The sequence below is a fragment of the Vulpes vulpes genome, chromosome 14, assembly GCF_048418805.1.
Source record: "Vulpes vulpes isolate BD-2025 chromosome 14, VulVul3, whole genome shotgun sequence".
NCBI lineage: Eukaryota > Metazoa > Chordata > Mammalia > Carnivora > Canidae > Vulpes > Vulpes vulpes.
The window spans coordinates 107,279,905-107,765,293 of record NC_132793.1 but is presented as its reverse complement, the minus strand read 5'-3'; the positions used below and the strand labels follow the sequence as shown (position 1 = coordinate 107,765,293).

General features: G+C 55.1%; 1 protein-coding gene and 1 pseudogene across 5 annotated transcripts; one reads left to right on the top strand and one right to left on the bottom strand.

The window, feature by feature from the left end:
* Nucleotides 1-2,352: 2,352 nt before the first annotated feature.
* Nucleotides 2,353-460,543, bottom strand: SORCS2 (sortilin related VPS10 domain containing receptor 2). 5 transcript variants are annotated; one of them, XM_072737571.1, is made up of 28 exons: nt 460,463-460,543; nt 459,950-460,087; nt 279,360-279,427; nt 184,966-185,065; nt 84,451-84,615; nt 73,333-73,406; nt 68,464-68,528; nt 64,883-65,001; nt 61,075-61,164; nt 51,813-51,992; nt 47,055-47,201; nt 41,125-41,227; nt 37,937-38,013; nt 32,260-32,351; nt 31,368-31,475; nt 26,454-26,574; nt 25,407-25,540; nt 24,625-24,753; nt 22,408-22,579; nt 17,552-17,738; nt 17,169-17,302; nt 16,147-16,270; nt 14,787-14,899; nt 13,669-13,794; nt 11,027-11,126; nt 10,323-10,425; nt 7,611-7,714; nt 2,353-4,855 (listed from the first exon to the last, which is right to left on the bottom strand). In XM_072737571.1, exons 1-28 carry the CDS (start codon nt 460,463-460,465, stop codon nt 4,791-4,793), a joined length of 3,141 nt encoding a protein of 1,046 aa, XP_072593672.1. In that variant the 5' UTR covers nt 460,466-460,543; the 3' UTR covers nt 2,353-4,790. The 5 variants fall into 5 exon arrangements, with proteins under 5 accessions (XP_072593672.1, XP_025855510.2, XP_072593671.1 ...); XM_025999725.2 differs by having other exon boundaries at nt 7,569-7,714; nt 459,950-460,489; XM_072737570.1 differs by having other exon boundaries at nt 459,950-460,489.
* Nucleotides 460,544-483,569: 23,026 nt separating this feature from the next.
* Nucleotides 483,570-484,684, top strand: LOC112922722 (glyceraldehyde-3-phosphate dehydrogenase-like; annotated as a pseudogene).
* Nucleotides 484,685-485,389: the final 705 nt, after the last annotated feature.

The following is a 485,389-nucleotide window of genomic DNA, read 5'->3' as shown; positions in this document are numbered from 1 at the left end:
GTGGTGACTCCAATTGCATCCCCATCCCTTCCTTACTTTCCCATGAATGGCAAGGAGAGCGCGTGACCCGAGGAGGTGATGGGTGAGCAGTCGCAGCCGCCGTTCCAGGCGTGGCATTTCCTACAGGAGTGCACACAGCCCCCAGGCCTGGGGTGCACACAACCTGGTGTGCGCCTTTCCGCTCTCTACCTGCTTGGGGAAACTCCCCACCTGGTGGGAAGGGCGGCACACCTGCCCAGGTGTTTCCGGGAGGCCCGTCCATGCCGCAAGCATCCCGCTCAACCCGCCGGTCAGTCGGGGATACTGAGGACAAGCAGTGGGTTTCCGGGGGCCTTGGCAAGACGCAAATGCACCGGTCAGTTCGAGTCAGGAAAACGGAGGTGCCCTGGGCGACCCTGGCAGGAGGGACTCCGTTGGGGAGGCAGGGACTTCTGCAGCGGGGGCGGCCGCCAGCCAGGAAAGCTGCCCAGGAAGTCTCTCCCTTAGCACCGGAGACACCAGCTCTCCTGACCTTGACCAGCGGTGGCCGGGACCCTCCTGGAAGTCGCCAGAACCGAAGCAGGTGAGGGGGTCCCAGGAGCCAGCCGAATGGCCACAGGTGGCCCACAGGCGGTTCCAGGCAAGGCCCTGGGGAAGTCTCACTTCTTACTCGACCTCGTTCCACGTTTCCTTGGGTAAATATTGGGAGGTGGCACGAAGCCACCACGGCCCTTTCCCGCTGGCCTGCTGCCCGCTGTGCGCTTGCAGTCGGCCCCTCGGTGGACAGGAGAGCGGAGTCGTTCTGTCTCAGAGGTGCGCACATCCTACTTCTTTTTTTTTTTTAAGATTTTAGTTATTTGACAGAGAGAGTGAGCGAGCACAAACGGGGGGAGGGCAGAGGGAGAAACAGCCCCCCGAGCAGGGAGCCCGATGCGGGGCTCGACCCCAGGACCTGGGATCACGAGGTGAGCTGAAGGCAGACGCTCAACCACCCGAGCCCCAGGCGCCCCAGACATCTTGGAACGTTTGCAGACTGCGCACTGTCTCCCCATCCCCGCCGAGTGGCCGCCACCTGGGCCAGGCTCCTGGCTTTGCCGCGACCCAGTCCCTCCCGGCCCTTCAGCCTGGGGCGGAGCGAGCGGGCAGGCCGGCGGGATGCTCCCCCCACAGCTGTTCTGTTTATTCTGGTTACCACGTTTTCATCCTCGACGTTGCAATTCGGAACGGTGCCGTCTCTACGCCGGCGCCCCCTCAGCTCAGTCCGTGCGCACGGACACCCGTGATGCCCGTGAACGACGCGCAGGAGGCTGCCTTGTGGATGCATGGGGAAAGGCCGATTTTTCTGGATAAGTTGATAAAGGGCGGCCTGGCGCTGGCGTGGGCTGTGGCGAGGCCACAGGAGAGGTGGGACAGAAGCCCCGGGACAGCCCGCTCGGTGCAGCCGGGACAGGGCACCTGGCCATTGCTGGGGCTCGTCGTATCCACGTGCAGACGGGGCTGCCCCATGTGCTTGGCTTTGCCTTGACCCCCGTGGCCCCAGGTGTGTCTGGCGGGGTCAGGACCACACCTGGGAGGTTTCCGAGCACTGTCCCCTGACGCATGGGAGCCCAGACCTGAGGAGCAAAGCTAGACATTGCCGCGGCCCCGCCATCCCGTGGAAAGGGTGCCGTGTCCCCGAGTGCTCAGGATGCTCGGGCGCGCCAGCCTGCTGTCCAGGGCACCCCGCCGGCCCCGTCTCTGCCACCCACCACCCCCTTCACCTCACTTCCTTCTGGGACCACATGGCGAATGTGCATATGCTCCTGCACAGCAAACCCGGGAGCGTTTCCACGTCTCTGACGCAGAGAGAGGGGAAGGAAGGGGTTTCTTGACAGGACCTCACAGCTGAATTCCAGAGCAGCCCCGGTGGATGCTCGGCCACCAGGGCCAAGAAGGCACCATTCGGAGGCCAGGGCGGGTGAGTCTGGCCTCCTGGCTCATCCACGACAGGCCGCATGGCACCTCAGAGATCGTGTTCGCCCCAGAGCGTGCTGTCGGGCTGGCCCCCTCCCAGCCCTCCGCCCGCTGCGGCCTCTGCTCCTCACCCGGCAAATGGGCTGATGCCTCCAGGCCCTCCCGCTGGCCCTGAGAGCAAGAAGGGAGCCAGCACGCAGGTAAGGGCCTCAAAAGCCGACGGGGAGGGCTGTTGTGTTCATTGCAGGTGGCGCGTCCCCAATCCAAGAGGGTGACTGAGAGGGTAACATCGCTGCCACCTGCCCCCAGGGTCAGGCACAGTTCAGGTCTCTCTGCTGTGTCCCCGAGACCACAGTTCCAGGGGCCCCATGTGCATATGTTTAGGTAAATGTTGAATAATCGCTTCATAATAAGGCAAAAGCTGATTATATTCATTTAATCTTTGTTAAAAGCATCACAAATGATTTATTGATTTTTAAAAAGGAAAAATAAGAAAGAATTTTTCGCATCTTTGTTATGTGCATATACCAAGTATGGGCCTAGCCCGGTCGAATGAAGCGTTAGCTGCCCACTGCAGACCACACCTTATCCCCAGGCGCCTGCGTACACCTGCACAGCAAATATGCAGAACCTCGAACATACAACCAGATCATCCACAGACCTACACGCTGATCTATATGGTTATGGGGATGGACAAGTGTAAGGTTTTGTCAGATGCCACCTTATTCCCGGGCTCTTGGGTCCACACACTCAAAATACTCTTAATAGAAATAACAAAATACAAGAAAACCACAAATAACTAAGGGAAACAAACAAAAAAAACACCCCAAAAAAACCCCAAAAAACCCAACCCAAACAGCAGAGAGAATGAAGTCGAGTGGTCAAGGAAGGTCCAAGGGGTGGTGACCCGCAGGCACTGGTGAGCTGGGGGGCGGGGGCCATGTCCAGGGGACTCCGTGCTGACCTTGACCTTGGACCTGGATGGTGCGGACAGGTGTCTGATCCTGTGTGTCTGATGCTCATGGGGCAGGCCGGGTGGGGGGGTGGACGGCAGGATGCAGGGCTCCCTGTTGTCTTTGGAGACTGCTGATGGGCTGAGGGGAGGTCGTGGCAAAGGTCCAGAGAATCCCCGCATCTTCCCACGCTGACCTCACAGCAATGACCCCGGGTCCTTGGGCCCTAGTCCTTCCCCAGGAGGGGATTGAGAAGGGCCTAGAGGGTGTCCTCTGGGGTGGCACCCAGGAACCCCAGCTGCTGAGCAGGAGGCCTGGGGAGAAGAAGGCCTCCACTGCCTGGTGTGTGGGTGCAGTGACCCCTTCCTCCCTGTGGTCTCCGAGTCCCTATTTGTGACACAGAGATGGAGGGCCTCCTGTGTGCAGGCGGGCGGCTGTGGGTGTGAGGGTTCAGCCCTGGGCCTCCCCTCCTGCAGGCGCCACCTTCCTTTCCTAGGGAAGGTGGGTTAATGTCCCTGGGCTTCATTCTGGACTCGCCAGCAGCCAGTGAGCTCCTGGCCTGGGCTCTGCTGTGCCCACCTCCTAGGGAATGGCCCTGGGCCATGGGGAGCCCTGCCGTGGAGGGGACAGGAGGAGGGGTGGAGGGATGGAGGGAGGGAGGGGAGAAGGAGGGAGGAAGGGAGGGGAATACTGACTTCCGGTTTCAAGGCAAAAGGTGAACATCTCCCCCGTATATTCGCAGGTGTAGACCTGGGCTAGCGTCCCTGATTCTAGGCATCTGTGACTGAGCTGAACCAGCGCACCAGGGAGCAGAGGGCTGGTCCCTGGGGCACCTCTGCTACTGCCCTGCTGTGTGACTTTGGGAAAGTCACTCCCTCTCTGGGCTTCGGTTTCTCCACCTTCAGAATGAGGGGCACACTCCTGGATGACCCTCTGGTTCCGCCACCTGAAACCACTGCTGGTCCCTGGGCTCCCACCTGGGTTCCTCACACCCACACGGTGAGGGACTCGGAACCCTGGGTGTAGGGCCCGCCCGGAGGAGGAGACCCTGGCGGGTGGGTGGGGAGCCTGGGGAGCACACTGTCCGCTGGCTATCGGCACGAGGGGCGGCCCTGGGTCCCTGTGGTCCAAGGGCCACCGGGGACAAAGCTGGGACAGCGCTGGCCGCTCTGAGTCCCCGGGAGACTGCCGAGCCCAGAGAGGCAGAGGAGCAGTGCTGGGCCCTCCGGAAGGGGTCCCGAGAAGGGGGCTCTGAGAAAGCAACACAGGTGCCTACTGCCTGGAAAGGGGTGCACACCCCCAAAATGCAAGCAGCTGCCTAGAGAGGTATTTACAACATCTGCAGTTTACAAACAGGCGGACAGTGGGAGGGAGGCCTGGGGCAGGGCTGGGGCAGGTCCCAGAGGGCGAGGGCGGCTGCAGAGGGAGGCCATGCAGGTGGGAGCCGCCCTCCCAGGGCTGATGAGGAGGAAAGCAGGCCCCCCCGAGCCCCTGTGCGGGGACAGGGCCCACGGTGCAGTGACGGGAAGCCCGGGCAGGCTCACCACCGTCTCCAGGGCGGCCGGGCCTTGGGCTGGGGCGACAGGGTGACGGGCAAGGGTGGAGCAGCCAGGGCAGCCAGGCGGGGGCCAGAGGCAGAGAAGCGCCCAGAGTCGGGGTGGGGGCAGCGGGTGGCGCCAAAGGCCTGGTGTCCAGGGGGTTGGAGGGTCCACAGGGTCCCCCCGTGCGTCTCGTGGGCTGGGCGAGCGTGAGCTGAAGAGAGGGGACAACTGTCACCGTGTGTGGGGACAGCTGGAGGAGGTGGCGCTTCCGCAGGTCTCTGAGGGGACGCGGGTCCAGGCACCGGCGCCTCCGGGGATGAGACGGCGCAGAGGAGAGTGTCCCGGGCGCGGGCCTCCGGGGACATCAGCTCACCAGGTAGCTGTGCATCTCTCGGGAGTTGATACTCAGGACCACGCCGGAGTGGTTCCCTGGGAAACAGACACACGCCTGAGCACTGGCCTCCACTGCGGGGGCGCCCCGACACAGGGTGGCCTCAGGGGTGCCCCATGGCCAGCATGCGGTGGGCACCGAGGTTCCTGCAGCCGCGCGGGGGGTGCCTGAGCCGGGGGTGGGCGGGGGTGAGTCTCTCCATCTTCCGGGTGCAAGACAGCGTGGCTCTCCCTGTGCGGCCCTGTGTGGACCCCGGGGGGCCCCTGGAGGTGAGGCCCAGGCCACCCACTGACCTGCAGAAGGGCGGCCGGGGCAGCAGCAGTAGGGGGCTGTGGGATACACTGCGGGCCCAAGGGGCAGCGGGTGCTGCAGGGCGTGGTGTGGGGAGGGCCGGGCGGCAGGAGACAGAGGGGGCCCAGGCCTTAGCTGGGGGTCCTGGGTGGGGGATGCAGCAGGAGACCGGGGGACAGAGGTCTGGCCCCCTGGGAAGGGGCAGGGGCAGACCCAGAGGGACCCTGGGAGGGGGCGGGGACACACCCGGAGGGCCCCTGGGAGGGGGCGGGAGCACACGGAGAGCTGCAGCCCACCTGGCCTCCCTCTACCTCACCCACAGGGAGACAGAGGCCCATGGCTGTGCAGCACCTGCCAGGTGGCCTGCGGGATGAGGACCCTGAGCCCGAATTCTGGGGGAGACCCTCACCAAGGCCCACCACCTTGTGGCCTCGGTGTTGCCACCTGTAATGTGGGCATCACAGCACTGCCCTCGAGACCCTGTGGGGATTACATGGGAAGACGCACCTGGTGCATCCTAAGTGCTCGATTAAAATAACCTGTTATTATTATGCTCCTATTGTGCTTGAGGAACTCAACCACAGCAAATGGGTGCCAGAGGCTGGAGAGCAGAGCTCATCCAGGGACACCCACGCCCTCTGTCCCGGCCTGGGGAGCCTTGGGTCCAGTCAGAGCCTCTGCAGCCACTGCTAGCACAAGGGGCTCTGACATCACCTGCATGAAGGTGGGGACGGGCCACCTGGGAGACGGCCTGGAGCCCCAAGCAGGGGAGAGTTGGGTGGAGGGGGCCTTTGGGGTACACAGGGATACCCCCCAAGCCTGGGGCTGCTGTGCAGGGTGAACACAGGTTTGCATCCAGCTCACAGCAGCTAAGTGACTTGGGCGTGCTGAGTGGCCACTCTGAACCTCAGATTTCTCTTCTGTCAAACAGCCTGTCTGCCGGGAGCCCCACAGCCCAGGCCGGGCGTGGAGCCAGTGTGCAGGACATCAGAGCTGTTACCATGTCCCAGGAAGGGGCAGAGGACCCAGGAACACAGCAGGGCCAGCACACGTGGGAGACAGTGGCCATGGTGCCAAAAGTCAGGGACCCCCGCTGAGACTGGGGGGTTGAAGAATGGGTGGGGGTCATCTCCCCGGCCACCCCAGGGAGAAGCTGAAGGGCACAGGCTTCTGGGTCTGGCTGGCCTGGGTTGGACTCAAGCTCAGCCACCTGGGGGCTGTGCAGACGGGGTGAATGCCTTCATGTCTCTGAACCTCACCTCCAACTACTGACAGAGCGTGGCCTCTGACTTCTGCCTCTCCCAGCTCTGAGGGTACACCAGGCACAGCAAGGGGGAGAACACGTAGTGAAACCCCACGGTGCCCCTGTGCCACTGTGCTGGCCTGGGACAGATGGGGGCTGAGGGTAGGGAGGGACGGAGGGCGTGGGCTCCAGGGTCCCAGTCGCAGCCCCTTGCCACCAGCCAGGTGACCTTGGGCCTCCTGGGCTTGCTAACCTGGAGTCACCAGGGTGCTCACCCCCTGCAGCCAAGCAGGGCCACAGCCCCGTCTGCACAGGCTCTGAGACCTGGGAAATCCCAGAAGCACCCGGAGCCTCAGTTTCCCTCTGGGACATGTCATGCTCCTCGTACAGTGTGGCCCGGGCTCTCCCCACTGAGAGATGGAGGCCGTGTTCCCTCCCCTAAAGATGGACAGACCTGTGGTTGCCTCGACCGATGGAGCAGGACACAAGTGACAGAGTGAAGGGCGACACGGCCGTCCCCTGGCTGGCTGACTCTCTAGTTGCTCTAGAACGTGGCCACCGCACTGTGCGGGAGCCCCAGCCCCAGCCACAGAGAGAGGCCACGGCAGGCGTTCGGGGGCCAGCCCCAGCTGAGGGCACAGCCGACTGCTGAGTCAACTGCCCACGGCCGCGCAAGGAAGCCCGGAGGGGACCCGCGCCATGAGAGACGTGGGTGAGGAGCGCCAGGTGGGGTGCGGCCCAGCCAGCAGTGTGAGCGGGGTTGGTGGCCCAGTGTGCGGGGTTTGCAGTGCGGCCAGGGTGTCCCGCATGGTCAGGAGCCGGGGACCGCAGGTACAAGAGCATGGCGTAGACCGTGAAGTGCGGTGCGCAGGTGCTTATGTCCGTGTGCACCAGCTCACAAAACCATCATTTCCAGTGAACAGGACGGCTGGGGGCGTGGAGGGTCACTGGGGAGAGACCCCCAACATCCTGAGAACAGAGCTTCCCCAGACAAACAGCCTCCCCCAGGGGGCTGGACCGGGGGCCAGGGTACGGCCAGACATGGTGCCCGGTGTCCCCAGGCCTGTGATTTCAGCTCCGGTCACCCCGTCGTCAGATGGAGGGGACACGGCACCACCGTCCGCCTGGCCCCGGGTCCTGTGCACTTAGCTGGCCAGAGGCGGCCAGGCGGGGACCCACAGGAGGGTGGGGAGGGGGGTTTTCAGGGCGGGCGTTACCTAGAGTCTGCGAGTCGAGATCATCATCTATAAACTCCTCACCCTGGATGACGCTCTGGACGCCCTGGCTGTGGCTCACGGGGCTCGTCATTTCCTGCTCCTTCTCGTTGTGCATCTGGGCGTACACGGTCCTCCCGGGGCGTTTCCTGAGGGGCAGAGGTGGGGCTCAGGGCACTGGCCAGGCCTCTCGGCCCAGACCGCTCCTGGCTCTCCTCTGCTGCCCCATCTCTGCTCCAAACCCACCTCCTCTGGGAAGCCCTCCCTCCTGTGAGCCCCCGAGGCCCTGGGCTTCCCTCCCGATGCCTCGTTCGTCTGAGTGAAACCCGGAAGGTCCCTGAGGAGTGGGCTTTCTCGGACGCGGCCCACCAGGCCCAGCCAGTTCTGCACCTTCAGGCCTGTGGGCTGGGCCAGACCATGAGACTATTTCTGTCCCCTGCAGGTGACTGAGGGTGACCCGTGTCACCTCCAGGATGGAACACTGAGAGAATGACTTGGAGCCTCCAGAACTCACTTCCCTCTGCTGCAGCTCCTGCATCCCGAAAAGGCCCTGCCCCGAGTGGCAACGAGAACCCAGCCCTCCCAGCTCCAGGGCACAGCACGAGGGAGAGATCGGCCCTTGGTGGCTGTGAGCTTCTAAGCCATTGGGGCTGTTTGTTACAGCGGCTGAGCCCAGCCCACGCTGCCTGTTACACCACCAGCAACTGACGCAGCTCCCTGGAGCCCCTGGCCTCGGGCCATTTTAGACCCTAGGGCCTCTGGACCAGCAGGGCATTTCTCTGCTGCCCAGCCTCAGTCTGCTGGGCTCGCCTTCCCCGTGTGACTCAGCACCCTGGGGTTGCACACTCGCCCCCAAACTGTGCTCTACTGTTTCCAAGGAGACCCCTCCTGCCGTCATAAGCATGATTAGTGACAACCCTGGACATGCCAGGTGGCAGACCAGCACTTACACCACCCGCCCTGTTCGGGGCACCCTCTGGGCTGACTCAGGCTCCTCCCCATCCTCCTCCTCCCTCTCCCCTCCGCCACCAGGTGCAGGGCTGTGGTTTCCTTCTGGACCTTTTACACCATGTGCCATCACCTGGAGCAGTTTAGGGAACTGCAATCTGGCCCCTCAGGGGGTCTGCGGAACACTGTCAAAGAGGACAGGATTCCATCCCTCTGTGGCCTTGAGCAACCAACCCTGCCTTGGACAAAGCCCAGGTGACACCCGTGTCCAGACTGATGTCCAAGGAGGCAGAGAAATAGGGGGGGGGGGGATGCTTCCAACCCTGCCCCAAGTCAGAGAAGCACCTCACCCGCTCTGCCCTGCAGCCTGACATGCACAGCCCACCGACCCCAGCCCGGCCCCAGCACGGCCCCAGCCCATCTGTCCCCTTTTACAGGTGAGGAAGCTGAGGCTGGGGACGGAGAGCTGCCGAGCCGCTCAGGGGCAGGGCAGGAGCTTGGTCCGGGCCCTGTGCTGGACCATCCCTCGGTCTGGATGGGCTTGCCCTCGGGGTGAAGGGTGCTCCAGGACAGAGACACAGAGACCCGGACGGGGCAGAGATGGCTGGAAGCCTCTCCTTTCTTGTTTAACCTCTGCCAATACACAGGACGCGGAGCTCCCATGCACACTATCATGGTAGGGGAGGGGCTGGCAGGACACGTGCCCTTAACACCCCCGGGGGGTGGGGAACCAGCACACTCATTCCACAGTTCAGGAGACTGAGGCTCTAACTTGGCAAGACCACACCCCCCGGCCGGTCTCTGTGGGAACCTGAGTGTTGGAATGGCAGGGGACAATGAGGAGGGAGTGGGGTGGGGAGCAGGGACGCCCCTTCACTGAGGGTGGGGTGCCTGGGTGCCTCTGGGTAATACCGGGCCCTCCCCTGCCGTATGTGTGGAGCTCAGCCCAATACCCATGTGCATGGTGCAGGGACAGGAGGAGATAGCAGAGCCTTGAGGCTGGGGATGACTCTTCAAGTGGAGACTCGGGGACCCCTGCCTCAATCAGGATTAAGTTGTCAGCATCTGGGGATTCCTGGGTGGCTCAGCAGTTGAGCGTCTGCCTTCGGCTCAGGCAGTGATCCCAGGATCCCGGGATCGAGTCCCACATCGGGCTCCCTGCAGGGAGCCTGCTCCTCCCTCTGCCTGTGTCTCTGCCTCTCTCTCTCTCTGTGTCTCTCATGAATAAATAAAATCTTTAAAAACAAAAGTTAGCAGCCATCCACATGGCCGATGCAAAGGTGCTCCAGAAATGCCGAGGAGGCAGAGGGGACATGCACGTGCCTCGCTAAGGGTCAAGTGCATCTGTCATCCATCGAAAGACCTGGCTGCTCAGGGGGCCCAGCAGGGGCCTTGGCCGGCGAGGGAGCCTCTCTGTGCCACCGGGAGCGAACACCTGGACTTAGTCCTGGTGGCTCTATCAACACCAGCTTTGACCTGGTGCTATTTCGGGGTCAGAAGGGGCCCCAGGTTCAGCACCAGAAATCTGGGTCTCAGGTCCACTTCCCACCTCTGACACACCCCAGTCTCCACGTGGCCTCCCTCGCAGGCAGGGTGGGGCGGAGGGAGATAAGGCTGGGACGCTGGTGGGTCGCAAAGTGGGAGTTGCAGGGGCCATGGGGTCTTGAGCGGCCTTCTCCACCTGCCTTGTAGGACTGGGGCCACTGGGAACCCAGAGTGGGCCTAGACCAGTGCCCTCCCCTGGCTGGGAAGCTGCTGCCCAAGGCCCGACCTCGCGCCCTGCCTGCCCCAGCGGCCAGGGAGCCTTGCCTTTTGAACTTGTAGAGGATGAACGCGCCCACCGCGAAGAGTCCGATGACCAAGAGGACCGCCACTGCCCAGTAGCCACCAGTGCCTCCCAGCCTCTGAGAATCTGCAAGCAAAGCAGCTGGAGGTCAGCGGGGCACCACCCGTCCCCAGCCCTGGTCTCCTTGGACAGGAAGGCGTTTCACACGGTCTGGCAGATCCTCGGGTGTGGCTGAGGGGCCTGGGAAGCCTTGGGGAACCTCAGCGCCCAGGACTCCCGCTGTGACACACGGGCCCTGGGCTGCCTTCCAGAAGGTGGACAGAATGCCTGTGTGCACTTCTGCTGGCGTGCGGCGAGCCTGCCACATTTCGCGATGGGCACCATGTCTCTACAGAGCACAGAGAAGCTGCTCAGCTGCTGCGAACATTCTTGCCCAAAATAGGAACGGTCACACGTGTGCCCCAGAGAGGACAGTCCCACGGCGGGGGTGGGGGCCGAGGTCATCCGAGACCCTGAATGTGTAAATTAAAGCCAGAGCTCCGTGTTGCATCCACGCAGGGAGCGAGGCACCTGGGTCTGACCTGGGTCTGACCTGGTCGTAATCAGAGGCGACCACCCAGCCAGGAGGGGCTGTCTGCCCCCGGCCGCCCTGCTAATGGTGTCACCTGGGGGGCAGGGTGTACACCCACCCTACCCTGCAGGGGCGAGCCCACACTTGGCCCCTCACCTGTGTCTGTGTCCCTCATGGACACCAGGACTCGGACCCCGCCCCGCAGAAGGAAGCTGATCTTCTGCGCCTTCAGCACCTGCTGGATGGCCATGAGTCTCTGCAAGCAGGAAGGGGAGAGTCAGGAGGGTCCTCCAGAACCCCCGGAGGGAGCAGGGAGCTGGGCAGACGTCTGCTGGGACTCTCCAGAGCCAAGGGGTTGGAGGGGCACTCCGTGGGTCTCAGTCTCTTCATCTATAAAATGGGAATACTTGCCCACCAGCCAACTTGCACCGAGAACCTACGATGGGACACAAAAGTGACCCACTGGGGCCTAAGGGCTCCCCTTTTGGTTGGGACCACAGGGTGTGGTGAAGCTGGGGAACCCAGGGTGCTCCAGGAGGCCCCAGCCCTGGCCGTGGTCCGGGAAGGCTTCTCAGAGGAAGACCAAGGACAAGACAGGTGACCCAGGAGGGAGTGACCCCACCCATGAGGGATCACTGTCCCAGGAGCTGGTGTTGCTGGATCATGGGGTGGGAAATGTGGGGGCTTTGCCATTTCACGGAGGGAGCTCTCCTGGTGCTCAGAGGGGAACCAGCTGCCCCTGTGAACGCTCAGGGGTCATCCCTCCACAGGGCGGATGTAGAGGTGGTGGGCAAGGGGGCCTCCCCTCCCGGGGAGCCTTGAGTGGGACACTCCCAGGGCCAAACTCAGCCTCCACGTACAGCATTTTAGCACCTGGTGTGCCCTGGGGACGCAGGAGTGAGACATCAAGCCATAGCAGCCCTGGCTCTGAAGGGACCCGGGAGGCACGTGGCCTGGAGAAGATGCACCTCAGTTTTGAGAGTCAACATGAGGCTTCAAAGGAACACGTTGCAAGATGCCTCGAGGCTGCGCCCAGCGCCCAGCCAGGGCCAGTGGCCACTGCGCTGCCCGTGGCCAGGACAGTCCTGTGATTATTCACCGGCCTCGGGCACGTGGCTTGCTCTCAGTGCTGAGGGCACCGGGGCCGGGGGTACCTGTGCCTCCTCTGCCTCCTTCCAAATCTCTCCTAAGTGCCCACACCTGACTACTGCAGCATTAGCTCGTCTGCTCGTCAACTTGGGGGCGGGATGGATGGGGGTGCTCCCAAGTGAGGGAGGTCCCTGGGGCCGGCCGTGCCTTCCCCACGCTGTGCCGAGCCTCTGTAGTCAGCTCCCCATCTGAGAAGTGGGTACAGTCACTCTCAAGCCTCTGCTGTCCCAGCCCCGGAGACGCCACATCGGCAGGGGCCAGGGGCTTGGCAGGCCTGGGCGCCCTCGGGTGCGGATGCGGAGGAGGAAGCCCTCGGGGAAATGCTGGGGGTCAGGCCCACATGGTCATGGGTCTGCGGGATGCAGCCTGGGCAAGGCGTGGGGCGTGGCCCTGCAGCCAGGGCGGCCGTCAGCTCCATGTCCCCTCCGTCCGACCTGATGCTCACCCCACGGAGACCCTCTTCCCTTGCCCGTGGAACGAGGTGCCACCACCCGCCCATGGGTGCTGAGGCCTGTGTCACACCCCTCTCAGCACCACTCAGCCATCCACACGGCCTCCGAGAGCGCCTGCCCCGTGACTTGGGGGCAGCTGAGCTTCCATTCATCTTTTCTTGAGATAACAGGTACTTTCTTCAAGCGTTCGTTCCACGGCTGTCAGGATACGTGCAGCTGACCACTATCTGTTTCCAGAACGTTTTCATCATCCCTTAGGAAACCTGGTGCGGGCCAGCACTCCCCGGCCCCTGGCAACCACCTCCGCCTTCTGCCTCCATGCATTGGCCTATTCTGGGTGTTTCCCCTAAATGCGGTCACGCAGCAGGTGGCCTCTGTGACCAGCTTCCCTCCCTCCGCATCTTGTTTGCAGGGTTCATGCAAGTGGTAGCAGGTGTCCGAGCGCCCTTCCTCTTCATGGCCGAGCATGATTCCATGTGTGCGTGGACGCATCCTGCTCATCCCCATCCCCCCACTGATGCACCTGCGACTCCTACCACCTCTGGGCCACCGTGAACATTTGTGTGCACATGCATGCGGATGCACGGCCTCGGTTCTGCCCCCTGCGTGCCCAGGGGCGGGGCTGCCTCCCCATTTGGGGACCTGCTGACAGCTGTGATTGGGGGATCCCCGTTTCTGCATCAACCCCAGCTGCCGTCTGCTTCAGGAAGAGTTACAGCCACCCCAGGGGGTGTGAGGCGGCTCCGATGTACTTCGGGTCCCCATCCCAGGCCCCCCACGCGGTGGGTCCGCTCCACCAGATGAGGGCTATTATTATTTGGAAGTTGTTCTGCACCGTGAAGACTTGCTAACGGGATGGGGGCTGATTTCTGCTCTGTCCTGAGCACCCCCACGCCCTGGGAGCTCTCAGCCCTCACGCTTAGCTTGGCTCCGGGGTGAGCAGCTCCAGCCCCAGCACAGGAAAGGAGGTGGGCACGTCCCCCGGGGCTGTGGTCTGGCCCCGGTGCCCTTGTGCCTCCCCAACGCCTCAAACAGTGACCTTGGAGGCCACCAGAGCCCCAGGAGGTGTGGCCACAGATGGAGGAGGACTGTGTGGGGCAGTGACCAGTGAGAAATGGGCCTTCACGTGGTGATGAGCCCCTGAGACCACTGGGCCGCCAAACCCTCAGCCAGCCCTGCAGGAAGGACAGGAGATACCTTGTCGCTTGTGAGGCTCCTCTTCCTCGTAGGCGTGGGAGGGGGCGGGAGCACGTGCAGGTCGGCCAGGGTGGGCAGTCCCGGCTTTACAACGGTCACCAGCAGCTCCTCGGGGATGCTGGTCTCCTGCGGGGACACATAAAGGCCACTCTGATCTGCTTGTCTTCTCTGTTCCGGGCCTGTTCGGGTCCCCAGGACTCCCCCTCTCCGCTTTAGGACCATCCAGTTCCTGGCCATCTGTCCTGCGAGCTATCCCTGACCCCTGCACATCATGGGATGGCCCCAGGACCCTATAGCATCACGTCCTACCTCCTACAGCCCTCCTGGTCCCTCACTCCTGAGATCTGCCTCCCCCCAGGCCGGGCCTGCCCCCTCCAGTCCACTCCTTGCACTGTGGCTGGGTGCAGGTGAGCAGGCCCCTCTCTGGCTAATGTCCTCACGGCTGTCAGAGTTCCTGACCCTACAACTCCTTCAACCCACAAAGCCCAGCATACACGAGTCCTTGGCCTCCTGAAAATCCCACTCCAAGCACTTTCATGCATCAAACTCCTATTCACCCTTCAATGCCCAGGCCAGTATCTGCAGCATTATTGCTGGGTTGAGGGGAGTCATGGCCAGAGCAGGCCTTGGCCTCTGACAGCCTCGGATGATTCTCGAGGGCTGGTCTTCCTCTCACTACAGGACTAAGGCCCTGAGTGCCCTCTGCCCCCAGGAGCACTGCCTGTCTGTGCTCTGAGTTCCCCGAGGGCAGCAGGCAGATGCACTCCTCTCTGCCTCCAGTGTCCAGCCCAGAAGAGAAACTCCGTGAAGAAATGAGAAACACATTAAGGAGACTGTGGGCCCTCAGAGAGACTGTGTCCTGGGCACACAACTGGTGCTCACTCGATGTGCATGGACGATGCCAGCCTGTCCCTCCCCTGCAAGCTGGCGCTGCAGCCACGTGTTCCCTAGAGCCAGGGCAGCAGGTCCTCTGAGCTCCAGGGGTGCCAGCCCGAGGCCAGGTCACAGAGACTGAGGGCAGCTATGCCCACCCCACCCTGGAGGTCTGGACCCTCCCCTCCTCCGGGGCACGCGCCCACAGGTGCTGGGAGGCTCTGGCACTGGCCGGCTGGGAGCACCTTGGAGAGCAGCCGGGTCACCACCAGGCCCACATCCTCTCTCCACTCAGGGGTGTTGGGATTGTGTGCATCCAGGTCCTTGGAAAACCGCAGAGGCACCACCTGAAATTGGTCTGAAAAGAGGCAGAGACAGGAGAGCCGGTCAGTCCTGGGCAGCGTGGCTCTGCCCCCACAGGAGGCCACCCAGCCCAGATGGCCCGGGACTGCCCTGCGGTCGGGCCCCGTGGTCCACTTTTGGAAAACAAGAGTCCTCCTTGTGCCAGTGGCTGGGCAGGGCCCACCTCACTGACTGGCACCTAGTAAACGACCATGACAACCCTGCTGACAACGATGATGATGAACACACCAGTGCCCACCAGGGAGGGAGGGCCTGGCACATGCACCATGAGATCTGCCCCACGCACTCTCAAGGATGTGCATACTCCATCCCCCAGGGATCCACGGACTTCACTGGGCTGGTCTCCCCACCAGAGTAAGAGTCCTGCAAGGGCAGAGACCCCACATTTCCCTCACGTGTCCTGGGGTTCCCAGTTCAGAGGCCCACTCCAGAGCCACTGGTGGTGGTGAGCAGGTCCTGCAGCTGGCAGGCTCGGAGCTCATTGTACTCTGTCCATGTTCCTCCCAGGTTTCTCACTTGTGAAATGAGGGGAGGCTTTGCAGGGATGAGCGACCAGAGGGCCTTTGTGACCAGAGAACTCGGTGTCTCACAGCAGGGGAGGTGGTGATTATTTCCAAGTTCTGGGCTTAGGCCCCTGTGCGCACACGTTTGTGAACAAAGGAACAGCCAAAGGCAGGCCCGCTGAATATTTAACTGATGGCCGCTGTCCACAGGAGAGGCTGTTCTCAAAGCAAACAGGTTTTTATGGGTGTGATGGGGCCAACAGCACGCTGGGCGGGGAGCGGGTGTCTTCCATCCTTAGGATTCCATTTGTTTCCTATGGTAAATGTCCCCTGTGAAGGAGCTGGGGGCCCCAGTGAGCCCCAGGAAACGGGATGCAGATTCAGAAGGAGTCTCAACAAAGGCTGTTAGGGGCTCAGATGACAGGCGTTGTGGGAGGGGTCGGGCTCCAGGCAGACATCGCTGGGTGACCCTGACAAGTGCCTACCCGCCCCCTTGTCTGTGCCATGTGAGGCCCACGGGTGCTACAGGACACAAGGACGCACCCGTGCTCATGTCACAGAGAGGGGAACTGAGGCCAGAGAAGCCGGGGAGCGTCAGAGCCACGCTCACTGACTCCTCTCTCTAGCCTGCGGCTGCCTGCATCACCAGGGTGTCTGCGGCTTATGCTCCCTGCATCACTCGAACCCGAGGCTCCTGTGAGGGATGAGACATGCTGCATGACCCAGGGAGGGGACTCACCCAGCACGCGGACCACCTTGGAGTCCTGTAGCACTGAGTTCCCACAGGCCGCCTGCACCGTCACACGCACGTCCCCCGTGTCTGCAAACCGCGTGGTCACGGAGTTCTCCAAGGACAGCAACGGCTGTGGGGGCCGGAGCAGGGGTCAGGGCCAGGGTGGTGGGCGGCCCCCACGCAGACAGCGGCCCATCCGCTGCCCAGGGCCTCACTGAGCACGCTCACTATCCCTGCCCTGGCCAGGACACGGGGCAGCACCAGGGGGCACGGGAGGGCCCCCACCCTGAGCCAGCAGCTCTAAGGCAGTCCAGCCTGGACCCAGGACCCCAGTGTCCCCTTCCTCCAGGACCTGCCCGAAGAGCTGGGCTGCAGGTAGCTGAGTTGTGATTCAAACCCAGAGCCTAGTGCCTTCCTCACCCTCCCTATTCCAGAGAAACACTATCTGGGGCCTCCTGCTCCTCCCCACTGGGCCCTGTGTCTGGGCCTTCAGGCGCTGTTGGGGTCTTTCTGCTTGGGGTGCAGCCCATTGAACGAGCGAAGGATGGCCCTCTGTGGGTTCCCAGGGTGCCTGGGCTCAGACCCTCCAGCCCTCCCAGCAGCCACCATCTGTGGCTCCCCACTGCTTACAGAGTATGACCCAGGGCACTGGGTGGGGCTTCTGACATCAGGTCCAGCCCCAGAGGTCCCCTTCTCCATGAAGCCTTCCCTGACCACACCAACACCCAGACTAGAAATGGCCTGATCATCCCTGGAGCTCACGACACTTCCCCTGTCCCCTTCTCGTGACACGTATCACAACTCAGGTCACCTGATTTGCTCACATCACTTTCCCCAGGAAAAGGCAGGGTCTGGTCCACTTTGTCTCATGTCCGCCAGACTCAGACCCAGCCAGGGCCCCAAACAGATGCTCAGCAAGAAAGGCCGGCGTGTGCGTGCCCCGATGCCACAGTGTCATACGCTGTGTCCTTCTGCCCAGGCCCCGGGGCAGCGCCCTGTCGCCTGCTCCCACCCGGGGGCTAGTGTACCTGCAGGCTGCGGCCGATCCACCAGTAGAAGACAGTAAGGTTGGGGTTCAGAGGCAGCAGCACGGCCGTGAGGTTCACCTCCTGGTTGATGCCAATGACAGGAACCACTTCGAGGTGGAGCGCCTGCAGGGGGGCTGTGGGGGCCCAGGAAAGGCCCGGCTTAGAGGACGTCGGGGAGCTGGCCACCTCCGAGGGGGCTCATTGGTCCCTGTCAACTGCATCACTTCCCCAGCCTCACTGGCAGCCCCACCTAGAGCCCTCGGGCTGGCCCTCCGAGGCCTGGGGTCCTGTGGCAGCCCTGGGGGTCTCCTGCACTTCCCCGAATACTGGGTTCTCTCTGCCCCAAGGGGGGGCTCGTGGCCTCAGAGGGGCGACAGACTTACAGTTGACGTGGATGAAGAGCACGGCCTCGTCGTGGCCCGCCACGTTCTCCGCCCTGATGGACACGCGGTAGACGCCAGGGCTCTCGTAGCGGTGCCGGATGGGCTCCTCGGTCAACGTGAGGTTCACGTACACGGCCTTGAAGCCATCCCCCAGGTCCACCTGGTACTTGGTGGTCAGGACATCACCCTGCAGGAAATAGCACGAGGCCACCGAGGAGTGACCGGAAGGCGGACAGGCCAGCAGCGAGCGGCTCAGGTGCTCGCTCCTCCCCCCAGAAGGCGTGGGCCCTGGGACTCCGGGAACCTGCCTTGCCCTTGGGGCTTCCGGCCTGGCAGGCAGGGCTGCGGGTGGCAGGCAAGGCCCAGGAGCCGCAGAGATGCACAGGGGTGGCAGCAGGGCCCAGGCCCGGGCCACCTGGCTGCAGAGGGGAGCAGTCAGGGCAGCTCACAGGTGCAGGGAATCGGGGAAGGACATGGGAAGCAATATCCTTCCTGGCTGCACAGCGAGGAAGAGTCCTCGTGCTGCACCTCCCCTCCCTCTCCGGCCCCATTGCCCCTTCCTGCCGCCTGTCCCTGTGGGAACACCCCGGACCCCACTTCCTGGTGACCCAGAACAACACGGGAATAGTGCTGACCACTTAGAATCCTCTCATTCTGCACCTGCTGAGCTTTAAAACCTGAGGAGAGTCCTTTCCCATGAATCGTGCTCACTTAACTTGCCCCACAATTACGGGGACTGGGTGATCAGTGTCTGTGCCCCCAGGTCCACGTCCCCTAGGAGCTCAGAAGGTGGCCTTCGCTGGAAATAGGGTCTTTGCAGAAGCAATTGGTTATGATGTGGTCACGTCGGAGCAAGATGGGTTCCCATCCAGGGGAGGGGGCTTAGGACACAGAAGAGATGGCCACGTGACGACAGGTGGAGACCATGGCGACACAGACACGAGCCAAGAGACCCTCCTCCCACCCCTCAGAGCCGCCGGTCAGCTCTGCTAACACCTTAATTTCGGACTTCCAGCCTCCGAAACCGGGAGAGAAGCATGTGCTGCTTTATGCCTGTAGCACGTGGTCACTGGTGACAACAGCTTACTCCCGTGGCATTCTACGGTCCCCATGCGTTGGGCTAGAGCCCAGGGACCGCTGGACTCACCGTCCAGTGCTCCTGTGGAGCAGCCCCTTGGAGGCCCCTGTGGCTTCAAGGTGTACGTGGCGCCACAGCACCCCTGGGGACCCCGAGTTCCTGCCTGTGGGCCACTCGCTGGTGCTCGCTGAACTATTTAAACACTTTGCTCCGTTAAGATAACTTGTCATTTCTCCCCCTGGTCAGAAAGGAGCCAGTGGCCACGCTGACAAGTAGCAAACACGAGAGTGGAGAAGAGATCCGTCACCGTCACCCCACCCCGGCACCCGCCTTGCTCTGTGTGCACTTTAAGAAGACGTGGACATCTTATTCTGAGACCACCACCAGCTCGCGTGGATGTGTAGGGACCGAGGCAGAGATCCTGTGTGTCCCGCACCGCATGCCCGATGCTAACTGACACCTGCCGGAAACCAGAACGCGCCAACTAGGATACAGATATGGACACCGCCGGGGGGCAGGGCCACCGAGCCAGCGCTGCCATCACACCCCTGACACCCTGGCAGCCACACATCCATCTGTTTCTGCAACTTTGTCATCTCACGAATGTCCTATAAATGGAGCTCGACAGCACAGAGTCACTGGGGTTGCTTTTTTCTCATTCAGTTTAATTCTCCGGAGACTCACCCAGGTCGTGCCTCGTGGCAGGAATCTGCTCCTTTTCACGGGGGAGTAGTGTCCCAAGCTGTGGCTGCACCACTGTCCAAGCAGACACCCCTCCGAGGACATCCGGGTGTTCCCGGTTCCCAGCATTTCTGTAATAAAGCTGCGGTGGGTGCTCGCGGGCAGGGTTCCGTGTGGATACAAGTCTGCATTCCTCTGAGACAAAACACCCAGGAGTGCACTTGCTGGTTGTGTGTTCAGTTTTTTGAGAAACTGCCCAAGGGTCTTCCAGAGTGGCAGTACCATCTCATCCTCCCAGCAGCCGTGTAGGAGGGGTCCGGCTTCTCTGCATCCTCACCAGTGCTTGGTCGGGTCGCTGTTTCTTACTTTGGCCATCTCATAGGTGTGCAGTGACACCTCACTGGGGTTGGATTCCCATTTCCCTAATGGCCAGTGAGGCTGAACGACTGCCTATGCTCACTGGTCACCTGCTTGTTGTCTGCAATGAACCGTCCCTCTGTGTCCTTTACCTGTTTCCTAACCAGGTGTTTTCTTTCTGCTCTTGACGTGTCCTGGGTACCAGTGGTCACTGGATGTGTGCTGGGTAAATATTTTCTTCATGGCTTGCTTCTCACCTTCTGCAGGGGGTCTCCCTCAGAGCTCAAGCGTCCCACCTGGATAAAGTCCGACTTGCCAAATTTCCTTTATGGATGATGTTTTTGGTGTCTATACACGCCTGGCCTGGCCCTAGGTTGGCATATTTTCTATCTTTTTCCTGGATGATTGATAGTTTTCTACTTTTTAAAAAAAGATTTTATTTATTTATTCATGAGACACATAGAGAGGCAGAGACACAGGCAGAGGGAGAAGCAGGCTCCCTGCAGGGAGCCAGATGTAGGACTCCATCCGAGGGCCCTGGGATCACGCCCTGGGCCGAAGGCAGGGGCTAAACCGCTGAGCCACCCAGGTGCCCCAATAGTTTTCTACATTGACCTCTGTGGACCTCTGGGGTCCATTCTGAGTCCATCTGGTACCAGGTGCGAGGTTCCTGCCGAGGCTCATTATTATCGGCGTTCCATCCCTCCACTGGGATGTCTTGGCTCCTGTGTCAGGATCAGCTGCACATTTCTGTGCGGCTCTATTTCTGGGCTCTCTATCAGCCCTTATTTTTTAATTCTTAGATACGCACAGAACTTGGCCCCCGCCCCAGATCCAGCACTTTCCATACGCAGCTTGGCCCCTGCGTGAGGGTGGGTGTGACTTGTGTGTCAGTGTGCAGATGCGTGAGTGGCTACGAGGGTGTGAACACGTGGCGAGCGTGTGCCCGAGCCCCTGTGTTGGTGTATGAGCATGTGAGTGTGCGTCCATGTGTGCATGTCCACCCCAACAGGGCTCCCACACTCTCCCGACCTCTACGAGGAAGCCAGCGGCCTCTTCCACACAGGGGTGTGCAATGGAGACATCTCTCACAAGAGCATCTCTGGGGCACTCCCCTCACCTCCAGTGGCTCAGGCCCCTGCAATCCAGGCTGGGCCCGCAGGGGCGGGGAGGAGGCTGAGGGGCCTGTCCTGTCCTGGCTCTCGCTGAAGAATTCACCCACATGGGAGGCTCTAGGGGGCAGCAGAAGGCCGTTCTTCTGGGAGTCTGTGCTGCAACTCCGGCACAGTTGCAGGGAGTCCACTCGGAGGCACCAGGGGCCCCGCCCCCAGAGGGGGGCATCGCACTCCCCAAGGCCAAGATGCTGCTGTGACAGATGCCTACCCCCAACCCCAGGGCCACCCCTGAGGCCCCAAGTAGGAGTCTCAGGGCCAGGCTCATCAGCAGAAGGGACCAGAAGCGGGTGAGACCCAGGGCCTGCCCCAGGCTCAGCCCAAGTCTGGAGGCCACAGACCAGGCGTCGTCCATGCAGAGTCCCCAGGCCTGGGGCCCAGGGCCAGCTCTGTCACCTGTTGCTGTGTGGTCTCAGGTCTCTGAGCTGGGGTTTCCCTGGCTACAGATCGGGTGGGAGGAGCACACTGGGGAGGCTGGGCACACGGGCGCTCACCACACATACAACTCTGCGTCCTCTGGCCTCAGTTTCTCTGTCTGCATGAGACCAGGGTCCCTGCTTTGCAACAGCAAACACCTCTGTCATCATCACCCCACCCCACCTGAAGGACCTGTGCAAATAACAGGTTATAAAGCTGAACTTGCTTCATTCAGCATATTTCTTAACCCAAACCCCGAGTGCGCAATAGAGCTGGGTGTGCAGACGGCCGGGGATCCTGGGCAGGTCTCCCTCCGAGTGGGCTTCCCTTCCCTGCTCTCCCGTCGCTTTGAGTTTGGGAAAGTTCTTCTGAGTTCCGTTTCTGGATGTTCTACGGTGACTCTGTTACTTCCATACTCAGAAAAATAACTTTGCTGTGTATTAATTTCAAAAGACTAGAAGAAAATACAAAACTTCGAAGCTGTTACCTTGGGGGGAACAGGGGTTTTTGGTGGTATTTATATTCTCGACATTTTCAGGCGTTTTTCAAATGTTCTATCGTGAGTATAGATTTTTTTTTAACTCAGAAGAATGCGTAATACTTCTACTAAAGACGAGAGGAAGCAGAAGATTGGGAGGGAACTCACATTTTTGTATCTATGACATAGAAATAAATCTGTATCTATCATCTACCTACAGGATTTATCTTTGGTTCTGGGATTATAAGTAATAGTGGTTTGTCTTTTTTTTAAAAAAAACTTTCTCCTTTTCTGAAGATTCCAGATTAACTAAATCAATATAATTAGAGGTTTAATGCACCGCCGCCCACAGGAATGAATGAATGTTGGAAGCGTCAGAGCCCAGTAAACATACACACCACCATGCGCGGAAGGGGCCCCGCCTCGTGTGCTGGCTGCATGGTGACCCTCCCCACCCCCGTCCATATTCCAGTCCTCTGAGGTTTGGATCCCATCCTTACAAGGTGACTCCGGTTCCATCTTACCCCCCCCACCCCCGCCCACCTCCGGCTTGGAAAACGCTGGCCTGGATGATTCTGCTCTAAACCACCTGCAGGCGGAGGGGACACCCACCCACGCCCGTCCCCTGCCTGCCCCGTGGAAGCGCCCAGCGGGGACAGCACACCGCACTCACCTGCTCCTGCCGCACCGTGAACAGGACGTCCTCTCCGGGCCGCACGGCCACCGCCTCGCCGCGGATGCTGATCTGCAGGCCTCGGGGCGGCGTGAGCGGGCACTGCAGCTGTGTTGGGCTCTGCCGCGGGTCCACGCCACCCTCACACACGTTGGACACCACCTTCCGGTACCTGCGGCCAGAGGGCAGGTCAGGGTCTGCAGGGACGGCGGCGGAGGGCAAGGGCCTGCGGCCCGGGGGACTCGCTGCTGGCGAGCTGTTGCTCTTGGCTGGCGGCCTCCCCATGGATGCCTGGCCTCCTCCTAGCCTCCTCGCCTCTACCTGGCCCCACCGAGGGCCATCGCTGCCCTGGGTCGGATGGAGCTGAGAAGCCGGGCTGGATGGAGGGTGACCAGCAATGGCAGGGTCTGCTCCCTGGCTGGCTGCTTCCCTGTGTGGTCACAGTGCTCAGGACAACCCTAACACCTGCTGTCCTTGTGGCCGAGGGTGTGACTGGGCACAGCCCACATGCAGGGGCCTTGCAGAGAAAACTGCCCAAGACCGGCTGGGGGGCTCAGCCGTGGCCGTGCTGCCGACACGCCCCCTCGGGGCTCCCTTCCTCACCACCCCACCAGAGGACACCTGATCCACCGTGTATTTGCTGGGGACGGGCTGAGCACGCACAGCCCCTGCCCTTGCCGGGGCACCTCCCAGTGCGAGAGGCGGACTGCCTTGCTCTATGTCCCCCATGAGGTCAAATCACCACTGACAAGCTCTGGGAATCCATCCCTTCAGCTGAAGCCAGAAGGGCGAGCAGGAAGCAGGACCGGCGTGGGCAAAGGTCCTATGGTGGGCAGCTGGAGCCAAAGTAGGGAGCAGGGCTGCGAGGAGGCTGGATAAGGGTTCGGGGGGCAAAGACCGTGGGCTCTGATGAAACTTTTAGGAGACCCCAGGCAAACCACGGCAGGGACAGCATCATCTGACTTGCCACTTGTGAAGCTTCCTCAGGATACACCGGGACTCTGTGTCCCTAAAACTAGCATCACAGCCAAAGTGCCTGGTTCTGCCCATGTCCCTAGGCCTGGTGCCCCCTCCTGCCCCCAGAGCTCAGCCACTGAGTATACGTTCAGGGGTTTATCATGCAAAACACATTGGACTAATTTAGAAGAAAATACATTCTAAGAGCTACTCCCACCCACAGCACCCTTGTGCCCAGAGTATGCTCATGGTATGACGTGCAACCCTTCACCCTTGATGTGGGCGCTGGCTCTGACACGTCAGACAACAGTCTGCTTGCCAAGCCCTAGTGGGTGCATCAGAGCGTCTGCTCTGGCTGCTGGATGTATGGATGCAGGGATGGATGTGTGGAGGGAAGGATGGAAGGGGGATGGACGGATGGAAGGATCGGGGTAATGATGGATGGAAGGATGGATGGATGGATGGATGTAGGTGAATGATGGAAGGATGGGAGGAAGGGTCAATGTATGGAGGGATGGATGGATGGATGGAAGGGGAGGGAGGGAGAGGTGATGGGTGAATGGATGAAAGGATAGATGGATGGAGGGATGATGGTGGTTGAATGATGGAAGGATGAATGGATGGACAGATGGATGGAGGGATATGGGTGAATCGATGGAAGGATGGAAGGATGGATGGATGGAGAGAGGGAGAGATGATGGGTGAATGATGGATGGAAGGATGGAAGGATGGAAGGGAGATGGATGGAAGGATGGAAGGAGGGAGGGAGGGAGCGAGGGAGGGAGGGAGGGAGGGAGGGAGGGAGGGAGGGAGGGAAGGATGATGGGAGAATGGCTGGCTGCTGGCTGGTGGAATTTACACTGCTGAGGCCAAACCCTGCAACATCTGGCCCTGCTCCCTCAAGCTCTGCCCTGCCCCTCCCCAGAGGAAGTAATGGGGATGTTCTAGTAAGTTCACTGATGTCTTCTTTCATCTCAAAACTTCCTCAAAGAGAAGCAGAGACCCTAAGAGACAAGGTCCTGGGAATCCTGACGCTGTGGGTTTATAGCTTTAGGTACCTAATCCTTCCGTTCCTTGTTCAGAGGCAGCTCAGAGCACAGACCCCCCTGGTGCTGCCTCACGAGGGCTGAGATGGGGACCCTGCAGGGTCAGTGCCAGGTAACTCCTGGGGGCCCAGCAGGCAGGACATCGTCAGCTGCCTCCCCTTGCCATGGTGGCTCTGCCCCTGGAGGGAGATGAAGAGGCCTGTGCCGCGCTCACCCGAGGCTGCTGGTGTAGGTCTGGCCCAGCACACAGTCGTCTGGCGGGGACAGGGGGTTAAACCAGAAGTTGGCAAAGCACTTGTTGGCATCGGACTCTGTGGAGGTGGAGCGCTCAAATCCGTAGTCGCTGGAGGAGAGAGAACCGCGGTTGGGAGGTAGGCACCAGTGGGGATGGGGGCCGGGCTGGGGGGAGGCCTCACGGCAAGGGTCTGCTATGACCATTTGCGGGGTCACAGGCAAGTCCACACGGCCCTGTCCAGCCTGAACATCAGCTACCTTCCAGGTGAGAAGGCATGCAGAGGGGATTCTGGGAACTCACAGGAGAGCAGTGAGCCCACCCTGGGTGTCCTGGAGGGCTGACTGGAGGAGGTGCACCAATCCCAAAGGAGATTAGAGACAGCCAGGGGAGGGGAGAGGCACTGCACAAGCCCGCCCCCCCGCCCCCACGACATTGGTGTAGGGAGGTGTGGGAGGAGGGGTGGCCAGCACATAATGGGGAGCAGGACGGCAAGGGCTGAGGATGGCTAGGGAGGCAGGTGCTGGGTTGGGCCAGGGGCTTCCTGAACAAGGCTCTGGGAGTCTGGGAAGGCTGGGTGGGCGCCGCTAGCTCCCAGGACACCCTCCCTGATTCCTGGCACCCATCCCCCCACCGCACCCCTGGGTTCCTCAAGCTCCTCCCACTCCCCCCGGGGACACAGCTGGACCTGGCGCTGGCCCTGGCGCACAGCAAGAGGCGGCAGGAGGACCGCGAGTCTGAGACCCGTGCCGGGCGGTCCTCACCAGAGGAAGTCCGACTCGCGGCACCTGCACACCCGGGACTCCAGGGCCGACGTGAAGCTCCTCCCCTTGATGCACCAGGACGTGGACTTCCTCTTGCGGAAGCTCCTCTGCTGGCCCATGATGCAGCGGTCGCCCTGCAGCGGGACGCGGGGTGAGCCCGCCCAGGAGGGCCGACTGCCCTCCGGAGGCGGGACTGCCCACCCTGCCGTCTCCAGGACAGCCGATCCTCAGCCCCCGGCAGCCGTCGGGGCACAGGGCGTGTGCCCTTTCCCAGATGGGGAAACCAAGGCCCAGGACGGGGTTGGCGGGCCTGAGGTCCCGCTGGGGCAGCCTCCCTCCCATCCCAGCCTGCAAGCATCCATTGAGCACCCACTGTGTACACGCTCCCCCTGGGCCTGAGGGGTTGCAGGGCCGCTGGAAACCAGGTCCCTGTTACATTTCTCTTCGGCCCCTAGACCTGCAGGGTGCCCACCTGCGCAGGAGCTCGGAGGAGCCGCGGCCTCCGGGGCGTGTGTGGACACAGCAGGCCCTGCCCCCGCCCCACAACAGTGACAGGAGCAGCAACAGGTGTGAGGTGCGGGAACCCCAGCCGTCCTGGAACCCCTGGTCTGGAACCCCGGCCCTCCCGTCACAGTTCTGGCAGCACGACCTGGTCTGGACCGTAGAGGGGCCACTTCCAGCCCTTATTTAGCTTCATGTGACTACTCTTTTTGTTCCAGAAACATCTGTGTGTCTGAGATTCTGGGGTGGGGCTGTCCCAGACCCTGCCCTGGGGGTGTTAGGCCGTGTATAGCGCAGGCCCCGCAGCACCGCCTACCCTGGGACGAACCCCGGATCCCCAGCACGCGGGACCGCACGGTTGGCTCAGAGCCCCCAGCCCAGAGCAGCCCAGGCGCCGGGCGGGGCCCTCAAGTCCAGCAGAAGGCCGGACGTCTGAGGGCCGCCGGGTCCTGGGAAGCCCTCCCGGGGGGGGGGGGGCTCCCGGTGCCGCCGCGCAGGACGGGGGCTGGCCGCGGAGGGGCCGCCCTGCCCCGTGCCCAGGCCCACCTTGAGGTCGGTGAGGTCCCAGGAGCCATAGTCGTCCTCGCTGCACTGCCTGGAGAAGGACGGCCGGAAGTCCACCTTGACGAGCTCCCAGTCGGAGCGGAAGCTGATGTGGCCAAAGACGCTGCAGACAGAGGAGGGGGGGGGAAGTCACCCTAGTCCGGCCCGCGGCCTGGCACAAACCACCTCCTCCGGGCCTTGGCTCCCGCGGTGCAGTGGGCACAGTGACACCTCCCCTGGCCTCGCAGACCGCGCTGGGACACCCCAGTACCCCAGCACCCAGCTCCTGGCCACCTGGCCCCCTGGTACCCCAGTACCGCTGACCTCCTGGCCGCCTGGTATCCTGGCCCCCTGGCCCCCGGCACCACAGCCCCCGGCCCCCAGCAAAGTGTCCAGCGGGCCGCAGGTATGTGGTCCTAACAGCGGTGTCCGCACAACTAGCACACGCTGTCTGTGGCTCATGGATTGTACAGGTGGGTGTTGTCCCCCACGGCCCCCCTCAATGGACGAGGAAGTGGGCGCAGTCATGTCAGGAGCCCAGAACCCCCAGCTGCCACCCAGGCCTTCCCACTGCCTTCCACGGTCCTCGCTTCTGTTCTGAAGATGACAGGTGGTCAGCTGGCTGCTGCCGGGCTTCTCCTGCCTCTGTCAGTGTCACTGAGCCAGGGGTCTGCGCCTGGGACCCCCAGGTCTGGGGTGCCAGGCTGGGGTGTCTGTGCCTGGGACACCCAGCTCTGCCGAGTGGGGCCGCAGGCTGTTTTTCCAGGCACAACCGGGGATCCAAGGAGAAGTAGGAGTCAGCACATTGCTGGCAGCAGCTGGACGGGAAGGACGCAGCCCGTGCTCACATCCTGCTCCCCATGCGGCCCCAGCCTTGGCGAGTGGAGGAAGCAGGGATGGACACCCCGGTGCTCTCTAAAGGGCCGCCATTTACGGGGCACCCGTCATGGGCTTGGGGCTCCATCTGTGCCGTCTGCTCTAATCCCCACCATGGACTTGTGAGGTGAGTCCACCCCTATTTTATAGAAAGAGGCACAGAGAGGTTGAGTAACTTGCCCCAGGTCACACAGCTTGTTTGAGCCATTTCCTCTTCCTCAGTGCTCACTGACCATATACCCAGATCCCTTCCTCTCTGCAAGGACTGATGTTTCAGGGGCTTCCCTTGGACTCCAAAGACAACCAGAGAAGAGGGCCCCTGCCTGCACTTCCGGTCCTTCCCCAGTCCATCCTACAGCATTCAGGACATATCACTAGAGGCTGAGCATCTGGGTGGGGGAGGTTATACACCCTGCTATACTCATCCCTTTCCAAGCATGCTGACAGGGACTGATGCTTGGGGAAGGACAGTCATGATCTGAAGGGGTCCTAACCCCACTCCAAGGTGGCAGGTGAGAAGTGTCTTGGAGTGTTTTCTTGGGGACCTGATGGCTGGCTCTGAATATCCGAGCCCGATATGTGAAGAGGAGTTTGTGTTCCTAAGGCAGCTCTGAGCCAGGCAGGCCCCGTGTCCCGTGTGTGACCTTGGGCAGGTTCCCTCCCTCTGTGTACCTCAGTTTCCATGGCTTTAAAATTGGGATGATAGCTGTGCCCTTTCAGGATCGTTGGTGTGGGCTCCCGGCGCACAGGAGGAGCTTCACACACACAATGCCACAATTCCTCTGCTCCGACACAGACCCACGAAGTAGATACTGTTATCTTTACTTTGCAGATGAAATCCCCACCTCTGCACCCTGGCCAGGGGCCTCCGCCGGTCCTTGGGGACCCTGGGCCTCCCACTGTCCCAGTCTCAACCTTCCCCTGTGGTCAGGGCCCTTGTCTCCCGTCCCCCAGAACGAAGCCTGCTGGGTCGGTTACGGAAACAGGGTGTGAGGGTCTTAGCTCGATAGGGATGCTCTGGGCACCCCTGCCGCCGAGCGGCCTGTCCCCCTCCTGAAAACCACGTTATCCTGAGAACAGCTCGTGCACTGCACCCGCACAAACACGACACAGCCCGACGCATGCCCATCACGCGCCCCACAGCTGGGCCCTTTCCCAAACCTGTGAGCCCGCATTTCTGGCTCCTGCTTTCCGCTCTGCGGACGGCAGCCCTGCGACACCGCCTGCACACACACCCCAAACAGAGCCCTGCCCTCGCCCACACACATGGTGGCAACCTGCTGGGGCCCAGGAGGAGCCGGCCTCCCTCCCGCCCCTGACCTGAGCCTGGAATGTGACATAACGTGACATGACGCGTCTCCAGGCAGGGGCACGGCAGCGACCAGGTGTCCAGGGGAAGCACCCCACCCAGGGTCTCTAGGATGGCATCACGGGGTCCCCGCCCTCTGCTCTGCTCTCGGGACCAAGGTCAGCTGAGGTGACGGGGGGGGGGGGCTGCGCCCACCACTCCCTCGGTGCAGAACTGCTGAGATGTTAGCACCTGTGAAAGGGGGGACAGGGGGATAAATCCCTCCGTGGACATTTCCTATGAGGACAAAATGAGATCACGTATGAAAACACCCCGTCACATAGAGGGGGGCTCAGCACAGCGTCCCCTCGGCCCTTGTCCAAGGGGCCGTACTGGGGAAGAGGCAGGGAGGGCACCAGGCTGCCTCCGTCCTGGGGGTGGCAGGGAAGGCCCCCCGGGGACGGGTCACTAAAACCGAGTTTAAGTCCACCAGGAATTCAGAGGCTGCCCGTCCCGAGGGAGGACCCGCACTCCCTGTTCCTGCTTCCGCCTGGGCCACGCCATCTGAGTTCCCAGGAGCCTGGAGGTGGGCACAGAAGTGGTGGCGGTCAGTGGCGGTCAGCAGCCGTGGGCTGACCAGGCCTGTTGTGCTCCCAGCCCTGCCCCGGCAGCCGGAGGAACTTGGGGTGCCTTCACATGATCTCCCCGCGAACCAGGGGACAGCCTGGAGCCGCGCAGGTGGAGGCGGGCCTGGGCGTGGCAGGCAGCATTGTTGGTGCTGGGCAGTTTCCTGCCAGCTTCAGCCTGAGGCTGGGGGCTTATCCAGGTGGGCCTCTTTGGGGTGTTCAGGAGGGCAAGACAGACGGGAGAGCGGACAGGGCCGCAGGGTGGAGGCCGCCGTGGGCTGGGAGGGGATCATGCCAGGGAAAGGCTCCCAGGCCAGAAATCCACTCCTGGGGGATGGCCCGCGGCCACCCCGGGCAGAGCAGGCAGGGTGGGGGGGTCATGCAGCCGGCTGTCTCCCTGGCCAGGCCCACCCGCCACAGGAAAGAGGGAGCCGGAGCGGGCGGTCAGTCCAGACCCTAACATGGGAACGCACTGGCTCCTTCTCAAGCCGCCGCTTGTCCTTGGGCCTGTGTCTTATCCATCTGGTCCCAGTTCAAGATCAGCTGCTCCGAGATGCCCAGGACACCTGTCAGACCCCAGCATGCTGGCCCTGGGACTCCAGGATCTTTCATGCTAGCGACAAAGCATGCCGGGTATCACTCTTCACTTAAATCTGATCCGTCTGCCAATCTGGACCAAGGCTCTGGGGGGTCCTCAGGGTCCCCAGGGCCAGGAACAGGGAGCAGCACGTTGCAGGCCTTGTTGGGATGACTGGAGGAGGGCTGGCCTACGGGGCTCTGCTGCAGTGCAGAGCCAGGGGCGCTCAGTCAGTGGGAGGGCGTCTCCCTTGGGGAGCTTCCGCCCGGTCCCAGGGAGAAGGAGGACGCAGGGAGACTGACCGCATGCAGACTGGGCATTCACAGTGCGGGTGTCCTCTCTCCGCCTGACGGAGCAGGAACGTTGTGGGGCCCTGCGGCTGCCTCAACACACTTCCACAAACAGGGCTGCAAACAACAGAGGCTTATCCTTCACAGGGTGGGGCTCTAGGGGAAGGTCCTTCTGGCCTCTTCCAGCTCTCAGTGGGTGCTCCCTGCAGATTCCAGATCCCAGTGAGTGCTCCCTGCAGATCCCACCAGGTGCTCCCTGCAGATCCCATATCCCGCAGATGCTCCCAAGTGTCCTGGGATCGTGGCCTCCTCCAGCCTCCGCCTGGGCTCACATTCTCCCTGCGTGATGGTCTTCATCCTTCTCCTTCTTATAAGGACGTAGGATTAGCCCCCCATGCCCCCCACCCCCAAGCAGCGTGACCTCATCCTGATTCATCACATCTGCAAAGACCCTGTTTCCACACAGTCACAGGTTCCGGGTAGATGTGCATTTTGGGGAACCTGACCTCCCCCATGCGGGTGTTATCAGTAAAAGGCAAGAGGGCACAGAGCCCTGCCCCGTTGCACCCACCAAGGCGCACACCAAGAATTGGCAGAGCCATTAGGAATGCAGAATCTCAGGCCCCTGCCCTGGCCTGTGGATCAGCTCTGCCCAAACAAGCCCCCAGGTGGTTGGCTCGCCCAGGAAGGACCTTCCACAACTGGACCCTGTTTACCTAGGCTCTGGCCCCGTGCACCCTATTTCAATTCCTACTCCCTCAGATCCCAACAGGGATGCCCGATGCCCCTTTGCCCCCTCCTCACTGTGCCCAGAGTGAGGCCTGGCACCCCACGGCCCTGAGCTGCAGTCTCAGAGCCCAGCCTGACCCAGGCCACAGCCTGGCTCCGCCCCTCTGCCCATGTGGGTGTCGGGTCCTCACTGGGAAGCAGGCCTGGGAGCCCCTCCAGGTGCCAACAGCTCGTCATAACGATGGTGATGAAGATGATGGCTGCGAAGGCAGCTTGGGGCAGTGGTCCACTCGAGCTGCCCCGACTCGGTTCCAGCCCTCACCACCCAGGCCATCCTGAGTAGGTGACGATGTCCCCGGGGGTGACAGAGGAGTGGGCAGTAAGACACAAGGAGGCAGGTGCCAGGTTGGAGACGAGAGAGAGGAGGATGGGGAGGGAGGAGAGGAGTCCCGTGCTGACCGTGCCTCGGAGCAGCAAGGTCCACCTGGGGGTCAGCTGCCCTCTGCCCGCCCACCCCCTGTGGCCACTCACGTCATGACCAGCGTCTCATCCCCCGGCTCACTCAGCAGCCCGTCCACGAACACCGAGGTGCTGGTGAAGTTGTGTGTGCTCCAGGTGAGGCCCTCGTCCACGCTGAACCTGCCGGAAGAAGGGGTGTCAGCGCCACAGGCGGGCAGGAGCGCTCCCCATGGCCAGGACCTGCTGCCCTGCTGGATCCAGCCCTGCCCGGGGCCAGTGCTGCCCAGCTGAGGTGCTGGGAGAAGAGCCCGGCCCAGTGTGCTCTCTCTCCCGGGGGGCCGTGTAGCCGCCCGCCAGCACCACGGGGCCTCCACCTCTCCTTAGGCTACAGCAAGGAGCTCGGGCATGTAGTCTGGGTACCGTGAAGCTGCTTTGCAGCCCCTGGACTGCGGTTATCTGGGCCTTGGAATGTCCAGCTCAGCCCCAGCCAATGCCTGAGCCCAGCCCAGGGGGTGCCAGGCCAGGGACAGAAGCTTACTGCCCCACAATGCATCGTATCACGGAGTCACCAGCTTGCAGTGCAGGAAACTCTTTTTCAGACTCAAGTGATATCGGCCTCCTAGCAGCTTCCTGAGCTGCACCTTCTGAGTCCGGAGTTCACACGTGCCCTCACTTCCCCACCAACGCCCTCCAGAGGTCTGAAGCTGACCCAAACGCACTCTCACCTGGGCACATCCTGCTGGCCTCCTTGCCTGGCCCTGCCTCCTCCCCTTGACTAACTTGATGGACGTCACCTCCTCTGGGAAGTCCTCCCAGGCCTCCCTCCAGCCAGCTCCTTGACCGTGGTGTGACATTTCCCTGCATCCCCCTGCCTGCCCTAGAGCAGCTCCCAGGAGGCAGAGCCCTGCCCACACTGCCTGCCCTGGCCCCTGCCCCCATGCTGCCCCCCCACCCCCTGCATTACTTGAGGATCTTCAAGGGGATGGAGGTGTCCTTGATTGCTGCGATCACGCCACCATGGTCCAGGTAGAGGACGTGGTGCTCCTCCTCAAACACCTGCAGAGGGGACAGGTGACACTCTGAGGGCAGGTCACCCTCTGGGGGCAGAGCAGTGAACACACGGGGGCTGCGGGGCACCAGCAGAGGCCAGCTCCCGGAGGCAGGGCCAGCCTGGGGCTCCCCTGTCCCCAAGGCCCTCCCCACGCTCCCCCACACCACCAGACTCTGCCCACGGGATGACAATGAGCGTGGCGGTGTCTGGACCACTGACATAAGAACGTTGCACATAAACGCCGCAGGCGGCCCCCTGCCCAGGAAAAGCTCACACCAATGTGGTGGACGACGTGAAGGTGAGAAAGAAATCACAGACGTCAGCAAAGCCCTATTTGACATTAAGACCCAGGTGACGTGCCACCTCTTCCAGGAAGCCCTCCCTGAAGCCAGGCTGGGTGGGGAATGTCTCTGGGCCCATTTGTCATTGTCTCCTCCAGCCAGGAGGCTCCTGCCAGGCAGGGCCTGAGTCCCCTTCCTGGCCCAGCAGAGAGCTGAGAGTGCCTGTGGGCGGCGAGCCGGGTGGGGATGAATGAATGGATGGATGAGGAAGGGAGTGAATGAATGAATGGCCGCTAAGTCTTCAGGTGACGCATGGTCATGAGGCCTGGACAGGGCTCACACAGGAGGAAGCTCCCCTGGTGGCCTTGGGCTCATGAGGAAGCCAGGCCGGGGTGGGGGTGCAGGCCAGGGCCTCGCCACAGGCTGGAGGCAGGGGTGCAGCTCCTAAGGCGCAGGGCGCAGGGGCCTCTGCTACATCATCCGTGAGCACAAATGTCTAGGGCTCCACCCTGCCCAGAGGGGGCGCTGGCACCTGCCCTGCACCTCTCCCAGGGAGGGGCCCCACCACTGGCCACACTCACCTCCCACCACGCCCCCCACCACGCCCTCCACACCGTGTCCTGCTGGCTCCCCGAAAATCAGCGCCACCTCCTGACCGTCTGAGCGTCAGGACCTGTGGGTGTCCTGGCAGGAGTGCAGGGAAGCTCGGGAGGAGACGGGATGGATCCAGGACCGCCCCCGACACACACCCACATGCACACACACCCACACACATGCACCCTAGTCCCTCGCCCCGGGACAGGAGGAGACAGGATGGAGCCAGGACCACCCCCCTACGCACATGCACACACACACACACACGTGCGTACACACATGCACACATGTGCGCACACGCACGCGTACACACATATGCACACACATGCACACACACACATACACATGCACCCTAACAACTTGTCCCAGGACAGGAGCCTGGATGGAGGCAGGACCACTCCCCTACACACACACATACACACACACACACACACACGCATGCACACCCCAGCCCCTCACCCCCAGGGACAGAGCCAGGACCACCCTCTACACACACATACACACACACACACACATACACACGCACACGCATGCACACCCCAGCCCCTTGCGCCAGGCCCAGGAGGAGATGAAACAGAGCCAGGACTGCCCCCTACACACACACACACACACACGCACACGCACACATACACATGCACACGTGTGCACACACACAGCCCAGCCCCTTGCCCGGGGCCGGCGCAGTCCTCCGTGCCAGCCTGTCCAGGTATCCACAGTGGTGGCGTGCGGGCTGGCCGAGCCGGCCATCTGTGCATTGGGGGCCCGGGGGCAGGGGCCACGGAGCTGGGGGTGATGTGGCCCCACTTAGCACTGGGCCGGGCCCGAACAAGTGCGGCTCAGCCGGCCCCTGCAAGCAGACGCCCACCCTGCCTGGGCAGGTGGACCTGAAAGCTTCCTGACTTGCGGGGAATGTTCTAGGAGATGACTGAGCCGGAACAGGAAAGTCAACAGAACTTCAGGCAGCGCCTTCGCCTTCTCCCCGCTCCTCCATCGCGAGTCTTTCCTTAATCGAGGGTCGGATTTTCGGGGAGCCAGCAGGACACGGTGTGGAGGGTGTGGTGCGGGGGGCACGGAGCAGAGGCCCCACATCCTAGGAATGTGGAACTTTAGCAGACCTGGGTGGGTGCAGCCCTGACATACATCACATCCTCCAGCCCCAACCCTGCCAGAACCTTCCAGCGGCCCTCCCCTCCCCCAGGCTTTTAGAATCCCCTCCACACCCTTTCATGGCCTCCAGGGCTCTGCAGGAGATGCCCCGCCTACTTTCTCCCACCCTCACACACACCAGCCACCCTGGCCTCCTTTTCCTGAACATGCTGCAGGCCCTTCGCACACGCTGCTCCCTCAGCCTGCAAGGCTCTTCCCCAGACAACTGCACCTCCTCCAAGTCCTGCTGGGGTTTCCCACGGCTCACAGGAATTCTCTAGCAAACACCATGACTTGAATAAGGAAGAAAGGCCACTTAGGAGAAATGGTGGAAACCCTGCCCTCTCCCCCTTACTTAGTATTTAGAGCAGGAGGTTGTCAGGTCAGGAGAAGTGACCCAGAAAAGGGGCAGCTACAGAACCAAGCACGGTGGAGCCCCTCCAGGACCCCACCAGGCACCCTGCAGGGGTGCGGTGGGCCAGGCTGGGCCGGCTCAGCTGAGTTGCAGGCTGGCTTCTCCAGGAGAACCCAGAAAGCAGTCTGCTTTCTTGTTGGCTTGCTTGCTTTCTTTTTTCTTTTTCTTTTTTTTTTTTTTAAGATTGTATTTATTTATTCACGAGGGACAAAGAGAGAGAGAGGCAGAGACACAGGCAGAGGGAGACATAGCCTCCCTGTGGGGAGCCCGATGTGGGACTCGATCCCAGGACCCCAGGATCATGCCCTGACCCAAAGGCAGATGTTCAACCGCTGAGCCACCCAGGCATCCCATGAACTCTGCTTTCAAACATGTCTGCAGGCGGGGGGCACAGTGGGGGACGAGAAGGAAGAGGGCAGGGTGGTCGGCGTGGTGGCCTTGGCTGCACGTACACGGTCCTGTTAATGGCAACCACGCTCAGAGGTCATTTCCCCATTTTCCAAAGAGAGACCAGAGGTGCAGAGACGCACAGGGTTTGTCTGAAGCCCCATAGCTGGTAGCTGGCAAAGCCAGGATGGACCCTGGGCCTGGAACCCAGCCCCCGGCCTTCCACCGTGACTCCTAGTCCGTGGGCCTCCTGTCTCCACCAGCAGGACACACCCAGTGGGAGGAGGACAGGCTGTGTTTTAGGTGTGACGAGGCTGCAGGCTGGAGTGGGGGCTCACAGCAGTAACTGGGGTGCTCCCTAGATACACCCCTGCAGCACTCACTCCCCAGGCTTATGGCCCCATCTGCAGGGGTCGGAGGAGTAGGTGTGCCTGATGTTGTCCCTCTTAACCATTCACTCAGGAAGGTGCTACTGGAGGACTCATGAACAGAGGTAGAGGTTCCTGGATGAGGGAGGTGACAGTCTGCAGATCTTAGGACACTGTGTGGAAGGAAGGTTCATAACATTCATCCCCAAGTGTCCACCCATCCAACAGACCCAGCACTCCGGGTCCTCTCTGTTTGGGTGCTGGAGTCCAGAGGTAGAGGTGAAGTCTCCCCTTGGGCGCTGCTTCCATTGCTCTGAACTTGCAGAGGGTCTGTCTGCCCCACAGGAACCCCCATTCTTGCTCCTTTGGGGGTCTGATCCATGTTCTTTCTTGGGGGATCAGGCCGTGGGGCCAAATGTGGTCCAAGGGAACCACCCCAAGTGGGTTCTCAGAGCCTGGTTGTCCCAGAGCAGGGGCCCCGTCTACCCTGGGCTGTGCCTCCTGCCCTCTGGCGCTGGCTCCCCCCAGAGAACGGGCAGGGCACGGGCACATCTCACTCCCAAGATAGGGTATCTCCCAGTTACCCCAGGGGGTGCCCCAGAGCAACCCCACTCCCATTAGCCTGGGACTCAGGAAGAGGGGAGTCTGGGTCCTGACCCCCACCAATGGGGCTAGAGGGGCTTTGAACACCCATCGCCGTGGTTTCGGTTCCTTGATCAGCAGCCCCTCTGCGCCCGCCGCAGGCAGTGGGGCCCAGGGGCAGGCGGTGTCCCCTTCCCATCACGCCCCTTCCCGCCTCCGAGGAGACTCCTTGAATGTTTCCTGCTTTGTTATGTTCATCATCCTAGGGAAACTCATGTTTTTAAAAGGTTATGTCCATTAAGCGGATACACGCTGTCATCTGTAATTCCGATTCTGAGAGTTCTCCTGGGATGTCTGACGTCCCTGACAGTCTGCCTACACTCAGTAGGCTGCCCTGCCTCGAGCGACTGTCCAGCCTGTCCTCGGCCACCGCCGCCGCCGCCTCCCACCCCCCAGTGAACGCCAAACCCCGCAGAGCATGTTCTTCTCGCACACAGGCACACAGCACCCCTCCTCTGCTCCCCGGGCTCCGGCACCCCTACCCCGCACCTCTGCCCCGCAAGGCCAGGCCTCCCGCTCCCCACCGGAACCAGCGTTCCAATTCCCACATCCCCAAGTGTGGAATCCCAGAAAGTTCCTCAACAATAGGGGTCACTGGGGATACCTCACCATCGGTTTCTACAAAATTAGAACACTTCGTCTGCTTCACCCTGGCCTCCTTAATCTCACGGAGGGGGGGGGCACGCTTCCTTAATAAATGGACAGACGGTGACCTTTAAGGAAGTTTGGGCACATTTCACAGGTTTTAGCAAAATAGAAATATTCTAACACAGTAAGTCTCTTTTGCCCTTTTTAAAATTCCTTGTTTCTTGCATATGATTAAAAATGTCAGGGCCTTATACCCAGGCTGTAGGTAGACGGGGTACCTTTGGGCTTGACATATTTGTCCTGAGCGTGACCTGGGCGGTGGGGGGTAGTAGCTACAAGTGGAGCCTCACCATGGAAAACCTGCCCCAAAGTACAACTCCTGACGCTGTCTGGAAGGGCAGACGCACACGAAAGTTTAGTGCATTCTCTGCAGTGTGAAAAGCAGGGGCTGTCACTCCATGCAGTTGGTGGACCTGACGCCGGGTCCTTCACAGCGTGCCCGTGACTGCACTGCCGGGGATGCTGGCGCCCACAGCCCACTGCCCGCCCTCCAGGCTGAGATGTCAGCTCCACGTGGGCCCTGTGCAGAGGAACCCTGGCAGGTCCAACCATCTCCTACAGAGCTGCTTCTCCACTTTCTCTTCTCAGGCCCACTGCTACCTCGAATCCTCACCCCTGCACACCTCCCAGGCCCCCCAACACAGACTCTGCAAGGCTCCGTCAAGCCTGTTCCTCCCTCACTTTCTCCTTCTCTTCCATGTCTTTGCCATACCAACAGTCACCCCTGCCAGGGACCTGGGTATCACCTATGGTCCCTGCGTCCTGTCCTCGGGGCTCCCAGAAGAGCTCAGCCCCAGCCTCCAAGGCACCGTGTGGCTCCCCACCAGGATGGCAGCTCCAGCCCCATCCCTGGCATTCACTGCCTTTGCTTAGACCCCCACAGTAACGGGTCTGACCATGTGAAGACACAGGTCAGGTCTCTAACCCCCCAGCAGTGGCTTACATGGCAGATATCAACACCTGCTAAGAGGAGCCCTGTGTTCCCCCAGTCAGGCTGGCTGGAGGGTGAATACCTAAGTCTCAGAACTCCTCTGGGAGGGGAGGGGACCACAGATCCAATCATCAGCAGAATGGGTATGGGGCAGGTATCAGGCCCCCTGCCTCCTTACCTGCCGCCAGGTGTGCCCGCAGTCTGACGTGATGTACATTTCTTCCTTATATTCCACCAGCTGCGAGCCCAGGTTACCTGGTCCAGAAGAACAGGGGCAGGGTTGCTCTTAGGATCAGCCAGCTTTGGGCCTTTCCAAGGTCTGTGCCCAGACAAATCCCCACACAAGAGTTACGTGTGCCCTGAGTCTCCATCTCCCACACTCAAAGCCACCCACAGGCATGCCCCCTCTGCCTTCTCCTTATACTCACCGGCCTACAGAACCCCTGTGTCTGGGCTCTGGGTCCTAGTCTATGCAGTAACGGATGAGCCTGGCCCAAAGAAAGTCAGCCTCAGGCAGCCCCGGCAGGGCCCTGACACAGGCGGAGTGCAGGCACTTGAGGGGTCCACGGGGAATAAGTGGTTCAAGAATAAATGTGGAGTGCCAATCAGGGGCTGGCTAGGAGAATATGCTCCAGGCGGGCCAGGGTGGGGTCATGAGGGCGCCTGGCAGGCTTTATACTGGGGGCAGGACACAGCTGGTTTGCATTTGGAGCCAGCTTCCCAGGGCTGGGTTTAGGGGAGACCAGAGGTCCAGGGCAGCATGGGAATTACAAGTGGGAGGCTAGTTAAGCCCATCCATCCATCCACCCATCCATCCATCCACCCATCCATCCATCCATCCATCCACCCATCCATCCATCCATCCATCCATCCATCCATCCATCCACCCATCCATCCATCCACCCATCCATCCATCCATCCATCCATCCACCCATCCATCCATCCATCCATCCATCCACCCATCAATCCATCCATCCACCCACCCATCCATCAATCCACCCACCATCCCTCCATTATCCATCCATCCACCCGCCATCCCTCCATCATCCATCCATCCATCCATGTATCCATCATCCATCCATCCACTCATCCCTCCATCATCCATCAATGGATCCTTTATTAATTTATCCACCCATCCACTCACCTGTCATCCCTCCATCCCCATATTTCTCTTCATCAACTCCACCCACTCACCCATTCCCACACTTATTCAACAGGATTTGCTGAGAACCTGCTCTCTGCCCTGCCCCTGTGCTGAGCCATGGGGGGTCGGAGCTGAATAAACCACAGCCTCTGCTCAGCCCAGCGGGGGAAGAAGTGTGCCATGCAACTACACACAGAGCCAGGATATCTGGAAGCCCAAGGAATCGTGAGAGCAGACAGGGGACAACTAATGGACCCAGGAAGGGAGGCCATCAAGAGGAGACTCCCACAGGGAGTGACCGCCAAGCTGTACCTGGAGAGACAAAGGCGTGCTGGCCAAGGGAGAAGGAAAGGGTGTGCCTGGTGGAGAGAACAGCCTGGTCAGTGGTGTGGAGGTGGGAAGGCACGTGGCGGAGACAGGGGCAGAGGGGCAGGTGCTGAACTGGGTACCCTCTCTCCACCTGGCAAACAGAAGGTGCTGAGAGATGGCCGTGAATGCATGAAAGGAGCAGGTGAACGAATGAATGGAATGGCGGGGATGGGAGGGGAGGAGGGCTGCCCTTGATCTCCGCAGCAGTGCAGATGCCAGCAGACACGCGCCGGCCTGCATGCATCACACGCGGAGCCGCGCGGCGTGCTGCGGCGTCAGTAAGACTCGGCAGGCGAGCTCCCTGTCTGGGCTTCCGCGGTGCAGATGTCTCTCTTCCAAGGGATGCTATCTGCTTTCCTTGCTCCGTCTCCCAGAGCTGTCAGGCTGCCAGTCACCCGACAGGCATTGGGGAAAAATAAAGGGAAATCCACGGAGTGCGTCCCCAGGCTGTCAGAGCAGAAGGCCTGAGAAACACGGAGGCAGTGCCCTCATTTTACAGATGGGGAAACTGAGGCCCAGGGGATGTGACTAAGGGAGGGGCAGGGAGGCTGCAGAGGGCCCACCCTCTCTCTGCAGGGCCTGGGGGTTCGGCTGGGCTCCCCAGTCTCTGAGTGAGCACAATGAGTGACATGCGTCCAGATCCTCACAGCATCCGTGGGCAGCCAGGAAGTGCGTTCTGGGTGTGGGAGGCCTTTGAGTCATGGAAACATTTAAAATTGTGCCTTTTGTATTTTCGTTGAGAATTTGGGGATTCATCCAACCAGAACAGTGCCTTTGAGGGACCGGGAGGCAGGTGCGCCCTGTGGGTGTCCCCTCACTCGGGAGCCTGGGTTGGTTTTCAGGCTTCCTGAGTGACAGTCTGCAGGTGGGGCAGGTAATCCCACTCCCGAGCTCCCACTTGCTCCCCTGTAAAGGGGAGGGGGGGTGAACCTCTCTGGCCTGGTGCCGTGATTAGGAGCTCAGTGCCTGGACAGAGGGAAGGCCTTTCCACACATCTGCTCATTTTCCCTTCCCTCCCGGCAGTGGCACTAGCAGGGGCGGGGGCTGTCCCAGTGCTGGGTGCAGAATGGCCCATAACCCTCAACACACAAGGAAGATAAGACACCCGCCGCTGCCTAGCAATATGCTTTCAAAACACATACTTTTAATTTTGAAAGATTATTTGAAGTTAAATAAACCTTAGTTTAGCTTGTGTTCCCTCAGCGCACAGGTACTCACCCCTGAAGGAGGCTCTAGTTAACCTACATTGACAGGCACATGCACGACTCTGCTTTGATATTTTTTCTCACGTTTGTTGTATGTGTCTCTCTCACTCCTTGACTGAACTAGAACCTTCTTCAGGAATCAACATGTCAGCCATGACACGAATCATTCTTCCTTCCATCCCTCCATCCATCATCCATCCATCCATCCATCCATCCATCCATCCATCCATCCACACATGCATCCACTTCTTCCTCTATTGATCCATTCACCATTCTGTGATCCAGCCATCCAATTGTCCACGCTTCCAGCCACCCACCTATCCCTTCACTCATCCTCCAATGTTCACCCCTGTCCCATCCTTAGGTTGGCCATCCATCCATCACCCATCTATTCATCCATCCATCCATCCATCCATCCGTCATTCACCCATTATCCATCCATCCATCCATCCATTATCCATTCATCCATCATCATCCATCCATCCATCCATCCATCCATCCATCCATCCATCTTCCCATGCAGCAACATGTATTGTGTGCCCACTCTGGGCCATGCATTCATCCCTTGGGGTGTGCCATGATTGTGCCAGGCCCAGAGCCATCCAGCTCTACCCTTGAGGATGGAGCTCCCCTCAGGCAGCCTCCTACCTGCACCCATGATGAGGCCCGGGGCAGTGTCTTTGGTGTGCACGGTGCCCGACACGTAAGGGTTGTCTGCCCATCGCAGGTGCAGATGGAGGTGGCAGTCCGGCTGCAGGCGGGGGAAAGAAGGGGCCAAGGTCAGCATTCAGGTGGGAGACATGTTCCCAAGAAAGGTAGGAATGAGGCTTTTCAGGTGGGAAGGCAGAGGCAGGAGCATCTGGGAGGAGGGGATGAAGGGCAGGAAGGAGGCTCCAGGGCTGATTGCAGAGTGGAGGCCATCGGGTCCAGGGTGACTGGCTGTAAATGAAGCCAGTCGGGCTTCTCCAAGGGAGGGTTCTCCCAGCACGAAAGAGCACTCCCAGCATGGAGGAGGCATTCCCATGTGCAGTGCCCGATGACAGAATGTGACTCCTGGAGCCTGCATAGCCTGTGGCCACATCTGTCCGTCTGTCCATCCATCCATCCAGACCCGCTCCTGGGGGCCTCCTAGCAGCCACTGTAGCCCAGGCACCATGGAACAGCTGAAGACACCCCAGCAGCCCTGCACCTTCTGTGAAGAGCCCAGAGGCAAACATCATGTGTGTCCAGAGGGCAGCACTGGGGGGCATCCTGGCTGGAGGGGTAGGAAAACCGGGTGTAATGATAATTCCAGTGGCGACCCACGTGGGCTGATGGCTGCCTCTGTGCCAGCGCTGAGCTCAGCACTACACGTCACTGACGTTCTCCACATCCCCGCCACCACCCCTGTTTCACCAGTGGGGAAACTGAAGCAGAGAGCATCTAAGCGACCTGCCCAAAGGCCATGGTGGGGCTGGGCTACCATCCAGGGTGCCTGGATCCAGTGTCCACACTCAGAGCCTGTGGGTGTCTCCCTGGGAGGGGATGCGCTTCCATCCAGGCCAAACTGGGCCAGGAGCCTCCCAGGAGGAGGAGGCATGAGTAGCTTCCTGTCTGGCCTCCTGGGGGGGAAGACACCCCCTCACACTCACCTGTATCCTCCTGGCCGCCTGCATCCCAGCTCGTCCCTGGGTGGGCCTGGGGGTCCAGGGAGGACAGACGAGCTGAGACGGATGTGCCCTGTGGCTGTGGCCTCCCCGAGTCTCCCCAGACCTCAGACGCTCAATGCCACAATCTTGCCGGCACCCCTTGGGCACCCCCATGACTGAATGTAGAGCCATAGGATGAGCTCCCAGGTCTCTACACAGCACTGCGGGGGCACCAGGGGCTCCACCTGGCAGGGACCATCAGCCATACCCCAGGGCTGCCCATAGCACCTGCTTCCTCTCTCGTCCGTCCTGAAGCCTGGGAGGTGGGCTCTGGAGCCTGACTGGCCGGGCCCACCTTGATAACACAGGAAAGGGAGCAGGAGGCCCACCAGAGACCTCAAAGGGGTTCTTGGGGTCAGCCTTTGGGGTGTCCCCCATGTCGGAATTCCCCAGGCCTGGAATAGCTGGAGCCATGGACAGGGCTACGTTTTCAATCCTTGTACCCACTAAAAGCTGTGTGACTCTGGAAAAAGTGCTCAGAGTCTCTGGGTCTCTCTTTCTTTCTCTACTTCACAGCATTACTGGATTAACACAGTACAGCTTTTGGAAAGAACATCGGGGTGCCACCCACCCCCAGAGAACATTTGCTTAATTTCTTACTTATTAGAAAAGTAATAATTTCTTTGGCCCTCTGTTATTTCCTGGAAAAATCTCCAGTTTAGAATTATTGTGGAACCAAGTACTGAGAGATCCAGCTTCTAATTTAGGAGGCGCCTCTAATTTTGTGGGCCACTCTAGGCATCAGTTTCCTCGCAGTGACATGCAGGCAGAGGCACACAGGAGTGACCCTGTGACCCCCGTGCCTCTAAGTTAAAAACAAAACCATTTAGTAAGTTGGACGGTGACCCAGGTCAGACGGCACCAGGTGGTGGCCCCAGGGCCCAGTCCAGTTGGGACCTGCTTTCCTGTCTGTGCTGGGCTCCTAAAGATGGGTTAGCTGTGCCCTGTGCACTGGGGTCATCCACATGAGAAGCCCAGGCAGGGAGTCTACAGGAAGCAGATGGTGCCGGGCAGGGGCTGGGCGTGGGGTGGGGATTGTGGGGTCGGGGAGCCCATGCTGCAGGTGAGCACAGAGTCACTGAGTCAGTGGAGGAGAGTCCAGTCTAGGAGCTCTTGGATCCAACAAGACAAACCTCCCTCCCAAAACTGTGGAGTAAGACTTTGCCTGTTCAGGTTTTCTCCTGACTTCTTATGATTAGGGAGCTAGTCTCTTTGGTAAGACCACTCAGTTCTCTTCTTCTCCCACCTGGTGACCAAACACTAAGGGGCAGAGAGATTCCTATGACCTCTGTGGGCAGGGCCGGTTCCCAGGGGACGGGCATCCTGGCAGCCGTGACCTCTATGGGCAGGGCCGGCTCCCAGGGGACGGGCATCTTGGCAGCCGTGACCTCTGTCGGCAGGGCCGGCTCCCAGGGGACGGGCATCCTGGCAGCCATGACCTCTGTGGGCAGGGCCAGCTCCCAGGGGACGGGCATCCTGGCAGGTGTGACCTCTGTGGGCAGGGCTGGCTCCCGAGAGATAGGTACCTAGGTGTCCATGACCTCTGTGGGCAGGGCCGGCTCCCAGGGGACAGGCATCCTGGCAGCCATAACCTCTGTGAGCAGCACCGGCTCCCGGGGAACAGGTACCCAGGTGTCCATGACCTGTATGGGCAGGGCCAGCTACCAGGGGATGAGCATCCTGGCAGCCGTGACCTCTGTGGGCAGGGCCGGCTTCCAGTGGTACAAGATAACCCTGAGTCAGAAGAAAAAAGCCTCACCAGGGATGTGTTAGAGAAGGGAGGTAGCACAGCCCTGCCTCAGTGCCCCTGGTTTCCGGGTGGGCCAGGTGGGGCCTGGAGCTGCCCACACTCTGGGCTGGCCTCCTTGGGCTGCCACCAGGCTTTGCACGTCCCCTGATGCACCGTGCACATGGTATGACCGTGTGTGCAGTGGGTAGAGCACGGCAGAGGGTCCTGCGTCAAGGAACCTGGCTGTCTCCCCTCACCCCTGCTGGTGGGCTGTCCTGGCGGAGCACTACTTGGGTTTTGTGCGGTCAGCTGTGGCCCACAGGATGCTGGCAGGTGCGGCCAGAGCTGGGGTCCCCTTTGGGGCCATGGAGGGCCTGCGGACAGCTCTCTTCCAGCCAGTCCTGGAGCTTCTAGGGGGTGCTCTGCTGGTGTCTGGCAGCTTGACATAAGGCCTCATCATCGCCCCCAGACATGTCTGAACCGCGCAAGTGGAGGGCTGGGGGAGCGGGGTGAGGTGGAACTGTGGGGGCCCAGCCCAGGGCACTCAGATACCCTGAGTCAGGGAAAGGGCTGTCAGAGGGGGTCAGGGGTCGCCCCTAAGGGTAGGCTGGTGCCACAGTATTGTGCGCTGAATACCCTGTCCCGAGAAAGGTGGCCCCAGGGCTTGGGTGGGTGTGAGGCCAGCCACATAGGGAGACCACGACACCCCCAGCACCCCCTCCTTGACAGCCTGGGTTTGAGAGGGGCTCAGAGCTAATGGGTTTTCATTCTGAATTAAGATGCAAACTGATTCAAACCACTTCCAAATAGGATTTATCCTCCCGAAACAGAACCGATCCTGACACTCATCTATGTCATAAGTCCCCGTTCCCAGCAGGAAATCTGCCGAGCAGAGAGCCAGGCTACAGCCCGGAGAAGTGCCAGCAACCCAGAGTTAAGAGAAAGACAGAAGACAAATCACACACATGTCAGGGGCCCCGTGATGACTCTTGAACTGCATTATAAGCTAAAAGATTGTCAGGAAAATCCCCGATTATTATTATTTCTGGGTGATCCAGTTATGGCTGGACCTCATCTCCCTGTTTACACACTTCTGTATTCGGCAATAGGCAGGAACCCCCTTTGCAAGGAGAAGTGAACCCTCCGTTCATGCAGAGGACACGTGGCCGAGGGAAAGACACAGCCAGTGAGGAAAGCCAGGTGAGCGGCCAGGCTTGTGCCACCCCGTGCCCCCTGCGCCCCCCGCGCCCCCCGCGCCCCCTGCCCCGTGCTGCTGCCACCGTCCAGAGACACCGCCTTTGCCTTCTGTCTTTGGCGCCCCGCCGGCTTTCTCTCTCCTGGCGCTCGCTGGGTTCTCCACAGGCTGCTGGGGCCGCACACTCCACCAGCCTCCTTTTACTTCTGTTATTTTAATGCAGGGACATGAATCTCATGAACGTTATCTCCTCACTGAGCTGCATAATTGCAGACAAGAATCTATTCTTAGCAAAAAACTTGCTTTGACAGATTAATATGGCTTAACTTTGCTGCTGATGATACAAAAATGAGCCCTTCGCGGCATTCCTGTTCTCCGAAGACTTTCTACAAGCGGCAGGTAATTACTTCCTCACGAGGGTCGACAGGTGTTATTTCCCTGCAGTCTCGGTGGGAGGGCCCTGTGCCGAGGCTGGGCGCAGGCCCCGGGGGACAAGGGGAGGCCTGGGCCCGGAGTCACCGAGCAAGGGCCGTCCCCGCCAGGCTGACGCTGCTGCCCGGGCCTCTGGGGAGGGGGTCAGTGTCCCCGAGGAGGAGGGAGGGACCCACTCTGCCTAGATTGTTCTATACTCCGGCAGGGTAGGGGGGCGGGGGTCTGTGCTGCACAGATCCAGGCAGGATCCCAGGAGGGCAGGACTGTCTTTTGGTTCGTGTGTTGATCTATTCCAAACGCCCAGAACAGCGCCCCCCACACGGTAGCTACCCGTGTATCTTTACTGAACAAATATCCCTATAAAATAGACACCGTCCTTCTTTCTGTGTACAGAGAGACAGAGCTACAGACGGGCTCAGGCATCTGGAGCATGGTTCCTACCTCCGAGGGACTCACAGTCACGGCCAGTGGAAAACAGAGAAGCAAGTTTTCAGGTGTCAATAGGAGTTTGCTGGACGAAGCAAAAGGAAAAGGCATTCCAGGCCCACAGGACAGCATGGGGAGGGGGCAGTGCAGACGGGAAGGGACAGGCTCAGCCCTGCCTGCTTGCTCTGTGCAGCTCTAACTCCAGACCTCATGCCATCCCACTCTGAGCAGCCAGGGGAGGTCCTGGTGCTGGTGCTGGGGGGGAGCTCCCCATGGAGCAAGGAGAGGCAGGTCCGCGGGGCACTGAGCAGCCTGCCTCAGGCCAGGGCCCCTTAGTGCTCCATCTTTCCACCTCACCGGCACGGGCCTGCATGTCACCCACACCTCCCGGTGGCCAAGCAAGGGCCAGAGAGAAATCCAGCCTCCTGCTCCCAGGGCAATCAACAAACTGGGGCAGCCTACACTGGTATCCATGAGAGAGGCACCCCTGGGATAGAGGGACTGGCCTGGGGCTCGAGACATTTGGGCTATGGCCCAGCCTGGCCACTTATCCCAGTCACCCCCCTGCCCCCCAGGCAGAGTGCGTGCACATCCTGGTCCTGCACGCCGGCCCATCGATCTAGCAGATGTAACACAGCAGGCTTGCCGTGTGCTTGCCTGCTTCTGCTCACCCCCTCACACCTCTGCCATCGCCGTGAGGGTGTGCCAGCACTGGTCCCAGGAGGAGGGGGAGGCTGGATACAGGGAGGGAGCAGACCCCCTCCACAATCAGCTGCCCCCTACATCTGTGAGTAAGCCCAGCCCTGATGTGGAAAATGTGAGATTGTTGTTGCAGCTTTGTTACACGGCAACATTGTGGCCAGCGCTGACTGATGCACTGCTCCTCTCTGACCTCCAGGTAACCCTTCAGTAAAGGAGGGGCTTCACGGGACCCTCTCTGCCATGCCCAGAGAAGTCCGTGGTTCCTGTCTCCCTGATGGCCCTTCTCAGACATCCCTGCCTCAGCCTCTGGAGGTTCCTTCACAGATGCCCTGTGCACCTGTGCATCTCCCCCCCCCGCCCCCCCCCCGCAACCCTGGGGTCAGTGCGGGATCAGGGAGGCACTTACTGGCTCACAGTTGGTGGGTTTTCCATTCATGTCCGTGCTGGGTGGCCTCAGGTGATCCCAGTCACGGCCCTTGTTGTAAGTTATAAGTGTGACCACCTTGCCATTGGTTTTTTGGTTCGCCAAGAAGACTCCTTTCACCCCTCGGACCTGGAACAGCAATGCAAGAAGTGCCGTAAATACCCATCCGGGGAACCCCCTGACAACAGAGCATGCACCATGTGCCAACCCCTTGCTAAGAGCTCCGTCCACAGGGCCGCATTTCACACCGGGAAGAGCCCCAGAGCTGAGGTGATCTGCATACATTCTGGAGGTGAGTGTGGCTCAGGGGGTGAGGATGACAGACTGTGGCCCCCAAAGCCCCTGGGTGCCTGTGTGACACAGAGCTGCCGTCCCAGGCCCAGACGTTGGCCATCAGACAGTGAGCAGAGCCCTGGTCCTGCCATGCCTGGGTGTCACGGTCACCCCATCCCCACCCCAGAGCCCCTGAACCATGCCTCCCTCCACTGGACCCACAGGGCCTGGGCCGACGCCAGTATGCTGGACTCTCCTCCAGATTCCCTCAGCTCAGCCCCCACAAAAATGCCAGGTAGGGAGGACATGGGGTGGGCACTGACCACCCCCTCCCTGGCCAGGGGCTCAGATTCACCTTGTCCCCCTTCTCAGTGTTTCCAGGGTGCCCGTGCAGTGACCCAAACACAGCCAACACTTGGCTACTGACTGGGCCCATGAGAAAGTCTGAATATCAGCAAAGGCCTCTAGGTCAGTGTCCTGAGCACACATAGGCGGGCTCTCCCCGCCAGTTCCTCCCAAACAAGGGCCTCGGATATACAGCTATGGAGACCCACCGGTGTGGCCGGGCCCCCAGGAGCCTCCTGTGCACCTGCGGCTGCGGCTGCTCCTCCATGGGCAACATGTCACTACTTCTTGGAGGGAGCCCGAGAAACCGGAGCCTCGGGGAGCCATGGGATTTACCCAGGCTGAGGAATCTGCTTCTGTCATATGACGATGCACAGTTCCCGAGCGCCCTCTCTGCAGCAGGCAAGCGAGGTTCAAGTGCGCCATCAAGGAGCTGCCCATGACGCCGGGGCCAGCGCTGCCCCGCACCCAGCACATAGGCCCGCCACATGTCCCTGCGTGGGGAGAGCAGGGCGACCAAAGGAAAGACACGAGTGGAGGGTAGATGTGCGCTCTGGGGCTGCTGAATCGGAGTAATGTGGGCTGGTGGCTTATAACACTTCATTGCGTCACAGTTCTGGAGGTCAGAAGTCCAGCACAGGGGTCCCCCTGGGGTTGCAGGGCCGGCTCGTCCTGGAGGCTCCAGGCTCTGACCCTCCTCGTCAGCACCCCCTTTCAGGGACCCTCTTGATCCCACCAACTTTAACTGCCCTGTGCCATGCGCATCTACACAGGATGTCGCTCCAGGTGGGAAGGGTGTCCAGCCCCCATCCTGCAGACAAAGCTGGAGCTGGTCTCCCTGCAGCGACAGCCTGGGGCGGGGAGGACCATGACCCCTTCTCCCACACATGGTGACATCGCTCTGCCTCCTGCTCACCTGGGTCCAGCGCTGGGTCCAGGGGCCTCCCTGACACCCTAAGGGCAGGTCACATGAGGATTTGCCCAGGGCTGAGTGGCTTTATTCCACAATTGCCATGTCATGTTCTGCTGGCCTCCGTGAAAACACCCAGCAGCCCATTATAGCACAGATGCCTCATGTCCGGGTGATGGCAGGTGGCACATGGCGAGTCTGGGCAGCACCCACCCCAGGCTTCCTCTGAGCAGAGGGGCCACGGCTCCCAACATCGACGTGACCTCACACAGGCCCCTTCAGGGCTGTATTTGCTCCTGTGGCTGCCGTAACCAAGCACCACAAACTGGGAGGCTAACCAGACATCTGTCCTCACAGCCCAGAGCCCAGAAGCCCAAAATTGAGGTGTGGCTGGGGCTGCGCTCCCCCTGGAGTTCCCAGGGAGGACCCTCCCTTGTCTCTTCCAGTGTCTGGTAGCTCAGGGGTCATGGGCCTGTGTCCACATCTCCCCAACGTCTCCCCTGTCTTCACGTGGCCACCTCCCTGTGTCTGCATCTCCTCTTCTGACTCCAGAGGACCTTTGTCCTTGGATCTGGGGCCTGAGTGGAGAATCTTCATGCTCTCATCTCAAGGCCCTTCACCTAATGACAGTGGCAAAGACTCTTTCTACAGCCAAGGTCATGGGCACAGGTTCCAGGGACTGACAGGGCCACATAGGCTGGGGGTCCCCATTCACCCGGCTATGATGGCTGCCTCCCACCTGTGGCCAGGACTCTTCAGGGGCAGGGGCAAGATGGGGATCCCCTGAACCCCCATTCCTAACCCAACCTCCAGCATGGAGGCATGCAGAAAAGGGCCACTGTCTCTCCTTGAACCTGGGAGGTGCCAGCTCACGGCACCTGAAAGCCAGGCCTTCTGGCGCAATATTTGCCTGTGACGTCTGCGACAAAGCATTTTTCCCGGATGCGCCATTGGAGAAATGATAACCATGATCGTAAGTGGCACGTGTGGAGGACCTCGCAGGCCAGGTTCCGGGCCAGGTCTTTCCTGTGCGTCAGCTCAAATCCCTGGGAAAGGCCACTGCTCAGTGGAGGGCTTGTGGAGCACGGACCTGGCACCAGACACTGCTCTCCGTGTTCAAGGAGCCCTATGTCCCTGAAACTGCACAGCAATCCTCTGAGGAAAGCGCCACTGCCACCCTCATCTCTTGATGAGAAACTGAAGCACAGAGAAGTTAAGGAGCCTGCCCAGGTCACACAGCAAACACAAACCAGAACTGGGATTTGAATGCAGGCTGTGCAGCTCCAGAGCTGTGCTTGTAACCACAACCCACGGCCCCCATCAGCTGGATTTCAGGGAAGCAGTGTCCCCCGTGAGGTGGGTGGGCAGCAGGTGTCACCTATATGACAGGCCACTGTGAACCTCCTCTAGCTCCTCATGTCCTCTTATTTCGTGGTTTTTGTCCACAGATTACTTGTTCCCGAGTTCCCCAGATGGCTAATTCTGCTCCATCTCAACTCAATCTGCATCCTCTCCTCCAGGAAGCACTCCCTGACTCCCACCCTGGGCTGGGCGATTGCCACCCACTGCATCCCCTGGGTGCTGGCACACAGATCGGAGCCACTGTTGGGAGCTGGTCTTCTCACAGAGGCCGGCAGCTCTGTGAGGGGCTGCGTGTTCCTCCCTGACTGAGGGAGAGGCCCAGAGCCTGGCATGTGGGACCAGCGCTGCAGACACCTGTGCACACAGTGGGCCATGGGACATGTCCCTGTGCACAGCCCCTGGTCCTGGTCCCCTTCCTGAGCCACCGTCACCCGCTCCCTCTCCCCCCGCCAGCTGTGCTGTGCAGCAGCCGGACACCATTCAGCGCCAGGTCTGGGATGTGCCCAGTGCCTCCCTGGAGGTTCTGCAGGACAGGGCCTGGGGAGGGGGACGGTGGCCACCTTGGACAGGACAGGCCATCTCTAGCAAAAGATCAGGGCCACAGGCAGTGTTCCTCTGCTTCCCCCTAGGGAAGAAGCCCTGCAAATGGGCTCTCATTGTAAACACATGATTACATTCATTCCTTTCTTGGGGAAAGTGGTTCCCTGCTGTTCCTTAACAGCTCAGAGGTGAAGGCAGGAGTGCTGGATCTCTCTGGAGGCTGCCTCCAGCCTCCCATGCGGCAGATGAACCCCACTGCCTGCTCCAGGCTCTGCTAACATCCACGCACCCACACACACCCCAGCATTTACTGCAGTAGGGCACTTGCTCTGTTCCCACAAGGGAGGGGGGATCCCAGAGGACAAGGCATGAGCTAAGAGCCTAAAAGTGAAGGACGGAGCCAGGGAGCGCCAGCAAGGAGGCTGGCGCCAGGCTTGGGGCCTACAGGCCTGGGCTGGTTCTGGTTTCTTGGCTTTGCTTCCTGTGTCTGTCCAGGCAGGTCGCTTACTTTCTCTGAGCTTCAGGCTCCTGACCTGGACATGGGCCGAGAGGCCCCCTCTGTGGCTCTGGTGTGACCAGAACAGAGGAGGTGACCCAGTCCAAGAAAGGGACCGTGTCATGGATGTCCGTGGAATCCAAGTACCAAGTGAGATGGTGCAGGGGTGGCACCTGGCGTGGGAGCCAGAAGCCCCTGTTTGGAGCCTCCGATTGGGCCCTTGCGTCAGAAGAGCACGAGCACAGGCTTCCGTGGGAGACAGTTGAGGCAGAGCTCCAGGGAGAGGGCAGGGGGAGAGGCAGCGAGGCAGGGACGCTCAGGGTGCTGGGACAGAGCCAGAGCCGGAGCCTCTGGCCCTTAGGTACAAACCACACTGCACCGGCTTTCAGGCTTTGGAGTGTGAGCCAGAACTGGCTTTACAGATGGTGGCCTGCGATCCCGGCCGTGATGCAGACCTCTAACACTGACCCCCAATTCAGCAAACTAGAGCGCCCCAAAGAATCCCATCCCTTCTCAGCATACCTGTATTACAGAGGATTTGCACTCCATTATCAAATTTTGAACTTTGTCAAAGAGACTATGTTTTCCCTCTTTGTCTGAAAGTACCTACACAGCATCCTCTTGGCCTGCAAAGCCTCCATCCAATACATGGTCCCTCACCGAAATATTTGCAGACTTGAGATAGTCTTAGAGACGACGGGGGTCGGGGGGGACGGGCAGGGGAGAGTGAGGAACGCAGTGAGGCCTGGCCCCGACACCCCGCACCCAGCACCCGGGGCCACACCCCCAGATCTCTCTCTGGCGATCATCCCACCTCGAGGATGTCGATGACTACACTCTCCTCCGCCTGCCGGGAGCTGCGCACGTCCTCCAGCACCAGAGAGTAGCGCACGCCGCGCGGGTCTGACTGGTACAGGTTGTAGGTGTCCATCTGGTACCACTCCTGCACCGCCACGAACACCTGGTTCTCGTCCGTGCTGATGATCTGCAGATCCTGGGAACACGTGGTGGGGGGGAAGGGTCAGAGGTGAGCAGGAGGTGGGCGTGGGAGTGTGAGCCCTGAGGGGATGGGGCAGGGCTCAGGTCTAGGGGTGCTGCTCACGGCTCTCCCAGAGTCCCCCTAACCCAGATTTTCATCCTGCTTCTGCCCTCGGCTTGGTGACCTGGGACAAGTCCCTATATCCCCTTGGGCCTCAGTTCTCCCACCACCAACACGGAGGTGATGCCCTGGCCTCCATACTGGGTTGTGGGAGGGACGGCCCAGGCACACAGTGGGGCACACGGAGGCCCCCTCCTCCCAGCCCTGTGTCAGGCAATCTGTCCATCTGTCCCTGTTGTGTGGAGGACTTCCTCCATGCACCTCCAGTGTCACCTCTGGGGACACAGGGGCTGGGTCTCCCCTGCAGGCCCATCCTGAGGATTGGGTGAGTCTTCTTTTGGTTCATGCACTCACCATGCATTCATTAGGCACCTACTGTGTGCCAGGCACTGTACCAGGTGCTAGGCCTCAGCAGGGAGCCACAGGCGGGCTCTGCCCTCAGGAATGTCCCCTGGGGGATGGCAGGTTTGGATTAAGCCACCCGGCAGTCATCTTGAGGCTCCATTCCGAATTTTACAATTCAGAAACAGACAAAACCCAATCACATAAAAGGGAAGAAGAAGGAACCCCGGACCATCCTTGCTTCATTTATCTTTTGTCTCCCAGCCAGTGCACAGCACTGGGTGGGAGCCCTGGGAACAGGCCCACTTCAGAGCCACAACAGGCTTTTACTCTCCAGCACTACTTCCCGTCCGTCACTCCAAAACCTTCACTGCCCTGCTGGCAATACAGACGCTGAAAACGCAAGGGTGAGGCCGGGCATCACCAGCCAGCACCTGCAGAGGAGAGGCGGACCCCTCCATCCCCGCCCAGGGCAGGGCTGCTGCACTTTCGGGGAATGCTTCTCCCTATGTCTTCCCAGCTGGTATTAGGCGGGAACAGATGGGTAAGCTTCTTTGTCTAATAGCACACTGAGTCTCTATTCTGTCCAGGGGGTGAGGCCTCCAGCGGATGAAGGTCTGGCTGCCTGGGTGGGACACAGTAGTGATGGCCGGCACCCCCCTGCCCTACCCCTGTGCTGTAGGGGCTTTGCAGAAACGGGACGTGTTGCTCTGAAGCACTGACCGTGCACCTCCCAACCAGGGAGGCCCCTGCAAGCACGAGCTGGGGCCCTTTGTCTATGGACTGAAATCTAACACGCAGCAATGACTGGAACCAAGAAGCTTGTCACCAGGGAAGATTGTCGAGGTCAGGGACACAGGGCTTGGCAGTTCCCATCCACAGTATGTGAGAAGAGGGTCATGGGGGAGTCCCAGGGATACATGTGGAGCCTGGCACGAATCAAGCTTATCACTGCTCTGCTCTCCCAACCCCCATCCCATTCCTGTGCTCCCGGCCACAGGCCAAACTGCACTGTGTCCATCGGGGTTTGGTCATCCTGCTACCTCAACAGGAGCAGGTGGGCCCGGGCTCAGGCAGCGCCTGCATCCGTCAGACAGCACGCACCCAACATTAACCACTATGGCATGAAATCCAACCTCGTCTCCTGTGCACCTGGGCAAGTACACGGGAGAGATGCTTACTAGAATCTGGGAAGCAATGAAAAATGTATGATGTGGCTAAAAGCTGCCAGCAAACCCATCCCTAGATGAGACCTGATACTAACATTCAAAAATGTTTACTTTGGGGCCTTTTCCCGAGTGTGAGTGATACGTGTTTTTCATGTACAGCCTGCAGCATCCCGCTGTCTCTCATTACATGGGGAGCACGCTCCTCTGTCATGAGAGTTATGCATAAACACCATTTTTAATGAGTACGTGCTATTCCATTTTGTGGATGTACCATGTCTCTTTGAACGATTTCCCCGCTGGCAAGCCATCAGCATCTCCAACATTACATGCAGAACAGTCCTGAACGTTCCTACACGTTGGTCTCTGCCTCTCTGATCACGTCCTGAATGTAAATTTTAAGGGATATTGCTGCGTTGGAGAATATGAGCATTTTTAAAGCTCCTCTTGCAAAGTAAGTGACTGTCCTGAGAGTTTATATTCATTCTTTGCCCTCCAGCATGGCTAACGGGTGCTCATTCCACTTCATGCATGCCAATATTGAGAACGGCCTCTTGAGAATCTTTGCTGATTACAGAATATGGTAATAGATAATAGAGAAGAGATAAATAATGTGCAGTGCTGGCTTACATTTGAATTTATGTCTCTGTCTCTAAAAAGAAGAGTTAGAAGCCAGAAACGTTCGTTGGTTCCGTTTTTTAAACAAAGGACATAGGTAACAGTCTGATGTTTGTACATTTGTAGGTGTGTGTGTGTGTGTGTGTGTGTGTAGCCTGGGGAGATACTTGGAATACCAAAGTTGTCAATATTTGTCACTAGGGAGAATTAGGTTTGGTTGCTAGTAACAAACTGGAGGGGAAAAATAGTGATTCAAACAAGATAGCGCCTTCCTCCTACATGTAAAAGAAGTCCAGAGGTGGGCAGACGGGTACGGAAGCTGGACAAAGTCACCAGGAACAGAGGCTCCTTCTGGTTGCATGGCAGCTCCGCTTCTGAACGTGTGGGCCAGATGTTGGAGACATAGCCGCTTGTCGTTGCAGGGGGAGCTGGGAAATGTGGTCTTGTACTGGTAAGCAATGTACCAGCTAAAAATGGGGGATTTGTTAAAGCAAAGACACGGGGAAGAATGAATATTGAGAAGTCTCTAGGAGTTTTACAGCCATTATCTTGAGGAAGGAGGAGGTAGGACTGTTATGGAAATAAGAAATGGGGAAGCAAGCCAGTAAAAACAGCATATACACGCGTACTGTTCCACTAGCTGTAGGGAATACATTTTAAAGAAGTGATTTTGGAAAGTGTAAAAAACACTTGTAATAAGCATGATTAGGGAAATTTCCCTGTAGACTTTTACATAAAGTGCACAGAACAGTCTAATGAACCAGCATCTTCATCACATTCTGTGAGCACCTTGCATATATAGCAACTCACCGCCTTCCGGCTCCGAGGTTTCCAATGGGAAATCTGCTGGTTACCTCATTGAGGATCCTCATACCTGATGAGCTGCTTCTCTCTTGCTGTTTTCAAGACTTTTATTTTTTATTTTTTACTTTTTAATCATTATTTTTTATTAAGTATAGTTGACATACAGTGTTACGTTAGTTTCAACATATTGATTCAACAATTCTATACATTATGCAGTGCTTACCAGGGTAGGTGTAGTCAACACCTGTCACCATAAAATATTATTGCAATATTATTGACTATATTCCCTATGCTGTACTTTTTTTCATCTCTGTGACTTATTTATTTTTTATTGGATTGTTTTTTTATCTTTTAATCATTGATTATAATGCATCTGGGTGTGGAACTCATTGTGTTCCACTACTTGGAGTTCATCAAGCATTTTTAAATATTTATATTCATGTATTTCATTAATTTGGGAGAGTTTGGGCCATTGCTGCCTTTTTTTTTAAAAAAAAGGTTTTATTTATTACATTTGAGAGATAGAGAGATGGAGGAAGGGCAGAGGGAAAGGGGGTGAGAAACCCAAGCAGACTCTGCACTGAGCTTGGAGCCCAACACAGGGCTCAATCCCACGATTCATGAGATCATGACCTGAGCCATAATCAAGAGTTGGGTACTTAACCAACTGAGCCCCCAGGAAATCCCATTGCTTCTTTACATAATCTCCCTGCCCCTATCTCACGCCTCTCCTTTTGGGATGCCCACAATGCCTATGTTGATATATTTGCTGGTGTCCCACCAGCCCCTCAGATGCTCACTTCTCTTCAATCCTTTTTCTCTTTCTGTCCCGCAGACTCCATAACATCAATGGTCTCACCTTCAAGTTCTCAGAGTCTTTCCTCTGTCTGCTCAAACCTGCTTTCCAACCCTCCTAGCAAATTTTGCATTTCAATGATTGGTTGTTTTCACTACAGAATTTATTTTTGGTTCCTTTTAACATTTTCAACCTATTTCTTGGTTGTGTCTATTTTGTTCATTTGTACATTGTTTCCTTGACTTGCTTCATGGTTTCCTTTAGCTCTCTGAGCATCTTCAGGACAGTTGTAGTAAAGTCTTTGTCTGGTAGGGTTGCCATCTCGTCTTCTCAGGGACAGTTTCTATTGCTTTTTCTCCTTTGATCGAATCATATATATATATATATATATATTTTTTTTTTTTTTTTTGCCTTGTAATTTGTTGTTGCTACTGAAAGCTGGATATTGGAATCTAATAATGTGGTAACTCTGGAAATCAGGTTCTCTCTTTTCCTAAGGGTTTGTTGTTTTTTTGTTTCTGTATCAGGGATCAGTCTGAGGTAGAAACTTAAGTGAACCTGAGATTTCCCCTGGGCATGCTCGGCGACTTTTCTAAATTTCAACATATGTGTGGTTGCTTTTGAATGTCATAGTCTCTAAATGTCCAGCTCCCAAAAGGGAAGAAGAGGGAATATAAATGGAAGTCAGGGGGTGGAAACAGGCTCTGACCTTTAAATCCCTTAGAAGCTGCTTCAGCTAGTACTGGTTGCAGCAACGACTGCGCACCAGGATGTCTATACCTCCGTGATCAGAAGCAGCAATCAACCCCCAGCGCAGACCCCATTCGGAGAATATCCATGTGCATGCTTCTCCAGGCACATGAGCATAGTGGCCTGCCGCAAGGCTGGGGTGGGGAGTGGGCTGCTGCTATCATGGGAAGAGCTGAAATTGTGGAAATTAACCTTGATTTACTGTCCAAATGTTCCCCTGGATGCTACAAGCCTCTGAATAGACACCAGAGTTCTAAAACAGTTGCACTGGACAGATTCTGTAGGAGCCACTGTTGTCTAAGTGACAAGATGGGGAGCTGATGATTCCTGCCCCTCCACCTCCCCTACCGCCCCTTCCTCCTTCATTCTTTTTTTTTTTTTTTTAAGATTGATTGATTGATTTGAGAGAGAGAGCACATGGACACAGAGCGGGGAGGCTGAGGGAGAGAGAATCCCCCAAGCTGACTCCCGGCTGAGTGGGGACCCCAATGCAAGGCCCAATCCCACAACATGTGAGACCATGACCTGAGTCGATGCCAAGAGTGAGATGCTCAACCGACTGAGCCACCTCAGGTTGGTACCTCTTCTCCTTCATTTTTATGCTTATATTTTATTTTATAAAAGGTATTACAAATAAAGGACTATTTCACTTTAAAGTAAATTTGCATTTATTTTAAGCTTATGAATGTTATCTGGATTTTTTTCCCTTTAATCTGTTTATAGCCTTTGCTGATTTTTTCTTGTTAAAAAAGGTGGTATTTTAAAAAAAAATCGTTACAAGTAAATAACTCAAACAAAGCATGCTGGCAAAGATAATAAAAACCTGTTTACCTTTTCTAGTTTCTACAGACAGGTGAATTAAAACAGAAGAATGGTACCAATCATGCCTTTTGAAGTAGAAGGAATGCCAAAAGAACTGATGCAACACAAAATCTGGCAGGGCTCTGTTGACACTGATGGAAACAGAAGGCTAGTTGAGGACAAAGCAAAGGGTGACACTCTGCTAATGACCCCCCCACCCCCAAGTGGGATGTGTGCGACATTCCTGGCTGCCCTAAAGCTTAGGAAAGAAAAAAACACAGAGTTAACTTATAGAGATCACAATCCTGCAAGACATGAGTCCCCTTCAGTTTACAAATGCCCTAGCAATTTACAAGAAAAAGCCATTTTTATCGATAACCTAGCTTCCAGAAGGAAATGTAGATACAATGAAATGTCCTTATAACCTGCAGCCCAGTGACAGATACTTGAAGTGAGCAGTGATTTGGGAAACAAAGGTGGAAGAGAAATTATTAAATTTCCTTACTACCTACAACCCACTGACAAGTCCTGGAAACAGGCCGAGTGACATTCCTCCAGGAGCTCAGGTGCCCCGATGTTGATGCTGAGGGCAAAAGGCAATCCTAGCCCGACCGCAGGATTCTGTCAGTCTATTGGGACATTTAAAATTCCTTTAGAAGCTTCCTTCATCTCTACCTCCCAAGATCCATGTTGGCAATCATCCCCCAAGCCTATGACCCACCGACATGCATCTGAAGGGTCTCAGGACTAGGGTTTTATTAGATGGTAATAAACGACCTTCTCCCAACAATAGCCAGTCCCCTCCAGGTCCTGGAAACCCCCGCTTCCAAATTCCTTAGACACTTCCACTCTCTCTGACCCCCTCCCAACTTGAAAGTCTATCATGGATCACCCCTCACGACCCTTGGCAGAAAGGCAGCTCTTTCTGCCCATGGGTGCCATCCCCGTGCTTTAATAACATAATCTTTTTTCCACCAAAGACGTCTCAAGAATTCTTTTTTGGTCATGGGCTCTGAACCTCACCTCACCAAACCTCACCTATATTCCAAAATTATATCAACACTGGTCTGTCCCAACTTTGCCAGGGGTGCGGTGGGACCCTCTTAGAGGGCAAGCAAGCTACATAAATATTTAAATTCTTTGTTTAGATGCCCTTCTTAAGACTTTACCTTGAGAAAATAAAACAAATACCTGCAGGCACAGTGTGTAAGCACTGCTGCCCTGTTGGCAAGCCTGACAAATGGAAACAACCCAAGTGCCCAAACAATAGACTCTGGCTTAAACCAAGTGAAGTCTCATCAACAGAAAGTTCTACAGTCCCTTTCAGTGGATCTCGTGCATCATTCTGGAAAAATCCTCACGATACAACATCAGGCTGTAGATTGAGTGCCCAAGATGATTCAGTGACATAAAAGTCACCTGGGCATGTGACCAAGGGGAGCAAGAACCCAACAGGATCTTGCAGATGAGGGAGGGGGTAACGGGAGGGGGGAGGGAGGCTCCTCTCTGGTGTAATTTCTATTGTTTTCCCGATGTGATTTCGTTTAAAGAAAAAAATAAAACTGAGGTGGATTGAGGGGAGAAAATAGGCAAGAGTCACAAACTCACCGAAGAGTGACAAAATCTGACCAGGAAACTCAATTAGCCAGTTCTACAGGCTGCTGGTGGGAGACCCTGAGGCCTGGCTGCTCCCCTGGATTTGATGAAGAGGAAGCAGACCTGCTGTTCTGCTGCACAAAGCACTCAGCAAGATGATAATGGTCTGGGGGCGAGGAGGGGGGAGGGACAGGGAATGTTCCCAAGAGCAACCCAGCTGCCCGTCTATCATCCCCGGCTGCTTGTCACTGGCTCGGCCCCAAGTGAGCGTACTTAGTGCCAATGCAAAGTCACAATCCCTTGAAACTGGATGACACGGGGACTTGTATGTGTCTCTTTCCTGCCACCCACTTATGATGTGCAGGCTGTGCCTTCTATCAAAGCCTCAAGATTCTTTTTGATGACCCCCTTTCCCCACAGAGATGGGGATGAAGGAAGCTGGCAGGTGATGCTACCGGCAAGGCTCTGCAGTGGGGCACCTGCAGGGGTGCTTCCCACAGACCCCATGGGTGACTTTGAGGAACACACATTGCCACTCATCGCTGCAGACGATGATGCTGAGGCCCAGGGAGCTGCAGCCAGTGCTCAAGACCTCAGAGGTCATGACTTGTGGCCATCAGCTCCTTAGAACTCCTTCAGAAGTGGCCTGGCTGCTGGTCCAGGCAAGGGGCAGCAGCTGCCCACAGTTGGGCCCCATGTCACGGGGGAGCAAGGAAGGCCTGGGCGTCCACCTCACTCCTCCTGGCCCGCTGTCCCCCTCCCCTGCTCCGGGACATCGGGTGCTTCTGAAGCTGCAGCCGCCCGGGAGGAGAGAGGAAAGGCCCCACAGGCTGAAAGGCTCCTCACCCTCAGGGACGTGAATGCCACTTGCCCTATGTGAAACCATTAGCTTTTCATTTCCTGGCTTATCCAAGCCTGGAGTGAATCTCTACAACTTGCTCGTTTCCTTTCTTTCTTTTCCTTCCCATTTTATCTCCTTTCTCTTCTTTTTTTAAGAAGAAGTTTTAAAGTTTTCTTTTAAAAAAATACCCTTAAGTACTCTCCTTGTGCCTGGCTCTGGAGAGGTGTCCTGGTGGCCAGCACAGCCTGGCACAGGTGCAGGTGTGGAGGACTTTACAACAGGGCACTGCACCCCCCTGCACCTGGGCTTGCAGGGCCCAGAGCAATGATCTCCTCTCCCTACTCCCAGCCGCTGCTTTACAACCAGGCTCCCTCCCACCCCAGGGCCTTTGCACAAGCCCAGCCCTCCACATGCACAGCTTTCCCACAACCTCAAGACTTCAGGACTTCAGAGAAAATGTCCCCCCAGGGACAGCCCCCCTCAGGGACGACTCCCCTACCCCATCACCCTCCGTCTCTGCCTCTCCTTCCCTCATGGGGTAACGCACAACCTGAGATCATTTCATATATTTGTCTACTTGGTTTTCTGTTCATTCCCTCTCTGAAAGCCCCACGAGGGCAGGAGCTGGGGTATCTGGTCCACAGCCATAGCATCAGGCCCTAGCATGCTTCCTAGCTTATATTCGATGCTCAGTAAACGTATGTAGGAGGAGGGGCTGGTCCCATCCGTGCCTGGGCTCTGTGAAGGGGCCACATCCAAGGTCCTCCGGAGGGAGAGGGGGCATGAGGCTGCCCTCAGACCAGCTTTGGGCCCATACTAGCTGTGTGACTTCAGACAGGTTACTCAGCCTCTCTGAATGCAACTCCAGATGAAAGCAGGAGAGGGACTTGGGGTTTGCTAGCACCCTGTGCATCAGGAAAGCAGAGGACAGGGTGCAGAGGGAAACCAAGGCCTGGACCAGCTGGGAGAGACCCGAGTAAGGGCCATTTCTCTGAGACGTCACAGGTGCCCGGGTTTGGGGAAGGCGCAGGCCAGGAGGAGGGAAGAGCATGGCCGAAGCCCTCTGACGGGATGGAGCTGGGCGCACTGAGGATGGGGCGGACCATGGGAGAGGACGGTGGTTGCAGGAAGCACAGCCATCCCTGCTCTTGTCCATCCTGACCTGGGGACCACTGAGTGCCTGTCAGGAGCCCTGCGACCCATGGGTCCGCGTGGGTCGGGACCTGGCTACAGAGCCAGGTGGGATGGCGAAGTCACTCTTACCTTTGGCAGCGCGTACTTCGGCAGCTTCATCAGAACAAATTCACTGCGGCGATAAGAGATGTAATATTTGGTCTGGTTTGTTGAGGTGGCCTAGCAGGAGGGGAAAAAAACACATTTTTAAGAAGCTAGTTTCCAGTCAAGCCGCGTGGTCATGAATGAAACGCTATGCATTGTATTTCGGCTGCTGAGAGTGGCCTTTCACTCTGCTTGTACCTGCTCTGCCCGAAATGGACAGACTCCTACTCACCCTTCAGAACCCCACACCAGACACCCCTCCTCTGGGGAGCCTTCTGCGTCTCTCTGTTAGAACTAACCTTACCCCGTGCCCTCTCACCACCTGTTCCCCTACTACATCCATGTTCCAGTACAAGGCAGAGGAAGTTTCTCCCCCAGGGAGAGTCCTTGGCTGAGCCACTGAGGGGAGGAAGCTCGAGCCACAAAAGACGACCATCAAACCATGAGGCAGGACGAAACAGGAGGCAACACGTGCTGAGACTGCCCACGTGGCGGCACCGTCCGGAGCACCGCTCAGCTCGCCTGGTCTCCTGACAACAGCTCCACAAACCGCCATCACTTCCATTTTAAAGATGAGAATACCGAGGCCCCGGAGATGCATACGTCGTCTCCCGCGGGCGGTCACAGAAGAGCCAGGAAAAGAGAGGCTCTGTCTTGGATGGGGCGCGGGCAAGAGGGTGGGCGAGAGGGCGAGGGGGCGGCCAACGGGACAGGAGAGGGCAGTGGCGTGGGGTGGGGGGTGATGGGCGACCTCTGTGTCTCACCACGTGTGAGCGTGCATTCCGCGCGTGTCTGTGGACACGGCACCCCACATGTGTGCACTCGCTATGTGCAAGCACGTGGAGGTGAATTCTATGCAGGAGTGCGTGAGCGTGAGTCCTGTGGTGTGTACACGCGTGTGCGCACGGCAATGCAGCATAGGCCATCATGCATCACCGCCTGGGCTCAGACTCCAGCTCTACCCCCACGAGCCAGCTGGCCTGGGGACCGGCTTCTGAGCCTCAGTCTCCCCGCCCCATGAAATGGGAGGAGCAGAAGCCAAGTGATGGGGCGGCTGTGGGGATTCACACCCGGGAAGCTGGTAGGGCAGCACGTGGCCCCTACACATCCACCCACCACAGCAGGCCCGCTGTGCCCAAAGCATCGTGATGACGAGGCTGACCAGCTTTCTCCAGACACCTCCGCCCCAAGGGCAGGGGCTGTGAGGTCTGTGCTGGTCTGGCCCCTGGGGCTCCCTGAGCTGGCAGTGTCGGGATGGGGGACGCACGGGGGTCCTGGGGGCTCAGAGAGGGCGCCCCGGGGTGGGAGAGGCCAGGCCGACTTCCTGGAGGAGGTGGCATCCTGCTTCCTCAGAAGGAAGCACCACGCAGCCCAGAGAGAGAGACCCGCTGCGCAGGTCGGGGAGGACGCTGGAGAGACGGCGGCGAGAAGTGGGTGCCCCTCCTCACAGCCCCGTCTGCCAGCCGCTGAGCTCCCGGGCATGGCTGCTCTGGGGCGCCCTGGGCGATGCCCAGCCTGCAAACGTGACACCCTGTGTCCCCCCAGGCCACGGCATGAGGGGCCTGTGGTTCAAGCCTGAGGCTGGGGGCCAGCAGGGGCGCCGCCTTCCCCGAGATGCGAATGTGGCGTTTGCGCTGGAAGCGGATGGCGCAGAGCACAGTCACATCCTCGCGGGGTGGGGTGGGGGCGGTGGGGGGTGCCGGAGGGGTCTGCCCGCGCGACCCCCACCCCTTTGGAACCGCCACACTGGCGCCTGGGCCGGGCTGCGGCTGAGCATCCGACCCGGAGGAGCAGGTGGAGACGGCTGAGCTGCTGCGCGTCCTCCCGGGAGGGCAGGTCACGCCAGACCAGCAGGCCTGTCCCTGGCGCCATCCGACCAGGCCCCGGGGCCGCCAGGGCTTGTCGTGCCCACGTCACGGGTTGGCACATAGAGGCTCTGTCAGTGGTGCCATTAGGCTTGGGGCCCTGCTTGGGTCTCCTCTGTCCCCTGAGGCCCAGACCCTTCTTTCTGGTCCCACACCGGCCCACAGCGCAGCACCAGGGAAGGGACCGGCACCGTGAACCACTCGGTGCCCTGCGGGGGTCCCAGGAAGGACTCTGGGCTCATCACACATGGTGTTGGTGGCGAGGAGTGGCGGGAGAGGCCGGTGGGCACTGGGCCGGGATCCTCCGAGGACCAGGAAGGAGGGCAGGTGGAGGCAGGACTACCTCCCAGGGATTACAGTGGGCTCCCTGCAGGGAACCCCCCACCAAGGTAAGAGTCTACAGGGGAGCAGCCCCCAGGGGATCTCCGAGTTGGGGGTTAGGAACAGCTATTCTGGGCAGTTGTTGAGAAACACGGGGACCATGGCCCCTCAGGACAGGATCCGATGGAGACCCACGGCCCCTGTCCGCAGGAGCAGGTGCGTCCCTAGTCCCAAGGTCAGAGCAGCCCACTGTGATAGTGAGGATGGAGCTGAGAGCGCCACAGTCCCATCTGAGCACAGACAGAGCAAACCCCGGATGACCAGGCGCCCCGTCCTCGTGGCCATGAGCAAGGGCCGTGTCCTACCCCACCTCGCCCATGGCCCTGGTGAGCCTGGCTCCTTCCACATCGGATGGATCAGATGCCCAATCAGCCGGCCCTGTGTCCTTGCACGCTCCCCCCATCTCTTCCCGCTCCCCCAACAACCAGGCCTGTGACCCAGCTGCCCCCCACCCGCTGACTGCGGAGTCTGGTGTCGACAGTAAAGGATGACATGGCATGGCCCGGCTGTGACAGGAAGACGCGGGGCTGGCTGAGCTCTGAGGAGGCAGCCAGTGGGCCTGACGTAGAATGGAATCAGGGAAGGCTTCCTGAAGCAGGTGGTGTGTGACTAAGTCTTGGAAGGAGAACGGGAGTTTGGCAGGTGGAGAAAGAGACGTGGGACTGGAGTGTGTGATCACGCAGAGGAGATGGGAAGCCGAGGGATGTCACAGAGGCCGAGGAGAACAGGGGCAAGATCCTCTTGCCTGGCCTGCTCTAACGGGGGGCTGTGATGACCCCTGCCTCCTGCCAGTTTTGCAGGAGGGCCTGGCACATTTCGCGGGTGGACAGGGCAGCTGGGGTAATGAAACAGTCCTGAGACCAGGCAAAGAAGAGGCCGCGAGTTGTGGGGAGCCTTCTGTACGCATTTTTGGACTTGTCTCACAGAGTCCCAGAGGGCAGGACAGGAGCCACCAGATAGGAGTAGAGGAAACACTCTGTCTCGGTGCCAGAATGGACTCTAAAAATTTGAGCCATCCAGGAGCGGGATAGGCTGTTTTGCAAGGAGTGAGCTCCTCATCAGTGGAAGTAATCAAGAAAGTGATATGACCAGCTGTTAACTGGAGTTTCTGAATGGTCAGAGCACATGTCTTTTAAGGGTGGTCCCAACTGTGACCTGAGTACCTGTGTGTAGAGGCAGCCGGGTCCTGGCCACCAGGCTGTGCCCAGCTGGTGCCTGGCCACCAAGGGCAATGACCAAAGAAAGCCCCTATTGGTTCCAAAGTCAGTGAAACCAAGGCGAGCAAACTGGGTTTGGGCTTGGGGGCCCCGAGTTGTGGGAGGTCCCCGAGGGGCAGAAGGGAGGAGGAGCAGGTGGTTTGGGCCTCTGTGGGTTCTCTGCAGCCACCACCACTGTGGTGGGTGGGTGGGGGAGTATGAATGAAGTAGCCCCTGGAAGTAAAAGAGCCATTTTATTGGCTCCTGTCTCCGTGCTTCCATCTTCCCCAGCACGGTGTGTACCCCGTGTCACCGACTGCCCGTTGCCAAGAGGCCCAGAAGCGTCCTTACCTTGAAGAAGATGTAATCGTCCTGCACCGTCAGAGAACCGTGGTCGATGGGGCCTGGGAACGGAGCTGTCAGCGTCTTCTCCGAGCAGTTGTGGATCTGGCAGGTGACATAGCGGAACCCTGCAGGGGACAGGAAAGTGCCACCCGCTCCGACTCCGGCCGCAGGAAGGGCCAGACTCAGCCTCGGACGCTGCGACACGCTGGCCCGCTCCCGGCCCCGCTGGACACTGCTGCAGCGGGCTTGTCTGCGGGTCTGAGTCCCAATGGGGGACTGCACCTGCCGCCCAGCGGAGGCGGCTATGAGCCAGGTGCGCTGCTGAATCCTCAGGACGGTCCCACCGTGGTCCCATCCCCTGGATGGTGAAACCAAGACTGAGGGGAGGGCAGGTAACACGTCTAGGGCAGGGTCTCGCCAAGAAAGTTTGTGGGAACACAGCCGTGCCGGCCCCCTGGGGGGCGTGGACGGCCCAGCTCTCCTACTAGACCCGCAGAGTCCGCCGCGGCAGAGACCCCAGGGCCACCACGCTGCAAGTATTCAGCAGTGGCTCTTGACAGGGACTGTGCACGGGCCCTGGGCCAAAGTCACGCAGGTGAGGTCGGGACGTGGGTGGGACATCCCACACCAGCCAAGGGGGCGGTGCCCACAGAACGTACAGCACGGGGCCACAGTGGGCACCCACAGCGTCCCTCATGGCAGGGGACCCCTCCTGCCCCTGGAGTCTCCCCTACCTAAACAGGGGTGGGCCGGGGTGGGAGCCAAGAGTCCTTTCTTCCCCCAACATTAGGCAAAGGCTTTGCCTAAATATTCAGTCAGGCACAATCGAAAGCACACTTTGCAGCCGGAGGCTGTTTTTATTTACCACAGTTTGGGGGAAAGTTTCCAGGGAAGTTGTGCACGGCGGGGGCGGGGGTGGCGAGTCTACCAGCTTGTGGGGCAGAAGCAGGGTTAACCATGGGCACCCACGTCAGCCCACAAGGGCACTCCCAGTCACCGGAGACTTCTGGGCATGTCCTGCCACCAGCCTGGGGGGCTGGAGGGTGTGGGGAGTGCCCAGCGTGCAAGAAGACCCACGCCCTAACCCAGCAGCAGGTCAACCCCCACCTGGGGTGCTCTGCCCCAAAGCCATATGACGTGCACCTCCAAGGGTGGGGAGGGTCCTATGAGTCAGCGGCACCGGGAGGCCCCCGTCTGCGCGGCTGGGCCCCTGCCCACCTGCCCCAGGACCCCGTCCTCCTCCCCGCTGGGCGGCCCGGTGCACTGGGGAAGACTCGCCCAGGCCCCGGGCAGAGTCAACAGTCTGCTCGCACCTGTTCACGGGCTCACCCACCACCCACCCACCCACTCACTCATTCACACACTCACTCATTCATTTACTCATTCATTCACTCATTTACCCACTAACTCAATCACCTACTAACTCATTCATTCATTCACTCACCCACTCATTCACTCACTCATTCACTCACTCATTCATTAATTCATTCGTTTACTCACTAACTCATTCACTTATTCACTCACTCAATCATTCACTCACTTGTTCACTCACTTGCTCTCATTCATCTACTTGCTCACTCCCTCAGTCATTCACTCGCTTGCTCACTCTCTCGCTCAATCACTGACAGTGGCCCTGCACCTGCTCAGGGCAGCTGGCATTTGGTCCTGTGCTGACTCAATAGGCAGCTGTCCTGGGGACACAGAGGTGAATCAATCAGACCCCATCCTCTCCCCACAGAGCTCCAGGATGACATGTGATGGCAGCCCAGGCACCAGGAAGGCAGCTGGCAGGGAAGGTGATCCAAGGAAACAAGAAACCCAAGATGGAGAAATGGGGGTGAGTGTCCCAGAAAGGGGAAGAGAGCTGCCAAGGTGACCTTGGGGAGCGCCTGCATAGTTCAGGCTGGCTGCGGTAGGTGGGGTGAGGGGGTCACAATTGGGGGAGAACCAGAGGGTCCAGATGTCGTGCCAGAGCTTGGCTGGACTGAATTCTAATGGGGCTCCCAGGCTGGGGTGGGGCTGCCAGGTGTCGGGAAGCAGGGGAACACATGTGGTCTTCAGTGGAGGGGACACCACTCAGGGGTCATGTCAGTTCTGGAGGGTCTTCATGTGCTCTGCTGCTGTTGGGCCGAGGGCTCCTCCTCCCCCTAGGGAGGGCAGGTCATGGGGAATCATCGCTCCGTGAAAATGGGTCTCCTTGTCCAGGATGCCGGCCTGTCCTTCCTCCTCACTGAAGATGGGCATACCCCGACACAACCTCCCCCGTTGTTGCTGCCTTGAGCCCTGTGGAGGTGTCAGTCCCTGTATCACCCTCAGCGAGGCCTGGGATGCTTTTGGATTTGTGGGTGGAGCATAGCAGGAGCTGGGGTCTATACTGGCCTATACCCTGTGAGTGCGAGCAAGCCCAGAACCCCTCTGAACTTTGTTCTGGTGAAGCAGAAGTGACCATAACACCTGCCCCCCACCTCCCCACAGGACAGCAGATCCTGGAAAGAGCTGAGGGCTTAGAAAAGGTTAAGAGGCCCATCAGCAGCTTCCACCCTCTACCACCAAGCGCTCGCCCATGACTTCCCCGCACTGAGCAGCACATGTGCATTGACCCATTTCACAGATGAGGACATCAAGGAGCCGGGAGGAGAGGTGACATTCCCAGGGTCACGCAGCTGGCACTTGGCAGGCTGGGAGCCGATGCCAGTGCTTCTGGTCTCAGCTGGGACTCTCTGTGGCTGGGCTCTGACATTGCCTTCCACATAGTACGTCCTATCCAAGGAGCTCTACTGCTTGGCACTTGTCAACTCCCACCATTTGTTAAATGTGAACCTACAGAGGTCTCCACTCTAAGAGAAGCCCAGCAGTAGAAGGCTCAATGGTCCCAGCCGCTGTAGGGGAATGTGGTCAGAGCAGTGACAGCACCAGGGCGGCACCAGTTCTGCTGTCCCTGTTCCTGGCTGCATGCGGGTCCCATGGATTGTACTACAGGGTTGGCATCTGTACTGTCCCCAACCAGGCAAAGGGCAGGACTATGTCTTGTTCACCTGTGTCCCCAGCAGGTTAGCACTGGGCCTGGTCCACAGGGAACTCATCAAGTATGTGTTGAATAACAGTCATCTGGGCTCATCTAGAACACCCATGGTTCTAGAATATTCCATAGTCCTAGGGCCGGTCAGTGCTCCTCCCTCAGGAGCACAGAGGATCTTTCTTAGAGCATGGAAGGCCCCTGGGTGCATTCTGGCACGAAGCCAGCTGTGCTGGGGTGGCCAGGCCCCCGCCCATTGAAGGGGCAGCCGTCAGAGGCCCCCACCTGGCCTCAGCACTCAGCAGCACCAGAGGTGGGGGGCATAGTGCACAGGAAACACTCAATGCTCATGGGCCAGAACAAATCACCCTCTTAATGGACTTTTCCACGGAGCGGAGCTCCTTGACTTCAATTTATCCCCAGCTGGAAAACAAGCACATTTAAAGTTACGCCACATCATCACATAGCGGCCCTGCTCAGCCAAGAAACTGCCCTAGGGCGCACCAGGCCGGGCCCTGAGCTGGGGTAAAGACACAGGGGACACCTGGTACACGCACCCCTCCCGGCTTACCTCCTCTGACATCCTGGGCTTCCATGTGGACCAAATCAGGGTCAGCATCCACTCCAGATACAGACCTGGAAAAGAGTGTGTGGGGATTGGTGCTGGGAACCGAGTCCCCAGGCCCCTGTCCCAGAGCCCGCATCAGGCCCCGAGCCCTGGGTGGCCACTCCTGCTCCGTGGGTCTGAGGGCTCAGTCCTCCCCACCTGCTCCTGGGGAGGTATCCAGAACTTCTTTTTATAAGACTCTTTTTTTTTTTTTAAGGTTTATTTATTTATTCATGAGAGACAGAGAGATAGACAGAGACACAGGCAGAGGGAGAAGCAGGCTCCATGCAGGGAGCCCGATGTGGAATTCAGTCCCAGGACCCCGGGGATCATGCCCTGGGCCAAAGGCAGATGCTCAACCGCTGAGCCACCCAGGCGTCTCTATGAAACTCTTTATAGAAGACTCTGCTTTACTGAAGACCTTCACATTCCTGGCATCTTTATTGTTGCTATTGTTTTGGGGATGATCAAAATACCCTGACAAGGTTAGGCCAGGTTTGGGAATATCACCCTAATCTTTTTTTTTTTAAGATTTTATTTAATCATGAGAGATATACAGAGGCAGAGATACAGCCAGAGGGAGAAGCAGGTTCCATGCAGGAAGCCCGATGTGGGACTCAATCTGGGGACCCCGGGACCATGCCCTGAGCCAAAGGTAGACACTCAACCACTGAGCCACCCTAATCTTGTATATTAGAAAACCAAGGCTCAGAGGAGCAAAATGACCCCCTACCCCTGCCTAGGGGTGTGCAGCTGGAAATGCAGAGCAGGGATTCACACCAGGCTCCCTCTCTTTCACCCTCGCTGCTCCCTGCTGTGACACCCTGCCACCCACCACAGTGCCAGCCCCTGCCTTGCTCATGTGATCCTGGGGCTCAGGCAGCACCCAGAAGGCCACAGTGCCTGTGACTGCCCATGGGATCTTCCGTGAGACCGGAGAAGAGCAGACGAAGGTGCATCGTAGGGTCACAGCCTTGGGGGTGGGCAGCATCCTCCAGGGGAGGCAGGGATGGGGCCACCCACGCACCCACCCAGTGAGGGCCTGGTGCCCAGGAGGTCAAGTGCACACTCTCCAGCTGAGAGGAACCTTAGAGGTGACGTGGTCCAGGGCTCGCCAGGTTGTACCATCGCGTGTGCCTACTGGACGGTCATTGACTTGCCATTGTCTTGACCTCGACTCCCATGAAAACCTTCTGCCTGCTTCAGCCCTCACCTAAGCGAGAACGGAGCTGCTGGCCTGGGTCTGGCGAGCTGACTGCATCTGTTAGAACAGATATTTGAGCCAACACAAGTATTAAAAATCCAGCCACCAAAATGACCTCTCTCCTGGACACTGCCGAGAAGAGCAAAGTGAGAGTCGGCACACGGAGTCAGTTCCCGTGGTCACTCAGCCCAGAGGCTGCCTTCCCTGGGTCCCCTCCGGGCCACCGAGCTTCCCTTAGTACAGAGAGCAAGTGCCCTAAGCAGAGGGTCTCTGGTGGTCCCTCCCCCAGCGCGGGAAGACCCCTGGGAACTGCCTCCTTTCTGCTCCCCACCTGCTAGCCTGTGGGGGAGGGAAGTGAGGGGGGCTGGCGCCGGGGCCCCTGTCTGTTCCTCATCCTCCAGGGGCCTCCATCCCCCAAAAGTGGGTCTGAGTGCCACGTGCCCCACAGAGGCCCTGCAGGAGCAGGTGGGCGCCCCTGCAGTCCGCAAACTGCAGCTCCTGCACCAGCCGCTCTGGCCCCAAGTAGAGTCTCTCCAGGTGAGGCTTGCCCCGGGCTTTGTGAACAGAGCACTCGTGCTCCAGGAGGGACGTGAGGCCCGCGGCCTGACATCTTCCTCTCCATTCTGCACAAGGCCGCCCCAGTCCCTTTACCAGGGGCCCTGACGACGGGTCCTCAGCTGCCCAATGGGATTTTAGTGGGACCACTGGCCACCTGCAGAGTACGTAGTGACACCCGCTCACCCTCTAGCTCCCTCCTTCACTCCCTCCCTCATTCATTCATTTCCTCCTTAATTCATTAATTCATTCACTCACTCATTTCCTCCCTCATTCATTCATTCATTCACTGACTCCCTCCCTCCTTTACTCCCTCCTTCATTCATTAATTCTCTCCCTCACTCATTAATTCATTGACTCCATCCCCCTTTCATTCATTCATTCATTCATTCATTCATTCATTCCATCACTCACTCATTCACTCCCTTATCCATTCATTTACTCACTCACCGGCTCACCCACTCACTCCTGCACCTGCCCCTTCCACTCAGTGAGCAGCGCCCCCAGTCCCCCTCACTCTCTGGCTCTCCCATTAAGCACCCCACAACTGAGCCCCAGCAGCCCACACCAGGCCCTGGACCAGGCAGGGGCCCAGTGGATTGGGGTCCCTTCCCAGACCCCCTTGGTCATGGGTTTTGAGGACCATGCAAGGCTGCATGCCCAGCACCACAGATACAGCCCAGTTCCCTGCAGAAAAGGACAAGTGTTGACCCCTGTGCCCTCCTGTGTTGTTGGGGTCCCCAAAGATGGCATTTGGGGAAGGGCCTTGACCCACTGCTTAGAAGCAGCAGACATGTGAGATGACCCCTGGGCAGGCAGATCTCTGAAGAGTGCAGTGTTTTGGGGACACAGGGAGTCAGCTTTCATGCCTGCTGGATGCCACTTAAGCACTAACGCAAAGTGCCCTGATACACCCTCAAAGACTCTGCACTAGGCCTGTGGTGTGATGAACTGTCTCCTGTTCCCTCCCTCCACTGCAGAGGTCCTGCCATTTGTCCCACAGCTGGGCAGGCACTGAGCTAATGGAAGAGGAAGGCTGAGGCTTTGCGAGTCAGCTTGGCCCAGAGCGGTGAAGGAGACACAGACGTGGCTGGAGAAATGCAGGCGACCAGACTGCCCAGCACAGAGGCGAATGGCGTGGCCCCAGCCACAGGCAGAGGCAGCCCACCCCCCTGGGCTGCTGCTTACAGACAGCACAACCTAGGACACGTGCCTCCCTGAGCCTCAGAGTCCCCCTCTGTAACATGAGGGGGAGATGACCAGGGTCTGTGGTTCTGACTTGATAAAGATGATATATTCAGACCCCTCATCTGGTACCTGGTGGATGGTCAGTGTCCACAGTGTGGCAGCTCCCAGGCGGCTGTTATGGTTTGGTTGCATGGCCGCTGAGAGACCACAGGGAGGGTAGTGGACCTCCCCACCCCGGGGGCTGCCCCACCTCAGCCCCACAAGGCCATGCTAATGAGCTTGCTTGCTGTTTAGCCCTCCAAAACTTTAAAGGGGTCAGAGCCTCAGAACGTGGAACGTGGGCTTTGGCCAATTCCTGCTGTCGGTTCAAGGACAAAGAATGCCCTAGAAATGCTGTCAAAACAGCCTTATGCGCTGCTTGTAAGAGAGGGAGCCCCATCACTGCCTGTCACCACATTCCGGGAGAAGTTCCTGGGCCCCAGGGCCCAAGTGTCTGGACTGATTATCTCTTGCGCATAACAGCTCAGAGCAATTGGAGAAACTTGGGAGAGAAATCACTTGATCTGTCCGAGCTAACAACATGTTTGAATTAGTGCCAATTTGCCTTTCAGTATCTGCAGGCGGGCTTGTCTCTTGCCCCCAGAGATCTCCTGAGCACCCAGCCTGGCCTGGGACCCGATGTGCGGGGGGCGCTTGGCCATTCTGCCAATTTCTCAGGCCCTTGGGGTCTGGAAATCCCACCTCCTTGCCCCTCCCCACCTCCTGGGAGCCCTGGGGGAGCAACAGTTGACATCAGTGACAAGGCTCGTGATGGAGGCACCCCTTGGGATTCCAGGGAAGGAAGCAGGCCCTCCCAGGGCAGCCACATCAGTGGACGGCACCCAGGCCACCCGGCCAGTGCTCCAGAGTTAGCGATGCGGGCCTCCCTGCAACCTTGCAGCTGTAAGCCGTGACCCTAGCTCCCTCCGTGGTCACTGTTAGGGAGACAGGACTGTGGCCCAACAAAGAGGCCGGTCCAATATCTGTTGTACAAACGAGGTAAGAAAGGGAAAGGATAGGAGTGTATGCACGTGCGTGTATGTGCTCGTGTGCAAGAAAAGAGCAATTTGGTGGGAAGAACACATGTGCACACGACTCCAGGGGTGGTTTAGGCAGAAGAATGGCCCATGGCCATGGCTGGTGGGCAGCAGAGGTGGGTCTTGAACCAGCACCCTCAGCTGCCACCCCTCCACCATCTGTATGCCCCACCAGCAGGCACTTACCCCCCCACACCCCGGCCTCACCCATTTAGCCCGCTGATGCTTCTCCAGCACCAGCTTCCTCACTGGGGCAATGAGATTAGGACACTGCTCACACTGATCATTGAGACCCTCCCAAGAGATAACATGAGCATGGGAGGGGAGCCCAGGCACTGAATGGGGCAGGAGAAGGGGGCCGATGCAGGTAGGGGTAGAGGAAGCCACGGAGCAGGGGGGGCTGCATGGGAGAAGGGCAGCTCATCAGGGGCTGAGTTGGGTCCTAGGGCAGGAATGGGGAGGGAGGGGCGGTGGGGAGGGGAGGAAGGTGGTGGGCTTCCTGTGTGCTGGGCACTGTGCCAGCTAGATGGACTTGGCACCTGACCCACAGTGAGGAAGTGGAAGCTCAGAGAGGGCCCAGCACCTGTGTCAGGGGCACAGCTCGTTCATGAGTGCACACCTGACCCGAGGACCAGCAAGCCCCCACTCACAACCATCTCCAACAGGTCTCAGCAGAGCAGAAAGAGCATTCAGGATGTCCCCGTGGGATGGGGAGGTACGAGGCAGGGGTCAGAGGAGGAGAAGGCGGGGAGCCCTGAGCTAAGGGCTGCAGGGAGCAAAGGGGAGCACCGGTGGGGGGTGGGCTCTCACCAGAACATGTGGTCTTTGGTCACTCGCTCCTGCAGAAGCGTCCACTTCTTCCCCAGGTCAGATGACACGTAGAGCTTGAGGGCAGAGAGAAGAGAGACAAAAGTCTGGTCATGCTGTGAGGATGAGCCTCTTCTGAGCCAGGGGTGATCTCCCCTGGATGATGAATGCCCTGGGAGAGGTCAGGCTGGTCCAGGCCTGGCTGAGGACCTGCTGGTGGCAGCATTGGCATTCACCTAGGGGTACAGACCGACCTCCGAGAGGTCCAGAAAGAGCCATCCTCAGCCCCAGGTCAGCTGGTAGGAACCCAGGGGCAGTGGCCAGGCAGGCTCCCAAGAGGAGGTGCCCCTGAACACTACTGTCCAGGAGGGACTTGACAACATGCTGCCGGGGCGGGAGGCTGGGAGGCTGGGAGGCTGGGTGTTTGTTGGGAAGAAGGGAGCAGAGTCTGCCAAGGGCAGGCAGTGTGAAGGAGCATCCATGCAGGAAAAGCAGAGTCCTCTGTGTCTGGGGTCTGCGGCCACTCAGTAGCTCAGGGCCTATGCTCACGAGGGTGCTCCACTTGGGCTTCATGCTCTGTGGCCACCACCTTGAACTTCCCAGTAAATGTATCTTTGAGTTTTCTAAGGGAAGCCCCATGAAGCAATGAGTTTGGGAGGGAGGGCTCGGAGTCGGGGCCCCTGCAAGGTCCTGTCTCCTTCCACCTCCTGGAACAGACTCTGGGGGGCCTGGACTGGACTGGGGAAGGTCAGTGTCAGCCTCCCGCCATGTACTGAGCCCCAAAGCAGGGCCGTGGAGCCTGGGAGGGTCTGCACTCTGCGCCAGGGTCCCAGGCACAGCGAAGTGTGATGTTAAATGGCTCATGAGAAGCACCGCGACTGCCTGCCTCCCACCTCCCGCTGGCGCCCATGGTGGGGGTGGCAGAAAGGCACAGCAGAGGGGCCACAGCCAGTGGTACCGTGATACTGTGGCATGGTGACAGGTGGTAGCTACACTTGCAGAGAGCACAGCAAACAGAGCCTTGTTGCTAATGTGACATTGTGTGTCACTCTACTTCAATAAAAAGCCCATCATGACAGCTTGAGAGAGAACTGCAGAAGGAACGTTTGCCCTGATTTTCAAAGGTTCCTCACATCATACTGGGCCCTGCAGAGCACACACCCGCCCCGCCTGAGCCTGCAGGCTGCCGCTGCCAGGATGAGGCACTTGTGGGGGTGGGGGTGGGGTCCTGGAAAGCAGGGCAGGAGCCCTGCCTGCCCCTTCCCCCCGCCTCCCGCCACCAGCTCTGCCCTGCATCAGCTGCAGTCCTGGGTGAGAATAAACGGGCACCCCCCACCCTGACTGGGATGTGGGCAGTACTATAATCAAGGTCCCAAGGCATCTTTCATTGGTGATTTTGCAAAGTTTTGCCAGCCTCCCCTGTCGGAGGGTGGGGTTTATGGGAACACCGAGGCCTCCACTCCGTTCTCGAGAGCAGGGTGGGCGTGAGGATCTTAAGGGATCTGCGTACCCATGAAGCGTGACGCATGTGGAAATCCTGCATGGCTCACTCAGAGCACAGAGACCAAAGCGCTGGGTCGCAGAGGCGGGCGGGGCATGTCACTGTCACTCCCCAGCAGAGAGGCCAGCTGTGCTCCAGGGGCAGAGACCTGGTTTCCCTGAGCCCTGCATCGCATTTGCTGTGCCTGCCTCAGTTTCCCCATCTATAAGATGGTGCCTGCCGCTATAACATTTTGCAGGGGTGAGTCTGACTTGAGAGATAGTGGGGCCCAGTAGCCCTGGCTCCCAACAGACACCACAGTACACAGTTATGTGACCCCCCCCCACAAAGCTTCCTAAATCTCAGTTTGACACTTTTCTGAAATGGGGACCCAGATCCCCGCCTTCCTGGAATGCGCGGGCTCAACCCAGGCACCACTGCGGAAAGGTTACCCTAATTACATGCTCCCAGCATCCTGTCGGCATCACGTAGGGACAACATCAACCCCCACCCGCTGCTGCTGAGGGCTGACCGCATGGGCACGTGCCCTCTCGGGCCATCTCGTGACATCTCTGTGAATCGAATGCTTTTATCAATCTGTTTTACAGATGCAGAATGGCAGCTAAGAGCAGTTGAGTGATTTGCCCGGGTTGTTCACTGGCAGAGGCTGGATGTGAATTCTCTGTGATTTGAAAGCGCCTGCCTTTACTCCCCTGCACTCGAGATGTGTCTAGAATAAATCAGGCAAGCAGAGCAATTTCATGGCCAGACCTCAACAGGAAGGAAGGCTGATGCCAGCCACTGGACTTCAGTGTCCCCATCTGTGAAATGGGCCTAACAACCACGGCAACAGTCACCGGGACTAGAGCCCACATCTGCCAGCCTTCAGGGCCAGCCTGACACACCCTGTGTCACGTGCTTCTCATCTGACCCAGCCTGTCCTCCTCAGGGCCCCAAGTTAGGATTAGCAAGTGAGGTCATGGTGTTGTTATTGCTGCTGTTCATGAGAGAAGGGTTTGTGGAACCTCAGAAGGGAAACTGGGGCTCCTCGAGTATAAGCTGTGTGCGATCCTGGCCTTCACTGCGGGCAGATGGACCACCATCCTGGAAGCCTGCCCCAGCCCTGCCTAGTGCCTGTCACCCACCAGCTCCCAAGGCCAGGACCCTGGCCCTGCCCTCACCACCTCACTGCTACACCCTAGAAGTCACCAAATGTGCTAATATCCTCCACCTAACCCATGGCTGCTGGACCCTGCCTCCACTCCATCCTGCGGGCCCGCTGAGCCACCTGCGTCTCTGTGGCTTCCTGCAGCACCTCCTCTGGACCTCCTGCCTGCAGCCCCCCACCCTCCCACCCAGCCCTTGCTCCAGGAGACAGCCACTAGGATCTTTCTGGGACATGCACCTGACCACATCTCTCTTGTATGTCAGAACTTCCACGGGATGCCATGGCCTTGGGATAAAGCTACATGCCTTATATGGGCACTCAGGGCCCCTGGGCTGCCTGGCCTCCCTCCTGCTGCTGTCTCTGCCCATACATCCCACACCCCTGTCACATGCAGCTCTGGGCTCATGTGTGACTGTGCTGCTAATGTGTCTCAGGGGGTCCTCTGAGCATCTGCACCTGCTGTCCGATCTGGCTGGAATGCCCTTCCTTGTCACATCCAGCGTACAAGACTCAGTGTAAAGTCACCTCTTGGTCAGGGTTTGGCCAAGGTCAATGCCCAGAGGCCCTGGTACTACAGAGCTGAGCTCAGAACCCAGTCCATTGGGTTGAGAAGCCTGTGTCAGGTCTCAGGGCCCAGGTCCTGGAGAGAACTGACCTGCAGTGCCTTCCCTTTGCTCCCACTCTGGCCCAGGGGAGGGGTGTCCCAGGCACGCCCCCTTGTGCTGTCACCCACCTGCACCAGAGGCCCTGGCCCTTCCACTCCTCATCTCCAGGAACCTCCTGTGCCCCTCAGCCCCCTTCCACCTTCACCTGGGGCTTCCTCCTTGTCACCTGGCTTCTGGTAGATGCCCTACCTCTGAGGCCACAGGTTCAAGTCCCACATTCTAGATTGTTCCACTGCCCCTGGCTGACCCCCTTCGTGGCTCCTTCTTCCCCACAGCTGCAGAATGTAGACCCAGTGGGTCCCACCTCAGTGAGTTCTCCTTGCCAATATTTTGTCCCAACCTCAGCGATCTGTGAGAGGACACCCCACCCTGGGACGGCTGTCCCTTCCCGAGACGCTGCTGCAGCCTCCGGAGACAGTCGTGTTGCATGGCTGTGACTCCATACTCTGTGAGCCGGTGAGAACAGGGAGCATTGTCTCTGTTTTTAACAAACGTGGGAGTTTCCTTTGCTAAGCCACTCTCCTCTCTGTCAGCAGCACAGAGAAAATACCTGAGACAGGACCTTTTGCTCCACAAGGAGGCTGAGCGCCTGTGAGTGTCGGGGACACCAGAGCCACCAGAATGAGCACCACAGACAGGGCCTAAGCAGCAGAGCCTCATTTTCTCCCAGTCCTGGAGCCTGGGAGTCTGAGACCAAGGTGTGGGTACGATCAGTTCCCCCAGAGGCCCATCTTTCTGCTGTGTAGATGACTGTGTACTCCCTGTGTCTTCACCTGGTTGTTCTCTGTGCATATCTGTGTTCCGATCTTTTTTTTTTTTAAGATTTTATTTCTTTATTCATGAGAGACACAGAGAGAGAGGCAGAGACACAGGCAGAGGGAGAAGCAGGCTCCCTGTGGGGAGCCTGATGTGGGACTTGATCTCAGGACTTCAGGATCACGCCCTGAGCTGAAAGAAGATGCTTCACCACTGAGACACCCAGGTGCCCCCCAATCTCCTCTTCTTGTAAGGACACCTGTCCTATTGGATCAGGACCCATCCAGGTGACCCACGTTAACTTAAATACCTCTTTTAAAACCCCAGCTCCAAGTATGGTCACAGCTGAGGTGCTGGGGGGTGAGGACTCCCACATATAGATTTTGGGGGGACACGACATAGCCCATTACAGAAGCCCACCTCCTACCATGTCCGCTTCTGCCGTCCTCCTTCCCTCCCTGCCACAGGCCAGGCTCCACTGCCTGCATCTCTGCCCTCTTCCCCTGACCCCGCAGCCTCACACTTGCTGAGAGAACTCCTGCCCTCTGAAACCCAGAGCTGTTTCCTTAGTTCCTTCCCTGTCTCGGCAGTTTTGTTCCTGCTTCTCTGCTAAAGCTGGTGCAGCTCACAGGGACACACCCTGCGGTGCCCGCCCCTCACCAAGCCTGGCCCTGGACAGATCGCCGCTGGGTATGCTGAACGAGTGGACAGATCTGATTCTAGGGCAGGAGCTGGCAAACTGTTCTGGAAAAGGCCGGACAGTAAATATCTTTGGCTTTCCAGGCTGTGTGGTCTCTGTTGTAACTGCTTATCTCTGCCTCTGGAACAGGAAAGCAGCCAGAGACGAGATGGAAACAAATGGGCTTGCCTGCGTGCCAAGGAGACTTTATTGACAAGACGGTGCCAAGCTGTCATCTACTGACACCTGCTCCAGAATACATGATATGAAATGATCACTTTTGTCTTTAAAAACGGCTTTTTAAAAATGTTTTCACCCCCTGGAACATAAGACCCAGGACACAAGGGACACCTGGGTGGCTCAGTGGTTGAGCACCTCCCTTGGGCCCAAGGCATGATCCTGGAGTCCCGGGATCGAGTCCCACATCAGGCTTCCTGCATGGAGCCTGCTTCTCCCTCTGCCTATGTCTCTGCCTCTCTCTCTCTTTCTGTATCTCTCATGATAAATAAATAAAATCTTTAAAAAAAAAAAAAAGATCCAGGACACGAGGAAATCACCCATCTTATTAACCATCTGTAGTCAGGCCTGGCATGTATGTATACAGTAGGTGCTCAATAAATGTCCATAGCTCGAGCAGCTGGTTGTGCTGAACTTCTGGAAGGGCCTCAGTGGGAGAGGCTAGTGGCAGGTACTGAGCTAGGAGCTGGTCCAAGCACCGTAAAATGGGTCATTACCGCTTTACTGATGAAAGATCAGAGCTTAGAGAGGTAAGTAAGGCACCCAAGGTCACGCCGTGTTTGCTCACAGCAGTGGTTCCCACCTCATGGAACTAAGTGTAATACCCCAGTGGCTGAGGGTCCCCCAGGAAGGATGACAAGTCACCTCTAGTCCTTTCTCTGGGCCCGCTGAGTGACCAGGTCAGGACTCCTTCCACCTCATGTCTCAAGTCACCCGTCTACAAATCGGGAGAGAACTGCTCCTATCCTCAGACAGCACACAAATAAAAAGTGGGTGCATAGCCATCAATTTACGGGAGTCTGGTAATAAAACCTCCGCGTTAATGGACGGCATTATCGCTGCCATCCCCACAAATGCACTTGCGTTTATGACGCCTGCCCTGCGACGTGATGGAGCCTTTCCAATTTGCTCTCATGGGAGGCAATTTTATAATACACCATCAATCGCTGCAGAAATAGAACATTTCCACTTAATAAAAGACAAACACCAGCAAATCAACAAGAATAAACACATCAGGGACATGCTGGTTGCTGCAGCAAACCCTGCACGTGCAGGCAGGAAAAGAGCGGAGCTGACTACCAGAGCAACACAGGCCGCTCTGATATAAAGGTGAATCGGTGCTCAGAAGTCAGAGCAAGGGAGAGACCAGAGGGAAGGAGCAGGATGAGGTCAGAGGTAGGTCAGTCGCAGAAATGTGTGCCAGTAGGTCTTACAGAATTATTAGAGGTGCTGCCATCTGGCAGCTGCCCGGGGTCCCAGCAGCATGCTGCGTGTGGGCCTGGGACTCGGCATCCTTCCCTGCCCCACTGTCAGGTGCCTCGTAAGAGCACAGGCTGGAAAGTGGAAACTCAGAATCGCTCAGACTCCCTTGCAGCTAGAGTTCTTGGCCACAGGCGCACTCATGGGAGGTTTAGAAGGTGAAGGTTGCATGGAGGCATTTTCTGGCCACCGAGGGCCATGCCTGCTGGCCAGCCAGGTTGCAGGGACTTGCTGTGGGATCCATCCTCAGCTCTGGAGGGTGGAGAGGTGGCCGTGGTGGAGGCAGCAGCTGGACTCTGCCTTCTGCCATCCAGTCACTGGCTCTGTGAGCATTGCCAGGCAGTATGGCTGCAGCAGTGGCGATGTCACATGCGTGGGTCTCAACACTTGCTGTGTATCCTTGACCTTGGCAAGTCTGCTGGGGCTCCTGGTCCTGCCCCTCCTGGTCCCGCCCCTCCTGACATGGAAGGCAGAAGCTCCCCAGGTGGGATAGCTCTACGGCCCCTGGGTGGGATCCTTGGGATTCCAACCTGAAGCCCTTTCTCTAGCCCCACAACAATTTAGGGAACACCTGGTTCCTCATGCTAAATCCTTCCTCTGCTTAAATTATCCAGAGTGGTGTCTCGTTCCTGCCCAGAGCTCTGTCAGACAACTGATCAAGGCAGACAGGGAACATGCACCAAACTGTGAGACTCTCTGGGTTCATGAACTCGTTCTGTTTCAGAGAAGTCCGGCTTCTGCCCAATTCTGAAGCCTGAAGTCAGGGAGGAAGCGGGCACTGAAGCCCGTAGCCCTGCAGGACAGCTCATCCGCTGACGGATGTTCCCGGTGGCCCCTGTGAACCTGCACCTCTGCCCTCCCCTTCTTGGGGAACCCTTGCCCGCCCCCCACTCCCGCTGCCTTGACAGCAACTCTACTTTGCTTCAGTGCGGATAAATGCAAACACAGTTTTACGTAGGCTGGAGGGATGCGAGCGTCTGGTTTTCTCTAATTGCTCCTGTTGTTCTGAAGTTATATTAAAAAGTAAACGTACCTCCCGATCCATTCTCTCTCTTTTTTTTTAACAGAAGTTTTTTTTTAAATTTTTATTTATTTATGATAGTCACACAGAGAGAGAGAGAGAGAGAGAGAGAGGCAGAGACATAGGCAGAGGGAGAAGCAGGCTCCATGCACCGGGACCCCGATGTGGGATTCGATCCCGGGTCTCCAGGATCGCGCCCTGGGCCAAAGGCAGGCGCCAAACCGCTGCGCCACCCAGGGATCCCCCGATCCATTCTCTATGCCTCTCTTCAAAGCCCCTCCTCTAGGAAGGCTTCCCAGATTGGTCATCCAAGGTGTCTTTTCTTCCCTACTACTAAGTTTCTGGAAGGCATTCCTAGGCTCAGGTTAACTTCTCCCAGTGCTGGGAAATAGAGGATGTTTTTGATGGGGAGCAGAATAAACCATAACAGTGGGTCCATCAAGCGTCCAGGGCTGTGTCTGTAGGCAGGTCCCAGGGACCAGCGCAAGGAATCAGGCAGCTCAGCTTGGTGCCGGGGGTCCCCAGAGAGCTGGCATGGGAAGGGACTGCCTGGCCCCCACATCCTTTTGATCCCAGGACTCCAGTGCAGTTTGCTGAGCCTTCAAAGACAAAGCCCTGCATCAGGCTGTCAGAGAGGAAGGCCACCCAGGCTCCAAATAAGGTAGCCTCACAGCACCCCGGGCTAGTGTCCCAGTGAAGGGGGTGGTGAAAGCAGGGGGCGGTGTAGTCTGAGGGTGGGAGGACTGTGTTTGCTGGAGGAAGGGGTAGGCACCTGAGAGGAAAAGCAAAGGGGAGCCTCTGGCTTTGGAACCAGCCTGCAAGTCCTTGACAACAGGATATTGGTGCCCATCCCTGTTGACTCTGACTTTGGCAGGTGACTTGCTTTGGCTTGTGGTGTGTGACGGGATGTGACGTCTTCCAGGTCAAAGCAGACAGGCCAACACTACTGGGGCAGTTTTGCCAGCCCCTCCTCCTCCCCGGGCCCTCCATCATGAGAACAGCATGACCCCAGATGACTTCAGGTTCTAGAATAAGAGCGGTGCAGACATCTGAACCCTACCATCAGCCAGGGGCCATGTGTCGCCAGTCCGAGCAGAGCCTGGTAGAAGCCTAGCCAACTCACAGACCCGGGAGCAAGCAGTGACGCTCGCTGCTGGGAGCCACTGAGGTCTGGGGCTGCATGTTACTCAGATGAGCAGATGCTACCTAATACACAGGGTCTGTCGGAATCGAGAGCTGGTGTGGTTCCACCATGCCATCCTGCTTCTTGGAAGCAAGAGAGCTTTGAAAACCATAAAACCCTATTAAAAAAAAAAAAAACCGAACCCCAAGGCAGTATTGTCATCGTTATTAATTTCCTCAAATTCTTCATTCCTTTTATAACTACAACTAAGCCATTTTTTTCTCCCCTTTTTCTTTCCTTAGAGTCACTGAAAAGAACCAAGGAAAATAACCGAGATTTCAGCTCCATTAATTTTTCAGGGCACCATAAATTAAAGAGCAATTGCAACGCAGTCAATTTCTGCAGGAAAATAAGTCTCCGTGATTGTGCTTTAGTCTAATTACATGGAAGGCTAAGTACTGCTATTAATACCCAGAAGCACATGCTGTCCCAACGGAAGACGCCCGGAGCAAAGAGGCAGCCCACTAGGCCAGGGGATCTCGGGGGTGCCAGGCAGCGAGGCCCAGGCCTGGGCAAGGAGCCCGGGCCCTGTAGGGAGCCATGGCTCAGACCAGCCGGAAGTCTCCAATTGGAGGTCCTTGGCCTGGGCGATCTCTAATGGGAGACATCCGTCATTGACCTACGGATCGATCCAGCCGCACCCATCCATCTATCCACCCACCTCCACCATCGATCACCCATCCACCCACCCATCCAGCCTCATCTCAATGTCCATCCATCCAACAACTATTGTCAGCCGGGAACTTGAGCTAAAATGGTGTAAAAACTAGGACTAGTCCCTGCCCTCAAGGAACAGAGTGTGTGTGTACAGGGCACCAGCAATAATAGGATAATGTCACAAATACATAAGCACACTGTGATCAGCCCTGGGGAAGAGGGGTGCGGGGAGGTGGAGGCGTGTGGACCAGGGGCAAGGTCCTGAGGAACAGCTTCCATTTGCCTCCAGACCATGCACCACCCTTGTCCATCCTTCTCCACACAGGGCTGGCCTGTGCGGATGGCATCCACTGCCCAACCCCGTGTTGGCTGAGCTCCCTTTCCAAGGCCAGGCCTCCTCCTGGGCCCCTCCCAGAGACGTCGGGGCCACAGAGTGTCACTGGGCACGACAGTAGGCCAAAAATGGTCCCCAAACGGCAGCCACGTCCTAGTCCACACACCTGTGCAGTGACCTCAGAGGGCAAAGGACTTGGAGATGTGATTCCATGATGATTTTTAGTTGGAAAGATTATCCTGGATTCCCCAGGGGCAGCAGAGGGCGACTGCTCTGATTTCTCACAGCCACACACTCACACTCACAGACACACACAGTCACACACATACAATCACTCACACACTCAGAGTCACACATTCACACATAGTCATACACTCATAGTCACACACTCACAGTCACACAGTCTCACACTCATGCACTCAGTCACACACAGCCAGAGTCACACAGCTACACTCACACACTCAGTCACATACTCATACTCACAGTCACACAGTCATAGTCACACACACACAGTCACAGTCTCACACTCAGTCTCACACTCACACACTCAGTCACACACTCACAGTCACACACAGTCTCACACACACACTGTCTCACACACACTCACACACTCACAGTCTCACACTCATATACACTCAACACAGACTCAGTTACACACACTCAATCACATTCACTTGTCTCACACTCACACACTCACAGTCATGCACTCACAGTCACTCACTCACTTAGACACAGACACACACACACGTAATCAGGCACTCACATTCACAGTCACACACTCACACTCACTCACACTCTGTGAACACAGAGCACGGACACAGAGGAGGACACTGCCTTTGCAGGCTGGAGAGGCTCCTTCACAAACAGCTCGATGCCAGAAACTGAAAATGGCCAGGGACCCCCCACAGCCTCCGGAGGGAGTGTGGCCTTGCAGACACTTCGATTTTGATCTAATGATACTGATTTTGGACTTCTGGTCTCCAAAACTGTGGGAGAACACACTTCTGTTGTTGTAGGCCATCAAGCGTGTGATCACTGGCCTCGGGCTGCAGGAAACCAATGCTGGCCTCCACCACGGCAGGGCAGTCCTTGTCCACCAGCTCTCTCCGTTCCCCATGGCACCCTCATCCTCAGCCCTCGGGACCTGCTGGTGCCAGCCCTGGGGCTCTCTTACCCCCTGGACCTGGAAAGAGCCCTCCACAATGTTCCTTGGTAGCTCCATGGAGGTGCCCTTGGGTCCTGTGGGGCCCCGGTGACACAGCCTCCAGAGGAGAGGATGCTGATGGGGGATCTGAAGGATGATTCACTCCTAGTGAAGGTGGAAAAGCATTCCAGGTTGGCAGAAAGGCCTGGCAAGGCCCAGTGTGGGATGGTGTGTGGAATATTCTGGAAGTGGAAGATGGCTTTACGGCTGGTGCACCCAGAGGGGAGGCAGAGAGGTAGAGCCCTAATCCTGTCTCATGCGCGGATGTGTGCCAAGTGCACCTCTCACCTCCACCCACTCGGTTCACACACAATACAGCCAAGCGGCCCTCCCCCAGTGGCAGCACCCAGACTGCTGGGTCTCGGGGGGAAGGGCTCTGGTAACCCCATGATGAGAAGCCTACACTGCCCCATGACCCCACCCAAGGAGCAGTAACAGGGGCCCTCAGGCCCAGACACCAGCCCCGGGGCTGCGTACCTTGTTCTCCTTGGTGTAGGCCAGCACCTTGTCCTCCTCTTTGGGGTGGAAAATCAGGGTTTCCACCGAAAAGGGGATGAGCTGCTTCTGGAAGGTAGCACCCTCGTCCGTGCTGAGAAACAGACTCTGGTCACGGTCGCTGAGTGAGGAGCTCACAAGGACAATCTGAAACAGAAAACCAGGAAGCCATGAGCCTTCCCTCTAAATACCAGACTGGAGGGCACGGCAGGAACCGGGGTGGGGGGCAGGGAGGGTGCCCCCCCACCCCCTGCCCCTGCCCACTCGTGCACACTGGTCATTCATTCTCTCACTGCACAAATATTTCCCAGGGCCGGGGTGCTGGGCACCATCCACACGCTGATGGTCTGCTGTGAGCCATCCATTCGGGGAGGGGGGCAGCAGGAGACAGGTGAGTGCGTCCACCATCATGTGGCTGACTGGTGGCCCAAGGAGACATGGTAGGATGGTGGGGAGGCTGAGCTGGTGGCTGCTTCCCAAGGCAGAACACTGGGCCACCTGGGGGTCCACCTGGGACAGTGTGTGCAGGTGTGTGCAGGACTTTGGATGTGAGGTGGCCAAGGAGGATGGGACTGAAGTAGCTGCCTGTCAAATTCTATGAGCCCAAGAGGGCACCATAGTGGGTGAAATGGCATCCCCCAGGAAGACACCAGGTCCCCATGTCCTAACCTGGGGACCTCACTTAGAAACAGGGTCTTCACAGATGTAACCAAGCTAACCACGTCAGTAGGGAGTCATCCTGGAAACCAGCAGACAAGGCTCCCATGGCAAAGATGGGTGACAGCCCTGCCGCACACATCCCCATCTGCAAAAGCCTCCCATGGAGGGGTCTCTGCAAGGCTCTTGGCTCCACCTGGAGGGTCAGGGGAGCCACATCTCCATGGGGTGCATCCTGCTTGGGAAGCCGGCCTGTGGCCCTTTCTGGGTTTGTCCACTTTCTTGCTAAGGTATGTGCACAGGTACAAGCCCTGCTGGACTGTGGGGCGGAGGGGAGGCCCCAGGTCTCATAGGAAGGTCAGGAAAGGCCAGCCACAGGTCAGAACAGGTTGGCCCTGCTAGCTACACACAGGGCACCACCGGGATCTTCAGAGGCAGAGCCCAGGGCACAGGGAGAGGCTTCCCTCCTTTTCCTGAGGCCAGAGGGTCGGCCAGCCTGGAGGGCTGGGGAGGGGATGTGGGCACCTGGCACTGAGAGCAGATGTCCCCCACCCCCGGCCATGTGGTCAGCCCCCTGCCGCATGGGTGAGCCCAATCTCTACCTCCATCCTCTTCTGGAAGATCCAGTTCCCACAAATAAGCTGGGGGCGGGGGGCGGGCAGTCTTCCCACTCACAGACCTCGTGGAGACTTCTGGGTTCCTCACAGTCCCAAAGAGACTGTGACCTCTGTGGCAGGGTCTGCAGGCTCCTCCTGGACTGGCCTCCCTCCCTGCCTCTTGCTTGTGCACTGGCCACAGCCAGGGTGGTCCACCCATATCCAGTCCTCCCTCAACACCTGTCCCCTCTGTCTCCCACTCACCCCCCTGGGTCAGTGGATCCTCGGCTTCAAGGCCGTGGGGTCATGGTATTTGCTCACCACCTTTTGTGGAGATAGCCTCTTCCCACAGGACTGTGGCCCTTTGGGGCCGGGGCCAGGTCTGTAGAGTTCACTGCTGTCCCCTCCCTACCATCACTCCTGCAGGGCCTGGGGACCCCACACACTCGTTGAATAAATGAATGAATGAATGAACAGACACCCATGTGGACAGAGCAGGGGGCCAGGGGCACTCTCAGTCTCAGATAGCCCAGCTCAAATTCCATGTCCATGTGACCTCAGGCAAGCTGGCTGACCATTTCCTGCCTCGTTCTCCTTTCTATAAAATGGAGAGAATAATAGGGTGCCTGGCATTGGGCGAGCCTGCAATGAAAGTCTAATAGGAGTGCAACCAGACTGTCCTCGCTGGAGCTCTGCGGGGCAATTATCCCCTTTGCTTGGCTGATGGGGAAACAGAGGCCCAGAGAGGGGGAACAAACTGCCTGAGGTCACACAGCATGCAGGATGGAGCCAGGGTCTGGATCTGAGGGGTAGTCTATGCAGAGTGGGGTGCCGGTGAGGTCGGGGTGGGGGTGGGACCAGCCGGACATGAGATGACCCTGGCTTTCAAGGGGGGGAGGCTGTGGGGCTATGGACGCCCCACCCCATGAAAAGAAGTAGAGTCTAAACTTATAAGCAACTATGTATTTCACATGGACAAAACTGTGAGGAAGCCTATGATAATTTTGTCAATGGTAACTGTGTAAAAGTGTAATTGTGTCAGTGGAGGTGCACACAAATAGAACCAGAGAGTTTACTATTCAGCCATAAAAGAAAGGAAACCTGGCCACTTGTGACAGCAGGGACAGACCTTGAGAGCGTCATGCCCAGGGAGAGAAGTCAGAGACAAGTACCACGTGATTGCACTTACAAGTGGAATCTTTTAAATATATGTATGTGTGTTTTTAATTTTTAATTTTTTTATTCAAATTCAATTAGCCAACCTAGAGTACATCATTAGCTTCGGATGTAACGGTCAATAATTTACCAGTTGCCTAAAATGAGTGGAATCTTAAAAGCAAAGCCTGAGCTCACAGAAACAGAGAACAGATTGGCGGTGCAGGTGGCGGGTGGGTGAGGGGTGAAGGGGGTCAGGAGGCGCAAACTGCCCGTCACCAAGTGAGCGGGTCACAGCTGCGGGGCCCAGCGGGTGACACGGTCAGGAACACTGTGCCGCATGTTTGAAAGTTGCTGAGCGTAGATCCTGCCTGAACAGTCTCATCACACACTTATAACAACGTGTGGTGGCGTGTGTATGGGGGGGGGGGTAACGAGACGTACCGTGGCGATCATTTCACCATATATGCAAATACCAAGCCGTTATGTTGTACACCTGGACCTGAGGTAACGTTACACGTCAATCACACTTCAGCTTGGAAAAAATGAACGGGAGGTAACACGGGGGACATCATTAGTGGTGAGTTTTAAGTGATGGAGTTAGAAGGAAATTATTTATTTTATTTTATTCTAAGATTTTATTTATTTATTTGAGAGAGAGAGAGAGAGAGAGAGAGAGCAAGAGAGCATGAGCAGGGGGAGGGGGAGAGGGAGAGGGAGAAGCAGACTCCCCGCTGAGCAAGGAGCCCAATGCAGGACTCGAACCCAGGACCCCGGGATCATGACCTGAGCTGAAGGCAGACACTTCCACCAACGGAGCCACCCAGGTGCCTCTATATTTTTTATTTTAAATAAACGTTGTAGTTTAGAATAGCTTTAAATTTACAGAAAAGTTGCAAAGATAGTACAGAGTCCCATAACCCCTGGTGCGGTTTCCTCTGCTAGGATATGTCACATCAGCAGCAGACGTTTGTCACAGCTAAGGAACCAGCATCCGCACAAGTGTATGGTCTGAACTACGCACTACGTTCCACGAATGGCCTTTCCTGGTCCAGGACCCCATCCAGGACCCCACCTGACATTCAGGTGTCATGTCTCCTTAGGCTACTCTGGGCTGTGGCTTTCTCAGACGCGCCTTGTTTTTCTTGACCTTGACGGTGTTGAGGCGTTCTGGCAGCCTATTTTGCAGACTGCCTCTGGATTTCGGCTTGTCTGCGCTTTCCTCGTGGTGACACTAGGGGCCATGGGTTTCGGGGAGGAAAGGCCAAGAGGTGAGGACCTTCCTGAGGGCAGTGGATCCAGAGAGCAGGCTATGGAGGGCCTCACTGGCTGGGTGGCACTGGTCAGGGCTCTCCACTGGATGGCACCCCATTCCTCCTTGGGTCCTCGCTGTCCCCCTTGGAGGACACCCTCATGCACAGCCCCCACCTGCGGGGTGGGGGAGGTAGAAGAGCTACAGGCATTCTTGTGAAGAATCCTTCTGCGTGGGAGACCCGTCTCTTCTCCTCCACTTATTTATTCAATCGTTTATTTACGTCACTATGAACTCATGAATATTTATGTTAGACTTCGAGCTGTCATTCAATGCTGTTCTGTTATTTCCTTACCCCAGTGCTCCAGCTCTGGCTACCAGGGGCTCTTTTGGGTTCCTGTGTCCTCCTTGCCACAACACCCTGTGTTCTGCGCTGCACCTGCCCTCCCCGGATAATTGGGAGGAACGAAACAAACCACGCAGCTTTCTTACACATCTTACTGGAGGCCGCTTGGTTCATTCAACATCTGCCCACCACGCCGGCCAGACTCTGTGCCCCACCCCGGGGCAGCAGCCCCCATGCCAGGCCATTGGGGCCATCTGGCCAAGGAAGCCCAAGTGTCACTCATCAAAATGGTTTCTCACGATTATTTTTCAATGTTCTTAGGATGCAAGTATTTACTTAGCCACCTCCCCGGGTAGATTGTGCCCTTGAGCGCAGGATAGCCACGTTAGCTCCTGCTCTGTACTGTGAGCATGTAGCCCAGGCCGACGTGGCGCCGTCAGCTAATCCAGGCCTGATGGACGCGGGCTGAATGCATGCACGCATGAATGGGTAAGCAAGTCCATCTCAATCCGTGACTCCGAAAGAAATTGTTTGCTCTTCTCCTTTGGGAGGAAAACAGTCCTGGGGATATTTACGAAGCCTGGAGACTAGCTGTCATAAAACATCTCATTCACTTATTTCTCTTCATTACTCAAAGGTTCATACACCAGTGAAGACTCATTCATTCATTCATTCATTCATTCATTCTTTCATAGTTGCTAAAAGTAAAGAGCTAAGCAAAGATTTAGGTATGCACAGGGCTTTGTGGCAGCAGAGCAGGAGGGAAAGTAGAATCCAGGTATAGGGCCAAAAGGAGGGCTTCCTAGAGGAGGTGACACCCAGATGAGCCTTGAAAACTGGATGGAAATTTGACTAGCAGACCCAGGGGAGGGTGTTTCAGCCAGACAGGCAGCATGACCAGAGGGTGGGGGTCCCTCTGGACCCCTCTCGCCCCCGCCTCAGGCTCCAGGTGTCAGCCATCTAGAGCCCTGGTGTGTTTTAGTTCACTGAGACTGTTCACATCTTCACCACCTTTCCATGCACTTGTTCCCTCTGGCTGGAATGTCCAGTGGGACCAAAACACCCCAACCTCGTCACAGATCATTCAGAATCAGATCTTACAATATCAAAATAACACAAAGTCGACATATGATAAAATTAAAATAGCTTCTTTGAATTTTTCTAAGCCCCCAATTCTGGGCAGCTTCAACAAAGCTGAAAATTTTTCATTTAATTTTGCAGGTGCCCCCAGCATGAGTTTAGCTTGGTTGTACGATGGGATGCCCTTCCCCTTTTTATCTGCTTGTCAAATACGTCCTCATCCACTGCGGCTCATTTCGAACATCACCTCTTTCAGGAAGCCCTCTGTGATATGAACCTTCCAACAGGGCTATTCTAATCCCTCTTCTGCCCCTTCCTCCAGCATCTTGGGCATTTATTTGCTCCAGCCAAATATTCTCAGTGTTCCCTTGGTGAGTCTGCCTTTCTGACTAGGCAAAGCCTGTGCCTTTGTCACTGCCATGCCTCCAGCCCAGAGCCCAGGCCCTGGCACCTGAGGGGGCACCACGTTCCCAGGAAACAGGTGTTGGTAGTACTCCCACACAGAACTAGAGCTCCAGGTATGGGGTCGCCTCTCCGTCACAGCCCTTGGTGCAGAAATGAGAACCGAGGAAGTAGTTCTGGCCAGGGGCCGAGCAATCTGGATCGGGGGCTATTTTGGGCCTCAGAGTGGGACAAGTAAGCCAGGAAAGATGGGGGAAGAAAAAGTGCTGACAAGGAAAGGATTACTGGAGCAAAGAAAACAAATCAATTAGCATCGTGCAGAGCAGAGGCTGGCAGATTGTTCTTCCAAATTGGGAACCAAACTATTTCCAACAGTGTATTTTTACTGCTTACTATTCCGGGCCAGCATATGGTACCTGCACTGGGTTCCGGGGGCCCATGAGGCTGGGTGTTTTGAAATTGGAGGCCACATGTTAGAGAGAAATACAGGACAGGTACATAGGACCAGCAGCCAGCCCATCTTAGTGTGGGGCCCAGGACTGGCTACATAACCTGTGCTGCTCCCCATACAGGCCTCCTTGTTCAAAGAAAATTAAGAATTTTAAGAGGGCAGCAGGTGAGTTTTACACCAAGCACTAGGTCCGGGTCCCACACTCCTGAAGCTGGCCCCCCTATTATCCCAAAGCTACCCCACTAATAAACTCTGGGATCCAGAGCCCCAGCATCACTGGAGCTTGCTGGCAGTGCCCTGGCTTCGCCCCATCCAGACCTGCTGGGGCGGAATCTGCCCTTTCTCATTGTCCCTGGTGAGCTCTGAGCTCCCTGCGGCTGAACACCTGCTATAGGCCATTGGTCCCACTGCTTCTCAGCTCTGAGTCCACTGGCTGTGTGCCTCTGAGCACGCTGGCCAAGCCTGCCTCTGCTCCCCCACCCCTGAGTGACAACTCACGCACATCCCATGCCAGGCCCCTTCTCCAGGATTCCATGGCTCACGGTCCCACTCATAGCTACTCTGACGATGCTCTGCAGGAGAGAATACAGGTGACAGCCCTAGGAATCTGGGGAGGCCACGAGTATGGGGGTCAGGGGACAGTGTGGGCTCTGGAGGCATGTGGAGCTGGGCTTCAGCCTCAGCTGCTGTCCTGAGCTGTGAGCTGTGCAGCCTTAGCAAAGTTACTTCACCTTTCTGAGCTGCCGTTTCCTCCCCTATAAATAGAGAGAGGAATCCCTGCTGCAGAGGCGGCCAGAAGAGCCAACACACAAAGCATGTAGCAGACTTCGCACGGTCTCTGGGACACGGTGAGCATGCCCAGAGCATGCCACACAGGGCAACTCAGTTTACCGTCGTAGCATTTTTTTTTTTTAAAGAAGTTCACCAAGCACCATTGTGAGTCAGGGTCTCATTGTTGAGGCAGGTCACAGGTGGCAGTGGGAAGGATGGGAAGCTTTTGGACCCCTGCACTGTGAGACCCCAGGACAGACATGGGCAGAGGGTGGAGAAGCTGCCCCCAGGGGAATGACCCCCTTCTCTCTCTCTGGGGCAAGGGCCAGGGCATGGCCAAAGAGGCCAAGTGTCTTGTGGAATTTCACACTGCCCACCGTCGTCCACAGCCTCTTCCCCAACATCACCCACCTACTGGGCTAGCACGCATCACGGCCGGTGATAGGACCACCTCTGCCCAGGAAGCAGCAGCAAACATGAGGGTTCCTGAGGAAGTGCACTTGGCAGGGTCAAGGGAGACCTTCCCACCTTCGAGGACTACTAGGAGTGGCTTCCAGAAGTCTGCAGGTCAGTCCAGAGTTTTGGGGATGGATCTCTGGCCATGCAAAGAGGCAGAGTAAGGCAGGGAGGGTCAGGGAGGCTTCCTGTCCCTCAACATCCCTTTCCCTCTTCCCTTTGGCCCACAGTCCTGGTCTTATTCTTACGAAGCATAACTGGCTCATTCAGAGGCACATCAGGCCCCGGGCATAAAACAAGTCCCACAAGACCCCTGCTGGAGAGCTCACAGAAGGTAGCAGAAGGCATTTAATGGTGACCCCCCAGGCCGGACTGGAGTAGATGAGAGACTTTCCGGAAATTTCTACAGGAGATGCACTATTGGCTCCTGGTGGGGATGGGTCAGAGTGGACCCTGCAGAGAAAGATGCTCCAGGGAGACAGGGCAGACTGTGTGCCATCCTGACGTGGGACTCCCGTCTCCCTCTCCACCAGGCCAGGAGACTGTCTGAACTGGGGGGATCCAGACACCCTCCTCTGACCCTTCAACATGAGCCTGCATCTCCAGGCGTGCTGGCTCGAGTCCCACCTGGACTCCTGCTTGGACTTGCCCACATGAGCCACCCCCACCTGTGGGAACCGCAGGTGCCCTCACCCTGCTCCCCACTCAGGCTGCCAGGTCGCCTTCCCTGGTCCATGGCTCCCCGCTGCAGGGCTTCCAACCCGTCTCCTCCAAAAGGTGGTGCCAACCTCCCAGCCTGCCTCACAGCGGCACTCATGGAAATCACGGCTCTCAGAGCTCCGAGTTGACAGAGAGAAACGAACAGCATCCAGAAACTGTTTCTCGCCTCCGCGAGAGCTCCGTTTGTGCAACAGATCTCAGGTTTCCATTCAGAACTCCAATGAGGAGAGACTTTTTAATTTGGGTCTGCCCTTCACCAAGTTTGTCCCCAAAAGGGTCCCCAGCCCAGTGCCCAGGACCGGTGACATCGGCAGTTTACCTATTTAAACCCCAATCGTCCAATCTATTCCCGGCCAGACAGATGTGCCCAGCTGGGGAACACAGAAAACTTGGCTTTGACGCCAGGAGAGGCAGACAGTGGAGACAAACAAATACAGAGGCATCCACCCTCAGGTCTTAAATTAGAAGCTGTGCAGAGCATCTTCTACACGCCTGTGTGAGTCATGATGAGCAAAAATAACTCTCCCACCCGGCACTTCACTCTTGTGGATGGATGCTTCCTGCTGGGATACTCAGCACACACTCTGATCAGCTACCCAGAGTCCTCGGAGCAAATCACTCCGTACGATGGTTTTGGTGTGGGTGACCCCGAGCACAAAAGGGGTCGCGGGATACAGAGTCTGACTGTGCGGTGGCCCTGCCATCTTTGTGTTCTGTGACCTTGGGCTAGTCACCCTCCTCAACCTTAAATGGGAGCCGGCAATCTTTCTGTGCCGAGATCCCAAATTAGGTACAATATTTGAAAGTGTTGGAGAAATACCCAAGGGCTCATCATTATTTCTGTGCTTTCTTAAACCAGAAAGATCTATTATCGGAAAAGTCACGGAAAAGTCTGAATTTACGCAAATGCAAGCCTGCAATATCATGTCCCTGCTGGAAACCCCTCAGGGTCCCTCCTGGGTATGGCATTCACGACACTATCCCATGACCTCACCCTGCTGACCTCACCGTCACATGGCCGGAGCGCCCGCCGACCTGGACCGCCCCCGGCCCCCCAAACGCCTGCGTCACCCTCACACGCAGCTTTAGAATGCTTCCCACTTTGCCCAGATGCCCTTGGCCATCCTCTCTCCCTCCCACTGCAGTGAGGGCTGAGGCCTGGGGCAGCCGGGAGGCTGGCGTGGAGGCCAGGGAGGTCGTCGGGTGAGATCATCGGGTGCTGCAGAGGAGAGCGCAGATTCCAGCACACTCAGAGCTGGGAGTTCAGCGGGGTCGGCGCGGAATGAACAGGATGGGGAAATGTGAAAAGTGGCCCAAGCTACTGGCCCTGCTGATGGCGAGGAGGGCACGGGAGGAAGAGCTGGCTTAGGGCAGGTGGAGGTGTGGCCCGCTGGAGACTCCCATTGGGCAGGCAGCTCCTGAGGGACATCTGGTGGAGGAAGGGGCTCAGGGGCTGGACATCCGGGTTGAGCTCAGCTCTCTGCAAATCTGCCCTGGAGGCAGGTGTTTGGAGTTACATGGGCTACAGGTCCTGGGAGTAGAGAAGCCCACCTGGGGACCATGGGAGTGACAGAGTACTGAGCTGGGGTGAGGATGGAGAGCCCTGCAGGGGAGCCCATGAGGAGTGGGGGCTGGGGCAACAGGAGAGGCCAACCGGGGGGAGACCCCTCCCCAGTCCTGGCCCACCTCCACCTGCCCCCCTCCCGTGGGTGTGCAGCACAGGCCCAGACTCCCACTCTTCCCTCCCTCAGCCCCACTGGCCCCAGGCCCTTCCTGCTGGGGTTCCCCCCTGCCCGTTCTGCAGGGCATGTTCCTGACCACAGGGCAGCAGCTCAGTTCAGAGACCACCTTCTGGGGGGGGTGGGGGGCCCTTCCTGAGCACGCACCTAACAGGCCCTAACGCCAATGTCGTCTATGATTAGTTTTTTAATTACTAACACTCTCTGAAAACATCCATTTATGTTATTATTTTTTTTCATCATGGCAAATACATGTAACACAAAACTTATCATCTTAACCCCATGAGCATACAGTTCAGTGGCACTAGACACAGTCAGGGTGTCTGGCAGCCACCACCGCCATGGGTCCTGGAGCTCTTCCGTTCTCCCCAACTGACACTCCGTGCCCGTGAGACCCCAGCTCCTGTCCCCAGGCCCTCCCTTCACATTCTGTATCTCCCCTCCCCCGTTACTGTCCACTGTCCCCACCAGACCACATTGTCAGGAACATGTCCATCTTGCTCATCGATGCATCCCAAGTCCCCACCTGCCACATGGCAGGTGCTCGGCCAATCGGTGCTGCACATTCTTGAGCAAATATACTGAAGTCTCATTTCCGGCAAATATTTAACAGATGAGGCAAGGAGGGTGGGAGGGAGGTGTGTGTGTGTGCTGCGTTTGGGTGCTGTTCTCAGCCCTTCTGAGCACCTCCTACCCTGGCCCAGGAGTCAGAAGCAAGAGACTTCATCCTCCAGCCTTCCTTAGATTCTACTGAAGAGTGGCACTGACGGGGACAAGGGACGGGTGCAGGGTGGCAGGTGTCCACCTGGCTGCAGCAGGCAGCTGAGGTGTGGCCAGCGGGTTCCTGCACTCTCACCTCCTGCAGGTGAGCCTTCTGACCCTGTCAGCCTCCAAGTCCCTGCTCAGATGGCACAAGTGCTTCTGGACCAGCCCTGACCAGCAGAAGTATCTGGAACAATTCCACCGGATACAAGGAGCTGACCTCAGGTCCTTCTTCTTGTGCCAACCCATGCCATGCCTTCACTTCAGCTACTGTCTCTTCAGAAACCTTGTGTGGCTGGCTGCTGCTCAAGCCTTGAGACTTCTCAGCCCTTACCTATCAGCACCCAGGGGTTTTGCTAAGACCCCACAGGATCCCTGCATCTGGCACCTGTACATGGGTTCTCGTGTTTTTGTCACAACAGCAACAACATGGGAGATGTCTTTGTCTCTATTTTATAGACAAAACCCAGAAGCAAAGATGGGGAAATGACCTGCTCAGGCCCACACAGCCCGAGAGCTGTGGCGCGGGCGCGAGGCCCCACCCTGTCTGCCGCTAACGCCGCAACCTGCCGTCATGTCAACACTCGAACTGACGGGCATCCAGCACGTCCAGGCAAACACAATTACGGAATGGATTGTCAGGAAAGGGCTGGTTCGGTTTTAATTACTGGCCTGACAATCACTCAAATGCCAGGAAACCTGCCCGAGAACATTTGTAAATTTAACAGAGAGGCAGACCCTTTTCCCTTCGGCCGGAGGCTGACTTGAATATCTTGTGTCTGATCGATAGTAACCAGATAAGGCAAACATACTTCAGGCCACAAAAAAATAGCTCATCACCACTATTTTATGGCCTTGATTTATTCATAATCTCGTCCGCAGCATTTGTGGAATGAGAGGCCCCCACTCCCCCTCCCCCGTAATTATTGATGATCTCTGTTCTCTAAAGGGGCTTACGCCGAGGCTTTGGCGTGAACACGGTTTAATTGTGTTTTGTTTGGCTGTCTGAAGATATTTTGCAGACAAAGCTAAAAGCCTGCTTGCTTGGGCAGAGAGTGGCGGACGGCTAATTCTCTGGAGTGACTGGTTCTGGAAGATTGTCTTTTATCAGGACGGCTGTATTAACTACATATGATTAGATCTGTGAACAATTTGTTCATTCATCTGCCCCCTAATTGAACAGCAGCAAGCGAGAGGACGTATGCTACGCCTCTTCCGCGGTGACCCGGCAGCCTCCTGGGTAAAGATGGCAGCTTTCCGAAGTGACTGTGGGCTCTCTGAAGGCTTTCTCTTCAAACATTTGAGAACAGAGACCAAGATATTAATGCCAGCATTGGTCAGGTGGGTGAAAATGTCACACTGTAATCAACCAGGGGCCCCTCTTGTCACCTTCCCTGGAGTTGAATGTCTGACATGAACCCATGTCTACAGCAGGTGGTCAAGACCATGGACACCAATGTGTGGACTGTTGATATTCTGTGTTCACAGAGTCAAGGATGGATGGAGCTGAAAGGTCTCATATGGGCAAGGAACCCAAACCCTCACCTGGCCAAGCCCCGGCAAGGACTCACGGCCAACATCACCTTGAATCATAGCTCACCAGATTGAGACACTTCTGTGTTACGTAGAGTAGATAACTGCATCGGTCATAGCATGATTGTACATAGCATTTATTGAGCACTTACTATATACCAGGCAGTACACTGAATGCTCTCTATATAGTCAGACAACCCTCTCATGACATAGTTACTATCACTACCCCTGTTGATGGATGAAGCAAGAGTGCCCCAGGGAGGGCAGTAACCACACACAGGCATCACTGATCATCAAGGTGGGGACTAGTGTCCTGGGCATCACTGATCATCAAGGTGGGGACTGGTGTCCCTGGGCATCACTGATCATCAGAGGTGGCTCTGGTGTCCCCGGGCATCACTGATCATCAAGGTGGGGACTGGTGTCCCCGGGCATCACTGATCATCAAGGTGGGGACTGGTGTCCCTGAGCATCACTGATCATCAAGGTGGGGACTTGGTGTCCCCGGGGAAGGACAGTGTCATCTTCCATCTCTTCCTCTGTCCTCTTAGTCATGTGCCATCAATCGCCAGTGAGTCCTGTGGCTTCCTTAGAGTCAGGGAGTGGCCCTGCAGTCAGAATAGATGCCTCCTAAGTGGTGGGTGAACTGAACAAACACACAGCGATAATGAGAGAGATGAGTACTCTCCTCTGTCAAGGCCTTCTCATCCTTCCACCACAAATGAATGATGATTTAATTAAAGTTCTTGGGGAAAGAGCTCTGGAGGAGGAGATTTCCCGAGGGCTCCCGGCCATCACATGGAAACCGATGTGAACCAAGGCTCTGGTTTCCCACACCATCAGCGTGGATGTTTCCAGATGGAGAAATATGGACAAAGGCCCAGCATGCAGGATCCCAGGACCCTACCCCCACAATGTTCAGGGTGGAGGCCTGTCCATCCCCCCTCCCACAGGCACAGACAGACCAAGGAGAAGGTGAAGGGTAGGGAGGTGAAGCTGGGAGGTCCAGCCTCCTCCTGTCACTCAACATGGTGCCACCCAGAAATAGGTGGCAGACCAAGTTGCAGAGCCTCAGCTGGCTGTGGTGCCAGCCGGACCAGCACACTTTCTGATGCTAGAATTGCTATGACAGTGTCCCTACCCCCTCACTTGGATACCTCCAGTGATGACAGGCTCCCTACCTCACTGATAGCATGAGTATTTTTCTTTATAACAAGCTCAACCCTGCAAAGCACAGAAAAAAAGAGCTTTGGAATACAGCAGACCTCTGCTGACTTCTGGCCATGCACGTACAGCAGTGTGACCCTGAGTCAGTTCAGTGGTCCTGGGAGCCTGATCCCACCCTTAGAGAAGGAGCGGGGCACCATCCACCCTCCTTGATCCTCTCTATGGCTTCTCTCTTCCAAACCTTCTCTACCAAACCTCAGGTTGAGGTGGGTGATAGGAGGAGGCCCCTGGCTTTTCTTGATGGCTGCTCTGTCCCCCTTAGGAGCCAATCTGGGTGAGAGGCTGCACCTTGGGGCAGGATGTGGGTATTTCTAGGCCCTACTCAGACCAGAGTGCCATTAAAATCCCACACTGTCCCTGATTTACTGATTAATAATATACAGACTGCTGTGACAGCGTACAGATGTGACATTGTGCAGAAGTCACCAAGCCAGGCGGTCATCATGGTAATGACAGTGACGGTGGCCTTAACAACAATGAAAGTAGAGATAATAGTAATAGGAATACCATTCACAGGGGTAGGGGGGTCACTCACTGAGGGCAGACACTGCTTTGAGTGCTTTATGTGTGTTCACTCACCACCCCCTCCTGAGAGGCTCTTCTGTGGTTGTTGCCCCCACTTTCCTGAGAGGTGAGTACGTTGCCCAGAGATCCATCAGCTCCTAGGAGGCTGAGCTGGTGACTCTAGAGCAGTCTTTCTTTGATCTGGTTTATTGATTGGGTTTCTATATAAGATTTTGTTTGGCAAAAGGATTTGATGTTAAAAAACATTTGAATTCCCTTGTTTTTATACAATTGCCACTCCCTTGATACACACACACACATACACACACACACACACACACTCCCTGCATTTTGCAAACAAGAGGTAAGAGAAAGAAGAAAGAAAGAAAGGAAAGAAAGAAAGAAAGAAAGAAAGAAAGAAAGAAAGAAAAGAAGAAAGAAAGAAAGAAAGAAAGAAAAGAAGAAAGAAAGAAAGAAAGAAAGAAAGAAAGAAAGAAAGAAAGAAAGAAAGAAAAGAAGAAAGAAAGAAAGAAAGAAAGAAAGAAAGAAAGAAAGAAAGACAGACAGGCTTCTGGAAACCCAAAGAGAATCCCTCTGCTTCTATTGCTCCTCTTAACCAAGTACAGCCCACAGGCTGGCTCTGCCCACACCCCTCCAGCGCTCCAGGCCTGGCCATGCTGCCCAGAGCCCCACCTGATAGGGGAGGTGCCTGAGGTTTACCAAGGACCTGGGAGCCCCCTCCTCATGCAGCCAGAGCTGGATGGGACCTCCATCTGTGTCTCCATTATTCATAGCCAGTCACCACTTCTCTGCCAGCCACTGCCTCTTGGTGGTGAATTAACTACAGAGGTGGCAAACAGGCAGACAGGAGAGGGATGGGCTGGAGGTGGGCCCCTCAGGGCAGGCTGGAGTCCCCGGGGGCAATCCCCTTGCCCAAGAAGCAGGAAAGCAGAGCCAACTGACCTGCCTGCCTGCCCTAGTGGGAGACAGCTGCAATACGGGTGGGGAAGAGACCCGTGCTGCAGGCCCCTCATCCTGGTCTTTCTACTTACTGTCCCCCAGGCCTGCACATTCAGGTTGTAATCTGTAAGAAGAGAGCAAATAATACCTCCCCTGTCAATCTGCAAGCCAACCTACAGAAACCAAGACAAGCCCAGCTTTGTCAACAGCATCAAGCACCTGTAACAGACGCCTGCCTGGTGGATGCCTTGCCTCGTGGCTGACACTGCAGTGAGCACCAACCCCGGTACTGTCAATGTCGGCCAGCAACATCTCACAGCTGACCCCTTCCCAGAAAATTGATCTTGGCTGAGGAACCCCTCACCTGGGAAGTTATATGCTCTCCTGGTCCACAGACAGTGTTCAATGAAGGGTGGGGGTGGCAGTTGAAAGCTGGCCTCCTTGCCCCAAAGGGGCAACTCTGGTTTGTGCTCCTGATCTTGCTGCAGATCAGGCCTGGGTCTTTCCTCGGCTGCTTCTTCCCTCACTCAGGTCCCTCCTGAGTGTTTATCCTCAGGACATCAGCTGTACTAAATCCCTGCCTCAGGCTCTACTTCTGGGGAACATGACCTAAGGCTGATTCATTTTCTCAAAGCAGTCATCTCCCCATGTAGCAGGAAGCTCCTAAAGAGCAAGGGCTTTGGAGGTCTTAGCCACTCTGTGTCCCCAGGGTCTGGTACATGGCAAGGAGGAGTCCATGGTGTGTGCTATGGGAATGGATGAGGATCCACCATGAACACCTGGGTCCACTGGAGATCAGCAGCCACGCAATGAGCTATGTCATGTAATAGAGCAAAACTCTGTTTTCAGCAAAAGCCAAGACCATGTGTCTCATATTTTTAAGACCAAGGAAAACAATGAATAATGATGTGCGAGGGGGCTGATCTGGGCAAGCAGTTGACCCTGTATTGTTCTCCTCCAGCAGGATCAACACCTTCAGCAGCAAAAGAGGTACATGGTTGAGAAATGACCAGTGGTCCCCAGCCCGACACACAGAAGAGGGGGAAGAGGGGCAGGACCTGGCGAGAGACTCCTATAGGTGCAGCTCTGCTTCCAAAGTGGAAGGAAGTTGAGTGTATGGGGGTGGTGGGGGGAGAGCTGACAAAACCTATGCCAGGACCACTCTCATGGTGAAATATCCCGATGTGCTTTAAATCACACATGTACACACAGATGCACACACACAAGTACATTCCTAAAAGCAGCCCCTTCCACAAGTGTGTTATGAGATATGAGTAGCAGCCCAACACTTGTTCTTGGCAGAGCCTCCCCACCCCGCTCTTAGGAGAACAGGCAGGGAAACAGCACCAGATGGTTCACCATCAGGACATAGAGCAGGGAAGGCTATTACCTGGTCCAAACACCTGACTCTACTGTCAGGGATGCTAGTGTCCAAGGACAGAGAGTCATCTCTCCACAGTCCACAGCTCCTAAGGGCCAAAGGGACCCCGGATGCCTAACACTGATGCCAGGACAGGAGGCCCTCCCTGTGGGAGACTTTCCCCCTGTACCTGGGCAGGGACCAACGAGGTGGCCAGTCCAAGTGATGTTTTGCTGGCCAGAAGGCTTCCAGGCTACTTTAAGAGAAGCACCTGCTGGAACGGCATAAAGATGTGGAGTGGCTGGACCAGGGTGCTGATCAGATACAAAGGTGGTGTGGATGGGACACAGCAGCACAGAACTTGTTGGTGCACTTGATGTAGGGTCAAGAGTGACCCTAGGCTTTCAGCCTGACTCGGGGTGGTGCCTCTCTTTGGAAAGTTCTGAGTGCAGCATAATGCATCTGAGATGCCCATTGGTACTGACATCAAGGTGTCACAGGGACAGCAGGAGACCTGACTGTGGAGTTGAGGGAGGCAGCAGGGCTGGTAGGTTAACTGGGGTGTGTCTGTGGTATGTGAAGCCATGGGGCTGGGTAGAGTCATGAAGACAGGGGAGACCTGGGGGATTGGGGAACATCTCATCCTCATGGCTGTGAACCCCAGAGGGGAAGTCTGAGCTGAGGTGAGGCAGAGCAGAAGGACAGTGGGTGACATAGAGTAAGCATGATTCTCCCCCTCTTACAGGTGAGGAAACTGACTTCAAAAGACTCATCCCCAGAAACACGGCCAGGGAGGTTGGGGCCAGATTTTGAGTTCAAGGTTCTTGAACTTGAACTTCAACACGAGAAGTATTGCTTGGAATATCCTTCCCTCTTATACTTGCTCAACACTTGTACATCTTTCAAAGACCAACCCAATATCTCCTCTTCTGTGAAACACTCCCTGCTCCGTCACGGTGACCAAGCCCCCATTGTAGCTCCACTGAAGCTTATATACACCTCCACTTTAGAATTTATTCTCTTCAGGAGAGTGGTTTGTGATCTAACTAGGTTATGAGGTCCTTGAAGTCAGGGAAGGTCTTCTATTCCTACCCCACCCCCATGCTTGCCCAGGAACTTGGCATATGAGGAGGTCTATAAGGCTTGTTGAATGGAACAATAGATGATGGATGGATGGATGGATGGATGGATGGATGGATGGATAGATTAATATATGGATGGATGGATGGATATATGTATGTATGGATATATGGGATGGTAGGCAGGTACACATATGTATGGGGCAATCAATAGACAGCTAAATATACAGATAACTGGCACTTGGGTGGGTGGTTGGATAGATGGATTGCAGGTAGACAATGGTAGAAAGACAATAAGATTTGTATCAAAATATTCAGAACTTGGTCCTGGCCTCTCTTCTGAGCTGCCTGGCAAGCACCACAAGGTCCCTATTGCTGGGCCCTGGGCTCCTCACCTTTAGGTGTGCCCAGTTTCTACCCACTGGGACTTGGTGAGGCTCAGAGAGCAGCTCAGGTTGCACACGGGGCTGTGTACATGGAAGGCAGCTCCAGGGAGCCTGGCACAAATACGCAGCACCGTAGAGTTCTCTTTGCCAGAAATCACCTCCAAAATGTACATCGAGGAGACATAATTTCCACATGGCTGGCTTTAAAACCAAGTAATTAAGTGGTTTTACAGTCAGTTTTTAAAACAAGCTCTTTAAGTTATGAGTATAAAGCATGTCCCTATAATAGCCAAGTTGTTCTGTTTTGTGATTTCTATTGCAATGGATTTTATAATTAGGCAGGAAAAAAATCTATCCAGGGCTGAAGCCACTTTTTCAAACTCATTTCTTGGCCTGGTGGGACCCAACCAACATCCAGAGATGGGGCTTCCTCGGGACCTGGCCCAAACAGGAGCCTTGCTGGGGTTCATGGTGTGGAGGGTGACGAACAGCACATAGGGCAGCCCCGCTGGGATAGAGGGACAGCCAGGGACATGGGCTGTGTGTGCATGTGTGTGTGCGTACTTGTGGTGTGCAAGAAGGTGTTCATGGGGGCATTCAGAGGAGGCATCTGACCCAGCCTGGACGGGGAGAGTCAAGGAAGCCCCCGGATGAAGGCTGTTCTCTAGCTGGGGCTGTCATCATGGGGCAGTGACATGGCTTCAGCTACAGTGGTCCTGGGGTCATTACACACATTGGACCTCATTCTGGAGGCCTGCTGCAAGAGGCTGGAGTCCAGCTAAGTGAAGGCTGATAGAAAACACAGGATGCCTGTTTACATTTGAATTTCTGGTAAATAAGTAAGATTTTAGTATAAGTATTTCCCCAATGTTGCACATTTTTGCCAAAAGTATGCAATTTTTGTGATATGCTAAAAATAATTTGTTTATATGAAATTTAAATTTAACTAAGTGTATTTTCGTTTTTGTTTTTGCTTTTATTTTCGTTTTTTTTTTTTTTTTTTTTTTTTCTCAATCTGGCAACCTTGTGGAAGACTTGAGCAACTGGAGTAGATGATACAGGCCAGCTGCTCACCTCTGGCCAGCCCTGAGGCCAGCAGTGGCCCTTCTTTCCCTACAATGAGTTGTAAGCACCATGATGGGGGATAATTCTTTGGATCTGTAGCGGCTCAGAGCAGTCACTGAGCCTCCCTAGGATAGTTAAGAAGAGCTTCCTGGAAGAGGTGTCCTTGAAAGATGAATGAGTTAGTTTAAGGAATGTTATCTTAGGAGAAAACCATTTCAGGTACTGGAAAAGCAACATGAGGGGGCGTGAGGACACTTCATCAATATGTTAGGAGGCAGAGATTGCCCTCTGAGATTGCCCAGGATGCAATAGGGCTGCTGTTGCCTGACCAAGGACTTTAGGCACATTTTAAAAGGTGGAAGTGTCCCCAGGCATGTTCCTTGAGGAATGATTGGCCTTTTTATATCAGGAAAAAGATTCCCCTTTTTGTAGGCCAAGGCAGCCACTTCAGAATTCATAGCCTGGAAAGCAGATTTCAGCCCCATTCACTCACAGTGAAGTGTCCTTATGCAGTGCACAACCTGCCCAATGGTGTGTAATGGCCCTGATTTGAAGCCCCACGTGGTATTTGTCTCTCTTGCTCACTGCTATATCTCCAGAGCCTATAGCAATGTCAGATAAATCTCTGATAAATCAGTATCAAATAGGGGAGGATGTATGGATGGATAGATAATACATGGATGGATGATGGATAGATGGATACATGGATGGTTGGATGATGGACGCATGAATGGATGGGTGGCTGGACGTATACATGGATGGATGATAGAGAGATGGAAGGATAGATTGGATGGATGATGGATACATGGATGGATGGATGGATGGAGAGAGGGCTCAGTGGGTGGTGGATGGATGGATGGATGGATGGATGGATGGAGAAAGGGACGACTGGTTGAATGGGTGGATGAATTGCAAGTTTAAGGATGGCAGGGTCCACACCCACCATCCAGGAACTCACATCCGGGCGCTGAGCAGCAGCTTGCACTCAGAAATCAAGGAACGGGTGTGGAATTGGAGGGGTTCCCATTTTCCAGGTCCTGAGGTATTTCCACAAGCAATTTTTCTAAGGGTCATATCTGGCAAACTGTGTGGGATGCACGCACTCCTTTGGTCTGTAGTGGGCCCCCTTCTCTGAGGCTAACCTCAGAGTTCTATGTATATTGGGGCTAGCCTGTCCCTTAGTTGGTGGACGTGATGCCCCACCCTCCTGTGAGTGGGAACACATTGTCCCCAAGAGACAGCACAGAAGTAGACTCAGTAGCCCCATTGAGCAGCTGTCCACTCTTTTGTCCTCATCCTTTCTGCTGTCTTATTCATCGGGTTATTTAGGTCATCTTAGAAGTCCCTTTGCATTGTGTACGTGTGTGTCTGTGTGCAGAGATGAGGCATCAATTAATACATTTTAATCCTTCACATGGAATAAAGATCTATTTTTCAGGCAGCTGACCATGTCTAGGATCCCTAGTGCTTGTTCATTCATTCGGCAAACACTCTGCCCAGAATGCTAGGCTCCCCCTCAGAGTGCAGTGACCTCAGTGTCTCCAGGCCTGGCTGACCCCAGGACCAGTCCTCCTGGCTGATGGACCCTGTGGCTCCTCTCCAGGAGGGAGGGGTGCGGAGGATGAGCCCTGCCTTCAGGCAGAGGGAGCACTGGCCTGAGAGCCCTGCTGCTGGCCTCAGTCCTAGCCCAGCTTGGAGAACAGCTACCCGCCCCCCCTTCTCTTCCTCCTTCCTTCCCTCCCCCCTCTCCCCAGCCCTAGAGTTATAACTATGTTTTTTGCAGGTGCCTGCTGTGGGGCAGGCCCTGTACCAGAGCTTAGCTTGTATTATCTCTCTCGTCCCGGCAGCTACCCATGGGGCGGGATTAAATGGTATAATGGATGTGAAAGTACATGGCAAATTGGAAATCGCTGTAGCGATGTGAAGGGTTATTACTGATTGAGCTTTCTTCCAGCACACCAGGCCCTTGATGGAGAATTGAGGTGTGGGCCAGTGGCAGGCGGGTCCTGCAGGGACCTGAATACTCCGCCCGGTCACAGGAGGGAAGGAGCGGGGCACGAGGACAGCACAGCAGGACTGGCTCTTAGGAGCTCCCATGGGCTGCAGATGACAACCTCCTCCCCACCTGCCTGCACCTGCTGGGGACGCTGAGAGGCTCAGACAGGGGTCTGTCTGTGGGGAGATGGACATGGGCCAGCCTGCTCCCCCTGTCCCCACACTGGCCTCGGACGGGGGACAGGGCAGCAGGAAGACATCACTTTGGGGCACTAGGGACGTGCAGGAGGAGGGGTGTCTCACCCCTGCCTGCGAGAACTGCCCCATCCCTGTCTCCACGCCCTCTCCTCCCTCCCAGGCCGGAGCCACCCACCCTCACCCTAAGACTCCTACGAAACCATCCTGGGTCCCTGTTCAGTCCTGTCTGGGTAACCTCACGGTGTTATAACAAAACTCCAAGAATCCAGCCACTGCTCCTCCTCCAGCCAGGTTTCTGCTGGGCTCTGGACAGCAGCCTGGCAGCCCTCCAGCGCTGGCACCCCATGCTCCTCCACACCTAGGCTCCTCCAAACGCCAGTGCAAAGCTAAGCACATCCCATTCTCATGTCCCCTTCTGTTCTGCATGTGCTCCCGAAGTGACAAATGAAGAACAAAACGAAGAGCAGAGCCCAAGGGCACTGGGGGGCTCAATTCATTAACTGTCCGACTCTTGATTTTGGCTCAGGTTGTGATCTCAGGGTCCTAGGATCAATCCCTGCATTGGGCTCTGCGCTCAGCAGGGAGTCTGCTTGAGATTCTCTCTCCCCCTCTGCCCCTCCCTCTCCTCCCTCTCTCTCTGTCTCTCTCTCTCTCATTCTCAAATAAATGAATAAATCTTAAAAAGAAAAAAAAAGTAGCAGAGCTCAGAGCCTGTGCCAAGCAGGGACCTCTGCTCCCACCTCCCTTGCCCCCTCCGGGCACCAGGCTTGGCAACCTTGCTCTGAAAGGTTGCCAACCTTTCAGAGCAACCTCCGAGCCTGGTGCCCGGAGTCAACCTCCGAGCCTGCAGGCCACAGGGCCCTAGTCCCAACTGCTCTGCTCTGCCATGGAGCCAGGAGCAGCCACGGGCAGCTTGTAGACAAACGGCTGTGGCACATGCAGGTGAAGCCTCGAGGAGGAAGCCTCGCGGATGCACGCCAACAGAATTCACATCAGTTCGTGTGTCATTAAAGTATTATTATCCTTTTAACATTTTTTTTAACTATTGACATTTTTGCCCAGGCACCTGGAGAGACCCCGTGCATGTGCTGGCCTTCTGCTGGGCCGCTGGTGGGCAGTGCAGCGGCATCTCTGATCCAAACGTGTATGTGAACAGAGGTCAGGGAATGATGGAGGGCAAGCGAGAAAGCGTCCTGCATGCCCCTGGGCAGGTACAGTGGGGCACTCGTGTAGGATTTCCGAAGGGACGGGACAGCAGGACGTCCATGCAGGCAGGTCCCAGGACCGCCAAGGGCACCACCCCCACCCATGCAGGTCGACAGTTCTGAAACCCAAGTTCCTCTGGGATTTGCTGACTTCGGGCTTCTGGCCTCATCCAACATTCCAGCAAATGCCAGGGAGCACTAGTTCCACGGCAGGTGCCACAGCAAGTGCCACACAGGTGCCCAGGAGCTCACAGTCTCTATCTCGAGATGCTTGGTCCTTTGGAAAGAACTGACAGCCCCGTGGAGTGTACATTTTTCATGGCACCAGCAGCTGCCTGCAGGGGGCCCTTATAGCCGCTGGGGGCTGCACAGAGTGTCTCACCGGATTCTGGGTGCCAGTGGGCTCATCACCCCTGTTTCTCCATCCAGGTGTGTGCACAGGTGCGGGGGGCGGGGGCTGGGGGCAGATGGCTAGAAACCTTTATGAACACTGGTAGCAGAAGTAAAATAACACACCTGAAACCCCCCAGCACCAAGACCTGTGCACCTGGGGCTGGCTGCTCATACCCCTCCCTGCCTCCCTGCTCCCCACAGGCCTCCCTCAGGACCAGGCAGGTGCTCTCTTCCGGGGCCTTACCCATCCCAGCATCAACCACATCCCAACACTTAGCCTCTCTTCCCAGGGGGCCTCTGTTAGACCAGTAATGCTGGGTCCGTTAGGTTCTGAACACTTGCACAAGTTCATGGGAGCAACGGATCGGCGGCCTGAGAAAAGTAAGCACCGGATACACCGCTACACACACCACACCACACACACCACACACACTTAACACATACGCATACACATATGCCATATACACACCATCCCACACACACTATCTGACTGACACACACACCACACAGACACACACATGTGCTTGCCGGGCTGAGGTGGTGGGGTGGGGGAGTGTCCTTCACCTCTGAGGCCCTTTCTCCAGCAATCACCACCAACCACAGCTAACTGCATCTTCTGAACACATCTGATGTTCTGCAATTTCAGAGCTGGAAAGATTTCCAGAACAGTCTCCAGCACTGAAGTTCACTTAGCACGTCTAGCAATAATTAGTCTGGGGCCCGAGGAGGCTGTCCGGGGAGAGGGCATTAGTGGGCTAATCACAGCCTCAGATTGAAAAACAGGCCCGCAGATGATTATGGTCACAAATTTACTGGAGCCGTTCGCCTTGAGCACAATTGCCAAATAATGAAGGAAAATAAGATGCCAAGTTGCATTAGCCAAAAATGAAATACAAAGTGAGAGGCAGATAGCATTTGTGTTCAGAGCTGGTGGCATCTGCTCAAACAGGCTGCTGGGGGGCGCTAGCCAGTGACGCATAAGAGACAAGGTCAGGAAGAGCGTGACCTGCAGAGCCCCTGACGCTGGCTTGGCCCCATCTATCTCCCAAAGCTTGTCCCAAGTAGACAAGGGTAGGGGGTGACTTAACCAGCTCCCAGCCCATGCCTTGGAGCCTAGGTCCATTCTCAGGGCTACTCTGGTCCTGAACCCTCCACGCTGGTCATTCATATGCTCCGCTGGAACAAGGACGCACAGTAGGACATGGTCCCTGCGATCCAGAAGCTCAGAGTATAGAAGAGGAAAAGCCCGTGATGACAAAGTGGGGAAATAATATAAAGAAGAAGCCACAGAGATTGTAGGGTAGAGCCCAGAGGAGGAGCATCTAGTCTGCAGGGCGCTATGAGAAAGGCTCTCTGGAGGTGGTAACAGCTGAGCCGAAAGTGGAAGACTTCTCCAGGGGGAGCAGGGGAGAGGCTGGCATGGGCAGTCCCCACAGGTGTGACCGGTGGCCTGTCAGGTGAAGGTGCACCTGCAGGCATGGAGGGCTGGAGGAGCCCTGTTTCCAGGCTTCCAGCCTCCGCAGGCCAACCATCACAATTTACAGGAATATCAAAGTGGGGTCCACTAGGCTATAGCCTTTTATTTTCCCAAGGGATGTTAGTAAAAGAAAACTACTACCCTCAACCACCAGTGCATAGAAAAGAGGATATTTTATTTTATTTATTTGAGAGAGAGAGTGGGGGGGGGGGCATATACATGCACGAGCAGGGGAGAGGCAGAGGGAAAGGAAGAGAAAGAATCTCAAATCGACTGCCCACTGATTCAGAGCCCAGTGCAGGACTCGATCTCACAACCCTGAAATCATGACCTGAGCTAAAACCAAAGGTTAGATGCTTCACTGAGTGCCCCGGGCGCCCCAGGAAAGGACACTTTAGTACCCCCAAAGTAGACAGGAGCCACCTTCAGATACAGGACAGATTGTCCTGGAGGGGCCAGTTCCCACCTGGCTGTGGGCCAAAGGGGAAGCTGAGAAGGGTAAGTGCACTGGGCTTGGGGAGGGTAGGACACGGTCAGCTCTCGTCCTGGAGCAGAGCCGACACCTACAAGCTGGATTAGGGCCTGGGCTGCTGGCCTCGGGAGCACGAGCTCCTGCCTGGTTTATTGTCTGCACCCAGGAGTGGCAGGCTTGAGCCTTGACCCCTAATTGAGCCTGCACTGCCTCGAAATCCCATCTGCTCCAAAATCCAGGTGACACAGGGTGGCCCAGAGCAGAGCCAAAGAGACTTCGTGGAAATGTCACATCCACCCGTGATGTGGTTGACTCAGGGAAAAGTCACATCCTCCTTCCAGTCCCAAATCTGTCTGTGAGATGGGGCTCTAGGAACCCTTGGCACACAGAGTTGTCGTTAAGGATGACACCCGCCCGCCTCTGTAACTCCAGGCGCCCAGGAAGTGCTCGGCACCAACGTCAGAGGGGCTGGAGGCCGGAGGCCTGGTTCACGGAGGGCTTCGTGGAGGACACGGGCTGAGCAGGGAGGAGGGACAGGAATGCCTCCAGGTGACTTCTCCACTCCACCATGGCAGCCCCGCTCCTGCTCTGAGCACATCCCCGTAAGCTGCACTCAAGGAATATTGGCCTCATAACCAAACGTTTAAACGCTGGACTCAATGTTTCTTTCCATTCGTGAAAAGTCAACAGAAGACACATAATGAGACCAGAAACACAAAGAGATCAGTTTTGAGGATGGCAAAGCACGTCTTCCCAAGTGCAGATCTGCAGCTGCGCTGCGCAGTCAATTAAGAATCCCCAAAGTCAGAAGCTATCGGCAGGCTGTTCTGTCAGTGAGCAGGTGGCAGGAAGACTGATTCTGGTCTCGGGGGTCCTGGGCTCTAAGCTCGACACTCTTCCAAAGGAAAATGCGGTAGGACGTGTGTGACTCACGCATGGCCAACCGGCAGGAGCAGCAGCAGCCCCGGCCCCACTCCGTTTGTTCAGGAGTGCAATGGAGGGACCCCAACAGCCCTAGGGGTCCCCAGAACATCTAACGGACAGTGTGACTGCAGACACTGGCCATGAGCCAGTGAATGCCACATGTGGGGCCGTCACCAGCAGCTTTGCCCTTGCCTTCCTGGTGACACTGCCATGTCCTATGCCGTGCACCGTGGAGAAGGCCGGCTGGGGAGGGCGTGGAGGGGGCAGGTCCCACAGAACCCCAGGAGGTATCCCAAAGCTAAGGGACACAGCAGCCTGTTCTGGAGAAAATGCAGAAGCTGCCTCCTCCTTCGAAGGAAAGCTGCTGCTGGAAAGAGGTGCTCTGGAAAGTTCTACCCTGGGGGCAAATGAATCTTACAGGTTGGGCAGCACCCAGCCCCAGCGAAAAGCCAAGAGCAAGGAGTCAGAGCAAGATGCCAGAATGCTAGGGGACCCTTTCAGCGCTTGAATCACAGTCACTGGGAGTCTCAAGGCCACAGAGATAATCACTCAATAATTTTTTTTTAAATGCAATCCACAGGGGCGCCTGGGTGGCTCAGGGGTTGAGCGTCTGCCTTCGAGTCAGGGCGTGATCCTGGGGTCCTGGGATGAGTCCCACATCACGGTCCCTGCAGGGAGCCTGCTTCTCCCTCTGCCTGTGTCTCTGCCTCTCTGTGTGTGTCTCTCATCAATCAATAAATAAAATCTTTTTTAAAAAAATGCAATCCATAGTCAAATGGGTTTGAAAGGTATTACCCCCTGGCTAAAAAGACCTGAGCCTCACAGCTCATAAAGAGCAACGTGTTCTACGATGTGAAGGAGCTCGGGTCTTTCTATCCAGCCTGGGTGCCCCACACGTGTCCCCAGACCATGCCCACCAAGGCCACCGCCTGGAGAATTGTTCTTGGGCTTTCCTGGCTGTTCCACTGCGTGATCTTCTACTAGCAGCCTCCCCTCCTCCTCCCTGACCCAGGTGGGCCTGTGTGACCCAGGAGAGGGTACCCCCCTGCCCCCGCCCACCCTGCCCCTGACCAGGACCAACACCCAGAGGCACATGTGCTTGCCAAATGCACGAGTGAACAGAAATGAAGCTGAACAGAATGGAGGCAGGTGGGGAACAGCAAGCTATCGAGAAAAGTCCACCTGGGGAGACTCCCATTTACCGCCAACACGGCACACTAAATGGCATTAAAATCCTTCCTGCGGAAACAAGAATAAAGCTTGATTGAATGTATCTTAAAGTATTTGAAAGTGCATTGTTGAGCTGTTAAGGAAACAGGAATCTTTTGGGGTCAAAACCCAAAGTGGTCATGGAGTTGGAGAGCAGGGAGCTAGCTTCGAGCCAGCTTCCCCCAGCACATCCACCACACCCTGCAGCGGCAGGCTCCCCGGGGTCCCCCACAGGCCATCCCCCTCTCCTTCCTAATAATAGAACCTTCAGTTTTTCAGCTGGACATGTGACCGTACAGAATACAGCCTATACTTCCCAGCATGGCTCTCTCTCTGGATCCCTGCTCCCCTAAAACTTGGGGTGACTGTGTAGCTAAGTCTGGCCCAAGAATGTGAGCAGAAGTACTGAGTGAAGCACCAGGGAAGTGTCCTTAAAATGACAGCACACTGTTCTTTGCCAGTTTTATCCTTCCCAATAACTGGAATATGTACACAATGCCTGGGACTGCAGAAGCCATTCTGGAATGTCAGGCCCCTGGAAATGCAAGCCATGCAGACAGAAGCATAAAGAAGACCCCTCAGCCCTGCACCGACCACCTCAGGTTTGTTGGCCATTAGAGAGAAAGACGCTAATAATCTTCTGTCTTAACTAAGCCAGTGTGATTTGGGTTTCCATGTTAGTTGTGGCTGAAGTGGACCTTAACACAACAGGCGGTCTCGGATCTCTGTTTTGATGGCTGCATTAGGGCTGGGGGTCAGGGACAAAGCCAAGAAAGGAAGCTTACAATAAGACTGCTGCCTGACAGAGAAGGACAAACATTACATGGTCTTATTCATTTGGGGAATATAAAAAATAGTGAAAGGGAATAAAGGGGAAAGGAGAGAAAATGAGTGGGAAATATCAGAGAGGGAGACAGAACATGAGAGCCTCCTAACTCTGGGAAACGAACAAGGGGTGGTAGAAAGGGAGGTGGGCGGGGGGTGGGGGTGACTGGGTGATGGGCACTGAGGGGGGCACTTGATGGGATGAGCACTGGGTGTTATGCTATATGTTGGCAAATTGAACTCCAATAAAAAAACTAAAAATAAATAAATAAATAAATAACTAAATAAATAATAAATAAATAAATAAATAAATAAATAAATAAATAAATAAAGACTTCCACCTGAAGCTGGGACCTGGAGAGCTACATGTTTGGTCTAAGCGTGAACTGGGGAAAAATCCACAATGTAGAAGGAAACCTGCCCATCATTACCTTGCCCCTGGGAAGAAGAGAAAGGTACACACACACACACACACAAGCAGAATCATGGCCAGATGGATGAAAGTTCACTGATTTGATGATAAAAGGTTCAATTTACAAGAAAGATACAACGATACTGTAATGTTCTTATCTTGTAAGAGAATAAGCCTCAAAACAAATAAACCAAAAGTTGGCAGAACTTCAAGCAAAAAAATTCACAAATCCGCACTCAGTGTAGAAATCCTAACACACCTTTGCCGACACCAGTTACATAGACAAAAGTCAGTAAGAATATAGAAGATGGGAGCCACGGTTTTAACAAGCTGGGGCCGGGGACATACCCGTGGCAGTCTAACCAACAGAGGACGGAGAACATGGAGCTTTTCCAGGGGCTTAGGGAGCACTCAGGATAACTACACCGTGCGCTGTGTCAAAAAGCCCATTTCTACTGATTTGAAACACTCACGCCGTCCACGTTTGTTGAGCACCTGTGTAGTGGACAGAATAATGTCCCCCTAAGATATCCAAGCACTAATCCTCAGTGCCTGCAAATATCTTACCTGACATGGCCAAAGGGACTTTGCAGATGTGATTAATGAAAGATCTTGGGCGCACCTGGATGGCTCAGCCATTGAGCGCCTGCCTTCAGCCCAGGGCGTGATCCCAGGGTCCAGGTTCAAGTCCCACATTGGGCTCCCTGTGTGGAGCCTGCTTCTCTCTCTGCCTGTGTTTCTGCCTCTCTCTCTCTCTCTCTCTCTCTGTGTCTCTCATGAATAAATAAATAAATAACATCTTTAGAGAGAAAAGGAAGATCTTGGGATGGGAAATTATCTGGTGGGCCTCATGGATCACAGGGTCCTTAGGAGACAGAGGCAGGAAGGTCAGAGTGAGGTTGGGGGGGGGGCATGGGGGTGGCAAGGCAAGCAGAGGGGCCGAATCACACACACAGGCTGTGCAGATGCAGAAGGAGCCACAAGCCACAGCACGCTCTCCCCTAGAACCTGTAGGACGTGTACAGCCCCATGGACACCTTGATTTCAGCCCAGTGAAACCCATTTCAGATTGTTGACCCCAGAATTGGAAGCAAACAGATTCCTGTTGCTTTAAGCCACCAACTTTGTATTAATTTGTCACAGCAGCAACTGGAAACTAGTATAATATGCAATCAGGTCACAAACTAATTAAAGAAAGGTCGCACAGAAACCCTCCTACATTTAAACACTGGGGATACTTTCCCTGGCTCTCACTGGGTTTTTTTTTTAATAAATTAATTTTTTATTGGTGTTCAATTTACTAACATACAGAATAACACCCAGTGCTCATCCCGTCAAGTGCCCCCCTCAGTGCCCGTCACCCATTCACCCCCACCCCCCACCCTCCTCCCCTTCCACCACCCCTAGTTCGTTTCCCAGAGTTAGGAGTCTTTATGTTCTGTCTCCTTTTCTGATATTTCCCACACATTTCTTCTCCCTTCCCTTCACTGGGGTTTTGAGATTGACTTCTGAGCCCTAGAGCAAAGACCACCCTCCCTCCATGACCTGGCCCATGCCCACCCTCCCATCTCTCCCCAGGGATGCTCTGCTCCTGGGTTGTACCCCAACCACGGCCAGAGGTGCCAAATGGAACCATGTATGGAGGAGATGTGTGCAATCTGGGCAGGGGGCAGCCTGGGGGCAGCAGCAAGAGCAGCAAAGGAATCCATGGTCGGAGGGGAGCTTCATGTGCACAGTGTGGGGCCTGGGTTATCCAGTTTCCCATCTGAAGGCCACAACAGCACACTGTCTCCCTGCTGCCTCACAGCACCCCCTCCATATAGACCCACCTCCCAAGATCCACTTCCAAGCAGGGGCTGGGAGGCTGGCGTGAGGATGGGGCCATTTCTGAGGCTGCCAGGGAGCCATCTATGCCAGTTGCCTTGCTTAGATCCCCTGTGTCGCCCTCTGGAGTGAGCTGACACTGCTCGGGGACTGTGAGGCCCTGAGGTGAGCTGTGAGGCCCTGAGGTGAGCCAGGCTCCCTGTCTCCAGGCCACTGGGAGCATTACTCTGCAGAAGGTAGCAGACCGTGCTCCTGGTGGACAGGTCTCCCTAAGGCCCATTTGCGTAACCAGCCTCTCCTTGGCCCGCTTCTCTGCAGCCTTCCTGGGGGATCCTCGCTTTAGTCTCGCTGCTGCAAGAGCACCGATGCCGAGCACATCCAAACCAACAAGAAGACCAGCCCCTCCCACCCCACATGGCAGGAGCTCCACGGGCCACGGCAACGACTCTAAACTGTAGGACACGGTGCAGCTCAACGTTAGCTCAGCTTGGGGAGGACACAGCCACCGCCCCCTCCCAACAGTCATGGTCTGGGTGGACTCACTATGGCTCCCACACGTTGCTTCTGAGAAGTTTAAGAATATCGCTTATAGTAGAAGAAACCACTGCGTGAGGTTTTCAGGAAGAAAGCTTAAGCAGGCTTGGCAGGAAGAATGTTTCTGTGCCAGAAAGCAGAAATGAGGGAAATTAGCATTCTGGCTGTATCTCGCCTTCCACCACGCAGCTCCCCACCCCGCCAACAGCCGACCTGCGCTTGCATGCAGCAAGGCTCCCTGGCAGACCTAACCGGCCCCCGACATCTCCTGCTTACCTGGTTTGCACCAGGCCTGGTTCAACTCAGCCTGAGACGTGATCACAACAGAATGTGGAGAGCTAACTGATCCCCAGAATGATCTGGGGAGTTGCCGATGCAGAGGGGGGCTCAATATGGTGTCCCCACTATGGTCTGCTGTGCTGGCTGCAAGGTGAGCCCCTTAGAAGCTGCCTGCACAGCCACATAGCACTCCTCCAGGCTGCAGATGAACCCAGTGGAGCCCACAGCACACCGCAGTGGTCTCCAGGGAGGACGCACGGCTCTCCCTCTGGATCCCTTGGAACCCTTCTGATCCGAGTCAGGACACCAGTGGCTATGGCCTGTTCTGAGTTGACAGCAATATGGAACCTTCCTTGAGCCCCTCACTCTCAGAAATGCCAGCGGGTAGGTCTCCCCCACTGCGTGCTCCATAAGGGCTACTGCGGGAAGCCCCTGCCCTGTGGACTCAGACAAGTCATGCAGGTGCCCCCTGTGTACTCATGACAGGGCCACACATGGACCCACAAGTTCCTACTCTCTGCTCATAAAAGATTAGCCAAACTGGGGCCCCCACTGAGCAAGCTGGACAAAACACTGGTAGTGAGCCAGGCAGACTTAAGTCAGGCCTCTCTCCCCCCAAAACAGGCCCAACCATGCCTGGCCCCACAGTGGGCCAGCCCCTGGGCACAGGATGACCCAGTGCAAAGCCCACCCAAGAACCAGTGGCCCCTGCTCTTCCCCCAAAGGAAACACCTTTCTCCTTATCTTTGAGACGCTCTAGATCTCACAGCAGAGGCCCTCTCTATTGAAATAACCCCTCCTCCTGTTGTGAAAGCCCTTCTCCCATTGCAATCGTCTTCCAATCAAGTTTCTCCTTCCCTCGTCCAGACTTAATTCTATTTTTATTTTGAGAGAGAAAGAGAGAGTCTTAAGCAGACATCCATGCTCAGCGTGGAGCCCTACCTGGGGCTTGATCTCACGAGCCTGAGCTCATGACATGAGCTGAAATTAAGAGTTGGATGCTCAACCACTCAGGCGCCCCAAGTGCAGACTTACTTTGTATTTGACAGAGGAATTGGCCCCAGGCACAGAGCAAGCAGTGCCTCTTTCTCTATGTGACACCGTGTCACGGCTCCTTGGGCTTTCCTGATGGGATTTTACCAGAGTTAAAGTACTGAGCCTCCCCTCTTCTAAAACCCCCAGCCAGGGTGTTCTGAGTCCCTCGCCACCTGAGTATGGTGGCCTAAAGGGTCTCTTCACTTAGGGGGCGAGTCCCCACCAATCCACCATGTCCAGGGGCTGGACTGGCATCTCAGGCCACCCATACCTGTCTACTCAGCTGCCTGGGGTAACTGGTACCAGCAGGTTGTAACTGGTAGCCAGAGGGAGGGTGGCCATGAGGGTGGAGGCAGTAGTCCTCTCCCTGGGTATCTTCTGAGAAGGTGACCGCCCTGCCCACCTGCTCTAGCCCAAGGGATCCCTCTGTCAGCCTTTCCTACACCAGTGATTGCTCAGCGGAGGCAGGTGGTGCCAGGGAGGCGCCCTAGTCACATTAGATGGTTTTCTGGAACGCTGGCCCGTGTAGGTGTCGGTGGCCAAGACCCTCTCCCAGCACAGGGTCATGGCAGGCGCTCTGCAAATGCTAGCAGAGCCAGAGAGACCCCGATGGAGACACCACTGTCCCCGGTGAGCCAGGAGGTGCTGAAGCAAGCACACGGCTCTCAGCCAATTTCCAAGAGACTGTGGATTCCTCCTAGAACATCCACTTAAAATTACATTAAATAATTAGCAAGCTGGTCTTAGAGGGATGGAATGGGTTTCAGCACAGAAGGAGAGAAAATTTGAAAAAACAGGTTCTTCCAGCCCAATTTCCCTCATAATTGGGTGTCTTTTTGAGCTGCCTAATTAAACAGCGTTTTCCCCGAGTCAAAGAGCTGAGTCTTGGCACCCGAAGGGCACTCCGCAGACAGAGTGTGACACACAGGTCTGGCGAGTCCCTATAAAAAGCAGCCTGAGTCGCTAGCACCTTGTCTGCACACCAACCAGCAGGCGAGGCGCTCCCCCTGGGAGAGGACACAGTAACCAGACTCCGCTGGCGGGTAGACACCTCCCAGGAACCCTCCAGAATCCTCTTCCCTAGCAGGAAGCCGTCCTGTAGGCGCCCATCCGTGCGAGGCTACAAACCCACTCTTTTATAGTCTTATTTCTGCTTTATTGCAAAGTGGATTTGTTTTGTTCTTCCGATAGCAGCTGATACCCCATTAAAACTGCAGTGTGTGTTGCTGAGTCCCCATTTGCAAGGGGAACGCTACCTCATGCCAATTAAAACCTCATTCACAATTGTGGGGCCCTAGTGAATATCCGCCAGTTTCTGCAGCATACCACATGATGGGGCGGGGGCGGGGGCAGCTTGGGGTATTTCCAGGTTCCCTCACAGGCCCAGAGTATGCAGATGCCAGGCCATGACCCCTCCCAGGGCAGAGACTGGCTGGTTGCTCCATCTTGCAGCAGCCAGGTAAGTCACAGTGCCTGGCACCTAGTAGGTGCTCAGTAAACACACAAGGGTGCATGAATCCTAGAATAAACAGAACCATACCTCACCCCATTTAGAATGACCAACAGATAGGACATCACAGAATCATGGCAGCAATTCAGGACTGGACACTTAGCGAGAGCCAGCCTTGAGCCAAGGCATCCATGTACTTTGGCAAAATAGGATGTATCCATCTGGTCTTTACCCCTTGTTCCTGGCACACTGCAACTAAGACCCTTATACTCTCTGGGGGGATGGAAATGTCTTTTGTGTGTTAATGTGTTAATGGGAGGACTGAGAGCTGGGGGCCCTGGAGCTTCACGATGGGGCTGGTGGTCCTAAGACCAAGGCAGGGAGGCCTGGGCTGTCTGCCCCACACCCTGACCTCTGGGAGGGGAGGGGGCTGGAGCCTCATTTCCATCATCAGTGGCCAATGATCCCATCACTCACATCGATGCAATGAAACTTCCATAAGACCCCCGAAACAATGGGGCTCCAGGGCCCTTTGATGGGTGAACACACCAAGGTGCTGGAAGTGGTGTGCCCGGAGTTGAAACCTGTATATACGAAGCTAGTAACAATAAGTAAAACTGTCTATTTGCATTCTGTGCATCCTTCTAGCAAATTACCAAACCCGGAGGAGGGGTTGTGGGACCCCCCCCTACCAATTCATAGTCCATCTGTCAGAAGCACAGGTGATAATTTGTGACTGGCTCCTCAAGGGGGCAGTCTCATGGGCCTGAGCCCTTAACCTGCGGGGTCTGACGCTGACTCTGGGAAGACGGAACTGAATGGCCAGGTGTCCACCAGGGTCAGAGTTGAGAGGCGGGGCTGGAGAAGAGGCACGGATGTGGTGTCACAAGTGTCGATCTGGTACTGTCTCCTTTCATCCCCCAAACAGCTCAGCAAAGCCACTATGGTTATCGTCCTGATTTTGCAGATGAGAACACAGGCAGGGCTGGTGCATCCCCTGCCCAGGGACACGCAGCTAGTGAGTGAGCGACAGGCTGCAGGCACACATCTCAGACACTCAGAACTCCACCTCAGGCCCCCACACAGGGCCCATGGTGAGGAGGAAAGCCCCCCGCAACCCCAAATCAGGGGCCCCTACCGTGTCCCATGGGGTTAGTCCCTGGTCTCTTGTGGCCATTCTTGAGCTCCAGGGGCCCATCTTTCTCTGTGTGACATAAGCTTCAGGGGCCGGATATTGTCTTACCTTCCTCACCTCGGTAGCTTTGGCATCTGACATACAGCAAGTACTTTGTACACTGACAGTAAGGCATGGAAGAGAGGAGGGAGGGTGGGAGGAGGAGAGGGAGAAGAAGAGGGAGGAGGAGGGAGGGGAGGAGGAGGAAGAGAGGAAGGGAAGGGAGGAAGAGAAGGGAAGGAGGGAGGGGAGGGGGTGGTAGGAGGGAGAGGAGGGAGTGGGAGAAGGGAGAGGAAGGGGAGGAGGGTAAGAGAGAGGAGGGAGAAGAAGAGAGAGGAGAGAGAGGAGGAGGGAAAGGAGGGAGAGGGAGGGAGGAGGAGGAGAGAGAGGAGGAGGGAAAGGAGGGGGGAGGAGGAGGGAGGGGAGGAGGGAGAGGAGCCTGCCAGAAGTTGCACAGCCTCAAAAGGGCAGACCCAGCATGCCACCCCAGGCAGGTGTGTTTCCTGCAGGCGGAGGTCCGCTCTACCCCGCCCCGCTGGTCTCTGATCTCCTGCCCACCCCCGCCCCGAAGCCCATCCTGGGGGCAGGGCAGGACCCCGGGAGGGGAAAAGGCCTAGCCTGGGGCTCCAAGTCATCCACGAAATCTGCCCTCCCGGGGCAGCCACTCAGCCAGTATGTGTGAGCAGAAAGGAAGGCAGGACTCACTCCTTCTGTCATTTCTGAAAACGCACCGTGTTTAGTCCCCCTCAAGGCCACGTGCAGACAGTGTGTCAGGAGACAAGCATGTAACCTTGTGAGCCCTACAGTCACCAAGGTACACAAGCGTCCTTATTTTAAACCTGGGAGGGAAACTGAGACTCAGACGCTGCCACACACAGGCGGTAGGGCAGCACCGGGATGGGGCCAGCACCCTCGTTCTTGACCATCCAGCCTGTCTCTCTCCTGCTTTATTTCCCTAGAGACTGGGGACGCTTGGAAGGTAGGAACTGAGTGTCTTTATTTGATCACTGGATCTTGCTCGGCTCCAGGCAGACAAATGTGCTCAAGTGATGCTGGAAAAATGAACGAAAAACTGCCTCCAAGTGGAGAATGTCGGGAAGGATTTCAATATATGCCCACTCGCTTCCCGCAACACGAGCGCTTTGATTTACGAGCAGCGAGCCCCGAGCGGCCCCCTTTCCGTGCAGGCTCCCAGGAGGGGCGGGGACACGGGGGGGAGTCCCACCATAACCACAACCCCACTCACTTAAATTTAGGCAGTTTCTGCACAGTAAGTTACAACTTCCCCGCTCCAGCGCTCCAGAACTAATTGGCAAGGGCGGCCCTTCGGGTCACTGCTCTTGCTGTCACTGTCCTGGGGCTGCCCCCCCACCCAAGGGGCCCACGGTTTGGCTGTGACTCTGAGCAGCAGCACCATCACCAGGAACTGACCCAGCCCTTAGGGCTGCTGAGGCCTGGCAAGGTGGATGATGGCAGACCCAACACTTGGAGGGCTCTGCAGAAGGGGACCAGGACTCCCAGGTCCTCTGTGCCCTCCCCACAAGATGAAGAGTCCTTTTGCTATGACCTAATGGGTGTTTCTGCACCCTGATTATAGGCACCTGCCGCAGACTGCGTTCTCCAGCCAGGACTGTAGCAGTTCTCTCATCCAACCTGCCCTGTGTCACCTGGCTGCTCCCCCGGGTGGCAGATCCCATCTCCTCTGCCCTGATTTGGGGCCGGTCTCGGTGGCTTCCTTGGCCAAACCAATATAGCAAAAATGATGTTCCAGAACTTCGGAGGCTTGATTGTAAGAAGCCTTACACTTCTCCTTGGGCCTCCCAGGAAATGCTCCCCCTTGGAACCCAGCTGCTAGGACTCCCAAGTCACTTGCAGAGGTCACACAGAGGTGTAGAGGTGCTCCAGTAAAGCCCCAGCTGAGGCCTCAGCCAGCTGCCAGCATGACCCAAGTGACCAACCTAGATGTCCAGCCCCGTCAAGTCAAACTCAGCCCGTACCTGACTGCAACCATGCCTGAGATCCCCCCAAAGCTGAGCCCAGTCAACCCAGACATCCATGGGGACAATGCTGGATTTGGTGGTTTAAGGTTTGGGTGCTTCATTTTGCAGCCGTACATAACCAGAACATCCTCCCACTGATCTTCCTTTCAAGTGCAGAAATATACTAGCATTTGTTGTATACCTACCAGGAGCCAGGCATTTTATCTGCTAATATATGTCATTCATTCATTCATTCATTCATTCATTCAACAAATCCTCACAATAGTATGAAATAGGGATTCTATTTTAGGAAGGATAAGCTAGGTCATGTGCAAATTCAGCTGCTGCCCTGGCACCCAGACACATCAGTGGATCCTGACTCACTCACACTGTGTGTCTGTGGCAGGCCGACAAAGGCTCAGCTCCACGTGGCCCCTCAGGATCCAGGCTCACAGAGGATCCTGCCACCCTTGGCCTTCTCAGCTGTCGGTTGAGATGGGGAGAGAGAGTAAAGCTTCTCGTGGTCCCAGCCTAGAAGTGACCCTCATCCCACCCCCTTCCACGTGGCCATGCCTGCTGTAAGGGGGCAAGGAGTGCATTCATCCATGTAGCCATGAGGAAAGAGGAGCTGGACGTGGGTGAGCACCATTGTCTCTCACTTGGAGAGTGAGGATGCCCTGGCTGGAGGAGCCCCAGCTCTACTGCTGCAGTCACAGGGCTGGTAAGTCAGCTAAGGAACTGACCCATTTGGCTCCAAATATACCTGCGTAACCCTGGGACAGCCTTTGCCTTTTTTTTTTTTTTAATAATAATAATGAGAGTAGCCACAGCGTGATGCAAGTGGCCTGTTGATAAAGCCCACAAAAGTAATGAAGAGGAAGGGGCTCTGTAAACAGCAGAGCCCTGGAGAAAATGAAAGGAGCTTTGTCGTGTGGTCTAAACCAGAGGCTGATCTTTTTAAAGTATAAAGGGAAGAAGCTCAAGGCTGCATGCAGTGCCTGAAGCCTGCTGCATGAAAGCCACACCAGTTCCTGGCTGCTTTGCCCATTTCAAGGGACCTTTTTAGCCCGCACCTGGGGCCCACTGAGGTTTTCTGAAATGGCCCCATATAATCCTTTGAGGCACCTCATATGGAGGCTGACACACAAGCACAGAGAAGCATCATTGCTGCTCACAAGTGCCCCAGATAAACAGATGGGCCGAGGAAGAACACGGGCCATCCATCCCTGGGGCAGGCACCCCCCACGACAGACCTGCCGGCTCAGAGGCTTCCGTAGGCATCCACTGGTGCCACAAGGCTGCTCCAGAGAGCCCCACAGGGTGGGAAAAGGCACTCTCCAAAGCAGGCCCCACCCAGTGTCACCTTTAATCCTCAAGAGCCAGACTTTCCAAAGGGGCTGCTGGTGAGTCTGAGAGAGGGCGAGGGTCCCTCGGGCACTGGTCAGCCCCACAACGGGCCCCCAGGCCCAGGAGCTCGAGATCCCACCTAACGGTCCAGGCTGACCTCAGCCCCTCACCCACCTTCAGAGCCAGCCAAGCTGCATGTCTCTGCATAGCCTCAGCTCCCTCACAGGAGCCCCAGGTTGGTTTGAGTCACCCAGATCACCTGGGATCATCCTTCTGCCATGTTGGGGAACACATGCGCAGGTCCCAGGATCAGGCCCTGGACCCCCCTGAGGGGCACTGTTCCTCCGTGAGGGGCTCTACACACAGTATACAAACATGAAGCCACATGCCAAGCAGCCCTGGCTCCTCCTTAGGCTGACTAAGGGGTGTGGGATGCAGCTCATCTGGGCCACCCTCTCCCCATCAATGGGAAAATGAGACGTAGAAAATAATTAAAAGCCACCCAGCACCACCCCCCCCAAAAAAAAGCCACCCAGCCCATCTCCACTGTAGGCTGAGGCCTCCATTGTGTCAGGGACACAGGAAACCACGGTCCTGTGCTGAGCACCCGGTAGGAGCTCAGTGATCTCTATGAATCTGAGGAATGAATGGAGGTCTTCAGGGACAGTGAAGTATCCCAGCTCTGTTCCCTATTAGAGGTTCGACCTTGTCAGTCTTCCTCTGTGCCTCAGTCTCCACGTCTCAAGAATGTGTACATTTATCCATCTCCCTCATCCACAGGATGTTGTGCAGATGAATGTGGCCAAGCCTGTATGTGACCCACCGCGTACCACATGGTACCCAGCACGCTCCACCCAGCTCCCGATGGGGGAGGCCCCTCCCCAGACTCCCAGGCCAGTGCTCCTGCTTGTCCTGCAGGGTCTCCGGCTCGCTCCCCTCCCATCCACGCCTCCCTGCACCCAGCTACCATGGGCCTTTCCGTCCAAGTTAGCAAATAACACAGGGGATCCAACTGGCAAGATTAAAGCGCAGCTATGAATATGCATGACTCATTCAGCAATCAAACACCCCGAATCCTTTCCAGAAGAAGGGATCTGAGCATAATTCTCTGCCACATATTTAAATTCAAATTAGTCATTATTTAATGTTGGGACAAATCGTTGGAGAAGGTCATGTTTTCGGTTTAATGTTTTTTTCTTAATAAGTGAGGCTGACTCCCTGGCGGGGTACACATGCTCTGATAACACGTTTCTTTCTGTTTTTCTACTCATGCTGAAGGCATGCCCCTGGAGGCAGCAGTGAACACCATTCCCAGTCCCGCTTTCTCGGACAAATGCTGCCACCCCCCCCACCACCACCACCTTCTTCCTCCGTGGCCCCCCAGGTCCCTGCGGTGACATCATCCCTCCGCCTGGTTTATGCACAGATCTGCCCAATCGGCACAGCTGTGGGGGGTCTAGATGGCCTGAGTTCGAATTTCACTCTACCACTTCCCAGGTGTGTGACCTCACTTAAGCTCCCTGAGCCTTGGTTCCCTCGTCTGTAGAGGGGTATAGTAGTTCCTACTGCAGGGTCACTGTGCGTAGCACGACATGCACGGTACTCAGAAGTGTGCTAATGACAGGGGCGCCCCCCCCCCCCCCCCCGTGCACACCGTGACTACCAGGAGCGCCGCTGCCATTCTCATTACCAACACGGACAGCCTCCTGCCCCATCCTCCCCAGGGTGTACTCCACCACCTGCTACTGCAGTGACCTCCTCACCGGTCCCCCAGATGGAAAGCACAGGCTCCTGCCAGGGGGAGCCCAGCCTCTGTGCCAGGGTGCTCAGGGGGGCCCCCGTGACCCCGCCTACCCTGGCCGGCAGCTCCTTCCCATAACCCCCATGTACCAGGCACACTCAGACACTCACCCTCTCCCAAACAGGCCACATGTGTAGCCCTCTGTGTCTTTGTACATGCTGTTCCCTGAACACACAATGCTTATCCTCTTTGCTCTGAATTGCCAATGGCCCCTAGAGAATCAACTTCATTTTTTTTAAGATGCATTTATTTATTTATTTGAGAGAGGGAGGAGGAGGAGGAGGAGGAGGAGAGAGAGAAAGAGAGAGAGAGCGCCAGCATAAGCCAGGGAGAAGGAACAGAGAGAGAGAACCAACTCAATTTCCATATCCTCTGTGAAGTGTCCTGACCTGGGCTGAGTTAGTAGCCATGTGCTCTGTGCTTGGAGGCGGAAAAAAAAAAAAAGCAGAACAACAGAAGTCTTGGTCACACTGCTGTCTGAGCATTTGCTGCACAATGAATGAATGAATGAATGAACCAACAAAAACCAATCTTCTCTGCCAGCTACCCCCCTTTTCCACAGTGGGAACTTAGACTGGTTCTTCACTGGAGGCACAGCCAACCCCAATTTTCCAAGATGGAAAACAAAGTGCCTTCACAAGCACTTTTGTACCTGAGTGACTGTCGTAAGTCTGTGGACCAGGCAAGCCCCTGCAAATCCCCTGAAATGTGTCCTCGAAGCCTCGATTCCCAGTGCCACTCAGCGGATTCCAAACTGGGTTTCCAGCAGTAGCTCCCTTGGCACCAAACTGACCCTAAATGTTCTGGACAGCTGGTTCTTCAGAGGCACCTATAATGCGCAGGGGCCGGAGTGGACCCCACGCCTGGAGCCCAACAACCCAGGAGACATGTAGAGATTTCAACATGCTCAGAGTCTAAGTTAAAATATGGCCTTTCCTGCCAATGATAATCATCATCATCACCAATCATCATCATCCAAAAACAGCAGAAAGGCCACACGTTCAGTCGACCTGATGATACCCAAGGCCAGCTTGGTACAGGACATCTCACAGCCCAAAGCCGGCAACATCTGCCACTTACACTATGGGGCCCCCACATGGGTCAGCCGCTGACAAAGAAGAAAGGGTTTTCAGGCCATAGACGACGTTCTCACCAGCAAGGCAGGGGGACGCCACCAGGGGCTGGGCGGCAGTTCCCGCTGTAACACCCGCTCTGCCCCTTTCTGGGGACTGAAGACAAAGGACGCTGCGGGCTGTCAGGCAGACAGGAAAACTCTATCCCCAGGCGCTCTGACAAGTCCTGCGGGGCCGTGGTTTACAGTTACAGAAATTGGTTTTAAAGGTCCGATAAAGTGTTCTGTTGTTCCAGAAAAGCAATCCATCTTTACTTCGTTGTTGCTACTGAGATGACAAATTGATTCTTTATAAAAAAAATATGCCAGCGCCGACTCTCTGAGGATAGTCCTGCTAGTGAGAACCCGGTGCTCCAGGGAGGGGTGCCGGAAGTGCGCTTGGCACAGGCTGGCTCTGCTCCAGGGGATCCCTCCTGCAAAGCCAATGCCGTGGGGACAGGCTCCTCTGCAGGAAGGGGGGCGGCAGGGCAGATTCTCCCCAACTCCTCAGCTCCAGGTGATGGGGAGGCAGGCAAACACGACAGAGCCCCGGCCTGTAGCTGCATCTCTGCCCCCGCCCCTGCTGTGAGCACCTGCATGGGGCACCTGGTACAGGTGACTCCAGGCAGGGTGGGTCTCTATGGAAACCCCACGGGCAACCCCCTGGGCCCTCATCAACCCCATTAACTAAACACCTACTCAGAGCCAGCCGCTTGTCGGCCTCATCTCTAATCCTGACCATGATACCCCAATAGAACGAAATTCCTACGTGTGCACTCCTGTCTGGCTTGTCTCACTACGTTCCCCAGGATGGGGCTGGCACATGTGTGTAGGGTGAATGGTAAGCTAACCCAGCTATGTCGATGCCAGGGTCTCCACTTGTCAGACAGGGAGACCCAAGCTCAGCCCAGGCTCTCAGAGCTGCTGATCAGGTGGTGGAAAGGCTGTGACCCAAATGTTACCTAAAAACCCTCAGCCCAGGATGCCTGGATGGTTCAGCGATTGAGCGTCTCCCTTCGGCTCAGCGCGTGATCCCAGGGTCCTGGGATCGAGTCTCACAATAGGTTCCCTGCAGGGAGCCTGCTTCTCCCTCTGCATGTGTCTCTGCCTCTCTCTCTCCATGTCTCTTGTGAATAAATAAATAAAATCTTAATTAAAAAAATAAAATGGTTAATTTTAGGGGCATCTGGGTGGCTCAGTGGATGAAGTGTCTGCCTTCAGCTCAGGTATGATCTCAGAGTTCTGGGATCAAGCCCCATGTTGGGCTCCCTACTCAGCAGGGAGTCTGCTTCTCCCTCTCCATCCAGCTCTCCCCCCTGCTTGTGCGCTCTCTCTCTCTCTCTCTCTCTCTGTCAAATAGATAAAAATCTTTGAAAAAAATAAAATTTAAATGGTTTATGTTATGTGAGTTTCACCTCAAACTTTTTTAATAAGGCTACTGCATAGGGAGGGTGATATTGATATAAGTCTAGTTATTTCTCTCCAAGCAAAAGAAATACATGTTAGTTAGTGACAGTATAGGAAAAATGTCAAAAAGAAAATTAAAAGGGATGTATTCTTAGCACGTACATTTTACTTACAGAAAGTTAGGAGATTGACATGCATATTTTTGGTGACCAGCTCCTCGCATAAGTGAATTCCTGTAGTCTTAAATATTCTCTGAAGTCATGCTTTCAAGCATTTGACTACTTTGCCCTCAGTGGATGCACCACAAACGATTTAACACGGCCTGTATTCATCTCCATAGCTGCTTTGTGACCAGAACCTGACAAAGGCCATTCCGTGCTGGTGTCCCCAGCGCCCACGCCCTCTCTGCCTGCACAGGACACAGGCCACTTTGTCACCCACACGGTGACCTACAAAGCAAGGAGTGGACAAAGTGCTGGCCACAAGAATCTCAGGAACAAAGGGTAGGAGGCCCAGGGGTCTGGCAGGGTCCAAGAAGAGGGTATGGTGAGTCTGGGGGGATGGAGGCCAGTGGAAGGGATGGTCAGCCAGGTGGTCGGTCGGGGAGAGGATATAAGCCCCCCTGAAGTCAGTCCCTCTGCTCTGTGTTCCGCTTCCCCCCCCACACACACACATGAACTCCTCCCCATGGTGGGGAAGCACTAAGAGGCTGTTTCACCAGAAGCAGAAGCAGGCAGTGTCAACCTGAGTGCGCTGAGCCAGCTGGGTCCCTCTTCACAGTTAAGGACACTTTTTTGAGGAAGGGACCTAAAATCTAGGTACTACGGACTCCAGGCAAGCCACTCGCCTGCCTTTTATCGGATCTCCTGTCCCTCCGAGATCTGGGGGAAGGAGTGAGGTCTGAATCTCTGAGGACCTCTTGCTGAGCACCTATGGTTTCCCAGGGCTGAAATGGACCTGCTGAGTTTCACTTGCCATTTTGGTTATTTTAGCTCAAGGATGCCTTGGCCGGCTTTGGGGACATTAGCAGAGCAGCCAGGATAGGGTGGGGTTGGGTGTGTATTGCAGCTTTTCCAGCGTGAGATGTGGGGCATATGGGGGTGTGAAGAGGACCCTACTATATGGAGGGTCTGCTCTTGGGTTGGGTTATAAGGAGTAATTTCTTCCGATGATACTGTACTGGTTTTGTACTCGGAGGTGTTCCAGCTTTGTTCTACCGAATTAGCTTATTTAATCCCCACCATGGCCCTAGGAAGTAGGAACTGTCATGCTCATTTTACAGATGAGGAAACAGGCACATTGAGGTGAAGGGACCTGCCCAAGGTCACACAGCGGTAAGTTCATGCGAGGCCACGTGGCTGCAGTGCAGTGTCCTCACTGTGGGGAATAATAGCATAAATTCACAGAAAATGAGCCCATAGTTGCATTTTGAAAAATGCTTGCCCTCAAATACTGAGAGATAAGCTCTATGGCTCCTTCCACAGTCTTCATTGGCCTCAGTTTGTGATGGGGAGGGTGACGTTACGTGTGATGGAAGGGCCTGGGGACTTTCTGATTACCTGCAATTATCCAGAACTGCATAAAACAATGAGCACAGCTGGGCCAACAGGAGAGATGCTGGTCTGATTTTTCCTCCTTTTTTTTTTTTTTTTTTTGCAGGGAAAGGAGTGAGAACTAAGAATGGGGCACTTTTGACTGAGCCCCTGGTTGGCCACTTACCTACCTGTGACCGTCTCTGAGTCTCTGTCTCTTCTTGGAGAAACAGAAACCAGAAGACACCCTGCCCTGCCCTGCTCCGAGGGCCATCACAGCCATGAATACTGAATACACCACTTCCCATGGTGACACGCTGGACGCGGCATTGGACCGGGACACTCTGGCATCATTACCAGCATCCCAGGCTTAGCTACCAGGCTCTGAGGGTAGCTCCCAGATCCTGCACATGCACCGGCTCTCAGAACACCCCAAGACCTTTTCATATTCAGGGATTTTGTCTTTGAGGATAAGCAGTCCTGATTGGATTATTAACTCCTGGAGGGAGCAACCTTATTCTCCTTCACTTTCACACCCCAGGCCCAGGGCTGATGTGGGTGGGGAGCCTCCCACCGGGAAGCCCACTATCCCTGAAGCATCTGGGCACTGGGCCTCGGCTCCACCTCTTCCAGCAGCAGGGAGCTGGCTTCTCCCTATTCCAGCAGCCTCTGTGTGTGGGCTCATCCCCGAGGCAGCCCGCCAGGGGCCTTGTGGTGATCCGGGCACGCTGACCTGATGTGTACAAAGTAGTCTGTCCAGACCTCTGCCCCAGCCTCCTGAGTTAAAGCCGCACCTGACCCATGGATCCGCACCCCTCAGGTGCCCTCATGCCAGCACAGAAGATGATGAATTTCACCGAAACACTGAAAACCTGCACAGGAATACTGAAGACTGCCCTCCCACTGCCCAAACACCAGAGAAATGCCCACGGATCGCAATGCCAGGAGAGTTGGATTAAGGAGCCAGTAGGGCAGCTCCCAAGTAACCTGAATGGACTGTCGCATCCTGGCCTAGGCGGATGGTACCCTAGGGGCAGGGTATGCTGGGTTTGTGATTTCTCTCTACTTCTCTAAGGCCAGAGAGAGAGGGGGACTCATCAAGGAAAGACCTGACCTGGTGCAGCAGAGCTGTGGACATGCCGTGACAGAGCTCAAATGTGAGGACCATCCTGCCAGGGCCACGAGGAGGGGAGAGCGTCAGAACCCAAGCAGACAGCGGGGTTGCTAAGAAGATCCACACGTCCTTCTGCTGTGGGTGACATTCTTTGTCAAAGACGGGCAAATAGAAAGAAGAAAAAGCCAGCATGGTGCTTGTGAAGGGACACAGCAGCCAAGTTGAAAGGAACGTTACCCTAAAAGACCCAGAGAAAGGCATTCTCCCTGAAAAGGACGTACCCTCGAAACTTGAAGAAAATGTAAGGAAACCTGTGTCTGGCACCCACAGGAGGATGCAAGAATATGCGGGCAAGAGAGAGAGAGAGAGATATGAAAGGAAAATCTCAGGGTAAGAGCAGAACTAAAATTGCCAGAATGAGGGGCAGTTAAAAGCAGTTTCCATATAGGAAAGGCATCAGGGATAGTGCAGAAATCCTCATGGAACTTTTCCAGAAGTAGAAGAAGAAGACAAATGAATACAATTAACAGGAAGGAAAAAAGTGTCCTCAGAGATTAGAGCACAAGGATCCATCCTCAAAATTGTAAATGTTCCCAAGGAAGAAACCACAGGTGTAACAGAGCGATGGTCAGAGACACAGAGCGAAGTCTGCAAACAAAGCAGCTCAGCACGTCCCAGACAAGGTCCCTGAAGGGACACCGGCCATCAGACCCACCTGGGGAAGATATTTAACTACAGGGAGAGAGAAAATCAGGCAAAGTGAATGAACAATTAGATTGTCAGAGGACACCACTCTAATGCTAAATATTAGGCAACTAGATGACCCCATCCAGATGTTTGAGAGGAGGGAGGGTGACAGAGAAATTCCTTATACATATGGTCAGGGTGTGATCCGACCACGCTGGGGTCAAACAAGGATCCCAGAATGTAACACCAACAACCCGGTCAGAAAAACCTGACCCTGTCCCCATTTCCACCACTGAAACGTTCATTGCGCTACTCTCACGCATCCTCCACAGCAGCATCTGAAGATGTGCACTAGCCAACTGACAGAGGACACACAGTTACCAACCCAGGGGGGATGGACACATCAAACAGCAGCAAGAGGCCACTCACATGTGAGGCTCACCGTCCCAGCAAATGTGATTCTAAACACTGAACACGCCGCAGCTCTGTCTCAAGCACAGAGATCTCGGGTCAGGAGGTAGTCATGTAACGACCACAGTCCGTTTACTGTGTCTATAAAACCCGGAGGAGGTAGGACATATGGGGCCCTGGTCGGCTAACATTCCTGCTGTTGGCTCCGGAGGTCAGCAGCCCCGGGATGGCAATGCAGAGAAGCCTGGAGAAATGAGCCCCTGATGCAGAGGGGGAGGCCCCCACCTCGACTTTGTCCCCAGGGACTGGAGGGGTGGCCAGGGCAACATTCCTCCTCCAGTCCAAACCGTTCCTTTGAAGTCTGGTGGCTCTGAGGCAGAATTTGCAGGCAACATTAGGGGTGATGATTCAGCCCAACTCCATTCTTCCTGAGGGAGCCTGGGCCCCCCCATCAGGAGGCGCTTTGGGGAGATGCAAGAGCCTTCATGCCCATTATGTCCATTTCCTCCTGAAGATCACAGAGCCCCAAGGAGGAAATTACATTCTTTAGTTTTATACGGTTGTCTCAGGTCTCTCCTTTTCTTCCTCCCTCTCTCTTCTTCTCGTCCGTCCAACGAAGCGGTGTTGAAGACCTATTGCATGTCAGTCCAGAATAATGTCATCCCCTCCCCTGCCAGTGTGGGCACACTGAGAAAACCAAGTGGCATCAAGAATCACAACAGGATATTTACAGCCACCTCCCTCTGTGTTTTGCAACGTGCTGTCCTGATTTTGACACCCCCTGGCGCCTAGCATCAGAGTCTATAAACAGAGCCCACATAATTAGGCTAATGACATCAATTTTGTCGGTTCAACCGGGTAATGGCAGCATTTATTCCACTTTGGAAATCTCACACAGTCTGTTGCAGGCTGCAGAATTATGATGCTCTTGGAACTCTGCCTGCAAACCTATCCCGACTCAGAGTCACTCCCCATAGCCGAGCCCACTCAGGTTTCTCCCGGGGCTGGGGGTGTGGGGGGCGGGGCAAGTCAGGGGCACGACCTTATTGGCACCTGTGGTATCTACCATGAAGGCAGCCACATTCCCCGGAGCAGGAGTGGCAGAGGGACTGACCTGTCATCTGGAAGAGCTTCAACTGCTCCCACTTCTGTCTCTGGATAACCATGAACAAGTCCTTATGTTCTCCAGGCTCTGGCTGTGTCCCCTGTAGATGAGGGGTGACACCAGCGAGTGTCTGAACTCCTCACTAGCTCCTTCAGCCCACCATGGCACTGAAGCACCTCGGTCTCCATGCACTCTGTCTGCTTCCAAAGTGTAAGCCCCGCTGGACACAGACACAGCTGCAGTGCCCAGAGACTGCGCTCCAGGGTCCTGGACTCAGAGATCAGTGGCATTCCCATTCTCAACCATTCTTTATTCACTGGAAGAAGGAATTCCCCTTCCTTCTTATCAGTGATACTTACTGGTTACTGTTAATAACTAGTTGATTTGGCTGGAATTTATGGGACACCTGCCAAGTGACAGATGGGATGATAGGAGGCAGTTCATGGGAGGCGATGAGGACACAAAACATTCTTAGGTTTGTGTCTGCAGAGCACGGCCACATATACTATCTCAGTCCTAAGCATCTAGCCTTTGGGAAGGTCTTCTGAATCCTATTTATGGATGAAGAAGCTAAGACAATGAGAGTAAGGAATGCGCAGGAGACACAGCACACAGAGGCTGAATCCAGGTCCTCCGGCCCCAAAGCCCAGGCTCTCCATGCCATGCTGAGGCCACAGTGAAATCTACACTGAAGTTTCTGGGCGCAAAGGGCCCTGGCCTGAGAATGAGGCCTGGGTTGTAGCCCCACTTTGTGTTACATGGCTAGGTGGCTTGCGTATCAAAGCATCAAAAGAATGGAGCATCAAAGAATGGAGGAGCACTAGGATGCATGGCCCTCAGCATGTTATCCAGAGCCAGCCACCTGTGATGCTTGTCCTCTCTCCAAGGCATCCTCTCTGGCAGTACCCCTCAGGTCATAAAAAGAAAGCACCTAAGGTGGGGTCAGAATGATGACGGGCAAGTGTACTAGGTCCTTCTATAACCCCTGTACCTTCCCACAGAGGCAGCTGCCCCCAAGGCTGATCTGGGTAGAGCCATTTCTGGACAAATGCTGGAGTTGGTAAGTTTGCCAAGGTCCTCAGGAACCTGGAGCCAATCATCTTCGGATCAACAAATGTGTATCAAGCACCTGCTATGTGACAGGTCCTGAAGCCACAGCTCATCCATGCTCAACAATGATCCCAGAGTGGATGGGGACCTGCCATCAGTTGGGGGGGGGGGGGGACCAGGGACAGTGGAAAGGCCAGGATGAGCTGGGCCACTCAGATTGCTTCTTGGCTAAAACCATGGCTGTCATTGTTAATACAACTGTCTGGCCCAGGTAGTGAGTTTTCAGTGCAAGGGGTCATTCAAGTAAAGGCTGTACACTTTCTTGCAGCATGTGGTATGCCCAAGGAGGGGGGGCTGGAAGGCATCGACCCTGCCTGAGGATATCCCAATCTCAATCTTCTGTGATCCTTTCATCTTTAAAACCTTCTATTTGACAGTGCAAAGCCATCTAGATGTCCAACTACCTGGGGATGGATATGTAAATTGTGACAGATGCATGGTTTATTTAACCATTTTACATAAAAACTGTGGGAAGCAGTGTGGTGCAATGGCAAGATCATGGCCTTTGTCATCAGACAGTCATCGATTCAAAACCATGTCTGCCTCTTCCTGAGCTGCGTAATCTTGGGCAAGTTACTTAGCCTCTCTGAATTTCAGTTTCAACATCTGCAAAATTGAGGATAACACCTTCATCTTGAAGTCCTTTTGCACATGAGATGCAATTTCTGTAAATACCTTAGTATTGTGCTAAGAACATAATATGTCTCTAATAAATGGCAGCTAATTACAAAAGTGGCTACATTATCATTAACTAAATCTCAGGCTATTTGAAACCATTAAAATGATGCTCACAAAGCACTCTGAATAATGTGGGAGATTACTTCCATGATGAAAATCAAGAGTAGGGATGCCTGGGTGGCTCAGCGGTTAAGCATCTGCCTTCAGCTCAGGGCGTTATCCCAGAGTCCTGGGATCGAGTCCCATATCGGGCTCCCTGCATGGAGCCTGCTTCTCTGTCTGCCTGTGTCTCTGCCTCTGTGTGTGTGTGTCTCTCATGAATAAATACATAAAATATTTTTAAAAAGAAAATTAAGAGTATAAAAGTGTCTCATCTATATAATAAAGATTCATAGAAAAAAGACAAGAAGGAAACACATCAGAACTGCACAAGAGACGGTCTATAGCTGGTGGATTTACAGGGAGCAGTATTTTTCAGTGTTTAGGCTCTCTACAGTGAGCAAGCATTACTGTAGAGGGGGTCCAGAACTCAGATTTTGGGCAAGTCCCTGGCAGCAGGAGTCCATGCTGGGCACAGGGGGGCCTGGCTGGAGCTCCCAAGGGCACCCACCAAGTGGCCAGAGAGGTTCAGCATGGTCAGCACCATGGACAGCGCTTGGGGTTGGCCAAAGTCTAGTCTGCACGGTGGCTTCTGTCCTGTAGGGTTTGGGGGGTGGCAAAAGACCAGGCCCAGCTGTTGCTGTTATTAGGCAGGTTTCTGCACTCTCCCAGCACCAGATGTCAGCTGGCCAAGAAGATGGCAGATACCTTTTTGTTTCTTTAGGATAGAACCTGCTACAGTGTTTCACTGAAAGGGCTCTGACTTTGTTCTAACAAAGTAACAGTAACAGGGCAGTCAGGGGAACCGCAGCCAGAACTCCAGCTGCCAGAATTCTTACTGCCTCCCATCCTTGTCAAACTGGGTCATTATTGTTGTTATCTTAGTTTTTCAACAATATAAGGAGTAAATGAATTCTTTTCACCAAGAGGTGGAACATCTTTTCATATGCTTATTAAAATTTGTATTAGAATTTGCTATGTTTCCTGTACGTTGCCTCTTAAATGTCTTTTTCCTTTTTTCCTTAAAAAATTCTTCTTGTAACTTTTTCTTTTTCTTTAAGGGTATATGAAGGCTTTTGTGTTAGATCTGAGTTGGATTCTCAAGTCTTCCCTCTCTAACTGGATATACTTGGGCAATGACTTATTTCTCTGAGACACAGGTTGCTCATCCATAAAATGGTGATGTGTCTTCCTTGTAAGGCTACTGGAAGGATTTTAGTATAAAACAAAGAATACACAACCCAGCATATAGTTATTATTGTCATTTGGGAGTGGCCTCCCATTGTTCTGTACCTCCTCAAATTGAGATCAACATTATGGCACACAGCTTTTCTGCATTAAGCAAGAAGTCCTCCCTACTCAGGATTCAGGATTCATACTCTTGGCATGCTTGGCTCCCTGCTCCAGATGCTGTCCTAACTCTCCCCACATCTCCCCAAGGCCCACTGCTATGCGAGGGCATCTGCTGTTGCCCCAAATAGCTCCTAAACACATAGACAGTAAAGATCATCAGTTCCTCCTTGAGACTTTCTATGGGAACAATTTTAAAGATCAAGAAATAATTTTGTAAAGAAGGTTACTATGCGAAGCAATTTATACCAGCTAAAAATAATATTTCCTTCAATGGGTGGAAAATGATAAGGTAATGTGCCATGAATTGGAAGGGTTTGCATTAAGCCTGTTTGTGGCTGCAGCTGACCAGGTGAACTGGTTTAACCAAACACCCATTTACATACACATCATGAACACACACATCTAACTGCATGTTCCCTCCTCCTTGTCTCTGCTCACCCTCTCCCCTCTGTCTGGAATCATGCCACTCTACTCTTGCATGAACAAATCGCATCTAGATATTAACTAGAAGCACAGCTGCCTTCTCTTCCAGGAAGCCCTCTTGGATCCCTAGAGGTAAAAGGGATCTTTATCTACAATCTCTTGGCAATTTGTGTCTCTGTGTTCTGGGAGCCCCAGATATGCCTTGGTTTGTCTCCTCCACTAGATGAGCTCCCAAAGACATGCCAGACCTCATTCTCCTCTGCATACTCAGTGCTTCTCAGGGCAGAACAAGTGCTCATCAATGCATTCCACTGAGAGTCAATACGATGTAGAAGACATGGTCCAGATCTTACTGGTCCTGGGACCTTGGGGACACTCGAGGCAGTCCTAAAAGACAAGTGGGATCCAAGGGGGCAGCCTGGGTAGGTCAAAAGAATCAAGGTCAGGGGATCCCTGGGTGGCGCAGTGGCTTAGCGCCTGTCTTTGGCTCAGGGAGCAATCCTGGAGACCCGGGATCGAGTCCCACGTCGGGCTCCCGGTGCATGGAGCCTGCTTCTCCCTCTGCCTGTGTCTCTGCCTCTTTCTCTCTCTGTGACTCTCATAAATAAATAAATAAATTTTAAAAAAAGTTGTCAATTAAAAAAAAAAAAAGAATCAAGGTCAGTGTCCTAATTCTGGCTCCTCCACAGATTAGTTATGTAGGCAAAATAAGTTCTATGGGCCTAAGTTTCCCCAGCTATACCATGGAGACCACAATACTCACTTCCAAATGTTGTGAGAATGACATGGATTTGCATCCATGTATGCATGTAGGGGTGGAGGTAGCCAAGCCAAGTGCATGGAATTTCCTTAGCAGATGGCCACTATTATAAATTATTTTAAAAATCATAATACAAGGGGGCATCTGGATGGCTCAGTAGGTGAAGTGTCTGCCTTTGGCTCAGGTAATGATCCTGGAGTCCCAGGATCAAGTCCCATGTCAGGCTCCCTGATCAGCAGGGCGTCTGCTTCTCCCTCTCCCTCTGCTCCTTGCCTTGCTCATATTCTCTCTCCCTCTCTCTCTCTCTCTCTCTCTCTCTCTCACACACACACACACACACACACACACTCTCTCTCTCTCTCTCTCCCTCAAAGAAAGAAATAAAACCTTTTTTTAAAAAAAAAGTCATAATACAAGTAACATTAAAACCACCCACATGCCATTACTCCTGGACGGGAAAAGTAAAGGTCAAGGGTGCTCCTCACTGTGGGATGTAAACCGATGTAATAGAGTCTAGGATAGAGACTGGAGGTGCTGGCAGGACATGTGGGCCTACTCAGGCTCCATGCATGCTGAAATCACAACTATTGATTCATTCATTCATTCATTTCACTGTGGGAGAGACACAGAGACTTGCTGGTAGATGGAATGGCAGCAAGTCAATTCCAAAGAACCCTGACATCATCCTCAGCCAGACTTGAGAGTCATCGAAGAGTTAACTTAGGGCTGAGGTCGGCTTGTATCCAGTAAACAGAGAGGGTGGGGTTAAATCATCAATATTTCACAGAAGGCGTAAAATTGAATAGGATTCCAGGACTGGGGGAAACTTTGAGACTAGATACTCCACTGGTTCCATTTTATAGATGGGGAAACTGAGTCCCAGAGAGCTTACATGTCTTAATCAAGGTCATTAGCCATGTAGTTGGAAATGGAACCCAGGTGGCTTCTGAGGTGCCCAGCACTCACTGTCAGCTTTGTTTGCCTTCAGACACACTTCAGATGTGCAGGAACTAAACACTCCCTTGAGCGTGTGATCAAAATTAAGAAAACTCATCAACCGGCTCAGACTCAGCAGGAGAAATTAACTGGAAGTAATCATGATGGATAATTTGGTCATAATTCACAGGGGCAGACATGAGTTGCAGTTTAGTGGAAAAACTTTGAAAGTACTGCAGATCACAGTAGTTTTCAAAGTACTTTGGTACTTTAGATCTTACCTTGTCTGATCACCTGACTCCATGTGTCTCCCCCCTGCCTTCACCTGTCCATCCACCTGCCTTACCTGTCTGCCTGTCTCCACCTGTCTGTCCATCTGCCTTACCTGTCTGTCCACCTGCCTTTCCTGTCTGCTTGCCTGCCTGCCTTCACTGGTCTGACCATCTGCCTGACCTGTTTGTCTACCTGCTTTTGCCTGTCCATCCCCCTGCCTTACCTGTCTGCCTACCTGTCTTCACCTGTCTGCCTGCCTTCACCTATCCATCCACCTGCCTTCACCAGTCTTCCTATCTGCTTCACCTGTTTCCCCACCAGAAAGCCGATGCCAGAGATTGTAAGGTGCTGTCTTTGAGGCACCCTGTCTTCCTTACTTGTACCTGTCACCTCCTCTCTCCTTTTCCTGCTCTGGACAAACACCACGATCTCCCACCTAGAGCCACCTAAAGTCCAAGCCTTCCACTTAGTCTTCTTGCCACAGTGGTGGGGTCTCTCCAGAGCTAAAGCCCACCTCTGCGGGGACCCTGCCTCGGCCTCTCCTTGCTGGACTCTAACAGACATGGCAAACGGGCTACCAGAAGACCACATTTGTCCTCACACAATTTTGACAATTGTGACATTTCACAGGAATACCCACAATCCTCAAAAGATGGGCGACAAGCCCCATCCACAGAGTTGAGAAGCTGCCAGCCCCTGGGTGGGGCACATGCTCCCCTGCCACCATCCCAGCCCACACTGCAGCAGGGCCAGCTCCATGTCCCTACATCCCCTACCCCACCCCTATAGCCTCTGGGGTTCACAGCCTCTAGCTCTCCATGACAGTCTCCATGCCTTGCCTTGGTACTCTGGGACCTTCCTCTCTGATAGTAGCTGCATTTTCCAGATTCTGCTCTTTCTCTCCACCCTCCACCTCCACACCTTACAGGTGTGCGTCTCACCAATTCCCAAATAAGCAAGTCTTTGAACACAGGTGCTTCAAATCTCTTTTTCCAGCCAACTCCTATTCATCCCTCAGTGCAAAGCACAAATATCACCTCTGTAGTAAGACACACACAGGGCTGAGTACACCCCCTTCTCAGTTACATAGTGCTTGGCACCCAGTAGGCGCTCAGCAGCTGTTCTTATCTGACTGGCCCTTTCCTACTGCTTTCTTTTGCTAAATCCAAAGAGATGCCAACTTGTCTCTTAAAAAGGTCTTTAAAAAATGATTACTGAAAGTAAGCTCATATTTTTATAATGAAATTACTCACTAATAGGTCCCTACTGGCTTATTATAGACTGTAAGCAACCAATTCCTCCTCATGACCCACGGGGCCAAGAGACAAGGTTTTTCTTAGCTACAACGGCATTTTGGCTGAGTGGGTGGTTGGTCAGAGAGGAACGCTGCTGGTGTGGAACTCTCCAGTGCCACTAATCGTGCTTTCTGGGAGAATATTCTGATGCTGGATTTTAACTTGCCACATCCTAACACACACAGCTGTAGTCCAATCATTAAAATCTTGTTTGTTCATTGAGATGTGACTCCCCCTGCCCCCACCCAGAAATGTGACAGTCTTAACTTCATCAGTTCACAAGTCAGTGGAGCTTTTCAAAAACCTAATTTCTTAATTATGAACTCAGATCATTCATTTGTCAAATTACCAAACAGAAACAGAAACATCAAATAATTTATGTTCCTCATCCCACAATAAACACCTCCCCAGTCAAACACGGACTTCTGCTTGATTCCACTTAGAGAAGGAGACACAGGGCAGCACGGATTCACCTTCCCAATCACAAGGTATAAATACAGGGGTTAATTCCAAAGCCCTGGATGACTGAGGGGTGAGAAGAGCACTGTCCAATCTGGGGGTGGCTAGCTGAGCACTTCAAATGCACTCATGTGGCTGGGGAACCGTAATTTTAATTTAGCTTAATTATAATTAAGTTAATTTTAATTTTAAGAACTATTTTGATCTGCTTATTGGAAAACTTAACTATCTTTGGAACCACCTGGGCATGTAGCTCCATTTTTCCAACTGTGAATTTTGTAATTCTAAATACCGATCGAGTACTTCCAAAGAAATGTCAGTGGCTAAATAAATTGAGATGCGCTGTGAGACCAAAATATAACCGAGATGTCAAAGACTTAGTAGGAAAATAGAGTGTAAAGGATCTCATCTGTAACTTTACATCAATTATTTATCGACATTAAAGGGGTTGAGGGCAAGTCTCCCCAACACGAGCCACCTTAGCACATGGACTCTTTTCAGCTGAAGGTAATAGAGACCCTGTGGGCTCCAGGGAAACTTCTGGCCCCCGCCTTAACTACCTGGAAGAACCTATATTAAGGATCTTCCCTAGGATGAGAGCTAGCACAGAGATAGATTGATCTGAGAGCCATCTGTGGGGTGGGGAGAACATGGAGTCTCCAGACACCTGGTCCTGCCTGCCCTGTGAATGGTCCTCCTTCCCCCAAAGTCCCAGGCCTCCATCCCATTCCCGAGCTCAGGATGGCACAGGAATTGCATTCATGGTGCCTTTCTGACCTGGAGCCTCTTGTTGGGTGGGGGGGGGGGAGGGGGTCCTGAATATATAAAATTAAATTTGATGTTCTTCTGTTAACCTGTTCAATGTCAATTTATTTTTGTTGTTTTGTTTTGTTTTGTTTTCAAGGAGGGTTCCACACCCAGCGTGGAGCCCAATGTGGGGCTTGAGCTCACAACCCTGAGATCAAGATCTGAGCCGAGATCAAGAGTCGGATGCTCAAGCAACTTATTAAGATTAAGATGCCCTGGGCAGCCCCAGTGGCTCAGCAGTTTAGTGCCACCTTCGGCCTAGGGTGTGATCCTGGAGACCCGGGATAAAGTCCCATGTCGGGTTACCTGCATGGAGCCTGCTTCTTCCTCTGCCTGTGTATCTGCCTCTCTTTCTCTCTCTTTCTGTGTCTGTCATAAATAAATAGATAAAATCTTAAAAAAAAAAAAAAGATTAAGGTGCCCCCTTAATCTGTCTCATGTTGATTTAATTTTTAGACCATCCAGAAGAACTTTGAGGGGGTCACATAAAATTTTTTTTCTCTTTCTGGGCACAACTCATCCTACAGCTGCTACAGTAGAAATATCTTGAACTTATGACAGCTGGCAAAATTCCAGAACTCCTAGAGCAGATCCTGCATCTCTACCTGCAGAGTCCAGAGGAAGCAGAGTGGTAAGGGCCCTTTTGACCCTTTCCTAAAATTTAGAGAAGCATAAAATATTAGGAGAACTAGCTCCTTAGGCTTGGTGACTCAAGGTCTTTATCCATCCTTTTCCTCCCAGAAGTGGCTGTTATTTCTGTCTGCTGTGTTGCTCTATGTCCTGAGAGCTTGTTGGTCAGAGGATGCACACTGGCATGCAGCTGATGGGCAGCCCAGTAGGATGCCAGTCTGGATTTGACAGACTGGGTCTTTCAGTGGGTCTGACAGTCTTTGCCCGACTGTGCCAGCTCTCAGGAGAGTTTGTTGTCAGAGATCCTGGTCCATAAGAAGCTGTTGTTGTGTTACTCTTCATTTTAGTTGCTAGAAAAGTCCCATTCCAGGAGCACCTGCCCACTGTCACAGATTAGTAGGTCTGAGACTGCAGGCATCACATGTTCATGGGAGACTGGAAACACAGTTTCCTTGAGAAGGAACTTTTAGGATCACAGGGGCTGCATCATCTGCACCCACTCCAGGGATGCCGCTTACATCCACAGGAAACCTTTATTCTGAGCCTGGAAAGTTATCTCCGGGTCATTTCATGAAAAAAGCTTATTGGTTAAGTCACTATTGACAAATCCTGTTCATCAATGGCCAGATGACAGATCTTCTGAATTGGCTGTATTTGAACGAAGAAAAGAAATTTAGAGGTCTTTCATCCTAAACAATTTATTGGCAGCTGTGGAGAGACCAGATTTAAAAGATGACACAAGGAAATAGAATGACTACCCTTAACATGGTGGAAGAAGAGAAATTAGACATTGAACAAAAATTAAATTCAACATAAGGTCCCCTTCTCAAAATCTCGTCCCATCTGCCTGTTTCAACTTCCTTTTTTTTTTTTCTTACACTATTTAAAGAGCACAGCAGCCTAATCTCCAGGCCTCATGTATATGGATTATCATGCATGAGCTGAAAGTCAGGAGGTGGGCTTAGCAGAGGCAGGGAGCCAGGCATAGGGCTCACTGTGCTGGGCTCTATAATCAGGCTCCGCCAGCTTCTGGAATTCCTATGCAAGGCCCTTTGCAGATATATCCTGGACACTCACCAGAAGAATAAATGTCCCCTGGATAGCAGCAGATCTTTATTAGGAGGTTCTACCAAATTTGGAGAAGAATTAGAAAGATCGGTAGCAACTGCACTACTTGGTATTTAGCCAAAATACAAATGTAGTGATCTGAAGGGGCACCTGCACCCCAATGATTCTAGCAGCAATGTCCACAATAGCCAAACCATGGAAAGAGCCCAGATGTCCTTCAACAGATGAATGGATAAAGAAGATGAGGTATATATAAACAATGGAATATTACTCAGCCATCAAAAATAATGAAATCTTGCCATTTGCAACAATGTAGATAGAACTAGAGGGTATTATGCTCAGCAAAATAAGTCAGAGAAAGACAATTATCCTATGATCTCACTCATATATGGAAGTTAAGAAACAAGACAGAGGATCATAGGGAAAGGGAGGCAAGAATAAAATGAGGTGAAATCAGAGAGGGAGACAAACCGTAAGAGACTCTTCCCTCAAGGAAACAAACTGAGGGTTTTGCTGGAGGGGAGGTGGTTAGGGGAACAGGGTAACTCGGTGATGGACAGTAAGGAGGGCACGTTATGTGATGAGTACTGCATGTTATGCAACTGATGAATCCCTGACCTCTACCTCTGAAACTAAAAGGAAAAAAAAAGAAGAAAAGAAAAATCCATTCTCCCCCCACCCCCCACCCCCACCCCGGCCAGATGAAATACATGACCAAAATTTATCCTAGGTCCTCTTATATGACCAGGTGATGCTCAGAATCTGGCAGAAGAGGAAAATAAAATTTCATGATGCCCCTTGCTTTCCAAATCCAGACTCATCGGTCACTGATCCTTTCTCTCCCAGGGATAGCTATTGCCCTGTTGATGGTCTCACTTTGAATCCTGAGAACCTGGCTTGGTCTCTGCCTGCCTTGGACATGGAGGTTGCTGGCTCTTTCTTTTGGCTACCTTTGGCAGTGACTCTGGATCTTGGGAAGGTGGTATCCTCTGCACCTTCTTTGGGGACTCCTCTTATATCCAAGGGGGAGGGAGAGGTTATTCAACACTGCCAGAATATTTGCTGCTTGTCCCGGCTGAAAACTGGCAAGATATTTAGAATAGTTTTTGTTTGTTTGTTTGTTTTTGTTTTGTTTTGTTTTGTTTTGTTTTGTTTTGTTTTGTTTGTTTGTTTTTAAGTAGCCCTGAAGCTAAAAGTTAGCCAGACTGGAAGCTGATATTCAGAACTCGATTGGAATGATTTAAGGCCTTCTCTCGTAAGTTAAAATTAGAGCTATGTGCCTAAAGGGAAAGAAGCAAAATGAAGATAACTGGGGTAGGGAGATGATCCTACGATGTCATTTAAGGAATGTAACTGAAGGGATTTCTTAAGAGATTGAAGGCAACCTTCCTTATCTTACAAATCTTGGCAAAACTAGAAATACAGCCTCAGCAATAAATTCAAAATCCTTTTTATCAATCCCCAAACCTGTCCTATTTATCTCAAAAGCCTTGTAAGTATTTGTTCTCAGGAATCCAAAGTCCTTCTTAGAGAAACTTAGTGCCTTTGTGATACAGACTTTCTATCCATATCTTCTCTAGGACCCAAGAGCCGTTCTTTGAAATACAAACTTTAGGGAGAGATTTCTCATCAGAAATGAGAGATCATTAGAGGGAAAGTGGAAGTCTTTGGAAATTGGGCAAATGAACACATACGTTAGAAAATATAAGATCTCTATTGGTGGGCAGCCCTGGTGGCTCAGCGGTTTAGCACCACCTTCGGTCCAGAGCATGATCCTGGAGACCCAGGATTGAGTCCCACATCGGGCTCCCTGCATGGAGTCTGTTTCTCCCTCTGCCTGTGTCTCTGCCTCTCTCTCTCTCTCTCTCTCTCTCTCTCTCTCTCTCATGAATAAATAAATAAAATCTTAAAAAAGATCTCTATTGGTACCTGTTCGTATATGCCTACCCCCACGTGTCATAGGTGTGGGTTAGTCTCCTCACTCTGGATGGAGGAGACTTAATTTGTAAAAGACTCTACAGAGTTGTCTTGAGACACGAGCTTCTAAGGCTTGGCTGTTCTAAAACTCTCAGAAATTATAGAAACAAACCCAAATGTTCTTCAAGTTCACGTGATCTAGGATTAATCTCTAATAAATAAAAGCTAGGTGAAGTGTGCTGGTGTAATGAAATCGGCATGCCTTTAGAGCCCTCAGCATTAGCCATAATCCTTTTATGCTACTTAGCTTTACCAAAAGTAAAATAAGCTCCTGTCATCTCCGTTACAGGGCTTGTCAGGAGGAAAGACAGCGTAAGCATACCGGTTAGCTGTTTAACGCTTTGTAATGTTTTCATGACTGATAAAAACACGATTGTTAAGAACAAGTTGAATAGATACAAATAAGATTTAAAAAAAAAAAACTAGGCAAATTTCTAAAACCGTTTCCCCAAATTCTTTTGGTAATAAGCTGAAACCTCAAATTTTGCTTGTAAGTGATAGGTTAAGTTAAATTCATTGAATATGCAGATTGATTCCAAATAAGAGAAAATATCGAAACATTAATTGCTAAAGAAGAATTCAAACTACTAGAAATAATAAGGGAAATATCTCTGTTTGTAAAGAGAATGAGATGTGTGCTTCTGGTAGGAAATGGTATGAGGAATGGAGATGCAATTTTTGTGTGTGTGGTTGAGGAAAAAGAAAGTTAATTTTGTCCTCAAGTGAATCTGGTTATTTAAAAAGGGAGGACACAGAACAGAGTCTGAATGTTAAAAAAAGAAAGTTGTAGAAGGCTTGTGGGAAAGGACTCCTTGGATGGGGATTTCACGCATGGTCCGGAATGGCTAAGATAGGGATGAATTTAATCAAGTCAGTGAGCTTTAATACCAAAAGTACACTTGGCGCAAGGTCACAGTTGGGTTTTCTCTTGAGAGGCTGTTAAATGTTCAGTCTTAAGATTCCTTAGGGAATGTTCCAGCAACGCAGATTTAAGAAGAGCCTATGTGGTCCATCACCATTCTTCCTGCACTTAATGCAAGTCATCAGGCCACATCTGCTTGAAACCAGACATACTTTGCAAACAAATTAGTCTTCATCTGGCTCTCTTTGGTGGAAATGAGGGTGATTTTATAGATTTTATGTCTCCACAACACAGAGTTTTGGGTATTAGATGATCCTGGGTCTGCTGAATGGTCTTTGAGGGTTTGCTATTCGCCTATAAGCTGGACGAGACCCTGAATACTTCTGATGTCCTCAAATATCTGCCTGTGATGCTCCAAACCAACATTTCCAATTCTCTCCCATCCTTTTGACTCAGAGTCTCTAGAGAATGAGAACAACCCCTTCTCCCTGAGGCCCTGCATGCTAGGCAGCTTGATGTCAACTTGACAGGAATCATTGCAACAGCCATGTTTCGACAGCCTTCCTGCCTGCAGCCTTGTGGGCCACTCAGAAGGATCATCAGCAACAGCCAAACCGCAAACCACAAAGCTCTATCAGGCTGCCCCGCCTGCCCTCACGAAGAAGCCTGACGTCCAGAAATCCCACCGATAGCGCTCAGACACTGGGTTTGGAGCTTGCTCCATTAACCGGAGGTTTTCTTTTATTTCCATAGAAATGCCTCTTATTAATTATCTGACTGCTGGCACCATCTAGGCCTAACTTTGGGAGCCCACATGCAAGACCGTTTCCTGAAACTGATCACACCAGTTTAACTGGCCTGACCGTTCTCAGGACTGGGGCTTTTAACAGGGCAGAGAGCAATCCAGCCACTCAGCTCCTGGACCATGAAACTTCTTTCAAGTTTCGAGGCTCAGCCGAAGAGGTTTAGGGCAAGTCTCCCCAATACGTGCCACCTTAGCACATGGACTCTTTTCAGCTGAAGGCAATAGAGACCCTGTGGGCTCCAGAGAAACTTCTGGCCCCCGCCTTAACTACCTAGAAGAGCCTATATTAAGGATCTTCCCTAGGATGAGAGCTAGCACAGAGATAGATTGATCTGAGAGAGCCATCTGTGGGGTGGGGCGAACATGGAGTCTCCAGACACCTGCTCCTGCCTGCCCTGTGAATGGTCCTCCTTCCCCCCGAAGCCCCAGGCCCCATCCCATTCCTGAGCTGAGGATGGCACAGGTATTGCATTCATGGTGCCTTTCTGACTTGTAGTCTCTCATGTTGGGGGGGGCTCCCAAATATATGAAAATAAATTTGATTTTCTTCTGTTAATCTGTCTCATGTCAATTCAAATCTTAGATCAGCTGAAGAATCTGCAGAGGAAAACTTCTCCTCTCCATAATGTCATAGTGCATTAAATAAAATATACTATCGAAAGCAACTGTATTATTTCTCTTTAATTTTTGAGTATGTTCCTTTCAAGAACCTTGAAATTCCGGATGTGCTCACATGGCATTTCTATGCACTGAACTGGCCTAGAACTTCAGGGGAAAGCTGCATGAGATCTGCTCATAGATTCTTCATGTCACAAGAGGGTGACTGTGTCAGTCTCCAGGGACCGCTGCCCTCTCCCATGGTCACTCTCTCCTGTGGTCACCCTCTCCCACAGCCACACCCTGCTATGGTCTCCTGCCTCCAGCCCCAGAACCTTTACTGTGTGACATCACAACAAGAGCCTTCATCTTCTGTCTCATTGTCACCTTCACTTGAAGGTCAGACCCCAGGATCTGAAGCTTCTGGAATGTCCAAGGTAGTAGGTCCATGATAGGAAAAGAGCTACCCACAGGTCAGCAGGTGGCAGTTTCTCCACTGGAGAAGGGGGCAATAGTGAGACAAGAGAACCCCTTCAGGAATGGTATCTTGGCTCACAGTGTCGCTGAGGACAGCATGGCCCCCTGTGTCTTTCACACCAACATGGCCATCTCTGTGGATTCAGCCGAGGAAGCTACAGGTTCTGCTGCCGAGTGGGCTGACCTTTAAAACTCCTGCTCTGGGCAGCCCGGGTGGCTCAGCGGTTTAGTGCTGCCTTCAGCCCAGGGTGTGATCCTGGAGACCTGGGATCGAGTCCCACGTTGGGCTCCCTGCATGGAGCCTGCTTCTCCCTCTGCCTGTGTCTCTGCCTCTGTGTGTGTGTGTGTGTGTGTGTGTGTCTCATGAATAAATAAATAAAATCTTAAAAAATAATAACAATTAAAAAAAAAATAAAAGTCCTGCTCTGGGGGAGAAGGATCACTCTGCTTCCTCTGTGAGGTGAGTGGCTGGCTTCCTTGCCCCCTGCCCTCCCCCAACCCTGTTCCCCACCCCCCAACCCCGCCAATAAGAACAGCTCCATCTGCTGCCTACCCTGGCATTCTGCATAACATACATGCATCGGAAGTCAGCAGAACTGTCAGAGGAGCAATTATGGGGTCAGGGGTATGGGGAGTAGAATTTCATCTCATTCTTAATGACCCCAAAACAAAGAACTCACTGTTCTCTAAGTGAAGACATGCATTTGGCTCTAAACATGCAAGTTCATGCTCTCCTTTCCGGGGGCCGGGGGTGGGGGGCCTCCTCCCAGCCCATCTCTGAGGATGGTGAGGCAGTCATCCAGGTCACTGTAAGCAGAAGAGGGGAGATCATACAGGGGGCTCCTGGCACTGAGGAAGAACATGGGACAGACCCTGCCCCGCGAGGCTCTCATGCAAGGAAGATGATTTCCAAAAGTGATGATGCTTTGAAGAAAGGTAAGCAAGAGAAAGGAGAAGCCCTGGGGGAGAAGAGGCATGCCACTTTGAACAGCTTGGCCATGGCGGGGAGGCCTGGGGGATCTCTGGGACAGAGCACCCTGGGAGGGCAGTCTGGGGTAGCAAGAGCAACCCGGGTGCCTCCCAGGAACAGCCAGGGGGCCGGTGGGATGCAGTGAGCTTACAGAGCACAGCCTCGGAGGCCAAGACAGCAGTTTGAAATCCATCCTACGTGTGTGTTACCATAAAGAGGCCGAGAACCTTGCAGCCTGGCAGAGGCCAAGGGCCTTGACACATACCCTCATGTGGATGCTCTGCATGAGGCTTTCTTTTGTCTCTCAAATTCCTTGAAGCTGAGCAGGGGCACGATGTGCAACAGGTAACTAGTAGAATTCAATTTGTGGTTCTATTTGATCCGAAAAACAGGTAGCAAACTGGCCTCACCTACCTACCAGTGAGATTGACGCTGGTGAGATTGACGCTACTTCACCTACATAGATGCAACCAAGGTCCGGCCACCGTGACCTGTTGACATTCACCTGCCCAGGGAATGGAGGCGGGGGGTGTCCCTGGAGTGGCTGCCCTTATAAAGACAACACCCTCCCTTAAGAGCCTTCTGTCACAAGAGGGGGTATGGCCACGAAGACCTCTCTAACCTGCCGAAGGTAAGCATCTCCCAAACAAGGCGCTTTCAGTAGTTGCTGAACTTGAGGATGAATTATGCATCTCTCTTTTACCAAAAGACACAAGTTCCAAGTGGGAACCGAAGGCAGGCTGTTATCACTCGTATGCTACTCAGTTTATATTTTCACAAAGAATCAACACATGCAGCTTGTCCCTTCTGATCAAGAGCTGTTTTAATAATAAGTGAGAAAACCCTTCCTTTCCAAAGAGATGTTGGTTCTGGAGGGAGTACTCTGAAAATGGATGTTTGGCAGTGTTTCCAGTGTTACGAAATGTGCATCGCTTACAAATTCTCTCAAACGTGCAGACCTTGAATTCTGGAAAACAAAAACTTCTAGCTTGTTTTTAAAATCTTCTAAAGGGGTTCAGTAGTTTTTTCAGCCCATTTGCTAATGCAACAGCCCTCAGTGAGTTTGCTGTGCAGCAGGATGCCGGAATGCCCACCCCCAGCTCCAGGGGAGCCCTGCTCAGCCTGTCCCTCGCTGGAGGGACCACTGCCCCTTCCGGCAGCTTCCGTGTGCCAGCCATGAGGGAGGATGCCCTGTCCCCTCTGCCATCCACTCTCCCAGGCAGCAGTCACCAGACAGATAAGTATGGAACCACCTAGGTTCCAGGCACTGGCAAGCACCAGGGGCCATCCATGAACCAGGGCAACATAAGTCCTACTCTTTGGGAACAAACAGGCCAGAGAAGGACACGCAAAAAAGTCTCTGTGTCCTATGAAGAGATGAAAGGCCATGTCGGCCCATGAAGGAGTATGTAGGGCCCTGAAAGGAGACTAGGCTTGGTTGGGCCTGGAAGGCTGCCTGGAGGAGGCAGCTGGTTCTGCAAGATGAGAATGCATGGGGAGGAGCTAAGAAAGGGGAGGGACAGTGCTCCTGGCCCCTGCAAGGCCCACCGGGCAGGTCAGGAGTGCTGAGGGTGGTGATGGGGCTGGGGGGCAGGACGAGGCTCTGATGCGGAGGGGCCCGTGGCTGGTTCTGGGCGGTGATGGGAGCTTTGCAGCGCTTCCAGCCCCGGGTGACTCGTCATCAGATCTGAACATGTGAGATGCTGCGAGACCCTCCCGCTGGTGCCCATGTGGTCCCTGAGCCCAGAAACCATCTCTCTCCAAAGAACAATTAAGTGCAGACTTCATCTCCACGCGGGGGCCGGTGGGTCCCAGGAAGCCAACTAGCTGGTCTCGTTAACAGGATACATCTGTCCCTTTCCACTGCTGGTGATAATCACCATTATTAACACTCAGTAATGTTCATCATTTAGTGCTGTGACACTCTGGGGCCGAGGCTCTGAAGCAGCTCGCCTCAGGGGCCCTCTTCCTCCTGACGTGTCCCGCGGACAGGGACCCCCAGCCACAGGGCTCCTCCTCTTCTCAGCCTCCCTTCCTCACATGGACCAGTCCTTCCCAGTCCCTGTCACCTTCTTTTCTCCTTCCAGGTCACACTGGACTCCCTACTGGGCCCCAGTGTCTCCCACCTCATGGGTCAGGACCTGCCCCTTGGTTTCCCACTGCTGTGGCTCTGCCTCTGCCAGGCTGGCCTCCGGGAATGCCTTTCCCTTAGTCTCCGCCTGGCCCCTCCCCCTCGGAGAAGCGAGACTCCCGCCTCAGGGACCAGCTTCAGGCTTCTCCAGCCAGCAAAGATGACTGCTTCTCCCGCCTGTGGGAATCTGCAGCCCCAGCCCAAGGCCCAGGGATGACACAAGGAGAGCCTCTGCTGAAACACTGAGCAAGCAAATACTGCAGAGGCTCCTTGCCATTCTATCAGCTTCTGGAATGGACACTAGCATGAAGGGGTGTTTGGGGCTGGGGGCTGCCTATCAGGATTCATCATTTTATTTTATTTTTTATTTTTTTAAAAGATTTATTCGTTTGAGAGCACACGAGAGAGAACATTGTGCAGGGGGCAGGGGGCAGCTACAGAGGGAGAGGGAGAGAGAATAATCCCAAGCAGACTCTCCACTGAGCAGAGCTGAATGTCATGACCCATGAGATCACAACCTGAGCCGAAATCAAGAGTCAGATGCTCAACTGACTGAGCCACCCAGGAGCCCCCGGATTCATTATTTTAATAAATACAGGATGCTCCAGGCGGGAAGATGAGGTCAGTGTGGCAAGATTCTCATTCAAGCCGCAAACACAGATTTCCATGGAGAGCAGGGCCCCACCTTGCCTCTGAAACCTCTCTGGGCTGACTCAGGACAGAAAGCAGGGTGACCAGCAGATGGGGACGCCACCCCTCCTCCCGGCAGTGCAGATAAACTCACTGCAGATAAACTCACCGAATTATTTTCTCAGAATAATACCCGCCAGGAATTTTGCTTCCAGAGCACCGAGCCGCACACTCCCCACCCGCCCCCTGCAACCTCCTGCCCATATCTGAATGCTGGATGGAGTGTGGCTTCCCACACCCATGAAGACCTCCCTTCTGGAAGAAAGCTGGAGACCAGGAGGTTTGGCACCAAGGCATGGCAGATGCGATCTGGCATGGAGGAAGGCACTCAGTCTGTGCCAGGAAACACATTCCAAGTTGGGTGCCTGAGTGCCACATCCATCCCACACCTCCAGGGGGGCCCAACCTCCCCCCTGGGTCCCTGGGGGCTCCAACCCCACCTCCAGGGGGGCCCAACCTCCCCCCTGAGTCCCCGGGGGCTCCAACCTCCCCACAGCAGGAACAAATTCACTTCCCTCTGAAAACAGTGAAAGGTGGGGGACGTGGAGGGGCACAAAGGGTCTCTGGCGGAGCCGCCCGGCCTGCACAGGAGGGTGGATGCATGCGTGGGCATTGGCTTGTGGCAAGCAGGGCCCCAAAGCAGCATCCAGCAGTGGATGTTGAAGGCTGCAGTCTCAGAACACACCTGCAGCGCCTGGAGATGGCCCAGGGCTCCGGCCCATCCTGGAGACGCGCGTTCGGCGCCTGCCTGTCGCCAGGCTCCCCTAGCCGCGCTTCATGGGCCGGTAAATCCAGACTCCGTGGAAGGCAGGCTGCTTTCCAATCCATTACTCACTGCCACCCCCTCCACAGACATCACGACCCAAAATAACGAATCACCCTCTCCCTCTGGCCGCCTTTATCAATAGCACCATAGGCCAGGCAATTAGCATTTAGAGCCAGGGCCGGATTTGGGGCTCCCTGGTCTCATCTTCTGCAGCAGCACGAACAGACTGTTTGGCCTTGTCCCTGCCCGCCAGCCTGGAGACAAAGCACCTTGTCCCCCGATAACAGATCGCCCCGGTTATCTTTAAAGGCCGCATCTGTCAGAGGGGAGCAGGATGTTCTAGCGGGCCGCATCCATCCCGCAGCTCCAAAAGGACCATTTACTGGGGCCAAGAGTAGTTAAAGGACACCTCACGATTTTCAATACCCCCTCCCTCATGTATCACCTGCTGGTAGCCCAGAGGCACCCCCCGCCCCGCTGTAGCCCAGAGGCATTTGAGCCCTTTGCCCGCCGCCCCCCCCCAAACACACACACACAGGGTGAGCTTGAGAAAATCAGAAAGACCTTGGAGAGCCTTTAAAATATCCACAAAATGAGGAGAATCATGTTGTGTGTGCAAGACACGTGCATTTTGCAAATGGTGTGTTATATCTAGCACACTTGTCCATGCGTGATATAACACCGCGTCTATGTCTACATGCATACACGTGGGTAATGTGGGCAGGGGTGGACAGTATAAAATAGAAACACTTTTGTGAGACAGAACCATACAACATGGGTTCTCCAATCTCCAGCCTCACACTCAGTGGGGGGCTCTGAGTGCAGACTTGGGGTGTCCCACCATCCACACCCCGCAGCATCTGTCACCCACTGGGAGGGTGAGCAGAACTCCTTTGTCCCACGCTTGCTGTCACACTCCTGGCCCCCACGGGCACACACATGAGTCCCTATGGATGGAATATGCATATAATGTCTCCCTTGCTGCCACAATGCTACCCATTTAGCAGAACAGTAAGCTGAGGCTCAGAGGGACCCACTGCCAAGATCCTACAGTCAGAACGTGACACAGCCCAGCCCTAACCCAGCTTGCCCCTCACCCAGCTCCCGGGCCTTTCCCATGGCCGCTCACTTCCCTCAGTGGCCTTGGGTTCTGCTGCCGCCACAGGGCTGGATCTGGAACCACTGAATGAAGGGAACAGGTGGGACTCAGCATCAAGACCACTTGCTATTGACTCATTTGCATGGGAGCAAAGCTGCATGCTGTCCATCCATGTCCATCAGGCAGCGTCCTGGGAGCTGAGGAAAAACGCAGAGGTCTGTCACACACTGCAGGCCATGCTCGCAGCAAAGCGGTGGTCTGGGGGCCAGGGAATGGCTAGGACAGTGGCCACCGGGGACAGGCTGGGCAAGGCAGGGCTGGGAGGGGCTGGCAGGATGTGGTCCCAGTTGCGTTGAGGACAGAGCCCCAGCTACCACATGGAGATGTGAGCAGGTGGAAGCAGGAGAGCAGGAGGGCAGCTCAGAGACTTGGCCAGTGGGGGACAGAGCCTGGGAGCCTGGGGACATGCTGCATATGGTCCATCAACCATAGGGTGCGCATTGGGGGTGTGTAGACCGAGGTCAAGGATGGCAGCTCAGGTGAGTGGATGGGTGGTAATGCTACGTTCTAAGAGGAGGCCTGATGGAGAAGAGGGCACTCTGGTCCCCCTCCCCAGCACCCCTTAGAGGTGGGGACAGCGGGCTTTGTGGGACACCCCTTACCCAAGGAGAAGCTCCCCAGCAGAGGTCCTGTAGAGCTAGCGCAGAGGTAGCTGGGGAGGGGTCGGTGGGGTCAAGGCTGTGGAGGGGAAGGAAAGAGGGGGATCTTGGGGACAATGAGTGACAGGCAGAGGGGGAAGAGGCAGAGACATGTCCAGGTAGGGTCGGGGGGTGGGGAGGATGTGGTGCAGGTGCACAGGTTGGCTCGGGGTACTCGGGCCTCTGAGGAGGGGACAGCTAGGGGCATGAGCTCCTCCACCTGGGTGTTTAGTGGAGTGGGCAGCGCTGCAGGCTGACCTCAGCATCAGCCGTCTCTTACTCAGTCTCTTCCGCCTACAAAGATCTGGAGGCGGCAACCCCCAGGGCCAAGATGACAAGAAGCCTCTTCCTAGGCAAGAGAACCCGGATGCTGCCCCCTGCCCCAGAGGGCAGAGTCACACCTGCTAGAGAGTAGGCAGGGGGGAACTCAGGCTGGAAAGGGCCCAGGAGGCCAGTCTTCACGTGTCTTTGTCCTACTGCTGCTTCTCCCAGAGCCCAGTTCCAGGGACACCAAAGAATCACCTGGATGCTAGCCTTCACCCAGGCTGGCTGCTAGCCTGGCGCACCGCACGCACATGGTGAAAGACCACGCCAAGCTATGTCCCTCGCCTGTACCCCAGCCTGCTTCTCTCCCGGATGGATGCCCAGGTGGCTGATCCAAGGGGTCAGCATGGCATGCTCACATGGAGCCTATGCATAGCCCGGGACACGCACCTCCTGACCTTTGACCTCTTCTCATAACCAGTGCCACTGGGCAGGTGGTCTATAGAGGTGGGAAGCAGGGGATAGTGTTGTCCTTGCACATACTGGGAGCTGGGCTCACCACAGACATACTGATACTGATACTGATACTGATACTGATACTGATACTGATACTGATACTGATAGGGAACATAAGACCCTTGCAGGACGGAGGGGTGCCATGGTCCCCGCAGATTCGAGACATGGGGGAGCTCTGAGCCATTCCCATGTGACCCCCAGGGAGCATTCCAAACGTGCCTAGCAAAGGTTTGCAACACCTGCTGCATGCTCCTTCTTGACCCCTACGAGCACGGAGGAGCTACCTCAGCTGTTCTAGGAAAACGTCCCCCTGCCACCTTGTCATAGCAGTAGACAGCTACCACACAGTGCATGGTTCCCAGATTGTGGGCCAAGGCACCCTCGGGCGCCATAGTGAGCTGACAGGGACACAGTGGGATTTTGTTGTTGTTGAGAAAAACACAATTGGGTTCAACATCTTCTTGATTCGCACCAACTTCCAGCTTGTGTTGTTCATAATTTCAACATGACAGCACACCACATCCCTCTTGATGACACCCTACCTTTGCCAAGTCAGGTTTCTGGCAGGTGCTGTGACAGAAAGGGAAGCCCATGTGGAAAAGGAGATGAGGGTGCTGACGTGTGACGGGGCTGTGACCCCAGGGTTCCAGAAGGAGCTTGGAGTCCAACGGGTACATGCATCCCATCAACAAGTCATGGAATGAAAATATTACCTTCAGGTTATATGTATCTTTAAAGATGATTGTGATATTGTCAGGACATATGCACTTATTACATTGTTGGACCTAACTGCCGAAAAAATAGACTTTTTAGACTTTTTAGACTTTGTTTTGTTATGTTTGTGTGCTTTGCAGAATCCACTGAGATGCCAGGGGCCCCGTGAGCTGCGGAGCTCTGGGAGCCCGTGCTGGTGGAGAGGGCACTCCGACCTTGGCTTCTATGGTCAGCCTTCAACAGAGGAGCCAAGGCTCAGTGGGGAAGGTGCCGATTCTGGGACTGGGTGGGAAACGTGGATGGTGAGCCTTTAATGTCTGGGGATACCAGAGAGTGAGGAAGTGCTAAAACAAAATAAAAATCACAATGAGGGGAGTGTGTCAACGGGACAGGATCCAAATGAATGAGCTCCCAGGGGCCAATGCTGGAACCATCTGAGCCACAGAATAAATACAGAAGGACTGGATTATAACCCAAAGCATAAAATAAATATTCATGCATCCATCCTCATATAAAGAAACGATTGAATAAATAAACGGAGGCAAGGGGGACGACACAAACCTCTTATGGAGAAGAATTCTAAATAATTGATGTAGACACTCTGCCCTCCAGGAAGGGAACTACAGCTCCCCAGTCCCTGAGCTGGGGGCTGCCCGAATGACCTTCCGCCAGAGGGCACAGCATGGGAAGGGGAAATAAAACTCAAATGATGTGATGAGACGGGCACTTCACCTCTGTGGTCTTCCTCCCCCAAAACCATGACCTCAGTCTAATCACAGGGAAAACATCAGACAAATCCTAACCAAGAAACACTCTAAAAAACATCTGACCAGTGCTCTTCAGATAGGTCAAGGTCATTGACAGCCAGGAAAGCACAAGAACTGCTGCGCTCTAGGGGGGCCCAGGGACACATGACTGCTAAGTGTACTGGGGTGTCCTGGATGCGGTCTTGGAACAGAACATGGGCATTGGGGAAATACCAAGGAAAACTAAATACAGAATAGAGTGTTGATGATAATAATGCATCAGTATCAGTTCCTTATTTGTGACCAAGGTCCCAAATTAATAATAGGGGACCTGGGCATGAGACATGTAGGGGCTCTCTGCATTATCTTTACAATTTTTCTGTAAATCTCAAACTGCTACAAAATTTAGAACTCTAACAATACACTTGGGAAATAAATGTGGGTGTTAAGGCAGCAGATCTGTATCCAAATTGAAGCTCAGGTGGCAGAGAATTCAGTGCCTACCAAGCATCCGTGTGTCCCCAGCTCCCAGTCTCCTGTGAGACTAGCTGTAGCCCCATGATCAAGTGACAGTGGCGTGTCACCTCCTAACCCAAAGAGCAAAAAATCAAGTGCCTCCACCAAGACGGAGGGGAACACTGACAGCCCCTGGACCCTGAGGGAGAAATGACCTTGTGGTGTGATGAACAAGCCATTATCTTCATCATCATCATCACCATCCCTACCATGTCCTCTCTGTCATCACCACTACCATCACCTTCTGATGAGATGGGGCCCACAGCCTGCACCCCAAGGGCAGGGCAAGCCTCTCCCCCGCCCATCAGCCCAGGAGGAGGGTGGCTCATCCCACCCAGGGTAGTCCAGGAAGCTGGTTTGAAACAATTCTTCTGGGGCGCCTGGGGGGCTCAGTCAGCTGAGCATCTGATTCTTGATGTCAGCTCAGGTCATGATCTCAGGGTCGTGGGATCGAGCCCCACATTGGGCTCTGTGCTCGGCATGGAGTCTGCTTGGGATTCTTGCTCTCCGTCTCCCTTGGCCTCCCCACCCCTGCTTGCATGTGCTCTCCCGCTCTCTCAAAAATAAATAACATGAAACAGTTCTTCTTCAGGACTGGTTATTCATTTTTAAAATCATGTCTCATTGATCTTCAGTCAGGGGAAACAAATGTGCCTGAGCAAGTGGGCGTCCCCACAGAATCCAGAGATGCCAGGCGGCCCGGCTCTCCCTCCCCCTGAGCTCACGGCCGCTAACAAGCAAGCGATCAGAGTGACATGAGGAGGAGCAGCAGAGGAGGGGAAATGAATTTCAGAAGCTGGCCAGTGCACCTTCCCTTGTCGGATGGAGCCCCATGGCCCCCCAGAAGGTCAGCCCTGTGATGAAGTGCAGGGACACACAGCCTGTTGACGCCGGGAAGCAAGCAAGCAGCACCTACCTGGTACAAGCCAGACAACTGCTGGGAAATTGGGGTATTTTCTCTAAACTGTTGGGATCATTTGCTGCTTTTTTTCTAGATCCAATTATTTGGAATACTCACTATAAAGGGAACCGTGCTCCAGGGTTTCCTTCTACAAAGAGCTTCATGGGGCCTGCTCTGTGGGAACAAGTGCAGGGTAAAGGCATGGTAGGGGCTGGTTCACACCCTGGCTCAGCAGCGCCTTCTCCTGTGCATGCAGACAAGTGTCCTCATCTCCCTGAGGTCCCCCGAGGTCCTCCGAGGTCCTTAGACATGAAGTGAGAGCTGCCACCCAGGACCTACGACACCGTAAATGATGTGCCCAAATTCACATGCAGTCCTACCCCCTCGCTACCTCAGAAAGCAGCCTGATGACCTTATATGGAGAGGGTCTTTGCAGAGGTGATCAGGTTAAAATGGGGTCATTAGGGTGGGCCCTGATCCGATAGGACAATGTCCTTCTGAAGAGGGCACATATGGACACAGACACAGACCATGTGAGGTGAAGGCATAGATTGGGTGACATGTCCACAGGCCAGGGAGCTCCAAGGACGACAGTAAAGTCCAGAAGCTGGGGGAGATGCAGGGAAGGACCCTCCCCAACAGCTTCAGAGGGAGCAGTCCCACTGACACCTTGATCTCAGAACTTTAGGTGCCAATTTCTGCTGCTTAACCCCTAGTAGGTGGTGGTTTGTTACAGCAGCCCCAGGCCCCAGGTCAGATTTGTAGCAGCAGACCACCAGCCGGGTCTGCCACCTTCCTTCCGTCCTGCCCTCCCTCCTACTGCTTCTACCTCCTTTCTCTCTTTTTTATTCCCTACCAGGAATATTTCTTGAGCTCTGCTATATGCAGGCAGGGCTGCAGGGCCAAGGCACCAGGGAATACAACAGACAGGGACATAAGAAATGCTTGATTGTCTAGTGGTGCATTTAAAACTCCCACCCACCTCCCCTGGGAAGGGAGCACCCTTTCCTTGAGGCACAGAAGTAGAAGGGCATCCCTGCAGACAGATGGAATGCCTTGGAGTCCCAAGAACTCTGGCAGAGAGAGGCTTCCTGGAGGAGGTGATGGAGGATTCCCTGGGGCCGGTCTTGGTCATCTTCTGCTGACCAGCAGAGAACCAGAGGAAGGTTCCCAGGACCAGCGCCAGACTGGAGGGTGGTAACAGAAAGCAGAAGGCCCAGGCAGAGTCTCCAGATTCATCCTCCTCCAGCCCTGGTGGAGAACAGTCCTCCTGCAGAGCAAAGCCCCTCTCTGAGCCCCAGGAGCCCAGGGAATGAGACCACTCAGGACAGAAGGGGTGACACCCCCTGTGTGGCAGCGGCTGGGAGGTAGGAGAGGCAGCTGCTGGCAGGGACACGTAGGCAGGAGGTAGCTCTGCCCCCACAGATAGTATGTCCCCCAAGGGGAGGTAGATGAGAAAGACAGGGAGGGATCTGGGAACTGAAAACAGGGCCTTTGTTGGAAGGGTGGGCAGTCTCAGTCTCAAGGAAGAGATGAAAAGGAAGACTGTCTTGAAATGGGGCTGAGGGTGATGGAGTTCAGGAGTCTGAGCCCCAGGTCCCTGAGCCCTGCCCTGTGGGATGGGGCCAGGCAGAGGTAGGAGGCCAGAGGCCTGTTGGGGCAAGAGGGGGTGGGCTGGGCGGGAGCCAGGAGGAGCGGTCCGTCCCGTGGGGGACAGGACTGCAAATTCCTCCCCTGCACAAGGCCATCCCTGAACACGCCTGTCTCGCCCAGGCTGTTCGCTGCTGCCCCGCTGGTCCCACACCTGCTCCTTCCTGCACACTCCCCACGTAGCTCTGCCCAGCGGGCTTTCCTCCCTACTTTTCCTGGGCTTCCTCCTCTGACCCTTGTACGGACACAGCTCCTCTCGCGCCCCTGCTCCATTACCGACGGGAGCCCTCACACAGCTGCCATTCAGGGACATCCCCACTTCTCTTGGTGACCAACAAGGCCTTCTCGAGTCTAACCTCCAGGGATCCACTGAGTCCCCTTGAGAGAACTTCACTCTCTGAGCCTTGGCTTCCTTCTCTGAACAGTGGGGACACACACATCACAGGGAGACGAGATGTGGATGGCACGGGGCTGCATCCAGGAGGACCCCAGTGAGGGCTCTGCTCTGTGTGCGGCACCTGGCTCATTGTCATGGGCCATCAGCTCAGAGGCAGGCAGGTGAGGAGGGGTCGGGGCTTCCCCAGGAGGCAATGCCATCTGTGCTTACCTCCCAGGCTCCTGCTCGTGCCAGGCCTGGGATGCAGCAGGGATTTGGTTGGATCACCGAGGCAATGCTGTGGTTGTGGTGGCCCTGGTTTTCCCACACCGCTCCGATGAAGGATGCATCCATTCATTCACCAGATTCTTACTGGAGACCCCCTTCATGCTGAAGAGAGCTCCGCGTCCCCCAGGCACAGCAATGAAAAAAAAAAATCATTTCTCCTACCATTCGAAAGCTAATAATCCACTAACACAAAACCAAAAAAAAAAAAAAAAAAAAATTAAGGAAAGCATTTGCTGAGCACCGGCTCTGTTTAAGGAACTATGCTGTGTGATTTTACGTAGTCTTGTCTCCTTTCAGCCTCAAGCCATCCAGAGCAGTAGACAGAACAATCTCCATCTCAGGTGGGCAAACGGGCTCAGCCGAGTGACTGGCCAACGCCCTGGCCGCAGCCAGACACTCAAAGGGCAGAGACAGAGGCCAGGCCTGCAGCCCCCATGGCCCACACGGCCCTGGACACAGCCCAGCGACAAAGGTGTCCAAGAAGCAGAGGACAACAGTCTCTTTCATTCTCCCACTAAGAAACAGCCTACGTGTTCTCCCTGGCAGGTTACTTCGTGCTTACTGCAACAACACCCAAGTTGAGGAAAAAATGAAAAAAAAAAAAAAAAAAAAAGAAACATGTTATCAAATAAATTAACCTGACATTTTATGTTTCATAAAGTAATTTCCAACAAGTACTATTTCACCAGAATTAGGTTGTTTACATTTTAGCCAAATTGTTCCCACTTGCGTTGCTTAGCGATCGTCAAAAGCAAGAAGGCTTTCTGTATTGACAAAGTTCCCTAAATGACTAGACCATTTGGGTTCCCAGAACACATAAGTGCACATTGGTAAATAAGCACCGCTTATCTTTGGGGTGTGCTCGTGTGGGGGAGGGAACAAATGTGCTCTGCATCAACTAGAACTCATGGCACTGAACTTCCCAAGCCAAGCTCTGTATTCAAGTCTCCCAAACGCTGGAGTTCTGGGGACATGCTTCTCCTTTCAGTTGGCAGTAACGCCCATCTGGTAGGAAGGGAAGGGCCCAAGTTCTGACCTATGGGGCAGGACAACTGTTTGCATCATCCCTGGAGAGAGGGCTGAGGAGGAGCCCTGCACGTCCAAGCCTGCCCTGTGTGGGTCCCCCTCTCTCTCCTTCCTACCCCACAGTTTCATCCCTCACTGACTCCCCCCACCAATGCAGAAGGAAGGGCATCCATTCATGGCACCCTGTTACTCTAGACCAGAGGCTGGCAATCTGCCATCTGCAGGATGAATCTTGCCCGTGGCCTGTTTTGGCTTGGGAGTTAACAACTCTTTCTACATTGTTAAAGAATCGTGTATTGGGTTCAATAATGCACCCTAAAATTCACGTCCTTTTTGCAACCTCAGGATGTGACCTTGTTTGGAAGCAGGGTCTCTGCAGATGTGATGAGTTAAGATGTGGTCACATGGGAACAGGGTGGCCCTACTCCAATGGCTGTGTCCTTAGGCGAACAGGCAAATTTGGACACAGACACACACAGAGGAGAAGGCCGTATGATGGCAGAGGCAGAGACTAGAGAGATGTGGCCACAAGCCAAGGCTTGCTGACACCACCAGATGTTGGAAGAGGTGGGGAAACTCACCCCTGTGGAGCCTTCAACAAGAGAGCATGGCCCTGCCATCAGCCTGATTCCAGACGCCTGACCTCTCCAACACCATCACAGGGTACCATTAGCAGCTAGTGATAATTGATTAGAATGGATAGTTATCAGTAATTAATCGAGTGATTATTGCCTCAATGCCTGCTCTCACCCTGAGTTGTTGATTCCAAGGGGCAGGGGCTAAGTCCCAATACCCACCACAGTGCCTTATGCAGCTCAGTAAAGTCCTGTAGAAACAGTGGTTGGATGAATGAGTGAATGAATGAACCTAATTTCAACAGCTCTCTGTGTGTCATTCTAGTCTTGGGTTCCTACCTGGACTGGAGACCCGCCTGGCCTCAGATTCATGTGATGCCCCAGCTCCAGGCCCGGGTGGCCCTATATGACCATATCAACAACAAGTGGGTTTGCACAAAGCAGCATGAGCCCCCCAGTCCGGCCCAGGGCCCCATAAGGAGAAACTGCCGTGAGAACCCAGAGGAAGTGTTACTGGATACCGGCTGTGGGCTTGGGAGACACCTGGGCCAGGTCTGAGGGATGCAGCTGGAACTGCCTGAGGCCATCAAGGAAGGTTTTGGGGACAAGGTGACATTCAAATCACTCATGGGGTGGGCAGGGAAGAAGACTAGCTGCAGAAAGAGTCCATGTTCAAGTCCAGGTACCCTCCCCACCAACTGCCACTGCCCATTAATTACCGTCCCCAAAGCTAACTCCGTCTTGCTTTTTGAAGCCTCTAACAAGAATTCTGCACTTGCGTCTTGCTTGGCAAATCTCAATTTCTGTACGTATCGAGGCAGCACGCCAGCCCCTGTGGGTGGGGAGATATGGCCTAACTCCCGGAGATTATCAACATGCTAATGGACCCCATTATGCAGGCTTAAAAGGACCAAGCTCCAAAGAAGAGTGACACGGGTTTGCAGGCTTAAGGGTCTCAGGGCTGGAGCGCTGCGGCAGCCAGTCAGCACATGGCCAGAGCCCCCACGGCCTCCTCACCTTCCTGTGCACCTGGCTGTGCCGGGGCAGGGTGGGGGAGAGCCCTGTCTCTGCAAGCTTGCTCTCCCTTGCTCTTCCGGATGGCACATGGAATAAGCACTGCGATGGGCTGAAAGGTGGGAAGTCCAGCCGCCCAGCCAGGCCACCAGGGAGAGGAGACAGCCCCGTCTGACAACAGCAGAGTCTGTCTTCTGGCCTCTCACCCACCACCCTGCCTCCAGCTGAAGAATTCCCCAGAAATTACAGGAGAAAATCAATTTGTCGCTCTCTCCACCCCCACTCCCTGATTATGGCATGTTCTTTGAGGCTCCGCAAACAAGGGAAGTAAATAAAGACTGCCAAACCCCAGACAGTCTGCCTGAAGCACCCCAGCTCTGGCCACCACGGACAGGGATGAGTGAAACAGAACAAACAGATCAATGTAGGTAATTGCAAGCCATTCTGGTGGCTCAGTGGCCGGCATTTCTCCTGCTCAAAGCTGCAAGGATGGGAGCATTTGTCAGACGTTCACATCCCTGGGATTCCTGCCACGGCCTCCGCAGCAGCCTCCCTGCCTTCAGCCCAGCAGGCATGTCACCAACATACATTGAAAGGACAGTTCCAGCTGGTCTTGTACCTGCTTCCCAAATAGAATGGCTGGGAATTAAGTCTGGCCTCCATAGCATCTACCCCTGGCCCTCTGCAGCACGGCCGTGGCTCGGACCCCCGGACTGGTGTGAGGGATGGATATTTGGCAGTGGGCACTGAGCTCAGCCCTGGTGAGGCGGCTCAGCCAACTCCTATGACCAACTCAAGGGAGGGTACTACTATCATCCCCATTTTATACATGAGGAGGCTGAGGCCCAGGAAAAGATAGGAATTGTCCAAGATTACACAGTGGGTTTGAACCCAGGACCTTCATCCTGTGGTGCCTCTCTGGCCTCCCAACCCCAGCCAGGAGGGTTGCTCACACACCAGAGTGCCTGGTGCAGGTGGTGATCACCGGGGCCTCTACCTATCCATGAGTGCCTACCCCACCATCTGGGGCCTGGCTGCCATGAAGCCCCGCAGGGTTTACCAGCTGTGAGTGTTCCAGCATGCCCTGTCCTCTGTCTGTCCCTCTCAAGGTAGCCACGTCATCACTGGGCCAGACAGTGGTGCATGGTGTCCTCCAGACCCTCCACAGCTTTACTCCACTTCAATCCAGCTCCAGAGCCAGGCTAGGCCCTGGATATCTCACTGGGGCCAGAAATAAGCCAGGCACAGCCAGGTCTGCGTGGAGCTCACAGGGCTGCAGGAGGAGGGGGTCCTGTATGAGGACTACAGGAGCTTGGGGACACTGTGTGGGCTCCTGGACCATAAGCCCTCATAAGTGAGCTGGGTTTTGAGGGTGGAGTACGGTTTAGCAAGGGAAAACGGGGAGAGGCCCTTCCAGACAGATGGAGCCCCTTGGGAGAGAGGTCCAAGGGCAGAGCACCCTAGAGACCCACTTCCCCACAGCACTCCTAGAAAAGCAAAAGACACAGAGGGAAATGTGGTTCAAAATGTACAAGAGCCAGGAAAACTGACAGCAAATGGCTGCGGAGGAGTGACATTGGTATGTCAAGGCTGCAGGCAAAGTGGGTCGGGGTGCACAGAAAGGGTGCTTGGGATTAGGCCATGTGGGGTGGGTGGGGTGGGGTAGGGCCTGGGACAGCCAGTCTGGGGGTCTCAGGGGGTGGGCTCAGCGAGGAAGCCAGAGGCCCCAGCACAGGCATGGAGCTGGGGAATCTGAGTGGGTGTGCAAGTCAGCCTCCTGGGCCAGACCCAAAACTGCTCGGCCAAGACGCCAGCTGGCAGTGTAGAGGGCAGGCTGGGCGCCACCCTTACATCGTTCACGCCCATAGCATTGTCAAAGGCCCCAGGTCACAGTGCCAGGCCAGGGGAGCTGGGGTCTCTCCGTGGCTCTCAGAGGATTCTTCCCCTGTTGCCCAGGAGGGAACAGGTCACCTGGGTCTTCCTCAGTCTAAAGCACTGGTTCTAACCTGGGTGGTTTAGCTCCCGGGGGCATTGGCAATGTCGACACATTTTTGGTTGTCATAATGAGGGAGTGGGGTGCTGCTGGTGGCATCTAGTGGGGATGCTGCTAGCCGCCCAAGTGCACAGCACAGCCCCCTCCACACAGCCCAGATTTATCCAGCCCAAATATCCACAATGCCATGGTGGAAAAAGCCTGGTCTGAAAAAACATTTCCCAAATACACTTGTTTGACCATCCCTCTCCTGTTCAAGTGTTTCTGTCACCCTGACCGGCTGAAAAGGGAGGGATGACAGCACCCAGGACAGCCCTGGGGAGGTGGTGGGCAGCACCTCTCCTTCCCCTACACCCACTCCTACAAGGATGGAATATTCTGGAGCCTAGTTATGTGATGCATGTTCCCAAGCGTATCTACACTCAGGAGACCTCCAAGGCTTTGCTGTGGACCTGGTCTGGCTGGACCCTGGCTCCATTTCTTACCTGCTCCAAGTCTACAGGAAAGGCCCCCCCATCTCTGTGAGCCTCGTTTTCCTCACCTGCAAAACAGGTGCCATACTGCGAAATGCGCCAGCGGATCCAAAGCACTTAGAGCTTAGATGGAGGCAGAGGGTGGCTGCTCTTCACCTGGATTCCAGCCTCCTCTCTCCCAGCTGCACCCCTTCCCCAGCGAGGTTACGGCAAGGAGGGAGGGTGCATCACACAGGCTGTCTCAGCCGGCCCCCACCGCCAGGTCCCACAGGGGCTCTGCGGTGCCCGGTGTGCAAAGCAAAGTGCTTCCGGTGGCTCATACAGAGGAGGACAGATCCTTTTTAAAGGTGCTCGACACAGGAAAAACACTTGGTAAATATTCATTGGATGAACAAATGATTATCCTTATGATAATAGAATCTAGCCCAGAGCAGTTAATCCAATTCACAGTCTCCATGCTCGGTGATTAATCTCCATCTACTTAATAAGTGTGATACAGAGCAATGAATCCTTGCGCAGCCTCTAAAGCACAGATGGTCTTCACAGCCTTTTCCTATCTTTGTCACTGGGAGCTCACAACAGCCAGAAGCTACAGCAGTGTCACCAACCCCAATTCACAGATGAAATAATTGAGGCTCAGAGACAGAAACAATTTGAAACACACCCCACCCCACCATCACCCCTGCTGATGGGTGATGAATCCAAGATCCTTATAAGAGGAAGGAAGATGGAACGGCCTCAGGCACTTTCTAAGAAGAATGATCAATTAATGATCGATTCATTGGTTGGTTGGTTGGTTGGTTAAATGAATGAATGGCTGTAAGGATGTAAATGAGAAGTTTAATAAACAGTTTCAAGTCCCTGCAAGTACTTTGGAAGCACCAATTTACTTATGAAAGATTGGTATATTCATGCCAAACTGTTCTCTGCTCATGGTGAGCCAGACCCACGCTGAGCGCTGAGCGTCACACCTCCCCCAGGGGATACTGAGCACCTTTTCTTCTGTTCAGCCTCCCACTGATCCTTCACATTCCTCAGGAGTTGTCCCTTTCCTGGGAAGCCTCTTATCCAATCCCTTTCCAGACAGACAAGGTGGACTAAACTGCTCCCTCCTTTGTGTGCCCACAGGAGGCATGTGCTCTGTGACAACTGCCCTCCTTGGTTGTAAAGTTTGCACACTTGTCTTCCCAATGAGCAGAGGGTTCCTTGGTGTTGTACCTGGCATGGGTGAAATGGGGAAAAAGGGTAGATGGAAGGAAGGGAGGGAGGGAGGACAGATGGATGGATGGATGGATAGATAGATAGATAGATAGATAGATAGATAGATAGAAGCATGGGTGGATGGGTGGATGAACAGGTGGGTAGATGGATGGGTGGGTAGATGGATGGGTGGGTGGGTGGATGAGGGTGGGTAAATGGATGGACAGATAGATGGATGGATGGATGGATGGATGGATGGATGGACAGGTGAGTGGACAGGTGGGTGGGTGAATGGATGGATAGATAGATGGGTGGATGGGTTGATGGATGGATGGACGGGTGGATGCATGGATAGATGGGTGGGTAGATAGACATGTGGGTGGAAGGACAGGTAAATGGGTGGATGGATGGGTGGGTAGGTGGGTGGGTGAGTGGATAGTGGATGGGTGGGTGTATGGGGGTGGATGAGTAGATGGATGGGTGGGTAAATGGATGGATGGATGGATGGATGGATGGATGGATGGATGGATGGACGGATGAGTAGACAGGTAAGTGGACAGGTGGGTGGATGGATGGATGGATGGATGGATGGATGGATGGATGGATAGACAGCACACTCTGTAGCCTAGCTGACTCCATGTTCTACATCATATCTGGAGACTTCTTGTGAGAACTGGACTTTGTGCAGAATTCCCACCAGCTAGGACTGGGCCTTTGCCTTCTGCCTTTGCAGTGTCTAGCTCAGCTCACGTCAGTGATGGGACCAAGGCCCCCTTCTCTCCCTGCTTCCATGTGCCCTCAGGGAGAAGTCCTCTCTGCCCCAGCTCTAGATGACGAGGGCCACAGGAAGGGGTGCAGCCCAGCCCCTTGTCCTGGCTCCTCACTCACAAGCCCACATGTCTGCGCCCCACCTGGACATCTCAGGGCACTCTGTACCACAAATGCACCCTGCTTTTATCATCCCCCCCTCCAGAGGGATAACCCCAGTTTCCCCATTGCTGAAACCCTACCAGACCTCTGTCACCCCTCCCCTGGATGGCAGGGACCCCTGGCTGGGCCTCCTCCTCCCCTACCAGATAGACCTTCTGAAATCCAACCCCAGTGTTCATCTTCTGTTGGAAGCCCCTTGCTAGCTTCCCATATCCCTCAGGAGTCAAAAGTGAAGATGTTAGTGGGGTGTGTGACACACAGGCTGTTTCCAGGACCCCTTACCCATCTCAGATGCTCCCTTTACTAGTGGGCACTTGCCATGCTGGTGCAAACATTGCTCATGGATTCCTTTAGTGCAGTTGCCCAGAGGCCTCTGCCTTAGCTGCCTGCCACCACACTGGCTTTCCCCCCAAGCATCTCCAGCCCCTGGACCTTTGCACCTGCTGTTCCCCCGCCCCCCACTCCTTCAGCTATGCAACTCCCAAGTTCAGACTTAGGCTCAAGTGCCGCCTCTGCAGGGAAAACCTCCCTCAACTGTCTCCCAGAGTGACTTCTGTAGCCATGCCTTCCCCTAACGCTGGGCGCCTTTCCTCCACCCACCATGGCAAGCATGTCTGATGTAAGGCCGCTTTCCCTCAGGGGGATAAGGGCATGGATGGCATCTGTTGCCTCCCTTCTCGATCTCCAACATGAAATAGGCGCTGGGGTGAGAGAATACTGGGTGCTTCTCCCCTGGTTGACACCAGGTGGTGATCAGCCTGGGTGCCGCTGAACAACCAGTGCTGCAGACCCTCCTCACCACCTGCCAGCATGGCCGGCGGGAGAGCCGGGCATCGTCCTGGGCCCTGCTGGGGGTCTTTGGAGGGCCCCCCGCGAGGAAGCGCCATCGGGATGCTGCCCGCGGTCAGTTATTCGCAGACAATTTCGAGGGGGATTGCACTGAACCACTCCCGGGGAACGTGGCCGTTAAAACGAGACAGTTTAATAGCAACCCCACTCACACAGCCAGAGGTTCTGGAATGATCCGTCTCATGCAATTACCATCACTTTCATACTCAGGGGGTGTTTACCCTGAAGAGGTCCTCAGAGGTCATCTGCGTATGTGCGATCTGAACGCCGGCTCCCAGGAGAGGCCTGCACGAGCGCACCCACCTGGATGGTGCTTCTCCCGGCAGCCCTGAGTGCTGAGCCACCCGAAGGGTCTGGCTGAGTAACCGATTCCAGGGAGTTGATGGCAGTGATGACTTCCCAGCATTTTCACCTGAGCCTCATGTTGCAGCTCCCCAAGATCCCAGTTCGTGTCCCTTCACCAACCCTTACACACTTGTCCCTCACCCCTGTCCCTTCACACCTGTCCCTCACCCCTGTCCCTTCACACCGGTCCCCCACTCAGTCCCTCACATCAGTCCCTTCACATCTATCCTCACACAAAAGTCCCTCACCCAGGGGGTGAATGGGTGATGGGCACTGAGGGGGGCACTTGACGGGATGAGCACTGGGTGTTATTCTGTATGTTGGTGAATTGAACACCAATAAAAAATTAATTTATTTAAAAAAAAAAAAGTCCCTCACCCAGTCCCTCACACCACTCCCTTCACACCTTTTCCTTCACATCTGTCCTTACACACCTGTCCCTTCACACCAGTCCCTCACACTTGCCTCTCACACCACTCCCTTTATACCTCTCACACCAGTACATCACACCAGTCCCTTCACACTTGTCCCTTCACATCTGTCCCTTGACATCTGTCCTCACACTAGTACGTTTTATGCCACCATGCCTTTCTCAAGCACCCCTGCTCTCCCCCGTCCCTCCTGCTCTCTTTTGCACAGCCAGCTCAGCCCGCACAGTGTTTCTCTCCATGTGATGTCCTTCCTCTGGGCTCCCACATTCTCTGCAAATCTCTACATCAGCATTTAAGTTAAAATGCTCATGTCTCTGCCAGGTATCCAAAGTGCCCTGAGGTATCCATAAGCCACATATAAGTAATTAATTCAAGCTGTTCCATCTTCTCATCAAAATTTGATCTTTGTCTTGTTGAAGAAAACCTTCCTTATAACAAGGTCATAAAAATGTTCTCCTGCTTTGTCTTCTAAAAGTTATGTGGGTTGGCCTTTCACATATAAGTGTTTACTTCACCTGGAATAGATTGCTGTGTGGTGGGGGACAGGGTCCATCTCATTTATTTTCAAGTGAATCACCACTTACCCTGACACCATTTATTTATTTATTTATTTATTTATTTATTTATTTATTCATTCATTCATTCATTCATTCATTCATAAAATATTTTATTTATTTATTCAGGAGACACACACGGAGAGAGGCAGATACATAGGTGGAGGGAGAAGCAGGCTCCCTGCGGGGAACCTGATACAGACCTCAGCCCGGGACTCCGGGATCATGACCTGAGCTGAAGGCAGATGCCCAACCACTGAGCCACCCAGGTGTCCCAACCCTGACACCACTTTAAATAGTCCATCACCTTCCCGGTGATCAACAATCAGATCACTGGTGCCTAAAGCTCCTGCATGTACTTGGGTCTGTCTCCAGGCACTTGATTTGGCTCCTTTGGTCGATTAGTCTTTCCAAAGGATGCTAATCAGTGTAGTAATTCTTGATGCATTTCTGGTAAAGCAAGATACTCAACTTGCTCTTGAGGAGTGTTTCAGCTCTCCTTTATCCCTGCTCTTTGATATATACTTTTAAATTAGCTCATCAAGTTCAAACAAAACAACCCCAAACCTACTGGAATTTAATGCAGAATTACATTGTCTGCAGGTAAATTTGAAAATAATTGCCTTCTTTGCTAAGTTGGTTTTCTCCTCCACTCATTAACAGGACATTTCATTTACTCCTTAAATATCTCAATACCATTTAATCATTTTATTTTAAAAAGTGCCCTGAGGATAAGACAGACATCTTTTTCATCTTCCTGTGTCTACATATTTTAAATACTCTACCTCTAACTACTTCAAAGGTGTTCGCTAAATTTACTTTGGGACTTGAAACCTTAATGCTGGAATATCCAACACCAAGGCTGCCTCCTAGGAAAAATATTCTCGGAGAGTAGGGTGGGGCCGGGGTGGTCAATGTAGAGAGGGCATAATGTGGGGACGGGGCCCCTCTCTGAACTCCTTAAATATAGCATTGTGTCACTCACTCATGTGATCTACACCACTGCGTGGCCCTATCCACTCACAATAACAAATAGCCTTCATACTTTACATTTTTGCAAAGACCCTTGAGTTCACAATGTTCAACCCTCCAGCATCAGGTGCATAGCAGGGGAGAACCTCCACGATATTTTTTAAAAGGGGCAGTTCCTTTTCAGCGCCCATTGCCCTGCTTCTTCCCTCACCAGGATGTCGAGCGCTCCCCTTAGGACATCAAGTGAAAGAAGGCAACTTCAACTTTAGGTCACGTGTGCTTTGTGTCTAATATTTGTCACCCTGTTCTAGAAACTTCCTTGTTGTTTTGTGCGCTTGTGCATTTGGCCATATGGCTATTTCACCTTCCCCAGCACATGAGCAATGAACCTAACTGGATTTAACTAAAGATTATTCAAAGCTTCCTAAAAATATTCTTCAATTTCTATTTTTCCAACTGCTAAAGTAAGGAACAAAGTAGCATCTTTTGATTCCCCTCTATGTCCAGAGGAGTATCCAGAAGCCTCCTCCCCACCTCTATCTGTCTCCTCCCCACCCCCTAACATGGCAGTCTTTAGTAACATTACCCAAAATTTGCATGATAAGCTTTCCTTTTCAAAAAGTTCTTTTCAACACATGCATTTGGTTTCTACTCATGTTTCAACAATAGGTGCATCTGCTCGTGGCCCTCCCTGTCTGTCCCTATGCCAGGCCTTCTCTGCCTCCCCAGCACTGAGCAAAATCCATTTCTCTGCTGCCACAACATCTTTTCAAAGCCTTCTCCTTTCGTATCTGGTCGTGTAATTAAAGATGTCCTGCTCTCTGAAGATGCCCCTGTATTCCCTGAAACTACAAATGACAGCTGCATTGGCTGTAAGACCCAGAGGTCCTATCTTTCCCACACTTGTGTGCAGACACCAGAGTCCACCTTATTATTTCGAAATTTAATACCAAAAACATGTCCGTCCTGGCCTGATTTTTCTCTTTTTACAGATAATTTTTCTTTTCTGGGAAACATTACAAGTTCCTTTTTTCATCACAAATAGAGAAAAAAAATTCAGAATGTGAGTTCGGCTTCACGGGGGCTCCTCTGCCACCCCAGGAGCTCCCATCTTGACACCTGCTCTGGCTCAGCCCTGGGTTCTGGTTTGGAAATGCCTGGATCCTCAGGTGTGCTCTCTCCTTCCATCTCTGGCTAGCACCTTCCTTCTTACCGTCATCCTCGCATCTGGAGCGCCCATTCTGTTTGTGAGAACACCCTGGGTTCAGCCTCACACCATGGATATGCTTTTCTTGCTCCTCTGCTGTCTACTGCTTCTGCGGTGGCCTTCAGTCCTGCCACTGACATTGCCAGGGTCTTACATCAGAGTTTCAGTCCCACCAGCCCCGTCACTTCTTCCTTTCTGTCGGGGACTTGTCCTTCCTCATGGTCTCCAACCTTCACCCACACCAATGGTGCTGCCCGCCAACACCTCGCTTCTCACCCTGCAGACTGTGAAGATGCAGGGGTTTGAGGGCTGGAGTGGGGAGGCAAGGAGGTGCGAAGGAAAAGCGAGCTCGGGGTCCCTGGGAACTGGGTGCCTGGATGGGAACTGGATGCTCACCCACTGGGAGATCCGATGGGGGGTTTCCCAGCCTCTTGCAGGCAGGCAGGGCTGCTCTGCTTCATGAGCTTCCCAGTAGCGAGAAGTGTTGGCTCCTAGCATGGGCTCTGCTTCTGGCAGCCTATCTGTGCTGTTTTCATAGTCGGGGTCACAGGAACTCCAGGAGGCCCGGGGCCAGGGCTGACACTCTGAGTTCCACAGACAAGCCCTGCCAGATGGCCCTCACTCTCTGGTTCAGGTCTCAGAGCTGGATCATCCTGCACCTCCAGAAAAGCATCGGTGCCCAGGGGGCAGAGGGATCTTCTGTCCCTATCCTGGGGATCTTCTTCTTCCATGCACTGACATAAAAACCCTGGCCCATGGAGCACCTCAGTGGCTCAGTGGTTGAGCCTCTACCTTTGGCTCAGGTCCTGTCCTGGGATCGAGTCCCCCATTGGGCTCCCTGCAGGGAAACTGCTTCTCCCTTTGCCTGTGTCTCTGCCTCTCTCTGTGTCTCTCATGTATAAATAAATAAAATCTTAAAAAAAAAAAAACCTTGGTCAATCTGAGTTTGGAAATCCCAGAGGTTATGTTATGTTGCAGGGGACCCTTAGAACAGCACCTGCCCCGTTTCAAGCGGGCCCTTGTTCTCGGGGAGGAAAGGTATTTATGCCCCTGCTAGTAAGGGAGATGGCCACATTTTATTAAAAGTATAGCAGGACTTTGGAGGACACATAATGGCTAATTTATATGGGACAAATAACTATTTAATTGCTCTCTAATTACATGACAATTAGAATGTGTATCGTGGCCCTGTCCTTAGGTATCTGTTTATGGGCTGCATGGAGCACAGTTGCTGTGCCTGCAACCATTAAGCACAGTGACAATTACAGAGCATAATTACCCGTGTAATTATTCTCTTATACCTGAGTAATTACATGGCAGTATTATCTGTGTATTACAATTTATTCATATACCTAATCATGGTCTCTTTTCACAAACTGGGACCCGGCCAGGAGGCACTCATCATTTTTTTTTTTTTTAACTAACATAAAAGTCATCTGATGAAAAGCTCAGGTACCAGGCTGCCTACATTCACTGCCACATGGAGAATCGGCCAAAGTATGGGTGAGGGCGCTGGGAAATCACCCCCTGACACCAAGGTGGTGACAGCAAGCCCACCCAGCCTGGTTGTGAGGCCCGAGACACCACCACAGCTCTCATGGGCACTGCCCCACGTGGCGGGCTCTTTGCTGCCGTGTCTGGTGGGCAGTGGCCTCCAGCCAGTGCCTCTCTGCAGACCACAGCCCTCAGCCACCTGTGAGCCCAGCACCATGACCCACCCTGTGTCAGGACCACCTGTTTTCTTGTCTGTCTCCCCTTCTGGACTTTGCTCCTTGCCATGGCAGGACCCTCAAGGGTCTTATTTCTATTGGTAGCACGAAGGGGTGAATGCCCAAATCAGAGTAGGGGCTCCTATGCAACCTGCCAAACTAGTCTGGAAGGACAGGCCACCTGGAGATCTGACCAGAGAATCCCTATTATAGAGTTGGGGTGGGAAGAGGAGGAGAATGTGATGGATGACCCAGGCCAGCGATATCAAAGTTACTTTCCCTTGAGAACTGTAATCGCATTTCTTGCAGCTCCATCCAGCATATCTTGCAAGGCAAGCTAAAAGCAATCAGCAGGGCCACCAGAGCTTCCAGGAACAAAGTAGCCGGAAACAAAAGCCAAGTCACTGGCAGTCAGCGCAACTGTTAGTGCAATCAAAAGAGTACGACCTGCAGCAAGACACTCCAAACAGAAAAGACACAGCGAGAAAGCAAAGCACAGTCAAGGCCCTGGGTGGGAAACAAAGATTGAGACCCCAGCTGGGCAGGCAGCTTCCGGCTGGCAGCAGCCTCATCCCCCCAGCCTGGAGCAGCCTTCTCCCCCACGCATCCCTGGCCTGGAGCAGCCTCATCCCCCCAGCCTGGAGCAGCCTCATTCCCCCTGCTGGCCCTGGGCCTCCACATGTCCATGGCAGTAGTGCCTTAGCCTGGGGACAAGGGATGACTGCCTGCAGTCTGGGAAGCACAGGCCAGGTGTCTCATCCCCCAGCCAGGCTTCGGGGTTGGGGGGAAGGGCCTGGAGACAGGAGCAGCAGGGAATATGGCAAAGCTCAGACCTCAGCCTGGGGGTCTCAGGTTTATAGCCTCTGCTTCTCAGAGGAGCCTGCTGTGGCCGCAGACCCTCAAAACCTCCCATGGAGAGGGGGTGGAGGGAGGTGACATTGTTTGGAACCATCTCCCTACCATGGGGGCTAGACAGTCACTGAAGTGCTAGGGAGGTGACAAGAGCCAGGAGCGTGGGTCAGTTTCCTATTACCGCTGTACCAGAATCACCATACATTTACTGGCTGGAAACAGCACTAATGTACTATCTTGCAGTCCTAGAAGTCAGAGTCTGAAACGAATCTCAGGAGTCTGAAACCAAAGTGTCGGCAGGGCTGGTTCCTTCCAGAAGCTCCAGGGGAGAATCTGTTCCCTTGCATTCTCCTGCTTCTAGAGGCACCTACATTCCTTGGCTTGTGGTTGTTCCTCTGTCTCCAAAGCCAGCAATGCAGCATCTTCAAATTCTCTGTCCCACGAACTCTCCTGCCACCCTCTTAAATGCAGCCTTGAGATTATGTTGGGCCCACGCAGATAACCCAGGAGAAGCTCCCCATCTCAGATCCCTAACTTAACCTCCTCTGCACGGGTAATACTCAGAGGTTCCCGGGATCAAGGTATGGATGCCCCTGGGGCGGGGGGAGGCGTTCTTCAGCCCGCCACCATGCATGAGAACGAACATAGCCACCAAGCATCCAAACCTGCTAATATCCACCGCAGTTCACAGAGGGAACCAAAAGCCCCAGAGAGGTCACACAATAGGCGCAGGGACACCCTGGCCAACAAACCAGAGTGCTGGATTTGAACCTAGGACCACCAGGCCTCCCAAACCTTGTCTGACTCACCATACCCTGCTGTCCCATCAGACAGATGGACAGAGGCACTCAGACACATGGGCATTGTGTTTCCCCCTTGTGGTAATGGCTGTGTGGTCACTTAGCACCCATTCCCCTTCCATTTGGTGAGACTATCCTGCTTCCCTTTTGCAGAATATCCAATCCCCCTGGTGGACAGTCCTATTGGAAATACCCATTAAGGTCCCTGCCTTCACAGAGCCCCAGGTGGCTCAGTCAGGTGAGCATCTTACTTTTGCTTTCTGCTCAGGTTGTGATCTCAGAGTCGTGGGATCAAGCCCCACATCCGGCTCTGCTTGAGGCATGGAACCTGCTCAAGATTCTTTCTCCCTCTCCCTCTGCCCCTCCCTACCACTTATGCTCTCTTTCTCTCTCAAAAAAATAAAAATAAAAATAAAAAGTTTCCTGATTTCAAAGGGCAAGTTCATGATCTAAGGAAGATATAAAGGAGGGTATCATTGGGGTTCCTGTAAAAGCAGCTGGTTGCTAGCAAGGTCCCTGCTTCCTGACCTTTGCCAGCCACCTTCCTGGTCCCATCTCTACCTGATGGCTTTCCAGTGAAGACCCTTTCTGCAGCTGCTGGCCTGCGGTGGCTTCTGCTGATGGCCACCAAAGCCCTGAGGCTGCTGCCTATCATACCTTACCTACAGCCACATAAAGCAGTGGTGCTAGAGAAGCTTAGACTTGCAGGAGCCTGCATGTCCTCTGGCAGGTGCATAAGCAGAGGTCCACAGAATTGCCATCTTCAGACAGTCCCAGTAGGACAGGGCAAGGCAGGGCAGGGCAGGGCAAACCCTCCACCAGTAGATTCCATAGATAGGATTCATTTCAGTTTCCAGGAGCAAAGACTAGAGCTCCCCGAATCCATCCCACCAGCCAGGGATGGCTTTCACAAGCCCTACAGTGCTGAGCTGATGTGGCTTGTGCTCCTCGACTCCCAGCTGCCTGGGTACACCTGGAGGACAAAGCTCGATACCATGTAGTGCTCGAGCCCCACTCATCAGGAGCCCATGAGCTCAGGAGGGCCTCGATGAAGCAATATAGACCCATGCTATAGCCCTCTGTGTGAGCACAGAAAGGAACCAGCATGAATCGACAGCACACTGATGCTGGCCTTTGTGAGCACTATTGCAGAGAGCATCCGCCTCTGTGGGGATGGAGGGTCTGCAAATATCACCCCACCATGTGTCAGCTGAGAGGGGGTGGCCAGTACTGGTAGGTTTTCAGTGCCTGATTCCAGCAGGGTTCAGGGCCTCCTGGTACAGGCACCCTCAGCTCCCTGCACCCCTCTCCGGGAGCTCCCCATACTCCCCTTGTCAAGGCAGGGCACTTCCACAGGAAAGCAGGCCAGCTGTGAGGTCCTTCCTTCAACCTAAAAATAGGCACTTGCTGCTGAGTTGAAAGAAGCAGGAAGAGGGAGTTTGAGATCCAAAACAAATTCCTCAAATAAGGAATGATTTTATTTTATTTGTTTTTTTCACAAAACTCAGCAATAGCAACATCAGTTGGGGGCGAGTCTCCAGATGCCCATGGATGTGGGCACATGGGCTGCTCTTGCTTCCACCCACCCTTGCTCAGGGAACCCTGTCTACCTGGTTTGGGGAACCGGCCTCCCCTCACTCCATTCCACTAGGATGGGCTGACCTCACCCCCAGAGGACATGGGCCTGGGTCTGGCTAGTCAAAACAGCAGCTCCCTCTGGTCACACTGACTGCTTTAAGAAATGGGGCCCCTGACCCAGCCCAACATCTGGAGCCCTCCCTGGGGTCTGTGTGCAGCACCTATTGGGAAAGGACCCCACCCCTTCTAAAATTCAGGTGCTAAGGATCAGGTGTGCCTGATTCCCAGAGATCATCACTCCAGCCCAACAGCAAAAATGTGCCCAAGACTGAGGCCAAGACCTAGGAGAGGCTGGCTGAGAGATGGGGGGACAGAGACACCAGTCACCAGTAGAGGCCCTGGGATCAAGCCACGGCTGAAGGAAGATACCCTTGATCATCACAGCGACATAATCCAGTATGTTCCTCTTCTCGTCTGAGTGGTATATGTTACTTGTAATCCAAGGAGTCCTAACATAGCACACAGTGTTGGGGTGCATATTTACACCACGACTGGTTCGTCAAAGGCAGACAACTAGAACAGAGAACACTAGAAATGGAAGGCCCCACGAAGGCCACATGAGGACGGACAACTGCTATGTGACATGGGCACTGCCACTCTGTCCTTCTGGCACCCAGGGTCAACAGCACTGATCAATCAGGCCATTCCCTCCCACTGAACTAACACGACCCCCAGGTCCCTCCCTTGACCTCCATGGAAAGACCAACTGTAGGAGTAGATAGATGTGATAAACCTACTGCCAACCAGACTAACTCCAAGGGAGGGGAGGTGGCTTGTCCCAGCCTCCCCACTAACCCGCGGGAGCACTCGAGACGGCACGGTCCCTAAGCCTCCTGCAGTATCTGACGATTTCTCTTAGCATGGGAATGGGCAGCCCTACCTCGTGGAGAAGCCATAGGACTTGCCAAATTCCTGGATATCAGGATATTCATATAAGAGAGGAGGAGGGGGTATGATCAGTACCTTTTATTTTTTTTTAAGTTAAATTCAGTTAGCCAACATATAATACATCACTAGTTTCAGATGCAGAGTTCCATAATTCATCAGTTGGGTATAACACCCAGTGCCCATCCCACCACGTGCCCTCCTTAACGCTCATTGCCAAGTGACCCCATACCCGCCAACCTCCCCTCTAGTGAGCCAGTTTGTTTCCCAGAATTAAGAGTCTCTCACGGTTTGTCGCCCTGTCCGATCTCTTCCCAGTTTTTTAAATTAAAGAACACAACTGCCAGCGTTTGGTGATAAGCAGATGCTAAGAAAATACATACAGAGGGCTTTGGGTGCCTGTCCGCGGTCTGTGTTTCCCCAAACCCTCCAAAGAGCCAAGGTGACAGGGTGGATAAAAACCCTCACCTGCGTGGGGGCCCAGCCCCGCCGCACCGCCCATACCACCCTGACCCTGGGAGCTACGTCACCTCTCTGAGCTGCAGGACGAGGACACCTGTGGCACCCAGCTGTCTGCGGGTTCGGTGGGATGATGCTCTGTGGCTTCAGCAACAATGTCACAAGTCAGCAGTGGCTCGGTGTCCAAATCCATACACAGCACACAGATAGCACATCTCATTCAGCCTTTATGGGCAAGGCTCAGAGGGGCTCAGGAAATTTCCCGAGTCCCAGTTGTGCCTTATTCCAGGAGCTGCATCTTCTCTGTGATGTAGGTGAGCCGGAGTCTGGGGCTGTGCTATGAGCCCCACCTTCCACACCCCAGGGGCCACCAGAGATGCCTGCTGCCCGACCCAGCACTACTCCACCCGGCCTTACTGCCGGCACAGGGCCACCACCTACCTACCTGCCAGCACACGCCTGCCCCACTGTCCCCCCTCCAGGCCCCCATGTTGCAAAGCTCCCTCCATTCCCCCAGAGAAGCCCTATAACCCTGTGTGTTTTTCTGGCTGTGGACGGTAACAGAACCAAGAAGTGGAGAGGCGACCTGGCCCCGTGGAACCCAATGGTGGCCGGCTCTCCAGGGGCCACAGACAGCATGGTGTCTCTTAGGTCCCCCAGCTCTGGGACTCTGGGATCCTGGGTATGCACAAGTTTAAACAGTACACATGCATCCTCCCATAGTGATGGAGTCTGAGTCCAAAATCAGTCTCACTGGGGCTGTAGTCGAAGTGTTGGCACAGCTGAAGGTTCCAGGGGAGAATTCATCCCTTGTGTTTTCCAGTGTCTAGAGGCCATGTGCATCCCTTGGACCCTGGCACCTTCCACTATCACAGCCAGCAGTGGGGTATCCTCCTGTCTCCCTCCCTCTCCTGCCTGCACCCCCACCCTCGCTTCCAGGGGCCCATCCCCGCTCTGACCTTCCTGCCTCGTCTTACTAGCCTGCCCTGACTACCTTGGGCCCCCCTGGACAATCCAGGACAGTTCCCCACATCCATGTTCTCAATAGAACCCCAACCGCTTGGGCCCCTTTGCGGTGAGCAGTGACGCGCTCACTGAGGGCTGTGGTCTCCGGGGTGTTCGGTCTATACCACCTTCCAAAGACTGAGTGAATCCAGAGTCTCTCTCCCTCTGCGTTTCATCAGTTGCAGAGCCCTGAGGCCCAGGAGACACGCTCTCTGAGAGGCGAGGCCCCTTTCTCTCCGCTCTCCCACAACAGCTATGGGCTGGAAGAGGGAGTCATCTTCCGCCCATTAGCTGAACATGCCAGGGGTTCACTCTATTTCTGAGACAAAAGCCTCTGTACATCAACAGGCCCAATTGAGCCCATTTTCTTCCGGACAGAGGAGGATGCCTGGCTCTCAAGGGGATGGAGAGCACTGGTGATTGGAACAAAAGGCCCATTTAGCCCCGTGCCCACCTCTCAGCCCCTGGCAGGGCTCTGCTCTCTGGTCTGTCTCTCCGTCAGGCAGGGGCTCCTCCCCCACCCTCCTAAGTCACAGACCTTGCAGGGTCCAGCTCAGGTTTACTCTAAGTGCTGAGTTGAAGGCAGGGGTGAGGCGTGGGGACAGCAGGGGTGCTCTGGGCTGCCCTCCAGGGCCCACCATCTTAGGTAATGGCACCCCATTCACCCAGTGCTCATACCAGAAGGTAGGGGGCACCTAAATCGCAAAATGTCTTCCCACCCTGTCCCTGCCCCCTGCCATGATCTCTGCACATTCACCATCTCTCACCTGGGTGTGACTCTACAGGTGTCAGAGCCATGCAGCCAACACAGGATGGGTTTATTTTCAGAGCATGGGGCCAGACTCATGGGAAAGATGCACACAAGGCGTAGATTTGGTACTGGTGAGGTCCCAGTTGTGTGCTGGTACCGTGCTCTGGATGTCACATGCACTGGCCCTGGCTCAGTGGGGCAGGGGCATGGCCTCCTCGGTGCTCTAGAACCCCAACACTTCATCTCTGCTGCCACCAGGCCGGCTGCTGCACCATGTCATGCACCATGTCATCTAACCTCCAACCCACTGCGTGAGGTGGGTAATGCTGTACCCATCTCACACACAGAGACGCGGGCAGCAGAGGGGAGACACTGGCATCCAAGCCACCTCAGTAGTGGGTCTCCCCACTCTGTACCTGGGCCCCTTCCTCCTGACACATTCTTCACTGTTGGGCCTGGGAACAGGGAGCTGGCTGGCCATAGGAGCAGAGCTACCTGCTGGCTGCTCGGGACACCTGTAAACATGTGCGAAGATCACGGGCTTCCCAGGACCCCTGCATCGCACCTGAGGATCCCCCAGGATACAGCCCACAATGACACAGAGGCGGGGCTGGTGCTCTCCAACCCAGACCTGATGAGCCAGAGATCACCCACTCGGGTGCTTGCTGAACGCAGAAAAGCGTTTGCAGTGGCCACGTCCACAGGGCCTGGGCTCCATCTGGAAGGTCCTGGCTCCATCTGGAAGGCCGACTACCAGGACGGCCCCAGATAGGAAACAAGGCAGGGGTGGGGCAAGAGGACCACTGTGGGGAGGGGGCGGGGCCTCCACGGGGAGGGGCGGGGCTTCCATGCCAGGGGGCAGGGCCTGCGCATCAGGGAGGGGCAGGGCTCCCACACAAGGGCTGCAGGGCCTCCACCAGGGAGGGGGTGGGCTCTACACCTGGAGGGCAGGGCCTCCACCAGGGAGGGTATGGAGCCTCCACACCACCAGGACAGGCCCTCCCACACCAGGGAGGGGGTGGGGCCTCCACATCTGGAGGGGCTCCTACACCAGGGAGGGTGGGGCTCCCACCCCAGGGGGCAGAGCCTCCACACGGGGAGGGCAGGGCCTCCGCAGTAGGAGGGCGGCACTTCCACACCACGGAGGGGCGAGGCCTCCACACCTGCGGGCCCTCAGCTGGAGACCAGGTTTACAGGCTAGCAGGCCAAGGAGCTGAGCAGAGGGCCCGGACCCAGACAGAGGGAAGAGAGCTCGAGGAGCCAAATGTGAGCTGGAAACAAGAAAGGCTGACCTACGTAAGTACACCAGAAAGACACCCAGGTACAAAGAGCAGAACAAAGTGTGACTTTTGTCCTGTGACACACTGCAGCTGCCAGAAGACGCAGACAAGCCACAGGCTGTAGAACAACTAAGGAGCCTGGGTCTCACCTTGGCCACAGGATGCAGGTGCACCAGGTGGGCATGAGGCCCCGAGGCAGCGCCGCCCAGTCATCCTGGCAAGAGCCCTGAGCGCAGAGAGCTTAGCTGAATGGCAGCACCGGGGTTGGACTTGGCTCCCACGCCTTCGCCCTCTACCTTAGGTTCCCTCCCACTGGGGGGGCACCCTTGTCGCCCCAGGATGGGCTGCTCAGCATCCGAGCACAGCTGCTCAGAGAATTTGTGTGTGTGTGTTGGGGGGGGGGGGGGGGATTAGTGGAAAGTAGCATGGGTCCCTGGGCCTGGGGCAAATCCAGACTCTGCTGCTCACCGCAGGGTGGTTGGGAGGTCACGGCTTCCCTCTGGTCCTCACTTCCTTCACCCGGGCGATGCGCAAAGCCTCAGCTGGCACTGCCATTGCAAGGATTTGAGACAACACACCTGAACCTCTTTATACCAAAGCTGACATGCGAAGGGGCTTTCAGAAACTCGGGCGTTTTTTATCACTATCAGTCCTGCCTCTGCTGAGTGGATTTCTTGCTCTCTGAGACACTTTGAGCTTCTTGAAGGCAAGATTTTGTTTTGATTCATCTCTCCATCCTGAGTGGCACGTGGCAGTTCCTCAGAACATCTCAGGTGAGTGAACAGAATGAACACATGGATGTATTGATGGACATCTTGTCCCAACCCTGTGTGTCTCCCCTGGGATGGGGAGACATGGTGGTGCCTGGGCCAGGGGGTCCTGGTGTTTAAAGTGGGAGCATTCTCCTGGGTCACCAGGTTGAGAAAGACTTTTTTGTTGAAAATGTGTGTGTCTTTTTAGTATTCAAACCACCGCTGATGTAGCATGGAGTAAAATGAACATTCATATGAATTTTTAATATAAACCACGATGCTTGAAAGCCATCCCATGCCCCAGCCAGCTCCCGCGGGCCATGTCTTCATACCTTAGACCTGTGCACTGTGGTATCTGTGGCCAAGTTAGAAATAGGCAGCTATCCGGAGCTAAGGTGGGGATTGCAGACAGAAGGCCCATAGGGGATGTCTGGGGATCGTCAGGGCCCCCGGGGCCAGAGGTCATGCCGTGACAATAGTCGAAGGCCCTACCCATGCACAGGGAGGCCAGGGAGCTCTGTTTTACTGCAGGAGAGGCAAAAATAAAAGGGAATTCATTTTGTAAGACAGGTTGCAAAGTGGTCTCTTAAGAAGCTATAAAGTGCTGCCTGGCCTGTAATTATTGCTAAATGGACTCCTAATAGGATTCACATCTTCCTGCAAAGTCTATCCATTACCCTAACCGAAGAGGTAGGCACGCATCCACAGGCACCCCTGCAAATTAGGGCCCGATCTTCTCTCAGCTCAGACTCACCCCAGAACAAGTCCTCTTGATTTTCCTCCCACAAACCATGGCAGGAGAGGTTCAGTTCCTCAGCCCTCTTCCAGACCCTCAAGGTTCTAGAAGGTTCGAGCTGTCTGTCCAGTTCACCCCTGCACCCCAGGGCCCAGCAAGGGGCTTCTACTCTGAAGAAATAAATATGTAATCCAGATTTGTTTTCTATAAGACTGGATGAAGGGTCCTCCCGCCCCAGCAGCAAGCACACAGCCTGGCACGTCGTAGGGCCTCAACCCACATCTGCTGAGTGGGTGCGCGCTGGTGTTGAGAGGGAGCTTGGGGGCCCAGCTGGGGCCCGGGATGAACCATGCAGAACTGGGGTTCTCCTCACATGTGTCTCCTTCCCCAGCCACCATTCTCCTGCTGGGATGGGAGCAGAGGAGTCTAGAACATCCAAGCTGGAAAGGGCTTTGGAGAATCTCGAGTTCAACCTCCTTGGAGAAACAGGCCTGGGGAAGAAACAGGACCTGCCCAGAGTCGCCCAGCTCAGCCATGCTCAGACTGGGCCCGCTCCAGCCCCGGCATGTCAAGGAACGCCGATTTCCACCCTCCAGAGAAGTGGGCTGGACTGCGCTTGCATGGACCTGGGGAATCCCGTGCGCTCCCCAGAACTTTGCTGCGGGGTGCCTGGTGAGCTCAGGGTAAGACACAGTGTGCTCCAGCATCTAGCAGACCCAGGCACAGAGACACAAACACTCACTTGCTTTGGTGAACAGTAAACACTTTTCTACCTACCAGTTGGGAGAGTCTGGATACATCCCCCAGCTGCCCCGAGCCTATTTTCTCACCTGGGTAGTGCAGGTGATGGCGTAAACCCCCAAGTTGTGCCCCACCTCCCCAAAAATAAATGGATATGACTGACATATGTTTTTGGCCCAGGGCCTGGCACACCATGAAGAATCACCGTGGGATGGCTAAAGAATCAAGAAGCCATGAATGAATGAATAATATAGCACAGCGATGGAAGGACAATTACACCTCATAGGAAATAGAAATCTCTTTCCCCGAAGGGCAGCACCCCATCTCCAGCCCAGCCCGTGGCATATTTCCCGAGGCCTGGCTGAGCACTCAGGACTGTGCCCAGCCGAGGACACGGAGGTGAGTATGATACAGTCTCCACCAAGTGGTCTGCACAGGCTGCTCCTATTCCCTCAGATGCTCCTTCAGAAGTTTGAAGACCAAACTTCAGGGGCTCAGTGATTGAGCGTCTGCCTTTGGCTCAGGTCAGGATCCTGGGGTCCTGGGATTGAGTCTTGCATCAGGTCCCTACAGAGAGCCTGCTTGTCCCTCTGCCTATGTCTCTACCCTTCTCTGTGTGTCTCTCATAAATAAATAAATCTTATTTATTTAAGCCACCGCGGGTTCCCTGTCCCCTACATGCTATGACCCCACACCACTCTTTGCTGTGACAGTGACTGGGGCTTTCTGCTTCTCAGTGCATTCAAATCTACATCCCATGGGGCCCCCACCTAGGCCCCTCTCCTGCAGGGCAGCTCCAGGAGGCACAGCACCACCGCATCCCCGGCCCCCATCTAAGTAGTTCCCACGTATCTACTTATGCACTCCACACTCAGCTGGCATGACCCCATGTGAGGACAGGGAACACAGGCAGGGACGATGGACATAAGTGCCCAGGGCTGTCCTCCTGCCAAGCAGTGCAGCCTGCTGCTCAGAGCTCAGGCCTCTGCTGGCTACCTCCCAGACCTGCGGCCACCTGGGTCAGACACCTGTCACAGACACCTGACAGGGCCCCCATTCTCCGGGCCGGTTCTTGTTCCCCAACAGACACAGCTGACAACTGCCACCCCATGTGAGTATGAAGCACCCCAGAACCACCTCTCCTCCTCACAATCTCTGGTGGTTGGTAAGGAGAGGACCTCCCACATTTCTAAAGACAGTGGTCCTAGGAACACAGGTGGGGGCTTCACTTAAGCCAGGCCATGTTCGGAGCACTTGACACGCAGCACCTCATTTAAGCCCATCAACCTGACAGTGTAGATACTACTATTACCCCCCTTCCACCAAGGAGAAACTGAGAGCAAAGGGTTTAGGACTTGGCAAGGTCACAGAGCTGGGGGGCTATGGAGGTGGCCCCAGGCACAGCCTGACACTCCAGCATGAGAAGTAGAGGAGTCAGTCTCCGGGCTGCCTTCCTGCCCGGCACATGTGCCCCGACTTCCTTCCAGTTCCCAGTGTTTCCAGTCAGCTGTGCTGGGTACCCCTTGCTGCCCAGCTCCTGAGGCCCAGAGGAACACACCTGCCCTCACTGCTGCCCCCGCCTGCCTCTGAGACAGACACCCATCCTGTGGGCTCGTGTGTGCCTCAGTGGGCCTATTAGTACCTTCATCCCCACCAGAGGGAGGGTCAGCTCAGTCCTGAGGTGTGTTGGGGGGTGAGGGGTGCTGCCATGGGAGAGGTCAGACCCAGGACAGGCCTGGGACCTGCCTGCATCCGTGACTGGGCTTTCCAATCCTAGAAGGAGGGCCCATGGGAAGGGGGCCGAGGATGGTGATTCCATCCAGAGTGGGTGTGGCTGGGCAGGGCAATGGAAGGAGAGGGGAAGCTGGCCTCCCTCCAGTCCACCCTCAGAACGGATGTTGCATGTCTTCTGGCAGCCACCATAACAAGTCACTGCAACCAAGCAACTTAAAACAACAGAAATTTATCCGTACATTGGAGGCCAGAAGCATAAAACTGAGGCATTTGCAGCCTGCGGTCCTATCTGGAGGCCCCAGGGCTGAAGACTCTCCTGGCCTTTCCCAGCATTTAGGTGTCCTCCCCCATCCCCAGCCTCTGCCCCCGCCCCCTCCCTCTCTCTGGCGTGGGCCCTGCGATGACAGGGGCTCACCTAGAGGATCCAGGACCACCTTTCAAAGTCCTTAGCTGCATCCCTGAAGTCTCTTTTGCCATGTAAGGTGACAGTCATGGTTTCAGGACTGGGAAGAGGACACCTTTGGGCCCCATTGTGCAGCCCCCCACCCCACAGTGACAATTACGAGCAGGACGTAACTCCTCAATCATTGCCCTGGGCTCAGATAAGTGAGAGGACGTCAGGGAGGTTCCTTACTGGGAGACATGGCAAAGCAGGACTGAGTTCGGGACCCCCCCCCCCCCGAGCCCAGGCACCGTCCCCTAGGCCTCCAGGCAAATGCAGGGTGACCAGAGCAACCCCAGGAAGGAGCCCTGGGCTGTGTACACACAGGCCTCGAGCAGGTGGGTGGCTCTCCCACTCTGCCAGGTGCAGGGGAGCTCTGGGGGAGTCACTCATTCAGCAGGACCTGCTGCCAAGTGTGGCACACACTCCACTCTTCCAGTGTCAGCCGAACCCTTGGGCTGCCACAGGACCCCACCAGACCCAGACTTCTACCCCCATTGATATTTTCAGACTAAAATGCAAATCCTCATAAAACCTCTCATGGGCTCCAACTGAGCCAGGTGGGCCTGTCTGTGTTAGACACAACCATCTCCCCGCTGCTTCCTTGCCCCTGTGCTGCCTGCAGGGGAGGCTCTGCAGGGTGTCCCAATCAGAGCCCCCCCATCCCCCGGGCTCCACATGTCTCCAGGTCACCCACAGTGACGTCACCCTTGGCCTGCCCAAAACGCCCGAGCCAATCCAGAAGCCCCTTCACTGTGCCCCCTCCCACTACAAGCCTCATCCTTCCTGTCCACAGGCCAGGAAACTGAGGCCGTTGGCTGTTGTCACCACTATCCTGCCCGGCCTCCAGGTAAAGGCCTCCGTGATCTCACAGCCTCAGAAAGCCCGCTCTACGCCTTCCCTCATTGCTCCCCAACTTCTCATTTCCAAAGGTGAGCACGCCTGCAGGGACGGCGCTGGCCCCTTCCCCGGTACCTGAGGACCCTCCTGACTCGGGACACACAGAGGATGTCACAGGCTCTGTGTCCCCTGGACCTTTCATTTAAGTCATCAGAGCCACTGTCAGTGCCGTGGGCCTACCTCATACCGAGGGAGCGCCAGGCTATGGGTTCCAATCTCCAACATCATGATTTGATTCTCTGTGCCAGACGAGGTTACCTCCCCTTTCCCGTGAGGCACCTGATCTGTCCAAGTAAGTCCCCTCTGGTGACACTGAGCTGCTTCTCCAGACACAGCCAAGCACACAAGTCCTCTCTACCCACCCCTGGTGCCTCCTCCAACCTTGTTCTGGGTCCGAGGTGGCTGGGAAGCCAGCACAAGTTTACACATGGGTGTTCCCCAGAACCGGGCAGGCAGAGGCAGCCCGGGAACAACAACTGTCCCGATGCCACAGCCAGGCAAAGAGCGGTCAGGAGACACACTCAGACCAAGAACACAGACAGTACAGCTCAACTGAAAAACTGAAGCCAAATCAAAACCAAATAAAAACACCTGCCAAAGACAGCACCTGCTCACAACTGCCTTCCATAGACCAAGCAGAGACCTTCCTCCACTCCGCAGCACCCACCGGCCCCGCTGCCTTGCCCTGGATGCTGTCTGCAGGGCTAGCAGAAGACAGACGCACCCGCACCAGCGCTCACGGCCTTCCACCGACAGCCCAGCTGGCCATCCTAACAGTCAGCAGGACAGATCACAGTGGAACCGGAAAGGGTGTCGTGGGAGAGGTGGTCATGTCACACACCCTGGCCAGGGGCCTGAGGCTGGAGCCCGGCCGTGCAGAGTGGGCAGCTGCCCCAGCATGCCACTTACCTTCCTCTTGTTCGTCGGGCAAATGTAGAAGTTGTCGATGACTGTGGTGACGCCAGGCTGGAGGGTGAGCTTGGTGTAGGACGTGCCAAAGTCCGAGGACCTGGGGGAACAGGACAACAGGTGTCAGCCAGGTGTCCCTCCCTCCAGGTGCAGGTTTACCCAGCCCACATGGCAGCCAGCAAGGGCTGCACACCAGTGTGGACATAGCACCCCATGACAAGCCCTGCCCAGGAGCGGCGTGCCCCAGGTGACAGGGAGGAGACGGGGCTCCCTCAGCGTGACCAAGTGCTCCAGGTCTGGAACTGCGCGTGGAGTCAGTGAATGCCAGCCAGTCTCCCCACGGGGTCCCCTCCTCCGTGGCCTTCCACAGCCCTCTGTCCTGTCCCTAAGTTTATCTTAGTCCACCGGCCACACGTGTGTCTGTTTATGAAGGGCCTCCCGTGTGCCAGGCACTCTGTCCTTCCATCTTTTCGACTCCTCGAAAACCCTTAAAGACTAGGTCACTATGTCTCTCTTGCAGGTGCCCCAAGGATGAGGAGGAGGCTCAGCGCAGGTAAGCTCCCGCCTGAAATCACTCTGCTAACCAGTGGCTGACTCAGGATGTCCGAGCTGGCCTGTGCCACTCACGGCTGGCATCCTGTCTGCTCCGCCGAATGATCCTGGGGGGTGGGAGGGATGCACTGCACCTTCCCCCCTGACCACACGGCAGGGGACAGCAGACAGGATGGAGCTCCGGGTGCTGCTGGAAGCCAGGCCCCTGGCCCTGTGTCTGCCAGTGAGTGCCACCACCGCTAGCTTCCCGCCAGGGCATGTGCTCCTCACTGTGGGCCCACATCCCTGTCTGTAGCATGAGGGGTGCAGGACAGGATATGGGGCTCTAAACCCCCAGTCTGTGCAGTGAGAGGGGGAGACAAATCAGTTGTCAGATAATTCCACATTGGTTGTTTGGAAGCAACCGATACATCGGGATGTGGGATTAATTCCACATTGAAGCTTAAAACCTCCGTGACCCTAAAGCCAATGCTCCTTATTATCACACCATCAAAATGTGCTGTGACTGCAGAGCAAGCCTGGCTGCAAGCCAGAGCCAGCCGGGTCCACCTGAACCCCAAACTGGAACATCCAGGACTTTCGGCTTCAGGGCTCTCCTTGAGCTGCCCCTTCTTCCGATATGGCAGGGAAGTCACCCACCAGGGGACAGGGCCTGTGGTGGAAGCCACTGCTACTGAGCTCCTGCCGTGCATGGCACCCTAGGGCCCAGGCCTCCCCGCAATCACCTCTGTCTCCTCCCAGCCAAGACCTGCTGGTGGGAGTGCAGCCCCAGGGCCTTGGGCGAGAATTTGTGGCATGTGCAAGGGGGAGGGGGGCGTCTGCTGGAACCCTGGCATCAGGCCCCACACCCCCTTCCCCCTCCAGGGGCTGCACGAGGCAGGTGTTTCTCAGGCTTGCCCAGTGCTGTCGGGACCCAGGGGCCACCTGGGACTGCTCATCATAAATGCCTGCACCATCGGCACGTGTCGGGTGCCTTCCACATCTTTAGTAGTCTCTGCACCAACAGACTCCCCCCCACCAGATCTTCAAGACAAACCGAAGCTCCAGGAAGATGTGCTGTGTTTACTGCCCTGGTGCCTAGTGGTCACCTGTCCACCTGTCCCCAGAGGCCAAGTCCCTCGCTGGCCTCAGGGCCCCAAGGGCCTTCCCAGACCAGGACAGAGGGCAAGTGCTGTCCCCTGACTCTCGGGGGTGTCTAGTAGGGGCCAGCCCCCTCCCCAGAGTGGGCCCTTGACTGCCCTTGGACTCCCCAGGGAAGCCCTGTTCCAGAAAACCAACAAGGGCTCCCGGAGGGGTGATTCAGGACACACTTATTCTCCAAACCCCAGAGAACTGATTTGCTTTGAGAAGGAGGGAGCCAGAGGCCCATTAGCAGAGGAGTGATCAGAGACCCGGGGAATTCGAGTCTCCACAGAAACCAACAGCTGTGTTTCCAAGTTTGATGCATGGAGCCTCTTGGCCTCTCTGCTGTCCCTACTGCCACCAGCAAGCTGAGTCTAAGACCTGCCCATGGACTCTACCTCCCAGATACCTTGTCATCCATCCCTGACACCCACCTACCTCAGCCTAGGTGCTTCCCCAGGATCCAGCCTCCCCTCCCCCCCAGCCCATCCCTCACCTTCCCTGACCAGGTCACAGGATCTGCTCACACCTGCCCACTGTCCAGGGCACCTGCTAGTGTGGGCCTGCAGGTGGAGCAGGTCTAGTGGGGCAAGGGAACGAAGGTGATAAATAAGAAAAATATAACAGCCTCAGGTGTGGTCAGGCCTGGGATGGAGCAGTCCACGGGATTGCTATCTAGAGAGTCAGAGAAGGCTCTTTGGACACCAAGATGTTTGGGCAGAGACAGCAAGGAAGGGAGTATGTGCCTGGCTGGGGCAAAGCCATTTGTACCTGGCTATGTAATATCCCCCCAGAATTTGTGTCCACTCAGAACCTGTGAGTGTGACCTTATTTGCAAACAGGGGCTTTGCAGATGTAATTAAGTGACAAGGACATCACACAGTACTGGGTGGGTCCTGATCCAATGACCAGATTCCTAAAAGGAGGGGATTCCAACCTAGGGACACCCAGACACACAGGGGGAGTGCCATGTGAAGGTTCCCACAGACAAGGGATGCCAAGGATTACGGGCCACAGCCAGAGGCTGAGGGCAGGCCCGGGACAGGTTCTCCCCAAGAGCCTCTAGAAGAAGCCAATCCTGCCAACATCCTCAGCCAGGAGAATATGTTTCCATTATTTCAGGCAGGCCAGTGAGTGGTCCTCTGTCACGGTGGCCCTAGGAAACTAACACAGCATTCCAGGTAGAGGGGAGAGCAGGTGCAAAGGCCCCGAGGACAGGCTAGCTCTCCCTCCTCCTCTTGGGACAGGTGAATGAGTCTGCCACTGCCACCGGTGACTGAGGCATCAGGAATGCCTCACCCCATAGGACAATGCAGATCCAGTTCCCCGGTTAGCCGTGAACCTCAGATTCCAGGCCTCTTGCCAGAGGCGGGGCCCTCAGCTCACTCACTCACTCTTTCATCCAGTATTTGTTTAGCTCCTCAAAGCCTCCAGCTCCACACTACAAGCAGGAATTCACATCTCTTCACTGGGTCAAGTTTGTTCGTGGCACACATGTTTACAGAATACCCACTGTGCACTGGTCCCTTCATCTCACCGTAAGCAGGACACATGCTGTCCTGCCCTTGGGGACACAGAGAAGAGCAGACAGGCGGTTCCAGGCAAGCAGTGATGCCAGTGGACACATCCAGAGAACCTTGGGAGACTCTCAGGGGGATGTGAAACCGACCGGGCCAGGGGCCTCCCTCAACCCCTCTTCCCCCAACTGTCCTCAGCTGCCCCCACCACCCGTCCAACCATTTACCTACCCTGCCAACTCTCCCTCCAGAATCATTCACATTCGGTCCCAACATGCCCCCCTCCCCACCCCTCTCCATTCCCCACCCATCCATGACGGGCCTCTGTGGGCCACAGGCTCAGAGGAGGGAGGGGGAGGCCAGTACAGGCCAGACGTGCTCCATCAAGAACCGGGGGACACCTGAGCCAGGTCTGCATATAGGGGACCAGGGCAGGGAACAGTATATTGGCGGCTGATGGGCCATAGTGGGCCATAAGGGAGGCAACAGGACCAGAGGCTGAGCAGGTGGGCCGGGACAGGATGTGAACGGTCCTCAAGCCATGGAAACATCTGGGCCCGCCTGTCACGGGAGGCTGGGGGGCACTATTTGTCCGTGTCGAGAAGCACCGTAGAAGCAAAATACATATTGATTTGAAAGAGAGTGGATAAAAGTGAATGTAAAATATTTCATTATAATTTTAATGTCGATATAAAATGTTGGATATACTGAGTTAAATAAAAATATATTATTAAGACCAATTTCACCTATTTCTTTTTTAGTTAATAGAGTTGATTTTTTAGAGTAGTTTTGGGTTCATAGCGAAAGTGTGAGGACGGTACAGAGATGCACCATGTACCCGCTGCCCCTACATGCCCATGACCTCCCTTATTCCCTCCTCCTCAGAGTGTACATTTGTCATGGCTGATGAGCCTACAGGGATGTGTCATCATCACCAAGTCCACAGCTGGCATGAGGTCACTCTTGGCGTTGTACAGCCCCTGTGGGGCTGTGGCCAGCACACCCGAGGCCAGCGGGCAGCGGAGGTCAGGGAACAGAACTTTGGCAGAAGGTGGCTCTTGGCCTGGCATGGATGCTGAAGGAGAAAGGCAGCAGGCGGGAAGGGACCCCAGAAAACATGCACAATGAGCCTCTTCCTGTTTTTACGCGGTCCCTTGGGTGTGTCTCAGGGTCCACACTTCTCTCCTATAAATGAGGATACCTGACACCCTAAATCCAGAATGATTTCATCTCCATCCTTAACTAATCACATCTGCAAAGACCTTATACCCCAAAAGGTCACATCTCGAGGTTCTGGGTAGACAAGGATTTAGGGGAGCCTATTTGGGCCCACTACAGGCTGCCGACCAGGCCTACACTCTATGCACCTGTGCTCCACGAGATCAGCTCTGACACCTTGCGTTCCTAGGTCTTGCTGGATCTCCCTACAGTCCGCTCTCCAGGGGAGATGTGGACTCCTGCACCTGGTCAGAGGTAGAGCAGGGAGGCAAAACCCAGTCCTGCCGTCCCCTCCCCTAGCTGTGCCCCTAGGAAGAGTTCCATGTGTGGCTAAGATTCAGGTGCACAGGCTTCGGAGTGAGGTTCCTTCAGAGAGTGGGAAGCAGGTGACAAGAACACGGGGAGACTGAGGTGCTATGCATGACCCTAGTGACAGGGACCCGTCCGTGTCTGACGGCTCCCCCATGCTGGCTGAGTAGCTGCTGGCCACCAGCTGCATACCTGCTGCCAGGAACTGGCTCCTGACACTCCGTGTATGAGAATGCCGATGGCCAAGGCCTGCAGTAAACAGCTGCTGACCTGCTCTGACCTGGTCACCTCGCAATGGGCCAGCCTGGCCCCTGCTGGATCCCCACCTCTGTGACTGCAGGACCCGGGTCTGTCTCTCGGTGGACCCCCAGGGTAGGTGGGGGATGAGAATGGAATCTATCACCGTGCATAAGTCCAGGGAAAGAGTCTGACTCGCCTGAGTGCTCAGCTGGTCAGTGGGGACAGGTCAGAACCCAGGACCTCAGACCAACCCTGAAACTCACCCTGCCTCCTCCTGAAGTCTGTCCAGATCATGCAGTGAGGACGACAGTCACCAGGATCATGCAAGAATCCACAGGCCAGGCACCCAGGTAGCACTCAACAAATGCTTATTTGGATTTCTATGGACGTGCTCTGGTGTCAGACCTGGAGGCTGTGTGACCTCAGGTGAGGAGCTTTCCCTCTCTGAACCATGGGAGTTTCCTGTCAAAAATGTGCGGATGGGGCGCTATCATATCTGAGCAGTGGCACCAGCACCCAGGGGCTCTAGCCCCACAGGCCCTTCCTAGCTGCCCCAGGGACCCCTAAGCCTCTCCATGCTAGGCCCTCACCCGGGGGGAGGTCCCTACCCAGCGCTCAGCACCCCTACCACCTCCAAGTGCTCCCTAAGTGCCTCAGGGAATGCAGACAGTGATTATTCCAATCTGCATTTATTCAAATTAAAAATAAAAAACCAGACTCTAAACCTGGGCACATAGAAACAGAGAAGGCAGGCACCGCTGGAAAGTCGCTCTCCACAAATCGGCTGCCTAATTGCTGAGTGTTTGTACATATTCGCTTTTTAAAAAATGATTTAATTGAGCCATTTTCATACTCTGTAATTATTTCATTGGCAGGGACATATGTTCAGCTCCCGCCCCTCCCTGCCATGCCGGATGAGCACCCACCGCCCCCCAGCCAACTCCCCCCGCTGGCTTGGAAACCCACCGCAGGTGTGAAAGGCAGCGCCCACCTGCACAGTCTGGAAGGGTCACAGCACCACCTCTGTGAGGTGCAGCTTCCTTATCTGTAAACGGGGCTGATGACACAGATGCCACACACCTGCGTGAGCTGAGAGCACAGGTGTGCTCGTGGTGATGGCAGGTGAATATCCAACATTTCTGCACCGCCCGCAGGGAGCTGTCACAGCCCTTCTATGTGGCCCTTTCTCTGGACACACCCGTGCGCTCCAACGAGGGTGGCACCATGTGGCAGGCGCTGGACACCCTGAATGCCCCCGTTAGCCACTGTCATGAGAATGCAGAGATCCTGTCCTCCCATCAAGTGGGATGTGCAGTGAAATGTGTGTTGTGCAGTGCTCAGTGTCAGGCGCTCTGGGGGTGCCAACCCAGAGCATCTCCCTTATAACGAAGAGTGTCCAGGGGTCAGGCCTTAAAGTCCCTGGAAATGCTGGAGGTGCACAGAGGGAAAGGCCACTCATGGCTGCTAGATGAAGTTGCTCTGATATAAAAACTTGCGGCACGTTGATCCCAGCAGCGGATGCTCTGGACTCCCCCTGTACATCAGTTCCCCCAATAAACCTACGTCTCAATTGCTGTCTCTGGGTCTTTTCTTCTTCTTCTTTTTTTTTTGTGTGTGTGTTGTTGCTGTTGTTAAAGATTTATTTACTTATTCATTAGAGACACAGAGAGAAAGGCAGAGACACGGGCAGAGGGAGAATCAGGCTTCCCGCAGGGAAACTGATGCAGGACTTGATCCCAGGACCCCAGGATCATGCCCTGAGCCGAAGGCAGACGCTCAACCACTGAGCCACACAGGTGCTCCTCCAGATCTTTGGCCTCAACAAACCACCACCCACCCTGGGCTGCGGCACAGCTGGCACGGCTGCATAGACGCTGAGGAGCAGTACTGGCTCTGCACCTGACAGTTTGCAGGGAATCTTGAGGAGAGCCCTGTAAGCCAGTCCACAGGGTCAGAATTACCATCTGCACTTGATACACAGAGAAACTGAGGCCCGGCTAGGAAAGGAACTTGTCCAGAGCTGTACGGGGATCTGGGCGCCCACCATGGGCTCTCCCCGCAGACAAGGTGACGGGTTAGAGGCACGAGCCGGCAGCAGCTCTGAGCTTTGGTGGGATTCCAGCCGTGCACAGTGTCTATGACGTGCGATGAGGAGGAACGGACGCTGAGCCGCCTTCACACAGGGGCCGTTCTGGTTCTCAGGCACTGACGACTCATGGGACCCACGACTGGGGGTGCCTCCTGCCCTGTCTGTGAATACGCCGACTCAGGATTGGCAGGAGAGAAGGGGGGCAGCACTGTCCCCGGGGTGCAGAGGGTGGTGGGGAGGGGAGGCACCTGGTGAGTCCGCCACAGCTGTTGGGCAGGATCCAAAGAGTGGGCCCCTCTGAGTGAGAGGGGAGGGGGCAGTTAGTGAAACCACATGCTTATCACACACTGGATGCCATGCCTGACAGACACACAGACTCGTTGACACAGGAAAACCATGTCCAAACAGGAGCATACCTTCCCATTTTACAGATGAGGAGACCGAGGCTCAGGGAGTACGGAGTGCCTTCTTGGTACTCAATGACACGGCAACTACAGAACCCAGGCTGTCCCTAAGCGCTGCAGCGATGTCCGTGGAGGTGTTCACGTGGTGCAGCACCCCACCACCACGCGGCTGGACTTTCTGCCTCCATTTCCCTGGCAGAGCCTGGAGGGTGGCACCCGCTAATGGTCAGCCCTTGGGTGTGGACCGCAGCCCGTCCCAGTCAGGGGTCTGAGCCACTATCATCTCTGGCTTTCACAGCACTTTCACCTCAAGCCCATTTGACATCCACCTGGCTGTGTTCCCAGCAGGCCTGGAGGGCTGGTGTCCCTATGGCCACATGGTGCCAGATCACACACCCCCACCCCGAGCCTGTCCCACAGGCCCAGTCTCCCAGCCAGCCCTTCCACATGTGGGTCCCAGCCGCCCTGCCCTGGGATTGCTGAGCCTCTGCACCCACAGGTGTCAGGCGGCGTGATGCTCGCTGGCAGATCTCTCCAGAATGAAGTTGGGCCAGGCAAGGTTGCAGAACTGCCCCAGTCTCTCTGGCAGCAGCTCTCCCAACACCGTAGGGATGGGAGTCGGGGTGTGGCCTGGGAGCAGATTACCCTGCAAGACAACTTGCACGCTTCGGCTCAAGTTGGCTCCTGGCCACCTGGATTCATCACTCCATAATGACGATCACATCCTTCCCAATGAATCCCTGTGTTACCCTTAGAAATACCTGATATAAGTGAATGCTCTCAGGGGCACCTGGGGGGCTCAGTGGGTGACGCATCTGCCTTCCGCTCAGGTCATGATTTTGGGGTCCTGGGATCGAGGACCATGTTGGGCTCCCTGCTCAGTGGGGAGTTGGCTTCTTCCTCTCCCTCTGCCCCTCCCCTCGTGCTCGCTCTCTCTCTCTCAAATAAATAAATAAAATCTTAAAAAACAATAAGTGAATGTTCACCGTTTGAGAGGTCCTTTCAACCAACATTTCCTGAGCACCTGTTCCACGCAGTCTCTGTGCTAGGCTCAGCATGCAGATGAGGATGGGCAGGGACTGCAGCTGGTGGTGCCTGCTGGTCTGTACTAGTTGCTCAGATCTTGGAATGATTCCACACCAGTTAGTATCCCTCCCCTCGACTCCAGGAGCAGCCCCCTGCCGCCCGGGCCCCTCCTCTTGCATGCCAACCCTCTCAAGACCTCTTCACAGACCAACAGCAAAGGGGTTAATCCCTACTCCTCTGGGGGCAGAGGCCTCCAGGATCCTGTTCTGGGCTGTGCCCATGTCCACTCTGAGTGAACGATGCCCCTGCCACATCTTTGTGGAGCAGGACAGGGTGCTGCCTTTGAGGGCACAAACCCAGCATATGGGGCTGAAGGACCACAGAGATGCAGCCCAAAGATGAGCTTCTGGGGCCTAGAGCAACTTCTATGAGATCTCAGAGTCTGGCATGCTAGGGGCTCCCATGGAGCCCAGAGAAGGTGCTAGAAGCCTGCACAGAGCTCTGGAAGGTAGGTGGATATGCTCTCAGGGAAGCCTGGAGAAGTGCGTAAGGGTGCCTGGGGGGTCTGGGAGGCCTCACAGAGAATCAAGGGGTAGGGGGATGGGCACTGAAAGGGGAAGGAAGAGGAACAGGGTATTGGGCTACAGAGAGCAGGTGTTTCAGGAAGAGCCCCCTGGCCATCAGTCCTGAGTGCTGGTCAGGGGAGCTGGGTACTCGGTGCAGCAGCACAGAAGGAATACAGGCCTAAGGTCCAGGCCTCAGACAGCGGTGTCCCGAGGAGACAAAGTAACACAAGGCAGCCTCAGTCACAGCCGGGCAGCTCATGCCCCCAGGTGAAGACACGTGGTGGCTCCCCTCCTCTACTCTTCTTCCACCAGCCACTCAGGGCAAACAAGGAAACTGAGAGTCGAACAGGTGGTCATTTGCTCATTTGCCCATCAAGGACAAAGCTGGCTCAATGTGACTCCAGGTCAACTACCTGTGCACCTTCTACTGGCTTCCAGCTCTGGGAAACCAAGGGGACATGGGACACCATGGCTCTGGCTGGTTTTATTTCTGGAGGTTTTAACATGGCACAAGGTAGGACCTTTGTAGCAGCTCTCTTCCCAACTGGGGAGGGTGGGGGAGTCTTTAGAACTGGTTTATAACCATTGGGACTAAAGGAGACCTGTGTCCCTAGAAGTGCCCCACAGGAAGGGCTCACCTGGCAGGGGCAGGGCTGCCTGCTGCTCACCTTGGCATACAAGGCCCTGTCAACCTCCCATAGATGTTCTTGCTTTTACAACCGCTCAGCAAGCCCTCAGCTGGGCCCACTTCCAGAGGCCAAGGCAGGTGGCCAAGCCACCCTTAGCCCAGGCTGCAGGCTGGGAGCAGGGCGGGGCCATTAGCAGCAGCAGGTGTAGGAAGGGGAAGTGCCAATCGCCCCAGAGGCTGCAGGCGACAGGCCACTGCCATAACTAATGATACTAGATGTGGCTCCCTGAGAAGCGACCCGGGGACCAGACAGGACATTGCTGTGTCTTCTAGGTTAATTGAGGAACTTGTATCTGATGGGGGAACTGGAGGGGCCTGGCTGGGTTTATGCCTGGGCGGGTTCATATGCCCACCATCTCTGATGCTCCTGACACAGTGAGAGTGTGGAGGGTTGGGGGAGGCGGCGTGGGGCACTCTAGATTTTTGTTGGGAATGACACACAAGCACCTCCTAGGAACAGGACAGGATAGTCGCTGGCCAGGACCAGGCCCTGCCCACGGCTGACCTCTGTCTGCCAGGGCCCAGGGTGAAGCACAGGGGTGCATACAATCTCCAATTTGGGAGAATGCCAAGCCTCTCTGAAGCTCAGAAATGTCATTTCAAATAGAAAACATCCAAATAGAAAAAAGACAAATAATAACATGAAAAGACTTGCTGCAGACCAGATAATGCGGCTCTGAAAAGCTGTCCAACCCGGCAGCTGCCTCATCTTGGAGGAAGATCGGCAGGGCCTGGGAGAGCAGGCCCCTGAGAGGTGGGGTGGGTGGGGTTGTGAGCTGCAAAGTCAGTGGGTCTGGGCATGGCTCTGGGGGCTGCGCCAGCTTAGGCTACCTAGGAAAATTCCAGAAGTTTACCAATCCACTTACAATGAAATTTCCTTCTTGATATGCCAACTCATCCTCCACTCTTCTTGGAATCATTTAAAGATAATTGGAGGAAAATAACAGGAAGTGTCTACAACAGTAGCAAGAAAAGAAGCTTCTGCTTCAGCCATCGACTGGGCCCCACCATCCTCTACACTCGTCCGTCCAGCCTTTGTCCAAATGTGATCACATTCATAGGGCGGCAGTGACAGCCTGTACACAAAATCCCATTCTGCATTTACGATGGTCGGCATTTCCTGTCGGCTGTGTGACATTCCATCCAGGCCACGTGGCATTGCTGATGGGCCATTCGTTAGGCTGAACTATGTCAGGCATTTCTACAAACACTGGGTGCCTCTTACGCGCTATGCGCTTTGGAAATTCATTTTTTCCCATATATTGCTATTCAGAGCCCCTCTGCCCGTCATAAACAACATCTTCATTATTTCAACACATCCTGGATTATTCCCTGGAGTGATGTCCCAGGAGCGGGGCTCTTCTGTGAAGCGCTAAGCGTTTGTGTGCTGTTTAAAAAAAAATGTGTTTTTAGATCTGAGAAAATCTTACAATTTGATATCTTAAAAACGAGGGTCCTCATTTATTCTTGAGGGGGTCCTGGCACAAAATGATAACACTTTTATATGCCAATTTGTCAGATTAGAGAATCTGACGCTCTAAATTGATTTTCTGAATGACTCTTGACTACATTTGGTTCCTGCCAAAGGCAGCCCAAATGATAGATTAAGCTTTTTAAAGAAGAATAAGTGCACAGAGGCATTAGCAGACAAGATCCAGGCAATCTGGAAGGGAATTCTATTTTTAAATGTTACAAGGAATATTTTAATACAAAGTACAGAAACGGGGTAAGAAATAAGACACAACACAACTATCTCGGTAAATATCAAATAACTTTTTAAGTCATGAAAGTGGGGATATCTGATTGAAAAAAAAATTTTTTTTATGGCAAAAAGTTCCTGGAATATAAACAAAGGCTGATTCAATGACACAATGGAATAGTTAAGCTGAAAGCCTACCGATTTCCGTTCCCAAACTGTGTCCCTAAAGACATGGCCTCTGAGCTGAAGTTAAGAGATCCGACCTTTCCTGGTTTTGGACCTTGGACGATCTCTGAGAGTTCGTATCTCTGAGACCTAATTTGTCTGTGATATCAGGTGACAATAACAGGACTGGTGACAATAGCACAACATTGTTATTCCCCCAGATGTCATACTAACCAAGTGCTGAGCACGATGTACTAAACCCTTGATCCCCCCAACATGTAGCATGTACCATGTTTCCAGAGCAGGAGACTGAGGCGCAGGGCAGTAAATGTGTGGACGGTGTGGGAGCTGAGCGTGGCAGGGGCAGCCTGGCCTCCAGCCTGGGTGGTAGCTCTGCCCCATGGCATGCGGTCCCCACTGCTTGCCAGCAGCCACTCCCCAGACAGGACAAGGTGAGGGGAGAGCCGTCTTCAACCTGCACCCACAACTCCGGCAGTGGGTCAGGGTTCAGAGGGAGCCGGGACCACCCAGAGAAGATCAAGTCTTCCTGGGAATCAAGAATTTTCCATCTCTGTGTCCCTCTACTAGGTTCCTCTTCTCTCAAATCATGCAACTGCCCTGTGAACCACCCCAGGGGGTCCCCAACACCTTTGGAATAAATGCAGAGTCCCCAACAACAGTGGGCCAATGGGCAGGCCCAGGAGAGCACACAGGGAGGGATGTGGTCGTCCACCCTTCTGCACAGGAGGAGCCTGGGAAGGTGGAGATGACAGGAGGCACATGGCCTGCTGGGAGACCCCCTCAGCCCGCCACGCCACCTCTGCTCCTCTTCTGCACGCCCACCGCTCCCTGGGACACCTGTTCCACCGCGAGGGACCCCCCTGAGAGCCCCTCAAGGGCCGGGACTGTGTCGGACCAGCTCTCTGGCCAGCCCCAAGCTTGAGCCCCAGACGGAGCAGGGACCAGGGAAGGCCGCCGTAAGAGCGCACAAATGTCCACCTGCCCGACCTCACCCAGAGCCTGCCGCAGCCCTGCGTGAGCTCTCAGCCCCAGACCCCACTGTGAGAGCCACACAGGGCAGATTCCTTCAGGCCTCCTCCACACCCCTTCTGTGAACAGGACACAGGCCCAGAGAAGGGCAGCCACGGGCTCAAAGTCACACAGCAGCTGAGTGGCCCAGGGTATGACCTTGACTGAGGTCTCCCGGCTCCGAGCAGAGCTCCTGAGTCCAGGAGACTCCGGGCAGTCCTAGGTGGGCAGCTGGAGGGCAGAGGTCACAATCCCTGCTCACTCCAGCCCACCGTCAAGGAGGTGAAACAACCAAGTTCCTCAAGCCAAGCCAATGCCAAAGACATCTTTGAAATCCATCAGGTGAACGTTTCTGGAGACTGAAGACAAACAATGGGTAAAGGCTCCTGTCTACACGGAGCAGAGGCCATGTGCAGCGGCGGCGGCGGCGGCAGCATCTGCCTGCAGCCTGTGGGGAACCAGCAGGACAGAGAGCCACGTACCCTCCTCTCAGCAGACAGAGGAGGCAGCTCCAGGGCCACCTGGTCAACCTCGTCCAGCCGCTGCCCTAGGCACCCAGGGAAGTGTGCGCTGGGGGCTGTGGCTCTCCCAGGGTGCACAGAGGACCCTGAAGAGTTGTCGGACCCCCTCCAGAGCCCTTCCTGGGCCCAGCAAGGGCCACAACTTCTCCCAGCCAGTCTCCTACAAGAGACACCCATGTGCTTAAAGCATTACTCCAAAGACAGTGGCCTGCAGCCATGGCCCATGTCACCCTCAGGTGGAGGGGCCTGTGTGACCTTGAGCTGGTGACTCAATTTATTGACCACATGTGTCCCTTCTGTACAATGGGGATATGCCTTCCATCGACGGTCATCACAAGAGTTAAATGAAATGATAGCCATGAACCTCCCAGCACAGTGGCTGGCCCAGAATACAGCAAGTACCTCCCTCCCCATCCTCCTCCTCCTTCTCCTCCTCCTCCTTCTCCTCCTCCTTCTCCTCCTCCTCCTCCTCCTGAAAACACAAAGTGTTGGTGACTGTGCAGTAAGAGGTCAGCTCAGAAGGTCTGGCTTGTCTGAACTCTGCACGCTCCAAAGAAAGGCTAAGCCCCAGATTGGCATCTGGAAGGTCACCTCTAAGCCCTTGGCAGGTCCCACCTGGTAAGAGCGCCTCTGCTCCCTGTGCCCCCAGCCAGCCAGCCAGTCCATGCAGACGATGTGATTCCTGGTAGGGGTCTTGGGTCAGCTGGGATCACTCTACTTCCGGAGGGGCAGGAGACAAAGTCAGCCACAGGGGACACATGACCAACAACCTCAACAAAAACCCTGGACACTAAGGCTCAGGTGAGCTGCCCTGGTTGGTGGTACCCATATGTGTTGTCATGTGTCATTGCCTGAAGAGTAAAGCACTGTCCCCATGGCCTACGAAATGCCGCCTGGGTGTGCAGTCCGCCCTGGGCCTTTGTACATGCTGTTCCCCTTCCCAGACACACACAGCAATGGACTCCCTGCTGTGTTCCAGGCCTTGTTCAACTGTCCCTGAGGACAGCATCCCGGGCCACTTTCCCATAGCTCTGCCCTGTTGCCTGCTTGACTTTTATCCATAGCACACATTGCTACCTGACGTTATACACGAGCTTTGTTAATTCACTTCCTGTCTAGAGCACCAGCTCCTGGGAGCAGAGTACTGGTGTCTGGTTACCCTCCCCCCTGAGAAGCTACTCATCCCTGTCCTGAAGACCCCACTGCTGAGGATCTCCTGTAGTTTTGTGGTAAGTGTGAGCCAGGGTCATGTTTCATCCTCCCCAAGGGATGCCTGCCTGGGCCTGCCCCCTCCCCCACTCACCCCTGCTGAAAGTCCTCCTCCCCCGACGCCCTGTGCATTAACCTGAGTCCCACTAGTCAAGAGCCCATGGTGCAGCCCAGCTTGGGCTGCCCCGAGCCCCTGCAGCACCATGGAAGCTGCAAGGCATGACCCTCACCTCCACATCCCCAGCTCCCAGCCTGAGCAGTCGGTGGAAGTTTGCTGAAGTGGTGAATGATGCCCAATTTCCATAATGGTGCAAACAACAGTAGAAGTGTGGCGAGGAGCAGCCCGCACCGTCCCTCCCTTGCCGATGTGGTCTCTTCACACGGGCCCCATCACTCCGCCTCCTCCCACGGGCACCCCATCGTCACTGCTCTTCAGGCAAGAAAACCAAAACAGGTGGAAATCGGCAGAACATATCTCTCCCAATTCTTAAGATTCCCAGAGAGTTCAACAGCAACAAGATGCCTTTAAGCACGAGAATTATGAGTCTGGCCCTTCTCAGAGAAGATGCATCATTCAGCAAGCACGCGGGACTGACCGTTGTGACCACAGGTCCAAGGAGCTAGGAGAGGCAGGGAGGGGGTACTGGGTCAGGCACTGGGTCAGGGTGCCTCCTCGGGAGCATGTGAGGGTGTCTGGGGGCCGGGGACTCTCACCCCACAGGCAGGACCCATCACAGTGTCAGATGGACAATGTGCCTGTCCCTGCCTGGAACCAGCGCCAGGACATTTGGCTACACTGCAAGTGGATTCTTAACCTCCAGGCCACAGGAAGGGGGACTGTGACCCCTTGTGCATACATCACTCCTAGAATCCAGCCGAAGCCATGGTCCCCCTTCTGGGGGTGTTTCTGCCAGCGGTGCCATCTCAGCGAGCTGGGGCAGGGGGGCTCCTGCCAGACACTGCCAGGAAGTGGTGGCTGGAATCCCCACGCATCCAGCAAAAACATTTTTAGAAGTCAGGCAATTTGCATCTGTATTACAGGCCCCACTTCTCCAAGTGCTCTCACACTGAGAACCCGGGGTCCCATTGCAGACCCCAGGAAGCCAAGGTCCAGAGAGGTTCAGTGACTTGCTCAGAATCCCACAGCAAATAAGTGAGGAGGCAAGTGGACCCACTTGCCCAGGACCCACCTGTAACCCACGACCTCGCCCCACCCACCTGCAGAGAAAGCAGGTTCTGGTCCTCAGATGATCTGCTTGGTCCAGGAACGGTGCCACAGGCTCTCCCCACACCCTCTCACCTCACCCGCAGCCCACAGGGGGGCCCAAGAATCCACGAAGGAAAAGGAAGAATTTGAGGCTCTGGCACATGAAGTGGCTCAGCCGAGGCCCACGGCCACTGAGGGGCAGTGCCTACAGAACAGGTTCTAATATTGGAAGAAAAGCTCCCCCCGAGCTGGGGTTCTGTCCTTACAGAGATGTGGGGTCCAGTGGGGCCCCCAGGAAAGCCACACCTGTGTGAGGGCCCATCAGTAGGGGAAGGAGCCTACTCCTCCATGGGAGGGGGTCTGGGAGGGGCAGGGGTAGGAGGAGGGGATGTCTTTCCTGCCCTTGGAAAGCTAGGGGGCAAGTAGGAGGTGTCGGTATAGATGGAGTCTGGGGGAGCTGAGTTCTGGGAGTGGGGGCGATCCTGTGGGTCCTCCCTATAGACCAGTGAGTGGTGCCTCATGGTATTCTGGGCTTGTTTCTGGTTGACACTCCCCATCTGCTTCCCTCTGACCATCCAACCCTTCTTCCATCCACCACCTGCCTGGCTGGCCATCCATCCATCCATCCTTCCATCCATCCATTCATCCATCCTTCCTTCTTTCCTTCCATCCATCCAACTCACATGTTCTTGGGCACCTGCTGCGTGCCCGGCCCTGGGCTGGGCTCTGAGAGGGGGTACATGGAGAGGCTTTGTGGAGGCTCCACCACCAGGAGCCTAGGAGATGTTTGATGAATGACTGACTGAGCCTTTAAAATGCTCTCCCAGTAACCGTGCTGCCTGTTTATACCATCATTATGTCTCCTGGATCCCAGGGCCCATTACTGGGTTGATTCCAGCATGTGACTCAACTTCTATTTTAAGAACACCAGGATGTCATTGTGCTGTTCTTCACAGGAAGCGTGCAAATGAATCCGCCATGCCCACAGTGCTGCCCACACGGGAGGACACTGTGTATCTTCAACAACAACACACCACCTTGCAAGGACCTGCCAGAGATGGATGTGCACGATTCAGGCCCCAGGGTGATGTCAGTTCTGTTTCCTTCCCCATGGAGGAGAGTCTTTTCCTGAGGACAGATTCTTAGCTGGAAGAGGGCCAGGCCCAAGCCTGTCTGAATTTCCTGCGTCTGAGCATCTGGGGGAGCGGCAGACAGCTGATGCTAGAATTCCAGACGAGATGAAGGAGAAGTCCTCAATTTTTTAGCAACGTGAAGAAACGGGCTGTTCCGGGTGCTGCTCAGCCCCCAGCGGCCTCGGCGGGCGTCCCCAACCAGTGTCTGCAGACCCTGGCACCCAGGTCCAGCTCCCTGTCTCTCTCTGTGTTGGATCTCTGGCCTCTTGATGCACCTCCAATTCTGTCTCTGTCTCTCTCTGTGTTGGTATCTGTGTGCATTCTTTCTCCATCTCTCTATGTCTCTGAGAGTTCTTCCACGGGACAGCTCTGTCCTTGTGTCTCTGGATCTGTCTGTCTCTCTCTCTCCACATGTCTCTGGTTTTCTGTGTGAGCCATTCTCTCCTTCATTCACTCCTTCTACCTTTCCCGCTCCCTTTCTCCCGAGGTCATCTCCAGAGTACACGTCCCATGATGGAAAGATCTAGGACAATGTGTGGTCCTCTCTCCAGGGCCACCAGGAAAGCAGGACACTGGTTCTGGCTTCACCCCTTCCTGGGGGGTAACCAGATGCCAGGGCTCCTGACTCCAGAGAGCTGATGCTATAGGGAGACAATCAGATGATAAATAAGCAGGACAAATGTATAGCATCAGGTCATGCTATGAATCACAGAATAAGGGGCTGCTACTTCAGAGGGGCACAGGATGCCCTCCCAATGACATGACATTTGAACAGGGACTTGAATGCATTGAGGAGTTGGTCCATGTGGGTGTCTGGAAAAGAGAACAGCATGTGCAAAGGCCCTGTGGTAGGACGCTGAAGCTGCCTTTCCTGGGCAGGATACTTATTGAACAGGACACAGCTCCTCCCTGGTTTCCTTGCTTAAGGCCACTGGCTTCCAGGGGCCTGGAATTGGACTGTGTCATGAAGTAAGGGCGCTTCAGATTTCAACCTCTGGTCTTGCCAACTTAGTGACGGACAGGGCTGGGGCCCTCCTGGGGGAAGTCAGAAGGAGGACATCACACACACACACATACACACACACACACACACAAGTTGTGGACAGCTAGGGAGGGCAGGGACACCTGTCCTGTCTGGGGGCCTCAAGCTGGACTCTCCCAGACAGAGCTCCAGAACATTCAGTAGGGACGGCCTTGGCCTCCTTCCATTGGCTCAGGCTCCCCTGTCATTCCCACACTACAGCGGGCTCTTGCAGCCCCAGGGGAATAGAAGCCTCTTTGTCCACATCAGCTTCAGTCAGGGGCCGTGGACATGGCAAGGCCACTCGACAATCCGGCCGCTGGTTGAAGCCCCACATTGCAAGACATCTGTGCACTTTCTTCAAACATCGCATCCATGCTAATAAGGCAAATAAACACAGCATTTAAAGATCAGAGGCAGGGCAGCTACAGCCTATTAAATTAAATTCACCGTCAAGGGTAAAAGAGAAGATAAACTGGGATTATTCCAGTCATGGCAATTAAAAAAGAAAGAAAGAAAAAAAAAAAAAAGGAATGTTTAGAGAGAGAGATGTAATTTCTCAGTCCCCGAAGCAGTGACAGCAGCTGCCACACCAGAGGTGGTGGTTTGGAAAGGCACCTCGGCTCCCTCCTCGCCCAGGCAGCTCCCTCCTGAGTCTGCCCCTGAACCCCAGATCCTGGCACACACCCCATCAGGCAAGGAGGTGGAATCTCATAGAACTACCTCTCTCCCTCTCTCTCTCTCTCTCTCTCTCGTATATTTTTTTATTGGAGTTCTATTTGCCAACATATAGCATAACACCTGGTGCTCATCCTGTCAAGAGCCCCCCTCAGTGCCCACCTCTCGAGCCCAGTGAGGCCACTGCCAGGAGGTGGGAGGTGAGCATGGCCTCCTTGGCCTCCCGCCTCCCTCGCCCTGCAGAGCCCTTTCTTTCTGGTGGCTTATCCCAGGCCTTTCGGAGCTTCGCTCTCCCCACCTGGGCAGTGGGAATGACAGGAATGCCCTCTGTGTCTGCCTCAAGGTCCTCCTCTTGATGTGATGAGAATAGACTTGAAAATATATTCCCTGCCCTGACAGCCATTCTCATTTCCCTCAAACCTGTTCCCTGTTTCCGCTCTGCTCTGAGCCATGGGAGCCCGACCCCACAGGCCCCCTGACCCAGGCCATCACATGTCCCAGTGGGCTCTGCGGGGGCAAGCTCTGTGGGGGCTGCAGGAGGGAGGGAGGGAGACACTGGGGTATTTCTCCTTTGTTTCCTGTCTCCAGCAGAGTCTGTGCCTCTTCCCTCCAGCTCCTGCCCAGCAGGCTCACCCCGATTCTGGCTCCTGCTGGGAGCCTGGATCCTGAACTGCAGGAAAGCCACCATCTCCCTTTGTCCCTCTGCTCTAGAAGTGGCAGCAAGTCCCTGAATTCCTGGGGCAGCCCATCGGCCTCACCTGTCTCTGTGTGCTTCAAGCAGAACTGAAGTCCTGCTTGGGCTTTGACAGAGGTGGCCTCCAAAGAAATTAACAGTGACCCACAAGGTGCTATTGTATGGGTTCAGTGTGCCATCACAGTCCCCGTGTCCTTCCCTGTCCTGCTCACAGCACGACATGCACTGTGCATGCAATGCTCTTCCCCAGGACACAGCTTCCTGATGATTCACTTCTTGCCAGCCCAAAGGATGTTAGCCCTTTCTTCCTTTCCAATTTTGTTTTCTTTCTACAATGTTCTCTATTCTTTTTTTTTTTTAAATCATTCCTCTGGGCCTCTCCTTAGAGCTCAGATGCACAGTGCTGCCAATTTTTTGTCCATGCAATGAAAGTCGCTTTGTTGTTTTGTTTCTGATTATATGAATCATATTTGTGCACTGTAGAAACCTGAGTGATACATACGTATAGAACAGAAGAAGTGTAAATGGAGTGAAATTCCATCACCCACGACTATGGCAGGAGAGTAAGTGAGGGGACCGGTGACCACCCTTATGCTCCCCTCTCTCCTGTTCCCCATGACCTTCCTGCAAGTTTTGTAAAATTCAATCACCCCCAACCCCATCCACAAAACTTCCCTCCATCCACACCCAGACAACAAAACCCAACCAAACATCCCAGGGAGAACTCCTCAGATCCTTCTCTGAGCTCCCATACTTGCACACACAAACACAGACCTCTGTGCGGCAGGCTTGTTTTGCTGTTGGTAGGTTTTGTTTCACATTAAGCAAGATAACATTATCACCTACCCTCTATCTTGCTTTTCTTGCTTACTATAATGTATCTCAATTAAGTGGAAGTATAAAGGAACATACCTCAACATAACAAAGGCCATATATGACAAGCCCACAGCTGACACCATTCTCCATGGTGAAATGCCGAAAGCTTTTTCTCTGAGATCAGAAATAAAACGAGGATACCCAGTCTCGACACTTTTATTTGACTTTAGTATTAGAAATTTTAGCCAGAGCAATTAGGCAAGATAAAGAAATAAATGGCATCCAAATCAAAAAAAAGGGGGGGGGGCATCCAAGTCAGGAAAGAAAAAATAAATCTTTGATTCTCTGCAGATGACATTATATTATACATAGAAAACCCTAAAGACTGAATTTAAAAAAAAGTTAAAACCAATAAAAGAATTTAGTGAAGTTGCAGGGTACAAAATCCATACCCAAAAATCTGTTGCATTTCTATTACTAATAATAAACTATCAGAGAAATTAAGAAAATATTCTCATTAACAATTGTGTCCAAAAGAATAAAACGCTTCAGAATAAATTAAACCAAGGTGGTGTAAAGACCTGCTTATTAAGATGTTAATAAAAGAAGTTGAGGAAGGCACAAATAAATGGAAAGATATACCATGCTCATGGATTGGAAGAATTAATATTATTCAAATGTCCATACCCCCCAAAGCAATCTACAGGTTTAATGCAATGCCTACCAAAATTTCAATGACACTAAAAAGTACATATATATAGCAAACAATCTAAAAATTTGTGTGGAACAAAAGACCCCAAATAGCCAAAGCAAACTTAAGAAAGAAGAACAAGGGATCCCTGGGTGGCTCAGCGGTTTGGCGCCTGCCTTTGGCCCGGGGCACGATCCTGGAGACCCGGGATCGAATCCCACATCGGGCTCCCTGCATGGAGCCTGCTTCTCCCTCTGCCTGTGTCTCTGCCTCTCTCTCTCTATGTGTGACTATCATAAATAAATAAAAAAATTAAAAAAAAAATAAAAAAAAAAGAAAGAAGAACAAAGCTACAGGAATCACGCCTCCTGATTTCAAACTATATTACAAAGCTACAGTAATTAAAACAATATGGGGGGGGGGGTTCCTGGGTGGCTCAGTCAGTAGAGTATCTGCCTTCAAGCTCAGGTCATGATCCCAGAGTCCTGGGATTGAGCCCTGCATCAGGCTCTCTACTCAGTGAGGATCCTGCTTCTCTCTCTCCCTCTGCCATTCCTCCTGCTTGTGCTCTGTCTTGTGTGTGTGTGTGTGTGTGTGTGTGTGTGTGTGTGTGTGTGTGTCAAATAAATAAGATCTTAAAAAAAAACAAAAAATTAAAACAATATGGTAACAGCATAAAAACAGACATACAAATCAATGGGACAGAATAGAGAGCCTAGAAATAAACCCGTGTATATATGGCCAGTTAATTGCAACAAAGGAGCCAAGAATATGCACTGGGGAAAGGTGAGTCTCCTCAATAAATAGTGTTGGGAAAACTGGACAGCCACACACACAAAATACACAAAATTATGGAACTGGACCACTCACTATCTTATATCACACACACAAACTAACTCAAAATAGATTAAAGACTGAACATAAAACCCGATGTTATAAAACTCCCAGAAGAAAACATAGTCATTAATGTCCTTGATATAGTTCTTGGTGATGACTTTTTGAATTTGACACCAAAAGTAAAAGCAACAGAAGAAAAAAATCAACAAGTAGGACTTTATCAAACTAAAAAGCTTCTGCACATCAAAGGATGCCATCACCAAGGGGAAAAGGCAACCTATGGAATGATTTATTTTTTTTATTTTTTTTATTTTTTTTAAATTTTTTTTAAAGATTTAATTTATTTATTCATGGGAGACACAGAGACGCAGGCAGAGGGAGAAGCAGGCTCCATGCAGGGAGCTCGACGTGGGACTCGACCCCGGATACCAGGATCAGGCCCTGGGCTGAAGGCGGCGCTAAACCGCTGAGCCACCAGGGCTGCCCCTGATTTATTTTTTTAAAGATTTTATTTATTTATTCATGAGAGACAGAGAGAGAGAGAGAGAGAGAGAGAGAGAGAAGCAGAGACACAGGCAGAGGGAGAAGCAGGCTCCACACAGGGAGCCCGATGTGGGACTCGATCCTGGGACTCCAGGATCACACCCTGGGCGAAAGGCAAGTGCTAAACCATTGAGCCACCCAGAGATCCCCCTACGGAATGATTTAAAAAAAAAAAAAAAAACAGCTTACAAATCTGATAAGGGGCTAAGATCCAAAATATCTAAAGAACTTATATAACTCAACAGAAAAAAAAAGTCCCAAACGATACCATTGAAAAATGAGCAGAGGATCTGAACAGACATTGATCCCAAGAAGACATACAGATGCCCAACAGGTGCATGAAAAGATGCACCACATCACTCATCATCAGGGGAATGCAGATCGTATCCACGACGGGACATCACCTCACACCTGTCAGAATGGCTATCACCAAAAAGACAAGAAGTAACAAGTGTTGGCGAGGATGTGGAGAAAAGGGAATCTGTGTACACTACTGGTAGAATGTAAATTGGTGTAGCCACTAGAAAACATAAAGGTTCCTGGAAAAATTCAAAATAGAACTCCCACACGATCCAGCAATCCCACTTCTGGGTATTTATCCAAAGGAAGCAAAAACACTAACTTGAAAAGATAAATGCACCTCCAAGTTCACAGCAGCATTATGTATGATAGCCAAGACACGGCAACCCAAGTGTCCATTGATGGATGAATGGATAGACACACACACACACACACACACACACACACACACACACATGCACGCATACACGTGTGCATATATACACTCTGGACTACTACTCAGCCATATAAAAGGAAATCCTGCTATTTGTGACTAGGTGGATGGAACTTGAGGGCATTGCACTAAGTGATACACATCAGAGAAGTACAAGTACAGTATGATCTCACCTATACATGGGTCAGGGAGGGGGCAGGGAGAGGGAGAGGCCGACCGCCCAGGGTGGGGGTTTGGGAGAAATGGGTGAATGCTTTTGTTTTCTTTTCAGTTTAAATATATTGAATTTGAAAAATGATACAATGTGGAAACTGCTCCAGGCTGATGACAGCGTCCCTCTCCCGACTGCCCAGGGGTCCCTGGTGTGGATGCGCTCGGCCCGGCGCCCTGTCTACAGGTACCCGCTCTGCTCCCCGCTGCCCAGCTTGTTTTTGTCACATTCAGGCTGCAGGAAACATCCCATCCATGAAGCCTTAAGTCCTGCCGTTCTCGTCGCTCTCGGGGAGGTAGCAGGGGTGGCGGTGAAGGTCCCATGTCTATGTCCCCTGGTGGGTGTTGCCGCTGGCCCTCCGCACGGGGAACGCGTGGGCCGCTCCCAAGGCTCGGGAGAGAAGGCTTGATCTCCGTGTCTTATTTACTCATCGCTGAGGGCTGAGGAGACAGCGGCCCCGTCCAGCCTCTGCCTCCTCGGGGCTGAGCATCTTCTCGCCAGTTAACAGGTGCGGGGGGGCTGCTGTTCTGAGAACATCCACCCACCACCCCAGCCCTTCCACTCTTCACCTCCTGCTGCTCCCAGCTTACTAGAGCTTTCCAGAAACACGCCAGAGGTGGCTACTGCATATTAGTCCTGCCCTCCTCAGATGTGTGGCTGCGCTCTGTTGATTTTGGTTCACAGCATTTTGGCCTTACACACAGTTCTGTTTTATACATCAAATGTGTCCCATACATTTTCCTATAAATTCTGGGTTTCCTGTCTGGCTGAAATGATTGTGTATATTCTCTTGACTTTTCTTGCTATATTTGGATTTTTTCCTTTTTTTCCCCTTGACACATCTAACTTTGGCACAAGGCTTCAGCCCTGAGACCCAACCCCATATTCTCTCCTAGTCTCTCACCAAATACAGGGCACAGTATTTGTGCTGTTTTCTGCTGAAAGTACCAAATGGGCCAATGGCCTCTTTTCCTCACCTTTCTGGAAAACCACCTTTCTCACTGCTAATTCTCATTGATCGCTGTGTGCGCGGTGTGTCGGCGGGGGTCTGCTTCAGTGTGCTCGGCCACCTCACTAACAGACTATTTCCAAAGCCAGCAACTTCACGGCGAGTTTTAAGAGTTTCTAAGCAAATTCCCTCTCCTTGGTTTCTTTTTCTATTTTCAGAAAATTTTGCTATGCACAAGCAGCTATCCTTCTACATAAAGTTTAAGAGAATGCCATTCACTCTCATTTTTTATTCAATAAAATATCTTAGTGTAATGTTAAATAAACATTGGCTCTCAAATTCTACAATCCTTGATTAAACTAAAAATGCTCAGAAACACACTTGATTCAATCAGTGCTCAGAAACACACTTCAGAAACCCTTGACCCCCTGACGATGATTACAGGGATTTCTTTTGACCATTAGATGCTGGTTTATTCACCAGCTTAATGGGTCCAGTAAAAAACCAGCTATACTTGGAGAAAATATTCCTAACTCTTTACACATGTAATTAATACATTTCATGTTTACAGCACTTCCCTATACTGTGTTGTGTTTGTTTGGTTTGGTTTTTTACTGTGTTTTGGGGAATGAGTGTCTATCTCCTGAGATGTTTGAGGCTCTGCTGCCTCTGGGAAGCCCTCCCTGACCACATCAAGTCTCAGGTAAGTTTACAGGCTCCTACTCAATGACTGTCCATGTACTTTATAAATGTTTAGTTCATGTCTCCCAAGAATCCATATATGGTCAGAAGTAAGGAATCCTCCAGAGACAGGACCACTGAGGCTCAGAGAGGACAAATGGCCAGCCCAGGAACACACAGCCAGTTTGTGGCTTCCTCCTTCCACTGTTCATCTTGCTACTCCAACAGAGTAAAACCTCAGTAATGTTAGCAGATGAGTGGATGAATGGATGGATGGATGGATGGATGGATGGATGGATGGATAGATGGATGGATAGATGAATGGAGGATGGATGGAGGATGGATAGATTCATAGATAGATGGATGGATAGATGGATGGATGCATGCATGGATGTATGGATAGATGAATGAAATGATGGATGGATGGATAGATGGATGGAGGATGGATGGATGGATAGATGAATGGATGCATGCATGCAGGATGGATGCACGGATGGATGCATGGATGGATGGATGCATGGAGCATGCATGCATGGACGCATGGATGGATGGATGGATGCATGCATGCATGGATGAATGCATGGATGGAGGATGGATGCATGGATGGATGCATGGATGGATATATGCATACACAGATAAAGCAATTCTGTCTGCAGCTGCTAGAAACTTCTAAGTGGAGAAATACAAATCCATCACCATGGAAAACAGGGGCATTAATTCTTCCCCAGTGGAGCATATACAACCATCCCAAATGGCATTGGATACCAAGGGCTTACCATAGGCAACAGCCTCATCCAGTGTGGGTATTCACAGCCTGCTGCACTTTGGTGGAGGTGGTTTATGACAATGAGACAAAGTCCCATTTCCCACATGCTGTTTCCTGGGACTCGGGCAAACAAGACATGGTGACCATTGGCATATGTAGATCCTGGGCTATCCCACTGCCCTGCTGGCTTCCAGAAACCTCCCTATCCCAACTCGGTGCCCACCTGGAGAGTGGTGAGGTGACCCCTAGCTGGGCACCGCATGACTGCTCCCTTTGCCTGGCAACTCACAACAAACGATTTTGGTGCTGTGAGCCCTAATTCACAGATGGAGAAACGGAGTCTCAGAGGCATCAGGGTGACCAACATTCCACATTCCACGGAGGCTCTATGCTGAATGCTGCCATGTGCCACCACCGGGTCTTGACTGCCTCTACGAGGACAGGGAGTCCATCACTCCAATTCTCCTAGGAGTTCACTAACTCACAAAGGTCACACAGGAGGATGGGGCTTTGGACTCAAGGAGACTTTCTCCAGAGCTTGCTGCCTACCTGCTCACTATCCCACCTGCTGCAAGACAGGCTGTGGGAGTGTCCCCACCACACCAAGCTCATGGTGGTATCTGCTTCTCGTAGCAAGGGGGCCAAGTAGACCAAGTGTCACAGGGCTGGGCCAGGTGGGTGTCAGATGTGAGAGGAACACAGCAGGCCTAGGAGCCCTTGGGAGCCAGGGGCTGCCCTCGGGAATGAGTGCCAGGTGGCAGGGGACAGTCTAGCACTGTGCTGCCTATAGGGCCTGATCCACAGGGGGATGGGGAGAGGCTGGGACTCCTGAAAAGAAGAGGCTAGGCCAGGGTCCAGCAGAGCAGGGTAGTAAGGCCCCTCCTGCTGTTGGGTGGGCCACACTGTCTTCCTGGGCACATGGGGCTGACAAGGCCCATTTCTTGGGGCTGATGAGACAAGTCAATGAGACTTCCAGTAGACAGGCCCCTGGCCAGCACCTGACAACCAGCAGGTGTGAGATAAATGGCAGTTCTCACCCCTTTTTTCCCTCCACAGACCACCCCCTGCTGCCATATTGGATTCCCTACATACCACATCAACTCTCTCTTTTTTAAAAAAAAGATTTATTTATTTGAGGTAGGGGGGTAGGCAGAGGGAGAGAGAGGAAGAGAATCCCAAGTAGACTCTCCAATGAGTCTGGAGGCCCAACACGGGGCTTGATCCCAGGACCCCAGGATTGTGACGTAAGCCAAAACCAAGAGTCAGATGTTCAACTGACTACACCACCCAAATGCCCCCAGCTCAGCCACTTATTAACTGAATGATGTCAGCAGTTTCTTCACCTTTCTGGGTTTGGCTTCCTAGTTTAGAAAATGAACAGTACTTAAGAGTTAAGAAATTGATTGATAGAATCAGAGGAGCTATAGTGGGACACCCAGCACCAAGGGGACATCTAACGCATCTCCGTGTCTTCACCCCGCACACTGGCTGAGTCAGAGCAACAGGAGAAGCACTGAACACAGTGCCGAACCCACCGGAAAATGTTCAAGGCTCTTCCAGCAAAGGCATCTGGGTTGGAGTTATGTTGATAAAGGAACACTTGAACACCCACTTCAATTGCATGTGCAGTGGGAAGAGCCTGAGACCGGAGCCAGAAGCCCCCGCGTGGCATTGCCGACCCTCTCTGATGGTCTGGGCTTCAGGCAGACCTTAGGCTGTGCCATGACAGGCGCCCTGGAATGCACTCCTACCCCTCACCCCTACAGGTGGAGAGCAGTGAGAGGACCTGGCAGGGCCCAGGGCACGGCCTGGAGGGGTAGCGGGCCAGGGGTGGGGCTGCAGCAGCACCAGCTCCTTCCCTCTGCCCATGGCCAGGACACAGGTCACACAGCCGAGTCAGAGAGTATAGGGCTGGCAAAGGGAGGCCTTTCCCTTCAGGGGCACAGAACGAGCTCAGAACCACCCCCTGCCCTGATGCTCACCCCTGGCCCCCAGCCTCAGGTCCTTGGTGAAGTTTAAAATGAGAAATAGTTAAATGTGGTATCCAGCAGGCCAGTGGGCTGGGCCAGTCCGTTTCCATCCATGTACCACATACGACTGTTCTGGGCCCAGGCCTGAGCCCAGCTTAACCACCAGGGAGCACGCGGCCCATCCTCTCTGTATGTACGGCTCTGGCCACCTCCACCTCCCTGTACCTGCACCTGTCTGTCTGTACCTGTCTGTCCCTGGATCTAGACTGTCCCCACCTCCAACTTTTATTGTTCGGGTAGGGTCATCTGCATCTGTACCATCATTTCCACCTCCACTGCACCCCTGCCCGCAGCTGTCTCTATGTGCATCCCATCCACTGCACCCCTGCCGGCCGCTGTCTCTGCATCCATCCCATCCACAGCACTCCTGCCCCCCGCTGTCTCTATGTCCATCCCTCATCCACTGCACCACTGCCCCCAGCTATCTCTATGCCCATCCCTCATCCACTGCACCCCTGCCCCCAGCTGTCTCTATGTCTATCCCTCATCCACTGCACCCCTGCCCACTGCTGCCTCTATGTCCATCCCTCATCCACTACACCCCTGACCCCAGTGGTCTATCCTTCTATCCCTTAGTCCTCTCATATCCATGTGCTTGGGCCTGTGGAACGTGTACAGACTAGATTTGAGTCAAGGTCAATGCTGATTCTGTATTTCTAGGAGATAATAAATTTTGTACAAAACACCCAGTTACCTTGTTTCTATGCAGGTGGTCTCACTGCTATCTATAAAAGGCCCAGCCCCCCAGGGCCATGAAAATGGGTGATCTGTGTATGCGGGGCTTTTCTCCTTCTGAGTCTGGATGTTCCCTGCTCTACAAATTAATAACTTTCCTACTGGGGCTTCTAAGAGATGGCAAAGATATAGAATATATAATACATATTTAATTTGTTCTTATTTTTGATCTCCCAACCCCTCAGATGAGCCTGGGCTCGCAGAGAGAGGTGCCTCTGATCTAAATGACAGCATGTTACCGTTGCCCAGACCACTCGGCACGGCTGTTTAATTTGAACACAAGGAATGGGGTGGAACCTGTCCAATAAGTGCACTCGGAGATGAAGGAACAGTCAGATTCTTGAAAAACAATGAGCTAGCTTTTGCATAGGTCACAATTCCCCTGGGTCACTCACACCCTTGTCGTTTTATGATATTCTTTTCTCCCCCAACTGCTGAGGCTGAAGGGGTGACTTTTTTAGTGAAGCATGTCCACGGGCACCCCTCGGAAGGAAAGGCTGGCTTCCATCTCCCGGGCAGCAGGTGCTGAGCTCAGAGGTCATATGGAACCAGAGAGCAGGAGAGCCAGTTTTCAATTCCAGCAGTGGCCCTTCCAGCCCTGAGGCCATAGGCATGTAGCTCCTGTTCCCTGCACCCCGCAAGTACCTCTTGTCCCAAAGCTGTCATAGGCCAGAAGACAGGCATATTATAAGTGGTAGCCATGCAAGGGACGAGGTGATTGTAGGGGCCAGGACAAGAGGAGCAGCAAAGGCTGCCTGGTGTGGCGTGGCACCAGCACACAGACTAGCAGAGTCTGCTGCAGCTCCTTTTAATAAACAGCAGTGGCCGTTCTGATCACACTCCTGAATATCCCATCTCCACCTTGCGACGGCCTTCCTTTGCACTCACGCAAATTATCCCTTTATAAACAGGGATCGTAGCCCAGCCCAGGGTTCAGAACCATCAGCCCCACAGGGCCCACCATGACCACAGAATCCTCTTCCACACCTGGGGAAAGTCATTCTCAAACAGTGCTGCTAGGTATTGTGGGCCGAGCCCCGTGACACCTGGCTTCGGCCTCCCAAAACTCCTTCCCTGGTAAGACCCTTCAGTTCCAGCGGCACACGTTCTTTGTTTCGAGGAGACCATGAGGCACAGAGCAAGGACATGCTTCATGCGCTGGGGCCAAGCATCCATCTCGGGTGCACAATGGGGAGTTTGATTGCAGGCTCCGCAGACTTGGTGCTCACTGCTGGGGCCCACGCCTCCTTCCTGGGAGAGCAGGGGTGACTGTTCCCGCGATGTAATTACAGTGGAAATTAAGAAAATCACTAACCCTGCTGTCAGGTGCATAATTAATTTGAGAGACTTAATTGTGTCTTAGCGGGGGAGGATCTCCCTGGTCGGGACGTACTTTAAAGGAGAGGAAGAAGGGATGGTACACCTCCAGATTCCTTCAGTCTCACGGTACAGAGGTGCAGCAAGACCAGCAGGAAGACCAACCGTGGAAGGGTCTCTGTTCCCCTCTGTGGGCGGGGACACCAGGGCATGTCTGGGTCCGGTCTGGGCTGTCCTGATGGCGAGGAACGTGCTCGGGCCGCAGAGCCCCGGGAGGCTCATCTTCTGCCTGGCCCCCTTCGCCAGCCCAGCACCTTCGCCGTGAAGCCCGCTCAGCATGCATGGCACATAAATCCCACTCCTTGGGTGCTCCTGGCCTCACCTCCTGCAGCAGACGGGGCTGCCAACATGCAGGGAGTCAGATAGTCACCAATGACTGTAACATCAACACGGAGGTGTCCCCGCTTTTATTCCTTAAGAAAGACAAAGATGTAAAGACAAAGGAGAACGGTAACTAAGAGACCAGGACAGAACCAGCAAAGGAACTGGGTGCCCTGCAAGGCCTGTGCGGTGCCGCAGTCAGGCGGCACAAATCTCAGTGCCCCAGAGAAGGAGGCCAGGCCCTCTCTCCAGAGGGCTCCCAGGAGGGAGGGTCCGCACCGGGCAGAGCCGGCTAGGTGCTGCCAAGACTAAAGCCCCAGGCCGATGGCAGGAGTCTGATGGGCCCTAAGGTTTGGCCACGGGTTTCCTTCCATCAGGCTGCCACAGGGCACACTCCACTTGAGCCTCAAACAGAGGCCCTGGTGGTATGTGGGAGGAACTGAGGTTCCATCCATTGCTGCCCCCAGTACCAGGTTTTCCCTGAGTTACCTACTGAGACAAGCAAGGATCCTGCACGGATCACAAGTCCTTCCTCAGGAGCCCCTAGACTTACTCCTGCCTGTCCGTCCCTCCGTGCCCCCAGCATGGCCTGTACTTCCCACAAGCCTGAGGCAGTGCCCCCTAAAGCAGACAAGGATGCAGGAGTGGGAAACTTCCTTGAAAAATGATCCCAAGAGGCACCTGCAGAATGGTAGGGCAGGGGGTAGGGCAGGGGGAAGGGTGGTCAGGAGGAGTCACGGCTGTGGGGGCTCAGTGCTGTGTGGTCTTGAGAGGTGGCACAGAGCACGCCAGGAGCCCAGAGGCAGGGGTGGTAGGGAGAGGGGTCTTCTCAGGCCTTTCCCCAGCACCACCTGCTGCCCCCATGTGGGCTGAACAAGGGGACCACTCCAAGCCCTTCTACACACTGTCCCAGCTCAGGGCTCACGGGGCTCTGCCTCCTGCTCCCAGACACCTGTCCCTTTGCAGCCATGCTGCACTCCGAGGATGCCATGGAGAGGACCAGGGTCCAATCACATGTGCACTCCCAGCTCCTGGCAGCTGCTTTGTGTTGACTGAGGCAGGGAGCGCTATGTAAACTCAGGACCCACTGCGCCCCGGTGATGCTGTGTCCACCTTACTGCATTTTCTGCCCACGATGACCACGGAGGTCAGTCGTTCTTTTCCTTTCAGAGACGAGGGGATGAGGCTCAGGACAACTGGACAGGCAGCTCCCGGTTGCAGCCGACCCCTCCCCATTCAGGATGGAGTCCCCTGGAAGGCAAGGCTCCATCCCAGCTGCCATTAGGTGGGACCAGGTGAGCACGCCTCCTGCAGCTCTGTCTGTGCACCTTCCAAAACCAGGGAACCAGTGGGATCTCTGCCCATTGGCTCCCAATTTCAATGGGAAGCAGATGTGTTATGTCCCCAGCACTGACCCACGGAGCCCGGCAGTGGACAGAGCACCTGGGCCTTCCCATCACCTGTGACACAGGGTAGAGGTGTGCACAGTGACATATTGGTCTAGGCAAGGGTCTGGGTCACTGAGTCCACGTGGAGGTGGCCTGTTCCCACCTACGTCAGCATGCTCAGGCATAGGAGAGCTGGCAGGGAGCCGCCATCCTTCATTTCCATGACCTCACACACGTCCACCCCCCAGAAGTGCAGCCATCTGAAATGAGGACAGAAGGACCCCGAAGTGCAGCTGGGTCAAACCACAGGAGATGAGCCACAGCAGAAAATCCTTTCTTAAAACTGTTCTTTCCATTTTTTTTACGAACTGCCTGGTGGCCATTTGGCTTCTGCAATTCATGGCAATGAATTTTCTGGAAAGAATATGGTCTGGAGTCTGGGACCTCGCTCTCCCACTAGGTCATGACTTGGGACAAGTCACCCACCCTTGTGATCCTCAGTTTCCCCATCTGTGCAGGCGGGTCATGGAGGCACCTGCCACCTTGGGTGACAGAGCTAGCACTTACATATGGCGAAGACGATGATTATAACTAATGGAGAAACCTGAACTGTGGGATTCTTTGGAGGCAGGACTCTTATGAGCCTTGGCTGGAACCCAGCCAGGCGAGGAGCCTCAGCAGGGTCAGTCGTGCTGAGGAATTGGGATGGTCCCAGCATTAGGTCGGCCGTGTACTTCCCACGGGGTGGCAGGGGGGTGGGGTGCCAGGGTCTGGCAAAGGAAGGAGCCCTGGTGATGAAGGTGCAGAGGCTGGGCAAGTCCCCCAGACCTCCCAGAGCCTCTGTTTCCTCATCTGACAATAATAGCAACCCCAGGAGGTGGAGAGGAAGGCTGAATGGGTCCCTCCTGATGGGGACTCAGGCCTGGTGAGAGGCACACAGTGGGTCTTCCAGTAGTGCCCTGGATCTCCGTTCCTTCATGTACCAACAGACCAAAGGGAGAGGAAATGGCAGAGACGGCAGGATGGGGAGAGACAATGGGGTGTGCACCTCTCGAGCTGAGGCCTCAGCCATGTGACGCTACTTCTCTCCATCACTCTGACCTAGTGTCTTCTTCTGCAGAATGTCCACTATCCATTCACAGCATTGCTGTTTAGAGTGAATTAGGCCCCACATATAATGATAAGGCCCCCAGCTCAGTTTTGTGTTGTTCTCCTACTGTGTGCAGGCACCTGTACAAACTACACTGCAGAGCCTGGTGTAGCATGGAAAGGCAACTCTGGCCTCCCTGATGGAGCTGTGCTGTGTTCACCACCACAGGACCCCCTTGTTCCTGCCCCCAATTGGCAGATGCATCCCTCCCCATCCTGATCGTCAGGTTATCCCACCCTCCACCCACCCCACCCCCCACCCCACCCCCCTACACCTCTGCCGATCAGCAGGTGCATTCCCTCCCTGGAAAGGCCCCTCCCGTCCAGGGACCTTTCCACTCATGCCTAATTTCCTTCTGGAGCTGCGGCCTTTTCAAATATCTCCCATGAATAATGGATCCTTGTTACAAATTTAGAGAATGTCCTTGGTCCCACAACTTGGCCTTTTTCTTTATCATGCTGGTTTATAAGAAAACTAATCCCTTGAAAATACGTTGTTCCCTTAACCAATTTCCTGACAACTAAATTTAAGTTGCTAATTTTGCAGCTTCTCTGCAGAGTGCCACTGGCTCGCTGCCCTGAGTGTGGGGTCAGGGAAGGGGTCGAGGGCCACAGGAGCCTTCCAGAAAGTTCTAATTCCTGGGAGTCAGATGTATGATGGGAAGGGCCCTTGGAGTCAGAGCCAGATGGGAACCCTCACACCCCTGCTCCCTGGGGGGCCCCAGGGCCAAGCCTCCTCCTCTGGGCTTCGGGCCCCTCACCTGAGCTTCAGGGGGAATGTTCTCTGCAGTGTTCTGGAGGGTTCTGTGGTGCAACGTGAGCATAGAGAGGGGCAGCAGTGCTGGCACAAAGTAGGTCCTGTTGCTTCTGCTTCCCCCCCTTCCTTCCTGCCATTAATAGGGTAAGGCACCGGAAAAACTTTCCAGAACAATCTCCAGGAAGCTCCAAATTCCCTTCTTGTCCACTCACCTCTGTGACTTTGGCACTGACTATACCACCCAAGCCCCTCGGAGTCTAGATCTGCTGCTCTGTTGCCATGCCCAATGCCTCCCTCACTCTCGCAATGTTCCCAACACCTGGTACTGGTGCTGCCGGGCCTAGGCTGGCACTAAGGACGCAGGGATGACAGACTTAGACGTGAAGTATGGAACGAACAGGATGTGCCCAGAGAGTCGCAAAGCCCTGAGCTCCAAGGGGCACCAACCAAGCTCCCTGTGCTGGCCCATGCTCCTGGAGTCCCATTCTCTACCTCTTTCAAGGTCAAGCTCAAGATCACCCTCCTCCAGAAGCCCCTCCTGGCAGCCCACGGCCCCCTGACCCTTCATTACTTAGTCCCTAGCCCAGCTCTTGTCCTGGCTGAGCCAGCTTCATGGCACCCTGCAAGGTCAGGTACTACTCGTCAGGTTGCCCCTACCTCCCACCGGCCAAACGCCACCCACCTCAGCACCCAGATTCTCAAGAACTAGACCTGGCCTCTCACCTCACCCACCACCAGCCCTGACAGGGCCCCAGGGGAGAGAGAGCTCACACCCTGGGTTCAGCATCGCTCCTCACCTGGGTGCCTTCCCCGGGGCAGTCCCTCAAATCAAGGCAGCGCTCAGTGCAGAGCCCTTGACCTCCCAAGCACTGTCTGGACTGGAAGGTGGCTGTTCCCATTTAGTGGATGAAGAAACTGAGGCCCAGGAAAAGTAAGAGAGCTGCCAAAGGACAGGCCGCTGGCTGTGGGGCAGGGATTTGCCCCAAGCCTTCCCCACATAGACCAAGCGGGATGTTTGAAAGGTTCAGTTGCTGGCCACCGGCTGTGTCCTCCTGACATCCCTGCATGAATTTCTCATTTCCTGCATTTGTCCCCTGGGTCCTGTGGGGTTCACCCCATGTGACAGTGTGAGTCCTGTGAGGGCAGAGCCTTCCGGGCCCCCTGTGGGCTGCTGTGAGGCCCGGGGTCCCGGGCTCGGGCAGGGCAGCCCCCTCTCCTCCGTGCCTTATGGATGCCGCACTCAGAAGTCCCCAGTGCTCCCCACTTGAGCCTGCCCACCACCAGGAGCGAGGCCCTGGTCAGCTGGCTGCCCCTGACCTGCGGGAACCCCGAGCCATCCTGGCCCCCCAGCACCCCTGCCCTCAGGAACAAGCAGGAGAACAGCAATCGTGCCACCTGAAACAGGGCTTGTGAGGAGGGAAGCGCTGCCGGGCAGAAGGGCTCACAGGGCATGTAGCTCACAGGCTTAATAAATGTTTGCTAGACGCCAGCTGTTACTGCCACCCTCTCCTTTTACAGATAGAACATCAAAGCTCAGAGAGGTTAAGTGATGTGCTCAAGGTCACACAGTTTGCATCAGGAGGGGTCAAACCCAGATAGATCTTAATCAAGGCAGTCCCTCTGCATTTATTCCATCAGCCAGCATGAAATGAGCACCTACTGTATGCCAGCCCCTGCACTAGCTCCTGGGTATCTAGGATAGTGATGTGAAAAGTGCTGCACCTGCTCTCAGGGAGAGGTGCTCGCTTAGGGACCTGGGGAGGGTCCACGGTGCAGGAAGCTCTGTGACCCCGAGCAGAGCTGCCATGAGAGCAGAGGTGAGGATGCCCCACCCCAACGTAGCCTCAGCCAGAGCCACAGGTAGCTTCTGGAGGATGTGATACGTTCCTGGAGGACTGCAGCGTGAGTACAGGCTGCTCAGCTAAGAGGATGCAGGAAATAGCATGTGCCAAAGCATGGAAGAGAAGATAAGTGTTGTGTGCTCAGAGGATGCCAAGGAGGTTCAGAGTGGAAAGAACTCAGAACTGGGGGATAGAGAAGGAAATAGCTGGAGAGCTTGGAGGGAAAATTTTGGTTTATACTCGAAGGAGGGCAAAGGGAAAGCCGTGAGAGCATTCCAGAGCCTTCCAGAGCAGAAGAACAGCACAGTGAGGATGGACTGGAGAGGCTGGATGGGCAGCTGGGATGCTGATGAGAACAAGGCGGGCAACCTGTCCCTCTATCACTGGATCCCGACCAGGGCAGGGCACACTGGGGATGATGCCTGGGAGCTGTCTCTCCCCTGTTTGCAGCCCTCACCCCTGCTGGTCGTCCCCCTGCCTCCTCCAAGAAAGGAGATCTCTGAGTGGGTTGTCCCAGCAATCATGGCCTTTGAGGCTAGCCCCTCGACAGTGGCAATCCTGACCCCTTTAAAAGACCCACACGGGGAGCGTTCTGTGAGCAAGCTCTGTGGCCTCCGCGGAGGTCCTGCCTGGGCTCTATTCCATGAGGAGAGCTGCGTGTAGCCTCCCCCTCCCTGCCCTGGATGGGGCCGGCACTGCCATGCCGGGCAGAAGGATGCATTCTTGGGGTCCTCCCCAGCCCTGAGCTGAGTCTGGGTCCCACACAGTCAGAAGGGAAATGGTCTAGGAAAAGAGGATCCCAGTAGGAAAATAAATAACCCAGCGTAGAGGCCCCTGGATCTTCCTGCAGAGTTCACTGCAGGTCGGTAGCACTTTCCAGCCACAGTTCACCACTCACCTGGGGTCAGGGCCCCCTCCACACCCCTGCCACCTGGTGTGACCCTTGGGGTCTGGCCAGCACCCTCCCTCTGACCACCTTCCCATTCCACTGCTTTGCACCCTGCCTGTCCTGCTGCAGGGGCTCCTACAAACCCAGAGCTGATGGGAGCATCAGCTGTGAGCCTGGTTCACGGCCTGGAGTAACCCCCACTTCACACAGGTTGCTCCTCTCCACTGGATGCCCCTTGTCCCATCCACTCACTCGGCAGCCGGCACTTCCCAGAACTCAAGCGCCTGGAAAGAGGAACCCTTAGCTCACAAGTGTTTTCCTGATGAAGAAGGTTTTTGACTGGGGTTTGAGCAGGCATTTGTGTTTTCCAGAACACTTCTGTCTGAACAGAAATGGCAGGTTCACCTGAACTACACGCAATTATTTCAGTTCAGAGGCCTCGACTTTCATATACAGACCAGATTTTCAAACCTAAAACAATACATTTCTCGTGGCCTTGCTGGCACAGAGCACCGGCTGGGGATGGTTTAAGACACCAGCATTCACCATAGGACGACATCTGTGGATTCCTTGGTGGATACCTTACCACCAAGAGGAAGGCGATGCTTTGAGAAAGGCTTCACACAACTCTGAGACCTCTTAAATCCACACTGCAGCTGGGACAGCAGCAGTGGTTGCAAACACTGGCACCTGACAAGGCCCTCGATGCGAGACGGGGTGCGGGAAGCAGTTTCAAGCAGGCATAGAGGTTCTGCTGCCAGAAATTATGAGGTTGATGCAGGGTGCCCGGGGATGGCAGCGTGTGAGAGCATGCAGGGAATTCAGGGTGGTGAGCTCAGGGGTGACCCAAGGCCACCCGCCTGGCCCCCCACCCTGCTGATGGCCACAGGAGGGCCAGGAGCCAGACGGGGAGCCAGAAGGAACACTTCTGGAGTTTGGGGCTGCACCTCACCATCTGTGCAATTATGTGGTTAGCATCCATCTCTCCAACTAGACTGTCCATCCCTGAAGGTCCCCCAGCTCTGGATGGTAGAAAGCATTCACCAAATAATTATTGAATGAATGAATGAATGAATGAATGAATGAATGAATGAGAAATGCACGGACACATGAAAGAAGCCAGTGGCCAATCATGGCAAAGCAGGTACAAGCCCATCAGATCTGACTCCTGCACAACAGGGCACCAATGCTTTCCCATCAGGTGGCCAGGGGACACGTGGGCCCATGTCTCAGCTTGGCCACTTTTGGTGGCTTCTCCACACTGAGCCTCTGTTTTCTGACCTGTAGATGAAGCAGCCATTCCTGTCCCGGTGAGTCACAGGGGCTCCCTGTGGGGATAGAGGCAGGGAAGTCTGGCAAAGCGTGGTGTAAATGATGGGGTTTCCAGGAACGCCAGGTAGAGAGTCTACAGGAGGCACAGTCTATGCCAGAGTGGGGCTGGGCGTCTATGCGGGTGGGGGCAACAAAGCAGGACACCTGATGACATTTGCTTCTTCTTCCAGCCCGATTTCTCAAACTGCGAGGCTGAAGCTGGACACAGGCCCCAATCAGGACCCCATGGCGCACTTCAGGTTCCTGCCTTTGCCAGCAGTGGGTCCCTCTTGCAGGTGCATAGCTGTGGCTATCACTGAGGTCCTGGTGAGCTCTGGGGCTGGAAACACTGCCATGGTGACAGGGAACCCGGCTGGCCAGATTGGAAGGACTTAGCTGGACGAAGCAACCAGCACATGGGGCCCTCAGTGCCCTCCTTTGGAGTCCACGGCAGACGTTACTAATTAATCACTGCACTCTGTGTTGCTGGGACCATCTTTTTTTCTTTTAAGATTTTATTTATTTATTCATAAGTGACACAGAGAGAGGCAGAGACACAGGCAGAGGGAGAGGCAGGCTCCCCACAGGGAGCCCAATAAGGGACTTGATCCCAGGACCCCAGGATCACGGCCTGAGCCAAAGGCAGAGGCCCAACCACTGAACCACCCAGGCGCCCCTGGGACCATCTTAATTTCAGAGCACAGAGTCCAGGAGATCTGAACAACCTGAAACGCGGAACCTACTGACCCCTCTCCTCGCTGAGCTGCTAGAGGCAGCCACAAGAAGGAAGCACAGGGCTTGCTGATGAGAGAGCTGCTCTGCCCTGGATTTCTTTCACCTTTGTCCCTGGGTGGAATCGGGCTGTGCCTGATGTCTACAAAGAGAAATTTTAATAGAATCACGGCAACCCCAGGAAATAATACCATTCACTATGACCCTTAATTAAGGTGCAGAGAGCCCACAGCCAGAACCCCAGCACCATAGCTGCTGGGGCTTAATTGAGAGAAAGAGATGCAAAGAAGTAGATGGCCTGGCAGCGTGGGGCTGGGGGTGGAGGAGAGCCCCCACCCAGGCGGCTCTGAGCTCGTCCATCACCGCTTTGTGAGTCTGGTGGAAGCCCATCTTAGCATGCGGCCTCCCTGCAGGCTGGTAATCCCTAGGCAGCCGGGAGCACAGACACCCATGCAGCTTGGCCTCCCCAGCTCCAGCAGTGAGAGAGAATGCTACCAGCATCACGGTCATATTTTTCCATGAAATTTAGATTGTGGCCAACAAGGCCACTCAGGCATTGATGTCGGAGGTGATACATCAGGGCTGCCTGGACAGCAGGCAGGGGTCTCAGGCTCAGGACCACCCCCTGCCACTCCCTGCTTCCCAGGGGAAGTTCTGGACAATTGCAGCTGTCCAGGCCCCCTCCCTTCCCCTGTGAGATGAGGACAGCTCAGCCCACAGTTAAAGGTCTTTCTGATGACCGAGTGGACACATGAACATAACGGGGCGGGGGGGAGGTGGCTTGGGAACACCCAGCTTCAAGCCATTCTCCAGAGAAGCTCCTGTGGCCCCTCCAGGCCAGTGGCATCTCAGCACAGGGAGAGGTGACACGGGGGCCTTCTGCCTTCCAGGCTGGAGGGAGATGGGGTGCACTGGGGAACCGTGGGGTTTGCAGTAGGTTTGCCAGCGACCCTCAGAAAGGTGAAGTCCACATCCTAATCCCCAGAACCTGAAGATGCAAACTACCTGGGAAAAAGGTGTTTGCAAACATCAGCGGGTGAAGAGCCTGCAGAAGAGACCATCCCTGGATCATCTGTGGACCTTGAATCCGACAACACATGTCCTCATAAAAGGATAAGCAGAAGCAGGGATGCAGACAGACAGACATGGGGAGAAGGCCATGTGATGGCAAGCAGTGATGGAGGGACACAGCCCCAAGCCCTGGGGTGCCTGGAGCCCTGGAAGCCAGAAGAAGCGGACAGAGTCCCTCCAGGGCCTCAGGATGGAGTGTGGCCTGACAGCACCTAGATTTCAGCCTCGTGGCCTCCAGACCCTGAGAGACAGAACAGCCTCTTCTAAACTCCCAGTTTGTGCTAACTTGTGAGGGGAGCCCCAGGCCAGGGACAGGGCAGGGGCTTCTCTGCCGGGCTTGGAAGGACAGTTCAGCCTCGCCGCCCTGGCAGGTGAGAAAGCCCGGGCCTCGGGCAGGGGAGAGGCCAGCAGCACCAGCCTGCCAAGGATGAAGTGGCCTCCACTGAGCCAAAGCCAGGCCCCAATGTGCCGGAGAAGCAGAGGGGACAGCTTCCGGGCCCTGGGCTGGGACCACCCAGGTGCTCCACACAGAGCCCGTCCATGGTGATAAAAGGCCACACAGATCTACAGGCAGCCTCAGGGTGGGGCTGAGGTGCTAGGGGTGCGAGAACACCATGGGAGTATGTGCCCGATGGCAGATACAGCGGCCCTTCGCAGGGAAGACAGAGGTGCAGTTCTTTTAAAATTTGTTTAAGATTTTATTTATTTATTCATGAGAGGTACAGAGAGAGGCTAAGACACAGGCAGAGGGAGAAGCAGGCTCCCTGCAGGGAGCTCAGTGTGAGACTCGATCCCAGGACCCCGAGATCACACCCTGAGCCGAAGGCAGATACTCAACCACTGAGCCACCCAGGTGCCCGGAGATACAGTTCCCAACGCCCCTAATCAGCCCCCTTGGAGAACAGGAGAACACAGTTAGATGAGTGGCAACCCGCCCGCGTGGCGGCAGCGAGCAGCACACGAGGTTTGAGGGCAGGTCACAGGGGCCCCCAGGACGATGGACACCAGATGCCTCTCAGCACATGTTGGTTTTTACTGCGCTGTGTTTCCTAGGACACAGCGGGAAAGCAAAGAAACATAAAAACACTTAAACGCTTGAAAAACTAACTCGGAAAAATCACACGCATCCATCTAGAACAGCCTGGGCTTCGGAATTCCAGAGATGCCACTAAGTACGCACGCCTCCAACTCTCCGGGCCTCAGTTTTCCAGGAAAGGGTGGGGACTCGGTGGCGTCAGCCCTTAGAAGAGAAGGCGTACGGGCCAGCGCGGGCTGCACCTGGCCACAGTCAGCACTGGGTCAGGTCAGTGCGTCTCCTCCCCTCTTCCCTCTTCCAGGCTTAGATGATCTCAAAGGCCCCAGACCCCAAGAACCCAGGCTGGAAATCCTGCTCAGATTTGGTCGCAGGTTATTTTGGGTCTACCTTAGTGGAGAACACTGCCAGATACGTCATCACTCTCAGTTACCCACTTGCTAACAAGATAGACGTATACCGGGACCTCTGACACCTGGCGCGGCTCGGGCCTTTCCCACTGGACCGTTCTTGCCAGGCTGTGAGGCCGGCAGGGCCGCTAACACCTAATTCCCAGAAGCAGTGGTGGTCCTGGGGAGTAGGTGAGCTGCCCCAAAGCCAGCTCAGTGGGGGGACTGAGATGGGCTGTCCCTGCTAGGGTCCCCCGTGCTTGTATTCCTGCCAGGATAGCAGCCGTGAGGAGCTAGGAGCTGCGGTCCAAGGCCCAATCCCCGTGAGCCACAGCAAAGAAACTGAGGCTCAGAGCTCTTAATGCTCACGCCCATGCCCAGTAGAGATGCAAGTGATCCTCTCTGGCCCCTTCCTCCACTGAGGGCTCCAGCTGAGGGGAAGGACACCCCAGGCACCGACCCTCGGTTTGCACATCACATTCTCTTTCCTGGCAACTTGGAGACAGGTCTGGAGAAGCTGGCTGAGCAGATGCCTGACTTACCACCATGACACAGACTCACAGTCCACCAGGTGGGATGGAGCATTTGTGGGAGCAGAAGAGCTCATTCCCCAAAGGGAAGCAGGGAAGAAGAGGGATGGAGAGAGAACAGAGTGGTCACCTGACTTCACACCTGCTAAGTCACCTGCTAGCATCATGTGGGCCCTCACCTGGGTCCCTGTGACTGGCTGATAGCACCACTCGTCCAAGACAGGCAAGGCCACTCAGGGCTTCTTCCCCACTCCATCCCCAGGGATGAGGCTCTGCAAACCCAGGGGAATGTTCATCCTCGCTTCCTCAGCCCAGACCTCAGGGCTCCTGACCTGGTCAGAGCTGCTGCCTCCTTCCTGAGCCCCAGATCCCCACTCTGCCACCTGGGGCTGCCCGCCTGACCACTCCTGTCACTCCCCACCACCTCGGCATCAGGCCCCTAGAGTGGTCTATACTAATATGACCCCCACCTGCCCTTTAGGCCTTACCTCCTACAACTGCCCCTGCCACGCCCAAACAACGCACCAACAGCCTCAACAACCACCAGCCCCACGTTTCCAGCCTCCACACGCTTGCTCGCATTTTCTCTCCTGTCTTCCAAGGCCATAACTTCCATGATGGCCTAGAAAACTCCTCCAAAACCCTTCCCAAAGGTCACTTCCTCCTATGGCCCTCCCTGAGGCTCCCCAGCACATGAATCCTGCCAATAGCTCTTCTTCTCTCATCTCTTCTACATTTTACCATAAAGCATGGTGACATTGCATGACTTCCCACATCCCCTCCATAGACTGGGAACCCTCCAGAGAGCAGAGGGTAAGTCTCTTCTCTGTGTTAGGGTTTTCAGGCCTAACAGGCCCTGGAATGCTGTGGATGTGCCAAAAATATTGTCTGAACTAAATTAAATTACTCTGTGAGCTCCTGCCCTCACAGATAACTGTGAGTTTTATATCCCAGGGCTGGCTCTGAATGAGCTAATATGATCACTGCATCAGCTGCCAACCCCCAGGATTCCAGGAAAGCATCCATGGGAGGAAGAGAAGATGAGGCCCACGACCTGGGTCCAGCACGCCTCTCCCAGGAGGACCTGTGTCCAGGGCAAAGTGCTGACTTGGGGGGACACCTGTTTCACCCCTGGTGACAGTTTACTAGCTGCTCCCCTCCGCTGACCTCCCCCCACCCCCCCCCACCCCCCGCCCAGACAATGTAGGATATAATTCATGGCAAAGGCGATGGGTGTCTTCTATCCAACATGATGCAGATCAGATCCAGCCCCCAGGAATATCACACAATAGTTCCAACCAAGCTGACCCATTTCTGAGACCTCCTCACAGAGGCCGGGTGCCGACTGGCCTGCCAGGAGGGTGGGACCAATACCATGTGATATGACCAGCCCTGGCACACGGCTCCAACCCTATAATCCTGTAAGGGGAGTAGCCCCGCCCCCAGCGCCCACGCAGGCACACTCTCCCAGTCCCTCCGGCAAATTCTCAGTGGGTGAACTCCATGGCTCCCCAGCACTGACAGGGGTCGGTGGGCGTTGATGGGGAGTGGGTGTCATCGAGGAAAAGTGGGCTAAGTGAGCCTCGCTGTCTGTCCTCACACCCAGATCAGCAGCCCGGCACTGGCCGGTGTTCAGCACCGCCTTGCTCATCAGACCTACTGTCGGAAAGAAACCAAGCTTCCTGCAGAGGCGCAAAAGCCAGGACAAAGTGCCGGGGACAGCTCAGCGTCCAGGCTTGGGGACTGACCAGGGTCCCCCGGCCACCCCAACCAAGCACCACAGATTGCCTCTCACAGTCTGGAGGCCTGACATCCAAGATCAAGGTGTGCGCAGAGCCTCCCTCCCTCCGGACGCCCCTGGGGAGGGTCCTTCCCCATCCCCCAGCTCCGGGGGTTCCCCGGTTTGTAGACACATGGGTCCAACCTGCCGGCATCGCCACATGGCCCCCACCCGACTTTCCCACAAAGGTTTAAGTATCCTGACAACAATTTCCCAACCATCACAGCTAAGAGGAGCCTCCCCAGAGGCTGCAGAGAATCCCCTGAACTGTGGTCCAAAGTTAACTTTCAAATAATGAAACTTGGAGTCAAAAAGCCTCTCCAGGGGGCTCGTTCATGGGAGGGTCCTGACCAGGCAGGCTGGACAAAGGTAAGGCCACATTTGGGACCTCTCGCCCAGGTCCCCCTGGGGCTCTCCAAACCTTCATGCTGCCCCAGGCGGCCCTGACTCTGCACCTCTACCACTCTCGCCGACCCTCCCCGCTGCTCCAGCCCCTCCCTGACCTCCCCCTAGGGTTGCTCATAGAAAACCCTGCCAGCCCAGCCTTTTCCCTCCCCGGGACAGCGCACACCCTTGCTGGTGGTCATGCTCTCCTGCTGCACTGGGAGGTCCCCAGGGGAGGTCCCCATGCAGCCAGGAGCCCCAAGTGCTGAACAAAACCAATAGAACAGGGATCCCTGAGTGGCGCAGCGGTTTGGTGCCTGCCTTTGGCCCAGGGCGCGATCCTGGAGACCTGGGATCGAGTCCCACATCGGGCTCCCGGTGCATGGAGCCTGCTTCTCCCTCCGCCTGTGTCTCTGCCTCTCTCTCTCTCTCTCTCTCTCTCTCTCTCTCTCTGTGTGTGTGTGTGTGTGACTATCACAAATAAATAAATTTAAAAAAAACACACAATAGAACAGTCACTGTGTGGGCAAATGAGGGCTGTTGTCTCAGTTTTGAGGTGTAGACACTTTCCCTGCCATGGACATGCTTTGGGAAGTACATAGTGCCACACTTGTTGGAGGAGGGGCTATAGAGCTGAACCCCATGAAACCCCTGCTGACTCCAAGACAACACTAGTTCCATTAATGAAATATCAAAACTGGGATCCCAGCTGGGGCAGGGATGTTCCAGCCAGCTCACGCTCCGATACCAAGTGGGCAAAGGCTCAGAATGACAGCCTGGGGCCTTGGGGACCATGAGTTGGTCCCCCAAGCCAGGGGCAGGTTGAGGGCCACTTTGGCACAGTCAGCACTGTCCCCATGACCAGATCACCAGTAGAATCACTACTGTGACAATGGTGTCACGGCAACCCACCGTGGGGTCAGTCATCCTTGCACTGGTGCTGAGGAAGCCACACTTCGAAGATGGCAGGGTCTGGAGAGCTAGGGGTCACAGATACCACAAATGGATGCCCCAGCCTTCCTCCAGAGGCCGGGTTCCTCCTCAGGGCTGAACAGAGCTGTGATCACTTGGACCTGACGCCAGCAAAGCCTGTGCAAAGACTACCCATCAGAAGCCACCCCACTGGGCACATGTAATGGTGCGTTTCACAAATATCATCTGAGAAGTGAGACATGTTTCTATGCCCAGAGGAAGGCACTGGGTTGCCAACTGCCATGAGCAGCGCCAAGGACGCACTTGGTCTATGCACGCCCACCCACAGCTGGGGGACAGCCAGGAGCCAATGCGGTGGACGAGACCCGCTCCATCTGTCCCTCCCCAGGCACCGGCCCCCACTCATACCATTCACAAGTGTCATTTACAACAAACTGGGGCCCAACACAGCAGTGGATCTGAAGGCGTTTCTTAGGAATTTTTAAGGGAGCCCTGACTTGGGGGGGGGCAGGTAGTTCATTGAAAAGACAGTCACGAGGGAGCACAGAGGCTCTCTCCTCATGAAGGGAGAGGCCCCAGATCGCTCTTGGGAAACTGAAGCCGTTCTGTGAATCCTGAAGATGGACCAGCAGGTGCAGCATGTGATGGAGGAGGGGCATGGGGGTGCAGAAAGGGGGCTGGACAGGACACAGTGCAGGGGTGGACTGGTCAACTTTTTCTTTCAAGTTCGTCTGCCTTCTGGACCCAAGTCTGGGCTAGACAACAGTGTCCAGGTCTCCAGCCTTCGGCTCAGCTGTCCCTCTGCCTGGAAATGTCTTCCCTTTGATGCCTCCAGGCCCAGCATGCACCCTCAGCTTGGAGAGTGTCCTAGTACCACTTAAAACAGCACCTCCATTCCGTCTGCCCTCTGTCACCTGCCTCCTAGCCCTCTCCCTCAGACTTGGCCTTTCTTCACGCACTAAATGTTCTCAGAGACCCCACGAGGGGCTGCACGTTGTTTTGGGTTCTGGAAACGAAGCAGGGACATGCGGATTAGCATCAAGTCTTTGCCTTTAGACTGGCCTGTGTCCCTCAGGGTACGTGAGCTCCACATGACAGGGGCTGTGTGTTCATGTGCTCGGTCCTGATAGTCCTTCCACAGCTCCCTCTCCAACCTTAGCCATCCCCCAGGGTATCCCCAATCATAGTCTCCAGACATGAAAACAGCTACCAAGGTCTCCCTCCTCAAGCAGCCTATGGTGCCTCTTGGCCCCAGGGCAGAGCCAAGCTTCCCCTGGCAGCTGAGACCCCCAGGGAGTGCCCATGCACCTGTCCAGCCTCACCCCACCTGCCTTTCTGCTCCTACCACCCTCAGGACTCAGGATGGCCCCAAATATACCTGTCTTCTCACTTGTGCTGACTCTGTTCCTTCCACCCGGGATCCCCTGCCTGCAAACCTATCAAGACTTAACTCAAATGCTACCTACCAAAGGGTGACCTATGAGGCCCACGTAGGCAGGATTATTTAAAAACACTCATTTGCCATTTAATCAGCACCTAAAATAATCACATCTGCTCTGAATTCCCTAGGGATGGATCTGCAGCTTCATATTGGCCCAGAAAGGTTAGGGATTGTGCCCAGAGCCACATAGCCCTGACTGGCAAGCTGCAATCCTACAGGCTATGTGCTCGTAGCTCACTCTCTGCCCTGCTCTCACTCTGCATCCCTCCAACAGCCCATATCACACTCATTCTCTGCCCATCAACTGGTCTCTGCCCTTTCCCAGCCACAGCTATAGGCCCCTTGAGGGCTGCATCTTTTAGACTCCTTTTAAACCCCAACACTGCCCAGTCCAGGGGCCAGGACAGAGCACATGTGCTAATGAATAGGATGCCCTAAGGGGGCTAGAACATAGGATGCCTTCTACCTATACTAGAGCTTTTTATTTTCTTCTTCTATAACAAGGCTGGAAAGGGAGTGGGAAAGGGGGTAGGTGGGGGAGTCCATGGGTAGGTGGGTGGACAGATGAACAGATGGTGGGTGGACAGATATAGTAACTTGCTGTGTGACCCTGAGCAGGTCTCTTGGCCAATCTGAGCCCCATTTACTCTTCTAGGGGAAACTGGGGAGAAGGCTCAAAGAGCAGAAGGAATGTTTCTTCCTTAGCCATGAACCTGCCTAGGGAAGACTGGACTCCCTAGACTGGTGACTTCAGTACATTTGTCTGCCTCCTTTGTGACCTCTGACCTTTTTTTTTCTTTTCAGTATGGCTAAACATGAGAACCCATTGTCTGATAACAGACGCCTACCTCCTTCTGGTGACAAATTCCAGCGGTGCCACTAATCTTACCTCCCCATGAGATGCTAGGTGGGAGATTGTTTTTAAACAGCCCTATAATGAGAAAGGATGAAATCCCTTGCAGGATTCGCAGCCTTGGCTGCAAATTGGAATCACCTGGGGAGCTTTTAAATAGACACCGGGGCCCCACTATAATCCAATTTAATCAGACTCTCTGGGGTGGGGTCCAGACTCATGATTTTCACAGCACTCCAAGAGACTTATGTGCCACCAGGACTGGGGACTGGTCGACCAGAGACCTAGAAGCACTCAGTGGTTGGAAAAAAGCTACAGACTCAACTAGCATTGCAAGAGCAGGAACTTTCTGTATAAATAGGATTCCCTTTGGAGGTTCCGACCCATCACCTCCTGCTCTCAGTCAGCCAAGGAGCACAAGGGAAGAAAAATCAATGACACAGCTTGGAATCAGGGTCTGCATCAAACCAAGTATGGGCTCTCACAGCACTGAATTTCTTGGAGAAACAAATAGTTGTCTATAAGACCAATCATAAGATTACTGTCTCTGTCATTTTCAGTCCCTTCTATGACTTTCATTATTGTCATCATCATTATCACCACCATCACCATCATCACCACCATCATCCTCACCACCACCATCACCATCATTGTTGCCACCACCATTATCACCATTGACGAATACTCACTGTCAAATTCTGTGCTAAGTGTGTTATAAGTGTCACTGATGTCTGGCACACAACAACTCTTCGGAGTACTGCAGTTTATTTTCCCTATTTTCCAAATGAGCACATCACAGTTCAGAAATGTTAAACAACTTGCCCAAGGTCACACAGCTGCCAGATGGTGAGGTGGAGATTCCAACAGGCAGGTCTGCCTGGCATTAGATTAGGTGCTTTTAATAGGAAGGGGAAGATCAAACATAGTATCATGACCTAAACTCCTAAATGTTAGAGAACAGCCAGGAGGGAACAACCAGCACCTCAGACAGGAGTCCACTCCTAACCAACCCTGTGGCCATCTCCAGTGATGGGAGGCCACTGGGCTTGAGCAGTGAGTGGTGGGAAATTACCCAGGAAAGCTGTAGAAGGATGGTTATGCTCCAGGGCCATGGCAGCCAGGGTATCATGGTCTTCTCATCCCAGAGTCCTGAGAAAAAATGAAAGCCTCATCTGATGGAGGCCTTAGGGAAAGTTCCAGTCCATTACCACCATCCCTGGCAAGGGTCCATATGGACTGAGGTGGCAATGCAGGGGGCCTTGGGTGACACATCACTCAGCCACACTTGGCAGCTTCTAACAGCAGTTCATAGGCCCAGCCGATCCCCAGACGGCCTCACAGACACTGGGGACAGCATGTGACCTGCTGTAGCCAGCAGAGTGGCAGCTGCCCAGCACCTGGACAGGAGCCAGGCTGGCCGTGGGCAGGGCTGCCAGATGTTGTGGGGAAACTAAGCCAGGCCTCCATGCCGTCCCTCCAGATGCTGTCCCATGTGGGCTGCTTACTCCACCACGAAGCCACTGACACCCATGTGAACAAGCCCCATGAGTCTCAAAAGGGAAAGGCAACTGTGTACTCTCCCTCACTGTCGAGATCCATCCACCACCAGAGACATGTCCAGGCACGCTACAAACAGAAGTTGGGTAGGGTGTCTGGCCTGGACCCTTGGCCCTCCCAGGAACCCATAACGCACCCCGCCCTGCCCCCCAGCCCAGGCCACATCTCAGGAATCACCCAGACCACAAATCAGGGCTTCCCCTGGAGTCTCCTTCTCCCTCACCCCACAACTAATGGCTCAGTCGTCCACTGGTTCTGCCTCCTAAACAGGTCATGAATCTCCCTGCTCCTCCTGTCCCCCGCTCCCCGTGCAGGCCTCGCCAGCACTCAACATAATCCACGGTGACGACCTCCTGAGAAACCCTATGCTTCCACACCCACCCCTCCAAGCTGGTGTCCACGGCAGCCAGCGAGATCTTTCACACATGATTCAATGTCTGAAAACAGGTGTAGGTGGGTGGGTGGGTGTGTCACAGAAGACACAACTTCCCTAATCTGCTCACTACCCTCGCCCTGGCACTACCAGTCTGCCACGGCAGACTGTGGGGTTCAGGGAGCCCACTCTAGCTCTGAGGTTATTCATTGCAGCAGGGAATGGCCCTAAGACAATGTCTGGATTCATGTCCTATTGCCTGGCGGAGGACACCCCATGTGGACAGCAGTTGTCTCCCGGTGGTAAGACCTGGGGACATTTTTTAAAAATTTCTATCATGCAGGTACCACCTGCAATCTACTACTACCTGCACTCCTGTCCTCGCCCTGCCACTGGCCTGCCTCTCTGGCACAAGTGGCTTGCCCCGTCTGACCCTCAGTCTCCTCATCTGCAAAGGGGGAGTGATTAGAGAACGTGCCTCTCGGGATTATTGCAACACGAGCCTGAGACCATTGACTGTGGAAGCTTTCCGTTTGGTGTGTTTTCTGGTTTTGTCTACAGAGATTATATATTAACCCTACTTAAGACTGCCTTGCTAATAGGAAGGCGAGTCCGTTTCCGTGTGAATCTTTTCCTCTCCATTTTCTATAACGGCTCCGTGTTTCTATAAAGGAGGAAAAAAACCAATAGCAGGAGTCGAGAATTCACATCTCTAGCACAAGTCCCCCTGGAGATGGTAGACGTGTCCCCTTAAGCATCCAAATCAGCAGAAATGGGAAAAAGCCTCAGCCAGCCGCACTCTGGATCCCGTGCCTGGTGAGGAGCCTCCTCCTGCCTCCCCGCCACGGGCCCCCGGGCCCCACGCAGCTGATGAGTGCAGCCAGGACACTAGGCACTACATCGTGAAGAAACCTGCAAGACTTGTACTGTTCTGCTAAATTAAAAAGAAAAAGAGTATTAGCAGTGCAAAGCTAAATTGTATCCACTACGATTAAATATTTATGCCTCAGGGACTCTTCGGGGCTAAATGTAGAAGAACGTGTGTGCTGAGCAGGAGAGACTCCAACGCGGGGCCGCCCGCCGGCTCGCTCGAGATCCACAGCCAGCCCGTGCTCTCCTGACATCAGCACAGGGACCTTCAACCTCTCCAGAAAAGCTAACCACAGCCTCGTTGCACTTTCCAAAGTCCTGGAAGGACAAATCCGACTGTGGCACTCCTCTCCTCCCCTTAGGTCAGGACTCGCCCGAGCCAGTTAGCACGGCCCTCCAGGCCTCCTGCACCTGCTCCCTACTCCTTCCTCCCACTGCCCGACCCCGCCAACTCTGTGCCCGCATGCTACTCCCATTTCCCTGAATAGCCCACAGCCCTCGGGGCACCCTGAACTCAGGCTGTGCCCTCTCCTATAGGGACCTCCCACCCCCCAACACGGTGAACTTGTATGCATCTCTCAACAACCAGTTTGAAAGAACCCACTTGCCCCACTCCCGAGGAACCTTCTCTGACTTCCCTGGCTACTCAGCAGCTACTCTAGCTCTAGTGTGAGCTAGACCCCTGCACCAGGTCCATATGGACTGAGGTGGCAATGCAGGGGGCTGTGGGTGACAGACACATCACTCAGCCACATTTGGCAGCTTCTAACAGCAGCTCATAGGCCCAGCCAATGATACTGCACCAGAGTGAAGCTGTTTGGGTCTGTTTTGCTCCTCTAGACTGGAAAGCTCTGGACTGTAGGGCTACGTCCCATTGGCCATGGCATCCCCAGCTCTTTGCTCACTCCTGGCCCAGAGCAGAGGCTCGACACGCACTTCTTGGCGGGAATGATGGAATTATGTAATACTGTGGCTCACAGTGGCTTCTAAAAGCCAAAGAAATAAGACACTCCCATCCTTTCTGATTCTGCATCCCACAGCCCACCAGCATAGGGGCTCAGCGTTGCCCGTCTGAAATCCCCAGCCGCCGTATCGAGGCTCCCAGTCTAACAACTGGGAAACCAATTTCATGCCAGTTTGGTGCACATCAGTATGCAGACCGAGGAGGGCTCCTGCTGAAAAATTAATCGAGGCCATTTGTATGCGCTGCTCTGCGCTCCGGAGCAGGGTACGAGCACGGCTCCACGGGCTCCCCAGATCTGCTCTACTTTTCCTCCCTGTGATTTCCAAATTCAATCAGCACAAATCATCTAGTTTGGTTTTTTTTTTTTTTTTCCCAGAGTTAAACAACAAATTGCTTTGCCAGCTTCCAACGTCTGTTGTTTTAATGAGACATGGAAAAGAGCACACAAGGTTTTTTTACAAGTGGCTCCCATTTGTCCTGAAAGGCCCTCGAGCCAGCCACCCCCTCCCTTGGCCCCATCCAGAAAGATGCAATAGGTAAGACATGCCTCCTCCTTGGGAAGGAAACATTTATTAAGCACCCACTACGTGCTGCTGTCTTCTTTTCAAATCCCCTTTGCAAAATATGTTGAGTTGAGCTCCAGGAAAGCCAAGTAAACAGTCCAACTCCACCCCCGACCGCAAGTCAAACAGCAGCAATATGTGTGGGATTCAAAACCAGGTCTCTTGACATCAGCGTCCCGTTTTCTTTTTGCTAACAGGCTACAAGCCAGGGCTATTAACATGAGACCGAAGGCATCAGAGGTCCCATCATTCCCCCAGGCTTCATTCAGGAAGGCTCCCCAGCAGGTGGTCAGACTCACTAGCCAGACACCCTGCCACTGCCCTGTGCTCCCTGGGTGACACACTGTCAGGGACCCGGTTTCCCCACCTGCCCTTGGACCCACCTGGAAGGGTTGTCACAAGAGAGCCCAACCCACGGGGACTACCATGCATCCAGCCCACAGCTCCTCCCTGAGCACCATCACTGTGCCACACAGACTGGGCACCACCACCAGCAGACCTCCTGGCATTCATTTACACTTCCTCTGTGCCAGACCCGGAACCAGGTCCTGAGGTCCGAGCTCCACCCATGGAGACAGACCACAGCCACACATGTGCTGACAATGTGTGCAGCCACCACAGGAAGTCATGAGCACCAGGGAGGCAGGGGGCCAGGATTTGGATTCCGTGGACACCCACGTTTACAGAGTAACTGTACTCTCCTATTTTTATCTGGTTTCCTGTATATCAGCAGCCCCTTGGCCTAGAAGGGCACATTTGGTGCTGCTGGCAGTCCCGCTGGACAACCTGTAACAATCAGGTAAACCCCTAACACCTACCACCCACTCAAAGCACCACTCACCCCTCAGCCTACTGTGCCAGGTGACATCCTCTCTCTCAGAAAAAGGATCCAGGGCTAACAGGTCAGCTCCCACTCATTGGGTGAGGGCAGCCAGGCACAGCGCACACGTGGTGAGAAAGGTGCCATGGGCCCGGAGTCCCTACCACTCACCCAAGTGTGTCATCCCAAGCAAGGCACTTCATCCGGGCTCACAACCCTCACCTGTGAAGGGGGAACCAGACCCTCCTGCCCTCTCGTGCAAAGAAGTCAAGGATGTAGATGGCCTTTTATAAACTATAAGGTACAGTGTCCCAACACCGGAAAAAAAAGAAAAATATCCAGTTCAAAAATGAGCAAAAGACTTGACATGTCACCAAGGAAGGCATACAAATGGCCAACAGATAGGTGAAAAGATGCTCAACATCACTCACAATCAAGGAAATGCAAATTAAAACCAGAATGCAATAGGACCCACACTTCCAGGTGTATCACCCCAAGGAAAGATGTGGGCCCTGGTGTCCCTGAGACTGGGTCATCATTCCTGGGGAGACAATGAGGGGGGTCTTAATGAAGGTAAAGGAGATGCGGCCACAACAACCCTGTCCCAAGCCATAAGGGGCAGCAGGAGGTGGGCCCCCAGACGTTTCTGCTTCCGCAGGAGCTTCACAATGAGGCACAGAGCACACAGGTGCCCCCCACTCATCCAGAGGAGACAGGAAGCAACCTCCTCTAACCCCAGGCACTGATGAGAGCCAGAGAGAAGGCTCCGGAGAATAGAGGACAGAGGCTAATGGGCCTACATCCCCAAGCAGCTGCTCCATTTCTTCCTTCCTCCTGGGTAGGTCAGTTCGAAGACCCAAGGAGAAAGGGGGCCCTGGGGACAGGCCAACGGAAGCCAGCCCACAGCATCCTCGAGTCTCCTCTCCTGGCTGTCTCTCCCCCTGGACTCAAAAGGTCACTGACAGCACCTGCTGCTCAGTGTCCTCATTCACACGATGACAACAGGAAACACAGGCCTGCTTGTGTAAGGGTTACTGTGTGAGGAGAAATGGCGAGCTACTCAAGAATGCACTGTCATCTATCTCCAGGCATCTCCGTGTCCCCCACCCATGAGCCCACGACACTCCAATGTGGTTCTGGTCCCCGCACCCACCCAGAGGAAACTGCAGTCCGGCCCCGCGCTGGAAGCCCTGGGCTAGTACATGGCCGAGGCCCATCCGAGCTCAGATGTCCAAGTCTGGAGCCCATGGTTTCCCACTGACTAAGATGGTGTCTCCCGCAGAGGTCACCAAGTGATACCTGCACCTGACTCCCAAGGAAGGGGGTAAGGCAGCGGAGAGCAAATATACTTGAAGAAACAACTGAGCCTCAGGGGAGGTCTCGGGATTACTGGTCCCCCAGGCCAAGCAGGAAGGGCACGACACAGAGCAGTAGTGACATGGGCATCCTGGTCCTGGGGGCCTGGTGTGGCCTCTGTGAACTCAGGACCTGCATTGGTCTGGTTACCCATTCTCAGGCCACTGCCACCATGGAGGACAGAGGCCGCAGGCTGGGATATTCTAACTCCTTGGTGCACTCAGACCTGGACCTCCAAAAACCAGATAGATAGTGGAAACCCACAGTAATAGAGCAGAGGTGTGTCGTCAGAGAGCCTCAGCACATGGGCGGCATCACGGGCTACAGTTCAGGGCCTGGGACCCAACTGGTGTCCCTGAGTGGGTTCCTCCTCTGCCATCTGCCAGCCCCGTGGCCTTGAGCATGTCACTCAGCCTGTAGACGTGGTGCTAACAGCAGGCTTCACCGAGGGCATCAGGAGGATCAAATCAGACCTGAGCATCAGGTAAGAAAAGCCCAGCACGTAAGAAGGTGCTCACGAATGCTGGTCATGACCATCACGGCACATTTACTCAGGTCAGCTCTTGGCCAAAGCATAATGGTCCTGCTGTCACAGAGCCCCATGGCATAGAGGGACAGACTATATAAGGCCTGGCCAGCAGAGCAAGTGCTAGGGGCTCACAGAAGGCTGACTCCTGTGCGAAGGGGTGGCCATCCCTCAGGGAAGCTTCCAGAGAGGCCTGGGTCGTAACTGGAGAGGCCTTGGAGGGGCGAGCTATGGAGCTGGATGGACAACCCCACCAGGGCTTCCGAGCAGGGTGAGAGGGCAGCGTTGACAGGCAGGGGCGGGTGAAGAGGGGTCCTAGGACAATACATGATGGGTCCAGAATCACCTGAGGGTCTGGCCTCCATGCAGACTTGCAGGGGGGCAGGTCTGGTTGGGGCTCCATGGTGCTGGTTCTCAGATCATGTCTGGGATCACAGGGGTTTGAGCAAGTTGAGCAGGGGTCAGAGTACCTTTGACTCTGTCCCCAGAGGAGGACAGCAGAGCATAGAAGGGCCTGAGCAGTGGCATCTCATTACTGGGTCCTATCGGTGGGTGGTCAGCACGAACCCCTGGTGCAGAAGCACCATTTCACATTCTCACCTCTCAAAGTGTCTATTTTGAGCATGGGTTTCTACCTCCACAAACGCCTAGAGCTGTGGCACATGGGTCAGGGCACACTCGCACACTTGTCCATTGGTCACATAGTCCGCAGCTACCATGTGGACAAGCTCCCAGGTGGTGCTGGGAGCCAGGGGACGCTCGGCCACTGTGGGCTTCCACCCGGTGGGTGTCTCGTGGGCAGGGGCAGGCTCCAGTTCTCGGGCTGGGGTCCTTCATGGCTTCCCCGCTGCAGACACAGAGCAAACCCTCTCCCAGTCGGGGCAGACAAAGGTGGTGATTGTTTTATGCAGACCCAGGAAATGGGGAATAAGTTCATTTGGGGAGAAGCCTGCACTCCTGACAAAACTGTCACTTCCTTGGGCCGGACATCACCTTCCTTCATTTCTTCTGACATTTCCAGCAGGGCAGGCATTGGGAGGGAGTCGCCGGCAAACTTGAGCAGGGCCTTCAACCTGGGCATTTCTGACTCTCCCTGTGGGAAGTGGCGGGGAGGGTGAAGACTGTGGAAAGGTGGGGGGGTGGGATCGGGGGAACGGAACAAAATCCTTAAAGGAAACTCAATGCTTGTTCTCAAGCACGGTACCATGAAAAATTCAAATAACCAATTCAGCATGTGTATCGAATGCACTGTCCCAGCCTTTGGGTCGCAGCCACAGATGTCAAAATGCCACACCGGGCTGGGGTGTGACTGGGGGACACTTAGGATCACTCCCGAGATCTGAGCCTCCAGCCAAGTCTTCTTACACATCCCGCCAAACTCCCATGTACGGGACACTAATCTTGCTGAATCTCGATTCCATGGCTCTCTGCGGCTAATTGCAACAAGCCCACAGTTGTCCCCGTGGACGCTGACGTGCATCGTGTGGCCTGAGCCGTCCAGGCTGCCACCAAGTGGCTCTGGATACCAGGCCGACAGGCTCGGTAAAGCCAAAGGGGAATGACGCGCTTTTGAGGTCACACCCTCTAGGGGTCACTCTATGCTGCACCTTCTGGCTGCTTTTCCACCTGGGGGTGCTATCAAGGTGGGGCTGGCACCCACATGTCCCACGTGTCGAAGCCTCATCGGTGTGCATGGGGGCCTCGTGGCTGCAGCCCGGTGTCTGCTGCTTGGTGGGCACCAGGCGGGGCCTCGTAGCGTGGAACTCAGTGCACTGAATGCTGAGGGACGCCTGAACCGTGCCTCACTCCATCTGGGGGCCCGAGACTGATTAGATCCCCCTGCGGAGGGGGAAGGCAGTCTCCCAAAGACAGGTAGGACCCAGAGTGGTGTCAGCACCCCGCCAGCTGTCAGAGCCCCAGGTGGGTGGGAGGGAGAAGTCAGGGCAGGCTCGCTAAGCACAGCCCAGAGCGGCCCTTCCTCTTGCCTTCCTACACAAGCGAGGGAGCCTCTCGAGCCTCAGCTTCCCCTTCTGTGACATGGGGGTGATAACACTGTGTCCTCATATTTCCAGGGCCCAGCACAGTGCCTGGCATACCAGAGACCCAGCAGCTCCTCTGAACCCTACAGCTTACCCCGCTGCGTACGAGATTTCCCGAGCAGAAATGTCCCATCTGCCTGACTTCATTCATTCATTCATTCATTCATTCATCTCATAGATGATCAGTGAGCACCTGCCAGGGGCTGAATTGTGTTACCCCACAATCCATACATTGAGGTCCTACCCCCAGCACTTCAGAATGCACCTGCAATTAGAGATGGGGTCTCTGGAGAGGTGAGTAAGGTCAATAAGATGGTCGGGGTGGCCCAGATCCCTTATGACTGGTGTCCTCATAAGAAGATACACACAGAGGGATCCAGGGAGAGACGGCCACCCACATGTCAGAGAGAAAGGCCTCTGAAGGAACCAATCCCGCCGACACCTTGGTCTTGGGCTCCCAGCCACCAGAACTGTGGGATGATCGTTTCTGAGCCTCACAACTCTGGAAACTAACACAGCACCTGACAGGTGTCCGAGTACTGACACCTGCCCCACACTGCTCGGGTTGCTTTATGTGTGTTAACTCCTTTCGTCTTCCCAGCAATCCTGGGAGATGGGTCCCATAATTAGCCCATTTTGCAGAAGTGGAAACTGAGGCACAGAGCAGGTAAATCACTTGGGAGGCATCGGGGGTAAAGGGATGGCCATGACACCGCCCCTGCCCCTCAGGGACCTTGGTGTGCAGTCTGGGAGTCCAGCAGGTAAACAAACACCCGCCAGGGGCTTGGGGAGGGGGTGGGGGCCCCGTTTGGGCCGAAACAGGAAACACATGTTAGCCCTTGACAGGCAGAGAGGAGGGAGGAGTGCGAGAACCTTCCAGATGGAGACACAGCAGGGGCTGAGGCTCAGCAGGACTATCTCTGTGGCACATTGAGGAAAAGATGCAAGGAGGAACCAAAAAAAAAAAAAAATTATTGGGCTTAACTGAGAAGGGCCCTCAATACTCTGGCCGAGCGTGCAAACCCAAGAGACTCTCTCTCTCTCTCTCTTTCTCTCTCTCTCGTTGGTGGGGAGGAAGGTGCTGCCATTTCCCAGGGTCTTGGCTATGCAGTCACTGCGATGCAGGGAAGAAGGGATGGAGCTGAGCAGGAATGACAGGCTTTATGATATCGGGCAGCAGGGGAGGGGAGGGCAAGGCCGCCCAGGGGCTCCTGGGGCTTCACCCAGGCCTCACAGTCCTTGCAGGGGGGAGGTGGAGGGGGCTCTGGAGGGCAAAGCAGACTGTCAGAGCTGGGGGCCTTGCAAGCAGCCCCTTCCACCAGCTCTGCTGGCGTGAGGAACAGGAGGCTCAGAGACACTGAGTCACCTGTAGGAGGTCACACAGCATTTGGTGGCAGGGCTTTCTCACAGCTGCCAGGGTGAGCCTCTTCTCTCCTAAGGAAGGAGAGACCAGCCCCCCTAATGGCCCCCACCATCCACACTGCCCCACTTGGGTATCTCTCGGACCTGGGACTCTTCTCTTCCTGATACCCTACCTCTACCCCCACCTCCAGCCCTGGAATGTTCTTTTCCCCTTTGGGAAAGAACAGGTCCACCTCTGGTTAACTTCCCTGCCCTTCGCTCCTTGCTGCCATGCTGCTGGCTCCTTGGGAGAGTTAAAGGGGGCAGTGGCACATGCCAATCTGAAGGCGACAGGGGCCTGGGCAGAGGGGAAACCCAGACCAATGGCATGTCCGAAGATAAGGCCACCTCAGTATCCAAGGGAGCACCCTGAGATGAGGGCAGGACCCTCCTAGCTGGGCAGCTCCAGGCGGCTTTTTTGGGAGTGGGAGTGGGGGTCATTTTAAACACTGTGCACCTCAGTGCCAACCAGGACGTGCAGCATCTCCCGCTGCTGTCCCTCTGGAGCCCGTGCTCCTGGGAAAACACCCTGTGGGTCCCCATTCCTAGAATTCCGACAACTGCAGCCACAGGAGGAATTGGTTTAGCCAAACATAAAATCAAAACCAGCTGGCATGGTGGACCTGACTCCAGCCCTGGGAGAGCAGCTCTGAGGGCCTGACTGCCTGTGCTATGGGCCCCCATTTACGGAAGAGCAAAATGAGGCCCAGAGTGACAAGGGGCCATGATCCAAGCCCACCTGGCTGTGGAGAGCAGAGGGCAGGAGGAGGGAGGGTGATCCGAACCCACTGTTTACCGAGAGGAGAGAAACCCCAAGTCAGAAGGCGCACTGAGCTCCACGCCCAGTCAACTCGCCTGTAAAACGGGGTAATAGCACCACTCGGACCCAAGGGCTGTGAGGTTAGGTCAGGCTGTGGAGCTGGCAGTTGTGGGGCTGGGGGCTCTGACCTGGTTGTGAGGCCTCAATGTGCACGTACCATTAACCAGCTCACTCCTGAGCAAGCATGAAGAGGGGGAGGTCTCACCCAAAGGCCCATTCATGAAGTCTGACTGCTACTGGAGCCACAGGGTCCCCGGAAAGGCCAAGGAGGAGGCGCTGAGGTGGGCCCACCAGTCCAGTGGTGGCAGACAGGGTCCCTCTGGTTTCCCAAATCCCTCCCCCGTGGGCAGAGGCTCACACCTACCAGTGGGTCACTGGGAGACCCAGTGTCTCCAGGCAGACTTCCCTCAGGAGTCAGAGAAGACCCTCCCATCAAAGCCCCCAGACACAAACAAGGAAACTGAGGCCCAAGGAGGGGTGGGCAGGCCTGAGGTCACAGCTGGTCTGCAGAGCAGGGAAGCAGAGCCCGGATCTGACTCACCTGCAGGCTTGGCCCACATCTGTCTCAGGGGCCATATGACTTGAGACCCTTACCATGGACAGAAGATCCTGTGGCCCTGTGGCCTGGGGGCCCCATTCTTTGAGTTATTTAGGGGATAAGGGGGAGAGAGAACAGTATTTAATAGTTTTAAGAATCAAGAATTTCCAGATGCTTCCCCAGCTCCCGCCCCACCCCAGGCTCCTTTCCAACCAATTCACCTCTGGCAGCAAGAGGTGGCTCCCATGGGGACCCCTGGGTGTGGTGAAATGTCTGGCGGGTGAAGGTCCGTGGGGGCGAGGCCGCTAGATTCCTGGAAAACTGGAGCAATTTTCCAGGCCAAAGACTTCGTGAGACAGCACAGAATCCACCTCCAAGGAGCCTGACCACCAGGGCCAGCAGAGGAGGGGGACACGGAGGAAGAGGATGTTAGGGAGCACGGAGCCTGCCCCTGTGTGACGGCTTAGTCAACAGATGGATGACACAATGAGTCAGTGAACAAATGACAACCTTGGATCCTACACTACTGGACATGGTGCCACACGCATCACCTGTTGAGCACAACAGGTCACAGCAACCCCTGGTCTGTCTGAATTCTACAGTGTGAAATTGCAAAGGTGCCCAGGAAAGGGGAGGGGAGCGGGGGAGGCAGGCAGGCAAACACCTCCCTCTGAATACAGGAACTTGAGGTCCACTCTTCCGCTCTGCCCGCCTGGCACAGGGCGCTGGAGCGCACCTTGGCCACACCGAGCGACTCGGGAGATGCCCCAAGATCCGCAGTTCCAACGCCCGGGGGGGGGTCTCCCCGGAAACCCACCCACTCACTCAAAAGCACATGCCGGGGTGGGGGGCGGCTTCACAAGGATGCTGGCTGTGAGACTGCCCATAATAGCAAAAAGGTGGGGGAACAAAATACCAAGTGGCCCCCCAAGGGAAATGGATAAACTGCAGGTTATTCACACAGGGGAATCCCACCCGTCGTTAGGGATCCAACTTATAAACACAACTTTGAAGGGAAAAAGCAAGGCGAAGGCAGAGATGTCCACCAGGGAGCCCGCCGTGTAGACCTAAAGCACCCGACACAACGGCATGCCCTGTTTACGGACACAGGCAGATGTGCCCAAACCATGCGGACTCGGGGAAGAACGGAGGACACCCGTGCGCGGAGGTCACGGCGGGGGAGGGCGGGGAGCCAGGGAGGAAGTGTCTCTGCTGCATGTGTAACGTTTCACTTTCAAAAATCTCCCAACACATCCGCCAAATGTCAACATCTGTCTAACATCCATGGGCGTCCAGGGATCAGTTACACTGTTTCCCTCGGTTTAAATAGTTTCACAATTGCAATTCGTTAATCATTAGGATTCATCTTTGATGGGCAGCAGCACCCTTCTGGCAGGTGGCAGGAGCCTGGGTTCCTGTCCTGAGCCTGCCAGCACCCCCGCTGGGGAGCCTGGGGGGGCCCCAGATGCTCGCTCTCATTGCCATGTTGTCAAGTCCACATCCCCAGTACCTGCACGGATTTATTTGCAAATTGTGTCCCTATCTCTCCACGGAAAATAGAACATTTCCCAGGGTGGGATCAGACAGCAGACAGAAATGACAGGATACAAGGTGACTGCCACATATGCACTGGCTTGACTTGGGGACAGCGGTTTGAAGTCTCTGAGCCTCAGTTCTCCCATGTGTGGATTGAGTGGGAATGGACATTGTCATTCTGCCTCATATGAGTCCCCAGTGCCCTTCCAAGTCCTTCAGGAGGGACGGAGGGAGGGAAGGGGGAGAATGTGGCCTGAATGGGGAGGGTGGGGCCCATGCTGAGAGCACGCAGCTGGGTTTCTTCATCAGCAGACCCAGGATTCCAGAGTCCCTGCTCCACCTCAGGGCTGCCACAGGACCCAAACAACCCAGGTGTGGACAGACATGAGGACACAGTGTCCCCAGAGAGCCAAAGCCGCAAGGCATAGGGACTCAAGAGGGCAGCTGCCTGGTTAAACCCAGGCCTCAGGTGTCACTAGCTCTGGGACCCGCAGCAGGTGCTCCCTTCGAAACAGCAGTGAGAGGTGGAGCTGAAACGGGGCCAGGGTAGTCTCAGTCACAAGGATGAGCCTGTGGCCATGGGCAGAGGAAAGTCAAGATGCTGCCAGGCCTTGAGGGTGTCTGCACATGCCCGGGGTGGACGAAGCCCCAGGTGCCACAGTTGCCCAGCCCACTCAGCCACCTGTCACACCACCCCTTCTCAGATAGGGGTGGGCTGGCCAGTTGTACCATACTGTGCCCCGCAGGCAGCCCGGGCACAGGCCCAGCACCCCCAGACTGGGTGAGATGGCCCATTGAGGGGCTCAGGCCTCCAGCCACCAAGGCCACCTGTTAGCTTGCCACTCCCACCTGAGGATGAAACTGCACAGATGGGAACAGGAGACCCAGGAGCCGCTGAAAGAGACTGTCTGTAAAGGGTGGGAAGGACGCAGTCCGAGGTGGCCCCGAGCCTCCCATTTCCTGGCTCTCCACGGTTTCTACCACTGCTCACAACACAAAGGTCTCGTTGGAACGAAGGCACACTCCTATTCCAGGGTAACAGAATTTAGTGCTGGGATAGAGTCCCCCCCGGGGTCTGTGAATAACAGCAATCCCCTCTGACATCTGTTTAGCACTCAACAGTTTACATAGCACTTCTTGGGGAGAAAATGTGACAGCCAGCGTGTGGAAGATTGTGTCTAAAACACCAGCCCGCGGGAATAAAAGGCAGCCGCGTGATGCAGAGGCCCAGGTGCAGGTGAGGGCACAGAGTCCAAGGTCAGCCCAGCTGACTCCCTAAGCCTCCGTGTCCCCATCTGTAAAATGGGGAAGACGGGTGCCAATGTGGAGGGCTCACCACGTGCCAGGGGGCTATGTAAGTGCCCAGTGGGCACCAGCAGGATCCTCCCTTCTAGAGGAGGCAAGCAATGGACACCGAAGTCAGCTCACCCAGCTCGGGACGCCAGATGTGGTCTGCTCGTGGTGCTCACCCTGCTGCACCTGTGTATCCTGGTGACCTATGGGGACGATGTAGGGACCTATGGGGACGATGCTTCACAGTTGTTTCAGGTGACCCAAGCCCTCTGTGAGGTGGGTCCTTCTAGGGCTCTCTTGCAGCACCAAGAGGGTGTCAGTTAAAAGGAAAACGGCTTCGGCCAGCTCCTGCATGCTGCCCTGGCCCTGGGGGCACCCTGCTCAGCAGGGAGGAGGGGCCCGGCCGCAGAGACAGCCCGGCTGAAGCTTAGGGAAACCTCAGACCGTGGCAATTAGTTGCCACAGCCTGGGCTATGCCTCAGTTTCCCCCTGCCCTCACCCTGGCTTGGCAGCTTCTCTAAGAAGAACACAGGCCCTGATCTCTGCATCCTGGGCCGGCCCCACAGCACTGCATGCGTGATGTCCCACGTGGTCCCCGCACACAATGCCTGGCATGGTCGGCACTAACGCCATGGCACCTGCCCTGTGCCAGATCCCACTCCAGGTGGGGAAGCAGTCCTCGTCTCTACACAATGCTCAGGGCCGAGCCAGAGGGCAGAGGGGTGACAACGCCAGCCCACAGGGCTCAGGGAGGCTAAGTGACCCCTGAGTGTGTCCCCGTCATTCTGAGTACATCAGGACAAACCTCTAGCAGCCCTGCATGTGCCTCGGTATCCATAAATCTTCAATGCCAAAGATGGCTGTTGTAAGCTGAATGTGTCCCCAAGATTCATTATGTCAAAGTTCCATCCCCTCGGACATCAGAAGGTGACTTCATTGGGAAATAAGGTCTTTAGAGGTAATTCTGAGGTTAACAGGATAGACCCTGGTGCAATGTAGCTGGTGTCCTTACACAAGGGGAAATTTGGGTGCAGATGCGCCCACAGGAGGACACCATGTGAAGTTGAAGGCAGAGACCCAGTGACACTGCCACAAGCAAGGAAGACCAGAGACACCAGCAACCTGCCCTCCACCCCCAGAAGCCAGGGGAGGGGAACCTCAGAAGGAGCTGGCCCTGCCAATACCTTGACCTCAGACTTCCAGCCTCCAGATCATGAGAGAATAAATCTCTATTGTAGAAGGCCCCAGTCTGGTGCTTTGTTTGGTGGCCCCAGGACATTGGCAGGAGCTCCATTGGAGAGGGCAGCCTAGGCTGGATTCAGGCTGAGTGGGAACTGGGCCTCTTTCTCTTTCCTCTTGCATTCTTCCTGAACCCCTGGACACCCAACCCACCCCCTTTCCAGAGCCACAGTGCTCCCTGCTGGTACCCTCAGACCATATGATCCCCTGCTGCGCCCATGCTGTTCCTGCTCCAGACACTGCCTCCTCCACACCACCAGCATTATCTTGGTGCCCAGAATCTGCCAACCCCTCTCTGGGCATCAAACCCCTCCTATGTCTCCCCTCCCTCAGCCCCCCTCGAGCTCCTTGCTCCACCATCTCCCCACCTCAACCTCTGGACCTCAGAGACCACCCAGAGGAGACAGGCAGAGTGACAGGGACGTGCAAGAGACAAGCATATTTTTAACCTATTGATTTATATTTTATAGTCTTGCCGTTGGTGTCCAGAGTGACGAGGGTGGGCAAGAGTGGAGAGCCCTGCCCTGAAGGGGGGCTTATCTTTGCTTAGGAAGAAAAAGCAAACGACTTGCAGATAACTTTCTTAAACAAGTGGAATTTACAAATAATACAGCAAATGCCACCATTTGCTCAGTTATGGTGGCGAATGGATGGTCACCATACCATTCCCTGCATCTTCTTGGGGTTGGAAACACAGCAATGTGAAACAACGCTGGTGTGGTGACAGCACCTGGTGTCACCACTGCAAGGAGTCTTTGTGGACATCTCAGGCACAGAGAAGCTCCAAACCCCAGCCATCCCACCCTGAGATGCCCGCCCAACTAAAACACACATTCTTTCCACCGTATAAAGTCACCTAGAATGGACAGAGCATTTGTGATCTTATAATAACACCAAAGCGGGAACTATTCAAAGCCACCGCGCAGGGAAATATAGATTGTGGTACAGTCACACAGTGGAACAGGACCCAGCAGTGAAGGCACAGGACAGTGACAGGGAAGTGGATGGATCTCACATGGCTGCGTGAAGGCAGCAGACATGCAGGACAGCATCCTGCGGGTCCCGCTGATACATCCAAACCAGGTGAACTGAGTCTATGGGGAAGACAATCAGAGAAGTGTTTGCTCTGGTTGAAGAGCAACTAGAAAGAGGTTCAGGAATGTTCTGCATTGTGATGAGATGTAGTTTACACTGTGGGCATATTTGCCAAAATTCATCAAACTACAGTTAAGACGCGTGTACTGTATATGTGTGCATTTTCTCCCAGTAGGACCAAGAGAAATAAACACAAATACAGAAGGCAAGTTGGTGGGTTTTGCTTTTCAGAGTGGTAGTGGTCAGCATTTCTGAAACTACCTTTCTCACATTTTAGGACTGACTAAATGAGTGTATATATTCAGGATAATGGAAGCCAGGCTCCTCCCCGTGGAGCAGGAGAGTCACAAATGTGGGAAGGGTGAACACTCGGCTGACTCGGTCTTGTAAAGACAGGTGGATGGATGGATATATCAGCATCACTGGCACGTACGTATCTATATATATATACATGCTGGTTTCTCCATCTGCAACCATCTGCCTCTCTATTTCTATCATGTGTACATCCTTCCTCCCTCTCCTGCCTCCTTCATCCCCGTCAGTAAGAGGTGAGGTTTGCACTGCCCTGTTCACCAAAACAGCCTAGAAGTAATGACACCACATTAACAGTGAGCACATCTAGGGTCTGGGTTTTGGTTTCTAAACACCATTTCCCTCAGAGAGCAGGCTGCTTCAGACTCGATTCGAGGAAAGCAGAGGATGAGCCTGGAAGAACTCTTGTGCCACAAAGTATGGAAATGCTCCAAGAATGATGGGCACAGGTTGGAGACACACCAGGCCAGCTCACAGGGGCTCCTGCTGACCGAATCTGGAGTGATTCAGGCATGAGGACAATTGACAGTAGTGTACTAGAGCCTATTACATAAAATAAAAACACACGAGTCCATGTTATTGAAAGAGAGAAAGGAAGAGAGAAAGAGACAGAGCGACAGAAAGGGAAAGCTTTTTTTTTTTTTTTTTTTTTTTTTTACAGCAGGAGGCCAGCTAATAAATTCAGAAAGAAGAGGAGTTAGCCAATGATCTGTGGGTGCTAAAAGGAACGGTAAACACTTGATGAGAATGGAGTATTTACCTATTCTCAGGATACCTTTCTAAACATTACTTACTAATAATCATAAGGAGAACAGTGACTTTACAGAGGTCTGATAGCAAGTCCTCCAAAACCAGCAACACTGGGCTGGCCCACCCAGGCCTCCTGATATGATGCACTGAGCACACAAGGACTCCTGCCAAAAACAAACCACAGCATCTCGGTGCGAGCAAACCCAGACTGATCCAGAGCAACAGAGGAGAGCGGCTGGGGAGCCAGGCAGGTAGAGCCTGGGGGCCCGGACTGGACCAGAGTTGGGTCTGGGAAGTGGAATCTGGACGTGCAGCAGCCCTGGGGCTGCCGTAAGGTTTAAACACGGGCTGTGGGTTAGAAAGGCAGGATTGCATCAGGACTGCAGTCCTTGAAGTAGACAAACGTGCTGTGATTATCTTAGGTGGTGTCCTCGTCCTCAAGAAACAGGTGTAAAGGGACTCAGGGTTACCAACCTACGCTCAATATATCAGAAAAAAAGAGTCTGTGAATATCAAGTACATGAACAGAGGAGAGGACAAAGCAAATGTGCACAGGCTTCTGGGCATCAAAGGCAGACGGGAGTTCCCTGTGCTGTTTTCACAACTAAGTTTAAAATTATATCAGAATTGGGGCACCTGGGAGGCTCAGTTGGTGAAGCATGTGCCTTTGGCTCAGGTCATGATCTTAGGGTCCTGAGATGGAGCCCTGCGATTCAGGGGGAATCAGCCGCTCCCTCTGCCCCTCTCCCTACTCGTGCATGTGTGCATGCACTCTTTCTCCTCTCTCTCTCTCTCTCTCTCTCTCTTTCTCTCTCTCTCTCTCTCTCTCTCTCAAATAAATAAAATCTTTAAAATTATATCAAAATAAGCATACCCTTCCCCTCTAAAAAGATGTAGGGCAACCAGAACTCAAGCAGTGGGGTCTCTGGTGACTGGCACTCCACTTGGGGGAGCTGGTTGGTACCTATGGGACGTGTGCACACTGACCCCCCCAGTCCTGCTCCTCAATAAAATCCAGCAAAGATGGGGGAGAGGCATGTGCATTCTAAGATGTGCAGAGACATGGTCCATGCCAGCCCCAAACTGGAAGTGACTCAAATGCCCACTGAAAGCAGGACACATCAAGCAACTGTGTGCTCGCCCAATGGAACCCTGCACAGAAATGGGAACACCTGACCCACAGCTCCACACAGCAGCCGGGATGGACATTAGACACAACACTGCACCAAAGAAGCAGGGGTAGAACAAGCAGGCAGGGTAGGGGCTCCAGGCAGGTGGTGGGGCATGGAGCCCCAGGAAGTACACAGTGGCTATTGGGAGTGGGGACACTCTGTCCAGATTGGGTGCTGGCTTGGTCTGCGGGTCTTCAATGCACCAGACACTTACAATGTACGTCTTTTCCTGGATACATGAACCATTTCAATACAAATTTAAAAATAAAAAAGTCCAGAAGACAAGGCTTCTAAATGCTTTTTAAAAACCAGAAAACAAATCAAATGTTACATCAGCAGGGCACCATGCTAGGCCCACAGCATGCAAAGAGGAGAACATCCCAGGCCTAGGGAAGTGCAGCATCTGGGGAAGGAGAGCAAGGTGGCAGTGTGGGCTGGACTGTGAGGTGAGCCAAGGATCTGCTGGCACAGGCCGTTCACACGGCAGGACAAGGCCTTCTGCTCCCTCGGCCCTGTGCCCTCAGTCCCTGTCAGGTGGGAGTGGGGGCCCCAGAGCATCAGCACAGCACTGAATGAAGAGCAGGTGCATTAGAAGTGTGTTGAAATGAACAGACCCCTGCCTGCCCCAGGCAGCTCTGGATAAGGACACCTGACATGTCCAGCCCCACCTTTGGCATGGAGTCCAGTGGCCAGCTGCCACCCCTGCAGCCCAGAGAGCCCCCTGCTACAGCCCCTGAGGCCGCTGCCAAGCCTGGGGACAGGGAATGCTCCCACTGTGCACTCTGAGGCCCAGAATGAGTGGGGGTGCCACACGAGGGGCTCACATGCACCGGGGGAGTCCCTCACCATCAGGCCCAGCCCACCCGCCCTGGAGAGGGCCCTGGAGGGGTGGTGAACAGGTGGGCACAACAGGCTGGCTCTGGGATTCTCTACATAATGACTGCGACTCACCCAGTGTTCACTCTCTTGCTTCAGAATGCTTTCCAAGACCAAGGAAGAAAAAACTAACATAAATGTGTGTGTGTGTGTGTATGTGTGTGTGTGTGTGTGTGTGTGTGTACTTGCAATCAACATCTCTGTGTCTGTGGGTCGTCCGTACCCTGCCAGGCTTCCAGGAGGAGGCAGCTGACTGGGAACCGGGAGGTGGACGCGCATTCTCGGTCATAGAGGATGCGAAGCTCTGCTAGGCCACCTCCCCCAGACGGCACAGCTGCTAGGCCCAGGGCAGAACTGGGTGGACACACCATTTTAAGGAAAATGTAGGAAATAGCAGCTTTAGTACTTGGCTAGCTATTAAGTTCACTTAATCTTCTGGTATAAAAAAAAAGAAAGAAAGAAAAGGGATGGACACGACTAGGTGGCTCAGTCGGGGAAGCCTCTGCCTTTGGCTCAGGTCATGATCTTGGGGTCCTGGGATTGAGCCCCACATGAGGCTCCCTGCTCAGCCGAGAGTCTGGGGCAGAGGGGCTGCAGGTAGGGCCACCCTGAGGCAGCGGCACAGGGGTTGGAGGTGGGGAGCACAAGATTTACAACTGCAGCTGGCCAGACCGGGGCGCTGGAGGCTGCAGACTCACCCTTCAGCATGCTCTACGCCCTGCTTCTCCTGCCGGGCCTCCTCGGGGCTGCCCAGGCTGACCCCATCACTGTTCCCCCCCATAGCGTGTGAGGGGCCCTGCCGTGTGGCATCAGGACCTGCAGGCAGCCAGGAGGTACAGGGCCCTGGAGCGCTGCCTGCAGACCGCCTGGAGCAAGCCCACCGCCAAGTCCCTGCCCTGCCACCTGTGCCCGGAGGTGAGAGCTGATGCCAGCGGCAGGCTGAATGCCAATTTCATAGAGACAGAGGTCCTGGCTGTGGTTGAACAAGCCCTGTGAGTGGCTTCCCAGCCAAAAGTCCACAGCCGAGGGGGAGCGGACACAGTGCATTGCCAAGGCCATCCTGAGCATGCTGGGCAGCGCCTCAGACACCAGCCTGCAGGCTTGCCAGGGCCCTGCAACACCTGTGTGCCCTGCTCCCTCACTGCCAGCCCCCCACTGGAACCCTCGGCCACCCAGGCACCACCCTCCACAGAATGAGTCCCTCAGCCTCTGGCCCCTGCCAATTCCTGCGGGCCCCATGTGCCGGGACTGTGTCGGGTCACTGGGCTCCTGGGTACCGTTGAGTCCAACCTGTCTAACTCAGCAGACGTGAGCACAAAGGCGCACTGTGAGTCCCTGGGGGTACCTGGGGGTCAGCTCTGCAAAAATTAGATCCTCCTTTCTTCCTCCCATGCTGAGCAAATACTGAAGCTGGCCACAGTGCTGACGGTCTGGGCTCCTGCAGCTGATGTAGACAGGGGCCAGCACATGAAGCTGGTGTCACCAAGGACGGAGAGCCAGGTCATGATCTGTGAGGTGTGTCTGCAGGTGGCCCAGGAGCTGGAAGAGTGGCTGGTATCCAAGTGCCCAGAGGTCATCAACACTCACACCCTGGAGTACGTGCATTCATCTCTGCCTGCCTCCTTAGCCCGGGAGTGCATCACCTTGCATGTGTCTACCAACATCTCCTTGGGGCACCTCATGACCGGAGTCACCCCAGAAAGGATGTGCAAAGCCCCTGAGGTGTGCGACGACCCCAAGCAGATCCAGGAAATTGGTGAGGTCCTTGCAGCCACACTGTCCTCAGGGGCAGAAGGCGGCTTGTTGTACCAGGTATTCAAGAATCTGCTCAGCCACATCACCAACAGCTCCTGCAAGCGTCTCTAACAGATGAAGAGGCCTGACGTGTGTAGCTCCAGCCCACTGGCCCTCCGTCTCCATCACTGTGACACTGCTGCCAGGAGGACAGGCAGGCTGAGCCTGAATGGGCCCCTCGACGCTGGCCCCTGCCGATGGCAGTGGCCTCTGGTACCCCCTCCACCTCTTTGATGAACACCCCAGCTGTGAGCCAGGTGAGGTCCTGGCTGGAGTGAGAGTATGGCCATCACAGGCGGGGCCCATCCCTCTTGTCAGCCAGTTTGGGTGCCAGGGGACTGGACTTGATCCCTTCCATAGTCGCCATCACTTGCTCAGGCCAGAGCTTCTCGACCTGGGGGCCCCGGGCGGTGTCCCATAGATGCACATGAGGTGTGAGTGTCTGTAACTTTTCTTGGGAGGAGGCTGGGGCTTTTATCACATCTCCAGGAGGTGCCTGGGCTTCAAAGCAGTCCTTCCCAGGCTTCTGCTCACCCCAGAATCTGCTTCCTGCACCCCACACTCTCAACTGCCCAATTAACAGGCAGACAGAAACCCTATCCGAGGAGAACAGGAGGTGCTGGGTAGGAGCCCCCCGGGGACAGCCCGGGGTCTGGCACGGCCTCTGGGGACCATGCAGCAGCATGACCCAGCACTTGCCAGCAGTGGCAAACCAGACCCTTCATCCGCCAGAGCCTCGGTTTCTTAAACCGTATGGTAAGGGTTGCCGCATCTGTCTCGTAGGGAAGTTCAGACAATTCAGTGAGATGCCCATAAGCCTCTTCCCCCGCAGAGCCCCACCAATCTGCTGGGACTGGCAACACCCAGCTCAGGGCTCCCCAGAGGAATCTAGCTGTGCATGTATTGAATAAACCAAAAGCATTCTCCAAATGCCGTCTGCAGCATCCTTATCCTCATGGAAGTCCCGGACCATGAGCCGCTGCGACACCTGACCTCCTCCTGTCCTTTCCCAGGGTTCCCCTCAGTACAATCTGGGCATCTGCTGTGTTTTCTGCTCAGCCTGCATTGTCACTGTGTCTCCCTGGTACCCCACGCATGCTCAAGGACAGTGGTGAGACACGGTCCCTGCTATGGTGGGGGCCTGGCATGGGGCTGGCACACGGTAGGCGTTCGAACATTTGTGGGACACACACACACATACACACACAAGTGTGTTTCACACAAGGCCTGGCCAGGGGAGGCCCAGCAGCTGCCTTCAGATGAATCCCCCTGGAACAACAGAAGGGCCCAGGCCTGGGTTGGAAGGGACCTGAGTGGGTTTTCTTTTCCAAGATGCCACACCTGAGCCCTTAGGTAGACATCTGGGGCCCTAACCATCACCCCAGGGAGACATGCATGCTTGGCCTGAATTTCCATACCCCTCAACCCCAGTCAGCCCAAAGATGTGGACAGCAAAGGGACCACCAATCTGAGGGCTGGACATAGCCATAGGAAGGCAGCTCCATATCAGATTCTGAAACATATGCCCCAGGATGGGTGGACTTCCAAATGACTGGCCCGGCATGAGCCACCATCTCCAGGAATGACCCTAGAGAATGTTGGCCTGTCGGTGTCCTCACCAGGGACCAAGGCTCACCCCTCTGGGACAGGACAGAGTCTTGGCTCCTATCTAGCCTATCACCTGCCAACACTGTGTGAGATGTCACTGGTCGCACATGGCCGGCCTTCCAGAGCCCAGGAGAGGGTGAGTGACATACGGGTGACCCAGCCATACAGAGCTGAGATGCTTCCCAGACCCTCCAGCCCTGAGCTCACCCACCTTCCCCCAGTGCAAAGCTACCCACTGCAGGCAAGGGAGGTGGATTCCCCATACTCCCCTTCACTCTGCTCACCCCCAGCCTGGAGACCAGCTGCTCCCACTGGCCCACTGGGTGGCCAGGACTGCACGGAGGCCCCATCGGTGCTGTCCACACAGATGGTCATCCGTGACCTACAAGCCCCGGAGCATAGCTGGTGAATGCCCCTCCGCTCCCAGCTCCAGCTCCAGCTCCAGCTCCAGCTCCAGCTGGATGGGGGCCTGGTGCAAGCTCTGGGCCTGCAACTGGCAAACAGAGCTTCATGCACTGCTTCCACTGCCTCATACATGTCTGAAGATACCGTGTGCCCCGTTCCAGACCACTGTCTGAACGTCACAGTCAAGCTAGTCAAACAAATATTTTGGTTTCCAAACGCCATGGGAAACCCAAGAAGTTACATGTACACTATACCACAGTCTACTAGGGACAGTGTGCATACCCTAACTAAAAAATACTTCATTACTAAAAAATGCTGACCATCATCTGCGCTTCCACAGAGTCATAACCACTGATCACAGATCACCATAACTAATGGAATCAAAGTGGAAAAGTTTGAAATGGTGCAAGAATTACCAAAGCGTGGCCAGAAACACAAAGTGAATATTGTTGGAAACGTGGCATGGACAGCCTTGCAGGGTTGTCACAGTCCTTCAACCTGTGAGAAAGACGCAGAGTGTCTGGGAACTGCAGGAAAATGAGACACGCAGGAAAAAAAAAAAAAACTTCATTAATAAAACAATCAGAGAGGGACACATGGGTGGCTCAGTGGTTAAGCATCTGCTTTCAGCTCAGGTCGTGATCCTGGGGTCCTGGGATCAAGTCCCACATCGGGCTTCCTGCTAAGAGCCTGTTTCTCCCTCTGCCTGTGTCTCTGCCTCGCTCCTTATGTCTCTCATGAATAAATAAATAAAATCTAAAAAAAAAAATCTGAGAAACTTAAAACAAAACAAAAACTGAAAACCCTCCCACCTGCTGCACCCAAGTGGCATGCCTGTATCATCACCTGCCCCACCCCAAGGTGGCGCCTGCCCCAGGGAGGTGCCTGAGCCTCTGCCAGGTGGGTGCTGGGTGTCCTCCAGCTCCAGGTGTCATCCTAAGTTTGAGGGAAACCTACAGAGGGCAAGCTTCAGGCTTTCCCATCCCAATCAGCATGGAAAGGGTTTGGAGGAAGAAATATATTTGGTTGTTTCTCATTTGAGACTCATCCGAGAAGAGAAGTGATATATCGGTGGAAACGTTGCACCAGATGTCACCATACCCAGTAACGTCCCTCTTTTGCAAAGGCTTCGTGCATACAAATTTGGGGCTCTACTGGAAAATGCAGAAGAGGAGTCACAGTGGGCAGCCACCTTCCCATGGCAGGAACACACGCAGCCTGAGCCCAGGGAAGGCACGCAGGGGAGACCCACACAGCCCAGTCTTTCCTTCTTCCTTGACTTTCTCTTGGACTCCAGGCAGGAAATCCTCCAGGATGCTGTGCAAATATCCTTCAGGCCCAAGGCAAATAATCTCCCCTATGCTGGGAAGAAAGCCTAGAAAAGCTTCCCAAGCACATGTGAGTACAGCATGCCCTGGGAACTGGGACAGTGGCCACTGGTCACCCACCGAGGGCTTCCACCCTGCCCCTATCAGGCACTCCCCAAGAGCTCTGCTTGGCATCACTCCTTACCCCCACGACCACCCCGAGGCAGGCGCCATTATCATTCCATTTCACAGAGGTGGAAACAGAGGCAAAGAGGCTCAGCAACTGGTCACAGGACCAGCTGGCAATAAAGCCAGGAGTCGAATCCAGGCAAGAACGGGACCCAGGGCCTGTGCTCCTAACCCTCCCACCTGCTGCACCCAAGAGGCCAGAGTTCAAGTCCTGACGCCACTGCTCCGTGGTCTCAGCCTCGTCTTCCTCATTGTAAACAGGACGATTGGGATCCCTGGGTGGCGCAGCGGTTTGGCGCCTGCCTTTGGCCCAGGGCGTGATCCTGGAGACCCGGGATCGAATCCCACATCAGGCTCCCGGTGCATGGAGCCTGCTTCTCCCTCCGCCTGTGTCTCTGCCTCTCTCTCTCTCTCTCTGTGACTATCATAAATAAATATAAATAAAAAAAAATTTATGTTAAAAAAAAATAAAAAAATAAACAGGACGATCCCCACCTCCTGGGGTCCGCAGCAGGATGCATGACCATATGTGGAGGGACAGCTCAGCTCAGTACGTGCACCGTCAGTGAGGGCCCTGTACAAACCCTCCCCCACCCAACATCTTTCCTTCTGTGTCTCCAGCCCACCTCTTCGAATTCATTTTCACGGTTTGGTTTGATTTTTGCAGATCTTCCTCTTAAGACACACTGTGATTTCTGGGCCCGACACGGCTGATTAGCCTTCCCCAGGTGAGCAACTTAGCTGCTTCGCCATTTCCATGTGCTTCCCTCCCCAAATTCCTTCTAGATTGGCGAACCAGGCTGGTCCACTAGCTGGAGCTGAGGCCCCGGGAGAGCGGCGGGACACCCCAGGAACAGGCCTCCGTGGGCGAGTGGAGGGCATTGGGGACCACTCACCTCACCCAAACCTCCAGGCACGGGCATGTGGACTGTGGGCATGTCACTGTGCATGCACACACTCACGTCTTCATGGAAACTATCACGCAAAGTCAACAGCTGGCCAGGGGTGGGCCCCAATCCCAACTCCAGCCCAGCCCGGTGCTGAGACTGGTGAGCCCTGCCTCTCTCCCTTCTCTGCCTTCTCAGGCTCGGCCGCAAAAGGGCCCAACAACCCGCAAATAGCTTCTGCAAGTGGAAACCCTTGCTCCAGGCCCTGGACCTGCCCCCTCCACACCTCCTAGCCCAGCCTCACCCCAACTGCTCTGAGGTGAGGGACGGTGCCTCCTGCAGAACTGTCCCCAGGTCACCACCCTGATACTGCCCACTCTGCTCCTGGCTTATCTTCCTCCCTCAGCCGCTGCCACTACAGAGCACACTGATTTCACGCATTACTCGCTCCCATGCTCCTCTCCCGTGTGTGTCAGGAAGCCTCGCAGGGCAAGGCCCCCCACTGTTCCCATCTCCTCGGACACAGCCGGCTTAGAACACAGCCCCATGAGTGTTCTAATGTGACTGCTGGCTCTATGTGACATCATCTTCAGCCTCAATCTCCCTCCAGCACATAGGCAGGGACCACCAGGCCTGGACATCTCTGTAGAGTCAGATGTTCCTGAGAATGCCCAGCCATGGCCAGACCTCCCAGGAACACAACACGGACACTCCATCCCTCAGTAAAGGAAGGCCAATTGGCTCCACTTAGTTCCAACTGCCTTCCCCCAGATGCTGTGCTAATATCCTTCAGGCTCAAGGCAAAGCCATGTCCAGATGGACTACACCAAGGACGCACAGCTCAGCTGGCCTGGGCCTGGGGGTGCGAGGCAGCCACTGCCTCCCCAGAGTGCCACCCAGGCAGTCCCCAGGGCAAGTGCACCCGTGCCCTTCTCTGTGGCCTCTGGACTCTTCCCCCACCATGGTGGTCAGCAGTCCAAGGCAGCATCACACCCGTTCTGGACTTATGGGCACATTCCGGGTGCTGAGCCACCCTCACCCCACTGCTGCCCCACTCAGGCATTCTGGCCCTGCCTGGAGCCGCACAAGCAGGTACATCCCAGGGGGCAGGAGGCCAGGACTGTTTTTTCTACTTTGCTCCCAGCTGGGGCATCTGACACTGGTCAGGAGGGGATGTATGTGCAAGATGCCCAGGCTGGCAGGCTCCAGATGTGCCAGAGCTCTGTGGCCCAGAGAGGGACAGACAGACAGGGTGTTGCTGGGAGTCCCAAGCTCCAGCTTACATTTAGGGTCTGGCTCCAATGCAAGTGATGGAGTGAGAAGCCATCAGCCACACCTGATGACGCAGACACGTGCAGGGGCCTGCTCCCTGCCCAGACAAGGCTTTGTTCTTCCTTCAGCAAGAGGGAAATACTACTGCATGCCCACTACACTGCACCCTCGAGACTCAAACTGTACCAGCATTCTCTTCGTGACATCCAAAAGTCCCCAAACCCAGGCTTTAGCACAAGGGAGCTATCCTGGAGGCAGCCACTGTCAGATACTCATCGCACTCATCACACCAGACCCAGAAAAGGCCCCTTCCTAGCTCCTGCCACCAACACGACCTCCTTCTGCATGGCTGTCTGCATAGCCCAGCTTCCATGGCCTTCCCTAGGAAGGCTGCCCTCACCACCCCATTGATCTGAAACATGCCAGATTCACCGAGTCCTCACTGTTAACAGGGCCCCAGCCTGACGCCGCACAATGGGACCTTTCTGGAAGAGACAGGGAGTCCTAGGAACCATGCAGCAGAGCAGAAAGCATAGCTCGAATGTGCCAGGCTTTGCCACTTACAGCTGCATGACTGTGGCCAAGCTACTTAACAACTCTGAGCTCCAGTTGCCCTGTGAATATAATGTGGATAATGAAGGTACCCCCTCCTATGAAAGCTGTCTGAGGACAAAGCGAGGTAACCATGTCGGAGCCTGCCCCCGTGCCAGGCACACACAGCTGTAGAACACCTGTGCTATCCTGTCGATCTGAGGACACCAGCCCCTCCCTGAGCTGACCGTGTCCAGCTTCCTGTAGCTCAGAGAACCCTGGAAATATGGCCGAAGGCCACCACCCAGAGGGAGCCCTCGAGGGCTTGGGTTCACCAGATGGCCCTGAAGAGCCCATTGGCCAGATGACCCATAAGCATCTGTCTGCTCAGTTAGATCTATATTATGAGGTTGAGAATCTGATAGATTCAGGGTGCAGGGTAGTGGAGAAGAAGAGAGAGGGAGAGAAGGGATCTTCCCTTCTCTATTTGAAGCAGTTCTGGGGGTTCCCTCCACGAAGTACCTCTTACAACACTTGGAAAACATTGTGCTTAGTCCGACACCCAAGAGCTGCCCTCGGATCAGGGGCGTGGGCTGGGAAGGTTGTTTCCAGAGCTGGACGCAAACCCCTGGCTGGTGAAGAAGCCCAGCCCAGCCATCCTGGCTTCTCCACCTGGCTGGGGGCCACCGGGCAGCCCCAGGAGCCAATCCTGTGCTCACTGACTGTGGGAAAGTTGTCTCCAGTGTGGCTGGCGGGCCTGGACGCAAAGACTTCTTCCCAAGATAAACATGAGCCCTGGCACAGCACTGCAGCTCCCTGATGGTCCTGGGGGGTCTGTGGCCCAGTGCAGCAGCCTCCACCACCGGGGAGTCCGAAGAGTGATTCCTCCTGAAAAGACCCACCACGGACAGCATGGCATCAGGGCACAAGAACGCACACTTGCAGCTCCCCAGTCCCTGGGGGAAGGCCAAGGGGTTTGCGTCTGGAGGCTGGAGCTCCAGGCCTGACTCTGCAGCACAGGGCCGCCTCTCCTGGACGCCTGCTTCCCTCCTGCGATAGCAAGATGCTAGGCTCAGTGGGGGCCCAGCACCAGCGCCCCAGGGCCCGGGGCGGGGCATGACGACCAACCCTGGGCCCTCATGGTGGACAGCGCGTGGCCCTGGGACAAGGTGGCCCACTACCACCCCTCCCTCTCCTTGCTCCCAAGGCCAGAACGCCAGGCTGCTCCAGGGAGAGCTCAAAATTCTTCTTTGCTGGCAGCCCAGTAAGACCATCTTCAAGTCCCTTCTGGCCACATAAAGCATGCCTGAAGGTTCGGCCTGCCCTTGGGCCACCGGCATGTGGCCTCTGCTGGCCTCCTGTCTCCTCCAAGCCCAGAGGGCACTGGACTCACTGTGCAGTTGTTTCCCCCTAAAGTGGTGGGACAATCTCCCTCTCGCACCAGCTTCCCAGGTCTAGGCCTCCCGGGGCAGCAACTCGGTGGCTAAACCACCAGCAGAAAGTAGAGAACACCTTGGGCAGGGTCTCTTGTTTCAATGCCACCAACACCTCGGGTGGGGGCTTCCTGGCGGGCCCTTCCTGTGGGACTCCACAGCCACCTCCAACCAGGGGTGGTGGGGGGCATCCAGCTGAACCTAAACACAAGGCTCTCGCGTGCTGTGCCATCTGTGCTTAACTTCAGTGCGGAAGAATCCGACACCCAGGAGTGTGCAGGAATGCAGGGAGCACCAGAGGGTCACTTGCAGCCTCTGGAATCCAGGCCAGAGTGGGGGTGGGGGAAGGGGCTCCACCTTGACCTGCCCACTGCCCACCCCAGGCTCCTAGGGCCAGTCCCTGAGCTCAGCCCACCAGGGGGCCAAGGTCAGGGGAAGGATGGGGTCTGCTCCACCCGCCTTCTGGCCCCACACCCCACTGGGGGACCAGAGCCATTGGCAGCTGTCCCAGGACAGAGCCAACCCCACCAGGCGGTGTTTAGCATGGCAGCCTGGGGGAGTGCGGGCCCCGGGATCCAAGGTCCTCCCACCTGGAGGGATGTGCTGGTTCCCACGCACATTGGCCTGACTGCCTGGGGCAAGTGGAATCCTATCTGTGTGACGGCGTCCTAAGCAGACCTGCCAGGGCTTGCAGACACAGCGCCCTTCCCAGCACCCCCACCACCACCCCCACACCAGAGTGACCACGAAGCAGCAGTCCCTTGTCCCTCTCCTGCTGACCCTCCTGGGAAAAGCTAGCCCTACTGGGACCACAGTCCTGCCACCATGAGGGGGTGCCACTCATGTGCTGGGCCACATGGAGCGAGCCGCTGGATCTTTCTGAGCCTCTGCTTCCCCAGCTGACTCAGAGGGCAGACCCAGATTTCACAGCCAGGAGGCAGGGCTCAGCGTCCACCTGGGCAGACAAAGACGGTGAAGCCAAGAGAGCCAAAGGCACAGACGTCTTGGGGCACCTGGCGTTCAGGCCTGTATCTTCTAGGTCCCCAACCCTTCCACCCTGGTGCTTCTGCTTCAGGGGGTTTGCTAAGGGAGCTGCGATAATTATCTCATTGTTTGGAAGAGGAATAGACAGCTGTCTGACATCCCCGGCCCCAAACCTCCTCCTCACACACGGCCAGGAAAAACGTGAGGTGCCACGGTTACTAGTGGCCATGTCTCCTGGAAAAAGCTGCTGACATCCCAATCATTCTGCTGGCCAGCAGCTACCTCCCAGACGGCTGCTCATAGACCTGCCCATTCCTGGAAGGCTGGAAGACTCAGGAACCTTCCTGAACAATGGTGTGTTGGCACCAGCTCATGCCAGCTTACATCAGCTTTCTCTGGCTCACACCAGCTCACACCAGCTCACTTTGGCTCACATCAGCTTACATCAAACCATGCCAACTCATGCTGGCTCACTCTGGCTCACACCGGCTCATATCAGCTCACATCAGCTCATACCAGCTCATGCCAGCTCACACTGGCTCACATCAGCTCACACCAGCTCCCATCAGCCCATGCCAGCTCACATCAGCTCATGCCAGTTCACAGCAGTTCACGCTGGCTCACTCTGGCTCACACTGGCTCACATCAGCTCATGCCAACTCACACCAGCGCCCACCAGCTCACACCAGTTCATGCCAGCTCCCATCAGCTCCCACCAGCCCCCACCAGCTCATGCCGGCTCACTCTGGCTCAGCTCCCACCAGCTCACACCTGGTGAGCTACAGCCAACCAGGCTGAGCGCACTGTTGGCTGAGCTAGCTACAGCCAACAATGCGCATCTCCCCCAAACTCCATTATAGTTTGGGATTGGCTGCCATGGACATTGGTAAGCACTACACATTAGGGTTTCTTTCCTGGGGTGCTGGTTGTTGAACATTTACCAGCACATCACTACTATTCCTAAAGCTCCAGAATTCCGGAAGCTGAAGAAAGCCTGACACCCCTGAGAAGCCGGCTTGGGTCTCCTGAGCACTGATGCTGCCTGAAGACACGCCAGGCCCTGGGAGGGGTAGGCTCTGGTCCTATCTGGTCCCAGGCAGGAAACAGACCTGCCCCTGCCCCACACCCTCCAGAGCAGCTCAAAGAGCAGCCAAACACAGTATCCAGACTCTGCTTTCCACTCCACGGGCAGACTTCCTGTGCCCCAGGCTATGTCCTAGGCCTGCAAGAGCAAGGCCCCACACAAGGAGACGGCTCCCTCCTGCCGGTGCCTAGTGAGGCGCACAGACACGCCGTATGTGAAGAAACAATACCAAGGTTTGGAAATGAGAACTTGATTAAAATAACAGCATTACAAACATTGCATTTAAATCCTGGGAGATTATGATAAACACAACAGAGAAAACAGCACAGAGAAACTGCATCTAACACACAGTGCTCATGACTCGAGGCTGTCAGGACGGCGGCTCTGAGAAGGTGGCTCTGACCTGACCCTGGTGCATCGGGGTCTGGCGTGGCATCCAGGAGAGAGGCAGTGGCAGCCCTGACCATCACCTGGGAGGAGACAGGAGATGCTGACAGAGCCTCCAGCCTCTTGAGGGCCAGGCCTGTGGCACAGTCATGCTGATGTCCCCAGTACCCAGTGGAGAATGTCACTGCTTGTGGCTTGGAGACCACATTCACTGCACAGAGGGACTCAGGCCAGATTCTGTGACCCCGGCCCCCGGTGCCATCACCAAGGGCAGCAGGGCTGCCTCAGAAGGGTGGTGACAGTGACAGCCACATTCCCTGATGCTTCCTGGAAGCCAGGTACCTGTTGTATACATCCATCACTGGGTCCTTGGACCCACCAACCCAGGCGACACTGTTATCCACATCTGACAGATGCTGAGCTAACCTGGACTCAGAGAGGGGGAGTGACTTTCCCAGGGCTACACAGCAAATAAGACAGAGCCAGGAGGGACTCTGCATCGCTCTGAAAAGCCTGTGCTCTCCACCACCTATCATGTTGTCCTCAGGAGAAGAGAGGATGTGACAGAAGCTGTGAGAGCAGGAGTCTCTTGGAAGTGCAGAACATGGTGGCACAAGGGGTGGGGGCAGGGGGCTGCTCCTTCTGACACAGGGGAGCCTGGGGCCCTCCACACACCAACAGCTCCGTGTGGGGTCCCAGGTAGAATTTTAAATGCAAACACCTACCATGGAGACAAGCAAAGGAGCAGAGCAGAGGCAGGGTGCCCCGGGCACACGAGAGAACTGGAAGGAGACCCAGAGGAGAGCAAAACCTAACAAGAGTGATGGTAGGCATCGGCCGGAGACCCGGGAGGCGGCCAGCCCCTCCTGCAGCAGGGGGCGGGCTGCCCATCAGGCAGGCCACACTGCATGGGGCTGGAGGCTGTGACAACAGAGGTCTGAGAAGAAGCCCAGGGTCCCCCTGAAGCTGCCCCCTCCCTCCCAAGAGATGCTGCTGCTGTGACTTCAGAAGCCACAGTGTCCCCTGGCCCTTGCCCTTCATCCCCAGCACGGCTCACACAGTCTTTGCAGATACCCCAGTGTCTGTAGCTCTGGGCCGCCTAGCCGTCCTTCCTGAACCCCAGGCAGTGCCCAGCAGTCTGGAAACAGCCTTCATGCCCCCCTCATCCTTCTCTTCCCCCAAATGAGCCTCCTGTGCCCATCAATGGCCGCAGCAGTCCCGTCCTTTTCTCCATGCCTCTTTGCAAAAGTCCCCCCATCAAGAAGTGGAGTGATGTCCCTAACCCCTGAGTGGAGGTCGATCCTGTGACTTACTTTGATCAACAGAATGTACAGATATGATGTTCTGGGATTCCCAGGCCTATGTATTTCCATTCATTCTAGAATCTCTGCCCAGCTGCCATGTGTCTAAGCGAGGGTTCGCCTGCTGCAAGATGTGAGACAAGCGGCCCAGCTGCCCCCACCAGCCCAAGCACAGCAGCCAAGCCCCCGAAGCAGGCCACCTAGATGACCGGCTGCTAACCACAGATGTGCGAGGGAACCCGGCTAAGAGCAAAGGGTGAACCCTTCTGAGTCCAGCCCACATTACTGAGCCACAGAATCACACGCTAAATGAAAGGTGGTTTTAAGCCACTAATCGTGGGGGACGTCTGTTACGCAGTGAGAGCTCACCGACATAGCACCACCATGCTCCTTCACGGTTGATCCTGCAGAGGGTATGGCGGCAGCTCCCCAGATTTCTAAGCGAGACTTCTTTGAGACATGATGTCATTTTTAGAAGGTTCCTGATGGAGTGGAGATAGTGGCCTCTAATCTGCTGCCTTCCTCCACTCAATGGCCCCCTGCCCCATTTCTCAAATTTTCCCCTTGTCAGGACTTGGCGTGGGTCCTCATCGCTGTGTCTGAAACACTCCCCCTAACTGTTCACTAATTTGGGTTCATCCTGAACACAATCAGGTTGCGTGCCTCCTCCTCCAGGAAGGCCGGGGTAAGCCCTCAGCTAGCTTCACTCCCATCCTGCACGCTCCCACACGCTCCCTCCTTGAGGCACAGTTCATACATCACCTTATGGCATCACTTGGCCCCGGTGTGCCTGCCTGTGAGCACAGGAGCCCCGTGAGGGCAGAGGCCGGGAGTCTCTCTCAATCAGTTCTGAGCTCCCAGAGCCAAGGAGCGCATCCAGAATGTGTTAAGTGGTCAGAAAAAACATGCTGAAGAGACAGAGGGGGGAGAGAGGGGCAGGAGGGAGGGGGCAGGATGTGATGTTTCGCATCAGTAAGCGTCCCGCTCACTCACATCTGATTACGTGGGGACCCTGAGCCTGAAATTCAGCTGGGAGCAAACAGTCCCATTTTATAGGTGGGCAAAGAGGCTCAGACACGGCGAGTGACCTGCCCAGGCTCGTGGGTAAATGGCAGAGCTGGGACATCCAGAATTAGGGTGCCTCTAATTCTCCCGAATATAAATTTGTTATACTGAATATAACAAATTTATATTCGGGTTTACCTCCAAACAAAGTAACATTCATAGCAAAATAAAAACAGCTACATCTTGGACCTGAATGCTCAGCAAACTTTGCCAAGAGGATTGTGCTGGATCCGGCAGTTCCTTTGTTGCTGACGAGGACACCAGGGCTCAGAGAAGTGGACGGACTATCCCCAACACCCGCTAATAAATGGCCGAGCTGGAGAACCCCATGATGTCACTCGACCACCAGCAGGTTCCCTGGATGCCGCTGGCCCTGTAAACAGGTTTATGGCTCCATCCTTCAAAGCACACTCAAGCGAGGTTTATTACATAATAGAAAACAAAGATAATGTTTTCATATGTTTCCCACTCAGGGAGTTTTATTAAAATGCAATAAATCTCCAGGGCAGGGTGCGATTTTAATGCAAAGGGCACGGGATCCAGCTCTGCTGTTCTGTAGACCACAGGGAAAGGCAGGGGCAGGGTGGGCCGGGGGGAGGGGGGGGAAAGAACTGCACCCGCCCCAGTCTCAGCCCCCTCCCAGGAACTGGGTCCCGGAGGGCAAGGAGGGACGAGGCTTTGGGGTCCCAAGGTCTTCCCCGCTCTGTGTTCCGCTCTGCTAGCTGGCCTCCCTAAACCATGCGACTGTCCTCCCATGGCCCCGCCAATGCTGCAGCCAGGTGCTGGGTCTGATCCACAACCCCATGCATAGCTCCCCAGTGCCTCTAGGACAGAGCTTGATCCTCTTGTTCATGCATACAGGGCTCCTTGGTCCAACCCTCACTGGCCCCCCAACCAGCCTCCCATCATCCTCTGACCACCCCATGGGTTAGCCACTCCCAACTTCTTAAGATTCCTCCCACCAGGCTGGTTCATGCTTCCATGTTTCCACAGAAAATGTATTCTCTGTCTAGAATGTTCCCCTGCCTATCTGCCTGGAAAACTATTCATCCTTTAAAGCCCGATTCAGATATCACCTCCTCTGAAATGGCCAGTTGCCCTCTCCTGTGGGATCTTCAACCATAGATGCTGGTCCTCTCATCAGTCCCTCCCTCCCTGACATTCACAGCCAGTCCTAAGGCATGGCAAAGGGCTGGTACAAAGAGGGTGCTCATGAAATATTTCTAGAATTCAATGATCTGAAAATGTGTCTTTGTATCTTGTGGCCATCATGCTGTCCCAGTCAGGCTTTCAACTGACCAGAGACCATCTAAGGGGCCTTCATGCCCAGTGTGGTGAACAGAAAAATGGACCCCCAAGCACATCCACATCCTAAAGCCCAGAACTTGAGCAAATGCTACCTTATGGGCAAATCGGACTTTGCTGACATGATGACGTCAAGAACTTTGAGATGGGGACATGATCTTGGATTCTCCCGTGAGCCTGATGTAACTCCATGACTCCTTGAAAGGGAGGACCTGCCCAAGCTACGGTCAGAGAAAGAGACAGAACACAAAAGACAGGTCTGAGAGAGGCCATGCCGGCAGCAGGGAGGACGGAGGAGGGGCCGCCAGCCAAGGAGGGCAGATGGCCTCCAGCTGCTGCAGAAGGCCAGGATGATGACTCTCCCCTGAAGTCTCAGGGAGGGAATGCTTGGTTTTAGCCAGTGGGACCCATACCAGACTTCCACCCTCCAGAACTGCATGGTAGGGCAGCCCCGGTGGCGTAGTGGTTTGGTGCCGCAGTGGTTTGGTGCCGCCTGCAGCCCGGGGCGTGATCCTGGAGATCCTGGATCAAGTCCCACATCAGACTCTCTGCATGGAGCCTGCTTCTCCCTCTGCCTGTGTCTCTGCCTCTCATTCTCTCTCTGTGTCTCTATAAATAAATAAATAAAATCTTTTAAAAAAACTCAAAGTTTGCTATTAAAAAAAAAAAAAAAAGAACTGCACGGTGATAAATCTGCCTTGTCTTAAGCCACCAGGTTGGTGACGATTTGTTACAGCAGCAAAAGAAAACGAATGTGTGAGGTGTGCCTGCCTGGCTACTTCCGGGGGGGGCTCTCCCCAACCCTGGGCATCCCCCAGCCTCTACAATGCTGCCTGCCACTCCCGTCCCCTGTGTCACCGCCCCTTTGCTGCTGGGCGAACTTCTACTCATCCTTCAGAACCTGTTTCCGAGGTCCCAGCATGTCCAGGAAGCCCAGGCACGACAGCCCGAGGCCCAGCCATGCCTCCAGCGCTTCACATGCCAGGGGGCACCGCTCTGGGGTCTCTGTTCTCCCACTCTCGGTGACGTCCACATGGCAGGTGCCTGTGTTGCATTTGTTCTGAGTCTCCGGTGCCTAGCACAGTACCTGACACATCTCAGGACCTCAGGAAGCTCCTGGGAAGTGACCGGGCTCGGGCGGGTCAAGGTCAGAGGCCGCCACCCGTGCGTGGGGTGTGCAGGACAGGGCGCACCCTTGCCTTGTCCCCACGGCTTCCTCAGCTGAGGTGCATTTGTGCCAGGACAGGAGGCAGCTATCCTATGAAAATCCAGGCATTTCTCTCCCATCCTCCTGCCTAAGTGGTGCTTTGTTCCTCTCCCGCTTCCCCCATGTCGCCAATAACAGCCTCCGAGACAGACCTCCACGCTCAAACACACGCTGAAATCCCAACACCCTGTAATCCCGCGGGCACGAAAGGAAGCCCGTGCTTGAGCTTATCCTATGAAAATCATCAAAGACATGGTAATAACTCACGGACGAGGCCGCTCACCGCAGCCTGCTTTACATCTTTAGGCTGCTGGAAATGGAAAATGATGCCGATGTCTGAAATCAAGGATTTGGTTAAATAAATAATAATATCTCCTTTGGCTGAGGGTTTGTTCTATGGCCACTAAAAAGCAGCAGTTTGAAAATATGTAGGAGCATGGGAAAATGTTTAATACATCACATTAAATTGGGATCTAAAATTTATAAAACACGTATATATTTGCATCTTAAAAAGACTAGTGAGACTATCCATCTCCAATATTAATGGATGTAATCACATAAGGTGGGTTGGGGTGGACTGTCTTCATGCCTCCTGGAGGTTATGGTTTCCAAAGTTTCTATGATAATTATGTATTATAATTTTTAAAAGGTGTTTTTAGGGAGAATGTTCTGGAGAGGAATTTAGCAATATCCTTATCAAAAACATCTCTTTTTTTTCTTATTAAAGGTCTTCTTTATTTATTTGAGAGAGAGACAGAGAGAGAGAGAGAGAGAGCAAGGGGAAGGACAGAGGGAGAGGAAGAGGCAGACTTCCTGTTAAGCAGAGAGCCCCACGTGGGATCCGATTCCAGGACCCTGGGATCATGACAGAGCCAAGGGCACATGCTTAACCCACTGAGCCATCCAGGCGCCCCTCAGGAACATCTTTCAGAGGGTCGATGGCATCACACAGCCTCCTGTTTAAGGGAATGTGAAGTGGCTACTACAGAACTCACACACAGTGCTTTGTGGGCACTGATCCCGCTCAGTGAACCCTGGGGCCTGGGTCTGCTCCACCAGGTGGAGAACACAAGAATCCTGATTCCAAGTGGAGATGAGCAGCAGGCCATGGGAGAGGGTCTGGGAGAGCCCAGGGGAGATGCCTGGCCCAAATGGGGACAGGACATCTGAGCACAGGGAGGCCAGGGAGAGGAGGCCACAGAAGCCCTTTGCCGATGGGGCTGGGGGAGTGCCCTAGAGGGAGAATCTGTGAGTATCTTGAGGACCAAAGAGATGGCCCTTGGCTACGTGCAGGCCCAAGAATCAGATCATGACCCAAAATTCACAGGCTGCCCTTCCCCATTGAACGCCTGTCCCCATTTCTCAAAAATGTACCCGAGAGGATTGGAGGGACTAGGAGGCTGTGCCATGGGCTCACATGTACAGGGAGGCCTCCAAGGCCTGGCGGTCAGTAGCCATGGCTGCAAGAGCTCCACTCACAACAAATGCTCTGCCCGGAGCCCTCCCAGAGAAGCCAAGGACCTGTGTACTTTCTGCTCACATCTGCCATTGCCCTGGACCCTTCCAGAGCCTGGGGCTGGCCTTCCCAGCCTTCAGGGATGGAGGCACAGGAGCAGGACGCAGGAGAGAGAGGGATTAGGAAAACACACGAAGGATGAAGGACGAGGGGTGAGCCCAGATGGAATGTGGCTCCCAGAAGGCAGGCCCTGTCCAGCAGCTAGACTTGGGCCTGCCTAGGCTGGAGAATGTTTCTGTCACCTGCCAGGGTCAGCAGCTGTACTTCCCTAATGCAGCCTCAGGTGGCCAAAGGGTTGCTGGGATGTGCTGCACGTGGACAGAACTTAGCAGGATGGATGCTGGGGATGCGGGGGATAAACACAGGAGAGGCCTGCAATGGCCACAATCCCACAGGAGACGCCATGCAGGGAGAGCTGCCCTAGAAGAAAAGGGACACTGAGGTGGTGTCCGAGGACGGGATGTTCCTCCAGAAAGTCCTCCTTGATTACCACTCCCTCTACTCAACTGAGTGCAGGCACCTAGCACTTCCCTGGTTCTCTCAGCTTCATCAATGTTCAGATAACACACCATCACCCTGGGTGACTTGCTTGGCTATACTCTTTACTGAACTGTCTTGGGGGTCATTGACCATGCCTTCCTTCAAACCCAGAGCCTGGATGGCTGAAAGTGAGGATGGGGAGATTGGTGGACAGGGGATGGATACATGGGGAATGGAAGATGGATGGAAGGATGGGGGGATTGGAAGGTTGGTGGGTGGACAGGGGATGTATGAAGGAGGTTGGAGGACAGATGGATGGATAGAGGGATAGATAGATGGATGCCTAGATGTATAGGGTCTGGTGGGTAGACAGGAGATGGATATATGAGGGGATGGAAGGATGGATGGATGATGGATGGGGTGATGAGTAGACAGGGGATGGATACGGGGAGGGTGGAGGATACATGGATGGATGGAAGGATGGATGGAAAGTTTGTGGGTAGACAGGAGATGGATACATAGGGGGATGGAAGATGGATGGATGGGGGTTGGTAGGTAGACAGGAGATGGACACAGGATAGAGGATACATGGATGGATGAATGGATGGGTGTGGGAATTGGTGGGTGGACAGGAGGTGGACACGCAGGGGATGGATAGATCAATGGATGCAGCATAGACACACGAAAGGGAGATGGATGGATGAGTGGATGGATGGTGGGGAGAGATGGAGGAAGCAAGGGAAGAGGCTAAGAGGGGAGGAAGGAAGATGGATGGCCAGCAGTCAGAGAAGACAGTCACTGCCAGCTGGGAGGAGTCCTGGGGAGGTGTGGAACAGGGGGGACCCAGGATCTGGGCAAAGGCAGAGGGAGGGAGAAGACACTTGTGCGCTGGGATGCTGAGGGATTTCCTCAAACATCCCATGACCTTCCAGCCACCCTGAATCTTGTTCCAGAGTATTTTACAGGCACCGCAAGGCCTCAGAGCCTGACCTCATCAAACTGTTGATTCAAATCGAATTATTTATTGAATAGACTCAAACCCTGAAAGCTTTTAAGTCAGCGCCTGCCTTGATCCCTATCTGCTCTGGGTCTTGATTAAATCAAACTCAGACCTCCATGGTGATGCTGAAGCAAATGAGGAGAGAGGCCAGCCGGGGAGGGATAAAAAGCTCCCCAGAGAAGAAAGAAGCAGGTCTGACACCTACTAAGTGCCAAGCGTCCATACATTAGCTGCCATCCTTGCCATAACAGCCTGTGAGGTCTACACTGTCACCATCTCCTGCTCAGAATATGAGAGGATGCGAGGCAGGCAAGTCTTGGAACCCAAACAGATGTGTGATCTCTGTGGGGCACAGACCACGCAGCTGCCAGGCCGAGGTTAACCTCAAGGTAAAGCCCACTGAGGTCTAAGACTGTCTCTCCAAAATCCCCACTCTTCCCAGGCTGCCCAAGGGCAAAGCACATCCTGTCTTTGTCATTCTCCCACTGGAGACCGTAGCTACAAGCCCTAGAAGGACCATATGGGCACAGCGGGTCTTTGTTTGCCCTGGCACTTGGGGCCCCAAGGGACTGCTTGGGATTTGCTCTGCACACCGTCTCTGTCCACCTCGTCCTAGGTCGGTTAAGCCAAGTGGATGTCCCCATCCCTGGCTGTCATCCACCTCTACAGGGAAGGACCTGATTTTGCTTAGATTTAGTGCTCATTGAGAGCTCCTTGGACGGCTGTGGTTCACTGCTCAAGCTCCTCAGACCCTGCATTTACAACCCGGAATGCTAAAATTCTAATCTATTAAAAATGGAGAGACAGGGAGGAGGGGGAGACATCATAGGACCACAGAACTAAATCTGATTTTAAATAGGATGGCATAATAACACAGTAACGTGATACATAAACAGAAGTGATCTGAAAAATCTCAAATGCCAGCTCTCCCAGAATACAAAATCTATGAAACGGAGCTTCCCAAAGTGTGTTCCAAGGAAAGCAATCCTGGGAAATGCTCAGCAGAACAAAAATAAAATAATACATAAATATTAAAATGTATCAGTAAAGTAGAATTAAAATTAATTTAATTTAAATTTATTTTTTAAAAGATTGTTATTTATTCATGAGACACACAGAGAGAGGCAGAGACACAGGCAGAGGGAGAAGCAGGCTCCCTGTGGGGAGTCCGATGAGGGACTTAACCCCGGGACTCCAGGATCATGCCCTGGGCCGAGGGCAGATACTCAACCACTGATCCACCCAGCAGTCCCAATTTAATTTAAATCTAACATGAAATAATATTCAAATAAAATCAAAATGAAAGATTATGGTCTCAGACGAGATGGAGAAATGAAGCCCAAGCTTCTCCTGGAGACGTATGATGTGCGTTCTGTGTCAGAGGCTCCCAAAGTCCTACCGCAAAGAAACTTGGTTGATTTGCAACCTAAGAATGTTTACCAAACATATATGACCACATGTATTTTCTGGAAACACCTCTGACCTGGGGGACACCTAAATTGTCGTTCAGCAAACAGTGACTGCTCATTTCCCCTCCCCCATTGGTGTTGGGTTGGATCCTGTGAGTTGCTTTGGTCAATGGAATTCTAGCAAATGTGAGGTGAGCAGAGGCCTTAAATGTGCTTGTGCGGTTAGTGTGGTTCTTGAGCTATTGTGTGGTGCATGCAAAGGATGTGCCCTGATGGCCTCTGTCCCGTTAGCTTGGGTCCCAGAAGAAATACAAATACAGCAGCCCATGCCTGCCAGCCCGCAGCCTGAGCAGAAATGCCCACACATGACCCCTCTAAGGCAGCCAAATCAGTTGACCCAGGGGTGTGAGAATAAGTATTCAGTCCATTCCACTGCATTTGGGGGGACTTGTTAAACAGCATGACAGTCACCCTAGCTGACTAATAAAGCATCCCACAGAAATATTCTTCTAAAAATTGCACACAAAATAATACAAAAAACATTTGTAAGAGGAACCATTCTTAGAAGCTGTTGGGAAAGGGGGGCCTGGGTGGCTCAGTAGGTTAAACATCTGCCTTCAGCTTGAGTTAAGATCCCAGGGTCCTGGGATCAATCCCCATGTTGGGCTCTCTGCTCAATAGGGAGTCTGCTTCTCCCTCGCCTTCCCACTGGAGCTCTCTCCCTCCCTCTCGCTCTTTCTCAAATAAATAACATTTTATGAAAAAAGAAGAAGAAGCTGTTGAGAAAGAATGAACAGCACATTCTGGGAGCTCAAGACACACTCAGAGGATGTGCCTCTTAAAATCAAGGGTCTTGGCGAGCATCTGGGCTATTTGCAGTAGAGATGCAGAGTTTAAGAAAAAGTTGAGCAACCCAAAAGAAAAAGATGTAAAATACAAACAGGTAAATCCCAGGAGAGGAAATGTGAATAGCCAACAAACAAAGGAAAGTATGTTCAGTCTCAACAAAGAATCACAAAGATGCAAAATAAAACAATACTGGACTGCAGTGAGTGCAGACATAAGAAGTCTGAAGCTTCTAGAGATGCCGGGTGGGAATCATTCCACAGAGAGCAGGCAACAGGGAGGGGAGGAGGAAGCTGGAGATAGGTATGGACGCTCACTGCAGCTCTGATGGGAATAACAAGATCTGGGAAGATAAAAGCCCTTAGGCTCTCACGCAGGGGGATGCATAGATCGGCCGGCTTACGTTGTGCTACACCAATAAATTATCAAAATCAAGTTAGGAGTATAAATCAAATTTCAAAAGGCAGCATGATGCCATTTACATCAATATTTAAAACATGCTAAACAGCAGAACACTTCGGTTGTGGACAGACACACACATGTGTACTTAACATATAAAGCACACTCCGTGATGATCCACACCAATATCAAGATGACGGGGTCTCCTGTCGGGGAGCAGAGGCGGTGGTGGGGTCTGGGGGATGGTAAGAGGAAGGAGAGAGCCGGGCTTGATCAGAATCTGTAACAGTGCATTCCTTGAAGAGATAGAGATCCCAGGGAGGTAAAAATTAACATCTGTGACAGCCAGGGACCCGGGATTGAGCCAGCCCAGGCTCTGCTCTGATAACAGCTAATACCCTACATTTCAGGGGCTTCACCCATCCTGTTCCTGTTCACCATCCACTGGCTCACACTAACCAGATGACCCGAAAATGACTACCAGGGAGGCCGGGGAAGAGAGGAGATGCTTGGATTATTTGGTGAGCACTAAATTATCTCTGACACACAGTACCCAGTACATTCTAGGATTCCTGTATACCCTAAAGATCTCATGATTCAATTTGGCATAGAAGGAAGAGAACCACCAGAGGAAGGGGATTTCACCAAGTCACTCTGGGAGAAAAGCTGAGGCCCAGGCCCATCCCAGTATTTCTGAGGTTGCCTCTGGCTGAAGGTCCTGCCCAAAGTCATATGCGCCAGGGGAACAGTAGGGCTGGTGTGGCCTTCATACCATCCTGATTCAGAGACGGTGCAGGCATGGTATCAGGTGGTCTATGGGCCTGGGGCTGCCATTTATTATCACTGTGCCCCTAGCCACTCTCAGTGTGAGGCCACAGGCAGTCCCAGGGCCTGGGACAGCAGAGCAAGCCTGGGCATAGAAAGGTGGGCCTAGGTCCACTTTCTCCCTGGCTCAGGGTGCTCCCAGTCCCCTCCTACTCTGCATGACAGCCTCAGAACCAACTCTGGGCTCCTGGCCTCCACACCATTCTCTAGGATGGCCCCACAGAGCCTTAAGAGTTTTCTAGGTCACATTAATATTTCCCAAGAACCATATCACCATACCTTTACCCATCCATCCATCCATCCATCCATCCATCATATGTCCATCTATCCATCCATCCATCCATCCACATGTCCATCTGTCCATTTATCATCCATCCATCCATCCATCCATCTACATGTCCATCTGTCAACTTATCATCCATCTGTCCATCCATCTGATGCCCAGCCTGTGGCAGATCTGTGATAGGTACGAGGCCTCCAGTGATCATCAAGATGGACCCTACCAGTCTCTATCTTCAATAACCATATGTTCTGGATGGGGGGGCGAGGGGACAAAGACACAGGAACTCCCATGCTCAGGGAGAGGTGTGAAAAGAATGTCTGAGGGCTGTTTTCCACTGAGTGGTGGGTGGTATCTTTGAAGAACAGAGGCTCAGACTGAGACCAAATGTCCACAAGGGACCAGGACCTGACGGTCAGTGCCAAGTGAACTCCAGGCAGCCAGCCCCAACAGGCACAGCCCCCTCACATGGACCCAGCTTGGCATGACAAAGGTTCCAGGTCAGGCTGGCTGAAGACTGAGGAGCTGGGGGAGAGCAGGAGGAGCCAGGATGGGGAGTGGGGTAAGAGCCAGGGGGTGTGGCTTATCCAAGTGCCTGGGGAAGCCACCACAGGATGTTAAGCCTCACTGCTAAGGGGCCAAACCCCTGGTGACTCAGTGTGGTCTCCAGACCCCTGTTAGAGATACAGATCAGGAGACCTGAGTGCCCAGCAGAACCTGAGAGACAATGTTCTAACTCAGCCCATCCTGGGGCTGCCCTCACGTTCAGGATTACCAGGGAGCCTCCACACTCAGGCTGCTTCTTGCAAGACCTGGCTGGAGTGGCAGTAGTTCATAGAGCTTTCTAAGTGACCCTCACATACCTCCCACGGAGAACCCCATCATCTACATGTTGTGTGTTGCTCAAACCTTGGTGGCTTGCATCTACCTTCTGGAAAGCATTTACGAGGCAGCTAAGCCTCACTGGCCATCTGGGATTCAGCTGTGGTGACACCAAGTGGGCCTCTCAGGACCCAGCCCAGGCTGGATGGCAGCACCACATGGGAGTTCCTAGAGCTTGGCCCTGCCATAGCTCCAACCAAGCCAAATGCGGGCCCAGGTGGGGCACTCCTCAGCCCTGGGAGCTAGAAGAGGCAGGAGCGATCCTGCTCCAGAACCTCAGGAGCAGCTGGCCTTGCCCACACCCTGATCTCAGCCGCTGACCTCCAGGACTGTGCAAAAACAAATTCTTGCTGCTTTCATCCTTTGCTTCACTGGCCCCAGGACCTTCCCAGAGACTGGATGTCAGTCTGGTCTGACCCAGAATGCTCCTCCTGTTGCCCTTGGGCTCCAGGAAGAAAGGTGTCCATGGGGAGACCAGCTCTGAAGCCAACGGGAGGCTCTCCCAGGGACGGGCTCACTGCCTCCCTGCATCCCTGCCCCTGAGAGGAGGGCACTGCCCCACCCTGAACAAAGGGGCAGGCTGCTGGATCCGCGAAGCCAGGGGGGAGCAGGGGGACGGGGTGGGGGAAGATGCTGATGTGCAGCCCACAAAATGAAATGTAGGACAATTAAAAATGCACTCAGCTTAGATTTCAGAGAACCATTTCCAGACTGTAAATACCATACCTGTCATTAAAAATGTATTTATGGCGACCACACAGGAGCATCCTTGGGAGGCTGGGGGTGTGTCCACTGAGTGTGGCTTTAATACGTGCGGGCTCCAGGCACGGGCTCCACCAGCCCCCATCCACACAGGCCTTGAGCAGCAGATGGCAGAGGGGTGGCATCCCCATGCAAGACCAGTGGCAATCTTTCCATTTCTGGGGACACTCACACAGATCCCAAAATACAGAGGGCGCGAGCCAGTCATGCTCGCAGGGGAAAGTGTGAGTGGCAGGTAAACACACAAGCGGCTCACCCTCGCCAGGAGCACAAGGGATGCCAAGGAAAGGGGCCATGGGCCGTAGGGCCCAGGGGTGCGGGCCTGCCTGCCAGGGGGGACCCGAGCACCTGCCGAAGGGACCCGAGCGCCCGCTGGGAGCCGCTCACCCTCGGGCTCCCTCTCCACCCAGGGAACTAAAGGAGGAGGAAAGAGACACATCTACGGGTTTTATGGCGACGGCGTGGCTCCGAGTCAGAAGGGACGCACTCCAGGGCGAGTTCGCGGCCACGGGGCACGCCGACGCGGACACTGGCCAATGGGGCCCAACTGGAAACAGATGCGCGAAGGAGACTGTTACTCACATCTGCTGTATAAATACGTCCACGTGAGAAAGATAAACAGAGGAAGGGACGGTGCTGGACGGGGAGAGGGGCGATCCTTCCTGACATGACTGATGCCTTCGCATGTATTTTTAATAAAGGAAAGGAAGTGTCTGCATGCAGTGATGAGCAAGAACACGGAGGATTAAAGTCTGTTGATTTGCTTCGGAGAAAAACGAGATCAAAACCATTCCCATTCTCAGGACGTTTCGGGTCACATCGCCCGGCCCGCCACACTCTCCCAGGCAGGGCCAGGGAAGGACTTGAGGCTCTGGGAGAGCAGGAGCCCCCACGGGAGCAGCCCCTCTCTCAGCTTTTCTACTTGCACCCCAAGAATCTGAGTCTGGAGCCCATAAGCAAGAAGTCCTGGCCCCCACTGTGCTACAGGGCTGGCCCAGATCCACCTGTCCCCGGCCTGTCCCCCACGAGGATAGGCAGCAGGTGCTAAGTACACCCTACAGCTCTGACCCATGGGTACAGATCACACTGGGAAGGATGGTTCACTGTCCACACCCCCGTCTGCTCCATGTGCTGCCCGCTGAGACGCTGCAAAGAGCAGAGGAAACCTGGACTCTGGACAGTCAGCGGGGGCTGAGGAGGGAAAAACTACCCCCAACACACCCTTCAGACTTGGCTGGCATGCAGCAGGCAGGGCCACCCAGGTGGCCACAGAATTCTGCCTTGGGGAAGAGAAGACTCAGGTGCCTCTGTTCACTTTATAGCCCGGGGGACGTGTCCTGGGACCATCCACCTAGCAAGGGGGATCGCCCTTCCCAGGGGCCTCGCCCTGACACCAGTCCTAGAGCACAAACCCTTGGAGGGCTGCAACGAGACGTCACTGGGACCTTAAGGCTCAGGCCATCATCCACGCTCATGCCAAATGCTGAGCACCTCCCCCAACACTGAGCAACATTGTTCAAAGCCCTCCTACCTCTCCTTGGTTGGGTGAGTTGCTCCAAGGCGCAAGATGAAAATCTACCAAAGCAGGAGGTAATGGGGGGTGGACATAGCAGGACAGCATGTGTCTTCTTCGCAGGATGTTGACTCCTTTCCCTGAGGCTGGAAGGGGATCTGGGGGCACGAGGGGCCAGGCTGGGGAGTCTGCAGGGTAAACCCGCAAATCCACTGCCCAGAGGAGCCAGCTAGCAAAGGCGCTCAGGCTAGAGGGGTAAGAAAAACTGCAAGGCAGATGGGTGGCTTAGTCCCCAGATGTGGTGCCATCAGCACCACCAGTGACCAAGCCAGTTGGCCCCCAAGGTGACCCCATCCCTGGAACAACAAGGAAAGGATCCAGCCTGAGGTGTCATTTCAACACCTGCCCAATGCTTTGCAGAAATCCCCAACAAGAACCAACAGAATCAATCCTCAAGCCCCTGCCCTGGAAGCAAAGCCAAAAGCCAAAAATCAACTCAAGGGAGGCTGCACACAAACAGGAGTCCTGATGAGCAGGTTTGGGCGTTGTTTTTTTTTTTTTTTTAAATAGATTCCAAATAGAAAAGTGAATTAATTATTACCTGAGAAACATATCTTGAAAACCAAAAGGGCTCAATGCCCAGCAAATGTGGGAGCGGTGAGAGGCGCTTGGAGGAAACAGGATCCTCGCCCCAGAAAAGCTTTGAAATGACAGCCCAAGAGGCTGAGAGCCGCCCTTCCCCCTTCCTGGGAGAGCAGGTGTAAATATGGGAGACAATAGCAACCCAAATGATTTCTCCAAAACTTCTTCTCTCCCACCTCATTTAAGATATCACAGGGGCTACTTCATGTCCTTGGGCTGAATTCACATCTCACAAAGAAAGAGAGCCCCCCATCACCGGTGGGTTATTTATTTACCAAGCTCTGCATCTGAGCCAGGAAGAAAGAGACACATCTGGACAATGAGGGGAATTGGCGTATTTGGTGGACCCCAGGAGCTGTGTCTGAAGTCCGGGGCACGCGCGCGAGGGTATTTGTGTGCTGACCTGAATTCTCAATGCAAACCCTCTTCCTCCGGGGAGGAGAAAAGGAAGAGGGGAGGAAAACCAGAAAGAAAAGAAGGCCAAGAAGCTTTCTGAAGGGCAGTCTCTTCTCCGGAGCTGTGTGTGTGCCCACTGATGAAATCCTTGATCACGCTCCATGTCTCCGACACGCATTTTGTAGCCAAAGGGAAGTTGTAAGAATGTCAACTCACAGGGGTGCTCCAACTGGGTGTTGCTGAGTGGGGAGAGGGAGTCTCGGCCCTCAGCCCTGGGAGACATATGGGTGCATAAGGAGAAAAAAACCCACGTTCAGGGTGACTTACCGCCACAGAGAACTTTCCAGAACTTTCCCCATGTCTGCATGGTAATACTTCGTCAGGATCAAGATCACCTGTGGTAGCGACAGAAAAAGAGAAACCAGTGAGTTTCAAGGCTCTGAGAGAGGGATATGATGACGCTGCCACTGCCGCCCCCAGGATTTGGGGTGTCATGTAGAGCATCAGCTGGCCGGGTCTTTCTGTAGGCCTCCCTGGGGGCCGGGGAGGGGGCTCCAGCCTCCCTGCAGCAGAGCGCCTATAGACACAAGACTTGTTTCTGCTCTGAAACCCCACTCCGCTCTTTACGGTGACTTTGGGAACATCCCAATCCAGCCAGGTCCATCCGGTAGCCACCCCTCAGAATGAAACATTCAAACCCAGCTCTGGGCCATCACAAACTGTGGCCAAAGGGACAGCCAAGGGGTGGCCCCAGGCTGGGCAGAGAATGCATCTGATGAGGCTTCTGAAGACGGGGACGGGGAGACCAAGCTGAGGCCCAGCCCGTGACAGCGGGGCCTGGTAGGGCCGAGGACAGCTGGATACCCGCACCCCATCCTCGGCACACTCCCCAGGCCTCACGCTAACAAAGCCTGTTTCATCTCACGCCCCTGCAGAAATCTGTTCCTACTAATGAAAATAAATGTGTTCAAGAGCACCCAAAAGTTCTCCCAATGCACAGAAAGGACATGAGGATTTGCCTGCCCAGCGGGAAAAAACGCCTTCTCCCCAATTACTTCACAAGCCAATGCATTTTCCCTGAACATCAAATTTCATTTCACTGCTGCCAATCCCTATTAGCAGCTCCTAACACTCCCGTTGCCATGGGAACCCCGGGAGGTAACCGGGGAACACCCCCTTGCTCCCAGCAGAGCCCTGAGCCTGGCTAATCTGGGGTCACCACACTGGCCGTCCCTGAGTTTGGTCTCTTGCCGACAGCACAACCTCCTCCACTCTCGGTCTTGGGGGCGCAGCTGCCCCCCAGCCCCCTGGCCTGGCCTGGCTGATCCCCCTGGTGCTGTGATCACCAGGGAAGGCAGGAGGAGGGGACGCCACCGGGACCGGACAGCATGCGTGCAGGAGGCAGCGATGATCAAAAACAAACCCAAGGCCTCCCTGTCCGCGGAGGCGCGAGGGCCCCGCCTTGCTCGGGAACAAAGCAATTTTCTCCTGCCAGCTCTCGGGCTGCCCGAACCGCGCAGGAATCCTCTGAAGGCCGAGGGAGACAGGCGGAGTGACAGGGCCTGGACGTGCAGGAGACAAGCGTATTTTTAACCTATTGATTTATATTTTATAGTCTCGCCGCTCCCAGAGGGGATTTCGAGGAGCCAGAGTGTGACAGCTGGAAGGGACCTCAAAGGCTGTTTCATCCAGCCCATCCAGGGTGAAATCCTCCACCCAACATCCTTAGCAAGCCCCAGCTGTCTGAGCCTTGCCCACACACCTCAAGGGGTGGGGAGCTCACCCCCTCACGTGGTACTCGGGTCCTCCTGCGGGCTGAGCTCCTTGTCCAGGGGCTTCTGCTGCTGGAACTCTCTCTGCCCTGTGGTCCATCTCCCAGTAGGACCAGTGCCCCTCCCATCCCCTTCTGGGCAGGGCTCTCCACTCATGCCCACCCCAGTCACTCTGAACACCAACTCCACAGGGCCTTTGCACAAGCTGTTCCTCATCTTGGGATCCTCTTCCCGCCATAATCCTTGATTCCTTGGATGATTCTAAGCAATTCTCAGACCTTAGTCTAACTGACGTCACTTCCAGGAAGCCTCCCAGGTCCCTCCCCTGGTTCAGTGCCCCCCACACTTCCCCAGACCCTGCGGTCTCCCCTCTAGCACCACTCATGAGGCCTGTTTCTATCACTTGATAACAAGCCCTTTGCGGGAGGGAATAGTGCCAGGCACAGCTCCTGCGGTCTAACGTGACCAGGGCAATGAAGCCAGGAGAGGTGTGTGCCCCAAGCCAGGACCCTGGCCCCTGCTCTGGCCATCCACTTGCAAGCCACTCTCTGCCAACACGAGTACACATTGTTGCCCATTCTTTGTGCAAGGGGACAGAATCACTCTGCTGGTACGACCTTAACCCATGAAGCTGAATGAGTTTGGGCTCCAGAGGCCAGGGACCGGGGCCGTCCTTGCCCGGAGCTCAGACAAGGAGCCACCCGAGACGGGTCAGCCCTGGGGGAGCCTGGCAGGCACCCTTAACTCTGCAGCTGGCCACAGAAGGAGCCCTCTGCTTTGGGGCCGGCCCCTCCAAGCCCAGCGTACCTCCGTTCCCCACCCTACAGAGCGAGGAAGCGATACCCAGCTCCCTCCGTGACGGCCAGGATGCCGGAGCCAGCAGCGACCCAGAAGGGGCCACGCTCTCGCTCACATGCACTGGTGTCAGCTCTGTCCCCGACCCACATGCTGCACCAGGTGATTCAGTTCACGCACATCAACCTTCTTTACACCTGGGACCCACGGGGCAGCTCCTGTCATCATCCCCACGACAGAGAAAGGAACTAAAGCAGAGTGAGCACCAGCACTGCGTGCGGGAGAACAGAGCCTGCAAGCTCCCAGCCAGCGGCCGTGGGAGCCCGGGGAACGCGTCCTGGGCCCGGGCTCCGAGCCGCCAGGCTGAGGCCGGGCTCCACCATCTGCGCCGCTGACACCGCGCTGAAATTCTCACAAGTGTTTGAACAAGGGCCCCACGTTTTCATTACTTTTTGAACGTTGTTTCAAAGAACTAAAAAGTACGGCCTGCCCTTCTGGGGATCCTCAGCTCACAGCTTTGGAAATGAAATATCCCAGGAACGCTTTTCCAGCGGTTGGCATGTTACTGCAAGTGCTGGGGCGCTTTGATCCGGGTGGGAGAAAAATCTGGAACGGGAGCTGGGTGGGGCTTCTGTATCCTGGCCGTCGCCAGCAGTTTCCTCCCACCTAGAGGCTGCCTGCACCCACCGTCCACACGACTCCTTCCAGAGAGTCAGGAATGTCCAGGGAGAAAACAAGGATAGGGAACCACCCCTGCAGAGGGGGGAGGGGTCCCTAGGGTCCCACGGCACCCCTGCACCTCCTTTTCTTACTTCCAGCCCCCCAGGCCCTGGAGGTGGGTGGGATCACGATGGGGGCACTGTCCCGACGCCCTGGAGGCAGTGTCACTTAGGTCCAGCCAACCCGTGACCCCAAGAGAGAAGCCAAGGTCTCTGGACTCCCCAGACCTGCTCATCCTGAGGCTGCTGGGCTGTGGGCTCGCTCCTTCAAGGAGGGGACGTGGTCTGCTTTGCTCCACCCTAGATTCCCAGGGCTCAGGGCAGAGCAATAGTTCACTAGTACTCGTCCAGGGAGTGAATGAATATCCCTGCCCAGACGCAGATCCAGGAAGGAGACGGTATCTGTCCTTCAGGCCATCGCCACAGCCAATCGCAGCCAACCCCTGCTACCCCAGCTGCCGGAACCCTCAGAGCCCCCCTGTCTGGACCACCCTCGCCCTCTGACGCCTGCAAACACTGCCCGAGGGGAAAGAACACACCCCATTCTTGGGGCCCACAGCTCATTCACAGAGATGCCTGTCCAACCTTCAGGAGAGGAAGCTCCAGGACTCTGGTGGGGTGAGCCCACTCCCCTCCCAGGGAGAGCACATATGAGATGTCCCCAACTGCTGCATGACGCAAGCAACCAGGGACAGGGGGCTGATGTGTGACCTGAGCAGCCCCCCGTTCCCCCCCCCCCCACCGACTCAGGACAGCCTGCGCTTGATTTAATGCTCTGCTGTCCCTATCTTGAAATTCCTAAAAATGTTTAAACAAGGGAGCCCTATGTTTTCATGATGCATCGGACCCTATGAAGAGCGTAGCTGGGCCTGACATTCCCCAGTCAGAGCCCCCCTCTTGCCTCTCGAGGTGCTGGAGAGAGTGTCTGCAGGACACCCAGTTCTACTGAGCCCGTTAAATCTCATCTCCCTGGATAGGGAAGCAGGAGGACAGGCCAAGGTCGGGGGCTGGAAGGAGCCCATGGGAACTTAGGATGGCTTCATCCAACACCTGCCTTTAGAAATGGAGAAACACATTCGAAAAAAGGAAGGATGTTCACAAGGACAGGCCTAGTCCCCAGAGATCCCTATCCATGGCCCTGGGGTGGCTTCCAGGGACAGGAGCCGTGGGCCCCACCAGCCTGCTCCTCCGTGGAGAGGCAGCCCAGGGCTCTCTCCCCTGACTCATGCAGAGACCCTCTGCGGGTAGCAGGGCCTCCGCCTCGACCACCACCAGCCTGCCTCCTGCCCACCTGCCCATGCCACAAGTCAATTCCAACCCCCAATGGTACGTCGCTGCCCCTGGGACATCCAACGTGACCTTCACTCCTCTGCTCAGCAAAGAGCCTATACAAACCACTTAGAAACAAGGCACCGGGTCTGTCCTCCAAGATCCTGCAAGAGGCTCATGGAAACAGCCATGCGGTTGGAGGAAATCACATCAACCGGCAGAGGACCCTTAAGTGGCATCAGCAGACCTGCCAGTCTGAGAGGAGGCTCGCTCAGGGGAGTCTTGGTACCCAGGGTTGCTGGAGGCCAACGGCATGATAATGAACATCTCCACCTGCAAACGGCATCTGTCCTCACTAGGTGCCTTGGTGGCACCACCTCTCTTACGAAATCAAACAGAACAGAGGGTGCAGTGCGTGGGGACGACCCTGGCTGCCTGAGTCTCGGTTTCCCTATCTGTGAATCAGAGTGGACTCAGGTAGGACCTCACAAGTCTGCTGGAAGGGTGATTGTCCACCCACTCGGGCTTAGGCCAGAAATCAGAGCACAGATACCCCGGGGCCTAGGCCCTCTCTCCGTGAGCTGCTACGGCACGTTTCTAGGTCAGCTATTTCTGTATCCTGGGGGCGGGGGGGGGGGGGGGCTTACAACAGCGGCTCCGATTGAGGTTCTGGGGCCTCCTATGAAATGCCAGGTCTCTGCCCGTGGTCAGCAGGCAGCCAGGCTCCACTTGGTCATGTGGTCATGAGTGGAGACACGAGTCCCTCGTGTGGGTGGATCACTGAGTCCTGTGCCTTCCAAGGGCTCAAGAATAATCCCAAAAAAGTATTAAATACTCAGGCTCAATCCAACTGTCAATCAATGAGCACACTGCACACACTCATATACACAGCGGCAGCAAGCGTTTGGGCTCTATGGTGAACTCTGAAAATGGACTTCCCATCAGAAACAGGGGAAATGCAGAGGGGATCCATGAGGGTCAGGCCCGTGAGGCCCCAGGAGGCCCCCTGCACACTGATGCCCCCCAGGCCAGTCAGGACAGGGCCGGCCCGTGACAGGGCGAGCCGAGGTCCCTGCTGCTCATAGTGGGGTCTGCAACCAACCACGCACATTTCCCTGGAGCACCTAGAAATGCAGAAGCTGGGTGAGGCCCCACCCCAGACCTGCTGGCTCAGAATCTGTGTTCTAACATTAATGTTTAAGAAGCCACACTGGCATATCCTTGTCCCCAGAAAGGCCTGGGTCTGCATCTATTCACCCCCATCGGGAGCTGTATCTCCTCCTATCACTCAGGACAGCCCCATCCTCTCCATCCTCACACAGTTGACCTGTCTCCTGTTGACCAACAACAAACACACGCCAACTTCAGACACACACTCACCGCCATGACTCTCAGTCACCCCAGGGCTTTTGCACATGCTGGTTCCTGGAATTACCACTTTCTGCCCCTCTGCTCTGCCTCCCTCTTGCTCTTTCTTAAAACCCCTTCCTCCTGAAGCCTCCCCAGCCACCCCAGGCTATGAGCTCCAAGAGGGCAGGAACCAAGTCCGCCTCTATAGGCACATTTTCCCGAGCCTAGCCAAGTGCCAGCACATAGTGAGGGTCTGATAAATAACTGCTCAGTGATTAATCAGCAACACTCCAGCTCCAAAGAGCCAGGAATGAGTCCTGGTGTGGCCTCTCCCTTCCCCACCTCACCTGTCCACTTTCGCAGGTGTGGAAGTTGATGCTAGACCATGCACAACATCTTGTCCCCTCAGAACACCAGAATGCATGGGCTTAGGAGCCCACCTAGGACTGAGGCCCAGAGAGGGGAGGACTCCAGACCAGGGCACCTGTGGACCCCCATCCTTGGTCTCCACGATGCAAGGGAGGGATGCTAAGGATGGGAAGGTCAGGGTCTGCTACCACGCACCAACTGTCCCAATTACATGGACGAACACACAGAGGAACAGTGCCATAAAACAATGGCCCCAAGGTCACACAGCTGGCACTTCCACATGGCATCATGTAAAATACATGAGGCATCAAGTATTAGGAAGAGAAAATGGAGGCCAATGAACAAGGCAGAAAATAAGATGTTTTATGGTGACGTTGAGTATTCATTCAACAAATGGTCTTATCGCTTGCTGTGGCGGGCACGAGGATCCACGGAGAAGCAGCAGCCAGGGTCCCAGTAGCCACAGGCACCCACTGTCCCTTGGGCCCGTCGATGATGACATTCTCTCCACACTCAGGCTTCCAGGATGCTCAGAAGAGCACCGCCAAGATGTGTTTCACGGTCCGGAAACACACGTTCACGCACAGAAGGGGTGGAAGGCCACCCACGCTGGGGGACCTTCGCATACTACGTGTCGGAGAGATGGGAACACGCATGCACATAAAGGGATACATTCCATCCGGATCTGGGAGCCAAGGCCCCATCCTGCGTGTGCCTCTGTGAGGGCCTGATCCAGCCCCCGCACCTCATGTCCTGCTCCAGAAAAAGATGAGACTCTTCGAGAAGCCACGGGCTCTTCCTGGGCCGCTGGTTTCACCTGCACCGCCCTCCCACCAGTCATGTCCCACTGCTTGGGCAAGTCCTCGGTTCACTCCCCGCTCCATCCCTCCCAAGCTCACTGGGAGGCAAAGGTGCAGCGGAGAATGGGCATCAAAAAGCTCTAAAAACGGTCAGTTGTGATCCTGGGGCGGGGGGATGGGGCACGGTGCGGGGAGGGCTGATTACCAAACTCTTTAGAGGGAATCACTTTTATTCCATTCCTTGAAAGAGAAATGACCCAAATACAGCAATCAGGGAAATGGACCAGTTTGTCTTCTGCAAGCGTAAGAGCTCTGCAGCTGCACCTGTTCTCAGGAGATGCCCTGCCCCCACCCCAGGCCCCAGAGGGACAGGACGCAGGCGAATTATAGGGAATGAGGCCTGTGACTTGGCCCCATAGGTGGGATGTGACTCTCGGCACAGGCTCGGCGGCCACACAAACATCCCACGCCGGACCAGGAGGCTGATTTATAACGGGTGGTGAGGGAAGGTAAGGGACATCAGGATGGCCTCCCTCCTGGAGGCTCCCGGGGCTGGTGGCCAGGGCACATCCATGAGATGGCAGCTTGCTGGCCAGCCCTTGTGTGAGGCCGGAAGGCAGCTTCCCTGCCCTGAGCCCCAGCATCCTCACCTGCCCTGGGGGATGATGGAGGGAGGCCTCAGCAGATTTCACACCCCAACAGCTGGACTGTTCTTGGAGGAGGGCATGTCATGAAGATGAAGACCTCCCACCAGACAAGCCCCAGAGGGCCCTGGTGTCACTCTACCTGTACCTGGAAGGATGCCAGTGCTGGGCATATAGAACGACCAGCAGAAGGAGCTCCAGAAGGAGCCTCCTTCCAGGACCTTAGGCACGCTCCTGGTGAGGGTATGGAGATACACCCACAGTGAAGCCAATGCCCAACAGCTAACAAAACCACAGTCTGTTGACACCCTGGCCCAGCGATGCCACTCCCGGGGAGCTATTCTATAGAGGTCCTTGTGCATATAGAGTGATGGATGTCCAAAGTCGTTTCCTATGACACCGTAATAGAGCCCGGAAATAAGTGGCACGTCTGCCGAGAGACCAGGATAAACAGCCTGCAACCAGCCACCCTTGGGAGCACCGTGCAGCCGTACCAAAGAGGGAGGATGCACCCCTGACGACTTGGACAGGTCCCCAGCACCATGCGCTCAGTTATGGGGGCCATGGGAAGAAGAGCACAGTGCCCCCCACCCCCGCTGTGTGAACAAGCCACTGGATTCCTGTACACTTCAAAAAGGTTAACACGGTGAATTTTACATTACTCGAATTTTATCTCAACTGAGAAACATGAGAGAGGATAGGATCTGTAGCCGAGTTCACTTGAAGCTGCACAAATGCGCCGGATGGAACCGTGGCCACTTTCGGTGGTGGAGGGGCCCCAGGAAGGCAAGGCAGCTCTAGCTGGAGGCCGTGGGCTGCTGCTGACACTGAACTTTGTCACCTACTGGGTGTTCACATCTCAGGCACATGCGCACACTGTGTCCAAACACACGCTCTGCTGTGCCGTCGTCATCCCACATTCACCACGTGCACGAGCTCCAAGAGGGGACCTCCTGCCATCCAGACATGAAAAAGACGCTCATGTTCATGCTGGTGGAACTGGCACCCACGTGCCAGTCGAAGACTAGACCCTGATGAATGCATTCAGTTGGCATTCAATAAATGTCCACTGAAGGCCACTGGAGAAACGCAATCCTGAGGCAGCGGTGGCTGGGGTGTGGAGGGACACAGGAGGTGTTGCACCAGGTGACAATGCACTCAGGCAGGGTCACCCTGACCGGACCAGGCTGTGAGCCCCGATGCAGAGGAAGGGCCTTCAATGCAGGGGAAGGGCATCGGACACCCCCACCACCACCTCGGCCCTACAAAAGCAGACACAGCACAGCATACATTCCCATCCTTTGCTTCTCCCTACAGCCTTGCAGGTCAGTACCATCATCCCCACTGCCCAGGTTAGCAGCAGAGGTGGGAATGGCGGCAGTGCTACCCCGAGGGTGCACCTAAGACAGCAGAGCTGGAAGCAGACAGGCTGGTCTGAGGCCAAGACTGCAGATCTTTCTAGAACAGCACCCTGTGGAGCTCTCTCTAGGCTGAACAAAAGAGGAGAGGGCTTCCTGCTGACCAAGCCTGCTGGCCTTCCCCTTTAACCAGCAGGCAGGGCTGGCCCTCATCCCCAAAGCCCCAGGAAGGCAGTAGGGCTCCGCTCCCTTCACCCAAGAGGCCTTCTCTATGAAGAAATCTATTCCATTTAAGGAAATGGGTTCTGCACTTATCTACCAGGGTGAGGAACCCTGTTTCTCTCTGCCAGAGACTGCCTGGGGGAGGGGTGGGAATCTGTTTGGCTCAGAAAGCCCCATGGCAGGTGCTGGTTCTTCCAGGGCCAGGCCTTGGTCAATCCCAATGCCTCCCTGCAGACACCACAGGCTGCTGGCTTGGGCTGCCAGAACCACCCTCATTCATGCTCACCACCCTACCCCAGGATCCTCACCCCTGCTCCCTCCACTCCATGAGGCCTCCACGGTTCTCTAAGCTGGCAGGATCCCCATGGACCCCGAGATCTCCCTAAGGTCCTTACTCCCAGATGTGTCTACTCATCAAAGTGGCTGCTAGTGTGAGGCATCGCCCTCCCACAGAATCTCCTGCAGAGCAAAGAGCCGGGGTCCTCCTGATGAGGCAGCATCCCAGCCCCCTGGCTCCGGGCTCCTCTGTGGATCCTGAAGGACTTCACCGAGACCACTACATTCCTGGAGCCCCGAGGGTCTCATCTGGATCCTGGCTCTACAGCATATGAGTTGTGTGTTCCTTGGTGTGGCCCCCAGGCAGCTCGGGCTCCTCTGACACGGGGATGATGCTGCAGGCTTTGCAGAGCTGGACTGAGATGAATGAGCGTGGTGTGTCCTTGGCGAGCACAGCACTCCAGGTTAGGGGGGTGGTTTGGGTAGAACTTTGTTAGCAATGCACCTGAGGCGGTCTAGGTGAGGTGCCACCACGGGTACTGAAGTGCCCGGGGGAGCTTTTGTTCAACCTCCCGACTCACCACCTCAGGCACATCTGCCCACCCCTTGCTCCTTCCTCCTCCTCCTTTCTCTCCTCTCCACCACTCAGAGGGTGCCACCATCCTCCAGGATGTCTACAGACTAAGCTGCCAGTGTTTGATTACACACACTTTTCCCACACCAGGCATGAGCTCAAGCGTGGTATCTTTCGGGCTGGGCCCCCTCCCCTCACCACCTGCTGCGCCCCGATGCCCAGCTCCAGGATGAGGCCCATTGCAGGGGAAGGCACCCATCCTTGGAGCTGGTCCAGCCTGAGTGTGATTCTTTACACACTGTGTGGCATCCCCCTTTTGCTCTAGTGTCACCTCCCTGTCTCCAATGGCCACACATCCGTGAGAGGCTAGGATCCTAAGTGGGCTATCATGTCCAAAGGGCCTGGCACCTTGCCTGATGCTGAGGGAGGCCTGACAAATGACTGTCCAGTGCCCCCTTCAAGACCAGAGTGAGAGGCCTAGCTGCCCTCAGTGATGCCATGTCTTGCTCTGAGTCACCTGGGCCCTGACAGGACCCCTTTCTTCCACGGAGCCTGGACCCCACCGGTTGTTCGCCTGGGCGGCCAGGGCCCTGCAGCTGCCCAGTTTAGGACAGAGGCCAGGGGCTACCCGGCAAGCTTGGAGTTGGATCTGGTTCCATCTCACTGCTGGTGACCCCACAACCCCCTCCCTGCCTCCCACATGCCTAGGAAAGTCGGAAGAGAGCAGCTACTGTCACTGGGAGCAGGGGAGGGTCTGGGAGGGTCAGGGAAGGAAGATGTCTTCTAAAAGCAGAAGGCATGAGGCCACTCTAGAAAGGTCCCCACTGCAGAAGCTCTGGCCAGACAAGGAGGGGGTCCCAGGATAGCACCCTGGTGGCCTGGGGAGAGGGAAGGAGGGCTTCTGATGAGGGTCTGGGGTGCAAGGACACTTGAAACCCTCCCTTCCAGGGGGAATGGAGGAGAATGTACATGAAGGAGATGGGCAAGCAAGGCAGGCAGGGTGTTGTAGACACAAGCGCCAGCTTTAGCCCAAACGGAGCGTTCTCCACAAGGGGGTCTGCGCCAGGGTCCTGGCTCCGGCTCCACGGTGGTGGTAGGTTACACCCAGGTCTCTGCACTATTTCTGTAACTCTGTGCTGTTATTTTAAAATGACATGTTATAATAAGAAAGAGAGAGACTTGAGAGGCACATCTCCCCAATGCAAACAAGAGAAAACAAAGCAAAGCCTCGCCTTCCCCCAGGACCTCGGACATGCCTCACAAAGAGGCCCCAGAGACACGGCTGGGCCTGCAGCCACACTCAAGCCCCCGCCCCAGCCAGCCCTGTGGACAGAGACCAAGACCCATCACATACCCGCAAGGACGGCCACAATGGGGGGGCTCCCTCCACACGATGGGAGGCCCTGCCCAGTGTCCCCAGCACGTGAGGACCAGAAATGGACAGGAATGTAAGAACCAAAAGAGAACAAAAGCAAGAAAAAACATCTCACATGAGCCACAGGCTTGAACACATGACCCTGCCCACTAGGGACCATGGCCCTCTCCCTGGGAGAGGCCAATAAGATGCAGTGTCCGTGGGGAAGGGCCAGGGGCATTCTCTTCATCCCTGTAGTGTCCACACTGGTGGGTCCCGTTACCCAGAGCAGCAGGAGTATAGACGCCTGCAGAGATGTGTCGCCGAAGCCCCATTCCTTCACACAGCTAGCCTTGGCCTCCCCTGGAAGGTATGGCTTTGAGGCTCAGTTCTGTGTCACCTGCGTGCCTGGACCATGAAAATCTCCTCTTCATCACCACCGTTTGTGACAATAGCACTGGATCACTCTGTCCTGGCCCAGCGCTAAGTGATTTATGGACATGACCTCCTGCAACCCTCCCCACAGCCCTGGTCACTGGGAACCAGCCCATCCCCATTTTGCAGATGAGGATGCTGAGACACAGAGGGAGGTTCTGTGCCCCAGGTCACACAGCTCAGACATGGCAGGGCTGGGCCTGGAGACCAGCCTATAGAAGGAAGGCCTTCACCCTGTGCACCCCAGTTTAGCATGGCAGCGTGGGGACAGGGGACAGCACACCCATCCAGCTCTGGCTCCCAGAAGAGCCGGAAGCTGCCTCTCCCACAATGGGCCAGCAGCAGGCTGCCTTGGCCTTGGCGGGTCCTGGCCCGGGCCAGAGTGCAGCAGCCCCTCCCCTGCCATGAGCTCACTCCATGTGACCCTCAAGGGCCCCATGAGGCCTTCCATCAGACTTGGCACAGGCTGTTTTACAGTTCCAGTTTCAGACCGCAGCCTGGCCGTCTGTCACCACTCCTCTGAGAGCCCTCGTCAACCCAAACGCCACATTAAGAATGATTTATTCTCAGGCTTCAGAACGACCACACAAACTGACCAACTCCCAGGGGTGTCCTGAGTGGGGGCCGGGGCTCCATCCTCACCTCCGCACCCATACAGGCAGGAAGGAATGAGTGGGGCAGGTTAGGTCACGCCCACCAGGCATGATGGACAGCTGCGTACCTTGAGCAGGCCCCACCCACTCTGCACCTGTGCTCTCCACCTCCCCCGGCTCTCCCTCCACTCCAAAGGCCCACCAGCCATCAGCTTGTACCCCTGCCATCCTTGGCACCCCCTGCCCCTCCTCATCAGGCACATCTGTACTTCTAGAGGGGCGCCCCTCAGGCATGTCTGGAAAGACTTCCAGAACCCTCTGCCCACCTCCAGTCAAGGCTGGTGCCCACAGACCCTGGACATGGTGAATTGAATGCCACCCCCCAATAGATGTTCACCTGGAGCCACTGAATGTGACCTTATGTGGGGAAGGGGACTTTGAGGATGTAATTAAAAGTCTCGAGACGAGGGACCCCTGGGTGGCTCAATTGGCTAAGCATCTGACTGTTAGTTTTGGCTCAGGTCATGATCTCCAGGTCCTGGGATTAAGCCCCGTGTCAGGGAGTCTGCTTCTCCCTCTTTCTCTCTCTGCCCCTCCTCTTGCTCTCTCTCAAAATAAATAAATAAATCTTTTTAAAAAAATCTCAAGATGAGATCTCCTGGAGTGGCCTTAAATCCAGTGACAAGTGTCCTTACAAAGCAAAGAAGAGATGGTCCTTGGGGAGGAGGCCACATGAAGACCGAGGCAGAGACACGGGTGATGCTTCTCCAAGTCCAGGACTGCCAGGATCACCTGCAAATTCCCAGACACCGAGCGAGAGGCCTGGGAGGGAACACGCCCTGCCTGCGACCCCTGATCCGGGACTCCTGGCCCCAGAGCTGGAAGAGGAAAACCCCTTGGCTTTGATCGCCAGTCTGGGGTGCTTTGCTGCAGCTGCCCCAGGAAGCGTACACATTGGGTCTCCCACAAGTGTGGCTCATTGGCCTTTCCTGTCCTTTCCCCCCAGACAGCAGCCTCCTGGGGGAAGGGCCACAGGTGTCCGTCCGTGTCTTCAGTCCCCACGTGGGATGGATGGAGAAGCAGCTCTGGATTGGAGGGGCAGGGGGCTGAATGGGGTGTCCTCCCCAGGCCCAGCTCTGGGAGCACCTCGGAGCCCACCTTGGGGCTCACCACCCAGCTGCTTCCTCCGCTCTGGCTCCTCAGCGGGGACCACCTGTCTTCCTCTTTGGTGTAGGTCAAATTACATCCTGCCAGAAGAGGCCGGAGGCCTGACCCCTGACACCTGGGAGTGTGACCTTATTTAGAAATAGAGAAATATCAGAGGTCACCGGGGTGGGGGGCTCCTAATCCAATATGACCAGTGTCCTCACCAAAAAGGAAGTTTGGACACAGACACACACACTGAGGGAAGGCAATGCGGGGACGCGGGGAGAAGACGCCCGACCATGGCCAAGGAATGCCTGAAGCCACTAGACGCTGGGAGAGACGTGGCGACCATTCCCCGCTGGGCCCTTAGAGGGAACCAGCCTTCCCACACCTCCCGGACTTCAGCCTCCGGAGCTGGGAGGTGATACATTTCCGCCATTCAACCACTCAGTTTGCGGTGACTTGTTACGGCGGCCCGAGGAGGACGCTGATCCGGGCACGCACCCATTCTGCAGATGAGGACAAAGAGGCTCAGCCTGCTGGAGGTGACCCCGCTGGGAACCCCACGGCGGGGTGGGAAGTGCCTGATTCCCACTGCCCCAGATGGGAAGAGGAACGGGGAGTCTCCCAGGGGCAGCCGGGCTCCCGCCTCCCAGAGCCCTGGCCCCATCCCGGCCGTGCCCGCCGGGCCAGCAGGTGAGAGCCCAGCCCGCATCAATCAGGCAACCCTTCACAGGCGCCAAGCCTAATGCTTAAAAAAAAGGGTCTTGAGAAGTAAGCTTCAAAAAGATTCCTATAAATCAAAATCAGTCAGCAGAAAATAAATGGAGAACGTTACCCCTCTGTGGAAAATCGGCATTTTACATCTAAGCCGTTTAAGGGATGATGTGTACGTTAATAGATGAGTCCTGGTAGATTTTCCCACCGTGGCTGTGCTTTGAAAATACGATTTACTCTCCATTTCTAACAACCCGATTGGACTTTACCCCACCTGTCACTCCTAAGTCACCGTAGGGAAAACTATTAGTGAAATTGCAAGATTCTTATTCCTTCCTTCCTTCCTTCCTTCCTTCCTTCCTGCCTTCCTGCCTTCCTGCCTTCCTTCCTTCGTTCATTCGTTTTTGCTGTTGCCCTTCGGAACAGGCTCTCGCGCGTCTACCCAGAAGAGCTGGCATGTCTCAGACCTGTCTGTGGCCACATAAAGTTGACTGGAAACACCGTCACGTGGGTGCATCTTCTCTCCACACTGAATGTGCCCCGGGGTGTCTCCTGCAGGACGGTGGAAACTGCTGGTCCTGTTTTTAAAACAGAAATCCCTCCTGCGAGGCTCCAACACCCTGCCCCTCCTCCCTGCCCGTCCCCAGCCAGAGGACCATATGTTCTTCACTTCCAAGAATTTCTCTTAGCAAATGCTGCTGTCACGTCAGAACAGAGGCGCCCAGAACAAAGGAAATGCAGGTGGTGAGAGGCGAACCCTTGGCTGCATCCAACTGGCAGGGCCGAGATTTTGGCCACAGCAGCCCCTGAAAATGTCCTGTGGCTTTAAGGAGTCCAGACAGGCTGGTCCCTGAAAGGTCCATTTCTCAGGAAAGCAGGGGGCCTGGTGGGCCAGATACCAGCCTGGAGAGAAGCCACTTGGGGCCCATCTGAGCTCTGCAAAGACTAATTTATCTTCTCGAGAAAGCCAGTGGGAGAGACCAACAATGAAAGCCAGGCCCTGTTTCTGGAATCCGCCCCTCTTAGCCATCTGGGGTGCAAGATGACTTCTGGGGGCCCGAGGCACTTTGGCTTTTCATGGGCTACTTCCTCCATAAAAAAAAAAATATTGACAATTATATTTTATGGCTGCACTTGTATAAAAAAGAATACATTCGTATTATATATCAAAACATTTCCTTGACCTAAAAATTTACTTTTCTTCTTCTGATTCTAAAGGAAATTAAAACATTTTTGTGGATGCCTGAATGTCCTGGGGGCCCTGGCATGGAGCCCTGAGTCTGCAGGAGACACAGCCCCGTGGCCTCCCCCAACCAGCCCACTACAGTCCAGCCCCCACTCCCCTGCCTCAGCCTGGCAGCACTTGCCCCCCTGCATGCCAGACCTGCAGCCTGACCCCCGAGAGCTCCCCTTGCATGCTCTTCTCCAACACAGAGGGGTCACAATACCCCCTCCCCTCCCTCAGAACGCTGACTCTGACATTCCCTCTGGGAGGGAACCCTGTAAAGAATCCCAGGAAACCCACTAATGTATAAGCACACTAGCAGAACTGTCCACCCCATTTCAGGGTTTACAGACCAGGCGGGGACCCAACCAGTCTATGGGGCCGATAAGCCCTTCCCACCCCTGACAAGGCAGGAAGAAATCTACCCAGAGCTCACCCCAAGGGAAACTGCCAGGCTTGGGGCCCCTCTGGTGGGCCGGGTCTCTGGGCCTCACTAGGCCGGCCATTCAGTCTGGATTCAGCCTGGAAATGTCACTTGGGAACGCACTTCACAGCCTATGGTCATGCCACATAAAGACACGAGGGTGATGACACCCACCCCCAGCACAAGCACCATGGTGTCTCATGCTGCCCAGATCCCCTCACTGGCAGTCAAGGCCCGGAGACCGAGATACCCATCATCCAACCCCCTGCTGGCTCTTTAGGGTCTGGCTCACCCCACTCCTCACCCTAAAATTCCTCTCCCAACCCCGCAAGTGATATCACCCACCCTTCAGGGCCCCTCGTATTTCAGATCTTCCCAATGACTCCTGTCCTTTGCCATGGCTCACTTCCTACCTTATGCCCCTAACTCCTCATTCCTCCACTGTTTACCCCCAGAGGCTCCTCAGCGGCCAGCTCTGAGCCTGGCCCCCACATGCCTGGGATGGGGAGGTGCTGGTGCAGTGAAGGGGGCTTGTCCCATCACCACTGCTGACTGTATCACACCTTGCCTCCTCTGACGGTTCACAGTTGGGGTCTGTCCCCTCTGCTCTGAAGCCTCCTGAAGCACAAGGACTTGCTTGTCCTGCCTCCCCAGAACCTGGCACACAGTAGGTCCTCAGGCTGCATGTGGCTGTGGTCAGAACTTGTGCAGCTGCATTGGGTGTGCCTTCAATGTCACCTCCTGGGAAAGGTGGCCTGTGATGCCGCACGGCCTTGGGCACAGCCCGCTCCCCTGGGGACTCATCTCCCAGCTTGGTGGCCCATACGTCTGTCTGGAAGTCCCCATTTCAGACGCTCTCAGCTGGGCTCGCAGGTCAACGGTCATCCCATTTGAATGGGACCAGGGACCACACTGCCAGTGTCAGAAGGCAAACAGCTCAGGAAGGCCCGTGTCAATCACTCCGGGCCCACCTGTGCCGTCTGTATCAGATTCACCCATTAGGACCTTCGTTTTTAAGGCTTTTTTTAATCAATTCACTTCTTTTACTCCAACAGAAAACTTCACATTATTTCCACAAGTGGATAGCTAGCATCGCTTGCCTGAAAGCTGCACAGAAGACAACATGATGAAGACCCTTCATTCCCTCCTACCACACACGCACGGCCTGCCCAAGACGAGCCAGCGGACAAGCCGTTACTGTCAGCATGGAAGAGGAAGGAAACAAGACTGGTGACCCCTCCAGGGCCCTCAGGGCCACTGGGGCCTCTTATCCTGGCTCCTCCCTGGCTGCAGGAGAGCCACACTTTGGAAAATATCCAGCATCTCTGAATGCAGAACTCCCCACCTCCGCTTCCTCCCTAAGCCCCAAACACAACCCAGGAATCCAGTGATGGGGAGCTCACTACATCACGAACGCAGCTCCAACATAACAGGGAGCATCAGGGAGATTGCCGAATGCTCTCGGCAACCCCAGCTTCTGTACAAAACCAGGCTGACAACAAAAGCCCAGCCCCTCCCTGTGGATGCTATTTCTGTAAAGCCAAAAAGCCTTGGGGGCTCACAGGCGAGATCCGTCTACATGGGCAGTGACTCTCCTCAAATAGAGCCAGGCTTGTGTGGGGCTCAGGTTAAGGCCCAGCTCCCGGGCGGGTGTTAAGCTGTCTTTGAGCGTCGTGGCCGGGGCCTGCGCAGGCCCTTATCTGGGCTTTCCAACATATAAGCAGCCACGACTGCCTTGGCCTTAAGGAGGCTGCGCTCTGGAGGGGATTCTCCTGGTCACGTCTCCAGAAACTGCTTCCTGAGCATTCTCGGAGGCTCGCACCCTTTCTGGAAGTGGCTGTTGGGAGAGATCTTTGGGGGCCTATGAGAGGTGTACCCGGTCTCCTAAGCCTGTCCCCAGCAGGCAGGGCTCCGGTGGCCAGAAGGCAGGGTGCAGCCAGCAGAGTGGGAAGGGTCCGGCCCTGAAAGAGGCCCGTCATCACAGTCATGCTGTGATTATCAGAGGTGAGTACTTCAAGAAAAGAGCTCTTAAAATAACATTTGGCGATTTCTAAAAAGCAGATTTCTACAGCTGTCCTCACCATGTTTTCTAAGCACACCATCGTCTGAGAGACCGCAAGACTTTCCTGGAGTCTTAGTGTAAATCTGACAAACGAAGCAACATATCCCCAGCTCAAAAAGAGTGCAAGGACCTCAGGATCTGGAAGGGGGCCGGGGCGGGGGTCCTGCCCTAGTCTAGCCAGCCCGCTGGGCAAGCTGCCCATCTATAAAATGGGACACCAGTAATGCCCAAGAGTCCTCTGTAAGACGGATGCTCACTGGGGCACCTAATGCCATGCAAGTGTCACCTGCGGATGGCACGGTCTCATTCATATGTCACAACTCAATCAGCAGCACCCCAGCCCAGCAGGTTTTTAGCTCGCATAGCTCCTATGACGGGGCACTCTCCACCATCCATAGCCCCTCTGCATGTTTAGCTGAACCTGTCTCCCTGTGTCAGTCCCAGCTGGGCCTGGTGGGACCACACAGGCCGCGTCTGCTCCCTACAGCCACCCTGCAGACCCAGAAGCAGCCCAACAGCCACTCCCCTGCCTGAGGTCATGTCACCCAGCTCCTGCTAACCTTGTACAGACCGACAGAGCAAGGGGTAAACCACAGCCTGCATGCAATTCCTGAAAGAATCCTTATTTTCACAGCTAGTCCACGCGGAGAGCTGCCCTTTCTGGATTTGTCCCTCCGACCCAGCATCCTCAGCTACCCTCCCAGACACAGGGCCAAAGGGGCAACAGGATTCTGTGAAAACCACACACTTGTGTTTGAGTGACGGTGGCTGCCACACAGATTACACTTAATCAGACAAAGATGGGCTGTGTATGCTACTGGAGAATTCAAAAGGGGTTTGACCAAGAGGCTCTCCTTTGCTGCCTTGGTCTCAGCTGAGGGCAGTTAAAAATGCCAAGAATTAGTCTGTGTCTACACTAGACAAGGGGGCAGATGAGACATGTGACCCTTCCTATGAGACTGTCACAGAACCAGCCCACACTCGGGTTGGCCGGACCTGGGTCAATCCTCAGCAGCCAGGCCTATCTGAAGGTGCCGTGTGCCCGGAGGGAGCGATGGCGTGAGCTAAGCCTGGCGCACTGGTATCCTCCAGCAGTGGGGAGGGAGGCACCCCAAAAGGTGCTTTAAATGATCCTAACAGAACCCCACAGCGACAGACATTAGCCAGGAGGGAAGCGACCAAGTAAACCTGAACTGAGACGGGAGGCTTTATTCAAGATCATTCTCATCAACCAAATTGCCTCTACTTTCATGGTCACAAAGAGTCCCCATCTCCTTGCATTTGTATTTGATATAAATACACCTGTAATAAATAAACATGACCCTGGCTTCTCTTAAATATTTCAGGGTAGCCTAAGGAATTCTAGTTCAAAGTAGAGGGAAAACCATATACATGCATACCCTTTGTCATGAAAACTGGGGTATATTTGTCACTTGTCGGAGAGTAAAAAATGATGGCAAGGTTGGACTTCCGGACACAGACGACAACACAGCTTCTTTTTCAAAATCTTTGTAAAGACGTTCTCCCCAGGGTGAAGTCAGCACATCTCCCTCCGAAGGACGGGGACACAGAGGATTCTGCTGGGACCCGAGCATATGGCTGCACTATACCTTATGTACATCAGACACAATGCTCCCTTCAGCAGAGCCACTTGTCATAGAACAGACCTGTCAAGTCAGGCTCCACGTGTAAACCTCCCGAGCCAATGTAGCTAAATCACAAGCTTGGCACGTCATTACCAGCTGCGGCGGAGGGCACCCTACTGTCCTGGGTGCAGAAGTACCCCGCCGCCAGCCATCACGCCGGGCTGAAAACAGACCCATCTCCATCAACTTGACAAAGACAAAAAACTTGAATTAAGAGCCCTGTCTAAAATTAACAGTGATGGAAAGTTAATGATGGAGCAAATTTGGCAGAACTATTTCAACACGCATCACGATATGGTCCCGGCTTTCAGATGGGGAGCTGGAGTGATAAATGAGTGCCGAGCTCCAGCTGAGACCACAGCCGTGCAGCTTTGTGTGAGATGCTCCCTTTCTCCAGAACCAGACCCTTGGTAGGAGGTCCAATCTGTCACCCCCGTCTCTGGGGCCCCAGTTCTGGGGCCGGGCTAACACATCTGCTTGTCAACATTTAAAGCTCATCTTGGTGCTGTTTACTTATAATACTAAGATGGGAAGCAACGCCTATTGAGTGAAACTTTCTATAAGCTGTAGTGAAACTGTTTTACTCAATCAGCAAACACAAAGTACTGGGGCAGGGAGTTGGGGGGAGACAAACAATGATCTGAGAAAATAGTCATGATGTAATATTACATGAAAAAATACTTGAAATTCTACATACGGCAGGTCTTCCATTGCACTTCCACACCCACACTCAGACCCCACCTGGCACCCAGTGGGTGAGCAGCAAATCCCTCATAATTGAACTTGGAATGTCCCACTGTCTCTTCGCTGTAACCGTTGAGAGGTTTATATGCACCTATGGACCCACAAAGATGTGGACAGATGACAGATACACAGTCACACGTGCAGGAAGCCAACCAGACGGAAAGCGTCTCAACACAGAAATGGTGACCTCTGGGTACAGTAACAGTTTTCTTTCCTCTTTTGCACATTTGCCAGGTTTTCTGTAAGAATGCTTTATATTTATAACCTTGGGGGGAAATTCTGTGACAAAAGAGGTCACATTTGTGACAGCTTCACACAGTACCAAACTCTCTCCAGAGGGGCTTTCAAGCCGCCAGACGTGCACAGTCAGCTATCCTCAATGGAGCTCCTCCTACATGCGAGACTTGCCTCCATGTGTTCTCACACCAAATCTCATGAGCACCTGGCTCAGGTGTTCACATCATAGCACTTATCTGGAACTTTCCAAGCTATGAGCATTCACTCAGTTTGATCTGCACACCAAGCCTGTGATTCAGTACAATGACATTTTGCAGCTGGTGCTCAGAGAAGGTAAGTAACTTGCACATAGTGATCAGCGGTCAAGGATGAGAGAAAGGAGCTTGCACAAGACAGCAGAGGAACCAGGTCCCCCAACACAAACTATGCACGTGTATTCCTGGCCACCACTCTGCAGACACGTCGTGATTCTCACGGTCAGGCATCTCTAAGGGGTTATCGGGTTGGTGGGTGTCGACTGCAGAGCAGTCATTGCAAGCTGGTGTGCAGTTTTGTTTTTGCTCCAGGTACAGTGGCTACTCCCACTTTTGTGAAGCTGACCCAGGCTGGTTCTGCACAGCCTAGCCTGACTGGAGAGGCTTCTCTGTGCCAACCCAGGTCAGGCAGTGGGGTTTGGCCTCCCACTCATGCTCACCACTACTGTTCACAAAGAACTGGACATGTTGTGAGGCAAGGATTCCCACTAACTGGCCCAGCTAAGCCCTTATCTCAGAAACCCAGTGTCCACCAACAGCTCTACGAGGCAGCAAGGAGGTAAGACTGTGCGGGTTTTCCTGCACCCAGAGCATGGCCCACAGAGCTGGCCTTGGTGCTCCTAGAATTTTGCATTCATCATCTCAATAAGACACTGATAAAAATGCCTGATACCCTCATTTGATGACTCTGCATCCCCATGCTTGACTCAAGGAGTCAGAAAACATGCAGTCATTCCATCTGAAACTGAGTTTCCCCTTGATCAGAGTAGTGAGCTCCTCATCACTAGGGGTGAGCAAGCAGAGGGGGATGACCTAGTCAGGATGCTGCAGGGGGTTTGTGTAAGCAGGAGCTGGGCAAGGGAGCCAAATGGGCCCCCAGCACCTCTCACACACCACAAAGTAGCCAACACATTGCCTTTCCTCATCACTATGCCCGGAGCCCTGATGATGGGTGGATTTTGCCAGCCATTTCTTTATGAGGATCATTCCATTCTCAGTCCAGACTGGAGATTTGTTGATTTGTCTGTGACAAAATCCCAACCAAACACAGAAGTCCCCACTGTAAAGGTGAGCTCTGGGTGGGTTTTCCCAGGTCACAGCTTTTCCCAGCCTTGCATACTATCCACTCAGGCAGAGAGACAGGCAGGAGCATAAGATGGCTGTAGAGTCAGGGTGACACTGTGGGATTTAAGGGGACTTGAGCCGGTGTCCCCATCAGGGACATGACACAGAGCTACAAGGGCTACCTCTGAATACTTCCAGCAAATGTATGGGCTTCTCAGCAAGGAGGGGCCTCCACCCCAGATGGCCACCAAGACACTGGGCTTGGCCTCATCAAGCCCTGAGCCATGCATGGTCAGAACGAATTTGGCCAGAGGGTGTGCACAGAGGGGTAGAAAGTGGGCAGGGCAAGCCATTCCATCTGGAAGACCAATGCCCAATTAGCGGCTGCCTACATGGCAACCAATTTGCATTGCAAAGGGAGAAATCTGGGTGAAGTGAGCTTGCCACTCAGACCTGGAGCCAATGAGAGCTCAGCTGTCCTCTGCTTTTCTCCTTCCTTCCCCTCTCAGTTGGGCTAAGATCATTTCCACACCACTGGTCTTAATGAGCCAACCCCATCCTTCTTCCAAGAGAGTCCCCTTATCTATTTCCACTCCTTTAAAATTCATCACAAATTAATCAATTAATCATTAATCGTGGTGTTTCCAACAAATGGTGCTGGGTCAATAGGACATATATCTGCAAAGAAACCAAAAGCAAAATAAAATCCAAACCCCAACCCTTACCTCACACCATAGACAAACATCAACTCACAATGGATCCTAGACCTAAATGGAAACTCTAAAACTATCACAATTCTAGAATAAAACCAGGAATAAAATCTCTGTGACTTTTGGTCAAAATTTTTAGAAAAGACACAAAAGCACGGACCCTAAAAATAGACATACAAATGGGACTTCATAAATATTAAATATTAATACGCAAATGACACTGTTAAAAAACAGAAAAGACAAATCATAGACTGGGAGAAAATGTGTGCAAAAATACACATCCAACAAAGGATCTGAATCCAGAACATAAAAGGGGCTCTAACAATTTGATAACACAAGCAGTGCAATAAAAAATAGCCAATAACATTGAACACTTGCTGTATCGAAGAAAAGATGTGGATGGCAAAGAAGCACATGAAAAGATGCTCGATGTCATTAGTTATTAGGGAAATGCAGGTCAAATCACCATGAGCTAGATCGGCACTCTTATGAGCATGGCTGAAATTTAAAAGTTGACAAAACCAATTGCTGACAAGGATGTGGAACAGCCAGGCCTCTGGCTCCTTTGTGGAAGGAAAGCAAAATGGCACAGCTACTTTGGAAACAACTTGCTTATAAAGTTAAACATATTCTGCCCTGAGACCCAGACACCCCCCTCCTCAGCACCTGTCCAAGAGAAACATGTGTCCACACAAAGTTGGTGCACTAACATCCACATTCCCTGGGGAAATGACACACACGCCCATCATCCCCGAGCAGCACTTATGGTTGGAATACAGGATGGAAAGTTGTCCCAGTGACAGAAAAAGCCAGAAAGGCACTGGGGATGGATAGGGCACAGACATTCTCATGCACCAGACCCCCGAAGGAGAGGGCAGTCGTTCTCAAACAGGAGGCATTTGGCGATGTCTGGGATTTTTTTGATTGCCACTATTGGCATGTGGTGGGAAGAGATAAGGGAGCTGCTAAACACCCTACAACACACGGGCTGGTCCCCACAACAGTAACAACAGTGAAACGATGAGGCTCAGAACGGCAATAATGGCCAAGGTTGAGAACCAACCCCTCTCCCCACCACACCCCAGCAAGGGTGTAGGATGGCTTAAGAGAAAGATGGGTGATGGCTCATTTGGCAGCTGTCACATGTAACATGCTGTGTCTCTCCCTGTGCCGGGCCTTGCCCGCTCAGCCCCCAGCCCTGCAAAGTAGACTTTATTTTAAATATGAGGGGACAGAGGCTCAGACATTGCCACCGCTTGTCCAAGGGCAGGCAACAACCAAGTGACTGCTGAGGACCGGGACCCATGGCAAACTGAGGGCACCCCCCACATCCCATGGCTCCCAGGGGTCTGCATGCAGGTACTCATCTGAGCAGCCCAGTTGATCCACAGTGATTAAAATCTACAGCTCCAGAGCCCATGGCACACCACGGGGGTTCCAAGCCGCCCACACCGGCATCTTGGGGTGCCCTGGCTCCTCTGTGAGCACAGCTGCCCACAGGACCCGGGAGAAGGAAATATCCAGGCACCAATTCAATTCATTTTCCCCCATCAGATAATAAATGAATAGAGTCCTATCAAGACATTGGAATCTGGAAGCAGAACAAGGCAGAGTGCAAGACCTAAGTATGAAATAATGAATTTATAATCCCTCTGAAGAGCAGTCAGAACGGGAAACTGACATCGCCATGGAAACCAGGGAAGTGTGGCGAGGTTCTCAAGGAGGACGCTGGAGCCCGTTAGATGCGCTCCAAGCTGGAAACAGTGAGCGAGCAGCCCGCACACGGGGCACACGGGGCACACGGGGCACAAGCAGCCCGCCGGGACAGCACCTGATGGCTTCAGATTCTGGTCGGCACCCTCACCAGGGTGGGAACGGGCAGCCCATCAGGCTCAGGATCAGGGTCCCTGTACCCTCAGAATCTGCAGTTGGCATGCATGTGGGTACAAGCCCCCCCCCCCAACCTCCACAGAAATGCAGTGAAGAGTCCAAGAGGGACACTGAGGACCTCTGGACAACTAGCCCGGGCCCCAACTCTGCATGGAGCACCCCATGAACATTCAACAAAAACCCAGCTCCCGCTGCTGGAGAAACCTTGTCCATGTCCTCCAGGAGCACTTGGAGCCAGGAGGGAGAAAAATAGGACCAGATCCCATGCCCTGAGGCCCAGTGGAGGCCCAGCAGAGGCCCAGTGGAGGCCCAGCAGAGGTACCCCCCCAGACCAGGGTCCAGGATAGGCTCCTGGAGCCTTAGAGCAACAACAGCAGTGCTTAGGAAACACAGTGGGGGCTGTGCCGGGCAGGTGGGCCAGGCAAGAGAGAATAAAGCACAGGACGATGAGCAGGGAAGTGACACAGCAGAGGAAAGGACGCAAGCCCAGGCTTCAGCCAGAAGGGCCCTCAGACACAGGTGTCGACAGGCAACCCTCTTTCCTTTCAGGAAAAGCTTTGCTAGTGCTGATGTATAATTTTTCAATAATAAATTAGCCAGCCAAACTGCCAAGGACCCTAATTTTAAATAGTTTTACTTGAGCTGTTAATTGCATTCTCAGCTGCATTACAACTCATTGTGGAGAATCCTTACAACAGAGATCAGGACGAATGGGTCTGTCCTCTGCCCACCCCACACCCACTGCCCCCCCTCTCCCGGGCACACATCAGGCCAGCCCGCGCACAAGCAGCAGACAGCTCAGGGCCAGTGCCCTTCTTCCTCTGCACAGACTCAGACATCAAAATACAAGAAAAGCACCTGCCGAATCCCCAGCATTTCTGGGCCCTTCAGGTGCCATGAACACAGTGCTGGCTGGAGGCCAGGGGCTCCCATTCCAGCTCCAGCATTAGAAGCTGTGCCCCATCCAGGAAACTGTGTCCCCCAGCCCTTCCGGGGGGTTGGAGGGATGCTCTGAACAGAGGTCCCACCTGATGTCCTGGGCGCCCGCACAGGCTGGCAACACTGCAGCCACTCCACATGTGAGCAGAGCAGTGAACTGTGAACGCCGGGTGTGCAAAGGCTCTCCTCACATCATCCCTGCACCTCGTGGGTTATCACTATTGTTACGATTATCCCAACCACACAGATGAGGAAAGAAGCTCAGAGAAGGGTGTTAACTTACCCAAGGTCACACAACTCCTGTGCTTCCTTGCCTTCTAGAGGGGAGGGGTCAGAGACAAAGGGAGGGGGTGACAGGGCAGGACTCCTGTCTGGAAGCAGCATGTGCAAATCCCCAAAGTGTGCAAGTGCTGTTGTGTGCGAGGAGCTGGGGGGCTACCCTGCAGAGCAGATGCCGGCAGGAGGCTGTGGGTGAGCTGCTAAGGCCCATGGAGCAGATCTGCTACTTTGGGGCAGAAACTGCAAAGCAAACAAGGTATGGAGGCAGAGAGCAGACAGCCCAGGGGCTGGGGAGCAGCGGGGGTGCTGCAGGGGAGGCAGCAGAGCTGGAACCCTGTCCCTCAATACTCCCCGGCCCTGCTGAGCCAGAGTCCCAGGGTCCACTCCACCCAAATTCCCCATCCCCAGAACACCTAAGTAGACCTTGGAGGCACACCCTGCCTCCTCTTTGTAAGCCTCTCAGGCTCAGCAAACAAATGCTGCTCTCTGTGCCTCAGTTTCCCCATCTGTGCACGGAGGCAGCTATGAGGAGTGGAGGCAGACTTAGAACAGACAGCTCATGGCAGGCACTTCTGCTTTTCATTATGCATTTGGCCGATTTCACCCTAACGAGCTGCTTCCAGGAACCCAGGTTCATGTTTTTCACACCACCTGGGGGCCATCATGGCTTGGCCCACCATGAAGAATGAGGGGGTCCTCAATGGGACAGCCTTCCTCTGGGCTGCACCTAAGGGTGTGAACAGGATGGAACCCTGATGGCTCCAGGACGCCCAGTCCCTGCTTTAGCAAAGGGGCCCCGTCTCCCCCAACCCCGACGTGTGAGTGGGGACACGGGACACGTAATCCGGGCGGGCAGAGTGACGGCTCCAGCCCGCGAGCCCTTTGTAGAAAGAAGGCCCCTGCAATATTTAAGCAGCTCTCCATCTCCAAAGTCTTCCTGCAGCCCAGAGCGCGGGATTTAGGGCCAAAGGCTGCTCAGCCATTCAGAGGAAAAGCTGAGAATCCAGCTGACACACAGCCCGGGCTTTGTGGGAAGGCGGCGGGCGGGGCGTCTGTCACCAGCTTGCACCCTGGAGCTTGGATTTGGGGTCAGGTTTGGGCCCCTGCCAAAGCCTTCATTATGCTTGGAGAATGCTCTTTTCAGATTGTCTCTTTTCGTTTTCCCACTCCCCCAAATTTATGTAAAAATAAACTGCGTGAATTCAATGCACGCTTTCAGGGCCCCTTAATAAGCAATTTCCTAGTGAGTGTCAGAGCCGGCACCAGCCCGTGGTGGCTCACAGCTGCTCGGCCTGAGCCGGGGGAGTCGGGGCATGCTCCGAGGACACACCCTGTCCACTGTCACTGTGACAGCCACCCCAGCAAGGGCCATCCTTTAATTCTTCCAACAACATGCAGCACAGATCACTACCATTTCATGGAGGAGGAAGTTGAGACTCAGAGAGGTTTGGGAACTGGTATGAGGTCACACGGCTAGCAAGTGGCCGAGCAGAAACTCAAGCCTGTTGGAGTCAGACACTCTGCACCTCACCGGTTCTCTGTTCTGGCCACAGGACCCTGGACAGACTAAAGATTGTGGCCACCCCTCTTCACGTATGACATCACCTGAATGGTATTCAAGGTGTGGTCACCTCCCTTGCTGTAGACCCTATACTTCTGTGAATGCAGCCTGAGGTACTGGCATCATTGTGGGTGCACGTTGCATGGTTCCCCATGGGGAGCTTGTACTCTTGCTGGTGCTAGGAAGGGACAAGCACCTGCTTCTGGGGAATCTCCGTGCCCAAGTTACATTCATCCCTGTCAGATTGCTTCTGTGACTTATGTCCCTCTGGCCAGGTCAGGCCCTGCCTCTGCCCCACCCATGTACTTGAGCCAGGGCCTCCTCTCATCTCCCAGGGACCGGGGCCATGGTTTCCTTAACTATAAAACTGGATTCCGGAGCTCCAGGGAGTGGCTGCCCAACCACGGCCAGTGAATGCTGGGGGAACAAATGGGTGAAGAAATGAAGGCAAGCTTTCATCCAACAAAGCAATCCTGAGCATGGGCTATGTGCCTGGCCCTGTGCTGGGGACACGGCAGGAAATACAACGTTTCTCAGCCCCTGGGGAGCTGGCCCTCTAGGGACAGGTGGGCAACAAGCACACTTGGGGAGCACACAGCACATCGATGGTGGTGAACTGTGGATGGTGTCCAGGTGAGGGTCATGGAGAATGTCTCAGAGATGGGGAGGGGAGGGGGAGGAAGGAAGTTGGGGGAGGGAGGGAAGGGGTGAGGGAAGGAGAGGAAGAGGGGGAGGGCTGGGAAGGGGGAGGGGAGGGGAAGAGAAGAAGGAGAGAAAGAACCAACGGAAGCCTCCTGCCTTTCTCTCCACATCACAGACCAGAAGAAGCCAGGAGGAGGAAGAGGAGGGTGAGGGATGCTCAGAGGAGCCCCACCAGGCCCTACGCTCGGCCTCTGTCTCAGGTACAGAATTATATGCTCGTGCTGATGAGTGTCACTGCAAAAAAAAAAAAAAATGGGGGACGGAGAGCCCACTTCTTGCCCTGATGAATGCCAAACCTCACTGACAGCCCCGCGCTGTGTGACCAGGGGCAGAGGCCGGGGCATCCCTGGCAAGGGCACCTCTGGTCCCTGCCAAGTCAGGCAGACAGGGTGGCTGTGAGGTTACTCGACGCTCTGCAAAGAATGTGACCGGCCTCCTCTCCTGGGGAATCCCAGCGCCACAGCCCACACACTGTTGTCACTCGTGCAGCCCTGGCCACAGGTGGGACAGTAAACAGCAGGTGCATCGTGCTCCTGCAGGGAAACACGACCGCTCCCGCGCAGGGTTTTCCAACTACCACCCCCGGAGGCCTGGGGTTCTGCACCCATGGCGGTGCACCAGGGTGGGCAGGGGGCAACATTTCTCACCACCCGCCAACCACAGGGACCCAGCTCTCCTGCTTTATAAAACAGGGCTGTTTCAGATCCTTTTTGAAGAAATGGTCGTGGGTCTCAAAAACACAGCGAAGCCACCAATGGCCATGACCACGAAAGAACACCTGATGCACCGGACAGACATCCCAGACCCAGCCTCAGTGGTACCGCCACCCACCCAGGTGCCCCAAACCAGAGTCTAGGGGTCCTCTGACCCCCACCCACCCCCAGCCACCCCCGTGGCCTAGTCACTGCCAAATCCTGCTTGACTCCCCTACACCCGCACGTCCCTCCTGCCCCAGCTCGCTCGGCCTGCCCATCGGGGGGCTGCCCGCAGAAGCACCTCTGGGGACCTGGAGGGCCCTGGAGTCTGTGTCGGCCTGAGCATTAAAGCCAGGTCTGCAGTCATTAGCATTCACCCTGTTCCTCTGTTCTTCCTTAGCCATTGTGTGAAGGTCAGCCTAATAAAAGCCATCCAGCTGCCAGCAGTGGGGCCCGGCACCGCCCAACGGCCCCAGCACCCCCCTCTCTACACACGGGTACATCTCCTATTGTTTTGGTGCCAGGCGAGCAGGTTTTTTTTTTTCCTTTATAAAATAATGTTATTCATAACCACCGGCTCCCCGGGATTGTAACACGAGAGGCGGGCCAGCTGCCGCTGGGGCATCGGGTGGCGGCGCTCGCTCTGCCCGCCGCTGCGCCCGGCCCGGCTGCCACCCAGCTCCGAGCTCCAGCTCCGGGGAGGCGCTGCTGATGTGGGCGGCAGCTGTAGGCAGGCGCTTGCTGGCGACAGCAACAGTGCTCAGCGCCAGTCCCACCGCCTCACCTCCGGCCTCTAGGTGAGGAGTGGCCCTCAGAGCCACAGGCTCATCTACTGCCACTGTGTGGACAACATCTCCGCGAGGGAACTCCCAGGCCATCAGCATTTTACAAACCTGCTTGGCATCCAGCTGGTACAGTGAGGCCTCATGAAGTTGCTCCAAAGTAGGTACTGTGTTCGCTAAAATAATGACCCTACTGATGGGGAAGTGGGGCAGAGCAGGACAGGCAGGGGCCCCTCGAAGATTCTGATAAAACCGCAAAGGAGGAAGGGACACAGGAGGCCTCCTTCCAGAGCCCGGGGCTGCATGATGTGCACGGGGTGCTAGGCCGGGACCACTGGAGAGGGAGCGGGCTGTGCCCACAGGATGGGGCCGGGGTCTGCTGGTCTCCAACAGAGGACATTTGACATCCCTGGGAGTGAGAAGATGCATGAAGAAGAGACCAGGACGAGACAGGAGGCACCAAGGTCTTCCAGCAGGAAGAGGAAATGGGACACAAGGATGCTGGGGGACTTCCCGGGGACTCACCCCACCTCACCATGACAGCGCCGAGGAGCCACGGCGAACCACGTCAGGAACAGGGAGACGGGGCTGCTGGCAGAGAACACACATCTGTGAATTGTCCCTTCCCCAGACTCACTGAAGGCTCACTGTGCATCCTGAGGTAGGCCCTGGTAGACCCATTTCTCAGATGGGGACACTGAGCCTCTGGGCTCTCGGTCCAAAATCAGGTGCTCCGGGAGTCTCAGTGGCTCTGGCTGGTCCTGCAGGCCACCACACACTTCCAGTGAGGTTGGGGGTGGGGGTGGCTGCTGGGGCCCAGAGAGGGGTAACCATTCCCATTTTTTTAAAACAAAGAGGACACATCCGAATCCAGAAAGAACAGTCTCCTGAGCTCACCATTAATTCCCAGTGAAATAATGGGATGAGTTTAAAACAGAGCTTCTGGGCTGTTCAGGAGACCATCAGTGTCCACCAAGAACAAACGGTGCCCTCTGAAGTGCATCAGGGGACCACGGGCTGAGTGGCCATCAGCGTCTATGGCATCAGGTGCCCCAGGAACTGTGTCCACAGAACCTGCCCTGGGCCTGAGCTGTGGCCACAGAGGCCCAAATCGGTCTCCACATCTCTGTCGTCTTTGTCCACCACGTGGCTCCTTGCACCAGACCAGCTCCCCAAAAATCCATCACACCAAGCACTGCCTTGGAGGGAGGGAAGAAGCAGGAGGGTACACACCAGATTAACAAAATGGAACTCAGTATTCCCGTGGATTCCTGGCCACGTGGCCCAGGGGACCCTTGGATCTGCCACTTGGTACTCAAGGGCAGGACCCAAAATAAACACAGCCTCAGGGACTGAGCAGGCAGGGGCGCCGAAGCCACGCACACCTGAGCTCACCCCCGCCACCTCACCTCAGCTGCGGGCTCTCCTCCATCCGTCACTCATTGGCTGGGTGACCTTGGGGAAACCACTTAACTTCTCTGAGCCTCAAATTCCTCATCTTCAAATGGAAATAGCAGTGTCACCTAGGAAGGAGCCTCAAAGATTTTTCATCTCTTTTCTCTTTTTGCTGTTTTTATAACCTGCACGCAGTTCACGAAACGCATGCTTGCCGTTAGGTTCCGGAGGGGAGTGTCTGGCCCCAATTCCTGATGGCCACATACCTACAGACCCCCACGGGTGTCTGCCTCCAGCCCCCCCACCCACCAGTGATATCAAGGCTGGAGATCCTTTGCCGAAACTCTTGCTGGACACATCAGACAAGATACATTTCGGTGTCCCATCCACCCAGTGGCCAAGTAGCAGGAGTCCCTCCCACAGGGCTACAGACGGTCCCCTGAGCAAAAGGCCGGCTGTTGTGTTGCTCCTACAGGGTGGCTCGTACCCGCCTAGACACCCGGCCCTCCAGGATGCAGGACAGCTGCTCGTGGCACAGGCCACACCATACTGTCCACGGGCTGTGGGCCGTCCATCAGGCCTCAGAAGCCTACAGAGGGCCTGTGCCCACCATATGGGAGGGGCCTCAGGACCCATCTACCCAGGCAGGTTAGAGCCACAGCTGATCCCACAAGGATGCTAGATCGGTCCAGGTGCCAGCCAAGGGCCCTGTTGTGGATATGAGAACAGGTCAGCCATTAGCTGGTCTGAGAAGTCACACCCTGGGGCATCCTGGGGAGGAAGCCATCACCCGAGGGTGTGGTGATGCTAGATGGAGGGACAGGCCTGTCCCTTGGGCCTGATCGGACCACACCTGGGGCCCTTCAGGGTGGGGCTTGCCCTCTGCTGGTGTGTGGAGGGTGCCGCGGGTCCCCACGCTGTCCTGGGGGAAAGGATGCGGGTGACCCTGCACAATCCCCAGCCCGGCTGGAACGGAAAGAGAGAGCCACGCTGGGATGCACCTGCCTCACTGGGGGAGGGGGAGGGGGTTGTCCATGGGACCACCCAGGAGAAAGGGCTGGAATCCTCCTCCTGCTGTTATCTTGCTGTGTCACTTCACCTCTCTGAGCCTGGTCCCTCATCCACAGTGAGAATCAGGTAACTACAATGCAACAAAAAAAAAAAAAAAAGCCTCGCATTCTGTTAGGCAAATGGGCAGCAGATCCGTGGTATTTCATGTTCAATCAGTGGTAAGAATATTAAAAAGATAATTAACCACCTCATGGGGCATTAGTTATAAACTAGCGCCTGTAATCGTTTTAATTCACTGGCTGTTCCAGAAGCTCTCAAAGTGACAGTCACTGCAACTTGCACTCCGCTCGAGTGCTTGCTAGCTCCATGGCAGGCCCTCCCCGGCCGGGCCTCCCTCCCCTCCTGCGGCACAGTCACCCAGGGACACCCTCTTGACCTCAGAAGAGCCACCTCTGGCCCGGCTGGCCCAATGGCGGTCCATCCGTATTCCTCAGGTTAAAGGGATATTTATTTTCAGTGCTGTTGACCTGATTTTAATCCCAGCTACATTAATGCCTACAGCCATCGAATGGAATACATTCAGCGGAAAAAGAAATTCATTCACACAGAATGATGCTCTAACAGCAGCCGGCAAAGGTCGGAGAGGGATGCATCTTCTGGCGGCTGCTGAGATCTCTGGGCTCAAGGAGCTCGCGGGTCCTTCCGATGTGGGAGCGCCGCCGAGGGCCTCGGCCTGGGTATTTTTAGATCCTGCCACGGCCCCTGCGTACACAAAGCCAATTAAACAAACAGCAGTGTCCCTGAGCACATTTCCTGAGTGGTTTTCCTTAAAAATAAATTACCTGGCATTGCAGAGTCTGGCGTTTGTGAACACAGGCAACTGTCAGATAAAATATCTTGGTGGAGAAGCTTCCACATGTGCACTTGCAAAAGAGGACTCTTCCGTGGGACATCCTGAGCATGAGCCTGGCTCCCCAATTCTCCGTCCCCACCCCGGGCACTGGGCACACTGCTAGTGTCGATGACAAGGTGGGCCCACTGAGCCCGCATGAGGTTGTGCGCGCAACCACATGCTCGCCCAGCACCAGCTCACGTGACCCCAGCAACCAGCCATGAGTGAGGGTCACGAGAATTTCACCCACACCGCATGGAACCTCTAGGGGCTTCTGTGACTCGCTGGAGGTCACCTGGTGGCGACATGGGTCCATCGGGATCTGGACCGGGACATGTCAGACCCCAGAGCTGGTGCCTTCAGCCAGTGCCCCAGGGTCACCATGATGTGTGGCGAGCCCAGTGACCGCACTATGACCGTGCTCAACGTGGTTGGAACTTCCAGGATTTCATGAGTGTCTGAGAGTCTCCAACACTTTGTGACAGTTGGTTAATTATTATGGGTTGAATTTCACCTCCCCCAAAATTCACATGTTGGTGTCCTAACACCTCACACACACTGACCTTGGAATGTGACCTTACTTGGCAGTAGGGTCATTGAGGTTGTACTCAGTTCTGAGGAGGGCACACTGGTGTGGGTTGGGCCCTGATCCAGGCTGGCAGGTGTCCCTACAAAAAGTGCACCACGTGAAGAGAAAGAGACAGGCCCAGAGGGGACACCGGGTATAAGGGTGTAGGGAGAAGACGGTGGTCTACAAGCCAGCGGAGAGGCCTAGGTCCTGGCCTCCATTGTGGCCCCTGGGGAACGTGGGGGGAATCACGCTGCCCACACCCAGATCTCAGGCCTCCAGAACTGGGAGACAACACTTTCTATGGTTTAAGCTGCCCTAGCAAACTGACGAAGTATCTTATTCCCAAACATTCGAAGCTCTGGGGGTGACACACTGGGGGTGTTGCTGCAGCTCAGAGGTGGCCTGCAGGCCACTGCTTTGCAGCCTCCTTGCCTGCACGGACTAGGCATGAGGACTCCTGGCCTAATGAGTGGGGTGATCCTTTATGGGTGGAACAAGGCCAAGTCCCTGGTCAGGGCCTCACTTGTGCATGGACACGCCAGTCCCAGAGCCCCCATCCCACCCCATGCTTAAACCTACAAAGTCCTCAGCCAAAGACCCACCTGAGACCTCACTGTCCCCCCGTCACACTGCCACCTCCTGGCTCCTGAGTTTGGAAAAGCCACTTTACCCCCCACCCCCACCCCCAAATCTCAGATGCATCCTCCCGCTGCATAAGGCAAGGAGGCACCTACTCCTGGGCCACCTGCTTCATGGACCTGTGACAACGCAGCCAAGACACAGATGTACCTATCTTGTTTTGTTCTGTGTGCCTTTGGTTTTTTCCAGATGCTCTGCAGACATCACCTACTGCTTCCACACCCGGAAAATACTCCCCGAGCCCAGCACCTAGCACGCTTCTTGGTAGGTGCAGCGTATGGTGCTAATAGTATGACTCACAGGGAAGGGACAACGATTATGAATATACTGTCACTGAACGACAGCACCGACATACATCAAACGGAAACTATGGGTGATGGGAGGTAGGGGACCTTGTAACTTCCTGCTTGTAGTTCTTGATGGATGAAAAAATGAGAAACTATGAAAGGACCCCAAAGACCTAAACAATATTATTTAAAACACACCATTAACTTATGACTTAGAGCAAAACAAACCATCCTTCCTAGTGCCCATCAGATAACCACAAAAACTGGCTATCCTGGGGGCCGTGAAGGAAACCTCCGTATGTTTCAGAATATCCTTCTAGAAAAATTAATTTCACCATCTTCGAGCTTCCCTTACCCCTCTGCTGACGACCAGACTGAAATCACATCGCAGCTCCACAAACACAGGCGGCTCTGAGAGGGTGTGAGCCCACGCAGACTGGTTTACAGGCGTCATATTTCAAAGCAAATGGTTTCAAATTAAAACAAGGGGCACCTGGGTGGTTCGGTGGTTGAGCATCTGCGTTTGCAGGTCGTGGTCCTGGAGTCCTAGGATCGAGTCTCACATCGGGCTCCCTGCGAGGAGCCTGCTTCTCCCTCTGCCTGTGTCTCTGCCTCTCTCTGTGTGTCTCTCATGAATAAATAAATAAAATCTTTTAAAAATTAGTTAAATTAAAATGAGAGTCAACCACAAAAGGAGGAAGAACAGGGCCTCAGGAGCTTACTGGGGTGGAGCAGGGTGGGGGGAAGCTGGCCAATTACTCTGCATCTCAGTCTTCTCATCTGTGAAAAGGGACCAATCTGAACCATAATGAGGATCATGACTCATCTGCAAAACGGGGTTAAGGGTCAAACTAGTATCCACAGAGGGAGCTACTAGAAGGATCGGAGATGCCGTACACCAGGTGGCTGTTTGATTCAACAGGTGCTTCATAAATGCCCATCAGTGACCCCCCACCTTTACCAGGTCACATCAGCCTGCCCCCCGCCCCGTGCTATCACTATCCCCGCCTGACAGACCTGCTGCTAGGAAACCTTGTCTCTGGAGCCCTTCCAGAGAGAACACATCCATTCCCCGCCAGTGAGAGCTGCTGGGCTTCCTCTCTGACCTACCCAGGGAATCCCAGCCTGCTCATGCTCCTCTTAGAAAACGGGAGAACCCACTGAGCTACCCACTGAGGGCTCCCTCTTATAGAAGAACAGAATCCCCGAGGGGCTCACCTGTAAATTATGCCCAACCAGAGGAAGCACATGCTGCCAGTCTTCACCTGGAGCCAATGCTTGCATAAAGCACTGACTGGGAGAAGTCCTGTCCCCACCCGCAGAGGAAGGGCGGCTCGGAGGGGGCCCACAGCGCTGGGATTCCAGGAGGAATCCACGCCCCTCCCCCAAAGCCGGGCCTGGAGCTAAGTGACCACGTTAGGCATCATGCCAAAGTTAAACCTCTTCTCCCAGACCAAGCAAGGATTCTTATTTCCATTTTCCCCAACAGAGCTGTACTATCTCACATAATCTTCCTAAAATCCCCGAGCCTCTGAAAGGCTAAGTCACCTTGAAAGGATGAAATTATCACTCAATTAGCACTGCTGAGATTAGAGATTATTAGCACTCTAGGTGTGTAATTAGCACCTCCTCAAATTCCGTTCCTTAGCCAACGTCCCACCCCCAGAGCTGGGCACGGGCCAGACGGGCTCTGATAGCTACTCAGGGTGCTCTCGCCAACACAACCACCAGCTGAAGTTTGAGACAGGCTTCCAGGACGTGTGAGTCTCTTATCTGCTCCCTCCCCTCGTCGCACCATCCAAAGTTTCACAGCTGGGCTTAGGAAGCAGTCGTCATGCCAAGATGGTCGTATTTTATAGTGTTTAATTAGACTCTTTCAAATAAAAGAGCAAAGGCTGAGCCCTGAAGCAGGCTGGATGTGGCACCTGCTCAAGTCCCAGGGGCAGGCAGTCAGAGACACACGGCTAGAAAGGCCCACGTGGACGAAGGACACAGGGGGACGCCCCAGGTCGTGGAAGAGGGAGCTCAGCCACAAGCTCTGGGCCAGCCCACTCCCAGAGTGGAGGGAGGGACCCCCCCTCACCTCTGCATGGGGCTCAGCGTGCCTTCTTGGTTCTCCAGAAAGAACAGACGTGGTGATGGATATAAAGCACCTGGCACGTGTTGGGGCAGAGCAGGTGGCTGGCCAGTCACCTCCCGGATGAACCTGGGCCCATCACCAGGACAAATCTGGAGGCCTCTTCAGAAATCTGGGATCACACACTCATGGATGTGTTCGCTTGTTCGGCAAATATCCAGGCGGGACCACTATGTGCCAGGTGCCATGTGAGTCCCTAGACACGTAGCTCTGAACAGGACAGACACAATCCCTCGCCTTGTGGAATTTTCATCATCATCGTGTGCAAAGAAGGGGCTGCTAGGTTGAAGCCAGTCCCCCACCCACCAACCCACCCACTGTGAGGGTATTAGGGGGTGGGACTCCTGGGAGGGGAGTGGGTCTCGATGATGTCATAAAGGCGGGGCCCACGAGTGGCCTTCTAGGAAGAGGAAGAAGAGGAAGGCAGAGCTGTCTCCCTGCAATGAGGAAAGGCTATGTAAGCAGTGAGCATGCAGCAGAAGGTAGCTGTTCTTGAGCCAGAAAGAGGGAAATCTGCCAACACCTTCGTATCAGTCTTCCCGAACTGTAAGAAATAAATGTCTGTTGTTTAAGTCCCAGATCTGTGTGATATTTTGTTACAGCAGCCTGAGCAGACTAAGGCAGGGGCCTAACAGAAAACAAACCAAATAAAAGAACAGTGTGTACTGTGTCGGATGGAGAACAGCCACAGTGGAGAGACATAGTAGAGAAAGGGAGAGTCCTGCTGAGTGAGTGGCCCCAAGGGCCAGGGGACAGGCCAGGCCTGCTTTAGGTTGTCTGGCAAGAAAGGCATTCTGTGAGGAGGAGACAGTCAAGACCTGCAGGAAGGAGCCAGCCCTGTGAAGACTAGTTCTGAGCACGAGAAAGTCAGTGCAAAGGTCCTGAGGCAGCAACAAGCTTGGCCAGCTCCATGGATGGAAAGAAGGCCAAAGTGGCTGGAGCCAAGAAATCAGGGGATGGGGAAGAAAGCAAGGTCACGTGGTGGGTAGGGCAAGGAGGGATCCCAGCAAAGGAAGCTTTGCCTCCTGTGGGCTGGCCTACCACTCAACCTAGAAGCCCAAAACCCCTGGATTTTTTTATCTCTTCCAGGTAAGAGCTGACTAGGAGCAAAGGAATGCAAGGTGTTCACCAAAGGCCATTTCCTTTTCCCCTAGACTGACAGGATGGTGGCTTTCCTGTACTGTGGAGTTCATATTTTCAACATTTAGCCTGAAGCTCCACACACTCTGAGAGCACAGCCCTCAGTCTCACAGCTACTATCCCTTTGGTCCCTTACTCCCTTGTTACGAACCCCACAGGCCTGTGCTCTATGGTTCCCACCCACGCAGAGGAAATGAAGGACCCCATGGCCAGAGGAGGTGGCAAAGCCACCACGTGCAGGCGGGCACCTGGGTCCCCAGGTCACGGCCTACAGCAGACCCACACCACAAAGGTTCTGGTTCTGACCAGCAACTTTGGTGGCTGGCTGCATGAACAAAAAAGTAAGCATTTATATGGTCAAGCCATTAATTTGGGCAAGAATTTTGTTATAGCAATGAACCTCTTCTGACTGACACAGATTGTGGAGCAGAGTCCCAAGACTGCCCTGAGCCAGAGGGATGTGTCCTGAGGCTGAGGGAGGGCTGGGGTCACGACAAAGCCAGGGGGCACAAAGGGGCTAATGGGAAGGTCCTTCTGGGGAGGGGTGGGGGAAGTGAGGAGGCTCCAGGGTCCCCAGCTCAGGAACCAAGCCCAGGGTTCCATCTCGATTCCAAAGCTCCACAAACAAAAACATCATTCGCTGGACGGATAAATAGAACAGATTGAGTGTTGTCAGTAAAGTGTGGGTTGTTTTTTCCTCTGTACGTTTGTGTTTTTCTAATCACTTGATAGTGTTTGGAAACATGAGATGATATCTGGATAAACAAAGCATTGATGAAAACCACAGCCAGTGCCAGGAACTCGGAGGTGCGCCAAACATCACCCCTGGCCCACTAACGGAGGAGACGGATGCTGGTCCAACTCACGAGGTCAAATTCAGTTCGTGCCTACTTTGGAGTTGACCTTTGCCATGTGGCCCCAGCTTCCATGGGGCTTCCTAGCCCTGTCTGCCCATACCCCCCACCCCAAGTCCTTCACCCGCAGGTTCACTTGACTTGCAACCCACGTTAGGCCCACTTTCTTATCTAATTGGTGCATGTTTGGTCCCTGCTCTGGTTTGTAAAAATGTCCTTGGTGCCTCTGTGGAGGTTACAGGACTAGAAGTCAGGCCTTGCTTTTATCATGGGTGAGAGGTCCAAGGTCTACCCTCCAACCAAGACATGTGTGTGGCCTCTGGCTGCCTCCCCTAGCCTCCAGGGTGGCCAAGCTCTCCCCGCTCTTTGGCCCGGCCCTGTCCAGCCACTGTGGCCTGCCCTCCAGTGCCTGAGGGACTCTGGACACAGGGCAGGCTGTGCAGGATCAGGGCTTTGCCCAAGGTCATTGCAATGCCGCAGTGCAGGGCCCGTGCATAGAATAAAACAGAACTAGGGGCCTAATGGGGCACAAAGCCAGGGCCTAGACCCTTGCTGTCAGCTGGAAAGAGGAGGCATGGACACTCGAAGCTATACCTTTTAGCAGTGGACAGAGAGGGCCAGGCTTCAGCTAAGACCTGTGTGCATGGCAGGGAGCCACTGTGATCAGTTTCCCTGGGTGGCAAATATGGATCTTTGAAATCACTAGGCTTCCCCTGAGCAGACCCTCACCAACCACCAGGCCTCCATGCTAATAAAAAAACTCACTACCCAAAGTTCTGTTAAAACGACAGCAAGGGTCAGCCTTTGAATGCCCGAAGCAGAGGAAAGAGCAAACCTTTCTTAGTCTCCGCTGCTTGCAGCCAGCCCACGGTCTCAACCCACAGGGGAAATGGTGCTGCAGGGCTGCTGTCCCAAAGCTGTCCCTGGGGACCTGGTCTCACCAGAAGGATCAGGTCCGGTGAGGACATCTCAGGATGGTGCCCAGGCAGGGAGCATGGAGTGGAACTGGCACCCGAATCCTACACCACTGACTGAGCAGGGTCTTGTGCCAGGCACTGCACAGTCGTGGCGGAACCCATGGCACACGCCACCCCCAGGCCCCTCGAGATCCTGGACACAGGCACCCGTATGCCAGGCTGATGTGCCCCCACCCCGGGTTCCAACCCTGTCTGCAGTGGAGAGCCCACCCTCCTGGGAGGTCACAGAGGAGCCGAGGTTGGCGGTGGTGTTCCCTCTGGGCCCTGGGAAAACCCCAGCAGCCCCCCAGGGTGCTGGCACCTGCACCACTGGCACTCGCCAGGAGACACTCCCCACCTTGCCGTCCTAGCTGGCGGTCACCCCAGACACTGTCCCAGCCCTGCTCCAGCACACCCTCAGGAACTGCCCCGTGGACATGAGTAGGTGACCACCTTGCTGACAGTGGCACCCGCCCTCTGGGCCCCCTGCTCCCAGCTCCCACCTCTCAGGGTGGCTCCGCCATCTTCACCCACTGCAGACAACGGCTCTCACTCCCAGCAGCCATCCTTCCATGGTGATGGAGTAAAGCACTCCAGAGTCAGGGAGGTGTGGCTTTGAACACAACTACTGGAGCAAGAGACCCTGCCTCCTGCCTCCCTAAGCCTCAGTTACCAAACCTGGAAAAGGATGTCACAGTTCCAAGGTCCAGCCTACAGGGTGATCAGCCCCATGCTCAGCCCAGGATGACAAAGGCCCTGACTTCACCAAGGTTCTATTTTCAAAATGCACAGAACCCCTGGCCCATGAGGCTGTCCATCCTGGTCCTCTGTGTCATCTGATCCCTCAGACTTGCCTTCCTGACCCTCGGATGGGGGCAGGGGTGAATCCTTCAAGCTTACCTGTCCAGGCCTCATGAATGCTCATGCAGCCAGACACCAATGCACACGTGCCAGCGCCACCTTCCGGCTCACCCTCCAGAGCCTACCAGACACCTGCTGGGAGCCCAGCCCACTGGCTTTCTCCCCAGAGACCAGGCCCAAGAAAGATTCCTCCCAACACATGCCCCCTCCCCAGCTCGCAAGGTAAGAGATAGCAAGATGCAGAAAAAATCCCTAGAATGGGATTCAAAGAGCCAAGGTGAGCCCTGGCCCCACCCCAAACCTGCTCTGAGGCCCTGGTGAAGGCCCACTACATCCACACTGACATCGTCATTTACAAAACTGAGCAGCTGGACCAGATCATCGCTTCATTCATTCAAACTAGAATCCATTGAAAGCCTGTGATACACTGGGTAGCTCTGCACTAGGAGCTGGGGGCAAGGACATAAATAAGACCTGGTCCAAGCTCTAGGAGCATTCATAGTCTGGTGAGGGAGACAGAGCAGCACAAAAAATTTCACAGTTCAGACTAGTTAGGACTGTGACATGTGGATACAGAGAAGGGTTCATGGAGCCAAAAAAGGAAGCAACCAACTCCACTTGACTGGTCTATCACTGTGTACCAAGCACCTAATACAGGGAAAGCTTAGTAAAGGCTGGGTGCATGGCTGGGTGCATTTGTGGGTGGGTGGGTGGGTGGGTAGGAGAGTAGATGACTGGATGGATGGATGGATAAGTGGGTGTGTGAATAGACAGATGGGTGAATGGGTGGATGGGTAGGAGGGTGGGTGGGTGGATGGGTAGGAGTGTGGATGACTAGATGGGTGGATGGAAAGATGATGAGTGGGTAAGTGGATAGGTAGATAGGTGAATCGGTAGATGGGCAGGAGGGTAGGTGGGTGGGTAATGGATGGATGGGTAGGTGGATGGGTGGGTGACAGGATGGAGGGGTGAGTTGGATAGGTGGCTAAGTAGGTGAGTGGATGGGAGAGAAGAGAGATGGGAGGATGAGCAGGGAACTCTGACATTTTAGAAGGGCGTGACCTGTCACTTCCTCTGTGACCCCCATAGAAGCTCCCTCAGCAAGGGCCTAGACCAGAGAACTAGCATCCAGACCCCACTTAACAAAGGAAAAGAGACCAATAAGCCAAAGACTGAAGGAAAGAAGAGAGGGAAAGAACACGGGGGAGGGAGATATGGGCAGGGAGGAGCAGCGGGAGGCAGAGAGTGACAGATGACGGAGGGTGGGTGGAACGCGATGGAAGGAGGTGAAGAGGGGAGAGTGCCAGCTGTGAGGGTGGGGGTGAGGGAAGGGGACAGAGAAAACAGTCCAAGGCTGCCATGACTGACCCAATGAGAACCTACCACGACGCCCGGCTCATAAGCAGGCTGCACACCGAGCAGGTCCCTGGCACGCGGAGGCCCAAAGGCCTAGCAGGAAACAGCAAAGACACGCCCCCCCCCACCCGCGCTCACAGTACACTGCGGTGACAGGGACTGGCAGCAGAGGGCAGGTGACACCCTGTGGATGGCCCACCCAGCGACGTCAGTACAGGCAAGGGGCTGGGGGAGAGCCCCACACAGTCAGCACTCCCCCCACACCTGCTGGCAGCTGGGCCCGAGTGGCCAGCGAGCACAGTGAGACAACATGGGCACCCCAACTTGCAAACATCACCCCCACTTGGCCCACAGGTGGCTCCAGAGCACTGCGGACCTGCTCCTGGCCCCTGGGGTCCCCCACCAGTGCCTCCCAGACTCTGTAGCAAGGGAAGATGTGCCCCATGGGCCCTGGTGTTCAGAGGAGTGCAAGGAACAGAAGTTGTAGACAGCAAACACGCAAGGAGGGAGCCCACCCCTGGAGAGGTTCCAAAGGAGCCAGATGCTACCGGGCAGGTGAGCCATTACGCAGTGAATTATCCAGAGGCAAGTTAAAACACAATTGTGACCAAGAATCTTATTAGTAAGGGAGGAGAGAAGGGCCACTGGGTGGCCGTGGTGAAAATCCCCAAAGCGTGGCATCTGACGCCCTGCCGAGCCCACCTCGGGGCGCGCCTCGCTGCCCACATACCATTAAGCTCTTTTCTTCATCATGTGGTTTTGAAAATGATCACTTGAAATTCTTTAACTTGGGTCATATTGAGAAGTCACCTGGCTGACCTGATGACAGCCCCACAGCCAACCACACCGCCACCACCCTCTTGGAGTGGAGTGTCTTCCTGCTGCACATGATCTGCTGGCTTCAGAGAAATTCCCAGAGTGGGATTCTTCAGTCACAGAACAAATGCACTTCTTAAAACAAGACAGACTGTGTCCGTGTACAGCACTGCAGAAAAAATGCACAAAAATATCCTTTCCCTTGCACTTTTGCCAGCATCAGACGTGACCTCTGGTTCAGGCACTCACCTTCCCGCTTGTAACACTTGCCAGCTATTTCTGGGTGCTGGCGGGGTCCAGTGTAAAGGAGAATCCCGGCTCCTACAGGGGATTGAAGGGGAGCCAGAGGGCAGCACCCACCTTGCTAGAAACATACGTCCGAGCTACAGAGCTCAGAGCTGCTGCTGCTGCCCTCAGGGCGACGCTCACTCACAGCCCTAAAGGAACCACCAGGAAAAGTCCAGGCTGGTCGTTCCAGCCCTCATACGGGGTCCACTAAGGAGCGCTGCCAAAAGGCCGGGCCCAGGCGTAGATGCGTTTTCAAAGCCGCCCACAGAGTGGCCCTCATGTGCATCTGGTCTGAGGCCTATTCCCCAGTCCCCTCTGCCCCGGTGGGGTCTAGCACACCTCCACACCCCTGTCCTGCACATCACAGCCTTCGCACACTCTACCTCCCCACCTCTCCCCAGTGGGGCCGCAGCACCCGATCCCTGGCTGGTGCTCCAGCAGCAGAGGACATGCTCACAGAGGCAGGGACAGAAGGATGTGGATGACACTGCTGCCAGGGCACCCAAGAAAACAATGAGGTGTTTATAAAATATGTATGGGGAAGGGAGAGGGACTTGCTGTGGGTTTGCAATATCCATTGAAGGTATTTAAAGGGGAGATGCTGAGACATCCACCGCGATGACCTGCACTGGCCCAGAAGGGTCATGGGAGCAGAGTGGCCCTTGGCACGGGGTTGGGGGGGTGGTGGTCAGAGTGCTGGATGGAGACAGGCTGGAGCCCAGCTCCCAGCAACTCCAGGCAGCAGCCCTGCCCCTGGTCTCCCCCTCCTCACACACCTGCCCACCTCGGAAGTGTGTGGGGAGGACTGAGTATGGACTGTGTTTTGAGCACCCAGCTGAGGAACTGGCACATAATGTAGGTGGTTCCATGAAACTGGATTTCCCCTTTAGGACGGCTGATACATGCCAGGCACATAGGGGGTGGGAGTGTCTCTATATCAGTCTGTCTAGAAGCAAGGAGATTCCAGATGGATTTCCCACAGTGCGAGGTCCCTCGTATGAGAGCTCACTTTCCCGTAGCAAAAAAGAGGAGACAACAGGGGAAAACATGGGATTGCAATCCACCCTCAGCCAGACATGTGGCTTTGGCCCAGCTCCCCAGCATCTGGGAGCCTCAGTTTCACCATCTGTGAAGTGGGGGTTGATGGTGGAAGCCAGGCCGTCAGGAGAGCTGAATAAATGAACACTTGACATGCCTGTTATTAGAACAGGCATCTAATGACAGTGCCTGACGTATTGGAGGAACTCAAGAAATATGAGTTATTTTTATTATTCCTCAAGTTCACGGAAGACTTCCTCCCACAATTGGCTTTCTCTGAATGAACTCCAGCTTCCTAATTCCTGCGAGAAAACCAGTGAGTGGCCCTGGAAGAATGAGGTGTCTGAAGGACGTGCACTTGATGGTGTGTAATTTCCCCAGGAATTCCCAAGGAACCCCTGGGGGGGCATCCACACGGTGGCTCATCTCACGCCAGCTCCTCCAGCTCCCTGGCCCAGCACAAACAACTCTGTCAATTAACTCCATCTCTGTGGATAATCTGAGTCAATCGTTAGCTAGCTGCAGAAACCATCCTCCCATCAGTTGTCAGAACTGTGGCTGCCTCTGCCTGTTCATTTCATGGGATTCACGAAAAGTTGTCCTTTTGAACTAGCATGGTTTCTGGGTGTTGATCGCAGGCCTATTAGCACAGACACTGTAATAATGAATTGAAATTTACATCATGTGTAATCTCATTAATTGTGCGATCATATCAGGTTTGACAGTTTTAATGCATTACTAAGGGAAAATAGTCTAATACATGACATTAAAGATCTTATCAAGGTTAATTTGCCTAAAAATGTAGTTACTACATGATTTTTCATCTCCATTTTAGATGCTATGGTTTAAACACATGGTATTTAACTGGGAGGAAAGTGTCCACATATACCCACAGAATCCAAGTGGCATTCCTCACCTCTCAAGGGAGAAGGGAGGAGTGGGAATAACCATGGGATTTGGAACCACTCAGATGAATTTTTTAGCTCTGCACTTATGTGCTATGTGACTGTGGGCAAAATACTGAACCTCCCTGGTCCCTGAGTTCTTCATCTGTAAAGGGCTATGGGAATCCCTACCTCGACTGGATTGTTGCAAGGCTGAAACAGGTATATAGATGCCCCAATATAATGCCTGGCACATAGTAGGTGCTTTTTATTCTTGTTCATCATCACATCCTCAATAGTTGGCACATGGGAAGCCCACTATAAATGGATCCAGGGTTGCTAAGGACATCACATATGAAGAACCAGATGGACAACACCAATAGATAAGCTAATATCAAACCAAACCCAAAGAGTGGGGGAAATCAGGGCAGATGCCACCTCAGACAGATGACCCTGAGTGGTCCCTAACAGGGGAGACCTACAGAAGCTGCCCTGACTCTTTCCTCAGGGAAAAGGCCTTATCCTAATTCAATTCTGTTCAAGAAACATTTATGTGGCACCTGGCTGGGCTGGGTCAAAGCTGTCCTCAAGCACCACATTTTTTTTGGAATGTCTGTGGATAAAGACAATGACATATGACAAGAATAATAATAACCAATACTAATATAATATTCCTCATAGACATGATCTTTTGCATTCAATCAACAAATATGGACAGAACACCTACTACTCTGTGCAAGATCTGTGTTAGGTGTTGGGTATGATGAGCTGAGGAAGTTTGATGTGATCCCTGGTCTCATGCAACTCACAAGCAGTTATAATACAGTTTGACGAATGTGATGATGCAGAAAATACAAGAAGTCATAGGAACTCATGACAAGAAAAACTAATGCCATCTGAGATCTGGGAAGACCTCCCTAAAGAAGGGACAGTGAAGTAAGGCTAACAGAAGAGGAGAGTCAATCCTTCAGGAAGATATAGCAAGTATAAATGTATATGCACCTAACAACACAGCCCAAAATACATAAAGCAACACTGACAAAACTAAAAGGAAAGAAAAAAAGATGATTCAAAAATTACAGTTGGGGATTTCAATACCCTACTCTCAATAATGGTTGGAAGAACTAGACAGGAGATCAGTAAGGGTACAGAAGACCTCAGCAGCATTCTCAACCAACTTGACATAAATGACATTTATAGAACCCTCCACTTAACAAAGATAGAAAACACATTATTTTCCAGGATACAAGGAACATTCTTCAGGACAGATCACATGCTAAGCTGTAAAACAAATGTTAACAAGTATAAAAGAGTTGAAATCATACAAAATATGCTCTCTGACCACAACAGAGCTAAATTAGAGGTCATAACAGAGAAAAATTTGGAAAACTCTCAAATATTTGAAAAACAAACAATGCATTTCTAAATAACCCATGGATCAAAGAAATAACAAAGGTAAATTAAAAAAAGAACTTGAAATAAATGAAAATGAAACACAACATATCATAATGTATGGAATGTAACTAAAGCAGTGTGAAGAGGGAAATTTATAGCTTTAAGTGCTTATATTAGAAAGAAAGAAAGACCTAAAATCATCTAAGCTCTACCTCAAGAAGCTAGAGAAAGGAGAGCATATCAAACCCAAAGTAAATAGAAGGAAGGAAATAATAAAGAACAAAGCAGAAATAAATAAAATAAAAAACAGAAAAATAATAGAGAAAAATCAATTAAACAGAAAATTTGTTCTTTGAGAAAACAGCAATGTTACACCTTTAGCTAGACTGGCTTTGAAAAAAAAAAAAAAGAGAAAAGAATTGGCCAGAGAAAAGATATCAGGATGAAGATGAAGAAATAAGGGGAAAGAATGTGTTTCCAGGCCAAAGGACCAAACACAGTGAGAGTTCAGACACAAGAGAAGATGGGGGACTTGGAGGCATGGGTGAGGCAGAAGGCCGGCTCTGCCACTGGTAGAGGGCCACCAAAGAGCTTGTGCTATCAGTGTGCTGAGCTCCACCTCCAGAGCAACAAGCCATCATTTGAAGGCTTTAAACAGAAAACAAACACCACAGTCAGAGGTTTTTAGGGTCATTACAGCTCACAGATGGGACACGGAGACTTGGAGAGGTCTTGGGACTAGCCTAAGATCATATCGCTGGCCAGCAGCATTACTGGAGCAGTGCTCAGCTGTTCCATCAAATCATCCTGGACAGAGCACTGGATGGGGTGGCCTGGCGAGACCCCCCCCCCCCCACATCACCATCTGTCGTTGGAGGCTGCTATCAATTGATGGGGCTACTGGGGCAAAGCTCCGCTAGTGCCTCCCAACACAGGCATGCATGTTCTAAGTAGAGAGCAGTTAAGGTTCTGCTTTCCTGATGTCATATCTAACCTATGTTCTTTAGCCTTTATATTGGTCTTACAAGTACCCCACAGCTCAGTCTTTCCTGTGCCACACATTGTGAAGTTTTCAAAACAGATGCCAAGCAGAAATTAATACCACAGACTCTGCTCTTTGGAACATGCTTCTACAGCTCCAATATTTCCCCTGAAAATCAGGCCCCAACATGACGTGAGTGACATTTGACAAAATCCCCGCCCATCCCCATCGAATCCATCCAAATCCCTGAAGGGAAGTCCCAGCAAACAGCCTACTCTCCCCGCCAGAGACACAAAGGAGAGCAAGTGGGGCCTCTCCAGGTCCCCACAAGCTGAGAGTAGCTTGGAAGGCCCCAAGAAGAGTTGAGGGGCTGGCATGCTGTACACCGCCCCCAGTGTCAGCGTGTTGGGGGGTCTAGGTGGCCCCGAGAGCTAGAAGGCACAGCTTCCAAACCCTTCTACTTCCCAGAATCCTGGGCCCAACCTCCAATTCCCCTGGGCTCCTCATGAAAAGAATCCTGCATCAATTTGTGAGGACAAATGATGAGTCAGGACGTGGGGGCGGGGATCCAGGCATATGTGGAAGGTTTTATTAGCTTTGCCATTTTGGCCTCATTTCCGAACCCAAACCTGTTCACCCAACTTCCCATACAACATGGTGCCTCCTCCTTACCTGCTGCTCAATCTGGAAGACTTGCTAACCAAAGGTGCATTTCCGCCCTTAGCCCCCTACTCCCCCACCCTGGCCCACTGGGTGGCAGGGACCACACAAACTGCTCTGCTCAGGAGCACCTGCCTCAGCTATCCTCCCTGTCCTTACTGCCCCAGAAGAGCATGGTAACCCTGACCCTCTTCCTTCCAGCCACCCCATCCAGAGGTGCTGGGCAGGTCGCTCAGTTTTCCTCCATTTCTAAAATGTTCCATGGGATAAATGTTCTACCTCCTCCTCCTGGGGGCCTGTGGCTCTCCTCATCCTGTGTGTCCTGGAGGATGCTCAGCATCTACTCTGAGGGCCCAATGACTCAGGGCTCAGCAGACACGGCTCCCGGAGACCTCAGATCCTAGGCCTGTGGTGAAGTCCACGTGACTGCAGACTGGTGCAGGGACAGGGCAGGGCAGCGGGGATCAGGACCCAATGTCCAAACTGCACGGCCCCCAACGCACTACTCACGGCCCCAGGGAAATGACCACCTGTAGGTGGCTGCCCTGGAGGCTTCCTCAATCCCACCACCACCCGGGAAAGATACATCATGCCTGTATTTCACAGAGGGCCACTAGGAGGATCTCAGCCTGCCGCTTTCCCTCTGCGGGTATTGGACTTTCCCCTGAACCTGGAAACCTCAGAATCCCCCCAATGAGACCAGTCTGCTCAGATGTGGGACACAGATGTGACAAGGCAGGTGCACTGCAAGAGGAGAGCAGCCTCCACTGAATACTCAACCTACGCTCCATTTCTGCTCACTGAATCCTCCAGGCCACTTGATGAGGTAGGTGCTATCAGTCCTATTTTCCAGGTGGGAAAACTGAGGCAGTCAGGTTAAGAAATGTACCTAGGGTCACCCAGGTAGAAACAGCCACTCCGGGATTTGACACTGGACCCTGAGCCTTTGATCACTGCCATGTATGTAGGTCAAGTCCATCTGCAGAAGGAGCATGGAGCGGAGAAGGAAATGCTCGCTCACGGACACCCTTCACGTGCCAGGCGCTGGGCTGTACAGGCCATGTCCATTACACCTGCCCGGTTCCAGGTACTGGGACCGCCGTGTCTGCTCTACACATGTAGAGGCCAAGGCACAGACATGTCACCTGCTTTGCCTAGTGTCACTCAGCTAAGCGAGTGGACACTCCGGGAGCGGAACCTACAAGCTCTGGTTACAAAGTCCCAGGTGCCCCTCTCTAGCATCCCCCTGCCCACCTCTCAGGAGCTGCAGGCTTTCTGAACCCCTCCAGACCGCCATCAGCCGGTCCCCAAAGTTCCCAGAGTTCCCGGGCACGTCTGCAAACAGCACATCAGACGCAGGCTCATGCCTGGCCCTGTCATAGCAGCTGGGGGACCCCAGGCCAGTCCCTAAGCTTCCTCACTTTCGGAGTCACAGTGTCCTCAGGGTGGAGTCACATGACTAGAAGGGCCTGAGCTGACATCATCGTGTCCCCATCCCCATTGTCCCTTCCTCACACCTGTCCTCGGCGTCCACCCGGAGCCGCCACAGGCCCCACCGCCGGGCAGAGACCTTGGCTGGCACCCAGGAAGAGATGCTGCTACCTTCAAGGTACCCGCCTCCTCTTTCCGCCCCGACACCTGCAATTTACAACGGACGATACCAAATTAGCTCAGTCTCCCTGCTCACAGCTTTGAGGGTTAACGACCATCACAATCATTGCCCATGTCAGCGGCCAATTACCCCATTCGGACCATTCTTCAAGGCAGATTAGTGTACGGGAAGCTTTATAGGGCACACTTCATTACCCCGGCTCCGGAAACCTCAGAGGGAGGGGTCTGGGCAGGGGGAGAGGGAGGGCCTCAGCATAGTCTCACACTGCCTGCTTCGGATGCTGGGCTGAGGACGGCCGAGCAGGTGGGCCCCAGGATCCCCCAGGCAGGGTCGGGGCAGCGGGCCACCTCCCAGCAGAAAGGCAGCCCCTCTGCTCGGGCCCACACACTGCCACTTGGATCTCATTTGCTGAGTGAGGACAGAAGAAAGAGAGGTCACTCCTCCAGGATGGATTCATCAAGGACTGGCTACAGAGTTTGTGAGGCCAAATGCAAAATGAAGATTCAGAGCTCCTGGTTCAAAAATGATAAGAAAGTCAGGATGCCTGGGTGGCTCAGCGATTGAGCATCTGCTTTTGGCTCAGGCCGTGATCCCAGGATCCTGGGATGGGGTCCCACATCGGGTTCCCTGCAGGGAACCTGCTTCTCCCTCTGCCTGTGCCTCTGACTCTCTCTCTGTGTCTCTCATAAATAAATAAATAAAATCCTTTTTTAAAAAATAAAGAAAACGTTGTATCACAGCAGCCGAAAGTTAGGAAAAACCCAATGTCCACCAACAGATGAACAGATAAATGAAGTGTGTGCTGTTCACACAATGGAAGGTCACTCAACCAGGACAAGAACAATGAAGAACTGACACCATGACACTGTGGATGACCCTTGAGGACACTATGCCAAGGAAAAGAACCCAGTCACAAAAGGACACACACTGTGGAACTCCACGCACCCGAATAGCCCAGGACAGGCTCATCCTGGAACCAGCAGGTCAGCGGTTGGCAGGTCTGGGAGCAGGGGTGTATCTCTCCACTCAAGCTGCTAAAACTCAACACCACAGACTGGGCGGCTGAAACAACAGACATCAATTTGCTCACGGTTCTGGAAGCTGGAAGTCCCTGAGACAGAGGTGTGCGCAGGTGGGGTTCTCCGTGAGGACTCGCTGCCTGACTCACAGATGGCTGCCTCCTCGCCGTGTCCCCACGTGACAGAGGGAGACTGGAGTCTCTTCCTCTTCCCAGAAGGGCACTAATCCCATGCCAGGGGACCTCTACCACCCTCACGACCTCTAAGCCAATCATCCCCAAAGGCCCCAACCCCCAAATACCACCCCACTGGGGGTTAGGGCCTCAGCATAGGAATTGGGGGGACACAGTGCAATCCACAGCAAGAGGGAGTGGAGAGCGGCTGCTTAACGGGTACAGGGTTTCTTTCTGGGGAGATGGAAATGTTTGGGAACTAGAGAGAGGTGGTGGTTGCCCAACACTGAGAATGCACTAACGGGCACTGAACCATTCACTGTGAAGCTGTATGTTCGCATGTATGTTACATGAACTACATCTCAATAAAGAAGGACCGGCTGCCGTGAAGAGTCACCCCATCGTGCAGGTGGAGTGCTTGGCACCTATGGGGCATGTGGGGAACGGGGCGAGCTCCTCCGGGGCCCTGCTGCTTCAACATCAGCCGGCATGGAGGTACTGAGCTCCCACCGTGTGCCAGGCCCCCCGGCAGGATCACCAAGGGGGTAGGACAATGAGCTCTCCTCCCGGGAACCTCGGACTCCAGCCATCCACAAACAGCCACCATGAGAAGACTAACCAAAATGAGAAGAAGAACAAAGCGCAGTGGGAGTTCAGGGCAGGAAGAGTCACCTCTATCTGCAGAATGAGGAAGACTTCCTGGAGGAGGTGCCTTAGACAGGTGGGGGGGGGGAGGACACTCCAGAGCAAAGGACCATTTGTGCAAAGGTCCAGATGCTGGAACAGAGCAGTCCATGTGGAAGAACTCACCAGCTTCCCACACACGTTCCTGGGGGTCAACCCCATCCACTGATGGGCTTCCATTCAGCACATACTTCCTGTGCACAGACCATGTGCCAGGCCAGGTGGGGACCCCACTCCACAGTTAACAAGACCAGCTTCCTAAGCTGTGCATGACTTTCTTTCCAAGAAGTGGGACGACTTCTCCTCCTTGCTCCTCATGGTTCCTTTGCTGTTCATAGCTGTGGCCTGCAGGTGAGGTGTGTTCCAGCAGCTCTGACCACACAGCAGGGATGAGAGGCAGTGCCATGTGGGGCAAACCTGGGTTCAAGTCTGGCTTGCTGTCTTACTAACCATGAGGCCTCAGGCATCAGATCTGCTTCTCCCAGCCTCAGTTAGGAACTGTTCATTTTGTGAACTTTGGGCATTTACCACATGAATATATGGAAGCTCATCTCGCAGGTACTTTTAGGTCATGGAGATGGCACAGCAGACCCAGCACAGTGCCCAGGGCCCCACAGGCCCTTTGTAAGTGGCAGCCTCACCCATAGCCCACTGAGGGCCCACCCAAGCCCTGTGCTGGCCTCGCACACACGGTGCCTCCTGTCCTCTCCTGACCACCCTGGTGTGTCTCCAGCTACTGGTCGTAAGCTGCCCTGTGGCTCCCATCCTGCTCCCTGCCATCTTACTGGCTGCCCCTCATGCTGGCTGACAGGTTGTCAGACTCTGATGACTGTGTCATCTCTGGCCATGGCCAGGCCCTCCCCTCTGCAGGCCTCAGCGTGCTTCTCTGTAGAATGGAGATGACCATCCTGCTCTGGCAAGTCACGTGAGAGGTAGCCTCCATGCCCAGGGGTTGCCAGCTGGTGCTTGGCCTCGGGGGACGTTGGGTCCTCCCTGAAAATCTTTGCTCCAGACCCTTGGGCCTTAGGAGACACTCATCTCAAGACTTACCCCCAGGTTTGCAAATGGAAACATTTGTGCTTGATCTTGATTCCTCCTTGTTACCGGTTCAACTGTGCCCCCCAAAAGTCCTATTAGAGCCCCAACCGCCTGGTACCACAGAACATGAGTTTACATGGACAACAGGGTCTCACCAAGGTAATCAGGCCCCCCACACAACTGGCGTCCTCACGAGAAGGGGAAATTTGGAGAGAGTCACATACAGGGGAGCACACCACGGGAAGGCAGAGGCAGAGACGGGGTGATGCTTCTACAAGCCAAGGAACACCAAGGTTGCCAGCAAGCTGTCATCAGCTCAAGGAAAGGCTGGCACAGGTTCTCCCTCCCAGCCTCAGAAGGAACCAGCCCTGCCAAGATGCTCATCATGGTCTTGTGCGTCCAGAACCACGAGACACAGATGTCTGTTGTCTCAACCACCCAGGCTGTGGGGCTCGGTAACACTGCCCCACCACACAGATTCCCCCCTCCAGTCACATTCTGGTCCAGGGTCGGTGTCCCTGGGCCATGTGACAGCTGCCCAGTACCTGCCCTAACATCTCTCCACCTGTGGGATGGCTGCTTCCCCAAGAGGCAGCACAGGACACCGGTTCTCTCCCCAGCAGATGGAACACTCCAGCCTGCAGCCCCATGCAGCCCACAGCCCACATGCAGGCCACCGCAAAAGAACAGATGACCCCCCAGGACCACGCACAAGGCATCCAACACCAAAAGTTACAGGTGGTGGGAGGTGCCTCCCGACAGGGCCCCCAGGAATTTCCAGACAGGACGAACAAGCCTATCCTGCCTGGGGGGTGGCGGGCAGGTGCTCCTGGCACACTCCACCCTCCAGAAAGCCTTTCGGGGTTTGGCAAGGAGGGAATCCAGGGGTTTGTGGTGGAGACAAACAGCTCTTTGCGCAGTACAGGCTTCGGGGGGCCCCCACCAGCCACGCACCCTCGGCGGGGCGTCGGCTCTCAGCTTCCCATTTCACTCCAAACAGGCTGAACGGCTGGAGGAATTGTAAGCAATTACGGCAGCTGTCTGCTGTCCTGCCACTCGGGATTAATTAAATGGTTCCCAGCTATGATTGAGGCGGCACATAAAATATTTTTAAATTAATTTTTAAAGAATAAATGAGGGCATTAACATTTTACATGCTAGCTGAGGGATGGGCTTGCAGGGATGGGGCAGGGGGATGCCTACAGGAAGAGCACCAGACTGGGAGTTCCAAGCCTCTCCTCTGGCTCCACCTTGGCCCCTGTCGGCAATCAAGCCTCAGTTTCCCCACCCGTAGAGAGGGACGTGGAACAGACAACCTCGTAGTGCACGAGCTCTGTTCAGCAGAGTTTAGGGCCCAGCATGCTATTCATTCACTCACTCACTCACTCACTCACTCATCCATTCACTCATTCATTCATTTGTTTACTCAACCTGCATGCACAGTGTCCCAGCCGGGTGCCAGGCTCTGGGGTATAGCTAGTGACCTCAAAACCCAACAGGGGCTTCCAAGGGGATGGGAGATGGGAGACCAGAGGCAACCGCACAGCACCTGCAGGGACCCAAAAACATGATCCTGGGAGGACGGGCAGTGGGTCAAGAAGTGAGCCCTGAGCTGACAGGTACAGGAAAGGTGTTCCCGTCAGGGGACCAGCGAGAGCAAATGCAGACACGGCCACTCTGCAAACGTGAAGGAGCCCAGGGTGACCGGAGGGGAGGACAGGAGGACAGGAGGAAAGGCTGCAGGGCCAGCCCATAGGCGGCCACACAAGCCCTGCCAAGGACTGCAGACTTCAGCACTCCCTTGGCTGAGGGCGCGGGATCCCTGAGCCTCTGGCAACCATTCTCCGCATCTCAGCCAGGGTGCAGAGCTGGCCTGTCAGTCCAGGCATGGAGCCCTGCAGGGGCGCCCCACTGTCCTCAACATCCAAACCCCTCCTGGCCTGCTGCCTGACCTCCAAGGAGATAGGTTCCCTCCTACCGCAGGGCCTTTGCACTGGCAACTCCTGCTGCCTAGAACGCCCCCACCCGACTTGGTTTGAACTACCAGCTAGCCTCCTGGACAGTGTTGCTGGCCCTTCCCACGGGCCCAGCACAGGGCAGGCAGTTGGTACATCCTCGTAAGTAAATGAACACACCAGCGAATGGATTCATTGGCTCCAAAGTCCCTCTGCGCCCAGCGTGCTGAGAACCTAAGGTGGAATGTCTGCCCTACAGGAGTCTGGGAGGGAAGCCTGACAGGGCCTCTGAGGTATAGAACTGCATCTTGTCAAACCAAGCCAGACTCCCTCTTCTTGGTTATAAGTACTTATTAAACTCCTACTGTATGCCCAGCCCTCTGACACATGTCACCTCAATAAATTCTTGCTACTGCCCTGTGCCATTAAGAGTGATTCTCTCTTCTCACACAGGAACATGGGGTTCAGGGCAGCCCAGCGGCGTGTCCCATCTGTCCCCAACTCCATGCCCTTTCTGGCTCGGCCAGCTCAACCTTGAGCCCAAACTGCCAAGTTCCACTGAGGAACTGTCCGAGTCCTTTTCCTGGACTGGGGGATCTTTAGCCCCAGAGGCCTGCTGTCCACTCCAAGTTGACATCACGGGTCAGGGCAGGGGAGCAGGTAACTGTCATCTGTCTGAGACGCTGGGTTGAGAAACGGGCCCAGCGTCATGGAAATGTTGCTTATCAATAACCCTGGTCCTCATGCCCCACCTTCCAGACCAGGCAGCCAGGCGCCACCAGCCCGGCCAGCAGGGGGCACAGCGGAGACGGGAGCCAGGTCTCGGAGACCCACCTGCCCCACCCCGCTCCATCCCAGGTCCCTACAGCACACCAGGCATCCCCCCTGCAAGAGGAGAGCTTGGCTCATAGCCACTGGGCCAGGGTGTGAAATGGGCTGACGTGGGCCTGGGAGTCAGGGCAGGCCTTGGAAGCCACAGGGGCTGCTTGTGGTCAGGATGACAGTCGCTGATGGACAGTCCTGGAAATTCTGCCTGGGTCTGCCTCGGGCAAGACACAGTTGCTGTCCTGAACCACCAGCCTCCTGTGGGAGGCAGAACAGGGAGGCCCAGGGAGGCAGGGAGGCTGGGGAGGCCGGGGAGGTCTGGGGAGGTCTGGGGACGCAGGGGCGCCCAAGGAGGGAGCTCTCGGCAGCTTGAGTGTCTGAGGGAGCCTGGGGAGGAATCTTCCTCACGCTCTGGTTTTTCTACAAAACATTCGGGTTATCAAAGCCTCCCCCTCCCTTTCAAATCCCTGTCCTTCCCCCCACCCCACCCCACCAGGGAAGGTGCAGAATAAAAACCATGTTTTTTTCTCTTTTCCTCTTCCGGACTAAGTAGAGACCCACAAAAAGACCACTGTGGGGACTTGCAGGGGTAGAACTCCAAGAGCATGGAGGTGAGACCTGGCGGGAAGTGGGGGGTTAGGGGAGGGGCAGGGGATTGCACAAGAATTTCCAGGAATTTTGGGATTTCGAGCAGGAACTTGGAGCTGACCTTGTCACCATTTGCTAGCCCCGGCTGGGTGCTGTGGAGTTGGAGCTGAAGAGCTGTAGGTGCCTCCTGTGTAAAACCCTCTGCATCGTCCCCATTGCCACCACATCAAGTTCAAAGCCCTCGGCCTGGCAGATTGCATCTCGAGTGCCGCCTTAGCTCGGCACCCCCCACTCCTAAGCCCCAGCCACAAAGCACGTCTCTCTCTTCCCAGAATATGCCTGCTAGTCCAACGCATGCTATTCTCTCTGCCAGGAATTCCTACCCTCACCGGCCAACACCCCTCATCCTACAAAGCCTGATCAAATGTCACCTTTTCCATGAAAGTTTCCCCAGAGCAGCCTAAAGTACAAGTCCCTCCCACTGTGTGCCCCAGGCCCTTTGTCCGTGCCACCACCACTGCCTGATCATAGTGGGTCTGTGCCAGCCCCACGGCCTCAGGCACATCTCACCTTTGAATCCCTTGTTTGTGGTTTTGGGCCATGTGGCCTCCTATAAGAATCACCGAGTCCAGTTCACCCTACCTGGCTGAGCCCCTGGCTGAGCAGTGCACCTGCTAAGGGCTTCAAATTACCCTAAATAAATGTTCAGCCATGAGACTGTCACCCACTCACCCATCCACTATCCATCCACCATCCACCCCACCCATTCTTCCATCCACCATCCATCCATCCACCCCACCCATTCTTCCATCCATCCATCCATCCACCCACCCATCTATCTATCCCACCCATTCTTCCATCCATCCATCCATCCATCCATCCACCCACCCATCCACCCCACCCATTCTTCCATCCATCCATCCATCCACCCACCCATCCATCCACCCCACCCATTCTTCCATCCATCCATCCATCCACCCACCCATCCACCCCACCCATTCTTCCATCCATCCATCCATCCACCCACCCATCCATCCACCCCACCCATTCTTCCATCCATCCATCCATCTACCCCACCCATTCTTCCATCCCTCCATCTCTCCATCCATCCACCCACCCACCCATTCAGCCACCTACCCCACTCATTCCTCCATCCATCCATCGATTCATCCATCCATCCATCCATCCACCCATCCATCCATTCATCTACCCATCCATCCATCCATCCATCCATCCATCCATTCACCCACACATCCTTCCATCCATCTATCCATACACTCACCCACCTACTCACATATCCATTCATCTAATAAATGTTTCTTGAGCACCTACAGTGTGCCAAGCCCTGTGCTAGGCCCAAAGACACAATGAACACAACATCCAAGGCCCAGCCCTCCCAGAACTCACAGGTATTCGAGGGTGTGATGAGGGTCTGCAGGTACTCTAACACGGAAGTCTAGTGGAATCTGGGGAATCAGGAGCAGGAGTCATAATTGGACAAAGGAAAGGGGAGGATGGGGTCCCAGGTGAAGGAGCCAGCACACAGTGCAGAGCAAGGCTGAGTAGGAGAGGAACCCCAGGGTGGCTGGGGTTCCATCTCCAGGGTTCTTGGGGGAGGAGGGTCGGGTCTAGGGTGTGGAAAGCGAGGCAGCTTGGACACATCTAAGGAGTTCTTCACTCTCAGGCGCCAAGTGAGGACCTGCTTCAATGTTGTGCCCTGGACGCCTCAGCCTGGTCAGGCTCTAGGGGTGGGGGGTGGTAGGAATAAGACAACGGGGGGCTCATACCTCAGTCCAAAGGCAGTAGGGAGCCACAGAAGGTGCTAGAGCTGGACCGTGTCCAGTCATCTGTGGTTTTTGGATGCTGCCTGGCTGTGTGGAGGCCAGAGCAAAGGGGCAGAGACGGAGACAGGGAAACAAAGACCAGTCCTGCCATGTCCACCCCCCGAGGTGAGGAGGCGGCTCCTCTGTGAGTTTCTGGTGGAGACACATGGTTTCCTTGGCCCTTCCCCCAGCCCCGCTCGGGGAGGAGAAATGTTTTGACAGCAAGAAACACTGACCGCAAGATACAACTTCATGTTGAAGGCATTTCGTCCATAAGTTGCTTCCTTATTACTTTCAGATGGTTTGGAATAGCGGGCTCAGAGCCATCTACGGGGAAGCCTGCGCTGCAGAACGCGGGCCAGGGCAGGGACTGAACTGGGTCTCAGGAATGCGCGGGCACAGAGTCGGGGGTGTGGTCAGTCCCCGAACGGGGGCGGGGACGGGGATGGGGGGGACGGGGATGGGGGGGCTGTGGGGCCCTGCCATCTCGTGGGCCCTCTCTGGGCCTCAGGGTCCCCAACTTGAACACAGCAGCCAGACCCAGAGGTCTCCAAGGTCTGCCCCTACCACATGCCAGGCCCTGTGCCATCCAGGGAGGGCCTCCCACCCAGACGTGGGGCCCAGCAGCACCCACAACGGAGCCGAGGAGGACGTCCCCCCCTCCCCGGGGCTGGAGCACCAGCCTGCTCCAGAGAGAGGAAGGCTGGCACTGCACACAGGAACTCACTTAACCAACCATTCAGCCACTGGATCGGTAATCAGAGGGGGACTCTGCGGGCAGCCACGTTGTGGGCAAGCCAGGTGACTTCCTTGGGTGTCAGGCGAAGAACGAGCAGAAGATGGGAGAGAGACTCAGACATTACATTAACTCCTCCCCAGAGGGGCAGAGGGAGCTGGTATCTGATCCAGAGGCAGGTGTGTACACCGGGACCTCGCCTGGCTGCCCCTTCTAAACCCACAGCAAGAGAAACAGGAGTCGCTGGTGGGGGTCCCTAGGTTGAGAGAGACACGAAACAGGCTGTTCTCCTGCCAGCACAGCCTCTGCCATCCCATCCCCTGTACCCTCCCGTCCTGGCGTGATGACCGCAGGTGACAAGATCGCACCCTATATGAATAAGAACCACTTCCCTAGCTACTGTGCGCCAGGTGCTTTCTGCGAGGAGGGTGTCATTCCGGGCACCACCCTGCCACCCACGTGTGACTCTCTCCCCATCTGATCCACAGGCCACGTTCAGTAAAAAGCAGAGCTGGGACTTGAACCGGCACTTCAGAATCTAAAGCTCCCGGTCTCCAGTGGCTGAGCCCCTGTGCTCTAGCAAAGGCCAATGCTCTGAGTCCACAGGCAACCAGGAGGGTGAGGGCCTGGTCTGTGATTGCGTGTTCCCCTGCAAGTTCCAGGCCTACCTGTGACCTGACTTCTCCATCTGCCTCCGTCCGGTCAGGTCCTGTGAGTGGGCCTAATTTGAAGTCCTTCAAATGGACTTTCTAGACTGTTTGTGGGCCGAAATCTGCCTCCGAGGGCCCCGGCCTGGCATGCCACTACAGTATCACAGACTGTGCTTTCTAGCACTCAGGTCGGGCCAGAGGGCAGGTGGGGGAGCCAAGTTCTCGAGGCTCTAAGGCTCTACCTTGAGTCCAGGTGGAGGCAGCTTTAGGCAGAGGGCCGCTGAGCCCGCCATCCTGTGGATGACAGCGTTTCACTTGGAAAGCGGCCACCATCTGCAGGGGCAGGAAGGCCTCTGCCGGGGGCTTCCCATCTGGCCCCACGGAGACCAGCTGCCCGATGGGGCCAGGTGCCCACCCTCAGGACGGCCCGGTGGAGGATGGACACGGGACCCTGATCTGTGTCCCACACCTCTGCCCTTCCTACGAGATCCTGGCAACTCACTTGCCCTCGTGGAGCCTGTGTCCCCATCTATCACACAGGGCTCCTGACCTCCACCCAGCACGAGTCTGGGGTTGATGGGAAATGAAGGATGGAAGCCGCTGACCCCCCGCCTCTCACTCACAGAGCTCTGCGGACCAGCTTCGCCGGTCGCCGGGGAGCTTGTTAGAAATAGAGTGTCGACTTCACCAGGACCCACTAAATCAGAACCTGCATTTTAACAAGGTCCCAGGAGACCGTGGGCGTATGAAAATCTGAGAAGAGCTGCTTTAGAGGATCTTTAAGGTGGGTCTGCGTGATTTTAACCCAATCTTGGACTTCCTCCGACTCCAAAGCCCACTCCTCCCACCTGTGTCTGGATGGAGCAGGTGCCTCTGCCAGCGGCCCCTGCCTCCTTGTCCCATGGGCCCTCTCACTCCCCAGTGTCACATGGGCACACAGTGCAGGTTCCAACAAGCAGCCTGGCACCCACTGAACACTCCTAGCCACAGCTCTGAGCTGCCAGGACTGAGCATCCCCCCCGAACCCTGCCCCTGGGCCTCAGGCAGCTGGGTCTCCAGGAGCAAGACCCTGGCCCACTCCTGTCCTGCCCAGGGAACCTTCTCAAGCCCAAGGCCTGGGCAGCATAGTAGGACTCCTCTCTCACAAGCCCCACACTCTTTCCTGACCCCCGGCAGTTTCCAGACAAAGGAGATCCAGACTGATCCACAAGGACGAGGGACCCCCTCCTCCACCCTCTCCCCCACCATCCATCCCCCCTGGCCTCCCTCTGTCCCTGGGCTGCAGCAAGTACGGGCTCTCTCGGGCCTGTGCATGTGCCATCCCTGTGAGTCTTGTGGCATAAATGTGGTGGGAGGGCCTGGGTGAGCACCCCATGGGAACTGGCTCTCCCACTGGCTGAACTCCTGATGGCTGCTGTGTGTGTCCAGGGGAGGGGTCCTATGTCCAGGGGCTTGGGTGACCCCTCGCTGCAGGCATGACCGGCAATGCAGACACAAGGGCTCTTCCCGTGGCTCGCGTGGCTGGAGCACGCCGTCCTGCCTGGGTGGGAGAGCTTTCCTTTTGACGTGTGGCTCTACCTGAAGCTCCTCCAGGCTCCCAGAAGCTGCAGGCCCTCGTGGGTGTCCCAGGTAAGCCCAGCGTTAACTCTGCTTTCCCTAAGTGGGCAGCCAGACAGATTAGTCTCCGAGGCCCTGCCCACAGGGGAGCTTTATGGGCCTCTCAATACCCCCATCCAGTGGTAGCATTTGACCTGGTGCCCCTGCCTGGGGTGCGGGGGATCTGAACCACAGGACTTGGAAAGACCCCCCAGTTCTTTTCCAGAGCCAGGACCCAAGCCCAGGGGGGGCTCAAAAGCTACTTTTACTCCAACTGGGTCTTTTGCACATGAGTGTTCTGAGTCTGCTCATGACTTGGGGAGAACGCGTCCCACCTGACTACTGCTGTTGGCCAAATGTGGTCCATCTGGGGTTCCTAGGATTCAGGACTCCTGGCCCTGCCCTAAGCGAACTGACAGATGTACCCGGCCAGGCCAGCAGGGCTGCTGGGCACAGAATGCTCATTCTCAGGCTGGAAGGGTCCATAGAGATCAGCTGGCTACACGTGGGAAAACTGAGGCCCCTAGAGGGGCTGCCTTTGGCCAAGGTCATAGAAGGAGTCAGTGGTAAAGCCAGGACTATGTCCCCAGTGCCCTTGGAGGCTGTGATTAGGCACTTGTATTTCCATCTTCCTAGATCGAAAGTCCATGAGAGGTGGGTAGAGGCTGCCTGCCACCCACTAGGTCCCTAATGCAGAGCTCGTAAAAAAGTGCTCAAAAAATGATTTTTGGATGAATGAACCAAATCCAGACTCTTACCCAGGACGAGCCCTTGGACAGCCCCTGAGGATCCCTCACTGAATGGACCTGAACAAATCCAAGCCTCAATCCCGGCTATGCTCAATCCCGCTGGGCAAGCCACTTAACCTCTCAGGGCCTCGACTTCATCTGTAAATTGAGAATGTGATACCCCTGCCTCCCAGGCTGGCCAAGAGGATTCAGTGGTGAACATATGTCAAAAGCTTGGCCTTATGCCCCAGCACAGAGTAGGCGCTCGACCTTCAAGGATGGGGAAGAGAAGTGTCTCCACCTCGGGAGCCAGAGGGAGATGAGCCCACAGGGGCAGGACCCTTGGGTGCCTGGGAGGAAGGGAGGCTCCATGGAGGAAGCCACAGGGATCTGAACCTTGAAGAAAGAAGGCATCCCGGGAGGAAGGTACGGCCAGAGGTGTGGAGGAGGCAAAAGCACATGGTGGTTCCAGGGCAGACCACGTTCTGGGGGCTGGGGGAGCCGCCGGGTCCAGGCCGGGATGCTGGGTGACAGATGCTAGCTATAGTCATCGGGCCAGCATCCGCCATGACTCGTGGGCACCCAGAACCTCAGATGTCACCTTACATGGAAAGAGGGCCTTTGCAGATGTAATCAAGGTAAGACGAGGCCATCCTAGGTTAGGCTGGGTCCTAATCCAACCACCGGCGTCTTATAAGAGGAGGAAGGGATTTGGACAGAGGGACACACAAGGAGGGAGACCTGGACGCAGCTACAAGACGCACACCAAGGGTGGCTGGGAAACCCCCAGAAGCATCAGGAGACAAGGACAGACTCTTTCCTCCAGCCTCAGAGGGAGGGCAGGCTACCAACACCCTCATCTCAGAAAGTGTAAGAGACGCAGCCTCAGGAAGCTGCAGGGCCTCCAGCTCTCAAGTGGGCCAGATCAGAACAGGGACAGGGACCTGCTGACCCCACAGCATGGTGACACAGCCACCAGGGCACTTGCCAAGCAGCTGCAGGCAGTGTGGAGGCCCACAGGCCTTGATCACAGGGCCCAGGGGACAGCAGGAAGGTCACTGCATCCTGACCACCCACACCCACCTATCAATGGGGCCCTTCAGAGCGAGGGAGTCCTGGCCCCACGCCAGCCCCTCCCCGCCCCCTCCCCGCCCTGCCCTGCCCTTCCACCTCCGCAGGCCAGCGCTTCCTGCGGCTGGACACTGGCCCTGCGGAAGCTCGGCTGGCCTCTGGCCAGGCCTGGTCGGTCGGCACCGCGGCCTCCCTCCTGGCTGAGCTTACGAGGGTGACACATGAGTGAGTGACAGGGACCGTGGAGTGTCACCACCGTGGGCTCCCGAGTCCCAGGTGCAGCCTGCAGCCTGCCTGGTGTCACAACGCTGAAGCACCAGAAGAGCCTGGTGGAGAAAAATGAATAAGGTGGGGTGAGGCAGAGGGTGCGGCCTGCGATGGGCAGGGGTCCTGACCTCGGTCCCCTCCCTGTGGTCTGGGGAGGATCGCTCCTCCTGGGGGGGGGGGGTTTCTAGGACTAGAGGAGCCAGCACACATTCCGGGGTTCCCTCCACATGCCTTGGTGTCCACACTCGTGGAGGGAAGGGACAGGATGATGGCCCCGTGGTTCCTGTCCGGCTTTTGGCTCCAGAATCTCTAAGTAGCCGATCTTCCCTGTCCAGAAGGTGGAGGCCTATGCTAAGAGCCGTGAGTCTGGGTTTGGGGCAGAACATCCACCGTGAGAGCCCCAAATCCGGCCACGGAGCACACAGACCCTTGACCTGGGGCCAGTCCCACATCTGGGGAGGAGCAAAGGGCCAAGGTAGCCAGAGGGACAGGGACACAGGGGTGACCACGGGCACCTGCCTCTGAAGCCTGGAATGCCAGCACGCAGATCCAGGAACCCCAGAGCCCTGCGTGAGGCCTGCACCCCGTTACTAGGGCTCCCCTGGCTCCCTCCCTGAAGGCAGAGTGGAGGCACCATCCGGGTCCACCTGCCCCGTGTCTCAGCTGCAGAACCTGGGGCTGGGCTGGGAGGGCCCCTCTGAGTCCTGGTGACCCTCAGGAGGCCAATGGCAGCTCCCAACCGACCCAGACAAAGACACCAATGTCCAGCCCGAGTGACAAGGTTCCTGGGAGCAAAGGGCTGCACAAAGGCCAGTCCACACAGCCACTCTGGCAGCAGTGACGTGCCAACCTCCTGCGTGGGGAGGGGAAGGGAGGTCAGGGGCCATCGGTGGTGGGCCTCACTGTGGCCTCGTGACAACAGGAGCCATAGCTGTCCCCATTCTGCAGGGGAAGAGACTGAGCAGGGAGGTCTGCCCGGGGTCTGCTCAAGAAGCACTCCACGAAGCTGACTGCTGTGATGACACCCCTGCCTGCAGGGCCAGATCACCTCGTCTTAGGTCCTCATCACCTGACCCTAACGCCCCTGAACCTCCCAAACCCCACTGTTTGTCTTATGGTTCAGTCAAACACTGCTCCAGAAGCTCTAGGACACAGTCCGTCATCACCAGCCTCTGAGCCTCTGCCACTGCTGATCCCTCTATGCCGACACCCTTCCTTGCTTTCCCATCCCATGAAGCCGGCTTGGCTGTCAAAGAACACATCTTCTGGGAAGCCCTGCCTTTCACTCTCATGCCCTCCGCATGGGGCGCTGGGGCTCCCACTCACCCGCCACCCCCACAGCCCCCTGTTCCCCCCCCCCCCCAGAGCAGCATGGAGCACACAGTAGTTACTCAGGAGATGCTTGCAGAATGATGATGCGTGGCCCATCCATACCTGTGCACCTGAGGAGCAGGAAAGGCCTGGGCAGAAGCCCAGAGTTCACATGGGGGGGGGGGAATTAAGCACTCACCATCCAGTCCCCCAACCTGGGAAGGCAGGTGCCTGAGAAAGCCCTGCCACATGGGCTTTCAGAGCCGTTTGCATGTCCCCAGGGACGGGGAGCTCACTCTCTCCAGGAAAGCCTCATCCACAGCCATCCAGCTAAAACTGAAATTCCCCTTCAGTGGAGCTGTCCCCCTCGCCCCACCTCAGCTTTCGGGGTGCTGTGGGAGCCCTGCAGGGGTGTGAGGCCACCAGGAGTCCCTGAATTTCTCCTTTCGGAGATACGGATAACCAACTTCTTTCTCCAGCCATCCCTTCCTGCCTGCTCTCTCTTCCATCCATTCATTCACTCATTCATCTGTTCTTGGGGGTTAGGTCCCACGAGAGCGTCCTCGCCCACATCATCTGATTTAAACCCCACGATGACCAGCCACGGGTCCCATTTTACAGCTGGAGACACTGAGGCCCAGGGAAGTGAAGTGGGCTGTCCGCCACTAGGTGCTGGAGTGGCTCACACAGGGCCTGCTGAGCCCATCCCTTCCCACCCCCTGCACTCCACCCCCACCCCCCACCCAGGGCCTCCACTGGCCTCCGTCTGAGGACGGGTCCCCAGTAGGAGGGCCCCCCCAGGTCCCCAGTGCCCAGGCAGGCTGACACCAGCCCCACCCCGAAGGACTCAGAGAGAGGGAGGAGGGAATGGGAGGGAGGGATGAATCAAGATCCCACTGGTCAAGGGCTTGCCCTGAGGCTGGGAGTGGACAGCCTCTCCTGACAGCTGGGCGGGGTTGGTGACGCAGCTGCCACCTCCCGCATCCACCCCTCCAACCCGACAGCCCCGCAGAGCTGCGGAGGCACCCCCACCCTGGGCCCCCAGGGAGTGTTTCCTCCTCACCCGCCCCCTGAAGCTCCAGTACTTTTGAATTCCTCCCCGCAGCCACCTGCCTCACCCCAACCACGTGACAGGCCATCACTGCAGAGACACCCGGGTAGGAGAGGGAGCAGAGCAAAACCCAAAGCCATCTTGCTGGGGACTCTGCCGAGGCAGCCTGGCTTAGTGGAAAGACAATGGGCTTTAGAGCCAGACTGCCTGGGTTTGAATCCCAGCCCCGCCACCTACTGGCTGGCTGTGGGGCCTGGGGCAGCCACCTCTCTGGGCTCAGAGTACCTGCATGTATAACAGGAGGTTCCCCTGAAGACTGCCCATGCAGGGAGGGTGTGAGCCTCCGAGGACAGGACCCAGGCAGAGCCCGTGGCACACAGCGGGTCCTGGGCGAATGTGGGCCCCTGTCCCCTCTCACAGGATGCATGGTGCATACGTATGTCAAGAGCGCAGTCCTTCCAACAACAACTTAAGCTAAACGACACTTTCCAACCTCCTTGAGCTTTGAAAATGTCACCCCCAGTGCCTGGGGACACCCCATGAGAATGGACTTGGGGTCCCATTTTTCAGCTGGTAAGACTGGAACTCTGAGGGTGAATGAACCTGAAAGAAGTGTCAGACCAGGACTGAGACCAGGAGGGACAGGACTGACTCCCCAGCTCCCAGCAGTGGGCCTTCTCATGATAACCCAGGATTGCCTCCAGCCCCTGAGCCCTCACCAACCTGGCTTCTCCTCCATGGACCCTGGCACAGTCGTCCCTGATCGTCCCTGCGAGCAGCTTCCCCAGACCCCCTGACGCTCTGTGCATGTGAGAATCTGAACCGGTCTCCTCAAAATTGAGGACTATATCCTCCTTCTTAGGCCAAGAGCACAATCTGTCACCCAGCCCCCTCTGGGAGGCCTACAGATGACATATTGCTCCATAGCGGCGTCTCCAGAAAGCTCCGGTTCTCCTCAACAGCCCACTGGATTTAGCTCCGGGCTGATTTACCCCAGGCCTGTTGCAACTAATCCAGTTTCCCTTTTTGCTTCAGCCACCAGGGTGATCATCGTTTTTCTGTTTTTCCTCTTTTCTTGCCATTACGTGCCCTTCGTGCTAACTCCCTCAACTATCAGTTATTTTAGTGAAGCATAAATACACACTTAAAATAAATCACCTGAAGCCACCAGTGGAAGCAGGCAGTTTCAAATCTATAAATAACACTCGACATCACTGGTAAGCGACAACTGTGTAATAATGCAGGATTTATAGACCTTTCCTACGTGTGACAACATCCAGCAAATGTACAGCTATGGAAACCAGGAATCGCAGAACATTTCATATATATATATAAAACAAAAAAAGACAGAGGGGGGCTCAAGGACGTGGCAGGTTTCAGAAACAACTGAAGCCTTGGCCTCGAGGGTGGAGCAGGGTGGGAGGCAGCGCCCTCGGAGCCCAGGGCACCCTCTGCAGAGGGCACTACAATTCCAGCCCGCTCCTTTCCACGCCTTACTTCAAAGTCAAAACAGATCCTCCAGCATCTGAATCCAGACTGTGTGCAAAGCTAGAGCTCGGCGAAGGTCTGGGGGTGAGCCCATGACTTTTGAGGGGCCTGACCAGCAGCCATGTGGGGTTGGGGGTACCGCCGCCCCCAGGGCATCCCCAACCCACCTCCTGCCTTTCCAGCTTCCTCCCTGTGTCAGTATTTCAGTGCCATTCATGCACTGGGCCCTCCTGGGCACTGCTTCAGCCCCGTACATGAGGCCTGCAGCAGAGCTGGGAGGAACCCTGGAGAAGCCCAGGGTGCAGAGGGGAGCTGGGCACATCACAGGCACCAATGCCAGGAGAGGGAGGGAAGGGAACACTGTCTGGCCCAGAGGGAAGAGCGTGAGCCAGGGCCACAGACAGGAGGATGCGACGGGCACAGGGACAGAGCGGCGGGGAGCGGGAGAGGGCTGGCCGGGCTGCTCCACCGAGCTCAAGCTTTATCTGTCAGCAACAGAGAGCCACACTTTAGGCAAACAAACACTGTGGTCAGAATTACTCCCTGTCAGGGCCAGTTATGGCAGGCCCGGCCTTGTGCGCTCGCCTCATGGCCACCCCATAGGTACTCCCCAGACCTCTCTGCATCACCCAGTACCTTCTGGGCTCCAGGCTGCCCCCTCCTCTGCTGCCCTCTGGCCTGCCACCTTGTGTCCTTATGGCACCTCCTTCTTCCTCACCATCCTCTCTGCTCTCACTCCTGCGCATGCATGTCCATCTCCACCCGTGAGGACAAGCGTCAGGTGTCCAGGGCCCTGGCCATCAGAGCTCGCCCCCTGGTCTGACCAGCCCCACAGTGCACAGCCGGCTCCATGCCCACCCTGTCTATATGCCCCTCACAGCTCAGGGGAGGAAATGCCCTGCTTCTCAGAGTCTCACCAGGAACCATACCAGTGTCCCCAACTGCTGTATTACTTTCACCTGAGATCGAACACAGGTCAATGGAGCCACCTCGTGGGAAATGCTCATCAAATCACGCCACTCCCCCTCACCTCACACCTGAAGTCAAACCCAGTGCCTTCCCAGGCCTTGGGGGCCCTCCTCATACTCTGGCTCCCTCCCAACCCTCTCCCTGGCCCTGAACATACACCTTCTCCCCACCTGGCCTGGAATGTTCTTCTCTTCCCTTATACCTCTTGGTGCTGCTATCCATCTCTCTGGCACTTACGTCCATCTGAAATTACCTGGTTTACAGACATGTTCACTCCTTACTGTCTCTTTCTCTTGTTGGAACATCAGTTTTGTTCACCGTTATGCAAGAACAGTAAACCAAGCACTATCTTTAAGTGAATCCATAAACAGAGTGGACATGAGTAATGAAGCAGCACGAGCAGCTGGTGCCACACTGTCCCGTCCAGCCTGACCTTCCACAGCCTTCCACGGGCATATGACAGTGACACAGGGGCCTCATCTCCGTAGTGCTCAGGGTAACTCTGGCCAACATCATCCAAGAGTCATGAGGCCCTGCCCTTCCATCCGGAAACAGAGGCTCATCCAAACGTGTGGCTGTGTTTGCGTTTCTAAATCCCCCATGAGTAGCCGTCTGGCGTGCATCAGCTGCCACCTCGGCCATCTGGCAGTGGACTCAGAAAGCTGTGTCCTCTAAATAAACTGTCAAATGTGAATCTTCCCAGCAGGTAATACCACACACCTCAGGTGGAGGTGAAAAACCTGGTCTTTCCTGTGTTCATTGTTTCCAGATGTCAGTAAAAACCTCTTTCCTCTATGGGGATCCAGTGTCCACCTCTAAAACCACAGCTCCGGATGGCAGAGAGCACAGGATCCCCTGTGCTGCACACCAGGCAGACCCAAATGGATTCAAGAGAGGTGAGATTTTCCTTGGACCACCACTAGTACGGAAAGAAGAGCTCCCTGGAGGATGTTTCCTAAAAATCTCCAGCATAAAACTCTTTGATTATTGGTTTAACCACTGGGGGGTGGAAATCCACTGTTAAGTGATATATATATTTCCCTGTCTTTGCAAGAAGAGTACACTGTCACTCAGTATCTGACACCATAAATTCAACCATCTGTGAGAGCCAGGAAGAGATAACATGAAGGGGAGGCATGGTGGGGGTGAAGCTTTAGGGAGCAGAGGGCCTGCAGTCAAGTAGGGAGAATGCTCCCTCCCCCCTACCCCTCCACCAAGGTGGGGCAGCCCTACTCCGCACAAGCTGGATGGTGACAGGTGGTAACACAAAACTAGTGTTACCAAAACTCTGATTTTTCAAGAGAAGCTAGAATTCAGATATTTATATTAAATTTCATGCCTTTTAAATGTTAGAAAATGCCATGCAAGCCAGATAAGACAAGTCAGAGGGTCGAATTTGATCTTTAAGTGATAAAACCCAAACCCAGCTTAATTTGTAACTAGGACTGAACCATCCACACTAGCATCCCTGATAAAAGAGGAGGCAGGTCTGTTTCCAAGTGTTAATACCATTTCCCATGGTCTTCACACAGTGTCTAGTTATCAATCAAAAATTACAAGACACAGGATGCCTAGGTGGCTCAATGGTGGAGCATCTGCCTTCAGCTCAGGGCACAATCTCGGGGTCCTGGGAATGAGTCCCACATCAGGCTCCCCACAGGGAGCCTGCTCCTCCCTCTGCCTATGTATCTGCCTCACTCTCTGTGTCTCTCTTGAATAAATAAATAATCTTTAAATACATACATACATACATACATACAACCCAAACGGTGAAGGGAAAAGCAGACTGTAGTCCATGCCTACAACAGAACTCTACCCAGCAACAAAAACAGACAACTGATACGTGCTACAATGCGAATGACTCTCCAGTGCATTGCGCTAAATGAGAGGAGCCAGACTCAAAAGGCTGTGGACTATGGTCATGCATATAATCACATAATCACCCACCTGGCATTCTGGAAAAGGCAACACTACAGAGACAAAACCAAATCAGTTGTTGTCAGGGGCTGCAGTAACAAAGAGGACTGGCCCCTCGGGACATCAGGGAATTTGGGGAACAATAGATTATTCTAGGTATTGACTGCAGCGGGGCTGATAGGACCTATATGTGTGTCAAAATTCACAGCGCTGCACACCTGAAAGGGCGTATTTCCATATTTACATACAGAATGTAAATTCTATCTCAATAAACTGGAGGGGAAGAAGAATGGTCAGGCCATGGGTAAGGGGCTCTGTGGGGAATAGTTTAATAACTGCACCCACTAAGGGGTGCCTGGGTGGCACAGTAGGTTTAGCATCTGACTCTTGCTTTTGGCTCCATTCATGATCTCAGGGTTGTGAGATCGATCCCCAGGTCAGGCTCCCTGCTCAGCATGGAGTCTGCTTCAGATTCTCTCTCCCTCTCCCTCTACCTCTCACCTTCATGCTCTCTCTCTCTCCAAAAACAAAAACAAAAAAAATGTTAAAAATAATAATTATACCCACTGAGAGTAAGTACCCATTGCACACCAGTCACTGATCTAACAGTTCATCTTGTCTCCTCACAACCCAAAGGGTAGATTCCATCAACATTTTACAGACCAAATGAGGCACTAAAGAGACCAGAGGAGTTTCCTGAGCCCACAGAGCAGTGAGCGGGACAGCTGGGTCTTTCCAGGCAGATGACCATGGTGCAGCATCCTGCTCAGCCACCTGCTAGGTGGCTGGATGGCCCTCAGGGGCCTCCCTCCCTCCCTGAGCCTCCCTGAGCCTGTCTGTAAAATGCAATAATACCTATTGAGAGGCTCACCTGAGGACCAAAAAAAATGTATAATCAAAATGAAAAGCCAGTGTGTGGTACATAGTAGGTGCTCAGTAAATGTGGTTCTGGTGGATGTTATCAAATCTAGCATGGAGCCAGGCTCTGTCCTCCCTGTGTCCTTCACCCCAGTCTGGACACTGTTCCAAACCTATATTCATTGTTTCTGCCTCCAAACCCTTGCTAGAAGTTTGTTCCACTCAGCATGCCATCCTCCCACCCCAGCTTTCTCTACTCTACTTTAACGTATGCTTCAAGGCGAGCTCCAAAAAAACCTTCTCTCCTGGCCAGCATCCAACTCCACAAATAAGACCAAGGAAGGGAGAGGGGAGTGTTGTGGGTGGGAGGTAACCTTACCCTTCACATGCAGCAAGCCAACTGTGTGAGCAGAAAGTGAACCCTCCCTCAGCTCCCGAGTCCTGATCGAGTCCTGTGCTGCCTTCCCCCAGACTACCAGGCTCCCACATTCATGCTTGGACCTGAGAAACCTCAAACTCCACGCAAAGGCTACACCAGGAAAGCCGTCCCGCCCCTGGGGTTAGAGCCTTGGAAGGCAGGCCATGCAGGGACAGTCAGCCGGCCAGTGAGACCACAGGCAGCTCTGTCGCCGTGTGCTTGCAGGAGATACTGGCCCCCTTGCCCCCGGCCCCTGGCAGTTCTGGGGCAAGAGAAAGGGATCTGGACAGGGCCCCAGAGATCTGGGTTTGAATCCTGACTCAGCTACCCCAGCACAGCCAACGGGCCCTCTCTGGGATGCTCTGTCCTATGTGCGAAGTGATGAGCTGCTTGGGGAATTAAGGTGCTGGAAAGGGAAAGTATTAGTGCACAAAACTGAGCTCTTTCTTGACTTCCAGGCTCATGACCTACTGCCTGGTCCTCCACCCCGTCCCCACCTGTCCTCATGCCCTGCCCCACCGTCTACCCTACTCCTTCCAGTTCTCCTCCTAGGCACTTATGTAACAAACTATATATTTATTCTGCGTATCTGTTGACAGCCTGCCTCCCCATCCCAGAAAATCAGCCCCATGAGGGCAGGGTTTTTTCTAATTAACCCACCGCTGTGTCCCCAAAGCCTAGTAGTGTCTGGCACATAGTAGGTATCCCATCCACACTTGCTGAATAAATGCCTTGTCCTCCAACTTCTGTGTGGGGATTCATTGGGTATTTATGCCAACCCAGGCTTCCGAGCTTTGCACAGACACAAAAGTTACAAATACTTGCATCTCAAGAAGACCCTAAAACACAGAAGACTTGGACAGGGATAGAAGGAGTTAATTTCCGTAAGGGCCGAGACAGGAGAGAAGCGGCAGGACAGCACAAGTCACGCTAGATGGCCATGACCTTTCATCCTGAGCCATACCACCTCCGGAGTCAATTACCCCAGACGGGCGAGCCGCGTGCAGTCTTGCGTGTTTGCAAACTTAGAAATAATGACCCCCCCACCCCCCTGCCAGGGGTGAGGCTCCCGCCAGGCTGCTACTGCCACCTCCAGCTCATTCTGGGTTGGTGGGCAGCCATGGGGTGCAGATCATGTGTGTCAGAGAAGCCTTCCTCCGTCAGGTCCCTGGGCCGCCACCTTCCACGAGGCAGAGATGTGTGAATCCACCTGTGGCATTTACAGGGTGCCAGGAGCTCTGCCCTGAAGCCAAGGGGGCTCTCATGCACTCAGGGAGCAGCTCACAGAGCACCCACCTGAAGTGTCTGGGCTCGAGCTGGGTACTGGGGCCCTTCTGCTCCTTGCCCACGTTCTCATCACAGCACAGAAGGGGAGGGAAGGCCCCAGACCCAACTAAAGGTCTCATCCTCCCAGCAGTGTCCAGCCTGGCCAGCCAGGCCACCTTGGACTCAGGAGTGGGCATGGGGTGGAGGATGCCTCCAATCCCTGCTCCCCTGTGCACTGGCTGGATAGCCTTGGGTAAGTGACTCAACCTCTCTGTGCCTCAGTTTCTCCAGTAGAAGAAGGAGAGAGTCACAGTAAGGATCCTAGACTAGAGGCCAGTGCACAGGTAGGGAGTGTTAGACTCCAGCCGCTCCTGCCAGGTCTCACTTGGATCCCAGGCAAACCTTGGCTCTGGCCCACCTGTCATGTAAGCACGAGGCCCAGCGGGGCCCTGATGTGTTAGTGTGCCAAGGCTGCTACAACAAAGTGCCACAAACCCACAGCTTCAACAACAGAAATGTACTGTCTCCTGACTCTGGAGTCCAAAAGCCCAAAATCCAGATGTGAGCAGGCTGGCTCCCTCAGGCGTCCATCCTCTGCTAGCAGGTAGTGGCCTCTCCCTGTGTCCCCACGGGGTCGTCCCTCTGCATGTCTGCATCTGATCTCCTCCTAAGGACACCGGGCAGATAGGATCAGGGCACCTCAATGGCTTTGTTTCATCCTGATGAGCTCCATGAAGACCCGATCTTCACATAAGGCCATGATCTCAGGGACTGGGCTTAGGGCCCCCAACATACAGACCAGGGGTCACAATCTAGCCCGTACACTGGGGCACTTGCCAGCACTTAACCAGCCAGTCCCAAGGCCCCACTGGGACCTCGAGTCTCTGCACATTTGTTTAATGAGCTAAACTGTGGAGAGGTGGTTGGGGTGGATGGCTCATGACTATGAGAGCCCCCTGCCCCCTCCACCTCACCTTCAGAACAGTGCATCTGGGAACCTGCACAGGACACTACCTTCCAGCAGGGTCAAGACAAACAGGGGACCTCAGAAGTCCTAGCCCTTGGCCCTACAAATGGGGGTGATGATGCACAGCCCCTAGGGTGCATCAGGGACACAGGGAGGAGGCTCAGGGAGGCGGAGGGCTCCCATGCCCACAGAAGTGGCAAGCAGGCTGGGATGCAGGTGTGGGCCACATGACCAGCCCCACATGGAGGCCTGCATGGACATGCTGTTGGTGTGCCCCACCCCAGTCCCACCCGGGCTGGGAACAGACACCTGCTGTGTGAGCCCACCTTCCTGGCCTGCTACTCCCCACACCCTCCCCCTCCACACCACAAGAACTCTCTCCTGCCCCAGCCCAACCCCATCAACCCCTCATTCACCCATCTGACCTCAGTTTAGAGGCCCCTGGGGTCCCACCTCTCTTCCACTGGAGAAGGATGCTCCTCGCACCCCACCATGATGCCCCCATGGTGGGGCTGAGACTTCCACTAACATGTTTGGAATGGCTGGAAACTGTACAAGAACATTGCTTTTTGGTCCCTATTTATTTCTTGTATGAACAGAATATTCGGTGCCCTCCCATAATTCACCCTGTCATCCTCAATAGCTAATAACAAGAGTTAACATTTTCTAAGTTAAGCACTTTCCATTCCTTATTGCATTTAATCCATGTACAAATTTAGGAAGGTTGGACAACGTGTCCAGGGTCACATTGCAAGAACTAGCCCGGCCAACTCTTCCAAAGTAGTTACTAGGTATCATTCTCAGCCATTAGTTTATACTCACACATTTATCCCAGACACATAGTGTTTGGGGCTGGGGCTACACTGGCATGTAGTAGGTGCTCAACAAAAGCTTACCAAATGTTCCTTTCTGTATCTTTTCCTGCACCCCAGACACTTAACACTGGAGATGCTCAATAAATATTTATTGTTTGGGTGGGTACAAGAGTGAAGGAACTAAGGAAAGAAAGAAGGGAAGACAGGAGGAAGGATGGAAGGATAACCCATGGAAGGAAGGATGGGCAGAAGAATAGAAAGATAAAAGATGGATGGATGGATGGATGAGTACATAGGGAATGGATGGGTGGATGATGGAAGGATGAAGTGATAGATGGATAGTGGATAGAGGATGGACAGAAAGATGAAGTGACAGATGATGGGTAGATAGGGGATGGATGGATGAAGTGATGGGATAGATGGATGAAGTGATGGATGGATGGGCAGATAGATATATGGATGGATAGGGGATGGATGGATAGATGGAGTGATGGATGGATGAAGTGATGGATGGATGGGTGGATAGGAGATGGACAGATGGATGAAGCAATGGATAATGGGTAGATAGAGGATGGATGGATAGATGGATGGATGGATGGATGGATGGGACCTATCCTCAGTGCTGGGGAAGACACAAAGCCTGCAGTAAGTTGTGGGGTACAGAAGCTATGGACAGGAATGACAGAGCAGAGAACAGAAGCAGCCGAGGGCCTAAGGGAGATGCAGAAGTGAGAGGGGGTCCCTCTCACTGGGAGAAGGAAAGGCTCCCTCGAGGGTGGCATCTGGACTTATGAATGGGAGAGCTAGGAAAGGGTCCTCCTGGGAGGAAGGAGGACAGGAGCAAAGTGACAGGGTGGGAGAGAGGCGATCGGCGTGCCAGCTTGAGGTTACCAACTGCACCTAGCTCCTTCCCCAGACCCTGAGCTCCTGAAGGTCAAAGGCCAGCCATGGCCCTCCCTGGGCCGCAGCACCAGCACTCGCCTGACCCGGAATGGATGGCTAATCAGTTCTTACTGCTCTGACCGATTCGGCTCATGCTGCGTGCCCATTTGGTCAGAGCCCACAGCGCAGTAACATGAATGAAAGTAGAAATGAGCATGTATTTGGCCCCTGCTACACACCACATGCCCGCCAAGCATGATCTCAGGAACCCGGAAACTACCTGGTCATGGTCACATTGGGGAAACTGAGCCCAGCACCACACAGCCAGGGGCTGACAGAGACCAGGATGGAGCCCAGGTGGCTGGTGGGAAGCCCTTGGCTTTTGACTTTGGGGGCAGGAAAGGAATAAGAACAGTGGTAAGACCCAGGGCACCAGCTCGCACACTCGGCCTTCACACCAGTCCCTGTATGGCACGGCTGGCAATTTACAAGATCTTGGGGGCCCTGCTCTCCACTTAACATTTCTTAGTGATTCATCAAGATGCATTAAGAAAATCCATAATTCTCTCAGGATGCATCGAGTTCTGCTGCCTCATTCTTCACCTGGGTGATACTGGGAGGTGGACGAGGGGCAAGGCTACCCTGCCCAGTCTCTCCCCCTCACCCCAGCAGGCCAGGTTGGCAGCTGTCAACCCATCACCCCACGGTGAAGCTGTATCAGAGAGTCTGAATCCAGGCAAAAAGAAAAAAATGTTGCCCTGCTGCCAAGAGGACCAGCCTCCCTGGGGAAGGATGGAGGCTCTCAGGTCTCTAGCTTCCACCTGAGTTTCTGGAATCTTCCTGGCTAAAATCCCAGCTGTGACCCATGTGTCCCCCAAATGTCACTCCCACATCCCCTGAGAACCTGCTGGGTGGGCCTGGAGGAAGTGAAGATGCTACTGCCCCTGCTATCAAGGGGGTGTCCTGGTCCACTGGAACCACCACAGCAAAACCAGCACAACCGAGGAGCAGGACTTACATACAAGTGCGTGTCTCCCATGGTCCAGGACAGGCGGGAGGTCCACCATCAGGGTGCTGGCAGATCCAGTGTCCAGTGAGGACCTGATCCCTCACGGACAGCCTCCATCCCCTGGCATCCTCCCACGCCGGGGCGAGGGGCTCTCTGGGGGCCTCCAGTATGAGGGCGCTAATCCCATTCACGGGGCTCCACACTCATGATCTAAGCGCCTCCCGGAGGCCATGACTTCTTACGCCATGACATTGGCGGCTCGGACATCCTTCATGGAGATTCATTAAACGTGAGTTTTGGGGGACCAAGTCCCTGACTGAGATGCGGCCAGGGGGCAGGTGACAAGTCAGAGACCCACAGCCCCCCTCGGTGACACGTGCATGGAGAGTGGTGTGGCCCCAGTGCTGGGGACACAGGGAGGACCAGCTAGGTGGAGGAGGACGTCCCACAGAGGAGGCACCACCGGAGCCCAGTCGGATGGAAAGACCCGCTGGAGTCTGGGGTCAGAAGAGGAAGACGAGGGCTTAGGGGCTAAAGACCCGTGCATTGAGGGCAGGCATGGGGACAACTGCAGGGTGGCCTGGGAGGGGCTGGGAGAGGGCCCAGACCTCATCCCACTGCACCTGGGAAGCCGTGAAGGCTGCGGAGCAAAGGAGTGACCTCGTCACACTCACCTTGGTGACACTGTTCCGGGGCAGTCTGAATCTCAGGGGAGACCAGAGGCTGCAAAGGCTGTGGGAGGCGGTTCAAAACCAACAGATAAGAGCACGCAAGTGTCTGGAAAAGACACCAAGCCCAGGCCAGCTTCACCACCTCCTTACTACGCCACTTGGCCTGGGCCACAGCAGGTTTTCTGTCTGTCTGTGCAGCCTACCCCTCCCTCCCCATCTTAACCCTCCCATCTCCCCGCCTGGGAACTCACTGCCCGCCTTCCGCGGCGCAGGTGCACCCAGGACGCCCGCACCTCTGTCTGAGCCCCCAGCTCACCTCATCTGCGAAGCTAACCCGGCAGCCTGGCATTGGCATTTCCTGTCTCCTCCTGCAGGAGAGGCCTGTCTTTGGGCCTGTCTCCTCCTGCAGGAGAGGGGCTGGGGCGTCAACTGTGTCTGTATCCCCGGGCCTGGCCCATGGAAGGCGCGCCCAGTGAGCTCCTGACACCTGAACAAATGATGGATGGGTGTCCCACCCAGATCACACACCTAGTATCTTTATCTGAATCTGTCACCTTTCTACCCCATTGTCTTTCTCCAGATTGGTGGTGGATGGATGCGTCAGAAATGTAATCCATCATCAATAAAAATCTCAAAAAAATAAAATAAAAGAGCTCAGCTGTTGAGCATCTGCCTTCAGCTCAGGGCATGATCCCGGGACCAGGGATCGAGCCCCACATCGGGCTCCCCCCATGGAGCCTGCTTCTCCCTCTGCCTGTGTCTCTGGGTCTCTCTCTGTGTCTCTCATGAATAAATAAATAAAATCTTTAAAAAAAATAATAAAATAAAATAAATCCATCCCCAAGGAAGGTCTTTTGCTTTGTGAAATTTACCATCCTGTCCTTCCACACTCTGAGCCCTACACACAGTGGAGATCTACAAACAGAGACAAGTGGCCTGGCCACCGTGGCACGCTGGGAGGCAGTGCTGAGGCCCCTGGAGCCTTGGTAGGCCTCTACTCACTGCACGCCCCATTTATGAGGCTGGGGGCTAGTTGGCAGGACACTGCCTGCCCAGTTGACTGTGGCTCAGCCCAGAGGCCTGGGACTTTTCGCTGGTACTGGAAGTCTCATGATGCCCCATTACACGGAGAACACTTCACATTACAGATCTGCAGAGAGGCCAGCTCAGAGGGCCTGGGGCTTCCCCCTGGACTGTGGCGAGAGCTCACAGGGGCCCTGACTTTGCCCCACAGGGCCTCCAGACCGTCCAGGGTGCCTGATGCACCACAGGATATCTGCCCCACTGATGACACTCTTAGTGGAAGAGTCACAGCCCCTGTAGACTCAGAAGAGGCCAAAGAGGGGCCACTCTGTGTGGAATGAGCACCGACTCCACTGTCTGTGTTAGCTCACGTGATTCTCCTAACATCTGCAAGGGCTTGGTATCATCATCTCGATTTTTGGAAACTGAGGCTCAGAAACATAGAGCCATCCACCCAGGGCAGGCAGGAAAGAAGCAGCTGTTGCAAGCCTGGCTTCAGGCACCACGTCCCTTCCCTGCAGATGCCGGACCCGCACCACACAAATTGTGGGTTACAACAATTGAAATTTTTCTTCTCAGATTCTGAAGGCCAGAGGTCCAAGATCAAGATGTTCTCAGGGCCCAGCCCCTTCCAGAAGCTCTAGAGAAGGATCCTTCTGGCCTCTTCCAGCCCCTGGCGCTCCAGGCATCCCTGGGCTTATGGCTGCACCCCCCATCGCTCCTCTGTTCTCACAGGGCCTCTGCCTTGGGTCTGTGTCCAAATCCCCCCCTTTTATTTAAGGACACCATCCCTGGATTAGAGCACCCTGGTCAGCATGACCTCCTGCTCACTGGATGACATCGAGGAGGTCACAGTCACAGGTTCCAGGTGGACATGAGTTTGGGGGGACACTGTTCACCCCTGTCAGGCCGATTCCAAACCCATGCTGCCTCTTCCCTTATGCCTTGCTTCCCTGAACACCCGCTACCCCTTCACTTCCCGGCAAACAGAGTATAGACCGCCCTGCTCCATTCTGGGCCGCTCATGTGGAAAACAGAAGCGTCTCCATGGCCAGTGAGCTCATTTCAGCCATGCTTCATGGGTTCCCCACAAAGATTTTCTGTCTGTTCCCTCCCAGAGCTCAGCTCCAAAGGCCTTTCTAGAGATCGCACAGACTCACACAGAGAGCTAACAACTCTTGGTGGCATCCACACCCATCCACAGCATCTGGAACTTCCCAGGACATCTGGAGGGAGGAAGCAGCTCACATCTGTCGCCCTCCCTGGAAGAGCTACACCTCAGCACCATGGCTGAGCCTGCTCTGCAAGGCCATGTAGACTCAGAGCTGAGGCCTCCAGCTAGCCCCCAAGGAGCATACCCCGCCCCCACCCTGAGTCTCCCCAACAGACTCAGGGCTTCGGGGGGAATTTGGAAGCCCCTTCACCAGGACGTGCAAGCCCAGGCAAGTGCTTCCCTCTTGAAAATGGGAAGATTCCATCTGCCAAGCCAAGGGCTACAGCGAGGGATTGGGGAGGGGCCTCCTGAGGGGGCGGATGGGGTCCCTTTCTGCATAAGCCTCTCCACAAACATCCCCCAGCATAGCACACGAGAGCACAAGCTCCCAGAATGGTGCCCCCCCGCACACGCACTGGGGACCATGAGACCCGAGAAAGAAGGCCTGGGTCTGGCTAACACCTGAAGTAGGTAGAGTATGAAGGAGAAGGTGGCAGGAGAAAGGATTCAAGGAGCCAATGGAGAGAGGGGCAGAAGGTGTCCAAAGGGTGGTCCTTCCATCTCAGGGAAAATCCTCATGGGCACCCCAGCCCTGCCGCGCTGGGCCCAAACTCCACAAGCCAGGGTGGGAATTTCTTGGCTATCCAACTGAGTACTATTCAGAGCCTAAGCATGAGGACAAATTTTCTTAGCTATGTCACCAAAAGCATGATGCAAAAGGGAAAAAACTGGCAAATTGCACCCCATCAAAATTAGATCCTTCTGCTCTTTAAATGATACTGTGGAGAAGATGAAAGGACAGGCTGTAGATTAGGAGAAGACACTTCTCCTAATTTAAAAAAATGAGGAAGAGGGCAGCCCTGGTGGCGCAGTGGTTTAGCACTGCCTGCAGCCCAGGGCCTGATCCTAGAGACCCGGGATCGAGTCCCACATCGGGTTCCCTGCATGGAGCCTGCTTCTCCCTCTGCCTGTGTCTCTGCCTCTCTCTCTCTCTCTCTGTATCTCTCATGAGTAAATAAAATAAAAATCTTAAAAAAAAATGAGGAAGATCCTGCATATATAAAGAGCTCTCACAACACAATAATGATGACAAAAGCAACAACTTAAAAAATGGACAAAGGATTCTAATTGACACTTCACCAAAGAACGCAGATTTAGGGATGGCAAATCAGCATAGGGAGATGTGGGACATTGTTCATCCTCAGGGAAAGACAAGTCAGAACCATAGTGAGGTACCACCACGCAACTGTTAAAACGGCTAGAATTACAGAGACAGACCACATCAAGTGCTGGCAAGGATGGGGCGGGGATGGGAGGGTGGGATTCACTTTCATCACTGATGAAAATGTAAGACGGTGGGGCACCTGGGTGGAGCAGCTGAATGAGCAACCAACTCGTGGTTTTGGCTCAGGTCGTGATCTCAGGGTTGTGAGACAGCCCTGAGTCGGGCTCTCTGAGCTCTGTGTGGAATCTGCGTGGGATTCTCACTCTCCCTCTGCCCCGACCACCTCTCCCTCTAAAATAAATAAACAAATCTTTAATAGAAATATAAGGTGGTAGAGTTTGGCAGTGATTTCAAAGCTTAAGCCTGATTTGGCCACCCCACTCCTAGGTATTTACCCAAGAGAAATGACAGCACACCTCCCCACAAAGACTTGTTAACAAGTGTGGTCACAGCAGCTGTACGGTAATAGCCAAAAACTAGAAACAAACCACATGTCCATCAGCATTGTGGATCGACAAACTGTGGGATATCCAAAAAGAAACAAACTAGTGATCGACCCACGGGACAACGATCTCAATACAGCTCTGTGGGGTGAGAGCAGAGATGAGAGAGCACTGCTGTGTGACACCACCGTGCAGAAGTTGAGGAAGGTTACAGGTCTACAGTGACAGCAGCGGCCATACCTGGGGAGCAGGTAGGGGATGGTGGAGGAGGGACTGCAAGGGGACACACGGAAGGTTGGGGTGATGAATGTTCCCTCTCACGGGTTCACAGAAGTCAAAACCTACCAAACTGTACATTTTAAACATGTACAATTAATTGCATGTTAAATATACTTCAATAAAGCCTTTTTTAAATGGTGGAAGGGAAAAAAAAAAAAAACGGTGGAAGGCTGGTGCAGGGCCCCAGCCCATGCCGAGCGGTTTACTCTGGACTATGCTGGGCAGCATTACAGATTACAGATTCAGATTCAGTCACTCTCTGTAAATCTGCCAAGCCTTCCTGCTAAAAAATCCATCTTTGTAGCCCAAAAGCATCACAGACCAGGGCAGGGCAAACTTCTGTCTAAGGTGGAGGCCGTGCAAGACGCCTCCCTCAGACCCACCCGGCTGTGTCCCCCCTGGGACCCTGCCCTGAGATGAGTTTGCAGGAGGCCCAGGGGGCCTGGAGGGGCCACATCTTTGCATTTCTGCAACTGGGGAGTCTGCTCAAGTCAAATAATTGTCCTCATCGGATGGTTCACAAACCACTTTTAGAATGAAATCCTTTGGGGATGCCTGGGTGGCTCAGCCAGTTAAGCATCTGCCTTTGGCTCAGGATCCAGTCCCACATCAGGCTCCCTGCTCAGCCGGAAGCTTCCTTCTCCCTCTCCCTCTGCTGCTCCCCCTGACCCTCAAAAAAATAAGTAAAAATATTCTTTAAAAGAATGAAATCCTTTGCAAAAGACAACTTAGAAGGTGGATAGAAGTGTGCCTTATTAGTTAGCAAGTTCACTTAGTCAATTCTGTGTTTAAGGCCAATCAAGGCGGGTGACAAGGCCACCCCGATGAACACGCCTCTCGGAGCAGCACCCCTACATTCAGGACTGCCTCCGTATTGGAGAGAAATCCTGATCCAGGGAGTAAAGGGCATCACTTGCAGAAGACACCTCCCCACCCCCACCCTGGGAGACCCACGCAGGCCTGGAATCTATAGTCTGTTTGCAGAGCGGCACATCCACAAGGGCTCAGACTCGCACCCCAATGGCAGGAAGAGCTCTTGCACAGCCCAGTGGTCAGAGTCCACAATCTCTTCATTAGCATTTAGTCAAGTGACATTAAACTGAGATTCGAATCCAACGTTTGTGGCACCCCCCCCCCCAAGGTGCCCTCCAGGAACCAAGCACTGAAACCCATGCTTTATCTGAATACCCCGTTTTGCGATGGGCAGTGAAGGCCTGGAAGGGTGTGCCTTCCCCAGGGAACCTGACCGATGTCCTGGCAGCGGGAACAGGAACCTGGCCTTAGAAGGGACTCAAGGGCCTGCCTCAGCCAAGCCCCCAGCCAAGGCCGACCCTCACCTCCTTCAGGCTCCGGAGCCAGGAAGCTCAGTCCACCACTGAATTAGACAACTGATTTAACCTCTCTGTGACTCAGTTTCCCCATCTCTAAGATGGGGATGATGGCAGCATCTACTCCCATGAGTTGTTGGGATTAAATGTGACACTATAGTCACCATGCTGAGCGGAGGCCCAGCCAGGGGGGTGGCTGGGGAGCTGGGAGCTCATGCCACCGTCCCTCGGGTCCCCGCCTCCCGCCATCACTCATGTTGCTCCCTATTCCACCAACACCATTCTGGCTGGCTCTGAGTTCCCCAATCCACCCCTCCTTCGGCCTTCTCCAAGAAGCATCCCTCACTTCACCGGGTGGGAAATCTGTACATTTTGAATTTGAATCCCACCACTTCTCAGCACTGTGCCTGGCCACTTCAGCCATCGCCCAGGAACGTCATTCCCTCCTCTGTCCTTGGGAGGTGATATCGCTGGCTTGCAGGGCTGCTGCCCAGAGGAAGCAACCAACAGCAGAGCCACCGGCCTGGTGCCCAGCAAACCCTGGATGCGGCTGGTGCTCCAGGGATCACTCCCTGCCTCTGCCCCTCTCGCCTCCACGCAGCCACACAAAGGGCTGGTTCTCTGCCTCCCTGGGAATGCAGCCCACAGCCCAGAGGACAGAAGACGTATCGCAACCATGCGTGAGCAGACTCAACTCCCAATGCCTGGCAGCCCCACCCCAGAAAGCCTTAAAAAGAGGGAAATATCTCCAAGATATTTCACAGCAAAGCCAAAGTCACACACCTACATGGGAGGCTCAGTTCGTGCCCCCATTTCAAATGCTTCATTAAAACAGCCCTGCCAGCTCTGTCCCGTGGTGTCACGATGAAGCCCAAGCTGGCTTCTGACTGGGGCTTATACCAGGAAGATGCCCAACCTTTGGCTGCCAGGAGGACCAAAGTGCTTGTGTGGTTTTCGGGTGCATAAAAAGTTCCCTGAATCTGAGTCTCCTGTTGCTAGGAAATGAGCCCTAAAGTGCTCCTAATGAGCACCCGTGTGCCTCCAGTCCGTTGGGTGACCTGAGGTGAGTCACTTGACCTCTCTGGGACTGCTCCCACATTTACACGCAGGAGATAAGCACCCCCACTCCAAGGGAGGTCGTGGCTGTGCCCTGAAGTGCACACAGTGCTTTAGACCCTAGCAGGTGCCAGCAATCCACATTATCGAGGACCCCCAGGCTGGCCCCACCCACAGTCCGGTGCACAGGGCCAGGTGGAGGAGGGTGGTGGAGGGAGGAAGGGAGACTTTGCCAGGGACTCCAGGAAAGCTCCATAAAATTGGAGACCACCAGGTGAGCCGTGCGTAAGGGGGAGAAGACACTGTCACGAGACCAGCAGGCCCAGGTTCAGGAGGCAGCTGGGGGGCAGGAGGCCTTGGTGTAGAAGGTACAGTGCCCTGGGCGTGTGTGCACGGAGCCGCTCTGCACGGGCCAAGCCAGGGTGTGTGGATTTCTCCCAGAGAGGCAGAAGGAAAAGTAGAGAGAGGAGGAAGGAGTCGAGGGCCTGAGGACAAGCTGCACTGGCTGGGGATGGAGGTCACAGGTGGGGGCTGCGGGCACGGTCAGCATGGCCTCCTTTAGAAAGTGAGATGCCTTTGGCTGCCCAGGTGTGTCTGTAATGTAAACCCCGATCACACCACCCTCTTCAGTAGGTCACTAAATTCACCAGTGTCCTGGGGAACAGGCCAGGCTGGCGTCGTGCTAGAAACCCAAGAAGAAAGTGGGCACCCACGAGGGCCAGCCCGGTGCACAGAAGAGCAGGTGCCCACCCCAAATGCAGAACCCAGGCCCACTCAGGTGGACAGGGCTCAACCTCCTTAACCCCCAGTGTGGGTCAGAGGAGTCCCCTGCTGTCCACAGCGCCCCCTAAAGGTGATCAGGAGGTGCCAATGGCAGGGGAAGCACTCATACACAGCCTAAGGTCACCAGGTGAGGCTGGGAGCAGAGGAGGGGTAAGGTCAGGAGGGGCCGGGGTTCCCAAGTGCTTCCCTCTATCCTGGAGTGGGGAGCACTGAGCCCCTGAGGACTTGAGCAGACTGGGTGAGTCCAGAGAGAACCCTGAGTAGGGGTGGGTGGGAGAGGCCAGGGAGGCTCCCCTGACACCCCGACTCCAAGCAGGGTCCTCATGTCCTAACTGCACCAGCTGCATGAACAGAGGGACCAGAGGGGACCCCGAGATGGCTGTGGATAAAGAAAAAAGGCAGAGCCCCGTCCCCAGGACACACATGCACACACGGGCACACACTCGCTTGCTTCCCACTACCCCTGCACCCCCACTAACGCTAACACTGTTCTCCTCGCCTGGTGTTTACAGATCGGCTGTCAGCACCCACCCTCAGATGGGTGACAAACAATGACAGCCGGGCATAGAGGGGAGGAGCAGGGGAGAGCCTGGCGGGCCAGAGGCCTGGGCAGTCCCAGCCCGGGGGGGCCAGAGCAGGCACGGGGCCCCCAGGGTCTCCCACTCCACATCTACAGCCTCACCGCCCCCACCACCCCACCCTGGGCTAGCACGGGAGTTGTCGGAGAGAATGGACAGGAAGTTGTGCACATCCAAGAGCCTGCTTTTCTTCTTTTCTGGATGAATTAGTTATGGAAAAAAACTTCCAGGCTGCTTCGAAGCGAAGGAGAAAAGTCATGCATGGAATCTTCCGGAATCCCCTCCCGGGGCCTGTGAGCGTCCTTCCCAGGCACAGGGCTGTCTTTGTCTGGCTCAGAAAGTGGTTTGGGGAGAGGAGGGGTGGGGAGGGGAGGGGGCTGCAGGGTTGACACCGCCCCGGACTTGGCTGGTCTGGCTTCTCTACCCCTTCCTGGGAATCTGTGCTCAGGCGCCAAGCCTCACCCGCCTCACTATGCCCGCAACACAGAAGGCCCCCCCAGACCTGGACCATCTCTACACTGTGACCTTCCACTTTCCCCCAGGCACCCAAACAGCTCTGAGCCCCCTGCTCCCCGGGATGTGCAGGTTGGACAGACCCCCCTCTCTGTCAAAGGTCTGACCCCATGCTGGGCGCTGGAAACGTCCCCCGGCACAGCCCCCACCCTGCCTCCTGAGTCCCCTACAAGTTCTCCTGATGGTGGTCACTGGCTGCTTGCTGCTGTGCCTGCCCCCCCAGGCCAGGGCCAACCCCTCACCTCCAAGCAGCAGGGCACGTGACACTGAGCAGTGATCCGCCCCCCCGCCACCCCCCAGGGCAGGAATGACCCCCGGCTGGCTCAGGCCAGCGCAGAACACAGCTTACCCACCTTCCCCAGCATGAACTCTGGGAACCAAAGACGACTCCCACGCAGACCCCCAGCCTCTGGGAGCCCCCCTTCCTGTGGGCTGGGAGCGACTGTCCCCGGAGGGTTCTGAAGTGATGGCGTCAATGCTCCCACCCGGCCCCTCTGTTCCGAACCCGCTGGGCCCCAACTGCGTCATCTCCAGAAGTGAACACGTCCCTGCTCCCTGAGACTCAGCAGGATCCAGGCCACCCTCCCTCCTTGCCCCTCCCCTGCCCTGCTCCCAGCATTCTTTCTCACAGTCGCCCCACCAGCCGCCCGGCCACCTGCCTGGAAGTCACAACAGGGCCCTTCATTTGAGATGCCTCCCTCTACCTCCACCTCCAAACAACAAGCACTTCCCCACCCACATGCACCCACAGGCCAGCAATAGGTGCCCCTGCCCCAGGGCCCATGCCCCAGCACATAGCCCTGACCTAGAGCCCCTAGTCCCCCTGCACTGCCCCCCCCAGGTCCCTTGCTCCCTGCCTGATGCTTGGTCGGCTGTCTGGTTAATGATCAACATGACTAATACTCAGGGAGCATTGGGACTGGAGCAGGTGCCAGGGACCAGGTGCTAGCAGCATCCCACCTCAAGGGAAACTCAGGCATGTGAGCCACTGTGGGGAGTGGCCACAGCAGGGAGAGCCAGAGTGTCCCTGGGAGGCCCCGTGCGGTCCCTCTGCAACCAGGGGCATGCATGGGCATACAGGGTGAGGGGGTCTCCTTCCTCATCATTTGCCACACCACAGTCTCCCTGCTCCAGACTCCCTGCCTCGAGCCTAACCCCATCCAGCTTTGAACCCCACCAGTGTACATCCAGTGAACTGGAGTCCACGTTCCTCACTACTGCCCAAAGGACCTTCCCAAAGGATAAATCTGATCAAGACGCATCCCTGCTTAAATCAATCTGGGCTTCCCATGGCCCCAGGATGAAGGTGGGACCCGCTGGCAGAGAACATGTATTACTAGTGTGCCCGGGCAGCTTAACCCATAGAAGTGTGTTTTCTCACAATTCTGGAGGACGGAAGATGGGAGCTTCCACATGTGAATTTGGGGGAGGACATGACTCAGCTCATCACAGCCCACAAGAGCCTGCCCTCCATCCACACTGATTCCAGCAGACGTACTGCCTACTGGCGCCTGGACCCAAGTCCTTTCCCATCATGAGTCAGAAATATGGGCCAGCAATGGGTCTGAGGTGTAGAGGGCGGGGAGCAGAGGCAGCCAGCACCCACCAGGTACAGGGCTAATGCTGGGGGTTGCATCTGGGGGCTCAGTGTGGGGTCAGACTGGGGTTCGGGCAATGGCATCTGAGTATGTCCAGACGCAGACAGGGATGCCTCGGCACAATTCTGCACACCTCACTTTACTATTCACCCCGGGGCACAGAGGGACCCCAGGACCTGCAGAGGCAGAGGGGGCAGGATAGGTGAAAGCTGGTGCCCTGAATCCATGGAAGCCACCAGGCAAACACCAGCTCTGGGCCATTTCCATGAGCAAGAAAGACGCTTCTATCGTACTAGGCCTGGGAGAGTGGGGCATGTCACAGCTTTCCTGAACAAATGCAGGCCTCCCTCCCCCGTCCACCACCTGCTGTGCGCCTGCGGGGACCACAGGAAGGGAGGCAGGAAGCTGGAGCCCCCAGGCAGCTGAGCGCTGTGTGGGAGGGCTGGGTGAGGACCTGGCCCCATCTCTATTTTCAGAACCGGCCAAACATCCCTCCTTCGCAGGATTGTGTTCCATTAGAAGAATGCGCTGAGGGGAAAAAAAGATCAAAGGAGAAATGGAAGCAAGAAAGACCAGTAAGTGAGCAAGAATAAGGACTAGGGGCCTGCTGCCCAGCAGGGCACAGGAGCTCTGCCAGGAGCATTCCCAGGGGCTCGAACCCCAGGAGCCACCCCCACCCCTGCTCCGCCCCCAGCAGGAAGCTTCAGCTGCAACCCGACCTGCTGGACATTTGGAACATTCTGCGTCACTGGGTTCTTTTGGAAGAAAAAGCGAAGAGAAGCAAAGGCCATGCTGGTTTTGCAGGTTGAATCCTCCGCTGAGGGCTGGGCCTCCTTGTCCCCTGTGTCCACCAGGCTGAGCCCAGCCTTGCTCTGCCCTGTCCCTGCACCCCCGTCCCTGCTCCAGCCTGCCAGCCACTCTCCCTCCCAAGCTCGCGCTCTCTACCCCAGCCCAAGCCTGGGCTCTTGGAAGAAGACAAGCAGCCTAAGAGGAGACTGGCCTGTATGGGATGTTCCCGGTGTGTCACAGATTTCCCCAGAACCCACAGTCCTGGAAGGCAGCAGTGGAGCCGTGGTCCAACCCCAAGTGGGCCCCAAGACACGTCTGCTAAACCAGCCCACTGGATGGATGGGAGAGATGAAGGGCGCCCAAACACCAAACACCCATATTCTACTTTCTACTTCTCACCAGCTCTCCCACCTCCAGCCCCTGGAAGAGACGCTAGGTAGCTGTGAACCATACCTGAGGGAAGGCAGAGAGCAGTGGGAGGAAGCACAGAATCAGAGAAGGGACAGCTCTCCCCAGCACAGGGACCACACCTGCCCTGGTCCTAAGAAGAAAGGAACCCAGGCTCTGGTCTTCTGCTCTTGGCTGCAATCTGTCTCCAGCACTGGGACCATGCCTGGCATACAGCAGGTGCCCAAGATGCATGATGTCTTGGAAAAGAAACTGATCATTGGTTTTTCCATGGGTAAACTGAGGCTGACAGCTGCTCCTGCCTCTGAGAACTCTTGGAGCACCCACGAAGCCACGTGGGTGCAGAGCTGGCTCAGCGGGACGCCCAGGGACTCTCCTGCCTCTGGCCTCCTCAGCTCAGGACTCAGATCAGGTCATGATCTCAGGGTCATGAGATCGAGCCTCGCATTAGGCTCCACGCTCAGCGGGGAGTCTGCTTGTGGTTCTCTCTCCCTCTCCCTCTGCTCCTCCCACTTCTTCAAAAAATATATATATTTTTTAAAAGTCTGGCAATGGCACTAGAGCATGCCAGCTCAGGTTTTTTTTAAAAAGACAACAAACAAAAAGGAGGAGAAGCGGCCCCCAGAATCTGATCGCCTCAGAAGGCGATCTCACTCCTCCTACGTCTCAGGAACCAGGGCACGGCAGGTGGAAGCAGGAGACCAGGCTTTCTTCCCAGACCAGAGAGAAGCGGAGGCCGCACCAAGGAGCGCATGGACGAGACATCCCCGTCACTGGACAGATCCGAACCCTTAATAACTCCTTGAGGCCTGAGTTCCCGACACAATTAAAAAGGTGCCGTAAGGTACTTAATGAAGTTGGGGACGCCTCATTGATTTGGATATCCCGTGTCCCTGGGGACCCGGCCTCCCGTGCTGCGACTATCTTTCCCCCTGACCCCACGCCTGCTCCTTCTTTGAAAAGGTCCTCCGGGGGCACTAATTCTGAAAAATCAAATTAGATTTGCTTTTTACGACCCTGTCTGAGCTCTGTGCTGCGCGCATGGAGGAGTGACCCCGAGCGCCTGCTGAATTAACATTGCATCGTGAACACGGCCCCCCAGGAGCTCCGAGGCCCTGGACCCTGAGGCTGGGAGGTGAAATCCCTGCTTTGCAGGGAGGGCAGGTGGGGGCTCTCGCACAGCCAGGGCCTCACAAACCTCAACCGTGTAAACGCATGATTGGGAAAATTTTAAAGTGCTAATCAGATGATATTCTTATGTTTATTGACACCATAAAATGCTATTCAGTATCCTTATTATAGTGTTCAAAGGGATGCAAGCCTACACCTGCATACATGCACACACACAGCGCATAATTATTAATTGCCTGCTACGTGCCAGGTACTGCTCTAGAAGCTGGGGACAAATGGACAAAATAGCTCACATTTATCGTCAGAGAGGCAGACAGTAAACAAATAAGTAGGTAAAATACATACTATAACCTCCTTCGGTAAATGACCTGGAGAAAAGTAAAAACAAGTAGGGGCACAGAGCATGTGGGGTGGGCCTGGGGTCCTTTAAACACTGTGTCAGGGGAACCTTGCTGAGAAGTAATAGCCGCACACAGCCTGAAGGGGGAGGGAGAGTGCAGGTGTCTGGTGAAGTGGCAGGTGCAAAGGCCCTGAGGTAGGGGTGTGCTCAGCAAGGAGGCCCGGGTGCCAGAGCAAGTTCTAATAGGAGATGAGGCAGGGAGGAGGGGCGGCACAGCCTGTCTCTCCTGAGTGAAATGGGAGCCACTACACAGCAACCAGTCATTCGAGTGTCTTTGCTCCAGCAACACGCAAGCTTTTTTGAGGGCAGGGAGGCGCAACAGACTCCCATGTGCATCTGGCATTCTTACAAGCCTGCCCATAAATATCGGGGATACAATACGGTGCCTGCAGTCAGGCCATGGAGACGAGACCAGAGACAAGGAACAGGGAATAAAATGCTGTGTAATTAGGTGCTAAGCCAGGAAAGATGAGCTGCAGGTGTAGACAGTGGGCCTGCCCACCCCTTTCCATGCTGCCCGTGGCTCTCAGGTGGGCCACAGGAGCCACTGCAGGGGAGGCGGGGAGGGGGCAGAGGTGGAAGGAGAGGCGAGGTGAGGTACCCTGCCCAAGGGGTTTAGAAAGAATCGGCAGGAGAAGCAATCCCAGGCGTTAACCACATCCTTCCAGGTCGGCGAAGATGCAATCTAGAAACATGAGCAGAGTAACAGGGCCATTTGGGAGATGGGCCCAGCTAATGGGAAAAGAACAGGAACTGCCCATGTCACCTGACAGGGGGGTTTCAGGAAACATGGTCTCCCCCGGGGCTTGGAAGCCCCCAACACTCAGCCTGGGCAGCCAAGGCGGCTGGGGCATTTCTGGTAGGTCCCCGCAGCTCAGATGGCAGCTCGGGCCAGCCTGGGCCTTTGCTGGAGGGGAGGGACTGCACGCTCCCTGCATTGTGCTCCCCAAGCCAGTGCGCACCCGTGGTGGCAGGGGAGCAAATCAGGTACCGGCTTAGCCTCCCCCAGGTCCTGGACCCTGTCCTGAGCCCGGCCCAGCCACAGAGAAGTCAGGGTGAACTCACTCATCCATCTGTTCATTCGGGCACAAGTGTTCATGGTCCTGGTCCTGTCCCTGTGGGGCACAGGGCTCATCTCCCCCGAGAGCGAGAGCGTAGACTGAGGATGTGCACGTAACACTTGCTCCCTGACTCCCCACCGGATTATAAGCTCCATTAGGACATGGCTGCTCAGTCTCGATCCCTGCTATTTCCTCCGCGTGTACACGGCACTCAGCACTTGGCACACTAAACAAATGTCTGTGGGTTGAATGAACAAGGTGAGCGAGAGGATGGGGAATGCCAAGCTCTGGGCTGTGCGTGGGACCCAGGGGTGAACCAGACCATGCCTATGCCTGCCCCAGGGCCAGAAGGGCTGGCCAGAGGAAAACAGAGGGATCACACTGCCCCCACGTAGCACCTGCCTGAGCCTGAGCAGCTGGGGAAGGTTCTCCAGGAAGGTGATGCCAAACTGAGTCCTGTGGATGGAGGAAAGGCTGACTCCACTGGGAAGTGGGGAGTGTGTTGCCTGAGCAGGAATCTGGGCAGAGAAAGCTACTTATACAAAGGCACTGAGGCACACAGGTGCAAGACAGCTCAGGCCACTGGATCTTGCAGAAGCCACGGGGGCCAGTGGCCAGACTGACTAGAACGAGGCTCTTCTCTGTGACTGGGCAGAGGCCTCCTGCCAGGGCAGGGCTAGTGGCAGAGAGGGGTTGGGCCAGGCCAGCGAGGAGGCTGGCAGGAGATGGGCTGGCAAGGGTCCCCCGAGGCTTTCCACAGGGTGGTCTCGGGCATGGATGCCGGGCCTCCTGGATTCACAGGCTGGCAAGTTATTTCCCTTCTCTGTGCCCTGGGTCCTCACCCACAAACATGGTGTGGTGCCAGCACCCACTCAAGAGGTCAGCGTCAGTGTGCATACTGCAGCTAGAACCCTGACCTGCCACCGGAAAAATTATTTCATTCTTGGAGGTCGGAGGTGAGGGAGGGGGCTCATTTCCAGGAGGGTCTCAGCCGGGTTTAGGGGAGAGTGCTAAGGGGCAGGAGGGAAATAAGGAAGCGCCTCTTTCTGTCCTCCCAGGCAGCAGATTCAGAGGAACCCCCCCTTGCTCTCTCCCCAGGCTACAACCCCAGCCCCCAGCTGTCAGACTCTGCTGGGTCCCCAGGAAAGGAGCCCCACTTTCCCCCCAGAAGGCTTCCTGCTTCATGGCTCGAAGAGCACTCTGTCCTCCCTTCCAGTGCTCCCACCCCTGGGCCCCCTCCTCCAGGAAGCTCTCCAGGCAGTGACTACGCCCTCACTGTCCCCTAGCCACAAGAATCCACTTAGCTGTCGCTCAACCATCTTATCAGCAGCGCAAAGGGCAGGGCAATGCCTGTTCCACCGTGTCTCAGTCCGGGGGCCCAGGGGAGGCCATGCTGTTCTCTCTTACCCTGGTTCTGTCAGCCTGTTCCATCAGACCCCCACTGCAGCCCTCCCAGCTCAGAGGGTGGCCAACTCAGGCAAGGCGGGGGTCTGGGAGGAGGACGAGTCAAGGTCACTGCCAGCTCTCTGGCTTGTGTGCCTGTCTAGATGGTGGGACAGGACCCTAGAGAGCTCAGGGATGCGCCTGCCTGGAGCTGGAGGGAGGACAGGAACCTGGCCCACGGCATCATGTCCCTCCTGGTTTCAGATGCTAAGACAACCAGGGAGACCACAGGCTCTCAGAATCAAGACCCTCAGCTCCTTTCTCTGATACCTTTAAGAAGGAAGAACAACAAAAATCAACGGAGTAGAACATTCTCCAGGATCTAACATACGCTCCCTTCACAGACAGACGTGGGGGTGCTTTTGCCCTGTTTTAAAAGGAAGGGAAGAGAGTTATCTCCAGCTGTTCTTTGATGTTCCAGACCAGATGGTCTCAGAGAGATTTATTCAGGGCCCCACAATCCATACCAAAAGGCACTTAGCATTGCAGAGGGAGAGCCCACGGAGGGAGGACAAGCAGCATCCAGCTGATTGGGATCCGGGGCCCTGGGCTGCTGCTTGGCAGGCCACGCCTGGTTGGCAGCCCCGATGTCTCATTAGGGCACAGCCTGCCATCCGCTCGGTCGCACGGCCCGGCCCCTGCTCACTGGGCTCCCAGCAGCCAGAGCAGCCCCTCAGCCTGGGCCAGGCCGCCCACTTTGTCTGCAAAGGGCTAGAGAGTGGATTCCCCAGGGCACTGCAGATTCCATCTATTCTCTTGTCTTGTCTGCCCACCTCTCCCCGCCCCCCAATGAGTCACCACCACCAGCCCCGGGGGCTTTATGTACTGGCCAGGAGCCGGGGACCTGGGAGGGGGAGGCAGGGGCCAGGGTGGCCCTTCTGTGAGGTCTCCCACTAACACCCCACTAATCCCACCATTGCACATCCTTGCGGCATGGGGCACTCTCAGTCATCTTCCCACAGGGCTCTTCCCAGGGGGGGGACGAACTGTGTGGAGGGAGGCAGGCTTCAGAAGCCGGATCCAGGCCATTTCCTCCCGAGTATCCACCGCAGGGCTCCGTACGCCGTGCAAGGCACCAGACTGCACGGGGACACCAGAGCCACGGCCTAGGCCTCTCCAGCTCACACAGGTTTGCTTCTGGCCCCGGCTGGGTCTTTGGTAAATGGAGACACAGGCCCTATTCCTGGTCACTCCAACAAGCCAGCCTCCTTCCTCCTTCCTCCCTGCCTGTGATGCCTGAGACAGAGATCCCACTGGCTGTCACCGTCCACCGAGGGACCGCATAGCCTGCAGCCTTCACCATCACCAGTGGCTCAGAGAAACGCACCCCGCTGGAAACCCAGCTCCATAACCGCCAGGGCATCCCCATCAGGCTGCTGCTCCATCAGGGACCCGGAGGAGGCTCTGGATGCCCCACCCCCCAAGAGGGTCTGCACTGTTGCCCAAAACTCCAAGCAACCATCTTGGCTTTGGACTCATCCGGGAAGCCAGATTAAAACCCCAGGGGAGACTGGCCTGATCCCCTGGCACACTGTCCAGTAGTAAAACCCTTCCTCACTCATCCCTGCGGGGACCCCTCCATGACTGGAACCCACCCCTGTCTCCCCCAGCATGGGTAGAGCTCAGGAGATGTCCCCAAAGTGTCCCTTTCTCTTGCTGCCACAGGCCCATCCTGGACCCCGAGAGGCCTTGCACGCAGGCCAGTGTGTTCATCCGATACCCATTCCCCTTTTGTGGCCAGCCTTCTGGCTCCAGGGGTCACACGCTGGCTGCACAGCACAGTCTGGGAGGATGGACCACAAGGAGAGATTTCTCCGGCCCTGGGAGCAAGCTGGAGACATCTGGGCACCGAATGACAGGCTCCCCGGCATCCAGAATGTGGCCTGGGGGAGGGGTGGGCAGCTCTGGGGGCTCACTCAGCCCCCACAAACTCTCCAGACCTCGCAGAGGGTCACGGCCAAAGGAAAGCCAGAGCTGGGCCCTCTGATGTGTGGGGCCAGGGCACGGCCCTCAGGCAGCATCACGGGTCCCAGGCACCTCCTCAGCCTGAGCCTACGCCAGGGACGGGCCTTGCTCTTGGAGCCACGTAGGATATGTCCACCTCCCCTCCCACGGTAGCTCTTCTGCCATTGAGCTTAACCACAGATTCTAACCCCCCAGGAGCTTCAGGCGTGGATCTGGGGAAATGCCCATGAATGCCAGGGCCGGAGGGACCCTGGGTCAGGCAGCACAACCCTCACCCACCACACAGTAAGGGGCAGTGACCGCTCGGGGTCCCAGGGCTGCGGGGGGGGGGGGGGCGGGGAGCAGCGGGAGCAGAGCCGGGCTCCCCACTCCCAAGCCAGAGCTCCCACTCTGCAATATCCCCAGGGAGGGGCCAGAGCCACAGAACACAAAAGTGGCATTGATGCAGGGAGCCGGGCTGCAGCCTGATGACAGGAGAGGGGCGGAGGGTGGCCTGGCTTCTCCTTCTCCTGCTCTGGGCTTGGGCGGCCAGGCACTGACGCCGCTCACAGGGGACCCTGTGACGGGCACTGGGGATGCCAGGTGACTGCCCACCAGGATGGGCATGTACGCGAAACTCCAGAGGTCCAGAGAGGGGGGTCCACAGACATCCAAGGACATAGAGGGAGGCCCTAGACCCCTGAGCAGGAGAGGTCAGCTGAGCATCCAGGGCAGAAAACAGTGGAGCAGGGGCACCCAGATGGTCACCTGTCCATGCAAATTCAGAGGCTTGAAGACACCAACATCTGCCTAGGGAGTGGCCAAGTTGGTTCTGGGCTCCCAGAATGCCAGGCCAGGCACGTGGACTTACCCAGTGTGGACTGAGAAATGGAAGCTCCCCAGGCCACCACAGCACATGGGGCGGGGGTGGTGGGGGAGGGTCTCCTCCTAGAGAGTTTACAGTTCTCCACTGCTCTGCAGGAGTGGGTCTGGCCCTGGGCTAATGTTTGCAAATACTAACTCACCCATCCCTCCCACAGCCAAGTGGCCATGACGCTGATTCCCATTAGACAGGCAGACAAACTGAGGCTCAGATTCGGTCACGTGCCCGAGATCCACACTCATTGGTGCAGAGATCCCAAGGGACCAAAGAGAGGGGGCTGCCCTAGGTTCCAGGGCCCCCTCTATGATTATAAGTCGTGCCCTCAGGGCCCCCACCTTGGGGTCTCTGGAGAAGAGGCTGCCAGGGAGCCTCATCCCGACTCACACACCTCCACTACCAACACGCGGGCTCCCCTTACATGGGCTCACTGGTAACACCATCCAGAGAGAGAAACAGCATCTACCCGAGAGGAACAGAGACTTCTGGGCCCTAGAGACTGTGAGAGCAGAGGCTCAGTGGGGCTTCCCAGGGTGGCCAGGGAATAGGGGTACGTGGGAGAGAGCACCCCCCCTAAAAGGCAGGGCTACGGGGTCAGTCTGGGGCCAGTCAGCAGGTGTTCCTGCAGCCGTAGGGCTGGGCACTGGGTCCCAATTCCCCACAGGCACCATCCCCTGTGGGCTCAGACTTGAGAACCCCAGGGACATCCCCCCCACCCCAGGATTTGTTTCTCCATCTGCCAGCTGGGAAGCACACTGGCCGCTGAGCCCTTGTCCTCTTGGCCATAACGTGTCATCATGGAGCACCTGCTGTGTGCGGGGCACCTGGCCCAACATCCCAGCCTGTCCTACCACAACCCAGGTGGGGAGGTGTTAGGAGGCACATCCCTCAGGTGGGGAAACCGAGGCTCAGTCCCAGGTAGGGTTTGCTAGAACACGGACGGGAGGGGGTGCCACAACCGTCACAGTAACAAACCAGGATGACAGCGGCGTCCTGTCCACAGGTGTGGAACAGGGCTGCTGTCTGGGTGCCCCCGTGCACCTGGCCGGAGCAGGTGGACTTACACTCGAGGGACACCCAGGCCGGCCCCCCGTCAACACCTCCCACTCACAGACTCCTGACAAGGGCTCCTGGTGCCCCGCCACCACCACCCCGACCACCCCGTGGCTGGGCATCTGGCCCTGGACTGCCCCACCCCCACTGCCAAGGCAACGTGGCACCAGGCCAGGGGCTCTTCATCCTCAGACAAAGCCCCAGAGCAAACCGCCCGGCCGGCTGCCCCGGCTCAGGTTGCTGCCCGCAGTGGACCTGGCTGGGAGTCTGATTATTCATGGAAATCAGGCCTCAGCCATGTTCCTGAGCTTCAGTGGGGCTGGCTGCACAATGGCCTCATTGTGTGGGTGACCATAATGGTGTCTCCGGAGGGGAAGGAGGAGGGGGAGGGAGAGCGGGAGGGGGAGGGAGAGGGAGAGGTGGGGGAGGCAGAGCCAGAGGGGAAGGACGACGGGGTGGGAGAGAAGAAGGAGCAAGGGGGAGGGGGAGAGAGGTGAGGACCAGGCAGGAGGAAGGGTGGATGGGGAGGAGGCGGGAGGAACAGAAGGAGGAACAGAGGGAGGTGGGAGGCAGAGAGGGAGCAGGTCAGGAGCCCCCCAACCCCCACCCCAAGCCAGCTGGGCCCCCACCACTGAGGAGGGGGTGATGCCCTCCCACCCTGCACACCATCAGAGGCCACACTGATAGTCTGCAGGTCCTCATCCCCTGCCTGGAAGGCCACAGTGGTACATCCCGGGGTCTCCATCCTGGGGGGCTGGGGGGTAGGAGACCCGGTTCTGGCCCTGGCAGCATTTTTGTGCAAACAGCGTGGACCAGGACAGCCCACGATTAAAAACCAAAACAACTTCCATTCATCCAGAGTCCAGGCAGCCAGAAAGCCCAAAGAACCCGAGTGTTTTTAGAGGATAAGTAACAAAGAAACCGGGTAAGGATTGAATTTTTTATTTTTTTTTTAATGAACTTCTGGGGAGTGAAATTAAATCAGGCCAGATGGCTCCCCGATAGCTTCTTTGACACCGGCAGTTGAATTCAGAGACCTCCCCACCATCCAGAAACCATCAATGGCTCCCCAGCACCTATAGGATAAAATCCCACCCCCGGTATTAGGGACTGTCAAACTCTGGTCCTAGCCCTCCCTATACCCTCTTCTTTCCTCTATGGCTTGGCCTCCCGGCCCCTGTCCTGTGACTCCAGAGGACACTCAGTTCTTGCACTTGTCACTGCCCCACGCCCCCACAGAGAGCCCTGCTTCTGTAAGAAACCCCCACCCCAGATCTGCCCACCCAGTCCCCTTCTCACGCACTCAGCTTCCAGGCCGGCCCCTCCCCACACCCCAGCACCACTTCACAGGAGCTCAGTTGTCACACACCAGTGACGTGCGTGAGTATGCGCATGTGTGTCATGCTCAGAACTTCTCGGTTAATGAGTATTGCAATTAACCCCAGCCAATCTTCCTCAACAGCAGCGCGCTCTTGGCTCGGGCCTGCCGGGAAGGCTGAGCCCCGCGCTAGGCCCTGGAGAGTTTGAGAAAGCATGAAGAAAAACAAAACGGCAAATTAGCAGGAATAATGAGGCTACGCTGAACGCCTTTGGAAGGAAGGGACGATCCCAGCAGGCCAGGCTGTTCCAAATGTGACCTCCTTGATAAGGCTCGGCCCAGCGAGGCCTGACCTCACAGTTAACACCACCCCTGCTAGTGGGAGCCGCTCATTTGAAGGGAGCCGACCTCGGGGTGCTGTCCTTCTCGACCACAGAAAGCAGTCTGGGACCTTCCGGGAGCAGCACTCACTGTCCGCCCTGCCTTGGAACCAACCGCCGACCGGACCCCTCCACGGCTCCCTCGCCCAAGGCACCTGCTCCCCGCAGCAGCGCCCCCCGAAGCAAGAGGTCGGCCTTGCGTTGATCCAAAACCATGTCTACTCCCTTGACAAGAGGTTCCACTCCTAAGGGAAGAATCCTACATTCCAAAAACGGCTCGTGGAGAGCTGAAAATAACCAACCGCAAAGGAGCAGTGGAAGAAATCTTGGAACACGCTCTCGGTGGAAGTTTCGGCCGCTCTTCGAAACCGTCGGCAGGAGGCTGTGAGGGGGAATGCGAGACCGTGTGCCTCAGAGACACATCAAGGCCCACATGCAGGTGGTCAGGAAAACCTCGACGGTCACATTGAAAGCCACAAACTCTTGAACAGAAAAAAGGCGCCTGGGTGGCTCAGTGGTTGAGCATCTGCCTTTGGCTCAGGTTGTGATCCTGGGGTCCTGGGATGGAGTCCTGCATCAGGTTCCCTGTGGGGAGCCCGCTTCTCCCCCTGCCTGTGTCTCTGCCTCTCTCTGTGTCTCTCATGAATAAATAAATAAAATCTTAAAAAAAAAAAAAAAAAGGCATAAGGGAAATTCACCAACGATTCCTGGTCAGGGGTGTCCCGCGTGCCCTTGCCTTGGCAGCCCCCTCCTCTCTGCTTCTCTGCTCTCCAATGAGCACACACTATAGTTTTCTTTTCTAATTAATAAGCATCTTCTAGAGAAAAAATAAAATCAGTACGTGGCCAAATTTCACAGCCAAGTATGGGCCCAGCACCAGGAAACCCCCTCCAAGAAGAACCGGAGACCCCAACCCAGCAGACTCCCCACCCCCATCTCAGGGCCCTCCCCAAGCCCAGCCAGCCCAGCAGACACAGCTAGCTGCAGACAGATGTGACTGAGTCCCAAACATCTCCTGTCACAGCTAGCAGCTCCCCCCACCCAGCCTCTCCCTGTTACCAGCAGCTTCAGATGTTAAGAGAGTAAGTAACTAAGGAGAATTGCAAACAAACACAACTCTTTCTCCTGCATCTCCTGCAACCCAGCCCGGCCCAGGAGACTGTCACCATGCCCTCTGCATTCCCCATCTAGGTGCTGGGGTGACAGGAGATGCTGGAGAAGGCTGCCTTCCTTCACCTACTGTCAGGAAGGGAGTCGGCAGGCTTGTCGCAGCAAGGACAAGGGCACCTAGGAGGCCAAGAGCCGGGCCTCACTCGCCTGCAAGGATGGTCTGGTCTCCCTGCCAGGCCGGGTCCTAGGGCAGCCCCGAGGGCTGTGCTCCTCGGACCACAGGCACAGTGGTGAGCGCCATCTGTGCACACACCACCTCCTGCCAGTCTCCTCTGCCCTGCGCAGGTGCTTAAGGCTGGTGGCTGGTCCCTCTCCTGGCACAAGGCCTTCCACCCGGTGCATCAGCCCCCTTGGCTATAAAGTTGAAACTGAATGCAGCATTCTCTAGGTTCAGGTGAGAGTCACGCTCGAGGGCATGTGACTGGGGACATGGACACATGACCTATAGCAGACATGCCTGCCCTGTCCTGCCCCTTCACCTTCCCAGACTCACCCAGGGCCCTCACTAACACTGAGGCAGCTCCCTGTAAGGAGCCATGCCTGGTTCCCTAGGAGCCCAGGACCTCAGCCCCATATGGTTTTTCTCTCCCAGGAAGGGTAGGTACCCAGCATCCTGCCAGAAATGCAGGCGTTGTTCTGGAAGCCTGCTCCCTCCCAGTGCTCCAGTCCATCACCAGTCCCGGGGCCTCTCTACTGCAGACCCCCAGCCTCCAGGCTGGCCCTGGCCCCAGCACTAGCTCAATGGCAGCAGGCACCTCACACCCCGGGCTCTGGCCTCCTCTCAGGTTCCACTTCTTGGTCCTGCACCTTGCAGCCAGAGGGGTCTTATGAAAAGCCAGGCTGATTGTATGCCCATCCAGCTGTTAAACCCCTTGCAGGCTTCCTCTGCTTAAAAAGTCTCTCACTGGCTATGTGGCCCTAGTGCTCTGCCCACCCCTTCTCCTGCCCCATCTGAACATGCGCCCTGCTTTGTGTGCCAGAGCCTCTGCCTTCAACAGCCATGCTCATTCCCACCCCAGGACCTTTGCACATGCTACCCCTCAACCTGGATCACTCCTCCAGCCTTCACTTAGCCATCTCCTGTCTGTCCTTGGAATCTCTGCTCAAAGAGGCTGTCCTTGGCCCCCAGTGAAATGCTCTCCGAGTACCTATGTGCTTCAACAGTAGGGCTCATGGTTGGTGCACCCCCATGCTCAGAGCAGGCCTGCCACCTTCCCACGGTGAGCCAATGAGTGGATGAATGAGCGAGCAAATGAACGCACACTCACACATGCAAGGACACGGGAGGAACAGAGGCTGAGGAGTCCACAGACCTGGGTCAAGCCTCGATCTTCCCACTGAGTCCCTGTGGTTCTCAACATGGCCTCAACTTCCCCATCTGGCCCAGGGCAGGTGGGGCCAGCAGACCTGAAAGGGCCTCCCAGCTATAGGTGCCCATCAGCACTGCTAATAAGTCCACGTGTACGTGGACAGAAAATTAGACTTTTTTTTAAACTGTCAGTGGAGGGGGGCCCTAGAGCTGCAGGTCTGTGGTCCTCCTCATCTTGCCCACTGCCCCCCCAACGACAACTGGATTCCCCAACAATTCCCCCCAGATCCAGACCTCCCCAGGCTTATAATGCAGAGCCATAAAGGACATGACCTGCCACCCACCCCCACCCCCGCCCCAGGGGTCAGCCAGCCCCTGCCCCAGTGCCAGCCACTCCCCCACGCTCCCAGGAGCTCCAGGGGCCAACTCTCAGGGCTGCTCTGCTGGTGATGGGAAGGGGGCCTCCTGTCCCCTCCCTGTGGCAATTGTGTGGCTCCGAGTGACCGAGTGACCGTGGCGATGAGGAACGTGTTCATTTAGGTCCTGTGCAAGCAGGAGCCGGGGGGGGCCCGCATCTCGGGAGGACAGCCGTGCGCCAACTTCCATCTCGATTCGGGATGTACAAATAGGCTGTGTTTGTTTTCTGCGCTCGCCTTCTGCAGCTCATGGCTTTTATCCTTGAAGTGAGGCTGATAAGAGCGTCAGAGAAATGCTAATGCTGGAGAAAACTCCCTGCAGAGTTATAATGAAAAGCTTTACATAAATTGTGATATTTTACTAATGTCCCAGGTCTGGGAGGGCTTTATTAACTGCAGCTCAGTCTTTTTGGCAGTTGCTGTGGATCTGCGTTGCCGACTTCAATGAATTCAATTCATCAAACATTTATTGAGTGCCCACTAGGTGTCAGGCACTGTTCCAGGTGTGGGGGGCAGGCTTCCTTCCATAGACAAATATTTACTGAGCACCCCTCAGTGGTGGGCACTGAACAGTAACGGGGACGAGGGCCAGGGCCCGTCCACAAGGCACTGAGGACAGTGAGGACAGTGGGCTCTGAGCCGCGCACTTGGAAGGCTTCCTGGAGGAGGAAACATCAGGCCGAACCCCAAGGAGAAGCAGGCCAAAGACAGGGGAGGACACACATTCCAGGCAGAGACTGGCATCAGCAAAGGCTAGATGGTCGGGAACCTCACAAGTGTCCAGAGCATCACAGAATCAGATTAGCTCGACTGCCAGTCCTGAAACCTCCCCAGATCTATAGAAATAGTCCCCAAATCGCAAATGGTTCCCTGGAGGGAAGACGCTGGTTTGTCTCCCACACTGGACGGATGGTGATTTCCCATCGTGAGCCCCTCAACATCTAACCTTAGTACCAAGCCCAGGGGGCAAAGGTCTAATTGTCCCTGACCCAGGACAGCACAGGGTGCCCTGAAAACCTGGAGGAGAAATGGGGAAAGGCTTCCTGGAAGAGGAGGCACCTGAGCTGGGCAGCAGCTCTACAGTGAGCCATGCGAATGGCTCTGCTACCGACTGAACCGTGTCTCCCCAAAATCCGTATGTGGAAGCCCTAACCCCCCATGTGACTGTATAAGGTCAGAAGGTCGGAGAGCACACAGCGAGGTGCTCATGTGCCAGTCAGGAAGAGGGCCCTGACCTTGGTCGTGGGCTTCTGGCCCCCGGACTGTCAAGAATGAGCATCTGTATAAGCCACCCTAGTCTGTCACAGCAGCTGCAGCCAAAGAAGACGGCCCCCATCCCTCGGCCTCCAAGACAAAAGGAGTCTGTGGAGTGAGGGGCAGCAATGAGGGATCATGAGGACAGACCCCCCCCCCCACAGCCAGCTCACTGCAGAGGGGGCACCTCCCCGGCCCGAGGAGGAAGGTTCACGTTCTCACGGTCCAATGGCCTCTCCTTCAGGTGCTCATCTGGAGAACGTGGGTGACGGGTCTGGCTGATTCATCGAGCTTTTCCGTGGATTAACTCGTTAATTAATATACTGCTCTTCTGAATTTTTAAGCACCCCCTCAGAACCCCAGGGACCGCTGTCTGGAATCATCAGATGGCGCCGAACGGCATGAATTGGTTTTCATAAAGGCCCCCTGCCTCCCTGAGCCGGATCAGCGAGCCAACGGCCTCCTCTCCTCCGCCCGCACGTCCAGAGCCGCCGAACAAAGCCATCAGGAACGGCTCAGGAGGGGGATCCGGGCGGACTTTCACACGGCCGCTCAAACACTCTCCTCCAAATAAGAAACCGTCTTTAAAAATAGTGGAAGAAGAGGCCTTACCTTCAAAGAGAAAACCATGCTGAATAACTCTACTACGTCCTTGCTCTTCTATTCCCCGACACAGGAAGACCACAAACCCACCTCCGCCTGCAACAAGGAGATCGATACTCCTGAATTCCTTAGAAGCTATTTTTTCCCCCTTCAGTCAAGTGTCAAATTAAAGGCAGTCAATACGAGTATTGTAGTATCTTTCTTTAAAGAAAAAAGAGAGAGAGAGACAAATAATCTATCGGATGAACTCTACACCTGTAACATCAGACTTCATCTCTGGAGGCTGGCAAAAAAGCCGCCCCCTCCTGCTAAATGCAAGTGTTTTCACAGCAGCAGGACAACCAGAAGGAGAAGAGGCTCCCGAGCCCGACCTGTCGGAGAAGAGTGTGGCCGCAGCCCGCCACCTCCAAAGCACCATCTTCCAGCCAGGAAATGGTTTTCATTCCTGACGTTTCCCTCTCTGGGAGAGAATGCCTCCCAAGAGCCCACTGAGGAGCTCACCAGGAGAAGTATCTGGAAAGATAGGTAGGGGTTCAGCTGCCCATGAACCTCAGAGCATCTTGGGCTCCCCAGCCCGGCTGAGGGATCCCATCTGCCCAAGGCCTGAGGTCCCCCGCCTGGCATCTCACATCTATAGCCTGGTTTTCTTCCCTTGCGGGTCCTAGTTCCTTCTCATCTGGATTTCTCCCTTCTTGTAGGTGGCCAGTCATTAAAGTGATTTTTATGCCCACCTCTGGGCAAAGCCTGAGACCCCCAAGAAGACTCCAATTCCTGCCCTCAGGGAGTGTGCAGATAAAGTCCACAAGAAGACCCAGGGTAGCACAGGCAGCCAAAGACCCAGAGGAGGGTAGGGAAGGCTTCCTGGAGGAGGTGGCTCCCAGGCTGGGCCACAGCTGCCTCAAGCAAGGAGTGCTCAGCTCAAGGTCCCCAACTCCTCTCCCTGTGCCCCCATGGACAGGTCTCCCCTCAGTCAGGCCTGTTTCTAGCTGCCACGTTCATCTTCCCAAAACTCGTCCAGAACATTATGCCCTCACAGCCTTTCACAGTTTCTGATGCCTATACAGCCCCGTGTCTGTGGTCTGGGACCCAAGGCCCCTCCGAGGTTGCCTCAACTATCACCCGCCCTGCCGAGGCCTGCTCTGCCCTGGTCAGCTGAGGCCTGTGAACATGCAGCAGGCCAGAAGACAGGAGACGGAGGCCCAGCTCTCTCTGGGAGCTGTGCACCCATGAGCAAGCCCCTCTCTGGCCCTGAGTCATCCACCGGGAGGATGCAGGTGCTGGCCTGGGACCGGGTGGCACCTGACCCCGCTCTAGGCCAGGCCACCCCCGTCCAGCCCAGATGAGCAGCACCCAGGAGGAGGAAGGAAACCCACCCGGGCAGATGGCACAGCTCAAGCCTCAGGCCCCTTGTATCTCTTCTCCTGCACCCCCCTTCCTCTCCGCGCCCTGCAGGGCCCACCTCCCTGGCCAGACTCGAAGCGGGGGGCCTGCCCCAGCTGTGCCCCACCTCTGGCACAGGCTGGTTCTGCTGCCCTAGTCCACAGAGAAGACTGAGGGTCTGAGTGGCCCAGCTGGTCACACCAGGAGACTGATTACAAGCTCATCTGCTGGGGGAGGGGCAGTGAGGATTGATGGATGGTAGGACCCCCACACACACTCCGCAGGAGGGGTGCCAGAGGGGGGTGGGCTGGGATGGTAAGAGGGGCCGGCTCTCAGCAGGGCACAAAGAAAGACACCTGCTCACAGTGACAATGGATGGCGGGGCCCGTCGCAGCACCGGAACCCCCAGCTCTGTGTCCTGGGAGCAGCCCCCATGCCACCCAGGCTCCCAAATCGGGTCTGCACCACGCATCTGAGAAATTCACCATCTCAGCGGGAGAATCTTTAATTTGCTCTCAGCTTTGCTTGAACAGCCAGTGGCCCACGTGCTCCCACCCCCTCGGGACTCACCAGTCCAAGCCAGATCAAAAGAAAAAAGGGATTTGACTCTGGAAGGCCCTGTTAGAGGGAGGCCTGGCCTTCCCCGAGGAAGGAAGGAAGGACAGAGGCCCCAGGTAAAGCCCCTGTGCACCAGTGGTCCCCAGGGCGCCCCTCCTGGCCTCATCAGCCTCACCACCACCACCACCACCACCACCACCACCCCCTCCCTGGCCAGCTGTCAGGACTTGGAGGGCTGGCTGCAAAGCACACGCAGAGCGCAGGGGAAGGAGGGAGGGCCCCCTGGAAACCGAATCAGCTCCTTCTGGCCAGGCCCTCCATGAAACCCCCCATATGAGAGGGGGCGCTGGTGTGGTGGCTGAACGGTGGCCCCCAAAAGAGACATTCATGTCTAGCTGGTCACCTCGGCCCTGCAGTGTGACCTTACCTGGACAAAAACATCATTGCACATGTTCCCATGTTAGTAAAGGATCTTGAGATGAAATTCTCCCGGAGAATCCAGGTGGGACCCAAACCCCATGACAAGTGTCCTCGTAAGAGACACACAGAGGATGGAGGCCAGGGCCACGGGCCCCCAAGAGCGGGAAGAGGGGGAAGGAGCCTCCCCTTCAACCTCCTGAGGGAGGGCAGTGCTGCCCACAACTTGATTTTGGATCCTGGCCTTCAGGACTGTGTGAGAATCATTTTTTTGTTGTTTTAAGCCAGGCAGCTTGTGATCGTTTCTCACAGCAGCCTCATAAACCCACACAGCTAGGAACCGGAAGATCTGAGCTCCAAAAGCACGGCTGCCACCAACACACCGTGTGATCTCACAGGCACGGCCCTCTCCGGACCTCAGACTCAGCGTCCAGAAAACACGACTCCTTCAGGCCTCCAGCGCTGATGATGCCCGGTCAAGAGGTAAATTGCCCAGCCACAAGGTAAAACAATTGCCACCCACCCGCCAGGTGATAACCACAAGGCTGCCCCCAAGTCCGTTCAATGAGACATCAGAGTTCACACGCAGGGAATGGCCATGCTCTGTTGAGCACCTACTAGGTGCAGTGCTGAATGCTGTCCACACCTCATCACCTTCCTCCTCGAAACACAGCCACCCTATGGGGCAGGTGTGGAAACTGAGACCTAGGGAGGTTGAGGGCATTGCTCAAGGTCGCACAGCAAGGGTGCAGTGCGTCTGGGACCCACCTGCAAGGTCACTCGACCTCACCCTCTGCTCTTCCCTCCACGGGGAAATCAGAGATCCATCCGGCCAGCGTCATAACCCCCTTCTGTCTTGACCCAGTGAGGACAGTCGTGCTGGAGTTAGGACTCCTCCTTGCAGGCCACCCGGACAGAATTGTGCACGGCAACCATCCAACTGTAAGGCGGCTCAAAATCGCACACCCCACATCCCCCCAGGCTAGACACCCTCAGCGGCACCATGCATCCCCCATCTCCGGGGACCCCACCCCTGCCCCCAGGGCTGTCTGTGAAGGAGCTTACAAGACCAGATCCCCAGAGGTGAAGGGTGAGATTCATGTCACAAGGAATCCCCTTGCTGGCCTGGTCCAGGTCCTTCACTGGCTTCCTGGTACTGACAGGAAAAGCCAAAGTGACCTCCACGGCTCCCTCACCCCCACCCTGCCCTGCCCTCCCAGCTCCCCTCTTCCCAGACCCCTCGCCCTGAAGGCCCAGCCAGACAGAGCTCCTCCCAACTCCTGAGTATGCCCAACTGACATTCACTAGGAAAACGTGGGCATACATCCCCCTCCTGAGCTACTGTGCTTCCAATACTGCCTTTGACCCAACGCCAACCCACAGGGGTGCACACAGCAGAGAGAAAAAGAGGCCACTCTGCAAAAGTCCAGGCAACAGCCCACGTGAAATGACCCCAGAGAAGGGACACCTGCCCCCGAGTGAACGTCCGAGAGACACCATGGTCGGGACCTGGGAAACTTCCATCATCATTGCGGCCCCCACCACCCCACCCCTGTGCCTGACGTCAAAGGGCCCTCCATTCATTCATTCATCCTGCCTGTTCCAATCTGAACACTTGTGTCATCCGAATTTCCTGTTGAAACCTAACACCCAGTGCGATGGAGTTAGGAGGTAGGCCTCAAGGAGATGTTTAGGTCATGAGGCGGGAACCCCATAGATGGGGTTAGTGCCCTCACAAGAAACAGCCAGGGAGCTAGCCTTTGGCTTTTCCCACTCGAGGACACAAGGGGTCAGCTGTCTACAAGGTGGAAGAGGGTGCTCACTGAAGCCCAGCCCTGCAGGCAGCACAACCCCAGCCTCCCAGCCTCCGGAGCTGGGAGCCAATAGATGTCTGTCCTTGACAAGCCACCTAGTCTGTGGCTTCTCTGGTGCAGCCCGAACAGACAAACACAGCACCAGCACCCTCTGTTCGGTCACTAGACGAAAAGGCGCACACTGAGTGCCTGCTGAGTGCCAGGCATTTCATCCCACTTGTCCCTTCCAGCTCACACCCACTCTCCACTCCCCTTTACAGCTGACCTGGAAAAGAACTATCTCGACTCCCATGTCCACCTCCCGGATCCACTTACCCCTGGAGCCACTCCCATCAGGCAACTGTACTCAGACGCCTCATCATCCACAGCTGCCTTATGTCATACCATACCTGTTCCTGCTTGTCACTCGTCTCCCCCACCCCACAGAGTCTAAGCCCAAAGAGGCAAGGACCTTATGTCATCCATGGCTTAGCACAGACCCACCTGGGTGTGATCCCAAACCACTGCCTGCTGCTGGGGGAGCCTGCAGGAATGGTGATTCACCCCTCTCTGCCGAGTTTCCTCATCTCTCTACGGGGACCCAAGCACCTCCAACCTGGAGGCCTAAGGCCACCGACGTAACTGGCCCTGCCCACAGACCAGCACCGCTGCCTTAACCACCAGCTCGTGCCCAGGCTCGCCTTGCAATTAGCAGAGGAGTTGCAAGCAGATTCACAGACTCAGGCTGCCTCAGTGATCCCTGGTCCACGAAGCCACATCCTCATTAAGTCAAAATAGTATATGGTGCAAACACATGGCATGTTAACGTACACCCTGTGATCCCAAGCACTTTGCATTCAGCATTAATAAGGTATTAATACAGGCTTATGCATTCAAACTTTGATGTTTTCCCCTAAATATCAGAGTAGGGGTCTAGGGGGGAGATTATGTTTCATAAACGTGCCCACCGTGCTGGCAAAGCTCTAAGCCCTCCAGAAAGTGCCTGAATCGAATTAAGCATGCCTGGGAGTCCAAGACAGAGGTGGTACCTACCCGAGATGATCACATGGCCCCGTCTGCAATGTTGCCCTCCATCTGTGGGCCATCCCCCCACCCTGGCCTGGGCATGGCGCCACAAAGGGCTGGGGCTGAGCAATGCAAGTGGACCAAGCAGTGAAACCAGACTTTGATGAGAACAAGTGTGGAGCAAAGGAGGGGCTGGTCAGGTCCCCCTCCTGACAGGAACGCCCGGGCACAGCAGCTGTCCCTGTTCCAAGCAAGGAGGCGCTGTCAGGGGCACCGGCCCCCAAGTCGCGGGTCCCTGAGGATGGGGTTCCCCTGCCTTGATGTCTGGCAGGTAAAAGAGGTGAAAGGGAAGCATACATCGCAGCCCCCAGCAGCAGACAGCACTGCCAGCTGAGACCGCCTGATGAGCATGTGTGAGGGTGCAGGCCAACAGAGAGGGGCGAGAGGAGATGGGGGAGCAGAGGGAGGCACCCACACCATCATTCCCAGCAGAATAACCCACCAGGGACCCGAGGCTGCCGTCACAGTCAAAGAGGCCCTGCCACTCTGCCCGCCCCTGCAGGCGGCTTGGTGGGGGCTCCCAGTTCTCTAGGTGTACAAGCACAGGTGGCATGAAACAAGCGTGCTCATGGTGGGTCTGTGGAAGGGAAGGGGGTGGCTTATTTGGCTCTAGGATGAGAGCAAGACAACCAGACCCACAAGCAGCCCCGAGGCCGAGGAGCCAGAGAAGGCCCTTGTGCTCAGAGACAGAGGGGAACAAGGACGGGGCAGGGGAGGGGGACAACGCCTCCCAGGGCGCAGCTGCCGGCTTCAGACCTTCATGTGCCAGATGACGCCCACATCCCAAATGAGGGGCCGCGTAGAAATCAGAGAGGTTTGCAAACATGTCACTGGCACTCGGCTGACAAGGCGGAGGAGTCCGCCCGAAGACATAACGATTTCTCGCCAAAACAGCAGTCCCATCTCAAGAGCAGGGCGCAGGCTGTCACGGGAGTGACCCCCACGCTCCGATCCCATCAGCCTGACTGACAAGGAAAAATCGTTTTGTGCAGCGAGTAGAATGCCGCCAGCCTCCCGTCGAGCTCCGCTGGGTGCTTCCCTGAGTCTCCTTCTCAGGGCCGAGCTCCCAGTTCGGAGGTTTTCTGGACGGGCCCGCTGCGGATGAGCCACTTGCATTTGCGGTGTGGCCGACTGTTCTGTTTACACGGAACTAATGAGGCTCCTGCACCCGGCTCTTGGATCACGGAGAAAAGGCCTCCATTTGTTGGTCGAAGGTTAATTAATTTACGACGCTCAGTGTGTGTACCAGACGCAGGGCTGAGCACTGTATTTGGATCAAATCATTCATTCCGGGGCGCCTGTGTGGCTCAGTGGTTGAGCATCTGCCTTCGGCTCAGGTTGTGATCCCAGGATCCTAGGAGCGAGTCCTGCATCAGGTCCCCTGCAGGGAACCTGCTTCTCCCTCTGCCAGTGTCTCTGCCTCTCTCTTGGTCTCTCGTGAATAAATAAATAAATTCTTGAAAAAAAAATCATTCATTCCTCACTACGATGGCACGCCATCAGCCCTCGTCATCTCTGTACTTTCCAGAAGGGGACGCTGAGCCATCGAGTGTCCTCAAGGGGACTGATTGTAGCCCCTGCCCCCTGACATACTCTGAAATGCTTCCACACGTCAAGCCAGATCCCAGGACCACACCCAACACTGACCCTTCTGGGACAACCAACCCGCAGGACAAGAGAGAGACAATGAGTGAAGTAAAGACGTGAAGGACAAGAGGTCCCCAAATGTTCACCCAGACACAGTTTTAAGAAAAAAGTCAGTCTTTCAGGACACTGTGGGGATGCCAATCACAGTTCCAGAACCCTGCAATTTTCCAAAAGCCAACTTTACTGCTGTCCCCCACACTCCCCTCCCTCCAGAGAACACAGTCATTTCAGAGAACATGTTTTTGCCACCTGAGAGCCCAGTATCATTACCTCTCCTCCTAGGAAAATACCCTTGTGCACGTGAGCCCCCATTTCCTGCTGGTGTCTGAGATCACACCGCAGCAGAGGGTGTGGCCAGTGCCCCGTCTACTCCCTCTACCTGGATCTTGACATCTTTGCCCTTGGGGAAAATGAGTGACACCAGACCCCACCCAAAACAGCGGTGATGGGCCTGGATTCCAGAGGGATGGCCTCACGGCACATCAATATTCCAAGGGTGTCAGCGGCTGTCGCAGATCTGGGTCCAGCCACTTTGCAGAAAGAAAGGCCTGAGGTGCACAGGTTAAGGACTGCTGAGCATGCTGCGATTCCACACGTGAGCTGTGTGTTGCAAAAATGCAACACGGTGGACTGATCAGGTGTGGGACAAAGACCCAGTGATAGACTTTCAAACCTAATTTTTGAGTTTGCCCTGTTAACCGTGAATACACACGTTACTCCCTGCAGGGTTCGGAGCGCACAGAATGCTCCCTTCATCTGTCCCTCCAAACGCAGCAGGTCCGCATCCTGATGAGGCTCCCTCAGCACCCCCTGTGCCCTCCCCTTGGCATTTCTCCCCAGGGCCGGACAGCTAACACCAAACCTCTGAATGCCTCCTCGTCCCTCCACACTGCAGAGAACAGTGCCCTTGAACCAGCTGTCCTGGTCTGTGGCAGAGCCACCCTAATGAAGCAAACTGCATGTTAATCATTCCAGGTAAGAGCTCACAAACCGACCACTGCACTGAGAGGTTATGATGTCCCTGTCAGCCACCGATGTCAGCGTTCAGTTCCAGAAAGATCTCCTGGACAGCAGGCCTGCTTGCATCTGCTCAATTTCCCTCTATACTCCGGCCGCCAGGAAGCTCAGAGGCACCCTTAGGACCTGAGTGAGGTGGGGAGCAGCATGGCCTGGGAGGCTACTACGTTGCAGGGGTGGGTGGTGGCCAGCAAGGTTGGCCCGCAGACCCGGACTGGCCAGCTGCTGGCCTCCTGACTGTGGCCCCCGCGGCCACTCACTTCCAGCCAGCTCTGGGGGTTTTCTAGAAACTTCACCTTGGAGATCCAAGCTTCAGATCGCCCACTGTTCAAGCCTCTCCACAGATCTTGAGAGCAGGTAATTCCTGTTAGATCCCCTTTCACGTAAGCTGGCCAGAGGGTGTCCTTTCTCTGCAACAGCATGCTGACTGGTCTATTTTGTTTGAAATGAGGAAGCCTTTGGTGGCTGAGTGAATGCCAGGCTGCTCTCTGTGCTTCTACGGTCCCTTCCCCATCCCCAGTGCGGAGAGCTGCCCCAGAACACAAGTGTGGCCCTCTGGCTGAGACATCAATACTGCCTGTTGTTGAGGGAGAGATCCCTGATCTATGAAACAGATGTATTCTGGAACCTCTAACATCAGGAAACCAGCACCTCGCCCTGTTTAAAACATTATCCGACAGGCAGACTAGACCTGCAGGAAGGGAGGGCTCGGCGGACCCTGGGTGGCTGGCGCCATGTGGAATCACCCTCCTTGCGAACAGCTGGCTTGGGGTATCGCTATAGTCAAGCACCCAACCCCCCCCCCCAAATAGATGTGAAGCCAGCGTGCTGCCCAAGAAGTTTATGATCATAAAGCCCTCGCATCATGTTTGGGGAATTAACTCCCAACCAGCTAAAAACCAGTATCGGCAAAGCACTTAGACTCCAGGTGGCTCCGGGAAGGGAGGGCTGCTGTGGATGTGGCCTCGGGGCCACAGGTGAAGGCGACCTGCACCCACAGAGCCCTGGCCAAGGCTGCCTGCCCCACAGCGTCCGGGTGGGAGGTGGCCCCGCCACTTCTGCACAATCTTCAGCGAATTGCTGAACGTCAATGGGCAGCGGCACCTCCGTCGGCCACACCGGCCCACCACCGGATGGCAAGAATCAAACGAGCTAACCGGAGGTGTGCTAAGAGGCACCTGTACACAGTGGATCCAGCAGGGAGGGCGCTGCTTCTCACAGCCCCATTCCAGACCTTCAGACTGAGGAAGGTGATGCTGGAGGCTTTCAGCCCACATCCGGATGGAGCCCCGTGCACAGACAGGGAGACCTGAACCCCCCGTGCACAGACAGGGAGACCTGAATCCTGGCAGGCTGGCAGGATGAGGACGCTGGCTCAGCTCTTCCCAGTACTGGCGTGTGGCTGCAGACCAGCCCAGAGGATGACATGTCTGCACCTCCCCAGGAGTGAGAGGACCCTAAGTCCTCAGGGGAGAGGGCAGGGCTGTGAGCAAACCTGAGCAAGGCTCAGTCTTCTCACCTGTGAAATGGGGCTATGTGGCCATCCCAGAGGCTATGGTGAGAATGAATATGACCCAGGGCATGAAGGTAGGCTCATGAAGTGCTTAATAAGTTCAGGGAAGTTTCTAGAGCCGTTGTAGGGCACAAGAGGTCAGTCTGCCTGTCCCTCCCTTAACACTTGCTTCCTGGTGACCTCAGGCAAAGCTGTTTATAAGTCAGTCCCTCGCTGCAGGGTCCTTAGCCCTGGGACAGGGATGGTGCTAGAACCAAAGGGCAGGGTGAGTGCTCAGACAGGCCTGTCGGATTCTTAAGAAAGGGCACACCAGATCAAAGAGAGGAATCTCAGAACAAAGCCCTCCGGGACAGGATTTACTTACTGGTGCCAGGAGGTTGATGGGCATCAAGAGAGCGGCTGACAGGCTGGGACCGATGGGGTACACGGCCAGGCCCAGCCCTGTAGCCAGCCCCCCAGAGCATGGTGGGGCTGCTTGGTGGGGAGCGGTGGAGGGGGCTGTTTTATTCCTAGAAGCTCTGAGCGGGAGCCGAAGGGGGAGTGTGTCTGGACCATGGGCAGCAACTCAGCACTCTAGATTCAAGCTGGTGACCTCTCCCTCCAACCTTCAAGCAAATCAAATTTCCACAGGCAGTTAATGAGGCCTCAGCAGGTGCACGTACCCCAGAAATTCCAAAACCCAAAGGTCATTTCAGGTTCTTGAGATGCCTGGTGACCTCTGGGGTCTGGCAGGTGAGGCTGTACTCAGGTAAGCTACCTGGGGGGCGACACTCCCCTGGGGGGGATGATGGCGAGCACTTGTAGTTGGGACACAGAAACCTCTGGCTTTTGAGCTCCTTTCTGGCAGAGAATGTCTGTCCATAAGAGCACAGCCTCCTCCTTCTCTGTCTGCTCCCACTTCCCTCTCCGAGTCCTCCGTCGTCCCACCTCCTTTCTCCTGCAGCCAAACCAAAGCTGGGCTTTTGGAAGCAAAGGAAAGTCTCCCCCAGCCCACACACTGACCGCTGACCCGCCCCCACTCGTCTCACACCCAGCCAGGCCTTGCAGGACAGGGGATACTTCCACGAAGAGATGCCAGCTGAGCCGGGTCAGGGCATGAGCTCTGAACACAAGCGAGGCATTGACCTAAGGCCCAAAGCAGGTACCAGACAGTGGTCATCACTCCAGTGTGCACACTGCAGCCCCAGGGGGATGCAGGCTGCAGAGCCACCCAGCTTCCCTTCCAACCCCTGCCCCGCCACTTACAGCTTCGGTGGACTGGGGCAGGTTATTTCACCGCACCATGCCTCAGTTTCCCCTCAGTGTTGTTATGCAAACCAAATGCATCCACACACATCCACAGAAGCTCTTCTCTGCCTGTGGGACTGGAGAGAGAATCCCAGCGGGGAGGTGGACACAGGGATCAGTTTGGGCGCACCCTGTCTGCCACAATCAGGAGCGTGGTCTCCCTCTGGAAGCAGGGGGCTGGAAGATTCCAAGCAGGGAAGCCTCTTTAGGAAGCTTCCCGGCCACAGAGGAAGTTCTGTGGGTGAGGACGAGGCCCACCAGAGTCCCGCATGTGTCTCTGAGGCACGGCAGGGAAGAAGGCCTCATCTCCATGGGGGCAAAGGGGCTGGCATGGAGCAGACAGCTTTGCGAAACGCAGAGAGGCAGAGGCAACTGGCTTGGGGTACGAAGTGTGACAGGCAGACAGAACATAAAGCCCCTCCCTGCGGGTGGGACTCTCGCTCTGAGCTGGAGCTAGGGGCTCACCCTCGCCTGTGTCCACTGGCCAGGGTGGCACAAGAGAGGACCCAGGCCTCCCACACTCCAGGGTCTTCTGTACTTCCTTTTTTTTTTTTTTAAGATTTTATTTATTTATTTGACAGAGAGAGAGCACAAGTAGGGACAGGAGCAGAGGGAGAGGGGGAGGCAGGCCCCTTGCTCGGTAGAACTCGATCCCAGGACCTGGGATCATGGCCTGAGCCGAAGGCAGACGCTGCACCAACGGAGTCCCCCAGGAGCCCCCAGGGCCTTCTCTTCTCCTGCGCCTCAGAGCCAGAAGGACAGTAGCAGACCTTCCAGTGTCCTGGGACAGCTCAGCCATGCTCCGAAAAACCCTCCAGTGGCCTAGCATGGTGGGGCTTGCCTCTGGGGAGCAGCATCCACTGGAAGGAAGCTGGGAAGCGTCACGGCTCAGTTCACTGGCAGATACTCCCCTTGCTCCTCGGTGACGTGCAAGGAGTAGAGGTACTCTTCCCCTAAACAGAGGTTTTCAGGCGGCCACAGGCACAACCGTGGTCTGTGCACCTGTTTGGATGCTTTTGCTCATGCATTCTTGTGTTGGGCTGCTTGATGCAATTACGACGAGTGAGTGAGTGAGTGAGTGAGTGAGTGAGTGAGTGAGTGAGTGAGTGAATAAACAGGACGGGGCAGTCAGGCCTGGAGAGGAGCCCAGTGTGTGTCCAGAAGATGTTACAATATCCCTCACCAAGGCTGATGGAGAACCCCTTGAGCCCCTCACTCAGAGCCTATTTCCTCATCGTTTGCTCACAACACTAGTAAGTTTAGCAATCCAGGTTTCTAGACCATTTGTAAAGGAGCCTCCGGATGCCTGGGTGGCTCAGCGGTTGAGTGTCTGCCTTTAGTTCAGGTCATGATTCTGGGGTCCTGGGATCAAGTCCAGCATTGGGCTCCCCACAGGGAGTCTGCTTCTCCCTCTGCCTGTGTCTCTGACTCTCTCTCTTAGTCTCCCATGAATAAACACTTAAAATCTTTAAAAAAAAAAAAAAATAAAGGAGCATCTCCACCCAGCCCAGCCACGCCAACAGCATCACAGGGCAGAGACCCATGACTCTGGCACCGTCCGTGCCCAGCACTGTGCCTCTCACATGCTAGTTGTCCAGTAAATAGCTGCTGAGGAAATCACTATTTTGGCTTTATTTGGATACATTTGACCTGAAAGTGCCCTTCAATCTGAACCATCTGCAGAACCTGTTATCGTGACCAACCTCCTACTCGTAATGATGACCCCAAGCCATAGAGAAACACAAGAATCCTATCTGCCGTGATTTGTTGCTGGGGCACCTGCTGGGCACCAGGCAACATTACCCACCAAATGCTCACAATGGCTCCCACAGGTCGGGAGACCCTGACCCCCCTCCACAGACGAGGAAACTGATTCAACATGGTGGACAAAGCAGGACACGCTTTGCAACCAACAAAGCTGCCCCATTACTCCCAGAAAACTGTAGGAGGCATTTTGGAAAGACTCTCATCAAAAATCATTTAAAAACAAAATAAAACAAGAAAAAGTGTTGGGAATGAGAGAGCCACCCTTAGGGTGCTAGGGGGTGGGGGTTGCTGAGTGCACCCTGCATGTCAGGCGCCTGCATCCACCACCTCATTTCTACACCCCAACTGCCCTGAGAAATGCACCAGCACTTTAGAGGGGAAGCTGCCACCACTCAGAGGCAGTGCCCGGGGCACCTGAGTGGCTCAGCAGTTGAGCGTCTGCCTTTAGCTCAGGTCATGATCACAGGGTCCTGGGATCGAGTCCCATATAGGGCTCGATAGGGGGTCTGCTTCTCCCTCTGCCTATGTCTCCGCCTCTCTCTCTCTCCCTCCCTCTCGCTCTCTCTCTCTCTCTCTCTCTCTGTGTGTGTGTGTGTGTGTGTGTGTGTGTGTGTGTGTGTGTCTCTCACAAATAAATAAAAACCTTAAAAAAAAAAGTTGAGAGGCAATGAACGGGTGTCGGCCTGGCACCTCTCGCCCCAGAGAATGCAAGTTTGTACCCCAGCAGAGCCACGAGGAGCTCACACGCAAGATCTTAGAATGACCGAATGAATAATGTACACACCCTCCCTCCGCCAGGACAGGTAAGTGAGGTGGAGCTGGGTTTCAACAATGCAAACCCAGGCTCTCTGAAGCTCACATTTCACAGCCACCACCTGCGGGGAAGGGCACCAAGGAACAAAGCTGTCCTAAGGCCAACCAGGCAGAAACTGGATGCCAGCAGGGAGGGGAGTGGAGGTGAAAGGTCCCAGGAGGGAAGACAAGTTAGTAAAAGCAGGCCGCAGGGCAGCAGAGGAAGACGGACTTTCGTTGGAAACTTGGAGTGTAGGACATTAAATCATGGGGCACAGGGTGCAGGAGCTCTGATCTGCCCAGGAGGGGTCTCTGCTCGGCCAGGTCTGAGAGCCGTGTAGACCAGAGTGCTCCCTCTGCAACCTTCCCCAGGCACCGACCTCACTTAGGACGGAGCTCCCAGGGGCACTGAACACATCCAACTTTCCCAGCCAGCTGGGGCAGGAGGCACTGTGCACTTGAGGCTCAGAAAGGCTGGGACTGGGATGCCTGGGTGGCTCAGAGGTTGAGCAGAGATCTGCCTTTGGCCCAGGGCGTGATCCCGGAGTCCTGGGTCCGTGATCTTGGAGTCAGTTATCAGAGTGTGAGCAGAGCGGGATGCTCATCAGCAGAGCTTTACCCTTGCCATGGTTTGTGCATCCACATGCCTCTTGGTACAGACGCACAGACAGAAGGATGAGCACACAAGGCGTCCCGCTGGGGTCCCCCAGCATCACCCCAGCATCAACCTCCACACTGCAGTCTGCTTCTTGAACACATACGAGCCCTCTGATGCATGTACCACATGGTCCCCAGGGTCCCCAGAGGGACTGAGCCCCAGGTGCCCACAGAGGGCCCAGCGGGGCAGTGCACACTGCAGATACGGCCCTCTTCCTGCTCCTCATTCCTGCAAACAAACGATACATGCGCCAATCCTTGTCTCAGGGCGTTTCTGGGGGAACCAAACACAGATGGGCACAGACAGGGTGTTCAGCTGGGTTTCAGTGTGGGTCGCTGAGGTGGGAATGGGGACGGGGGCGGGGGCGGGCAGGGCAGAAAAGGAGCCGTGCTGCCTGGGTGCTTGCCGCAGGCAAAGGGTGCTGGGGTTGCTTTCCTACGTCCACCTGCCAGCCTTTGCTGAGAGGCCACAGCTCCTGATCCGGGCACTATTGTCTGTTATGCTGTTCCCACTGTTGAATATCCTCATCTGTTGTGTGTGTGTGTTCCTAAATATTCCAAAGGGATGCTGGGAGAGGGCATCGGAAGCTGCTAGCCAGATTCCATCTGAAACAAGTCCCCTCTCCATCTGTGAAAGCTCGGTCCTAAAAGCCAGTTCAGACACTCCGGGAACACGGCTAGTCCCCCATCCCTGGATGGGCGCCCGCAGCCTCCCACTCGTGGCTCTGCTCCACGCGGCACCCCTCCACCCCTGCACTCTGCCACACTGGAGAGCCTGGGCTGGTGGGGGAAGGCGGAGCTCTGGAAACTTCTGTGGGCTTCTATGGAACAAGCTTTCCTTCCCACCTCCCCGGGAGATCAGCTTCTGCCCCACAGCACAGGATCTGACCGCGATTATCACAGGCTGCATCACCATGTCTTAAATTGCCCGTCCCCCCGGAAACCCCCGAGCCCCACTTTACACCAGTGGGCTGCCCCGCTCCTCCCCAGGAGACGCCTCCCAGGCTGGCTCTCTGGAATGTGCCGGAAGGCTTCACCTCCGAGGAAGCCTGCTTGTGCACACGTGCTGAGTGATTTATGGCACGTCCTAGCTTGTTTCGTTTGGTTCTCCAGAACAGATATTTGACTGCATTTATGAAAAGAACCTGGCGCGCTGTCCCATATATCTGTACATTCCATTATTACCGTATTTCACTGATTCTAAGACCCACAGTTTTTTTTCCCCACACGTTAACATCTTTGACATTAGAATATGGCTTATAATCAATGACATTCCTCCGTGGTGGGTAAAATAATGATGCCACGTGGAGCACATCTAAGAGAGTTTCCACGGGATGAAATACGGTATCTGAAATTGGTACAAACAGCCAGGCGAAGACTGCACCTCCTTTTATTGCTGGCATCCTGCCTCTCCTCGGCCAGAGCAACTCACCGCAGGCTTTTAATATTATCTCCTGGTAATGCACAGAGTCCTTTAGAGCGGACTTGCACTGGGGATGAGAAACAGTGCTTAATGGTTAATAAAAGGTAGCGGAGATGCGCTGGTAAATCATCCAGGCGCCTGCTCCACCCCAGCCCCCTCCACTGGTCCTCAGGTGTGCACAGCTCACGCATGATGCACACACGCCTCCCATGTACTGAATACCCCAGGGAACTCCTGTCACCTCTGGGGAAGGTCGTGACCCCTCAGCGAACATGCAGAGCCCGTAGCCCTCCTTGACCTCCCTCTGCATCTTCAGTCCCTCATCTGCCCACACCCTTCCCTGTCTGCTCCCTGAATGCACATGCTTCCCAGCCTGAGACCCTCTGCACGTGCACCTCTGCACACGCCCAGTTGCCCAGCTCGGGGGCTCACACTCACCCTTCGAGACCTCAGGCCATGGCTCTCACATTCCTCATTTGCCAGCCCTGTCCCAGGCACTGAGGAGGCCAGGGCAAACAAAACAGGCAGAGCCCTGGCCTCCCTGAGTCTGCATTCTAGTGTGGAGAGCCACAGATAAACAGGGTGATCGAGTAATAGTATGTTAGGGAATGTAATACCAGGTGAGGCTCTGGAAGCCTGAGAAGGGGTGGGGGGTCGACACTTTAGACACTGGCTGGGGAGCCCTCCCTAAGAAGGTGACATGGGACTGCAGGCCCCAGGGAGGTTGGGGGGTTGGGGCATATGGCCATCTGGGGGAGGGCAAGCCCAGAAGCCTGAGACCACATCACGCCTGGCAGATCCCAGGAGTTGAGAAGAGGCCAGTGTGGTCTGGAGAGAGAGGAGCAAGAGATGAGACCAAAGAGAAATAGAGACTGTATCCTACAGGGTCTTGTGGTCCACTGGGATCAGGTGACTCTTTCTTTGAGAATGCCAGGGTGCCCAGAGAGGGCTCAGGGCAGAGGAGTGACATCCTCAGAGCACAAGACGGTGTTTTCACAGGATCTCTTTGGCGGTTGAGGGCAGAGTGGGCCGAGGGGGCCAGGGCAAGAGCAGGGATCACAGTCCCACCTACTCCTACTCATGGTGCTTTTGACAGTGGCCTCATCATTTGGAGTTTGGCCTGTGGTTGTCATGGAAACACCCAGTTCCTGTAGCAAGAACTGTGCATTGCTCTTCCCTGTGTCTGCCCGGTGCACGTAGCCCAGTGTCAGGCACAGGCATGAATGAATGGATGAATGAATGATGAATGAATGAATGGGCACTGGAGAGGACTTCACTGTCATGAACAGCCCTTGGCCCCTCTCCGTGCCCACCCAGGAGCCCAGCAGAGCTGGGGGCATCGGCGTGGAGGGGCTGGGTCTCTAAGCATGTCTCCACTCCCCAGCGGGGTTGGGGCTCTAACCCAGAACATGGTCTTTAATTCCCTGATGTGGGACCAGTTGGGAGATCCCCCTGTACCCATCTCACATCTGGTGACATGCTTCACAAGAAGAAAACCAACTCGCTTGTTTTGTCTTCGCCTCCCTGACAGTGGGATTCGGGGAACTGTCGGATCTCCCAAGGATCTTTTTTTAGTGGAAAGACACATTGTAATTTTAGGTTAAGTGTTCTGAGCAGCAATCTTCCTAGCAACAATGAGTTCCCGTCCGTGACTTTGAAAACATCCGACTTCGCAGAGCTCAAAGTGGGGTGGGACTGAATGCGTGGGCAGGACCCCTGAGCCACGGGAAGGAGGCAGGGACCTGACACCAGGCCACATGGCAGCCCTGCGGCCCCACATGCTGCAGACAGCAGGGCTGGACAGGAGGCTGAACCCGCTCAGCCCACGGTCGGGGGAAATGCGCCAGGAAGGAGCCGGGATTATTTCTGGAACAAGGCGTGCTTGTAGCACTCCCGCCCACGCCAGTGGGCTCCCGGCTCCACGCAGCGAGCTCTGCTGCCCCCCTGGCAGGTAGACCCCCTGACGTCCACAGACGTCTCTGGAGGAGATGATGAGAGTTGAAATCCACAGTATGTTACTGCCGGACAAGTTACCACAACCTGGGTGGCGGAGAACAACAACACTTCTTTCTCCTCACAGTTCTGGAGGCCGGAATTCTGAAATCAGTCTCACCAGGCTGAAATCCAGGTGTGGGCAGGGTTGGGGCCTTCCGGAGGCTCTGAGGGAGACCCCTTTCCTGGCCCCTGTCTGCTCCTGGGGGCTGCCAGCCATCATGACCGTGGCGTTTCTTGGCTCCTGGAGGCATCCCTCCAATCTCTGCTCATCCTCAGAGGGCCTTCCCCCTCCGTGCAGTGGTGCCTCAAGTCTCCTTCCCATCTCGCATGAGGATACCAGCCACTGGATTCAGGGCCACTCTCAATCCAGGAGGACCTCATCCCAAAACCCTTACCTCAGCCCTTCTGCAAAGATCCTCTTTCCAAAGAAGCTCACATTCATGGGTACCAGGATGTGGACCCATCTCTTTGGGGGCACCATTCCACCCACAACACCCACCATCAGGCCGGAACGGGCCCTGGGCAGCCACCCCACACATACACCCAGAGTCCAGGCCCCTTGCAGAGCCCCTGAATGTCCCGTTGCTACTGGCTCCTCATCTGTGTCACCTGCTGAGGATCTTCGCTGCTTCAGAGAATGATGCCACCAGCACCCTCGTCCCCCACTGGCCTTCACCTCAATGATGATCTATTTGCCACCACCACGCCCCAGCCTGCGATCTCCCACGGGCCCTTCCTCACACTGACCCCTCTCTCTGGGATGCCCACGGACTTGCTACCTGCTGCACATGCTTTAACAGAGTCCCTGCATCATCTCCTCCTGCAAGTCCTCCTTGATCCTTCCCCCAACCCCAGAGTGGGTTGGCCCCTTGTTCATGCTCAGCTTCCTTCGCTCACAGCCAGTTCATCAAGTGTGGGTCATCGTCATTGGGGAGACCCCAGGAGCAGCACTGGGCCTCACTGGTGCACAGCCTCACTGATGGGCAGGTGGCAAGGGCATGCCTGACACAGCGATGCTGCTGGCACTGATGAGAACACCTAACTCCGGGCTGCCTGTGACATTGGTCACCGTGGCCTGATGGCTGTGCAGGAAGGGGAGTGGCCAACGAGCAGGAGCATCTATCTGAACAAAGTACTGCCTTCCCCCCACCCAAAATGGGGCTCCCCTAGGGACCCCACAAAGGAAGAGAACTTAAGACCATGTGCAGGACCCACGGAGCTGAAGAGCTCTGAGCCACTGCAGTTCACCCTCATTTTCAGTTCCCTTCTGTGGAGGGGCCTCCCCATGGTGGGAGAAGATCTGAGGTCCTGAGGCTTATTTTGGGGTGCTCCAGGGGACAGGCCCACATGGCCGTGCTCCCTGCTGCGCACACACCAGCATCCCTCCAGGAAAGGCCCTGTGCACTCACCTGGTGCCAACCGGCTCTACCTCCCCCACGGCATGCAGTTTGCAACATCTCCTGTGCAGAAAGGTCATCTGCCTGTGGCAATGTCACACAGGCAAGCCCTCACTAGCAAAAGCCACTCTTCTCGTGACCTCATGACGAAGGACTGGCAGCCTGATGTCCAAGACAGGCTGATCATTCTGTCCATCAAGCTCTCTCTTATTCCAAGTAGTGTCAGTCACAGGCTAGACTGCCAGGGCCATACTGACAGGAACCTGTCCCCAGGCAGCTGCAGGCAGGGTAGGGGACAGATTCCCCCCTCAAACCTGAGCCTCATTGCTGAATGCGCCTTAGCTCCCCAGCTACAGGGGGGCTTCTCCAAGGACCCCTGCTCTGTCTTTGAACGAGCAGGTGTTTATGCATAGAAGTGAAGATAGACCTCCATGAATCGAATCCACTGCTCTTAGGTAAAGTGGGGAGAGCTAGCAACTGTAATAATACTGGAAGAATAATGGAATTTATGAGGTTCAGGGGAAGAAACGCATACTCATTTCTAACCCTCTCCGGTCCGACCCTGCGTGACAATTTTCCAGCCGAATTAGGATGGAGGCACTGGTTTACCTCCTGCATTCATTCAGTACACACTTACTGAGACTACCAGGTACACTGTGGGGGGGTGGGGGACAGCCCCGGGCTACTGTGGACATCCCCTGCATTGCCCCCCTGCCATGCTCACCAGCACTCCCATGCAGACTAGGTTGAACCAGGGAAGTGCCAAGTTAGAGCGGAACTGGCCCCTACCCTGGGGGGAGGGAGCGAGGCCCCAACATGGGCAAATGGCCCCCAAACAGCAAATGTCCACACCCTATGACATAGCCTCACTTGGGAAGCTTATTTGTAGGATCTCAAGGTGAGGTCATCCTGGATGAGCCATATGGGCCCTAAATCCAATGACAAGGGTCCTCAGAGGAAACACACAGAGAAGACAGAGGAGGTCACAGAGAGTCAGAGGCACTGGTGAGGGCGGTGTGGCCACAAACCCAGGAACTGGGGGGAGGCAGGACCCTCCCCTGGAGCCTCAGGGGGATGCACCCACCCTCCACCACCACCCCCCGCCCCTGCCGTACCTGATTTCCACGTAGGCCTCCAAGCTGTGATATTAAATGACCACTGGGCTCAGCGTGCGACCCCACCCCCCACCCCGTGCGTGGGCATCTTTTTCAGGAGACAAACACCTCCCAGCAGAATCAGAAGCCGTGTGCACAGCAGGGCATCAGGAAGGCAGGGACCCAGGGCAGTGACCTAGTACAGGGGTGCCAGGGGCCAGGCTGCACACTCAGGGGATGCTGAAGGGAAGAGAGCAGAGGGCAGGCCGACAGCTGGCTGAGGTATCCATGTGGCAGGGACCCCACGGCCCCCAAAGCCCCAAGCTGGTGAGCCTGCAGCCTATCTCCACCAAGAACTGTGCCACCTCACCCTTTGGAAACACAAAGCAGTCTACAGCAATACCACCCTGAATGCACCCGATCTCGTCTGGAAACACAAAGCGCATCCACTTCCCCAGGAAGCCCTCTGTGCACAGCAGTCAGCACAAGACCCAGCAACGGGCCAGAGGTGAGACAGGGGTCCAGGTGACTGTGCCAGTGCCAGCAGATAATGCTCGGGCGGCCATGTGAGGTCAGGGCCAGCCGGGGGCACTGGCACCCACACCTGCAACCTCATACCCCACACCTGCCGGACCAACGTGTGGTGGGGGGCCGTGGGGTCAGTGCATCCAAGCCCTCACTTCCCAGATGGGCAGCCTGGGCACTGAGGAGCCACAGGATGTGGGTGGCACGGGGAGTCAGTGTGTCCCCCATCTTTTTCTCTGCTGGAGAGACACATGCCCACTAAAAGCAGTCCATCTAAAGGTCATGCCCAGCACCTCTTTCTGGACAGGGGGCTTACTGGATCCTCCTCCAGGTCCTCAGCCTCCAGCATGCCCACCCGGGGATGGTGGGTTCCTTGACTGCCACCCAGGAACCTGGCACCCCCAAAGACCCTGCATGAGGCCTGGCACATCCTGGGTTCCCAGGAACAATGAGTGCATGAGTACACGAAGGAACTGTTTTGCCCACCCACTGACATCCTGGCCAACAACGGGAACGGGACAGAATAAGGCCAGGGCATCCCAGCAGGCTCGGCATACCCCCTGCATCCACATCTGGGTGGAACTTGACCATGAGGCCCTTTGTCCAGCCCTGGTTTGGGGGACACTGGGAGGTGGGTGTCCCCTAGAGATCTTGCCAACCCCACACCCTCAGCACAGAGGAGGATCTCTGGAAGCAGGTGGATGGACAGAAGAATAAATAAATGAAGGAATGGAAGGAATAGAAGGAAGGGGAAGAGGGAGGAAGGGAGGAGGGAGGGGAGGGGGAGGGAGAGAAGGAGAAGGGAGGGAGGGAGGGAGGGAGGGAGGGAGGAGGGAGGTTAGGAGGAAGGAAGCATAAGATCTGCCAGTCCTGGCAAAGACAGACAGCAGACAGTTGTACAATTTCAAAGGGAAGAGTGCTTCCTGGAGGAGGTGGCGGTGAGCTGGCCCTGAGCGCTGGGGCCCAGGCAGGCTGGGTGCAGCAGGGAGGTGCGGTCAGATCTCTCATTGCCACGAGGGCCTTTTGGAGTCTTCAGGATCACCTTCCCGCTGCATTAACACCACTTTTACAAAGCTAATTCCCTCATGCACACCTCCACTCCCAGGACCCCTATATCTTGCTCAAATCTATTTTGTATACACATAAAATGTATTTATCAATATTGCTTGTATTTTTTTTTCCCCAGAATGGAATGCAAATTGCACTTCATATACAATGCAAATGCTCCAATTCACACAAATCAAATGAAAAGGCCCTTGGTTGGCCGGTTCATCAATTTCTTGACTACATCAGGCCTCGAGCAGGGCCGCGTCCACAGGGACCCCGGCCTGGACACAACCTCGACTCCCTCTGCACCACAGGGAATCCCACAGTCAAGGCAGGTGCGATGGGTGTTTTCTTTCTTTAACTGTTTCTCTGCCCGGCATCTCAGACCGTTTGCCGAGGAGCCTGATTCCTGGTCTGCTGGAATTAAATAATCAATCGCTACTTCCTTAATAACTGAATTTATTAAATGCAGGGTATATACAGCTGATCATTCAAGGAACTAATTTGCAAGTCAGAGCTTTTGAGGGATTGTTTAAAGGGAAGATCCATATGTTTCATAAATCTGGGATACAGGCAAAGGAGGGCGAACAGCAAGACAGGGAAATAAATTTTCCCGGCGTGATTTGCATTCAATAAATACACTCTTATGCCTTGGCTGTGGAGGCCACGCAGATGAGTGGCACGTTTAAGAACGAAGCACGTGGTTCGCCTGGGCCAAAGCTAGATGTGGTGCATTACGGCCCTCACAGAGCCCATCTGAGATGCCCTGGGAGCCAGGCCCTTCCCTCTGAGGGAGCTCCAAATTCCGCTTGAATCGTCTGCATGGGGAATGCCAGCACCCATGACCTTCATGGTCTGGACCAAATGCCTGCCTTGAAAATGTAATGTTAGACCACAGAGCAGGCCACATCACCCAATTATATGGGATTGTAAGGGGACAGGATGCACGAGAACCCCCAGCTGGTCCCAGCACCTGTCACAGTGCTTGGCACACGCAGAGGGAGACGGGCAGTGAAGGGAAATTAGGACTCCATTCTGGAAGTCAGCTTTTCCCAAATAGGGTGTTAACAGATGTTAATAGGGACCCTGAGGAAAACAAACAAAAACAGGGTTCCAGGGTCAAATAAGTTTGGGAACATTCAAATAAGTTAATCAATTTCTTTACTACAGAACTTGTCATAGCCTTTAAAAGCTGCTGGGCAAGCTGAGGCTTCGCTCCTCCAGCCTCTCCTCTTCCCTTCCTCAACCCTGAACACATCTCTTAGGAGACTCCAGGCCCACTGCTCCTGGGAGCTCAGCTTGGGGAATACCACGGAAGCTGGAAGTCATTGAAGAGCCATCTTGCTTTCTGTGACAGCCTCTCCTTTCTGCTTAGAGCAGAGGCAATTCTGGAAGGGCAGCCAGCGCTGACTGAACCCAATCGCACACAAGCTCTCCCAGGAGGGAGGTACCATGGCAGAGCCAAGCCAGGAAGCTCCATCGCCCCCGGAGCCCCAGGGGCAGGTCTGGGCAGCACACAGCTGACGTGAACCGAGGGGTCATACCTGAGGCCTAGCCTCTCTGGAGTGGGGGACGGGCCTGAGGTCACTAATCCTCAGGGATGCACCCAGAAATGAGCAGCCAGCCCAGGGTTCCTCTGCTGGGAAGGCCATGCTCCGGATCAACCGAGGGAGCCCACTCAGGGCCAGGCTGGGCGGGACACCACCAACGCCGTGACAAGGCGCCCCATGGCCTCCTCCATGGGATTCCTGGAATAAGGGGGTGCTGGACAAGTTCAGAGGCAGTGACCACACCCACAGAGCTGTGAGCCGACCTGGGATGGGGGAGGAGGCAGAGACAGAGGCTGCAGAAGCTCGAGGTGGGGCCTGACCCAGGCACATAACCCAGGGAGGCTTCCTGGATGCTGCATCACGGGCAGAGGTGAGGAGCCCGATGGCCCAGTTGAGGGGACACAAAGGAGCACCTAAGTCAGTCCTCGGGAATCCTGGGGCAAGTCCTTTACCTTGAGATTTTTGCCAGACGAGCAGCCTGCACCAGTACACAGGGGGCTCTAAGGCCTGACACCGGGTACCCTGGTTCCCACCGCAGACCCGAGACGGAAGCCCAACCAGGCACAGGCTCGCAGACATCGGCTAGTTTAGCCCCCTGCTCTGCTTCAAACCTGGCCCCAACCTGTCGCCTGCATGGGCCCCCCAGCTGAACCAAGCCACCTGTCACCCCCCACACACTCTCCTCCCCAGTGCCTCAGCAAGAAGTGCAGTTCCACAAGGCCCTGTTGAAATGCCACCTCCTCTGCCTGCCCTCACCCTCCTCACCACCCTGTCTCCTCCCCCTGAGCTGGAGTGACCTCCCCTAAACCCTCCTGACTCTCTCACTATGCCTCTCTCTCTTATCCCTTGTTTTGGGTTACTGTGTGGGTGCATTGCCTCCAGAATAGGCTGTAGTAATCATCCTTGCACCCACCTACCCATTCATACTTCCCCCATCCACCCATCCATCCCTCCATTCACCCACCCATCCATACTTCCCCCATCCATCCAACCCACCCATCCTCCATTCATCCTTCCCTCCATCTACCTACCCAACCATCCATCCCTCTATTCACTCATCTATCCCTACACTTATCCATCCATCCATCATCCTTCCATCCCACCATCCACCCATCCACTCATCTATCCCTCCACTCGTCCATCCATCCATCCATCCACCCACCCATCCATCCCTCTATCCCTCCATCTATCCATCCACTCACCCACCCATCCATCCCTCCATCCATCTATTCCTCCACTCATCTTTCCATCCATCCATCCTTCTTCCATTCACACAGGCAGTCAAGGGGGATGGCACACTTTCCTCACCTTGCTCCTTCTATCCTCACCCCAAGGGCAGGATCTGTGATCCTTTCCAAAGAAGGGGACAGTGAGAATCCTCTTGGCAGCCCTTAGGGTGCCGACCCAGGGTCAGCAAACAAGTGGAGCATTTGTTGAATGACTGCTAGATCAGCCCATCAATCACTGATGGATCAATGAAGGCAATTTGTTCCTCATAATTCTGGAACATGAGGCCTAGAACATTGGGGAGGTGGGGTGGACAGATGGAAGAGCCCCTGTGGCCCATGTGTGGTAGACCTTCACACAGCCCTCTCAGAGCAGCACAAAGAGGAAGAAGCCAAGGTCCCACGAGGCGGTCAGCTGGGAGGTCCTGGGGCAACCAGGGAGACGACCCCTCGCCCACACTCTTGCAGAAGGAGAGTAGGGGGCTAGGAGGCAGCATCAGGGAGCACAGATGGGGGGCCTTCTGCTTTTCCCCCAAATACCCCTCAACCTCCCCAGCTCCAGCCTCAAGCCTCAGGGACACCCTTGTCCTGCCCAGTGGTGACTACATGGGCTCAGGAGTCAGCCCCACACAGGAGCAAACCTCCACTCCATCCTCAGCAATGCAGGAACTGGCTGCTCCTCAGAGTCAGGAGTCCTCATTCTGCAAAATGGGGAAGAAACTACAAAGCCCAAGGGTGTGTGAAGAGCGCAGGAGGGGACCACCAGGAGCTCACCAGGGGCCATGGGACACAGCATCGTACACAAACCGCTCCTCAGACACTAGGGGCTCCTAGAGCGCCTCTTGGGGACCGAAGGGCTGGCCTTACAGGACAGATGGACAGACCGGAGCACCAGGGGTGATAGGGCCTGATTGGGTGATAGGGCCTGATAGGTCCCACCTGAAGGACACACAACACACAGTCATCTCCCGAGCATCACCACCCACTCCCCGAAGCCCCACGACGCCATCTGTGGGGGTAAACATGGCCCCGAGGACATCCCAAGCCAGAAGCCTCAGTTCAGATCCCCCAGGCATGTAACTTAGCTCCCTGGGGTCTGCTTCCATCAAACGGGTGACAACGGTGCTTTTGCACAGGGGAGGGTGTCCTGAGGATTAAGGAGATGACACATCCCAATCAGCCCAGTCCCAATCAGCCCAGTCCACACAAGAACTCGTTGGCCTCTAAAGCAAGGAGGAGGGGCGCCTGGGGGGCTCAGTCAGTGAAGCGTCTGCCTTCAGCTCAGGTCATGATCCTGGGGTTCTGGGATTGAGCCCCACGTCAGGCTCCCTGCTCAGGGGGGAGTCTGCTCCTCCCTCTCCCTCTGCCGCTCCCCCTGACTTGTGTTCCCTCTCTGTCTCTCTCTCTCTCTCTCTCTCTCTCTCTCTCTCTCTCAAAGTCTTTAAAAAATAAATTTAAAAAATAAAGCTAGGAGGATTCAGAGGTGTGGGCAGCTCCAGGGGCACTGCGGGCAGAGGAACGAGCCAGCAGGGGCAGCCACAGGACAAATACTCCAACCCCTTCCTGCTCTGCTGGCCAGAAACGGGGGTGGGGGGTGGGGTCCAGGTGAGCAAGCATAGTCACCTCCAGGGCACGGAGCAGGGCAGAGTGGGGCAAGCAGGTCTGCGGTTGACAGGAGAGGGACTCATATAAAGCAGAGATCCCCCAAACCTCATAGTAGCCTTCAGTGCACCCACTTCTCTTACTGTCACCTCCTTTGCTGGTGACACACTTGAAGCTCCAGGGGTCCAAGATGTGGCCCAGGACACAGTCCCTCACTGTCCGCAGAGGGAAGACAGTGACACAGGCCTCCCTGATTCCAGGCACAGCTTTCGGGACTGTGCTGAGCCACCCAGCCCCTTCCCATTCTTCCCACGGGCGGGCCTGAGCCCTGGATTCATCCCGTGGGCTTAGTTGCTGTCCCATGTGTCAGAGAATGGGGAGATGGCCCCTCTGGGGGAACACACACACCCCACTCCTGTGCCCTGGCCGGCTGCCTGCCCCGAGGCTCACAGGGCCAGGGCCAACGATCTACACACAAATGACACCCCGCCTCCCCACCCCCAACCCCCAGGCCCCACCCCGCTCTGTTCCAGAAAGACTGAAAAGCTCCCCCCTGAGCTTCTGAAATCAGCAAATGCCCCGGAGCCGTGAATTAATGGTGACACCGCGTGATGGGTGACAGACCCAGCTGTCTCCATGGCACTGGTGACGCCCACGTGCACAGAGCACAGGAATGAGTGGCCGGGGTGGGTGCCCGTGCTCTGCCAGGGAACGCCGAGCGGCAGTGTGAACCGTGAGCAACCTCCAGGGGGGAGCACCAAGCAAGGGTGCGGAGGAGCCCCCGGGTGGGACACAGCTTGGGCCAGACGCTTCCTCCCTCCCCTGCCAGGCCACAGGAGCAGAGCCCTGGGCAGCAGCATCTGCCTGCCTCCAAGGTCTCAGGGTACCCTGCGGGGAAAGCCGACTGGCACCCTAGGCACCACCATGGCCTTGGAATCAGATGGCTTGGGTTCAAAGCTCAGCTCGGCCACTTCTAGCTGTGTGACTTGAGGCAAGTTACTTAACTTCTCTGAGCCTCAGTGTCCCCCATCTGTGCAATGAGCATCACACTAACAGCACCTGCCCCACAGAGATGGTGTGAGGATGAGGTGAGACCGTTTGCCCATATTAAACATTCAGTGAGTGTTAGCCAGCAGTGTTCTCTTTCTCCCTCAGCTTCTTCTAATTGCAAGCAAGGCAGAGGTCTGCTAGGAAGATTCCATAGCCAGGGGCACCAGAGTGGCCCAGTCGGTTGACTGAGTCCGTGACTCTTGCTTTCAGCTCAGGTCATGATCTTGGGGTCGGAAGATGGAGGCCCGCATCGCGCTCTGTGCTCAATGGGGAGTCTGCTTGACCTTCATTCTCTCCCTCTCCCTCTGCTCCTCCCCCTGCTCTCTCTCTCTCTCTCTCAAATAAATAAATACATCTTTTTAAAAAGGCGGGGAACACCTGGGTGGCTCAGTGGTTGAGCATCTGCCTTCGGCTCTGGGCGTGATCCCAGGGCCCTGGAATCAAGTCCTGCATCAGGCTCCCTGCATGGAGCCTGCTTCTCCCTCTGCCTGTGTCTCTGTCTCTCTCTCTCTCTCTCTATGTCTTTCATGAATAAATAAAATTTTTTAAAAGTAAAAAAAAAAAAAATTTTTTTTTAATTAAAAAAAAAAAGATTCAGTTACTGGCATGGAATGTCAACAGGTCGTTCCCAGCCAGGACCAGGGGTCCGCCTCAGTGACAAGCTTCCAGAATGAGAATCCTCAGCGTTGGAGCTGCTGACATTTTGCTCTGGATAATTCTTTGCTGCAGGGTGCACTGCGGCATCCCTGGCCTCTACACGCTGGTGCCAGAAGCACTCCAGGCTCGGGCAACAGCCAAACCCTGGCCCTGACGGAGAACCCCTCCCTGATGCAGGTGGAGGAGAGGCCCGTGTGTCTGTGCCGATGGGGGACAGACGGGGACAGAGGGAGGAGCGGGGGAGAGAGGAGGGGCGGAGAAAGGAGAAAGGACACCTGCCAGACAACACATCCATTCTCAAAAGCCAAGTTCGAATCCTGCGGTCATCCTCCGGGCAGGGAGGGGGGATTCTCGGGTGCGTATGTGAGGGGCGCTGATGTCGAAAGGCCTTGGCTTTGCCCTCGGACCCAGCACAGAAGAGATGGACCTGGGTGCTTTGCCTCAGATAAACCGTTTGTTGTTAGCTCAGTTTTAGATTCAGGGGAAAGTTACAAAATGCCCAGAGAAGCCGTGTACCCGGCCCAGCGTCCCTGCTGTTAACATCCCACACCCCCAGGGCGGACTCATCACCACTGAGAAACCAGACTCATACCTTACTATTAACTAAAGCCCACACTCGGCTCAGATTTCCTTAGTCCTCACCTAATGTCCCTTCCCCCCCACTGGCGCCCCTCCAGGATACCACGTGACCTGTTGTCGTAGGTCTCCCCAGGCTCCTCTGGGTTGTGATGGTTTCTCAGACTTTCCTGGTTTCTGATGATTTTTGCAAGGAGCCCTGATCGAGGATTCTGGGTGAGGTCCCTCACTGAGGACGGGTCTGATTATTTCTGGTGATCGGACAGGGATCGCAGGTTCTCGGAAGACCCCGGGGGGTGCAGTGCCCTCCTGTCACATGTCCAGGGGACCTGCATGGACGTGACTGGTCACTGAGATGGCAACGCACCTGCATGGACGTGAGCAGTCACTGCGATGGCAACCTTGATGCCCTGGCTGAAGTGAGGTTCACCAGGCTTCCCCACTGCGCAGTCCCCCTCCCGGCCCTCCCTCGCCATGCCCTTAGCGGGGAGGTCACCGTGCACAGTGCACCCCCAGGGACTGGGGCCGGGGCTCCCCTCCTTGAGTGTGGCTTGTCCCCATATGTCACTGGGAGTTCTATATGCAAGTCTTCCTCTCTCCTGGTCTGGGTGTTTATGAGCTGAGTCTCTCAGAATAACCAGCCTGACCAAGCATCAACCATACTGTGTGCCCCAAACCAGTGACCCCAAGTCACTCCTGATGAGGACACACAACTCACAGTGGCTCTCTGCAGCCCAGGGGAAGCACACGAGAAAGAAATCGGACATCACAATCTCCAGTCACGGCCCAGCACCGTCCATGCACTCTGACCCCAACTCGCCCTGATTTGTGCACCTGTCACATCATCTGGGAGGGTGTTGACAGTGTGTCCTCACCTGGTGCCACTCCCTGTCCCCCAGCAAGAGCTGCTCCTGCTCTGTCTGGTTTCCTCAGCCTCCAGCATCCAGCGGGGGCTCAGCATGCACCCACGGGACACAGGAATGCATGAGAGGTGGTCTGGGCGAGCCTCAACACCTGGTGTTCCTGCAGGAAAGGCGTTTCCCTCTAAGATTCATCCCACCCAGCTCTGGGATGCACTACAGACCTGGACAGCCCCACGCCACTGCTCAGCGTAAACAGAACGTGCCGTTTCCAGGGGCCAGAGGAAGGCAGGACCCAGGGACACAGATTCAGGGATGGAACCTTGAGGTTCTCACTCCCAGGGCTGCAGGGCAGGCCCTCCCCAGCCCAAGGCCTGCGTGTGTCTGCTGCAGACCTATAGGGAGGGCTCCTGGGGGCAGACAGTTGGACTTGGGGGTGGTAAGAGAGCAGCTCAGGAGAGTTCACAGATCCGGAAGGCCAAGGGCTTTGCTATTTACATGCTTAAATATAGGCATGACCCCACCCCCACCCCGGCCTCAGTCTTCCAGATGCCTCTCGGGCTGGGAGAAAACTGGCTGCAGGGGGTCTGAGCCCGGCCAGCCGCATCCAGGCGGGGCGGGGCGGGGGGGGGGGGGGGTGCGAGCTGGGGTCTTCATCCAGGACGCTGGCGCTGAAGCGGGCCCAGCCGCGCCGCCTCCCGAGGCTCCATCTGGGAAACAGATAATGGTCTAGGATCTGCTGGGGGGATTTTCCGTTTGACTGTATCCAAAATTTCAGAATGAAATACTGTAACTATTTTGGATTGCCACCCTTGAAGAGCCGCTGCCTGGAGACTTCTCTCTATAATGACGATTGGGAACCTAGTATACTTGGGGTCTCTCGGGGAAGGACCATCCATTCCAAGCAGGGGTCCCCGTTTATGCCCGTCATCGGTGATAAGTTCCCTGCCCCACCCCCCGACTCTCTGAGAGTCCTGGCTCAGGCAGTACGTTGGACAGTCACGCGGGACTCTGTGAACAGAAACAGAGGCTGTCTGGCAACAAAGACATGGGGGGAGATACTTAGAGCTCTGGAGTTTACTTTTTAGAAAGTAAAAATCAATTTTATTGTTTTTTTCATTCTAAAAGTAGTACCTGTTCACTACATAATACAAGTTCCACCAATAGAGGAATATTTTATATATTTTTTTAAAGATTTTATTTCTTTGTTCATGAGAAACACACAGAGAGACACAGAGACACAGGCAGAGGGAGAAGCAGGCTCCCTGTGGGGAGCCCCATGCAGGAGTCGATTCCAGGACCCTAGGACCATGTCCTGAGCCAAAGGCAGATGCTCAACCACTGAGCCACCCAGGTGCCCCTAGAGGAATATCTTACAAAGGAAGGGGGGGTTGAGGAATGCCCTCCTGAGCCAGTCCCCCAGAGTGGGATGCGCTCCCATAGGTACACACACCCCCGGGGCGACAACGTCCATGGGCCCTGCCCTGCCACTTCCAGCATGTTCCCAGGCAACCCCAACCCCACTTTGAGAAGCACTGGTCTAAAAAGCTTTCCAGCTACCCCCCACCCCCAGACCTCCATCCCAAAACAAAGGAGGCCCCTCAGTGGGGCTCAGGACCTCCACATCCCTCCACTCCGCCAGACCACCATGACAACTCACCAGAGCCCAAGAGCTCTGTGAAACCTGGGTTGTGTCTGCTTGGGGACTGCTGGGCTTCCCAGGACCAGGCACAGAGCCCAGCACTGGGGTCAGGAAGCATCTGCACAGTGGAGTAGGGACTGCGACAGCCAGTGCTTCACAGAGCATGTTCCACAACAAGGAAACAGAGGTGACAGGAAGGGGCCTGCCCTGGGAGGAGTTTAGGAGACAGAAGGTTAAGTTGAAATAAGCAGTTACTTTACAGGCCTTCTCAGGGCCTTTACTGGCCAGTGGACATCACGCATTTCAAAGGGGCCACAGGACACGATGCATGTGAGCAAGGATCCCGCTGTACAAAGAGCAACCTGTGGGCTTCTCATCCCAAGGAACCTTCTGTGTGAAGGGCTAACGGTGCACATTCAATTCACATGCACACTGACATACTCACACTCACACACGCTCACACATACAGAAATACAACTTGACACCAAAGCACCAGTCTACCCCGGCTGCCGTGCACTAGCAACACCCCGAGGCACATTCCCTGTGCAGAAAGCCACCAGGCTGTATCAGTGGCCGCATGGACATCGCCTCTTTGACCAACTCCCTGGGGGAATCCATTCCCATTTTTCACCATTACAAACAATTACAAGAAATGTATTCTTGCGTATGCATATTTGGTCACTGGCCCAGTCCTCGGTGATGCTTTCAAGAACTCCAATGCACTGGGGGCACCCAGCTGGCTCAGTTGGTGGAGCATGTGATACTTGATCTCAGGGCTGTAGGTTTGAGCTCCATGTCAGGTGCAGAGATTACTTTAAAAAATAAAATAAAATCTTAAAAACAAACAAAACTCATTTGTTTAATCCTCTAGGGGAAAGTGTAGGATGATTCCTCACAGAACAAATTCTTGCACTTAGCAGAGCCCGGAGATAGAGGGGGAGAAAAGGACAGAGTTCAGAAGACATTGTTTGAGCTCCTGGATCGAGCCACACCAGAAGTCAGAGTTCTATCCCTGGAATTTCCAACTATACAAAGTCATATATACCTTTTTTTTTTTTCCTTACACTAGTTCCAACTGGGCTTCTGTCATCTGCAAATGACAGGATATTACCCTAATGTACCCATTTTACAGATGAAGAAACAGGAGTCTAAAGAGCTCTGTCTTACTCCCAGTCACTTAGCCTTTTGGTGGCCAAGCAGGGTCAAGAACTCTGCACTTCTGACATCCACTCCAGCGTCCACACTGCCTGGTGCCACGGTGGTTCAGGCAACAAGTCCACATTAAAAGGCCCCATTCTTTTGGCCTTTGGGGGAGCCTGAACTTCTGTTATTAGGCAGCAGAGCAAAAGGGGACCCGCTGTTCTCAGTGGACACACATCAACTTTCAAACAGCCCCAAGTGCAGATGCAACAACACTGTGTGCCCAGATGTTTTCCACCCTCGCCTCTGTACACCCTGACACCTCACACTCCGCAAACACACGAGAGACCCCGGGCCGGCTGCATCTAGTCCGTCTGTGCCTCGTACACAAACATCCTCAACATCTGCCTCACGGCCGGGGACACCTGCAGAATATCAGGGGACATTTGGAAGATAATTATTCCATGAGATCCAAAGATATGTCTCGGGGACATAAATCTGGAGAAGTCTCTATGGAAACACACAAAAATGCATGTTGTTTTTATTAATACTCACAACGAAATGTCTCTGGAATAAACCGGCTTGCTTTAAACCACACCAGAAGAGCCAGCGTGTTTCCCATTAAGTAAGATCTGTGGGGTTTTTTTAATTATGGATAGAGCAGCCTACGGAAAAGAAACGTTCCGAGTCAAGGAGGCCCAGGTGATGGGATAATTGCGGGGTTGGAGCAGACCTTCACCCCCTTTCTTATATAAGACTCATTCTTGCCTGAGCCTGCCAAGGGCCGTCCTGTGCAGAGAGGCTCTGCTCAGGGACGTGCAGAATGAATGTTAGAGAATTAATTCAGCTCTTACTGGAGAAGAGAAATCTGCAGATTCCAGCATCTTTCTTGCCGTAGCTCACACACATCGTGCTGCAGCGGGAAGGGTGTCCTGGGGTTCAAATCTGGATCTCGATCTCCCGCACACTCTTGTGAGGCCTCAGGCCTCACCTGTAAAATGGGCATATGGTGGCACCTGTCTCCTAGGATCCTTTGAGGCTTCAATAGGGTGAAAAGCCCAGGGAGAAGCATCTGGTACATGGTAAGCTTTCATAGATAGCGGCTATAGAAGATTAAGGATGGCCACGAACTCTGGCATCCCTCCCACCAACAGGTGCAAGCTGTGTTCCCAGGCCCTGAGCAGGTCCATCCGTGACTTCTCAGCTGAAGTGACACTGTGCTGGTGTCTGGCCCAGGTCTCAGGAGGCTGGTGGTTTCCACTGTCTGTCTATGAAAACACGTGCTCTTGGGACCACCACACTAGGAGGAGGCCCACACCGCACGCACAGAGGCTGAGTAGACAGCATGCCAACCACAGGCCCCACGCTGATCTTGCCAGCCTGGCCCAAGTCCCAACATGGAAGTGAAGAAACCATCATTGTGGACATCCAGCCCAGGCAAGCCTTTAGATGACACCAGCCCTGCCACCCCTGCTCTGCAGCCAAGCAGGAACCAGGCAGGTCGGGGAGCCAATCCTTAGATCCATGATAATAATGAGCATTTCAAGCCCCTGAGATCTGGGGTGCTTGTTACTGCAGCATTACCTAGATATCCTGACACACAAAACACCCTCCTGCCATGTACCACTGCCAACCTGACTTACAGCAGAACGTGGGGGACCTGCGGAGTTTGGATAGGGGGGGCTAACGCCCTACTGGCCCCGTGCAGCGGGATCCATCATCTCCCCAGGTCCAGCCACCTGGCCTAGTGCTGACCGCGAGTGGATTCTCCATCCCTGGCACCTCCACCACCAGGGCCAACGACGAGGTGGCTTTGCAAAACTCTGATGAAAGTGTATGGCTTCAAATATTAGGAAACCAGGGAAGAATTACATGCCTGGAAAGAGGAATCAAGTTAAATAATGGACAAGGACTTTTAAAAATCAATGAGTCAATGGGGCGCCTGGGTGGCTCAGCAGTTAAGCATCTGCCTTTGGTTTAGGTCGTGGTCCTAGGGTCCTGGGATCGAGTCCCACATTGAGCTCCCTGCAGGGAGCCTGCTTGTCCCTCTGCCTATGTCTCTGCCTCTCTCTGTGTGTCTCTCATGAATAAACAAATAAAATCTTTTAAAAAAATAAAAATAAATTAGTCAAGTCCTAGCCTCTGGCAGATGAGAAAATGGAACAGAACAAGCCAGGTGCCCACCCAAGGCCACACAGCTAGCGATCCTGACCATGGCACCATTTAGCGGCCATGGGATCACCCCCACTCCACACAGCACCCCAGGCTCGGGGAGGCCCCGGCACCTGCAGCCACACATGGTGAGCGGCCAGGCAGGCATCTGAGCTCAGGCCTGACAACTCCTCTCCTGGAGCCCGTGGCCTCCAAGAACACAGGAGCTGGGGTCAGTTCCCAGGTCTCCTGACACCCTGCATGGGCTCTCCCTTCCTCAGAAGGGCTCTTTGTGTAGCACATGTACTGAGCAATTGGCTTTTCAGGGGTCTGGAGCAGTGGGGGGGGAGACAGGATGGGAGCATGTCCTCCTGGAATGTTTCATTCCAAGAGCAGGAGCCGTCACCAAGGCTTACAAAGCTCTCTCCCACGCATCATTATACCTGACCCCTTGACAGTCCTCGAGGAGGGATCTCCATGACATCACTGGTATCTCTGATTTTAAGATGATGCCAGTGAGGCCCAGCGGAGGAGGAAAGCCCCCAGCACCGGGTCCCAACTTCTGCATCTCTGTACGAGAGACGGCGGCCTCGCCAGCCCCTCTAATGCCTTCCGTGTGTATGTCCCAAATCCTCCAAGAAAAATAGATAGGAAGCATCTCTATGAACACTGACAAATTGGCTTCTTCGTTTTGTTTTACGACGTCTTTCAGGGTTGGCCAAGCGACCAAAATGCTGCGAGTGTCGGAGAAATGTTTTTCATTACATTTTAAAGGAATGTTTGGGTACAGATATTGCATTGTTTATTCATTCTGATACTTTTGTTTTTAAGTATTCCGCTGAACACCAGATAATGGATTTCATTACCCAGAAACATTAAAGCTTCCAATAAACGCAAAAAGCACTGAAGGCAGGAAAGTCCTTCTACAGTGTGTAATTCTGAGTCCGTTACATCAGGCTCCATGGGGGAAAAGCCCCGCGTGGAGAAGCCTGGCAGTTTCTGCATCCGGACCACACGGCGCTCCAGTGCTCCAGCCCACCGGCCCTGGGCCCTCGCTGACCACCCGGGCTCCCAGAGAGCCCTGGGCACACGCACAGCGCATCGGTCAGGGCGGCCACGCTGCCGGCCTTCCCAAACCTCCTTGGCTTTCAGAGCAGGGCTCTTGCCAGTGCTCGCTTGGCTTGCACATCCTGTGCACCCGCTGTGTGTGCCGCAGAGAGGGCAGGGAGAGGTGGCGATCAGAGCAGGCTGCCTGGAGGAGGCAGCAAGTGGACAGAGCCTGGAAGGATAGGACGGCCCTGCCTGCGGAGATGGTGGGGTGGCGAGAAGGAACAGCAGGGTCACAGGGAAGGAGTGTCAGACGCTTGCTATGGTGACCATGGGGTAGCTCAGTGTGCAAACCCCCAAGGCCACACCAGAGGCACAGGGTAACACCACACTGCAGGCGTCTCTCGTAGGGAGGCAAGGTGCTCCAGGAGGCTCTCAGAGGGCAGTCATGGCCTTCCCTCCCTCCCCAACCAGCCGGGTGACCCTCACTGCATATGAACAGCCCTGTCCCCAGGCACCAAAGCTCTGGCTTTGAGCTGCTGACAGGGCCTGGGAGTTCCCTCTCTAACAATACTCTGCAGGGACCCAGGAGTATGTGGTCAGACTACCAAAGAAGAGTAGGAGAGAGCAGGGTACGCAGGGTGGTCCCCATGACCTTTAACCTCTGCATCTGAAATCTAGAGATGAGACACAGGATGCAGGTTGCAGTGAAGACATGAGGGCAAGAAGCCCTGGGCATTTCCTGAGCTCACGTGAGCCTGGAACATAGATCCAGGGACTGTGTGCCGAAGCACTGGAGACCTTGGCTGCAGAAACCTTCCAGAACTTTACCTTGGCATTCTCCACCCGGCCAGCTGGGGCTGCTAGTGCCCAGGACTGAGACTGCAGTGCATGGAATCCTTAAAGCGGAGCCTCAGGGAGTGGTTGATCCCAGGGACTCAACACAACCGCTGACCGATGAGCCAGGCAGTAGGTAAAATGCATCCTGGCTGCTCCCCAAGGACCCACATCCAGCCTCCCAGCTGGAGCACCCAGTTCATGTTTAGTAAAGCTGGGCTAGGGTGGTATCCAGGGCCACAGCTGACACCACCTCTAGGGAAGTCCTGTGACTTCTCTGGGGCTTGCTTCCCTCATCCGTAAAACAGGACAAGGATGCCTGCCGCCACCTGCCTGCCCACCGACCCTAGGGAGGTGGGGCCACCGCGAGTGTCACATGGGACGAAGGTACAACCTCTCCAAGCACGTGCCATAGGCCAGGCTGGCGCCACTGACTGTGGTCTGTCACCTGCTCATGAGGACAGGTAGGACTGTCACTCCCTCCGCCTGATAAAGACAAAGTCCCAGACACAGCAAAACCCCAGGCCTTGGGACCCTGACCTCAGCTCTCTGTGGTATCACCAGACCTTTCTGTCCCCCTGATATTGGGGATCCCCATGGGCAGATCAGAAGCAAGAATGACTGTGGCCAAATGGGGCTTTAGTGTCCCGCTGTCCCCAGCCCAAGGCCCTGACAGAGTCACCCAGGGACACAGGTCTCCCCACTAGTCAGACATCACACGCTGGGGCCCCCAGGCCAAGTCTGACCCACAGCTGGGTTTTGTTTGGCCAATATGAGATCTGAACTTGTTAAGTTTGAGTCTGAAGCCTTCAGGGAGGGTGTGTTCTCTCTGGTTTGGCCCATCCCTACCCCTCCCTCTGGCCTCCCCTGGCCCCTGCCAGCCTCTCATGGGCAACCCCTCAACTCTGGCCCCTGCCAGATGCTGGCATTTCCTCAGAGGCCCGCTGGGTGCTGGGGGTGAGGGCCCCAGTCCCTTAGGAGTCAGGGAATGATGTGCCACTTGTGGTTTCCCTTGCAGCCACAGCTCAGGTGACAGGAGCCTATATTCTCTACACATCTTCCAAGCTAGGAAAGATGCCCTGATGGTGTCCTGAGTGCCGATTCTGGCTCCACGGCTTATCATCTGCCCATCTGGACAAGTGAGCCTAAGTTTCTGCATCGAGGCACAGTACTAGTTCCTGTTGCTTTAGGTTGATGTGAAAATAAATGAGTTAATGCTTCTGTTGCTCCTGGATTCACACGCATCCCAGAGGAAGCACCAGGCAAGCGTTCTCTGACCATCTGGTGTCTGTGGTAATACGCACACCTCGGGGGAGCAGGGTCTCTGTGCTGTGCACCTCGGCGTCTCCAGGAAGTCCTCCCTCATTGCCCCAGCCCTTCCTGACATGAACGTAATACGGTTTGTGTGACCCTGACTTGGGACCTCACTTCTCAAGGCCTCAGCTTCGTCATCAGTAAGTGGTGACACCTCTTTTCCTGTATAACCCCAAGGACTAAATGAGAGCCTGTGTCAATGTTTACTGGTCTGTGCTGTGCATACAACCAGGGAGGGAGCACATTTCCTGGCTGATTTTCTCTTCTTAAAAAAGTCTGCTTACAAGGAGGGCCTGAAGCCCCCTGCAGCCCTCCCTTGAGCCCCCATAGCTCCCCATGAACCTCTCAGTGAGGTCCTTGGTCTTGGCCAAAGCCAGAGGCTCAACCACACCTGGCAGGGAACAGCAGGGCCTGAGGTCAAGGCTGGGTCGGAGCCCTTGCTTGGCATCTGCCCAGCCCGGTTCCTGCCCTGGGTATTAGGTGGGGACCAGGAGCCAGGGTTCTCCCAGGTGCAACAGCCCATCCTACAGAAGCATCCGATCCACTTCCTGCCACCCCATTCAAGGTCTCAAGCCCGAAACACATCAGAGTCTCTGGAACTCATTCCCCCCAATTGTAGTCATCCTGGGTCCCGGTAGTGGGTTCCACATGCAGATGGGCTGTGTGCCGGGGAGCTCAGTGGGTACCGCTCTAGCTCTGCTCCTTCCAGAATTAACCATGCATTTCTGGAGCTTGCCCTCCAGAAATGGCACCTTCTCCAGGCCATCTGCCTCCAACCCCTCGGCCCACCAAGCTCCAGGGATCCCCCAGAGGCAGCAAAAGCCAGAGTCTCATCTTTTTTGTTGCCAAACCTTTAACCCAGTGGCCTTTGGATGCATCTTCTGTGGCCACTGAAGGAAAATATCCACAGGAGACACCATCGCAGGAGGCTGAGGGCTTACAAGTGTCTGGGACTTGAGGAGACCCTCTGAAAGGAGGGTTTGGGGGACCACGGGGTCTGCTGGGCAGGCAGATGGTGAGGTCACCCCAAAGCTCCCTGAGCTCCTACAGGGCCCTAAAGGATCCTCTATATCAAAGCTGGGTCGCTTCTGAATCTTAGCCCCAGGCCTGGCCTATGGCCTCCTCCCCTGCCCCTTCCAAGGACCCTCGCATGGCTGCCTGGGTCAGAGTAAGCCCTCCGGCCTCCATGCAGCACCACGGTGTCTCTCTATAGCACAGGCTGGAGCCCAGACTCTCCCACCTGTGAGACCACCATCCCATACCCTCCTGGGCACGGAAAATGCTCGAGACTATGTGCAGGCCAGACACAGGCTACTGGTTCCTGTTGAACTCACAGGGGCCACACATGGTTTCCAAAAGGGAAGGAGAGGCCATCCTGGGCCGCCCTTAGTGCAGCTTGAGACGGGAAAACCTGAGCGGTCTGAGTAAGTGCCTTTTGGGGATCTGAACAAAGTGACTTCATACATATCCCCTGTGATAGCTAAATCGGGAGCTGTCACACGGCCAGGTTGGCACTAACTGATAATAACAGCCAGCTCATTATTTATGGACTATCTGCCAAGCACATAGTCTGGGTGCCAAACGCAGCCAGCCCCACTGCATGCACACCCTCTCAGTCCTCAGCATGGGGAGCCCAGGGCTGTGACCCTAAATTAGTTCCTCGCTGCTTCTGAATACTCGTTTCCTCATCTGCAAAGCCAAGTGGCTCTGCCCCAAGCCCCCTGGCCAGGACATACATCTCCACCCAGCACAGGCCAGCCCCATAGCCCCAAGCACCTGCCCCACACCAGGCCTTACTCTGGACCCCGAGTAGCCAGGCGAATAACACCACCAACCACAACAACGATTCGGATCCTCACTGCTGACCTGCCAGGTACTCAAGCAGAATGTCCTCATGTGAAATCGTCACCACCACTGTGGGGAGGTGCTAACAGCATTCCCACTCTATAGATGAAAAAACAAAAGCCATGTATGTGGTGAGAGCCAGAGCTGAATCTGGGTCTTTCTGAGTCCAAAGCCTGAATTATTTCAAAGAGAACTGAAATCAAACAGAGATAATGACCATCCTACACCAAAAATCTCACATCAGTCCTGATCAGGTACCCAGAGGAACCCCAGGACCCCAGGTCCCCTTGTTATTCTTATTCCAATGTAATAAGGGACCAGATGTGACTTGATTCCAGGTTCCTGCAGAATTACAGCAGGAAGGGGCAGAGGAGACCCAGCCTCCTCCCCTGACTCCCACTGTCCATACCCCCTGTGTTCCTGTCCACACCTGCAGGAGCCTGAGTCCCCTGGGGTCCAGGGCAGCTGCCACTGTGGGTTCCCAGGGCTGCTCACTCCCCTCCCCAACTTCCCACCCAGTCGGCCAAGGAGGAGGCCAAGGGCCTGGCTGGGCTTGGCATCCCCAGCCTTGCTGACTTGCATATTAAGGCACACGGGTTCCCTCACCAACATTCTGGAAACCGTCTGCTTGGCAGAACAAAAACAGTTGAAGGAGCCTGTTTGGGCTGCTCCTGCATTTCCTAATTGTCCAAAAAGGATTTCCCCTAATGTTTTAACAAGAGTTTTGGGAGGCAGCTAGGGCCGGGTCAGGTGGGAATGAGCCAGCCGGGAGTGGGCCGGTCCACTGGTGGTGGGGACGCTCACTGGGGCCCTGGGTGCTCAGAACCAGGGATGCCATGCCGAGGCCTAACCCATGCCATGCCTGCTTCGTGCCCTCCATCCCCCCCAAGAACACATGACCCGTGAAAGGGGCCTTGGCAGGCCTGCCAGGCACCCTGCACTTCACAGGCAGCAGCAGGTGGCCTAAGGTGGCAGGCAGAGACCAGTGGGGACAGTAGGCCATGTATGGAATGCCATCACCTCCCAGAGAAGCAGCTCATGTTAGAGCCTGTGGGCGTCAGCAGGGAATGACAAGGCCGCCCCTATAGCCCTATAGCCCTCACACCCCCACCTTTAGAATGATCTTGGAGCTAACCCACAGCATGTGGGTTAAGTGCCTAACTTTAGACAAACACTCATCCCCCCAAACTTGTTCCAAGTGGAGGAGCCTCTGCGGTGGAGCTGGGAGTCTCAGCCAAGCTGGGGTGTGCCCAGCCCCAGTGGAGAGTCAGCAGGAGGTGGGGGGTGCTGAGTGCTGGAGGTCAGGGAGGGTGGTAGCCCCTGTTCCTGGCAGAGCCGCCCTCTTCCCAAGGGCTTCAAAAATGTGATCTCCCCTTCCTGCTCCCTGTGGGAAAGGCAGGAGCCCATCAGGGATAGAAGCAAAGAGGGCAGGTGACTCAGCAGGGCAGGAAGGGGACAACCCAGCCCTGAAGAAAGACGAGTGTTTTCCTCCTGGTTGTGGGCCTCCCACCCAGTCAATCCACCCCAGTCCCCCAGAATCCCATTACCCGGTCTGCCTCCTGTGTGCCCATGAAAGGGGAGTGCATCAGAAGAGGGAAGAGCAGGTGGGAGGGCTGGCTCTGCTACTTCCGGGGTGCTAACACAGCAGGCTGCCCGCTGGCCTTACATCGAGAAGCACACCTGCCGGACAGCCTCTGTGAACATGGATGTCGAGAGTGTTCCCACCACCCCAACTGATAAAAGCGGCTCAATGGGGCCTCGGTTCTTTGTGCGGACAGTGTGCTCTGAGTTGGCATCTGCTTTCTTCCTGAGAGTTTGAAATTCTGAAATGCCAGGCAGAGGGTACCCATGAGACCAGCCCCCGGTAAAAACCCGGGGCACCAAGTCTCAGTGGGCTTGCCTGGTACACTCTGCGTGTTGTCATGACCAAATGCGACTATACCAGGAGATGGCCCTTGGGAGCTCATATCTGCTCTTCTCTAGACTCTATGCCACATACCTCTTCCCTCTGCTTTGTGTCCTTCACTATAGTAAATGCTGAGCAGGACCATATGCCTAGGCCTGTAAGTCATCCAAGGGAGCCACTAAATCTGGAGATGGCCTTTCTCTGAACACCACTTCTCCTGCTAGACCTAGCAGAGAAGAGGTTGGCTAGGGTTTCTTTATTCCTAGACCCACCTTTGCCCAAAGTCCAAGACCAAATCCAAAATCTAGCTCCTGCCTATTTCTATAGCTTGCCTGAGTGCTGCTGGTGAGACCAGAACATTCTACATGATGACCAAGAGCGCAATTACCCAGAATTTGTGCAGGAGGGTGAGTAAGTTGATGGGGCCCTGGAAGCACACACACACACACACACACACACACACACACACACACGAAAATCCCTAGGGAGCAGAGCCAGAGCTCCAAACTCAAAGTTGGGAACCCCAGAGAGGACCAGGGCCAACAACCCTCTGAAACTATCATCATGAGCTGCAGCCCACCTGCTCTTGGGGTCCCTGGGAGCATCCCACTTGGCCAACATTTTCCAGACACCATGATGTTGAGAGTAACAATTGGCCAGGCATACAGACACATTCACAGCTAAGACTGGTACTAGGTCGACCAAATGCCAGCTCAACTTCTAGGGGAAATAAGGAGCAGTGGAATCTGGGGTGAGGGGGAGGCATTTTGTCTGGGGAGCTAGGAAAAGCTTTTCACAAGAATAGACATTTGCACTGGGTCTTGAAGTATAACTAGGCTTCGGAAATCAGGATGGAGGTGGAGAAATTCATTCCAGAGACAGAGAACAAAGGATGTGAAAGCCCAGTTGGCTGGTCAAGATGGAGAGGAAAGCCTGGTCAAGGACATCAGGTATAGACAATGCACATTGGGCTAAAGATTCACAGGTTGATTCAGAAGGCAATGGAGCATCCACACAACTCTCATTCAGCCACTTCCACAAGGATGAGCCTGACTGGCTCCCCACAGAGGGCAGGTGGAGAGCCCTGCTGAACCAACATGGAGGTCAACTGAAGGCCCAAACAGCCAAGGCTGAGCATCCCAAACTAACCAATGTGGCCCACGTGCTCAGAAGGATTTCCATCCATTCTCCACCACCCATAGCACTTTTGGCAAGGGGCTTTGGAATACTCAGACAGATACATCCAAATGGCGAATGGAAGACAAAATAAGACCCCAGGATGTAGGGGAAGACTAACGAGTAGTACCAAGAGCTGTGACTTTCAGAGTCTCTGGCATATTCCCATGTCAAATCATCTCCTCTGATCAGACCATTCACACCAGCAGGGCAGGGAAGGAGGTGTCTGGATGGTCACCATCACAGCACCAGAGCCTGTCATGGTGCCTGACATAGAAGAGTGGCCCATAAAATAGGTGTTGACTGCAATACTGAGTGCATGAGAGGTACAGGGGCCAGCTCCTCACTTTCGTGTTCAGGTGAGGAGAGTGAGTATGAACATGGTCTGTCCAGGACCACTCAGAGAGCTCATGGTAGACCAGATGACAATCTGGGCCTGACTCCTAGGCCACTGTCTGGTGCCTTCTCTGTGGCCCATGTCACTGGCCAAGGTCCAAGAGGAAATATGGGGAACAGGAAGACCTAGACAGAGGACAGAGGGGAGAAGCTAGGACCTTACGAAAGTGGGGCCTTTAGTCCATGGGCCCCCTCAACCTACCTCATGGCATGAAATGGGGACCTCTGGAAAGATCTTTGAAGGTGACAAGGGCCCATGAGGGCCAGGAGGAGCAGAGTGGGCATTTAGATATACATGTGTGGTCACTCTGCACCCCTACTTCCAAACACGCCGGGGAATAAGCACAGCCAGAACTGTCATTCCCACCACATCACACAAGAGTGCAGGCCTGGGGCTGTTATACAAAGAGCCAAAGTCTCAGGCTGTAGGTTTAGCAAATGAGAATACAGGACCCACAGTTAAATTTGGATTTTGGATAAACAATAGATTATTTGGATACTTTCTTAGTATAAGCATGTCCCAAGCAATGGTTGAATTTGAAGTTCAAATGCACAACAAATAATTTTAGTGTAAGTATATCCCAAATGTTACATGGGACACACTTATATTCAAAAATTATTCAGTTTATTTGAAATTAAAATTTAGCTGAACATCCTGTATTTTATCTGGCAACCCCAACTGAGGGTCAAGCTGGCTCTAACGGCCATGCCTCCCACTGTCACCTGCTGTCCATAGAGGTTCCTACCAAATAGCAGCCCCGTGGGCAGAGCCTCACACGGTTACTGTCCTGGTCATTCTCACTGCCTCTTCATGAGAAGCTGATCAGTCATGGCTTCTAGATTCTAAGAGCACCCAGAGCTGAGAAGGTAAGGCCACTTAAAAAGGCAGCGCCTTCGTGATGCAGCATGCTCCAGCCCCAGAAAAAGCAACAGGACAGAGCTCGTCAGGTGGCAAAGCCTCAGAGCAGAGCACAGTGCTTCCAACCTCTGCTCCACTCTGACCTCGAGAACCAGGAAGGGAGCAGAGATTTGGCAGATCAGGAGCAGATAATCGCTTCTAATTACCATCACTCCAGCCTCTGTGCTCCCCGGCAAATTAGAGTATATCTTTCATTCCAGCTGACACCTTCGATGGCATCACATTAGGCATCAAACAAATTATGAATCCCCAGGAAGGGCTCCTCACAGTAATTTGCTGGTAAAACATTTTTGCAGAAGTAAAACCCGATTAGAAGGATGCTCTCCGGTGTTCTCTTCCTCTGCCTTCCTCCAGAGCACGTGAAGTGTTAGTGCTACTGTTACGGGCCTCGTACTGAGGACCTGGGTCCAGAGACAGGGACACGGAAGCCTCCCGCCCCGCCAAGGACGACGATGCATGGATACCTAAAGGCACCCAGTCGGCACACCTGGCACTTTGCTCTTGGCTTTACATGAGCTCACCATGACATCACATTCCGCAGCACTCAGGACAACCTATGGCACTGGGATCCTTATCACAGCCCACATGTCCAGTCCCCACACCCCAGGGAGGCTGGAGTTGACATCAGGACCCACTTCCATGGTGTGGAGACCAGGCTCCTTTCTCAACACCCATCCTGCCCACGAATGAGGAAACCAACATGGCGGCCCTTGGGTCCAACGATCCCAGGCAGAGCAACCATCTTCCCGAAGCAGTTCGGCAAGACGGATTAAGGCAGCGTCGGGCCCTTAACCCTCTTTGACAAACTCTTAGGCTTTTATCTTCAAAGACAAAGAAATCAAAGAGTTGTTTCTTTTCTTTTTTATTCCCTTTGCTAACATCCGAAAGGGCAAAGTGGTCTTTTGAAGGCTTCTCATCCAGAACCTCTGCTTTCTACTTCACAGGAAGGACGCGGCACACAGAGGGCTTCACCCGCTACCAAGTTCAGGTCATGCCCACAGACTCGTCAGGCAGGGCCCGGCCCCTGGAAGGCTCTGCCCATGGCCACATTTGTCCCCTTTAGAAGATCCCTTGACCAGATCCGACACTCAGAGTCAGAAGAAAGTCACTAAGGACAGCCCACAGGAGGACAGCAGCCTGGGGCCAGCTTGCATTTGCAGAAGGGCACAGAGGTCAGGAATATTCAAAATGAAAAACCGAAACCCTCCAGGAAAACAATCAGGAAAGAGACAGAAAGAGAGGTACTATTTTGTGCCAGTCTCCGGGGGGTGGCCCACTATAGGCTGAAGGCTCCAATTAGGCATGTCACCTCTGCAGGGCAGCTGTCCTTGCCAAAAGGAGGCCGGAACATCTGGTGGCCACAGCCCTGCCCTGGTCCTGTGTCACTGCCCTCTACACCCCAGCAGAAGCCCAGGAGCTGCCCATGTGTCCCTGGGCCCCCGACATGGGACAGAGAAGGGTCCCCTTAACTGACCACAGCAGGTAGAGCACAAAGAAACACCCCCCAGAGAGTGGGGCTCCAAGGACCAGAGCAGGAAGGAGGAAAGGAGGGACACAAGGTCCAGAGACTCTCCAGTAAGCGAGAGAAAGGGCTGCCAAAGTGCAGAGGGTGACAAAAAGATCCTGCAGAGGAAGGGACACGGTGAGCCCAGCACGGATACAGTAGGGCGTGAGGTTCTGAGCACCGGGGGTTGTGGTGGCAGGTGCCTGGCCCACGAAGGCCCGAGAGACACAGTGTGCAGCGAGAGCCTGCGGAGCTGGAGGAGGAAACACGGCCACACGGCCAGGACTGAACCAGGATGGACCCAGCAGAGATGGAAGCAACCAAGCTGGTGTCGGGAAAGGAGGAGCTGGATTCAAACACAGATTCACACTCGTCATCGCACAAACATGACAATGCATAGGCCTGGCTTTCACCATCCTCCACCCCCTGTGTGTGTGCATGCATGCACACGCTCACACCCACCCATATGCACACACGCACACACACGCTCACTCCTGAGAGCAACCAAGCTGTGTGGAACCGACAGTATGTCTCACTGCCCAGCAGAAGGGCTGTGCACCGCACTGCCTCTCCGAGCCCAGCTGTCTCCCCACCCAGGGGCCTGAGAAATCTGACAGCAGCGTGGGCCATATACCTATACTTTTAAGCAGGACGGACTCCGTCTGGATTTGGTTTTATCCACAGCAAAGAACACCACTGGCAACATCTAAAGCCTTCTATGGCACCCAGGGGTCCCCTTCAAACCCCTCGCAAAGCCTCCTTCTAGCCCCACAGCCTCTTCTAATTAAATCTGGATTTTTCCTCAAGCACCAGCTTCCAAAATTGATAAAATTGTTGTTTATTCTTTTGAGCATGTCTGGCTCACCGAACAGTTATATTACAGTAATTTCATTCTGCCTCTGCCCACAAGACACAGCCTCCTCGTTCCCATCACAGGTGCAATACAACCTGGTCTCTCTATTGCCAATGCATCTGAAAGACCATTGTTTCCAAAAGAAAATGCACTTCACGTTTCAGATGACAGACATTCAACAATATCCGTGGTCCATGATCCATTAGTATCTTTAAAACTTCTGAATGTTTCCGCACAGCATTCTTTCACTTTGGTACTTCTCCAACTGAGAAGCAAAAGAAACCAAAAAAAAAAAAAAAAAAAAAAAGAAGGAAGAAAAGAAATCACATTTCAGATGGATCATGGTGTAAATCAGAGAAACCCAGCTCTACAAAACATTGACAGTGCCGCCCATAAAGGAAAAAGAGAAAAGAGGTCTCCTTCCTCCGGCCCAGCGTTCTCCTGGGTCCAAAGAGCTGTCTCACGCAGGATCTGATGTGGACTCTTGCAACACACCCTCAGCCACGAGTCATGTACTATTACTCCCACTTTACAGACGGGACAACAGAGGCTGGGAGAGAATGAGACACAAGACCGAACACTCCAGGACACAGAGTCATGCCGGCTCTCTTTGCAGCCACCAAGCACCACCCCTGGTATACAGTAGGCACTCAATAAAAAGGCTGAATAAACAAGTGAATATGCAAAAAGAGTAAACTCTTAAATGCCTGAGTCAGACTGGGGCCTGGGCATGCGGGGCTCATGCTACTTGCTCCCTGGCTGCGACTCTGTTGAGAAAGATCGGGGTGGGGCGGGGGGAGCGGGGGTTCCTCACCGGTAACGTCCAGGGGGTTGATGCTGATACCTCAGAGTCGAGAGCTGCCCCTCCTGCAGGGGAGTTCCATACACACGGCTGGGAAGCCATGGGAAGAACGCGGACTTTTTCCAATAACAAGATAAAAACTGTTGTAAGCAGGAATCCCTCTGGATGATGAGTTCCACCGGGCATGCTGAAAAGGCCATCTATTTTTATTGCAATCAATTTTGTTAACGTTGGGTTTCCCAGAGTAGATGAAAACTGCCCACATGACCTGCTGCTTGTCAGAAACTCCACGCGCCGCTTGCACTCTCGGCTGGATTCAAGGCCCCGGCTCCTCCTGCGCCCCTGCCAGTGACAACGAATGACCACCACAACCTAGGGGATGGCCGCAGAGGCTGGCGTGGTCAGGACGGCTGGACCGAAGCCCATTCATTCGTCCCGGGGGAGCCATCCAACCCCAACCCCACCCCAGGTATGGGGCCTCCATCTAGAAAACACCCCTGCCTCTCTCTGCAGGGAGAAGTGAGACCAAGTGAACCAACTGTTCTGAGGATGTGGGCTCCAACACCCACTCCGCCCCACCGTCTCCGGCCTCTTCTCCCACCAAAAGACCCTGCTGGGCCTCACACAGACCGACAGACTCCTGCCTCAGGGCCTTTGCACTTGCTCCCTACTTGGGCTGCTCAGACCTCTGATGCCCACATGGCTCACTCCTTCCATTCCCTCACAGAACTTCTCAAAATTCACCTCTGTCCTCTAGTCACGCCCCTAAAATGTCAACCACCTCCATCTCCAGATATTTTGTCCTCTACCACCCATTTGTCTCCACAACACACGGAGTGGACACAGGTGGACACCAGTCCCACGGGTGGACGTATGTGAACATACACAGGTATGTGTTTGCTCATCTGTGTATTTAGCCAGCCCCTTCTTCACTAGGATGCCGGGGAGAAGGGGCTTTCACCTACTTTGTTCCCTGCTTTTATTACCAGCACTCAGAAGGGTGCCTGCACATAAAAATGCCCGGTAAACAGTTGGGAATGCATGCAGGCTCTTTCAGGGCTTGGCAACACTTACAGCCGATGCTTCACAGGGGCTCACACCTGCTGCAAGTCACACCCCAGCACAGCCACATGACGGCATGGGGCCCACTGCCAGGAGAAGCTGCGCTTGCAATCCAGACAGAGGCATCTCTCACTCTGCAGCAAACCCCAGAGTCTCCGCCTGCTGAGTGCTCAGGAACATGGCCCTGACACACCCCAGAGGCACCGTCTCCCCTGTGCCCAACCAGGGCCTGGCCTCGCAACGCCACTCAAGCAGTCAGAATGGACCTCAGTGGCATTGGGGGCACAGCCAGCGTTTGTCACCACCATCCCTGGAAGCTTGCTCTCTTGGGCCTGGCTACCCAAACACTCCCTCTAATCTTCCCAGTGAGGAGTTGCCATCCACCCCATCCTGGGTCACAGCCCTGGCGTCTCTCCTGCGCCCCCACCCCCACAGCAGCCAGCACCTGCCCCTGCCCTGAGCCAGCAAGTGTGCTCCTCGTCCATGCCCGGAGTCCTGGCCTGTAGGTGTGATATGACCAACAACCTGGCAGGCCTGCTGCGGGGGTTACGAGGGATACAGTTAAGGCTTCTGGCTGCCATGGAGTAAGTGCTCAGTACCAGCCAGGAGACACGGTGACGGTCACCCCAAACATGCTCACAGGGCTCCTGTCCCCTTGTAGCTTCTGCAGCTCAAGTCCTAAGTGGGTGGCAAGCCCCCGGGCCCATCCCTTCAGCTCTCTGGGCAGCCCTCTCTCTGCTCCAGCACATGTCAGGCCTTCCCCATGCTGTACCTACTGTCCTGGGGTACACTGCCCCTGGCAGGTGCTGGGGAAGTCCACCCTCACCTCCCTGGGGCGGGGACCACACCTGACTCTGGCCACCTCCACCAGGAAGCAGCAGATACATCCAATTCTGACATCAGATTCCTGAATCCAATCCCAGCCCTGCTATTCTCCAGATGTGCAGACTCAGGCCAAGATGGACCCTCCCAGGTCCCTGCGAGTACACAGGTGACCACAACCACAGTGCCCATCTCATAGGGCAATCATTCAGATGCTCTGATCTGGCAGGGCAGTGGCCACTCCGGTGACACTCGCCACCTCTGCAACACCCATCGACTGCCCCACCATGTCTCACCTGGGACCCATGCTCCCTGGGGACAGGGATGTGGAGAGCCTGGCCCAGCCCTGACCTGACCCCAGTGCCCAGCTCCAAACTGGTGGCCCAATGGTCCTCCATTAAATGGAATTGGACTGAGTGCCCTGGTTGTACCCAGAGTGTCCCTGCCCACAGATGGGGGATCTAGGGTGACCCCCTGGCAGGATAAAGGAAAGGCAGGCTTCTGCACAACACGGGGCCTCCCAGAAAACCAGCAGCAGCTGGTGCGGGCAGCCCCCCTCCCATTATGCAAAGCCCCACGGCTCAGGGCTCGCTCCGATTGAAATGTCGGAGCTGAGCAGGAGTCTAAAGGTCACGGACCACGAGGCTTGGCAGGGAAGCAAATTAAGAGCTCGGGACCAGACCCCTGGGGGGCTGTAGAGATGATGAAAAGAATAAATCCGCCATCCTGGGCTGCCATGGGGAGTGACATAATGAGGCCGGCACACCAGGCCTCGCTCTCTAACTAGCGCTCTCAGGTGTCCCGGCGCCAGACCACGGGGCCCCAGGGACCTGGGCGGCACCTGGAGAGGGGCTTACCTGGGAACAGGTGGGGCACTGGCTCAGGCCTCAGCAGCCTCCCCCCATGGGAGAGCCGCGTCCCCACCTGTCCCCCCCTCCTCCCTGCCCCCCAGGCCTCAGCCCCCACAGGTTCCCCCAAATCTGCAGCTTCTGCTATGCCACCCCTATCCACACCATGCTCCAGAGCCAGGCAATGCAGGGAATGCTCCCATCACCCTCTCCAGAGGCCGCCCTAAACACTGCTTCCCAAGCCAACATGCCTGCCAATCCCACGGGCTTTGTCAGGTGCAGGTCTGGGGTGGGCCAAGCATCAGCATCTCTAACAGTGCCTGGCTAACGCAGACATCCTGTGAGCAGCAGGGCTGCACAAAACCAGATCCATATGCCTCCACCTGCCACAATCCAGCCCAAGCCCCTCCTAGTCTCACGCCCCCACCCCAAAGAGCCCCGCATGCCCATACTCTCCCAGCCTGGGTCTCTCCCCTTCCCCAGTGCGCCACACATGCCCCCTCACTGTTGCCCATGCTGTACCTGCAGCCTGAAGCACCTTCTCTGCTCACCACCCAAACTATGGGAATCATACTCACTCTTAAAGTACAAAAGCTACCTCCACTATGAAGCCCTCAGATCTTCTCCCATTACAAGGAATGGTGCTCTCCCTCCTCTGTGTCCCCACAAGGTACTGGCTGGCCATTTTTGCAGGACAGTCCACTATCTGCATTGTTACTTTGGGCCTTTCTCCTTCATTAAGCTGTCCTGGTCCCTTGGATATTCCCAGTGCACAATACAGGGGCTCCAGAAATGTTTCCTGAGTGAGCGAACAAAGGAGTGAATAGATGGATAAATGAATGAACATGAGGACAGATGACAGGAGAATAGATGGACACATGCACGAATAGATGGACAAATGGATGGATGAATAGCAGAGGGATGGATGAATAGATGGATAGACAGATGGATGATGGACAGATGGATGATTAATGGACATATGAGAAATAGGCAGATGGACAAATGTTGGATGAATGGATGGATGGATAGATATTGGATGAATATAGAGAATAGATGGATGGATAGATGTTAGATAGAGGATAGAGTATGGATGGATGTTGGCTAGATGGATGGATGGGTGGATGATGGATGGACAGGTGGATGGATGCTGGGCAGATGGATGGATGGATGAATAGATAGGTGGATGGACAGATGTTGGATAGACGATGGATGGATGGAGGGATGGTTGGATGGATGTTGGATAGAGGATGGATGGATAGATGGATGGATGGATGGGTATTAGATACAGAATGGAGGGATGGATGGATGGATGGATGGATGGATGGATGGATGGATGTTGGATAGATGGAGGGAGGGAGTAGATGGGCGGATAGAGGGATAGTTGAATGAACCAGGTATCTGTTTCCTCCCTACATGAGCATGATGACACTGCTCTGCCTTGAGCCCTTACACACTTGACCATGAGGACTTGACCATGTAAATTCAATGCCTGCAGCCTTGACAGAAGCTTAGTACATGTCTCAGCCTTTGAGTGACCAGCAGCTGCCCTCTGTGCCCTGAAGATGAACTATGTGAAGTTTGGTTTGGATTATGACAGGAGGGATTCTGGGCAAGCTATCAGAAAGGTAACTTCTAGACATCAGTGCTGGGAGGTGATGACTCTCCTCACCAGGAAATTTCCCTGGAAGAAAGGTCAATTCTAACAAGATGGCAGCTCTCTTTCTAGAAAAGCTCTAGAGCCACTTGGACAAAGTAAAAGGATGGATGCCTCAAGGTTTGCCGTGGTGGCAAGAAGTTAGCAAATCAGTAACCTTCCAGCTCTGGGGAGGGCCCCTTACAGTTGGGTGTCAGGGAAATCATAAAGGAGGCGTGCACTATAGGATGGGAAGGATTCTGCTGTATGAGAAAGGCACGCTCTCGAGAGAGAAACTAGTGCAGGAAGAAAACAGGGCCATTCTGGGAGGAGGACCTCTGAGCAGGATGAAACACTGCCTACACCTAGAAAGCAGAAGAGATGTCCCAAGCGCAGACCTGGCATGGGGCCCAGAAGTCAAAAGTGACAAAAGCATGGGAGCCATAGGGCCTAAGGACCTCTGACGACAAGCCCATACTGAGAGCAACATGAGGCAGGCCTCACCTCAGAGTCCACTCAGCGACAGGGACAGGCAGCCTGGACTGCAGGCACAGGCCTTTCCAGCCCTGACCTGGCCAATGGGGTCCATGAAGAGCACCAGCTGGCTGTCAGGTTTGTGCAAGGGTCACCACAGGACCCTCCCTTGTTCTGATGGTGGTCCTGGGTCACAGTGGCAGAGCGTGCACCCAGCCACGCAGCCAAATGACTATGGCCACAGTGGAAATGGTGTGGCTGGACAACCCCAGGCCCCAAGCCACAAGCCCTAGAGTAGCAGCAGCCTGGGCTTGAGATGAATGGAAGCTCTCAGCCCTCCCCTGGACCCAGATGTCACGGTGGCCGCGATGCCTTGCACTACGCATGGCAGTGCTTTCAATGTGTCTTCATGTAGAACTCTCTTGGCAGTCCCATCACCCCATTCCAAAGACGAGAGGAGGGAGAAGGCAAACCACAGGCCCCAGTTACAGAACCAGTATGTGGTAGAGAGAGAATCTGAGCTGGTTCCAGGCAGTCACTGCCATGAGGGCCTCCCTACTGCACCTGCACCCTGCAGGTGACCAATGTAAACGTGTCCCCCCTAAATTCATGTGTTGAAGCCACAACCTCAGCACCACCTCAGATCGTGACTGTATTTGGAGACGGGGCCTTTAAAGTGATGATAAAGGTCGAGGTCATGGTAGTGGTTCTGCCCCAACCTAACTGGTGTCCTGCAGGAAGAAGGGAATAGGACACAGATACACAGAGGACACGAGGAGAAGACGCTGCCTACACACCACGGAGGAGGGAGGCCTTAGGAGAACCCCCCTGCCCATCCCGGGATCTCAGACTCTGGCCTCCAGGACCGGGAGGATGCGTACGGCAGCCGAGGCCCCAGGTCATAGCACCACATTACAGTGGCCCCAGCTAGCTAATAAATATCAACCAACGAACACCCTGCCTGCCCGCCTTCTGACAATCTCCAATGCCCCCTGTCACCCTTGCTTCCCCACAGGACAAGGGGCTCCAGAGAAAGAGAAAACTAAGCTGTCACAGCCTCACCAACACGCCCTGCCCAATGAGCTCCCTCCAGGAGCTTGAGCAAATCCCTGGACCAGCAGGTTCTGGAAGATTGGGCAAGACACCATGGCGACAAGAGGGTGGTTAAGGCCCTCTGCACTGGGACATGAGCAGGTTTGATATCCCACAGCGGAGGCCCTGGGAGACTCAGGGCAGAGGAGAAGGCAGGGGAGGTGGAGCAGGTCTGAGAGGTTGGAACCAGCAGCCAGGGGGGAGCGGGCGGCAGCGCAGGTCCTGCACCTGTGGCCATGCTGACAAGAAGGACACTGGGCACCTGGCCAAAGCACGTCTGCAGGGGTGACACAGAGTGCCCTCTGCCATGGCCTCATCAGTGGCCACTTCACCCCAATGTGTGCTTTTCCGGAGCAATCAAGAACCAAGTGGGGCTTTTTGTCCCAGCTTGCACAGAGAGAGCAAAGCCAGAGCACACAGAAGGGGGATCCCAGTGCCTGTGGTAACCAGGTGGCCAGGGCCCTAGACATGCCCAGAGATCCCAAGCAGGTCTTCAGGCTGCCAGGCGGTGGGATCAGCAGCTTGAGCCCATCTTACCTAGGTGCCGGGAGGTGGGAAGCCCCAGGTGGACCCCAGCCCTTGTCTCAGGATTGCGCTCACTGATACAGAGGCCTGGGTGCGTGTGCATGTGTGCGTGTGTGTGCACGCATGCAAGTGCACAGGCAGTGGGTTGTGTGTGCACAATGCAAGGGCATGCTCATCCCAGCCAGCCGCCACCATGGCGCCATCCACAAGGCGCGGCTCCTTGTTAGCCACAGCCCGCGAGGCGGTGAACTAACCTGCTAGCAAACAAAGAGCATATTGCCCAACGCGGATGCTTTGTGATCTTGGCCAGAGGAGGCCCAGAAGTGAGAAAACAGAAACAGGATGAGCTCTGGCTCTGGTACCTCCTGGAGTTCCTCAAAGGTGCAGAGCAGGTCTGGCCCCCCCAGGAAAGAGAGCAAGGCCTGGTTTTGAACTATTGACTGGTGAGACCCCCTCCTGCAGCGGCTCTGCTACATCTCAGCCTGAGCAGTGCCTCCAGGCAGGAGATGGTCCATGCCAGTGGGGACAGATGGTGGTGTGGATTAGTGGGTCTCTGGGGAAGGGCCACAGCTTCTCTTCATCATGCATGGCATCTAGCAGGCTGTCACTGTGCCTGCAGACCCATGCCCCGCACACTCCACCTGTTAGGATTCAATCCCCTTGTACACTTCCCCCAACTGGGCCCCTCAAAGTCAGATCTAACCCTCCAGCAAACAGGACACCACTGGTCGGAGACATGGGGAGCATGCTGCATTAAACACGGCCCCCTACCCTCCTTCCCGACCCTCTGCAGGAGGGACATAAGGAGGCCGAGCAAAGCCAGACCTGGGGTCAAACGGACCCTGTTCAAATTGACTCTGCCCCTGGGGCTTTGCAAGCTCAGCCACACGACCTCCCCATGCCTCTCCCATAAGGAGGCAAAGGCTGCCTGTCTCTCAGGGCTGAGGAGCAGAGACGGCCATATGTGCATAGCACCTGCTTCAGTCCACACTCCGGAAGCAGTGACATTACAGCTTCTGACCCTCCCAGCACAACAGAGCCACTGACTGAAGACCTAGAGGCTCAGGGCAGTGCAGGTTGCTCTGGGGGTTCAGACCTGCCACAGCCTTGACTTCTCACTACGATGGTTTTAAAACACAGCCCCAAAACATCCCACTGGGGTGGCTGCTGACAGGTCGTTGGCACAAATGACTCAGCGTGACTTCCAAGGCTAAGTCCTGAAAGGACACCACTCCCCTGCAGGAACCCACGCTGGAGCCCAGGCTGGTCTTGTAAGCAGTCCCAACGCTCGGAGGGCACCATGCCGGGAGGGGATCAACCAGTCCCAGGGGGAAAGAACACCAGACAAGCCAGAGAGAACATCACATCTGCATGGCGCCCAGCGGCCCAGCTCCTGCCCCCAACTGGCTGTCCCACTACGCTGTCCCTGGACCACAATGGGGTGTGGTGGGGACTGTGCCCCGTCTCCACCACCTCCCAGGACCAGACGCAGCACACACAAGGTCCTGCCCCAACACCTCCCATGCTGGCCGGGCCATGCTGGTTCAAACAACCGAGAGAGGAGAAGCAGAGTGGCTCAAGGACACACAATGCCACGCCCTGTGTGGGGCCCAGTGCTGGGGTCAGTGCTCTTTGCAGTTCAGCAGACAGTGCCATGGCCCATTCTGAGCACCAGGTGTGGGGCACGTGAGGATGAAGAGGACTTGGTCCCACCACCCAAGTTCCCTAGTCTGATGGGCTAGACTCAGACCATGGAGCCATTGCGACGGTTGGGTAGGGCCCAGCTGTGAGGAAAATGTGGGCACAGCAAAGCACTAGTATGAGCAGTTGGTATGAGTAGCTCTGTCCAGAAGTATCAGGGAGGACTTCATGGAGGAGGCAGTGCCTTATTACGGTTTTAAAGAATGAACAGGCATCTGCCACCATCGATTGCATAATTGGAGCACATTCCTCCTCTCTCCCTATCCCTCTCTTTGAATCACTTTATGATTCAAAGAGCACACAAATATCACTCACTCCCCATAAGGTGGGGGGAAGACTGGTCTGTTCACCATCATTTGGAGAAAACCTCAAAGCAAAGAGGCCAAATGTCTTGCCCGAGATGGCCATGTCATTGATGAAGTCAACACTCAACGAAGCACGGGGTCCTGGGATCTGGCCCCTGGCTCCCAGCAAGCTGGCAGGACAGGATCACAGCCGCGGGACTGCCCTGAAGGGGATGGGGGAAACTTCCCTCCTCATGGCCCAACTCACTTACCCGATCCCACTCATCACAAATTATTAAAAGTAATTCCACATTCCCGTTTGGTGCCTTAATGGAGCGTTTGCCTTCAGACTCGACGAGGCTGCAGGACGCAGACGTAGAGGAGAAAATTCAATATCGTCAGACCTGCCTTCCCAGCCGGATTAGCCAGGCTCCCAGGGCCTCCTCTGGGGCCGAGCGCTGCAAGGTGAGGGGCACCCTGGCCAGAGCCTGGCTTCGCAGAAGCTTCTGGCCTCCCAGAAAATGGGGCTGGACCAGCTTCCTGCTGGCAGAGCCTGGGGGCCACGGCAGCCCACCCCGACCAGCCCCCTACAGCATCCGCACTCTCTTTACACTTCTCTCTGTTTGCTGGAACAATTCATAACAACATCAAACAGACACTGAGTTCCTACTCTGTGCTTAGTAGGCCTCCGTAATCCCATTGAACAGATGAGGAAACAAAGGCCCAGGGAGGGAAGTTCCCCGCCTCACATGCTGTATAAGAATGTGGTCTCCAGAGTAAGGTGGAGGGTGGCCACTGAGCTGTGTGACCTGCTGCAAGTTACCTAACCCCTCTGTGCCTTGGCTGTCCCACCTGCAACTGGTATGCCAGCAACAGTTGCCTCATAGGGTCGTCATGAGGATGAAATGAGTTGGTCCATGGAAAGCCCTCACACAGGCCTATGGGGCAGCAAAGCACTGCCTGAGTGTATGTTGGGGGTGAAGGAAGAGAGGCCCCTGCTCTCCCATGCCACCCCACAGCCCTAGAACCCTGCTCCGCCTCCTGCCCTGGGGACCCTCACACAGATCTGGGCCTCCCCTACATCCGTCCACCTATAGACGCCCCACCTTCCAGCACCCTCTGCTCCTTGCTCAAAGGTCCTTCTGGGAGGATCTGCTAACCCTCCTCTGTAGCAAGTCTGAGGTCAAAGAGCTCATCCTGCCAGAGGTCCCACCTGGAGTCTGGCACAGAGAAGCCCAGCCCACCGGCCAGGCCACCACTGCCTCCCTGCTCCCCCCTGGCAGGCACACAGCAGTAGGGGCTGGAGCATGGGTGCCTGTGTTCATGCCCACCTCTTACCAACTGTCAAATTGAGTTGATTTGTCCACAGAAACCGGGGAGCCCTGCAGGGGAAGCCTTGGGTCCCAAAGAAACACAGTCCTCCCAGGACACTGGCATGCCCGCAGCCTGCCTGAGCCTGTGCACACAGAGGGGACCTGGCCCCCTGGCAATAACGCTGCATCCTCCCATGATGAGGCCACTCGCTGGACCCGGACTGACTGACCAACGAATGACCCTGAAAAACAAGTCACGCGTGGGTCACCCCATCGCCTCACTGACCAGAACACTCAGAGCTCTTTATACCAGAGCGAACAGTGTGAAAGCTCAGCTAGACAAGCAATAAAAGCCTTAATTAAGCAAAGATTCCTGGATTTCTTTTTTAAATCTTTCCATAAAACTTTGGCAATGATGCGGGTGGGAGTCAGGTAACCGCAGTCACTATGAGATCACAGAAAACCACTCTGGGCTGGCTTTGCTTCCCAAAAGAATGGACTCTGACAAACGCAGGCCGCAGCTGAACAGCTTCACCCACAAGTGGAAGTGTGCAGATCCGAGCAGATCGGAGGCCGGCAGGAACCAGCACGAGGCTCCCCACTCCATCCATCCCCTGGGGGACCCCAAAGCTTTGGACTCTCCTCCACCTCCCCCAGACAAAGGTGTCTACTTCCAGGCATCGAGACTTTGCACTAGCTGCCCACCCCCCACCAATACCCCAACCAGGCCAGAGCAGGGAGCAAGCACACATCCTCCAAAAAGCCCTCCCAAGCCCAGTCCTTACTGGGAGGGGACTGGGAGGGCCCAAGTGATGCCCATACATGTCACTTAATCACACACATGACACGCTGCAAATCTGGGATGCATGGTGGATCTTTCTGGAAAACATCCACACAGCTGGTCTGTTTGAGGTTCATGACCTTTGACCTGGTGACTCCCTTTCAGCAAATTTGTCCTAGAAAAGCATTAGATGCGTGGATAGAGGGTGCTGATTTGGTTAATGTGATCAATACAATCGTTTATAATAAAACACGAGCATCCTTCCAGGGAGACAGCGGGGAAATGGGACAGCAGTGATGACATGGTTGCCTCCAGCTCTCGGAGGAGTTTGGCCGGTATAGGAAAATGCTCTCGACATGATGTTAGGTGCATGAAGAATCCCAAACTTCATAGCAGGGTTCTCACACTCACACAGAAGAAACACGAGGAGGGAATGGCCCAAAGGCTGGACACTTGCCTCTGAGGTATGGGATTATGAGGTAATTTTGGTTTCTTTTTCCTTAGACTTTTCTTCTTGCAAGGTCAAAAACAAACATGGGTGACATGAATCAGAGCACATGGTCTTTTGTGTCTGGCTTCTCTCCCTGCGCACCCTGTCCTCCAAGCTCACCCACGTTGAACTATATGGTCCACTGTGTGGACATATACCGTATGTTGATTGATTCACTAGTTGATAGGCATTTGGACAGTTTCACTTGGGGAAATCAAGAATAATGCTGCTATAAACATTCATGTACAAGTGTGTGTGCGGACAGAGGTGGTCCCTTCTCTGGGGTACACAGAGCCCAGAAGTGAGAGGACTGGGTCATGTAGCACTGCCCCTTCTTCCCCCTAGCCCCCCCCCACACAGCTCAGACCCACAATACTTCCACCAGGTCTTGCACGGCAATTTCCTAAGCATCCCCGACCTCCCCCACCACCCCCTCCGCCATCACCTGCACTTGTTTGATGGCCTCCATGGCACTTAGCACCCTCTGAATTTATTTAGCTGTTTGGTTTTTTTTTTTAAGTTTTGTGTCCCTCTCTCTTGCTAAAATATAAGCTCCATGAAAGCAGGCATCTGGCTGGCATGATTATTACTGAATCACCACCACTTAGCACAGGGCCGGACGCTGAGAGGATGTTTAATACAAATGTGCTTCATTTAATTTGATTTAATTCCTCAAGTCTCAGTGAAATGCCTCTTCTTCCAGGAAGCCTACCCTGATCCTTGTCTGGAATGAGCTGCCACCCCTCTGCTCCAGCAGCCCTGGTGGGTATTTACCTATCAGTCTGCTCCCTTGATAGGAGGCTTCTGGAGGGCAGGTTTTGTGTCTCTCTCTGCGTCCCCACATGGGCCTGGTACATAGTAGATGCCCAGTGAGTTTGCCTATGACTAGCCCCCTTGACATTGCCCCACCTTCTCACTGTCCACACGCATTCAGAGTCAGGTGATTCTCGCCCATCCCGAATGCAATTCGCACTCCTGCACACCTTGAAATGGAGGGGCGTGGGGGTAGCCCCAGCCACGGGAGGTCACTGTGGAGCTCTCTGACACCCCTGGTCATCCACGGAGGTGCGATCACACACCCAGAGAGCTCACTCAAGATGCAGATGCCAGGCCCACCCACTAACGCCCACACACCACACCTGACGGGGGCTCCAGCCTGTCTTCCTACCAAGCTCCCCCAGGGGAGTCCAAGACACACTGAGGTTCAAGAGTAACTCTTCAAGGACATTAGTTCAACAACCCAAGGGGAAAACAAAACAAAACAGAAAAAGGTGTTAATGTCTGCCCACAAGGGATGGGAACAACTGAGCGACCCCAGGGGCACAGCCAGCTCTGTAGCATGAAAGAGAAAGTCAGTGTGATCAGATGTGTATCTGGGCACCCCCATCGAGCAGACACGTTTGCCCACGTAAGTAATTATGATTTATTGAACAGCATTCTGCTTATTAGAGCCTTCTCTCCCTCTGACAAATCACTGGGGCATTACTCTGTTTTGAAAAATCATTCCTTTAAAAAAAAAAGTGTGGGTGCCGCTTAATTAATCATTTACTTTCTATAGCAACTTGGAAACATAAAAGAAATTAAATGTGCAGTGTGCTGAAACGGTTTGTCGGAAACTTCACGCCAACCCACCCCTAAATCACTTCCCATAGCACAGCATCCAAACGTGCACTTGGGAAGGAGCCTGAAAACAGAGCCCCGTCCGGGCACCGGGGAGGCCACCCTGCCGTGCACAGAAATAGCGCTGGAGGCAGGACCACGGAGCATGTCACCGGGGTGTCTGCATTGGGATGCCCCAGACTGGGGGTAGGGGGGCTCCACCGATCCCTCTTGCCCTGAGCTAGACAGCAGCCCACCCCTTTGCAGGATTCGATCACTTCCGGTCCCTTCCTAGGAAGGGCTGGGCTTGGGAAGGATTTTTTGGAGGACACATGCTTGGCCCATGGCCCACTCTGGAACAGTGGGCGGGCAGTTCATACAAAGTCTCAATGGCTGGAGTAGATATTTCCAGAAAATCGATTTGAAAGGACCTCTGAGTCTCGGCCTGCCTGGAAAATGCTCCCCACCATGTGCACCGGGAGGCCCCAGGATGGTGCCTCATGGATGTGAACGTGGGCAGACGCATCTGTATCAGAGAGGAGCCATGACATTTCTACCAGGATTAATATTCACGACATTAAAGGGTTACCTTCTCAACCTTTCTCATTGAGTCTCCACTGGCCTCAGAGATTTGGAAACACACACCGAGTACAGAATCAACCTTTGGTTAAATACGGAAAAGTCATCAAATCATTTTTAAACTCCCCGATCTCATAGTTCCCTCCCAGGCCCTGAGCAGAAACAGAAAAGAATATGCATTGTGTTTAACAAGGGGATAGCACTTGAAAAGTCTTCCGATCCCTTGAGAGATGAATTATTTCAGTGGGCCAAAGCTGATATCTATAATTAATATCCATGAAAAGTTGAACCCAAGGAAAAAAAAAAACTTTTTAGGCTAAAAATCCTCATGTGATTTCTAAGTAATTAACAGTTTGGTCTCCACCTCGGTAAAAATAGGCCTCCACCTGAAACTAATTTCCTTTCTGGCTACCGAGGCCATTCTTTGAGGGATGGAGAAGAAGAAAGCTATTAGAATCCATTTACGGAGCACAAATATCAGGCGAGGCCAGGCCGAGCGGGAGGTGAGCCGGCCAAGCACCATTAGGAGCATGGGATCTCCTTGTTTGGATTCCTTACTTGTTTGATCTGACCTTCTGCTTTGGCCAAGTGCAATGGCTCACAAACCTCCTAGGATGAACGTCTGCTTCTGGAGGGGCTTTCCTGACTCCTGGCTGGTCCAGGGGCTCGGCCATTCACGTCCAAGGTGCAGGGAAGACAGGCTTCCGAGGGATGCCCTGGTCTGCCACCATCACCCAGCTAAGCAGGCTGGGCAGGGATGGGCAGGCTGGGGACCCCGTTCACCCCAACCCCAGCTTAGCTGTCTCCTCTGCAGGGCTCTTGGCTCTCCGCAAATCCCTCAACCTTCATCACCTGGAAACAACAGGCAACCGTTGAAAACCCCGGCCCCTCCATGAGCTCTGCCAAAGTTCTCGGGCTCCCACAGGCAGGAACAACCCACCCAACAAACCTTCCTCAGGGCTTCCTTCCCTGCACAGGACTCAACCGTTGGGTATTTTTCCCTTCTCGTTCATTCATACGCACACCCACACACAACTAAATAATAAGCCACCTGCTAGCAGAAGCCACAGGCCCCTTGGGCAATTTTGTCGTGGGTGTGCAGACCACACCTCTCCACCGCGCCTGGGGAGCTGCCTTCGTCTGCACCTGCTCAATAAATATTTGCTGATTTGGTATCATTCGAAGTTGGCCAAATTTTGCCTCCAACTGGATTTAAAATCTTTGTCTTAAGTAAAACATGCAGACTCAGCCTCATGGGACACCCAAACAGGTCTATGGATAGAAGGATGGGCCAAGAGGTCCAGCATCAGGCGGACTGGTTACATGTGCTTTAAAAATAGCTTTCCTCTCACTTATCTGCAAGTTGAATGTGGACACTTCCACTCATTCTACAAACACTCACTGACACTTGCTCTACTGAGGGCCATGGCATGCAGAGGGCTGCGGGCTCCTCCAGGTCCTGAGGTGGGGCACAATGTCCCAGGAAGATGATGGAGGGCAGAGTATTATGGTCTCCTGCGCTGGCCACAGTGGGGCCAAAGCAGGGGAGGCCTGTGTTTAGAAGGCCTTGCTGGAAGGTTCCAGGCCACATAGAGATGGACCCATTTGCAAAAGCCAGAGACAGATGGGGAAGGAGGACCTGAGAGCAGTTGGTCAGAGCGCCACATAAGGGCCAGGGGAGGCTGGCGGGGGAGGAAGGCAGCAGGAGCTGGTACCAGCCCCAAGAGATGCCCTTGAACCTAGAAGCTGTGCACACGTTACCTTGCAAGGGACTTGGCAGATGGTTTCGAGACTCTTGAGAGGGGAGGTTACCCTGGATGATGGGCATGGGTCCTGTGTCATCACGGGTCCTTACAAAGAAGAGGCAGAGAGAGATGTGACATGGAAGGCCATGTGATAGAAGCAGAGCTTCGGCAGGGGCGGGGGGAAGGACAGCCCAGGGAACCCCAGATGGAGTCAGAGTCTGGAGATGTGACCACAGAGCAGAGGCCAGCAGGGGCAAGGAAGGGGTCACCAGCCAAGAAAGGAGGGCAGCTCCAGAAGCTGAAAAACACAGGAGATTAGATCCTCCCTTCTAACACCCTGTCTCCCAGTGATACTGACCTTGGACTTCTGACCCCCGGAACCCTAAGAGAAAACGTCTGTGTTCTCAGCCACCAAAGTGGGTGGTCGTTTGTTAACAGCAGCCGGAGAGCTCATACAGGGCGACATGGCCGTAGACCCTGGCCCCCGACCCCCCCACCCTCCACCCACCACTGGCCACCAGGTAGCCCCATCCTGGGCTGGGGGGTTTCCACAGGGTGGCGGCACTCCACATTCTTGAAGACTCCCTAGCCTTTGCCTTCCAGTGTTTGCTGTCACATGAAGGCAATGCTGGGCCCCTCGACAGGGCTTGGCGCCACCCCCCACTCTGAGCCGAACAGACTCGCAGCCCAGAAACCCAACCAGCAAAGACAGGCATCCTACATCCATCCAGACGACCTGAGCTGCCTGGGGCAGCGTCTTCGTACTGCAACCCCAGTGCACTGCTGACCTCAGCCAGTCTCGGCAGAGACCAGACACCCTGGAATGTGCTGTCTCAGCAAGGGGTGAGCCTCTCATCACTGGAGGGATCCCAAGCACCCTGGACATGCTGAGACCCTGGGAGTCTATCCTGGGTCTCCTCCTCAGCCACCATCCTGCACACAGTAGGCACCCATGTGAGTGAATGAATGAATGAATGAATGAATCCACACGAGAGCCTTCCCACCCCACAGCTATCCTCTTGGCAGAGGAGCCGTGAGCAGGGGCTGGCTTCCTTCTCGAAAGACCAGAGGAGACCGTCTGTGACTCACCTTCTCCCGCGGCTCCTGTCAGACACCCGGGCTGGAGGCGAAATCATGGCAACAAAGACTTACAGCCAAGTCCCCGGGAGAGGGAGTCCATGCTCAGGGGGCCCTCAGCTCACTCCCCAGAGGGAATGTCACAGCTCAGGGGTGGGATGTGACATAAATGCCCCAGAAGCCTGCGCCAGCCACCCCAACTCCTGAGACTGCAGCCAGGACTCGAGGGGGCATCTGTGAGCCTCTCCCAGGGCCCAGCACCAGGCTCTCCAGCCTGAGAACACGCAGGCGGGCCTGGACCCCACTTCCACACATGGCTTTGGACTCTGTGCCAGCCGCTGAACCTCCCCAGGCTGTGGTCTCCTTGGGTTAAAAAGGTTTTGGAGGGACACTCAAAGACTAAAGTAACCCCCTAAGGGATGAAACCACTGGCACCTTGGTCTCCAGGCCAGGACGATGGTGCTATTACCCAGGGCACCCCAGTCTCAGTCACCATCAGATGGGACTGCCTCCAGCCCTGCTCAGGCCACCCTGTGACCCATGCCTGGGACTCAAAGGCCACTGCTAGGTGGTGCCACCTCTCCCTGCCCTGCGACCTGTAGCTGCAAAGCTTTACCCACCAGCCTTGCCCCAGTGAGCCCACGGGGCACAGGCATCCTGGGGGCAGATGTCATAGCAGGGGGCCTCTTCTACTCATGAGCCCTGTGGAGGTAGACATGGCCCAACCAGAGCCAAGTGGCCCTGGACCAACCAGGTTTGGGGCTTCAACAGACAGAAAACCACAAGAAAGTGAGGTGATAGAGCCTGTCTTGGCCCTGCCCACGTGAACAGAGGTGGTCCTGCCACATTTTCCAGTGGAAATCACACTGACCCCTCTGGGACTCCAGGGACTTTGGGAGAGGGAAAGGGACATCATGTGATAGTGTTGGGTGCTCCCCCAAGGTGGGAGGATAACCACCCCCACCCCCCCACCCCCACCCTCCCCGCCCGCCCACCGTGCCACCAACAAAGCCAGTCAAGGTCTATGGTTGCAGCCTGGCCCCCTTAGGGGTCAGGGCCTGGCACTCAGAGCACATCAGCCCTCTGGCAGGGGTGATGGGTGCAGGGCAGGCATGTGGGTTCCGGATTTCATTGGGAAGCACCGGCCGGCTAGCCTCAGTTTCTCACAAAGCTACAACCTGAGTGGGCATTTAGAGGAGGAGGCAAACACACAGGAGGCAGAGCCCAGAGATATAGACTCGAATTACAGCCCCTGCAGTCAGCCAGGCCTGAAGTCAGCCCGCTGGGCTGCCTGGATCTGTGAGCCCACGAGTCTACTTTTCACTTAAGCTACTTGGAGTCAGGTTTCTATGACTTGTAATCAAGACTCCTGCTTAACACACTCCCTTCCGTGTGTAGCTTTACAGGAGCTATGAGGAAGCCAGGACATGGGAACACACACCCCACCTTAAGCCTAAGCGGAAGGCCTGACCAGTTGGCCAGGACACCATCAGGTGGGACCATATGGTGTGGACAGCATGTCCCAGTCGGGGCTAGGAAGAGAAGCCGGGCGAGGTGGGCAAGGGCTAGGAGGCACAGGCCTTTGCCTCCAGGCAGACGTACAGGGAGACAGGACGGCGGGGCCTCCAGGCAGGGAAGCCGAGGAGATTCGGGCCACACACGAGACCGAGCCCGGGAACACTCGTGATGGAAATATGCAGAAACAGACACTATCCATTATCTCCTGGCCCCGCTCTGACAAAAAATGCCATTGTACTTTCTTCCAGGTAGAACGAGAAGAAAAGGGATTACGGATTAGCCAACGGAGTCTTAGCCACTCACCCCCGCCCCTCCCGCTCACACTACTTCCTTCTTAATGGCCTGGTGGGTGGGACGTGCATGCACTTGGCGGAATTCCCAGAGGACATCCACAGAGCCACGCCTTTAGGAAGGCGCCACAACAAAGGTCAGGGAAGCACCTGACCTGAAAGCCCCTCCCAGCTCCTCCCATGGGCCCTCCCTTCTAGGCTCTTCTGCCCAGCAGAGTCTTTGCCCTGCTGTTCCCACCACCTGGATGCCCGCCCCCCACATCTCCCCCACCTTTCCCCACAGACACCACCTCTGGGAAGCCTTCCCAAATTTCTCCAGGTAGGGAGGCTCAGGGGCAAGTTCTGCTCCCTGCTGTAGGACGGGGACACAGAATTTACTGACTTCAGGGGAAAAAGTGCAGACACGAGAAATTTCTTACACAGGTGAGTCTGCAGCCCTGACTCAGCCTTGCTATGAGCTCCCGGGCGTCTGAGGAGCAGCAGGAGCTCCTAGAAGAGTCCTGTGGACCCTGAGCTGTTGGCAGCTAGCTGGCCACTGCCCCCTGACCTCCCCCAAATGCCTTTCTCATTGTAGGCCCAGGAATGACGGACCTGGTCAGCAGGTGGCGGGTCTCTAGGCCCTCTTCCCAAAATAAAAAGAGTTGATGGACACCGGGTGTTGGGCTTGGTGATCGGCGTTTACTCGAATTCTCTCACCTTGGAGCCATGACAGTGTGATAGCCCGGGACTGTGTACCCCCATTTTACAGGGGAACCTTCCTGGGAGAGGACAAGCAGCCATGAGCAGCACAGCCACCATCCCCGTCACCCTCTGAGGTCCAGAGCAACAGAAGATGTGGGTGGATGGGTGGATAAGCACCCAGGAGGCCGGGCCAGCCGAGGCACTTGCCCTGAGCACTCCCTGGCCACACGCAGCCCTGCACAGCACTGCTAAGGACCCCAGCAGACCTCCAGGGAAATGCCACCCCCTCCACCCTCCCTGGCCAGTGACTCACACAGACCCTTGCTTCCCCCACCCCAGTCAGACACACACACACACACCTGTGCATCCAGCACAGCAACCCTCCCACCCACTCCTGCCCTGTGTCCCCAGCTCATCATCTGCCTCTCCCTGGGCAGGAACCCTGCTTCCTTCGGCCATGTCACCCCTTCACCTGGAGGCAGGTGCAGCCTGGAACAGGCTCTCCATTGCTCACTGTCCAATGAGCAAACCAAACCCACTCTCTCAAACACCCTGTAAGGGAAGTGCAAATTCAGGCCAAACCCCAAGGGTGTCAGTGAGACTCTCAGAGTTGTTGACACGTGGGGGGTCATCCTGGGACTCTACCTTCCTCTCATCACACTGAAAACAAGGTCTGCCAGCCTCGGGCTGAGCGTGGGAATCCAGCAAACCCCAGACTGGAAATGATCCCAAACCCACGGATCCGTGCCCACAATGCCAGCCAGGGGTAAGGCTCTGCTGCCCTCTTGGGGGGCTCTTCCCTCCACGCCTCCAAACATACGACTGATCTGGGCCGAGCCTGGGCCAGTCTCAGCACTACAAGCCGACCTCACAGCTGACCCCTCTCTGACCGTCTGGCAGGCTCCCTTCCTGCAGGGGGGCCTCTGGCCCAATGCTCTATCCAGGCTCACCAGACACCCCCACCCCAGAGAACACCCCAGGATGGAGGATGGACCAGCCAAGGCACAAGATGGGAAGGTGTTAGGATCCCCAGAGAAGGAGGTCAGTGAGGTGCAGGGTGAGGGAACATGTCCCCAAAGGATGGGGCAGTGTGGCAGGGGTGAGGAGGGGTACCCTGAACAGAAGCTGGTGGCCCAGCACACAGCCCAACCCTTACACACGCTGGCTTTCTGTCCACAGCAAGGTCAAGGATAGTCTCATACCCCTTAAGGATGAGAAATTCCATGAGGTTAGCCGCTGGCCAGGGCCACTCACAGCCAAGGGGCAACAGAGCAGAGGAGACACCCCAGTGGAGGATCACAGGTGTGAAGAGGGCCTGAATGTGGTCAGGGGCAGGTGGGGGCCATGGGGCAGGTGGGGGCCACGCTATCTGTGCTGGGGGAATGATGGGGAGGCAGATGGGGCCACCCTCCTCTCTGCCCATCCCAAGCCAGGGCAGTCAGGGCAGGTGGGCCAGGCAGGCTCACACAGCCCATCAGCCTTCTTGGGGCTCCCAAGACCCCAGACCAGGGCACAGCCACAAGCTCATCTATGGGACTAGGGAGAGGCCACCAATAAGCAAGGCGACAAGGGGCTTCATCCACACAGAAATCTGGGGTACACTGGGGGAGACAGCAGGAGATCAAGCCCAGCCCCAGGGGCTCCCTGGGCCCCAGACAAAGGCAGAGGCGACGGAGCTGCGGCCTCTCATCCTTATACCAGCCATGTGAGCCCTGCTCTTAGGCTGGGTGCACGCCAGGAATGATTAGGAGCCACAGGCACGCAGCAGGAAGGGCTCCTGCCCCTGTCCTGGGACAGGTGCCTCAATCAGCACAGGCAGTGCACTGGGGCTTCTGGGGCTCCCTGGAGGAGGAGCCTGGGCTCCCTGAGGCTTCCCGGGTCTGGCCACACAGCCACTTGCTGTGAGTCAGAAGCTTCTGGATGGCTCCCCTCTCGGCTTCAGCCTGGAGGAGGAGCCTGCCAAGCTGGGTTCCAGGGCCATGGAGCCAGCAGGGCCCCAAGGCTAGCGATCAGCCTCTGATGGCTGGGTCAGGAGTGTGGCATCCTTGCCCATCTCCCCGTGAGGCTGAAGCCCCTGCAGTCAGGAGGCTGCTTCTTCTCTGGGCCATGGAGCCTAGACTGAAGCCTGGTCCACAGGGAGAGGCCCCAGGAAATGCGTCCACAGGAGAGGGCCGAGGGACCAGCCCTGCCTCAGCCCCATTCTGCCAAGACCCTGCCTTGACAGTAATTCCCTGAACTTTCCGATGGACAGCGTCCACTGAGAGGCCATTTGGAAACTGCTCCAGAAGGCAGGACTGTCCTGTGGCCTACAGGACTGCAAGCAGTTTGCTTCCTTCCCTGCCACACCACACAGACGACCCCCTTGCCCCCTCCTTCTCCCAGCTCAGGGGCCAAGGTGGCCAGCTCCAAACTGTCCCAGGACCCCCCTCCTCCACACCCTAGGCCGCCTTGGTGTCTAGGGCTTGTCCTTGCTTTTCCGAGCCAGAGAAGGCACTGGTGATGGTACAGGACGGGGGGCAGAGGGGTGGGGGACGCTGGGGGAATCTCAGGGAAGTGGGGGGACCTCAGGGAAGTGGGGGACCTCAGGGAAGCGGGGGGGGGGGATCTCAGGAAGTGGGGGGGGATCTCGGGGGAGGGGTCTTAGGGAAGCTGGCTCCAACGCTCCCTTCAGTTAGACCAGTCCTGAGGGCCAAGGGTTTCGGATTTCCTCTTGCCGACTCAGGCCTCTGCTCGCCTGGGACTGGATGGAAAGAAAGTCTGACTGGATCTTAAGAGGAGAGCATTCCAGGCAATAATTCACATCAAGAAGCTTGTGAAAACCCAGCCATCAACAAGAAACACTCTCTGTACGAGCCGACGCTTGGAGCCGAATGTTTCACGAATACGGCTGGGCTTTGCTTTGCTGTAATTGAGCAAACGGTTCAGGAAAATGAAAACACACCAACCCCCCTACCCCCCACAGCCTCCCACCCCCGGCCCTGACTGGCACCCCCGCCACCCGTGGCCCTGGAGCTGGCTGCAGTGGTGCAGCTTCCGCACACACCAGCACTCTCCTCCTGCACCCCCAGGGCAGGGATGGGGGCAGGTCCTGGCAGGTCCCGGCAGGTCCCGGAGGGGCTGGTGCATGCTCCCGCAGCTCTATCTGCAGCATGTCAGGGGGCATGGAGGATGCTGCAAGGGGGTGCTGCTAGCACCCCGACCTCCAAAGGCAGGACCTTCTTGAAGGGGACACATGATGCAGGAAGGTGACATGGAAAGAAGACACGCCTCTGAGAGGCCAGCCCAAGGGACCCCGCAGTGCAGGGCTGCTGGCAGATGGATGGCTAGACTGCAGGGACCAGAGAGGGCCCTCAGACCAGCAGAAGCTGATGCTCCCTCCGCTCCAGAGCCGGTGCTAAGGACAGCTCTGCCGGAGACAGCGGCCCAGCCTACCCAGTCATTTGCCGGTCCAGAAGCTGAGCGCAGCCCTGTCCTGGGCATTTTGTCTCATGTGTGTGAAATGAGGCTGGAACCAGGAGCACTATTTAAAGCCCCTAATTCTGCAGCAGGTGCCTTCTCACCTCTCACCTCTCACAGAGTGCCCTGGGTCCTGGCCAGAGGGTAAAGGGCAAAGGTAGGAGATGTGGCAAGGGCACCGAGGCCTGGCCACACAGCCACGGCCATGAGTCAGAAGCTTCTGGATGGCTCTCTACTCAGCCTCGTCTCAGGCAGGAAACGGATCTCTCCATCTCTCCGGGAAGCCAACATGACCCTCTCTGTGCCGGGCTGGGGAGTAGTCAGTGCTTCAAAGAGCAGACAGCAGACAGGGGGCCTCGGCTCTGTGTCTCCCCAGCCAAGTGACCGCCAGCAGGGGCCCGCTCTGACCTCTCCCAGACCCATAGGAGACAGGGCAGCAGGCTAGGCCTCTGAGCCCTGGGCAGCCCTCCAGGACCAGTGGTCACTCGTGTCCTACTCACATGCTTACTGAGCATCTACTAGGAGCCAGGTACTGGGGGACAGCAGGAAACAAGCAGACAAAGCCCGCTCCCTCCAAGCCCAAAGTCTCAGGCACCTTCGAGGCCAAGGAGTGGCTAGAGCCCCGGGGCCGCAGTACATGGGGAGCAGGGCTGGGGAAGAGAGGGGTGGCGGGGGAGAAATCATTCCCATGGGATCTGTCTGTCCCCTCTCTTCCCCGGGCCCCGGCCTACCGGCGTCACTGCTACTTCTGCACGCACACAAAACCTGCCTTCTGCTGGCTCCCGTTGATTCGTTGGTAAAGAAATTCGTTCCAGTATTTCAATAACTTCATCCATAGGATCTGTTTCCTTTTAATCCTGTTATCTGTATATTTTATTTTATGCTCATTCTAAAAACAACCTCCTGACAAAGTTCCATGGGCTTCTCCAGACTTGGGGTGAGGGAGTCCATGGTACAGAGAGGGTTAAGAACCCCCATGCCAGGATTGGGGGGGAGGTCCCTGGAGCCAGGAAGCCCCCCAGTGTGCGTCCTGGGGTGACACTGAGCCAAGGCACAGAGCAGCCATCCCAAATCACAGAAGGAAGTTTGCTGCAGGAATAAAACACCCAGAAGCCCCATCCAATGGTCAAAAGATAAATCAGAAAATAAACTTGGATGGGGTTAAGTGGTATCGATGGGCATAAATTGAGAAAAACATGAGATTTTTTTATCGAGTGCTTTATTTTTACCGAGGGAAAATTGAATTATTTAACTGGTCAATGAGGTAGTCGATAGGGGAAAGCTCCTAAAGGCAGGGGGGGAAGTGAAATGAGCTTGAACTTGAAATGCACACCACCAACCTTAGGGAAGCAACAGCTCCAAGACTGCGTCTCCGTCAGACAGTTGCCTTCCTCTTCCCGCCGCCCCCGCCCCCTGGCCGGGCAGCAGACCAACCAGCATCCTGACTTTGCGACGCAGACAGAGCTGGTTTTCCTGGGCTCTGAGCAACAGCCCCTCCCTTGGGTCACGCTGGCAGAATCAGGGTTATTGGAAGAAAATAGACACAAAAGCCACTCCCACGCACAGTCTCACCGCCAGGTCCTCTCTAGACGCAGGACCGCCTCTATCACTGTCGATATTTCTCCTCCAAAAACACGGGGTGGTGGACTTCTTTGGGGATTGCAATCGTGCAACTAATGGGCAAGCCAGCAAAACTCAAGGCAGACACGAGAGCAATTTCTGCTGGAGTTAAGACCTTGGGCTCCTCCAAACAATCAACCCGGGATTCCCACATGACTCAGCAACCTGGCTTCTGGTACACACCCAAAAGCAGTGGACACGGGGACCTGAACAGGTATCTGTACACCCATGCTCTCAGCAGCATGATTCACAGCACCCAGAAGGTAGGAACAGCCCCAGTGTCCATGCATGGATGGATGCATGGGTAAAGAAGATGTGATCCAGGGATGTCTGGGTGGCCCAGTGGTTGGGCACCTGCCTTCGGCTCAGGTCGTGATCCCGGGATCTGGGATCGAGGCCTGCATCAAGCTCCCTGCAAGGAGCCTACTTCTCCCTCTGCCTGTATCTCTACCTCTTTCTGTGTGTCTCTCACAAATACATAAAAAATCTAAGAAAGAAATAAAGAAAAAGAAGACAAGACGGTTCTTACACTAAAATAAAAAACACTTGGGCTTCAGAGGGAAAGAATTCAAACCTCAACTCAGACCCTTATTAGCTGTGTGGTTTCAGACGAGCATCTGCGCTCCAGGGAACCTTGCTCTTCTTACCTGTAAAGTGGGTCTGATAACTGTTCCAGGACTTAACCGAGGCAATGCAAGTGAGGTACCTGGCACAGCCCTGGGCACATCCTTGAGAACCCAACAACCATGACGATTAACGTCCTTCTTACTCATCAGGAGCACGATGTAAATGATGAGGAATTGTTTTTATAAGATAAAGTGACATCAGACACAGAAGCTTCCAGCCGATCCTAGCCAAGGGATGCCGGCTGAGGCCTGCGCGATGCTATCTCTGCTTCTGATGCCTTGGAAGTACGTGCGCTGCACAAGCCTCATAAAGAACCCGTTCTGAATTAGAATTGATCTGAATAGAAGCAGCCACACTCGGCCTGGGTCTTTTCTTACTTTGATTCGAACGGAATTTATCTCTGAGCATCGGGAAATGGCGCCATGCAAGAGATGTGCCCTGCTGGAGTCCAGGCGAGCTCCACGCTGCAAGGAAATTATCTGCTTTTGCAAGAAAATTACCGAGGAAGGAGAGTAGGGTTATTTTAAGATCGTCGAGGTAGTGTGAGAAGAAACTAATTAAAAGATTGTAATGTGCTGTGCAAACACCGTAAGTGACTGCTACAGAAATGCAAAATGAGGAGAACTTCTTCACCTCAAAAGAACACCCGGGTTTTCATTTTTCCTTCACTCATCCTTGTGAGAGCTGACGTTCGAGTATCCCTATTAATTTTTTTTAAGGCGACAAAGGAACTTAATTGGGATAAAGATGATGAGCACAAGACACATCGTGTGAAGTGTCCCTGAAACACAGGGCTTAAGTCACAAAGATTTTGCTGCTGCCTTCTGCAGGAGTCGGAGCAGGTCAGGGGCATGCACCCTCCAGGGCCCAGTGAGTGCGGGGCATCCCCAGTCCCCACTGTCCGCTTTCCTCTGAACCAGGACCCAGGACCAGGAGTGCCAAGGGTCTAGGAAGTCACAGCCTGCCAGCCAGCATGTCTTACTGAGGGGGACCCAGCCTCGGGCACATTTCGTGTTTTATGGCATTTTTTTCCATACACAGAATCTAAGTTCCCACCCTGCACAAGGCTTTCCCAGGATTCCCACAGCAAGAGCAGGCTGTGAACAGATCAGCAGGCATGACTTCAACCCTTTAAATGCTGTGGATGGAGGCCCGGTGGTCCCGGCCCCAAAACCCAGGCTTCCCTGCTCCCAGGGCTTCCAAACCCGTTGCGAACAGTGGTTGGGAACTGCGACGGCAGCCTGGCATCTCAGGTCATCAGCATCCCTGTCCCCTCCACAAAGCACCCACAGAAATGCTGGCCTTTAAGAGGGGTGAGGGTGAAATGGGCCATTTGTCAGAATCTATAAATAACTCCATCTTTGGAGGCTGAAGCAAGAAATAAGAAGATGCCCCCATACACAAGGCCAACGTACAAGCTCCACCTCAGCATCTTCCTAGACCCCCAAAGGCACAGAGATGCTCAGCATCATCCCAGCGTGTTTTCTGACTACTTCAACCATGTACTCCCTGCTGGCGTCCTCCAGGGCCCGAGCCTGCCTCCGACAAATAATAATAAAATGAAAATGAAAAACAACCACAACCCTTTGGAAGGCCCCTGCACTAAGCCACACTCTACTCTGAAGGGGCGTGCAAAGGATGGAGTTAATTTATGACCTCTTTAAAATACTCTCAGGAACTCTCATGCAACTACAAATTAAATAGCCACTTTATTCAAGTAAAAGTAGATTTGTGCACCGTGTTCAGGAACTGTATTAATAGGGCCGTTTTTCTGCCTTCAAGCCGAGCTTCTTGACTGATGGATGTCCTTTCTCTGTCCTAGTGGTCCAGGCTTTTCAGGCCTCTGTGCCTCTCCCATGGCCTTCATACTCTCCATCCTATCTGCTCCTCAGCCCAGGCGACACTGACTCTACTGGTCCCTCAGAGACGCTTCATTACCACCTCCTCCAGAAAGTCCTCCCTGACCTCCCCAGAGCAGGTTCTCACGACACCAAGATGCTCTGTGACGAATTCCTGTCCAGACCAAACATGGTACCAGGACAGGGGCTGTGTTTGATCTTGCTCATCACTGTCTCCCCAGAACCTAACCCTCCAGAGAAAGCAGCCGATTTAAGAGCTAATGTGCAGCCTCTTTTCACCTGGGGCTCTCAAACTCATGGGGTCTCTCCCAGCACAGGGAGAGTACACAAGATCCTAGGGTCACCCTGGGTCACCCCAGGCAAAGGGCAGGCGTCTCTCTAAGTATGGCACTTCCTGAGACTCTGCGTACCCCATGCACATCTCCATTTACTGTCCTAAGACACATTTCCCCCATTTTCTCACTGTTCTCCGCCCAGCCACAAGGCCCAGGGTCCCTGGGGGACTTCCACAGCCCTCATCCTGATAGCAAATGTGTGACAGGTACTCAGCCCTGGTCACCGCATCCCTTGACACCCTCTGCCTCTGCCCCTGCCTAGGTGGCCACTGGTCATCCTTGGTGAAGGCCTCCAAGACAGATGCTCTTCATCTGGGTGGATGCCCACCATCTCCACGCATATCAGCCACAGCTCAGCCTCCTGTGAGCCACTTCTCTCTCGAATCCAGCCCCTACATCAACGTGCCAGGAAGCTCGCCCCATGGTGGCCTGGAATTCCAAAACACCACATGGAACGTTCAGCAGCCTTGACCGTAAGACCCTGTGCCCTGGAGCCACCAAGCTTGCCTCCCAAGAAACCACAGCCATCAGATATAAGGCTGCAAGTCAGCTCTGTCACCAGATCTGGATCTGTTCATTCAAGAACCTAAAGTTTATGAGAAGGCCTTTATGGTCTCTGTACGCTGGAGGCTGGCCAGGACCCGGGAAGCCAGTGCCACCCTGGGAAAGAGAGAGGCCTGCAGAGCCAGGGCAGCCACATCCCTCACCTGGAAACCTCTCCCACACCCATTCCCTCCCACGGCCCCTCCAGGGTCAGCCCAGGCCCAGTCACGGCTGCCTACCCTCTGAGCCTCTGTCTGGAAGCCTCATCTCCAAGGTGCCTCACCAGCCCCCTTGGCACTCTGCCCCCCCACTCCGGGGTGCTGGGGGAAACTCAGACAGAACCCTAACATCCTTTCCTGAGCACCTGCTGTGGGCCAGGCCCTTGTCTGAGCACAAGATGGATCACCTCCCTTCCCTGCAGAGCAAGCCTGCCAGCCTCCATAGCCCAGCTCTGAGACAGCAAGGCCCAATTTCATGAGCGTGCCCAAGATCTCCAGGCTAGGAAGGATCAGGCCAGGCTCACCCCAGGCCAGCAGGTTCTGAGCAAGTAGCTCGCTGTGACCACGCGGGAAGGCAGGTGGATGCCTGAGAGGCAAGAAGACAGGAGTGGAGGGAACTGCGTGGAAGGAAACGGGACGGCCAACAGCTCGGACTTGCCCTGGGCAGCAGCACCACGACCCGGCCTGCTTACTCAGAGGCCCAGCAGCGCGTCTGGAGCTCAGCAATGATGGGCAGGAGTCTAAGCCCTGTTTCTGCTCAATTGCACCTAAGCTCAGAGGTCTATAGAAAGAATAAAGCACAAAGGACAGAATCTAAGTCCCCAGGGATATCAAAAGGGGGTTTTCAAGTCATTTCTTGTACAATCTCGCTGGTGCAATTAGCATATAATCACTTCAGCCTTTCTAAGTAAAAGCCTTTAACCTTCAAGAAAAACCAAAACAGGGACACCTGGATGGCTCAGTGGTTGAGTGTCTGCCTTTGGCCCAGGACGTGATCCTGGGGTCCTGGGATCAAGTCCTACGTCGGGCTTCCCACAAGGAGCCTGCTTCTCCCTCTGCCTGTGTCTCTGCCTCTCTCTGTGTCTCTCATGAATAAATAAATAAAGTCAAAACTGAAAAAAAAAAAAAAAAACAACACCACATCGTACTGCCATCCTGGGCTCTCCTGCCTCCTGTTAGGTTCCACTAGGAGCTGACTTCCCCCTGTGTTTTCCAAACTTCTTCCCTCTGTCTCCATGCACAATGCCTTCACCGTCTTTTTAGACCACATCTGCACACCTGTAAATGCCCACCTCTGGCCCAAGCTGTTCCTCTCCACTGAGTGTTCTCCTCCATCTCCCATATGCTTCTCCCACTCATTCATTAAGCCCACTTTGATACCACCTCCTCCATGCCACCTCCCCGGATTTCCCCACCAGGGAAGATGGCACTCACCCCTCGTATCTTAGCTTTAGTGTCCCTCCCTTCTGTCCCACTGGACCAGTCTGGGTTCCACCACATTACATTCAGAGAGGGAAAGGGTAACAGAGACCCCTTCCCTGCCGCTATGAACTGAATTGTGCCCCCTTCCAAAAAATCCTTATGTGGAAGTCTTAACCCCTAGTACCTCTGACTATGACTGCATTTTGGAGACAGGGTCCTTACAGAGGTTAAAATTACATTAAAATGAGGCCAGTCAGGTGGGCCCTGATCCAATCTGATGGGTGTCCTTATAAAAAGCAGAGATCAGGACACAGACACGCACAGAGGATGACCACATGAGGACGTCCACAGGAGAAGGCAGCCATCTACACACCAAGGAAGGAGGCCTCAGAGGGAGCCAACCCTGCCCGTGCCTGGATCTCAGACTCCCAGCCTCCAGCCCTGCAAGGACATACGCTTCTATCATTGAAGCCGCCCGGTCTGTGGTGCTTTAACATGGCATCCCTAGCACTAATGCACCTGCCCTCAAGGATCTCGACATCTGGCAAGTTGTCATGACCCAATCCACACCCTCGAAAGCTCCATACATCTGCTCTGAAGCCCTGCCTCCCTGGGTATAAAATATACACAAGTACCAGGTTCCTCAAGACCCTGGAGCAGAGAACATGGTTAACCAGCTCGGAATCACCACTGTATACAATTCCCCTAGACATCCCCAATCCTCTAGGCACAGCACGGAACAAATGTGGAAAATGGGGGAGGAGGATGGCAGGGGAGGGGAAGAGGTGCTCATCCATGGATAGCGGCAACAACGCCGAACCGATGAGGTCTGGTCAAACAAGCTCAAGTCCAAGGGAGCTGACGAACCAAAATTGAAGTTCAAGTGCCAAGAGGGAGGCACACAGGTGAGCTATATACTTAAAATAAGCAAAATAAGCAAGCGCATGATTTCCACCTTCCAATCCTACCTCTGTCTCTGAGGGCAGCTCAAGAGAAGCAAAACCTGGAGCGTCCATGCAAAGCCCATTTTGGATCCCTCAAAGGTAATGCCCAGCGGTTTCGATGAAACATTAATTTCACACACAACAATTTGTTTCTACAGCTCAACAGACAGAAAGGCAGTGTTTGAACTTCCAGGCAAGTCCACTTCCCTATCTCCATGGGAGCAGGAAGAAGTCGGGCCGTGGGAAGGAATATGCACACATGTTCCCAGTGCTCGGCCACAAGGGCTCGCCTCTTGCCTCCTGTGACTCCTTCTTGCAGATGCTCGAAAATACTACCTCAAAAAGTCTGTCCCTCTCAGCAAATGCTTTTTATTTATTTTTTTTTTTTTTAATTTTGAAAAACACCTGCTACGGTAAAGCAAATGCTTTCTCTGCTCCTGTGGACCATGTCTGCAAAGAACAGTTTCTCGGGTCTCCTGACCTGGACAAATTAAGTGAAATAAAATTTTTTAAAGATTTCCCTCAGCAAAGTGGCTGCAGGTTCGTTTCTTCCCCACTGTGGCCTTAAAAGATGGTGCCTTCAAACGGAGGCTAAATCCAGTGCAGGATCCCGGCTAATATCTTTGGACCGGTGGCTGCCTGTTGAGGACAGAGGGAGTCAAAGCTGGTTCTAAGAGCTCCTGTGCCCAGAAAACAAAGCCATGCTAGCACTACATATGCACCTGTGCACGAGACAGTAACAATTAGAAACACATTTGCATTTAGCGCTTGGTTCGCCTTCCCTCCCACCCTGAGCATTCCCCAGGCACCAAGGTACTCTTAAGGCACCATCTGCTCCCCAGGCCAGAAGATGACCTGCTTTTGCAGAGAGCACAATGGGCCTCAACATCGCACTCCAGAGGATGGGTGAGCGGGAGGAGGGAGGCAGGAGTGAGAAGGCACCCAAGCCGAAAGCCTGGGTCAACATTTCGATGCTGGGCAGCCCAGGTGGCTCAGTGGTTTAGCGCCGCCTTCAGTCCAGGGCCTGATCCTGGGGACCCAGGATCGAGTCCCACATCGGGGTCCCTGCATGGAGCCTGCTTCTCCCTCTGCCTGTGTCTCTGCCTCTGTGTGTGTGTGTGTGTCTCTCATGAATAAATAAATAAAATCTTAAAAAAAAAAAAACATTTCAATGCTGCTGCTCGCCTTCTCTTTACCCCACTGACAACAACACTCACTGACGATAATAAAGCACTTCTAGCTTCCGCCTCCTAAGTGTGTGCTAAGTGCCAGGCTCTGCCCTGCTTTGCACATGCTATCCCTGCCCTCCCCTTTGCAGGGGGCCAGGGGAGAGATGCACCCTTTCAAGCTCCTGTTCTGGACCTCCTGCCCTTGACCAAAGAGAAGTCCAACCCCCTCCCCTCCCAAGCCCCCTCTCCAGGAATTCACCTGCCAGTACCCAGGAAACAAGCCACCTAGCTACAAAGCAGTCCCTGATTCAGCCAGTGTGCCCCGGGGTGCAAAGCCGGGGAAGCTCCTCTGAAGCTCCCCCACCTCGCCCCGACCCTACCCCACCTTGCACGCTCCCCGTTGGCCCAAGCCCCCTCCTCACTCTCTCCAAGGAGGCTGCCCATCCCTCTGGCTCTGTGCTCACAACGGGGTGGGTGCTGGGTGCCAGTGGGTCCTACCTGGGAGGCTGGCCTCCATCCTCAGTGCCCCTCTCTCCCTTCTGCCACACGGCCCCCTGCGACCCCATGAATCAAAAATGACTGAGGCACTGGATTAACAGCTGCTTCAACCACCTGAGCAGGTGGGGGTAGGGGCTCGGTTGAGATAGTCTGGCGCCGCAGGATGACCTCAAATGCTCAGTGTTCCTTGAGCCGTGGGTCTCCGGGGGTTACAGCTTACGGCACAGGGACAAGGCTTGTTCACCAGTATGGGGAGTGATGAAAAGCTGAGCCCAACTGTTACGCGGGGTCTGACCCCTCTCTCATGATGCAGATGGGGACGGTTGCCTAGGGCTCTTCTAGGGAGGGGTGCCTGCTACCTGGAGTCAGGCACCTGCCACCCCCCACTCCCACTCCCACTCCCACTCCGTTGGCACCCTGAGCGCCCCCTGCTGGCCTCCGGGCAGCCAATGCAACCGCCCCCCACCCTCCACCCCAGCTTTCTAGGGACTAGAGAGGCACAAATGACGGAAGACCAGAGACCTGGTGTCTGTGCCTGCAGCTCCCAGCTGGCTAAGGAGGGGGAATGGCAGGGCCCTGGGCTCTGGACCAATCAAGTGTGCCCAGTGCTGCCCGTTGTGTGCTGCCCCTGGATTCGGCTGGAGAGGGGATGGAGTACCATCCCCCAGAATCCACCTCACCAAACCACCCCCATCAACCCAGGAGGGCTGAGGCGGGCTAAATTCCCCCCCCCCCCAGCCCACATTACACCCCCTTTCCAGGCTAGGGAAGTGCATAGATCCCCACCCTTCCACTCCCAGAGCATGCGGGGGTACTGGCCCCTGATGCCGCCTCAGAACTTTGTCAAAGAGAAGCGCTGGAGGTGGGGGAGCCACTGGGGGAGACCCCAGCGAATAGCCATAGAAGGGAGTAAGCGGAGAGTCCCAGCTCTACTCCCCACACAACCAGCTGCCACCTCCCCCGACTCTTCCAAAACTGGAGATGACCCACTAGGGCTGCTGGGAGGCGACCAGGTATGACCACTGATCACCTGCCCAGGGGGAGAACGAGGCTGGGGCAGCCCCGGGGGGAGGATATGAGGGCATCCCCAACCCCGTGATGCACCACACACACAAAACAAGGATGGGTGGGAGCCGGGAAGGGTAGGAGCCATCGCGGGGCGCTGGAGGAAGGAGGCGCCCAGGACCCTAACGGGGGAGGCGAGGGCGGGGGAGCCCAACTTCCAGAGCAGCGGGAAGGGGAGGGCGGGCAGGGAGTTTGAGAGCGCGGCGGGCGCCCAACTCCGTGGGTCGCAGATTCCTGCGCGGCCAGGGGCAGCCGGGTCGCACCCGGGGAACCCGGAGAGGGGGTCCCCGAATCCCAGGCTGAGCCGACCGGGGCTCCTGGAGCCCGCGGAGCGAGGTCCCAGGGAGAGCGGGGGCGGGGGGGGCGCAACACCGAGTTGGGGTGGTCCTAGAGCACCTGGAGGCACCCCGGCGACCGGGGTCCCGGAGCCTCGGGAGGTGCCCCCCGTCACCTGGAGTCTGGAGGCGGGCGGGGGGCGGGGCGCTCCGAGGTGCTGGGGGTCCCCGAAACCCGCGGGGCGGCCGCTCACACCTCTGGGGCCGCTCCCAAGAAACCGGTGTTCGGAGCCCGGCAGGGGCGCCGCCGAGGTGCGTCGCGTCCCCGAGTCTCCGGGAACGGCCGGGCCGAGCAGGGCGGTGGGGAGCGGGGCGCGGGGGCACTTACGCTGCTGTTCTCGCCCGTCCAGTGCACCATCGCCTGGTTGTGCGTCGCGTCCCCCTTGAGCACGAACGACGTGCTGATGAGCGAGACCTGCGCCCGCGGAGCCGCTCCGGCCACCGGCGCCGCCCGCGCCCGGCGCCCCTGGTGCGCCGCGGGGGCGCCATCCTCGCCGGGACCCGGGGCGGCAGCGGGACCCAGCCCCGGGGCGCCGGCGTCCCCGTCCCGGTGCCCGTCCCCGTCCCCGTCCCCGTCCCCGTCCCCGTCCCCGTCCCCGCCGCCCGGCAGCGCGCGCCCCGCGGCTGGGCTCGGCGGCGCCCGGGTGAGCAGCGCGCGGGGACCCCGGCGCCCGGGCTCGGGGGAGCGCCCCGCCGCCCCGCAGGCGGCCACCAGCAGCAGCAGCAGCAGCAGGAGCGGCCGCGAGCGCGGCGGCGGCGGCGGCGGCGGCGGCGCCCCGGGGCTCGGGGCTCGGGCGGCGGGGCCGGGGCCCTTCGGGGCGCGCGGGGGCCCCCGGGGCGCCATGGTCGCCGGGGGGCGGCGGGGCGGCGCGGGCGAGGGAGACCTCGGCGGGCGAGCGGGAGGGCGCCGGGGAGCGCGAGCGAGAGCGCAGAGAAAGGAGCCGGCGAGGGGAGGGAGCCGCGGGAGGAGGGGACTCGGCGCTCCGCCGCCGCCGCCGCCGCCGCGCAGCCGAGGGCGCACCGCCACCTGCCGGCCGCGCCGGGCCCGCCGCGCGCCGCCCCGGGGCCTGGGCAGGGGTCCCGAGAGCCAGAGCGCGCGCCCCGCCAGCCGGCGCCCTCCCGCTCCCTGCCCTCTGCCCTTCCCACTGCCCTGCTGCCTGTGCTCGCTCAGCTCCAACGGGGGCGGCACGGTTCACGGGGGTGAGCAGCAGCCGGTGCCGGCCCTGGAGCGGACACCTGGCACCCAGGTGCGCACCTTTACAGACCGAATAACCCCGAGAGCCAGCCCTGGGACAGTGGAAGTGGGGACGGGCTCTCCTGCAGCGGCCTCCAAACACAGCACCGAGGGGACTCTCCGGCCACTGCCAAGGCCCTGAGGCTGCCCCTGCACAGCCTACTTCCGGGCGCCACACAGGTGCCTTAGACTCCTGGACTTGCATGCGGTGCGCGTCTATGTTCCAGCCCCAGGAGCCACCAACCCAGCAGCCTCCAAACATGAGGACAGAGACCTGGGTGCAGAAGCATCTAGAAGGAGGGGGGCGAGGTCCCAACCAGGGCACAGCGTGACAGGCCACAGCAAAGAACGTGAAAACAGGCTCACAATCCACCAAGTCCCTGCCAGAGGCCACGGGCTGCTTTAGGCAGATTTCATAACTTTCTTGAGCGTCCACCCTGTGCTCTGTATTGGCCTGTGGGAAAACAGGAGGAGGGGGCTGGAGCCCCACTTAGGTGAGGACAGTTTTGCATCCTCTGCCAGGTGGGGGCCAACCTGCCTTCATCCTTCCCCTAGAGGCCTCTGCATTAGGTAAAGATCCTGGGCTCCCAGGCTCTGTCACACCTGCCTCCCAGCTGGATATCTGCTCCAGGGAGAGAGGGAGAGAGGGAGAGGGAGAGAGAGAGAAAGCCAAATGGGGCAGAGGAGCAAAGCCTCAAACATTTGGGAAAGCTAGAGAATGCAGGTTCCCTCCCACCTCCAGGAGTAGAAGCACCCAGTGCCCAGTCTTCTTCTGTAGGCTCACCCCACCCCCCAGGCTCAACCAGAAGTTGGAAGTCAGATCTGATAACAGATAGTCCCTGGGGCCCCTGCTGTCTGTGCCCAGCCTTGGGGGGCGGGCTTGGGGGTGGCCAGATGTCTGAGAAGTCTCCTCCCCTGGAATGTGCCCTAGCCGTCCCTCCCCCTCCATGGTGTAAATTCCCAAGCTGTCAGATTCTAAGTCTTCAGCTCAGGCCCTGGGTTGGGAAGGGAAGCAAGAGCCCAGAGCTGCAGGAGCCTGTGGTCTGGCACAGGGAGCAGAGAGGAACAGAACCTGGCCAGTGCCGGGGGGAGGGGGCAAGCCAGGCAACCCAGGGCCCAGGAAGAAGCTGACAAACACAGCACAGGGCAGACCGGGGCTGGGGGCAAAAACAGGGCCAGTGGTCAGAAAAGTGGTGGGTCATGCCCCAGCATAGACCCAGTGCCCCCTGGGCCTTCCCAACTCCCCCATGTCCACCCCCAGCCATAAAGTGATGGCCGCATGGGCTCTGCACTCTCCCCCTGCCTTGTTTGTTTGTTTGTTTCAATAAAAGAGAGCCCGAAGCATTGTCCTCAAGAAAAGCCTACTGTCCGGCACCGGCACCGGGGTGGTTCAGTGGTTGAGCTCTGCCTTCAGCTCAGGGTGTCCTGAGTCCTGGGATCAAGTCCTGCATCGGGCTTCCCACAAGGAGCCTGCTTCTCCCTCTGCCTGTGTCCCTGCCTCTCTCTGGGTCTCTCATGAATAAATAAATAAAATATTTTTTTAAAAAAATATGACCATGACAGATGGCTGAGCACCTACTCTGTGCTGGACTGTCCCAGGGGCAGCTGCTCTCAGGGGCAGGGGCAACGTCACAGGTTATTGTATGTAATTCTCACAACCAGGCTGTGGGGTACGTGGGGTATGTGTGATGGTCTTTTTACAGTTGAGGAAACACTCTGGGTGGTGACTGCCCACATTCCCCAAGCCAGAGAGAGTCAGAGACCAGATTCCAGCCCCAAGGTGCCATTCCTCCCTCCCACCACCCCACATTACCTGTGGCCTGTGTGCTGGGCTCGCCAGCACTCCACCTCTTGGAGGCTCAGACGGAGCCTCAGCCATGGGCACATCACACATCACCACCACCACCCCAGGCTCAAACTGAGGCTCACATTATTGATGACTTGGTGAAGATCCACGAATGAGCAGAGGAGTGTCCAGATCTGGAAAGCAGGTGGAGTGGCAAATGCCTCACCTGTGCCTTTTCCAGAACAGTCAGCTGGCTCCCTCTGCCCTGATAAGGCTGAAGGGCTTTCAAAAGAGCAGGACTGATTCATCCCTTGTCTGACTCTGAAGCTCAGAGACGTGGGGACTCCCCGAGGTCACTCAGCTCTCAAACATCACTAGACGCAGGGACACGGTGATGAAGGAGGCAGATGGGCTCCCAGTGCCGCTGAGCTCCTGTTCATCCCTGTGGGCTCCATGTGAGAACCACAGGGGGTACCCTTTTGACCTCTGTGAGGAGAGATCCCAAGGAAAGCTCATCTCAGACAGTAGTAAGGACCCAGGGACACATAAGGTAGTCACCCCATGGAGATGAAGGGGTCACTAAGAGGCCTGGTAGCTTTGAGCTGACAATGAGAAGCAGGGGAATAGGAGCTAATGGTGGGCAAAGTGGGAAGAACTACCCCAGCAGGGGTTGGAGCACAAGAGCCACCATCCCCGCCCAAGCTCACCCGAGCCGAGGAGGGAGGCACGAGGCACGCAGCGGGCTTGATTTGTATTCACAGCCTGGTGCAAAGTCTCTGGAGGATTTTAAGCGGGCTGGGGATTGGGGGCGGGGCAGTGAGACCAGTGACATGTCAGAGCAAGGACCAGTGCAGGAAACCACTTGGAGGCTCCTGTCCAGGTTGAGATAGACCTTGGTGGCTGGGCCCAGGGAAGGCATCAAGGGACTCGGGGAGGACAGAGGGAAGCCCACTCCCAGCACCTGCTGCACACCCCCACCGGCCTCACCCTCACTAGTGACCAAGTCAGAGACTCAAGGGACTCCCATGCAGAAAGGAAGGTGAATAGGTGGCAGTCAGGCATGCTGTCCTGACGTCCTGATGGAGAGAAGTCTGGGGAGACCACAGGGGCGGCCTCTGGCTCAGCAGGCATGGGTGTGAATGCTGGTGGAGGTACCATGTGTGCAGATGCATGGGTCTGGCACCCATGCTCTGGGTGTGTGGGGTGATACAAACACACTCCCTATTTGCAATCCCTGATTATTCGCCACAGGAGCACCCTAAGACAGGGGAAGCAGCCCCAGCCACCTCCCACACTGCCTCCTTATTCCAGGCTCCACGTGGGGCACTGGGCTCCAGACCCATCCCCCCTGGCCCCTGCTCATGGGGAGTGCACACTGTGATGGGGGAGACACATAATCAATAGCGACGTTGGGGAAGCAGGTACTCAGAGGGAGCTACTTGGCTCCCTATGGCAGGGGGAGCTGCTGCCGTCTGGGGCCAAGGGAAGAAGGCTGCTCAGAGGAGGACACCCTTCAACGAATCCTTCAGAAAGCAATAAGGAAAATAATCAGCATTACAACTTGTTGAGCCTACTCTGGCCAGGGATTGTTCCAGAAGGAAAACCTAATTGAACCTCACATCCAAATAATACCTATATAGCACCAACACAGAAAGGGCACTATTTTCCCCACTTTGAAGGTAAAGGTGAAGGCACACTAGGATTCGGTAATTTATCTGAGGAATTCAAAGCGACGTGTTCCTGTGTGCCACCTGGGTGTCCTATGACAAACATGTCCCCTCTCGGTTTCTGTAATGGTCCCACCAGGACTCCCTGGACTCAGTGGCCCTCTGAGAGTCATCTTGGATCAGCAGCAACGACATTAATGGGAACTGGTTAGAAATGCCAATGCCTGCACCCCATCCCAGACCCACTGAACCAGAAACTCTCAGATGGGACCCCGGGATCTGTGTTTTAATGTGCCCCCAAGTTTGAGAGCCCCTGTGCTAACCCAGTGGTTCTAGGCCTGGGCTCCATGTGAGAACCACAGAAGGGACCCTCCTGACCTCTATAGGGAGAGCCCGCTATTCAGTCCTCTCTGAACTGGCCTGGTGACTCTGTGTACAGCCAGCGTGAGCCGTTGACCTGGCACAGCTTTTACAAGGAGCCTTGAAAGACTAGATGCCAAACACCTGGCATGTGGTTGGACCCATTAGATGGAGCGTTTCCTGAGAGGTGAGTAGGGGCCCCATTGAGCCCCAATCCAGACCTTTTAGCTTCAAGATCCAGGCTGGCTTCCTTATTCCACAGCAATGCTCCCCATCCAAGAAGGAGGAGAAATACTTCCATCTCTCCAACTTTTAATCAGACCACTTACTCATTAAAAGTCTCAGGCTCTTTTAAATTATCAAAGGTCTCTAGTGATAATATTTTAATTTTTCTTTATAAATGTGACAAAGCTCAGCTTGTACAATTGCCCACATGGGCCTGATTCAGAGGTGGCCAAGGAATCCATGAGCAATGCTCTCAGGGATACTTGGGGACTCAGCAGGAGGGAGACGGAGGGGACAGGCCATTTGGGTGCCAGACTCTACAGAGGGGAACCTCTCCCCTGCACTGTGCCCTCAGCACTAGTCCCACTCTCCCACTCCTTCCACCCCCAGTACATCTCCAACCAGACTAAGAAGCCTGCACCTGTAGGCAACCGCCAGGTGAGGGGGGGGGCGGGGAGCGGGTGTGCTAGGTGTGGAAGAAGGTGCCAGGTGCAGGGGGGCTACCAGGTGAGGAGAGGAAGCTGCAGCAGCAGGGTAGGCTGCAGGGTGGGGGAGCTGCCAAGTGTTGGGGGGTGGGATAGGGAAGCTGCCAGGTGCAGGTGGGGGGCTGCGGTGCCTTGCAGAGAAGTCTCCTAATGACTTTCAGCAAATGACACGGGGTTGCAGGGGATGGCTTTCAGGAGAAAGATCAAGCACAGTGATCTCGTTATCAGGTTGTCAAGGGAAAGGAGCAAAGCTGCAGGGAAGGCTGGTCAGGACATTAACTCGGGCCGGGAGCAGAAGTCTGATCTGGAGACGGAATGAAGGGAACTATGTCTAGATGGAGAAGGACGAGAAGGCCCCACCGTGAGACATGGGTCTGGCTGCTCCAATCCGAAGTGGGGGGCGACAGGGCGGAAGGCGGTGGCAAGTCTTCGGATGGCACATTCTGAAACGGTGATGGCGGTAGTGGTCGTGGTCACTTTTTGGTGGAGGCAGGGATTTCATCGCCCTGGAGCACCACAGCCGCGGGCCTGCCAGACGCCAGAGGTGTGAGAGGCCCACCAAGCTGGAGCCCGGAACCGGGCAGGGACCAGGATGGCGACCGTTTCCAGCCACCCACTTCCTTTAAATTGTAGGCGCTGGGCAGCCCCGGTGGCCCAGCAGTTTAGTGCCACCTTCAGCCCGGGGCATGATCCTGGAGACCCGGGATGGAGTCCCACATCGGGCTCCCTGCATGGAGCCTGCTTCTCCCTCTGACCGTGTCTCTGCCTCTCTCTCTCTCTTTGTGTCTCTCATTCATAAATAAATAAAATCTTAAATAATAATAATAAATCATAGACGCTGCACAGCTAATGCAGTGCGACAGGTTGGTTTCCTGCTTCTGTTCATCAGGTGTTTGCGGAGCACCTATTATGTTCCTGGCTCTTGGCCCCAGAGAGACAGCAGGAAACAAATCAATCCTTGGAAGGATAAACAGGTGGAAAGAGCAGAAGAGGGCTCCTGGTAGAGGGACCAGCATGGGTAATGACCTGGAGGAAGGCCATTTGGAGGACATCTGAGGACCTGGGCAGAGCTGCAGGGCAAAAGAGTACAGGGCAGGGTGGGTAGGGCATGACAGTTGAGGCCTCCTGGTCCCTCGAGCATCTGGTGTGGTGTTAGGGTCCAGGTGATGACCAGAACGAGGGACCAGCCTCAGGTAGGTCAGCCGTATGCTGGGGGCAGGCAGTTAATGACACCACAGGGTGGTCGCAGAGTCGGTGATGCTTCCCCACCACTGACTGACCACACCAGCTCTGCCCCAGGCACTTTGCAGTGTTACTCTGCTGGCCTCTGCATGGACTGGGGGCTGGGCTTCATCATCATCCCCTTTTCCCAGAAGCAGAAAGAGAGGCACAGCGCAAAAAGGCAGAGGGGCTCGCCAAGTTTCCACCCACAGCAAGGGATGGCAGCAGCATGTGGCTAAAGACCCTGTGCTTCCCCATGCACCAGCAAGGCAGGTCGGGGTAGGCCTGGGGTGCCCTCTTCTCTACCAGACCCCTCTGCCCAGGCTTCCACAGGCATTGATCCCCCCACACCCCATGAAGCTGGGACAGGGCTGGAATGATTATCAACTCCACTGATATCCACCGAGATTGGGGCTCCCAGCATGACCATGACCCACCCAACCCCTGTGGCAGGTAGGCAGAGGCTATGGGGCCTATCCTGAGCCCCACTGCTCCCCACCTGTGTACACACATAAATCACTATGGGGATGGGGAGTGGGCAGCGACCAGCTCTGACCAGTGCAGGCACCACCCCTTCTTACTGGGATGCACTGTGGTTTAGAAGTAAGCCCTCAGCTTCTTGGAGCTTTGGTACTTGGTCATCTGATACACAGCAAGGAAGGCCCTGGAAAGTAGCCCCTAGGGGCCCTGGTAAGAGGGACTCCCCATCAGTCTGCGGGGACCAGAGCCCACTGTGGTCACTCCAGCAGGCAGGGCAGAGGAGAGAGGGCTAGACTTAGGACGGACATACACCTAGGCAGAAACCATCCCTGGGGATTCCCGGGAGCAGGGGAGATGGCAGCCACCAGAAGTCTCCATGGAAGCCAAATAGCACAGCCTCTGGGGACACTTAGGTGGCTCAGCGGTTGAGCATCTGCCTTTGGCTCAGGTCGTGATCCCGGGGTTCTGGGATCGAGTCCCACATCAGGCTCCCTGCAGGGAGCCTGCTTCTGCCTCTGCCTGTGTCTTTGCCTCTCTCTGTGTGTCTCTCATGAATAAATAAATTAAATCTTTTTTAAAAATGCATAGGCCCTGGCCCAATAGGAGCCCAATAAATATCTGCAAGGGAAGGGGGGAGGAAGCATACAGTCAGTTCTGGTGGGCCCTGCTCCTCCTCAGACTTGCTGTCACAGCTAAAGGCAAGTGCCCCCACCCCCACCCTGTACACCATACACCAGGGCTCACTGGAACTGGTGGCAGGAGGGCATTATTTGCCAACTAGCTTCCATGGGACAGGTGTTTTGGTGCACAGTTATTCTGATTTTAGAAGCAAGGCATCTGAGGCCCAGAGTGGCTAAGACAGCCACCCTGGAGCACACAGCTAGTAGTGGATCTGCAGGACAGGGAGCCACTGATGTTTCAGAAGTGGCTGTGGGTGATGTGTGCCAGCAGCCGCCACAGTGTGTGACGGGGTGCTTGCTGGTAGGTGTGGAGCTCCCAGCGAAGGGCCAGGAGCAAGGCTGGGGCCCGAACCTGGTCCCAGCCCTGCAGGTCCCTAGGTGAGTCACTGAGTGTCTTCATGTCTCAGTCTCCCCACATCCCCTGAGAACGGTCACTGCAACTGAGTCACAGGCTGTTATGCAAGCGAGACAATGCTCAGGAGAGCACCTGGACCGCCGACAGGTCTTCAGGTACGACAGTGATAGAACAGCCCACATTCGGCCTGTGTGACACATATCTCATCCATTACTATCCCCTCAGAAGTCCTCTGCCAACCTCCCAGGTGCCCTGGCTGGGGCGTGGCATGTCTTCAATTGTAGGGTGAGGGTGGGGGTCCTGAGGGGTAAGTCCCACAGATGCCAGCATGTCCGTGGCCCGACAGGAGGTGCCACCCTCTGCCAGCAGCACCAAGGACCCAGCAAGCATACACCTACTCCATCTCTGGCAGCTGTGTGCTCTGGGCCCCAGTTTCCCCATCTGTAAAACAAGAGAAAGGACAACTTTAGTATTTCCCCAGGACAGCAGCCCCATGAGGTGCTCCCCAGAAGCACATTCATGGTTTAAGACACATGGCTGGCTCACTGTCCGTCTCACAGACTCCCGTGGAAGGTGCGTGTGAAGGATGGAAAGGTTCTGCGATTTAACAATCTATGTGACTTTGACCAGTTCAATTTTCTCTCCAACTTTTCAACCCTGTTGTCCTTTCCTCCCGCTTACCAGCATGAGCACCCTGGAGAACACAGGCTATTATGGAAATATGTGCTGAGTATGGTGGAAGGAAGAAGGGAGGATTTATTCTGCCTGAGGTGTTGGCAAAGAGAAAAATACACTTGAGTAGGTCTTGAAAGATGAACCAAGACCCAGATGAAGTTAAAACACAGAGCGCAGCACCTACAAGGGACAAAGGACAAAGGTCCACCACCCGCAAACGGAGGGGCAAGCGGCCTGACCATGCAGGACAAACCATACGACTTGCAGAGGAAACCATATGACTTGAGGGGAAGCCAGCCCAGACACTCCAGGCTTGTGCCTTCCTCCAAGGTGAATGAGAATGTTCGAGGGCTTTCAAGAACAGGATGACATGATCAGATTTGTGTTTCAGAACGATAATTCTGGCAGCACCTTAAAGCCAGAACTTGGAAAAGAGACAGAGAGGCCAGCAGGGCACAGGGCATTGGTCCAGGTGAGAGATGACGAGATGCAAGTAAGCACAGGGGAGGGGGAGATGGAGGTGGGCACCTCCCATGCAAGGTGAGAATCTGAGTCTACGGAGATTCAGAAGCATCTAGGACAACAGTGATGCCACAACACAGTTAGGGGACAAATCTGAAGAAGGTAGATGCTCCGCTTTGGATGTGTTGCCTCCAAGGTGTCTGTGAAACATCCTGGAGCTCTTAGGCTAGGCTAGGCTGGGTTGCAGTAACAAATGATCCCCAAATCTCAGTGGGATAACCTAAGAAAGGTGCATTGCACTCATTTACAAAGTACAGGTCAGGCGCCTCCCCTCTCCAGCTTGTAGCTCTGCCATCTGGAACATCTAGCCTGCAAGGTCACTGCAGCAGAAGAGAAAGCCAGAGAACGACACAGGATATTTTGTGGGGTTCGACTTGGGAGTCACTCACCATCATTCATATCCCATTGGCCAGAGCCTGGGTTCATGGCCTGACCTACCTACAAGGGCAGCTGGCAGACACAGGAGCATAGGGACATTTGGTGAGCCCTACCCATCACAGGTACACTGGCAGGGAGGCCCCAGAGGCCTTTGGAAATGGTGTCCAGGACAGAATCAGGGTTTGAGACAGAGATTTGGATGTGACTATTGAATAAGACCCCTCGGGGTGGGGGAGGGCGGGAAGGGACAGAGAAGGAAGAGAGAAAGATGAAATATAAAATTCCATTAATCCCTCTGAGGTGGTATTTAGGAATTCCCAGAGGATGACTCAAGATATAGCTCCAAATCTCCTTTCCAAATACCCAATTATTTGTTGTCATGTGGACAAAGCATCCAGATTCTTTCCTGAATTTTTCAGTTTCCATATGGTTCCTTGGCATAGCATAGGCAACCGCAAGCAACTGGCAAGTGTCTAAGTACCATGCCGCTTCACAGCATTCTCTCTGTGTAAGGCCAAGGGACTCAGGGTTATAGATTTGTCTGGAGAAGGAGTTTTCAGAGCCTCCCATTTTAATAAATATTTTGAAAGAGAACTCACAGTATTCTAACCTTTGAGATTCATTTCAGAAATCAAAATTTTTGCTCCCAAACTATGGACTATGACATTTTGTTTTTTATTTACATGCTTACACACTTAAATTTTTTCACAAATAAAATTTTCCATAATTATATTTGATTGAAATCATGTTTTGAGGGATTTCAGCTTGGAGGTTAATTAAAACTCATTGTTTTCCCTTGAAAGGGCTATTACCTTAACTAAGACTAACAGAGAAGCATGGGATACTACTTCTTCAAAATGGATCTTGCAAGGCCCTTTCCTGAGGCTAGTGCCCCACTCTAAGACTCTAACACTGGGGCCATGTCAGTTTTTGTTCTGGATGGATGGATGGATGGATGGATGGATGGATGGATGGATGGATCTGACACATTGAAAATCCTAGAGACTCAGACTTCTAAACAACAATTGCTAAAGCAATATGGCATAAAGGAAAGAGCACTGGATTAGGAGTCAGGAGGGCCAGGTTCCAGTGTTAGCTCTCTAGTGACTGAGCTTCAAGAACTTGGAAAAAAATCTCTTTCCCTATGGGCACTGCCATTTTTCTCCTCTGCTAAATGAAGTCTTATCTACCCCAACCAACCTTTACAGTCTCATATACAGCCACTTCTCCCCTTCTTCTATCCCTCCAAGCACCCTCAGCTCTGTTGCATATTCCCAATTACAAATGCACTCTGGGGAGGCAGAACTTTGACTTGTGGCCAAGTGAAGAGGTTGGCAAATGCTCTTTCCAAAAATCAATTCTAAAACTGCACAAATTGACAAAAGCAGCCATTTCCACATGCTAGAAATCATCTAAGAGTGTGCAACCACCTAAGAAGTGTTCATACTCGAAAAATGCTACAGTTCAGGTAGAAACAGTGAGTCTGCAGCATACTGACCCCAGACTGCTCCCATGGCACTCTCCCAGGTTGTTCCCATAGCACCTTCCCTGCATGGGTGACATCCATGCCTAGCATCAGTGACAGTGGAAATTATTGTCTTGGAGGTTGTATAGAATGGCTGGGACTGTGTGCCTCTGGAAATGGCCCAAACTAGCCACAGATTCCTAGTTGATCCTAAGGCCATGTGTACTCACATAGGAAACATGAGCAACCCAGTGAAAAGCAGAAGTCAGGGAAACTTGAAAATGCCTAAATTTTGAATGTGCTCCTTTACCCACACAAAAGTCTTTGATAGAGGATAGGTTTACTAACTCATGGTATTTGAGAATACTTCTGATCAAATACTGGCTGATCTCTAACCTATGCAGACACAGGGATACAAAAGCCATAAATTAAAAATTAAAATTAAAAATTAAAATAAAAAGTACCAGGAGCTATGCACAGCAAGGGAGATAGATTTCAAAGATTTAGCCCAGGTAAGTTACTTCAAAAAACAAACAAATCAGAAAAAAAATCAGAAAAATCAGAAATAATCTCTGGAAGAAAATAAAAATCCAGAGTTGATGTGATATATTGGTAAAATGTCCAGTTTTTAACCAAAAAAAAAAGTGAGAAGTGCAAAAAACAGGGAAATATGAACTATAATCAGGGGACCAAGAAAAGCATTCTTCAGCCTTCAGGGGTCTGCAGAAGTTGGATTTGGTAGTGAAAGACTTTAAAACAGCTGTTTTATACACACATACACATATACACACACACACACACACACACAGAATTAAACAACCATGAAGAATAATGGCCAATATGTTTCCATATTGATGAAAAACTTCAAACCAAACATCCAAGAAACTAAACAAATCCCAAGTAGGTTAAATCCAAAGAGACGTATACCTACATATATCATAATCAATCTGTTGAAAGACAGAGAAAACCATGAAAGAAGCAGAAGAAAACCAACTCTTCATGTATTGGAGAACAATATGATTAACAGATGGCTTTTCATCAGAAAACACACACACACACACACACACACACACACACAGCAGAAAGCAGTGGAATGACACATTCAAAATGCTAAAAAAAAAAAAAAAAATGAACAAAAAATTCCGTATCCAGCAAAACTACCCTCCAAAACTAAAGGTGAAATAAAAACATTCCCAGATAAATAAAGTTAAGAAATTTATTGTTAGCAAACTTGTGAGAAATTCTAAAGGGAAGTCCATTAGGCTGAAAGGAACTGGCACCAGATGATAACTTAAATCTACAAGAAGAAATAAAAAGCAGCAGAAATGGTAAATATCAGAGTCAATATAAAATACTCTATAAATACATTTTTCTTATTTTTTTTCTCTTCAATTCTTTAAAAGACATGAGCAGTAATTATAAGACTGTACTGCTGAGTTTATAAGCATTAAAAGACATGAGATATATGGCAATGATAGCACAGAGCGGGGAAGGATGGAGCACACTTTCCACATTTGACCAGAAAGAAGCTGGTGTTAACCTGAAGTGGACTGAGACAAACTCAAATGTATTTTTGCAGTCCCTAGAACAACCACTAAGAAAATCATCCACAGCATATGGCTTTTAACAAAAGGAATTAAAAGGGGACACTAAAACCATTTATGTAGCATAAAGTAAAGCAGCAAAGGAGAATCAGAAGAACAAGACAACAACAAAATAAACAAAAAAGGGGGGGGCACCTGCAGGGCTCAATGGTTGACTATCTGCCTTCAGCTTAGGTCATGATCCCAGGGTCCTGGAATCAAGTCCCATATCAGGCTCCCCATAGGGAGCCTGCTTCTCCCTCTGCCTGTGTCTCTGCCTTTTTCTCTGTGTGAGGCTCAGAGAGGTTGTACCTATTGTAAAGTAATGGGGAAACAGGATTAAGCTCAGCATACACCCCCACCCCCTCAGTTCTGCCCTCAAGAAGCTCACCATCTTTCCCCCTTCTCCTCCTGCTTGGGCCTAGCTTATCGCTGCAGAGCCAGCCTAAAAGCCTTCACCGTGGGCACTCCCTACCCACCAACACTGGGTGACAGACCCCCCTTGCTCCCTGTGCCTTTGCTCACATGCTCCCTCACCAGGTGAGTGGAGCAGGATCTCCACTCCCACAGCCTCCTTCCCTGAGCTTCCTCCCTCCCTACAGCACAGCGCCCTCTCAGAGGGCACACCTTCATGCCTTGGCCTGATTCTTAGGATGCCTGTGACTTTGAGGACTGGTCTAAGGGGTGGAGTCTATAATGGGCTGACTCATGTTCCACAAAAGACATGTCCAAGTGTTAACTCTCAGAACCTGTGAATATAACTTACCAAAAAAGAAGGTCTTCACAGATGGGCTTAGCTGAGGATCTCGAGATGAAGTCTTCCTGGATTTAGGATGGGCACTAAATCCAATGACTAATCTTATAAGAGACGGAAAAGAAGACACAGAGGGGAAGACCATGTGAACATGAAGGCAGAGATCAGGTGACATGTCTATAAGCCAAGAAACACCAAGGATTTCCAGAAACTGCTAGAAGCTGGGAGAGACAGATGCCTGGACAGATTCCCCCTTCAGAGCCTCCCAAAGGAGGCAGCCATGCCAACACCTTGATTTTGGACTAATGGTCTCCAAAACTCTGAGAGCATAATTTCCTATTTGTGGTCATTTGTTATGGGAACCGCAGAAAACTCACATGAGGCAGGGGTGGGGGACACCTGGATAACTCAGTCCATTGGGCGTCCAACTCTTGATTTCAGCTCAGGTCATGATCTCAGGGTCTGCATTGAGCATGGAACCTGCTTTTGATTCTCTCTCCCTCTCTCTCTCTCTCTCTCTCTCTGCCGCTCCCCTGCTCTCTCTCTCTCTCTCTCTCGCTCTCTCTCTCTCTCTCTTTCTCTCTCAAAAATGACAACAACAACAACAAAAAACAAAGACACCTCACACAGGGTCCATACAATACGTGCCTTCTGAGTGTGTATGTGTTAGCACCACAAAAAGTTTTACAAGAGGAGCCAAGAATTATGAATATCAACTTATTTCACCCTAAGCCACACCACCTGCCTCCCTGGGTCTTCACATCATTTTGAGCCAACATCTAGAGTGAGATTTATTATAAGGACTTGGCTCATGTGTTATTTTTGAACATGTGTCTCCCCACTGACTGTTTTTCTTGAGAACCCTGGCTAATAAACCATCACAGAAGGTCCTTTCTCAACCATATTTGATAATTCTCTTGGGGATCCTGCCTCAGGCTCACCTTGCTGATTCCCTGTTCCCCACCTGCTTCTTGTCTGACACCACATGCCTCCCTGGCCAACTGCCTGTGAACCCAATAGCTCTCTGGCTCCACCTGCCAAACGTTGCAAAGTTCTGCCCCTTTGCTGGGAGTCACAGCTTCCCTGGCTGTCTGTCTACGTCATTTTTGCCTGATTTGGGAAGAGTCCTGCCATCTGGGAAACACTGGCCAACTCAGACATGACAAATGAGAAAGGCCTCCACATCCAGACAGGATGGTAGTGGTTAGGGACCACCCTGCATGTGGTCAGTCATACTAGACCCCCAGGAAGCCCTAACGGAGTCCCCTGGGGCGGGGAAGGGTGGCTTAACACATTCATTCCCTCTCACTTCTGGAGGCCAGAAGTCCAAAATTAAGGGGTTGGTGGGCCGGTCCCCTCTCGAAGAGAGCTCTCATCTTCTCCCACTTGTAAGGGTGCCAGCTTCCATGGTGTGGCCCTCCTCATTCATCTTCGCTATCAGGACAGCATCTTCCCATCTGTCTCTGACCTCTGCTTGTGACCTCATGTCTCTCTCTTGGGTCTCCTGCCTCCCTCTCTTGAGGATGCCTGTGATTACACTAGCCCCACCTGGATAATCCAGGAGAGACTCTCCATCTCAAGATCCCTAACTTTTTCACTTCTGCAAAGCTTCTTGCCATGTGAGACAAGTTCACAGATTCTGGGGACTCAGGCAAGGAGATCTTGGGGAGGGCATCATTCTGCTCTGCACAGCCACCTTTACTCCCCAACCTGGCCACCCCTTGTTCCTTGCTCTCCCCTAACTTCCTAGAGCCCGCTGACATCCATCAGGACACTCTTCTTCCCTCCTCTGGCCACCCACCCATGCACGCCCAGCAGCTCTGCATCCTGGCCAGGGACAAGCTATCCAAGTTTACAAGGGAAAGATCCAAACTGCTGACCAATCTCTTATTGGCTGGGGGGCTTTGAAGGAGGCACTGAATGTCTCAGAAACTCTACTCCATTCTTTTTACAATGAGCCTCATGCTCCCTGCATTGTCTACTGTGGAAGAGAGACAACTCTGTCCACCTTCTTAGACACCGCCCTCCAGTTAGGGTACAGGCAAGTGACTGGGCCATGTGGACAGATGAGCCACAGACACCAAAAGCCATGAAAATCTGCCTGTGGCTTCTGCTGTCTGGGTGATGCATGGGCAGATGGCTCATGACTTGGCTTTCCCAGATCCACATTTTCCTCCAGGGGCCACCTGCAAGCTCAAGACTAAGCTTAAGACTTGGATTCAAGAGGAAGAGGGCCCCACAGGAGCCTTAAATCTGAGACACACATGACACTCCTGCATTGACAAGAGTCCCACATTCCAGCACTGAGCATTCATGTCACAACTATAAAGTTGGCACAGTTTCCTCGGGAGCCCCAAGAGGAGGAGAGGGCTTGGCAAGTCTGGAGTTGTGCGTTCTGAGTCCCTCACCACTCAACAGCCTCAAACCTGTTATTCCCAATGCCTACCCACTAGGCTGTTGTGGGACTGAGGGAGGCATGAGAGACTTCATAAGAAATACAGCTAATGTGTAAAACCATAATGAACCATGTGTCCATTGAAGGATGGATGGACAAACAAAACATTGAAAATCCACACAATGGAATACTATTCAGCCTTGAAAAGGCACCTGGATGGCTCATTCAGTTGGGCATCCATTCTTGATTTGGGCCTAGGTCATGACCTTAGGGTCCTGGGATCGAGCCCATCAGGGGCTGAGGCTGGGGTGGCTACCAACTTTCACCCATGACCATCCTGACTCCGGGGGGCTGGGGGTTGGCGTCTGCCTGGACCTGCCCCAAGATCAGGCTTTAGTGGGAGGTGGAGCCCGATGGATGAGCAATGTCTGCCTGCCCAGGGCTCAGGCTTGTGCACCAGTCCTCCTGGACGGTGTTCTGCATCCCGGGGTATTTAACTTCCACGGGACGACTTGAAATTTCATGTTGACCAGGGGAGCCGTTCTGGGGAGGCACCTGCAAGGAGAGAGGGAAGGTTCCTGGAGCCCTGACGCAAAACTAAGAAAGTACTCCCCAAGTCCACATCCAGGAGGTCTGCAGGGGAGCCGCCCATTGCCCCGCACAGTCACAGCTGTGGGTACTTCCTCCCACCCTACCCCTTGCTCCCTACTGAAACCCATGAAATCAAATACGGTTTGAACGGAGGCAGGATTGCACGGCTGTCGGGCAAGTCAGTTGGGGTAATCACACGGAGGTCCCGGGAGGTAAGTGTGCTCAGAGGTGACCGACCAGATGATTGAAATACATTAGTACTAAAAATATTTTTAAAGCCTTTCTGTTGATTTATACCCAAAAGAAAATACCGCAAAGGAGAATGAGTTTTCAACTCGAGTAGCACTTACGCCTGATCTAACTAAATTAGCTCTTTTGAACTGGTGGTTTTGCTCTGATGCCTGTAATAAAAATAACAATAATGTGCATTTAGAGGATATTTTATCCTCTAGAAGCACAGGACTTCCGTGGTGAACAATTCCCCTCATCTCTGCTGCGGACCAGCAGGCTGACGGGCAAGGGAAGAGGGGGAGCAGGGACGACCATGAATTTCCCAGCGGCTGATCACATTTGGTAAAATCAAATTTCAGATACATGAGAAAGTGGGTCTCATGGTGCTCTGAGAAGCCCAGAGACAAACGGGCCAGAAGTCAGGCCTTTCCCTCTGTCCAGAATGGAGTTGTGTCCCCACCCCCACGCCCCGCCCTATCATATGCAGAAGCCATACCCGCGGTGTGGTGGTATCAGCAAGGAGGGCCTTTGGCAGGTGACTAGGTCATGAGGTCATGGGGGATGAGATCTGTGCCCCTTATAAGAGAGGGGGGGACACCAGAGCCCCCTCTCTCTTCCGTGTGAGGGTGCAGCAGGAAGGTGGCCACCTGCAAAGCCAGGAAGAGTGCTCGCCAGACCCTGGGGCTGTGACCTGGGACTTCCCGGCCTGGAGCCCTGGCAGCAGCAAATGCCCTTCATTAAGCCTTCCTTCCAGTTTGAATCTGGAGGCTTGCTCAGCCTGGAAGGATGGCTCCCAGTCTCTGTCCTGCGCTGACACGTGGCCTCGGGACGCTTCCCCTCTCGACTGGAGAGCATCACCCTTTCTGGTTTGCCCATCAGGAAGTGGCATGTGTCAAAGGAAGGGATTTGCCCGACACCAAGCTGCTGGAAGTTCCCATAACCCTTCTCCCAGCACCCCCATACTTCCTGCCTGAGTCTCTAGGTGACTCTTTAATTTACACTCCCCGGCCCCTCTGTCCTGGCTAAACATTCCTACCCAGCTGTTGAACTGAAGCTCATTCCCCACCACCTCCTCCAAGAAGCCTGCCCTGCCCACCCATCTCTTCAGGAGAGTGACGATCCCCATCCTCCCACAGCACCCCCCAAGCTCTCTGTGTTGTCACTGTCCATATGCACGTTAGCTTCCCCCACTGGAGGGCAAGCTGTCCAGGGCAGAGCCTGCAAGTTACCCCGCTGTGTCTGGGCATCCGGAACGGAAGAGAGTCCTTGTAGGGCTCGCTGCTCACCACCTGCAAGCCAAACCCCATCACAGGCCCTGGAAACAGATGGGAACAGATCGTCCCCTGTCTGGGAAGGCTGAGGAGCCTGAAATTCATAGTCGATGGCTCACTATCACTCATAGCCCAGCATCCAATTCAAGAATCCCACTATCACAATTTGTAAAACATGTCCCATCCCAACACAGATATCGGAGTCCAGCTCCACCCTTGAACACCAGCCCTAAAATCACAGCCACGGCCATTTCTGAAGTGAGTCCTGTGGGCCACCTGCAGGCCAGCTCTTCCCCTGGGTCACCTCCTTTAGCCTGTGTAACAAGCATCCTCACCCCATTTCATAGAGGAATAAACTGAGGCCCCAAGAGGGACCTGCCTAGGGCCCTATGGCTAGCAAGGGGCAGGGCAGGGCTGGGACTGGATCCCATGTCCATCTGAGTGTAAAGCCAGAGGTTTTCACCTAGAGTCTGGGCCACCACAGAGGCAGCTGGGTCAGTGGGAAGAGAGGTGGGCCCACGGCCAGAGAGAGTCAGGCACCGTCTGTTGTTCTGGAGCTCGGGTCCCGGGAACAGAGCCTTCCCTGCAGCAGCTCTCACTCACTCTCAAAGCAGTAAGCATTTCTTTCTTTCCATCCTTGACATTTTGTTCATGTTGAGAATATTTTGATTGCAGACGACAGCATCCCAGGTTGAGAGCACAGCACGGGCACAGGTGCAGAGGTGTGAACTGGCGAAACACATTTAGGAAGCCATAAATAACTCAGAGAGGGGTCTGCTATGCAGCTGGCAGAGGAGGAGCACAGTGGGCATGAGGCTGGGGTGAGCTGGGGCACAGTTCTGAAGGCCTCACATCTTATTCTACCGGCAAGAGGGGGGTCACTGTGGGGTCCTGAGACAGAGGGGGCTCTGGCCCTACTGCCCTTAGAAAGCTCTCACAGGAGGCTGCTCAGCAGGCAGACAGGTGGGTGGTTCTGTGCCTTTACTGTTTGAATTACTAGCTGGTGCCTCTTCTCTCCATGGAGTCACCATGGTCACCCCCACCACAACCAAACCTGGACTCCCTCGCCTTCCCTTGGGCTTGTAGGGCCCTTACCCTCAGGCAGACTCTATCCTGCCCTCCTCATTTACTTGAGTGATACAGAAAACCCACGTAAAGGAAAGCCAGGCCAGGACACGAAAGGACATTCACTTTCATTAAGGAAAACAAGCCAGGCCCCAGAAAGCTGGGGAGCTCTCCCTGGCAGCAATTCTAAGACTCCCTGGATGAATAATATATGAATAATCATACAACTTTGCATTTTTAAAATGCTTTAATCCAAGGGCTTTGGGCCCTTTGAAAATCATGAATCTGATTCAGGGAACATTCCCTAAACACCTCCTCTCCATACTGGGCATGTGCCGTTCCAGAATCATGGGCAATTGGGAAGGAGCCGCAAGGTGCATGGGTGCCTTGCTCAGAGGGGAATGATGAAGGTTAGGGAAAGAGCTTTTGCACATGTCTGGGCTAAGTTTGGGAACACAAGAGGGAAGGTGTTTCTCTCCAAGGTCAAAAGCAGGAAGAGAGCTGACTCCTAGGGAAAGCTGAAGTCCACGGCGGAGGGAGGGACCACCAGACAGGAGCTGTGGGCTGGGGGAGAGCACAGCCACTTCCAGAACAGGAGCCAGGCAGGCAGGAGTGAAGGAGACACAGCCTGGCCTCTCTGGACGCGCCCTCCTGGTGCTTCCCACTGGCTGAGCCCCACAGCAAGTCTGAGGACAGCCTGGGTGAGCTCACCCACAGGGGGACCCTTGGGGGCCAGAACCGAGGGTAGGGGAAGGGCAGTGCAAGGGTCTGCAGGTGGCAAACAAGCCTGGCCTGCACCGTTTCTTGGGTACCCAGAAGCACAAGCACGTGGTCCTCATGACACCCTTCTGGGCATGGACATCATTCCTACTGTCTTTTACAGCTGCACGAGCTACAGCTTACAGGGGTTATGGGCTGAGGTGTGTTCCCCCTAAAATTCCTATATTGATTCCCTAGGCCCCAATAGCTCTGAATGTGACTGTATTCGGAGGGAGAATTTTTCAAGAGATGATTAAGTTACCATGAGGTCAGCTGGGTGAGTCCTGATCCACTATGGCAGGTGCCCTAGAGAGAGGAGGAGATTGGGACACAGACGACCTGCCCACACCTTGGTCTCAGTCTTCCAGCCTCCAGAAGGGGAGACAAGAAACATCTTTTGTCGAAGCCCCCACCTGGGGTGCTCTGCTACGGCAGTCCCAGGAAAGAAGACAGAGGAACGTGCCAAAACTAGCACAGCCAGGAAGTGGTCCGGGATTGCAGCGTCTCCCTGCCCCCAGAAGCTGCAAGCCTCCCCCTTGCAAAGGGGCCAAAGGATGTCCAGGCTGAGCCGGCATAGCCCCCAGCCCCTGCACAGAGCAGATGGTCAGAAATGGCACACATGGGTGCCTGCCACCACCACTGCCTATGTCAAGGGCCTGATGTACTTACTTCCTGCCAGAGCCTGAGGTCTCATTCATGCTCCAAGAGGCCCTTAATAGGAACGATGTCTAATCTGCTTACGATGTAGTTAACCCAAAGCAGGCACCCCTTATTGTAGTAGAGGAGGGGGAGATAGCTGCTTCTAGTCCCCTAGATCAGAATTTGTGGTGACACTGACCCAGGAGTCACCTGAGGGTTCCTCTCTAAACCCAGCCTGGCCCTTTCGTGAAGAACCAAGGTCTCTTCAGGGTTTCACCAACCAAAACATGGGGCAGACAGATGATGCAAGGGATTTGGGCTGGGGGCACTGGTCCCCTTGTCCACCGCGACCTAATCAGAAGTACCTCAGCCCAACACTCGAATGCAAGGTGCATTTTTCCCCTTCTCTCTACGTTTATTCGTTTCCTAGGGCTTCCCTCTCAAGGTACCACCAACCGAGAGTCTTAAACAACAGGAGCGCACTGTCCTGCACCCTAGAGGCTAGAGGTCCCGGATCACGGCATCAGCAGGGTGGTTGCTTCCACGGCCTGGGGGGGGGGGGGGGGATGTGCTCCAGGCTTCCCTCCCAGGTGCCTTCCTGGGCCCAGAGACTCCTGCCTTCATCTGCACAAGGTCTACTCCCCGTGTGTGCATGTCTCCAGGCCACACTTTTCCCTTCTGTGAGGACACCAGTCAGGGTGGAGCTGGGCCCACCCAAATGACCTCTCTTTAACTTGAACGTCCGCAAAGACCTTGTCTCTAAATAAGGTCACATTCTGAGGTCTTGGGGGTTAGGACTCCATCACATGAATCAGCGAGGGACACAACCAAATCCAAAGTATGTGAAAGAGAAGCATCTAACTTCACGGTGATTATAGCCCAGGGGATCACCTCCAACGTCAAGAAATAGAACACAGTGGACTCCCAGGGGCCCCTGGGCCCTTCCTGACAATAACCCCCAGGCGTCACCAGGATCCTGCTGCTGATGTCACAGTGGCCTTCTTGCGCTGTGTAGTGTGCAACCACTACACCTCCAAACCCAGAGCCCATCTGGGCCTGTTATCTGAACATCACATCAATGGAATCAGACTCTGGAATCTGGCTTCTTGCAGTCAACACCATATTTATAAGGCTCACCCCAGTTGTCAAGCCCAGCTTCCCATCACAATGGACTGCCAGAGGGCCCAATGGTGTGGACATGGTGGTGCTTACATCCGTTTCCACCATGTGGACACAGCACTGTCCCTCGGGCTGTCCCCATGTGGGCCACTGCAAACAGGCTGCCAGGACCGGCCTGTGCATGTCTCCCTGCCCATGGGGAGCAGGGATGTCAGGGTGGACTTCTGGAGCAGCAGCGACATGGATCTTTGACTTTCCTGGGGAATAGCACCCTGTTTTCCTGAGTGTTGGCACCAATTGGAAGCAAATCTCAGGTAGGACTGAAAAGAACATCCAGAAGAAGTAGGTCTTCTGTTCTCAAGAGCCCGGCTTCCAGTGCTCCCCCGGAGGGCTGGACGTTTCTGGACACCAGCCTGAGCCAGGTGGTTAACAACGTCACTGAGGATCATCTCCTAACCACCCTGAAAGGTGCTTGTCAGGCTGCCCTCTTCACAGGTGAGATGCTTCACAGGTGACAGGTGAAGGGGTTAAGTGACATGTCCAAAGCCACACACAGATCTGAGACTGGAACCCTGGCCTGTTCCCCTCTAGACCCTGTGCACGTTTAAATGTGAGGGAAATGCAGGCCGGTGAACAGGAGGTTTTTAAGTCCAACAACCTCATTCCAGGGTCAATCACGCAGGGCAACACAGCACAGGCTGGCTCGGAGCAGGCAAGAGATCACTTAATTCTCCCCGGCTCAGATCCCTCCCTCTATTAGCTCCTGGACATCAGGGAATCCGTGTTCTGACTCCAACAAGCTGCCTTGGATGTGTTAAAACCTCAGGGCAATTTAATTGTGTTTTGTGTTTCATGACTTATAGATGAGGCCCCTAAGAGAGCCTGGTCTGACAGCTACGCAAGCATGTTAATAGAGCAGCAGCGATGCACGTTATTTCTGGTCTACTTAACAAGTGGACCACTCCTTGCTCTCCTGGAAACCTTTGAGGAGCTGCTCTCACCAAAGAAATCTCAGAGAGTTCATTCCTGGGAAGAAGGTGGGCTTTGTTCTCTGCCTTCCTGATCATTAGTCCCACAGTCATTTCAGACCCATACAGAGTGGCGACCAGTGCCCATGGTTAATCTGAAACAATCCCCCTGAGATGCATCTTTGGCTCCGGCCTTTGGCCATCCCAATCTGTCCCTGTCCTTGCAGGCCTCCTGTCCTCAGTGACCAAGGCTCTGGTGAGTGACCCACAGCCAGCACCCAAGCCAGGATGAGTGACCCATGGCCAGCACCTCGTGGTTACAAAGCCCATTCACAGTGAGGGGAAACACAGGGCCACCCAGGGGAGAGGAGGGGGCTTGGCTCTGTCATACTGGATGAGAAAACAGAGTGTCAAGCCAAGCCACCCCAGGAACAGAGTGAACACAGGGCCAGAGCCGGAGCCCCACCTCTCCTGCACTTGTCCCAGCAGCGTTCTGGCCACAGGACCAAGGACACCACAGTTTCCAGTCTGCGTGTGTGTGTGTGTGGGGGGGGGGGGGATGCAGAAGGAATTCAATGAAACCGTAAGGTTAGTAACAGTAATAACTGGCCACAATGAGTTGACTTGGGTTCTCTCAAAAACTATACATTGAAGTCCTAACCCCAAGACCTCAGAACATGACCTTATTTGGAAATAGCCATCATAGAAGTAATTAATTAAGCTGAGATCATACTGGAGCAGGAAGGCTTTATTCCCACATGACTGGTGTCCTTACGAAAAAGGGACATTTAGGGATGCCTGGGTGGCTAAGTGGTTGAGCATCTGCCTTCGGCTCAGGTCCGAGGGGATCTGGGGTCCTGGGATCGAGTCCTGCAGCAGGCTCCCCACAGGGAGCCTGCTTCTCCCTCTGCCTCTCTTTGTCTGTGTCTTTGCCTTTCTCTATATCTCTCATGAATAAATAAAATCTTTTAAAAGGGGGAGGGGGGACTCTCTGCTCCTCCCCGTTCGACAGACAGCTGATTCTTCTGGTACAGGGCCAGCCGCATCCCCAAAACATGATGGTGAAGGTCAGAGTGAATGGATGTGGCCGTATTGGGCGCCTGGTCACCAGGGCTGCTTTTAACTCTGGCAAAGTGGATATTGTCGCCATCAATGACCCCTTCATTGATCTCAACTACATGGTGTACATGTTCCAGGATGATTCTACCCATGGCAAATTCCACGGCACGGTCAAGGCTGAGAACGGGAAACTTGTCATCAACAGGAAGTCCATCTCCATCTTCCAGGAGCAAGATCCCGCCAACATCAAATGGGGTGATGCTGGTGCTGAGTATGTTATGGAGTCCACCGGGGTCTTCACCACCATGAAGAAGGCTGGGGCTCACTTGGAGGGCGGGGCCAAGAGGGTCATCATCTCTGCTCCTTCTGCTGATGCCCCCATGTTTGTGATGGGCGTGAACCACGAGAAGTATGACAACTCCCTCAAGATTGTCAGCCATGCCTCCTGCACCACCAACTGCTTGGCTTCTCTACCCAAAGTCATCCATGACCACTTCGGCATTGTGGAGGGCCTCATGACCCCACTGTCCATGCCATCACTGCCACCCAGAAGACCGTGGACGGCCCCTCTGGGAAGCTGTGGCGTGAGGGCCGAGGGGCTGCCCAGAACATCATCCCTGCTTCCACTGGTGCTGCCAAGGCTGTGGGCAAGGTCATCCCTGAGCTGAATGGGAAGATCACTGGCGTGGCCTTCCATGTCCCCACCCCTAACATGTCAGTTGTGAATCTGACCTGCCGCCTGGAGAAAGCTGCCAAATATGATGACATCAAGAAGGTGGTGAAGCAAGCATCAGAGGGCCCCCTCAAGGACATCCTGAGCTACACTAAGGACCAAGTTGTCTCCTGTGACTTCAACAGTGACACCCACTCTTCCACCTTCAACGCCGGGGCTGGCATTGCCCTCAATGACCACTTCGTCAAGCTCATTTCCTGGTATGACAATGAATTCGGCTACAGCAACCAGGTGATGGACCTCATGGTCCACATGGCTTCCAAGGAGTAAGAGCCTCCTGGACCACCAGCCCCAGCAAGAACAAGAGGAAGAGAGAGGCCCTCAGCTGCTGGGGGGTCCCTGCCCCAACTTAATCACCCAACACACTGAGTATCTCCTGACCTCCAATTTACATCCCAGACCCTGAAGAAGGGGAGGGGCTTGGGGAGCCCTACCTTGTCATGTACCATCAATAAAGTATACTGTACCCAGCCAAAAATAATTAATAATAATAAAATAAATAAATACAATAAAAAGGAGGAGGGGGACATTTAGACCCAGACAGGCACACAGGGAGCGCAACATGTGAAGATGAAGGCAGAGATGGGGGTGATGCACCTACAAGTCCATGAGCAGCAAGGATGCCAGCAAACCCCAGAAGCCAGCAGAGGCCTGAGACCAGTTGTCCCTCACGGCCACAGCAGGAACCAGCCCTGCTGACACCTTGATTCTGAGCTGCTGGCCCCAGAACCTTATAAGAGAACACATTCCCAGAGTGTGAGCCCCTGACCCCCTATTTGTGTACATTGTAACAGCAGCCCCAGGAAACTACCACACTGCCCCTTGCTCAGCGGTTATGTGCAAGAGTTTTATGCTCGGGTGCAAACATCAGCCATTGCCAGCCCACTGCCCGGCCCTGGATATCTCCGAGTCTTTGTGAGTTAAGATTGCCTTTGACAGCAAATACTTAAATCTCAACTCAGAATGGCTTAAACAGTAAAGAAAAGGTTCTGTCCTCACCAGGTAAGAGGCCTGGGGTGTGGTTACTAGAGAGTGTGGTCACTGGGACCCACTTAGCTCCCTGAACAG

Coding starts and splice junctions, on each gene's coding strand:
- SORCS2 (XM_025999725.2), bottom strand. CDS start 460,465: ATGGCGCCCCGGGGGCCCCCGCGCGCCCCGAAGGGCCCCGGCCCCGCC. Junction 65,002..68,463: donor AGCCCAGGATGTCAGAGGAG/GTAAGCCGGGAG, acceptor TGTCCCCTGCAG/GGTTCCGCTATGTCACCTGC. Junction 25,541..26,453: donor GGGACCTCACCGACCTCAAG/GTGGGCCTGGGC, acceptor GTCCCGCTGCAG/GGCGACCGCTGCATCATGGG.